The sequence below is a fragment of the Canis lupus genome, chromosome 35 (genome assembly GCF_048164855.1).
Source record: "Canis lupus baileyi chromosome 35, mCanLup2.hap1, whole genome shotgun sequence".
Classification (NCBI taxonomy): Eukaryota; Metazoa; Chordata; class Mammalia; order Carnivora; family Canidae; genus Canis; species Canis lupus.
In genome coordinates, this window is record NC_132872.1 from 18,261,091 (window position 1) to 18,737,956 (window position 476,866).

The window sequence follows — 476,866 nt, forward strand, 5'->3', positions numbered from 1 at the left end:
GTTTGCAGGAGGCTTAGTGAATATTTGCTGATGGGATGGGGCACCACATGCATGAGAGAGCAAAGGCCTGTCACCTCTCAAAATAGATTCATGCTTCTCAGACTTTCCCCCCTGGGCTCTAATAAATGTTGTATTACTTCCAAACCTGATATGAAATGGGTGTCACAATAGTGGCAAAGTTTGTGAGTCATTTCTCCAAATCTAAAGTATGAAAGTGGGTTAGTCACAGGCCAAGGTAACCGCCCTCCCCGGGAGAGGCGTCAGGACTTTCTGATGATTGTACTTGTAAACACCGCCTTTTATATCTGGGAACCAGGCTGGAGCACGGGGTAAAACGGGCTGGCTGTCCCCCCACAGAACTTGCTTTCTATTTTCATATAGATGCAGTATTTCCTAGGCTTTTTCTTTTCTTTCTTTTCTTTTCTTTTCTTTTCTTTTCTTTTCTTTTCTTTTCTTTTCTTTTCTTTTCTTTTTTCTTTTTTTTCTTTTCTTTCTTTTTTCTTTTCTTTTCTTTCTTTTCTTTTCTTTTCTTTATTTTTCTTTTCTTTTCTCTTCTCTTTTTTTCTTTTCTTTTTTTTTTCTTTTCTTTTTTTTTTTTTGCAGATGGGCCAGTTCAGGAAAAGTTGATAATTTATTTTTTCCATCCAAAATAGGGAGGAAGAAAACCCTCACTATATTGAGTCCCAAAGGAAGAAAACTGTAGGGAAAAAAAAAACCACTTCTCCCCCCACACAGTTTACCTACTTCATTAAACAGAAGAACGTCAATGAGAAAATTAATGCGGATTTTCAGCCACTAAACCGTTGCTCCTCTTTGGTGATATTTGTGCAGCAGACGCATGGAGGAGACTTTCTGATTTTCTGTTTAATTAATGGACTCTACTGTTTATACTGGTTTAAGCTTCATAGAGAGACCGAGCAGAAAGCACGGCGAATGCACCCAGCGCCACCCCTCACGCCCGGCCCTGCCCCGCAGCTCCCCGGGTCACTCGGCGGTGCAGGCGGCACCTGGCACAGCGGAGCCCTAGGACACACCGCTATTCTCTGACGTTCATCCTTTGCAGAACGGCTCCCTTTTGGTGGTTGGCATTAAACGCATGACGTCACGTATCACCCATTACAGCAGCCCCCAGAACGGCTTCGCCACCTGAGTGCCCCCTCTTTCATCTACTCAGCCCTCCCCCAACCACTCTTCTGTCACTGTCTCCATCGTTGTTGCCTTTTCCAGAATGTCACTGGTTGGAATCCCACAGTGTGGAGCCTTCTCCAATAGGCTTCTTTCCCTCAGCAACATGCATTTAAGGTTCCCCGTGTCTTTTTCAGGTTTGAGAATTCATTATGAAGTTATTTATTATTTTTTTTTAGCACTGACTATTCATTGTGTGGTTGACCTGCAGTTTGTTTATCCCTTGGCCTACCGAGGGGCATCTAGGTTGCTTCCAGTTGGGGGCATATTTATCTATTTGTATAAGCATTCACATGCAGCTCTTTGTATGGACATAAGTTTTCCCCTCAGAGGGGTCAATTCCTAGGGGGACAACTGTTGGATTTTATGGGAGGCCTACGTTGAGCTTCGGAAGAGACTGTCAAACTGTGCCAATGTGGTGGTGTCATTTTGCTTCCCACCAGCGAGGAGAGTTCCAGTTGTCCCACATCCTTGTCAGCATTGGGGCTTGTTGGTATTTTGGATCTGGGCCACTCTGGGTCGTGGTATCTTGTATTAATTTGCAAGTCCCTCATGACGTAGGACGTTAAGCATCTTTTCGGACGTTTATTTGCCACCTGTATTATCTTCTTTCCGGAGGTATCTATTCAGGTCTTTTACCTTCTTAATTGGGTCATTTTCTTCTTAAGTTTTAATAATTTTTTTTTTTGTATAGTTTGGATAACACATCCTTTATCACACATCCTTTATTTTCTCCCGGTCTATGGCTTGTCATTTATTCTCTTAAAGTATTCTAATTTTCTTACATTACATTTGTAATGTTACACATTACATTTGTAAAAGTTCACAAAATTTGCTCAAATGTAGTATCTTCTTGCTTCCACAAAATGCCCCCAGGGGAAGTAGGCGTTGTAATGCCCGCATGAGAGATCTGGAAACAAAGAGGGGAGGTGGTTTGATTCTGGTCCTACAGGGGCTCGGGGGTGGGGGGGGGACAGGTCGCCCCACCAGTGGGGACTTCGGCCGTCTGTTGTGTGCTGGCACCGTGCTAGCTGGGTGTTACAGAGCTCTGCAAAATAGCTCCCCCTCCTCCCAACTTGGCTCTGATCGGGTTGTGTTTTGTTTGTGTGGGCTGAAGATTTATATCGAAGAGGACCTGGGGTTGCCTGGGTGGCTCAGTGGTTGAGCATCTGCCTTTGGCTCAGGGTGTGATCCCGGGGTCCTGGATCGAGTCCCCCATCGGGCTCCCCGCAAGGAGCCTGCTTCTCCCTCTGCCTGTGTCTCTCCCTCTCTGTGTGTCTCATGAATACATAAAATCTTAAAAATAAATAAATAAAAAGAGGACCTGGTTTTCAGAGGCCCTGCATCTTGGCAGTCCTCACCCCACACTCCTCACGTCAGGGATCCCTCTCTACCAGTTCTCAGCCTTCATCTTGGGGTGTCTGTAGTCCAGGTCCCCTTGTCTCTACTTTGAGACAAGAGATTCCAACATGTTTTTTTTTTTTTTTTTTTCAGAGTTCAAGGTGATTGTCCTAGAAACTCCTTTTCCTTGTTTGGCAAACAAAGAGCAACAAGCAACAAACAATAGTAGGACAAGAAAGTGAAGCCCCCTCTGAACTGGTGGCCGCAGTCTGGCTTGGGGGGAAGGCAGCCCTATGTGGTAGGGCTGCTGGCCACCGGCTTCCTCTACATTCTCTGCCTCGGGGAGAACCACACGTCCAGACACAGGAGGGAGCTGCATCGCTGGTGTAGTAAAGGAATGTCCACATAGCTCTGCCTTGTGGATAATCCCAACGACATCATCCAAGTTCAGGGACCCCATGGAAACTTCTACCCACCAGGCTGTGCAGGTCCAGCCTCAGGTAGTGCTCAGGTCTCTGAGCGTCTCATCTTTCCTAAGCCTAGAGATTTAAAGTCCCCTTTTGTGATGTGATGCACGCACAGGGTCTTACACTACCTGTTGGCAAACTGAATCTAAATAAAAATAAATAGAAATAAAGCAATTATGCGTCAATTAAAAAAATGAAGTCCCCTTTCTTCTAGTTCTTGCTGAATCGGTTTAAATAAAGACGGCCTTAAGACTACAAAGAATTTAATGGAGTGGGTAATGGTGTGGGTGATGTCAACAGGAATTTGGCAGGATCTGTGAGGATAATCCGAGAGGAACAATCAGGAGTTGACAACCCTTCTTTCAGAAAGCAAAATTGCCTGGTTCTAGTTATACCAGTTGTTAGTGGCTTCCCTGCCTGTATGAAGAAAAAAGAAAAGAAAAAAAAAGAAAAAGAAGAAGAAAAAAAAGTCACAGTAATTTCAATGGAGTTGTTTACACAAGTGGAAAAATCGGGACTCCTTGATAACATGTTGCAGCTGTAAACCCCCTTAATGACACTCAAGGGCCTTCTAGTAAGAGAGAAATCTCCCCGAAACTAAGGAGAAGTTATCTGGAAACAGGTGCCCTTCCTCAGTAAGGTTATTTATGTTCATTGGGCTAATGGTTTTTGTCCAGTAATACATTTAAATTGCTTTTCATTTTACAGTCATGCTTCACTATCACATTTCAGAAAGTCACTTCCCTTCCTCTGTGCAGCCGGCAATTTCCTCAAGTATGCGATGACAGCACTGTCCTTTCGGAGTCATTTGAAATAGACCCGATCTCATCCATCTCAGGAGAACAGTCGCTGGCTGATAATCACAGCCCAGTGGAAAGTGCAAATGAACTCGGGCCGTCTGGTGGCTCTGTCGTCCCTCCGGTTCCCGGGAGGCCTGGTGGCAGGGCCGTGGGGCGCCTATTGATCTGGAAGGAGCCAGACATCCTGCCTCTGCCAGTGCCTGAGCAGTAGGTCCCCCACTCGGGTTTAAGAGGTGCGAGGAGGTGAGAGGAGACGATTTGTAAACTGATGACTTATGACCGAGCCACATCCCCGGTGCAGACGTCAAGGAAAAAATAGCCCCGTGGAAATGAGCATAATCCGGCTTCTACAGTGTCGTTGCAGGTCCCTCCGTGAAACCTGCCGCTCTCGGGCGACTGGGAAAACGTGTCCTCCTAAAACTGGAAAATGTGGATCAGGCCGTGTCACGAATTCGAAGCACGTGTGATTCTATGTAAACATGTTGGGTGTAAGGGCCACCCAAGTGCTGTGTGAGCTTTATGCTTAAAAACAGGTAAAGAGAGTAGAAGTGTCATTTGTCAGCTTTCATTTTGTGTCCTGGGGCCACAAGAAGGTCTTGCTTATGTGGGCTGGGTGGGGGGGGGGGGTGGGCAGGCCACCCCACGATGAGCCACTGTGGTGCGAAGGTGATTTTGAGTTCAAAAGCCATCAATGGGGCACCTGGGTGGCTCAGTCGGTTAGGCGTGGGAGTCTTTTTTAATTATTATTAAGAGTTTATTTATTTATTCATGAGAGACACAGAGAGAGAGAGGCAGAGAGAGAAGCTGGCTCCTTGCAGGGAGCCCGACGTGAGACTCGATCCCGGGACTCCAGGATCACGCCCTGGGCTGAAGGCAGGTGCTAAACCGCTGAGCCACCCGGGCTGCCCGGCGTGGGAGCCTTCCGTTCAGTTCTAGGTCGTGATCTCAGGGTCTGGAGACGGGCCCTGGGCTCAGCTCAGCGGGAGTCTGCTTAAGATCCTCTCTCCCTCTCCCCTCCTACCTCCGCCCGCCCCCCATGCTCTTGGGCAGGTGTGCGCACTCTTTCTAAAAATGCATAAATAAATCTATAAAAAAAAAGCAATCAAACCCTAGCCGATTTAGGACAAGCTCCTTACCTTCCCTCAAATGCCTCCAAGGAATTCAGATAGAGGACCTGCCCCAGGCAGGCAGGCACGTACGGACGGTACGACCCAGGGTGGCGGGCGGGCAGGGACCCGGCAAGGCCTAGTCCGCCCAGGCCTGGGGGCCCGCGGTTTCTGGGTGGCCCAGCAACCACGCGTTGGCCAACACTTACTCCTCACCTTCCCGTGAGCTGCTTCCTTTCCTCCGCAGGCCCAGGCGCCTCCCTGCTTCGCCTTAGCCCAGGACGCCGTGTCCACCTTCCCTTGCATCCCTGGGCTTTCCCTCGGTGGGGCCTCCCCACCTGTGCGCCCGTAGATCTGACTTCCTCGTGTCAACCTGGGTCAAGTGCACTGGCCTCCAGAAAGGGGACAGGACGTTCTTGCCCCCTCACCCCCCCCCCCCCGACACACAGTGCAGATCCCTTTCCTGCTGGATTCTCGAACTGACGGCTACGCCTGCCAACGGTGAAGTCTGGAAGGTCCATGACTGAGGCCAAGGTGAGGTGGACGTTCAAGGTCAAAAGTTTCGCCCTTAATATAAGAAGTAAAAGGGGCCCAGGGAGGGTGGCTCGGGGTGCTCGGGGTGCTGGGCTCTGAAACCTCGTCCCTGCATCAGGGCTGGGTTGGCCCGGCAGCCAGGGCCCCTCGGCAGGGACAGGAGGACCGTGGGGGGGGGGTGGCGGTTGTGCCACCTGCTCGGCTCCGTGGCCTTCCCGGGGAGCAGCGTCGGCCCGGCTGATCCCGGGCCCGCTGCCGCCGCCCGATCGCTGGGACAGTCTGTCCAAAATAGCTCCCTGGCCGAGGAGCAGGTGGCAGCGGCGGGCTAGAATGTCCCCCGAAGGCAAACTCGGGAGGGAAAAGTGCACACCCGGACCAGAAAACCATTTGTTTCTTAAAAGAAGGCATATGGAATATTGGATGTGTGGGCAGGAGTGACAGAGGAACCCAAAAAAAGGAATTCGCGCGGAGAAGTGCTCCTCTAGGCAAGCAGCAGAGATGTGGGGCGATTCCCGCCGGAACCGTGTCCTGGGGGCCGACCCCCGCGCCCCGTCCAATGCCGCCCGCGGGGTGGGCTTGAGCAGGTGGCTGTCGCCCTCCCCGCGCCTGCAGCCAGGGCCCGGGCACCACGCGGCCCTCGGCAGGTGTCGCTCCGTCCGGAACCCGCTCAGGGCAAGTCAGATCTGGGGGAAGCGGGGAGAGGAAGGCGGCGGAAGGCCTTTGGCGCCCCCCATCTCATTGACAGTCTTGGGGGGGCACAGGCAGATGTCTGATGAACTCCAAACTAAACTCTTCGAATTTCCGAGACTTTCCTGAATCCATGCATAAATTACAGCGCAGTCTGCAGACCTAAGAGAGATCATCTTGCTTTTTAAAGCAGATGCTTTCGCATTTAGAAGAATTCCTCTATCAATCCCTAAAAAGGGGTCGGGGGTTGATTTCGCCAAACTGAGATGAAGGTTTAGTTTAAAAAGTAGACACGGCCTTCAATACTCCCAAAGGGGAAGTAATCCTGCCTGCGGTCCTGGAGGAGAATAGGTGCTTCTTGTAGCCAAGGTCTTTTTATTTTATTTTTTTTTTAAGATTTGTTAATTAAGACTTAAATAATTTAAATAGTAAATTATTTAAATAAAATAAAATAAATTAAATAATAATTTAAATAAATTTAGATGATTTATTAATTATATGAGAGTGAGAGCGAGCAGGATGAGGGGGAGGCAGACTCCCCACTGAGCAGGGAGCCCAACGTGGGGCTCGATCCCGAGACCCTGAGGAGAAGGACCTGAGCCGAAGGCAGGTGCCTAACCTGCTTAACCGGCAGAGCCACCCCAGTGCCCCAGTAAAGTCCTTTTTAGTGACTGAAGCAAATAAAGTCTCACGTTCAGACCCACGTTGACGTAGTGGCAAAACGCCAGAAACTGGAATCTACCCCAACAGTTCCTTCCTGCTTCAGGAATCCTCTTGGGGCAAAGGAGTTCGGGCCCGTGGCCCAGGCACCAAGTCCAGCGGAGGGGAGGGACGGGCACCCGATGCCGCCGGGGTGCGCGCAGGTGCCAGAGCAGGGCCGCGCCAGCGCCGAAGAGCAACGCAACACAACAGGAAAAATACCGCTCAGCTCAGCGTGTGCAGGAGCGGGGCAGAGCTTGAGGAAAGAATAGAGGCAGAGGGGAAGGAGGAGGTCAGAGGGTCACTCTCGCCGCCCATCAGATCTACCTCTAGCTCAAGGCCAGACTCGGAAGCCGGGTTGCTTGACCTTACACTTCCCACGTTCCCGCTGCGCCCAGGCTCAGGTATCCACCTGCCCCGCAGCCCTGGGGTCAACCCAGCTGGGTGTCCCAGGTCTCAGGACACACCTCAAGGAAATACACTTCCTCGTGGATCTTCTCCAAAGACTTTTTTTTTTTAAGGTTTTATTTATTTATTCATGAGACACAGAGAGACAGAGAGACGCAGAGACCTAGGCAGAGGGAGAAGCAGGCTCCCTGCGGGGAGCCTGATGCAGGACTCGATCCCAGGACCCCGGGATCACGCCCTGAGCCAAAGGCAGACGCTCAACCACTGAGCCACCCAGGCGTCCCTTCCCCAAACACTGTTGGCTCATTTTTGTCATTCTCAGAGATCTGTGGCCTTGTCTTAGCAGTGATTTTTGTGCCAAGATCTCTTCTAGGAGAGAGGGCTTTGAAAAAAAAAATTTTTTTAAGTAAGACAGTAACACATTCCCATTTTTAAAGTCTTCGAAAAATGCAGATTATCAAGTCTCCCATGAATTTATATGTGGCTTCTTCCTGACAGCCCTTGATTTTCATGCCCAACCTCATCTGTAGTGCATTTCAAGTGAAGAACGATGCGTATCTGTAACGCCCACCAGGCTGCCGCCACCCCACTGGACTGGACTCTACACGGCGGCACACTGTCCTGTTGGTACCTAGCACGTCCCCAAGAGCAGCCGTCCGCCGCGGCTCCACTGAGTGATTAGATTGTTACAGGGGCAGGACATAATTTAATGAACAGGAGGTGTGGATAACAAAAAACTCTTCCGGAGCCCCAGCAAAAGAGGTGAAATAATTTTCATGGGCTTTGAACAGAGCACTGTTTTTAAGCAATTTTATTCTAACAATACACCTCTGATTTGGGTTGATATACGGTAACAGTTTTAATGCGTCAGTGTGTTAAATCCCTCATATTCCATTTATGAAAAGGGCTTAGATTTTCGAGGACTTGTGCAGAATATTGCTTTTATTTCTAAAACAGTTATGAACACCTAATCTGAGATACAATATGGGAGAAGAGAAGATTTAAAATTATAAAACGTCATCTGAATTTCTCCAGGATTTATTTCAAGGATTATATAGATCTTGGAGGGGAGGTTTTAAATTGTACCAATATTGCTTTGCTATTAAGTGTATTTCTAACATATGCTTCAAATTAGATGGCAAATTACCTTATTTTTTGCACCTACTGAGTACATTTCGACTGTTTATATATATATTTTTTCAATACTTCCATGCTTGTTTCTGGAAGCATGAATTATAGTATCTGTTCAATGTGCCTTTCCCAAGCACCACACACACGATGCCCAATAGTAGAAAAGACCAGGGAAACACAATCCTTCTACCGCAGCACGTTTCTTGGAGATCTTTTCATGCTGGCCTTAAAACCGTTTTGACTTTTAGACATGGAACTTGAAAGACCTATTTCCATGAACTTGCCCTCTTCCCCTTTCATCCTCCATCCTTCTCAAGAATCTTCCAATCCTCACGTTTTTCTTTTCTGACTCTGCAACACTCAACCTGGAGACAAAACGACCTTTTGTGAAATTCCCTAGGGCGAGGGACCTCCAAGTGGGGTGAGCCTTAAAGTAGGAATGATCATTTTCTCTCTTCCAGGAGGGATTTCATTTTATGCTTTAATTTCTGGCCTGTTGACCTAGGATTTCAGATCTGGCCACCTGCCTTCCAGAGCTCATCTAAAATTTGGCCTCTGCTGCTCCTCTACAACAAGGTATCCCTCCTGCGAGTCTGCGAGAGGAGGGCATACGTCACTGGAGGGAAGAGTGCAGAGGACGTACAAGTTCATGGAAGTTTTACATAAAACTATACAAGTTTTAGCCCTTGCACCTTTTTAGTCTAGAATTAAAGATTGTAGAGCGCAAGACCAAAAATAAAGACGTGCCAAGAAAAGAGTCTCTCTGATGATCTCTAGAAAACTGTGGATCGAGAAAGGTAAATAGAGCTACCCGACGTGGACAGCGTAACCCAACTGCAGATGATCTTCACTCCAGCACGACTCTTCCTGTGGCTCACGGACTCCTTTTGCTTCGGGCAGGAAACAAACGTATTTTTGGAATCGTGAAGAGGCGATACATTAAAAAAAGAAAATTGTGCATACCAAAATATTTGTTTTTAAAGGCTGTATCCGAAGTATTTATACACGAAGTCACACTTCTGGGATATGCAGAGCTAGGGCTGGGAGATGAGATGAAGGAAAATGGGCGAGATACAAATGAAACTGGAACTGAGAAAATGTTGCTATTTGTTGGAGCTGGGAGATGGGTCTGGGGGGGCCCAATACGCTGGCCTCTTACCTTTGCACATATTTGAGTTTCCATACTTCCAAAAGGTTGAAAGTTTTCTGAAAAATTACAATTAACAATGTTCTGTTCTTTCAGTATGGAATGGAGAGCGCTATTCGTTTTGGCTCACTTATTGATAACCACTTCATTTTGCCTTGCAAGAGACTTTCTGTTCTACCCCAAAGGACAGATGTAACTGTCGAATACACGGAGAGCCATAAAACCACACATCTGTATAATCTGTCATCTTTTGTTCCAGTAGAACTTAAATCCCTTGGTGTGGAGCTCCCGTCTCCACGTTTTATTCTCAGTAATTCAAAAAAGTGTGCTGGAGGGGCACCTGGGTGGCTCAGAGGTTGAGCATCTGCCTTCGGTCTGCCTTCGGCTCAGGGCGTGATCCCGGGGTCCTGGGATCGAGTCCTGTATCGGGTTCCCTGTGGGGAGCCTGCTTCTCCCTCTGCCTAGGTCTCTCATGAATAAATAAAATCTTAGAAAAAAAAAAAACTGTGCTGGAGTACTAGACCATGTAATTCATCAGGCAGGCTAATTTTATGGAAAAATCCTACAGCGCCACATAGGTAAGCATTGAGTTACCTGATGTGAATTTAACATATTCTGAATTTTCTACACCATCCTATCTCCTGATAGAGCTTACTCCTAATGCAACAGGCCCTTACGGGTTTATTCGAAAGAGGAACCTAGCCATACTTAGGGTCTCTGTGGACTATACCTAAACATATCAACCTTTGAGTTGGAATAAAAATGAGAAAACCAACAGTGCCTCACTTAATGAGCGTTTCCCAGACAGGCCCTATGCCAACATTTTCATATGCATTTCCTTTTCATCCTAGCAGAAGTGTGAGGAGGTATTATCACCACCATCATCTAGTAAGTGAAGCAGAGTTCAGGGAGGTTGAAAAACCCAATGATAAATGGGTGGAATCAGACTTCGAAGCCCAATCTGTCTGAATGGAAAGCCCGGGATATGACTACTCTATTTAGATGTGTGTGCGCTTTTCTGAAGGATTAAAAAAAAAAACATATCCAAGGTTCTAAGGTTCAGGACATTGTATTCAGCAACACTGAGGTCTGAGTTTATACTTTAGGTTATAGGCTTCAGTGATATCACCGCCACAGTTTGATTACAGTTCGGGGAAAGTCGGCACGTTCAGATCACACTTTTGCCAGGAGGTGACTGTCAGGCAAAGAGTTTAGGGGAGACCATCACTTGACATTCTGAAACAGCTGAAATACCTTTTTGTTCAAGTATCTTCCCTGCCGGTTTTTGTACATGGGGTCGACTGAAGGCACTTCCTGCATGGCCAGGAGTGTGAGCGAAAAGAAATATATTTGAATAATTTCTTTAAAATATTTCAAATTTTTATTAAATATTTTTATTCAGTTTTAAGATCACAGTTAAAGTACTTTAGCATGTTATACACATGAGTTACATGTGCAATTTTTAGAAATATCAAATTAAGTATAAGATTTTGAAGAAAGAAATTATATAAATGTGTATATTGACTTTTACTACACATACATCTAAGAAAGCAATAATTCTGTTGTACCATTAAGTGGAAATCATTTATTACATGGCATGTTTACACCAACTCTAAAGAGAACCAAGCCAATTTCTGAAAGCAAAAAAAATAAAAATAAAAATAAAAAATAAAAAATGAGCGATTCAGTCATGCTGAAACTGTCAACAGACTTAAGACCTGGCGGTCAAATGAAGCTATGGTTAATTTAGGACATGGAAGTAAGCAATTCAAACCTATGAGAAAAGTTCATAATCTGGTACATGGAATCTCAGGTGGTTTTTATTCTTTTTTGGACAAATTCCTGAGAGCAAGAGACTTGTTTAGTGCTAATGAAGTGAGAAGAACGCTGCTGAGCATGTGCTGAGCTCCAGGTCACACACCCGCCCCCCCTCCCCAACCCGGGTTCTGCTGCTCTTACGGCCAGGCACTAACGTGAGGTGTCAGGGGACACGGGCCAGCCCCGGGGGGCCGCAGAGGGGCAGCGGTGTTAGTTCGCGACACACACGTGCCTCTGTGATTCAGGTTAGAGCCTGTGAGGTATGATTGGCGGTGCGGGTGGGAGGGTTTGGAGGCGTTGAATTAGGTCCTTGTTACTCAGTAACCAGTTCTGGCCCAAGTTAGCGGGCGATCTTTGGAAGGAGTAGGAATTTTCACGATAACTAGTTCTGCGCACAGATCGATCTGAGGGCAGGATCGGTTTGGGCCACCGACGGCGACAAGCACACCGTGGCCAGGGAACGTAATACAAGGTTTCCTCTTCCAATTTATTAGCATAAATCCTACCGCCACAGAGAGAATTTGGCCAGCAGAGGAAACTACCTTTTTTTGTGTGCGAAGAAAAAAAGTAGACTTCTATTCTTTAAGGAGAGCCTAGCACAAACAGATGGAGGTGTATCAGGGGAGTCCGATCTATTTGTCTTGTTATTCACTATTTTGTCACTTCTTTCATCTGAAGTGTAAGGAAAAGAGTGTCCCCAGTGAAAAGGACAAGGTGATTTAATATGGACTATAATAAACTCAGCGATCACTTCCAAACTAAAGCAAAGCAGTCCATCAAACCCTGAATACTTCACCAGACGGAGCTGGTAAGATACACTGAACAACTGTTTCTTATATTATAAGTATGATGTTAGTCTAAATAAGATAACTTTTAAAAATCCCAAAACTCAAATAAAAACAAACTCCAGATCTAGTTCTTTGGGAATGCTCGTATAAATAAAAGCCACATCTAATTAACAATTAGTACACTCTTTATAAGGTGCAAAACGAGGTCCTATGTGGGGAGAGCTAAATTTTCATTCCCACCTAGCGGTCGCTCGGAATACTGGGGAGGCCGGACGCAGTAAGACATTTGCTTCTCCTGCCCATTCTCCGCAATACGTCGCTCTCTCTGGAGGAGGCGGTGTGTGAAGTCCGAACACTGCAGGGCGCGACAATGGCACTGAAGGCAGAGGCAGAACGGGCGAAGCTGGGCGACAGGACTTACTGACGTGGAACTTGGAAAGCCGAGGTAGCCCGTTACCATTGGCCTGATGTGAGGGGCTCTGGGGAGCAGCGCAATCACGGGGGAGGCTCCTCCAGAGCATCGCGGGGACACCCCGGCTCCCCGGTGACACAGGGTGGTTCTGGGCCCCGCAAGCTTCCTTCCGTCTCCCCGGCGAGGCCCGGCGAGGCGCTCCTCCTGTGCCGCGTGCACGCCGGCCTCCTGCCCCGGCTGCTGGTCTCCAGACGCGGGGGCTTCATACAGTAGTTCGGCAGGCAGCGTGGTCCCCACTGCTTCACATTAATGCCAGACGCCAAGCTGGGAACAGAGTTATCTGATACCCCCCCGCCCCTTCCCTCCCCCCAAACCGTATCCACCAAACAGGTCATTCCGTTTCCAGCTTACTCCTGGTTCTGTATCAATGTGTAATTTGCTTGAGATTTTACAGAGGTGCAAACTTTTCCGTACGATGAGCCAAAGACTGCAGAGTGCAAACAAAATTTTCTGGGACTTAGGCGGAGTAGCATCTGACTTGGTAAGAAAGTGACGGGGCATAAACAGGTCGGAATATAAATAACCAGACCAGTTCAGATGCTCCTTTTCTTTCGGAGTGTTCCACCACTTTTTTTTTTTTTTTTTCCTCCAGCAGTTTTAATGGCAGAAACTAGAATGAGTGATAATGTGGGAATGATTTCAGCATGGCTTCGAGATGGCATTGGTAGAAAGCTCATCTGATAGAATTAAATGAACGTAGTTCTGGTATTTGTGGGGGAAGAAGACTGTCAAGAGTTACAACAGTATGATTTATCTTCATAAAAGGGCTTTGATGCATTACACTTTTATCTAAAATCTGGGAACTAACCTAATCCGGGGATAAGAACCTGTGTCGTCAGTGTGGCTGTGGGACATTTTTCCTTTTCCTGATCTCATTACAGTTATCCAAACAAATAAAAACTTAAGAAGGATGTCTTACAGTATTTTTTTCTTTCACTCAGCTTTTTAGAGCTGCAGCTTCAGTTACTATAATATACTCTACACACTTCAAAATTACATAGGAAAATACCCAGAATAACTAAATAAATAAAAGGCTAAAGAAAACTGGAACAGTACTGCGTCTCCATCTGAGACTAAATCATCCACTTCGGCATCACAGAGAAGGGCTAGGACAATTTTTTTCAAAAGATTTATATACAGGTTTGAATCCAGAAATTAAGGTTAAAAGCATAAATATTGATAATTTCAACTAGTTTCAGAATGGTTTTTCAGAAAGATATGATACAACAATTTAGAATAAAACAAAGCAGAAGAGCATCATATTTTGGTTTGCTTGAGATATACATAAGGTGCAACAACTTTTTGAGGATGCTTGTGGGACAAATGTTAGTGTCGATGGTGTTTGCTGGCAGATTAAGGTACACACCATAGCAATACGATTTTCCAAAATAGAATGAGAGAAATGAAGTGAAAATGATAGATGGGAGGGGGGTACTACATGTTGGTCTGAAATATTTGTGCTAACAAACGTTGTTACCTGAAAATACCAACACCCTTCTCCAGCGGATTCAGGGCATGAGAAAAGCACTATTATTGAAATCAAGACTTCACTCAGAGAAACAACAAGGCGAGTGTCTAAAGGACTATAAAGCTTTGCAGGATTTCTGCTACTCTCAGTGCCTAACCGCTTAAAAATTAAGCATTTCTACAAAAAGGTTTTTTTTTTTTTTTTTTAAAGTATCTGAAAACAGTCATATCCAGTAGATTGCCCTCCCACCCCACCCCTGCCTAAGGGAAAAGCCACTGAGGTTTAGGAAAAGCAGATCAAGTAAGATATTAATCACATAGAAAAAAGTAATCTTTTGTTTTGCTTCTTTTTAAAAAAGGTCCCATGAATATACAGCAATCTCTTAAGGAAATCTAGTGAAATGTAATTGGAGGACTGAAGGAGGGTGCTCTGGCAAAAATAGATCTATTCTAACGTGTTCTATAGAATAACAAGTTAGTACCATTGTCAAGGTGCATGTTCTGCACCAAACAATTTTTGTTGTTGGTTTCTTTCTTTTTTTTTTTTTTTTTTTTTGGATTTTTAGCTAATTATAATTTTTAAATCACTGCTAGCAAGTGGTCCAAAAACTCCAACAGCCACCAACAATGGGACCCAGCAATTTTCAAACATTCACTTTGTGTTTTGAAATTTAGAAAATATTAATAAAACAGCATCATAGTAAAAATATTATGCTAAAATCTGGGGCTGCTCACCTGATTTATTTCTACGTGAATGGGGTTAAGCTCTAACCTGACTAACCTAGCTTACTAATTCCTTCTTCCTCCATGCTCACAATGATTATCCATTTTTGAGGACACCATTCCAATGCTCTGCTGCCCTCTTCACCTGCTTTGAAGGAAAAAAAAACCCAAACACAAACCAAACAAATCCCTATATTCTTTTTCAATTCTGTTAGTATGTTGTACATATTTTCCAGCACCGAAACTGAAGTAATATCTACAACTATGAAAAGCTAAACCTAGTCAGTACTAATAGAGTCATTTTCTGTATGGCTATTAGGTCAAATTACGATTAGAAAAAAAAAAATCATCATTACAATTGAGTCAAGTATAAATAAGAAAGCTAGATAAAACCTTGTAAACTGTCACCATTTAGAGATCTAATTCAAAAGCTTCAAACTCGAACTAATGCTATCAAAATTCCGCCAGTTTGAAAACCAATAAAAATTATTGCTGGAATCCAATAATTAAAATTTGGTAGTTTGTGCTGCGATGCAAGAGTGGGGATACACTTTGTGCTATGGAACAAATACCCTGTAAAATCGGTAGCCTCCGACTAATTTTGATTTATCACTTTGCATGTGTTGCTAGGAAACAAGACACTGTGAATGTCAGGTGGTTAAGTCAATATGTCGAATGTTCTAATAAGCCAGGTAATCCACTTGGCACTGGCATCCGTATGGTTGGTTTTATGTTCAAAAGCAACAAAACACAAAAAGGAAACAAACTTGCAGGTGGCTCTATGACTAAGACTCCCACCCTGGTCAAGCATACCTCCCTCAGCATTTATTCAATACCTCCTTAACAACACAAACTCAAAAATGGCTCTCAAAACCTGCAGTGCCAATCAGGCTGTGCATAGCAGTTGCTACCCGTCCAGTCTGTCCGGGAAGGATGGAAAAGGTCTGTAGCTCAAAGTCCACATGAAGTGAGTGTCTTCAATGTGTTCAGAATAGTGAAGTAATACTAAGGTCACTTCTGAATAATATTTTTCTTTTTTTTTTGTTTGTATGAACGATCCATTGGTCACTGAGACCCCTGTGTAAAAATAAAAGAATCCTCAAGGCATGAAAACATCAGTAATCTGTAATCTGCAGGACTCTTCCCCTGTCTGGGAAAATATTTGCCACAATTAGCCCCAAGCAAATTCTTGGGTCACTTGAGGCTAAGAAAAAAATTCAGCTTGTAAGAATACTAATTTTCTCTCTCTCTCTCTGTCTTTGCCAGCAAACTACCACTCTGGTGGCAAATATAAAAGTGCAGAATATATGGACCACGAGGCCGAGCATACACCGCTAACAATGGTACATCTGCCTGCCCGTGCTGCTTGGGAGTCTCTGGAACAGGCCTTTTAATATTATTCTACAATATAAATGTAGGTATAACCTATTATATAAACCATCTTAGAACTTAAATCTCCATGTACAAAAAAGACTAAGAATATCTAATAATAACTAGTGCAGTGCGTCAGTTTTTGTTTTTGTTTTTTTTTTGTTTTTGTTTTTGTTTTGAAAGAATAACTAGGTAATATACGAAACTAGTTTCACACTCTCTGGTTGGTAAAAGAGATGCTGGATGAGCTACAGTAAAGGCAGCCTTTTACCAAGTTACCACCTATTACCGTCAAAAGCCTTCAATAGAAAGCAAAGCTCCAGGTTCATTCTGTTTCTGCTCATTATCAGACAGATAACGTCACCCTCCAAGACTCTGGGTTCCAAAAGAACAAACTGGCCCAGGATGCTAACTTCTGCTTCAAGTGAATCTGGGCCGTGTAGGGCAACAAGCACTTGTTTGCAGTCTATATTTTCCACCATCTGGACTCACTAGCATCCCTCGGTAAAGACAAGGCTAGGGTAGTAGGTAAAGCACAATGTTTTACAATTAAAGGGCGCTTCACTGGTCAGCGCAGGATATAAGTACAGGAGCCTGTGGCATTTCTTTTGGCTGTCCGTCATGGGTGAGCGGAGTTGACCTCTGACCTCTGCAAAACAAGAAGGGAGGAAGAGAAGTCACCCACTTAGAGTATGTTACCAGAAATAGGAGAGGGCGATGAGCAACCAATAAAAGCTTTCCAGTATCATTAATCACTAATGCTGACTTGTTACTTAGGCTCTTTCACCGAAACCCTTTCTCTTCTTAGAGCTCCTTATTTTTGAACATTTCTTATCTCGGTTTCCCCTCACAAGACTCAAGGCATAGGACGCCCTAAAACAAGCACCTCCATTTTGCAGAGGTGAAACCTGAAACCACCAGATTTGGGGCGACTCCCTAAGAAGTGGGAAACTTTCAACTGGGGGCCATGATTCCAAGACAACAGTCTTCCTCTTGATCCACTGATATTTAAATATGACTCATTCCCTTCCCTGAGCTGCCCAAGAGGAAAACTCTCCTATACTCATTGGTGACCTCCAGGCTCATTTCCCAAGGTATATGATGATAAACTCAATTTAAAACTGAAGGCCAATTAAAGCAATGGCCCCTGAGACTAGAGTTTGTGTTTGTGACTCTAACACAAGTGAGGGAACAGACGACAGCAAAGTCCCATGGGCACACGGAGAGCAAGTGCACGGGGGGAAAAGGCAAGCAGGGACTTCAGGGTGTGAGAAAATCCGGTGACTTGGGCCAAATCAGCACACGTGGAGAGAGAACCCCAGACACGACTAGAAAATTCATAGAAATACCCATCATTTGGATTGGAACTACACCAAACTGATTTTAAATTAGGCTTTTGTTGAATGAGTAGGAACAAACTGACTTCACAGTTATGAGGAAACCCTTCAAATTCTTGGTAATTTCTATAGAGCTTCTCCTTCTAAAAAAGATAGGATGGGGCACTTTCTGGACTTTTCCCAACAGGCCCACCAAAGACCAGGCACCGTGCACTCGCTGCCCTGGCCTGCAATGGTCTGCACGGGACTGGCTGGAAATCTGGGATGCAGCAGCCAGGCTTCCGGGGGCTTAACCTTTTCAACACAGTATCTTTCTTCAGATTACGGAGAACAAAAGGAGCTATTTAAAAACTGAAATATCTTCTTCATAATTATACGCAAGAAAGATCTCTTGAGGCACACACACACAAGCAATGTAGATACATTACAACATTTGGGGATTTCAGAATCCAATAATCACTTAGCCTGAGATATTAGGATTTTAGAAAAACAAAACGTGTTATAATCAAACCTCTGGATTAATCTGTTCATTCATGTGGGGATGCTGTAAGCACCAACTGTTCAATATGTTCAACTCTTTGTTCAAGAAAGATGAAATTAAAATGTGATTTTCTTTTCTACCTTTAAGATCGAATATGTAACAATATTACAAAAGCTAAAAGAATTTTAATAAGTATTGAAAAAGGAAACATAAGAAGAAAAAAGAAAAGTGAAAGATGAAGACTACAGTATACATAAAAGAGCAACAGGGGCAGAGAGAAACTGGGGTGAAAGCCCAGCTGAGTCCAAGAAAAACAGCAAAGGAGGTGGGAGCCCGACGTGGCTACAGCTAACTGATGGCTACAGGTCCCGGTGGAAGCAGCGGCGAGATTCTTCATGACTTCCTAGGACGTGACAGATGCCTGCTTAAGCAGTGAGCTGGAGAAAAGGCAGACGCTGGAGTTCAAGGACCCTAGTTCAAATCTTAACTCGGTTTGCTGTGCATTCTTGGCAAATTAATCGTCTGCAACATCATTAAAAAGGGATCAAAAAGACCCACCTGGCAGGGCTGATTTTTAGGACTAAATTTAATGAGCTTTCCCTTTCTGAAATTTCTAGTAAATAGGCTCTCAATGAAGGTTTGTTCCAACTTCCTATTTCCTGCATTTTGCAAAATGGCCTTTCTACGTTGGATTTCTGAACCTAAGGTTAAGATTTCTCACGACAAGAATGCAGGTAATACATTTCTGCCCTCAGGGCAGCCCGGGTGGCTCCGCGGTTTGGAGCCGCCTTCAGCCCAGGGTGTGATCCTGGGGACCCGAGATGGCGTCCCGCCTCAGGCTCCCTGCATGGAGCCTGCTTCTCCCTCTGCCTGTGTCTCTGCCTCTCTCTCTCTCTCTCTCCCTCTCTGTGTCTCTCGTGAATAAATAAAATCTTAAAAAAAAAAAAACAAAACATTTCTGCCTCCAACTCTGCTGATCACCCTCTAGGTGATGCCTAAGCAGTAATGAATGGATGTGCAACCCAGCTAAAATTACATTAAGTCTGTAGGTAGATGGCGTCTGGTAGCTCTGCTTTAACAGGTAAGGACTAAAATTACAACTAAGATTCTTCAGAGGGGCATCTGTTTTTCTAGGTATTAAGAACACGGGCCATCTGTGTGATTGATAGATTCTAGTATGCAATACTGTTCTTTCTCATGGGCAGTTTCAAAGAAAAGAATCTTTCTTCACACGATTTTCTCTATGCCTGCTAGTGAACTTAGGTGGTCATACTTCGAGAATACTCATTGAATACTCATCTACTCATTCCTTTGTTTGCTCATCCACTGGTGTAACCGCAAGAGCTAAGGAAGCTGGGGACATGAGGATTAAAACCAGGGCTCTGCTTTCAAAATACACTGGAAAGAGACAGATATGTTGATGAATAATTACAACCCAGTGCGGCAGTTGGTCTTGGAGAGTACGCACAGACGGTGTGCAGGGACTTTAGGAGGAGGGCCGAGAGATGAAAGCAGGACTAGATATGGAAGGAGGGGCGGGGCAGCAGTTTGCCGGAGAGGGAGATGTACAAAGGCAAGAACCTGGCTCATCTAGGTGGCAGCAAGTGATTCCATGCAACTGCAGGGTGGTGAGGATGGGGTGGTGGAGGGGAGAGTAGAAAGATTTGCTCAGGCTTCCTGCTGTTGCAAGCCTGAAGTCACGGAGGGTTGCTTAACAGAGCCAGGGTGTGACCACAGGCGTATTTAGAGGGGAATGCTGGCCGCAGCAGGGGGGACTGTGTGACAGACCTTCCTGAGCCCTGAATTATGACCCCCTCTGACTTCTTACAGTGCCTCTTATTTCAAAAATTTATGGGGCACTTAGTAACACGCAGGCATATAGTTCATCTTCTTGCATGCATATGAGTCTGTCCTCTGTGCTCTGACCGTAAAACCCCATGAGTGGAGAACTGTGTGTTCTTTCCTTCGGAGACTTGAGCGGAGTTTAACAATGTCTGTCGGCATTCACTTGCTATTAGGCACCTGCAGTATACACATGAAAAGGAATCTGACTTCTTGGAACTATCTAGAGGCTATTTGTGAGGAAGTTCTAGAGCTGTAATGTGACAGGTAAAGAGCAAGAAGCAAACAAAGCTTACATCATCAGGGCCTCCTAAACATGGATGTGGAGGAGAGTGGAGCCCAAAGGGCAGGGGTATGGAAGTTGTGCTAGATCTAAAACTCTCGTACTGAAGACTGAAAGTCTGGGAAAGTAGCTCATCTGTGAGTAATCCACCTTGAATAAAAGTCTGAAATACGTGAATTTACAAATGGCTTTTCTGTCTTCCCAAAGGATCCATTAAATAGCGGAATACCCAATTATACACTTAGGACTTTAATATACTTTTTCTGAGGCTTTACTGAGTTCAAAAGGCTTTCAGACTTATGATCTCATGTGATCTTTCCAACTCTGTGATTCTTTGGGGATATCATTATGCTCACTGGGAGATGAGAAAACCTAGGCCGAGAGAAAGAAATGACTTTTTTTTTTTTAGCAAACAAACTAAGAAACATCCAGGCCTCCTGCCCTCCATAAGTCATATGACAAGATGCTCTTTCCTGACCACCGTTTTCTTCATAGCATCACCACTACCACCAAACGGCTTCCTCGAGGCGGGGTTTACCATGTGCCAACACTGGGACATTAGCTCATTCCACAGAACACCTCTATGAAGTGAGTGCCACTCACCCCCATTTTATAGAAGGAAAACTGGAGGGGAGACGGGTGGATGATCGATCTTGCTCAAGACCTTGCAGTTTGCAGATGATGGATGTAGGACTCAAACCCAGGTCTGAGGCCTGACCTCGAAGCTCACACTTAATGATTAGCTATTGCTTCTCTGCTCTCCCAGGCTTTTTATGGAAATGCAGTTTAGCCACAGAATAATAGATTCAAAATGCAACAGGTGGCTGACTAAATTTCCCTATACTTTCCCACACTGCTGATTAGGATGCACATTTTTATAACCTGTCATGTAACTTGCTCTTGAACCGAGTTTTGTAAACCGCAAGGCATTGTGAAAAATACCACAAATAATCACGTCAGAAAGTATGATTCAGCTTTCATGTTGCTCTCTCTATCCCTGTTGTGCACAAGGGGGTAAGGCTGAGTAGGCCCCGCAACATCGTGGTGGAGCACACCCCTAACCTGTGCACGTTTTCCATGGCGGCCACTTCGGCCAGCGCGGCGAGGCTGAAGAACGCAGACACGGCTGGCATCTCCGGAGTGCTGCTCCGAGTCTCTGCGGTCTCGGGGTTGTGTGAGCATTCGTCATTGCAGCCGGTCTCGCTCACTTTAGGGAGACTCCTCTGCAGTTGTTCCTTTGGTTTGTCGTCTGTAAAGAAAGGGGAAATTCATCACAACAGGATCACTGTGTTCTCGGCGGAGAAGGGACACAGAGAAAAAACTCTGTGCCAGACAATGTGAAATGAGCTAATATTCTTCGTTCACTTTTGTCATCTATCGAATACCAAGGCTTTTATGGATTCTCTTCTCCCATGGTAATAAAACTCTTTTATTAAGCTCAATTGCAACTATGGACAGTGTTATGCCCTGAAACTAAGTGGAAGAGAAGCTGTGTTTTATCCAAGGTCAAAGAATAGGTCAGTCTCAGAGTAAGAGGGGAAATGGGCCTTGACCAAAATAAAACTGATGGGATTTCTGCAAAGGGGCCTGTGGCTGCTGTAGAAGGCCCCTAAAAACCCAACTGAGGAAACATTTCTGATGAAGCTGTAGGATGCCCTGCTATGGCAACTTGGCCATTTGGTATGCTGTGACACCAGCGTTCAGGATGGCCTGCACCAATCCCACCAGTAAGATCAGTCAATCCCAGCGAGATCCCAAGTTGTTATTCTTGTTCTGAAGACCTACTGGAAGGAAGATGAAGATGAAGGGCCATCTGGTGTTTAGGAAGAGGTGCTAAAATGCTATGAAAATATACCTGTTGGAAATGAGTACACTTTCTTTATTACATAGCCATTATAAAGGAAGAGGAATCTTTATTATGATTTTTAAAACATTTTAAGTATAGAAAAGCAAGTGATAAAAGCTGTAAATGTCATATATTAGAATATGAGAGTGCTATGTGCTTTTCTAAATGAAGGTAATATTTCTAAGATCTTTCACTCCTTCTATGAGAAAATGAGGCTGTAACAATTTATAAAATCAAAATCACAGAACAGAACCCAGAGTGGGAAAGAAAGAGCAAGGGGCCTGCTGGATTAAATATCAAGAAAACTAAATTCTAGTCCTCATCCTACTTGTACCTGAAAGTTCAATGTATTCAAAAATGAAATCCTACCTCATTGAGTGTCATCTCTTATATAACAGGGTAAAATGGAGGTATTTAATATGCTTTATTGTTCTATCAATCTATACATGCTAAACACAAAATGTGCACAAAACTCAGTCACTGTCTTCCTATTCTATCTCAGCAATGAACGTTTTTATTTGCAATTAGATTAACCTAAATCAAGTATTTATAAATATTACTCAAAATATACTCATTTAATCATTGTTCTTAGTTTTACTGATTTATCATTTCATTATGCTAAGTATACTCTTTAATCCCCATCACATCACATTACCCATCCCCCTACCACCTCCCCTCTGGTAACCATCAGTTTGTTCTCTATAGTTAAGAGTCTGTTTCTTGGTTTGTCTTTCACTGTTTTTTTTTCTCCCTTCTGCTCTAAACACTTTTTCCAATTTATAGAACTCATTATGGACCTGTGACCTTTTTCTGGAAACTGGATTAGGGTAGAGGGAGGGGCACTTCAAAGCTGATGGAATGAGATGCCCGGGGTGCTGAAAGACCATTAATGCTTAGTTGGTGCAGCACCCTAAGATTTGAGGGAGCTACTCTGACCCCACTCCTTAACTTGGGCCCCTCAGGCAATTCTGCTGCCATAGAGACCACCAGGAACAGCAAATAGTTGATAGGCCATGCCTGAAAATAGAGAAATTCACTGTAAGTTAAGATTTGGTTAAAGATAAACCCAGAAAACTCAAAAAATCCAGAAGCGTTCTCAGGCTCCCTCCATGGTAAAAATTAGCTTTATGGAAAGTGCTGGATGCTTTCTAAGGTTCCTTAATCCATTGGTTTAAGTACTTGATAATATGGTTTGTAGTGAGTTGAACAGTGAACCGTGAAGAAACACTGATTCATCTAGTATTTTTAAAAGTCTAGGATCCTTGGGAATTCACTTAATGAAGACTGCTTTTGTGCATGCTGAGAAAAAGGAGAAACACACAGTCCTAAAAATTACCTTTCCTTTCTAAGAATACTCTTGGAAAAAGAGCTATGATTTTAAAACGTGTACATTTTGTACATTTGGGAGCCTGTGGAAAACTAGTTCTCCGGGAGATCCAGAGAAAGAAATCTTACCATGGCCAAACCAGCGGAACAGACCCATTTTTCAGTGAGGACCCACACTTGGCTTATAGTCATTTGCTGGCCAACGTGGCCATGACAGTCATCACCTGGCTCTGGTTCTCTCTCATCCAAAGCTCCTTCTCCTTACCCAAAGTACCTCCTGCTGGTGATACCCGGCCATCTGCTGTCCTGACAAGGTGGGTGATCTTGGTTTTCCTTGCTTTTCTCTTTTGGCTGCCCACCAAAGGTTCTTGCGTTGCTGTTGGCTCTGGAGTGTTGGGAATGGATAGGGCATTTTTAACCTTATGAGCAGGCTCTGTGGTGTTTTTGTCTTCTGAAAATATGGCTGAAATAGGACAGATCATATATAGTTACACACAAAAACATAAGACGTAGACATTGCTTTTACTCTTAGAAAGAAACATTTCTCACTGCTTGACCCATCTGACTGGTGAACAGAGATTTAGAGCTCTCAAAGTACTGATGGGGGAAAAAAAAAACACTGACCATAATTTTAAACCAATATATTTATATTTGCTTTGATAAATTAAGTACAGAGGATTCAGATGCCCCCCCCCCCCTTTTAACAGAGTACTGAACCAAGAGGCCATTGGAGTAACATTTTCTAAGTGTTTAGATATCTTATAGGTTGGTGGGGAAGACAGTGTATGCAAATCTGAGTGGATTGTGCCCCAACAGCCCATAATTTCTACATGTGGCCAGGGTCCCTGCCCAAGATCCTCCTGTCCACCTAGATGGTCTGGGGAAGATGATAAAAGGAGTTTCTCTTCTGAGGACACAGAGATTAAATATGTGCTTCTTAAATTTATTGTTACCATTGGGACACTTGCTTTCAATCACCAGGCTGGACTGATTAGAAAAGAAATTGTTTGTGAGGCTTGGCCTTCTTTTAGACATACTGACTGCTCAGGAAAGACCAGACCATTGGTCACAATGTGTGTTGCCCACACGTGTGATGCCCACGTGTGATGCCCACACGTAAGGAAACACTCTCCCATTCACTGATTCCTAGGACCAAGTGAATGTGCTTAGTGAGATAATGAAGTACCACAGGGCAGCAAGGCTCCAGGAAGGGTATTAGGTACCCTAATTCTAACTGTAATGCAATGAATCATTTAACAACATACACTTCTATCCGAGGAGTCACTGTGTCAAGAATAAGGAGCATACTTGCTCCTGGTTCAAACAGCTGATGCTTCTATCTTTTCTTATATACTCATCATTTCCTTGGGAGTTCATTCTCCCCACACTCAATTTAAAAGTAAGACCAGTATATGTGGATAGGAGTACACTAAGCATTTAAGAATATATACATGTCATCAAATTTAGTAATTGGAATTCTTTTTTTACTGTTTAAAAAAAATTCCCATGGCCTAAGGGGCATTCAGCAGGGAAAAGAGGCATCCTTCCATTTTTAAACCATCCAATCTCTTAACACAGGCGCAGAAATAGTTTCTGACGAAGAGGGGAGTGTGGCTGGAGAAATCAAGGTTGGCCAAGGCCCACTCCATGCACACTGGGTTCACGGGGATGACTGAAGGTGCTGATCGCAAGGCCGAGCTGAGGGGAGACGCTGGAAATACAATGCTATCGCGTAAGAGGAAGATAAAGCTAAAATAAGAGGGAGAGTACAGAGCGAGAATAACTCAGGGTGTGAAAAAATGCACATGCTGGTATAAACTCTTGCATGGGCTTCACTTAAAACATTTTAATCTAGGTTTTTAATGAGGTTAGGTGTATCCCTGAGAAAGGAGGGCTACGATTCGTAACATCTCTGCCCTCAAGAGACTGACTGCAGACTTCCCATTCCAAAACAAGCAAGAAATCATTTCAATTACATCAAGAGAAAGGATGTAAAGCAGGAATCATACCATGATTTGTGGCTTGGCCTTACCTCAAGATAGCATAATAGATGGCTTAGAGGGACAGGCCTAAGATAATAGTTATTTAAAAGAAACTACTTGGCAACATTTCCAAGTATCTTTTCAAACAAGTAATCAAAAATTAGGAAAAAGGCTCCTTTGAAATTGTAGATCTGTATCCAGGAAACAGTCTTGGTGTATTTATACTTTGATATTTAGCTTAACATAGCCAGGGCTGGTGTGTATTTTAAGATTTTTTTTTAGTTTAAACTTCAATAAAAGCTGCCAGTAAAATAAAAGATAATTTGGTTAAGAAACACTCCAAAGAAGTTTCATGACTCTGCATTAGCCCTGAAATTCAAAGCCTCCTATAGGTATAAAGAAGCCAGAATATGAGTTTACAATGAGCATAAATAGCCTCTATTAAATATTCATAAGCTTCAAAATTTCTAGTTTCTTATCCAGATCCATTAGTTGTCCCTTCTTATTATTTGGGGGGATCTTAATCACCTCTCCAGTATGATCACAACGTTACAGACGGCCCTTCTAGAAAAAGCACTAACCTATTCCCTCTTCTCCTTCCACTTCCTAGGAAAATCTAGAACTTGGGAAATAAGGGTATAGCAGGCTTCCAAAGATGAAGGGTGAATTACATCAGAAGAGCTGCTTACAGAAAGAACGAACCCAGGAGGTCAAAAAAAAAAGGCCAAGTGGGTTAGGAAAAGATGACCTGATTTCTACACAAAGACAACAGGGTAATGGAAATGACAGTCACAGAGAGACCTAGATTCTATTCCTGACTTTTTACCTTACTAACTGCAGGACCATGGGTCTCAGTTTCTTCATGTTAAGGTGGAGGCTGGACTAGATTGGCTCTAAAGGAGCCATCAGACCCCAAATTCTTCTCATTTGCCACACAGCCCAGAATTAGGGTCCCAGCCAGCCTCTAGCCAGTTCCAGAATCTCAAGGCAAGGGAATCCCTTGACAAGGACTGTTAGTTTTTGCTTTTGGTTAGCCTTCAAGTGGTCTCATTTCTTTTCAGTAGTTGCTCTGTTTCCTGTGCGTTCCAGATGAATTAGTTAAAACCCAATAAGAAGCCAAGGGGACGGCTGCAAAGAGACTGGAAAAAGGAGGTAGAGTTAAGGCCTAAGAAAAGACTGGGACTAGGGGAAACCCAGAAACCAGCAGACAAGGAAGAAGGGTGTAGAAGGCAGGCTGGCCAACAGACACCAGCAATCAAGTCCCAGAGCTGGTGTACTGGGAGAGAGAAAAGGAGCGAATCAGGTTGAAGACCAAGTAGAAGTGGCAAAATGTGGGAATACGCTGCAGATTCTCGAAAGTCACTGAAAAGGAGGCAGTGCCACCCCTCTAGATGTCTCCTCTAAAGTAACTGCCAGATCAGGAAGTAATCCTGGGGCCTGCAGATTGTCCACATCTGAAAGTGGGACATAATGAGACCTCGCCAGAATTTGGAAGGGGAGGTAAGAATGAGTCTGCCCCATGCTTTGATGCAGAACATGCTTTTATCCCCAGAACATCCTGTGCTGCCTGGAGGCCAAGACCAACGGCAGCCTTCAGGTCAGCACTCACACAGGACCCTATCCGAAGACAGAAGAATTGGGAGAGACAGGTAAGGCTAAGTTAAAGAAGTGGTTGTCTGGGACGCAATAGCAGATCTGAGTCCAGCAACGTTAGCAAAGCAAAGGAAGGCCTGGTGGTGAGAGAAAATGGAGAAAGCTCAGAGAGAAAAACAGTCTGAAGCTGAGCACCAAGACAGCAAGTCAGTTCCTTTTCCCCCCACTCCCTGCCGAACGAATGGAAATGTGAGAAAAGAAAGACTTTTGTCCTCTAAAAACAAATTAGTCATTTCTCCTTCGGCTTGTAATTGAACACACAAACCTACCCAAGCACTTCGAAACAAGTCCACAGGGCTAGTTTTTATACTCCACGATAATCATAACACACTTGGAGCGTATCATCTGAGAGAGATCATGTGAGCTCACTCCTGGAGCAACACTAGGAATGTGGCAATAAGAGATTGCCTTGTTTTCCAAACCCTGCTCCCAAAATGTGGGGTAAATTTTTTGAGATAGCAGCACTGTGGTTGTACTGAACCCCAGGAGGCCACTAGAGCGCTCCAGAGTCATGAATTCACGTTCCAACTAGGGGAATCAAACTTGCACGGAAATTATTATAGCCAAATCTGGAATCTCATTGCCTTTGGTTGGTCTCTCTTGAGCTGAAAATGCTGTCAAATGCTGAATGGGACACAGGAAAAAGAATCAAATGAATGAGCCTTATCTAAGACCCCAGGAGACCTTGCTGAACTTACATGGCAACTATTTTGAACTTGAGAAAAGAGATCAAGGTTAATCTGAGTGTTATGGATCGTGTTTGAAAATCTAACTATAAACCAGATTTTTTTCTCCTCTGTAATTAGGTTTATATACCGCAAAGGAACTAATCTTCTGAAGATTCTCAGTCTAAGGTTTTGGTTGTTTTGTTTTTTTTCCTTTAAGATATCATTTATAATTGCGACATCTGAGCCAAATAAGGGACTCAGATATGCCTGAAAAATTGAAACTGTAAGAAGCCAATGTGCTTTAGTGGAAAGAGTGCTCGTTTCTTTTCTTCCTGCTTATGTTGGTCAGGCTTCAATTCCTCGTCATGTATTTGGGGGCTAATAAGTCCTCCTGAATTCCCCGAGGCTCTTGCCAAGATTAGTTTCTCAAAAAATATTGTTAAAGCCCTCTAGAAACTATAAAGCAATATTAAGTATTAATTATCATCATCGTTATTATTACAATTAGAAACCACCAGCTTAAGCACGAGCATAGGACATCATAACCTGGTAGAAAAGATAAACACAGTTGCAGAAAATCATGTAGGTTTATCTGAAAATCTAACCTTTATTCTAGGCTGAGAGGCAATCTTTTTTTTGTGATCTGCAAGTTTCAAGAAATGGTTTAGCGATTTTGAATTGTAAAAGCATGGGGGAAAATGCTTAAAACAGATTATAAGCTTAGCATTTAAACTGCAGATGTGATTACTAAGCACCTAAATATTTCTGATATTTTGGGGAAAAAAATGAATTGCAAGCCAATTATACTCAGGATGGTGTACAGAAAGCATAGTGAACTTGAAGTTATCCCTTTAACGGAAGTCAGGAACAGGAAGCTGAGTGAAATGTCTCAGTGGGAACAACATTTCTAGTATAGACATCAGCTACAAATGATTTCTGTCTAACCTTTGCCCAGGACGGTTTGTACATTTTAACATTGCGATCATGGTTTCGTCCTCTCTCCTTATTTACATATGTTCTCCAAGGTAAAGCTTAAGCCATAGGGGAGAGAGGATGCAGTAAAGGGCCTAGCTAATTTACTAGGTCACCAAGTCACCACCCGAATAAGGAAATATAGGGGATGGTATGGAAATTAAGAGCAAAAAAGATCACTTTAAATCACTGGTAATTTCTGATGCACAAACTCATTCCTTTATTCCTGGCCACATGAAATGAATATGCACTCTACACCTAAAGACAAGCAGTTTTCAGCACATATTCTTCAAAGTTTGTAACATATGCATATACATTACTAATATATAATATAATTAACATCACCAGTAATAATAACTCTATTCCCACTAAACCCTTGGGATAGCCTAGAAGACTTGAAATTGATTTACTTTTCTGCCCCCTAAAGGGCAAAATTAGGGCTGCAGAATAAGGTTACTTCCAGCATCACCCCACCCACTCAACAAATCACGATACTAAGAGCAAGTGTGAGAGGGGAAATGACATTTGAGGCTGCTGTCTTACTACTCCCCACCATTCACCCCATCCCTCAACACACACATCACACGTTCACTTAGTACACGTGTGGAGAGTGAACCTGGTGAGGTTAAACACAATTTGTCCCACTGTAAACTGCTCACTGGTGGCAGATCTGAGACTGACACCCAGGTCTCCTGATTCCTTCTTTCTACCTCACTGCATATGCGATGATACCATGTTCTACATGAGACAGGGTTTCTGTTGTTTAAAAAACAAAACATTTAGAACAGTATCAATTCAGATAAAGAGTAAATATGGTCTTAAGTGCCTCTTTGATTCCTGATTGCTCATCAGTGCCTTACACTTAACAAGTCTGTGCAAAATATATCTTTAAAATACACAAGACCTAATATATATATATATATATATATATATATATATATATATATATATATATATATATATCACATTTTGGATGTTAGCATTTAATGCTGAGAACAGCACAACAATTCAGATTTGGCTTTGCCAGCTAACAGCAGAAACAGTCCTCTGGAGAGGTTCTGAATATGAAGTAACAGGCTAGAAAACAGATATACTGCTGGCATTTTTTGTAAAAGTGCAATGACATAAAAACAGACATCTGGCTCGTTGTGAGCAGTGCCTACCAAATAAAAACAATTTCATGTTTGCTATAAACTCAAGTTTGAGTATTTTTTGATGAATATCTAACTCATGAGTATTTCGGATAAATGACTTGGGCCAAATGTGCATTTTAAATTTTGTCTCCCTTTCAGGAAAAGAACAAAGGTGTATTTGGGAAGCAAGAGACATGGTCTTCTTCAATATGTTCCCCTTTTGGGTTGTAAGTAAATCAAAGGGATTGGACTCAATGACTTTTAAGACTGCTTCTAGTTTTCAAAGGAAGCAACTGCTAATTAAGGACTATAAAAACGTTCAGCTTAGGGTGCCTGGGTAGCTCAGTCAGTTAAGCATCCAACTCTTGGTTTTGGCTCAGGTCATGGTTTCCTGGTTGTGGGATCAAGCTCCACATGGGACTCCGAGCTTAGTGTGGAGTCTGTTTCAGATTCTCTCTCCTTCTCCCTCTACTCCTCCCACCTCATGTGCATAGACGTACTCTCTCTAAAATAAACAAATAAAATCCTCAAAAAACAAAACAAAACAGTTCAGCTCCTTAAAAATAGTTATGATGGAAAAAAAAAAAGAAATCAGTGGTAAGAGGACAACCCTTTAAATGTCACAGAAATAATGAGCACTCACTGGAGGGTTCAATATTTAACAGAAATTAGGTAGACATCACAAACAAATATGGCTGTAGGAAATTGTGAAGTAAAACCTGCACCTAGGACCCGTAACATTATGCTAGTCAATATGGAACTTCTTCCTGGTTATCCATAAGCCTCTGCAGCATTCCATCTGAACGTATTTAGAGGTACTGGGAGGTGTGCTGAGGGAAAGCTCATGAGAGGAACACTGCTGACATGCCCATGCCCAACCAACCAACCAACCAGGAGAGCTCCAGGCTGGCTCTCTTCTGCCTCCCATAAGCATCTGCCTGCAACACGAATGCAATATTTTTAGTTATAAGTTTGTCAAAGGTTATAAGTGCTCCTCTGACAAATTAAGCTCCATACGACACACTGCCTGACCCTTAGCAGGGTAAAAAAAATCTGTCAGTTTTGATTTGGAAATTAAAAACAACCAGGGACTCCTGGGTGGCTCGGCGGTTGGGCGTCTGCCTTTGGCTCAGGTCGTGATCCTGGGATCCGGGGTCGAGTCCCACGTTGGGCTCCCCGTGGGGAGTCTCATTCTCCCTCTGCCTATGTCTCTGCCTCTCTCTCTGAGTCTCTCATGAATAAATAAATAAATAAGTCTTTTGAAAAAAAAAATAATTAAAAACAACCAAATTATGAGCTCTCAGGTATAGTGCTATTGGGTGAACCTATATAAATTATGCCTTATTAAGCTTTTCCAACACAGACTACCTGAAATCATACAGAGAATACTGCTGCTTTTACCTTCTGTAGGGTGAATGGCATCCAAGAAGAGTTGCTTGTTTGACCATTTATCCCCACTTCCTAAAAGCAATGACAGAGAAAGAAAGTGAAACTCTATTTCTAGGACAGACACATAACACTAGAAAAAGAAAGCAATACACAAAACAGCTTATATATGAAACATTATCACACAAATGAAGCAGAGTTTTATTTTAACTATTTAATTCTCAAAATGGCATTTGCCAACTAAAATAATCAGGCTATATAGGATATGGATAAAAAGAAACAAATTTGCCTTATATGAAATACACTATTGGATAATTTCTATGACTTTAGTTAAGATAACTGAAGATCAGTTAAAAGGGAATGATAAAAGCTGACATTTTTACCTAAAGGGTGAGGTTTCTCTATTGGAAGGAGGGTAAAAATATTAACATACAAAACAAACCTAAGAGGCTGGAGTGGAGGTGAAAATAAAGCCCAAATTAAGTAAAAGGTTACATACAGGAACATATAGGCACATATATCTACACATGGAAGACAGGTGTATTTAAAGCCTCATTCCAGAAACACAAAAGGCTTCACATCTGGCCATGCAAGTAGGATGGGAATGGGCATCGGATGGATGAGTAGGCTCATAGTAGTCACGACATAACATGCAAGGCGATGCTAAAGAAAGCCCAACTTCCGGGACATGTGGCTGTACTAAATCAGATGGGGAGATTTATCTTTTATGTGAAAGAAGAATAGGAGTCCTGAACTATGAGAAGAAGGAAATCTTCAGATAAGCCCTGAAGAGGTTCAAGGGCCCATCAAAATCATAATAATAAGATAGATGCTCAGAGCGAAGAGTTGGCGGAGGGCAATGCATCTCTATTGCCCTCTGGAAATAAGTTATGTGGCTGAAGGGGGTGGGAAGAGTCTGGCAAATGAAGTAACACAGACTGGGAAAAAAGAGACAGGTTATGACTAAGGAGTGAATCCTCCTAGACAAGAATCCTCAAGGGTCAGAGAAAGTACAGAAATGGTAGCACTTTCATACAAACAGGAAAATCCTAAGGTTTCAGGAGGTAGGAAAACATGGTCCTGGTTTGAAGGCTGCCAGACATGAGGAAAAACGAGAATAGTCAAAGAAAATAAGTGTATAAGAGCTCAAGAAGACTAAGTTACACAATGCACCAAATATGGATGAAAACAAAGCAATTTTAGGATTCATACGGAACTCTGAAAATAGAGACATTACGGGATTTGAGTGGGAATCCAAGTGAAGGAGATCTCTTTGCAATTAGCTGCGGAGTCTGGAAATAATGAATATGCCTGCATTAGGAGCCGATGACACTGAAGCAAGCCAAGGGGAGGAAAAGGCAAAGGCGGTGCACAGAAGCGGTACTCAAAGATGAATTCACAATGGAGGTGGCCAAGAAACCTTGATGGAGGATGGAAGGCACCAATACCTTTTTCCGGAACATTAGGCTTCTCCTTTTTGTGCTTATATTTGCTGACAATTTTGTGGAATAAGTTCTTTTTCTGAGACTGGAAAGGACCTACAGACAATATTAATATAAATATATTTTAAATTTACAGTGTTTCATAAAACAATACTGTGTGTTCCTAAACAGTTACACCCTCCACCCACCTGCGGTACAAGCAAACTGAGTCACAAGATATGTCATCTTGCATAGCTTTACTCATCTAACTACTAGTGCTCAGCGCCCTTCTTTAGGCTTAAATTTAAAACCCAGTTTAATTTTCCTTAGAAAGTGTATTCGGCAGAAGCCCCCGTTAGAATCGGGACTCTCTAAGCAGAAACTGCAGATTGAGTGACCAGAGACAGACCACAACCCATTAACAGCAGGGTAGCTGCAGTCTTTAACAAAGAAGCAATTTTACTTTATTTAGATTCCTCAGTTTTCTTGAAGGAAAGGATGGCAGGAGCATTTCTTCTGAGAAATTTGGTTTTCATAACAAGAATAGCACTTTCAGGACAAAAATTGGCCTGATAGCATCAGAGAGCCTTCTAGCCTTTGCTGAGGTTATTCCAGGAAGAAAACATGCTTTAAAAAAAATAGAAAAATATTTGCCAAAAAAAAAAGGGGGGGGTGGGAAAGGAGAGAAGTCTCAGATTGTATCTTTGTTTTTCTCAGATAAAGAAAACAGAACTAAGATTTTTCAATCACCCAATCAGAAATGCCAACAGCAGCACTGACCTCCCCAAAGCAGGTTTCTTTCTATACTTAGCTGATATTTCTATGTGAAACTGACTCAAATCGTTTTATGTAACTTCTGTTTGCTCATCTGTAAATGCGGATAGTGATAGTGCCTAACTCCAAGAGTTGACATGAGGATTTAAAAAGAGACTCCATAAGCCACCTCTGCTCTAACTACCCTCCTGCCAGTATCTGCATCCACATGCATGCTCTCCTGACCAAGGCAAACTATTTATTTCCTGCCCAAAGTATGCAACTCGCTGGCTTTGATGTTCACATATGTCTGCAACTGTCACTAGCTTTAGAACACTTCCATCACCTCAAAAATAAACCCCATTTCCTTTAGCTATCACCCTTCCCTATTTCTGCATTCCCTCTGTCCCTAAGCAATCACGAATCTACTGTCTCTACCAAGATCTATTATGGAAATCTCATGTAAATGAATCATGGAATGATTTTGTATCTGGAGTCTTTCACTTGCTATTATGTTTGCAAGGCTCATCCATGTTGTAACATGTATTAGCATTTCACTCCTTTTTAAAGTATTTATGATACTTTAGTTCGTAAATATTTTCTCACATTCTGTGGACTGTCTTTTTTCTTTATTAATGTCCTATGAAGCACAATAGTTTTAAATTTTGAAAGGGTCAAATCTATTTACTTTGTATTTTGGTGTCATATTAAAGGATCCATGGCCAAATCTGAGGTCATTAAGATTGACCTCTATGGGGGCAGCCCCAGTGGCTCAGCAGTTTAGCGTTGCCTTCAGCCCAGGGGGTGATCCCGGAGACCAGGGATCAAGTCCCACGTCAGGCTCCCTGTATGGAGCCTGCTTCTCCCTCTGCCTGTGTCTGTGCCTCTCTCTCTCTCTCTCTGGGTCTCTCATGAATAAATCAATAAAATCTTTTTTTTTTTTTTTTTTTTAAAGATTGACCTCTATGTTTTCCTCATAAAGTTTTATAGCTTTAGCTTTTACAAAGAGGTCTTTGTTCCATTTCAAGTTAATTTTTGTATATTGTGTGAGGTAAGTTTACAGTCCAAATTCATTCTTTTGTATGTAGTTATTGAGTTGTCCCAGCATCATTTTGAAAATACTATTCTTTTTCCCATTGAGTACTACTGGTTTCCTCATTAAAAAATCGTTGGCCTAATAGGTCTATTTCTGGGTCCTCAATTCTATTCCACTACCTATGTAACTATGTCAGTACCACCCTCTCTTCTTGCCTACTGGTTTCTGTGGCTAGTTTTGAAATTGAAAAAATTATTTTGGCCATTCTGAATCTCTCTCAATTCCATATTAATTTTAGGATCTCTTAATATCTATAAAAGAAAATGTCATTCTAACAGGGATTGGGTTGAATCATAGATTAATTTGAAGGACTGTTTCCACCTTAACAATATTAAGTTTTCCAATCCATGAACATGGGATGTTTTTCCATTTCTTATTGATTGTCTTTCTTTCAAAAATACTTTGTAGTTTTCAATGTGCTGCACATCTTTATTCCTATGTACTTTACTCTTTTTGATGTTATTATAAATGAATTGTTTTCCTAGATTCACTTTTAGATTGTCATTGAAATTATATGGAGATACAACTGATTTTTCTAAATTTTTTAAAAGATCTTTATTTATTTATTTATTCATAGAGACGGGGGGGGGGTGGGGGGCAGAGACACAGGCAGAGGGAGAAGCAGGCATCAGGCAGAGAGCCTGACGTGGGACTCGATCCAGGGTCTCCAGGATCACGCTCTAGGCTGCAGGCAGTATTAAACCGCTGCGCCACTGGGGCTGCCCCTGATTTTTCTAATTTAAATTCTAGTTAGTTGACATACAGTTCAATATTGGTTTCAGGAGCAGAGTTCAGTAATTCATCATTTACATACAATACCCACTGCTCATCATAACAAGTGCCCTCCCTTAATACCATCATCAATCTATCCCTCCATCAACCCTCCATTTGTTCTCTATGGTTATGAATCTCTTAAGATGTTTCCATCTCTCTTTTTCTCCCATTCTGAATGTTCATCCATTTTGTTTCTTAAATTCCACAAAAGTGAAATCATATGGTATTTGTCTTTATTTGATTGACTTATTTCACTTGGCATAATGTGTATTATGCTAGCTTCACATCGTTGCAAATGGCAAAATTTTGTTCTTTTGGATGGCTGAGTGTGTATATATTGTACACGCACACACACACACACACATACACCACATCTTTAGCCATTCATCAGTCAGTGGGCATTTGGGCTCCTTCCATATTTTGGCTATTGTTGATAATGCTGCTATAAACACTGGGATGCATGTACTTCAATGAATATGTGTTTTTGTATCCTTTGGGTAAATACCTAGTAGTGCAATTGCTGGATCATAGCGTAGTTCTATTTTTAGCTTTTTGAGGAACCACCATACGGTTCTCCAGAGTGGCTACACCAAGTGGCATTTCCACCAACAGTGCAAGAGGGTTCCCCTTTCTCCACATTCCAACTTTTTTGTGTGTCCTACAACCCTGTTGAACTCATTCATTCATTAGTAGTTCTTCTGGGGACACCTTAGGTTCTCTATGTAAAACATCATGTCATCTGTGAATAGAAATAGTTCTACTTCTTCCTTTACTCAATATACATGTCTTTTGTTTCTTTTTCTTGCCTAATTGCCCTGGCTAGAACCTCAACTACAATGTTGAACAAAAGAGCTGGGAGGAGTAGACATCCTTATTTTGTTCCCTACCTTAGGAGCAAGTATTGTCTTTCACTATTAAATACGATGTTGTGGGATTTTTGTAGATGCCCTTTATCAGGTTGAGGAAGTTTCCTTCTACTCTGAGTTTGTTGAATATTCTCATGAAACATGTTCTGTATCTATTAAGAGGATTATGTGAATTTTCTGTTGTTGTTTTATTGATATAGTATATTACATTAATTGACTTTTTGGATGTTAAACTAACCTTGCGTTCTGGGAGTAAAATCTTGCTTGGTAATGGTATAATTCTTATTATACATTGCTGGATTTGGTTTGTAGTATTTTGTTAAGGATTTTTATGTCTGTATTTGGAAGAGCTATGACCTCCGGTTTTTCTTGTGATATTTTTGTCTAGTTTTGACATTAGGGTGATAATTGATTTCATGGAATTAATTAGAAAATATTCCCTCCTCTTCTAATTTTTGAATGAGCTTGTGAAAAATTGATATTAATCCTTCTTTAAATGTTTGATAGAATTTAGCAGTGAAGCCTGGGTCTGTGTCCCCCCACCCCCTTCGGTACTTCTGTGATTACTAAATTCAATTTCTGTAGTAGTTATTGTTCTATTCAAATTATTTCTTAAGTCAGTGTTGGTAGTTTGTGCTTTCTAGGAATTATCCATTTCACATAGGTTACCTAATTTATTGATATGTAACTCTGATTATTGATTTGAGATCTTTTTTCTTTCTTGATATATACATTTACAGCTATAAACTCTGGTCTAAGCACTGTCTTAGTTGTGTTCCATAAATTTTGGCATGTTGTATTTTCATATTTATTCATCTCAAAGTATTTTCTGGTTTCCTTATTAATTTCTTCTTGGCCTTATTGGTCATTGAGTATATGTACTGCCCAAGTGAGCACTAACTTATTGGCTATTTATTTATTTATTTATTTATTTTTAATTTTTATTTATTTATGATAGTTACAGAGAGAGAGAGAGAGGCAGAGACACAGGCAGAGGGAGAAGCAGGCTCCATGCACCGGGAGCCCGATGTGGGATTCGATCCCGGGTCTCCAGGATCGCGCCCTGGGCCAAAGGCAGGCGCCAAACCGCTGCGCCACCCAGGGATCCCACTTATTGGCTATTTAGAATGTATTCCTTAATCTCCATAATTTTCTGAGTTTCCCAAACATTTTCCTGCTGTTCATTTTTAATTTTATTCCACTACGATCAGAAAATATAATTTGAACTACTTCAATCCTTTTAAATGTTTTGGTTTATTTTATGGCCTAGTGTATAGTGAGTGCATTCTAGAGACTGTTCTAACGTGCACTTGAGAAGAATGTATATTCTACAATTGATGGGTGGAGTGTTTAATATAAAGGCAAAGCTTGGAAATATTGGTCTGCTTCCAGACAACTGCAATAAAGCAAACATTGTAATGAAGTGAAACAAATGAATGTTTTGGTTTTCCAGTGCATATAAAAGTTATGTTTACACTATACCATAGTCTATTAGGTGTCCAATAACATTAGGTAGGTCTACCAAAAAATGTACATACTCTAATGAAAAAATACTTTATTGCTAAAAAATGCTAACCATGGGACACTTGGGTGGTTCAGTTGGTTGAGCATCTGACTCTTGATTTCGGCTCAGGTAATGATCTCAGGATGGTGAGACTGAGCTCTGCATCGGGCTCCACACTCAGCTTATTATCTGCTTAAGAGTCTCTCTTTCCTTCTGCCCCTTCCTCCACTCTCCCTCTCTCTAAATAATAAAGATAGAATCTTTTAAAAAATGCTATTTTATCTGAGTTGTAATCACTGATCACAGATGACCAAAGTATGACACAGAGACACCAAGTGAGTAAATGTTGGAATGGTGATAGCCTTGCTTGACAGAGGATTGATATGGACCTTCAATTTGTAAACAACACTAAGTGCGATAAAATGAGGTACACACCTATGTCTGTCAGGTCTAGTGCTCAAGTTCAAGTCTTCTCTTTTCTTGTTGATCTTTTGCCTAGTTGTTTCATCAAACTTTTTTTTTTTCCATAGAACTTCTCATCTTCTAACGCATTATATATGCTTTGCTTAGTGTTTAGGCTTGTTTATAGTCTGGTACTCCTGTCATAATGTAACCACCATGGCAGCAGGGTTCTCTGTTTTCATTCACAAATATATTCTATATGCTAGAATGGTGTTTAGCAGAGGATTGGTTCTGAATAGTATTTGTTGCATGAACAAACAAAGCTCTTAAACCATTGGTTGGCACAAAGTAAGAGCTCAAGGAATGACAGCTGTCACTATTATTACTGATAACAGAAAGTTGTGCAAGTGTTTTTTGATGACTATATCAGGCCATCCTTTTAAATAATGAAAAATAAATACTTCTGGATTAGCTGGTGGTAGTTTGAAATAGAAATAGAAAATGTCTTGATTTTTTTTTTTTTCCAGAAAAAGAGCAACGAGGGAAAGAAAATAAATTTAACAAATACAAAAATATATATCATGTGTACATACTACATTAATGTTACAGGTATTCTTTATAATCTATTTGCAGTCACTGCCTCCTACGTGTTTTATATAACCTGGAAACTCAGGGCTGGTGCACCAGAATGACACACAGGCATTCACAGGAAACAAAAGTGGAAGAATGCAGAAAAACAATTCTGAGACCTCTTAGGGACCATAAGGATGGATGAAATAGGTTAGGAAAGAAGAAAAGGATACATATTTTCAGACCCAACCATACTCAGCGAAATCTGAAAAGTACAATTTAAGGACAAAGCTAAAGATAGAGGTTGTCAATTTTAACATGAGAAAAGAACATCCAGAGTGATTTAGTACACAGAGGAGCTTCTGTAAACTTTTATTTTTAAACTTCCTTGCTCCTAGCCATCCCCCAAACTATAGCTATAAAACAAAACTTCAGATAAAAAAGAAATTGACAAACTTGAAGGAGTAATAGATAAGATATAATTGCAGTCACTGAGAAGTGCAATTTCAGAGTCAAGAAATGAACAATCTGACTTCTGCTCACTATTATGGTACATACATGTGACATTTTGTCTACAGGAAATAGTAAAAAATTTGTAATAAATAGCAAATACAAGGACCTTTACTACCATTTTTTCCTTTAATTATATTAATGCAGAAACATACATGGAGGGAAAAAAGAAGGTAGGAAGAGAAAAGCGGGGAAGAGATTTAGAAGGAATTGTTCAGAAAGCCAAAAAAAAAAAAAAAAATTGCAAACAAGGGCACCTGGCTGGCTCACTTGGTAGAGCTTGCAACTTCTGATCTTGGGGTTTTGAGTTACAGCCCCACGTCAGGGATAGAGATTATCTTTAAAAAAATTCCAATAGTTGTTCACTAAACTTCTAATGTCATGTTCCAATTCCATCTCTTTCCTTCATCTCTCTACCAAATTTCTTGAAAGAGTTTTTCTACGTCCTTATTACAAAAATCACTTGCTGCTGGTAAGTAAACTAGCTTAGGACTGCCTCAACTTTAGGGCCTCTACTTTATGGGATGGCCTGTACTGTGATGATATATCCATCTCCTTTGCACCCAACTTCACAGCTGGGTAGAAAATATAAAACCCCATTTTGAGAGGATAAGAGGGGTGCCACAAAGACATGAACAGTAACCTTTCTAAAACATCAATGCTGTTTCTGGGTTGCTAAAGAATGGACATTTTGGGGGTACAGAGCTGTAGTGTGACCTAGGAGCCACATCAGTATTAGCCTGGTATGATATTTTTTTCAAGGTCAGCAGGTAAGGTGAATGAAGTCTGAGCCCTGTTCTTTGGAACTGTGGTAGGGAACAAATGTTACACATGACTCGAGTGGTGGTGGCTTATGCCCAGGTTCTAAGGTTTTCTGTTTCTAAGCTACAAAGAGAGCATAAGTTTTATTTTAAAACTAGGCTGTCATTTTTGTAATAGACACATAAATAATAAATAACCAAAGAAACAATAAATTCCCTCGTGATAATTTATAGCAAAGTGCTGCTGGGCATGTGGATCTGCTGACTTGAACAAGTCTCAGTAAACCAGCCCCAATCAAGTTTAGATTCACTTGAGGGGTAGGAACTACCTCATGGGGCTGGACATGAATGCCTTGTTAAGGAACTCAGGGTTACATTACACCACGTTCCTGAAAATATCTGGTGGCAATGAAGTTGCTCCAACAGTTAACAGGGCAAATACAGAGTTCTGCTTGAACTGGCAGCTATCACTTCCTGATACAAAGGGCTGGTCTGGCTGACATCAGCTCTTTGTTCTCTCCAACTAAGAGTATCCTCAGAGTGGCTCAGTCCCACACAGGGGGGATTCTGTTTCCCAAGCTTTAATTTTGTAAACCTGCTTCTCTTATTACCATTGTGATTTTTTACAATCCCAAATCCTTAAATCACTGGGAATTCCAATCTTAAAATATAAGCATGAATTGCAAGAAAAATGAGGAGCAACAGCATGTTTGATAATAGGCTAAGGAACAATGTGAGAAGTCTGAAGACCTACAGAAGGAGAAGTGAAGTCAAAGGTCAAGCGGGGACATAATTTAAACACTCCAAGTTGAACTCAATTAACTTTTTCTTCATGACCCTACTTTGTCTGAAAATTACTATTCTGTAGAGCACTCTGACTTCTGATACTTTTATACAAAGTGCCTCATACATTAACAATATACTTAAAGTAATGTGTCAAAACCTATCTCTTAAGTTACAATTAAATTTAGACTATTAATTTAAAGCCTTCATTTGAATATATACAAGTAACTATAAGAGATACGCCAGAAAACACTGCAGGCACAAGCTGTCTCAGCTGAGCTGCACCAGAAGTCAGATGGATTAAAATTTACTAGGTAATCTGTTGTTAGAAGCAGAAGGGAATTCTTTTCCTAAGTCATTGTACTCTACCTACTATAATGTAGCCTGAGCCCAGTCAGAGCAAGGTGGCATCTAGTTACTTTCATCCATTTTTGCTGTAGAACTTTTGACAAGACCCATCATATACATGAGGGACAGGGCAGAGAGAGTGGAGGGGACAGTGGACAAGAGGAAGAAACTCCTTGGAAATACAGATATAAATAAGGAGGCCACTGGGGAAGCAGAAGTGTAAACCCAAGGAGATACTATGTTGTTGAGATTACAGAATTCTAGATAGCATTTCAGAAAAATTCTATACATTTTATATAAGCTGGAGTAGCTAAAATAAGTATGTAGTATAAGGCAGGGGAAAAATATAATAACTGTTGAATGATAAACACAATCGAGAAAATATAGACAAAATAACAAATTGTTGGTGGAGAAATGAGGTTTCCTATGGACACATGCTCTTTGACTAATAAACTGATGATCTCATACAGAGTTTTTGCTTTGAACGATTCATTATGCAAAGGTGCAAAGAGTCTAGAGTCTAAGAAAACAATCTTCTCTATCCTCCAAAGATCAGGCAATTATAGCACAGCTGGTATGATAATTTCATTAATAACTTGTAGGATAGTACACTGGTGCTGCTAATGCCAAATTACAATTAGTTACAAATCCTATTTCTTTAGTTTGCTAAATAGAGAATATATTATTTAGTTTTGCTTTAACTGCCTTTTGCTCCATGAGTCAGAATGCAGAATAAAATCCAAAGTCTTGAAAGACTTCCTATCTACGTAATTACTGATATACTGTAAGGAACCAGTGACTTTGTGGCTTGAGAGGCATAACAGAAGAGTTAAGATCATACTGTATGAAGTATAATCCAAAGCTCCAAAAAGCTATTTCACATCAAAAGAAATACAGTTAATCTCAGATGGGAGAGGAAAAACATATAACAGATAACTAAGACCCAAGAGAAGGCCTCATGAAAATAGATCCTAACTCAGGGTTTTTATAGCTTTTTCAAAAATAAATCTATTGTTACATTCCCTGATAGATAATTTGGCCAACTTCAGGGCTTTAAAATGAATGTCTCAAACTACCAGGAGTAGAAGAAGAGAATACATCCTGTACATCAATCAATTAAGTTCCATTTTATTGGCTTGTCAGGTATTTATCAGCAACTTTAAATCCAAGAATTATGGGACCTCAAGATGCCTGGCATCTTTGGGCTCCCAGACTACTCTGCCTATTTCTAGATGTCTCTAGGGCACAAAGACTGTCATTTCATTTGGTAATCCATTACAGTGCTCAGCTACCTACCTGTCAACAAGGCTACTTTATTTCCTTCCTACTTATCTTGGAAGATCTCAATACAACCCTATTTTATTTTCCCAGATGAGCAAACTTGGTGATGCAACATTTCTTTTTTAGTTCTTTATTCACTAGACTTGTTTTTATTGACCACAGAGGCAAACCCAGCTAATTCTGAAATCACGTTTACATTCCTCTCTGCCTTTAATCACGAAGGGGGAATTTTCTTCAGCCATACAGATCTATCTTGAGATACAGACGTCAAGTGACTCACCTCAGTTCTGTCAACTGCAGTGTGTGCAAAGGCGGTTTTAGGTTTGAGGGAGAAAGGTTTAACTTTCTTCAAAGAAACCATTATTTTTCCTAGATCTTATATAGTCCTTAAATACATGAAATTGTATCTGCTCATTAATACTTATCTCTGATCATTAATCCATGAATGCCAGGATTTAGCAAGATTTATTTTTTTTTATTTTATTTTTTTAAATTTTTTATTTATTTATTTATGATAGTCACAGAGAGAGAGAGAGAGAGAGAGAGAGGCAGAGACACAGGCAGAGGGAGAAGCAGGCTCCATGCACCGGGAGCCCGATGTGGGATTCGATCCCAGGTCTCCAGGATCACGCCCTGGGCCAAAGGCAGGCGCCAAACCGCTGCGCCACCCAGGGATCCCAGCAAGATTTATGTAAGGAGACATATCATATTGTATCTCCACCCATCCATCTAAAATACACCAAAAAAGGGGAATTTATCGGATTTGGCATGAAACAGGCAACAGGCAGCCACTTCTGCAGGGTGATTAAAAAACTCTTCCATCAAATTTTACAAGCAACAAAAACTTGGCCACACCAGTTCCTCATCTCTCCATTTACTATCCTTATAGGAGACTAAGAGAATGAAGTCTTTCACTTCTGTATGGAAAACTAGAGGTACATTTCCTCACCAATCTTTAGATCTAAGCAAAATCAGAAGACAGGTTTCTCAACATGAGCAATGCCATCATTTTCGGCAAAACAGTCCTTTACTGTGCTTGAATGTCCTCTGAGCAGGCTACGATGCAGAACCCAAGTCCCCACCCCACGTGTAACGGGGGTCTCACACTCACTCTTTAAAACTCCTCCTTGAACTACAGTGTTGCTCTTGATGAATGCTGATACCCACCCAACTCATGCTGATAATGGTAAACGCCTCCCAGATATCCACAGGAAGACTCTCTGATATTCTTCAAAATGAATATGCTCAAATAGTATTTTGTTAAACTTAGCAAAACCAATTTCAGTGTACTGCTAGAGTAATATTTGCATTGGGCTTTATTTTCATTTGGTTCATACGGCTGGTAAGGAATAGAGTTTTCATCTTAGGCATATAGAACGATCTCAGGGTCTCCAGAGTCAGACCAGTCACAGATGTTGAACAGAAGGAATAGGCTCGGCCAGCAGTTTCTGCTCAAGAAAAGCTCCACATCTCCAAGTTAGGATTCTGGAGAGCGGAAAGTCCAAGACAATGTGTAACACTGTCAACACAGCCACATCTGTGAGGCCAAATGTGCACGCTGAGATGGCAGAGAGCAGAGGCTGAGGAGGATAAGGAGGGAAGAAGGAAGCGAGAAGTGAGGGAGGAAGCATAGTCATCCCGGGGAGCAAGCTAAAATTCCAACTGGCTACTGCCTCACTGCCTCCATCTAAATCCAGTTACGTATCTAAATGGAGTGGCAAAAGCGCAGAGCAGCACTGAGATGCCCGGCCTCACGGCAGGAGGCATAGCACACATCTAACCTTTGCTGGTTTTAGTCGGTTCGGAGGACATGTTTCCAGTCTTCTTCTTTTTCCTTGGGACAGTTACGCATTTCCGGTCAAATGTAACAGGACTATATTGAGGAAGGCTGTTGAATTTTTTTTCAAATTCTTCATCCAGCTTTGCTGAGCTAATAAGAGAAGGGTCATAGAATCGATCAGCACATGACATAAACATTTAAGCAGAAAATAATACAAGATAGATTTTAAGATATTCCATTTGAAAACAGGGTCCCCGAGAATTAGGGCACTATTGATAGATTCTGTGCAAGGACAAAAAACATCTGAGAAGATTTATCAGCACAGTTTTCGCAATCAATTCACATGGAAGCTTATCTTATTGCCCTTAGAAAAGCAAAAACATGATTTAAAATAAAAGAATATTTTTGAAGTTTTCTCCACTGGCATGGACATTTCTCATGAAGTTCAATACAAGGCATATTCCATCCAGACAAGTTTTCATTCTAAAGGTTCATATTTATGTATCTATATTGGCAAGCTTATTGGTAATACAGTATATACCAGTACTTTTATAAGATTTGTTTTTTAAAAACATATTTATTGACTAGTACTTGATTAGAACATACCCAACACACAAAGAAAGCACAAACAAAAATTCTGTGTATCAGAAAAATTCTGGAGAGTTGACCAGGATGATGATAAAGCACTCAACAGCAAGGAAAGCCAGTTTTCAATGAACACACTGGCAGAGAGGCAGCTACGCTTTAAGGCAAACCATGGATGAGTTCAGAAATGGCACCAGCAAAGTTGGGAAATCCTCAGGCTGCTTCTGACTGTCTCTAAGGCCTCCACCCAGCCATGGCAGCATGCCTCCTGGATCCTTTCACTTGCTCAGACTTATTAACTAAGATGAAACCCAAACAGATGGGAGAAACTACAGCAGAATGGCTGTGGATGCAAAATGGAAGGCATTCTGGGAAGAGAGCAGCTTTGAGTTAGCTTATAAGAAGCTAATAGCTAATGCGTCAGGCTGCTGCTTAGGGCATATACTTGAGGTCTGTCCACCTAAAACTATTAAGAGTTGGGCAGCAGAGACAAGACAGTCTGAGGACCATCAGAATGGTCAATGGAAAAAGGCCATGGCCATTACTACGTTCTATCAAAGCAGGGAGGGTGGTAGGTGGGGGTGATGCTCCATCATTAATAAAACCTTTTTTTTTTTTTTTTTTTTTTTTGCAGTTTGAAACATCTATACTAATGGAAAATCAGATAATAACCAGATACTATCAGAAAGGGATCTATAAATTTGTGACTTTTTCAGATACTCTGAAAAACCAAAAGAAAATTATGAAAATGTGAGATAGAACTCATAAGATCTCTTGGGACTTCTTTTTCTTTTCTTTTTTCACCTAGAATCATCATCTGTTTCTCTTGGGGGAGGTCTGGAAGATTAGAACTGCCAATACTCAGTGAATTTTTTGTGGCTACAAACAACACATTTTCTACGATAAAAGGGGTTAAAATGCTTATTTAGAAATCTCAGAGAACACTGATGAGAACTGGCATTTCTCACTGCTCATGCACTATGTTGGCGTGTTCTAAACAAAGCAGACCCAGAGAGTCTAATTCTGACAGGGCTATACAAAGGGGGGAAGGGCAGAAACACAGGACAGAGCAGAGGTTTACTGTTGCTTAAAGCCTACAGAAAAGCCACACTCCCAGTTTCATGCATGTGCCTTCCTTAGAAATTATTAAAACTAAAACAACCCCCACACCAATCTTTTTTCAGGGAGAGGTTTTCAAAGGACTGTTTCAACTTTTCTTGCTCCCAGAGAAGATTGGCGGAATCACCTCTCACAGCATCAGCCGTTTCTAATGGAAGCATCAGACACCTTTCTGCTGGAGAGTCTTAATGCCTGCTTTATGCTTAATGCCAGAGACTGCATACTGTCTGCAGTGAGGCCTGCTCCTCCCTGTGACTAGACCCACAGGGCAATAGTTGTTCCAGAAAATAGAGAGCATTAGTCCTCAACTCAGTGGCCACTTTTTAAGGAAATCTTGCATTTGAAAATACCATTTGACAATAATGAATATGAGAATTATGTCACTGTTTAGTGTAAGCAAGACTAATGTGAACTGTTTTGGACTTTTACAATATTCGAAAGGAAATACATTAAGAATTATAAAAATCTCATCTTAAAATAAATAATCTCGAGGTGGGACGCCTGTGTGACTCATGCTCAGGGCATGATCCCGGGGTTCTGGGATCGAGTCGAGTCCCACATGGGGCTCCCTGCATGGAGCCTGCTTCTCCCTCTGCCTCTCTGTGTCTCTTATGAATAAATAAAATCTTAAAAAAAAAAGTCTCAAGGAATTTAGCAACACGAGAAATAATTACCTCTCTCCTACTTTGTGATGACCTAGTGCCTCAGAATTAACCAGATTTTAAAGCACTGTAACTTCCAAGGGGAAAAAAAAATACATTATTCTACTAACAGAAATGCAAATATTTATGAATAAACCAAATACTCCCAACGCATGGAATTTGCAAACCTTTAAACATACTTGTGAAAAAAATATAAAAATGCACTTATTTCCATTCAATGTATTCTTTTCAAATTGGGTTAATAAGAAATCTCGAAGGATTTTTAAAATAGTACAACTGCATATGCAGATACTTTCCTCACCAATATAAAGTACTGAATCTCCCAACCAACAAAATGTTTTATATTAAGAGTCTTCGGAATAACATTAAAAATGAAGTAATTCTTATTGATTTTATCTTGATGTATGCTATTGCTTGATACTGCATTTCAACACATAATTAATTACTGAATATTCTCTGTAGCAGGGGAATAGTCAATCTAACATTTTTATCTTGCAGCAATAGAACATGGTTTAAACAAAAAAGGTTAGAGGCAGAAACATAACTGTATTTACCCTACATTTTTGAGCTGTCCTCTTATTTTATAAATATATATACATAACCTTTAGAAATATTAAATAAAATATGTACAGTAAGTCAAATGGGCAAAATGTAAACATGCTTATATAATATCCATTGTAAACCTGAGTTGGAAAAATGTGTCCTGGCAATATTAATGTCACACCACTAATACATGATGGGCCTCAATTCAAACTCAGACCTATGTCTAAAGTCTACATACACTGTACTGTAGCTAAAATATGAATGACAGTGTCACTCACACAACCACGGTAACGGCAGGAATCATGTGACACACTGGATTTCTATTCTCTTACTGTGCTCACTAAGACTGTAGTGAGCACTAGATGAATACTCGAGAATAAGCAGGCGGCGGTTTGTGTCGACCCCGGAAAACCTACCGCACTCGGGGTCTGTGCAGTGTGCTGACAGTGCTCACAGGTACTTACCCAAGGAGAGAATCTTCCTTTGGCTTTGTCTTCTTGAACTTCTTGCTCCCACTGGTCCCACTCTGGTTAAACGTCCAGCTTTCTTCATTCCAACACCCTTCATGGTCAGAGGAGTTTCCTTTTCCTGAGCTTCGTTTCCCTAAGGAAATTTAAGACAAAGAATGCAGTTGGTACACTGGGATGAGGCTGTTTTACAAATGATGTTGTTGACTCCTCAGGTATCATCTGCATGACGCTACTGGTAACTATTTCAACTTCAAAGTCCTTTAAGTGATTCATGATGAACCACCTTTAATAATACAACATGCAAAAAAGTGTCCAGCCTCTGAGGTCAGGTATCTTGTCATAACTCAAGGGGCAGAGTGTGCACTGTGTGACTCCAGACACAGACTAACTAGTACCAGCTTTTCCATTAGAGAATCAGACTAAGCTGTGGAAGCCCTTGGCTGGTGGGCACTATTAATTCTAATTCCCCCCAAGACTTTACTGGAATGATGTCCCTGGAGAACTATGTACTCCCAAGGATCTTCACTCAGGGCTTGTTAAGATCCAGTATTCACACATCTCTAAGTTGGAATTCAGCTTGGCAAGAGGTAGTTCCCTAGCCAGATGCTATATTTTAAAACAGATGAATTTATATAAAACACTCTATGAAATAAAGGTATACACATGAACTGGTTTAGTGTTTTAAAGAGCCCTTCACTTCAATTCTAGTTTTGAGTACCTAATGGAGAAGGCTAGATAAGTTATTTGCTTTTGGAGCCTATAGGTCAACATTCTGCGGAATATATTTGCATGATTCAGAAAATTCTTTCCATCAGTTTTAAAAACCAGACTAAGAGCTCCAAACATGCAATGCTGATCCTTCAAAACAAGAAGCCAGCCCATATCAAGGGAAAAGAAAAAAAAAAAAAAAAAGCTTGATTTATTTTGAACATATATCCTGAGAACTACCTACAAGAAGAATACAAAATCTCCTCAATGGTGCTAGAAAACATGTAGTTAAAATAACAAACCATAAAGAACTGTACAAATGTAAAATATTGTTTTGATACCATCTCGTTCTTTATGGTGGTTCTTCACAATGAGTCTAAAGGAAAAACCTGCTAGGTTTTCATATTCTTTTCATATTTGTAGAAGTTGCTTACCTCTGTCAACATTAGCTCGCAGAGAGGTGAGCATGCCTTCAGACACCAGGGTTTTATAAAGAGCACCTTTGCAAGACCTCTCAGATTTCCGGGAACCACAAGTCTCTATTTTTCTGTGACAGTCACTTTCCTCAGGCTTGGCCTGTCCTGATAGGCTGGGTGGTAATGCCTCCTCTGTGGGCGTCAATGGTTCTGCTTTTATACCCTCTGGCACCTCACCAGAAATGTTCTTGCTGGCAGAAATATTAATGAAATCTGGAGGTCTTGACTCTTTGGTGGTGTCTGAGGATTTCTCCTTGGACATTTTCTTCTCTCTTGATTTCACTTTTTTCTTTGGTGGCTTGGCATCCAAAATGCTTCCCTTGCCACTTGAGGATGTGCGGACCTTCTTGCGAGGGGTTTCTCCAAGTTTCTCAATGCCCCAGTCTCCCTTTGCAACGGCTTCAATGGTGTACATGACACTCTCAATGTCGGACTCTGAAGACTGCCTCTTTTTGCAAGTCTTCTTGGGTGTGGATTTATCATTTCCATGTCGATCCATTTTGCTTTTCTTCTTTTTCTTTTTTAGCTTCTCTGGTTTGTTTAATGCTGTGGGATCTTCAATGATCATAATTCCATGAGGATGGCACATGTGATCCTTCCTACTGGGAACATCACTTATTATGATCTTGCTACTGGCAGAATAGGAAAAATCAGGGAAGTGACTACATTTTTGATCTTCCTCTAGTTCTTCCTTCTTAATTTCTTTGGAATCTTCCATTTTTATATCCATTATATCATCCATTCGCAGCTCCTCAAAATTTCTTAGTTCCTTAGAATCTCTGACATTTTCCTTAGCTGGTCTTTCAAATTCTGCTGCCTTCTGTAACCTGGCTTCATCTGTTTTCTCCATTTTTATTTCTCTTTGTTCCTTTCCCTTCTCCAATTCTTTAATTCTTCCACCATCTGATTCTTTTGCCTTCATTAGCTTTGAGTCCTCCATTTTAACCCCCTCTGATGCCAGACACATCTAAACGGTTCAAACAAAAATGGGAGAATAACAAAAAGAGCCTTATTATTCTATACTTGAAATTAGCTTAAAGTTTTCATCAAGTCTATCCCTCTTGAAGTGCCTGGGTGGCTTAGTCGTTAGGTGTCTACCTTTGGCTCAAGTCATGATCTCGGAGTCCTAGGATGGAGCCCTGCATCAGGTTCTCCACTCAGTGAGGAGTCTGCTTCTCCCTTTGGCCCTCCCCGTCTCGTGTTCTCTCTCTCTCTGACAGTCTCTCTCAAATAAATAAAATCGCTTTAAAAAAATAAAGTCTATCCCTCTTAAAAAACAATCAAGACAAACTTTACAGTAATTGGTACACTTCTGCCAAACTAATTTAAATGACTCAAATTAATCAAAAGCTTGAGGCATTATGACATATTCATTAAACTTCAGACAAGCATATACCCGAATTCTCATTTTCCAGCTTCGTCAGAAGCTTTTTCTGTGAAAACACAAATTTTGTAGGAGGAAGATGGGCTCCGGAGCTGGAAGACCCAAGTTTGAGTCTTAGTTTTGCTACGTGCTTAACTTTGTGGCCTAGAATGAGAATGAGACATTTTACCCCTCACTCTTCTGTTTTCTTTGTGAAATAAAAAGGATGAAAATAAAAGTTGTCTTAGAGAATTCTGTGAGGTCTACAGGAGACAATGTACTGATGGCAATACTGACTAAATGAGGATCCCCAGACTGTTCACACGTTTGCCTTTTCTTTTTTCTTGGGGAAATGAGAAAAACAGCAACATTTTTTACCTATCCACTTGAAATTAGAAATGAGAACATGACTCATTAAATAACTACAGAAGCTTTTGGTTAATGAAAAAGACGTTACAGTCCTCAGATACTGACAGATAACCTGAGGATCACAAAAGTGCTTAACACTAAGCGGTGGTGTTTTTTTTTTTTCCAGACTCATTTGATGGCACACTTGATCTGATCTGAACTTACTCGCCTGCAAATTCTGACCAGAACTAATGTGAAATTGCTTAACATCTTAATTCATCATACATAATGGGACTATTCATATGCTTTTGCTATCAGAATCTTCATGCATTTGCATTATGCCCTGGGGGAATTAGCTGCATAGTGTAAGATGCATATACTATATCATTTTCCTAAAATCTGAAAAATTCTGAATACCAAAACACATCTGGCAGCAATTCGGCTATGTTTCTAAACTCCCCAAATTTCACGCATAGGACCTTAAAGGAAACTCTTGCCATCTTCCTGTCCAGTTCCTAGGCACCTCAAAACTCCTATCTAAAGCTGTTTTCTGAAAGGGGAAATTGCAGCTTACCGTAAAATTTATTTTCAGTACCTGGATTTTCATTCATAAACATTCCCTGCAAGGCTCTTAAGTGCTGGGCTCATGACCCTAAAGATAAAAAGACCACCAGACCACCATGTGGGCTTAGACTTAGTTTGTGGCAACATGGCTAAATGCACCCAGAAGGTTGGAATGATTGGTAAATATGGGACTCTTTATTGTTTCCTTCCTCAAAAAATGGTAAGGAAAACTGAAATAAGCCAGCAGGCTCAGTGCATTCGTTCTTTCTGTGGCAAGATCAAGGTGAAAAGATGAGAGGTGGAGATTGGCTCCTGCATGAACCTGGTAGCTGATATGCCTGGACCTACACCAGCCCTTCTGCCGCCACAGTAACATCTGCCATTACCAGTCTGAAGGGACTGAAAGTCCAGCAGCAGAAGCTCCACCACATGAAACACTGCTAGCCTATAATAAATGGGTTAATTTACATAACAACAGCAACAAAAATACAAAGATCAATAAGTTACCCTCAATGCCTTTGAGGATTCATCAAGAGGCTGACGACGATGATTATTAGGCCAAGGGCAGCACAGGAGTTCTTAGCCATTACTCATTTTACCTATTTTGTATTAGCAACTTAGATGAAAAAGCGTACTGGGCTTTCTGAGCACTGAAATCAAGCCCATGAGTAAGGAAATTGATACTTAAAAAAAAAAAAAAATCACCAGTTTATCAAACGTCAAATGATCAGCAATGTTAGCGTCTATAAAACTCGTTTTTTAAACAGATGAGACATTCAATTAAATATCAGATCCTCTTTTACCACATTTTTTCCCTTACTACTTTCAATACATCTCAAATCTTTCTGTGAGAATTATAATTGGTAACTCTGAGAAGAAAGTGGAGAACGGGGAGAGGAGGCAGATCGTGTAAGTTTTTTTTAAAAAAATGAATATGAAAAGAGCACTCAGCCCTTCAGATCATTCACGGGAAAGACTTGAAGTACTAGCGATTCATGATGGAGCTATCTTTTTTGGGAAATCCTGTAAGTTAACTTTTAGGCCTCAGCAAATAGCTATGAAGACGGAGAACTTCCCTTTAGTAAATCTTACTAGAGGTAAGATCCAAGCAAAATGTTCTTTTAATTCTAGAACACTGATATATTTAATCTTCCCTGCATGTTTTACTTTCACTGGATAACTCGCTGTTTTTGTGTCAATTTTGAAATAATTTTAATTTTCCTTTCTCGATTATCATAGCCCTTCGTGAAGAACCACCCCACCTGGGGACAGAGACTATGCTAGTTCTGGAAAGAAGACCTGAAAGGCATCCTCCTCAAAGTAAATTTTATGGTTTTGTCAGCCACTATCATATCACTCTGGTGACCTTTAATAAGTCATCCCAGGAACTGTGTCCCAGATGGGCGCTAGTTTTTATAGTGGTACGCCAACAGTTTGTATTTGCATAGGTTCATCTGAGCAAACCTAATAATACTTTGCAAACTCCATTCTCTGCTTCAATATATTTCAAAATGATCCTCCTCATCACCCCTGATAGAATTCTACAGCTAGGAATGAAATGGAACAAATGCAGACATTCACTCTGGGGACATATTCTAGGAAATAGCATAATATTTCTTGTGGAGGTAATTACACCAGGCACTAGTCATGCTTTACTTCCTTGTTTCAGGCTCTTAAAAGTTTTTTCCCCCCCACAAATAGAGTATGTTAATCCTAAATTATAAGAAAAACAATTATATTGCTGGAAGTAAAACTATAAAAATAAAACAAATAACTCTGAGTCAAAAAACTACAAATCATAAATCTCACCAACCAAAAGAGAAAATAAACACAAATCAGACTCTCATAGCTGGATGTCAGTCTAGGTTACCAAATTTAACATCCTTCCCTCATGCAGAAATTCATTTTACAACAATATCATCCAACTTTCTGCCCAAACACAGTGACCACAGTAGAGGGCAGTTTCCTCAGAAATCTTTAAAATTTTGAGGAAAATAGTACTCTGTCAGTATTAGTTGTTCCCTAAAGTCACATAAAGTAATCCACTCTTTCATGTGAAAGACTTCTAAATCCTGGAAGACAGATGTATGTTCCCCTAAGTCTCTTCTCCTGGCATAATATCCCAATTCCCTTAACTGCTCATCAGATGGAAAAGCTTCTCGTCCTTTCAAAACTTGGGACTCTCTTATCTATGTGTAGTACTGGTGTCCTGAAGCGAGAACTGGGCTTTATTGAAGTAAGCTGAGTTCAGGACCAAGTAACACAGTGCTTGCCTAAGGCCACACTTCGACTTGAATCCATATGGGGAAATAAAGGCTGAGAAATGGGGTAATACACGCTTCACTGGGTTGTCGTGACACAAAAGTGTAGACACTTTACATAAAAAGCTTCATGAGGGCCAGGGAATGTGAATTTACTAGTATCTTTCTTAGAGTAAGTTCCTAGCCTTCCGTACTACCCTAGATGAGAAGTGGGACTGCCAACTTGCCAGCTGAAAGGGACATAATTCATCTTCCAATGGGGCCCAAAGATGAAGAATTACTCCCCTCCCATTAAAAAAAAAAAAAAAAAAAAAAAGATCAGGGTTCCTGTGTGCTGGAGTCCCGTAAGTATTCAACTCTTGGTTTTGGCTCAGGTTGTGATTTCAGGGTCCACGCTCAAAAGATAGTTTGCTTTCTCTCCCTCTGCACACTAACCCCTGCATGCACATGCACGTGTGCTCTCTCTCACTAAAATGAATAAATAAATCATTAAAAAAGAAAAAAGAAAGGGTCAAACTTCTGGCTTGTACTGGGTTTGTGGTCAATAAAAATCCCGGATTTCTTTACACATATAATATGATAATATGCTGGGAAACTTAGTCTCTCCTATTCTGTATTTCTTGTACATAGATGTGAGATTTTCCATTTTTCCTTATAAAGTTTGTCCTTTCAACCTCTGAACTACATTACTTTCCATCTCTGTGTTATGGACACATTTTTATAAGGCTGCTTTTTGTGTTTCCATCCAAATCTTTGATAATGTTGAAAAGGACATGGGTAAGGACAGAGCCTTCTGGCAGATTTCTAGAGGCCTTTCATCAGGTTTATTTGAACATTAATGAGCTTCAGCAATCAAAGAATGTTTTATAATCCAGTCTAAATTCCCCCCATTTTCTTCACAAAACGTGTGTGTCAAAAGTCTTGCTGGAATCAATACAGTATGCCAACATCATTCTTAGCCTATTTTATAATGATACCAACTGGAAAATGAAAATGGCTTGTATATTAGTCAGGGTCTAACTAGGCAGACAGAAACAACTTAAAGTGGGGACGCTTGGGTGGCTCAGCAGCTCAGTGTCTGCCTTTGGCTCAGGTCTTGATCCCCACATCCAGGATCGAGTCCCACATTAGGCTCCCCGTGAGGAGCCTGCTTCTCCCTTTGTCTATGTCTCTGCCTCTCTCTCTGTCTCTCATGAATAAATAAAATCTTAAAAAAAAACCCAAAAAACAACTTAAAGCACATCTAGCAGAGGGAATTTAATGCAAGGCACAGTTTGGTTACATAGGACACGAAGAACTATGATGCCCAAACAGGAGGTTGGTGAGGCAATCTAGGGATTAGCAACAGCAGGAACAAAGGGGGGGAAGATCCCCAGAGGAAGAAGGAACCATGGTCGGTCTAAATGGAGAGAACCGAATACGTGGAAGAGATGTTACCTCTGTTTTACCCCCAGCCATCCCCATCCCTTCCCACATCCTGGCTCCTCTCTTCCCCTCATTCCATATTTTCCCACCAGAGTCTCCCACTGGCTGAACCCAGCTGGAAATCAAGGGGACACAGGCACCCAGCCACCAGAGATACGAACCATCAAAACAGACTCTGGAATAGCACATCTGAAAAAAGAAGACCTTTTTGGGGGAAACTTTAATTCCCAGTTTTTATAATCTCTTCTATGATTTCAAACATTTTATTATTAGAAATAATTTTCAAAAGTCTCCAGGAGTTAAGAGTCCATATTTCCACATAAAACAAACAACTTGGGAATAGCTATGGATTTGGTGACTCTTAGAAGATGCCATCACATCACTCTTAGATATGAGCAAATTCTATATTGAGAAGCTATTTCAAAAGGCAGGGATTCTGGAACCAGACTGTCTGGGACTGCAGGCTGGCTCTTCCTGTGATTATGCTCATTTTCTATAAAGCTTTCTGTGCCTTAGTTTCCCCATCTATAAAGCATGGATGTTAACAGTATTTCTCTTAGGAATACTAGGAGGTTCAATGAGCTGCACATGTATAGCACTTGAAATAGTGCTAGTAGAGAACAGGAATAAATGTATTCTGACAACCACCCCTCGGAGGCCTTGTGCCATACAAAATCAACATTAGCAAATAGCAGTAACAGTACTCGTCCTATGGATATCATTAGTAGCACGTCATGGCCCTGGTACGCTAAGTATTTTAATTTTTCCATTCTAGGGTTGAACGGTTCTGTAATTGGGAAAAAAACATATACAACAAAATTAGATGCAGGAGATCTTAAATCAGTTATCTTTCAAGAAGCTACTCTCATTAAACATATAGTTAAGCTCAGTTCTACTACTGGGTACAAACATCTACTTTCATCTACTTTTGAGAGAATCTATCAATTAACTTTCGTGAAACTTATTAAAGTGCATACAAGCTACATTCTGTTCACATGCATGGACATGCATACAGATTAGCACAGTGGACACAGAGAAACATAAATCAGAGTGAACTGAAGTGAATAAAACCACATTGTGGGAAGCACAGAATTAATGTCTGTTATTAATTAGTCAAGTTGCCCTTAATAGAGGGTTGGTTATTAATCAAGCCTCGAAACAAAATATGCCTTAGCAAATGACAATTTATTCTTCTATTGTTATTTTAAATTGAACAATAACCTTCTTTAAAAGTGAGGACATAATACGTCTGCAGGACACCTTCTGGATGGAATTCCCATGGCTGTATTCAAAGAAGTCAGAATGTTAATGTTTTAAATCAAAGGCCTGGCATAAATATTTGATATTTATTATCTATTCCCTCAGGCACTATATATATATTTTTATAACTATAACTCAGAGGGGCACAAAATTGATCCTGTTCACCTTTGTATTCTCCTCCAAGGATATCGTAGTACCTTTCAAAAAGAAAGCATTCCACACATAATTGTTTTGTATTGAACGGTTCATTAATTCTGAGGTAACTGAGGATTCTAAAATGCATTCTGATTCATATCAGAGTTATCTTACAAATCTATTAAAAAAACAAAAACAAAAACAAACAAACCCAGAATAATGCTAATTAGGACCAGCATTCACACTTCCTTACTTATGGTTCCCAAGATCAACAGTGAAAACTAATCACCGATAATTTAGCTTTACTTCTGATAACTGACACCTAACTGAAGTTCCTCACTGTTTTGTGTAGTCAGAATGGCCTGACAGTGACGTGTCGGAAGAAATGGTATGGTAACTCACCCCTAAAAGAAAAATGAAAACCAAGGACGCTGAAACTGAGGTTCTACAGGATGCACATATTGGACAGATGTATAAAAAATTATCCTCAAAAATGATTACAAAGAAAACTTTCAATAGGAACGTTGAAGGGGTGAGATGAAATGTGCAGTGGAGGGATTATTTCTTATGTTCCTGAGTTCAAGGAGACTACCATTTTCAGTTTAGGTAAGATCACAACATAGGCTCAGGGTTTGTTATTGGGGACTACAGAGACATAATAAATCTGTGCTAAGCAAGCTTTTATCTCTTTGAATCAAAGACATTTTAAAATGTATTTCTTTCTACAAATGTTAAGGTATCGATTCATTTCTTTAATGTGTTCTGCTATAAAAGACTTAGTGAAATGACCAGTGAAAAATAATTAATCATGTGTACTAGATAAGAATAATAGCACAGAAGTAGATGACCTTTAACTGGTACAAAGAAATGGATAAGTTGTTCCAAAATGTACCATATTATTTCACTCTTAATTATCTTTTGTCTTTCATTGTCTATTATAAAGGATCCAGCTAGATTAAAAACAAGGCAGTGCGAAAAAAGATCGACCGACACTAATCAAGAAGTTTCAATTTCAAAATCTCTGCCTTTTAGTACAAAATAAATGTTTTGCAGCCAAGGTACATTTATAGTCATTTTGTACTGGCTTATTATCTGCCAAAACAGTGTAGACATAACCCTAGGATGGCACTTAGCAGTGCTTTCCAAGATGTTTGCTTCTCCCATAATTAAATAAAACCAGAATGTTTTTGCCATAAACATACACTGGCTGATGGTTTCAGAGAATAAAGAATAGCAATGACGCTAGGAAAATTTAATTTTCTTTATTATAAAAGATAACTGGTCATAGAACAGTGAGTGGTCTAAGCATCTCTCAACATATTAAGCATATTAAGCAGTTTTTTATTTGGTTTACAGAAACATAGCCAGGTGAAAAGGTGGCTTAAGTGTGTCTCTTTACTATTTCTTCAGAAATTATACCATTTCTCAAGACTCCAGATGGGGTGGGGTGACCTTTGTTCCATAGGCCATTTACTAAAGTTTCCCCTAGAAGTGTTTAAGGAAGTCACTAGGAGAATTCCTGTATTTCAGTTCCTCCAAAAATAAGCTGAAGCGTTTGGGAATGAGATGGTAAGTTTTAGGACAGGAGTTTCATAAATATGACTCATATCTCTGCATAAAAAGTTACAGAAAGAAATACACCACTTTCAAAGAAAAGATCCCCTCGATTGTAAGTATTAGGATTCAGTTATAGGGAGTATAGGGAGGGGCCGGGGGAAGAGCTGTCCCCTGAGATTCTGGGCATCAGGGGGTTCCAACAGGATGGAGGGTACTACTGAGCATCAACACTATGTCAGGACAGAGAGAAGATGAAAAGAAGTCACTTCGATCAAACAACCACCTATAACTGGCAGTGGTGGGGAATGTTAATGTGCCTGGAGGGATGGCATTTCCTAATTTTTTCAATGTGGTATATAATGTCTATAATTTCTTTACAGATTTTATTTATTTATTCATGAGAGACACACAGAGAGAGGCAGAGACACAGACAGAGGAAGAAGCAGGCTCCCAGCAAGGAGCCCAATATGGGACTCAATCCCAGGACCCCAGGATCATATCCTGAGCCAAAGGCAGACGTTCAACCGCCGAGCCACCCAGGCATCCCTATAATCTCTGTAATTTTATTATAATTCAGCTTTTCTTAAAATGAGCCAACATTTTTCCTAAGACCTAATTTTTACAGACACTAGAAAATAAATTCACCTTTACCTATGTCTTTGGTTTTAATTAGAAGTGGTTTTTCCAAGTTTTAATGCAAGAAAAACCATGGAGTCAGGCCTCTGAAAATGTCAATATCCTCTTTTAATAAATAGGGTTCAAGACAACTTTACCAATTCCCTTGGAACCACCATATCTACAATCTTGACTTTTTTTTTTTTACACACGATGAGTAAGTATATCTGTAGAGACCAAGCACCTGTTCTTCAACCTGACCTTAATATATTACTAGTTTCATAAATTGAGATAAAGCAAAATAGAATACTGACCACAGACCAAATGCAGCAATCCTATGTGACTATTTTCTACCTTTCTTTCTTCTGTGCTCTGAGAACACGAGCCTCTGCTTTCCAAACTTGACGATTTACCTTGACAACTGCCCTTACTTACTGACTCTTTCAGTAGTGGATTTCTTGAGTTGTCCCTACCCTCAGCATCTTTCATGTCTTTTCTGCTAATAGGGCTCTTTGTTCACAAACATCCAGGCTTCCAGAAGCAGTGCTCTGGGCTGCCATTCTTCTTCCATCATTCAGGTTCAGAGCTGGGGTCATCTCCAGCTCCCCTTTCCCTTTGCCTCTCACATCGACCCAATCATGGATCCAACTACATACCCCACAACCTCCCTGGTGTCTGTCTTTACCTCCTGTTCCCACTGCCAGCCCACCCCTTCCCAATCCTGGCTCTTGTCTTCTTACACCTAGCTGTCCTCAGAAGTTCTCTACTCCATTCTATACACAGCTGCCAGGGAAGTCTGCCTTCTGCTTGCCTTTACCCCAAATCGTCACTATCTTCAAGCATAAGTTTTCTTGCTTCACACTGAACAGTCTCCCAATCTGACCATGGCCACACTCCACCTTCCATAAATCTCCTACACACACAGCCCCTACTCCTGCCTGTCTGATTTAGTTGGTGTCATCCACCCATCTTTATCCCTTTATCCCTCTGCTGTACCTCTCCCATCTCTCCATGTAATCATGCAGGTCACAATCTGCACTGTATACGGGAGCTTAGGTACAAAAGAGGTAGAGGCACAAAGTTAAGTGGATACTGGCAGTGACTGCTGGCCTCAGAAGGGAAAGGCTCTGACCAATTGTTCTCATGTAAGAAGGCTGGACCAATGTCTCCAGATTCTACAAATCTTCATGAGAAGTCAGACATACATATGTATTTGAAATCCCTCCTTTTAAAATATTAACCACTAAATTCAAATGCAAAATGCGATACAGGTCAACAAATTGTGGGCTGAAAAAAGCATCTCCACAAGTTAAATGTGGCCCCAAAGGCTGCTAGTTTCAACCCCTGGATTCTAATACTCCTTCCTCAAGAACCAACTTTGTGCTCTGTCTCTGGGCTCGGTTTCCACAACACTTTTGCTATTATTAATTCCTCTCTTTCTGGGCTTCACACATTCACTTTGTGTATCATTCATCACTCAAGTAGAGCTTTGTCATTTCACTGCACAGTTCCCCGTGAAACCATTTGCACATTTATTTCTCAACCCTTAAATTTTTATATCTTATCTCTCTGCAACTGGAGAATAAGTTCTTGGAGGACAGGAGTCGTACACCATAATTTCCTCACAATATCTTCCAAAGTATATTCACAAACAGGCACTTACTTATTTAAGGGTGTAAGATGTATCTTGGCAGTTTCAAAAGTACAGACACTTTTTAAAAAGGAAATATCAGCTCCATTTCTTTGACAGTAGTCTTGAAAAATCTGTCATCTTATTCAGCCATACACATATGTGTAGGAGTAAGCTGTCTTCCATAGAGCCTTCTATAATACGCAAAGTCCTATAACAAGCAACTTGCAGAGTCTTTCACATTCATCTAAATCAAGGTGACAGAGTAGCCCAGTGTGGACGAGTCCGGGCTGTGGAGACAGACTGCCCGGTTTCTATGGAGGCTCTAACTTCCTGTCCACTTGACCTTGGGCAAGTCACAAAACCTCTCTGCCCTTTGGTTTCCTAATGTGTCAGAGGAATGATGATGGTACCTATCTCGGAAGACAGGTGTGAATATTCAATGAGTACATATAAAGTACTAGGAAAAGTGCCTACCACATAGCAGGTAATAAAGTCGTTATCTTAGGTGAGATAATACAACTTACCATCTGCTATTAAAATTTAGAATCTATTTTAAAGAACACATAAAACTATTTCAGAAAAACAGAAGAAAACAAAGACTGCTATTTTGAGGCACACGTTCCGGTCTCTAGCGGTGCTCTAAAACACCAAAACTGCACCTGGAGGTGCACCTGATCTTAGAAGTTCACAGCTCATCGCATCACAATAAACATTATTTGTACATCCGTATGCAGGTTAACTTCAGCAGCTTCACTGTTACTGGCATGGAATAGGTCCTCAACAATTATTGTTGGGATAAATGAATCAACTGCGCATCTTATTATACATACTAAGCAATTTTGATACCAGGGATCTTCAAGTGTACAATTTTACTAAAACGCACAGGTAAGGATGTCTCTGTGTGTCCTCCAACTATATAGCAACTATAATATACAATGACCTCCAGGGGGATGGTTTGCTATTCTTTGTATGACCTGACCTAATTAATTTCAAAATGAAATGCATTATAGTACCTGCACAGATTAAGCAACTGATTAACTGAACACTACGAACCTCATGGAGGTCCAAACATTAAGGACTGTATTTTCTTCTCAATTCCCTGACCTAGCAGCACTATGCCAATTCCCTTCCTAACTGGAGTAGATTCCTAAAAAATACCTGGAACACATCCCAGAATTTTCAGGTCACTTTCAGCTATTAAAAATCCACCCAGTTTAAAATGCCAATCAAATGCCTGAAACAGGGCCTTCCCCGGGGCATCTCCTGGCTACAGGGTCTCAGGAAATAGAAGGGGTCCTTACAATGCCAAGACTGAGTGCAGGCCAATCCAAGTCTCTTTGTGTCTGCTGCCAACTTCCTCCAATTTTCTTTCTGCCTGCCCAAGTGGGTGTAGGGCACAACAGTAAGTGCAGGCCCAAAATGTTTCTTGCTTTTCACCAGCAAGACATTTCATGCAAGCAACAGCTCCTGTATCTTTGGGAGGTCTCCTTATTCAGCCCTCCTCCGGTGTCAGCCCCTGGAAGGGAGGTGGGGTAGGGCGAGGGGTTCGTTCCTGGGCTGGTTGCTGGCCCTTCCCTTCACAATGCCTGAAGTTTCTGCGGTAGAAGACAGCAGAAACATGGTGGAGGCAAAACCACCTGCCCATGGTTAGGTCTGTCTTTTTTTTTTTTTTTTTTTTTTCAATCTGTTCCTGCTAACTCTACGTAAGGCTGAACAGACCTTGTCAGGGGATGCCAAGGGCAGGGATGGTATACAAAATATTAAAGACGTAAGGGTGCCAACTGATCAGAAGGGATGCAGTCCAGGGGCTGGAACTGGGTCTTGCAGGCCCCTTGCTGTGTCCTCTAGTTGCTGAAAGGATCAGGAGAGCCCAGGGATGCCACAGCAAGGGGGTTTGGGTCACAGTTTTTATTACTAACAATGGTAGTATTTTAGTACTAGGACAGCTGTACTGGTGGAAACATCACTCTTACTCATGGGAGCTCATCAGTGTCCTGAGCAAAGCTGTCTCTGTTGCATACTTCCTGATGTCAGAGACTGTCCCAGGCCTGCTCTCTGCCAAGCCCTCCCCCCATGACTGTCTCATGGCTTCTTGCCCGATGATACTGAACTGCTTTTATTTGTCCACTTCACCTGTGAAAACTAATGCATCTTTACAATGCCAAACCAGAAAGTACAGCAGGCCATTCCAGACCTCTCCATGTAGCCAATGTCCTCCAGTTCTCTCCTTCCCTCGTCAGTCAGGTGAAGGGCACAGCAGTTAAGTCCATGTCTAAAACATTTCTTGTTTCACCAAAGAATGAGAAGATAGATACCTCTTGCAGATAGCCCTCCATCTTTAACAAAGGTTATCTTAGAGCTGCCTTCACTTTGCTTGACAGGGGGCAGGGATGAAGAGTGGAAAGCACTTCCTTCCTTTCCTCTTTGGGATAGGGAGAAAGGCCAAAATATTCCGGATGACTGGATAATCTTTGAGAGTCCCTATCCCACTGATGAATTGGGAGTTAGGATGGCAACAAAAGGAGAAACCCCGAAGTGGTATATGGGATAGTAGGTGGATTAGACCATCTCTTTATAAATCTCAAGAGAAGGATCTGGCCCAAACTGAAAGTGGCTTCCTGGTGGATTTCCCTTTGATGTTTGTGAATTTAAAGCTGTTCTTTCATATTTCAGACAATAGCACCAATTCCAAGCAACAGGAAAAATCCTCCTCCATATCCTGTTATACTTGTTTAAAGAGGCACCCGAAATAATTAAATATTATGTTCAGTTCAAGAAAAATGAATATCAAATACACATGGAATAAAAAAAAATTGAGGAAGCATATTTCTACTGGTGATTATTTGGAGATGCTGATTAATCCATTGTGCACATATTTATGTTTAATTAGAAACTGGGAAGGATTTAGAATGTTATTCTAAAACACAGTCTATTAGCATTATGGCATCATATTCATGTAGTGCAAATAATAATGTGAGATTTTCTTGGTAAATTATTTTTTAGCAACCCTGTTTTATCAAAAGCATATATTTTTACTCAGATGTTAAAAGAAACCAAGTCTGAGTATAAGCTGATTTGCTATAATTGGAATAGGCTTATTGCAGTCATTTTACCCCTTTAAAATTATGATACCAGCATTCAAACATCTGTTAAACCATAGCATCTGTTTCATATTTGGGATGCATCCCTACAAATTAGAAGAATGTTCTTTTTAATGAGCTCTGATTTAATAGGGAATCCTTTTTTTACATATATATAACTGTTATACCAAAGAAAGAAAATGAAAAAAAAAAAAAAATCCTCTCTCTAGCGCCCTCCACAGCAAAGTACCTCAAAGGTCCATACATTTCTAATATAAAACTGTTCGATAAAGATATATTAATATGAGTTAGCTTGTTTTACAATTTAGTGTTGTTATGAACATATATAAGCGTGCACATGTGTGTGCAGGTGTGCATGCATATATGCAGGTGTGTGCACACACACACAAACAGGGAAATGAAGAGAGCCATACGTTCGTGTTATTCAAGAAAAATAGTCACTTCTTTCAGATACATTGTCTTGACAATGTATGGGGTCTTAAAAATACTAAATTCATGACCTCATTATTTCTCTGTTTACTAAGATTTGTTTGCCCAAGGCACACTTGTTGACAGATCTTTACCATTTCAGTTCTATCTCAAGTAGTACTTTGCCACTGACTCATTCAGTTCTTTTTAAAATGATTCTCTTTTTAAAATGATGCTCTCTTTTTAAAATAACAGTTAAGGCCTATGTTGAGGCACATCGACTTTGGAAGTTTTCTAGTCATTTTTAGCCCTCTATCTGGGTCTGATTTTGTCTTATAAGAAGCATGTCAGCTTAATGTCAGACAACAAAGGGTTCATTTGTTCCACTGTTTATATATTTTACTATTTCAGGCCTGTGTATTTCTCTATTTCTAATGTGGATCTGGCTAGACTTAAAAAACTTAATTTAAACATATTTAAAACTCCTAGATTTATGATATTAAGCTACCATAAAATTTAGAAAATGATAGGTTGTCCCATTAAATTTAATAAACTACAAAAGGCTTTATAAAAAGAATCCTATCACTCACAAAAAATCTCAGAAGGAACTCATTGGAAGGAAGCCAGAAAAATGAGAGAAAAGAAAAAAATTCAATATAAGAGATATTGGTCACCCACTTTGTGCCTCCTAATTTGTCTCACCCAAAGAGAAAACTGCTATTATTGTGTCCTAGTGCTAAAGACATTTCTTTCACAGAAGAAAGGCAGAGCAGTCACAGGTAGGCAGAGAAAACCAAGGTCCCTGCCAACCCTAGCAACAACTGCTTCTGGCACCTTTCTCGCCAACCCACCCCCACCAAGCAAGGGCTCTCATATGAAAGTACATTTTCTACTTTGCCAAAGGAACAGCAGTATTTTATACCCATGTCATATCAAGTGCACAACTGATAGGTGTTACAAAACTAGATTTTAAGACATTTAGAGTTCTTCACACACACATACAAAAACCAAAACCAAAACAAAAAACCCAACAAGTTAAACCATCAACCACCTGGTTTAAAAGTAGTGTCTTCTAGGAATTTACAGATGCTATAAGAGAACCCGAGAAGAGAAAAATGACTCCGGGCGTTCTTCTAGGTTTAGGCTGGACTTAGCTTACCAATCTAAGACAAAAACTGACCTTATTTTACAATACTACCTGTGAAAAAAGATTTTGCCATTTCCCTGAGTGCCCTTTTCCAGGGCTTACTGACTTTTCGTAGCAAAACTCCTTTCTTCCTAAATTAAAGGCTAACCCTCTCATGGTTGAAAATTAGATACAACAACACACTTTCTGATCACGGGTGAGATGGCACAGTTTAACTGTTATGGTGAACTTTTTTGTGGTTTCCACCTCTTCAGATCTTATCTCTACATATTGTTAGAAACTTGCCTCTGCCAGTTGAAAGAGTGCAGACTTCCCACAGCGTTTCACAGGTTCAGCACCACCCAACTGCGAAGTGTTTGAAGAAATCTATATGGAAAACAATTCAGATAAAGAGTATTAATTATGTTAACAGAATCTTTGCTTCCTATTTATATGCACTCAGGAACTTTCTTTAATTTTGAGAACATCATTGCTCCTAAGTACTAAGTAACTTCAAATATGTCATATTTGGGATAATTTTTGGAACTGATTTTAGTAAACCACCTCAAATATTGTAACAAAAACCAGGTGTGGCTTGGATAGCGGTTTAATGACAAGAGTATTATCTTGTATACTCCAAGCTTTGAATTTAACTCCACAACCTTAACACAAGATATGCATTTCCAGTTATATATAAACACCAATTCATGGGCTGGCCAAACACAAGAGATTTAGAGTCCTTTTGTATGTACCAAAAGCAGCAAGTTGGGTTTTATTATTTTTTTTAAAGGAATATATTTGGGATCTCTAAAATATTTAGGGAACATAACACTGTCAGTCAACAAATACTTTTTTTGAGAATCCAATATAAATGTACTAGGGTAATATGGCAGGAGCTGGAGAAGCTAAGGGTTTTATAAAGAACACTGGCCCTGGCTTAGAGAGAATGCTCTAAAGCATACACAAAGATTGACAATCGAGACCACAAATCTAAAATAAGCCTTACAGTTAAGGCCTATGTTGAGGCACATCGGCATATACAGCATTACACTGACTGCACGCTCTTCTGCAAATGTGGTCAAACAGCAGCTGGGCCCTGATAGCAATGAACTCCATTGTCCTTTTTCATTTTTAGGTGAAAACTTCATTTTCAATTTCTAGCCTCACTCAGTAAAAAAAGCTGAGGACACACATTCTTAAGGATCTTTACAAAGTATTCTTTTCCTGGAGAAGGTCTGTCATCATTAGAGCAGCTAGCTATGGTGTAAGCTTTTCATTGTCTTCGCGATTCTGAATTCTTTCTCAATTTAAGACAGGTAGCTCTCAGTTTAGGAGGCAGCTCTGTCTGGCGACTGCATCCTTACAGGTGACCCCAACTCCCACAGGGAATTCTGAGATGCTGGCAGCGCCAGGAGAGACTGGGTGCTTGCTGCTAACAGGATTTTCCTTAGAATCCCTGCTGAATAAGAGGCCTTTGTAGAAGCAAATATTTAATAAGCTACCTGGGCCATTTAGAAGGGTGTAGCTTACAGAACTTTTAAGCACTTTTTCATCATAGGTGCCATCATTCTCAACAGTTCTTTGCTATTCATCCCAATCACTTCTCCTTTAGAAAATTAACTAAATGGGGCTCAATCTTCCTGAAGTCTGGAACATTTTCTTCTCGCTAAATTTTCTCTGATATGTTCCATATCTACTTTTTCTAGAAGTTGAATTTAATTACCTTATCATTAAACCAAGAGAAATGAACAATGACTTTAGGGAATGAAGTACTGAGCACAGATGTCTTTTTTCTTTTTTCTTTTTTTTTTTTAAGATTCTATTTATTTATTCAGGAGAGACAGAGAGAGGCAGACACGAAGGCAGAGGGAGAAGCAGGTTCCTTGTGGGGAGCCTGATGGCAGACTCAATCCCAGGACCTCGGGATCATGACCTGAGCCAAAGGTGGGATGCTCAACCACTAAGCCACCCAGGTGTCCCCAGATGTCAGTGTCTTAAACCAAGGTTGTATAAAAAGAACGAACATGACCTTTGTGTCAGACAGACATGCCTTCATTACTTTTTGCTGTGTTGACTTTAGGAAATAATCAAGATTTTGTGTCTCATTTAGCTCATCTTCAAAATAGAAACAGTAATACCTGCCTCATATTACTGCTGTGAAGATTAGATTTTATGTTAATGAAGAGTCTGGCACAGTGCTGAGCTCATATTAAGCTCTCAATAAATGGTGCAATTATTAACAAGACTTTATCATTAGTAACACAAACATAAACTCTTTTAGTAGAGTTCTAAAAATTACTTACATACTGAAATTGGAATGGAATTAAAAATTGCAATGTTGGAGGATAATTATGACATTCCATAATCTGTAGAATATTAAATCTTTCATATAATCACATGATACTCTCAAGAATCACTGGTAGCGCTGCTCTAAGCCACGATGGGGTGCATGGGGTGTGGATCTGGTTCTTCCACTGGTTCTCTCTGCTGTCGCTTTTGTTGCTGTAGGTTTACGCTCCTTGACAGTAGGTATGTTTGTTCATTACTACGCATCCTGTGCATGGCCAACTATGGGGCTCAGTGACGAATGTGGGACTGCACCATCTGACACCTGAATTCATGCATAGAGGTCTGAGTTGAGGCTTGAGCATGGTTCTTTACCTGCTCAAAAGGAACCACCACCTGTGTCTAGTAAGACTAGTTCCCTCATCACCCAGGGGAGGAGTTTTACCTATCTGTAGGTATAAGGAAGATTTCCAAAGGAGCTTGTGTGGGGTAGGGTCAATGTGTTTTAGTAGCCCAACATTTCCTGAATTGCCTTACCAATGCAATTTTCCTGGAAGGACTGTGGTGATTTCTTGGGAACATTCGATGTGGCTGACCATTTTTTTTGAGAAACTCTTCTATGGGCTTCCATGGCTAAAGGATCCTTGTTTTCCTCCGACCCACCGCACCCGCCACTCCTTGTTCTCTTTTCTCTGGTGTGCCCTTAAATGTTTCTCCTCAAGGTTTTGTCTTAGGACCTTCTCCTTTTTTATTTGTACATTCTCTCTGATAAATCTGATCACTCCTGATGGCTTCATTAGAGCTTGTACAATACCAATTTATTATATCACTGCTCGTTCCCATTTTTTTTTTTCCTATTTAAGAGACTTACACAGCCTTTCAAGTAAGAACAATACCGTTAGTGTGATATTCAATGTCTGGTCAGCTGGTGGAGGGATGTGTGCATTACGTTACACTTCCGGGTAGGGAACATTTGTGGCCCATACTGCATAGTACATTCTTGGCTTTGTTTTTTATTTTCCTCAAATTGGATGTCACTTGCCAATCTGTTAACTCTACCATAGTCTCTCCTTTGCCTTGTATGTACTGTTCGATAAACAGAGTGGGTGGAATAGGATGTGAAGTACAACAAAAATGCTAAGAAAAATGATCACCCTGGATGTTAAAGTGATAATTTTATAGCCGCCTGAGGTAGGGGAGCCACATCAAGGAAGGAGATAGTAAAGATCAAAAGCAAATTAGGTAATAGTGGAAGTCTTTTGTAATTATGAGGGGAATCATAAAACATGCAGCCTGGGAGGAAATGACTGATAATTACTGAACAAATAATAAAAATTAAAAAAAAAAAAGTGAACAGTATGGGATGATTGGTCTTTCTTACCTTAAAAGAAATATTAATGCGTCTAATAAAACACATAATACTTTCACACTGATTAGCTGCAGTGTGAGTATACAGCTTTTGTCGAGTGTAATATTCTGCAACATATTGAACAGTTCATCATGAAAATGAATGCTTTAAATTTGTACCTATTGCTTATATCCAATTGTGGCAATGCCTTAAATTTGGTGAGATTATAGCTGTATTTATATTGGCATAGTAAATACTTTCTAAGGGAAGTTTTAATGTCCAAATTTATTGTTCCAAATCATCCAGATTAGTTCTCTGTCTTGAACAAAAATATGTAATGTTTCAATGCAAAGATCTATTTTAGGTGTAAGAGTTAGCCGTGCCAACAGAAAGAGTATGTGAACCGGTCATGGATTTCAGACTTGTTAAATAATAGAAGACAATAGCTCCCTTCTGGCATTACATGTGGTCATTAGTCTTTAGTAAAGGAGATCTAAAATGTGATGGGTGTGTCACTCTACCTGTAAACAACAAAAGATGCAGAGAGGAAACTCATTCTGACCAATGTAATGGATCAGAGCCTGGAAACAGAGTGATGGCTCTTCAGATGGGCCAAGTTGCATTTAGATGAATTGTGATTATCAGTAAGGAGTGGAGACAGACAGAAATGGGAGGGACAAGGGCCTGGGACAGGCTATGCACTCTATATTGCTTCCTAGATCTTGCAAAGCAGATATATTTTTTCCCTTTAAACATAAACTTTCATGGGGAATCTACAAACAAAATGTTCTTTATTCACTTTTAATAGTTCCAAGTTGGTTAACTTCGAAACTCAGACTTGGTTAAGAAAAAGAAACATCTTTCTTAGCTTGCAAGGCAGGGCACCAGGGCTTGGTATGAAAGAAAAAACAACTTCGAGTTACAGAAATGCCCGGGGCTTATGATTTCTTAAAACAGGTATTTCTAGGATAGCTATTTTACACAATAAATGACTCATTGCCAGGAGAAAATCTAGCTAATCTCTTCCCTAGAGTTATGAATGTTTGTAAATCAAATTAGCAGGAATGGTCCCTAAGAATTTGCATGTCTGACCTTAAAATAATATTATAAAGCTAACCATTTTTAAATAGTAAATTGTCTCCTAAATCACAGAAACATTCACTTTTCTCTAAGCATACATTAATAGGACTGAAATCCTTCTGAAAAGAGAGGAGTAGAAGTTGGCTGAGACTAGTGTTCATCCTCCTTTTCACTTCATCCCTTCCCTATGAGGCCCCAGAGATACTAGGAAGTGCCTTAACAAAGACGAGTTAATGATTCACGGTAACAATTATAAACTACAGAAAAGTGGCCTCAAACTGTGATTTCCTAATAGGAAACTTTGTTAGAAATGCAAATACCCAGGCCCCGTGCCAGGCTCAGTAAATCAGAAACCCTGGGAGTGAGGTCCAGCAATCTGTGTTTGAACAAGCCTTTGAGGGGACTCCAGTGCATTTTAGAGTTTGAGAACCTCTGCTGTAGACTAATTAAAACAAGAATTTCAAGAGTCTTTGTGTTTTCTCAAAGGTGATGGGTGTTCTATGGAATAATGATAACAGCTTTAGGGATATGATTATAGTTAGTAATTACAGCCTATTCTATTTCTATTGCAATACATGTGCGCATAGCAGATTTCAGTATGTAATTTTATTAGTTCATCCAGTTAGCTCTTGTTTGCCTTTGAGTAAACCAGAGTCAAATGACAACACGGTCAGATCCTAAGATGGCAGAGATTGAAACTTAGGGTTCTCTCTTGGGCCAGCTGAGACAAGTGACTAGAGAAGTTATATATCCTTAGAGAATCGTGTACTTCTCTTATATAATCACATGTAACAGTTATAATTAATAACTGCAGAGGCCACTTTTAGGCAAACAGGCTTTAAGCGATGGACTGTAGAAAGGGCCCACAGCAACTACTTGGCTGAATATAGACTGGCCCTTGGGGGTACCCAACCTCAAGATATCCATAGGCCCTAACTGACCAATGAGCTACTTACATCTAGGCACAGTGTACCTGTAATCTCCTCAAATAGGGAGAATTCCGTATGTCCCCATACCTCCTCACCTTCCCTCTTTAAAAAAAAACAAAACAGACAATAGAATACTACTCAGCCATCAGAAAAAAAATGAAATCTTGCCATTTGCAATGATGTGGATGGAACTAGAGGGTACTATGCTAAGTGAAATAAGTTAAACAGAGAAAGATAATCATATGATCTCACTTGTATGTGGAATTTAAGAAACAAAACAGAAGATCATAGAGGAAGAGAGAAAAAATAAGGTGAAACCAGAGAGAGAGACAATCATATGAGACTCTTTTAACTACAGGAAACAAACTGAGGGTTGCTGGAAGGGAAGTGGGTGGGCAGATGGGGTAACTGGGTGATGGGCATTAAGGAGGGCATGTGATGTAACAAGTACTGGGTTAACACTGACCTCTACCTCTGAAACTAATATTATATGTTAATTAAGTGAATTTAAATTTTAAAATTTTATTTTTTTTTAATTTAAAAATAAAAATAAAAAAAGCCCAAACCAAAAAAACAGCCCCTGCCCCCTGCCTCTCTTGCCATCTATTTCTTAAACTTCTATCCCCTTTGTTCTGCCTCAGGTGAATTCTTGTCACCGCCCATGCCACCAGCTTTTACTAAATCATTGTCCCACATCTGGGGGCCCCTATCCGATGGGGAGAAACACCACAATAACCAAGTATGTAATTATTTGATTTGCTTAGGAATGAAAAGGGCTCATATTATCAATCTATGCAAAATATAACTAGGAGAAACCATATACTGAGTTGATAGTGGAAATTACATTTGATTCTAAGGCAAACACTCTATTTTGGTTTTTCCACCACACATGCCTTCCTCTGTTATGAGGTCTTGAAACAGCTCTAATAATTTTCAGATTATCAATTTTTTAAAGCTCTCTCAAATCCTATATATGTCTCATGATAAAACCCCAAAACCCTCAGAAGACCAGTGCTACCGAGCAGAGGAGTGAAATCTGCAAACATTACCCTGCACAAGTCTCAAGTGAGAAAAGGTTCTTTTCTTTCCTAGAAAAAAAACCTCTCATACTTTAAGGAGTGAGCATACTGAGCAGCAAGGAAGCATTAATCTGTTTAAGAGAGGCTCAGATCTCATTCTCTAGAATCACAGGACAGCCACTGTTACATCATCAAACTGGTCCCTCAGAGCTGCCCAGGCTTCAGGACCTCTTCATAAATATGGTAATAATATCATTTAAATAACAATCACGCTCTGAATGGAGATAACTATTGGAAACACCAGCTGTGATATCCCATACTGACATTTGAAATGAAGCTGGATACTCTTGGTAGTTAATATAGATCAGGTGTGTTAAAGATGAGCCACTACCTTTCTAATATTCCTGCTACAGAGTGGAGAATTTAATCAAACAGAATATACGGCAAATACATTGTTTTGAGGAAAATAAAGTATTTCTAAAAAGTTTCATGCAGCTGGCTCAGGTATCAAGATTAAAAACCAACTTAGTCAACATACCAAAATTCTTCTTTTACTCTTAAAAAAATTGCTAGTATCAAATAAATGAAAGTCACCAACTGGAAGAAAGCAAGGAAGTATTAAAACAATTCCCCAGACTGGAAAGAACAGTCTGCTTATCATAATGACAAATTATAATAAAATCTTAATTTATTCAGATTCATCAAGCAAATTGTTCTTCATAAATGGTGGTAGTTTTGTTACCAGTTTTATAGAATAGCCCTCAGCAACTAAAGCAAACCCTGTAGCAGAGAACCCTAAAAGATAAGCAGGGCGATTGGTGGTATAAAGTCACAGTGGTTGACACAAGTGTCCTGAGAAGCAGCAGTATTTCTTTTTTTAATGTAAAACCTGAAAGTAATTTTTCCTCATTTCCAAAGTAAGATGCTGGGTTTTCTCCTGCCAAAAGGATATCATTTTACATTTCATTTATGCAGCACTCTTTATTCAAATGAATCAAAATGATTCAATACATCAATATTAAACAGAATAGTCCTGCCTGTCATTTTCTCTCAACCCTTTAAAAAACTGCTTAGTTTATAATATGTATTTTTGGTTGGAATTACTGAAAAAGGAAGAAGGGGAAAGACTTAAAGCAGACACCAACTTTATATTCATGACCCGTATACATTTCATTATTTGTCATACAGTGCTCATTAGAAATGAGCAGCATATGGCTTAGGCCAGGGATTTTGTGGCAAAAATCAAGCATATCAAATGTGCTTCTTTGCACCAACTAAGTAAGCACTCTCTAGTGTGTGCTCTCTCTCTGGCTGACAAACCAAAGAAATCTGAGATCCTGCAAGAATTGACCTGATCTAAGCCTGGATTAAACACTAATAAAAATGCTGGCGAAAGCTACATCACATTGAAAGCTAAGTACTGATGATTTAACAGGTTGTATTCACTGCAGCCACTTTGAGTTATTCATAAATCACAGCATCTAATTTCACTATTGGAAACATTTAATAAATTGGAATCCTATGGCCTTCATGTGGACAGCAGTTTTTTCAAAGCTTCTAAAATAAATTAAAAACAAGGTAAAATGAAACAAATGAATTACTGGAAAGTGCCTATTCTAAATGAACTCCTTAATGAATGCTTATAAAATGAATACAAAATATGGGGCCGATCTGACTATGATTATAGCAAAGGCAGCAAAAAGCATTAACTATTCCCTTATGCGCATTATTTTCGTAATGGCAAGAGGCATGCCTAAAGTTCACTGTATGTTATTAAAACTCTATTCTGATATTTCCTGAGCTCAGTAAGTTTCTGAGCCCAATAATCATTAAAAAAAAAAAAAAGAATACCTCTGCAAACTGAAACAAGGCTGATGCTTGACACTGTTTTGAAGGAGTCTCAGGGTGGGATGTACTTGAAGATATCTGAAAGGAAACAAGTAATTTTTAATGCACAAGGACGTTTTCCCATATCAGACTAATAGATTCCGCCAAATATTTCCACTGTAGACAATGATAAAAATTACGACATGAATCATCACCCTTAATGCCTTTTAGAAGAACAGTGTAAATGATTAGGGAAGACAAAGGCCATTCTTCTAAAAACAGATGACTGGAAGAACAAAACACCAAGTTTGGCTCATTTGCCATGTCTCTTCTAGGGTATCAGGTATGCTGCAAACAGCCACTGAGGAGACTTGAGATGAACTGCTTTATTTCGATATATTTTTAAAAATATTATTAAAAGCTGGAAGCTGCAAGAAAAGTGAGCTACTCTCTCTTTCCTACACCACTCCCTACAAGCTGTTCTCTGCTTCCAGGCAGCTGGGAAACAGTGCTGGAGAAGCATATGGATATGGCTCAGGGTATCTGGGACTGAATCTTAGCTTACTACTCACTAGCTACCTGACCTTGGGCAGCTCAGCTAATCTTTCTGAGGCCTATTTTTCCCAACTATAAATTGATGATAATGATGAAGAGAATAATCTCCATTTTACAGGATTATGGTGAAAAGAAAAGCTACAGAATACACTGCCTGGCGTAGCACCAGAACTCAATAAATTATTCACTGCATAAAAATAGCATTTCTTTTGTAACACCATGCATGCATTCTCTCTCTCTTTCTCTCTCTCACTATCATTCTTCAGGCATCTGACAGTGGATAGAGGGTTCTCCACCATACCACAGTTGGTTCAACTAGGGCTTTCATTTCCCCTTGGCCATTATGGCAGCCTCATTAAAAGTTTGCTCTGATGGCCCCATGGAAGTACTTTTCAAAGATCTTTTGAGAACAAGGTCAGTTATTAATTTTGGTTCTGAAGCGAAAAAGACTTCTATCCAGCTACAAAATAGTGGAAAAGCGAGCCACAAGAGCAAAGCCTGGGCATTACGAATTCAGCCCATTCCAGTCCCATAAAAGTATTTTTCTTCAATTAACTATGCTCACCAACTCCATCAAAGGGTACTTACTAAGCAACAGATGCACCTTAATCATAACTCTTCAATCAGAGGAGTCATTTTTTTCACCTTAATTAAATTAAGCTGGTTAGAAAAACCATGGAGGCAGTCAGTGATACAGTATCAAAGTAATGTTTAGGGATGAGAAAGAATTAGTAAAGAGACTGATGGAATTATTGACTTTATTCACTGCTGAAACCATTAAGAAAACTTTAATGCCACTATAATTAGACATACAAGCATCTTTAGAATAAATATCAGTAAAAGGGAAAAAAAGATACAGATCCTATTTAACAAGCTAGATATAAACAGACCATTGTGAATGAATAAAATTTAACCATGTGTTTTAAAGACATTTGAAGGTAAAATTATATTCTTCTTGGTCAGACCATGAAACCTATTATTTCAAAGGAGCAGCATGTATAAGTGTGACATATTGCAAATATGAATCCACAAGAATTTTCCTGAGGAACGAGGTGGGTTTTACTTCAGATAGCATTTTTTATTCCTATGACTCCTCTCTAAAAGTTAAAGAAAATAACCAGTTTATGTAAGGGGAATTGCCGATCCTATATTTTCCTTTGAGGATTAAATAAGACAATGAATGAAGAGAACCACTGGCATCAACCATCTAGATTTTTTTTTTTTAAATTCACAAGTTTCTAAACAAAAAGATTTACTTATAAATTAATATTGGGTTAAACAGATACTCAGTTAATCACATGAATAGGGATCTCCTGATGAAATATCAGATTAGGGATGGGGATCATTTATATAAAAGCACAGTTAGGGGATATCTCTTTGGAATCTTAGGTGTGCTATAGAACCCACATAAATGTACATATGCCAATACACCCAAAATTTCACATGGAATTTTAGGGTTTTCATTAGATCTTTAGAGGTTCAAGGATCACTGGTTGAGCATATCTGCTTTCAAAGTTGGGACCAACATTATTTAATACCTCTGTATCTGTAACCACTGTTCAAAATTTGAGTGCAGAGTAAATCCTCTGTGACTTTAAATTCTTAAGGAAACAATATATAAAACAATTGTATTCACAAGCATATCTCACACAGGCAGAAAGTGATAAAGAATATGTGAGCAAATATGTATTATGACGTTCTCATGATATCAGCAAAGCATTTACACATTATAAACAATGTCTTAAAAGGAATGGCCTCTGCATTTGTGAAGAGTAGTTTTGCCAATGAACTGCTGAGACCAACAAGAAAGGCTACTAGAGAGGAAAAAAAAAATCTGAAAATAAAAATATGCTCTCTTTGTACAAAGCCTAACACAATGGCAAATTTAGGAAGGATGACAGTGCAAAAGAAGGACTAGTAAAAGAATTAAAATGATCAAGACATGACCGCCTGGGTTACGGTTTTAAAAAAAATTAATCAATGATGGCTCCATATTGAGTTCTAGGGTAAATGAAGATATTTTGAGAAGCAGTCTTAACCTTATGGACTTGATGTTAAGGATAACATGCTTTCCTACATCATCTCTGAAGCAATGTTAGAAACATATCGAGTCAAGCAGGTTTGACACAAAATATAAGACTTTGAAAAATGCCAAATGCACACTAATATTCAATTAAGAGCAAAGTGTATTAAAAAAAAAGGAATGCAATGTATAGCCAATACCCATGAGTTGATTCCATCTTCTGATTTAACGCCTGATAAATTAACAGCTAATAAATGACTAAGTTCTAACAGTAATTCAATTGTATTCCTAACTTTACTACCCGTGAACAAAAATTAGTGATGCAGTTTAAATGTAACAATATTTACTATGACTTAATAACAGGCTTCTATAAATATAGTTATTCTTTAATTAAGAGACTGTGGAGTTCCAAAATACCTTTTCCAAAATTTGATTCTATCTTCCCATTTATGGTTAAGTGAGCTAAGGAGAATTCTTCATTGCTTTAAGTTACTGCCATCAGCCTAAATTTAAACTCACATTACAATCTCATTAAATATAAATTGTAATATATTACCTCAGCAAACTGAAATAATGGGGACTTCTGACGTAATTCAGGAGATTCCGAAACATCCTGCCTACAAGTGCCAGAGGATATCTGAAATGAAGAAAGATGGTATGAGGCACACGGATAGTTTCTGGAAGACAAGAGATGACAAATGCCACCTCAAACATTCCTTTTTCTTTTTTCTTTTTTAAGTTTTATTTATTGATGAGAGACACAAGAAAAAGGCAGAGACATAGGCAAAGGGAGAAGCAGGCTCCCTGCAGGAAGCCTGATGCAGGACTTGATCCCAGGATTCTGGGATCACAACCTGGGCCAAAGGCAGATGCTCAACCACTGAGCTACCCAGGTGTCCCTCAAACATTCCTATCTGAGGAGAGAACAGTTTTCATTTCCTTACTTGAGGCAAACTATGACAAAAGAGTAGTTATAGTTCACAACGTTACACAAAGTGTCATCCAACAGTTAAATTATTGAATAAAAAGCAGGAGATGGACAAAACAATGCATTTTACAAAAGTTAAGATCAATTGAAGAGAAATTTCTACAATGATGGCCATCTGATCTTTTGGCTTTCTACCACTTGAAAAATTTAGCTACTTCTTTCATTTCTGTTTCCCCAGTATTTTATATTATCCAACTACATGAAAACACAAATGGGATCTGATAATATAAATCTTTGGGAAAACAAAACTAAATTCAAATTCTTGTTTTCTAGGTATTCATGTGTTTATACACAAATCCTAATCATAGAAAAGTTAGTATTTACCTAAGAATAATTTCTTTTATAACATGTTTTCTTTTGCACTAGTCACTATGTTGGTAAACATTTAGTGCTCTACAATCTTCCTTTGAGATCTTCATTATTAACAACAGTTATAGAAATACCACTGGATTAAAAGAAATTCTTGCTATTAATTAATCAAGTACTGTTGTCAGGACACACACTTCCTTTTCTTATCTCATTGCTAAAACTGACCTCTATCTGCATTTGGGTGACATAATCACTTAGGAAGCCAACTATAATTCAAAAGTTGTGAGAGTCACAGAATATTGAGAGGATATTGTTATTCCTCTGATCTGACCCTTCTACAGATGAAGGAACTTAAATGACACCTCCCCTCCCTAACTAACATCCAATAATCCCCTTATTCTTATTTATCACCACGAGACATAAACATTTGTTTCTTGTCTGTCTTCTTCCAGTAGCTCTGTTTAATAAAAAGGGCTCAACACTGCCTGCTCACAATGTCAACGAGCATTTTTTAAATAAACTAAAATAAAGTTGACATGTCTTCTAAATCCTCTCCCCCTTTTCTAAATGACAAGGTTAGAAAGTCTGAAGGAAAAAGTTATCTTTTACTATAGAGGAAAAACAAGTTAAAAATAGTTCTGCCTTTTTTTTTTTTTAAAGATTTTACTTATTTATTCATAAGAGACATAGAGAGAGAGAGAGGCATGGATACAGGCAGAGGGAGAAGCAGGCTCCCTGCAGAGGGAGCCTGATGCAGGACTCGATCCCAGGACCCCAGGGTCACGCCCTGGGTTGAAAGCAGACACTCAACCATTGAGCCACCCAGGTGTCTCTAAAAATAGTTTTATTTATTTATTTATTTTTTATTTATTTATGATAGTCACAGAGAGAGAGAGAGAGAGGCAGAGACACAGGCAGAGGGAGAAGCCGGCTCCATGCACCGGGAGCCCGACGTGGGATTCAATCCCGGATCTCCAGGATCGCGCCCTGGACCAAAGGCAGGCGCCAAACCACTGCGCCACCCAGGGATCCCTCTAAAAATAGTTTTAAATAACATGTTTCTGACAATAAAATAGTCCAAGTTCACTGTTGCAAATCTGGAAAAAATATAAAAACCAAAATACAGAAGAAAGTCATTTATGATGCTATCTGCAAGAGATAAGCACTGCTAATACATACATACATACATATATATATATATTCTCCCAGTTGTGTAAGATAATTTTTCATCAAAAATGAGACACTGCACCATAGTTAAAGAATGTTTTTTTAAAACAATACATGATTTTTCCTGTGTTATTAAAACTTTTCCAATGTAATTTTAATAGTTGCATATGATTATGTTAGGTGTTTGAAGCCTATGGAAACAGCTGACAGTCACCCAGATTTTGTTCCTAAAAACGGAGCTTCTCACTGAACCCCTTTGTTAGATAGTGAAGATGTGTTTCTCTAACACTGTCATGGGTCAATGGGCAGGAACCAGCATTTGAAATCTTAATTGTCACCTTTGTATTTGAAAGAGTAATGGCCACCTTCTTCCAGTGACAATCTGTCTGTCACCTGACTGTATGTCAAATGGACCAATGGTGTTTTTATTTGCTTCCCAAGAATTTGAAGCCAAGGAGACACAAAATGCACTAAAGAGAAGGCCAATGAATTCTGAAATTACTAGCCACAAAGAAGTCCTTCATTGAAGGAATACTTGAACAAAATATAGCTTTATTTAAGAATGATGAAGAAAAATCAATACTGTTCTTGGTTTACAAAGAAAATCTTTATGTTTAGCTCCTAGATATCTTGGTAAATAATCAAAATTTTATTCAAAATCAGGCCTAGGATTAAATTAATTTTTATAAAATGTCTTAAAATTCAGTAACACAGGTTATACATGTGACATAATCTATACAAGATAGCTGGAATCAAGTATATTTGGGGTAGCTATACTGCATGAAGTCTATATATTCTTCATGAATATGGTATTTCATGATAGGTATTTTATGATATATGAGAAAGTTACCATTTATAAGGCGATGAGTTATCCTAGGAGTTCATATGAATGGTAAGAAGTCAACTTTTCTTCAAGTGCTGTTTATAGATTATTTGGCCATCACTACACATCACAAAGTTTTAAAAGTTAAGTGAGACCCTCTGCAAATCATTATAATGGATGGTCATAAATACAACTTTCTTTTTGAATAGTGAATTGAAATATAAGTAATTATTCAAGGCAACTGTAATCCTCCACATGTTATGTTTTTTGGACTGTGAAATCAAAGAACTCCGTATATGCATGTTTGTGCTCACCACGCACCTAAAACATAGTAGATGTACAATGAGTATCTGTTGACGGACTTGATTCTGTGTATGTATGTATACAAAAACTCTCAATGAATTGACAAAGAATTACACAACAAAGACTAACCAATGTTAAAGTAGAAGTAACAGAATCAGGAAAGCTATGCATATTACTCTGTAAGATGTCTCTCAAAAATCGAATTACTCTTAACTTTAAAGTACTGTGGATTTAGCATATATTTTCAGTGGACTGTAAGGGAAACAGCACAAAATTAGGAGCCAGGAGAACTGGGTTCCTACTGAGCCATGTGGTTACCTGCATCTCTAGTCCATAGCAGAATTAGAAGCCACAAATCAGAAGGGGCCATGAATGAAGATATTAGGAAGAGGGTTGGAAAAGAAACAATACCAGCAGCAAAAGCAGGGAGAAGATAGAAAAACTGTTAAGAACGGAAGACACAAATGTCTTATAAACTACTGTAGTCCATCTAAAAGAAATTAGAGCAAAGAGTCTCAAAGTTTCTCCTGAAGGCTTCAGTTCACTGCAGTAATTAATATTTATAACTATGGTTCTAAGTTGTCAAGGTAAGGATAATTATAAAATATAGCCTTTATTAAAAGGCAGAAACGCCTGTGATACATGCTAGGCATATTTCCACCAAAATCTCAAGAGGTAAATATGGCACAATGACATGGAAAATGTATGTATACAGAATTCATTCTTGTGTGCTTGACAAATTAAGGCATCCAATGCAGAAATGTACATTTGTGCATATACTAATAAATATACACATTTGGTAAAAAAAAAAAAAAATCAGAGGGTATATCCACATAAAAGTTAAGAGTGTATTTTGTACAAAAGGCTCCTATTTAAGTACCAGTCAGAGGGTCCCAGATCTTATCACCTTGCTATTTGTATTTACAGTACTCCAAATTACTTATTAAATGGGGCATGCTTTCTATGGATAAATATCAATTCCTCAATCTCCATTCCTATGGCTGGCTTACTTTCTAAATACAGCAGAACACACAAGAGTCAAAGATATCTCTTCATTAATTAAGAAGAAAGAAAAGATACCAAATAAGCAGAGGTTAAATAAAGGGAGGGGAAAAAAAAAAAAACCCAAAAGTTGTTCCCAGAGTCTCTGAAATAATCCATAAAGCCACTAGGTGTAGCTATCTGCCCAAGAAACAAACAGCTAGAGGGATTTTTTTTTTTTTAAAGCAAAGTTTTGTTAACGTCTCTTAAATCTAATCTTCCCTTTGATTTAGCTATAATTCTCAGTAGCCAAGAATGAGGAATTATTAACATAATTAAGAATTACAACAAAGTAGTACCTTTTCCCACAAGCACACTTCACATTGTGCAAATGGAAGACACAGACATGTGATCCAGCCTCCCGATATAAAACAAAATCACACCAGTTCGACAGATGCACTAGAAGTGTTTTGGAAAGCTAGGTATTAGCAATAGCCTGTTCCTACCTCATAAGGTGCAGGGCTGCAGCCACACACAACTGGATTCTGATAAACATACAATCAACAAAAGGGGTAAAAGTGCATTGGTTCTATGTGAGCTATATATTTCAGCCCTTGCTATTTCAAACATATGTTGATACTCCTTCAACATAATATTCAATAAAAACCTACTATGTGCCAGCCATAAAGACTGCTCACAGTTCTAAGCAGCTTACATTCCACTTGCATACATTTTGTGCCAGGGAATAAAATGATAAGCTAAGGGAATGTGTCTGGCCCTTAAGTAGCTTGCAATCCAAAAAGAAAAAAAAAGTAGCTTGCAATCCAAAAAGAAAAAAAAAGTAGCTTGCAATCCAAGTGCAGGGGACAGCTACACACGTAAGATGTAAGCGCACAGGCAAGGCACAGTGGCCGTGCTAGGCCTGTGAGGCCAGAGCAGCAGCTTTCACTCCTTCTGGGTGGGACAGGCGGAAGTTATTAAGACAGTAATGTCTGAGCTACACCTAGGAGAAAAACACCACACATGAGCAAATGAATGACATGGCAACAGCAGGAGGAAAAATATGGAGACAGATGCCCTGTGTGTTTGAGAGATAAGGACTTTCTCAGTGTGGATGAAGAGAAGCCTGGGAGGGTAGTGGGAGATGAATGCAACAGAGAGAAATTTGAATTCTCGGTTATTGAAAATGAGGCTGAAGGCAATGGGGAGCCAGCCAAGGTTTTCACTCAGAGGAGCAGCGTGATGAGAGATAGGTAGTTAGATAATTCTGTCAGTGGAGTGAAGGATGACCTTGGCTGAGAATTGACTGGAGGCAGGCGACCAATTAGAAGGTTAAAAAAAAAAAAAACAACCGGCTGAGATGAGGGGCCCCAATTAAATCAGAGATGCTATTTGCCAGGTCCTAGTAATTGCCTGGAAGGATGTCAGGGCTGAAGAAAAGGGGCTGGACAAGGCCAGGGTTTCTAAGGTTGGTTAAAGCCTTTTACTACAAGAGGGAATTTGACTAAGGAAGGCTTGAGGGGAGGGGTTGTCTTCTACGGGAGGAGAGAGTTTGGGAGGAGAGGATTCCATTTCAGAGTTCAAGTGTAAAGATCCCTTGTGATGCCAAGGGCCAGTGAACTGATTCTCACTCTTGCTCAGCCTGACCCGGTCTTTCCTACAATTGGCAGTTTTGCCAAGTATCCTTCTATAACAGAGTACCTGAGTGATGATTTAATTTGCATTTAATATGAGATGTTAAATGAAGCTCTGAAATGGACTTGCACTTAAAACACAGGTGAATTAAATGTAAGCATATTATATCCACATTAGTCCTTCAAAATGTTTTTAAGGATTAAAATAAAGCCACCCTTAATTAAACCTAAATTAGGTTGAAGAGAATCTGAATAGTGAAGCACAGCACTTGGCCAGCTGACACCAGGACAAAAGCACAGCTGAGGATAGAGTACTGGGCTACTCTTGGAGCTTAACCAAGTGACATGGCATTGACTCGCACGCTCCCCAAAATGAGAGTACATGTCACCTGGCTGAAAGGAACAGTGAGTCTGTGGTTCTTCTATTCAGGGCACCAGGGCCGCCAGGGTACTCCTGCATCACAAGTGAAGTTCTCCTGTCATTATAAGCCATGTGGCAAGGCACTAGTGTGGACGTCCAGAATGGACTCCAGGTCACTTCTACACCTGCCACAGCAGCTGAGACAAACTCACAGCGCCCTTCTGCCTCTGGTTCCTCACATGACAACATAGGTTACAAGGCCACTCTGCCTTCTTCACTGGGCAATGTGGAGACAGAACACAATAGTGTATAAAAACACAATCTCAGCAACAGCACAGCAGCACCACCCCCCTTCTCGTTTACCCTGTTGTTCTCTACCCTCTTTCTATCCTAGCTCACTTGCAAGCCCACCTTCCCTGCCACCCCTTCCAAACCATCTCTGGGAGACTGGAGAGCCCATCACTATCTTGAGCAGTGTGGCCTGGGAACTCAGCAAGGAGAGATGCTTATGAGTCAAGCTGGGTAAAAGCAGTGGATTCTCTGGGCCTTGAGGCCCACACTGCTGACAAGTGGATGAGGCTGGGCTGGATAACAGCTCTCGCCAAAATGGGTAGTGAACAGTGACTTCACCTAGAAAGAAAGAAAGCTCAAAAATCCCATTTGCTATTTAATGTAAAATTTAAATATAATGTGTATCTCCTTATGAGGTATGTTTAGAAGTTATAAAACCGTGAGAAGGGAACAAAAGCTTTGATGGGATGGGGTAAGAGTTGGGCAGGAGTAGAATCCAATGGATATAAGCAGAGCGGAATAGACAAATTAGTAGCCTAAGAAAGGCACATATCAAACGAGCTCAAATGTACCAACAGGCAGGAAAATAATTTCCCCTAGTTCACTGATGTCAGAAATTATAATACGTACACGTGAAAACTTCCAATTTTACCAAAATCGGTATGTTTTAAAAACACTTAAAACTCAGTGCTTAGGGACACCTGGGTGGCTCAGTGGTTGAGCGTCTGCCTTTGGCTCAGGGCGTGATCCTGGGATCTGGGATCGAGTCCCATATCGGGCTCCTTGCAGGGAGCCTGCTTCTCCCTCTACCTGTGTCTCTGCCTCTCTGTGTCTCTCACGAATAAATAAATAAAATCTTTAAAACAACAACAACAACAAAAAACAAACAAAAAAACCCCTCAGTGTTTAAAATATGGATATAATCTTTCATTCATTTAACAAATATACTTGGTCCTTGAACAATACGAGGGTTGGGAGAGCCAACCTTAATAAAAAATCATCTGTAACTTTCGCCTCCACAAAACCTTAATTACTAATAGCCTACTGTTGCCCGAAGTCTTACTGATAATGTAAATCCTAACACTAGGACTTTCTCACTCTATGACCTTGGAGAGGCTATGTAACCTCTCTCCTCTAGAGAGGTTATCCTCCTTTATGAAATGGGGATAAAAATGATAAATAATCATAAACCAACCTCAAAGGGCATGATGGAGGATGAAATGAGATAATCTGTGTAAGTGCTTAGCACAGAAAGCCAAATTTGATTCCTCTTACTGTGTTCAGCGCCCAGAAAGACTCATGACATGCCCCAGTAAAGAACAGGCCGACACATGCCCCAGTAAAGAAGAGGCCCACACAGGAGAAGGGAGAAGTGGAGTTGAGGTCAGGTCGGTGGGGGCTGAACCACAAAGGCCCTTGGATACCGCATGGAGACTGAAGCTAGGCCTGGGTTCAAATCCCAGTTCTGCACTTGGAGCTACACAACTTTGAGCAGGTTATTTAGCCCTCCTCTGCTCCCACTTCCTCACTTAACGGTTTAACCTTTACTTATGAAGCAAGGAAGATTTAACTCATAATGTTGTTGTGAAGATCAAGAGTTACTCTTAGGTAATGCATTTAAGAACGGTACTGGGAATGAAATGTTTTCAAATTTCAGTCATATAGAAATATGAACCGTTTTACTTTTGAACAGGCAGATGGCGATCAACAAAATCAACGAAATCTCCTTTGAAGTCAGAAGTAAACTGTGAAGAATTTGCTCAGTACAAAACCCTGTACCTGGAATGCCTGAGTAGCTCAGTGGTTGAGCATCTTCCTTTGGCTCAGGGCATGATCCCAGGGTCCTGGGATCGAGTCCCACATTGGGCTCCCCACAAGGAGCCTGCTTCTCCCTCCGCCTCTCTCTCTCTCTCTCTCTGTATCTCATGAATAAATTAATAAAAATCTTAAAAATAAATAAATAAAAAAACCCTGTACCTTATTACATCATCAGCTCCACGAAGGCAGAGACTTGTGTCTGGGTTTGTTCCCTGACACAACAGGGAACATAGTAAGCACTGGCACATAGTAAGCATTAGAGAAATACTTGTCATATGATTGAATGTGTGAAAAGATGGCACACTTCCTATACTGTTCAATTCTTACATATGACCTGTATGGTTCCTTAATAAAGGAGGTGTGCCACCATTTGCTAGCATCTTCTCCATTAACTTTCATGCTAACTCAGCTCTTCTGGTGAAGCCACTTCCTACACAGTAATTTCTCCCAGGTTTTAAAAAGTTGTCTTCTTCTTGAGCACCTGGAGATAGAGAATAAATTACAACCGCAATTTCCTACAAGTTTTCAATGGACAAGGAGCTGTGTATGTGTATGTGCATGCGTCCACATCCATGTGCTGCCAAGAATGCACACAATGTCCTGTAGGACTGATGCCTGATAAAATTTAAGCTGTCAAGTTAGGTATGAAATGCCTAGAATAACCTAGGGTAATAATACCAGGTACCTGCAGGAATGCTCTTCAGGAGAGATGAAATTGCCTTACAGGTTTTAATTTCAATTATATTATATATATTATATATAATAAATATAATAAATTAATTTAATTTAATTACAGGTTTTTAAAATCTTCACAGATGTCTTGGGAGTTAAGAGGCAAGGGGTATTATTATTATTAGCTCCATTTTACAGAATGGAAGGCAAAGAAAAAAGTGGCTTGACTGTAACACTACTGTCTTATCTATTGATTCCAACAAAAGAACAAAGCATTCTAAAATCACAGACCTAATACCTAATACACTTCCCACACACTTGAAAGCGTACCTTCCATCACAACTAAATAGATATTGATGCCTTCAAACCTTTTCATCAGCTTTGATTACTCTTTTAAATTTTCTATTACTGCCCAAACCATCCCTCCTCCTGTTCCAGTAAGGACGACTTTCTGGTGCTGACTCAGTTCCCCTACTGAGTTTGGTCTTTTTCAATACTGATCCAAGCTGTTCTCTATATTATGTGTTTACTAACAGCCCCCTTCAGAAGCTTTTAATCTGGAATTTTATTACTTTAGATATTAGAAGATATTCAGATATATTTTATTTATTATTTACAGCAAATCTCTATGCCTTCTAGAGTTTTTCTTTTTAAAGATTTTTTATTTACTTATTCATGAGAGACACAGAGACATAGGCAGAAGGAGAAGAAGGCTCCCTGTGGGATACCAGGACCCTGGGATCATGACCTGAGCCAAAGGCAGACACTCAACCACTGAGCCACCCAAGTGCTCCTAGAATTCTTTTTTAAAAACTACCACCTACATTAAAATTTCTACATTTAAAAATATAGACTTTTGAGGATTTTTTTCTATGTAGTTAGGTTTCACATTAACGAATAAAGGAAAATCTCCTTCCTTTAAAAATAATATTTTAGAATAAGAATTCTATCATGGCATTTTAAAAAGCTGATATGATTAGACTTTCTCTGTGGCAGAATTTTTGTAAAATGTCACTTTATTTGACTGGTCCTACCTAACAGTTATAAACAGACATCACAGTAATTGTTCCAAATGTCAGCAGTATGAATTTCTGTAACTCTCTCTCCTTATCTTATTACCTGGATAATTTTCTTAGGAAAATTTAAGTATGTATTTACTACATTTGTCTTATGTTCATCATCTGCCTGTATATAGGCCCCTAAAGTTCTATGATCATGTTTACATATTTGGAATGAGACAAGACTTTACATAGAAAACAGGTGTTAGTGACGCCTGGGTGGCTGTGGTTGAGCATCTGCTTTTGGCTCAGGTCCTGATCCCAGGGTCCTGGGATCAAGTCCTGCATTGGGCTCCCCACAAGAAGCCTGCTTCTCCTTCTGCCTATATCTCTGCCTCTGTGTGTGTGTGTGTGTGTGTGTGTGTGTGTGTGTCTCATGAAGAAATAAAATATTTTTTAAAAAATTAAAGAAAATAGGTACTAAATGAAGTCTACTGATATGTATGGTATGAACTCTCAAAACAAACCATATTTAGACACAGTTTAATTTTGTATAATATTCTCTGCTTTATTATTTCAGTATCTCAAGATTAGTTTCAATAATGACCTAAATATACCTCTGAGATGAGAATGAGGAAGTAAGAAGAAAGAGCTATATTCTTAGAAATGGTTCTTAAAGACCTACATGCTGGCAACTTCTTCCCTAGCATAGATCCCTTCTCCTACGTGGTTCCCTTCCTTAAATAATTTACCCTTATAAACTTCTTTAGCTTGAGAATTCTCCAAACAATTCCCCTTCCTCAGAAATAAAAAGCTGACCATTGTTTAAATTACTTGTGTCAAAAATCTGTTGTTCTTAAAAGGGAGAACTTCTCACTGAAATAAGCCCAAGAGGCAAACTTTAAGCAAAAGGATGGGTGTGGGGGCAGCAGTCTTTTCTTTGACCAACATTTTTATCTCTAAGTTCTACAAATATTTATTTATTTACATGTGTTCCTGAAATTAAGGAGAAGGATAACAGGAGTTAGGGAGAAAACATCATTATAATACAATCTGTTGAAAAGATGATGCTGACTTTCACAATACAGTACATTCTTGGAAATCATGAGTCACACTGTGTTTAAAGGTCAAGTGTGCATTATTATTCCAACATTCACCTTTTGGAACATGCTTGCGATATTCTATACCTAAGTGAGAGTCGGTCTGACTGCTATTAGGCAGCCATGTGTCAGAGAGCAAAATGACTTCTGAGAATTCTATTGTGTTAGGAAGTAAAAACATGCTGAATAATAAGTACGCAAAGGTACAAAATGACATGTTTATTTTTCTCAGCCAAGGATTAGTACAATGTAAATAACTACCAGTACAACAGTTTACACAGTCTTTTGCTACACTGAACTGAATGGAATCAAAATAATTATGTTAAATTGGATATATGGTCAACTGCTATGGATCACATAAGTAAACTATATATCATAATAGCCTTTGTGATATAAATATCTTACGCGGTATCTTCTATAATCACTATTTGATAGGAATCAACGGTATCCTGTATGGCATAGTCATAATTTAAAAAAAAAAGTATAAGAAAAATATATGTATCTGCAACAGAATTGAGCTGCTATTTGGCTGTAAATAGTGACTCTGCTTGGGACTGAAAAGTCTCAATTTCACGTACCTGAGTGTGGTAAAATAACATGACCTGCAGGTTAATTTGTCTAGCGTCTGTTAAATGGGTCTGGAAAGGAGAGAAATTCCACAAATGCAAACTATGCATGGTCAACTGTTGCTACCTGCCCATCAAAACCATACCTCAAAGTGTTTTGTAAACACTGCCCAGTAACTGCAAGAAAAGGAGAGATCATAAAACCAAGGTCATGAGGGCCTGGGTCCTTTACATTTTCCATTTTAAAGAATAAAACCATTTTGGAATGCCATGTTTCAAAAACAGGAGTTTGGATTTCTCCAGGCAGCAGAGAGACTGACAGTAAAACTCTCATCTTTCCCTAGCATGCCTACATGAGAGCATCACAAAAGCAGGGTACGTTATGTGAATAGAGAAAATGAATCATAGGACCCATCCTACAGACCTATGACACAATCGTGGCAAATGCTAATCATCTGTACATTCCATTTCTTTTTCTTAGGTTCACAGAATCTCAAAAATCTGCACCCGCGACTTCTTCATTTGCATTCTCTTGGGTTTATTTATATCACTTCTATTATACTCAAGGCACAAAACAAAGCACATATAGATCTTTAACCAAAAAATAGATACAGTTTGCTCATGAGCTTACACAGGGAAACTACAGAACTAAGAGTGTGAACGGAATACTCATGTCTGTGTTTTCGAGCCCCGGCGTGAGCAGAGTGGGCAGGAATGAGGACTGGCTTACCTCTGGTGTTCCAAGAGCATGTTCTCCAGCTAGAAGCAGCATGCTCAGGCCTCCCATCTGTGTAGGATCTAAAAGAGTCGAAAACAAAGAAATTATCAATTTATAAGCATGAAGTTCATGTAAACCACGCAGAGTTGAAAAAGGATACTAACAAAGACTCAAACTCCAACAGGAGCATGTATAACTTTTTACAGGAAACTTTTAAAACTCTTCATATAGCAATAATCTGGCATATACGTGCTTAAGTACTTATACTTTTGTGAGCCTTTTAAATCTCCCTATTGTCCCACCATTCCAACACAACTCTTTCTTCAATACCACATCTACTTATAACAGGAATTATCTCCTCCTGTGATGATGCTTCTTCCCTTACTGAATACAGAGTTTCAGTGGATTTTTTAAAAAACATTTTAAATATAAAAGATAAAACTTTCAAAAGAGTGCTATGGGTCTGGATGGCTCAGTCAGTTAACCATTTGCCTTCGGATCGGATCCTGATCTCAGGTGTCCTGGAATTGAGCTCTGCTTCAGGCCACCTGCTCAGGTAGGGCAAGAAGCTCAGCTTCTCCCTCTGCCCCTTCACCCAGCTTGTGCTCGCTCTCAAATAAATAAATAAAAGTTTTAAAACAAAAGAGTTCTTATGCTTCATGTCTCAGAAGTTGGAGATTGTTATTCTCAAATTATTATTTCTACCATGTAAAATTAGGGCTGCTAAAAAGTATTGGGCTATATGAGAAACTGAGAGAACAGAGAGATATCTTATAAATGAGCCTTTCAAAATCCAGTGGGCTTTGTTCAAATAGTCTTTCTCTAAAACTTTCAAAAACAAATTTAAATTAGACAATGATGTGTTTTTGATATTTTAAATCTTAGGGTTGGAGTCAGGTGCTTCCTCAAAATACTATTCAGATTTGAAATGAATCCTTTTTATATTACTGAAGGCCTTTGTTTCCATTCCTTCAATAATCAACAAAAACGAAAAGACAAAATAAAAACAGCAAAGTGGTAGATCTATGACTCAGGGTTATGACTAAACAAGTATTAAAGAAAATAAGAAACCTATATCCTTTAAGGCTGTCTTAAAACAAATTAAATTGCAGATCTGCCTTGAAATAACATACGAGGCAGTGCCTAGCTCAATGCCTATCCTCATGCATGTGGGTCCTACATAAATGCATTTTTATTTTTAGGAATCTCTCTTCAATTAAAAGTGAGAATCAGGCATACTGTTGCCTGAAGACACTGAGGTGTTTTTCTTTTTGTTTAAAGATAGGACTTTAAGCGTATCTTTGTACACAATCTGTTTTAACTCATGAATCCACATTGACCACATCTTATAGTCAAGTTTTTTAATAAACTGAAAAAAGAATCTGAAGTTGTTACAAAGAGAGAAAGAAAAGGTTATTAGAGGGAAAAACAGGTTACCCAATGATCAAGTGGTCAAGAAATAGCTCAGTTTTGCAAAGCAGCCACATAGGAAGATGCCACATATGTAATACATGGGAACTCTGGCTGTTGTGATGAAGCAAGGCTATTTATTGTTGTTTTAAAAATTCCATCTTCAATTAAATGTTAAGTTTAAGAACTACTGTGTTTGTTAAAATAGACACTTAAATCTATTTAAAATTAAAATGAGGGGGAAATGAATTTAGCAGAAAGTAAATTTTAATTTGGTTCTTTGGGTAGCTAAATACTTTTGCAGCTGTCATTCTAAAGATCAGAAGGACTGGATGATAGCTTTCTATTAGAAATAAAAATGTTCAAATTTTAAAGTTCAAATTTTAAAGTAAAATAGGAACATGCTTACATGACAATTTATTTGTTATAGCAATGTGACTTTGCAAGTTTGCTCTGTAGATAGTAAAACATAGACCAAAAGGTTACCACCATCCTTTACATTAATTTATACTTACACAATGTTATCTAGAAACATCAAAAATATGCACATAGTATGCTTTGCTCTCTCTTTACCAAGAGGACCTGTACTAAATTAAATTCTACACAGCTTTCTCTTCTTGGAAATCATACAATTTTAGCTGCTTTGGGATTATTCAAAATAGCAAAATGTCATGTTACAAAGACTACTGGAAAAAACAAAGAGATTATTGAGGAAAAACCTACACTGTCCTCTAAAGGCCCTATAAGGATCGCCTAGATTCAAAGAGCTAAGCCCCTCATTTTAGTTAAAAGTAAATCCATTTGCTTTCATTGTGCTGCAAGAGATACAACTGGAAATTTCAGAACAATGTTATCCATTATACACTAGCTTAATAAAGACCTGACCATGGACTACTGACATCTGTCACAGAGCCTCACATAATGAGAGAAACTTAAAAGTGTTTTCCTTCTTTGACTTTAAAGAACACTGTTTTTGTAAAGTTGACCTGTAAGTATCTTGGATGATGTCTAGGTCTTAAACTTTCGATTTGTAGGTACAAAAGGTAGATTAATAAACTGTTCAAAATGATGCTAAAACCAGGTATCTTTCATAGCTTTCAAAGCTTTCATAGCTTTATCTACAAATATTATCGGTTTGTGAAGAGCTACTGTATGAAAAACAAACACCTACTGATATTGATTTAGAACTGGGAGAAAAAGGCATAGAAGACAAATGATAATCGAAGGAATTTGGTTGGTAGCCAATCATCCATATACTCTTTCAGGGTCCTGATGATAAAACATTTTATTATAAAACACTTCATCTGATATAATTTGGGAAGTCCAGAGAGCTCACCAAGACGGCTCACAAGCAAGGTGAAACTAAAATGGTACAATGACATCTAAACAAGGACAGAGCTCTGTGTTTTGATTCTTCTGGGATATGCAGGGCATCATTTCGGGGGCTTACCTAGAATTATCCTACAGACACCTACACAGCAATAATCGGAAGACTGTTTCCTCAGAATGCTGCATTAGGTTAGACTGCATTTCTTGGCATTTAATATGACAACACACTGAATTGCTGAGTTCTGTTTTGAACTTTTTGAGGATCCTCCATATTGTATTTCTTTAGTGGCTGACTAATTTACAATGAACAGTGCACAAGGGCTCCCTTTTCTCCACATCCTCACCAGCACTTGGTATTGCAGGTCTTTCTGATGATGTTCAATCTAATAGGTGTGGGATACTATCACATTGTGATTTTAATTTGCATTTCCCTAATGACTAGTAACGTTGAGCATCTTTTCCTGTACCTGGTTGGCATTTTGTACATCTTTGGAGATATGTCTATTCAGATCCTTTGCCCCCTTTTTACTTAAGTGTTTTCGTTTTTGTTCAACCACTGAGTTGTATGGGTTCCAGACAGATTTTGGATATGAACTTCTTCTCAGATATGCGGTAGAAAATATTTCTTCCATTTCTGTAGGGGGTCTTTTCACTCTGTTGATGCTTGCTTTTGCGGTACAGAAGCTCTGTAATGTAGTCCCACTTGCTCACTTGCTATTTTGTTGCTTATACATTAGGTGTCATATCCCAAACGGATCATTACCAAGACCTAGGTCAAGGAGTTTTATTCTGATGTTTTCTTCTAAGATTTTCATAGCCTCAGGTTTCACACTTAAGTCTTTAATCCACTTCAAGTTAACTTTTCATGGTTGAAGATAGGGTCCAGTGTCATTTCTTTACATGGGAGTATCCAATTACCCCAGTACCATTTATTGAAAAGATGATCTTTATTTCCATTTAGTATTCTTGGCTCCCTTGTCAAATACTGGTTGATTGTGTATGACTGGGATTATTTATGGGCTCTCGATTCTGTTCCACTGGTCTGTTTTTAGGCCAGTGCCATATTGTCTTAAGGACTATGGCATTATAGTATAGCTTGATATCAGAAAGTATGAGGTCACCTGCTTTCTTCTTCTTTCTCAGGATTTCTTTGGCTAGTCAGGGTCTTCTGTGTTTCCATATAAATTTTAGGAGTGTTTTTTCTACTTCTGTAAAAAAATGGCATTGGAATCTTCAAAGGGACTGCATCCAATCTACAGACAGCTTTTGGTAGTACTGTTTTAACAATATTAATTCCTCCGACCCATGTACAGAATACCTTTCAATTCATCTATGTTTTCTTTAATTACTTTCATCAGTGGCTTGTACTTTTCAAAGATCTTTTACCTCCTTAGTTAAATTTATTACTAAGTATCTTACTAGTTTTGATGCTATTGTAAATGAGATCGATTTCTTTCTAGTACAGAAAATCTGTTAGTGTATAGAAACGCTACTGTTTTTTTTATATTAATATTGTATCTTGTGACTTTACTGAATTCATTGATTAGATCCAATAGTTATTTGGTTAAGTCTGTAGAATTTTCCAAATATAGTCTTGTCATCTACAAACAATTTTACTTCTTCTTTTTCAGTTATTTCTTTTACTTTTTTCTTTTTCTTTTCTTTTTTTTTTTTTGCCTATTGCTCTAGCTAAGATTTATAGTATGATGCTGAATAAGAGTGGTGAGTGGAAAAGCTTTCCACCTTTCACAACTGGGTATGATGTTAGCTATAGGCTTATTATATATGGCTTTTTTTATTTGAGAGAGAGAGAGAGACAGAGAGAGAGAGAGAATGAGAAAAAGTGGGGGAGAGGGAGAGAGAGAGGGACCTCCCTACTGAGCAGGGAGCTAGACATGGGGCTCAACCCATGTCCTGAGCCAAAGTTAGAGGCTTAACCGACTGAGCCACCCAGGTACCCTGGCTTACACTTTTCTAGTAGTGTCTCTTTCTGGTTTTGATATCAGAATAATGCGGGGCTTATAAAATGAGTTTGGGGGTGTTTCCTCCTCTTTGGTATTTTTGGAAGAATTTGTAAAGGACTAGTGTTAATTCTTCTTTAAATGTTTGGTAAAATTCACCAGTTAAGCCATTTCGTCTTGTGCTTTTCTTCACTGCAAAAGTTTTGATTACTAATTCAATCTCCTTACCCATAATTGGTCTAGAAAGATTTTCTATTTCTTACTCATTTGGTGTTGGTACATTGCACGTTTCTAAGAATTTTTCCTTTTTTTCCTAGGTTGTCCAGTTTGTTGGTATATAGCCGTTCATAGAAGCCTCTTAGAATCCTTTGTATTTCTCTGGTATCAGTTGTAATGTCTCCTTTTTCATGTATATTTTGTTGATTTGGGTCCTTTATCTTTTTTCGGGCATTAGTCTAGCTAAAGGTCTGTAAATTTTGTTTATTATCTCTTCAAAGAACCAACTCTTAGTTTGGTTAGCCTTTTCTCTTGTTTTTCTGTTCTCTATTTCATTTATTTCTGATTGAATCTTTATTTCCCTTCTTCTGCTAACTGAACTCTGTTCTTTTCGAATTCCTTAAGGCATAGAGTTAGGGTGTGTCTGTGATCTTTCTTGCTTCTTAATATAGGCATTTGTTGCTATGAACTTCCCTCTTAGAACTGCTCTTGCTGCACCCACAAATTCTGGTATATCAGGTTTCCATTTTCTTGTCTCAAGAAACATTTTATTTCCGCTTTCTTTTTTGATCCATTGGTTGTTCTATGAGTGCTGTTTAATTTTTACGTGGTTTTGAATTTTTCAATTTTCCTCTTATTTTTGATTTCTAGTTTCATGCCATTGTGGTCAGAAGATAATTGGTAATTAATTTTAATCTTCTTGAATTTGCTGAGACTTGTTTTGTGGTCTAGACATACGGTCTGTCCTAGAAAATGTTCCATGTGTGAGTGGAAACAACCTGTGAACATTGATGGATGAATGGATAAAGAATATGTGATATTGTGTGTGTATGTGTGTGTGTGTGTGAGTGTGTGTGTAGTGACAGTGTATGTAGATACATATACACATACACAAAATGAGATGTTCTTCAACCATAAAAAATGAGGAAATCCTACCATTTGTGACAAAATGGATGTACCCTGAAGGCATTATGCTAAGTGAAATAAATCAGAGAAAGACAAATGCTATATGATCTTACTTATATGTGGAGTCTTAAAAAAAGAAAAAAAAAGGAAGAAAGAAATAACAGAAAAAGAAATCAGACTTGTAATTATCAGAGGCAGAGAGATAGGAGGAGGAAGAATTGGAGGAAAGCTGGTCACAAATTCCTACTACAGGATAAATAAATACTAGGGATGTAATGTACATCATGCCTATAGCTGACATAGCTGTATGACAAACAGGAAAGTTGTTAAGAGAGTTAATTCTAAGAATTCTCATCACAAGGAGAACATTTTTCCCTGTTTTTTCTTTTTATTGTATCTATATGAGGAGACAGATGTTAGCTCAATCTACTGTAATCATTTCACAATTTATGTAAATCAAACCATCAGTCTGTATGTCTTAAACTTATACAGCAATGTAGGTCAATTATTTCTCAATAAAACTGGATTAAAGAACAAAAGAAGTGTTATCACAATATTGCTTAACCTCTTTTCCCAGGGTCTTCATACTGCAAATGGTTCACTGCTCTCATTTTGAAGAAAATTTATTTATAATATATAATGAAACAGGAACCATTTAGCTCAATATCAACTTCATGGTTTCCATCCTGCTCAATTTCCCAGTTTCATCCTGAAAAATTTCTCTCTTGATTACTGCATTGCAATAGCCAGGACGACAGAGCTCTTTGCAGAATGAATATAAGTACTTTATTTCACGGTAATAAATGCTTTAGCATTCCTTACCACCCAAAGAGTATTAAAGGTCCCAAAACAAATGGGACCATCTGGAAGTTTTAATTTGCCTAGCTCATACAGCAATGGGGGTAGGGGGATAGGATGGGAATTCCTTCTAAGAAACAGCTGTCAGATCCATCTCATATGTGTGATGGAACTGTTCATATTCTTGTCCTAGATGTCTCAAATTCTCAGATGATCAATATAATTATAGCTTTTTAGTACCCACAATAACTAAGTTACTTACTGGGATAGCTTAATAGTATGTATGTGTAAACTACTTTGTTACATTATAAAATTCCCTGAGTTCTTAATTTCTACATTGCAGTCTGCCTTTCCATAATGTGTCAGAAATCCACATACATGTAATGACTCTACTACTTGGTCCACACTTCCTTTAAATATACAAACACATTCTTTTTTTTTTTTTTTAAGGGATAGAAGTTTATTTTTTATTTTATTTTTTAAAAAGATTTTATTTATTTATTTATTCATGAGAGAGACACAAAGAGAGGCAGACATACAGGCAGAAGTAGAAGGAGACGCAGGCTCCATCCATGCAGGAAGCCTGATGTGGAACTCGATCCCGGGTCTCCAGGATCACGCCCTGGGCTGAAGGCAGACGCCCAACTGCTGAGGCACCCAGGCGTCCCATACAAACACATTCTATGTATGTTGTATTTCAGAGCTTTCAGATATGCTGTATCTTTGCATTGCTTCACACTGGTTTAAATTTTTTTTTTTTTGTTTAAATTTTGTTTCTCACTCTCTGTGTATATATAATTTATTTTTTTAATTTATTAAAAATACTATCTAGATGTATTGCCCCTTGTCTTTAAAAAAGAATAGTTAGAAATAGTGTCTGAACTCACCAGCCATTCCAAAGTTTAGCTGAGGCATTTCTTCAGTCTTTGCTTTCTTGGGGCTTGGTAAATCTCTTGAAGAGTCAGATGGGAAAGCCCATAGTTTCTTTCGTGGATTGACAGTGGGTGTTGGGGATTTCACAGGCTTATTTGTGGTAGGACACCATTTGTAGCCAGGATTTGCTTTCATAAATGCATCTTTATACTGTAAATAAAGAATAGATAATAGATTTTAATATACAGACTGAATAAGTTCTAATAGCCTGCATATGTCACCTCCTCCATACCATTAAATAACGAATGAAACAATACATTCAGTAACTTCTGTGGCTTTCTTTATAAAAGAATGATAATCTCAGCCCAGGGCTTTAGCAATAGGACATGGATTTAACTAGAAAGTTCATTTGTGGAAGATGGATACAGATGCAATATATTTGTATCTTTCGACCCACACCATTTTTTAAGTATCCAAAAGATATCTTACTATGGTGGAGCCAGAGTTATTTGTAAGGGAAGGAGCAAGGCTTTGAAGGCAGAAACATCAGAGTTCAAACCCTATCACCTCCACTTACAGCTAGAGTAACCAAAGATGGAGAATGTAACCTCTCTGGGCTTAACCTTTAGCTTCCATAAACTAGGAAGAATAACACCAATACACAGGGTTATTGTAAATAAACCATGTGCATCGTTTGGCACCCAGTTCAAAGTGGGTATCAGGTACACATTACAAACTATGAGTCAATACCAGAGCCAGATTCTGTTCACTGTTTAATTTCCGAAGTATGCCAAAAATTAAATCCATGCTTTGATGTACTGGTAAGGGAAATACAGGCAAACTTAACAGAGCAAAGTAACCAGTTTTGGGATAAACAAGCTAAGATCAAGATTGGTGAGAAGGGGAATAAGGTAGGAAAAGCTGATGTTTAACTTTTCAGTTATCTGAGGATTTTTTGGTTTCCCAGTATATATAGATGTTATATTTTTATTACACTACTAGTCTATTAGTGGCAAAACAATGAAATATCTTAATTAAAAATTCTTTATTGCTAAAAATTGCTAAACATCATTTGAGCTTGCAGCAAGCTATAATCACTGACCACAGGTCACCATAACAAATATAATAATGAAAAAGCTATAAATATTGCAAGAATTACCAAAAGGTGACATAGAGACAGAAAGCAAACAGATGCTGTTGGGAAAAGGTGCCGATAGACTTGCTTGACATAGTGTTGCCACAAACCTTCTATTTGTAAAAAGCTAAGTATCTGTGAAGCACCAACATCCCAGGATTTTATAATAAGCACCTAGGACTTCAAATGTGAACATGCTGAAAGGTGTGATGTGTGATGTTGCAATTAACCCATCACAATCTTTATGTCTTTATACTTGGAGGTTTCAGCCTTCACTGACAATATCCTCCTTTTCCCTCTATTTCTTTGACTTCTAGAACTCTTTCTGCCATCTCTGTTGCTTCTTTCCCCTTTTGTGACAATAAAACTAAATGAAATAATATTTATTGCTATTCATTATACATTGCCAAAAGTTATATCATCTAATAAAAATGTTTTTCCCAACTGCTGGAAACTTTATTAATTCAATACAACTGTTTCAATCCCATAAGCTTGCCCTTTAAAATGGTCATTCCATGTGTAAAGTAAACTAATTTAGTATACACTCCAAGTAGCTTTTTATTTAATCCAACAGGAAAAAAAAAAAAAAAGACTCTTTTATCCTTGGTATAAGAAAGTGTATATAATCCAAATAAACGTTTCCATTTTTTTACTTTAAATCATGTAAATGAAAACTGTATTATAAATAAGTGTTAATAATCAATGTTTTAGAATTATCCCCAGATTACCTTAAGTTTTCAGAATCTTTTTTTTTTAAACCTAAAAGCTGTATATCTGTATGCTGATACATGGGTACACACAGAAGGAAGGTCAGCACAAAATAATGAAAAAATACTGTTCCACTTTTCTTACACAAATAATTAAAATAGGGATGCAAGGCCAGAGCCAAACTAGAATTCACCATCATATAGCAGAATAAATTTGGAGGTATCAGATGTGATACAAGAGACATCCCACTCCATTCCATTCACCTGCATGGGGGATTTACATATTAAGCTGACGCAGACAAATAGCCCTGCAACCTGTCTGAAGGTGGAAAGTGACAAATGGTAGGGTGAGGTGAAAATGGAAGTAACAGACACATGCATCATTATTGTGTCCCAGGTAAAGGCACATGGGCTGTTTTGTCAGATGAACAGTCATCTGGACAAAGGTCACCACTCTACATAAAATGACAAAAGACTTTCAAACAAATTAATTAACACATTTGTCATGAGAAATTAAAAAGAAAATTATGGTTTTTAAAGAAGCAAGTCCCCGTTATAAAAGATGCTGGACTAGATGACAGACACCGTCAAGAGCATGAATTAAAGTCTCTACCTTCAAACTGCTTATAATCCACAATTAGTCACACAAACACTTTGGTGTTTTGTTTTTAACGTGTGGTTCAGAAGCCTTTCCCTGGTTTCAGGCATGAAAAATGGTTTTGCAAAGGATCTGTAAAAGGGGAAGCTCCCTTTAGGTTGAAGAATAGAAGGCGAGAGAAAGTGCTAGAGGATGTGGGGTTTTTTTGGAAAGTGGTAACTGAGAATTCACTAGGAGGGACAATACTCTGTAACTGTAACACCATATTAATCTCGAAGATCCTTAAACTTGATGTAAATGAGCTAACATTCATTAGCTCAATCAGAAGTATATTGAGCAAGAGCATAAGAACGTGGGAGACAGAGCAAAGAACAACATGCAGTCCTTGTCCTTCAGGAATTTAAAGCTTACACGGAGATGTCATAAATTCATGTAAAGACACACTTGAACACCAAGTGAAGGCAGAGGCAGAAAAAGCCTCGGGGTATGAGGATGTCTCTCTGTCCTTGGAACTGGGCACCTCATCAATCACTTGCTCTGATTCAACTATAACAAACAACATAGAAGCTTCATCATTTGTCGTGATGAGGTTATTAGGAAAGGGATTACAGAGAAGGCTGAATAAGGAAGAAATGAAGGAAGACTATATATAGTATGAAGCAAAGAGCTGAGTGAAACTGTTAGCATTCTCGTCAACTATGTGGGCACAAATCCATCATTATAGGATTTAAAGGGCCAAAGAGATAGGCCCCATCCATCTGGATCTCCAGGGCAGGGCTCTTCATGCTAGGGGTGAGAGGGAAACCTGTTTCATCCGTAACGTCAATCATAGGCCTATTGGTCCGATTTTGTAGGTAACTGAACTCTTGCTAAAATACTGATTTTCAAAAATCTCCCATGAAAATTAAAGTTAACCTCATGGCTTCCATTTTTTTTTTTTCCTTCAAATTTCCAACTATCAGATAACTAAGTACATCTACTTTTCAGACAGTTTGTTATTTATACAAGGTGCTCAGTCATTGCTGGCTCCCTCCTCCCTGATCCCAACTGCCACCACATTTTATTAGCAGTAATAGTGAGTCACTGTTATTCAATAATGGTTTAAATGCACACCTCTGTCACAGTATTTTGCTTACTTCATATATGATAATGACATTATTATGTATCAAAAAACAATACTCTATTTGTATTAATCTTGGGTCTTAACATTAAATACCTTTCTGGATCATTTATAAGAATGGAAATTTGACCTTAAAAACCACCTTAATATTAATAAAAAAAAATACACTAACAGTTCTCCAATTACTTGTTTTTAACGAGGGGGTGCCATCTACAATTCAGTTGTATTTCTATCTATTACTAGTCTAGATTTTCTCAACACAGTGAAAAAGAAATTGGCAACCCTGGTGAGAGTAAGGTAGAATCCTGGAAATGTCTATACCAATAAAGATAGCTGATTCAGGTGCAAATATATGAAATATCACCATGATTTAAAAAACACAACCTGCCAGAACCATGGAGGAGAAATTATACAAAATTTTTATACAAAAAATTATCTGATTTAAAAAAAAATAGGTTTAACACATTTTTAATTTTGTAACTCTGGAGGGGTGTAAGTTACCCTTAGCATAATAAATTTTGAGACAGCTGTACCTCTTCACATCAGAAACAGAAATCACATTATTCAAGGGTGGAAAAGGAGAGGGGACACTTGAGAAGTGGCACTAATCTGTACTTTCTTAGTTCTAGGAGCTTTAACTCTAAAATTGTTCATTTAGATAATAAAACCTGATAGCTATCTGATAACCATCTGATTTGAATTATTTTTACTAGATATTTTTAATAAGAAAAAAATGAGACTGTATTATGTGACAGAACATGGAATTAAGTTTATGGTTTTGACAGACAAAAATATTTTAAGTTATATATTAACCTGCATGACTTTCATGATAAAGCCACTCCAATAAAAATTATATACTTCAAAAAGTGACTTGAATAAGTGACCAGGAAACTGGTTCTACTACAGAAAAGTTATGAAGGAAAAAACTGACTTGGCTATAGATAAGGTCACCTAAATTGGTTGGAAGGATTATCATGGCAACAGTAGTTCATTTTCATATATAATTTTTTTCATATGTAAATTTTTTAAAAGGATCATTTTACTCCCCAATTTAGGTAAATCAGAGAAAAAGTCAGCTTAATTAGCATTAAGGGAAAAAGAATCAAAATTTCAGAATTTCTTTTAAAATGTAATTTTGTTACTGTACACAGGGATCTGGGAAATAAAACATTATCTACATTTCACAGATTAATACATAAAAAGTATTAATAAATTCATATTAACTTGAATTATAAAATGTCACATTTTCTTTTAATAAAATGTGTTTGCTAAGGTTTATTTTTTATTTATTTATTTTTTAAATGTTTATTTATTTATGATAGTCACACAGAGAGAGAGAGGCAGAGACATAGGCAGAGGGAGAAGCAGGCTCCATGCACCGGGAGCCTGACGTAGGACTCGATCCCGGGTCTCCAGGATCGCGCCCTGGGCCAAAGGCCGGCGCCAAACCGCTGCACCACCCAGGGATTCCGTTTGCTAAGGTTTAGTACTTTTCTTAAACATTTCATACTTTCTCCTTACAAAATAATTTACAGTAGGAATTTGTAATTTTTCAAACAGTGTAAAAATTATTTATCTACATCCCTTGAATCATCACCAATTCCAAAGTAATCAAGGACATCTTACAGGATATTGGATATTAGGTCCCTCAGTCAACCTAAAAATTAGTATCTGAAACCAATACCAAAATGAATTTTAAGAGATTCAGCTTAAGTTCTCAATATAGTACTTGCTGTGGAATCTATTCTTCATCACTAGCAATGGCTTCCTTATAAAGTGCTTATAATTTTTTGATTTGAATATTTAAATGTTAGTGTTTACTAACTAAAAGAACTAGTATTTCTGAAATCAACTATTTAGCTCACTCAACTGAACATCTACCTCGTTAGAGGTTATCAATCACATTGGATGGATAGTACGTGCAAAGTAGGGCAAACGACACAACTAGTTTTGGTGGTTTTGTGTTGCAGTTCTGCATTTTAGTAGCACTTCATTGTGTTAACAGGTCCTCATAAATACAGTAAATAATCACTTGGTAGCAAAGTTATCAAATATATACTTAAGTTTGCTTATCAGGAAAGTGACAAAACTACCACTGGTAGAGTGTTTTAAGCTTTACAGAATGCTTGTACGTACACTGCTTATTTGCATTTTACTCAACCCTAGGGGAGGACAGGCATTTTACAGAGGTGAGAACCGAGAAAGGTCTGAGAGGGGAGAAAGTCAACTATGAGAACTCAAGCTCTACTACTACTAACTTGCTTCCCTGGGTAACTCACTTTACTGTTCTGGGTCTCAGTAAGCTCAGCTTTAAAAGCTTTTGGGGAAAAACAAAAATCTACCTCCTGTGATTATGATGAGGATTAAATGAGCTAAATACTTATAAAAGAACCCTGGGCAGAATAGAGCAATATTCAAAAATTATTATCATCTCAAAATAAACTGTTCACAAAAGTCTCACCGAATTACAAATTATAAAATAATATTGTTTGGAAATAATGGTTTGACATTTTCAAGAATATTCAGAAGGCATTCTGAATGCTTTAAGTATATAAACAAAAATTTTAAGTTTCCAAGATAAATATATAAAACTAAGTATTTGAGGGAACAGCAAAGTTTCATCTACCTGGAAATCACTTATGTGTAAAACCAGTTTCTCAAGGATGCTGGAAAAATGAGGTGTTCTCTTCTTTAGTAGAGTGCAAGGTGCCACAGCATGCTTGTGAGCACACAGACACTGGTGAGCACAGCAGGTTACACTCAACAAAAATTCTCTACAGTTACAATATGTGAGAAAATAACAGTCTGTCTTCTTCGGAGAAGAATCCATTTCTAATAATGCCAAAGCAAGGGGATAAATAGTTCAGTTTTACCTTCAAGAAATACAAAGGAAGAATGAATCACTAAAACTCCATGGAGTTTTGTGGTGATAAGAACCTTTCCTAGGGTCCGGATGGCAAGAGATACCAACATTTACAAAAGGTTATTATAGTCTACGTTCAGGTTGCATTTTATTGCATTTAATTCTGTAACTATTTTATTGACATACAACTGAACCTTCAAACTTGTCAGGCTGGTCTCATGATTTTTGTCTTTACATCAACATTGCCTGTTAGTACCCTACACATATCCTAGACTTTAGGTAAAACAGACTTTCTTATTCCCCAAATTGTTCTCACTATCCCACATTTGCTCTTACTCCTGCCTTTCTCTCTGAATTCTATACCAAACCCATGACAGATTCTATCAACTTCATAAAGCCTCTGCTGAAATATCCCCACTAACACCCACCCCAGCTCAAGCAGTCTTCTCACAGACTTGTGACATTTTACTGTTACCATTTTTACCATGATTACTCAAACTCCGTATCTGGCAGGCATCTAAGTGAGCAGCGCATAATAAATAGTAAGAGTGCTAGAATCAAACAGGCAACAATATCCCAGCTCCACAATGTGTGACTGGTCAAGATACTAACTCCAATGAGTGTTAGGGCCCTGCTCTGAAGAAGAGGAATAATCACAACGGACTTTACGCATTTGTGTTTATGCAAAACATCGAGCTTAGAATGAACCAACCAATCACTAAATGTATGAACCTGACAGATCAGACAAAAAAGGGAAGAGGTATTATAAACTCATTCAAAATTGTTTTTAACTTTCCAGATCCTCCTCTCTTCTTTGCACTTAGTCTGCTCTTCCTAAAGGTCTAGACCGGTGATCTTCTAAACTGATTGTAAATTAATTAATACGGTCAATAGTTTAAGGGACCAGCGGAAGGTTCTAGCAATAATCCTAATCAAAAATGCGGGCTTGTATTCCTGTATCTGTTAAGAGTATGGGCATACGATGTTAAAGGGAAAAGTAAGATCGCTTCTGCGTCTCCTAACCAGCAGTCACACAGTTCAAACCTGGGAACATCCACAACACTGCATCGTCCAGTACATTGCTGAATTTAAAAAATTACGCAGGCTATATCCTTAGATGGTATTTTTATAATTACTTATAACCAGTTATTGCTCTAATGAGATTAATCAGACAGTATGAAACCCTCATTCAACACCCCCCCCCCTTTTTTTTTCAACAATGCAAATTAGTACTGGGCAATAATTCAAGAAACTGAAAACAAATCCCAGAATGGCTGTTTCCTCTCACCAGATGCACTACAAGATAATCAGGAGCAAGAAAAGCATCAGAGAAAGTTTTAACAGGTGAAAAAAATAAACCCTCCCAAGTTGTAGGACTTATTACTCATTTCTGCTTTAAAAATCTTTTTAAGTATTTATAGTCATACAAAAACTACCCTGAAAGAGTATGTCTTGTTCCTATAGAGAATCCCATTAAAATCTGGTGTTTACATGAAAATATTACACATAGAAAAGTTTTAAAAATGACTGCCTGGGTGAAAGGACCTTGAGGAGCTGAGACCGAATTCATCACTAGCAATCACCACCGACTAGGTATACTGAAGGCCCTCCGAGTAAGTTTCTGTTGTGGAAACTGAGGTTGCAATGAAGTCTGCAGTATCAACACAAAGAACACCAGCACAATTGCCTGTACTTTAATGTAATTTCGAAACCAAGTAGTGAATACATTGAAACAAGTCAGGATCACTTATGACTAAAATCAATTATATAGGGACTGTGAAAGTAGCTGAACCTTACACACTTCACACTAGAACTGAGAGAGCATTTCCTAAGAGCCAACTGTAAACAAGGCAGGTTGCAAGGTTAAAGATCTGCCTTGGTGAGTAGCAGATTGCAGGAGGCCACCTTAACAGATTTCATGAGGCGCCACAATGGCAAATATTGTGAACGTAATTAAGTAATTAGTAAGAGATTTCCTGTATGAACATATTACTTCCTCCTCTTAAAAGTGGCCACCTATTGGGTTTGTAAATTAGCAGTATTTAAGAAAAGGCAAACAAAGTACTTGGGACAGGCTGCATGTTATAAAAAAACAGCAATCCAAAACCAAACTCAAGTGTTTAATTATAAGAAGCTAATGTTGTTCCGTATGAGGTTTCATATAATTGTTTATTTTGCCATATAAGTGCAGAACTATAAAAAAAAAAAATCTAAGGCTATTTAATGGGAAAATGCTGTTAATTACTGTTATGCTTGTAAAGTTTACTGAAACATTTAAAATCATGTAGGTTACTGGAACTGATTTTAAATTTTCCAGATGCGCTACATAGCCAAAATCATGTCTTTAACAATAGCCAACTCACAAAGTTTTACATGATCATTAATTATGTAACATTTATGCCAATCATATATTCTGGATTCAAATATCCTTTAAGATTGCATAAGAAATTTTTATGTTACATGTTAGCTTGTTAAACAACTCAGTAGAACCACAGCAATTCAAAGAATTAGTTTTCCACATACTGAGATGTCTAATAAAATGTGTCACTTGAAACTCTCTATTTTTGTCCCCTGCCGGTTCGTTCATCTTTTCATAGAACTTAACCAAATGTTTGGGTGGCAGGGGTTTTCATGAATTGAGATTGTTCACAAGTTAGGATGTTGAAGGAGTAATGTGAGAATTATTTAAGTTTAACCACAATGCTATATCTTTGCTTTTCCTTCACTTGCTAATAAATCCATTACACAATACATTTTAAAGGTTTGTTTATTTATTTACTTATTTATTCATGAGAGACAGAGAGAGGCAGAGACATAAGCAGAGGGAGAAGCAAGCTCCTGGTGAGGGAGCCCAATGTGGGACTGGATACCAGGACCCCAGGATCACGACCTGAGCTGAAGGCAGATGCTCAACCACTGAGCTGCCCAGGTGCTCCTAAACAATACATTTTAGAAGCATAATGAACTCACATTAATTTCAGAGTAATTTAAAAACGGACTGGTATATAGTTTTTGAAGGAATTCAGTCACTGGTATCAGAATAGATCCATGTCCCACCTTTCTGAATAGTCTTCCTGCATGGAAATACTTCTGCCTAAACTATTTATATGTATGCACTTAATCACAGTACATGTTTCGCGGCCATTCATTCCTTCACTAGTTTTAAATATTCAGGCTGTACCACCTATAGAATAAAAATAAATCAAAGCACATCTCTTAATAACTACTTATTACAAAATAAAAAAAAATGTTAGAACTGGAAGGGATAGAAGTTTTTGCCCAATTTCCTTATTCTAATAACAAAACAAAACAAAACAAAAAAAACAGACTGAAACCCAGAGACTGACTCAGATACTATCACAAGGTTATTTAGCGTTAGAACTAGATCAAGACTCTTTCCCATGCCACAACTAGAGTAACCTAAGATTGTTATCTTTACCATGGGCATTCTCTGACAGGCAAAGCTGGGTTCTTGGAAAAAAAATAAAAAAAAAAAAATTCATAATAAATAAATTACCATTCATAAAAATCAACCCCCGACGTCAATCTGTGGAGTATACACAATGAGAAAACTTGGCAATGGATTACTCTCAGCATCTCCACCAGCATTTGTAAGGTGGACTTGTTATTTAGGAATAGAAACAAAGCTCTTATGTTTACGCATAACACTTGATTCAGGATTCCGCTTTGTGCTGCTAGACCTTCAACAGGTACTCCATATATGAAGGCTGGGATATGGGATTGATTGCTCACAGCCACCATAAAACCTTGTCATCGTAACCTACCTCCTTGGCCATGTCTGTATATTTCTGCTTTTCCTTTGGATCTAGAACAGCCCACCAATCAGCCAGTATCTTGGTAGCACCTCGGTTATCAAGCCTGGGGTGTTCCTGACGTACAAGAGAGCGATGACGTTTGCAAAATAAGAGAAATGCATTCATTGGTCTCCGGGCTCGTTGCTCTGGTGATTCATCATCAGTCTCACCAACATCTTGCTCTAGGCCATCGGCCCCAAGAAGTTGAACCTATTACCAACCAAAACAAAAGCCAGATGTTTAACACATCCTGGTCAGTTTTGCTTTTAAGTTACTTTTGGTTCTCAAATTGTATTTTTTCTTAGCTTCATTTAAACAACTCACAAAGTAGAAAAAAAATTAATCATCAACCACTATTAGTGGTTGGTAACCAACTTGCTTAGTTGCTTATTCTGCTGAGTTTCTATAGCAACCTATGCATATCTCTAATACAGCATATATTATTATCGTGTTCTGATTGCTTACATTTTTCCCCTACTAAACAGTGAGCTCTTTGAGGACAAAAGCTCTTTTACTTTTACAACCACAGCATCTAGCTCAATGTCTGGTATATAACATCGGTACTTAACTAACTCCTCAGTAAATAAATAAATCTACTCAGTGACATATGGGTCTCCAGATTAACAACATTCACAAAAAAAATCCTTGAATATTAGTTGTTTCTCCTCTTTGGAAAGTCCTTTTCTACAGTTAATATGAAAATGTGTAACAAAATAATAGGTAATAAAAATTTAATATAGACTATTCAGTGTTTTATGCACAAGGGGAGCCTCCCACTGTAAAAATCAAAATAGACCCTTAGTAGTAATTTGAAGAAACTATATAATAAATTTTCAACTTCATAAATATCAACTTCTCTTATTTTATTATTTTTTAAAGATTTTATTTATTCATGAGAGACACACAGAGAAGCAGAGACACAGGCAGAGGGAGAAGCAGGCTCCCTCTGAGGAGCCTGATGCAGGACTGGTTCACAGGACTCCAGGGATCATGATCTGAGCCAAAGGTAGATGCTTAACCACTGAGCTATCCAGGTGCCCAACCTTTCTTGTTTAGTGAAATGCTATGATAATACGAATAAATTCAACTGGCTTAAACCTTCAAATTCAATTCCGAATCCTCCCTTTCCTAAGCATTTCATTCAATTAGACATCTTTGAGGACTTCTACAAAGCTCTGGTCCTGCCCATTCCATATGTGTAATTATTTCCAATGCTCTAGCCTAGTCTTTCTGCGTCTAATCTCTTACATTACTTCCTGCGCATGGCTGCTGATACTTCTTGATCACAGAATCTCAGAGTACATTCAAATTGTTAAATATGATCCTATGCTATTTCTTGGAAAAAGTGCAACCATGAAAAGAAGTCCAGAAGGCTGACTAAAACTATCTCTTTAATTTCTTGTTTCATAGCTAAAATCAAGAAGGACTGAGGTAGTTGTTAGTCTGCATCATATAATAGAGCATTAGTTCTTCAACTTGAGTGGGCAGTGGAATCCCTGGAGGTCTTGTTAAAACAGAGATTGTTAGGTCCCATTCCCAGAGTTTGCAATGCGGTATATCTGCTAGAGTGGGCCTTAAGAATTTCTATTTCTTTCTTTCTTTCTTTCTTTTTTTTTTTTTTGTCAGAGTCTTCCAGAGACTTTTTTTTTCTTTAAAGATTTTTATTTATTCATGAGAGACAGAGAGAGAAAGAGAGAGGCAGAGACACAGGCAGAGGTTGAGAAGCAGGGAGCCTGACGTGGGACTCGATCCTGGGTCTCCAGGATCATGCCCTGGGCTGAAAGCGGTGCTAAACTGCTGAGCCACCCAGGCTGCCCAGAATCTCTATTTCTAACAAGTTCCCAGGTGCTGCTCGTCTGAAGATCACATTCTGAGAACCACTACCGTAAGGCAACCATGTTCTTTTGTAACATGTTTATTGGGAAACTGCTACAGATACTCTAGGACAAATCACTAGCTTAATCCAATTTGTATTTTTAAAAAGCTGTTAAAAGTTTAAATTAAGTATTGCAGATGCATTTAGTTAACCATCAATTATCTTCAAACAACACAGTACAGTGGAACAATCTTAAAGTCATAGCTATATGATTTAGAAATACACTAGAGATTATTATTGGGAGTGAAGGCTACAGATTTAGTCTCCTCATTATGTATACAATCATTAACAATGATGTGCATTTTTAAGGAATATTTATTTAGCATTTTGAATGCTAAATAATAAAGAATATTTATTTAGCATTCCGAACCTAAGTAGCTATAGAAAAATCAAGGCATAAAAAGTATATTATGTAGGTTTAGGAAGTAATTATATTTTCCCTTCAGAGAAGAATAACTCTTGATTCAGTTACTAAATTATAAAACTCAAGCCAAGAGCTGGAAAAAAAGATAAATAAGACAAGATCCTGGACCAAGAAGCTTACTGTTTGGGGAGGGAAGAAAGACAAAAGTTAATGAATTAAAAAGCAGTATGCTCATATTAAAAGGAACCAGCGTGATAATGAAGCTCTAGCGGATGGATGGAAACACACTGAAGTATCCCTAGAAAATGTGTTGTCTGAGCTAAATTCTAAAAGATGACTCAGAATGTGTCAGGTAGTCAATGGGGAGACACAGAAAACTAAAAAGGATTGAAGCTCTATGACCACTGATTGATATATACTTCAAGAGCGCTGATATATACAAGTTTAGACCAGGGACCCAGGACATGAGGTTGTAGACATAGCTATGGACATACTTCATGAGGAATGTGCTGTGTCTTATTAAAAAAAACAGTCATTTAATCCTATGAGTAGTTTCAGATTGTATAAAAAACAAACAAACAAAAAACAAATCCTTGAGGGGACCAATATAGGTTATCATATTTTTACCCAAATTATTTATTTGCCAAATATGGGCATCAAAAAAATGTTTTCAACTACTACTTAATGTTACAATCATTTCATTAAATTAACCAAGTGAATAAACAAACGAGTAAATAAAATTATAAAGAAGTGAAAAACTCTATGAAGACTTCAATTTTTCTTTCACCAGGGGCCAAGTAATACCTTGTCACAAATCAACACTAGTACCAGACCAGGTTATAGAAACCACAGCTGGATGGTGAACCCATGGGTGGTTTTAAGCATAGGAAAGACATCACTAGACCTGTATTTTAAGATAACTCCTGTCATCAGTGTTGAGCATGAATTATAATAGCAAAACTATTAGCAACCCAAACTAGAGGAACCATTGAAGACTGTTCCAGGTGTCCAGGTAAGAAAGGAGAAGGCTGAACCAAGGCCATAATGAGGAGAAGGGAAAAGTTAGAAAAGAGACAATATTTATTTATGAGGGAGAACCAAGAGAGCTGCTATGCAATTGGATTTTATGGTTAAAAAAGGAAGAGTGTTGGGACACCTGGGTGGTGCAGTCAGTGGAGTTTGGCTGAGGTGGTGATCTCAGGATCGTGGGATAGAGCCCCATGGGGTCGGGCTCCGTACTCAGTGTAGAGTCTGATTAAGACTCTCTCTCCCTCTCCCTCTGCCCTACTCTCTCTAAAGTAAGTAAATAAATCTTTTTTTCTTTTTTTTTAAAGGAAGAGTGTTCCTAGCTTCAGCGGCAGGATTTCTTTGTATACAACAGAGAATGCTTTTTCTCAGATGAGAGAAATTAGACTGGGTGGGGAGCAGAAAGATCGGTATCAGGTAGGCTAAACTTGAGGTGGTTCTCAGCAGTGATGTCTTGGCTGTGATAATCATGAACGGAGGCATGAGTACAAAGGCGGCCAGGCTAAGAAAGTGGAGGAGATCACCAAGTGTGGACTGAAGAGAGGAGGGAGTTCCATCACTTCATTCTTTCACTCCAACAGCTGTGGACTGGGCAGCTGACAGGGACCAGGCAGTGCCCCGAGTGTGAATTCCCCACCCTCGTGAAGCAGAAGGGCGGCACAGCCTCTATACAAATAAATTTGAAAGGATGCCTCTGGCTGCTCTGTTGGGAACAGATTTTGGAAAGGCCAAGGGGAGAGATGGAACATGCTAGAATGTGCACTAGCAGGGGTGGAGGTGTGGGTCAGCTGAAGGCTGTGGGGACCTTGTGAGGGAGGAGTCAAGCTGAGAACACCTGGAGAAGGGGCAGCTGAGAATCTGCTGATGGATGGGTAGGAGACGCAAGCAAAAGAAAACAGACAAGGCCTCTGGTCTTATCCACCTGCGAGCTGGGGATTCCCCCCTACTGAGGAAGGGGGATGCCAGACAATGGGGTTCAAAGCTTCACTCAGAACACATTCAAACCGAGGTTCTGATTTGAGATCTAAGTAGGTATGTCCAGTAAATAGTCAAAATTGAGAGTGCAGAGTTTAGAGAAAGGTCCAGGACGGAGAGAGAAATTAAGAAGCCCAGGGAATACCAATACTTGAGGGCAGAATAGGGGAGCAGCAACTGAAAGAAGCTAGGAAGGTGCAGCTGGGAGAGAAACAAATCCTGGAACAGACACAGGGGAGTAGGAGACCACTTCAGGGACCACAGGACCGGCAGGTGCAAATGTACCAGGAAGATCAATTCAGGATAAACTTGGCAGATTCTTCAAACAGAATTAATAACAGTGGTTTCTCTGAAAAAGGAGAGGAGGAAGTAAAGATGGGGAAGGAGTGAAATAAGTGTACAGGTGAATAGAGGAGGCTGACGGGAGTCACTTCTGGTGGCCTCTGTTTTCTCTGTAAAAGAGGAGAAAAAGGTCAACAGTGAGAGAGACCGTAAAGGGTAAGACATCTGAGAAACAGGAAAAAGAGAAAAAATGGTTTCTTAGAGGCTGATCAAAGCCTCAAACAAAAGACGGAATGGATATCCGAGGTCTGAAGAACACTAAAAACATGTTTATAAAAGTTGTAGTGACACAGAGAATGTACTCATTGATTCTTCCAGTATCTATTCAATACTGGCTATATGCACCACTCCAGATTCCAAGGAACAAGAGGAAGACATGATGGGCAAGAGTTTGCTCTTACTGAGCTCATATCTAGTCTGACAAGACAGACATACACAAGTAGACAGCCAAACACAAGTTAAATGGTAAATGCCAGGAAAGAAATCCTTGGACATGGAACGTGTTGGCTGGGAGGGACACCTGCGACGATGAGATCCCACCTTTTGGGAAGGTAGCCTTTGTCCTGAGAGCTGAATGAGGAGGAGGAGGAGGAACCCGTTATGCCAAGACTCTGAGGAATGTGTGACTTTCTAAATAAGAGCTGGCTGCTCAAGCGTGACACAAGAGAAGGGGACATGGAGGACCGAAGGACCAAGGAGGCTTGCTGGGGGTGCCAACTGCCAGATGCCATGAAGGTGTCAGAGATGAGGCCCTGAGATGCTCTGAGGCTGCCTACAGAGGCAGAGCTAAGCTGAAGCTGGGGAGAGAAGCCCCAGGGGCAACAGAGTAGATGCCAGGTGAGCACAACAGATTTTATGAATCCCCCGCCATCTCCACTGCATTTGTGTATGAAACTACCTGAAAATCATCAGTTAATTGACAGAGACACTATCTAAGAAGGGTCTGTTTCTGTCTTAGCTATTAGGAAGTACAGAGACTTCAGGAGTCATCAATATCTGGAATAACAAGGTAAACTGAGCAGTTAAATAGGATGCAAGTTATGCCCAGTTGTAGAAATGCATCTTTCTCCTCATATGTGACGACTGTCCTTTCTCAAAACTCAGAACTTCTCTATTAAACAGAGGCGTTACCTTATCAATATCTTCCTCTTCGTCTTCCTCTTCCTCCTCTTCTGAAAAGTCCAGCAGTTTCTTTGCTAGCAGTGGGTGCCACTGAAGACACTTTCGTTTTGGTCGCTTTCCAGCCCTTTCTCCTTCTGTTGAATGATCTTTATTTCTATTACTGCCTTTCATTACTGTGACCTGTGGTAAAGGAAAAGGGGGAGAGAAACAGAAATCAAAGTACATTTGATTAAAATTTGTTTATTTAGCTTCCTTAGCCTTAATTGGATTATAGTTTTAATGACTAAAGTATCTACCAGCTCAGGCATTTACTGGATTCAGTACGCATTCTAAGTACATCATCAAACATTCAGTTTTACTTGGCTAAATGGAGCTAATAAAATTTGCCTTTTATGAAATCTACTTCCTTCCACTCCATAACTTCAGAATTCAAAACCCAAATAAAAGCAGCAGGATGATTACAAGTTACTGTCACCTGTTCACTTTTACTCATGGGTAGGGTTTCCCAGTAGTGCAGCAGAAGAATGGCTCCCAGGGGAGAAGAGGTGATCCCAGGGGCAGCCCTCCATATACTGTCCAATGGCTCCTCTTTTAGTACAAAAATTTTCATGAAATTTGCATTCTACACTATGATATATCCGAGCTTGGAGCATTATTAAGGAAAATGAATACTTTGTAAGAATCAAACGTCTTGGATTTTTGCTGTTGCTCTTTCCCTAATAGGTGGCTGGTTGAAATAGCTAAGCAGTAGCCAGCTTATGAATGTGATAAAGTCTTTCAGAAGCCCAAAATTCTAAGTTACTTTTCACTTAAAAACAAAAAAAAAGTTTCTTCCTCAATGATAAAAACAATATACATTCATATTATAAAGGTGAAAATAACAGAAAATGAGGTTTCTGTTCTCCATCACACCCAGCCCCACAGCCCAGAGGTAAATTATATATGTCAGTTTCTTTTTTTTTTTTTTAAAGATTTTATTTATTTATTCATGAGAGACAGAGAGAGAGAGAGAGAGAGGCAGGCAGAGACACAAACAGAGGGAGAAGCAGGCTCCATGCAGGGAACCTGACGTGGGACTCGATCCCGCGTCTCCAGGATCACACCCTGGGCTCAAGGCAGCGCTAAACCACTGAGTCACCTGGGCTGCCCAACATGTCAGTTTCTTACATGCATTCTCTCATTTTTTTCCCTAGTTTAACAGTTCTCATTCATTCAAGTAACAATATCCAAAGTATTGTTTATACATACTCAAGCAAATACTCAAATAATAAGACAACAAAGTGCTATCAATTAAATGGTTCACAGTGACAGTTACAAACATAAACACAGTTGCTAAAATCACATAACAGTAGCCTTTTGGGTCACTGTAAGTGTGCATTGTCCAAATGCTTGTAAAGTGATATCAATAAATTTTTTATGTCACATTGCTAAAACTGGGATTTCACAGTTTCTAGTTTCATCCAGTTCTGAAGCCTTTAAAACAATATGGCATAGGCAAATTTATCCTCTCTGTCCTTCATTGTTTACAGACTTTGGGTCATGCTTAGAGTCTTCCTCATTTCAAAACAAATCACTAACAACTCCTTCTAGAAACCGCATGACTTCATTATGAAAAAGAATTTTAATATTTGACCAATCTGTAATTGCTTCTGATAAAGGAGATCACGGTCTATCTTATTCTTTTCTTCCCAAATAACTAGCCAAGTAGTATTAAAAGCTATTTATCAAATAATACATCTTCCCCCACTCCTCTGAAATGCCACTTTTATCCTACACTAAATTACTATACGTGTATAAATCTATTTCTGAATTCTCTTCTGTTAATAATCATGCCCCTTTAACCTGTTTTGCCTATCCTTTGACCAATTTTTACATATCCTTAGGGACTATATCATTGTGTAACTTCAAAAATAAAAAAGAATTTATTTATTTATTCCTGAGAGACACAGAGAGAAAGAGAGACAGAGACACAGGCAGAGGGAGAAGCAGGCTCCATGCAGGGAGCATGACGTGGACTCGATCCTGGATCCTGGGATCACACCCTGAGCCAAAGGCAGGCACTCAACCACTGAGCCACACAGGCGTCCCGTTGTGTAACTTTTTTAATATACAAATATACTGGTAAACATAGCCATTTAGAAATTTTAATGTGCAAAGATCATGCTCATTTAAAGTTCATACACCTTGACGGTTTCCATTTTGTAATAACTATAGAATATTCCAAAATAAAATTGTATTGCAATTTACTCAAACATTCCATTATTGATAAACATTCAGATTACTCCTTGTGCTAAAGTAAAAATCTTCATTTTGATAAAAATCTTCATCAATTTATGAAAAGCTTTGTCTAGTCAAAGGAAGGAGGGAGACATACTGTCTTCTCAGCAAGAAACTTCTGCTGAATACCTGAAACAATTATATGATTTGTGTGGCTCCCTCAAGGATATAATAAGTTACTGAAAACTCTAAATGGAATTAGTTATTTGGTATATATTTTTTTTTAAGATTTTATTTATTTATTCATGAAAGAGAGAGACAGAGACACAGGCAGAAGGAGAAGCAGGCTCCATGCAGGGAGCCTAACATGGGACTCGATCCCAGGACTCCAGGATCACGCCCTGGGCCAAAGGCAGGCGCTAAACCGCTGAGCCACCCAGAGAATCCCTATTTGGTATACTCTTAATAAAGGAACAAAGATTTCTTGTGAATTGATAGACCATTTACAATTCTCATTCTATCTACAAATAAAACTTGGCACAGGCAATACAATTTCCAAAAATACCAATGCTATATAGAGAGAAGAGGAAATGGTTATTTTTGTGGTTTATTAATCACTTCAGTATGAGCTGCCTGAGTGGTATTTAAATGCATACGGGGGTCCCAGTATTTTATGAGATAAAACATTTATGGCTGTTTCCATTTCTCTTAAAAAAGTCCCTTTAACATTTCTTATTAAGGGTGATTTAGTGCTTATGCACTCCTTTAATTTTGGCTAAGAAACTTTATCTTTCCTTCAATTCTGAGTATTCTTGCCAGGTAGGTTATTCTTGGTTTTAGGTTTTTTCCTTTCAACCCTTTGAGAATATATCATGCTACTCCCTTCTGGCCTGCAAATTTTTCTGCTGAAAAATCACCTGATGGGTCTTATATGGGGTACCACCTTCCCTATGTAACTAGTTGCTTTTCTCTTGCTGCTTTTAAGATTCTCTTTAATTTTTGACATTTTAGTTATGATGTGCCTTGGTGTGGACTTCTTTGAGTGTGTCTGGTCTTGGGCTCTCTGTGATTCCTAGACCTAGGTATCTGTTTCCTTCTCCAGGTTAGTGAAGTTTTCAGCTATTATTTCTTCAAATAAGTTTTCTGCCTCTTTCTGTCTTCTTCTCTGGGATCCCTATAATGGGAATGTTAGTATGCCTGATATTATAACCAAAGCTCCTTAAACCATCCTTATTTTTTTTAATCCCTTTTTCTTTTCAGCTGGGGTGATTTCCACCACCATGCCTTTCAGATCACCCACTACTGTGTCTTTCAGAACACCAATCTGTTCTGCATCATCTAATCTGCTGTTGATTCCCTCCAGTGTATTTTTCAATCCAGTTATTGTATTCAACTCTGATTGGTTCTTTTTTTGCATTTTCTTTCTCTTTGTTGAAGTTCTCACTGGACTCACTCATTCGTCTCCCAAGTCTGGTGAAGATCTTTATGACCATTACTGTTCCAGGGGTATCCCCTGAGTGGGCTGTGTATACTCTCCTGTAGTGGCTAGGTTCTGACAGCTGCAGGTGTACTGGTATAAGAGGCTGGCCCCCAGCCCAGCTGGCTGCAATGCCCTGCCATGACTACTGTGGTAGCAGTAGTGGGCTATAGCCCTCCGCTCACCTGTTGTCAAGCCTTGCTGACTTTTAAGGCCAGACATTATGAGGGCTCATCCTCCTGGGGCAGGCTCCCAGGGTGGGTGGTTGCTCAACATAGAGCTGGACCTCCTTGCTTCTCAGGGAGAATTTCTGTGTTGGTGATAACTCTATTGTGTCCCTGCCCCACTTATACTTCCCGGTGTGGATTTTTCTATGTTTAGTTGTGGAAGAGTGTTCTGCTAGTCGTCAGGTAAAGTCTTCAGAGAGAGATGTTCCATACCCAGTGGTAGTTTGGATGTGTCCATGGGAGGAGGTCAGCTCAGAATCATCCTGCTCCATCATCATGATCCTATCTTTGTTTAAGTAACACATTTTTTAAATAGTATAAGAAATCAATGGGAAACTATAAATCAAGCAGATGTATCAACTGGAGAGGTCAAAGTGATTGCCAATGCCTAGAGAAAAATAGATCTTTTAGCCTCAAGGATTTTGATTATGTAATATAATTATATGTGAATTGTTTAAATATATGTGCTTTTGTGTGTGTATAAAATTTTAATATTCAAAGAGAAAACATAACATCAAGAATTAATGAATGGTATATGTGGCTCTGGGGTTCAGAATAATCCCATTCACATGTGATTTCTTTCCCATGTAGCTGACATGCCACTACAGAAACTGTATGTCTCTGCTAAAACCCCCAAATTAATCTCTCCTTCCCCAGAAATCCACTAGACTTTATATTGCTAATGACATGACATGTTCCCTTGAATTACAATTATTTGAGTATGTTCTATCTCCTTCACTATAGGCTTCTTTTTCTTCATAATCCAAGACTACTTAGTTTTATATACTCAGAAGCATCCTGGCCCACCAGAATATCGAGATTAGTTAGTTGTGAGGGTTGTTACAAGCAAGCAACCATATGAACCCCTGTGCTAAATAATGTTGATAATTCATTGTTTTTATACACTCAAATGGCTTCAAAATGAACCCCCATCTTGCTCATTCCCCTGAATTCAAATACTCTTCCCTGAACAAAGGGGGGCTGAAAAAACTATGTGTAACCATGCACATGGGTCAAGGTGGCATGAGGTAAGAACCATCAGCCCCCAGAGCCGTGGAAGAAACAAGACGGACACTGTCAACACTGTGCCTACAACAAAGTAAGAGTGAAAGAAGTATTTTTAGCATAAATGAAAGATGAAAAAGTGCACAAGCGAATTGGACATAATATACTTTTTAGACAAGAGTCAGGAAAAGTATAACTGATGTACTGACTACGAAATACCTCAACTGAATACTTTAATAATTTATAGTTGTCTAATTACTTTTTAATTCCTTACAGGTCAGTTTTCAAGCTGCTGAAAGAAAAGAGTCAGGGGAAATGATGCTCCTGGATTATCACTCAGAAGTAATGAGAAAACAAAAAAGAAGAATGAAAGAAACGATGAAGAAAAATTAGAAGAGACAATTAAGGCAGAATTTTGAGGCTCAAGTCCATCATTCATCTTATTTCAACAATAAGGAGGAGGGAAAATTGTTAATTTTTTTTATAGTAACAGAGGCCTAGACTTGTTATTATTTTTCCACTAAAAGCCCCACATTTTATAAAGTTTGGCTTCTTGTCCTTGACCAAGGACAAATTAAGCTAATAATCTACACACAATAAATGAAGCAACTGGCAGACTTTACTCAAAAGGGGTCATCCATTCTGCAACTGCAGAGTAACTAAAACAGGTTATTTACCTATCAGTGGACTCTACTGGAAAGACTCAATATCATCAAATTATGCTGCTGAAATTGTCAAATGACAGAAGCTGAAGGTCCTTATCCAAAATACTGAATATTTATTTATCTTGAAATAACAAACCAACCCATGTGTGCCCTTTCCTATGCCAAGATGAGTGACTCTAATTAGATAAATCATTGTTCTGAACTAAATACAAGTCAACATGGTGATAAATTAGAAAAAATTTCATGTAATGTACTCTTCAAAAGCAAGCCCATTCATGAAGACTTTACTAAGGTCAAACTTTGAGAGAAGTTTAAGGAAGAAATATCACAGAAGAAACAGTACAAACTAAACATCACACTTGACAAAAGAAAATTATGGCCATTGGAGGCTGTAAGGCCTCATTTAGAATCCTGTGTCTATCGTGAACTACTTCTTTATGAAGTTATTAATCTTGATGATCTCTCTTCATATGTTAAAACAGTAACAGCTCTGCCATGAGAACATGTTCTTTTTTTTTTTTTTTTTTTAAGATTTTCTATATTTATTTGATGGACAGACAGCTAGAGAGAGCACATGAAGGGGGAGCAGTAGAGGGACAGGGAGCCCCTTTGAGCAGGAAGCCGGATGCGGGGCTCGATCCCAGGACACTGGGATTATGACCTGAACGGATGGCAGATGCTTAATCGACTGAGCCCCCAGGCGCCCACATTTTATATTTAATACCGAGCACAAAATCTGGCGCCCAGAACATTCTCATTCTGTGTTGGTAAATCCTCCCTTTCCCCACAAGCTTTTGAGAGGGACTATAGGTTTTAACCGGCAGCATCTGCTGGCTTTGTCTCAGCCGAAGATGCTGTTCAGGGAACACATGTCTTCCATTTAAACAGGTCCATGTGCTTCCCAGATGACATAATCCCCAGACTCTGAAACTGAAAGAGAAAGATGGAAAGTTTCCTTTCCTTTGTCTGAGTGATACACAGTCAGAAACAGTTCCGTGGCACAGTCATAAATTTTGTGAGTTAGATCCTCTCAGTCTTTCCAGCATCTTGTCTTACAACATTGGCAATCAGTACACTTCAGTCTTTAAAACATGGCGTGAATTTAATGCTGCCACAGGGGTCTTCTAGAGTTTACATTGTTTCCTAAATGTCCAATAAAATCCCATCCAAATCATATTAATGGAAATGCAGACCCAGTGAGACAGAGGAAAGTAGGAGAGGCCCACAAAATCTTAGTGTTAGACACCACACATTCCAACCACAAGTAAGGCCTCTCCTGACTCCAATGGAGACTGCAAGACTTCACCATTTTCTCAAGTTGACAGAGAAGAGGAAAAACCCCAAAGAAACAATGACAAAGTGGTAGCTCTAGAGTTCCACACAAATTAGACTGACCTGCTTAAAATCTTCCTTCCAGGGAGTCATGCTGCTTTCAAGACATACTTTGCTTCTATCTTCCCACAGGGGTCTTGCCAACAGGGAAGCTGGCAAACACCCCAGCTTTGATCATGGCTCACCCTAACATTCTCTCATTTTCTGTTGAAGTCTTTCTCATCCTCCAAGGCCTAGGTCACATATTTCTTCCTTCAAAGCTTTCTATAAAAACCTTAAATAAAAACCCGTCACTCTTATGCTCTTTAATTGTACGTGATCTTATTAGGGCAGGCACTCTCCGTGTCTTAATGTCACTTTTATAGATGCCAACCCCCTCTCACCCTGGAGGAAAAAAAAAAACCCAGGGTGCAAACTTCTAGAGGGTAGATGCCATGGTTTCTTCCTTTTCTGTCCAGGGTGCAGCACTGAGCCTGGTAAATGGCAGGGCTTGTCACTTCCTCATCTAACACTTAACCACATAAACAACTTCCCAGAATGATGTGCTCCTATGGATAATTTTTAAAACAATATACATATGCAGCTAATATTTATTAATTAGTATTTGCTCTGTACATAATATCCATCGTCTCATTTGATCGTCACAAGAAACCTCTGAGGCAGGTACTACCATGAATCCCAGGTGAAGCAGCTGAGGGTTAAGTGCCTTGCCTAGGGTCACACGGTTGGCAGCGGAGAAGCTTGTACTAGAACCAGGAAGCCTCACTGAAGAGCCCAAACGCTTAGGGAGGAAAGGGGGATGTAAGGTAAAGCCTTCCATCTGTTGACTCTCTGGGCATTTGCCATAGAACAAAGAGCTAATGGGCCATGGAAACACCAAAAGGGAGCACTGAGAGGCTGAGAAGCGAACACTGTCTGAGTTCACAGCAGACAAGCCAGTGCACATCTCTGATGACTCCGGGTGACAAATTAGATTAACTCTAAAATTCTTGGAAGATAAAAGCCTTACATGTGCTAATCTTTATTATTTATTGTAATTCTAATGACAATTCTAAACTGCAGAGTAAATGAAAAATATCTCACTCAATAAAGTAATACTCTTCCTTTTAGAAGCAATTCAGTCACTATTCATGCAAAAAGAGTGTCTTTAAATGCACTCCTTATTGAAAAGCAGTAGCTCTTGAGGTTGAAACTTTAACTCTGTCAAGATGTTATCTATATGCTCTTCATGAATACTAATAGGGCACCCACTATTCAAAGAAGGGCTTAGCTGTACTGGTAGCTCTGGTCCCTGTGCCCTTACCTCATGACGGAATATGTATTTTAAGATCTCTAATACTTACACTCCCTGACATTTAGCTTTAGGAGAGCTTAATTTAACATGGTTCTCAAAATGCATGCTGCTCTAGGCTAGAGAAAGAGAGAATAGCTATCTTGAAAGAGATAAAGCACCAGAAAGGGTGGCTTAGGAAGAAAAAGCTATTTACATACAGAATTCAGTCACAGGCTAGGACATGTTCCCCGTCACATCCCTCAGAAAGCCCACTTCTCTGTTTTCCTATAATTTTATGTTGATGTTTATATTCTTAATCAGAAAGTCACCAAATGCCTATTTTTCAACAGGCCTACCATAACACATTTGCCTTCTTTTAGTTTCTAAATTAACAAAGTTTGGGGTAGGTTTTTATTTTCCCCTTAGATTTTATTGATTTATTTGAGAGAGAGAAAGAGAGAGAGAACACAAGCAGGGGGTGGGGAGAGGGAGGAGGAGACTCCCCACTTAGCAGGGAGCCTGATGTGGAACTTGATCCCAGGACCCAAGGACCATGATCTGAGCCGAAGGCAAATACTTAATCGACTGAGCCACCCAGGTGCTCCAACAAAGTTTTTTTAATATGTATTTATTAGATGTTAGGACGTAATGATCACATTGACAAAAACCTAAAGCACAAGAGGACAAGCTCATGGGAGTCTCTTCTTCATTTATTCTCAGTGTAGCTGAACACATATTTATTAATCGTTTGGTGAGCTGTGCATTATGGGAGTTTAAAGTGTTCAGTCTTACCTTCCATTCAACTTACGACCCATTGTGCTCTCTTGACAGGTAGGCACAGTCCTGTTCGCCACACTTACCCTGGGCTTCTGCTCTCCTCCCAGGCCTGCACACTGTACCCTACGCTCCCCACTCTCACTTCTCTATAAGCCTCTCTCTGAACTCCCATTTCTAAAAAGCTGTCTTTATTTGCTCCAGCTCGTATCTCTTTCCTTCCTACGCACCTTTCTGACCACCCACATTTAATGGCTGTGCCATAGTTTTTGACACTTGACTGTGTAATAATGATCATTTTTCTGTACCATATACACATTAATGATTTCATGTGAATTCGTCCCACAAAGACCCTTGAGGATAACGAACATATCAGATGCTTTTTTCTGGATCCATCAGAGCAAATGTCCCCATGCTAGACAGGGAATAGATGCTCAGAGAATACGCAAAGAAGCAAACACAGAAATGATACTTTCAGGCTTCCTAATTATGCTTGTCTTTATGTCGCTATGCTAAAAGTCAGAAGATATATAAGACTTAAAAAGAAAATAAGCAGAGAAGGAAAAATAAGAACCTAGGAAAAGTTGTTCAGAAAGGGAAAGAGAGAGAACAGGCAAATTGATGAGGAGATGCAATAAATATAATGAAATTGAAGTCACCACCAAACAGCCGTCCATACTGGTCTAACACATGTTCTAGTAGCTTTATTCCCAACCCTGGCTAGTTGTCAATGACTCTTAATACCCTCTCAAAACAGCAGGTCATAGGACCTTCAGCTCACCAGCTCTCTCTTCCTTTCATAATTCTTCTACTAATAAACCCAAACTCTGAACTGTCCAACCGTTTTTCTTCTCTAGTTCTGCCCCAGGGTGCTACATGCTCCCCTGGTCTGATACACCACATGGCTTCCAATCTTCAGGTTTGTTGGCAATCCTTTCTCACTTGTCTTATCCAGTCTTACCCAACCCACGGTTCCCATTACAAACTCTCAGGTTCTCCTCAACACCTACTGATGATGAGTGAAGAATAATAATGAGATATATACATATATATAAAATGCTTCCACAGACATAATGCTTCCGTATATATTACTTCCTATGGACCAGAAACTAAGAGCTTTATATTTATTGTCTTAACTCACAATGAGCCCAAGAGGTAGGTACTATTATTATCTCCTCTTCACAGGGGAGAAAGCTGAAGCACATATAACTAGTAGTTTGCCTCTTTTAGTTTACAAATTAACAAAGGATTGTTATTCTATGCATTTGTCACATGGGTAGGACACAGTTATCACACGGGCAAGAAGCTGAATAATAAGAGGACAAACTCACGGAATGGAGTCTCCTCATTTACTGACAATGCAGTTGAACACATATTTACTGGTCACCTAATGAGCTATGGATGATGTCTGCTAATGCATTAGACATTATAATGTCCAAGATCACACTGCTAGCACTCCTGGTAACAGGAGGTCCTGGCTTCAGAGTCCTGCTCTTGACCATTATATAGTATTGCCTTCTAACAACAAACTTTATTGAATGTTTGCTACATGCTTTATTGAATGCTTGCTACATACATGTTCAACACTTTTATAACAATTAACTTCTATAATCCTTGATACAACCCTTAGAGAAAGGTGCTATAATGATCACCTTTTATACGTTGAAGGAATTAAGAATGACAAAGCTTCAGCCACATGTTTGAGCCACTCTGTCAGCACACGGAGGAGAAGCCAGGATTTGAACCTGGGACGTCTGCCCCCAGAGTTTTCCATCATTTCTCCACATTGCCCTTCCCACCACAATTCTAGCTGTTAACAGGAGGGACTTTCCTAAAGCGTCACACTCTCACACTCTTCCAATTGCCTACCAATTCCAAGATTGTTTCTTTCTTCATCCATCTTCTCTCAAAGGCAGAGATTCAAGGTCAGCTCCTTCTTTCCCTCTCATGATGTGGTTTTTAATCTCCTATCCTGCTACCTTTGGCCATGAGTGTTTCAGTTTCTTTCTTTGATGAACTACTGATAACCTGCTCCTTTTGGTTAGTACCTCCTCCTCCAGTCCATACACACTCTCAAGGTTAAAGCCCTCTTTGAATCCCCCCTCCCTTTAGCTAGTCCTTTTTTTTTTCCCTGTACAAACTGACCTCCAGCTGCCAAGCCAGGAAGACTGCCTGACCCCCAGCCATGCAGCAAGCAGCCAAGAACTGGCTTGCCTGCACTAACACTGTCCGTGTGCTTTACCTTGCACGCTACTACTGACTGGATTCCTAATCTTGGTTCCAAACCCCAGGATTAATTTCCTAGAAAGCTCTCCAAACTCCCTTCAACTGTGTCACAGGCTCTGGTTCCTCTACCTCACTTTTATTCACACTCCCATCTTTGACTTTGAGCCTCTCAGAAAAAAATACCTTGTCTGGGCCAGACCTCTGCTGCTGCCGTGTATCTGGGAGGTAGGCCAGAGAACTGGACAGTCCTTCCCCTGCACACAAATTATCTAGAAAGTGTACACATATCTCTTTTTCTTCACCATAAATTCCAATCTTTGCAATGGCTTCTTGCCCAGATAGCTACCCTCTCATCATATCTGCCCCTTCCGGCTCATCTGTGTGGTCCACTCCTCTCTGTCCCCATCACACAGCTTCAACAGGTCTGGTCTTCCTGACTACAGCTATGCTGAATTCAATTCTCGACACCACAAATGTCTGCTCAGGCTCATTTCCTGCATGAATCTCTTTAAATAGTCCCTTAATGTCCTCAGGAAAAAGTCCAACCTTCTTCCTTCACTTAACACATAAGATTCGCCATGTCTTGGTCCCTGCTGGCACTTACGGCTTGGGTTTCCCTGCTCTGTTATCACTTCAAAAGCTCTGCCCACATGAAGCCACAGGCCGTCACCTGGAATCTGCCATGGAATCTCACCTCATAGCGTATGTTCTACTGTCTCCTCTCAGCTGGACTCAGTCCTGCTCCAGGGCTTAGCCTGGATCTATCTCATCTCAGGCCTCTGTCGGCCCTATCTAGTCTGAGAGAGGCGCTCCCTTGGTGTCCCTACCACACTCTATACTCGAGGAGCCACAACGAAGTGGCCTGGTGGCAACAGAACAAAGGTTGTATGATGTTCATCATGGGACCTCAGGACCTGACACAGAGCCTGGCACACTGTGAGCAAATACTTATCCAGTGAATGAGCTCCGGGTCTAGTCTCTGCCATCCATTCCTATCACGCTGTTCCCCTCCTTATTGCCACCGCTTCTCTTCTACTTCATCCTTACCATGCCCTGTTCTCTCTTCTCATTCTGTGACCTTCATCTCAAGAAACTTCTAGCAGCCACTCAACTAGCATACTCAAACTGCCAAATCAGACCACCTGGCAATTTTACTAGTTCAGAAATAATCAAATTGACTCAATGAATAATTTTGACCTCACAAGAGAAATAATTATCCATTCCTTATTCTCTTGTATCCATCACCTAACACTGAGAATTTAATCTTCTGCATATCCATTTACATACACCCCTTTAAATTTTAAAAATGATCATGTGTATTCTTATTTTTTTCATGATTACTTATTTGTTTGAGATAGAGCAAGAATGAGAGACATTACAGAGGCAGAGGAAGAGGAAGAAGCAGACTCCCCGCTGAGCAGGGAACCTGATGCAGGGCTCCATTCCCAGACCCTGAGATCATGACCTGAACTGAAATGACTGAGCCATCCAGGTGGCTCAAGAATTATCACATGTATTCTTAAAAAGTAAAAGTATTATAATTCATCAAAAATGATCAAAGTTTAAGAGACTAATTTTTTTGTTTATATGACTTAGTTTATTTTAAAATAATAAAAGGTCTGAATGTCTTCCATGATCCTGATCTCTAAATATATCTTTAAAAAAAAAGATAAAACCCAGAAACAGTAGTTCAGAAAAAAAAAAATCACCAATCTGAGATATCTCTACTTGAAATCTTTTTCCTAGGCTACTGTTCTTTACTTTTAAAAGATGGCAAATAATTTTAGTTAAAATTTTTTTACTTAATAAAACAAAACTTGTTTTAATGGTTATTAAAACAAAAATCTTAATTCTTCCTAAAGTAAAAAAAGAATTGACATCTTACTCTAGTAGTCATAGTTATTTATTGAAATAGCTTATCCTAGCTTCTCCAATGCCTACCTGCTTTACACTTTGACACACTAGAACTGAGTTAACTCATTATTTACTAGATTACACATTTTGCTAAGGAAATTAATCAGAATGCATAGGGAGCTTTGATACATTTATATATTCTGCTTAGAGTTAAGAAGAAAACTGTATGTTTACCACTTGATGAAATTTTCTTCTTAAATATATTCCATTTTTCTGACTTAATATATATGAAACAAAGTGTTTATTTGCTAATTCAGAGTCGTAACAGTACTCTGTTCAGAACATTTGCCATTTGCTTTATATTCCTTTCAGCTGGTATACTGCTTTAAAGTGTTTGGGCTGAATGAGCTCTAACCTCCGTGCCAAGTACTGAAAGTTTATTTTTATTTTAAAAATGTATGGCATTTGTTTTTAAAAGTTCTTCATATCAGAATTAACACACACAAAATAGTTCCTATTTATATATCATTTGCTTTTTTCTTTTTTCCCCTTTTTTAAAAACCACCGAAGGAAGAATAGCTAGAAATTTTAGTATCAATTTTAGTATGAGATGGTTTAGTATCCTCCTTCCTTCTGTTTTTCTCTCATTCATAGTGGGAGAATGGCCATTACCCACAAGATACACATTCACTGAGGAGGCATCCTGGAGTATCTTTCTCACAGCCTAATTTGCATAAATCTCCCTCTGCTGGCCAAATTTTTATCTTCTAGCATCCTATTTAAATAGAAAGGTAGTGGTATAAACAAAAGCTCCTCTAAAGAAGCATAAATTATATAAACCTGAAAAATGATATAAAAATCTCTTCTGTATCTTTAAAGCATGGTATTAGCTGATTTTAGAGAGAAGTAATCATCCAAGTATTGAGCTAAACCCAGGAATTTTCAAATTTAGTATCTTTTTCCCCCTAAGCAAGATTCTTAATTCTACTAAGACCATTTCTCATTAATTCAGTTCCTTTCTTTTTGTTTTATTTGCATTTTATTTTTTTAAGTACACTCTACCTCCAAGGTGGGGCTTGAGCTGACCATCCTGAGGCCCGTCACGTGCTCTACTGACCCAGACAGCCAGTGGTTATAGTGTTATCCATGTGCCCACATTGGTTTGTTTGTTTGTTTGTTTGTTTGTTTTAGAGATGGCAGTTATTGTGCTGACACATCTAAAAAATTCTTTTTTTATTTTTATAATAAAGCACTTCATAATATGAAATTTGAGTTCGTCTCATTAATAAGTTATAAACATTTTCCAGTAAGAAAAACTGGTAGTCATCAAAACCTCCTGGGCTACCTTCATTGCCATCTCCCATTATGTATCACTTTTAAACTCACACAGCCTTTACTGCATACATTAGTTTATTTAATATTATATAACTCTAAGACGTGAGTATAATTATAATTATGCCCATTTTACAGCTGAGTGAGAGAGGCCTCAGAGATATTTACCTAATCTTCCCAGTGCCATTAAGGGGTAGACCAAGGGTAAACCCAAAGGCTCTGACCTTTAATCCCAAAACACAGGAGTTTTTTTTGTTTTGTTTTGTTTTTTTTTGTGGTTTCTTTCTCCATCTGACTGTATCACTGATTTTAGTTTTTAAGCAATATACTTAGATGGAAGGAAAGGTAATTTCATTTACAAGCCTTCTTAGCATTCAATTAGCCTCTTAGTATTTACTTTAGCCAGAGAATCCCCAAATTTCCATTCGTATTTTAGAACAGTGCTTCATAGATTTAGCCATACTAAATACACTGCGGGAGGGGGAGAATCAGGGAAGGAGAAAGCATGTATATCTGTGACTCAGTGTACTTTCCTTCACTTTGCATTTTGTAAATATTGATGTTACGGCTCCTAAAGCACTCTCAGAAGTCGTTATGACTGACAGCCCTTGAGTGCTGCGTCTCTCAAAACAAATATGCTTTATTGATGGAGAGCACATGCATCTCCATCAAATTATTCTGAAAGACAGGGTGGAACAAACAACATGATTTCTCAACTAACTGCAGCATTCTGCACTGAACACAATGGGCAGGTTATAGTTTCATGGATGTTATGAAAGCTCATCATTTCCATAAGAAACACATGTAAGGAAGGGAAGGGCACGACAAATCTGCCATGTAATAATCCCAGAGAAGCACACAACTTCCCATGTTTGCTGTATAGATTTTTGAGCACAAGCAGTAATTCAGAACATATTTACAACAAAAAAGTCCTCTGGATTTTTTTTTTTAATATGTAATAATATTCCGTTTGAGAATAAAAGTTTGGGCAAGAATTTGAAAAAGAATCAACTGGAATAAATAACATATGCTTTATCACCCTGATTTAAGGAAATAAATACAATCTGTCATTGATGTGTATTAAAAATCACAATCGAAAAGCAAATGTCAGACACATTATTTATATTCCATTATAGCATCTCTCAAACTGGAAGGTAAGGTTCATTGAGGAGCAAAAAAAAAAAAAAAAAAAAAAAAAAATTCTGTTTGCTGAGCTATCCCGGCTGGCTGTCAGGATTTGATGACTACCAACCACATCAGTACTTGAGAAGTGGGCCAATTCCTCCTACAGCTCTTATGTAGCTGCTCTAGGGAGACCTCCCGATCCCAAGTCAACCTTTTAAGGACCTATTAATGGACTAGTATTAAGAGAGATGACACTGATTATGAAAGATGAGTTGGGCCAATAAAGGACTTGTTGGTGAGATGAGATCTATATAATAATGAAACAATTTGGGAACTAGACAGCATGTAATAGAGTGCAACAAATGTGGTCCAAACCATTAGGGAACAGATAGTCTATAATAGTATGACATTCTTAGCGCTTGGATATTCAGCAATTACAAAAGCCACTGGAGAATTCAGGCAATTCTCTTATTTCACTTTCATGACCCCAATTGTCCCACTGTTAACCTGAAACTAATGCCTAAACTTACCCATATCACCAAGGACACAGCCAGGGAGTGAACTCCAGGTTCTGGGAGCTTCCTGTCACTGTACATTTGGTCAACTCTGACCTGGCTTCTCTTATTCTGGCCATCAGCAAAAAATGGTCCTTTGAAAGCGCCTGAAAAGAACTAGTCAGATCCTTGCTATGCTGTTATTTAAAACTAGAATAGGGTCTCAACTGTCCATGGAATGAGACCGATGGAAGAAAGTCAGACCTCAGGCTTGACTTCATAAGAACTGGTGGGGCTCCCATGAGAAAGTGATGCTTAATGGAGAACGGAACTGGAATGGCCCCAGTATTTATAAAGAAAGTGATCAAGATGATGATCTGAGACAGGTGTGGTATAAAATTGTCAAGCTTCCCATATTGTTGTTTTTCCTGCTTCCAGAGTTTTTGCATGGAGAGAAGTAGACTAATAATAATAACAGATTGGGAGTTAGGATGCTCAGCCTCTCATCCTGGCTTTCACCTTGCAAAAAGAGAACCATCTCATGCCACACATGTTTAAGGATAAAATTAGCAGCTGATGAAGTAGAAAAACTGTGGAAGGTCTTCAAGCATCAGAAGGTTGGCCTAGATGACCTTAAAGGCACATTATGACACCTTCTGCTCTGATTTTGCTTGATTATCTCCAGCTGGGACCAGCCTGTAGTGCAGAGCTCTCCTCCCCACTCCTCCAGTACACAGGCCTCCATTCCCCCTTCTCACCTCTTACCAGGAAGATAAAGACACAAATGCATCAGCTTTCACAGCGCTCCCTCACAACTGCCTTTACCCGTGACCATTTTTTATCAATATGGTCGTCTTTAAAAACTTGCAACAGCAAGATGTTGCAACAGCTGTTGTATTTTTCCTACATTGTGTTCCTCACAGTTTATGCCAACCACCCTCCACCAATCATTAACACTGGATTCTATAAGAAATTGGATACAATTTGAATTTTGTATGTCTTCACTATGTTTTTAATGACTAATATTGTAAACACTTTCTATGCACTTTCTCAGAACTCTGTAGTTAAGAGAAAAAATATTAACTTTTCTAACATTTCAATTAGATTCTCCCAACATCATTTTAGAAATAGAAAAGTGGGGGCGCCTGCGTGGCTCAGCGGTTTAGCGCCTGCCTTTGGCCCAGTGCCTGATCCTGGAGTCCTAGAATCGAGTCCCATGTCAGGCTCCCTGCATGGAGCCTGCTTTTCCCTCTGCCTGCATCTCTGCCTCTCTCTCTCTCTCCCTGTCTCTCAAGAATAAATAAAAATCTTTAAAAAAAAAAAAAAAAAAAAAAGAATGAATGAAATAGAAAAGTGTATGGGAAAGCATTTTTTTCCCTTAAAAGAAAAAGTCAATTTCTAATAGCTTCAAATCAAGGCCACGAAGCCCTCTAGTAATTTCTCTACTTTATAAATAATTCAGTGTGTTTTTTATTCTGGAGTTGTTGAACTTCCAGAGAGTAGGAGATTCAGATCACTACACAGGTTGGTTAGAATCAAACCACCTTAGACCTGCTTTTGCATTTATTAGGAATCACACAAGCCACATCTGGAGAAAAACTCTGCCTGTGACACTGAAAAATCTGAACACTACAATATGCAGCTCAGACAGGTAATAAATGTGGCCAAATCTGGGCCTTTAAATCCTGGCCACTTTACATCAATCCAAACCATTCATGTGCCAAGAGGGGAACGACCTGGAACACTGAAAAGCTCCTTCGTGATGGAAAGATGAATGGGGAATTACAAGTGCCCCTTACCTGAACAGCAGACAAAGGGGTCTGTCCTTGACAAATGAAAGTGCTCAATTATTCACTGTGCCAAGTCCAGGCAACTACTGTCACTATTCTATCAACACCTCTCTTCTGGAACAGTTCAAAAAACTTTCTACCTAAAAATTACCACAGACTCACAGTATTAGAAACCATCATAATAATATGTTATACTTAATACTTAGGATTTACAAAGTCAGAACGACTGTTATTTAAAGAGACTATAAGAAACACTTCCTTTTCAGAAAATACAAATCAGTAAAATACATTTTTATTGTAAATAAGGGAAGACATATAGTTTAAAACTGAAAACAGAATTTCCACATACGACAAAGCACAGAGGAAAGTGAGGCCTTTTATGTTTTGTTTCTGGACCTAAGTTCCTCTTCTAACTACAATCATTAATTCATTTAATCCTCAAAATGACTCTGTGAAATAGGAGCCAGTATTACCATATTTTATTTATTTTTTATTTTTTAAGATTATTTTTTTTCATGAGAGACACGCAGAGAGAGACAGACAGACAGACAGACAGACAGAGGTAGAGATACAGGCAGAGGGAGAAGCAGGCTCCATGCAGGGAACCCGATGTGGGACTCGATCCCAGGTCTCCAGGATCACGCCATAGGCCGAAGGCAGTGTTAAACCATTGAGCCACCCGGGTTGCCCCATATTTTATAAGTAAGGCAGCTGAGGCTCACTGGAGAGCTTGCCTGAGTTAACACATGCAGGAAACTAGTACACTGGACACCAGGATTCAAACAAGTGCTGCAGCTGCCACACTATACTGCCGTTCAAGGGTTTTTATCTACATGTAGGTGGCTCTAGAAGCATTTTGGGAAAACAGTACACTCTGCCCAATTGCTGCAATGTTTTTCTAAAAAGTGATTAAAAAGGTTCCTGTTAAGTCCTTTCAAGACCAAGGGGCTCAGAGGTAAAATACATGATGATTACTTTTGTTGGCTTTTACCTATGATTTTTTTTTTTCAAGCATTGTGCCCCATGCATTGCTGAAGTGACTCAATAGGGTTTAATTTCATTTTAATTAGCATTATGAGCCTGAACTATAATTAAATCATTGTGCTGGTAGTTTATAAGGGTCATGATATTATATATTCTTGAGTTCACTTAGTGTCTTCTATGCAACAAGTAAATATTAACAAACAAAATCCAGATAAATATTTTGTTGGGTGATTTTTTTCCCCACTCTTTGGCTGATTTGTTAAGTATTTTGCAAGTACAATTTGCTTTATTTACTATTCCCCAAATAATATCCTGGAGTCCATGTTATTCCAACTTTCAAAAATTCTGAAATTCACTTAAGATGTATCACTGCTACCAAACAGGTCCATGGAACCCTAAATCCTAATTTCTCCTCTATTACTTTAAATCTTCTCTATGGGGTGGGATAAAGCAAAGTGTGTTGGGGCTGGGGAGGAATGTACAGCAGCTTTACCTATTTCCTTCATAAACATAACAGAATCTGTTATGCCACTATCGCTAGCTAGCTTCAGAATTCTGTAACTATATACCTATTTGGAATTCTGCAGTCAGAAATTACTGGCTTAGTACTAATCACCAAGAAGATGAAATTCTTCCAAATGCATTAAAAAAAGGGGTGAAGCACCTGGGTGGCTCAGTCGGTGAAGTGTCTGTCTGCATTTGGCTCAGGTCACGATCTCCGAGTCCTGAGATCGAGCCCCACATCAGGCTTCCTGCTCAGTGGGTAGCCTGCTTCTCCCTCTTCCTTTGCCTCTGCCTCACTTCCCCTGCTTGTGCTCTTTCTGTGTCAAATAAATAAGGAAAATCTTTAAAAGGGGAGAGGGGTAGCATGACCAGTTATTCTTATATTAAAATCAGACTCTATTACTCCTATAATAAAGCAAACCAGAAGGCTTCTCATGGTTATTTCTAGATACTGGATTCTATGACCTATAAATTTGAGTTCACTAATGAAACTGCACAATGTTACACTAGAAAGGGACCTTAGAAATCAGAGTCCAAACCCATCAATTTACAGATCTATAAAATTAAGTCCACAAGAGGTTAAGTTTAAAACTAAATGGGGACACCTTGATGGCTCAGTGGTTGAGTGTCTGCCTGCAGTTCAGGGCGTGATCCTGGAGACCCAGGATCGAGTCCCACGTCGGGCTCCCTGTGTGGAGCCTGCTTCTCCTTCTGCGTGTGTCTCTGCCTCTCTCTCTCTCTCTGTCTCTCATGAATAAATAAATAAAATCTTAAAAAAAAAAAACCTAAATGTTCTTACTTAGTTGGTATAAAGTTTGGCTCCCTATTGAGCAAGTAATTGTTGCTTTATTGGAATATTTTGGTAGTAAATTATAAACATGAGATTGCTTTGAAGTATTATTAGTAAGACAAATAGGTAAACTGCTGTTTTTAAAATTCAAAATTGCCGCGTTTATGTACAATAAGATAAGAGAATGAACTCTTGATTTCTTCTCCTCCACTTTCAGTTTCTGAAATGAACTGGATCAATATAGGAAATGCTTCTAAAGAGCGATTTTATTCTATTATCCTAATGAGAGAAATCACTCAAGAATGCAGAAGGCAAGAAATGATGCCCTATTTTGAGGGCAATTTACAATCCTCCAGGCTCCTTACTATTTTAAAGAATAAAATATCTCAAGGAAAAAAACTGCATACCAACAAGAAGCCTTGTGGCCGCAGAATATAGGAGAGCAAAATCCTGCACTGAGATTTTAACTGAAAATCAATAAAGATAAAAATCAGGAAAGTTGAATGAAGGATTCTGTGGTAATTGGAACTTTTGCCCAAACACACATTAAGTCAGAGTGCTCTGGGACACAGAGAATTTCTGTAAGGCATTACTTAGAGCAGATAGTAAGCAATCAGAAAAGTGGAAATCAGGGTCCATTACTCATGGCAGGATAACCTGCATTATCCTCTTCAGATGCAGCACCGGTGAGAGTTGATGAAGAAAAATGAAGGCTGGGGAAGAAAGGGAATGGTGTGTCTTTTACATGTAATATTCAGCAAACTCAGTAAGTTTCAACCCTGGATGAGTTTTTCACCATTTCCTTCCTTCCTTCAATTTCATTTAGAAAAATCTTGCTTAGCCTGTCCAAGTATGACTTCTGCAACAAGCCTAATGTTGCCACAAAGCGCCACCCTCAACATTCCTTATAGCAAGCACTGGATTAAATACCCTCTAGTTACGAGGATCAAGGTAGCTTTCTGCTGATTCCGAGAACAAGAACCTGTCAAGCTGACAAATCAGTGTCTTTCCTCTGTCAGATATTGTCTCCTGTGAGAAGGGTTTCCTATTTCTTAAAACTTGCTTCTCCGTGCTGGCAGCCTCCTTGTCAGTCTATAAAAGGTCCTGGCTCTGAAAGCTTATAAATTCTTATTTTCCATTCCCCAGTTTCTCTATAGATTATACCGCTGACCTCTTCTATTTATCTGGCAGTAAGTTATCTGAAAGCCATTTGTAGTGACCCCACCACAAAATTAGAACTGCATTTTTCACAAGAGCCAACTTCTAAAATAGCTAATTCAGTTGCCTGTGTTTTAAAACAACTCATAAAAAAAAAAAAAAAGGTTGTCATTACTAGAGAGCTACTTTTTTCCCTTTGTCCAGACACAGAAAAAAAGATGAAAGGCAGGAAGTGGCCTAACTATCAACAAGCAGTTCTCCTTTGAAGACAGATAACAAAATTCTGCAGTTAAAAGTATATTTGTAATTGCAAAGTTACTCTTCTTGAACAAATTCCAAATACAATATCTGTCTTTGATCTTAGAAAACCATTTTTCTCACTGTTCACAGCAGACATCAATAGTTCAGTTAGGCACCCCACTCCCAACTATGGGAAAAAAATGTTCCCTAAAATTTAATTGTGAATTAGTAGCCTAGAAAGTAGATGCCTATGCTCTGCCCTGCTGCTGCCTGGGCTATTTCTGCCTGCTGTGATGATATAGGAACTTCTCAGAGCAACAGCATCCACCTGACCACCTAGCAGAGCCTCTCAATTCAACCCGTGTGATGTCAGACAGTCCTGGAGAGTCATTCAGCATCTCCTGCAACAGGAACCATTCAATTATCTCAGTAAAAGTACACTACAACTGTAAGAAAAAATTTTTGAGGACCTTAAACGTAAACAAAGCTTAAGTTTCATATTTTTAAAATAGTAAATAGTTATCTATTCTTGGACTTTCGCATTTTCTATTCCAACAAAAATCTAACAAATACATGTAGCTTCAATAATGAAACAAGCCTATTTTAAAACCATAAAAATATCCCTAGTGTCTCTCCAAGCTCCATTTCAAACAATTAGGGAAGGTAAACATCACAGCATTATATCATTTATTGAAAATTATTTCTCTTAACTACAACAGCTATTGCTTGTGGGTCTTTCAATACAAAAACAAAACAAAAACCAAGAAACACTAACATGGTAAAATAATGGGGGAAGCTCTTGTCTTCAAGAACTGTCCTTAAAACTCAGGAAGGAAAGACAAACAGCAGTGTCTAATTGAATCCTAAGGAAGACTTGTGATCCAAGGTGAAAAGCCCCCTTTTACAACATTAGAATTTTCCTGAGTAATAAGGAAAGTTCCATGTATAAGAGCTATCTATGCTTTTAAACCTAACACCTGTATGTGTGTGCACACATATGCACATAAACAGTTCAGAGCTGACAAGTGTGGTAGGTATTAGAGAACTGGATCTGCACTTGGGCAGCAGAGTATTCTATGCTCTCATAAAATATGGTTTTGTCTGAACACATCCCCAAAAGCCAAATCTAACTTTTGAGACTCATTCATAAAGCCAACACTTAGTACATTCTTGAGTGATAGCCTGATAGCTTAGTTTCAAAAAGGAGCATTACCCCCTAAGCATGTGAACATGCAGGAAGCTCACAGCATCTGCAGTAAAGTCCTAGGAAACAGAATGGAAGAATGATAACCAAAACTGTCACTCTGTCAGCATCAGGCAAACACTGGCATAAATAAATCCTTATAAATGCTCTGAAGATTTTCCTCTCTAGCAAAATAGCTATTTTCTTTTCCCTGAAAAAGAAAACTTTGCCTCCCAACCTTATCAAATGGCAGTGATTTTACAGATATATAGGGAACACATAAAGAAGTATCCATTTGTAACATGTATAACTCCCTAAGATATCAATCCTCAAAGCTCACCATCTTTATGAAATACAAATAAAACACCAAAATGGGAGAGAAATTCTAACAAGAAAGGACGTAGGGAATTAGACACTAAAATCAGAGAGTGAAAAAAACATTTTCCTTAATGCATTTACAGTAACATTTATACTCCATAATTCTTATATAGAAGAAAACAAACTGTATCCATGTCTAGAAAAAATATTGGAAGAATAATCACTACAATGTTCATAATGGCAATGGAGCTGTATATGCACCGAGGGTGATTTCTATTTTTGCCTTCAAGCTTTTCAGTGTTTTTGACATGCATAATTTTATAAGCAAAAAAGAAAGCCAATAAGTTATTTTAAAATCAAATATGTTAAGTGTAATTTAATAGAGAACAAAGTGGCAGGCTTCTGAGATACCCAATCAATATGCTGCAGTGGAAAGTCATTTTCTCTTTCTCATCCTGTCTCTGACCATGTGACATCTTTTCACACTTGCTCAAAATTAACTGCTTCACTACATAATGACTGCAACTACAGCAAATGGGCCTTTTTTGTCTATAATTCAATTACTGTGGAAAGTTTTATAGATTTGAGTATTAAGAAGTGAAGCATACACTTGACTACATACATAGAAATAAAGCAGACTCTCAACATATCATATCCTAATTAAAAGTGATTTTACAAATTTAATTCTCGGTTTATAGTAGTTATTCTAGCTTATTAGCCAATGTTCTGGGTCTCGTGGGACAGTAGAAACTTTGTTCTGTCTCATTTCCAGGTAATTCAGGTAATTTATGTGATTTTCATATTGTGATCAAAGGCCAAAAGTTGATTTGCTGGACCGCATGCATTCCTTGGGCCCACAGTACTTTATTCATACAGCTACTATGACATTATCACCTTGGATTGAAATGTTTATGTTTGCAGGGTTGTCTTCCACACTTGAAATAAACTTACTACATAGAAAGCATTCAGTAAGTGATAAATGCATGAGTGACCTGCCCTAGAAATAAATAATTGAACTTGGAGACAAATGTTTGAGAAATCACAGTGAATCATCTGTAATCTCTCAATAATGCAAAAACAGTGAAGGAAAACCACTAAATGTTCCTTCCTTCAGAAAAGCTGCTAACACCTTAAGTCTTCTTTCCTTCTTTCAACCCCACTACGCCACCCCACCCCTGGTTCCTAACAACTTCATGAATGTATTCAACATCTGCCTTTAAGTTTTTTCTATAGTACATTTATAAAACCTGATTTTCCCTCCCTAACTACAAATTATCCTTTGGATTTCATTGCACTGCACTGTTATAAAGAATGTCAAATGCGTGTCATTGTATTTTGTTTTTGACTGCATTATCAGTAGCTGCTGAGAACACGTTTTAGGTGTATATACAGGTGTAGCCTCTTCTATGAGGCTTTTATAGCCAGCAGGCATTAGACTCTGGAAATTTATATCTATAGCCCCCCTGTTGCTAGTTTTACTCTGAGACTGGGAAATAAAATTTACCCTCAGTTAAGCAACTGAGTAAAACTATCCACAAGATGATTTGCCTTTTATAAAATAGTAAGTGTAGATGGCTCCAGAATTTCAACAGATTGCAATACCATCTACCTTATTCTTTATGTATGTAGCAGATGCATCCTCAGAGTCCAAAGAACAGAAACTTTTCCCGTTATTTATCTGGTTCTGTTTAACTTGCAGGAATATCCTATACTCTAAATCAGCATTTCTTACTCTTACTCAGCATTCATAGAGGAAGTTTTTGAGACTCTGGGTGGGTCAATTCTTTACTGGGCAAGGCTGTTTCACTTGCTGCTGAGTCAACAACATACATCTCAAGCTCCTACCACTTCCTGTCACCCTCACCCACAATCCCAGGAGGTAGCATCCTCTAAGCGGAGATAAATCATGTCTCACAAATGTCCATACACTCCCTGGGAGGTGGTATGACTCCCTAGTTGAGAATCAGTACTCTAAATAAACCTAATATATTAAAAAATCATACTTTAAAAATAATTTAAACTCCCTGAAAAACAAGCTTCATAGGACATTTTCCTCTATGACTACATTAATCAACACCACCATCACCCCACTCCACCCCTCCCATTCCGAGGAATATGGAAGGCTTGTCTACACTATATTCTTAAATTATCTTCAATCAACTTGAGTAGTTCTATGTGACCTCTGATAACGTATAGTCCTAATGTCATAAATCTTCTATGCCTATTAATATTTCTATGTCTATTTGTCTTGATTACCTATGAGCTATCTAAATTGGTTTACCTCGTGAAAAGAAGTTGCTAAAACATTATTTATTTGCAATACCATCATGCTTCCACTATTCAGTCACTTTAAAAATTATTACAGTAAGGGAGGACCACCACAGCAAAATGCACACATAAAGATGCAGACTCCAAAACAAAGTATGAAATGGTTTTGCAACTATTCAGCCAAGCAATGCAGAGAGCTGATGGGCATTTATAAAACATGAAGTGCAAATCTAAAACTTCCAGAAAAGCAACAAAGATCTAATTTGTTCAATTAATCAAAGATTATCTGGAATTATAAATCTGTACTTTTTAAATAATAGAACTAAATAATCACTTAGTGAGAAAGCTGAAATCTGAGTGTCCCTTATCTACATGTGCGGCAAGTTTTGCAGAACCCATCAACACCTGAAGGGGTCTTTAAAAACCTGGAATAGTAATTCAGTAGAATCACAAATGTCTCCTATAAATATTACATAAATCATGGGTGTAGTGGTTCCTTAATGAAAACGCAGCCTCCTTCTATCAGGTGCAACATGGCCTAAAGCTTTCATCATTTCGCTGTCACCAGAGTCAAGCCAATCAACATTCTCATTTTAACTGAAATCATTTCACCCTTGCTTTTTGCCTGTCTACTGCCACTTGTACTCCTTGTCCTCTTTTTAGAAAGCCTGGTTTTCTGAAAAATTTGCCTTGGGAAGAGATACTCCTTGAGATGGTAAATTAAGTCTGTTCAGAGGTAGATCTAGTTAAAACAGGAAAGCTGGATGTGTTTATTATGCCACTCTTCAACTCTGCTCTGTAAACAACTTTTCTAGACCTTCCTACAAACAGCCCCTGTGGCCAATGAGCAAAGTTTGGCTTCAGCCATCATCCCCAAATAAAACTTTCTTGTGCCTTCTGGCCATAGTAATACTTACGGGCTCAGCAGGAAGCATCTAAAATCCTGAATTATGTTATGGTACACACTTGCTCATTTTAACCTTCCTAGACCCAACCCCCCCCCCCCCCCCCCCCCCGGGATTCAGGCCTGACCTTTTTACTAGAGCTGTTCATTGCTACCAGACTTTCTCCTTTAAAATGCCAGTTCCAACTCCTCCCAGACAGTCATAGACTGGGCTATTCCCATGAGACAAGGGGATCAAGTATCAGAATAAATTTACACACTCATTTTTTAGAAAAATGGTTTTGGGAAAGTGATTTTTAACAGACAGCTCTTCTCTGAGGAATTTTAAGCCTATGATATCAAGATGGGAGAGAAGGGCTCTTACAGATTCCCCTCAGAACAAGTTCAGAGAACACAGAAAGCCTGGACTGTGTTAATATCTCTTTGGGTTTTTTTGTTCATTAATTTGATTTGTTTAGTTTTTCCATTTCATAAATACACAATCCAAAAGCTAGTAATCAAGCATTATCAGAGAAGTATGTTGCTTCTGGGATATTTTCAATGCTGCTGGCCACATATTAGGTGCTTCTTAAAGAGGCTACATTTTATTTATCTGTCTATGCCCAGTGCCATTATTGTGCCTGGCACATATTAGTACTTAATAAATGTTCATTAAATAAATGCATCTGCAGCTAAGGAGACATGTAGCTTTCATTTTCAGAGAAGCCTGTTAAGAATCAAATCCCAGAAAACTCCTTGAGCCCAAATTTCAAGTGATATTAATATTACCATGGTCTGTAAGTTCCATACAAATTAAAAAATATGTATCCCATGTCATCCTTACAAAGTAAGACATATGTTGTGTAGCAAGGCTGTGTTCTATATCATAAACTTTAGAACTTGCAGTAGTGCATGCAGTAAGAAATTCTAGTAACACTGATTTAAAAAAAAAAAAAAGTCCTCTTGCTTTTAACCTTAAAAAAATTCCAACTTTGAAAGAAATCCCAGACCATCCCGCTTAACTCTTTGTTTATATCTAGTGTTTCATGAGGTTTGGTATAAATGTTAACGGTGTGGGCTCTCTTGTTTTTCCCTGGATTCATAAACCTGAATCAACAGATTAACTGTGTGCCTGCCTTGGGGCAAGTAACCTAGCCTTTCTGTGCCTTGGCATCTTCATCTATTAAAAAGGGAATAATAAAAAAAATAAATAAATAAAATAAAAAATAAAAAGGGAATAATAACAGTATCTACCACCCTGTGAGGATTATATATATGTAAACTGCTTAGAGTACTGCCTTGCATACAGTAAGTGTATACGTATCCTGAGAGTTTGCTATTACCATCACAACAATTAATCACAGGATATAAACATTCAAATAAACTTGAAATATAAACTATAATATAATAACTATTAATCATTAACCTAATACAGCCAAAAAGTAACAAATCCATTCAATATTATTGAGAACTTAAACAATGCTTTGCTAGGTTGATCTATGCCACTTTAACCAGTGCTCTCGTTAGTAAATATTACAAGTAAAGGAATATCTCTGCATTTCAAAATTCTATGGGTAGAGAAAATAGGGAAAAGCCTAAATATAAACAGTAGGAGAATGGTTTAAAAAAGACACAGTTCTGAGTGACTAAGAATCCTGTGTAAATACTTTTATCCACATTAACAGATGTTTGAGATAAAAAAGTGAAAATAAAGGACATGTTACATGGGACATAAAAAGATTATAAAAAAGATTATAATTTCTTTTTTATAATACGTTATAAATGTGTGCTAATATACATATAGCCATAACAAAGAACTTGGAAGAATGAATGCTAAATTATTCACAACATTAATTCTATATGGCAAGATTACGGGTTTTTCTTCTTTTTGGTAACTTCATATTATAACTTTAAAGTATAAATCATTCAAAAACCAAAAAATAAGAAAACATTGGGATATACTGAGGCATCTGTGAACAATCAGCTTTTTCTTTTTTAAAAGATTTTATTTATTTATGAGAGACACACAGAGAGGGGCAGAGACACAGGCAGAGGGAGAAGCAGGCTCCACGCGAGGAGCCCAATGTGGGACTTGATCCTGGGACGATCACACCCTGGGCCGAAGGCAGATGCTTAACCGCTGAGCCCTCCAGGCATCCCTAGAATCTTAAACTTTAAAGGAACTTTGGGACTACACCAAATAAGTAATCTATATCTATATCAATGTCCTATACACCCAGCAGAAAACATATATTATTTTCTAATTGATGGCTACAGAGGACCAATTTTTTATTTGCCATATTAATTTTAAAATGATGAGGAAAGCCAGCTTCCCAGTGTTACTGATACAGGTTCCCAAGGTTATGTTGGGACATGTCAGGGATGTTGCAGAAATATTCTTTACAGTAAGTGAGAGATGGACAAAATGACTGATTAAAAACTTTTCACTTGACTTTTTCGCTTGACGTTTTTAAAGTTTATATGAGTCCAGATAGTCACCAACAACCAAACTTCAGAGAAACATGCACTGTTTCAATTAAACTCTCTAGTCAAGAATGCCATAGAGCTGATTCTAAATATAATTTAAAAGTGCCATCTAGTGGATGTTTTTATAATGTTTCTCTGCTTACACTTCAATGTTACATAGTTGCTAGAAAAGCTCCTCTAGGTGGATAAAAGGCACAAATTTCCAGTTATAAAATAAGTCCTGGAATTTGATGTACAGCATCGTGGCTATACTTAATACTAATGTACTGTATATTTGTAAATCACTAAGAGAGCTTTCATCTCACACACAAATTTCTAATTGTGGTGATGGATGTTAACTACATTAAGTATATGGACCATTTCCCAATATTTACAAATATCCAATACTGAAACTAATGTCATTAGTCCATTATATATCAATAAAATTAGATAAACGGATAGTTATAGTTCCTGTGTAAGGAAATAACTATCCTTTGAAGCTTTTCTTTACCAATTTCTGATCTGAACCGGTGGGCATCAGATCATTTTTAAAAGATCACACCTGTTTGGTGTTGGGAAAACTAGACAGCTACATGCAAAAGAATGAAACTAGGTCACTTTTTTATACATAAAAATACACTCAAAATGGATTAAAGACCTAAACTTAAGACCCAAAACCACAAAACTCTGGAAAGAAAATATAGGCAGTAAACTCTTGGACACCAGTCTTAGCAATATTTGGCTATCCCTACAGGAAGGAAACCAGAAGAAATGTAAAGAATTGGGACTACATCAAACTAAGAAATATCTGCAAATAATGTATCTGATAAGTGGTTAATAGCCAAAATATATAACAAACTCAATGCAACTGAACATGGAGGGGAAAAAAATCAATCCATTTTAAAAATGGGCAGAGGGGTCCCTGGGTGGCTCAGCGGTTCAGCACTGCCTTCAGCCCGGGGCGTGATCCTGGACACCCGGGATCGAATCCCACATCGGGCTCCTTGCATGGAGCCTGCGTCTCTGCCTCTCTCTCTCTCTCTCATGAATAAATAAATAAAATCTTAAATAAATAAATAAATAAATAAATAAATAAATAAATAAATAAGACATACAGATGGCCAATAGACAAATGAAGAGATGCTTGATGTCACTAATGATCAGGGAAATGCATATCAAAACCACAATGAGGTATTACCTCATACCAGTCAGAATGGCTAGTATCAAAGAGACAAGAAATAACAAACAAGTGCCAGTGAGGATGTGGAGAAAAGGGAACCCTCACTCAATGTAAATTGGTGCAGCCACTGTGGCAAACACTATGGAGGTTCCTCAAAAAATTAAAAATAGAAATACCATACAATCCAGTAATTCCACTTCTGGATATTTGCTTAAAGAAGACAAAAACACTAATTTGTCTAGATTTAAAAAAAAAAAAAAAAGGAAATCAACCATTTATGACAATTTGGATGAACCTACAAAGTTTTATGCTAAATAAGTCAGAGAAAGACAAATACTATAGGACTTAACCTATATGTGGAATCTAAAAAAAAAAAAAAAAAAAAAACAAACCAAACAGAAACAGACTCATAAATATAAAGAACAAACTGATGGCTGTCAGAGGGGAGGTGAGCAAAATAGGTGAAGGGGATTATGAGGTACAAACTTCCAGTTATAAAATAAGTTAGTTTATGGGGGTAAAAAAGTACATAGGGAATACAGTCAATAATATTATAATAATTTTGGGTGTTTTAAGATTTTATTTATTTATTCATGAGAGACACAGAGAGAGACAAAGGCAGAGACATACATAGGCAGAGGGAGAAGCAGGCTCCTCGCAGTGAGCCTGATGTGGGACTCGATCCTGGGACTCCAGGACCACACCCTGAGCTGAAGGCAGATGCTCCACTGCTGAGCCACCCAGGTATCCCATATTATAATAACTTTGTATAGTGACAGATGGTAAATATAGTGAGCATTTCATACTGTATATAAAATGCTGAATTGCTTGGTTATACAACTAATATCTTCTGCCAACTAAACTTTGCTTAAAATTCTTTTTACAATTTTTAAAATACTTTTAAAGATTTTATTTATTTCTTTATTTGAGAGAGAGAGGGGAAGAGTATGAGCAGGGAGGAGGAGAAGGAGAGGGAAAAAGACAAGCAGACTCCCCACTCAGTGGAGAGCCAGACGTGGGGCTCAATCTAGGACCTTGAGATCATGAACTGAGCTGAAGCTGGATGCTTACCTGACTGAGCCACCCAGGTGTCCCCATTTGAAATTTTCAAAAAAAAAAAAAAAAAATACACCTCTGACTGATAACACTGATTTTAAATCTCAAATTGTACCTCTGCCAATACCACAGAGAATAAAGAAGAGTCCAATTACCTCATAAGCGCCCGAGGATCTACAAGGACAGTCTACGCAAGTTAGAAAGAAAATCCAATTTAACAAATGTGCTTTTATCAGCCACTTCATTTGATAATGAAAGGTAAGCATCATTATATTAGGACAGTAATTACTACTACCACTGCTCTATGCTATATGAAAACAAATTTACTGGCCTAAATAAGCTACATCTGATATTTGGAAATCAGTAGGTTTCCAGTAAAACCTTTAAAGTAGTACCATGTCCCTGCATGTACAAGCTGCAAAGGGCCCTCTTTTACCATTAGCGGTGGCAGTAACACAAGTTAGGACCAATTAAAATTAAATTAATGAGAAGAATTAATGTGGAATAAATACATAATCAAAGCAAAGTAAAAGGCTGTGTTATCCAATCTTTCAGTCTGTGATAATTCAGATAAAAGTGTAAGTCTAGACTTACTCAGATGAAATCTACATCAACCTAAATTCTCCTGGATATAGACTCAGTACTTAGCCTTCAGAAGCAGGGTCTATTAAGAACTTTTAAAAGCTTCTAATTATATAGATTTTTCAGATTCCCACATGGTAAAAAGAAATAATTTATTTCTAGAGCATGCTACCCACTGATGAAAAGTTTTGACTTTGAAAGGAGTTGTCTGCAACCTGTTATAACTGACTTTCTTAGGAAACTATGCATGTTTTACTGCTGTTCCTGGGTGTCATATTTAATTTATAGGATAGTATCTGTTCAAGGAGCTCCTCTCCTAAAATGAAATGCTTCATTTTGCAGAATTGATAGGGCCTGGAAATCAGACTTTGTAAGGTCGCTGCATCCTCCAATTTATAGGTGATGAAGACAAGACCCATAAGGATCAAAGGTTAACTCAAGTTCACCAAATGAATTAGTGACAGAGTTTCCTGACCACAAAATCAGAACCCTTTCCACTATGCTACATTGCTTTTTTTTTTTCTTCTCTAAGCAGAAATGGAACATTTCCATTAAATTCTTCTCAGATACTACAGTTGTATTTTCAATTTAAAAGGCCTATGTGAAAAAAAAAAAAAAAAAAAAAAAAAAAAAAATAAAAGGCCTATGTGGGGATTTGCTGCCCATATACACATGAAAGACAAATAAAGGTGTTAAAATTTTGAGTTTTTTAAGATCAAAGAAAATCTGGTGGCATGGGGGCAAACAGCTTCTCCGGAGGAATTTGTATTAGTGATTTTGATAAGGGGACCAAGAGAACAGGAACAGACCCAGCAGTTACTAAAGTGAAAAAGGTTATTGTTTATGGAGAGAACAGAAGTCGTCATTTCTGCTTCCCAGCTATATTGTCCTTGAGCTTGCATTAGCTGCAGAGACACCATTTCCTTAACAGGTGTTCAAAAAGTGGCAACCAATAAGCATTAAGTCCACAGGTCAAACTTCAGTATCTGAGAAGAAAAGCTCTGATTTCCCTCAAAACTGCCATCTTTAACCTCTCATCATCTCATGGAATAAGTACATACACACCACACATTCAGCTCTGAATCAGTCCCAATTTCTAGGGTCTGAAAGTTTTATCTGCATCTTCCTGTCAGATTTGGGGCAACGACACTTCTACTTGATTTTTATGCTAAGGCTAAAAATGTCCTTTTTGTTATTGTTTTGCTATTTATTCCTTTCTACTCATAGGAACATATTTCTGATATGGTAAAAACACTCATAAGAGAAAGAGAAACTTGGATTCAAATACTGATTCTAAGCAAGAGCATGCCTTGGCTAAATCACCTAACCTCTGAATCTCTGGTTCCCTCCATCTGGCCCTGGAAAGGCCCTTCCAGCTCTAAATTATTCTAAAGCTATATTTCTTGAAACACTCTACAAGAGATTTCAACACAGCAAAACTTATCAGGCCTGTTCCTAACACTACTTCTCCAGCAAAGGCTTTAATAGAAGTCTGTGGGGCGTAGTGATAGGGCCAAATCTAAAAGGAGTTCTTTGTAGGTTATGAGTGAATTGCTTTTGAGAAAGTCTCTGTAGACATCTTACTTTGGCTCCTCCTCTATACAAACTGCTGTGGGAGCCTAAGAAAAGCAGCTTTCAAACATGCAAGTGTACAGATTTGGGATTGCTGCCGCCAGGCTGCAACTACTGCCAGCGGACGAGAGTGAGTCAAAGCAATTCTACGCATTGCACGCCTCAATGTCTTCCCTTTACTTGGCAGCTATACACTGGGATCAGTCATCCAGCTAAATGTCAAGAGTCCCAAAGTCATTACTTAGTGCAAAGGTTTCTAGTCTGAAACTTCCAAAATAATTTAACTTTAAAATTGTTACAAAGGAGATCTTTTTGTCTTATTATCATAAGCTTAGAATAATTTGTAAAAAATTAAAAAGGGTAGTGAATTTCTAGTCTGAAACTTCCAAAATAATTTAACTTTAAAATTGTTACAAAGGAGATCTTTTTGTCTTATTATCATAAGCTTAGAATAATTTGTAAAAAATTAAAAAGGGTAGTGAAATAATGACTTAGGAATTACACAATATAGGTGTTTGAAAGAACACTCAGATACACCTTCTGGGATCAAAGGCATTACTGGTAATTATTAAAAGAATCAAGTAGAATCAACAGGCACAGTTTTTAATATTACTTACACAGTCTGAGAATTTTCAAAGGTATTTACATAAGAATGCCTTATTTTCAGGTTCCTCTAATACTCATTTCCAATTTTTAAGGCATTATAAGTGATTTACTTACAGGCTCTTTTTCCCTGAAAAATGTATCATGACAAGTATTATTAGTGATTTTAGTCAAATTATATCATATGTAAGTTTGAATGCATTTTTTTTCCAAAAGAAAGAATGACTAACTTGTTATACATTTTGTGGCCATACCACTCTATAAAAAGCAGTTCATTTCTGTCCTCCAACATAAATGAATACTTGAGGACTTATTGAAGACAACTACACTTTTACACAAATGTTCTGAGTCTTTCAGATGAGAAAAACTACCAATAAGGAAAAGGTACATGTTTAGAGGATATGTATCTAACAAATAGGTTCCTTGATTTTTAAATAGCTCTACTTGTAATATGTTATGCTAATTTCTCAAAGTTAATAGTAGACAAGTAGACAAACATCACCCTGAATGAGAGATATTTCTAAGAAAAACAAATGGGTTTTACTAATAATCTATTCTTCTTATCAAGAGCAATCTGTAAAAAGGAAAATATAAAGCAGACACATTTTGACCTTTTGTTATTTTCATTCTCCAAAAGCCTGATAAATTTTTCACTTTTGGCTATACTTTGAATTTTGTGAGGAAACTAAACAACTCAGTTAAAGAGGAAATGAATAATATGATTCCTGTGGTTTGGAGAGGCAGGAGGTTGAAGGATATAGGTAGGTATGGAAGCAAAAATGTGGGTTTTTAAAACTTTATATAGAATAAAACTTTATTAAAAATAGATTTTAGGGGTGCTTGAGTGGCTCAGTTGGTCAAATGTCTGACTTCAGCTCAGTTGTGATCTCGGGGCCCTGGGATTGAGCCCTGTGCCAGGCTTCCCACTCAGGCGGCAGGAGTAGGCTTGTCCCCTTGCTTGTGCTCTTTCTCAAATGAATAAAATCTTTAAAAAATAAATAAATAAAAATAAAAAAATAAAAAATACCCCAAAACCCCAGATTTCAAATGGCCATTTTATCAGAAATTGAGCTCTTACAGAACATGAAAACTGTCTTACCCTAAAAAAATTCTTTGCTCTAATGAAACAAATCTCATTGTCACAACATCCCACACAAGGTTTTGCTACTCTGCAACTCTCTGCACCATTTCTACAATAAGGAATGTTTTCTCTATCTTTTCTTCCTAATCAAAATTCTGCTAAAAATTTAATGAATGTGTCTCCTTCTCTTATTAAACTCATCTAACTTGATTTAGGAATACTCATACTTATTTTGAACTGCTACTTTGTTGTTCACTCAAAATCAAAGATTTATAGCGTTAGAACAAACTTTAAAGATTATCCAATTTAACTCACTGAAAGAGGAGGAAATTGAAGTCCAAATTAGGAAATCTGCTTAAGGTCGCAGAACTTGTTCAAGATAAAAGAGCTGAAACCAGTACAAAGTTATCCCTATGTTAATTTTTCATTTTCATTCATCACTGAGAAAGTCTAAAAGGTAACATTTCTAAAGGCAACTGAAGTTTATTCATTTAACATTTTTAAGACACAAAGCAAATCATTGACACTCTTCACAAAATACAAAAATTTCATTTAATTAAAATTCATGTCATTAAATTCATTTCATTAAAATGACCAACAGTCATTCAACATTCACAATAAATATACTGAGCACGCACTGCCTTGACAATAGCCTTGAAAGAAAAGAGTAAACAATATATAAGAACTAAGGAGGAATCCAGACATATGAGAGAATTTTTCACAAGACTGTAATATTCTCCTGGAAAGGTTTAATTTACTTGCCACACCATATTCCAACACACTATAGCACTTTTCAATAGCAAAAAGAATACACCATAGTCTGTATTCCTCCTCTGTTCCAGATGCCCTTTCATACCATCCCAACTTCAACCTCCAAAATACTTTACACCTTATTCTTAGGGGACACCAGCTTGAGAAATGGGTAGTAGGAGAGCATAACAGATTCAAAATCACTGCAAACTGTCCATGAAGTTTAAGTTTCTACACCTAGACTACAAAACATTTTCAACCTAGGTTCTTTCAATAAAATGCCACCTTCAACTATGCTTGAAAACTGCAGCCATATTATCTTAGATCCCCTTTAACTCAAAACACCACTTTTTATCCTATGTCTATAAAGTAGCTAGGACCTTTCTACCACTAGGTCAAATTCTCCTCATACTTACTTTTCAAATTGTGACTTAAGAGGACAATCTTTCTCAAGTAACCCATCGTAAGAGTTACAGAAGAGTACAGAACAAAATTAATATACTTATTTTATACTTGGGGAGCTAAGCTGAAGAGATCCTTAAGGTCTCACAAAAGTGACTCCAAGACATTTGGTCTCATTCGCAATTCAACATTCCAGACAAGAGACATTTCATCTGAACATCATCAAACAGGAAGTAGCATTTCCAACTTTCTAAGTTTTAATACGGAGTTTTATCAATGGTCATAATTTGGTGTTCAGGACTTTCCCCAACCATATTAATCTTTTGTACCTATCAAGGATAAATAGTCACAAGCAGAAACTTTGAAGATACATGATTTTCAAGAAAAGGATCTCAGAAAACAGAATCATAAAGTTAACCTGGATTTGTAAGTGCAACAGAATTTATTCTTTAATACATTCTTCCGTTATGGATATTTAGTTAATGCCAGAGACTTATCAACACCCTTTTTCTCCCTAAATATTTACAGCAACAGTATCTTAACGAAACAGTTTGCTGTCCTATATGGTTCTAATAAAAATGTGTGAATAGTTTTACACCACTGCATTCAATTTTACAGTTCCTAAAAGTCTTTTGGGGCATCATTCTCAATATGCTTCTGGTTTTGTCCAATTCATTCTCTGGATTGATTTTCTTTGAGGAACTAAAAGCATGCATTGCTTTTTGCCAAATACCACACACATAAAATTACAATTTTTTTCATCTTGTGAACAATATTGAGATGTATCTCTTGTCAGGTCAATCTTGAGATGAAGATTCAACGTTTTCCTCTGAGGATCAAAGAAATAAATTAAAAGAAATAGGAGGCATATTATCATTTAAGCTCTCTTATTAGCAGTCTCAGTAGTGTTTAGACTCAAATCTCTCCAAGTTTCAACATAAGATTACACTACTTGTAGATTTCAAAACTTCCAAGTTACAAACAGAAGTTCTTACTACAGCAGCCAAAATTGAATCTGAATGCTTATTTTTATTTCTTTACACTACCCAAATCAAATAACTTTTGTTGGGCAACTGCAGACACTCAGCTGAGTCAATGAACATATTTCAGACAGCTGCTTCTTATTTGTGAACTTAAAACTATTTTGGCTTTAAGAAATGCAGGTTATACAAAGAGAAATAAAAATGAGAATCAAAAAGAAAAAGGTCCCACAAGACAGGTCCTCACATTAGCACAGTGTGAGGATGAAACAGCAATCTGAAATATATATGGAAATCTCATTTAACCAGAACACAACTAACCACATTTTTTGAGAAACTGTTTCTAGGATAAAGTGACAAATTATAAAAACAAGCTAACATCAATTTAAAACAAAAACACATCTCTCAGGAGTCTTAGGCAGGAGGTAAAGAGGATGTTAGTGTTGATAGTGAGCAATTCAGTAGATGTTAGTACCTACGCTTCTTCAGATCTCCAACCCTTCCACATGGTGTGTGTGTAAAACTATATATATAGTTTACAGTTATATATATATATATAAAACTGTAAAATAGTTATTAATCATTAGACTGATGACACCAAGATCATCCTCTCATTAAGAAATAAAGTTGACCATACTATTAATAAGAAATTCAGTGTACTAACATTTCTGCAATGATCTACAAATATTAAACGTCTTCTAGCTAACTTTCAATAAACAAATTGACCAAAATTCTTCTTTTCTAAATATTCCAGTTTATCCTATTATTTTTATTCTAGGACACTGATTTCACTTCTTGTATACTAAAATTACTATTTGGTAGGAAACATAAAATATAATCTCATCCTATTTGTTCTTCATTGATATAAAATATATTAATGACCCAAATTTTGTCAACTGACAGCTTTCTCTAAATTATCAGAAAATAGTATTTTCTTTTATGCTGTGATGGAGACATAGTTGTCTAATCTACAATAACATCTGTATCAAACTCAAACTCAGGTGTACTGACAGACATAACAATTATGTATATAAGAATATGCATGAACAGAGTCCCAATTTGGATCCATTTAATAATTCCAAATAAAGGATAAAAATCAAATAAGGGATAAAATGTTCATCTGTTCTCCATTTCCATGCTTCATGAGTCAGAGCAAGCAGCATAGAGACTTGGACCTAGCAGTGATAGGCTTGGCAATGGATTTTCACCACCACTAGCTATTTAATTCAAGGGCCTCTGCTCATTCATCTAGAAAAGTAGGCTTGTATCTACTTCATAGGATGGTAAGAATAGACATAGATAATATGGGAAACCCCTTGATTGCCTCACATATCCTATGAATATTTAGTACGTTATTTTACACATACTTAGTAAATATTTTTTTTAAACCATAAATGTATTTTTATCCTTCTTCAAGCCCTTTGGTACCTCCCTCACCCCAAGAGATGATTACAGTAGCTTCTAAGTGATAATCTCTCCACTAATCTCTATCAGTAGACTTATCCAGAAGCATGTTTTGAGCCTTTCATTCCCTGAATCTGAACTCTTCAAGGACACTTCACAGTTTACTCTCAGAACATAATTCTTCAGGTTGGCATTAACATCTTTTTTGTGTCTTCCCTGCCTCTCCTTACCCTCTCTCTCCCCAACACAGACAGATACACACACACACACACACACACACACACACACACACACACACACACACAATGTAGCTCCAAACTTCTTTGCCTTTCTCTGTATCCTAGAAGATGCATTCAAGGCCTAGCTCCCAGCACTTGGGTACTTCCTTGCCTCTCACTGCTTGCCCAGAGATCCCTTATTTAAAATGCTCCTCCTGTCTTCTTCTCCATGTAGGTCAAATATGATCATGGGCAGAATAACATCTCTTCTCCAAATTTCTTAATTTCCTACAGCATGAACCACAAACTTCCTTGTGACCCTCTTCTATTAGTGTCTCAAATGATTATATTAAATCCGTGACTCTTGGCCTCTTATTGTTTTAACCTCCACTCCAGACACTTCCACATCATCATCAATCATTACTGGCCTGTTAATTATAGACAGTAAGTCTTCAATATAAAATATCCTACTGAAAATCACAGATTCAAATCCTGTAACTTGTCCACGGTTCATCCCCACTGTAGCTGTAAAGTCTAACTGGAAACAAGGGGGTGAAGAAGGGTGGGTATCCCTATTGGTCTTTAAAGTGTCCGGCAGCCCGGATGGCTCGGTGGTTTAGCGCCGCCTTCAGTCCAGGGCGTGATCTTGGAGACCTGGGATCGAGTCCCAGGTCAGGCTCCCTGCAGGGAGCCTGCTTCTCCCTCTGCCTGTGTCTCTGCCTCTCTGTGTCTCTATGAATAAATAAAATCTTTTAAAAAATTAAAAAGTGTCTAGAAAAATGTAGAGGAATAAGTAGAACACAATCCTATCACAACTTCACCATCCTTAATAAGTACAAAGAGTAAAAGAGCCAGAACCTTTCAATGAAAACAGTCTTTGAGACCATTTAAATGCAAATAATTTCCAATAGATCAACAAAAATCTCTGAAATGCTTTTAGAAGTTTGAAGCAAAAAGAAACGTACTCAAAAACGTACTCAATGGGCAGCCCCGGTGGCGCAGCGGTTTGGCGCCGCCTGGAGCCTGGGGTGTGATCCTGGAGACCCGGGATCGAGTCCCACATCGGGCTCCCTGCATGAAGCCTGCTCCTCCCTCTGCCTGTGTCTCTGCCTCTCTCTCTCTCTGTGTCTATGAATAAATGAATAAAACCTTTAAAAAAAAAAAAAGGTACTCAAATCGATCCCTGAGTAAGCTCCAGTAAGAGCAGAAGAATGGCTGTCTTGATGAGCTTTAATCCCGAGAGCATAGCTAACTGGATGACTCCATTCAGAGAAAATCAGACCCACTTCTCCTACCTGGCCTTGAGATCTAGCTCTCTGACTACTCAAGAGCTCCAGAGCGCCACCTTCCCTAGGTCCAGAGTGGCTCTTAGCAAATGCAGGTTATTAATTGATGAAACACACAATACAGAGCAGCTGTTTACAGGGCAGCTTGAGACTCGCAGAAGTTAGACTGCCATCTAACCAGTGTAATGGTTAAGCAACAGCAAATAACTTTAAATGGATGAAAACAGCGGCCAACATTTTTCTAAGCTCAAAACAAACCTTAACCTAAGGGCAATGATGCCATGATTCAAATGAAACATGGGGCTTGGCTATCACGGGAAAAGGGAGTAAAGTGTTCACTGGCTAAGCAAAACAGAAACATACAGATTCTAAGTAAGATTCGGTGGGAGAAATATAGAGGAAAACCATATTTGTTACCTTTAACAACACTATGATGTCAGGTGAGCTTCCTTGAGGAGTCCTGATTTCTCGAGGCAAGAAGAAACAAAAAAAGTGCAGATCCTCTACTTTCTGCTCCACAGTTTTTATAAAAAAGACTCAGTGATTTATTTTTCAGATTCAATAAAACCTAGTTAGCCCTCCAGAAATATGGATTTTGCAGCTAAGATAATGCATGGTAATATATTGGGAAATTAACTTCACGAAAACAAAAAATCACTTCTTCTTCCTCAAAATGAGACTCATCTGAACATGTCACTGTTCTTGTGAACCAGATATGAACTACCAGACAAAATGAATATTCTTATTCCAGCAACACCTACATTCGAATGAAGTTATTCAGAACTATTTTAAGAAGACACTTTTCAGTAATATAGATAAATCTATATTTTGTATAATTACATAATTACACAAAGCCCAACTTTGAATTTACTTTTATGTGTATTACTAACTTTGCTGTATAACAGATGTAACACAACATTAAAAATTAAACATTAGTTCAAAGTTTATTCTCACTTTAGCATTTAAAAATGCCTCTTACAAATAGAGAAAGGGATTATAAGGGAAAGGAGGGAAAATGAGTGAGAAAAATTAGAGAGGGTGACAAAACATGAGAGGTTCCTACTCTGGGAAACGAATAAAGAGTAGTGGAAGGTGAGGTGGGTGGGGGAATGGGATGACTGGGTGATGGGCACTGAGGGGGACACTGGTCAGGATGAGTACTGGGTGTTATACTATATGTTGGCAAATTGAATTCCAATAAAATTTTTTTTTAAATGCCTCTTACAAGTTAAGCCCATTCAATGCAGAATCAGTAATAATTGTATTTGCATTTCCTAGCTTCTGAAGGAAAATTCTGTATCAAATGTTTATATATTTATAAATTTTCTACTATATTTAAGGATAATCCAACTTGTGTATTTTTAACATCTGTTATAATTTAATCATTAGAGAATATACAGTTTTCTTTAAAAAACCATTAAACTAAAACAAGAATACTAAATGAGTACTGTAGGTTTTCTGAGGCACTTTCAAGCCTGTCTAAATTAATAAAATACTAAGTGAATTAGTACTACAAAAGAGACTTTTATAACTACTAATTTAAAATATTAATGTGAATACTTTACAGGTCAAACCTCTTACATTAATCAAAGACACAATTTAAGACTGGTTCGAGTAAGTATTCTCCTGTCAGTAAAGTTCTCATGTCAGGTAATTTCTCCCATTTTCCCCTTATAAGCATAAAAGATGTTTCCTTGCATTCCCGAGGAACAAAACATAATCTGTTCCTCTAGAGATAGGATGGTATTAACTGTTTCTTTTGAGAATAAAACATCTGGCATAATGTGTTTTTGTAGAGTTTTGCCAAGTAAGCAGTTAGGAGGGGTGAATTATCACAGATAGTCTGGCTTCTTGTTCTTCGTGGCAGGACAGCCCAGTAAATCCTGAGTCTTTTATGTGTATGGAGGCTGTAGGTAGGTGGTTAACTGGGCTTTCAGCAATAAGTAAGTTAACATTAAAAAAAAAAAAAAAAAAAACCTACAAAGATTTTTTAATTCCAAATCTGATTTAGAATTAAGTTAATGTTACTAAAAATAAATCCTTCATTAAAGAAGTTTTCCTCCTTCTACTCTTTTTTTCGGTTACAAAATTCTTCTCTTGCCTTATTCTCTTAACCTAAAATTTGCCAGACTTATGCAGGATTTTTCACAGAACAGATTTGTAACATTGAGATAAGATTACATTGTTTTGCATTCCTGAAATAAAAGCCACAAAGAGCCTACTTGATCTTGGTTCATGGTCAAATACACAGGTCTATGGCCAGGACCCTCAGGAGTGACACAGTGTTTACAATTTATAGAAAGCTAAGACAGAGCTTGTGTCCCTTGTTCCATGTAGTCTGCTCTCTGGTGCCTTTTGCCTTTGATCCACAGAGTTCAGAGGCAGTCTCAAAATGAAGTCTGGACCCGTAACATAGAATCCACGCAATAGCTATGGGAAGACTGAGTGAAAGTAGGAAGGGAATGAGTTCAGGCCCTCAACCTGCCATCTACCTGGAGCTCAGAAGTCCCTACCAGAGAAACCACAGGAGAAAGGAATGGACACCTTGCTGCTTCTAGCACTAGATAAACACAGACCCACTGAAGCACGGAAAGGCCAACAGTAAAAATCAACACTGATGCAAAGATGGTAACTGGACTATGAGAAAAGACATGGGATTATATTATATAGCAAATAACAAAGGGTAAGACAAACTGCCCTGGACAGTTGTGGGGCTGGAGGAAGAGGAGGAGGTGAAGGAGGAGGAGGAGGAGGAGCAATGAGGCAGAACTCAAGGTTTTCTACTAAACAATGCCTAGGCAGCTGGGGGAATGAAATTGGGAAGCCAAAGGTTTTCAATACACTTTTACAGAGAACAAGAAATGTATTGTTTCTCTAGTACAAACCAACCCTAAATAACAAAGAGAGGAAGGGAAAGTTCAATGTATGCCCCACCTGCTGTGGTTATGGGAGACAGTGAGTGACAGGTTACTGTGACACAGTCATGGGCCTCAAGCCCGGTGAGGTAGATGCATTCAGGCCTGTAATGGTGCCTAGACATCCAGAGAGAAACTAATTTTCATTTCAACTGAAGACAGAATGCAAAATGCTAGAGTCAAAAGGAATCTTACAGATCCCTGGTCTACTACTCTCATTTTTCAAAAAATCAGAGTGAAGCTCAAGAAGAAATAACTAGTTATGGTTTAAAAAGCTACCCATGGGCAGAACTATGTGACCCCGGCCCGCTGCATTTGGGGAAATTAGTATTTCTAAGCAACAAAAAGGCATTTCAGTGCTTTTAGACATTTACATCATTCCTTTCTTCATTCAATAAACATCTAATAAAAACTAAGTACCAGACACACTTGGCTAGATCTTGGTACACTCCTGGAAAACCTCAGAAAATTAATGTGATGGAGCACGGCAACAAGTCTGATGATAGGCACGATATTGAGATCAAGCAACTAAGACTATGGACCACCAAGTACAGAGTCTGAGGTTGGAAGAATATGATATGGAAACTGGAATGGAGCAGAGCAGTACAATCAGATACAAAAGAATCATTGGCTGAGAAAAACAGAAGTGGGCGAAGGTCAGAAAAGGGGAGAGAGTGGCAAATACAAGCAGAGTCATTTACCCAGGCTTTGGGGAGGTTAGCAATGCAGAACAAAACACAGGTTAAGCCACTGCAGCTTGCAAACAGTCCTCTGTGGGTCACTCTTTTTCTGTCTCAACTCGAATTAAGGAAAAAAGAAATCAGTAAAAGATGTGTACATTTCTCTGCCCAAACTGTCTTTAGAAGTCAGGAACAGCTAACAATTTTCATTTAACATAAGAGAACATCACATTATTATGATGTGGTTTTCTTGGGAGAAAAAACTTAGCTAGCAAACACACTCAGCTATTTCAGGATGTCTGACTTCAGTGGGTTTGAGAAAAGGTACAAGTGACAATTGGAAAACTGTGACAAAGAAAAGCAGCTGCTGCAAAGGATAAAACTAATTTTAAAAAACAGCTCATCAGGGTTTATTGTTAAGATGGTGTTATTTGGCAACTTAACAAAATTCTTTCAACAAAAATCTAGGCATTTTAAAGAACTATTAGAACACTTAACATCCAGCTAGAGGGAGTATAAAACGTAACAAGTTCTATGGAAATTCATTTGCCATTTTCTTGTAGTAGAGTTCTGAGGTTGGGCATACCCTGTGACCCAGCAGCTATACTCCTGAACATACATACTAGAGAAATAATATGTACATCAAGGGGCATGAACAAAATTCCCAAGAATTTTACCTCACAGCTTTATCTCTAATAATATAAAATCTGGAAACAATCTAAAATGGCCACAAAAGAAAGTGGATAAATAAACTGCAGTATTTTTAGACAGTGAACTACAACTGTGACCATAAATGAAATAAGTATAAGCAAGGATGAGTCTCAAACATGATGCTGAGCAACAATAACAGATATTGCATAACAGAGCATTGTATTTTTATATAATATTCAAAAACACACACAAAAAAAACAATGTAAGGAAACATATATATGGGGAAAACTATAAAGAAAAACAAAGAAGTATTAAGCTCCACATTTAGCAATGGGCAGGAGGTGGGGCACGGCGGGGCGGAGGATGTTGAAGAAAGGTAAGGGAATGGGGGGCTAGGGACAGAGAGCTCTGACTCCCAAGTCAGTAGCAGGTACTGAGTTATTCACATTGTTATTCTTTGATCTCATCCCCTTATTATAAATATTCCTTGTATATCTAGCATTTTCTAAATACTAGGGGTTGCTTCTATTTTTAAAAAGCTCTCAGAAAATTAGACTTTTACAAACTGTTTTTTAAAAATATTTTATTTATTTATTAGAGAGAGAGAGAGAGAGCACGCAAGCAGAAGGAAGGGCAGAGGGAGAGGGACAAGCAGACTCTGTCCTGAGCATGGAGCCCGTGCGCGACTTGATCTCCTGACCCTGAGATCCTGACCTGAGCTGAAATCAAGAGTCAGTGCTTAAATGACTGAGCCACCCAGGCACTTCTACGAACTATTTTAAAGATGCTTTAAAAAAAAAAAAAAAAAAAAAAAGATGCTTTTTAAGTGTCTGTGAGCAACCAGCAGTACCTATCATGCACTCAAGAATTTTAAAAGATATTTAATTCATGTTAACAATTCTGAGGTATTTTCATTATTAGCTTACATATGAAGAAACTGAGATTCAGTGTTCCGTAGACTGCCTAACGTTACACAGCAGGGGTTTCCAATGCTGAAAACCATAGTATGTCCATAGGTAGGACTATCTAAAATAGGCAAAAATAAATCTCTATCACAAAAACAATGAACTTGTTATACTGGTTTACTATTTTAATTCATTTTCATCTTTAAAAGGCATCCCTAGATCATATTCTAATGGCACATACTAATTTTATGGCATAGGTACCTCTTTATTACTTCACAGTCACAATTCACCCTTAAACTATAAATTCTGAAACTGGCAACAGATACCACTTATGTTTATGGAAAGTCTCAACTTGGCTGTACTTCTTTTCATAACTTGAATTTCTCTAAGACTGGAAGCTGAAGGAAAGTTAGCTGTTGGTAGGCTGAAACTTCACACTCTTATTTCACTACCCTCCCATCAGCGGTTCACTCACAGGCAAGCCAACAGACTGGCCAAGCCCCACAGAAATTACTCATTTCTACCCTCTATTTCCTCATCTTTCTTCCAACCATACTTCAAAACGTAATTTTAAACTCTTGCAGGAAACCTGATTAATACCACCTGGTTTCCTCTACTCCCTTAACTCTGGGCCTCTGCAGCACACAAACAACACGACTCATCCACATAATTATTTGTCAGCTTTTTCTTTTGTTGTTTTTGTTTGCTAGTGTGTCTAACCTACAAGAACCCACTGAGAAGAGATTACAAATTTATTTCTTCTGAGCTATGCCCTAACTCATTCTTCTTTGCCCAAAGCATCACCAACTGTGCTCTGTTTAACAGTAGTCACTTAGTAAATGCTGATGGACTTACTACAGTAGAACAATGCGTCTCTGGTATTTCTCAATATCCCAGGGAATCCTCCACATCTATAAACATGTTGGAGATGATACCAGGTACCGCTAGAGGCTTGGGGTCTTCCTGAGGGTGCCTGGGACAAGAAAAACACAGAGAGAGACCAAAGACAGTCAGGAGAAACACAGAGAGAGGAAACATGGAAATAAACAGAGAGTAAAGTATAAGAAGAGCGAAAGAGTCAGGAGTTACAGAGAGATTAAGCAGCCAGAGACACTCAAGAGACAGGGAAGGAGTTGGCAATCTCACTTTGGATTGGAAACTACATTTTTGATACTATTTACTGTGTAATAGGTGCCCTCATATTACTAAACTTATGAGATATTCATTTCAAAGTTATTTCTAAGGTTTTTCTGAGCTTCTATCATCCATTAAAATTCATCTTTACAGTCTCATCTTTGCAGATACACATGCACAAACACAATCCTCAAAACAACCCAGTTGTAAATTAAAAGAAGAAAAAAAGCCTTTTCTCAATTCTCCAATTTATAAAATGGTTACTTCAGAGGGGCATTATGACTTGCTTAATTAAGGTCATCAAACAAGAACATGATAACTGAGGCCCTGAATATTCTGATTCCAACATCCAGTGCTTTTTTTCTGATATCCCATGTTCTTCTCTATTAGAAATGAATCCTATATAAATCATATAAATCCAAACTACATATTCAAAGTAAAATTTTCTACCTTTTTAGACACTGAACTACTCTACTCAGGTTACTAAGACCTTACCCCAGTGCTTCATTTGTTTTAAAAATCTACCAGAAAAAATAAATCAGTATGAAAATATGCAATGATAGAAAATTTCAAACAGAAATGAAATTAAGTGAATGTGATTTGACAGAATTTTAACGTTTAAAAAAGGAACGAGAGTTAGTTTACTGCTTTTACAATCTGGTAATTCCGAAGTCTTAATGATTCAATACATTTTAGCTCAAAGATTTAAAAATGCTCCACATTTCAATGAATTCTTAAGATTTAAATATTAGTAAGCTTGTCTCAAACTTACTCTGTCATAATGTCTCACCTAAAGTATATCCCTGCATGCAATCTTTGATTTCAGGGTACTCCAGTAGAAATGAACTAATGCATTACTCTAAGCTTAAGTATTTTCTCTTGAGGGATACTTATACTCTTCTAAATAATCATGCCCTTTTGAAAGCAATGTAATTGCCAGAAAATCTCCTTTGATACAAGGGTAAGCATGTTATTGGATTTCACAGCAAGACAAGATAATAAGAATGCAAAGAAATTTCCATTTAATTGTACATTGCTATATTTTCCTATGTTCAGCAATTTTTAAACTAGAAATTTTCAAATAAAACCTAAAGTATAGTACTGCTCTGCCCTCTAGTGACTGGCTAGGTTTTGCTAACTACACGCTTTTATTTAAATTGCTTTTTGAGCAATATTTAGAAACTTTTGTACTACATATAACAGCTGCTTTTTCATCATTTGGATAGTGAACAAAGAATACTAGTCAACTTTCCAGATACAGCTTGTGATGTCAACACAATGCGGAAAGAGACAGGATTTATTTTCATAGGGATAGTAGGTACATCTAAGTATTGAAAAAAAAAAAAAGTAATAGTAATATAATCTATTCGTCTTTATTCAAATTTTTATGCAATTTATTTGGAAAGGTCATATAATTCCATCCATGTTAAAAACTTTACAATTTTGATAACTAGAAATCCTAAATTGGTTTATTTCATTATTTTGGGGACTGAGATATCAAGGTGAGTAGTACTATATATACCAAACATCAATGTACAATTTTCTACTAATAGAGCAAAAATATGCATAATACAAACTATACTGAACATCATTTACACTTAATTATTCAAGTGGCACTTACGGATTTTCCTGAACCTCAGCGTTGTCATTAGGAAATTAACTGTGACTTTATATATGGAAAAATTAATCAAGGATCCAGGTAAGACAAGAGTTATTATACAGAGATTCACCCTAGTATTTCAATGAAGGTAGTAGTGTCTTTCCCTCCTAAACTCCCATAAACTTCTTGCAAAAAGAACAGCATTTCTACTAATCCCAAACATACTACTTCTGTGTCTACATACCTCTGTTAAAACGTTAAGTATTACATCTGTATACATGAAATGCAAAAGGATATCTGAATATGTGAGGATAATCCATGGACAGTACAGTGGTGTGGTTAGCACAAACCCTGCAGCCAGACTGCAGGAGTTTGAATTCTGGTTCTGCAACTTATTGGCAGTGTGACCTTAGGCAGGTCATTAACCTCTCTGTGCTTCAGTTTCCTCACCTACAAAATGTGAAAAAAAGACACACCTACCAATAGTAATGTCTTATATCTTGATAGGTATTTGGGTTACACAGGTGTATGCATTTATCAAAGCTCAGAGAATGTACACTTAAAATTTGTGCATTTCACTGAATGTAAATTTCAGATTTAAAATGTTGTACACACTGAACTACAGTCAATTCTAGGCATTCTCAAGTATTTATGGGAGGTGTAGCAATGTCTTTAATTTACTTGCGAACGAGTCAAAAATGAATTGATGATTGCTAAGTTACAGAAACGTAATAAAATAATGTAAATGTTAATGGTCAAATATAGGTAGTGAGTATATCCGTGTACAACGATGTTCGAAAGGTTCACAACAAAATGTTGATGGGAAATACATCTCCCTCCTCACAGAGCTGATGTGAAGATTAACTATGTATGTAACAGTATGAAATACACAGAAAAGTACCTGACAACCAACAATGGCAAATTGCAATGTTTTTTTTTTTAATCTTTATTTATTTATGATAGTCACACAGAGAGAGAGAGAGAGATAGAGAGAGAGAGAGAGAGAGAAAGGCAGAGACATAGGCAGAGGGAGAAGCAGGCTCCATGCACCGGGAGCCTGACGTGGGATTCGATCCCGGGTCTCCAGGATCGCGCCCTGGGCCAAAGGCAGGAGCCAAACCGCTGCGCCACCCAGGGATCCCAAATTGCAATATGTTTAAGCAAATGAAAGTGATCTCTTCTTCCCCAGTTGAAGGAAAAAAGTAAGAAAATGATGAGGCGTCAAGCTCTTAAACCACAGTGAGTAGTTGCCATCAAGAGTGTTAAAGTTCAACTTTCAAATAATTCATAAAACTGCATGGGCCATGGAAAGAACACAGTCTTAAAAGTAGAAAAAGCTGATTAGAATCCTGGCTGTTTTTAATTAGCCAGAAAGCTCAGACAATATATTAAATATCTGAGCCTCAGTTCCTTCACATATAAAATGGGAATAATGATACTTAAGAGTCTAAGAGTCACTGTGACGATTAGAAAACACACGTTCCCTCTCTCTTACACACACAACAGAGAGAAAAATGCAAATGATGACAATTGCAGTTTTCATCATTATAATCATTATTACTACTTATGGTGAGTCTTATATCCTCCTAAAATTATTTTCTGCAAATGGAAACAAAAGTGGCAATGTATCCGGTTCTACTCTAGAAATTTCATATGCAGGTGGCCTACTATGCCCAAGAAGCTTCGACAGGATCTTTATTAAACCAGCGGGCGTTATATAAAACATCACTGTACTTAGTGTAAAAGAAGAGCTGGCAATGACAGGGAATTCATTATTCATCCTTCTGTAATGTCAATTATAATATAAGTCCTACGGGAGAGGCATTTACAAAGCAGTTTGCTGATGATATTTTAAAGCAAGTCATTTCACTGCATTTGAGAAAATGATATTAGCACCTGGATAAGTTTTGATTTGAAACACTCGGAGATAACATATTTAAAGAAAAGAATATTAAAACTACATTTATAGAAGATGAATTCTATGCTCCCAGGGAGTGGATTTGTAAGTCATTATAGATTATTCCCTGAAAACAGTGGCTTAACATACAGTTTTAGCTTTAAAAAAAAAAAAAAAATCAAGAATGTGGCAATAAAACAGGTAATATTGCAACCACTGTATGAAGTGGCTTCTGCCTTGATCACTCTACAAAAGCTGCTTTCTGCAAAGGACTCCCAAATCACCTAACCCAAACACTGTTTGGGGGTATTTCGGGGTCACTGTATTTTTCAACATTTTTGTTGAAAACTCTTCCTCAGCTTCTTTGGTACTGTACTCTACTGCTTTCCCCACCACAGGTCTAATTGTTTTTCTTTCCTTTAGACTTCTCTTAACAAAGAATAAGGTAGATATTTTCCAAAGTTCTGTCTTAGCCATATTTTCTACTTTCACCAATATTCAAAGTTTCAGCTGTCTCGCTCTCTCTCCTAAGCTATATTTATCTTTAGGCTGAATCTCTCCCAAACTCTTATCAATCTGTAACTACATCCTATACATAATCACATGGATATCCTCTCTGCATTTCAAATCCAATCTATCCTAAACTTTATTCCCCCTCCCAAAAATCAGTTTCTGCTACTCTCTTTCTATTCCTGGTAGCAGTCCTATCTGTACTCCCATGCTTAAATTAAAAACCTACCTTTGACTTCCTTTTCAACACCCCCACTTCTTCCTTCCCTCTTATGATCCCTCTACAGTCCAAGAACAAGGTCAGTATGTTGCCAAATCCTACAGATTAGTAATTTGGTTCAAGTGACAGGACAGGATATGTATTCTCTGAGAAACTAAATTTGTAATCACTAAATACATGCAGACACACAAACACAGCTGAAGGGCAGTGGCTATCAAGTGTATCTTAAACTATATCCAGTCAGGGTATAACCTTCATCATGTCTGTCATGGTGGTACCATTTACATCACGTCTCTCACGGTGGTCTCATGGTGGTCCCATCCAGAACAACTTACTCTTATTTGCTAAAGTCCCTTAAACCAATCTTTCCCATACCTACCTCCTCTTTTCCCCTTTTATATCACCTGTTCAAAATTTTCCAGTGGCCCATTTGCCTTTAACAAGGAGGAAATAAGTCAATTCACCCAGACATTCAAGGCTCTTACATTTGGCTTTTCTAGGTTTCCCATTTTACCTTTATGTACATGCCATCCAACTGGCAAAAAGGGATCTATTCACTTTCTCGACGTTTGTTTTTTTCCCCCTCTGTGTAGACTTCCTTGATATTCCTACCTGGGATTTAAAACTTCCCTCACTTCTTAATGAAGTTTGTCCCTCTTTCCTGCTTGGAGTTTTCATTCTATTATCATATTGCGACTCTGACACTGTCTAACTTGTTGACTTGCACACTGTAGTTCTAGTATTTATCAAAAAAATAAAGGAACAGGAAATATATTACTTTATCTTTAAACAGAATATTTTTCCAGTAAAATTACTGGTTCTAAAAAGAAAGGAAATAGAGCTGAAGAAAGAGTACAAACACTCTCATAGGTGGGCCAGGAAGGTTTAGAATATCAATATACACGAATTTTAAAAGTACTTAAGTCTATGAAGCTCATGGTTGTTAAGGTTAGAATGTATACATATTCAACTAGAAACAAAATTACTATAAAAAGATCACAAATACCTAACATATACATGCTAACTGACCAAGCAGCTTTTAGAAGGAACCAGGGTATTTTCACAGATGATTATCCACATTTAGATGTATTAACTACAGAGATATTCAGAATAAATATGTATGTTAATTATAGATATATTTGAAATCAATATGCCTATGGGTATCAGATAAAAGACCAAGTTTTATTTGTTCATGCTCATGTGCATGAAAATTATTAGAAAGTAGGTACTTTCGTTGAGTTGGCATTTTCTGCAGAAGTAGAAAAATATTTTCTTCTCTTATATCAATTAATTATGAAATGCTAAGCCAGGGACCTAAAAATGAAGGGAAATTTTGCTTTTCTAATTTATGAATAAACTAGGAGAATCAGCTCATGACTGAATTAACTAAAATTTTTAAAAATTTTATAGCAATCAGGTTAAGATAATCAATTTATGAAAATGGATGACATACTTTAAAAGTCATTAAGGATTCATAATACATTTCCTTGTTTTGTTATGATAATTATAGTCTTGGAAGAAAATTATGTATATTATAAAAATTTATTGTTATACTTACATAATTTATTTAAGGTAAAAATTTTGTTAATACCAAGAGTATAAAGTAATAATAGTCCTAAAATAACTATAATCCACTGAATGATCGATGACTTATCTCTTAATATTTTTATAACCTGGAGCTTTGATTGGGCTTTAATAAAATTGCAAAATTAATTGGGGGAAGTATAAAAATCAAACTTCTATCACATATGATCATGTAGAAAATATTTTAAAGTATCTAACAATATAAAGAACAAACATTATTCTCACCTAATGATTTAAACCAAGTCCACCCTGTATTCAAAAAAGACTTCCAAAATGTAAAAAGGTGTGCATGTGGAAGCTAGACATTTTCCTTGTTGTGAATGGGGACCAAAAAAATGCTTGAAATTCAATTACAAGGAACAGTTAAGAAGCAAAAAAAGTCAAACTACACTTCTGATTTACTGTCTTTTGAGAACGAGCATATTTTCTTCACAGTACCTGCCAAGTGCTGGACTGACACTGCATCCTCCAGCACTTTTAACTCTCACTACAGCCTTCAATCATCAGTACTCACCCCATTTCACAGACCAATCTAGATAACTTTCCAACACCGCAATCACAGTGAAAGCCAAGTCGGGTGTAGTCTTGAGCCATCTGACTCCGCAGCCCATGTTTCTAAGACATAAAGCTACAGCTCAAACAAACCAAAGTGACACATTTAAATCCGTCTTCCATAGGAAAACCTTTAAGTTTTTGCCTATCCGTACTAATCTCCAGGAAGCACCTGAGTAGTTATGTAGTTAACAATCTAGAGGCAGGGATAAGAATGTTTGTAAGCATTATGAAGTAAAACTTCTGGAATACTTTTTCCCAGGCATGTTATAAACTCTAGTGTGTGAAGAATCTTATTACAATAGAAATAATCCATAAAAAATCCTATGACTGTGGTGATTAAAACTTATAAAGAGAGGCAAAACTGGAACACTTTTACCATCCACAAGATATATTAAAATAGAGATTTATCTTATGTTCTCTAAAAAGTGAGACTTCTCAGTGAACAATAAAGAATGGGAAAACCCAACACTTTAATAGAAACAACAAAACTTTCAAACCTGAATACGATCATTCCTTCAAGTGTTCACATTACCAAATGAATTGAAAGGTGGGCCATCTGCTTCATCAAATAGCAGGACAAAACCACTGCTATAGCAAGAGAGAGCTTTGGTATTTCACAAGAGATTGTCCACAGCTACTAATTTCAAACTTCACTGTCATCTTTTATATTATAATGTACTTAACAGGAAGACCTGGTAACTCTAACAATGTTGAAAACACAGTAGGTGTTCAAAATGATAGTAAGGACACGGTGGTTCAGAGTTTCGTGTATGTGTCCATGCAGGTGGCGCCTGCATGGATAGAGGGGCATACACTGCTTTGCACATGGACACACCTCACATTCTGTAGGTCTTGATGTCTCTCTAATCTGGCAATTCTTCATTGGAATTAGTGTGGCAAAACGGAGAATGTTTAGGACAATGTCCATCAGATAAATCGTAGCTTTCGATTATTTAAGTCTTGTTCAGAAGCCAGTTTCCTCCCCATCTGGCTGGCTCTCTCAAGAAACTTGGGTACTGTAAGTGACTAATGGTAATGTTAGTGCCTTAAAACATTACCTGAAGTGGAACACTTCTGCCATGAAGAGACACTTGGCAATAAATGGTCTTACAGTAAATGTGAAGGAACACTGAAACAGTTATATAATCCAACTGCTTTTTAAGAAAAGTAATATAACCAAGGCAGAGGCAGAACAATTGCAAGCTAAACTAAGCAAGTTGTAAAAAGTTTGAATAAAACTAAAATACAATATTCTTATTCATCATCTTCACAGATTAATTCAAATACAGAAATGCCCTAAAAATACCACCACCACCCTGCCCTGCAAGAATAAAACACCTCAACATGGACTTTAGCCTACCCTTTTGGTACGTATTAATGGAATCCAGGTACCATACAACATCTCCTTAAGCCCAGCTGGACCAATCTGCCTACCTTAAATCTCAGGACATGCACATGAACTCCACTCAGAAAGCCACTGACGGTTAGAGAAGTACTGGCAAAGATCTTAATAAACCCTTGCTGACTCAATGCATACTATAAATGAGTCAGTAGGCACCCAGAAATTTTTGACTGCTCATTTTAAGTTCTTCAGCCCTTTAACACTTATTGATTATAGGACTAACTACCAACTTAAAGGCACAGAGAGACTTTTATGTTTGAAGAACAGCTGCTTTCCTTCATTCAGACTGGGAAAAATAATTATTTGCAGGTAGGCCAGGGCATGCTTATTAACACCAAGTTCAATGGCATACAGGATCAATGAAACATGAACTCTAGTAATATTAATTTACCAAATGTTTACTAAGCAACCTCCACATGCCAGATACTGTTTTCAGGTTTTGGGGATGCAGCCATAAACGAAACAGACTCTCTAGGGTAAAATTAAGTCCTTTAGCATATTGAGGAAGATTATATGAAGAAACTATATGCATATATTCATACATACTTACTACTTATATTTATATGTCTTTGCTCCGATATCCAGTAAATGCAGTACATATTTTATACTAAATGCACAGAAATACTGAGAGCTATCTTATGTGAAATTTGACACCATTAGATCCATTTATTTTCCTGGGGAAATGCACTTTTGTATAACAGAAATCAAAGGGGATACCAATGTCAGTATAAAAATACTTAATTTATCCCCCTTTCAAGGAAATATTAATGCATGGAGTAAAGTCATGCCAGAATTTACTTACACTGCCCTTAACTAGTAAACATCATAACCAGTAGATGTTACTGTTCAGATGAAATACAATGCTAAAATTTATTATAAACAAAGCTTTTTAGTTTGAGTCATTCCTGTAAATAGTTTTATACTGAAACTGAAATCAAAAGTAGCTAAAAGTTACAATACCCTTTAACCAATTAAACTAACATCCACAAAATTAGATCACTGCTCAAAAGCGCATCCTTTAGTCTGTAAACACATAAGGTCAGGTAATAAATTTTACAAGTCAATTTAAAATTATTTTTACACAAAGGCATTTGTTTAAAGTCTCCCAAGTTTGTTTCCTTTTGATTACATTTTGTTTTAGACAGGCATCAAATCATCAGAAACTGAAATTATTCAACTGACATATAGGTACACTTACACAAAATTCAAAGATAAAACTAAGAAAATTAGGTTGAGCCTACATCAGTATTCAACAAGTAAATGCACGATTTACCTGTCACTTATCCCAAACATCCACCAACTGACTTTACCTACTAGAAAAGTTTACCACTCTAAAGTAGAAAGAAAAAAAGAAAATAAAGAAAATTAAAAAAAAAAATAAAGTAGAAAGAAGTACTACACAGATGGTCAGTGAATTGTATTTAGACTATTACTTGAGAAATGCTAGCAACCGTTACCTGACTTACAAGCTGTTATCAGAGGAATGCAGGAAAAGGAGGAGGGAGGAAAAAAAGGATAAAGAAGGGAGTGAGGGAAGCAGGAAAATAAACAGGTAGATGTAACAGATTTGGGAGTCCTTGACCTCTACTGGCATTATTTCTAATACATAATCTTTTCTTTCAGTTTATCAAAATCTCAGGTACAGTTGACCCTTAAATAATATGGGTTTGAATTGCACACAGATTTTTGAGGGGATAAATACAGTAGAGCACTGTATATGTATTTTCTCTTCCTAATGATTTTCTTAATAACATTTTCCTTTCCCCAGCTTACTTCATTATGCAAATATAGTATAGAATACATATAACATAAAATATGTTATAGGTAAAGCTTAGTAGTCTATTAGCAACCAAATTTTTGTGGAGTCAAAGGGTTCCACACAAAAGGGTTGCTCCTAACGCCAACATTGTTCAGGGGATAACTCTCTATGCCATTTCCCTGTTTGAATTCAAAACTGATTCATAAAGTAAAAGAAAACTGCCTTAAAAAATATGAATTGGCTTGATTATAGTAAACAGAAACAGATATAACCCAAAAGAGTAATTGAGTTATTTTTCAACCTAATTTTCAAATACATTCTATTCCTAGAACCAATGAGTACACATAGAAATCAATTTTTCAATGATGTAATTCCTCCATTATACAAATCACTCTGATTTTCAGTTCTTAGACTTGATTCTTTCACTTCAAAGAAACTCATTTCCATGCAGTACTTCAAAGTGTAAGAAATATGAATTCAGTAATTTCAAATGCCTCCCACCCCAATGATCCAAAGTTTTTAGAATTTTAGACTGTAATAAATGAGGTTTTCTTGTTTACAAATTCACCAAAAGTATTTTTTAACTTTCACTTTACTCTTGGGTACAAAAATAAATAAATAAAACCCAACTATGTCTGTTAAGAACTGCATTAGTAGCCCACCAATTCATAAGCTGAAGCCCTACAGGCCAGGCCGAAGTGTCTGTACTTGGGAGACAGGCCCTAAAAGTAGGTAAAGGTTAAGTAAGGTCATAGGGTGGGACTGTTATCCAATAAAACTGGTATCCTTTAAAGAAGGGGAAGTGACACTGGAGCTCACTCTTTCCACATACAGATAAAAAGCCCTGTGACTACACAGAAAGAAGGTGGCCATCTACAAGCCAAGAAAGGGAGACCTCCCCAGAAACAGAATTTGCCTGCACCCTGATCATGGACTTTAGACCCCAGAATTGTGAGAAAATAAATACCTATTGTTTGAGCCACCCAGTCTGTGGCATTTTGTTATGGCCGGCCAAGCAGACTATGTAGTCTCTAAAACTGAAGAGCTTACATTTTTTAGGTAGTTTTACTCTACTGATAATCCAGCTGAATGAGTAACTGACAGCTACAAAGATGGCCCGTTTATTTAATTTTTTTTAATTTATTCATGAGAGACACAAAGAGAGCCAGAGGCAGAGACACAGGCAGAGGGAGAAGCAGGCTCCATGCAGGGAGCCCCATGCGGGGCTCGATCCCGGGACTCCAGGGTCATGCCCTAGGCCAAAGGCAGACGCCAAACTGCTGAGCCACCCAGGGATCCCCTGGCCCGTTTATAAGGAGAAGAATTTGAAACAATTTCAAGAATAATTTACTCCCCCAAATTATTTTACTTACATGTTTTTTGAAATTAAACAAATGAAACAGTCATTTAAGAAATAGCACACAGCGTTGACTCTTAAGAGAGATGGACTATGTTGTGCCTGATTCTGAGAACATGAGGGGAAAATGTCAACAGAGAAGGGTTTTGAAGCAGTCTAAATAATTTAACCCTCATTGGAAAACAGTACCATAAAAATCTTGAGATAGAAATGCTGTTTCTTTTTAAACCAAATAGCATTTGCTCTACATGGTGAGGAAAATTTCAGGGGCGCCAGAGTGGTTCAGTTGGTTAAGCGTCTGCCTTTGACTCAGGTCATGATCCCAGGGTCCTGGGATGAAGACTCACATTGGGCTTCCTGCTAGGCAGGGAGTCTGCTTCTCCCTTTGCCTCTCCCCCTGCCTGTGTGCACACACTTTCTCGCTCTCTTAAATAAATAAAATCTTTTACCAAAGAGAGGAAAAGAAAATTTCAGTGGTACTATCCCCACATCTTGTACCTCACTTTATCAAATTTGATTTGATACTGATCTCATTAATATTCAGAGTGAAGAACATATGTCTACATTTGGCAGTTATACTGTCCTTAAAACTCCTATATTTTCAGTGGCAAGAAGTGAATTATTAGATCATAGAGTGGCTAATATATCTGTAGGATTCACCCTTTCTTTCTGTGTTAAGAATGAAGTCACTCTGTATTTTCAGTAGAACTGTAGAAGAATACATTAGATTCTTAAGCATTCAGGCAATATATTAATACCTTTGGAGGTGTGTGTCTGGGTTTATATATAAATACACAAACATATTTCACACATACATACACCGTCACATGTCTATAAAAGGTATTTTATAGTGCGTTCAAGATTCCTGACCTCTGACCAGTTTTCTTTTTTTAGTACCATTTCTTGAGTGCTTCCTATGTGCCAGGTGCTACGTCGGGCACTTGACATATTTCATTTAATTCTCACAGTCCCACGAGGTAGAGATCATTATCCCATATTAAGATGAGAAAACAAAGTTTCAGAGAGGTTAAATAACTGCCTAAATTCTTTCAATTAAAAAGCACCAGAACTAGGATTTATGCTAAAGTTTTTCTGAATCCACAGATTCAGTCCCCCCCCCCATCTTAAGGAACTATAAACTATCAAACAAAGCATCGTTTGCATACTCCTACATTTTTAAATCATCTTAATCCACATAGGTCTGGTAGTAATATCTTATAATACCTGTGGGATTACTCAAACCAATATTGGCTAAGGAGTTCGGTGTGCCTACTCATTTTCTAGATGATTATGGAAACAATAATGCATAGCTCCTGTATAATGATTATGATCTCAGTTGGAGGACCTTAGAAAACTCCTGGAATACAACTGTTAACCTTTCTACAGAGTCTGCATTCTTTCTAGGATGGTTCTTAAAACTGATCTTAAGTAAAAGCATTTGACTACTACTGCCTGGTAAAATTATTGTATTACCCCTGGATTAAGCAACTGACTCTTGCTTGGGTTCGGGTCATGATCTCAGGGGTCATGAGATCAAGCCCCCCATCACACTGGGCACGGGAACCTGCTTAAGATTCTCCCTCTCTCTCTCTGCCCCTGCTCAAAAAAACAATAAACAAAAACAAAAATTATCTACATCACAATAATGTAAGTCTACTATATACACTAGAACCCTTTATACTCCATGATGGGAAGAGTTCTAACATTTGAAATATGAAGAAACTCTTGAACTGTGCAAATTCCTCAGTCCTTAAAACTTGTCACAGATAGGGCATCATAGCTCAATGAGTTCTATATAACAAAAATGAAAAGTTTCGTGGTCAAATAATTTTACACGTTAAAGAGATTCACTGGAAATTATGGACTTCTTGGAAGCTTAATATACGACATGCACTCTTGTCTCTCTAGAAGAGCCATAGGTGGGATGCAGATATTATAGTTAAAATATGAACTGTGCCTCCTGATCAGACTTTCCCTACCCCATCCCCTTAAAAGGCCACTCCTATCCTGTGACATAGCAGTTGACCATGCGACATGCTTTGGCTAGTAAAATGAGAGGTAATGACATGTGCTACTTCTGACCAACAATTTTAAGAGTCACATTTCTACCACATTCCTTTTTTCCTTCCACCTTGAAAGGGTTATGCATCCCAGAGAGGTTGCTCCTTTAGCTTTGGTCCAGGAACGAAGACAACATTGAGCACAGCAGCAGTAGATTCATCAAGATGAACAAGAGTGAGAAATAAAGTTTTACTGTTATAAACCACTAAGATTTGGGGACTCTGGATAATGAAACATAACTTTGCCTAAGCTGAATGATATAATCATGTTTCCTAGATTTACTGGACCCTGGAATCCTTTGGCCATGTAACATCTTCCAGGATTTGCTTCCTAAATTACTCCTGGTTTCATATGACATCTTTTCTATTCTATTTCTTAATACTGTATGTAAGATGATCATAAATGTAAGCTAGAAATATACAGTGTCATCTTAAGCTTCTTAAATTTTATCAGCAATTTGAATTTGTATCAATTTTTACAGTCAATAAAAAATATTTTATTGAAATAATCTGACATTCAGAAATCATTGATCACATGGCCACTTAGGTAAAGACTGCCATACTAATGCTGATTAACAATTCGGTTTTCTGAACAGATCAGATAAAGTGTCCAGTTTTACTTTCTATAGATGTATTCATATTCAGCAAACTTAGAATACTGCTACAAATCTAATTTTCTTTCAACCTCACTACATTCAACTCCCTTTTGGATTAACAATTAACATATTTAAAATTCCAGTATCAATATTCAACTATTCTGTAGTCTATTCTGCTGACCCAATAAAACCAAAATCAACTGGATGATAACTGGCACTCAATCCAGAATTTGTATTTGAAACTTAATTGTGCCTTAAAGGATAGCACAGAAAGGAGGATAAATGATTAACTAAATCTCAGTCTTCTCACTGGTATTAAAATTTTGTTGGTGTTTAAATATCCTAGGAAATACACATTCAAGCTAAATTGTACATATTTTACTATGTATTTAATCTTAGATAATGACATTCAGAAGAATGACTCAGAGGCCTTTTATTTATACTCATATGATAAAAGCAGTATTCATATATATATTTACTAAAACACGAAGGTAGCCATAGATATTTTAGACAGATTTGAAAAGCTAACAAATCAAAATACTTAAAGACAGGAAAGATTTAAGATAAACTTTCAATTACTCAAAAAATTAAAGAATAAGTTCATGTTCTGAAAACTGCAACTAAACAATATTTATTATCTTTGTTCATTTTAATTTACTTCAAATTCCTGTCTTTAAATCACCAGTTCACCATCAAGTGTTCAGACATCAATAAAGCAATCATACATTTTATTACCAGATTGAGATAACTCAGCATTTAAGTAATCATTATTAAAATTAATCTTAAAATACTATTGCCATATCTTAAAACCATTAAAAACTTTTCTCCCAGAAACAGCTTTGAAAATAACTTATGTACAAGGGGACAGAATTATAGTAATCTGAGTTTCAGAGTCTGATATAATTTGTCACATAGATATTTTACAACCTCAACTTTTTCTTCACTGGGTGGTTCATATTCAAAACAGTTTCATAACACTGCTATACCTTCCTCTATTATTTTTAACAGATTAAAACAAACACCTCATAATGCTTTGATACTGGCTCACTTTTCAATCAAAGCCAAAGGCAGTACAAACAAAAATAGCTTATGAGGAAGAGATCGATTTAATATTTATTTAGGCATGTAACCTCTACGTATTCAAGACTTGAATAAATTGACTTCTCACCAACAGCAGCAGATTACTGTGGAGAAACAAATCAGATTTTGAAATAGGTAATTTTTAAAAATTCATGATTTTAACGGAAAATTTTACTTACTTGATGATGGAGATTAAAACATCACTTTAAAAAATAGTAAAAAATTCACAAACAAAACAAAACAAAACACCACACAAAATTATCACACTTCCCTGATCAATATGGAAAGTGAATGCATCAGATGGGAAAGAGTTGAAACCAACTCTGACAGCACATAGTTCTTGACTGCTTCACTGCTTCTAGGTAAGTAAGATACACCTGCAGTACTGCTCTTACCGGTCAAGTCAAGACTTTCCATTGTGATTTTAATGGAACATCAGAATTTCCAGCTTCTGTGATGCAGCAGGATTCTGTGAAAGACCCAGAGCAAAGTGGTTAAATAGTGAGCCAAGAAGGGCTTTCAAACAAGGCTGACACTGTCCTTTGGCAAAATTATACGCCCCCCGAATGAATAATAGCCAAATAATCAAAACTAGGCAAATTATTAAAAATTTCTATGCTAACACTATTTAGAGAAAGTGGCCCGAAGTGTTTATTGTCAACTTTAATTAACAAAAAGACAGTCATTAACATCATTCAATGGGAATTCTGAATTTAGAGTTACAAAGATTTACAGGCAATCATTTCTCAGGTTTTTAGCTAAAATTACAGGCAAATTCTCTGAAAAAACAGGATGTTAAACTGACATCCTAACTAGATTCAAGTCATTTTAAATGACTGGCCCAACCCAACCAGATAATTGTGCTTCATATATTAATATCATGTAATTTATCTTTTAAGTGTTTTAAGGATCATGAGTGAATAATACTTTTTTTTTTTTTAAGGTGAGTAGGGGGAGACATCCACAGAAAAAAAATGTTACCAAAAAAATTACTTTCTAGCTGAAAGTGATGAAGTAACTATAGGAAAGAGGATCAAAATCAGCAAAAGGCTGTCCGCAAAAATTAAATGGAACATTTTAATTATACTGCAAATATGGACATATGCCTGAACTGTATCACTTTTAAGAATAAGTTATTTCAGTTTCTATGTGAGATACATTTGTTTATAGTTTCTCGAATGCTTCAATGATCATACTAAATTCACACTCAACCAAGAGAGACAATTTCCTACCCCACTTCAGATTATGATATTTCTTTACAATTAGCAGGCTCTAACACACCCTACTGGATGTGAAACCGGATATCACCTACTGGCTTACAGCTCTACTGAAGTTTTTTTCCCTAATCAGCCACCACGACACGGAAGAACTTACATTAAATATAAAAAATGAGTAATGATTCATCTGAGAAATCCTTTCTAGACTTAGATGATTCAGTTGTCACCCAGTGCTACTGCAGATAACAATAGCTAGAAGCAATGAATAAAATATTAAATGGTCTCATGTGGTTTCATACAAGATACTACTCATTCATCCCTATTTTTTAAAACGAGTATGGATGAAAAAATAAATCCAGATCTTTGAAGCAAACTACAAAGGACACATGTGAATACCTTCTAATTAAATGACTATGTGTTTACTAAGGAAACGTACAATTCCAAAATTCAAGGAGTGGTGTAGAAGTCTATTCTTAATGATCATAAAACAGGCAACTAACATTATTAAAAATACGGTTTTAAAAAATAGACTCTCATATATCTAATTACATAATTTTCTTCATTTAATCCATAAAAGCCAGTACAGAAAAGAACCATTAAGGGATCCCTGGGTGGCGCAGCGGTTTGGCGCCTGCCTTTGGCCCAGGGCACGATCCTGGAGACCCGGGATCGAATCCCATGTCGGGCTCCCGGTGCATGGAGCCTGCTTCTCCCTCTGCCTGTGTCTCTGCCTCTCTCTCTCTCTGTGTGACTATCATAAATAAATAAAAAAATTTAAAAAAAAAAAAAAAGAAGAAAAGAACTGTTAAAATAAACAGTGTAAAAAAAAAAAAGAGAGAGAGAGAGAGAAAGAAAAACTGTAAAATAAATGACTAAATCATGAATAACTATAAAAAACTGTCAGATAAACAAATTGGCATAAATGAAAAGAAAACTTTATACTGCCAAAACTGGGGAAGGAGGGCCCATCCTTACTTGATGGTGTGCATTTAATTCTTACTCTGGTTTGAAGACTTGTTTACTTTTTGTTTTTAGTTTAAGAAGTGAGCACATGGGATCCCTGGGTGGCTCAGCGGTTTAGCGCCGCCTTCAGCCCAGGGCATGATCCTAGAGTCCCAGGATCGAATCCCATATCGGACTCCTTGCATGGAGCCTGCTTCTCCCTCTTCCTGTGTCTCTGCTTCTCTCTCTCTCTCTCTCATGAATAAATAAATTTTAAAAATCTTTAAAAAAAAAAAAGTGAGCATATGCTATCTGAGAAATAAAATATGCTAACATTTCCTGTATACAGAACTTCTTTTAGGAGCTCAGAAATAAATTCTCAACTAATCTATCTATATAAACCATAACTATACCTTATTTTGACTACCATTCTGTAATTTATCAACTGTGATACAACCATCTCTGGATAAGTCAGGACGAAGAGGTAAGGAGGCTGACAATGCTGGTATGCTGTGACCAAGAGGGGTTTTAAAATTCAGGGTAACAAAGAAATCTTGTTGAACTTAACGGACTAGCAGAAGCCAGGGAATCAGCCATGGAGTAGAGGTCAATTTCAAGGCTGAAGATCCTGCCTGAGACAGACTCCCTTTGAGTTCTCTGATAGCCAACCTCAGAGACTCCAGATTTTATCTGGCTCTTACAAATACCCACGAGTAGTTTCAGAAAAGCAGTTTCAGCATAAGCTGCTCTGCATTTAAGTTACAAATCCTTTACAAGGTTCTGATTCGATGGAAAGGGGTGGCTGTGTGATGGGTCTGGACCGGGGGTGGGGGGACCTGGGGGAGATGCCTAGGCATGAAGACAGCCCTGCAGAATGGAGAGTTGAGCGTGCACTTCCACCAGAGCCAGGACAGACCTTCGCCTCAGGTCATGGTCAGGAGGCCCGTGTTCTCTGAGTCCCACCTTGGCTTCCTCTCAACCCTCACTCTCATCCTTAGTTTACACTGCCTCATTAAGACTCTGTGCCCTTCCCCTTTTCAAGGCCTGTTTCCCACCCGTGACCCTGCCATCCCCAGAGGATGCATACCTCGCCGGACTGTTCAGCCACAGATTAGGATTCCCTCTGCGAAACTGTATGGCAGGTGGGAGAACGATCTATTAATATCTATTATTTACCTCTTAACCACAAATTGGACATCTGACTTGGCATGTGAAAAACCTATCTTAAAGATCGGGCCTCAGCAACCACTAAACGATCCCAAAGCAACTGGCTTTCTGGCACAGCTTACACATTGCCCCTTGGGGTGCTACGTTTTGAAAGGCTTATTATACTAAAAAAAAGGTGAGGTGCCACTTCTTAGAATGAGACAGACTCCCAATTAGTGTTAATGTACAGTATAACATTCAAAGGCACATCACGGTAAAACCCCTTCTATGCCAACACTGTGTGTTTTGCACCCTAGTGTCATTACTACCCCGTCGGTGCAGAAGGGACTCCAAGGCAACCATGTTGCCCACTTATATGGAAGAATATTTTATCCCCATGAATGACTGCTTTTCTGATGTTTTCATCAATTCTCTGGGTAATAGATTAAGCTTTAACTAACTCATTTTCATACATAACCTTAATTCAATCAAGCTCAATAAAAGTCATTCTGGACTGCAATTATTTGCTAAGGAACAATTACATTCAAATGGAAAAAAAATTTTGTTAGGCATGATACAATGCCATGGTACAGATGCCTCTCCATTTATGGCACCAGAAACAACAACAAAAATAGCCAAACTGCTAGAAAAGGAAATAGATTTTTTCCTCATCCTCCTGAACCTAGGATACTCCTGGTTTTACACCTGAAGAAAACAAAAAACAAAAGGGAGAAGCCAAGAAAGCACATTTGAAAATTATTATTTTCAATGCTTGCGCTTTTGAAAGAGACTGTGTTTCTACTCTAAGAGTGAGTCTGACCTCTGAGAGCCAAAACAAGTCCAGGTCACAAATAACAGTCTTTATACCTACACTGTCACTAAATCTTTCCCTAGTTTCCTCCATTTGCCCTGGAACATGTATTCCAATCCCCATACTTTACAATGCAGGGTTTTCTTAAAAGAATTTTACTGTCTTAGAACTATTTTTTTTACCTGAGTACAATTTTTAGATTTTTCCCATCTCACTCTTTTATATACTATATGCTTACAAATAAAACTTAAGGGCAGCCCTGGTAGCGCAGCGGTTTAGCGCCGCCTGCAGCCAAGGGTGAGATCCTGGAGACTCTGGATCGAGTCCCACGTCAGGCTCTCTGCGTGGAGCCTGCTTCTCCCTCTGCCTGTGTTTCTGCCCCTCTCGCTCTCTCTGCATCTCTATAAATAAATAAAATATTAAAAAAAAAAACTTAAATACAAATGCCAAGCTCTCCCTTCTGTAGAATACAACATAGTCCAGGGATGTAATGAAAGCCTTCCCTGTCCTCTGTGTGCCTAAGGCCTCCCACCCACCCCACTCTATTGCATACCCCTTTAATCTCCCCAACAGTGGCATCAGTAGCACAGTCCTGAAAAGGCATACCAACTGTTTTGCAATTTTGGCCAGTGAATTGCACATCTCAGGTCACTGTGGTGCACCAAAGGCCAAGGGATGCTTTTTTTTCCCTAGAAATAAGCTGATAGTCTGACTTCCAGTTAAGTCACTTCCTGAAATAAAATATCTTCATATGAACAAAGATAAATGCAGAGAGAGATATATATATACTTATACCCACATACATACACATACACATATACACATACATATATATGCTTTTTAACAAGTGCTGTCTTTATTCATACATTATATTGCCAACACTTTTGTTAAAATCTTCATACTTGAAACCTAAATCACAGCTATTTCACAGGCATTTTGGCCAGGTACCAATCTTTAACAGATATTACAAGTGTCAGCTATACTGAAAATGGAAATCTCTTAAAAGAAATTGCAAATCTGAAGTACCTCTTTGTCACCTTCCCACCCCTACCCTTGCATTTCCTCATGACCCAGGGCCTTTTGGCTGAGAAATCTTAAACACAGTAATAAAAGCAAAGCAAGAGTTCTCTAGATATCTGACAGTAAACCAAAGTAACTACTAAGTCATCACAGATTTGTCCATCTGTTTGGACTTCCCAGTAAGCTGTTAGAAAACACTACCAGGCAGAGACCAAAAATTCTAGCAATCACTATTTGACATGAACCTCTTAAAATAGCAAGATGAAAGATTCGGAAATCCTCTCCCTCTCAGCTCTCAATACTGACCCATTATAAAATTATGCTTTAAAAACTACCTGCCACTTAGCTGTATGCCAACAGCACAGAGATGCAAATGATCTAACCTTCTACAGCTTGAGAAATTATTAATGACCACCATGTATTAACACTGCAAAAGGTAGTATAGGAGGTGCTGTTTTTTAGAAGCTCATGATCTAGTTGGGTGATCACACTCACCCTCTGTCTCACATACACACCTAGACACAGTTAAGTAATAACAGCAATGTATGTCGAAATGGTAAGCCAAGAATTCAAAAGTTAGGATGCACAAGGGAATCTTTATGCAGAAGATGAATAAAGCTGGAACATGAAGCACTAGTGCAATTTAGGATACGGGAGAAAGGAGTGTTCCAGGGAAGAAGCATGCTGGAAGGGAGAGGAAACCGACCAGGCTAAGATGCAGGGTTCACATCAGAAAGTGGACCATGAAACATGGGTAGATGAGAAAGTAATGCAATTTGCTATTTTTTTTCCTCTCCATAGTCTCAGAGAACGGAGTATAGTTGGCATTGTAGTGTTCTGCAAAGCACACTGACCTCAAGGACCAAACCCTGCACCCACTATTGGCTACCCTGCAACCATGGGCCAATTCCTGGGACTCTGCATCTCCATCCCTCACCTGCAAAATGGAGATAACATTCCCTCCATCTCTAAAGGTTGCCTTAAGTTATTATAAGATATAAATACTAAGGGCTTGGCATAACAGTACATGCTCAATAAATGTTAATAATCTCAGTAGAGTTAAAACTAAATGATAGAAAAGCATTTAACAGAGTTGTGTTGTGAATGCACTGAAATTGGCCTTAAATATTCTCAGCACTTGGATGCTAAGTGAGTTGCTAGTTTTTCCAGTGGGGTTTTGCTGTAGATTTTGTTTTAATTTAGGTGGTTTTAACATATGTTTAACTCTGACAATCTGAACAGCCACTTTTTACTCCTAACAATTTCGAGGTACATTAGCTGATTTGATAATATGGATATTTTATTATAACGCTCATTTGCCATTAGATTGTTGTTTCAGGGACCATGGTAGAACCATGAATTTCTGCAGTTTCCAGAAGTAGAGGTGGAAAATGAATAGGCATTAGTCCCGTCAGCTGGCTTGGCAGGGAAGCACTGAATGCCTCTTTTATACTCTTGTGAACTATATAAATGTGCCTTTGACCTTCTCAGGCAGGGGAAATTGCACATTTAAGGCAGAAGGAGTTTCACTTCCAGGAAGAGTATAAAAACATGCTTGCCAGCAGCTACATCAGGAGTACCAACAGGGAACCCCCAGGTACTTTGGGAAGATTCATTAGCTCTATCAAGCCACTGAGCACTGAGCTGGAAAATAAAACGTTAGGATAATCTCGGCCCTGTGGGATAACGTGCCTATGCATTACGTGGGTTAAACCAAATAAACCCTGGCCTACACACTTTAGAAACTAGCCTGAACCTTCAGGGAGGCATTCTGTGAATAAAAGTCAGTGGAGAAACCGGAGGACCACCTTGTCCCTTGAAGAAAGGGTTCCTTTAACCTGCTTCCACCTCGACAGTAATTCACAATATATAGAAAATCACATTTACTTAAAAAACTTAGTACAAAGTCATTCAGTTAAAAAATGGAAGTTAGTCCTTTGTAATTTACATTAACTTTAAATCTGAGAGGTAAACGTCACTAGCATTTCCGTTTTTTTCTTGAATCAAATTGCACAATTTAAAGAAATATAAAAATATAACCAAATTGTGTGATATTATTAAAAAGCATACTTCGATTGAACTTTATATTGTGTGTGTGTGTATCTTTTTTAACCTGTACTATTCAAGAAAGACTCCTCGTCCCTTTCAAGTGCCTTAGTGTATATTTGGTAAATAGCTTAGCTTCAGAAAGACTCTGGTCCAGATATGTTAATTACAAGAATATTCCTGATATGAAAACACAAAGAATCTGTTCAAAGGTGACCCACAGAAAGTGTCAATACACTCTATTTGAAGTTATTTATTCACAAAGCAGTTGTTCCTGGGATCAATAATACTATGCAATGCTTACTTTAAATCAGAAAGATCTAAGAAACTTTCCCTAGAGGGAAACAGGGAAGTCCAATTACAATAAGACAAACCCAAAAAGGTTAAATGACTGGACAAAAGGTATTCACCTGGTTTGTGACCAATAAATACCCCAGGTCTCCATAGTGGTTTTCCTCCACACTACTAATCCTTCAGGATGTGACATCATTTCCCACTAGAGATTCCAGTAAGTCATGGAATTATAGATGCTGGAGGCATATGACAGCTGGAGTCCACTCCATTCAACCCCTTGCACCACAGCAATGTAGAGTCAGAGCTAGGCCAGAACCCAGGGCTCCAGTTTGCCACCAATAGAACAGCAGGATGCTCCAGACCAGGTTACATCAGATCCTTATTCTCCCTGTGGTCTTCAGAGCAATAATGTTCAGCTGGAAAAGGATCATAAAATAGGGCCTAACTTTCTACTCTCCAGGTTTGAAGGCTAGGGAATGCTTCTTGGCTTCTTTCCCCTTCCTACTCTATAAGGAGAGAATGATATTTTTTAGTTGTAGAAATGAGAATGCAAAATATCTCTGTGTTTCTAAATATTCCTATAAATACCTTGGAGTAAAAATGTTAAAGTTGATTTACGTGTGTGGAGGAAGGGAGTCTATGGGAACTCTGTACTTTCCACTTTTGTGGTAAACCTAAAAGTGTCCTAAAAATATAGAGTTTATTAAACTTCAAAAAATGTGAATGACAATGTACTTCATTCTAACAATATTAAAACTAAATACTGACTATGGGATACCTGGGGGACTCCGTTTTAAGCATCCAATTCTTGATTTTGGCTCAGGTCATGATCTCAGGGTCCAATTCTTGATTTTGGCTCAGGTCATGATCTCAGGGTGCTGAAATAGAGTCCTGCCTCAGGCTCTGCAATCAGCGGGAGTCTGCTTCTCTCCTTCTCCCTCTGCCCTTCTATCTCCCTCTCTCTCGTTAAAATAAATAATTACAGTTTTTTTAAATTAAATACTGACTAAAAATGACAAGATGGACTGCTGAATCGCTCAGTCAGTTAGGCATCTGCCTTTGGCTCAGGTCATGATCCTGGGTCCTGGAATGGAGCCTTGTATTTTGCTCCCAGCTCAATGAGGAGCCTGCTTCCTCCTCTCCCTCTGCCACTCCCCATGCCTTGTGCTCTCCCTCTCACATACGCATCTTCTCTCTCTCTCTCTCAAATAAATAAATAATAAAATAAAAATGACAGGACAATGACAGTTGAGAATGTATAAACAGTTAACTCTCCTTTAAGTATGCTGACTCCCACCAGAAACACCTAGTACCGATTTAAATTACATCATCCATTAAAACTAAGCACATGCCCTACAACAACAACCTCTGTATAGTACAAATGCTCCACTAAGCCTCAATAAATGCCTCTGCATTAGCTGTTACTCCTCCTATGACAGTCAATATTTAAAGCAATATAAAATATTTGGTTCAAATTATACCAAATCAAAAAAAAAATCAAAGAAAATATTCTTAAAGTATTCCCACTGGTAAACACAAAGGAATCCTTTGTCACTGATTCCAGTACAGCAACCCTTTAGAGCTCACTGTTCTACAGCCCCAGGGGCCACTGATTACACGGAATACAAGGTGAATAGTTAAAGACGTATCCTGAAGCAGACCTAGAGACATCCGTAATAGCCATGGTTCACAAAACTGCTGGTAAATATTTTTAAATTTTAATTTTATAATTAACAAAATCAGATTTCCAAGTTAAAAAGGAAACTTATTGTAAAAGCCTTTTTTAAATGGGAAAGTAATCAGCCACAAAAGTGCATTTTTCTATACTGGCTTTTCTTAAGTAGATTATGAGACATAAATGTATTTGCCCACCCAGTGTACATGTATCTCCCACTTTCTGGTAAAAGCACTCTGATTTTTGGGAAAATTTTCCTCTTTGCTCACAGACCATGTACATTGGGTGGGACTAATCTAATTATACCCAAGTCTCAGGAATAGAAAGAGCACACAGGCTTGCCAATCAGCTTATTCCATCTACTCAGATACTGTGGCTGGGAGAGAAATGGGTATGAAACCTGAATCGGGGCACAATACAGAAAACAACAGATGTGTTACTCTCTACTATTACTAGCACTTAAAGCAAAAGGAGAAAAGAAAGTAGCACTTAAAGCAAAAAGGAGAAAAGAAAGTAGAATGATTACATTTTTGTTGCAAAAAGAGAAAAAGAATGTAAAAGTACAGGACCCCATACATACCTCCTGAAAAGAAATGAAAGGGAGCACTGACTTAATTTTACTTTATTTCAAATCCTAATTTCAACAAATTAATTCCAATTTTTGGGCACATTATGACAATCAGAGATGTTTAAATGTTCAACCTGTACTCCTGCAACTACTAATTTCTCTTTTAATTTATATTTCCTATAAAGAAAAGACTCAGGTTTCAGCAAAAAGACTGAAAGACTGGCTAATGTTAATCTGACATCTAAAACCAATTCTACGGGCATTTCCCATGTCTTGAAATTTGTTATGTGTGCTTTATGCTTATGTACATAGATAGTGGCACACAATTCATTTTTCCATGCTTGAAATTATATATTTTCTTAGGTTAAGGAAGAGGAGGAAAACATAACATGGGATAGTTGGGAATACAACGTTTTGATTTGTGATAGTTACCGTGCAGATTTCTAGGAGGAGGGGAATAAAAATAACAACCAATTTCTGAAGAATTAAAATATGATACCAAAACTATTCTATAAACAATTTTTTAAAGGGAATCTACTTTGTAATTTGACTTACTTTTATAGTCATACTCAATAAAGAACCAAAGAGTTGGGTATCATATAATGTACTGGAAATTATTTTCTTTACAATTATCTCTCATATCAGCTTATTTGACCCAGGCCTTTTTCATAAAAGTTGAACATAAATATGTGATGTGTTTACCTATGAACATACACATAAAACCAAAAATCTCAACTTCTAAATACTGAATTCTATGGTTACTCAGATTTCCAGAGAGTTTGCTATAATTTAAAAGCAACAACACAAGTACTTGTTCCCTACTTTGAAGGTAAGATCAGGAAGATAAGGAAGTATCATTTAAATGTAAATTCAGACCTAGGATATACTTCTAAACATTAGCTGTATCAACAATGCTTTTATATTTTTCAGAGGTGCCAAAAACCTGATCCAACAACACCGTTAAAACTCAACTTCAATTTGAGTTGAAAAACTCTACTTTAGGGGTGAACAGATACAGGAAGAATAGGAATAAATTGTGGATTCTGATTCTGGCGTGTAATTCATAGTCTTCCATGAATCTAGTCGGCATCAAGAGTTTTATATAAAGAAGCTTGGGGAAGCTTCAAGATACAGTCTACAATACAGACTTGATTAGATTTGAAATTTTATAGTTTATATAGTAAAACCTGCAACAAAGTTCATTATTTTTGCTAGCAAGATAATTTTAATTAACTAATTAGTTTCCTTTTATCCCATACTTCACTCTCATTCTGCTTCCTCCCTCCAAAGCAACCATTTTAATGTGTGTATGGAGTGTTTTTAAAGTGTGCTATTTTTACACAGAACTGAAAATGGCACATCAGATAAACAGAGGTAGAGGAGAGGACAGACACTATTAAAGGAACTCACTTTTGTAGTTTCAATATGAGAAATCAAATAACACTTCTACTTATTTGCTGAGCTATTCTTTCTTTCTCAGAACAAAATGGAGTTGAAAATTCAATTCTCTGCCCATCCCACCTTCACCACCACTCTGAACTGGGTAACCCAACTCTTGGTAAAAAGGATGATAGGAATTAGGGCAGGAAAAGAGATGGCAATGATAAGGCTAATGTGAACCTGATAATACCAATATATCACATGATACATATTTCAGGAATACTACAAAGCAGCTGTAACCAGAACGTTACATTTCATTGGAAGGTTCTAAGAAACATCATAGTTTCTGCCCCATGAACATTCAACTGCTCAACAAAGAGTCTCAACAAACACAGAAGTGTTTGGTTCATGTGTGACATGAATATTTAAAATTAGAAGAAGAAAAGTACTATAGAACTGATCCTAAGCAAAATTAAAGCTGAGGTTTGGTATCTTCAAACTTTCTTCACAAATCTTCTCCTCTCCCCCCAAAGATTCTTCACCCTACCACAAGTACTAGCAAGTTTCACTCCACCATCCTCCACATCAAAACCTGCTTTTACATGAATGACTGAGAACATTTACAATATTGAGGAGTAAAATTTGCATGCTAACAGGCACTATTAAATTTAAGTTAAAAAATCTCTAAATGCAGAGTAATAAAAGTAGGTAAGTAACATGAAAGCACATCCACAGATTGATATGTAAGCACTGAATTCTTTGTTTATACCACTGAAAAATAACAGGTAAACTTAGTAGCATCAATTGTAACAAATAAAAATCAGAAAGCAGAGAACAGGGGATGCCTACCTTAACTGAAAAGCATGTAAAAAGACATATTGCAATAGAAGTTAGCAGTGTAAAGTACTCAAAAAGAAACTAGAATTAGAAGAACTACATCGTTCAGCAAGGAAGGGCGAGAGCCCACTCTACCCAGGGTTGTCTGTATCAGGTGAGGACGGAGAACTCAGAGTGCCTCTGGACCAGATCAGGGGCTGAGCAACCCTATTGGGGGCAGAATGGCTGAAGGAAAAAAAAATGTTACACTGGAAAAGAAGAAATGCTGTTACATACCCTTTTGGAGTCTCATGAGGAAGAGGTATCAGTTATAATTTTATAAGGTGGTGTCAGACTTTAAAGCTGTAATCAATTAACAGATGTTTCTAGGAGGCAGTCTGGGGTGTTCAGCCGGAGGAAACACTTTCTAACTGTTAGATCTGTCCAAAAATGAAGTGAGTTTCTCTTGGATATTTTTCCATCCATGGAGATATTCAAGCAGAAACTTTAGTAGGAGTTATTACATGGGGATTCACATAGGGCACTGATGACTGAGCTCTATGCCTTAGTCTAAGACCCAAGCATTCCAAGATTCTCTAGTTTTCTAAAATCAAAGCAAGTGAGAGCTAGAAGCCATGAGGCTTGAAATCCATTTATGCCCAGAAGTCATGGTGCCCAGCAACCAGAGCTCTATGTCTTTGTTCCAAGTGCCCAATGTGCTAGTGCAATAATACAGAACAAAGGAAAGTTTAGTTATTTGTACTTTAAATTACAATGAAGCCAGTAGTAGTCAAATTGTTTAGACAACTAAAAAAAACTGTCATATGCTAGGTTCTAATTAAAACACAATACAGATCTTTTCATATAACCAAAGATTTAATATTAATACAATTCAATTATAACCTAAGTTATGCTCATATTGTTTCAAAGAATTGAAACTGATTAATATAAGAAATTCAAACCAAACAGTATTCTTATCTATATTCAAGAACTGTTCTTTGGAATCCAAAACACTTTACAGACATTCAAATCTATAAAAATTATTATAGTAATTGATAATAACAAGTCTTTATTCCCATTTTAATATATTTAGAAGACAGATGCACCAATAGCTATAGTTATACTCATCAACTTCACAAATAAGAAAAAAAATATTTCCAAGAAAATATTATCGGTGGGTAAATCAAACACAAAGCTTTTCTAAGTGTCTTTTATTAATCATTATTTTATTAACATCCCAAAAGATTAGGCTACTAGTTTAAGAGAGCAAAGAATTTGTCAGATATTCGCATTTGACTAGGGATCTTATTTTCTAATTTGTATCTTACAGATTTAGGTCCACATTTTTATTTCATTACCTTAGGAAATTTGCTTTTCAGCATATTTTTAGCTGAACTTGCAGGGTGGAAAAGGCACTCTGGGATTGAAGATCATGAGGTTAATATTTTGGTGGGATTAACAAACCTCATAATTGACTTCCTGAGGGAGTTTGCCATTGTTCCCTGCCAGAGGACATTCCCTTTCAGTTAAAATTCCACCGTACAGATAACTACTTTGGTACCTGCCTGGTGAATTCTTTTTGTAACTGAACATTTTTATTCTGTGAACCCTTCTCTAAAGGCTATCCCAAACACCTAACATAAGAGCAAAACACAAACTCTCACAACCCTACCTAACTTTTCAAATTTTATTTCCTCAGTAGAAATGAACTTTAAATAAATTATATGTAGATATACCTAGATACTTCCAAAAAGTGAAAAGGACTAATAAACAAGTAAAAATAAGCATTTCTAAGACTCCATGAAAGGTTCCTGCTAGGATCTGTAATAGAGACAGGTTAGCATGCCCTTGACTATCAGTGCTAAAGTAAGGCAATTAGATTAAGTAAGTATTCTAAAAACCATTTTCAATTTGGTTTGGAGCTGAGCAAAGGATCTCTTCCCATAAATGAATTTTTCTTAAAATGATAGGTTATATGCAAACATAACTTAAAAAGTTTTTAAATACATACAATTTTAAGTAACTATTATTGATATTTATTATGGTTAAAAGTAAATTTTATAATTTATGGGTATAGGTCAGATAGGTAGCAACTGGAGAGGAGAGAAAAGGCCTTTGGTAGCTAGGAAAAATGATCTGGGATTGAAATGTCACTAGGGTACTATGGATAATGCAAAAAATAAATGCATATGCACTGGTAACATTTCTATGCAAGACACCCCTACTTAAAAAAAAAAAAAAAAAAAAAGACAATGTATTTTGTCTTTGTCAAAACAGAAGCCCCAAACTTGCTTTAAGTTAGCTTTTCCTTTTTAGTTGTTTTTAAGCTGATTCTAAGCAAGGAGAATGGTTTTAGCTCAAAATGGGAGAATAAAATTTATACTATGTATCAACCACAATCTTGCATAAAATCTAGATATCCTAAGCCAGAAGACTTATTTGAAACTGTAGTTCCCCACCCCCACCCCCCAACACTTAACTTTCTCCCACTGCACAGAAATTCTCTGGTTGACTATCTCATGCTTTCTTTTCATCTAAATATCTTCACTATTTTCATCCAAGTGGCTTACCATCAGCACGCCTGCCTGGGGCATTTTGTGAGGTAGATGTGATAAGGCCAACAACAGTCAGATGCACTGAGTGAAATGGGGGATGAACCCAAAAATGAGCCCAAGGGCTCATTGACAAAATGGGAATACCCTACTATCATGGAAAAGCTGAATGTCCAGGTGGTTACAAATGAGGAGGTAGCTAACACTATGTTCTAGTTGGCAGAGATCAGTTTATACTCCTTTCTTTTACATGGAATGTTCCATCGAATAAACCAGAAAACAGTTGAGCAGAGAGCAGGATTTGTGAATGATTCAAATACACATGGGTTAAACCTATAGTCTAGATGAGAGAGGTCATCTGAAGTGTCAGGGAACCCTCACAGCCTGATCTCTCAACAGTTCCCTGAGCTCAGCACTAAGGGAAGAGTAAGGAAAGTAGCCTGAGATTATTTTCAGGGGTCCATGGTGACCTGTTGTCAGGACATGCTAATCCTCAAGTTCCAAACTCCCTATGGAGCATGCTACAGCCTGCCAGGTGCCTACACCATTCTATGACTTTTCCTTACATTTACAATCCCTCGTATTTCAAAAGATCTCTACATACTGAAGCATATTTCACTCATTGAATTGTTTCCTTGGCCAGATCACATCCTTTTCTTTTTTTAAATGATCTGTACCCATAATGTGGGGGTCAAACTCACAACCCAGAGATCAAGAATTGCTCTACCTACTGATCCAGGCAGGCGCCGCTATCCTATTATTATTATTATTATTATTATTATTATTATTATTATTATTATTAAAGATTTTATTTTTAAGTAATCTCTACATCCAACATGGGACTTGAACTCACAACCCCGAGACCAAGAGTTGTATGCTCTACAGACTGAACCAGTCAGGCATCCCTATTCAATGGGAGCTTTATTTGAAGATTTTTATTATTATTATTCATGAGAGACACAGAAAGAGAGAGGCAGAGACCTAGGCAGAAGGAGAAGCAGCTCCCATGTGGGACTTCATCCCAGGACTTGAGGATCACGCCCTGAGCCTCAACAGCTGAGCCACCCAGGCAGGCTTCCCACTAGAACTGGTTTAAAAGTGAAAGGTACACTGACTACTTTGGTAGGTGACAGAAACAACAAATTCATCAGGACAGGGCCAACCCTATCTAAAAATCCAACATCACTTTCCTGCCTCCCTACCCCAGAAATATTAAGTGGTTCAGTTCAAAACATGTCAGTAGCCAAAATAATACCAGGTTTGCTTTTGTCTTCAGGGTTGGAGTGGTGAGAAGAGAGTACATTCAAATGCAAAGTGGTTGTGCTTACTCTGAGACATTTGTTTAATCATAACTTGTAGGGGCCTCAAAGTTTCCACAATGCAGCTTCCTTTTGAATCAACCACTTTCAACCAAGACAACAAACACAAGTAACAACTTTTGAAAATGCAGACTGAACAGCCACTTCCTACCCTAAACACTTAAGTGAGAATAATGTGTAGTGTTGACATCAGGCATCTATAAACCTAAATGCTTCCCAGGGGATTCCAAGGTGCAGCCAGGTATGAGAACAACTATGGGGGGAGATATATCACTCAGTGTGTGTGTGTGTGTGTGTGTGTGTGTGTGTGTGTGTATATATATATATATATATATATATTTTTTTTAACCCACAACCTGAGATCAAGAGTCACACGCTCTACTGACTAAGCCGGCCACAGGCACTCCTTTTTTAAAAATTTTTTAATTTTTTTTTAAGGACTGAGTGATCTAAATTAAGCATTAAAAACTGATAGCCCTTGTGAGTTCAAGTGGTTAAAGCACCAGGCTAAAATGGTCACAGGGAATAATGAATCCAATTGCTCACACTTACTCTCTTTTATTCCAAGACTGCACCTTTACCCTGACAGGCATTTCATCAGTTTATTCCAAATATATGAATAGATCTGTGTGAAAAGGGCATTGGAAGAAAGTTTCTTGACACAAGCAATGAGAGCTGTTTTCAAACTCATGAAGCAGCATTGAGGAGATACTGTGGGTGTTAGTCATGCTCTAGTCGATGTCCCCTCCCGTAACTTTGAAGTGAAAATATGTTTTGCAACATAGCAAATATTAAGGATGCATTCTGTGGCTACAACAGTAGAAGGGCAGAATGTGTCTGCATGGCCAGTAGGCTACAATCAGATATATGCTATGATTACTATTTAAGTAGATAAAATACATTAGGCACTAAGTAGTTTGTTCTGTAGAAAAAAAAAAATGCAGCTCACAAGACCCCAAAGTTAATAACACTGGTTATTGTCTTTAACATTCTAATGAGCAGTGGAGCAGTGTGAATGGGTGGTGGGCAGGATAAGTGAAGGTAGTGGGAGAGGGGTATTACCTTCTGTGAAACTGCCTAATTTGACAGTTTGAAATTTGTCACTTGGCAATTAATTAATTTTATTTTTTTAAAATCATTCCATAATGATGCTCAGTGTCATCATTAGTACTATATGCTGAGGACAACTACCCTTCACGATTTTTTTGGAACTTTGTCTCTATTATTAACAGCTGGCCCTTATATGTAGATATCAGTAGGGATTTATATATTCATAGATTCTGGACAGTTTTCAAATGAACAGGTATTAAAGTTGTTTGTTTTTGTTTCGTTTCGGTTTTGGTTTGTTTCCTCCTCATTAGCAATTAATTTGCAGTACAGCTTCCTTTGTGAAGAGGAGGTGCTAAGGGACTAGGCTACTGGCTGGGGAATTTAACTAACTCAGATCATCCAAAACACACAGCCTCAGCTCTGCAAGCTCAGTACAAAGAGACATACATCTTATCAGGGGAAAAAAAATGCTGAACTATTCTAGAAATTGCAGGCTTCCCTGAGCTCAGATCAAACATTAAAAAAGTAAACACTTCACAATTATAAAGAAATCAAAACACTTCTTTCAAGTGGGAAAGATCAAGGAAGTAAAATTGCTGTTTTTGAGGAACACAGTGGTTTCCTATCTAGAATTTTTCTATAGAAAAAGATAACTTCTCTCAGGTACCAATACCTGTTATAAGTGTTTCTAATTTCTCAATTTCTTAAGTTTCCATTTTACTTTTAATACTGGAAAAGAGTATTTGTGCTCAGATTTCAGGACAAAACAATGTAAACTACACATCTGGACTAAAGAAATGCTAATATTGAGTATTAAAAAATCAGTGACTGCCAACTATTTTAGGCCACATCTACTTTTGTTTTTGGCTCAATTTCAAAATGACTCCTAATGTTCTGTGAATTTTATTAATTACATCATAGCGTTCACTGAGATAGCTGTAGAGTTTGTTTAACTGAATGGAAATAAACCTCAATGAATTCTAAAACAGGAAGTTTCCTCATTTAAAATAGTACATATAGGAGAGAGATTAGAAAAGAAGTACTTAATCTGTCTCAACCTCTTTGTTTACCGAGGGGCTTTAAAATGACTAGTTTTGTATTGTGACATCAGAGTTGTGATATTTTATTTATGAAAACATTATGTAATATATTTTATTTTCATTCCAATGTAAGGAAAAGGAAGCATATATCAACACTCCATATGTACATGCACACAATTATTCATATTCAACAACAATCTGATTTAATCTTTGCTGAAAAATATCGAGCCCTTTCTATCTTTCTGTACTGATTAAAATGGTTACAGTGAGCATCTACATCTTCAATATAATCTTTTAAAATATGGAGCCCTCCAGTGGCCAAATATTTATATATTACCATTTAAAAGAAAAACATTATAGAGTTCTCTTCATGCTTTCTTTTGCACAACATTCTTGTTACATTTCTAAATAATTTAGTAAGTGTCCTCTTCAAAACAAGCCACAGAGATCATTATCAACAGTAAGATGCAGTCGACTTAGAAAAGAAAAAATATTTTGAACTTGCTTAACCTTGCAGAAAGTAGAAGTTAAATGATAATCACACACACAAAAGTGCATATATCAGACTTGAAATACAATATTTTTCCTCAATGATCATGTACTAGGTGGTAATTAAATGAGTTTTCTGTGGGTCAAAATTGTTGCCTATGGCATTTATCAATATCTGGGCCTCAAACTCTAATTGCTACTAACACTTGATACTTAAGTGAAAACCAACACAGCTTGTAAATGAACAATTACAAGAACAACCAAGACTTTCCTTATCGGTGGGCAGCTCTTTTCCACAGAGACATGTATACTTTCCTTGGTAGCAGGGAAAAAACTAGAAACTGATTTCCACAGACCAGCCAACAGTGAAAATCACAGTAATCATAAACAGCTACTGCACAGAGCACCTACCGGCTTCCCAAAGCTTATCCAAGGATAATCTCATTTAAATGTTAAAGTAATCTCAAAAGACAAGGAGGTTGCCAGTATCCAGGATGGCCACATCCTAGCAGCCCCTTTCCCATACTGAATAGGGATGACCTGTGTGACCATCAGGCTATTGCAAAAATGAAAGAAAATTCTGAGGCTAGGTCATAAAAGACACTGTGGATACTGCCTTGATCTGCCTTCAGCTGCTTGCTCTGAAGGGATGCCAGCTGCATGATCATGAGGACCTCCAGGAGTCATATGCAATGGTCTATGTGGCTAGCAAGTCCATGAAACACACGCTCTCCAGGCATGTGAGAGAACTACCTTGCAGTGGTACTCCACCCCTGGTCAAGGGTCCACATGGATGCAGCCGAAGCTGACATCCTGACTGCAGCCAGAGTCACAAAGCAAAGCCACTCACTCCCCAATTCCTGATCCATGGAAACTGGGAGATAATAAATGCTTATTGTTTTAAATTTCATGTCATTTCAATAAGATAACTAATACAGACTAACACTACTGTCTTCATTTTACAGAAGAGCCTGGGAATGTGTAACAGTTCATCTGTAGGAAAAGGTATATTTTTCTTTTTGTTGAACTATTCTACCTCTACGTGTTATTATCTGGCCATTTCCCCAAGATATTTAACTTATAATGGTCCAGATTTTCCAATCACCCATATAGAACATTTCTTCTGGCTTTGCTTGTTAAATAGATTTAACATTCCTAGACTTAAAAAAAATTATTACTTCTTGACAAAAAGTAAGAGTATTATCAATTATATAATATGTAACCTACTTCTCAGCTTGTATTCCAGACACCTAATACAACTTATATGTAAGTGAAAAAAAAATCCCCTTAGCTTGTAACCTGTCTTTGTAGCTCAAAAAGGCTGCTAACATAGCAAATAAAACCTGATTTATCTGAATGCGCAGTTGTACATAGTGGATAAAAAAGCAGTTACTGTATGCCAGAAGCTATTCTAATTGCTTTATGTTAACTATTTAATACTCACAGCAACCTTATGAAGTTCTATTATCCCCATTTTAGAGTCATATAGAAGAAGGTTAAGGAAAGGTTAAGGAACTTGGCTGAGGTCACGCATAATCAATGATAGGACCAAAGCTGAACCCCAGCATCTGGCTTCTGAGCTTATGCTCTTAACCAAGAGCCTATATAGTTCTCCTAATCTCTCTTTATTTCATAAAGTTCTATGGGCAGGAAAAACACCATATGCTTTGGAATTAGAATATCAGAGTTATAAAGCCCCTTATATCTGCATGATTTAACTTTTTAAATCTGTTTTTCTTAACTGTAAGATTGGGATTAAAAAGACTGTATTTTTATTTTTATGAATATTGAGAAAAAAGATGAATAAAAAACACCCTGCACAATGCCCGACCTATAATCAATATCCAACTATGTTTTATCTTTCCCCATAGTCAGGTTTTTATTAAAGCCAGTGAGCTTAAGCTTTAGGGTCCTTTCCTTTCACAGCCCTATCCCAAAACTCTGTGCCTAATTTTATAATCCTAACTTGTATTCCTTTCCTTAAAGAGGCCTTCCAAATTGTATGACCTTCAGACTCCATGAAACCTAGACCTACCTCTTTTCTTCCCTTTAATCCTTTCAGCCTAATAGATAAGCAAGCCTAATGGATTCCAGTCTGGATAAGAGGGAGTATATATACTCTACCGTGGAGGTCTCAATAAATGTCACTATAAAACTTGGACAGGATGTATGTTGCAGCTACTTAAGCAACAGGGAAATAGGAAAAACAGTAAATTACCATTTTCTCCATTCTGTCATGTGCTGGGCCCCAAGCATTTCTGCGGTAGAAGTGGGAGGGAGCAAACACAGAAGCTCATAGGAACAAAAACTCTGAGCAAGGGGGACCTTCATTTCTGATTGGAAGATCACAGGTCCCAAGAATGGGACCTGTGGCTTTTATCCTCACTATATCCTCCCACCACTTATCCCCTGACGCGTGGGCACAATCATGGGAACTGCACCATAGAACACAGTCACTAAAGCCCCAACTTCCCAGCCAGAGAGCCAAAACAAGAGTGGGAGATAGCAGAGAAGAGTTTTTTTAAGACAACTCATGGCCTCCCCCCCAAGTTATACATGCATGGATCTGCCCTTAAACAGCATACATGGACATTTAGAATTGAACTACCAGATAGAGCACTGCTCATTTCCCAGATTAGCCACTGGGTGGCAAATAAATAGGACAAATCCAAAGAACACTGAAAAGGCTTTGAAAACTGAACTGACTTAGGAACCACTTCTCACAGAGGGCTAGCTGGAATTTTACTCCTGAACTTATTAACTGAATCCATTGCCTATTAAAATCAAAATATCAATATTTTCTATAGAATTTTTAAAAGACCCAATGTCTCATAATAATCAAAATGTTCAGGACAAAATCCAAAGTTAGCCAGCATATGAAAAAACAGGGAAAATCTCAGCTGGCATAGAAAAAGGCGATAGACAACAACTCTGAAGTGATGCAGATGTTAGAATTACCTGACAAAACTTTTCAAGAAACTTTATAAAAATGCTCCAACAAGTAAAGGCAAACACACTTGAAAAGGATGGAAAGATAGGACTTGGAGGTGGGATATAAAATGGTACTGCTGCTCTAGAAAACAGTTTGGACATTTCTTTTTTTTTTTTTTTTTTTTTTTTTTAATTTTTTTATTTATTTATGATAGTCACACAGAGAGAGAGAGAGAGAGAGAGGCAGAGACACAGGCAGAGGGAGAAGCAGGCTCCATGCACCGGGAGCCTGACGTGGGATTCGATCCTGGGTCTCCAGGATCGCGCCCTGGGCCAAAGGCAGGCGCCAAACCGCTGCGCCACCCAGGGATCCCTGGACATTTCTTATATAAACATGCACTTATAATATAACCATGCAATCCCACTCCCATTAAAACTTATACTCATGCAAAGGTCTGTATACTAATGTTTACAGTGGCTTTATTTGTAAGTGCTATAATTTGGAAACAACCCAACGGGCAAACAAATAAACTGTAATTACATACATATATCTCATGGGATACCGCTCAGCAAAAAAATAAAAAAAGAAAAGAAAAGAAAGGAAGAGAAGAGAAGAGAAGAGAAGAGAAGAGAAGAGAAGAGAAGAGAAGAGAAAAGAAAAGAAAGAAAAGAAAAAAGAAAAGAAAGAAAAGAAAAGAAAAGAAAAGAAAGAAAAGAAAAGAAAAGAAAAGAAAAGAAAAGAAAAGAAAAGAAAAGAAAAGAAAAGAAAAGAAAAAGAAGGAGGAGGAGGAGAATGGGCTACTGCTATGGTTTATATGAATTACAGGCAGTGAGAAAAGCCAGTCTCAAAAGGTTACACACTATATGATTCCATTTATACTAAATGCACCTCATGACAAAACTACAGTAATGAATAAAAGAATAGTGGTTGCCAGGGTTGAGGGTTGGGAGGAGGATATGACACCAAATAAACATCATACAGGAATTATCTGAGGTGTTGAAGCTTTCTAAATTTTAACACTGAACTGTATACAACATCTATTCATGTTTTTAAATTCATGGGACTGTGCAAAAAGCCAATTATACTGCCAGTGAATCTAAAAAGTAAAAAAGGTTTAAGGCGCCAAGTTTAAAAAAAGAGAAAAATAAATTGCTGGAGTATTTATGATTAAAAGCATTTTTATAAGAGGTAAGTTTTATCCATTTACTGATTTGAAAGGGCATCTGGCCCATCCCACTAAAGGCCAGTGGAATCACCTAAACCACAGCAGAACTGAAAATGACTTACAAAGGTGTAATCCTACCCAATATGCTTCCTGCTCTACTGCATATACAAAACCAAGACTAAAATAGCACATGGAAAGAAAATCAAAGAACACTGTGTCACTGTCAGTCACCAGGCAGCAACTCGGGTCTTCAAGCTGAATGATATCTCAATTGCCTGAGATAAGAATCTCTCTATCTTTGGAAGACCCAATCCAATGTTAATAATTCTCCCTGAAACTCTAGGGTATGTTCTCCATAACATCATCTGTAATACCATCTACGTACGAGGTGTTTTTATTTTTTGCCACAATGAAAAGCAGGTGAAGGAGTTCTACTCCCAGATGGTACACACGTACTTGTCCCTACTGCTCTTACTAAGTCCAACTAGAAGCCACAGGACATTATATATAAAACAATCATAAACCTCTGAAAACAGAAAAAAGGCAAACTAGGTAGGGACTTACAACCCAAGGAACAACGCTGTGGTGAACTCCCTGTATTTTCTTTTTGCCCCACATATTCTAGACTTAGAACTAAAGAAGCCAGCAACCCAGAAACGCCAACAGGACACAGTCAAAGAAGCCCCAATAAAAGTCAACGGTCTCTAACCAAAGCATCAGGAAAAGGGCAGCCTAGCAGACAGAAAACTTTTAGACAACAACTGCCCTCCACCTGCCAAAAATGACAGAAAAAAACTCACCAATGCCAGCTATGGTTGACTGAAAAATCTACACTTCCTCCTCACCAGGCTGTAAAGGATGAGCCACAACCCTGGGGCACAATAAAGTGGGATCAAAAGAAGACAAGTAGGTAAAGTGCAGCCACAGAACTTCAGTGCTCCATCTAGCAGTTTCCCTTCCTCTCCCCACACGGCTGGTATCAGAGGAGGTCTAGTGGAGTATCAGGACTTGACCACTGTAACGAGACTACTCCACCACTCCAACCCTTGCTATCAGTGGAGGCCATGTGTAAAAGCACTAATGAGACACTCCTATCCCTTCAAGCTAAGGTAGTACTGGCACAGACCTATGGTGGGGGAGAGACATAACCACAACTCCCACCTTTGCCCGAAATACCAAGGATCTTCTTACTCCCTTGGGTGTCAGTGGAGGCCAAGTGGGGAATAACCTAGACTTTTGTTCCCATTTGCCAGCAATAAAATGGTCCCATCACTTCCCCTGCTACAGCACTGTCAGAGGGAAGTCCGCTAAAACAGGTTAATAAGATCCACAGTTTAACAACATACTGCCAAAAATATCCAGGTTTCAATCGAAAGTCACTTCTCATATCAGAACCAGGAATATCTCAACTTGAATGAAAAAAGACAATCAATAGATGGTAAATAAAAGATGAGAGAGGGGTTAGAATTATCTGACGAAGATTTTAAAACACTCTTATAAAAACACTTCAATGAATGCCTGCAAATATGCCTGAAACAAATGAAAACAAAATGTCTCAGCAAAGCAAGAAGATATAAAAGAGAACCAAATGGAAATTCTGGAGATGTAAAACATAATAACCAAAATAAGAAATGTAATAAATGAGTTCAACAGCAGAACTGAGGGAGAAAGAAGGAATAAATGAACTAGAGGAGAAAACTGAACAGAAATCATCCAAACTGAACAAAAGAAAAAAAAATTTCTGAAAAAAATTAAACAGAGCTTGGGTATCTATGGAATAATAACTAAAGATCTAAATATGTCATTGCAATCCAATGAAAAAGGGTAGGGCTAAAAAAAAGAGCTCAAATAATGGTTAAAAACTTTCCAAATTTGGCAAGAGATATATACCAAGCAAGACACATCATAGTCAGACTTCTGAAAAGCAATTATCTCCCCGTCACCTCCATCCCAAATCCTGAACACAGCAAGAGAAAAAAGAGACTTTACCTACATGAGGAAAAGCAATTCAAATCGCAGCAGATTTCTCATCATAAACCATGAGAGCAGAAGACAGTGGCACATTTCCCAAGTGCTGAAAGAAAAGAACTGTCAACCTAGGATCATATACCCAGTGAAAATCTTTCAGGAATCACATGAAGAAAAACTCAAATTTTCAACAGTAGAACTAAACAAAATTAGTAGCTAAGGAAGTTCAATAAATAAAAAGGAAAAAAGGGGGGCCTTGGAATATCAGAAAGAAAAAACATAATAAAGATATAGTAAATATGGGACGCCTGGGCGGCTCAGCAGTTGAGCATCTGTCTTTGGCTCAGGGCATGGTCGTGGAGTTCTGGGATCTTAAGTCTCACATCAGCCTCCCTGCATGGAGCCTGCTTCTCCCTCTGCCTGTGTCTCTGCCTCTCTCTCTGTGTGTGTCTCTCATGATAAATAAAATCTTAAAAAAAAAAAAAAAAAGATAAGGTAAATACAATAGGCTTCCCTTCATCTCAAGTTTTCTAAATTATATTTGATGGCTGAAACAAATATAAGTGTCTGATGTGTTTTTAAATGTATATAAAGGGGGGATCCCTGGGTGGCGCAGTGGTTTGGCGCCTGCCTTTGGCCCAGGGCGCGATCCTGGATACCTGGGATCGAGTCCAAAGTCAGTCCAAAGTCAGGCTCCCGGTGCATGGAGCCTGCTTCTCCCTCTGCCTTTGTCTTTGCCTCTGTGTGTGTGTGTGTGTGTGTGTGTGTGTGTGTGAGTGACTATCATAAATTAAAAAAAAAATTTTAATGTATGTAAAGTATTTTAGACAACTTAAGTATAGATGGAGGAAGTAAAGGAACATAAAAGGGAAGCAAATGCACTAATTAAAAGGACAAATTAACACTGGATTGAAAAACATGATCTAACTATATGCTGTCTATAAGAAACCCACTGCAAAAACACAGAAGGCAGAAAGAAGAAAGAAAGAAAGAAAGAAAGAAAGAAAGAAAGAAAGAAAGAAAGAAAGAAAGAAAGAAAGAAAGAAAGAAAGAAAGAAAGAAAGAAAGAAAGAAAGAAAGAAAGAAAGAAAGAAAGAAAGAAAGAAAGAAAGAAAGAAAGAGGGGGGGAGAGGGAGGGAAGGAGGGAAGGAGGGAGGGAGGGAGGGAGGGGATAAAAAGAAAATGGGGGTGTCTGGATGGCTTGGTGGGTTAACTGTCAGACTTTTTTTTTTTAAGATTTTATTTATTTATTCATGAGACACACAGAGAGAGGCAGAGACACAAGGAGAGGGAGAAGCAGGCTCTATGCAGGGAGCCCTATGTGGGACTCTATCCCTGGACTCCAGGATCATGCCCTGGGCTGAAGGGAGGCACTCGACTGAGCCACCCAGGCTTCCCCAAGCGTCAGACTCTTTTAATTTCAGCTCAGGTCATGATCTCAGGGTCCTGAGACTGAGCCCCACCTTGGGCTCTGCACTGGGCATGGAAGCCTGCTTAATATTCTTTCTCTCCCTCTCTCTCTGTTCCTCCCCATGCAAAAGAATAAAGTATCACTTTCTTCTTCTTCTCTTTTTTTTTAGAATATCACTTTCAATATTTCTTAAAACAGTTAATTTGTAAAAGTAGTAAAACATGTTGAACACATGTGTGCTGACCAAATATTGATGAAAACATTCAAAGAAGATGTAAATAAATGAGGAAACTTACTGTGTTCATAAATAAATGAGGAAACTTACTGTGTTCAAGAACTGGAAAGTAAACATAATAAAAATGTCAATTCTCCTCAAATCATTGTACAGTTTTAACATAATTCCTAAAATTTCCCAGCAAAATTTTTGTAGGTATAGTAGACATAAACAAGTTTATTCTAGATTTTACATAAAAAGACAAAGGACTAGAATAGCTAAAATGATTTTGAAAATGAATGAAATATGAGCAATCAATGTACCTGATTTCAAGATTTAATACAGCTACAGCAGTTAATCAAGAATGTAGAATACTGGTGGAGTAGCAGACACATAGATCAATGAAAGAGAAAGTAAACCCAAAAATAAACCTGTATATACATGTTATCTTATTTTTGACTGAGGCACAAAAGCAACTCATTGAGGGCTGGACAAAGAAAAAGGACTTCAACATCAGACACATCTTACACAAAAATTAATTCCTAACGAGTGACAGACTTAAATGTAAAACAGAAACTATAAAACTTTTAGGAAAAAAAAAACAAAACAAAACGAGAAAATCTTTAGAATCCAGGGCTAGAAAAGAGTTTATGGCTTGGGCTTGGGCTTGGGCACCAAAAGCACAATCCATATAATGAAAAATTTATAAAATGAATTCTACCCAAATTCAAAACTTTGCTCTCCGCCAAAAATCCTATGAAGATGAAAAAATAAGTTACAGACTGAGAGAAAATAGATGTCAACCATATAACTGTCAAAGAACTAGTATCTAGAATATAAAAAGAACTCTCAAAACACAACTATTAAAAAAATCAGAAAATGGGAAAAATACATGAATAGACATTTTACCAAAGAATGAAAAAAAATATATATATATATATATAAATGGCAAGTAAACTCAGGAAAGGATATTCAATATTATTAGTCATCAAAGAAATGCAAATTCAAATCACATGAGATTATCACTATATGTTGAAACATTAAAAAACAGTGACAATACTAAATGATGGTGAAGATTCAAAGAAACTAGATCATTCAGATGCTGCTGATAGGAATGAAAATAATGACACTCTGGGAAAACATTTGGCTGTTTCTTTTAAAAACTAAACACACAACTATCATACAGCTTGGCAATTGCATTCCTGGGCATTTATCCAGGAGAAACAAAAACTTATTCATACAAAAACATGTACATGAATGTTCACAGTATCTTTATTCATAATAGCTCCAAACTGGAAACAACCCAGATGTCTTTCATCAGGTGAGTGGTTAAATAAACTCTAGTACCTCCACACCATAGAATATTATTTAGCAATAAAAAAAGAACTAATGATACAACTTGCATGAATCTCTGGAGAATTTTGCTGAGTGTAAAGAAGCCAATCTCAAAAGACTGTACGATATGACTATTTTTTTCACATTCTTAAAATGACAAAATTATAGAAATGGAAAACAGAGTTGTGATTGCAAAGAGTTATAAAGGGGGCAGGACTATAAAAACAGCAACATGAGGGGCATCTAGGTGGCTCAGTTGGTTAAGCACCTGCCTTTGGCTCAGGTCATGATCTCAAGGTCCTGGGACTTAGCTCCACATCAGGCTCCCTGCTCCATGGGAAGCCTGCTTCTTCCTCTACCTCTGCCTCTCTCCCTTGTCTCTCTCATGAATAAATTTTTTTTAAAATCCTTAAAAACAAAACAAAAACAGCAACACGCGAGATACTTGACATGAAATGTTCTACATATGACGGCATACATGTCAATACTCTGTGATATTTTACCACAGTTTTCAAGATCACTAGGGGAACACGGAGAAAGGGTCTGTATTATTTTTGATAGCTGCATATAAATTCAGTTATCTCAAAATAAAACATTTAGCTAACAAATTAAGCAATACTGATAAAACCACCACCACCAAAACGCAGGTGAGAAATGTGTGCTTCGCCCTCATGTTCTCACTCCTTGGGTGGATTGTCTCCTCTGCAGAGCCTTGGGTTAGGGTTACCAAGTCAGGTTATATTCTCACCCCTCCTTAGCTGACCTCATTCATTCTGGAGGCTTCAATTACCATATGGCAATGATTGCCAAATTTGTATTTCAGACCGATTCCTCCCTTCTGAAGTCCAGACATAGTTTACTGATAAATGAGTATCTCAATTTAGGTATTTTACAGGCACTTCAATCTCAACATGTGTACATTTTATCTTTTCCCTCCAGCCCCTAAATCTGCTTCTCTCAGGGCTTTCTCTGCTTCAGCAGTTGTCACTGTATTGTCCAAGGAACCCAGATGCTAACACTGAGCAGTTTCCTCTGTCTCGTGTACACAACCAATCATAAATCACCATTAATTCAGGTTCCTAAATACATGGTCAACCAGTCCAGTTCTTCCCATCCCACTGCCAGCACCTGACTTAAGTTACTGCTATAGTAATCTCTTGAATGATTTCTGCATCCCCGTTTGTGCCTTCCTTAAAAGTATCCCTCTTGAGGCAACCAGACTCATCTTTACTAAGTGCAAATCCAAACACCTTACTCCCTAGCTGATAATTTTCCAACGGTACCCACTATCCTTGCCATAATTTCATCAAAGTACATATCCTGATTTCCACCTGGATAATACCCATTCAGCTCTTTACTAAGCTCTAGCCATATTAGATTCTTATAATTTCTCCTATGCATTCTGCTCTTCCTCATCGCAGAGCCTCTACATTTCCTACCACTCCCGGCCCAATCTACCTTATATCTACTCTTATATCACTTTCTCCACGATGAGTTTTGTTGAGCTCTCAGATGAAGAATAATCCTTGTTAAATAATGAAAGAGACACCTATACAACTTCAAATAAATCTAATTAAAATATTTAATAAAATTAGTCAAATAATCCTAAGATTCATATGAAGATGATATCTGTAAATATCAATCAATATATTTTAATACAGAAGTCAGACATATTTGGTTTGATGATTTATGTTAATTTGGGTCTACTCAATAAGACACTCCACATCCATTTTCTTTGGAACATTTTTTTTCCTTTCCAGCTTTCTAAATATGAAGTACAATAATAGAAATTCTCCTAGTGGGATCCCTGGGTGGCGCAGCGGTTTGGCGCCTGCCTTTGGCCCAGGGCGCGATCCTGGAGACCCGGGATCAAATCCCACGTCAGGCTCCCGGTGCATGGGGCCTGCTTTTCCCTCTGCCTGTGTCTCTGCCTCTCTCTCTCTCTCTCTCTCTGTGACTATCAAAAATAAATAAAAATTAAAAAAAAAAAAAAAAGAAATTCTCCTAGTAAGAAGCTTTGTCATTCATAAACTATGACTGTAACCTTGAACTTGCAGCCTCCGTTACTGTGAAAATTGAAAGTTTGTTATTTATAAGCTATCCGGTCTGTTATTTTTGTCATACCAACCTTACCTAAGACAGAAAACCAGTATCCAAAGTGTGGGGCTGCCACCACAAATACCTTTCAACTGTGAAGTAGCTTTGAAAATGGGTAATGGGCAGAGGCTGAAAGAGTTTGGAAGCGCATGCTGGAGAAAGCCTACCTTACTGTGTACAGAGCATTAAAAGCAGCTTTGGTGAGGGCTCCAAAGGAAAGAAGAGACAGCAAGTCTCAGACTTCCTAGACAACACTTAAGTGGTCTTGAACAGAATGTTTGTGGAAATCAGGACAGTCAAGGCCATTCTGATGAGGTCTTAGATGGAAATCAGGAAATGTTATTGGAAAATGGAAGAAAGGCTTTCTTTGCCTTAGTAAAGGATGCAGCTGAATTATGCTCTTGTCCCAGTATTTTATGGAAGATAGAACTTGTAAGCAACAAAATTTGGCTGAACTTTTTCTAAGCAAAGTGTTGAAGGTACAGCTTGGATTCTCTTGAATGCTTATAGTAAAATGCAAGTAGAAAGAAACAACTTGATGGAATTTGTAAATCAAAAGGAAGCCTAAGTTTAAAATTTGGAAAGGCCTTGGTTTACCCTTATTACAAAAAATGAGCAAGCATATTTGGAAGAGACCATGAAAACTGTGGCCAAGAGAGCTCCTGATAAGGAGATTAGGATGGGTGTGAACCAGGGATTTTATCAGTCATCTTGAAAGGGAAAATAACAATTTGAACTAAAGGAGAAGACAGGAATGAATGAAGGTTGGTTGTCAGAATTAATAGGAGGGGACCACAGAGCTAGACTGCTTCAACTGTGCAACATTTTTGAAGACAAGGAAAGAACTCCAAAGGTAATTCAGAGATTACCAGGGCTCCTTCCTTGGTTTCAAAAGGGGGAGTATATCACCTGGGTTTCAACAAGTCAGAAGACCCCCCACCTGTCTGTCTCAGGAGAATCACTGCTCCGATCTCACCCGTATCTGACATAGATAATATTTAGATGAGACTTTGGGAGTTGATGCAAGAACTAGCTAAGACTTTGGAGGCTATTGGAATGGTATGAGTACATTCTGCATCTGAGGATGTGAATTTTAAGGGGGCCAGGATCAGAATGCTTGTGTCCCCTCAAAATTCATGTTGAAATCCTAATGCCCCCACCCCCCCCCCCCCCCCCCGCCATGAAATCCTAATGTCCATGTGATGGTATTAGAAGGTGGGACCTTTGAGGGATTGCTTACGTCACGAGGGTGGAGCCCTCATGATTGTGATCAGTGTTCTTTAAAAGAGAATTCCCAGAGCTGCTTCTCCCTCTCCCTCTGCTCCTACTTGTGCTCTCTCTGAGATAAATAAATAAAATCTAAATAAATAAATAAATAAATAAGAGCTCCCCTAGCCCTGGTCATGTGAAGATACAAGAAGTCTGCAATTCAGCAGAGGACCCTCCCGTGGGCATGCTGGCACCCTGATCTCACACTTCAGGCTCCAGAGCTAAGAGAAATAAATTGTTACTTATAATCAAAATCTGATAAGTGCTACCCAGCCTTAGTAGTTATAAAAATAATACAGAAAAAAACACTAAAGAAAATGACTGTTGGGATACGCTACACCAAAAGTAATTTGTTAGAGGGGCACCTGGGTGGCTTAGTCAGCTGAGCATCCAACTCTTGGAATGGGCTCAGGTGATGAGATCAGGCTCTCTGCTCAGTGCAGTCTGTTTGAGATTCTCTGTCTCCTTCTCCCTCTGCCCCCCTCTGTACTCTCTAAAATACGTAAATAAATAAAATCTTAAATAAAAAAAAAAAAGTACTTTGTTTTGAGGCAGGGGCCCCTGGCTGGCTCAGTCTGTAAAGCATGCAATTCTTGACCCTGGGGTCGAAGAGTTCAAGCCCCACGTTGGGTGGAAAGATTACTTAAAATAAAAAAATTTAATTTGTATGAAACTTTGGAAGACATGTCTACGCATTCTGTAATTAGTAATTTAGAGGTTAGGGTTTTACATCTCTACCTTTTAAAATTCTACAATAAAAATTAACTATAGGGGTACTTGGGTATCTCAGTAGGTTAAGCATCTGATTTCAGCTCAGGATCTCAAGAGTCCTGGGACTGAGCTATGTGTGGGGTTCCCTGCTCAGCAGGGAGCCTCCTTGTCCTCTGCTCCTCCCCACCCCTACTCATGCTCTCTCTCAAATAAATAAATCATTAAAAAGAAGTAATTGTAATCAATCTGTATTTCTCAATCTCATTTTTTGCTGATATCCCATCTTTGATTTCAAATTAAATACAGATACTTTGTACTGAGTACAGAGCTCAAGAATTAACTGTTTCCACTAGTAATCATACCTTCATCTATTTGTCATATTAGTTTTCAGCTGTATGCTTCTGTATGGCCCATATGTACATGGTTCATGTTTCTGTGTACATTTAATCTTCATTTCCTGTTAAAACCATCTGGTTAAAAGCATCATTATAAAGCATAGAAATATTGAAGGATCTCAAAGAATGGATTGCAGGATATGAGATAAGAAGAACAGCCAAGCAAAATACAACCACTATTAACTGAAGTAATGTAAAATACGCTTGCAAAACAGAAAACAGACACTGGGGACTACTGTGAAAAAGCAGCAAGGATGCTCTAAAAGTGCAGCTTCACAGAGTATTACTGCTCATATTTTGCTGGCCTCAAGTTATTAATAAAACCAGGTGTTTCCAAACTGTGAAGGAGGACATACAATCAAACCTATATTAACCAAAAGGCTGAAGGAGTAGCCTAGTATATACCTTTATAGGTATATTTACCTATAAATAGGTAAATATTTACCTATTATCTTTTTGTTTCAACTACTGCCACTGAGATCCTTTCTAAAATGTACTAAAGTATATTTTCTTGCTTTAGTAAGTACAGTATAGTGAACTAATTAAATCACTGGTGATTGCAGGTCTTACCATATACTAGGGTCAGTCTTGTTGTGAGCATTAGTTTTCACTGGACCCTAATGACGATGTGGACATTCTGGCTAGATGTATACAGATTAGCCCTAGGCTATTAATTCTTTGGAAATTCTTGTTTATTTTTTTAAACTAAATTGTTTAGAATCAATTTTTTAAAGGGGAGGAAAGGAGCTTATTTTCCTAGAAGTCAAAAGCAGGAAAAATAAACCTGGTTATCTGAGCTTTTACTATTTCTAAAGTAATAGATATTCTTGAAAAATCTGTTCCATTTCGACAGTTTTAAGGAAATGAGTGCCTATGGGCAAAGCTAGGGAAAAAGAAAGGTAAAATCCAATTCCTATGTGGAAAAGAAAAAATACTGAAAAAAGCTGTGTAGTACCAAGAATTTACTAAGTGTGTCTTATGTACTAGGTATGCTTGTATATTATATACACTCCTAAGCACAGAAGTCTTTTTTGCCTGTGCCTCAGTTTCCTGATCTGCAAGTTTCAAAGACCAGCCATATATACCACTCCATTAGTATACAAAAACTTCCCATGCTTGATTCATCATGAGCAGAGGGATACTAGTCTAGCATCAATTGTGTGGTGTGTATGGTGTGTGTGTGTGTGTCTGTGTGTGTTGGGGGGGGAGAGGTTGGGAGGAAGAACTTCCCAAGGGGAGGTGGAATGCACAAATCCCTAAGAATACTCTTCTCTGTAGTTAATTTAGGAATGCCAGCTAGTCATTTTATTCTTTTTTATTGCTTTGGGCAGAGCACTAAATGAATAACAAATCAGGAGTTGATTGAGTTATATGTTAAGGGATTAAATATTAAATACCCAAAAGAGCAGTGAAGCACCCAGAGAGGCTTGAATTCCTTTTGGTTTCCTTTGAAATCCTACCCTAAATGACAAATGACTCAGTATTTGTGGTCTCATCCACAGAACACTGAAGTAGGCACCAGCAGAGTTGGATTTGAGTTCTAGTCTTGACATCAGCAAATTGTATGATCTTAGACAAGTCACCTGCTCAACTGCAAAATATTTTCTTCTATTTCTATCATTAAATAAGCATGCTATGACAGATTCAACACATTTCCTTTGAAGATAAAGACATTACACAGATAGTTCAGAAGAGTGCCATGCATATAATATATTTTGATTTTGGAAAGGCAGTTGACCAAGTATTGAATGCAAACATTAAAACAGGCTGCATATTCAAACGGGTTCTAAACTTTGAACAGCAAGCACTGAGTAATCAATCAGAAGGAATGCTAGAAAGATGGACTGAATTAACAAGATTAAATTTAACTGTGGATCCAAATGAATGGTCTAGATCACTGCTAGATGCACATAATAAACTTCTGGCATTCGGTTTGAATACATCACTCTCCCTGTGTGGAACAGCTGATGCAGTGGGGTTTCCTCTTACTTTTCACAAGTATATATGTAAATTCTGGCAATATAGTGGGGGAAAAAAAAAACCCACCCTGCAAGCGTAGAGTAGGAGAAGCCTGACTTAAGTACAGTTCATGTGAAAAGAGCTTGAGCTGACTTCGAGCTCAACATGAGTCAACAGTGTGACACGACTGCCAAAAAAACTAACGTAATCTTCACCACTGATAATAGGAGTGCAGTGTCCAGAACAAGGGAGTTACAGCTTAGCTTCCCTGTGTTCTCTGCATCCTGTGCTGGGCACCACACACCCAGAGTGATAGGCTCAGGGCCCATGGCACCCTATTTAAGGGTGATGCTGATAAATGAGAGTAATTCCATGACAGAAAGTGACCAGAAAGGGAAAGGTTGTGGAAAACAAGTCCTGGAGGCTGGAGGAACAAGGACTAGATAGTCTGGAAAAGAAAAGTCTTGGGGGAGAGATGACAGTATCTGATGAGCTGCTGGTGACAAAGTTCAGACCTAAGAGGACACATACCAAAGGAGATCCGGGGTTGAGACCAATGGAAGCCAAACAGAACAGGCTGCTTCAGCATTGCGGATGTTCAGGGAGTGCAACTGTTATCACCTCTGGCTACACCTTAGAAACACCTGGGAATGGTTTTAAATCTAGCAAAGCCCAGGCCCCACCCCTAACCAATTAAATTAGAATCTCTGGGGGAGGACCTGGGCACCAGTAGGCATTAAAAGCTCTCCGGGGGGTTTCTAATGTGCAGCTACACTTGACAATGACCAAGGTAAATACAATCAGGGTGGCCACCTCTGGGGGGGGAGGGGCCGCACAGAGAGGATTCCTTCTCAGAAGCCTTTTATTTCCCAGATCTTTCCTGTTCTAGAACCTTTTATACTTTTAACTTGTTAACAATATCCCCTATGATCATGAAGATTAGCGCTCTTTGCAAACTTCTGAGAAGAAATGAATTTAAATGGCACAGTCTCTCTAAAAGGGAAGAATTCAGGTTAGGCTATAATAGCTAGCCTCTTCTATGCGTGAATAAGAGCTTTCAACAATTTAAGCACACTACATGATCTTTGTGGAAAAGGACAACAGTACTAGCACCTTTATAAGCTGATAAACTCCAAAGTTTTGTAAAATAAATTTAAAGCGTGCTAACATTCAAGACTTCTCAAGTTTTTAATTCCTAAAAATCAAGCAGAAACTCTCTTCTGTAGTTTCAATGGTCTCGGCCACCGGTAGCTTAGCCAATGTATATGATACAATGTCTTATTTTCCTACTTTAAATGTTTTCTAAAATGTTTTATAACACAATAGCCTGGATTTTTCATAACAAATATATAGGTTCTCCACATTTCCTTCAGCGTTGGTTCTATTCTTAACCCAGTTCTTCTGACCCCCGAACAGAAGTGCTCCTATAGGTTCTCTAATCTCTGAAAGGACACATCCACAGGTGTTCCAAAACCTTCTGGCCTCAGTGAGGGTCAGCCATTCACTGCTGCAAGTGGGGTTATGCTTCTAAATTTTAGACCCCTCATCTCCACATTTCTCAACTTAAATGTAACACATCTTCTAAAACTTTAAAACTTTCACTTTAGGTTACGGTGAATCATCAACCATTTCCTTTTACTTTTGTTATCTGCCAATGCAAACAGCTCCTAATGAATCTGAAGCTGCTGGGGGCTACTGGAAGTCTCTCTCAATCTTAGTCATGTGGTTCATAAATAATGAGGGGGGTATTAAAGATCATCTTGTTTACAGACAGCGGCCACCGAAAGAGCCCGGGAGAAGGCTGCAGATGTGACCGGATGCCTGCAGCCTGAGCGAGCACGCGGGGGACCTGGTGTGGGGACCAAGTGTGGGGACCAGGCGCATATTTACATTTTAGCACAAGCTGCGCCCCCTCTGTGTGGCCACCCCAGCAGGTAAGTACCTTCCACACATCTGGGCAGCTGCTGGGGGGGGGGGGGGGGCAACAGTCACCTTCCCGGGTTTCCAAGCACATCCCTGTCACAGAGATGCCCTACAGAGCTGGTCATGCCACCAGCACGAGGGGACAACAAAATTCATGATGATTTTGCCTTTTTGCCTTTTCAGTCTGCCCCTTTCTTTCTTTATTTTTCTTTCTTTTTTAATATTCTTGCCTCCCTCTCTGTCCCCCAAAGAGAACCAAACCAACAATGCTTCCACAAAGCCTGACTCGGACTTGTGGGTGCAGCGCCTTCAGGGGAAGCGGCCCGCTTGGAGGAGGGCAGCGTTCAGGGGGCAGGAAGCGGCTGGGCGGGCGGAGCAGAAAGGAGCCGAAAGGAGCCGAAAGGAGCCCGGCCGAGGGCGAGGGCGAAGCGCCCTGCAGCCACTTACTGACACTTCCCTCGGAGAGCACAGATTTAGGAAGGGGGCGCGCATCCGCCCCGCCCTACCTTCTCTTTCTTTTAGGAATCTCTGTCAATCTGGCCAACTAGCACACAGGGGAAAGTGAGGCCTCACAGCCCCGCCAGAGCCCAGTTGCAGGGAAATGATGTAAGCTTCCCACCTCCCCCCGCCCCCGCTCTGCCCATCCACCTCCACCCTGACCTGCTAACATCCCCTCCCTCCCCCGGTGCCACTGCCAGGGGGCGCAGGGCCCCAAGCCCGCCGGGCCTGTCCTCCTGTGCCCCTCCGGTGCGGCAGAAAGTATTTGCCGCAGGGTAAGGAGTATTTTTGTTTTCAGAAAAGTCTTCCAGGAAAAAGCAAATGCCTCTCTGGTTTAAAAAATAATGCTGAGTCGACAAAAAGCTGGGCGGTCCCCAGGAGAAATAATATTAAACAGGACCGAGGTGAGAAATGCAATTTAGCAAAAGGCACAGAAGGTGTGACGTAGCGAAGGGTGTAATAATGGGAGTTAGGAGACAGGTTTTGCTATTCTAATACCACCTCTGTGACCTTGGACAATCGGCTTCATCCCTCTGGTTTCATTTTCTGTAAAAGGAAAGAGTTAATAGAAATTATATCTGAGGTCTCTTGTACTGTTGTAATTTTATGAACTGATACCCGAAAGGAAAAAGCCAGGAGCAAAAAAGCAATCTAATGTGGCCAACTCTTTGTTGTTTACTCAGAATTGCAAGTAATTCCCTCTTTGGAGCTATTTAAGATATGCTTTGCCAAAGGGACTAGTAAATGTGAATAGGACCAGAAAAAGATTTATAGGGAAAAAAGTTACAGGCACTTCAAACGTTAATCCCAATGGAGAGAATTTATAGAGAATTAGGATTGTGTAGATTCATGCTCAAGATAGGATGATTTATAAACCCATGCATGAAAGCAATTCATACCTATGACAAGACCCTAAACAACATAAACTATTTATCTTGGTCAGCGGTGTTCTAAATTTAAAGGACACATATGTGGGCACCTATGCACATGCACATAGGGAAATTTTTTTTTTTTTTTTTCAAATTATGAACCAACAATATACTGGTTACTAGCACAACAGTCTTCAAATTCGGGTGGGCAAACTCCCGGAAGTACATGAAAGTTGGCAAAGGGTATGAAGAGTACACAGGCACAAAGATAGTAAATCAATTTCCAGATCAATGTTTCTAAGCACACTTTCCTAGAACTGATGTGCTGAGAATGCCCTAGAGAGTAGGTTCCCCTTTCTCACCTTCCCTTTCCCCATCCCCCTACTCCCACTGTAGGGAACCAAGGCACATAGCCCAGCCATCACCAACCTCATGCTGGGGTAGAAAAAAATCTCTGGGCATGACACAAGGGGGCAATGAAAAATACTGGTGGTGAAAAAGTATATGGCCCTAAATACTGTCCTTTGAACGGCTCAGGTGGCTTGGCCAATTCTTTGCTTGGAATAAACTTGGAGCAGGATCTAATTTGGTTGTCAGCTGAGAAATCATTAAACATAATTTTAAATGACAGGTCTCTGAGATTTTGAATAAGAACTCGTAAGTTCAAAGAATTAAGTGACACTGCTACATTAACACTCTCATCTTCAACTTATTTATGTCAACAAAATTTTACAGCATATACATTAAAAAAGAATGAAAAACATAGTAAACTCTTTCTGCAATGAATAGTCTCACCCACTGATATAAGAATACAAAGTAAAGCACCAATAACACATTTAGAGATAATAGAAGAATACAATTTTATTGGAAATTTATTATTTATCTTAATTTGTAATTCACACATGTTATTTTCATCAACTGTGTTCTAGAAAGCACTGTAATGATAACTTTTAAAAAATCACTTACAGGCTTATGGTAACAGTAAGTTAAATTTTGTTACAAGGAATATAAGGTCATCCAAAAAATAGATTTTTAAGCATAATAATACATAAGGATAAAAATTTGGTGAGAAAGGTGTAATAAAGACCTCAAGAAGAAAAACTAACGCTCTAAAACTTCAGACTGTTGAAGAGTAGTTATTAAATGGATAGTGCTAGTTTTATATAGCTACAGTCTGATTCAAATAAACATGTTTAAGGAGCATAGAACAATTTTACTGTGAAATTTCAATATTGGGATGCCTGGGTGGCACAGGGTGGGTTAAGGGTCCAGCTCTCAGTTTCAGCTCAGGTCATGATCTCAGGGTCATAAGATACGCCCTGCAGAAAGCTCCTGCTCAGTGGGAAGTCTACATAAGACAGGCTCTCTCCTTTTTCCTCTGCCACTCCCCACATCCTCCCACACTCTCACTCTCTCTCAAATTAATAAATCTTAAAAAAAAAGAAAAAAGAAATCTCAATACTTATAATCAACAACAATTTTACCATTAGCAAATGAGTTAAACTTATGACAAAAAATTTAAACATCAATGAGAGAATCCACAGTCTTCAAAATTCTTACTGGAGCAAAAATGTTTAAAGACCATTACACTGGTCACCCTGCATTCCAAAGCACCTCTGAAGGGTCACTACACAGTTAAAAAAAGAAGAGGAGGAGGATAAGGAGAGATCTAGAACCTCAGGAAATGAGCCACTTTGAGCAACTAGGCTTCCCAGTTACCCATGGTTCTTCTTTTAGTACCACAAGTTTTGTCTCCTAATTTTAAGTCACTATAAATGAAAATCTTCTCAAAATGAGGAACTCATTCTCGTCTTAGACCACACCAAAATGATTTAACCTTTTATGAGTGTTTCTCACGCAATTTTCACTAACCGTAATTCTGCTGGGTGTTCATATAATGCCCCAAGACCTCTGATGCTCCTCCTGCCTGGCTCTCTGGATTCCTGCCAGCAAAGTGGCAGATATGGGTTCAATTCTGGGCCCACTGATCACAGATTGCCAGCCTGTGAGCTGAGGTACTGAAACTCCCTGAGCTCCAACCTTCTTCCCTATAAAAAGAGGTTAATCTTACCTTCCTAAACTACCTTACAAAACTGAGAAGAGTTCAGAAGTAAACGAGCTTCATTTAGAGAAAAGGGATGTTTTCCCCTTTTGGTCAGGTTCCTCCTATCACTTCTCCCCAGTGAGTGTCTTATGTGAAGCTCCCCTTTTCCATTCTAATTGCTATGAGGTATGGAAATCAGCAAAAAGCCAACTAGATCTGTTTAATTCTGATAAAAATTGTTTAAGCCAAGAATGTATGTCTTTTATGAAATACATCAAGTTTGTGACTTATTCTGAGAGATCATTTAGGTTCTGGATCATAAACATGGCTGGATGGCTGAATAATGTACACGGAGATATCACTCTGTATTCACTCCAAAACCTCAGTCTGCGCTGGCATCACACAGTTTCACTGAAGGGTGAGGCCTAACATTCTTAGCTATGACCCCCTCCCCATTCATTTTGGTATCAAACCCATCCCATTCCCAATCACCAACACACAGGTGCATGTTACTTTTACTAATTCTCTACTCACTAAATGTTTTTGCTTATTTGGTAGTCCAAAGCTTTGGTCTCCAGGCTACTACTCCATCTAGTGCCCTAGAACCTGAGGTTCACTTCCAGAAGCACATAATAAACCTCTCACTTTCAAAAGTAGCAAACACAATTCAAATAACATCAAAGGAAAATAAGGTTTTAAAAAGCTAATTGATAGTACTTGTTCTATTTAAAATGTTCATATGGTCAACTAGGCACCTTATCCCATGAATTATTATGAGGCTACTATAATTGTAGTCTCACTTGATCCTGAACCTGAGCCTCAAAAATATTTAAGGGACTTGCTCAAAATCAAGAAAGCCAGAACTTGAACTCAATCCTGCAAATGGATGGTCCGGAAAAGTTCCCTGGGAAATGTACGAACCACACTGAAACTGCTGATATAATCAACAAAAAGTATAGAGAAAAGCTGTGGCAGGACCCCCAACCAATCCTGTGATTCCCACAGACCATCAGGGTTTTGTCTACACAGGGGGCTTTCTGGAATTATGCAGATCTGAGTCTGAATCTAGACCATGTGACCTTGAAAAAGTTATTTAACTTTTCTAAGGCTCAATTTCCTCATCTGTAAAAGACAGTAACAGCTTTCTATAAGGTTATTGTTGGGATTAAAAGAGATAGTGTCCTGGGGCATCTGGACAGACTTGATTTGGGCTCAGGCCATTATCTCAGGGTCCTAGGATCAAGCCCTGTGTTGGGCTCCCAGCTTAATGGAGAACCTGCTTCAGGATTCTGGCTCTCCCTCTGCCCACCCACCCCCACCCCGCCCTTGCAATAAACAAATAAATCTTTAAAATAAATAAACAAGAATAGTGTCCTTAGCACTGCCCCAGTTATAATCTTGCATTTACTAAATAATAACTAACATTTGTGAGCTCTTACGGTGGAACATGTCTTAATTCATCTAATTCTCCCTATAACCCTCTGGCATGATAGATACTACATTTTTTCAATGAGGAAAGACTGTCCAAGAAAGCCTAGGGTTCCAGAGCAATGAAATGAAAGATCTGGCACTGAGGCTAAGCAGCCTGACTCCAGAGCTCATACTCTGAACTATATGAACTACTGTGCACTGCCTCTCTTAGAATGATTATAATGAGGGCACCACACTTTTATTCTCACCATTACTCAACCTTTTCTGTAGTTAGCCTGGAGGGCCACCCTGACTGACAAGGAGACAATGAGCTGGGAATCTAAGTGAGATGACAGGAATGAGGGCTGCAGGGAAGAAGCTAGAAAGGAAGACAGTCCTTGGAAGAGAATAATGTGCAGAATGGAGAAACTACATGGATGCCTGAAATTGGGAACACGAAAAACTATCAGCTACTACATTGGGGGGACGGGACGGGCACTTAGCCTAATAAAAACAAACTTACATTTATAAAATCTTAATCATTTATAAACTTTATTAGGCACTTAGTCTAATAAAAACAAACTTATAAAAATTTTTATCCAGTAAAGGAATACTAAGAAGGAAAATGGCAAAAACCTGGCCTATGATACAATTTGGGGTCTACTCCTTGTCTATTTAATAACTGTTATCTGCCCCTGGGGGGGAATGTGATGATTTTAATCAACTCTCATTGGTGACCTGATATAGGCACAACGAAAAGCATTGACCTCTGAAAGTATCAGAGCCCAGCAAAATGTCTCTCTCAACTACTAAATTGCAACTCTATTCCTTCAGCAAATCTTAAATCCTATGCTCCTGCAAGGTTACTTCTGAGTTCCTTTACATAACATGTTCTGGTTTTTGAATCCACATTATTCTCCTGTATGGCTGCTGTCTAAATCCAAAGGCTGGGTTTCTTTTTGTTTGTTTGTTTGCTTTGTTTTGGTTTTCTTTCACTTAAAAGGACTGGGGGAAAAAATCAGTTTATTTCCTTCATGCAGAGTTAGACTGCATCCTCTGTGTCCCCAAAAGCTCTGCATGTGATGCTGGTAAAGTCCTGATGGCTCTCATTGTTTCCTCACTACCCTGTAACATCTCATAGAAGAGAATCCCCATTTTTGTTCATCTTTACATCCCCAGTATCTAGTACATTATGTTGCATCCATAAACGTTAAAGAGATAGATGAAAATTCTCAAGCCTGTTTTCCAACTCCTAAGGTTTCTTTTGCCCCTGAGCTTACTCCAGAACCCATCTTTTTAGATAGTGACCATCTTAGATCACCAAAATGGATTAGGATTTTGTGGATTTGTGAGGACTTATCTGGCAATTGGTTGGGGAAATAGGAAGGGAACACCCTTGAGTTGATGTTTCAGTATCCATTTTGCTCAAACTATGCCCAGCATTCAGTCTTCAGACAAAAGACAGGCCTCAAGGTTGTAATCACTTAAAATGTACTGACCAGCTCAAGGGGCTTTGTTAATCCCATAATATCTGGCACAAGGTCAGTGTCAGATAAACACTTTTATATTGGTTGATTAATTGCTGCTATCAGAACTACCACAGGCCAAATGCAGACTATCCTTGAAGTACCACTGACCAACAAACATGTTAAAAAATTTAACAAAACACCAGTTAGTCTTTAAGAATTAGCTGTATAGAAATAAAATTAGAATTCAATATAGTCAGACAATTTTTTAAAAAACCCTAATATCATACTTCTACTTTTTTCATATAAAGAAGGTCTTTGAAAAATGTAAGGTTGAGGCACCAGGGTGGCTCAACCATTGAGCATCTGCCTTTGGCTCAGGGCATAATCCTGGAGTCCTGGGATCCAGTCCCACATCAGGCTCCCAGCATGGAGACTGCTTCTCCCTCTGCCTGTGTCTCTGCCTCTCTCTCTCTCTCTCTCTCTCTCTCTCTCTGTCTCTCATGAATAAATAAAATCTTAAAAAAAAAAAAAAAAGAAAAAAGAAAAATGTAAGGTTACTTTAACCTAAAAAACAAAACAAAACAAAAAAAAAAACATTCTCCCATTAACTAAATGGTACAATCTAATAGAAATTGTTGGCCCTTGGGATCCCTGGGTGGCGCAGTGGTTTGGCGCCTGCCTTTGGCCCAGGGCGCGATCCTGGAGACCCGGGATCGAATCCCACGTCGGGCTCCCGGTGCATGGAGCCTGCTTCTCCCTCTGCCTGTGTCTCTGCCTCTCTCTCTCTCTCTCTCTCTCTCTCTCTCTCTGTGACTATCATAAATAAATTTAAAAAAAAATTAAAAAATAAAAAAGAAATTGTTGGCCCTTAAAAGTGTGTGTGGGGAGCAGGGGTGGGGGTGGGGGGGCCAATATTCAGGATCAATGATCATCCAGTTTTCCTGAAATGTGCCACATCTGATTGCTATTTTGATCAATCTAAACATACCTATTTGAAGAAGTTACCTGAAGGCTCCCCAAAACTGCACATGCCCCTTATGTTAAGAAAACCTGGGGTCACATGCACTGGTAAACACAACCAAATAATAAACACATAAAACTTTAAAATTTCATGTTGTTGCACAGATCTGTTTTTGAATCTTTCAAATTTCCCTATGATTTCCTAGCACGATTAGACTCCAAGAGACATTAATGTTGAGCATTCTGTTCGATGCTAACGCTATTATACTAAAAATCACTTTAAGAGGTTTTTAAAAATCAGCATCTTATAAAGAACACCTAGTTATCTTAATATTATTTTAACACAAAACATCTTAAGAAAATTAACTTATTAATTTCTTGATGGGGTTAATCTCTTCCATACAAAGCCTTAGTCATAGCTACCTACAAAGCCAAGTCATAGTTAGCTACAAGTTATAGCTATAACAAGTTATACATATAATGCAAAAAAAATTGAAGTATGACAATTATAAAGGTTAAAATGGCATAAATTAACTAGCAAGTTACAATTTCTCCTCACCACATACATTCAAATATTTTCTTTATACTTTCGTGAAAAATATTTCAAGTATCTAGAGTCAAGTACTCTGTCTCAAGGAAATATTTCTATTTGTATTAAAACCTTTTAAAATAAATAGAATATTATCAAGTATAAAATTTCAGTACTCCTTCTAACTGTGTACCATTACACTAAGAGTTGTAACATTTGTTGATTTTTATAGTTCCTTCCAAACAAATTAATCGTATTTGGTAGAATTATATTCTTTCAAATCAGATTACATATCACTTACCCGTGTGTTCTTTTTAATCCAACAACTTTCCCCCCCAAAAAAGGTTTACTTCTCCTCTACTCTAACATCTTTCTGGCTCTGAGAGGTTTCCTATGTGAAAGTCCTCATTTGTCAATGCCTCAGCCGGCCCCTTTTAAGGGGCACAGACATCTTGAGATGGGTCTACAATACACTAACACTCTACAAGATGAAAATTTAGCAAACATATTTTACAACACAGTTTCACTTCAGAGAAAACTACTGAAATAAGTATTATGTCCAAATTTCATAAAGAAAGACCCTGAGATCAAGAAAGGGCAAGCATCTCACCTACTTAATGAGCTGAAAAGTCAAGCCTTGACTAGGTTTTCTTATTTGAAATAGGTGCTTTTAGCATACACTGGAAAGTTTAGAGATATTCGTTCATCAGTACAGTATAAAATTTATGGGAGGGGGCGCCTGGGTGGCTCAGTCAGTTAAGCATCTGCCTTCAGCTCAGTTCATGATCCCAGGGTCCTGAGATTGAGCCCCATTTGGGAGGCTTGCTCAACAGGGAGTCTGCTTCTCCCTCCCTCCCCTCACACTCTAATAAATAAATAAAATCTTTTAAAAGAAATTATTTTTAAATTTAAAAATAATGGAGAGGAAGAATTATACATGCTTCTAAAATGCCTCCTTCCCCTCCTACCCACTTTGAGCACCTGATTGTTTCTGCATCTTAAACCAAATCTTTTTAAGACTTTTATTGGACTTGCAGAGCTCCCTGAATTCTCCTACCATTGTTCTGATCCCTTTTACTCTTTCATCATTTTTGTGACTTTCTTCACTGTCCTATGAAAAATGAAGAACATTAAAAGCCTCATGGAAAATTATCTAAATTCGTTTTCTTTAGATGTGTTATAGTATTAAAAAAAAAAAGGCTTCTTTTAGAATCTACAAGCACCACAGAAGAAGGAATATATACCTTGAAAGCTAATGATATGATTCTATCCTTAATCTATAATTCTATCCTTAAGACTATGGAGGGAAAAAATCTCTCCAGAAGGGAATTAACCTTTAGGAAATTGGCCAATTCCCAAGAGTGGATAATGCCTGGAAGCAGGAGGCATTAAGGGTTGTGTTAAGGAGGCAAGGTCATGAAAGGTCAGTAACAAAGTTTCCGGTAATCCTGGGACAGGCAAAGCGGTGACTTCTGTTGGGACCACACACAAACTGTGCTGTAACTGAGGAGTGGAACCCCTGACCTCATATTATCTTCCAAACCCAAGTGCTGGTCACAGGCTCAATGGTGTAGCTTTTGATGATGGAGTAAATAATAATAAGCTCTCAGAAGTGAGAGGGAGAAACAAGTACCCCTACATGAAAGACAAGGGAGTCACCTGTGTAGGCAGGAGGTGCTCTGGATGGAGTTTAAATTTTAAAGTCACTTAAAAGGAATAGGAGAAAAATTGGTAACATAAGAGGGGTGAACATTTAGAAATCTGACGTAAAACAGATGCATATATATATAAACATTGTAAAAATAATTTTCTGCTTAACCATATTATAAAGCATATAACTGATTATTTGATTTATAAAATCTTCATGCTTAAAAAGCTGGTACAACATACTGGTCCCAAAGAATGTTACTTATAAAAATATTTTCAAAAGTGCTTACAAAGGTCCACTTTAAGGAAATACTTCATATTTGAAACTGTAAAATTCTAGATTGTACTCTATATATTGTATCTATAAACTATATTATACATGAATATATACAGTCCTAGGGGAAAAAAAATGATGGAAAGCACTAAAACAAAGGCATGAAAGAACTAATCAAAATTCATGGAGTGTGATGCATAATCTCTAGCCAAACTGTGGAAATTACCCTTTTAAAACAAATTTTGTTTTGCCAGATCTTGCCCTTTCTCTAAATACATCTGTGTGCCTTTTCTGTGATAATGAAGGCCAAGACTCTCGAATCAGGCATGGAGAAATACTAAAATATTTCCGTACGTGAGCAATAGTCAAGATTTGACTGCCTTCTTAGATATCTTCCCAGAGAAAATGAAGAGCACAATTCCACTTCTGAAACTCTGAAAAAGAACTGCTATGTGGCACTGCTCAAAAACCAACTCAACACTTGGGCTTTCCTACTTCCTCTGGTGGATCTTCTTGAAACATGCCAAGGGGATCCCTGGGTGGCGCAGCGGTTTGGTGCCTGCCTTTGGCCCAGGGCGCGATCCTGGAGACCCGGGATTGAGTTCCATGTCAGGCTCCCGGTGCATGGAGCCTGCTTCTCCCTCTGCCTATGTCTCTGCCTCTCTCTCTCTCTCTCTGTATGACTATCATAAAAAAAAAAAAAAAAAGAAAAGAAAGAAAGAAAGAAACATGCCAAGAATCATTTGATCACTTAAACCAGTGCTGATGAGTTGGAAGCAGCTGGAGTACATGAATCAGTGGTCATTTCTCTGTTGTATTTTTGTTTTCAGATAATTATCTGGAGACCCAAGAAACCTGATAAAAAAGGCTCCCTGAAGCAAGGGAAAGAACACTGGGGTTAGGAGGTGGAAAACCTGAAGAACAGTTCTGAATTAGGATTAAAAAGCTTTGACTTCAAATGTTCTCTAAGTATTTTCTTCAGTCTAATAGCTTTGCTTTATCACTCCTTTTTATAAGCTTTTGGAGGGTAAGAAACCAAATGCCTTTCTTTATCTTCTGAGAGCACAAGATAATTTCTCAAATAGTAGATGTTCAAAGATACTTACTCATCAAGTGTAATTAATAAGCTCAAATAATAAAATGTTTTTCTTCGTGTTTTCCCCACTAGATTTTAAAAATAGAAGAAAGAGGATAAAAATGAGGCCTAAAGGCTCAAGTGGATATGTCAAAAAGGCCAAATGAAGTTTCATAGGGCATGGTAAATGGGTGTAATACATTATCACTAATTCAGACAACAGAGATGTTCTTTGTAAACATCATTTATTTCTTACCTAATACAGAAGTTTTAACTTCTCACATTCATGAATGCTCACGAGTAGCTTATATATATGATTTTTAAATTAAGTATCACCTCTAATCACGCTACTATTGACATGTTTGACGCCCAGTATTTTTTCCTGTAACCCCCAAAGCGTGTCACATAAATAGGTACTCTGCCTTTAGATCATGCTGTATTCCTACCCCATTCTTTTTTACTCATATCCGTTAGTTCTAGGAAAAATAACCTAAGCATTTCCTCATGTTCTTAAAAATATTGATGAACAGGGACGCTGAGAGGCTCAGCAGTTGAGCATCAGTCTCAGTCTCTGGCCCTGAGCCTCAGGGCATGATCTCCAGCCAGGCAGGGATTGAGTCCCGAGTCCAGCATCAGGTTCCCTGCAACGAGCCTGTTACTCCCTCTGCCTATGTCTCTGCCTTCCTCTCTGTGTCTCTCATAAATAAATAGGTAAGATCTTAAAAATATATATGTATATTAATGAACAACAACAAAAATATTCATGAACATACTCTAAATGGCTGAATTTTTTTACTGGAATGTGGAAACCCAGATACAGAGAAATTAAGCATCTTGAACAATGTCACCCAGTTTACAGGCAGCAAACTAGGATTTTGAACCTGAAATGTGTGATTCCATGCTAGTAACCAAACTGCTTCTTGAGCGCACAGCACACTCTTTCCACCTACATCTCATTCAACCACATTAGCTCCTGGCTTCTCTCCAACGTGAAATGGCTGCTCAATCCAGGCTGCCTTCCTTACTAATCCTACTCTCTACCCTTCTATCCCCTCCTCCCCCCTCCTGGCTCCAAGCTGCTCTTACATTGTGACCACATTGTTCATACAGCTCCCTTTGTCTATGGGTCACTTGCTCCACCTATTCAAAATCTGACCATCATTTAGGATCTGGCTCATGTCCCCTCCCCTCCATATAAGGTCCTGCGAAACAGCCAAAACATACATTCATTCATTCATTCATTCATTCAACTCATTCAACAGTTACTTAATACCTACTGGATACCAGGCATTGCTTTGAGCACTGGGATAAAAAGAGCAAAACAGGGCAGCCTGGGTGGCTCAGCGGTTGGGCACCTGCCTTTGGCTCAGGTCAGGATCCCAGGATCCAGGATCAAGTCCCACATCATGCTTCTCCCTCTGCCAATGTCTCTGCCTCCCATTCTCTCTCTCTCTCTCTCTCTCTCTCTCTCTCTCTGTGTCTCTCATGAATAAATAAATAAAATCTTAAAGAAAAAAAAAAGAGCAGAATAGATAAGGCTTCTACTCGCCTAGGAAGAAGACAAGATAAGCAAAAATAATAATAATAATTTGGCAGTCATAAATATTATTAAAACAAGGTGATTTCTGTACTATTTCTGGATGGCTTTCTGCCAATTTGCTGTAAAACTCTGAATTACTGAAGGCAAGGATTCTGTTTTGTGTTTCAAGCCAGGCATATAATAGGTACTACAAGGATCGGTAAATTAATACATGTATAAATGAAGAGGATGAAAGACTGGGTGAAATGATAAATGGACAAAAGAATAAATAAATGAAATAAACAACTTCCTCAAATTGTGACATTTTCTCTCTTTAAGTTTTACTTCCCCCAAGTAGGTTGTTCCCCCAGCTAGTTTGAGGATCAACAGCCTACAACCGCAGATCTGTGTTGGTCTGGCCTTCCCAGCAAAGATGAAAATAAATGAGTGATTTTTGAGCAGGCCTTCCAGTTAAAGCGTGATTCCCACCATCTCCTATCTACTTACCCAATGCCCAGTTCCCACAGTCATGCTCTCTGCTTTGCTTCTGCCAGCATCTGCCTCCGTACATGTTCTCCTTATGACAAGGTCCCAACAACTTAATAACAATAGGCAGAAACTTGAAAAACTTTGTAACATAATCTTTACAAATCTTTAGGAATTCTAAAAATAACAATTTCTACTCCAGATTATCTAAAATTACAATAAGATCCAAATCACTCCAATTAATGCGACTAAATTCTCCAAAGTTTACCAAAACTAATTTCATTTATCTGTAAAAAATGTTAAAATTTTCAAAACATTCTAAAAAAGTGGTGGGATATATTTTTAAATAAAGCATAATAAAATGGCAAAGCGCTCAACAGTGTGAAATCACCTACTTATATTGCAGGACACAATAATCACAGGTCATAATCAAGGACACTGTTTCTTAAACTTACTTAATTAACCTTGACAACAAAAATAAATCCACAGACAACATTGTGGACCACAGTCTAAGGAATACCATCTTAATAGCTAAGAAATTCACTTTAGATGCACATTTGTTAATAGTATCATAAACGTAAACGCAAACTTTGTGACAAAAATCCAATAGTAATTTCAGTTATAAGTTTACTAATCAGACCACCCAGAAAATACATTATTTGTTTATATTTATCATCTAAATAAAACATAAAAATTTTTTTAAAATTCTCATTAGGAACTAGATGACACCTGAGGATGGGTCTATTACTTGACTCAAGTTTAAGAAACCAGATCTAAAAAATCACAATGAATAGCTATCTCTCAAGAAATGAATTCATGTATATTTGTGGGCAGATATATATATGTACAACAGACTGAATATTTTAATCAAAGTTCATTTCTGATTAGTATTCAAATGCTAGTGATTCTTAAAAATTTTACATTTTTCTGATTATTAGCTAGCATGGTCTGACGGACAGTTAATATATAAATGAGCTCTTTAAAATAGATTACTGATACTTAAGAGAATCGTGTGGCTGAATTATCTGGGCCAAATAACTACCCTCTATTTATTTATTATTAACACTTCTAATTCTACATTGGGTTTTCTTAAAATGAGAACATTTATTTAACATTAAAGGTATAAGAAAGAGCATTGGAAAATATATCTGAAACTTGATCTTTTATTGTTCTTTCATAAAAATGTCCAAAAATTATAAATAAAGTGTGGACCCAACCAATAAGAGTAATTACAGATTGAAATCTGAAGATTCTGGAACTTCTTAGTTTAGGGGTTACTGACCTCTGCAATAAATATACTATAACCAAATATCTTGCTTTCTTGCATCTTCCTACTGTGTTTTAATAACAATTAAAATAAAGTCACTTTTTAGTTTCCCAGAACGTTTTATTTATACACACACACACACACACACTTATATATATTAATGGTAAGTTAATACCATTAAATCAGTATTAATTTACTGATCCCTGTAGTACCTATTATATGCCTAGCTTGAAACACAAAACAGAATCCTTGCCTTCAGTAATTCAGTTTTACAGCAAATTGGCAGAAAGCCATCCAAAAATAGTACAGAAATCACCTTGTTTTAATAATGTTTATGACTGCCAAATTATTATTTTTTGCTTATCTTCTCTTATATATAAGATATATACATGTTTATATTTATATAAATATACATATAAAATTATATATAAAAATATAAATACATATTTATATGTAACTATATACATACAGGTTTCCTATTGTGGAAATACTCCCCTTACTATCTCAAGTGGCTCACACCAATTAATCATCACTAAAAATTATAAATTTTGGGAAAACATTTTCCAATGAAAACAAAGAACCACAGAAAAAGAAACAGAATCATATTTTCTGCAGTACTGAGTAAACTAAAAGCATCATAATTGGAAAGTTTTCTTATAAATATCAGAATTACCAAAAATATAATACTTTAAAGACTTTTTCATTGTATTTGCTGTCACATATGCAGTATAGGCCTTTTGAGAAGCTATTTTTTTTCCCCACTTTGAAATACAGATATTTCCTTTTTATCTTAGCATAAATAATCAGCTCCCAATTCCAGGTACATACTCTCTCTCTTCCTCTTTTCCAAGTGAAATTTTTGGAATGATTTGTCAACAGCAATGATCAGCTATTTTTCCCTTATTTGCCTTTAATCCACTGCTATATGGCCACTCTTATTTTATCCCCCTCCATTTTTAAAAAATTACTCTCTATAAGACCCCCAATGGCCTATGGATTGCTAAATGCAGTGGTGGGTTCACATCCATACCTTACTGTTCCCTCCACTTGGGTTACCGACTTGTCATTCTCTTAGAGGTTTCCCTCCTGGCTCTGTGCCAGTCCTCATTCAGCTCCTGTACTAGTTCAAGCCACTCCATCTGGCTCTCCAAGGCCTTGTTCCTATACTCCCCCCTGCAATGCTGTCACCCAAAAGCCTACTAATTAAGATTTCGATTGAAATATCACTTCCTCAAAGAAACCTGCCCTGCTCCTAAAGATTTGGTCAGCTCCTCATTTACAATAATTCTTTTACAACCTACCCCATTCTTCTGCATTTAAGCATTTATGAAAATCTGAATTTACAAAATGCATGAGTAATTATTTGACATCAACGGTCTTCACTTTTAAGGGGGTCAGGTTAAGGAGCTATGCTCTCTGGTGTCCAACACATAATATTCTATACATGAACATGTGAAGGAAGAAATGGAGGAGAGAAAGGAAGGTAGGGAGGAAAGGAAAACTGTGTTTTGATAATTGACTGACAAATTGATAATTACGAACTTTGATTTTAAAAGGTATGTAAAACTAAAGAAAAAAACAGCATCACTTTAATAACTGGAATCAGATATTAAAAACAAACCAGCTGCAAAATTAGCTGAAGTTCAGAATATTTGAGATACTATATGTAAGTTAAAAGCACAGTTTATCCCTAAGATTGAAATGACTAGCATGATTGTAAAAATCAAGACAGCCTTAGAAAACAATAGTTCCAGAAATCAAAACTACTCAGGCTCAGCAGAAATCAGGTTATAATGAAGAAAAACATAAACATATTAGAATTAATATTTTTTAAACATGAATTAACATTTTAAAACTATTCTGTGACTCAGTTTGCTCTTAAAATGATAAATAAAGCATTAATTATTCTAAAAATCTAGTATCCTGTACTGTTGGTGCCAATCATTCATTCAGGCTATTTCCTTATTCATAAAATAAGCAGCTGAGTTGCTATTAGCTATCTGTGAATTTCATTCCTAAGAGTTGTATCAAGAAGCCTAACACAGTAACATCCAAGTTCAAAGATCAAACATCAATCAAAGACTCTGCTTCTGAGATTAACTATTTAAAATACAAAAGATTATAGGCCTAAAAAGGCTGAGAAAGTCCTCCGAATAACCAAGATTTGTTTTATTAATACCCAACTAGTTTCATATGTAAAGGCATATTTAAAGGCAGGCCTTTAAAACTTCACCACATGTTGACTTTTATTTTGATCACTGTTGCGATATGGTTCATTATCTTAGTAGCAAATCATATAACTGGACTGCTGCCTTGAGAATAGTCAAAAAAGGAACAGGATAGTAAAAAAAAAAAAAAAAAAAAAAGTTAATAAAGATAAAAGCACAGATCATTCTCTAAAGAACAGCCACAGAGGGCAGCGCTGGTAGCTCAGCGGGCGGGTTTAGCGCCGCCTTCAGTCCAGGGCGTGATCCCGGAGACCAGGGATCCCGGAGACCAGGGATCGAGTCCCACAACAGGCTCCCTGCATGGAGCCTGCTTCTCCCTCTGCCTGTGTCTCTGCATCTCTCTCTCTCTCTGTGTGTCTCTATGAATAAATAAAACGTTAAAAAAAAAAAAAAAGAACAGCCACAGAGAGCATTTATAGTGTGGCAAAGTGCACAACATATCTCCCTAACACATACCTCTACCATTCCATTCATCCTAACAGCAGTAACAGTGATTTTAAAATATCAAAGAAAGTAAAATTTTGTTTATATAATTCTATTTAGCAAGAGAGTGAAATATATCCTTGAAAGTTTAACATTTAAGCTTAAGCTTTCAAAGAGTTAAAAACTATTAAAAACAAAAGATTCTAGCACTTAAACTTGCAATCATACTTTAACCGGCACATTAGCACAGGAAGTACTATCTTATTTATATGCCAATGGCTTTAAAATAGGAAAACACTAGTAAGACAGTAATATTTATACTAAGAATACTAGTAACATGGGATCCCTGGGTGGCGCAGCAGTTTGGCGCCTGCCTTTGGCCCAGGGCGCGATCCTGGAGACCCAGGATCGAATCCCACGTCAGGCTCCCAGTGCATGGAGCCTGCTTCTCCCTCTGCCTGTGTCTCTGCCTCTCTCTCTCTCTCTGTGTGTGACTACCATAAATAAATAAAAATTTAAAAAATTTTTTTTTGAAAAAAAAAAAAAAGAATACTAGTAACACATTAGTGAAAAAAGAACCATTCACTCAGGATTAAAAACAAAAAGACAGAAAGTCCTCTCCTTTGTTGAAATTCATGGCTGGAAGCTGTCCTGTAGTTAGTATTAATTGTTGGGCATTTGGGTGGCTGTGGGTTTTTAAAGATGGCTACTTATCTGACAGACTAAAACAACTTTTCAATCACAAAGACATAACTTCAATACTTTTGTTTAAAAAAAAATCTATATTTTTAAAAACCCCAAAAATCTTAGTTTTATAAACATTGTCTGGACACCTGGATAAAACTAAATACAATGTGACTTAGAAACAGAAGAGCTGGGCAAAGGTGGTCCAAAGATACAAACTTCCCAGGGGACAGAAAAATGTTGTGTAAAAAAGTTTCTATATATGCCATATGTATACCGAAAATTCTTTAGGTAAAAACTGCACGAATTTTTGCCAAACATTTCCAAAAGCATATAACAATTTTGCAAAAACACTTACTACCTATATCGAAAGTACTTTAAAAATACTTCTACCAGGTTACTGTGAATATTTTAATAAAGAAAAAGTTGGCCAAAATATCTGGTGTCCTATCAAGCTAAGATGAGATGACTGCTTCTGCCTAAACCTTTGAAATAAAGATGTTTTTAACTTTGAGATTCTCTTTATATATATAGATACAGATAAAATTGATAAAAAATTTTGAGATTCTCTCTCTATATATATATATAGTACCGAAATAAACATGTGCCGCTGTAGATGGAGTAATACTGCATACAAATTGATAGCCCCTAAAATCTATGTTAAGACATGTAACAGTAATAATGATATAGCCAAATTCTTTTTAAAAAAAAACACTCTTAAAGAACACAAGAATGATTAAGCATTAGATTTAATAAACTCTACAAATTCTGCCCTGCTGCTGATAAACTGCATTCTTTACATATAATTCAAATAAGTTTTATTACCTTAAATTTCTATTTGCAAACAGCCAACTCAGGATATTAAGTACCGAGGACGTATATAACATATAAACTGAGTAACGTCATCTCATGCCCATAGCAGAGGGCAAATTATAGTATAATTAGCAAACTACTAATTATAATTTGGCATATAATTCCATTCTTCGAACTACTTTTTAAAAATCTCTGCTTAATTCTACAATTATTATCAGTCTAATATGTACAAAGCACCGTTAGGCCCTGCAAGACCAAAGAATGAAGAAAATAAAGCCCCTTCACCTCTTATTTGGTAGGAGCAAGGCATTCATGAATAAAGGATCACAGAAGGGAAATCCCCAATTTTGGACTCCTGAAGGAGACTGGCCCGCATAACCAAAAAAGATTCAGCAGAAATGGAGAAAAGGCTATTCCTTCCCTACGATGCAGGGGAAGTGTCTTAGATTTCTCTCTTATCCATCCCACACTTCAGAACTTAAGTGTGATCACTCTATAAAAGTTCGGTAACTTAAAGTATGATTAAAGATATTTTAAGACAAAACTAGCAGCTTCCATGAAAAAGTAGAAGCTTGGTTTAAATTTGCTCCTAGTTAAATATAGATAATTCTTTAAGCAAAATTCATTCAGGAATTCACTTATGAATAACAATTAAAAAGGTCAGCCTCAGATCAGATATCAGGTAGACTTTAGGTCTCCCGTTATTTTAAATATTTGCATAATTACAAAAGACTAAATCATGAAATTTAGCATCTCTTATTAAAAATATTGACCATTTAATAATTTAAAACCATAGGATATTTTTTTCCTGATAGCATACCTGTATTACTCATATTTTTGGTAAATACTAAACTATTAAGAATTCAACTAAAGTTTAGTGTAACTGACATCAAAAGACAATGTTCCTTTACTAAAATGAATCCCCTGAGGAACTCTTAGTTTTGAGGCTTCAGTAAAATAAAACAAATAGTTAATATGTATTAATTACATGAATGTGCTAGTATAAGATAACAATCTTGAACATTCAAAGAAATAGCAAGGATGACAATATTGAAGAAGAATAGTGAGAATAATAAGAAGGGAAAAAATGAACAAAAAACCTTTAGCTGTGAGACATCTGCCAAAATACTAGCACAACAGAAGCAATGTCTTTGAAAATCAGATAAAAAGGTAATATAAACTCCTGGTAAACAAAAATTCTTTATTTTTTCATTTCTGAAAAAGAATGATGCATCAGTAGTGTATTTTGATTATGTCAAACTTTCATCATTTCCTATATCTGAACTTCAACTCTATCAACGGTGTCAAGCAGTTAAAATGAACTAGACCCACTTAACTGCCTATATAATGTCATAAACAACTCAAATTTTACCTAAAAAATGACTGGCTTTTAAAAATCTGCTGCATGATTGAAAATGACCTTCTCAAATACAATGAGAAGTTACTTGGGGATAGAGGGGGGGATCGACTGCCATAAATATGTATTATATAAGTAACAAAAATACCCTAGAACTTGCCAACTCATGTTCTTAAAACTAGATTTAAAAATTAATTCTAGGGCAGCCCGGGTGGCTCAGCAGTTTAGCGCCGCCTTCAGCCCAGGGCCGGATCCTGGAGACCTGGGATCGAGTCCCACGTCGGACTCGTTGCATGGAGTCTGCTTTTCCCTCTGCCTGTGTCTCTGCCCCCCCACCCCCTCTCTCTGTCTCCCATGAATAAATAAATAAATCTTAAAAAATTAATTCTAAAGAAAATGATAGTAAAACTTAGAAGATATTCAATCCACCATAGGTACTTCTTAAGGTCCCTACAGGATACTGAGAACACAAGTACAGAATGAAGACAGAGTTAGAAAGAGGGACCCAGCTCAATATCAACATAAAAGCTGGCTGCAAAACTGGGGAAGGACAAACTATACACACCATGGGGATTAAACTCCTTTAACTTCTTCTCTCTGGTCATAAAAGAGGCACCCTCAACATAGGTTAAGTGTCTATGTAGAAAGAAGCATAAAGAAGTCTGTTGAGATGGGAGGGACTGCAGCATATCCATCAACATTTGTTTGAAAAGACCTGCCAGGCTTTCAGGAGTTACACTTAAATAATGTGACCCTTCCAGACAGGACAATAAGGAGACAGATTAGACCCTTCAAGGGATGATTCATCTTCCGACACATGGCGAGAGGGGGATCCAATATAAAGCTTGGATTCTGCATGTTTGCTTAAGCGTCTGGGCTGCTCCCGGTGTGGCCCTTTAACTAACCAGGGAATGGAAGGCATCTACAGTCTCAGGAGAAGGCCCCAGAGTGCGCCGCAAGACCAACAACTCTCCCAGGCCAACCTTCATATAAGAGCACCTGCTGTTCGCCTCTTGTCTGAGCAGAGGATGATTCCCAGCGCCAAGATCTGCCGGGGTGCTTGCTCACTCCTTTACAAGACCTGTCATTGGACTCAGACTTTGAAGACAACTCTTCAACATGAGCAGTATAAGGAGACAGTGAAAAGCAAAGTATCTCAGCTCTAGGGGGAACACAAAGACAAAGGGAGAAGAGGGATCTCATGTGCTCTACACAGGTAACTCTTCCCAGCCTGGTCCTTCCCCGGTTTCTCACTGCTCCACAAACTTGAGGACTACCCCATGTACTGGAGGGCTGGAATATAAAATGGCAAGGTTCAAGGCCACAGAGTTACTCTACCAGTTACAAAATATTTGAGGGACCAATATTTAAACAATTGCCTTTCCTATTACCTCAAAAGCCTCCGGATTAACCCATCCCTATCAGGTAGCTACCTCCTGCAAACGTCCTCCTTTCCGAGTCCACCAGGCTCCTGCATTTCAAAGGACAGGGAAAATGTGACCGGCAGGTGACCAGCCCACACTCTCCGTGGCCCGGGGAGCAGGAGGGATTCTTCTCCCATCTGCTCACCGTGAACTGTGGGGCTGTGGCCTCACCGGAGGAGGAAGCGCCTCCCAGTGAGCTGAGTGTGCTGTGCTTCTCCCTCCTTCCTGCAGATGGAGGCAGCCAGGGAAAGAGCCTGCTCTAAGGCCAAGAGCCCCTCTGCTCTCTGAGCAGACAGACGGGAAAACCAGGACACAGAGAGCCCCATGCCTCTGCGAAAGGAGAAAGGAGTTAAACGCGCAGGTGCTACTGTTTTCAAAATATTGTAAAAATTCTAATCTGGCCACTAGTACCTGACATTTTTTGTACATACCAACCCTGATGAGAAATAGGTTTCCAATAACTTTACCCATTGGCAAATGAAGTTTAAACTCCACCCCATCTTCCAGAAACAAGTCTGTGTCCCCTCCGGCTGGAAGGCAGTGTGGTAAAATGTCCTCTCCTGAATGAATTTATATTCAAGTTGCTTTCTCTCTGGAGCTCCTCGCTGTTGCCTGGAAACAGGAAACCCTTCCCACCTACATGCTTCCTGACTACCCCCCACTCCACGGTCTCCCTCTTACAGTGCGATGAATGTACCTGGCCACACTTCTACATACTATTTGTCTTAAAGAAGAGCCGATTCTTTTAAACAGAAATTTTACCATGTGACTGCTTAGGGAGAACATTAACTAGGCAAACAAATTAGTTCCAAAAACTTGAATTTCTTAGGCAACAGAACACCACCCCTCTTTTCTCCCATCCCTGCAAAATGCACATTAATCTAAAGCATTTTAAAATGGTGTATGTTAAAACAAATTTACTAAAACAAACGTGTCAAATAAAAACAAAAGTTATACTGAGTTTTTTTATGCTACTGCTTTGCCTCATTGATCTTTCTCTGAAAACCTTTCTTGGGGTAAGAGAGAACAACATGTCTTTAATAGCACCCATACTTGAGCCACCAGTCACCTTAGTACCCCCTTACTTCAACACCCACATCACCAACTGCTAAGCTCTCATGGAGTTCTCGTTATTTACCCTTCACTCACTCGACCTTTCCTGTCCACTCCTTTTGCCACCATTGAACTTTAGGTACCAATTAATTTTCATTTAAGATCCCTGCAGCAATAAGAGCTACTGCTGTTATTATCAATCACTTAGAGAATACCATGTGCCAAGAGGCAGAGAAGCCATTTATATATTTCAATGCACTATTCCTTCCAATAGTCAATGGGACAGGTACTTAAGTTATTATCCTGCTTTAAAGATGAGGAAATGGAGACTTGGAGTTTAAGTAACTTGCACAGTCATACACTAAAAGTGAGGCTCAAATTCCTCTCCCAGCAAGACAGAAGCAGAATATCTTTATCTTCCAATCCCTCCTTCTATTCCTACTGACTTTTCTCTTTGGAAATGTTGTTTTGATAAATTTAAAACCACAAATGTGCATTTACTTCTTTGCTAGGTGAATCACATTCTGCTTCACACTCTCCAACAGTACCCCACAGTGGTCCACCCCCTCCCTTTAGAGAGGAACAGGTGTTTTAGGGATCCTTTTTAGTATTTTAATTAATAGGATGTATGGTAACAAATTTTATATATGCCTTTTAGAGGTGCAGTAAAAAAATAAATTTCTTCTTGTGATTTAATGTTTATAAAGAGCTTTGGGAAAAAAAAAAGTTCTAAGAAAAGTTTTGGTCAGTCCCTTATAGCCAAAGACACAAGACCCTCACATTAAAACAAGATTCACAAGGTAAAAACTAACCAGAGAGATCAATCCCTGGAATGCTGACTTGACTTATACCTAAAGAGTATTGAATGTCAGAAAGTAAACCTGAATCACAAATTTATTGAGCTTATAATTTTGTCCTGTTATATCCTATAGAACTATGAACAAATGTTTGTTCATAGTCCTATAAATCTTCTTAAATTTTGGCCTCCATATGTACGAAATATACAAATGAGGTTAAGTATACCCTAGATCAAACAAAAAAAGCCCTCTATGGCAAAACTGAAAACTAGAAAACTGACAAAGTTAGTGAGTTGGTGAGGTCACTAAGTTGAAGTTATACCTTGTTAATGAGAATTTCCAGATAACATATTCTCTGGAAAAAATATAGGTAGGGTTTTGATTCTTAAACATACTGAAAAAAAAAAAATCACTTACGTTTGTGCCAACAAAATCATAAAATAGCCATTCAATTCCATCCAGGTGTAGTGCTGTGATCTACTAGCCACCTCAGTGTCAGCATGTCCCTCATATTGTTTCCCCCCATCTGCAAACACAACGACAGCAACCCTGACCCTACCAACAGGTTGTTCTGAAAATCAAATGAGAACATGGCTAGGATATAAAAATACAAAGGTCGTTCTTCCTAACGGTATCTTCCTTGGCTCTTACCACATTTTAAAGAGTCAAACATACAAAAAAAAGACTTGAAGTCAGCACTCCTATAACTTCTGGCATACATACTTCATTTACCTAGATTTGGAAACTTCTGTTTTCATTTTTATTAGAACTTTGGAGACATTATGTTACTCAAGGACTACGTGCCTATTAAAATTATTTAAACTAAACGTAATTACCCACAGAAATCAGGCCAGTGACCAGTACTGTATTGGCAATTATCAAAAATAAGATTTTTACTTAGGAAATTTTCAGTGCTGGAAATTAGATTTATCTTAAGCTAAAACCAAAACTGTAGAAGAAATGGATGGATGATGTGGTACATAATAAAACATAAAAAATATAATCCTGTACATTATTTCTTTAGAGCACAGATATCCATTCCCATCAGATGGCCAGTGTGAGCAACACTGGTGGCAATTTTGCCAGAACTAAAATATTTGTGAGCTAATAAGTTTTTGTGTTTGTTTTTTCCCCTCAGTGAAAAAAGCCATGCCATTCACTGTGAAATATAAGATGTCCAAAAACAACTTATTCGCCAGAAAAGTGATATAATCACACAAATCCTAGATAATCAAACTATCTATGAACGCTGACAACACAATGAACAAATATTAAATAAACCTGAAGTGACATTATTAAATATTTTCTAAATTTATTATGACTGATAATGTAGTACACAACCAAATAGTCTATGCCTTCATGAAGTGGTAAAGAAAGAGGGGGGAAAGGGAAAGACATGAGGGTTTTACTATTTTTAATTAAAATTATGTGATTAGACAATTAAAGAAGGGAGAAAATTCTTTACAAAAAACTTTATCATGCGACAAAATGTTTTTAGGCCTAGATTATCCAGGTAATGGTATTGGTTTTGCCACTAGACTATAAGAGTAGAACCAGTGTGTGTTTAATTGCCAGCTTCATCTGTGGGTTTATGTAACTCTTTGGTTCTATTACACCTTTCCATTTGTCCTTCTCTGTTTTTAAATCTGAGAACAGGGATCCCTGGGTGGCACAGCGGTTTGGCGCCTGCCTTTGGCCCAGGGCGCGATCCTGGAGACCCGGGATCGAATCCCACGTCGAGCTCCCGGTGCATGGAGCCTGCTTCTCCCTCTGCCTATGTTTCTGCCTCTCTCTCTCTCTGTGTGTGACTATCATACATAAATAAAAATTTTAAAAAAAATTAAAAAATAAATAAATAAATCTGAGAACAATTCTAACAGTCAGTGGTCAGCTACTTGGGGTGTTAAAACCTAACTGGACATTTGAATAATAGCAACTATGATAGCACCTCACTGGCCCAGAAAGTCCTCTTGAGTTGGCTTACACTGCCCTCTACAGCCTTGAGTCATCTCTCTGAAAAATAAATCTGTATTTTTATTATGTGGAAGGACAACACCAAAGGGTCAAGAGATCTTCTTCGGCATTTGGCTTCGTCTCTAAATTAAAATTAAATTAATAATGGTGATTTGAGGGCTGAATTTTTAAATAGTTACATACCTTTTTATCCACTTTCATTCATTAAACTCCTACCTGATGAGGAACTTCCTTTATTTCATTTCAAAAAATAATTATTGAGTACTTATTATCATATGACAGTGTGCTAGATGTTAAGAATACTGAAATATATACGACATGATCCTTTATCTTTCATAATTCCCAAACAGCCTAAACTATAATAGATAATAATAAAAACTATGTACTTGAAATTCATTTCTTGAAAGATCAATCTAAAGCTGCTATACTATACTCAAAGAAGAGTGAAATAACCTGTACCCATATATATTTTAACACGATGTTATATTGAAGTAAGAGAATGCTGGGTTTGAATCTGGAGTTCTCTATTAGTTGTGTGATCATGGAGAAGTTACTTAGCCTTTCTGGATCTCAATTTTCTCATTTATAAAATGGAGATGTTTATATAATTCTTACCACTAGATTTGGGGAAGAGTAACCTTGAAGCCATATTGCCTTATCATAGTGAGTATTCAATAAAAGATAGTTATGAAATTATTTTTATTGCCCATGTACACATTCCAAACCAAATATGGCAGACACATGGTATGAAAAAATGTTAGTGTATTTATGAAGACAAAAAGAGATTTTTTAAGTAAGAACTGTCCTGAAAATCCAAAACTGTATATTTCCTCTAAAATCTATTGAAGGGATGTCTGGGTGGTTCACCAAGTTGAGCATCTGCCTTTATTTAGCTCAAGGTACGATCCCGGGTCCAGGGATGGGGTCCCAAATCGGGCTGGCTCCCTTGCGAGGAGCCTTCTTCTCCCTCTATGTCTCTGCCTCTCTCTCTGTGTCTCTCATAAATAAATATGAAATTCTTTTCAAATAAAAAAACAAAATAAAAATAAATAAAATCTATTGAAAATTAAAAACCAAGCTACAACTATGTCTCATCCATAGTTTCATTTTTAAAGCCTACATATTTTCAAACATTTTAGTATTTGTACCTCAAGAAATGTAGAGTTTAGACAAATATACCAGATGATTTTACCAAATCTTCAAGAGTATTTTTAATCTCCATTAAATATAACTTAATTTTTTTGTGGTGTTGCTCAGATTTAATCTATGTATACATTAAAGGATCATAATCGTAAAACACTGAAAAAGTTTCACCAGTGTAGGCTAATTATTATGAATATGACTTTATTCCAATAATAAGGATACAAGATTGAATATAATCTTTTCATTGTTTTCAGTTGGTTAATCTGTTTATTACTAAATTGGGATAGCATTAAAAATAAATATGAGTTACAAATTTACTTAAAAATTTTAAATAAGCCAGAAAACACATGTATTGGTATACTAGTGGTAAATTAAATGGACTGACTTTTTTTGAAAACAAAATTAACAAACAGGATGGCTCACAACATCATTTAATGGAATTTTGTTGTTCTATACTCTTTAAAATGGACCTCTTATAACAAAGGTAAATCATTTAATTCCAGAAAAAGATTAGCTCTCTTAAGTTATACTTCAATAGGTAACAATCGTTTATTTAAATGATAATCTAAATGCTACTTTTTAAAATCACCCTGTTCCACATTTGCATAATAAATAACCAAAATGACTATACTATATAGATGGCAATTTCAACTTTTAAAAAAGAATTTGTAAACAAACTAATAATCAGAAGGTTATGAAGACAGGAGTTTACCTGTAATTATAAAGTATTTAGATACGAGGACAAACTAACATGCAACTACTTTCAATCTCCAATCCATTTCAGGCATTTTTGGCTTCTCTGAAAAGCAACAATCCTGATAAAATAGCCCCCTGATAGGCACCAACGGTCTCAAGAGAATGTACCGAATTTTAATTTTTTGCTCTTATTTCAAAAAAACAAATGACTGTTTACAAATCCTTTCACTAATAATTTTTAAGAAGAAAAAATATCATCTGAACATCTGAATACTGCATTTCCATAAAGTTTAGGAGACACAGAATTTCAGATCTGGTCACCAGAACAGAGTAAAATTCTGTCAGGAATAACTGTACCATCCCCAAGTAAGTACCTTTAAAAATACGGTAGTATTTCCAGTCTCTTAGTCTATCATAATGATAATCTCCCATAACCTTTATTTACTCTTTCATATCAAGTTGCTAAGTGATTTCTTCACAAAATAAGTACATTATCCTTTGAAAAAGAGTAAATGCCCTACACAGTCAACGGCAAGAAGGAGAGAACACACACCAATGGTATCTAGCTCAACTAATGAATCCCAACAAGTAGATTAAATGATGCGCACATGCCTATGTTCACACACAAGGACCAAACAGTGAGCAGAAAAACAGGGATAAAAAATAAATTACTCTAGATTAGAAACATTGTTGAGGGTAGGCCAAACACACCTCTCTTGAAAATAACTATTTAACACAGGAAGTTTAAGAAGCCAATAGGAGAACCAATGGTGAAAAAAGTTTGCTTCTGCAGAGAATTTCAACAACCACAACAACATGATCAGTCACTTTTCAAGGGAATAAGATTTCAGGAAATTATCATGGATATATTCTTAGGGTTACTGTAAAAGAATTGCTGAATTCAATGAGGTAAAAGTAAAATATCCTAGTACAGTTCCTGGTCTACAGTGAATAATAATTTAGCTAGTATTACAGTTATGGAATATCATGCCTACAACCATACAGAAGAGTGGCATTTCTAATCACAATTTTGCTATAAAGCTGAAGCTTAAACAAAGGCATCAAGTAACCAGTCATAACACAGTTAAGTGGTAGTGAGATAAGATCTGAACCAGGGCTGTGTGATTATTGGAATCTATATGCTTGTAGCAGAGATATATTTTACATATACTTCAAAATCTTCTGGAGGTATTAAAAAGAATCTTGCAACCTAGACACACAATTATGGAAAACTTAGAAATATTTATTGAACTAAAAGACTGAATAGTAAGTAGTACATCACTAAAAGAATGTCACTGAAGAATGAGTTATTGAGCTTGAACCTGAGTCAAAGGCTTTCCAGAATACAGAAAGTGAAAGAGAAATAAAAAATAAAGATGAGATACAAAACAAAACACATCTATTTTCTGTCTATCTATTAGCAATTTTAAGAGGTGAGAACAGAAAGTAGAGGAGAGAAGACATCTGAAAATAGTGTATTTAAGAATCTGACATGAATGAAGAACATGATTCCCAAGGTATAAAGCCTCACACTGAAAGGAGCTTGAATGCCAATAGGGATAAATTAAAAACAAAACACTTAAGACATATCAAAGATAAATTTTGAATGAGAATAAACCAAAAATCTTCAAAACTATCAGAAAAAAGAAAAAGGATAATCCACAAAAGAGATACCAAACTTCCACTTTTAACAATAACCCAAGGGGAAATTTCTGTCTTTATCAACCTAAGAGGCTTAAGAGACAGAATGAAAGAAAATAAGAGCATGTTTGAGTTCCCTTGTTTAGAGAGAAGCTACAAATGTTAGAAAAACATGTTTAAATATATATGTTAAAAATGCACTGGTGGGGGAGAAAATCAAATGATGGCAGTCAAAAGGCACACCAAACTTGGCGCACTTAGGGGCTCAGTTAGTTAGGTGTCCAATTCTTGGTTTCAGCTCAGGATAGGAAACCAGTGAGAAATCAATGGTAAAATGAACCACCCCCCCGCCCCCCGCAAAAAAAAAAAAAAAAATTTTTACTGGAAATTTTAAACCATACTTCTAAGTGATATAATGATGAGAATAAATCACAGTGCAATTTAAGTATTTCAAACTGACAATGACAATGCTATATACAAAAACCTGTGAGATATCACCAAAATGGGACTCATAGGTAACAGTGCAACAAATGGCCTGCTAGAGAATAAGTTTGAAAACTGATGAATTATTCCAAAAGCACTAGAAAAAAGAAGAAAAAAAAAGGGGAAAAAAAGACAATTAGGATGAAAAATTAATAAATACATGAGAAAAACTAGAGCCAGAGAAAAGATTAAAGCTTTAGACCACTAAGAACAAGCTTATACCATAAACTTAAATAGCTTCGTAACTTAATATAAATGGTCAAAACTTACCAAAGAACAAGCAGAAAACCAACAATGCAATAACCAAAGGAAAAAAAATTAAAGGAGTTTCCAAAGATCTACATCCTCAAAAAAGGAACCGCCTGAGACAGTTTTATAGGAGTTCTAATAAACATTCAGAATAAATAATTTTCACCTGAAGCAAACTGTTTCCTAGCATAGAAAAGTATAAGAAACTATGTAAGCTAAGGCTCTAAGTGAGCCTTAGGCTAGAACCACGTAAAAACAGCAAACAAAAGAAAAATTGTCTAATCACACTGCAACATGGATGCAGAATTATGCAAAATTTAAAAATATATTAGAACAAAGTATAAAAAGAGTGACATCAAGTAGAATTTATTTCAGAAATACAAGGATGATCACCATTAGAAAATTTATCAATGCAAAAAAAAATAAATAAATAAAAAAAAAAGAAAAAAAAAAAAAAGAAAATTTATCAATGCAATTCACTACAGTAATAGTAAAATAAGAAAATGACATCTAGGAGAAGCACGTGGAAAGCATGGCTCATAGTAACGAAATACATATTGGATGCATTAAAATATGTAAAAAATATACACAAGAAAGGATGTATGCTATCACTAGGAGTAATTAACATTTTACCAGAGATACCAGCCGATGTGTTAACCAAAAGTGAAAACAGAAAAAGTAAAACAGGTGAAGCAGTTGACAAACTATCAGTAACATCGGATTTGATTTTCTGTACGAAAATACACATGATTTGATTTTCTATAAGAGCATCAAATGACAAACTAGTGAAACTAGTAAAAGGGATATTATAAAGCTTTACAAGTCAATCTACTATTTCCACAGAAATAGAAAATACATCAACAGAACACAATATGTAAGTTCAAAAATCAGCCCCCAAACATTGGCACATCATAAAAGCATTTCAAATTAGTTAGAGAAAGCACACGCTACAGTCAAGACTAGAACATCTGGCTTCCCTTTTGTGTAGAGGGTGAGGGATGGGAGGAATATAAAGATTCACCTCCATCTTACAACATTAACAGTAAATTGTAAAAAGATTTTCTTAAAGGTTTAAACAGGAGAATCAAAGAGATACATGTGTAAGAGAATATCCAAGGGAGTATGTATATCAATGATACTGGAGGTAGGAGAGGCCTTCTTGAACAAAGTACAGAAGGAAAAGATTGATAAAGTTAAGTTGACCATGTAAAAAAAATGTCAACATTCCCCTGAGAAATGACACTATAAACAAAGTCAAAAGAAAAAATAAACCATGAGAAATATTTGCCATATATATTAATATATTTAGGCAAATAGATATAGTAATGTATAGGCTACATATGTAAAGTTCATTCAAAAACAAATGATATATAAGCAGGTAACTTCAGGGAAAGAATAAAATGACAATAAATAGATGAAAGTATGCTCAATTTCATGGAAAATTCAAAGTAAAACACGGTAACATTTTTACGTGTCAGACCTGAAAAATGTTTAACAACACCAGGTTTTGCAAAGGTATAGGAAAACAGTGACTATATTCTGCTTTCTTCTATGAAAATAAACATGTAAGTGAATGCACCAAAGCCTTCTAAAGGATGCACACCTAACTGATCAAATAGCTAGCTTGCGGGGGTTGGTGGACTGAGTAGCAAACATTAACACTGGGGGAAAAAGCCAATAGGAAGTTTCTATCTGTTCTTCAGCATTCATTCACAAACATTTATTGAGTGTCTGATATGTGCCAGACCCTATAGTAAGCACTGAATATACATAGCAAACAAAAAGAAATGGTCAAAGGCCCTGTTTTCAGGAAGCTTCCTTTCTACAGGAAAAGGGAAAACAGACTCTAAACATGTAAGCCAGCAGATAATTAAAATATTTTTATATTAAAATCATTTTAGAAATGAGTAAATTCTAGGCAAAATAAAACACTATGTATTCTGGAATGTATTGGCCTTTGACCAAAAAAGAATGTATTTGTGAGTGACCTGGGAAATAGAAACATTAATTTTTGAAACTTTGTAAGACTTTTATTTTCTGTATAATAGTCTACTTTCAGGGAATTTATGCACATAACAATATTTACCTGAAATGCCTGAATAAAAGTTCCTAAAAGGCCAAATCCAGCAATGACTGACCAGAAAACAGGAATTTAATAAAAGAAATGCAGACTTTGTGGCAAGGTATTTGCACACCTATTCTAGCAGCAAGTAAAAGGTTGTGGCCTGTATCTGCTCCAGAAAGAGTGAAAAGCTACACTGAGCTTCACAGAGGTGGTGAGCAAGCTACAGGAGTCTTGAGAAAAAGGCAGGGAAGGGCCCTGATGCCACACTCAGGCCCTAACTGGGCAAAGGAGACTGAAGATGTCCCACAACCTGCCACTCCTACTCTCCCATTCACCCCCCAAACTACCCCCCTACCCTTCTCCTGAGCTCCTTCCATCCAACAGGTACAGCCCGAGGCTATGGGGTTGACAAGATTTCTAAACTTTACATTGACAGTAAAGTAAATTTCAAGATTTCAGGTTAAAAACAGATGTCAGTGAGGCACCTGGTGGCTCAGTCAGTTAAGCGTCCAATGTTGTTGGCTCAGGTCATGATCTCAGGGTTGTGAGATCGAACCCCACATGGGCTCTGTGCTGGGCGTGGAGTCTGGTTAAGGTTCTCCCTCTCCCTCTCTCCCCCCACTCTCTCTCTCAAACACACACACACACACACACAACAGATGCTGGTTTGTCTACTTCCTAAATATTTGCACAATACCACATAAAAATTTCCCCCTTATTCTGGAAGGGGAAAAAAAAGTCCTCTGACTGCTATAGTCTTGTGGTTCATTTGGTAAAAAAAAAAAAAAAAAAAAAAGATAACCTCATAATTACTGGTACTTTTTACATTGTATTCTGTTTGATTAAAATATTTTGTAGAAGGCTAAACCATGCTAACTCATTTCTTTTCAGGTCACCTATAGTCATAAAGCATACATAGAAATGTGAATGCTACTCTTCCTGGTTTGGAACTTTTCTCTATTTTTCATTTTACAATCTGAAATATAAAAACACAGGTTTACAAGTTTGGTTAAACAAGTAGCCGTTTCCAAAATTTAATAAGCTCCTTTCCTTTTTAATTTATTATTAATACGTCTTAAAAACACACTCATCAATATATTTTATGTTATTTAATTTGTTAAAAGTTCTATTCCATTCAGTTAACCTGTCAAGAATAAATGAATTATATACACTGTGATATTCAAAGACTATTTTTATTTAATTACTTATATAGGACAACAACCTTTAAAAAAAAACAGAAACAAAACACCAGCCCATTAAATAAACCCTGATTTGTTTAAAGCAATGACAGATTCTGAGGAACTATTATTCTTTTAAGACACTCATTGTCTACATCTGCCTACTATAAAACACATGTTTAAGGCATGAACATTTGAGTAAAGCGAAACTTCCCTTAAAACAAGTGTGTTTATTTGAACACACAATTTCAGAACCAAATCAACAAGTGTTTTACGGGTTCACGCTCATAAGGGATCACATGTGTGTTTATTTGAATGTAATCTCACTGAAATAAACACAGCTGCGTTCATTTCAACGTGTGAGAATCCAGATCTACACGTGTTTGTGCAAGAATGAATCATGAAACCATGACTTAGTGCGTGGAAATGTGATGAGGAAACAGCACACAGCACAATCACTTTCTTCAAACACATTACTGAAAATTAAATCTATAGCTAAAAGATATTTCAGAACAAGGAACAGTTTAATATATCCCACCATGCGATAGAGAGTATCAACTTACACCATCAAGTACTAAAGTGTTTCCTTTGTATTTCATTTGAAAAAAATCTTAAAAATGCAAAGAATGATAAACAACAAATCTATATGAACATATCACCAAAATTTAACATTCTGTAGTATATACTTGACCTTTATGTTAAAAAAAATAAATAAAACAATGTAAATAAAATTGACATCCTCCACTTTTCTCTCCCTAGTCCCGTATCTTCATCCCTTCCTCTCAGAAATGGACAGTGTCATGAATTTGAGCTCAACGATTTACAGCATGGAAGACACAAAGAAAAATTATTCTGTAATTTGCTCTTTTGTCTGTCAACACTGTTTTTGAGATTGAGTCATACAAATTCACTTCATTCAATTTTACTAGTTCACAGTTACCCCATCACGTGATTACACTATAACGTGTATGTTCCAATGATGCCGTTTCCAGTTTTCCATATTACAAAACCATTCTGCCATGAATGTCCTTGAACATGTACCCTTGGGCAGGTGTTTGAGTTTCTCTAAGGTTTAAGTAGATGTAAAACTGTTCTATTTCTCAACTTTTCCTAGATATTGACAGACCGCTCCTTTAGGTAGTTTTATCAAACTGCACTTTGATTTGGAATGGGTTCTACAGAACCAGACAACGTGTCCCAAGCATAGTGTTCACGGAATCAGTTTCTAAAATGGCAAGACTTCATTTATTTTACACCTTGCAACAGTTAAGATACAGACTACATAGTCTTTTGCTCCCTTGGAGACATTTTGACTGTCATGACTAGGGGAATGGTACTGGCATCTAGTGGCTGGAGACCAGCAATGTCTCATTTTCTCCAGTATTCCCTTTTGAAGAAGAAAATGTCCACCTAGTCTGTTCTGGCAAAAATTTGCTTTCATTCCTTGGCCATGTAAATTCCAGAAACTTCTGGCCTATGAAATCATTCTCTAGATAATAATAAGCAGTGACCCCAAGTGGAAGTGTTTTCTGATACCACACAGTTAGTTGGGACTCAGAATAAGGAGAATGAGCTACTGCACAAAATGCCATTCCAAGCCCCATTAATCCGAGTACTTACAACATCTCTTTCTGAAGTAAATGACTATACATATCTAAAGTGAAACAACTGGAAATACAACTAAATCGGAGTCTCGTGGCTTATCAGAAAGAAATCTACTCTCACTTCCTAGTTGACTTAGTATCTTGGCTAACTTTTTTTTTTTTTTTTTTTTTTACAAATTTAAGCCCATAGCAAGAGCAAGCAAGCAAGCAAGCATTTTCAAAGCTAAACTATGTGTGTCTTTAGAAAACAAAAACAAAAACAAAAACAAAAACAGATGCGATAAAGGGTCAAGATACTCCCTAGCAGGACCTGAAAAGACATGCTCGCTTTCACCAGGGAAGCCTTTTCTCCCCCGTTTTTCCCATCATAGTCCCTACCCTGAGTTAGAAAGCAATAGGGGTTTGACTTTCTCTCGATTTAATATGCAAAATGTTAACTTCATTATTCATTTGGAGGCCTTGTGAGTCAATGGATGAAAAAACTGAAGTTCAGAGACCAAGAATTGTAATCCTAAATGACACTGACCTTCTCTTATCATTGCCATCCTTGGCAATTTTACTATCAGACCTCGTGGCTTTCAATAATTGCCATGACAATTAAGTCTTCTCAATCTGTAGATCCACCCCTGAGCAGTCCAGCTACTTGCTTGACATCTCCACACCGGCTGCCCCCTACCAAATTCACACTCCTCAACCTATGCTCCCGAACCTGAACTGTACTTTCTCGTACTTTCTTGGCACAGCTCTCCAACCCTCCACTGCAGAAGCTCCATCCCTGTGTGAAAGGCCTGGCATTCTCTCAGGCAGGGAGCTTCTTCATCAGCTTGCTCTGCTTTCTTCCTTCAACTGCCATTCTGCTTCTTCTGTAGTCTCCTCTCTATCCGTTTCTCTTCCGGTTTAATTGCCACAGCCAAGAGCAGGTCCTAGTTTATCATGTACACTGATTGCTTCCAGACTTGTCTCCCTTCCGCTTATCCCGTTTCTCCTGCTAAAATTCATCCTACACATCTGTTGTCATATTAATCTTCCTAAAGGACAATGTTCTGACTACACTGCTTCCCAGATTAAAAATCTTCACTTGCCTGGCATCTAAGGATATCCGCAACCTGGCCTCAAACCAAGGTTGAACGCCTTTTCTCTCCCAGAGCCCTTTAGCAAGCCAAACTGCAGCTTTCTGTAACAAACCCACCCTTGCAGGCTACTGTGCCTTTTCTCAGGCTATTCCTTCCACCTACGAAGCCTCTCAGATTTTCACATGTCCAGATCTTACCCTACACTTCAAGGGAAAATCAAATGACCCCTCTTTCATGAGGACTTTTGTTTTTCCCAATCAGAAGCAACTTTCCCCCAAAAATTGTCTCTTGAGCGTTTATGCTCGTGTTGTTATTGGTGGTACTGTTCCAACCACAGGGAACAGCATAGCTAATGGTTAACAAGACAGACTCTGGAGCCAGACTGCCTGAGTTCAAATCGCAGTACTGGCTGTGGGACTCTGAGCCAGGGTGTGCCTCAGTAGTGGACACTGGAACGCCCCTCCCAGATTCGTTTTAAGCTGGCATATCCAGCTGCTGGGGATGTTGGACGCTGATGACTCACAACTACAAAGGGCTCCCTTTTCCAAAGACTCTGGGAAATTATACCTCTCCCTCACTATCTGTTCCCCAGAGTAGTCCCTCACAATGTCTGACTGAGCAAAGTACCAAAGTGACTCTCTTCTCAATGGCAACTCTAAATGCCATTGATGTTCCAAAACTCCTCAGAGGATCCTACTGAGGCTACATTTTCAGCAAAACATAAATCTTCACCTGGCTGCTTCTTCTACTCGAGTGGTTCTCAAATTTTAGAATCAATCAGAATCACCTAGAAGACCAGTTAAACCACAGGTTGCTGCCCAACTCCCCTGAGTTTCTGACCTAGGGTTCTTGAGACAGATCTGAGAATATGTATTTCTAACAGGTTTGCTGAGACTGCTAGTACAGGGAACACTGCCCTCCACACACCCTGCTTCCCCCCTCTCCACCCCCCCTTCCCGCCCGGGTTCCTCCTGAGTCCTCCCCCTCAGTAAATCACTTGCATCAGAATCTGCCTCTCAGGCTCTGCTTCTAGGACACACACTTTCTTAATGTATAAAATGGGTATATTATTAATAATCAAATGATTGTGGAGGTATCAGATAACACCTGCAACAGGCTTAGAATAGTACCTAGCCCATAAAAAGCTCTCAACAAATAGTAGTTACCATCACCAGCTCTCCTAGTATTACTAGACATTCCTTGTGCATTGGGTTTAATCCCTAGGTTCCTCCTATATTACCTAATAACAATACCTACAATTGAAATCAATCTGGTGAGCTTGATGTATTTTGCATTGCACTAGATACACAACTAAAATTTGGTCCCTAATGAAAGGGAGTTTTAACATCTCCTCTCTGAAAGACTCTGAATGAAAACAGAAGTACAAGCACTCAGTTATAGTTGCAGGCAATGCTCAAGAAAGAATTCAAAAAACAGGAATAAAACAGGGATCAAACAGGTCATCAGTCGGATTCCCAGAGGGTGACTACCGCAAAGGAAGTGTCAGCTGTTATCCTAAAAGGATGTTAAAGGAACTAAATGAGAGATCACATAATGTGAATAAGCCTTACTATAAAATAGAGTACTAGTACAACAATGCATGTGAAGGAATCTTTAATTTCCTGACCATAGACCTATTGCTTGACTTGATGAACTGTTTGCAATTAGAGAAGTAAGAATTTTTTGGTGTTTAGGTGAACAACAGGCATTAATCAACTTCTCTAGCTAATGGTAGACTTTAAAGAAAGTCCACTAAGATGTACAGCTGTCTTCATGAAGCCCACACTTCTTAAAATGAAATAACCATGCCATGTCCACTGCCACCATTCGGGGGGGACTACAGATAGTGGCGTAACAAGTAGAAGCCACAAAATAAAAAGATAAATATTCTTACGGCATCAATTTTCTTGATGGAAACTAATTTCGAACAGTACTTCTATGTTGTAACATGTGGGTATATTCTTAATACGTATGTGGATTATACCAGTCAATGCTCTTTGTCAATATTTACCGAACTCTATACTTAAGACCTGTGCATTTTACCACGTCAATTTTTCCTCACAAAGTTTTTTTTAAAAGTGTATAGAGGTGCCTGAGTGGTTCAGCAAGTTAAGCATCTGCCTTCGGCTCAGGTCATGATCCTGGGGGTTCTGGGATGGAGCCCCATGTTGGGCTCCCTGCTCTGTGGGGAGCCTGCTTCTCCCTCTCCCTCTGCCCCTCACCCCCACGTTCTCTCTCACAAGCTCTGCTCTCTAATAAATAATTTTTTTTCAGATTTTACTTATTTATTCATGAGAGATGCAGAGAGAGAGAGGGAGAGAGACAGAGAGAGAGAGAGAGAGACAGAGACATAGGCAGAGGGAGAAGCAGGCCCCGTGCAGGAAGCCCGATGTGGGACTTGATCCCAGGACCCCAGGTTCACGACCTGAGCTGAAGGCAGATGCTCAACCACTGAGCCACCCAGGCATGAAATCAATAATAAATCTTAAAAAAAAAAAAAAAGAGGTACATATTTTAGAATACAACATAATATTTTCAATGACTTTTTAAGATAAAGCATTCTGGAAACTTTAAATGAGCTTCTGACAGCACAATGTGGCTTATTACCCCTGACTTCATAGAGATGAGTTTGCTTCTTCTGACATTTAGGTACATTAGTAGAAAAAAATTGAGAAACAGAATACTAAGAAAACCAAAGATCCTTCTAATTCTGGCTTCTAGATTTATTTAACAGAGAGCTCCAGAATCTAGCCAAAGATGCTTGGTTTCTTAAAGTTTTCCAAGATCTTCACTTGTTGCTTTACACAAATTGAGCCTTTTCTGGAAATTCAAATGAGTGACATAGTAGGATTACCATATAAGACCTGACTATGCCTTAAAACATGTTTCCTAAAGCAATCTCTTCAAAAGAAATAGCAGAAAACCACCACAGTCACAGTAGTTCCAGTGGGACAGCCCCACTAGTTCTGTTAATTAAAGTTATAACTGCAGAAAGTTACCAGATACCTGTAAAGCTGTTTAACACCCAGCATTTACATGTAATACTTCCCCACAGACAGAAGGGCTCTTAAAGTTTGCTCAGCAAAATGGTCTGGCCCAAAGCCCAAATCTAAAACAACATCTACTCCGAAAAAGCAAAATATTATATACACATACCTCAAAACTTTCAATGCAATAGAAGCCATTTTATATATAATAAGCATATAAACTGTTCAATATAATAAGCATATAAACTGTTCAATAAACATCTATTGAATCAAAGTTTAATTGGCAGTCGGTTCTATTACCAATAATTTTTTAAACTGCAAAGCAAAATCCCAGTATCTTAAAGGAACTTGGCAAGATAGCAATCAAGAGTGATATAACATCAGGGGGCACCTGGGTGGCTCCATCAGTTAAGCATCTGCCTTCAGCTCAGGTCATGATCTCAGGGTCCTGGGATCGAGTACTACATCAGGCTTCTGGTGTGGCAGGGAGTCTGCTTCTCCCTCTGTTCCTTTCCTCCCTCAACTCCCCACTTGTGCTCTCTGCTCTCTCAAATAAATAAATAAGATCTTTTAAAAAAATTTTTAAAAGAGTGATATAACATCAGAGCTTGTGAATGACAGAGCCAACCAGGCCCTGAGCCACCCAGGCCAGTATTCGATCAGAGGGTAGAGACCAGGGCTTGTTGTGGCAGGACATGGCTTTCTCCCCTGACATCAACCCCACAAAATTATGGATGAACTCCAAAACCTCCTACTCGCTATAATGCCCCATTATTTTTCTATCATAAATTTAGTTAAATTCTATTTTATATTTTCTATTTTTATCTTCTCTGGGACAACAGTTTTGTAACATTTCTGTGCTAATGTTTATGACAGTCATGCATGTGTGTGTAGTAGGGGGTATTTGTTCAGAAATTTTTATGGACTATAGGAAATTATAACTCATTCAAATTCACGAGAATTTGGGAGAATAATTCTTTGCTGGCTTTATCCATGATTTCACAGGCTTAAACTAGAGATGCTTTCAGCATTTGAAAAGAGTGCCTCCTTCAACAATAGCTCTCTATCCCAGCAGTGTCTCAGATGTCCTTCCTTGGGGCTTCTTCAACTCACATTTTTCTAACCTAGAGATGCATATTATATTTCCAGAAGATGAGGATCGTGTTCTTTCTTAAATGTGAGCAGGACCATATTTTTGGTTCAGTTTCTACTTTTTGAGGAATATTTTTGTTGTTGAACTTTTATGATCATAGCAGTGGTGTGATCATAGCAATCAAAGTCTTCTTGAAAAAGTTAAGCATTCTCCAAGCCTTTTCCAGGGTCTGTGTCAATTATTTTGAACCTTGTACGTAGTCTTTCCTTTGCTAAAGTGCCCTTGGCAATCTACAAATTCCTTTGTGATATTCCAACTGTACTATACTGCTAGGCCAAATCACCCTGTTTTTTTACTCCTCCTACTCAAAACTTAGTCTACATGCAAATAGAGAGAGTAGGACAGGGGATGGGAAATTGAGAAACCAAACCTCAAACAGCTTCTGTCTAGCATAAATAAATATTCTGAAAACTTAAGTAGAAACAAAGGTATTTTTTAAAAAGAATGGGTTTTCATGTTAAGATAAAGCCATTCTCGGTCTTTGTATAGATTTATTTCTTGCTAAAATGTAGTAGAGAGCCTTACACAATATGCATAGGCAAAAAAATGATATTATAGTCATTGCTGATGATAAAAAGCCCTCAATATAGCCCCAACAGCATACTCAATATTACTTCTGGATTTCCTTCCCATAGATTCACTTCCATATTATCTTTTTTTATTACTCAAGATTTTAGAGAGAAAAAAATTACTGTTACCAAGTTTAAGGTATTTACAAACTATAAGATATAACCACACATCTACAGTCCCTCAGAGAAACTGCCTGTCTGGAGCCCTGGGGGGGGAAAAAAAATTCCCAAACAAACCTAAAATACTACTATCTTCTTTTTTTTTTTTTAAGATTTAAATTATTTATTCATGAGAATACACAGAGAGGGGAGAGAGAAGCAGAGACACAGGCAGAGGGAGAAGCAGGCTCCATGTAGGGAACCTGATGTGGGACTCAATCCCAGGGCTCCAGGATCACGCCCTGGGCTACAGGCAGCACTAAACCGCTGGGCCACCAGGGCTGCCCACTATCTTCTTGATGAAATAACACAGTCTGCCGTTGTTAGAAATCTAGAAAATAAGTGTTCCAGAAATAAAGATATAATGAAAATAGAATAATCAGGAAAATTAATAATAAAATACATGTATGTTGAGTAAGTAACCATGTCTTTTACTTAAAATTAATATTGTGCCAAAAAAGGAAAATACTGTCAGTCTATTTGCAACAGAATCTCTTTGGATACCAGGTCATTTAAGCTAGACCCACTTTAAATACAGAAAATGTGAGAGAAAAAGATAAATTTATTTTCCACTAATAACAGCCACATAAGGTTTAAAAGTTAAGAATGAATAATACTTTAAATGTGTCATCAGTAGTCCCTCACCACTATTTTGTTCCTTGATCTTCAGCTTCTGTTCTTCAGCAAAGGAGCCCTGTGCATAGCCAGCACTCCTGCATCTAGACCCCAGAGCCCCCACATTTCATGCACTTTACTCCCGCATGTGTCTCTTTGGTACACCACTAGCATCTGCCCAGATCAGAGTCATCTGCAGGATAATGTAAATTCTTAGATCCTACTCCAAAGACTGACTATTCAGAAGTAGACCAGGGAGGCATTAGCTGGGGCAGGAACTAAGCTACTCGGAAGCCCCTCATTTATTTCCCTTTTTGCCTACCCTTTCACTTAGGTATATGAGTATCTTTCAGTGGCTCTCTTAGGTTCTCCTGCTGGAGACTGTTTCCTGATCTCCATTTCAGCCTATAAAATGCACCTCTTTCTGCTGAAGCCCCCAAGTCTCTCCTTCACGCTGCCCTCACAGGCAAAAAACTTATCCCCCTATCTTTCCTTTAGCACATGCATTTAAAAAGCAAGGCCTAGGGGCGCCTGAGAGGCTCAGTGGGTTGGGCACTGACTCTTGGTCTCTTGATTTCAGCTGGGGTCATGATCTCAGGATCTTGGGACTGAGTGCCCCCACCCAGGGAGCTGCCCTCCCCTCCTGTCTGGCTCCACACTCAGCAGGGAATATGATGGAGACCCTTTCTTCCTCTGCACCCCCAGCCCTGCTCCCCCCACAACGTGCGCGCAAATTTTCTGTTTCTCAAGTAAACAAAATCTGAAAGAAAGAAAGAAAGAAAGAAAGAAAGAAAAGAAAAAAGAAAAGAAATGAAAAGAAAGAAAAGAAAAAAGAAAAGAAAAGAAAAAAGAAAAGAAAAGAAAAGAAAAGAAAAGAAAAGAAAAGAAAAGAAAAGAAAAGAAAAGAAAAGAAAAGAAAAGAAAAGAAAGAAAAAAGGCACAGGCCCTAGACATTAGCTGTAAATACTTGGGGCAGATTGGACTTAGACTCTAGAGTCTAAATGATCAGAATTCACATCCTAAAGCACAGAAACAACTGAGTGGATAAGATATTTAACTACCTGGAATCTTAGGTTCTTCACAGGTAAAATAGGGAAATAATAACATCTATCTTCTAGTGCTCATATCAAGATTAAATAAAATGATTTAAAATATCTGTCACATTGTCCAGTATATAATACTCAATAACAGTAGCAATTATTACAAATACAGAAGTATTACAAACACAGAAGAATTAATACCGATGGTAGTTAATCCACTGGTATAATATAGTGAGAAGTTTCATCTTTCATTTTAATGGGATGTCTAAATACCAATTAAGTCAAACTTTTCACTATTGACCAGTCCTTTCAAACTCAGCAAATTTAGCAGATCCTTACCAACCTGAGGTTACTCTGTCACTCCCAAATAAAATTTTTAAAATATAGTTTTTTCCTTAGGAAGTCCAAATACAGGGAACTAAAAGGGTGAGTAAAATGAAGTCTTTGCCACCTCAGCAAAAATGCCTAAAAATGGCTTTGATCTGTAAATCCCTAAATAATTGGACCTGCAATGTCCTTAGAGATTGCACATCTCCCTGCCTCTCGTCATGGTTGCTCAGACTAGCTGAAATGTTCCTGTTCCTCAGACCTGAACAGGAGAAACATGAAGAAACTCAAGTAAGAATTCATCATTTTACTTCAAGATAAAGTAAGGGGGAGGGGAAGTTGGAGACAGTCCTATCATCTTTTCATTTTTTCAACTGCTTTTACTGATTTGACTTTTTTTTTAAGATTTTTATTTTTATTTATTCATGAGAGACAGAGAGAGGCAGAGACACAGGCAGAGGGAGAAGCAGGCTCCATGCAGGGAGCCCTACGTGGGATTTGATCCCTGGTCTCCAGGATCATGCCCTGGGCTGAAGGCAGGCACTAAACCGCTGAGCCGCCAAACCGCTGAGCCACCGGGGCTGCCCCTGATTTGACATTTTTTTAAAAATACAATCTTTGGGATCCCTGGGTGGCGCAGTGGTTTAGTGCCTGCCTTTGGCCCAGGGCGCAATCCTGGAGACCCGGGATCGAATCCCACATCGGGCTCCCGGTGCATGGAGCCTGCTTCTCCCACTGCCTGTCTCTCTGCCTCTCTCTCTCTCTCTCTCTCTCTCTGTATGACTATCATAAATAAATAAAAATTTTTAAAAAAATAAAATAAAATAAAAAAATAAAAACACAATCTTAGTTTTAACAATGATTAGAGGAGAGTCCCTCAGTTTCATACTTTTCCATCTTTAATACTGGAGGTATCACCTATTTGTACTAAGTCCTTCCTGCCTATTTTCTCTATCACTATGGAAGCTGGCCTAGCAGGTACCTGTTTTTGTTGATTTTATATTCCTGGAGCTAAATACCTCGCCAGCCAGGCAAAAGGCAGGACCCCAATCAATGTTCGTTGAATGAATGGAGAGGTTTCTGTGGTTATCCACTTAAGAGTTTACCTCTGAATATAGCACAAGTTGTTTCAACTGCTTCTCTAACATTAGCAGAGGATCAGACCAAGTCCAAGAGTATTCCCTTAACACACTAATATCTCTCACAACTGAGAGAGACACAGCAATTATTTATTGGGGGCATCTTCGCACACCTTGCACTCTACCCAGAAAAGGGCAACATTCTTCAACAAGGGTAACTGTGGGCCTTTCAGCCTTCTACGTGAAAAAAGATAGAGGTCAGGAAAACTTACGAAGAATACTAAATAATTTGAATTACAATCTGTCAATGTTTGTGGGAGATTCTTCCCCTGTGGCTCTATAGGTCAGAGTCACAAGCAGTTACCCTGGGAAGGACCTTCCTAATCATTCTGGGCCAGTCCCTATTTCACAGATGAGAAAACTGAGGCCTGTTGAAATAAAAATGTCTGGCACAGGTTATACATCTCAGCTGTGCAAAAGCCAGGGCTAGAATCTGGGCTTATCAATTTTCAGGACTTACACCCTAACACACAAGTATATTAATGAAGTCTGTGATGCTGGAAGGAAAAAAGTCATACATATTGCATTTTCATATCATCCCTTCTCATAGTCTTCTACATTTGTGCTAGATGGGAAGGCAAAAGCTGATATGATTTTCCTGAAGAATGCTTTCCTAACAAAAATGTATTGTACTAAATAAAACTTAAAACACCATTATTATTCTAAATGTTTCTTTAAATGAAAAAAAAAAAAGAAAAAGAAAAAAGAAATCTCCCCAAATTGCTTTCTTAGGAACTACTTTATAAAACTGATGATCATAAAGAATTTTCCCATAAAAATCAACAGTGTTATCACTGGGCTACATTACTGATTCAAGATGCATCACCAAATAAGTAACTAATATGTGGTTATTTCTGTATTTCCTCTCTCCTTTCCTGATGTGTGTGTGTGTGTGTGTGTGTATTTATAACACAGAATATACAAAGGGCCCCAAAGAACTATAAAAATATATTTACAGTATATAAAAATTGAACTCTGCCGTAAATTACCTAAACGTTGACATAATAGTAACTTAACATTTTTTTGCTTTCACCATGTTTAGAAAGGGCTCTTGCAAGCATGACTTAGATAGTGCTAAACTCTTAGAAAAGTTGTTCCAGTTAATCTGATTTGATGCTTTCATTTTCTCAAAAGGAGTTCCTATAGCAAAAGGAGGCATTCACAATCATTCTACTGAACTACAGTTGAAATACTTTAGTGTGCTGTCAATTCAGCCTGTAAAATCTCACTTGGTTCATTTGTGCCTCTTCAATCCCTGTGGCCACTCTAGAAAGAGTTCCTAATTACTTCCAGCCTCTGTTGCTATAGGAATCTCCTCACCTCCGCTCCTATCCCCCCATCCAAAGCGTGCTCCATTGTTACCTATGCAAGCCAAGTAGCCTGCTTCCATGATCCTGCACTACCTGGACTGGCATTTATGAGTCCATAGGATCTGATTCGTTTTACTTTTTTTTTTCTTTTAAGTAGACTCCACGCCCAGCATGGAGCCCAACACAGAGCTTCAACTCAGGACCCTGAGATCAAGACCTGAGCTGAGATCAAGAGTCAGACACTTAAAACTGATTGAGCCACCTAGGTGCCCCTGACTCATACTTTGAAGCATTATTTCCCTTGCAGTCAACCTTTCCGAAAGGCCTCTGGGCTTCCCAATTGCTGGCATACCCTTGTTCTTGGTATTCCTTTCACCAGGATTGTCCTTTCCCCTTATTAAGTCATCCAACAAATATCTGACAACCTATTCTGTATAACCTGTTATAAATACAAACACAAATAAGGTCATCGCCCCATGTTCAGGGAGCATGCACATATCTCATGCAATTTTCAAAGCCCATTTCAAGTTTCCATGAAGACTTCCCTAATAATGGAGTCAGATGTTACCACTCCCTCATTTGACCTCCTTTTAGCATACTGTTTTTATCTCTCCGGAGTAACTGATCACTTTATCCCAGAGTCAACCCCCTGGTGTTGAGCATCCGCTATATCCAGGCATGTGCTAGCTTCTTTCCCTTGTGTTATCTCATTAATTAATGTCAATAAGGAGGTTATTTCTCTACCTCTCCCTTCTAATCATATATACTTGTCAGTAGGGATATCAACTTATCCATCCTCTTGGTAACATTCATAGTATCTAGAACATAGGAGATGCTCAATAAATATATGTTGAGGGCAGCCCCGGTGGTTCAGCGGTTTAGCGCCGCCTTCAGCCCAGGGCCTGATCCCGGAGACCCAGATCGAGTCCCACGTCAGGCTCACTGCATGGAGCCTGCTTCTCCCTCTGCCTGTGTCTCTGCCTCTCTCTCTGTGTCTCTCATGAATGAATAAATAAATAAAAATCTTTTTAAAAAATTAAAAATAAAAAATAAATAAATATATGTTGAAAGAATAGATCTATAAAAGAATGTGGGGTGAGGGAGAGGAGTATATTTATTCTCACAGGAGTTCTGAAACCAAAATATCAACTCAACACTACTCCTCCATGTCTTGCCTCTCCCTCGGTTATTTTAAAATTTAAATGTATCCCTCCATTAAGTTTTAAATATATATATATATATTTTTTTTTTTTTAATAAGGCAATTAAGGGTGGCACACTTGCTTAAGACACTCTTTTCAGTCCGAAAGTCTGTATCAGGGAATTTCAAAGAAAAATCTTTTTAAAGTAGGAGTATTTTAGTTTTAAGGAGTGCACACGGTTTGCCCCTAATTCTGCCAACTACAGAGAAAGCCATCCAGAGTACCAAGCATCCTCTTCCAAGCATAACAGTAGATTCCCCAAAAGCCTGCCACCAGGTACAAACCTCTGTACCACCTTTCACGCTGAAAAGGAAATGTCTCCAAGAGTGCCAGAGGCACTCTTAAAAACGGTGCAGAAGACTACATTCAGGTGTTGGAGAACAGGGCATTCCTCAGGTCAGCACACATCCTCCATCGCTATAGGAGCCCGTCCTATACTTGTACAATTTCTTTTTTTTTTTTTTTCTTTTTTTACTTGTACAATTTCTGACAGAACATGACCCCTCCCTCATCACAAATCACCCTGTTTAAAATTACAACATCCACTCTGTCTCTCCTTCCTCTGCTTTTTTAATCTTTCCTGCTACATGTTGCCATCGAACATACAGTTTACTTACTTTACTGTCTCCCCCCACACACACACACACGCTAGAATGTACCCTCCCATCCAGGCAGTATTTTTTTTTTAAGATTTTATTTATTTATTCATGAGAGAAAGAGAGAGAGAGAGGGGGGGGGGGGGGAAGAGAGAGAGAGGCAGAGACGCAGGCAGAAGGAGAAGCAGGCTCCATGCAGGGAGCCCGACGTGGGACTCGATCCCGGGTCTCCAGGATCAGGCCCTAGGCTGAAGGCGGCGCTAAACCGCTGAGCCACCCGGGCTGCCCAAGAAATCTTTCTTAAATAAATGCTGCAATTCTTCTATTATCTTTAAATGTATACTGCTGCCTATTATCAGGATTTCCCCCAATCCCTGAGAAAACCACTTGTTTTCTCAACCCGTTTTTTTCATATATAAATAAGCATAAATATAACATTATAGATTAGGCTTACAAGCAGACAAATGAACACAAACATAAAACACAGTACACTGAATACATCTAACAGAGGCGGGAATGTCTTTTTTACAAAAGAGTATAAATTTACAGCTGCTAAGTCTATGTTCAAAGCACCTGATTGCTTAACATAGGTTATATCTTTTTATGTTCAAAAGGACTTTAAAAAGTAACTATTATTTTTCTTGTTTATAGACGAGGAAACAGGAATTCCAAGAGGTTAACAGCCAGGCCCAGGGACGCCTGCGTGGCTCAGTGGTGGAGCGTCTGCCTTTGGCTCAGGGTGATCTGCCTTTGACTCAGGATGTAATCCCAGAGTCCCAGGATCGAGTCCGCATCAGGCTTTCTGCAAGGAGCCTGCTTCTCCTCCCTCTTCCTATGCCTCTGCCTCTGTGTGTCTCTTATGAATAAATAAATAAAATCTTTAAAAAAAAAAAGAAAAGAAACAGCCAGGCCCAAAGTCACACAGCCAAGAGCTGGCACAGATGACATTCAAATGGGGCTTGTCTGACACACGGTAATACTTTTACACCAGGCTGCCTCTCAGGTAGATATTAAAAGACTAACTTAATTAGGTTTCTAAGAGTGTGGCTAGGCCCAGAACTCAGCTTTAAATCATGAAAAAGAGAGCCCAGCAAATGGGGGAAAAAAAAAAACCTGTTTCAGGAATCAGAAATTAAGAGTCCAGGCAGAAGATTCACTGGATCAGTGAGGACATTAAAAAGGAAACTGTCTTGGGATTTAGACGCTTTGTGTATGTTCCTTAGCTAAGTTCCTCACCCTCTTAGAGCCTCAGTTCCAAAATCTGTGAGAGAGAAGAAAAGGAAAGGAAAAAAAAGAAGTGGGGGAGGTTGGAGGAGTTATATCTACCTATAAGATTTGTTGTCATCTTTTCTTTAATATTTTATTTATTTATTCATGAGACACACAGAGAGAGGCAGAGATATAGGCAGAAGGAGAAGCAGGCTCCCTGCAGGGAGCCCGATATGGGACTCGATCCTGGGACTCTAGGATCAACACTGCTCAACCACTGAGCCACCCAGGTGTCCCAGATTTGTCGTCATCTTTAACTAAAGTGAGATATTTGAATGTGCACAAAAAAGCACCTGACATACAACAGGTAGCAAATACATGTTATATTTAATGTCATATTTTACTCTTTTCTTGAAGGGTAGAACAAATATAAAATAAAAAGAAAACGAACCAGGACAGGTTTCATGAGAATCTGGGAAAGATCTAATGAGATCTTAAAATTCTGTGTCAGAAGAGCCTGCAAAACATTAAATTCTGTCTTACATTTCATTCATCTATTAAGTAGCTCCCTAATGCCTTGTTACTTGATTGGTATTGAAGCAGGTACTGTCAAGGCATGTAAGGCACAATCAGAACCCTACGAATTTAAGACAATGTCCAATCATTTCACTCACTGAACAAGTATTTAGTGAATAATCCCCAATACCATTAATTTACTAAAGGTGTTTTAAAACCACTGGTAAAGTCTTTCAAACTTTCCTTCAAGTTCTGCAGGATAACTATAATTTATATCATCATCCTAACTATAGCCAAGATTTAAAGGTATAAATCCTAACAAAAAATTTGAGAGAATGTTTGAGTTTTACTTCATGCTGTCAGAACAAATACTTTTCAGGTACTATCTCATTATAAGATAAAATGGTTTGTTTAGATAACTGTTACTTAAATAGCATTTATACATTTTTAAAGCAAGGAAATAAGTATTGACTGATCTTTCAAACCATCTTGAACATTATGAAGTTTACCTAAAATACTCATTACCCAAAAGTCAGAATAAATGAACCAGCAGAGCAGTTATGTTAACAGACCATCATAGGAATTGGTTGGGTAAAAAGTTTCTCAGTGAATCAATATAATTACTTTTCCTTCTGAAAATATAGCAGGAGTTTGGGGGGATATAAAGGAACTATACCTTACTTTCAGTTTCAATAACTATCACATTGGTAGTGAAATATAGTTCTGAGGGTATGCTGAATTAAAGGCCTGGCAGGACAACCAGTTTGCAAATATCATGATCAAATCTATCAGTTTTATAAGTTTTAAATTAATAAGACATATTTAACAACGACAAAAAATTTCCTTGCAATACTATGCATTTTTGAGAAGGTAAATTTTTTTTTGTTCCTTAATTCCAAAAGTTCCAATCTTTCCATAACCTAAAAAGGTTAAAAAAAAAATCTGAGAGGATATGAGTTTCTTGCAAAAATTATCAGTTTCATGTGAGATAAGATGATTTTGTCACAGTTCCTAAAATGACTAAAGCTACTCAGTAATGCTGTATTTAATGTGGCCTAGTGTATCATGAAATCTAAGAAATCTGGGTTTTATTTAGTCAACTAAGTAAGCAAATAACCAGTGTTCTGACAAAGAGCTTTAAAAGCTGTTCAGTTATTCACACTAACATTTCCTAAATTATGACAATAGTAAAATTAAAATTTAAAAACTGGTCATTTATGGTCAGGAATGACTATAGGACAAGTGTCATCTCAGCAAAGTCGAAAGCACTGAAGAATCAAAAGATGGTCAGTGGCTCCCAGGTCTTAAATAGAACCAATTTCCAAAGGGCACAGAAAAAAGGTGCTGATTCAAACAAATATATTATTGATTCAATCTGCCATGAGCCAGGAATCCAGCAGGAAAGCTCCGGACAGGTGAGGTCCTACTGTGTAGGAAAGCTGGTCACTGCCCAGTACGACCCAAATAAAAGTAAAAGGTTAAGGATTACCTTGAGGTTTCAAATGAAATATTCCTACTAGAAATAATTAACACCTTTAAGCTACTGTAAATAAGTACTCTCCTTCTTACAAACCAGTGACACTTTACTGCCCTTTCTCCCAAACTGTGAGGAGTGGTAAGAAAGCACCATTTCAAAATCGCTGTTTGGCCTCTGATATTTTAGGGTCCTGTCCCTGAGCTGAATAAAAGGCCCAGCACAACCATGGTTTTCACTACTTAATGCACCATCAGTACCTACTGACTCAGCCTCAACCAGGGAAGCACCTGACTACAAGTAAGGTAATGGATTTCCTGCTGAACACCTCACCAACTGCCACTCCTTAAATAAGAATGAGAAAGGTAATTATTGGTCTTGTTAAGACAATAATTCCATGCACTAGCACAAAGATAGTGACTGCATTATTATCTTTCCAAATGTTTAAGAGACTAAACCTCCACCATTCCTGGTCACCCAAACCACCGTGCTTCAGTCAGACAAGCTGCATTCTGAAACCTTCTTCCAACTAAACATAAGGTACTGATCTGCTATCACCATTCTCCAAAAAAAATTAAAAGCTTTCATTTCTATTTAGCTGCCACTTAAGATTTATAAAAGGTTCGTCTTCCCTCTCGTTCTCAACTCAAGTCCTCAACAGAGCATACTTGCTTCATCACAGGTTGCCAATTTTTGGTACGTTAAAAATCCCATCAAGTTGCACTTACATGATGTGACAATTAACTTTTAATGACGGATAAAAGAGGTAGATGCATAAAGTCATTCTGCATTCAATTACTGCACCTATCTAATAAAGGGAAGCTCCTCTATAAAGGTCAGAAAATTTTCTTCTTTAATCAGAACTCTAAAAGACGAACCTTGAAAATATGTTAAATTGGATGGGCCAAGGAATGTGTAACATAGAACCTTCTGTCAGTGCCCTGCACAAGTAAAGAAATGTCTCCATTATCTCATCTTTTGGTTTCATTTCTATTATGTTTATGATTTTTAAAATAATGATTTCATAAATAATTAGCACTTTATACTCAAGAACTGTATTTACAGATTTCTAAATTGGATGTGATGTCATAATATCTGATGTCTAAAGACATGATCTCCTCGGATATAACTGCCTGGAGGCAGCCATGCACAACCCTAGGGGGCGCCACTTACATCAGAGAGCACAGATCTATGTACTTACTAGGACAATTTCCTGCCAGAAGGCAGTAATACAGTGTCTTGTTCTAAGAAAATCAATACACTGTGACAATTTCCCAACATTTGGAACTAGAGTATCCCAGGAAAAGGGTGCCTTTTTTCTAACTTTCTAACACAAAGAAGCAAAAGAGCTAGCAGCTTCTGGGACTACCTGGAAGGTCAGGGTGAGAGGATAGCCACTCCCCAAGGTGAACTCCAGGGAGCAGAGCTCTGATAAGGCATCACCAAGCTTCCTCCCTGAACTGCAGCGAGGTTAGAAACTCCCAAATGAAGCGTAAAAATACCAACCTTGAAAATGTCATCTAGGGTCCTGGCTCAGTAATGTTTAAGTCCACACACATTTGCGTGGACTCAGTCAGTTATAAGGTATGTGCACTATATTTCACTATAGCAGTTTCTTAACAAGGCCACCATGAGGCGTCCCAGTACACAAATCAGCTCAATCACTCACATCTAAATCTGTTAACGGTTTTACAAACTTTCTTTCTCCTAATCAACAGCTATGAGTAGTTTATACTTTCATGGATAGAAGAAAATCTAACAGCCCTAGAATAACTTTAAAGGTCCTTTTGCTTAAGATTAGGATGAGCTGCTATTAAGGCTGGGATGGTTTTCCCAAGACCACACTGTAATAAACTTATGGCATTTGATAAACTGGCATGCCATTTAACAATGTGTTATTGTTTTGCAAATTCTTCCTCTGTTTTCAGGACACAGGGAGCTACCCCACAGCCATGTTGCAGTTTACTATCCGTTAGCTAACAAAATTATGGTATACTACTAAATAAATTAGAAGTCAACTAGCAAGATAATAAAAGTATTTCAAAGTCAGTATGTCCAATACATTGCATATAGCTTTATGCTAACCACAAATAACATTTTAGTTCTTTAATCTTTTTTACCAGTATAAACAACCCACAAAGAAAAGTCACATATCCCTGCTGTGAAAGTGGCTCCATCGATGGAGTAAAAATATTTTCTACATCATTTTGGTGCTAAACAGATTTCTAAGTAGCAAAACACCAAAGCAAAAGTCTTACATTTAGGTTCCAGCTCTGCCACTCACATGGCCTGGGTCCTAGTCTTTTATCTGCACCTTGCTTCCATCAAATTTCAAAATGATGGATTAGACTAGTCCAAGATCATTTACAATATTCCTTTTGGAACTAAAAATTCTATTATTCCCTCTGGATAGAAGTTATCTGAATTTTATAACTATTTCCTATGTGGTGCCACAGTGTTTACTTAAAAAAAAACAAAAGCTACTACAGGTAGTTCATCTTTTAGAATACTATTTAATAATACTAACTTTTTAAACTGGAGGCGTTTACCACATGGTTAGAATGACTCAAGAAATAGTTTTTTTAGGACAGCCCGGTGGCTCAGCGGTTTAGCATCTGCCTTCGGTCCAGGGAGTGATCCTGGAGACCTGGGATCGAGTCCCAGGTCGGGCTCCCTGCAGGGAGCCTGCTTCTTCCTCTGACTACGTCTCTGCCCCTCTGTGTGTATGTGTCTCTCATGAATAAATAAATAAAATCTTAAAAAAAAAAAAAAAAAAAAGAAATAGTTTTTTAACAAGCAACTCTCTTTATGGGCAATCTGTGTGACAACGTAGGGACACAAATAGGGAAAAAGTACTTTTATCCTGAGCCAGAACCTCAGCGTTACAATTCAATAAGAGTCGAGACAGGTACACAGAACTGTAGAGTGGTACAAATGTCATGCAGGGAGCACAAGAGGCAGTGTGGCAGTCAGTGTAAGGGAATGAGTAGGAGCGTGGCCTCCTTAGACAGAATGAGCTGGAATGGAATGCCAGCTCCACCGCTTGCTTACCGGAAGAATGACCTTGGGCAAGCTGCCTAGCCTCTGAGACTCAATTCCCCCATCTAAAACGGAGATGATAATTCTTTCCTCACAGGCTGTTCCCAGGCAGAGAAGGACCAGTGCATTAAACCGCTGAAAAACTGAGAGTGGGGAGGAATTCCACCTCATTATCCTCTTGACTTTTATTTTCATACTCCACTTTAAATGAAAAGCCAAACTGAAGAAAAGAAAAGTTCACAGTTTCTAACCCCTTCCTCTCTTCATATGCCTTCAATAATAAACACACGCTCTGGCTTCTCTTCAAAATACAATTCTTCAAACCTCTTCTTTAGCCATTAATACTACAACACCATGTGCCAACGTTAGAAGTATTCAAATACAAATTATAAAAATTAAACGGAAGTAAAATGGACCTATAGAAATAAGTATTCTAAATAAACTGTTTTGGGGTCAGACCTTAATCTTTTCAGTAAAAATGTTCTGGAACTCCAATGCAATCATCTTTTATCGTCCTCCCATAGTAAAATAATTAGTAGGCTTCTTTACTCTTGGGGAACTTTGAGATAAGGCCTAACAAAAAAAACTTTCCTACGATGTAAAATATTAACTGAATAATTGATTGTGTAGTAATTTTTGAATAGAAAGATCTTCTCTTTTATATAGTTGGCAGCAGTGCTATATTGAATTCTGTAACTGGCCTGTGAAACATCCTTTTCTAGAGTGCCAAATTTAAATGCCTTTTAAAGTGAAAAAGAAAAAACCCTCAGCGCTTACCTTCATTTTTGAAAACACCAGTTGATATCAAATTATGATATGAATGTGTTCCAGAAAGGGGTGTAGCTCAGATATCTAGATACCAATTCATATTTTCCAACTAATTTTCATTATGATTTCAGAAATCCGTCTTGCAGGGCAAAAAAAAAAAAAAAAAAAAGGCCCCGATACATAATCCAAATCTCACTTAAGAATCCTACTATACACTTCAAAGCACATTCTTTGTCAGTGTGTGGTCCCTATGCATTTAATTTTCCATCATAAGCTGTAAAAAAGTTATGTCAAATGGACAGCCATTGCACATGAACGGAGAACACTTATTTAAATACACAAATTTAAGTACACCAGAAATTTAAGGCCCATTTCACTAATTAAGCAACAATATTGTCTGTGCCACGGCTGTTCCATTTATTTACAGTAACTTATCAGGTTGAAAATATGTAAAAGGATAAAAAAACAAAACTTAGTTCAAAGAAAATAATTCTGCTCTGCACACTGGGCAGGTCTCTGGAGAATACTGGGTTCTGTTCTCAGGGGAGCCACTGCAAACGGAGTGTCCGGGTCAAGCCACTTGACCCCTTGGCTGTTTCTTCATCTGCAAAATGGGGATAAGAATACCCTACTCTCCACCTCACAGCACAGTCCTGAAGAGAAATAAGATGTCATTGAAACCACAGTGTAAACTCTAGACTGCAGTAACAAGTGCAAGACATATTTTACAGTTACTGTGCCTTTAAGGGGAACAGCCTTGCAATACAGAAAGATCTGATGACTTAATGAGGAAAAGGATGAGAGCAAAAAATTTTTAACTGTTGAAGCCTTTATTTGGAGCCCATGCTTCAAATGCAGGAGGGCCCTCTGAAGAAATTTTTACTCCGCACTAGGAAGCTGGAGAGACTGAACTGTTTTTGTAAGGGCAAAGGGGAACTTCCTATGTTTACTTGCAAGACATCAGAAATGGAAATTAGAGCACAGTAATTTATTAATTGTGCAGATATAAAACTGCTTTAAATAAACATGTCCCAAATGAGATGAAGCGCTAAAAGGACCAGGGGGTATCTGCCTTGACTGGTGTTGGCTGAGCCACAGAAGGATGCCTTCACCTGGCCAGCTTCTAAAGGAAAGAGTTAATGCCGCAGCTTCTTCTTAAGGAGGAAATGTTTGCTCTCCCCACTCAGACAATGCTAAATAAAATGCATGACAGGTTTGTTTTATGACCACAAAACTGGAATTTCTTTTTTTAAAAGAGTAAGTCTAAATCAGAAAATTCTAGAAAGAAGAGAGAAAAGCAAACGGCCTTGCTTTATTTATTTGTAAATGAATTCAGTACTAATTAGAATAGTATACATTAGGGTGATCCGTGACACATCCCAGCTTCAGTGATGAGGGAAGAAGGAATACGACGAGAGCATCTAAAAAATAATTCTATCATAAACTCCGTTTTCTTCATTGATAATACGTCAGTAACATGTTAACAATGACCTTTAAATAAACAACTAGATGTGATTTGGTAGTAGTGGACACTAGAGCACACCCCTGTGCAGGCAACACTGCCAAGGCTTAAAAAAACGTTATCTGTGTGTGAGGTATTCCCAGCATTGCTGGCTTTACTTCAATCAGGACAGGATTCCCTTTACAGGCCTCTGATCTTGATGCTAACCCATTCCTGTGGCCTCAGAGACTTCCATACCCAGCACATAGATAGTATAAAACAGAGCAATTCAATAAAAATTCATCACTTACCATGTTGTGGCCTAGGTGCCATGGGTACAAAGAGAAGAAAAATCCAGATTTTAATGCTTAGGAAGGTCACAGTTTTTGTTTTAAGATCAGAGGTCACCCAAGCCATTCCTCAAGAGTTTTTCTTACTAACACAGTGACCCCCTTCACGGGCTCTATCTTTCTGCCTATCTATAGCTTAGTCTGTCTCCATACTCTGTCCTGCTTTAAGGGGCACCTCCTGGAACTTAACCTTTTCATGCCAAGGAATCTAGAGCCTCTGCCATGCTGAGCCACACCCTGTCCAAACCTATACTTGGGCAACTAATATGTATTTAGTCCCTACTATGTGGTAAGCACTTTTACAGACACAGAAGATAGAGCACTGAACAGAAACTGTCTCTATTTTCACCAGATCCCTCATGCTGAACTAGACTGTCCTCATCCCTACCAACTAGCCTAACTGGCTGCCTATTCGTTCAAGAGTCTCAGACGAGCTCTACAAGGTTCAAGGCACTGGGATACAGAAATGAACAAAATCAAGAAGACCCTGATCTTACAGAACTTAACCTAAATGTGGGGTGATATTGCCCAATTTATTCAACAGTCTCCAAAGTAGGGTTCCTGAACTCCAAAAGATGAGCAAAAGATGATCCACTGGAGTAGGTCAGAAAATATCAGAATTTTCCTTCATGTTCTATTTGTCTGGTCTTTTTTATCTCTAAGCTATTTATATTTTTAAAATACATAATATATGAATAGCCCAGTAGATACATAATTTATAAATAAATGTACGCATATCAAGAATACATGCTCAAATTCTTTTACTGAGGGGAATAACATTTTAAGAGTCCACAGGCCACTGGCTTGCCTGACGACACGTTTGGAGTGAACTGTCTGGCCCAAGTGGGATGAGCCTGGGCTGTCCACTAGATTCATTTTTCTCTCTGATAGATTCAAATAAGCATTTTGCAAGGATGTCTAAACATTCAGCTGCACAACCAAAGTTCAGGTCCATCCAGATTTCCTTTCCCTGAATTGCTCTATACTCTGCCATCCCCGTGTGTCATGCATATAACACCCTGCCTTGCCGTTCCATATCTGGAATACATATGCTTACTATACTAGAACCAACCTGAGGCCAGAGCCATTACCTTTTTATTCTGCAAACCTCAGAATGCCTACATATTATGGGTTCAATACGTGTCGCATAAAGTAATAACAATTCAATATATGGAGCCCATAATTACCAAGCAGGTAAAGAACGATTATTTGCTTTATCAAAAAGTGCTTTTCTTCACAAAATGATCTGTACTATACTCCATGCTTACTTCATAGATCACTGATTACTTAACATAGGGACTTGGGAACAGTAAAATTTGTTCAATCTGTAAGATCAGTAGCCACTGCTAATTGAAGATCAATTAGAAATACACACGAAGGGATCCCTGGGTGGCGCAGCGGTTTGGCGCCTGCCTTTGGCCCAGGGCGCGATCCTGGAGACCCGGGATCGAATCCCATATCAGGCTCCCAGTGCATGGAGCCTGCTTCTCCCTCTGCCTGTGTCTCTGCCTCTCTCTCTCTCTCTGTGTGACTATCATAAGTAAATAAATAAAAATTAAAAAAAAAAATTAAAAAAAAAGAAATACACACGAAGCATTCTGAGATGACAATTTATCAACTGAAATACACAGTTTTGAAAATCTGATGAAGTCAAAACTTTTCAAGGGAAACCTCTTTAATGAAGTTCCAATTATCCAAATTCTTAAGACCTATATTAGACTTTAAAACCATCTGGCTATATTTGAAATATATGTCAGGAATGACATTTACAGTCACATTAAAAAAATTTAAAGAAAAGGAAACTCACTTCCTAACAACTGATTCACGATCACAATTTCTTATGCAGTAAACTCATCACTGTATGTGAGATCAGATTCATGATCACAATTTCTTATGCAGTAAACTCATCACTGTATATGAGATCAGGTCCTCACACATACAACTCTGTCCCCACCTGTGATCCCATTCCTCAAAGACATTTCAAGCTATAAGAAACTTCTACATGGATTTGCATTATTCATATGCAGAAATTATATGTGAAAAACTATCAAAACAAAACAAAATCCTTGGCTGGCATCAAATCTGAACATGTTCTCTGGGACTACAGCTGACCCTTGAATACAGGTTTGAATTGCACAGGTCCACTTACATACGGATTTTTTTTTATAGTACAGTAAATGTATTTTCTCAGCCTTAGGATTTTCTTAACATTTTCTTTTCTCTAGTTTACTTTATTATATGAATACGGTAATACATACACAAAATGTACTAATCGTTAAAGTTATCAGTAAGGCTTCTGATCAACAGCGAGCTATCAGTAGTTTAAGTTTTGGAGTCAATAGTTTTACTTGGAATCTGGTCTGCACAGGCATTAGTGCCATTAACCCTCTTGTTCAAGGGTCAACTATACTAAAACATGGCACCAAACGAGATGAGAACTCATATCCCTATAAAAAACTTACAAAGAAGTTCATTATTACCAAGAGGCCTGGTAAATAGTGAGATCCAAATAGTTGTAATTCTGTGATGCCAAACAGCCCAAAGATAGAAAACAGAAAAAAGACTCACAAGTTACTATTCTGTGAGTCTCTGTTCCCCTTTGCTGCTTTAATGTAAACATTAAGGTCATTATCAATGTTGTGAGCCTATGAAGAAATATTTTCCCAGATCAGCCTCTCCTTTATGATGTGGCTTATTAAGTGCATTTTGTTTGTTATTAAAGCAGCCAGGGTTGGCATCTGGAACACTGTGCAGAATATTTCAGAAACAAAGTTTTCATCTAAACTGGACTGATACCCTGAAATGATCAGTTAAAAGAGAGCCACAAATAAAAATGGGTGAAAAATGCATACAATTCTGAGGTGTAATAAACACAGAAGTCATGATTAAGAAGTGATACTGAAGGTTTGATCCAGTCAGAGAGGATTCCAAAGATCAGACCCAGATCACGAAGCATAAAAGGGGATCCAAAAAAGCCAAATTCTCAGGTACCCTCCGGGCCATGGTTTACTAAACCAAGACAGAAACTGCAGTTGTTAACACAGGTTGAAAACACACTGGCGGATCTGAAAACTGCTCGATGGGAAAACGAGGCATCATTTTTAATCTGTAATCTCGCATGGATAGAAAAGCACACTTTTATCTCTTTAGAGTCTCATTTTGTTTGCAGAGCTTAATACTCAGGCTACAGATCTTATTAATATACTCCTGACTAGTAAAGTAAGTCTTAGCTACAGGAGTTTGTAGTACTTTTATTGGCATATGTTTGGACTCCTAGTGCGGATGCCTAGTTCAAACTTAGTCCATTTTAGGTGTCTTTAACATGATATGGTACATGTGGAATCCTCACCCATTTCCTTTCACTTCAAAAGTGTTGTCATCACAGACTGTGACATTAATAGCAATAAACAAACAAAAAAAAAAAACGAAAAATAAATTAAAAGGAATTCCAAAACACTCGACTGGCACTTAACTTTCTAATATAAATTGAAAGCTGTAACAGCTACAAGAAAAAGTCTGGGACCTTGAAAAACAGATCAAAAGACAAAATGATGCACTAATATTTGAGTAAAAGCCAAACGAAGCCTAGAAGCCTGATTTTTAAAATCCACTCTAGTGCTTGGACCAAATTAGTTTCACAAGCTCCATGACAATTAGGACAAACACTGTAACAGTAAGAAGCTCCCCCCATATTTCAGTGTCCAGCTCCTATGCTGGAATCCGCCAGCTTTCAGGGTATTTGACTCTAGGACTGCTGTATGCTGCATCTGTTAGAACGATTAGCACAGAATAACTTATATGATAGATATTTACGTCTATTGGGCTTTTTCCAGCCAGTAGACCGCATGTGCTTTAAGCTCAAAGGCTATTCCACATTCATCTCTATCTCCTCAAAGTACAGGTCAGCATCGACACACCATGGGCACCTGATCCATGAACAGTGAAGTCAGCTGGTATTCAATCTGGCTAACTGAATCTCACCAACACTTGACCAAATTATTTAATATGCAAAATGTTCTCTGAACATGACCTAAGAAAGGAAGTAGAAAGAAAGGTGTCAAATGTCATAAAACCAACCTATTTGAATGAAAACAGTATAGAAGTATTTGATGGGAGGAGGGGGATGAAAAACTAAAAATGGAAGCCCAACACTTTGATAAAGTATCATTCCCCTAAAACAATGTAAGAGCACAGTCTTAGTAAGATTATCATCCACAAAAATAACCTTGACAAAATAGATATGTTCTTTACATGTTTCGTGGACCAGGGGAAAAGAAAAGCCATTAAAAAACAAAGAATGACAAACTTTTTGTCTTTTATATGGGAATGAGGCTCTGATTTTGCTCAATTTGCAAAGATAAAAGAATTTAATTTCAGATGAATAGGGCTCTTAGTACTTTGTATTTCCTAAATGATTTGCTACTTGTATACAAATGTGTAATTTATAAAATCTCTTCTTAATCACCGCAGAAATAAGTTTCTTGGGTAAAAATAAAAGTACCCATAAGCCATTTCACGAAATGGTAACTTTTGACTAATTCTGTATCTAATTCATGTTTGATCATCAGATACTCTGAAATGAAGTCCATGAATCTGCTTAATTTTTCTACTCATATTGAACTTATTTTCAAAGCAAATATCAGAAAACTATTTTTTAACACTATCCCCATATTATATTGGTGAATTCCTTTAGTAAAATACATTCACCAAGTAAATATTAAAAAGTACTGGAGTCTCACATCAGAGTCAGGATGGCTATTATCAAAAAGACATGAAATAACAAGTGTTGGTGAGGATGTGGAGAAAAAAGAACCCTCCCTGCACACTGCTAGTGGGAGCATAAACTGGTGCAGCCACTGTGGAAAACAGTATGGAGGATCCTCAAAAAAATTAAAAATAGAAATACCATATTATCCAGTAATTCTACTACTGGGTATTTACCTAAAGAAAATGAAAACACTAATTCAAGAAGATATATGCACCCCTAAGTTTACTGTATTATTTACATTAGCCAAGTTATAGAAGCAGCCCAAGTGTCCACCGTGAGGAAGGTGGGAAAGAAGATGTCACACGCACCACTACCACCACCAAATACTGACCATGAAAAAGAATGAGATCTTGCCACTTGCAACAATATAGGTGGACCTAAAAGGCATTATGCTAAGTGAAGTAAGTCAGATAGAGAAAGAGAAATACCATGATTTTACTTATATACGGAATTTTAAAAAAAGAAAAAAAAAAAAAAAACCAAAACACTAATGAACAAACGAAAAACCAGACTTAAATACAGAGAATAACCTGGTGGTTGCCAGATGGGAGCAGAATGGGAAAATGGGCTAAAAAGGTAATTGAGATTAATAGGTAAAAACTTCCAGTAATAAAATAAGGAAGTCACCAAGATGAAAAGTACAACACAGGAAATAGAGTCAATAATACTGTAATAATCTTATACAGTGACATACGATGACTACACTTATTGTGGTAAGCACTGAGTAATGTACAGAATTGTCAAATCACTCTGTTGTACATCTGAAACTAATACAACATCGTATGTCAACTATACTTCAATAACAAAAAAAGTATGTAAGGTATCTAATATAGATATATATTATCTATAAATTTACTAAAATAAAAATACTAAAGTAAAAATGTCATAGCATATTCAGCTTGAAAAACTGAACTCCTCATAAAAGAACAAATGATTTCTACGGGTATACCAGCAGAATTAATAATAGTAAAAATAATAACTGTTATTATTAGACATTTATATAGTAGATACACCAACTAAAAAGAAAGTTCACTAAATGTCAATTTATAAACTAAATGTGGAGCTGGCTTAGTCCTTGTGACCTCGCAGATGAGAACTGACAGCAGGCCCCAGTTTAGAGACTTTCTTACCTACCTATCTCCCTGAAGAACGATGGAGAACAGTGTTCCAACCCTATCACTTCAAAATGAAGATTTCTCTTTTGGGAGAAAGAAAAATTGGGAGGAATCCCTGGCTGAAAGCTGTCCCACACATTTCAGCTCTGACCTCTTAGAATGTGGTCCTAAAGGCAGGGACATACAGAAGCAGCCCAGGAGACCGTGGCATAGTCTCTGGCTACCTGGGTGACCTCAGACAAGTTACTTAACCTGATATTTGGTTTCTTCGTCACTAAAATAGGGTTACCTCTGATCAGAAAGTTATTGTGAAAAACAAAGTAGTAAAAATCAAACTTGGGCATCCTAAGAAGGCCCTCAGTCCAAATGATCTTAGCCCCTTCCTCCCAAAGTACAACAGTATTTGGGAAACTCTTCTAAAATCTGCTTTCGGGATCCCTGGGTGGCGCAGCGGTTTGGCGCCTGCCTTTGGCCCAGGGCGCGATCCTGGAGACCCGGGATCGAGTCCCACGTCGGGCTCCCGGTGCATGGAGCCTGCTTCTTCCTCTGCCTGTGTCTCTGCCTCTCTCTCTCTCTCTCTGTGACTATCATAAATAAATAAAAATTAAAAAAAAATAAAAAAATAAAATAAAATAAAATAAAATAAAATCTGCTTTCAACTTTCCCTTAAATATAAATGAACCCATGTAGTCACCCTATCACCCTAAAACACAAAAATGACTGGATAAGGAGTTTACTTCAATTTATCTCATAATAATAACAAGTGATTTGTCTTACATAGTCTTGTGAAAGGCTCCTCATAATCCCTTCCTGATACTAGGGAACTCTGTAAGTCTCAAATTTGTACATTAACAACTTTATTACCTGGCTAGTGCTAATTACTAAAATAACTCAAAACTGTAAAGAAACATTTAAAATCAAATGATGGTAAAAGAAAATTCAATTCCATACTCATTCTCAAATATCTGTAGGCAGTATCACAGATCGCAAATGAGCGAATACACTAAAAGGCTGAGAGAAAAAAAGAGACAAATAGAAATCAGGGAGGACAGATAAAAGGAGAGGAGAGCCCACTGCCGTCTATCTCGAAAGCTAAGCAGGGTTGGGCCTGGTTAGTACTCGGATGGAAGAAGAGAAGAGAGGGAAGAAAAGACAGGGTAGGAAAGAGAAGGGAGAGGACCAGAAAGAAAAAAAGTGTGTAACTTCTGTAACTCCTAAGATAATCAGAATTTGACAGCTGGGTATAGAGAATTAATTTCTCATTTTGTTCCATGCTCTCCCACATTCCCTTTGCAGTCAATGAGAACTCTACACTTGGGTGAGCTTTGAGAGGTGCACCAAAAGCTGAAAAACAACTCTGCATTTTTTCAGATTAAAAGAATCAGCATTGTTAATAAGACTCTCTGAATTACTCAATCTGTGGCTTTCCCACACCAAAGGATATAGTTGTATCAATAAATGATTCCGGAAGAAAAACTTTCTTTAGCCATTAACCATTTCAGTCTATACTAAGTGAAGACTGATTTAAGTCTTAACCATAACAATAGATCAAGTATAGCTATTAAGTTAATTCCTGGTCTGTCATACATTCTCTTCCTCACATCACACTTTGTTTTTCTGTAATGACTTTATAAGAAAATAAAAGTACTAGGAGCACCTGGGTGGCTCAGTGGTTGACTATCTTGCCTTTGGCTCAGGTCATGATCCTCCTGGGTCCTGGGATTGAGTCCTGTAACAGGCACCCCATAGGGGGCTTGCATCTCCCTCTGCCTAGGTCTCTGCCTCTCTCTGTGTCTCTCTCATAAATAAATAAATTCCTTAAAAAAAAAAAAAAAAGTAGGGTGCCCAGCTGGCTCATTGGGTATAGCACATGACTCTTGATTTGGGGTTGTGAGTTCAAGCCCCATGCTGGGCATAAAGATTACTTAAAAAAAAAAAAAAATAGGAAGGAAGGAAAGATCTTAACTTAGCATTTCTTAATCATTGAAAATAAAGGTATCTACAATCTCTATGAAACAATACAACCCAAAAACATTCTCACTTGACAGTAGATTAAATATGCAGAAACCATTTTCTATTTTTACTTTTCTGATAGAATGAAAAATATGCAAGTGGCAATATCATAAAGAAAATGTAACCCCTTCAAGAAACTCTAATAGTAAACTTTGTTCACCATTATATGAGAAACGGAGTTTCAAGTACGGATTTCAACGTGTCTATTTGTTTAATAAACCAACTACAGGGGTGCCTGGGTGGCTCAGTCAGCTAAGCAACTACCTTTGGCTCAGGTACTGATGTCAGGGTCCTGGGAGGGCTTTCTGCTCAGTGGGGGGAGTCTGCTTCTCCCTCTCCCTCTGCCCCTGCCCCTGCTTGCGCATGCTCTCTGTTAATATAAATAAAATCTTCAAAAAATAATTTTAAAAACTAACAACTATAACAAAAACAAACAAACAAAAAGGAATAATAATGTCAAAATGATATAGGAGGTTCAACTAACAGAGGTAGGGTGGGATGGGGCGGGGGAGGGGATTAATCTTTCCTTACGTAGGAGGAGCCTTTCACTGCTCATCTTAGGAGGTACAAATGCTAACCACCATTTTGCTTACCTGACTTTATACCTCTGATGCCTTCCACCCTCATAACTGAAGCCTGGGAGTTTCAACAGACAGTGTGACTGAGTTAATATATAATGGTAAGGTATCTTGTGAGGGTATCTTACATGATTCACCAGCTTGCAATGAACTCAACATGTTCAGATGATCGGTGATCAAAATCAGCAAAAGGATACTCGCTGAGTTAAATGGGTAGGAATACCAGACAATTTCACTCCGTGGACTAAGAAAGTTAATACGACAGGATCACAGTCCCTTATCTGAAAGCTCTAGGTCCAGGTATGCTTCAGATTTTTTCGAACCTTAAAGGTCAGATGGAGCATACAGCATATATTACGTAACATTCCTAGCTAGATCTAGGATAGCACCTCATAGCCAAATATACCAAATGTATTACTATTTCTACAGCAAAATATGTGAATAATCTTTCTAAGTGAGCTTTGACACTACTTTAAACAAGCCCATGACAGTTTGGGTCTGCCACCAAAAGAGCTTTGATTCCAAACTTCTGGAGGGAAAAGAAACTTCGTTTTTCAGACATTTTTTAGATAAAGGGATGTGAATGTACATCCAATATCACAACACATCAAGTATAAAGACATTTTCAAAATATATAGAGCTTCTTAACTTATTGGAGATGAAAAATTAAGATAAATTAGAATTTAGCAAAAAAGATGCTCCCAGCAAATACAATCTTAAAACTAAGAAACACAAGTTACTTAATTTTAGTTTATTCAAATAAATTAAATGAATGTTGAGACTACTTAAAAAATAAATGTCTATCTCAGAGGCAATGAGTATTCGAGTTAAGACAGGAATGTCTGAGAACCCTCATACTTAACAATCTTCCGTACTTCCTTTGCATTTGACCACATGTTGCATTTTCCCCAGCTTTTGGTTTTCACATTGTTTGAGATTTCAGGGATTTGGTGTATTTCCCATTCATCTTCTCCTTAGCTTGTCCCTCTTTTTTATTTAAGTGCCTATTCTGTGCAATGTAATTTGTTACGCACTCCGGATGTAACGCTTCTCAATCTTCACGCCTTGACACAAGGCTAAGTTTTAATTGGTTGTGAGGAATGCCCACGTAATTAGTTACACACAAAGTACCACAGTTTATAAAGAATTTTACATATTTGTTTATGGGTATATCCAAAGTTTTCATTACAATAGCATCAGTCTCACTTATATTCTGATATATTTTCTTGATAGGGAAAGAAGTGGCTTTATCACACTGTGAACTACCTATAAACCCACCAGATAATTAATTGATCTATGTCCGTAACTGGGGAATTATAATACCCTCTGTGTAAACAACAGTTACATGTGTCTTAGCAGAAGAAAGTTTGAGAACTCATGCTCTAAGACATTCCGCGATGGACCAAAGTCACCGGAAAGAATGCTCTGTGCCAACAACTAACCACTTTGCAATATGAAAAGAGCTACTCTCCTCTTCTGTGTTGTCTTTTTAAAGAGATCAGGAAATCATTCCCCAAATCTGAAGGGGCACCATACTTAACTATGACACGCCTTGTTATTCATTTTTATCCTTTTATCCTGGTTATTATTATTTCCTTCTTCAATAATAAATGCTTACCTAACACCTCACATCCAGTTAAAAATGCACCAGTGTTTGATACCAGGGTTGAGAATTATAGTTGGCCCCTGAACAACATGGAACTGTGCAAGTCCTCTTATACAAGGATAATTTACAGTACAATAGTAAAATGTATTTTCTCTTCCTTATGATTTTCCTAATAACATTTTCTTTTCTCTAGCTTCCTTCATTGTAATATAGTTTATAATACATATAACATACAAAATATGTGACTTTATGTTATCAGTAAGGCTTCTAGCCAACAGTAAGTTATTAGTAGTTAAGTTCTTGGGGAGTTAGAAGTTCTATGCAGATTTTTGACTGCACAGTAGGGAGGGGGGCTGTTGGCACCCCAATCCCTGTGTTGTTCAAGGGCCAACTGTACCTTAGAGGAAACAAAAATTAAAAGGCACAGGCTGATAGAGCATGCAACTCTTGATCTTGGGGTCATCAGTTCAAGTCCCACGATGGGTACAGAGTTTACTTTAAAAAAAAAAAGAGGGGGGACACCTGGGTGGCTCAGCTATTGAGCGGCTGCCTTTGGCTTGGGGCGTGATCCTGGGGTCCTCAGATCGAGTCCCACCTCTGGCTCCCCACAGGGATCCTGCTTCTCCCTCTGCCTATGTCTCTGCCTCTCGCTCTGTGTCTCTCATGAATAAATAAAATCTTAAAAAATAAAAATAAATACAATATTTTAAAAGATGTTTAAAAAATTAAAAGGCACAGCTCTGAGAAACTTCAAATTTAGTAGGACTTGTGATGAGGGGAGACAGAACTATTAGAACATATATATGGAGCGCTGACTGTGGATAAGGATCATTACGCACATCACAGTCTTGTGTGATTCTCATTCTGCTACATTGTAAATATTTTTGCACATAATGATGGAAGTTTATTTTGTAGTGACATGCTTAAAGTCCCTTGGTCAGTAAGCAAGAAGGGCAACAGTGGTGGAATCCAGGAATCTTTGGCTTCCAAGTCTCTGTTCCTTCTACTACACCTGCTACTCTCAGGGTAGAGGGTGACAAGGGCTCTTGTCACACTGAGGTACTGCCAACACGCTGATTGAAACACAGCCACAGATTGTTGAAGCTGGAAGAGACCTCGTCAAAGAACCTGAACCCCACATTCAGTGCATGACTCCTACTCACTCTTTAGCCATCTGTCCCCTACACCAGAGTTTCTTAAAGTATGTCAGAGTCACTTCAGAAACACTAAAGCCCTAGCTAAAACACAGATTCCTGGGCCCCACTTCAGTCTCACTAAATCAGCTTATCTGGATTTGGGACCTGAGGACCTCCATTTTTTTTTTTTTAAGATTTTATTTTTCAGTAATCGCTACACCCAACATGGACCTCAAATCTACAACCCTGAGATCAAGAGTAGCATGCTGCACTGACTGAGCCACCTAGGGATCCCTCGGGGGGAGGGAGGGGGCATTTTTAACAAGTCCTCCAGGTTGGTGTTTTTTCAAACTCTAAATCATAAGATCAATTTAGAGAATAATACTGTGTTTTTTTAATAAAAGTTTGGAACACATTAGATTTATAAAGATCAGACAAGAACAGAAAATACCAGAGGGCACTACTCTAGTACTATTTCAGCAAAACTTGTTTCAGTTTTTATATATGAATTGGGATAGAAAATGTATTTCTTACCATACATCTCAGCCAAAAACATTTAATATGGCTCCCTCACACAATTTTTATCCTCATTTGTATTTCTCCTTTGGAATAAGTTATCGATGTTTTATGTAATTACTCCCTTTACAAAAAAAAAAACCAACATTCAACGTCCATTTTAGGATCCTAGTTATTCCGTTCTAGGAACTTCCGTTTTATCCCCTGATCTCTTCACCTGAGGGCCATGTTTAACAGTTAGTTTAATTACTCAATCAATATTTTACAGTATTTATTTTTCTAAGACTTCAAAAAATTCAACTCATTCTCATTTTTACTTTGTACTTTATACAACCTCCTCACGAGCTGTAGTTATTTCACTATCCAGATCATTGAACTGACTCACATATCTTAACTTATTAAAAGTTTATATTTTGGTAGATGTGCCAATGCTTCATGGTCTATATTCATCCCTTTAAGACTTTCATTCCCTTCATCTTTCATCTTCTCTGTATTCATATATACTTTTAGATAGAATTCGTTATTGGCTTGCCTGCTTTTGCATTTCCATTGTGTAACCTGTCCTTAACTCCAGTTTTCATCTCATCTTTTCCTTTGAAAGAAAAAAAAAAAATGAAAACAATCCCTATTAATACACGGGGATTTTCTGCATGTATCTTTACAGTTTTAAAATGATGTCGGCATTTCAAGAAACTGTAATTGCCTGCTAAGGGATAATATGAACATATATGAATGTTGAGAGCAGCTGTACTCAAAAAGTGCTTTCCTCAGGTATAACTTAATATATAGAAATCTCTACAATTCGACACAGTATGTGATGACTGCCCTTGAGGTAGTACAAACCCACTGATTGAATTACAGTCACAGAATCTTCTAGCTAGAAGACCCTCATTCAATCTTTAGCCTTAGTCCTTACTACTTTCAGAGTAGTGTTTCTCAAAGTATAACCTGAGGACCACCTGTATCCAATTTACCTGGGGCATGCGATAAAAACCAAACAGTAAAATTACAATGTTTTTATGATTTGGGTTTGTTTTCATTTCATAGTGAGAGGAAGGAAGTTGACTAAAAATATAAAAAAGATATCACTCAGACCTATTTTAAAAGGTGCCCTCAGTAGTGAAATGTTAAAAAACCAGATGGACTTCAAACTGCAAGTTCAAGAAAAGTGCCTCTTTCTTAAGTTAAGCACTGCCTAAGATTAACTCTTAAAAATACAGGTGTACCACACTGGTGATGCAATATGCCATAATTAATTACCTAAATTTAGTAACTTAGAACATTTAAATATCACAATTTTAAACACTTCTGCACTTTTTTATGACACTAATAATTTCAAGGATTTTCTTTGAAACAGCCATGTCTATCATGAGGCTATTTTCAAAAGGTTTTTTTAGCAGGGTTGAACTGTGAAGTCTTTTTACTTCTATTAAAGATTTCTAATAAAAAAGTAGTTGATACTCGTGCTAAGATACAGTTAAAAATATGGCCCTTGCTTTACCTGTGCTATGTGAAACGTAGGAAAATGTGAACTTTTAATATTTTGGCTTATGATTATTAATTGGAAATTATGTCTGTCATTTTACTGAAAAATACTTTATACTTTAGCTGCAGAGGAAGATTTTCGTGAATTGTGCCGCATTATTTTGAGGCTGCTCCTTCTTTATCTACATTCAAAAAGCCTTATCAATTACATAGCTACTTACAACATAAGCAAACCATAATTACGTGTTCATCCTAGCTTTCCCTCAAAGCTGTGTTAATTCAATGTCTAAACAAATCTCCTCTGTTTCAATGGATTAAGTATAAAGATCAGATCTATAAGGTCAAAGGTGGCATATACGTTCCAAGTTGTAGAGCAGAGCTATCTCACCAACTCCTAAACCCCGAACGTTTTTTAATTTAGATATGAAGATCAAGAGGAATTAAAAAAAAAAAAGGTGTCAAAATTGCAAATTTTGTTAATATCTAAGTCTCCAGCAGAAGACTCTTTCTAAACCTGCTACGGTACCTCCAAAAGATGTAGCACTAAGAAACAACATATATGAACCTCCTCTTTTTAACAACTAGCATCAATGTGAAATGCAAATTAGGACTTCAGTTTCAGAACTTAATAGAGATATGCAGAATAATAAAATGGGAAGTTTGGAAACTCTTGGCAATATAGAAGCAAAACCTCTAAATTCTTATTTTGATAATTAAGCTTCAAATCAAATAAATATATTTTAGATGCAAATAACTGGTAATTCATTGTCAGGGTGACTTCTCTTAGATCACTACTACAAGTTTTACACTACAAAAACTACTCTCACTTCAAAGACCGAGACTGTTCTTGAAAATATTGTTTTAATGAAGCAGTTGTTTGATACCTCAAAGAAATGCAAGAGCTCATCAGATCGCTTTTATTCTGGAAATTACTGATTCCCATTTTAAATTCTGAATTGGTCAAATATACTTCCACGGGGAAAGAAGTAACATTAAAAGTTTGCTCTAGTGAACAAAATAATGCGCCTCACATGTATAAATGTGGTGTTCTTTAGTAAATCAGGAATGCATTTTGAATACTCTTGCCATATGTTCAAAAATGAAAAACTTCTCTTGCAAACAAGCTTTAAAAATTTTTTTTTTAATTTTTTCAAAGACACTGAAATCCACATACTTTGGTGTGCACTAAATCCATCTTACAGAACCATCTCATTCTGACCATTCCAATCGGACTGTTAGGTATGTGACGTATTAAGAGGTTCTCTTAACTATCTGAAATAATGTGATATTTACATTCCATGAAAGATGTTGGACACGGAACTTATAATCATCTAAGGTTCTCTGCAACATCAGAGTATGTTCTTCTACTATATGGAAACTACCAGAAAGGCCTAGTCCTCAATTTCTCTCATTTTTAAGACAAACTTTTAGTAACATGTATAATATCTTATTAGCAAGTCAGGCAACAAAACAGATCTCTTTACTTTTTTTTTTTTTTTTAATTGAAAACTGAGTTCAAGTCTATTTCCATTCACAAAATACAAACTCCATCTTCACTAAGGTAGTATTATCGAGTACCACAACCGATACACACATTTAACTTATCAGCAACCTGGAGTATCTGAGGTGTTCCTTACAATGGAGGGGCATGTTGTAAGCTAGTTTTCTGCAATTTGGGCTCAGCTTGCTGCTTTCAAAAGTTCTATAAACTCTCGCCCTAAACCGTTACTTCTCAAAAACTAACTTTACAGGCACTTGTAGTCCCACATGTTATTTCACCAATTTTTCCATTTGGGGGGCCTGCATGTGAAAACAGGCACTTAAGTGATTTCAGAGCTGCTGTTTATTGCATATACATGCTGTTAGAATACATCCAAGTTCTCTAAATGTGTACATTTTGAAGGAAATTATGATTAATTTGGAAACAGTGATTTGCCTTTGATATCAGGCTGGTACACTAAATACTAGATTTACCATACTGTCCAGTCCACCCTTCCCCACCGCAAAAATAACTGTCACAAACAGCACAAGTTACCCAAGACAGAGCACCTAGGAAAGAATAGGCAAATGTCAGTCACTATAATTAGAGAGGCATTCTACACAATGCTTCCTTGGGTTTTTAATAATTCTCTCCACTCAGGCTACAATCTTTCTACAATATTATCTAGTATTAAATTTCCTAGGCCTTGGAACTCCCTAAAATTTCATTACCAATTAAAATGACTATTTGAAAGTTTAAGTTTTCAAATGATACTTGCAGATAAATGCGAAGTAAACATCTAGACTACCTTAAAATAATAAATAACAGCAACTGAATTCTACATACGAAGCCTCATAAATTGACTTCTACTGTGGGAAGGAAACTCAGTAAGATAAGATTTCTGGGGTGCTGTAACCCCAGTAAGCCATCTTCTTGTGTGAACAGTAAGGACCCTTCGGCCACTGCTAATAGCCATCCGGCTTCCCTGTAGGAAGAGTTTGCATACTTACCCAGGAAGGCAAATGGAAAGTACACAGGGAGGAAGATGAACTGCGGCAAAGCCTTTGTCATATGATAGTGACCTATAAAGTATCAAATAAGGTACATCATCAGTATGGTAGAGCTTTACAATATAGAGTCCCAACTCCTGCAACACCTAAGAAGGAAGGTCCCCACAAGCCAGGAGTCCAGCACCCCAGCAACCCTTCCCCTCTCTCTGCCTCCCACCCCCACGCGCAAACTGTGCAAAGAAGCCGCCTGCATTCAGGGAGCAGAGAGAGGCTGAGGGTAGCCCAGCTGGCATTCCAGGGTGCCTCCTGCACCCTCGTTCCCTACTCCCCGTCTGTACAAAGCTGAAAGTTGATCCTTTTCTGCAAAACCCAAACCCCACACCGCGATCATTCATCAACTTGCACAAGTGATCGCCGCCCCCAGGACAAACAGACCAGTAACCAAATCATAGCAATCGACAGGCAGCCCAGGCAGCCGGAGCCTCCCCTCCCCTGCCCTGCCCTGCCCTCCCCTCCCCGGTGCACGGTGCACGGTGCACGGCGGCGGCGGCAGCAGCGGGTGCAGGTAGCGCAGCCCTCAGCCCTGCAGACCTGGGGCGGCCACAGCCGTCGCCCGAACGCCCGGCCCCAGTCACAATCCCGCGATTGGAGCTCGGAACCGAGCCGGGAAACACAGTCGCCGGAGCCGGGGGAGCCGGGGGAGCCCGGGGAGCCCGGGGCGGCAAGTGCAGGGCCACCGGGTCCCCGAGGTCGGGGTGGGGGGCGCTAGGAAGCCGAGGGGGAGGAGGCGAGCGAGGGCTCCCACCCCGCCTTTGTTGCTGGTCACCATCAAGTTTGCATCTTAGTACAAAATGTCGATCTTAGAGGCTGACAAGACAGAGGCAGAGGCACAGGGAGAAAGAGAAAGGGAATAGAGTCCATCTTGCTTTGGGGAAGGGGGGGGGAGGAAAATGAAGTACAAATCCCACACTCCCGGCGTAAAAGTCTGCGAAACACCTTTCCATAACGGAGGAGCAACGAGTGGGGTGTCCCCGAGCCCGTGCCCGCTCGCACCCGCGGCGGTCTGGGCAGAAAACGCCTCCCTCTCCTCCTCTTCCTCCTCCTTCCTCCTCCTCCTCCTCCCCCCCCCTCCTCCTCCTCCTCCTCCTCCCTCTCCTCCTCCTCCTCCTCCTCCCGCGGGCCCCGGCGAAGATCCCGCCGCCGCCACCGCCGCTGCCGCTGCCTCCGCTGCCCCCCGGGGAGGCGCCGCCACTCCGAGCCCGGACCGCGCGTGGGGCCGGCGCGGGGCGGGGGGCGCCGCCTGCAAAAGTCGCGCGAGCGGCGGCGGCGGCGCGCGGGAGAGGGGGCGCGCGTGGGGGCCCCACGCCGCGAGTGGGCAGCCCCGGGGACGGCGAGGGGAGCCCCTCCCCGCGTGGGCAAAGTACCCCCGGCGCCGGCAGCCCGGCGTCGGCGGCCTGGAGACCAGCACTGGACGTGTCATTAGCAGGACGGGCAATGGTTTCAAAGCCCCAGGCCAATGACCATTAGCAGCGGCGGAGCTCGCTCCGTCCCCATCCCCCACCACCTCCACCCACCTTCCCCTCCGAGCCGCCCCCACCTCCACCCCACCTCGCGAAAACTTTTCAACAAGATCCACCTGGGCTAATTTGTCCTCACACTGTTAAAATATCGCCCAGACCCTACACCCCGGGAGGGAAGGGGAATGCACGCTTTATTTTCCTTTCTACAGAAAGGAAAAGCAAAAAATAGCTTCTCTCTCCGTCTCTCCCTCTCTTCCCCCCCCCCCCCCCCGTGTCGTACATGTTGTGTCTTAGCTTTTTTGCATCGTTTCGTTTTACCTTCCTCATTTAGCCGAAACGATCGCGGCTATTTCACACAAGAAACGTGTTCCAGATTCTTGGGATTTAGGGTCCTTGTACATTACAGGGCTCGGGGTGGGTCTCGGTTACCGTGTAAGTTTCCTACGCTACCGAGACATTTAAAAAAAAAGAAAAGAAAAGAAAAGAAAGAAAAAGAAAATTAGAAAAGAAAGAAAGGAAGGAAGGAGAAAAAAATGATAATAAATTTCTGAGGGTGAGCGAGCGAGACGAGGTGGAGGAGGGAAAAAAGAAACCTCGAGTCTGATTTCTGTAATTTACTAGCGACCCGGATCGCAGCAAATAACAGTGTAACACGAGTGTGGCTCGGGAGGGCTGGGGAGCTCTTTCTAGAGGCATCGACCCCATCCCCGGATAAAGGATCTGCAAGTTTTCTGTCATCGCGACCATGCAATGCCGTAACTTACCTTCGGAAAGCTGACTTTAAGCAGCCAAGGCCTTCCTCCTCCCCTCCACCGCCACCCCCAGCCTCGCTCTCTCCACCTTAAACTTATTGACACAACATAATCCCACATTCAAGCAAAATCCTGACACAGCCTCCCTCCTCCTCTTCCCCCTCCTCTCTCTCTCCCTCTCTCTCTCTCTCTGCCCCCCCCCCCCCCCCGCCTTGCCTTTCCCTCCCTCTTCTCTCTCTCCCCGTCTCCCTCGCCCTCTTCCCCCCTCTCCCCCTATTCTTCCTCCCGGCTCCTCGGGCACTAAAACAGCACTTTCTCCACTCGCCGCGCATTCGGTTAGGGGTGGCGGCGGCGGGGGCGGCGGCGGGGGCGGGGGCGGGGGGGGCGCCGGGAGGGCACCGATCCGCGGGGCCGGAACCCCGAATCCCAACTCTCCAGATGCACGAGCCCCCGGGGCCGCTGTGCCCGGTCCGCGACGCACACGGAACGTTGCACGAATCCACCGAGGGCTGCGGCTCCCCGTACCTTCCTCCCCTGCCCCGGCGCCCCAGGCCCCACCTCCCCCGGCAGCCGAGCCCAGGCGGGGATCCACGTACTTTCGCCGCGATGAAGTTTGGGGCTCCCCGGGCGGCCGCGAGCCTCCCGCCGGCGCGGGGGCCGGCTCTGTTGTTGTTTTCCTCGGGCTGCCCTGCCCGCGCCCCGGCCCCGGCCCCGGCCCCGGCCCCGGCCCCGGCCCCGTGCCCCGCTCGGGCGGCGCTGCCCGTGCGCCGAGAGGTGCTGGCTGCAAACGCAGCCTGGCACCGGCTGGCCTACTGCTCCCCGGCCCGGCCCCCAGCCTCCCGCCGCGGGGCACTGCCTCCGCGCCCCCCGCCGCCGCCGCCGCCGCCGCCCCCCCGCCGGCCGCCGCGACCCTCGCCCGCGACCTCTCCCGACCCAAAGTTTTGGCGGAGGGGCAGAGTGCCCGGCGGGGCGCGGCGGCGGCGGCGGCGGCGGGCGCGCGGGGCTCCCTCCGGCTTCCTCAAGTCCACCCTCCCGGCCGCCGCCGCCGCCGCCGCCGCCGCTCCTGCCGCGGAGTCCTCGGGGCTGCAGCCGGCGGCTCGCAAGTGAGTCGGGAAAACAGAAAGTGCGGGGGGACGGCCGGGGCGGGCCGGGGGCGCGGGCGCCTACCTCGCGGGCTCGCCGGGCGCGAGGGCGTGTGCGTGGCTCGCCCTGGGCGGCCGGTCGGGGCTCGGCTGTGGGAAAGTGCAGGGGAGCCCGCGGAGCCGCGCTGCCTCCGCTCCACCGGAGCTGCTCCACATACAGTCCATGAGCCCGGGAGCCCGGCGCCGCTCAGCCTATATAAGGCGGCCTGCCATTGGTCCGCGGCCTGACGGACGGCCCGCGCGGCCAAACACAGCGCCCGTTACACCCAAACACACGCACACATACACACATTTCACAGAGACACACAAAGATCATCACATTTTCTATTTTCTAATGTTCGGGACCTGTAGGCAGTAGGAGAGGACAGGTAGAGAGGCCCAGCAGAGTGGGGCGACGGGGGCACACGCTGTCGGCACCGAGTTGCCAGGCTCGGGACTGCTGTCCTTCTGACTCGGGAGGGTTATAGTAATAAACTACAACTCCACTGGATGTGGAAGTGAGGGGCTTTTTTTTTTTTTTTTTTCTGTTTTTTCTTTTTTTTTTTTAAATCGCTGCCGTGTGGTGCCCCACGGAAGGAGGCGTGCGTTGTGTTACGATTTTATACAGCCCGACCCGGCTGACAAGTGACCAAGAAGGGCTCTCGGCTGCTGGGATCTCTTTTGTCAATGGGTCAGCAGTCACATAGGCCAGGATAGTGCAGGGCAAGTGGACGGGGGCTGGAAGGCGTTCAGGTTGTTCGCGCCTCGTTCGTAGGCAAATGCAGGAAAATCGCTACCAACGGGCACAGACGCGAAGCTAAACGTTCTTGCTGGGATGACCTGTCCGCTCTCAGCTGCTCAGGGGACAGCAGATCACCTGCGTGGGCTTACAGAGGGTGCGGGGAGGTACAGCAGGTCAGGGAAGGTGGGCTCTTGACACTTTCCCTTAAAGCTAGCCCTGGCGAGTCAATAGGAGTAAGATTTGTAGTCTGCATATTCTGTATGATATTTACTTTACATATTTCACGACATATGTGAACATCACATGTTGGGTGACTTTGGAGATGGTGAACGCAAAGGCTCTTCTTTCTGATTTGTTTTGTTTTGTTTTCTAAGATGCATCTTTGGCAGATTATGTTTGGCAGTCCTATATAAACAAGTCAACAGGCTGCCGTGGGGTAGAAAACCAAAGCTAGAAATTAAGAGGAATAAATTCCAGACCCCATGCTTAAGCTAGCTGAACACTCTTGAGCCACTAACTTATCCTCTTTAATGCTCACAGTTGCTTTGGGGTTAATTTTTTTTTTTTCTCTTAAGATTAAAATAAGAAACTTTCCCCCCACCCCCAGCCCCCAGTTTTCCTTCATTAAGTGTTTATTCAGCATCTACTATGGGCCGGACATGATCGTAGACCCTAGATGTTTTCTTAAGTTTCCTTCTAATTTAAGAGCCTGAATTATTCTTAAACACAAACATTTTGAAGATTATTCAATAAACACTATGATTTTATGGCCTTGATGCATAGCTGTAACACTTAAAGGAAAACAGAGAATTTATTTCAAATCCCTTTTATTTCCTTGATGCCATCTTAAGGCATCCAGTGAGTGTTATGCCATCTTAAAGTTATCCGGTGAGTGTGTGTATATGCACGTGTGTAAGAATGGCAAAGAGAAGGAGATACAGCAGCCTGGGTGGCTCAGAGGTTTAGCGCGGCCTTCAGCCCAGGACGTGTGATCCTGGAGACCTGGGATCCAGTCCCATGTCAGGCTTCCTGTGTGGAGCCTGCTTCTGTCTCTGCCTCTCTCTCTCTCTCTCTGTGTCTCATGAATAAATAAAATCTTAAAAAAAAAAGAGAGAGAGAGAGAAAGAAGTAGATACAGAGAAAACCTAAGCTCTTGAAAGTTAGAAAACAAATAGTGGTATTTAGAAATACGATGTTTCATTTATTTTTTAAAGAAAAAAAAACTTTTAAAAAAGAAAAAGTATATAAAATCACAGCATTTTAAACTGATAATATTAAAAGTTCTATTAATGACACTTTGCATGCATTTGAAAGATGGAACAAAGTGTTCTTTATCCATACTACACTGCAATGAGGTAGGTACTAAGGTACCTCTTTTTTTCCCATTAGAGAAATGAGACAGGGACAAAGTATATAACCTCCTCGATATTATACAGAAGAGCTGTGAAGAAGGAACTTAAACCTAGGACTCTTAAACACCCAACATGAGTTTTGAGTAACTTGACAGTCCTTCCTTCCAAAGGACAAACTTCAGGGATTAGAGGCAAATGGAGGAAAAAATCGGAAAAATTTTCTCAGGATTTCACTGTGCTCTTTTCTTAAGAGGAAAAAAGAAAAGAAAAGAATCAACATGAATTTCTATACTTATTTGCTGATTTAAGTGTTATAATTATTTGCTAGTATATTTATGTTATGAAAAATGTAAAAGACCAGCCTACCCCTAACCTCCAACCCTAACCATAGGAAAATATCCTTAATTTCTTTATGGTTGCAAAGATTTTTTTTTTTAATTATGCTTAGCTTAGCAGAATTAGAGATACAGTTTTCAAATGTTTAAATCACACGTTGTTCTCTTTCAAGTAGGTAAATGTAAAATGTTCGAGCAGGTATATACATATGTATATTTATGTCTGTGGGGTTTTAAAAACTATTTATTTGACAGAGAGTGCAGGCCATGGTGTGGGGGATGGCAGAGGGAGAGGGAGAAGGAATCAAGTAGACTCTGTACTGAGCTCAACGTCAGGCTGAATCCCAGGACCCTGAGATCATGACCTGAGTCAAAACCAAGAGCTGTAGGCTTAACCGATTATACCACCCAGATACCCTTATGTATGTGTTTTTAAAGTGCAGCATTACATGGACATAATATTTATTTTTACAAAGCATATATGCACAAAAACAAAACAAAAAAGCATGAAGTAAAAAATCAAATTCAGAGTTTAAATATTTTCTTCCCACACTACTGTGATAAAGTCTTATTAGCACATGCCCCAAGGTTTTGCATTGAAGGTTGGTGACCTCTGATAGGGCAGGGCGCTGACCAGGATTGATATAAGAGAGCATAGAGAAGTACACAGAAGTGTCTCACTGCAACACATTACTGATACTGGAAAACTGGTGTGTCCACAGAACCTTTATATTGGGAGAATGACACATTTTTTACATGCATATATATATTGGTGGTGTATTAGGCATCATGTGGTAGTATAAGCCATCATTCGATAGTCTTCCGCAGATCCTTTATTGAAAGGGATCTATGTGCTAGACCCCTGTGCATGCCAGATTCTGGAAAAGGAAAATTGCCTGCTCCTAGGAGAAGTGATAGAATGGAATGCCAGTCTCCTGTATGATAGATAAGGCCTCACCACTAAGGAAAAGACTCTTAGAACTAAACAAAATGTAGTGTTTTACCATATAGGAAATACTTTTTAGATTTTTATCATCTCATTTAAGAATAAATATCAAGACATTTTAAATGGCAATGATGCTCAAAAATTAAAAATATGATCAAGAAAAATCATAGCTTTCATAGAGTTTATTTAACTTTCATAATGTAGGGTTATGAAAATAAAAACAACTCTGTTGTCTGGGTAAAATGGCATTTAAAAGGGTCTAGGAAAAAAAAATTTAAAAATAAAGGGTCTACATTTTTCCTGTTTTTACATTTGATGATCAAACAAAGTTCATAAGGTTAGCACATTCCTCCTTCTCCTGGCCTTGATTTGTCCATTTTCTTAATTTTATTTTTTTTTTAATTTTTTTTTTAATTTTTATTTATTTATGATAGTCACAGAGAGAGAGAGAGAGAGAGGCAGAGACACAGGCAGAGGGAGAAGCAGGCTCCATGCACCGGGAGCCCGATGTGGGATTCGATCCCGGGTCTCCAGGATCGCGCCCTGGGCCAAAGGCAGGCGCTAAACGGCTGCGCCACCCAGGGATCCCTTAATTTTATTTTATATGAGTCATTTATTACAAAATAATTTTTGGAGAGTAAATTTAAATAACGTGTGTAAACATACACGTATAAGTTTATATTTATTTAAATGTCTATAAATAACATTTACATTCTCATCTATGTACTACTTCTTTATACAATCCTAACTCAAATCCTGATTTCATCACTCCCTAACTGCGTAACCTTGGAAACATGTCTTAATCACTCTAAGACTCAGTTTTCTTTTTTGTAAAATAGGGATAATACAACTAACAGTAAATGAAATAATCCATATAGAATAATGAAGCCTGGAACCTACTGAATATTCAGTAAATATTGATTTTACTTATCGTTCACACATATAGGCCAGTGACAGCTGCTTTACAGAAAGTTTTCTAAGACATAACCAGCATATCAAATGGAGTTCATGGACTTGTTGCAACTCACTCAGCCAGTGTTTATGATTTCCCTTTAGCCGACACTCTACCAACTCCAGCATCTCTGCATGTAAAAGGGATGTCAGACAGATCCCAGGTTAAAGCAAACATCCCATTGAGTAGCTATTATTAAGCACCTAAAAAGGCAAACTTGTAATAAATCCTTCTTTGAAACAAGCCTTGTTTTGCCCATGGAAACTCTATAGATAGTTACAGTGATGAGGGCCCTGCCCTACATAACAATTTTTGCCTTGTACTTCGCCTAGCGAGCCTTGCTTTTTTCCCTCTATAAGAAAATAATAATAATAATAATAATAATAATAATAATAATAAAGCAAATCACCTCGCTCCTCAAGGCCAAATCCAAGGAACTAAAAATTGGAACTTGGACAATCAAACCACTTTTTAGCACCAATGCAAGCATTCATAATTCCAAAGAGAACCTGCTTTTACTCCATCCCAACAGAGTTGGAAATAAGCAAGAAAGATTAAGGTACCTGGGTGGCTCAGTCAGTTGGGCCTCCGACTCTTGGTTTCGGCCCAGGTCGTGATCTCTGGCATCCGTCCTGGGATCAAACACTGTGTTGAGCTCCAAGCACCACCTGGAATCTTTGAGATTCTTTCCCCCTCCTTTTCCTTCCCACTTTGCCCCTCCCTGTTCTACCCCACCCCGGTCCTCTGTTCTCTCTCTCTCTCTCTCTCTAATAAATTAAATAAAGTCTTTAAAAAAAAAAAAGAAAGAAAGATTATCTAGCTTTCCTAGAGTGAATTCCCTACTCTTATGATCTTCTACAATATTTTCTCTATATTACTCTTAAGGTATTCAAATCCCTTGCTTTGTATTACATTAGTTGTGCGTAGAGAAAAGAAACACCTAAAGAAATGATATCTCCTTGGTTCTATTTTCAGGATAGTGGCTACCATAAGAACTTGTACATTGCCTAACGTGTAACAGTAACTCAACGAAGATTTACAGATTTGCAAAACGAAGGAACAAAAGAAGGAAGAACAAACAAAAAGTCTATGAATTCTAGGAAGGATGGGAGAGAATATAGAGATGAGAGCGGTGCCAGGAAATGCGGGGTATCTGAGGTATATGGTGACCAGAACTTACATTGTAATCTTCACAGGTTATACTTGCATATTACTTTAATTTTCTAAAGCACATCCCAGTGCATACTCACTAATGCCCACATGAGCTGGGTGAAACAAAGAAAGGGACTTTCTTTTTAAAATTGAAAAAAAATTGAAGCAGGGAAAGGCTAAATGATTTCCTCAATGTTACACAACTAGTAGCAGAGCAGGACTTAGCTGTACTAAGGTCCTAGACAGCTAGTCCTGCAAGCTTTCTGCCTTGGAAGAGAGAAGGAGGGGGAGTCACCAAGGAGTCATTTAAGGATCATACCATAAAACGAGGTCTCTGAGTGGACGATGATTTTGCACTAATGGATTTGATAATAAAACCAGTAAGCACTAGTGTTAACATTAGACAGTCTTTCTAGCTACGGTCTCATTAGAAGCTTCAATAACATCCCAACAAGGACTGTCTACTATGATACATCCAGCTCCTGGGAACTCCCTTCTTCTCAAGACAATCTGTCTCATCTTCTAACAGTTTTGACCACCACAGAGTTCTTCCTGATATTTAACATAATTTCTCTCCTCTCAAGTATTATCCATTGTTCCTTATCCTCTTCCCTTGTTACCACACAGAACAATCTAATCCCTCTTCCATGGAGCACTTGAAATATGTGAAGGCAGCTGTCATGATGGCCTCCTGCCTCGAGTTGTGCCTTTTTCAGATGAACAGTCTTAGTTCCTTAAAACATTTTTCCTAGGTCACCATTTTCAACTCTTGGTCTCCTCTCAAACCCTGCCTATTGTTTTTGTGGTGTGTTCCTTCAAGTGGGATATCTAGAGGGGGCGGGGGCTGAGGCAGTGTACAGTACAGCATGACCATGGCTCCCTTATCCTTGATACAAAATTTCTATTACTGCAGCCTAAGATGGAAGGCTTTTTGCTTTTTTGGCAGTCACATCACCCTGCTGAGTGATATTGTGCTTATTCGCCAAAAAACGTTTTGAAATGTAGGCTGTTAAGCCAGTCTCCTCCTTTCTGTATGATATAATGTATTTTGGGGAAACTGAGGCATAAGCCTTTATAACCCTGGAATTATATAGTGGTTAAGAGCTGAGGCTCTGGAGTTATAACAACATGGGTTAATAGCTTGGCTCTAACACTTACTAACTTTGTGAATTTGAACAAGTTGCATAACCTCTTTTTGCTATGGCTCCTCATGTACTAAGGGATGGTACTATGTACCTCATAAAGTTACTGTAGGGGCAGCCCTGGTGGTCCAGCGGTTTAGCGCCGCCTTCAGCCCAGGGCCTGATCCTGGAGACCTGGGATCGAGTCCCACGTCGGGTTCCCTGCATGGAGCCTGCTTCTCCCCCTCTGTGTCTCTAATGAATAAATAAATTAAAAATCTTGAAAAAAATAAAGTTACTATAGGGATTGAATAAAACAATATATATATAAAATACTTAAAACAGCACTGGTCGTATGATAAGCATTCAGTAGATGGTAAAATAATTTTTCTTTAGCTGATGAGATTCATCCCTGAATTCCTTTTGCTAACTTCTTATTCTTGTATGCTGATTATTTCATTCAACCTGTTTGCTATTGATCTCACCATCTTTGGTTCATTCACAGATGTGAATGCCTTCCTTACATTTTTCCAAGTCATTTTTAAAAGCATCATCGAAGGCAGAACCCAGGGCACATACCTCCAGATAGGTTAACATACATAGTTTACTGGCACTCCCGTGGTCACAGTTGCTGAACCCGTGATAGACCCACCTAATTTCACCTAAATTTAAAAAATTTTAACCTAAGGAGATAATAAAGCATAATATGGTAATCATGTAGACACTTCATTACTGAACATATTATTAACTGCCTCAAATTTATTTATAGGAAGTAAAAATTTTATATACAATCGAAGCCCCTTTCCCTGGTCCAATTCCTTTCCAGTTCTCCCCAGAGGTGACCGCTATTTTGTTATTTTACTCTCATCCTACCCATATGTTTTGCAGCCCACTCAGGAAAATACCCGATATGACTTTATCAAAGAAAAGATTTTATGAAATTTTCATTCACTAAGCTATTAGAGAAGAATCCTTTGGTGAGCAGTGTATACTAACTGGTTAATTACAATGAAAACAGAATGGCTCTTAGAAATTTTTAAAAAGCTAGGGAACTAGATCTCAGAAAGCCCAGGACACTCCCAACTCCACTGAGTTCAGTTTCAGGTGAGAATATAGTTGTTCTCATTATGATGAACTTGCTCAATCCCTCTTTTATCTTTTTTTTAAAGATTTTATTTATTTTACTTATGAGAGACACAGAGAGAGAGGCAGAGACACAGGCAGAGGGAGAAGCAGGCTCCAAGCGGGGAGCCCGATGTGGGACTCGATCCCTGGACTCCAGGATCATACCCTGAGCCAAAGGCAGATGCTCAACCACTGAGCCACCCACTCTTTTTATCCTTTATGCCACTGAAAAGAATAGAATGGAAGAGTCCAATCGCCTTTACCCAAGTTTCAGGTTTACCCTTTGGCCAGTTAGAAGAGAACACTTTGCTTGACCCTCCCAACAAGACTGCATGTTTACTTGGGGTGTGGAGGACAGGCCAGTGGTGGAGGCTTCAGGGAGGTGAGTTAGGACAGAAATATTTAGGTAGATGCAATGTATGGGTAACATTGGTGCCTGTTAAATTCATAGGTGTTGGTTTTATAACTTACCTAGATGTTATATTATTCTTTTGCATGTGGCAAATATATTTTGAAAAAGAAGTAAATTTTAAGAAAACAGAAAAGGTTGCATACAAAGATGTGGTTTTATAACTTACTTGGATGTTACATTATTCTTTCACATGTAGCAAATATATTTTGAAAATCACAATAAACTAAGAAAACAGTAGGAAAAAAAAAAGGTTGCATACAAAGAAGGCTTTTAGTTTCCCAAAGTAAAATTGTGGTTCTGCTAAGAGAAGGCAAATAGATACTGGGCTGATGAAAACAGATCTGTAACATTTCCAACAGCCACAGTGCAACTGAACTAGCTATCAGTTTATTAACCCTGTTACAAAAGAAAAATAGGTTTAGGCTAGTCTCAGTGACCCTATGCTGGCTGTCCTTTTTCTAAGTATGCACAGATTTTTCCTTCACTTTGCCTATCTCAGTCAGATTTCATTTCATTTCAAGGATCATAAAGCCACTCAGATAAGCTTAAGGATAAAGGGAAGTTAACTGTGCAAATATTGGGGTCTCTCACAGAACTCGAGGACAGTAAGAATAACCAGGCACAAAAAGGAAAGCACGCTGCCTCCATTCCTGTCACTGTTACCAAGTGAGGGGCAGCGATTCACCTGTTTCGGAGGGCTGCTCTTGTGGTGTTTGTAGACAGAAAAAGTTTTCTAAAGTAAACATCATAATTGGAGGACAGAAGGAGTAGTCTCCTCCATAGTACTTTCTAGAATCTTATGTAGACTTGGTGTCTCATTTATCACCTATAATTTGCAGAGCCCACCTTTTCCCTCCCAATCCTAAGAAATTTAACTGCAATTATTCAGAATGTTTATGGCCTGGTTTTTATACCCACATATGTTCAGAAGTAAATTATTTCTTAATATAGTTATTTGTTATGTTCCTTGATTCATTCCAGAATTCATTCCTTGATTTCAGTTGGTCTACAACGGTTCAAACTTAACGGCACGTTTTCTGAGGTATTATTCAATAGCCCTTCAATATCTCAACTCATTTAGAGTGCCTAGGTGGTCTCTTAAAAATTTTTAACTTATTTTTTACTTTCTATTACATTCTATAGCAATCTACTCAAACTAGCTAAAGAAAAGGAGGATTTATTAGAATCGCTCCACAGGTAAGGTTACAGTGAGGAACCACAAACAGAAAGCTGTCATTTAAATCCCAAATGAGGCACCTGGGTGGCTCAGTCGGTTAAGCATTGGCCTTTGGCTCAAGTCATGATCCCAGGGTCTTGGGATAGAGCCCCACATCAGGCTCCCAGCTTCCCCCTCTCCTTCTGCCTCCTGCTCCTCCTGCTTGTGTGCTTGCTCTCTCTCTCTGTCAAATAAATAAATGAAATCTTAAAAAAAAAAAAAAAAATGAAGTGGAGTTATCTGAGCTTAGAGGTAGGCGTTAGGCCAGGGACATTGTCTGAAGGTACAGTTGCAATGCAGGAAGCATACAGCTGGCAGAAAAGTTGCTTTTTCCTGAAATGGAATGGGACAGACAGGAGAGGCCTACAATTGAGAAGTTAACCAAAACAATGATGTTTTGTAGTAAAGGAGATAAAACTAGGAGAAGGGGGAGGGTTGTGTCAAATGATGGTTTTTGTATGAATTCACCTCTCTGCTCACCTTCACCATCTGTGAGTTGCTGAAAACAAGTATATTAAGGTTGGCCTACCAGAAGGGACAGCTTTAAAACAAACAATGTGATAGTAGTGCTCGAAAAGGAGGCATTAAATACATTGCCTGAAGTTAGGTTGAAGTCTCTTGACCATGGAAGAATTGAGTCCTGGTCTTAGGAGTACTTAGCTCTTTGGAAAGGGATGGTTTCTTTTTCTGTCATTCAACACTTTTTCTTACAGTGCCATCTTCTTCCTTGTTTAAAAACAAACCTAATCCGTTGAATTGCTGGAGTTCTCTTTCCAAATTTCAGACGGACTGTTACACATTTGTTAGAGTACTGGCCTTTGGCCAGCGACATTCGAGAGAAGAAAAACTGAAATGACTAACTTTGCTTGTCACCATAAAGAAGGAGGGAGGGAAGAAAGGAAAGAAGGAAAGAAATGGGAAGGGAAGAGTTCAGAAGCTGCCAACCCTTGGCTCTGACTTTGCATTCAGATGTGACCTGAGTAGGAGTTGAAAAAGGGGAGGAAATAAATACCAAGAAAACCTTTCCCTAAGTAGATAATGGATTAGAGGAAGAAAGCCTCTTTAGCAACACCTGGGTCCCTAGCATCAGACAGAGGGGTAAGGGTCTCTGAGCAGACATCAGCTGCTGTGGACATCACTAAGGCCATGGCTGCAGCAAGAACAAGGCCTCCTTTTGTCACCCTGACTTAGACAGGTATGGCCTTCCTATCAAACCTTAATTGCTGAGCAGAGTCCCAGAGTTCCTTCTCTCCAGGCACTCTTGTTCTGTTCAGAGAAGAAAAGCAGGCAGCAGAAAGTCCTCACTTTTTCAAGCCCCCCCACCCACCCACTCCATCAAGGCTTCCCTTCCTAATGTGGGGACCTGTACCCGTTCTCCCACCCTTTACAGACTGGAATGGTCTCTAACACTCCAAAAGGAAAACAGCTACCATTTGGGAAGTTATCTTAAAGTGATGACTGGAGAAGAATTGGTCCAAGGTCTTGGTGGTCCTCTGAGAAATCATGGTTTTTCAATCTTGAGAGAAGTAAAGAAAAAAGAGGCATTTAGTCAAGCTCGACTATTATCCTGGTGAGATTTGGAAAAAAGAACGAAGCTGTAAAAGCCACTGGTTTCATGGAGCCAATCATTCATTAATTCATTCAACAGCATTTATGAAGTGCCTTCTCTGTGCCAGGTATTGCGGTTATTGCAAGGGACACCAAGCAGATGTGGTACCCGTGGTAAGGGAGCTTGTGGCCTAGCAGTGGAGACAGATGTGATATACAGCATAATACAAAATGTTCCTCGGATTCAGGAATACAGGCAGAACAAGCTGGCTTGCAATGCTAGAAGAATCTAAAACTGAAGGAAAAATTGCAGGACCTGAGGCTGCCCACGGTTTAGCTGTTTTTTAAAGAGTAAAGAGGTTTTGTTTAGTCAGGTAAGGAAAAAGACTGGCTTATGAGATCTTTAGATTTGTAAATTGGTTTTGTATTCTAGGTAAAATGCCACTTTGGGACACATCGTTTTTATGGTTTTTGTGGTCAGTATTATTCTTTTTAAACTCTAGGGTCTGTGTGTAGTAGTGAGTGCTTGGGAGAGATTATTGTGTCTGCTTCAGAAATTTCGGTAAAAGACTAAAGGTATTAGGAATACTCAGGAAAGGAAGTTTACTACTAGTAATTATAAGAAGACATGTCAGGAAATACACACAGAAGATTTCGGGTGGCAGCTACGCTGAACAAAAAGAAAGTTTATGTGCTGGCAACGAGAATGACTATTTCCGTAGTGAAAGCGTGTTCAGTAAGAATGACAAACACTGGATATTGATGTAGATTTTCGTTTTTATTTATATTTTAGAGAGGCATAATTACATTTTGATTTTATGTCACTTCTTATGGAATAGACCTGTTACTCTACCGAGATTGTGTATCCTCAGTAAGCTTTGCAATTTGTATTGATATTTGCTTTATCCGTGCATGTTCATAGGGTGTGTGTGAACTAAAGCTCCCAGTGGAGGCAGAATTGTTCAGAGCTTAAGAGCTGGTGTTTCTGGAGTCAGAAAGATCTGAATTCAAACACTAGTTTATGTACCAGTTGTATGACCTTGGACAAACTCCTTAAAGCTGCCAAGTCGGAAGCCTCAGTTTCCAAAACTGTAAGATGGGGAGGAAGCAGGGTTCCTACCTCTAAGGCCTGTTGTGGGAATTAAACAAGATGCTGCATGTAAAAACCATCCCTGACACTCAATAAATCATAGCTCTTATTTTAAATAAGCCCTGTTAGATAGAGTAATGTTTTGTGTCCAGTGCCATGGAGCCCTGGAAGATAAATAGAAATTTTATATTCCAGGGGTGATCATTGAAATCCTTGAGAAATTTGGGTGGGCTTGTCTTTGAAGATTGCTAAAATTTAATATGGTGGCACAGTAATTGCAATGGATGGAAGAAACTAAATATTTCCCTCTTTTTTTTTTTTTTTTAACAAAAGATAGTGGTATCCAAAATTTTCTAGGTAACTGAAATTTACCCTGGAGAATTTCAGAGTATTTATGCACTCCTGACTTGACTTGTTTAGGTTTCTTAATATGTGTCAGTAGTAGAACAAGAGCTCATTTTTAGCTCTAAGTCACCACTGCACCCTTAGCACTCGGCAGTCTTATGATAGCAGTTTTCAAACTGTGATTCATCAGAATTGCCCAAGTGACTTGTTTAAAATCCAGATTCCTGGCCCTGACCTGTGAAGAAGTGTCTGAATTTCAAATAAATATACCAACCCAGCTGATTTGTATCAACACTAAGGGTAAGAATGATTAGACCACACATATATGAGCTATACCCTGGATGCCCCTCCTGTCAGGTTGTGCTATTATTTAAATGGTAACTCATGTGAGACATTTATGGGCACACTCTAACATCCTCACAGGACATAAAACTTTTTGTTTTCTATGCCTTAACGACCACTGCAAATCACTTGATTAATAATGATTTACTTTCTCTTGTTGTCTGCAGAAACAACTGTCTTTCCTTGCTTGCAATGGTAACAGCTAAGTGTTACTTTATCCTTATTATTATGGGAGGGCCAGGGTTGGGGCAAATGTGAACAGAGGTATGGTTGGGGTCCACAGAGAACCCCTCATTTACCCAAACTTCTCCATGGATGAACTTGCTAAATCTGGCCTTTCTTTCCCCAGTCCTTAAAGTCTCATATATTCCTGGTATATATTCTCATGATATTATCCCCAACCTACCTATCTCTGAGAATTCTGGCCTGATCCCTACTCCAGATCCACTTTGATTACATCAGGCCAGATATCTGTGATTGCTATCTCATTGCCTCTAGAAGACATTTCTTAGCTGTGAAGATGGTAAAAATTATATTTTCATGTTCCAGTTTGTAAATAGAAAAAGAAATACTGTGTACATGTAAAAGTGTCAAAGCAAGTTACAGGGTAGGGAGAAGAAGGAAAAGATACCTATGCAACTAGGGAAGAAATCTCTACCTCTGGTTGCCTGACCTACATGGTCACAGGCAAAGACGCATGAGCCATGCAGGCAGCTGCGATGCCTGCTGCCCCCAACATGTTGAATCTGGGAGTACTGAGGTTGCTAAGCCATTTTCTCCTGCCCAGATAACATGACAAATTCTAATATTTGAAGTTCTGGGGTTTCAGTGATTGATTAGTGGGAAGTTTACTTTTGGTTGGATATATTTTTAGGTGGTCCTTCTAGCTTTATTGGAAATGGACAGTCTTTTTTTTTTTCTTAAGATTTTATTTTTATTTTTATTTTTTTAAGATTTTATTTTTAAGTCATGTCTACACTCAGCATGGGGATTGAACTTACAACCCTGAGATCAAGATTCACATACTCTACCAAATGAGCCAGTATGGCACCCCTGAAATAGACAGTCTTTATGTGGTACATTTGGAGATTGCAACTCAGAAAAGCAAAATCTCTTCAACATGTATCAACTGGTGTCTCACAAAAGAAACCTGTCCATTTAGCCAGTTTAATAAAATCAGGCCCATGTGCTGAGATGGTCACACTCATGCTCCAGTTCACGTTAAGGGAATTACTCTTCTTATAATTCTATGGTCCCCCATCTTTGCTCTGCATCTTGTCCAAGCCTTTTCACACGTAACCATGTGATATGTCAAGATGTGCCTACCTCCTTATTCTTCACTTTCTCAGTTTTATTATTCAACAACTATTTCCTGAGTGCATGCTACTTTCAAGCTATTATGCTAGGTACTATTTAAGTAAGAACAAAATAGACCCAAATCCTTGCCATCGTGAAGCTTATATTCTAATTGAGGGGAGCAATATAATAGACCATAAACAGAGTAAGTAAGCCAATGGGATAAGTGTTATGGAAAAAGAGAGAACAAGAGAATGGAGACTGCGTGTGGGGGTAGAGGTGTTCCCATTTTAAATGAGATGATCAGGACAGGACTCACTCTTTGTTTAAACAGAAGGAGAGTGGGGAATGCCTTTCTCACTATCCTTAGGTAACTCTAGGCAAAAGTGAGAGGCTGGAATTTCTAAAGGAAGTGGAACCTCATTTTTTAATTTTTCAAATGCAGCAGAAAAACACCAGAAGGAACTTACTGATGCTTGCGCATTAGGTGGCAAGAACTGTTTTTGTATGTTTTCTCTTTGACCTGACTCACCTCTTGTATCTAAGGTCATAGAATCTCCCTCGTTCTCTTTGGTTTCATGTCTCAGGACTTTGAGGATGGAAAATATTATCAATAAAAGATGAGAAATTAGGGTTTCTTATGCTAGATTTCATATTTTATATAACAGAAATCCTTTGCAACTCAGGGAAACATGTGATTTAATTATAAATCCATGATTGGATTTAACCATTTCTATTAAAACCAAGTAGCGTAATTTTTTCTGAAGCCTGATAAAGGAGGCGAGCCCTGCAGTGGGATTTAAAGTCTGGGGCCTGCCCAGCCCTGCCACTAGCCATCATTCCACAGTTCTATGTCTAAGACTTTCTTACCTGTGAATTGCTGGTAGGAGGAGTTATCCCTTCTACCTCTCTAATTCTGTGAGTCTTTGAAAAGCTCCAAGAAAATTTCTCTCCTAGAGACTAAAGCAGGTATAATGTGTGGGCCTCTAATCTCTTGACATCTGCTTTATTGAAAACTGCAATTAAGGTGATTTGTCCATTTTTGGATGGGAACAAAAACGGAGTGGTAATCTTCCTCATATTATTTGTACCTCTTTACTTCTCATGGTATAAATGAAGGGGAGAATGCTCTCTTACTACATACTGCTCATCAGCACTTTTTTAAAAAGATTCTACATTTATTTGATTTTTTAAAGTAACCTCTACCCCCAATGTGGGTCATATACCCATGAAACCAAGACCAAGAGTTGCATGCTCTACCAACTGAGCCAGCCAGGCACCCTTGCTCATCAACATTTTTGCCATGTATATAGAATTTCAAGGCCTTACCATCAGATGTTATCTCTCAAAACACTTAAGATATTTCAGTATTTATAAACCTAAAAAGACCTACAAGTGACAAAAGCCTGTCCTTAAGGTCTCAAAGCCTTTATTTTTACCATTATTGTTTTCACATCAGAGTTAATTATATTAGTAATATATTATAACATAAGTAATATATTATAATCTCCATTTTACATGGAAAGAAGTTGAAATGCACACAAAAGTCTACTAAAAATAATCAAAGTCACTCCACTGTGTAAACCCAGACCTTTCCTTAATCTTCTAAACTAGGGATTGGCAAACTACTGCCTGCAGGCCAAATCTGCTTTCCCTTCCTCTCCTTCCCCCACAACCTGTTTTTATATGTTTTTTACATTTTTTAATGGTTAAAAAAACCCAAAAGACTAATATTTTGTGACATATGAAAATTATATGAAATTCCCAGTTCAATGTTCATAGATAAAGGTTTAGTGGAACACAGCCACTCCCATTATTTATATATTATCTGCTTATATATATGGCCACTTTCTCTCAAAAATAGCCGAGTTGAGTAGTTGTGACAGAAATCATATGGCCCATAAAGCCTAAAATATTTACTGTCTGTCCCTTTATGAAGAAAGTTGCCAATCCCTGGTCCAGACCATATGGGAGTCTTTGTTAGGGGTCTAAGGAAAACATATGTAGACTCATGGCATTTCAGCTCTGCCTTATTTTACATATACTTGCACATGGTACCGAGAAAACTACACATGTCTTTTCCCATCAGGCTGCCTTTCCTCCTTTATGGATTGGTTACTCGTTGTCATTTGTTATTCATGGAAATCTCTATTTGTTCATTCATCCACTCCACAAATCCTTACCATACAGCTGCCTGGGAACAAGTGACTAACAAAAAGTAGCTTGATTAATTAACTTTTAGAGACAAGTAATAGGTAGATGTAAACCATTATTATATAATAGTGAGAGGGGCCACCTAAAAGTTATGACTGGGGAAAAAGGAAAGGCTTTTGATTCAACTGAAGGTGTCGATGAAGGCTTTCTAGGAAGACATTTGAACTGAGGACAAGAGGAGGACAAGGTCTGGGGAGGGGACAGACATTTCATATTAGACAGAGCAATACAATTGTCCCTCCTTATCTGCAGCTTTTCTTTCTGTGTTTTCAGTTACCCTTGGCCAATCCAGACGGATCATCATAAAGGTCGATAGTAGCCTAACGCCACATCACAATGCCTGTGTCAGTTCACCTCACTTTATCTCATCACGTAGGAATTTCATCATCATTACACATCATCCAAAGAAAAAGAGTGAGTATAATATAATAAGATATTTTGAGAGGAACCTGGGTGGCTCAGTGGTTGAGTGTCTACTTTTGGCTCAGGTCATGATCCCAGGGTCCTGGGATCAAGTCCCACATCAGGCTCCCCACAGGGACCCTGCTTCTCCCTCTGCCTATGTCTCTGCCTTTCTCTCTGTGTCTCTCATGAATAAATAAATAAAATCTTAAAAAAAAAAGATATTTTGAGAGAAAAAGACCACATTCATATAACTTTTATTACAGTATATTGTTACGATTGTTCTATTTTACTATTGTTGATCTCTTACTATGCCTAATTTACACATTAAACTCTATCATTGCTTGTAGGAATTAGATAGTTTGGTACTACCCACTAGGGTTTGGAACATATCACCCGTGGGTAAGGGAGGTACTCCTGTATTTTCTAAAACCTGTATTACTCAGGGTTCAGTGTAGGAAAGAGAAACCAAGATTGTCATTTTAATCACAAAAGGGCCAGAAAAATGGGCTGTAGGCTAGCCCACCAGGAATGATTCCCGAAAGACTATAGTCCCGCTGAGGCCATGACTGGAATTAGTACAAGACCTGATGAGGAATCAGGAAGGCACTCATGATGCTGTTGCCACTGGAACTCTGCTCAAGAAAAGAATCTCGGGATCCCTGGGTGGCGCAGCGGTTTGGCGCCTGCCTTTGGCCCAGGGCGCGATCCTGGAGACCGGGGATCGAATCCCACATCAGGCTCCCGGTGCATGGAGCCTGCTTCTCCCTCTGCCTGTGTCTCTGCCTCTCTCTCTCTCTGTGACTATCATAAATAAATTAAAAAAAAAAAAAAAAAAAATTTAAAAAAAAAAAAAAAAAAAAAAGAAAAGAATCTCTACAAAATTGCTAACCAGTAGTAGAACAGTCAGGAGAGCAGGAACATGACCTCAGCCCTGTTTTAAATCTCTAAATCTCAACAGGAGTACGTCAGTTTTATGCATTTAGAACTCTTGCTGCAGGGGCACCTGGATGGCTCAGTGGGTTAAGCAGCCGACCTCTTAATTTCGGCTCAGGTTATGATCTCAGAGTCCTGAGATCAAGCCCCCATCAAGCTCTGTGCTGAGTGTGGAGCCTGCTTAAGACTCTCTCTCTCTCTCTCTCTCCCTTTTGCCCCTTCCCCTGCTCATTATCTCTCTCTCTCAATGAATGAATGAATGAATGAATAAAATAATACATAAATTTTTTTTTAAAAAAGAACTCTTTCTGCAAACAAAGTCAAGGGGCACTTGGCTGGCTCAGTCGGTAGAACATATGACTCTGGTTTTTGGAATTATGAGTTTGAGCCCCATGCTGGATGTAGAAATGACTTAAAAATAAATAAATAAAAATACTTTTAAAAAAGGAAGCTGAGAAAGTAGCATCAGCTTTCTAGGCTCTGCAGCACAAGAAGTCACCCTAAAAAGTAAGGTGGAATAGGGGTTAAGCAACCCAAGCCACAGAATCCACCACATTTATAGAATCAACGTCACTGTCCATTCAAGGAATTTCCAACAGCTTGGAATGGCTAGAGTAGTAGTTCTCAAATAATCAAGTGTGGCTCCCTATTTAACTTCAAAATATTGAGCCCTTGATGCACAAGAGAGTTGCTATATTTTAACATCCTGTGATTGAGAAATATATTACAGTTACATTTAAATAATTTCTTATCTTATTAATCACAATAGCAAATTCATACACTTGGAAGATGATGGTGATAACAATAACTGACCTGTATTATGTGTATTGTGTATATTGGCTCATTTCATTGTAATGCATACCTGTTCAAGCTATATAATTTGTTCAGTCAACAAATAATGGTCTGGACCACTTGTGTGTTCCAGAACTCTTCCACAATGTCTGGGAACCTAGTTATTTTAGATCCAAACTTGGGAACCACTGAGCCATAATATTTAGGGAGGGAGAAGCAAGCAAAAAGGCTCTAAAAGAAGGCTCATTTATTTAGATATTAATCAAGAGGTGATGGGGACTTACTGAATTTTTAGCAAAGAAATGACAATCATATTTTCATGTCAGATCACTCTGGCTGAAGAAGACAGACCAGTTTGTTCTTCTGATAGAACACAAAATTGAAGGAATGGAAGACTGGTAGCAAGCAGAAAACATAGGGGGCTATTTTAGTGACCCAAGTGGGAAAATCAGGAATCTGATAAACAAGGCATAGTTAGTGGGAAGAAAGAGAAATGGATATTTAGGAGAAAAATTGATTGCTTATTGATAGATTTGATGTGATATGGGCTATTAGGAGGACTGAAGAAAAAGGCCAGGCTTAAGTAACCATGTAAATATGCAATATAAGACAAAAATGAACCATCCCAAGTTCTCAAGTTGTACATATACTTAAAATAAAATCAGTAGAGTGATATGAATACAGTTCTAAATTACTCAGGACAGATGAACTATCATGAAAAATAACCCCCAAATCTCAGTGACTTAATAGTGTAAAAATATATTTCTCATTCACATTACAATCCAACAGGGGTAGATAGATGTGCATGTGATGGTGAAGAAATAGGAAGTCTCTCCTTCATGTGATTTTTCTGCAACCCACGCCTTTGCATTTCATTTTGCTTCACCGTCTTCAAGGACCACAGAATTCTCTACATTCATTTGGACAAAGGAAGATAGAGAGCTGAATTATGAAAAGGAACCTGGAGGAACCAGGCTTAGAAGAAATGTAGATCACTTGTGGTTAGAACTCAGTAATGTAGCCACGCCTAACTGAGTTGTTCAGGAGAAATGTAATCTAGCTGTGTGCCAGAACAAAGAAAACGTGAGTTTCAGGAGCCTTTAGCCAGTCTGTATCACAAGCATATGTTAGGTTATAAGGCAGAACTTGCAGAATTTGGAAATATGATTGCAGTGAATGACAAAGTGATTTGAGTTTAATTAGACAATGTCTAAAATGTGATTGATGTAACAGAGAAATCTGTGAATCACTTAATTATATTACTGAAGAAATTCTGTGTTCATATAACAGAAGAAATTCTGTGTCCATTGGAGAGAAATGGAAGTGAGCAGTACCTCTATTGAGCTCAGAAATAGGTGACCAAAGATAAAGATAAAGCAACCGTCTCTATCTCTTGCACTGTTGGGGTGGGGGTACTCTACCTATTTACTCATTAACCATTTATTAACTGCCATTTGCCAAGCATTGCGCTAGGCGGTGGAATCGAAACAACCTGTCTGCCAGATGGGTGAATGCCGACAGTAGAGATGAATCTCCCAGATCCTCATGGCTTAAAGATTCAAGCTTTTGTAGTATTCCATTTAATTCACTTGGCTTTAAACAAGTACCCTCTAATTCTCTTTTGACTGTCTTTAAACTCAAGAAGAGGGATCCCTGGGTGGCGCAGCGGTTTCACGCCTGCCTTTGGCCCAGGGCGCGATCCTGGAGACCCGGGATCGAATCCCACGTCAGGCTCCCGGTGCATGGAGCCTGCTTCTCCCTCTGCCTGTGTCTCTGCCTCTCTCTCTCTCTGTGTGTGTGACTAGCATAAATAAATAAAAATTTTAAAAAAAATTTAAAAAAAAATAAATAAACTCAAGAAGAAAGTATGGAAGTGTGCTGACCAGCCAACAGAGTCTAATAATCCCTGTGATTCCTGCAGCCTCCTGCACCACCTTTCCCCTCCTCTTCTACTATGTTCTCCTCCTCCATCTCTTCAAATTACCATCATTACCATCGTCATGATCAGCATAACAGCTACCATGCACTCGGTTCTGGGCATTGTGCTAAATACTTGATGTATTTCTTTTCATCCTCATGTTGTTGCATTTTACAGATGCAAATACTGGAGTCTCAGAGAAACTCAGTAACTTGCTCTCACGCTTATTAGTGAGCCTAGATCAGAACCCAATTCTGTTGACCTCATAGCACAAGTTCTTCCTATCATTATAAACAAGTGAATCTGGGTTTACAGATCAGTTTTATTTTTATTATTTTTTTGCATTTCTTAAATATGAATTAACTTACTTGAATTGATCAAATCTGAGTATGTTGACAAAACCAAGTTTTTGGTCTCAGAGTACTCAGGACTCACTACTGATCTTGGGAAACTTCTCAAAATTGACCCTATAAATTCTTGCCAGAGCTGTCAGGCTGCTCACTTGACATCCCTGTTTCTGAATTTGAACTTCAGCATTGGTGACTTGGTAATATGACAAAATAATCTGTTTACCAGAAACAAATGTTGACATATTTATATAACGAGAAAAATCACTCTCAGAAATAAAGCCCAAACCATAGGTACAAAATTAGTTAGGTTACCTGATAAAAATGATCTGTTGATTCCTTCAACAAAACCATACTGTGTAGTTGGAATTATTGAACAAAGATGGAATCAGAAAAAAATATTTTTGAATTAAAATGTATCGATGAGAATAAATCAAAGTAAATGTGTTTTCTTCTAATGGCAGTTTTATTTTCTCAGAGTGGGAATTTAAAATTGCTTGAATTGCTTCTAAGTTACTGAGTAGGAAAAGTGCTTAAATGGTGATAAAATGTGTAACAAATGTTTAACCAGCGTGCAAAGGATGACAATGAAGAGAAGAACCGTTCTGCATGTGTCACAATAAACTGTGCACACGCATGCCACTCCGCACTGATATTTCTAGCTTGTGTGCAACAAAAGAAACCGTCTACTTTATTTTACTCTTTCATGTTGTTTGCACATCTTTGGGTAAAACTAAACCTTGCTTAATGTGCCATTTCTTTTGCTTCACAATATTTCTGACCTTTTACGTCTGATGCTGTCATTCCTGCTGGTTCTTTACTTCTGAATTACTTCATTGCCATGTTACAGAAGTAATAAAAATGTAGGCCAAAGTGTGTCTTTCAGGAATCACTGTAGGATCCCTAAAAGAGACAAATGCAGAGATAATGCACTTTTTTAATACAATATACAATAATGATGAAGTTGCTTGCCGCTGTTGCTGGGAGAAGGGCCATCGCGAATGTGTGACTTAGGTGGCAGTGGTGTTCTTCTGGTTAACAATACAGACTTGAAAGCTCACCATTCTCAAGTGAGTTGCACAAAAGCCAATCTTTGTAAGTAAATGTATGATGATTATCCAACTCAACATCTCTATCCATAGAGTAAATAATTCCAAGGCTGACAGACAGGACTTGATAACTCATCAATCTACTAGTGCCGTGCTGTGGAGACTGCGAGTCTCATTCCGAGAAAGTAGAGAATTTGTGCCCAGGAGTGAGGATACTTGTTCTAGCTCAGGTCCATTTGATGCTGTAATTCTGGGGGATCTAACCTGCAGGTTCAAGTTTTTAATCTGTGAAATGACAGGGATGGGTTAGATCTATGAGATTCCTTTCAGGTTTAAAATAGAGCAATGCTACTCCATTGTGGGAGGAAAAAAAAAAAAAGCCTTCTTTTAAAAAACTGATCAGTAACATCATACAGGAAGTGAAATTTACAAAATAATATCAGTCTGTACAATTGTAGCCCTGGTATAATGATTATGAATGTTCTTGGTAAAAAATGACTGTATTTCTTTTTATCCCATAAATCAGTTTAAGCCTGATCCTTCATCATTGACCTCCAGGCTGGTGAAAGATTCAGTCTGTGATTGGGGGGACTCCCTATCCCTGAAACATTTCATGCAAAATTGCCAGATTCTCTTGAATTTTGTCACAAAGCTTCTGGGAAACAGTTCTGATTACCCACAGTCAACCCTAGTTTCCACTGGAACCTGTGCCAATACATGAGGACCTTTTACCTCAGGAATCCTGATGTTTTGCTGACACTGCCAGGGCATGGCAAGTTCTGGTAAGGCTGGTTATGTTGGTGCCTGGGACCTAGCCCTGTCAGGTATCCCAGTCCAGGGCCACCTACCCCAGAATTCTGTTCCCTATCTGATCTTGACTTGTCCAAGAGTAGAGAACAGCCCTCCTTTTCCCCTCTTGCCACTTTCAAATGATCTTCCCTTTCTCCCTTCCTTCTCTTAGAAACCTTGCAGAAACTCTTAAGCAAATTCGGATTTTTATTCAAGTTGAAAAGAGAAGAAAGGACATGCAAAATCCTAGGCTAACATCTGGGATTGAGGGCAGAGAAAATGCACAGGCCAAAACACAAATTAATACTTCAGTAAATCAGGACTCCTGGATGGCTCAGCGGTTGAGTGCCTGCCTTCCGCTCAGGGCATGATCCCGGGGATGGAGTCCCACATGGGCCCCCTGCGAGGAGCCTGCTTCTCCCTCTGCCTGTGTCTCTACCTCTCTCCCTGTATCTCTCATGAATAGATACATAAAATCTTTTTAAAAAAATTTAGTAAATCATCCTGCAACACTATCGAGTGATTGAAAATGTAATCACATATGGGGAGAAATGGATTTGTATTTATTTTTTATCGTAATGTTTTTGAAATAATAGTTTTATTGAGATATAATTTATATACTATACAATTAACCTATTTAATGTGCATGTATTTATTTTTAATAGTGAGTTTGAGTAAAGGCAAATTTAATTAGAGGGGATAGCTGGAAAAATTTATGGATGTTTTAAAGGGAACTACTGTATACCTTCAAAGGTTTAAGAGGTTAATGGTGCTGGCATTTTTGTGTGTAAAATTTCAATAAAATATTTCATTTTATAGATGTTATGAGATATATAATAACAGTAAAAGTTTTTCTATATAATGTTAATGGATGAGGTCAGGCTCCAAAATTGTAAATATAATATGACCACACCTGAAAATAGGCAGAGACAGAAAGGAAGGAAAAATGGCTAATTTGGGATGGTCAGACTTAGGGTACATACTTATTTTCCATTTTTATAGAATATTACATTCCTCAATTAGTCTGTGTCCTTTTGGAATGAGAAGCAAATAGGGGGTTTGGTGTATGGAGTTCTTATACATATTTCTATGCCTTTCTATACTATTATCAGCTTAGATCAGATTAGCAGTTTTCTGTGGAGAGTGTTCACAGGAGGAGAAAGACTAGTAACTAAATGTGAGAAAGAGAGGAAAGCAGACAACAAATTGTCCTTATGCTAGGACCATTTGTAAATCAGCCACTTATAAGTCTGAAAACACTCGGCTTTGAAATAATTGAGGAATATGCAAGACAGGTTGAGGCAAAATCTATACTATACAATTTTTTTTTTATTAAAGATTTCATTTATTTATTTGAGAGAGCAAAAGAGAAGGGGGGGGAGGAGCAGAGGGACAAGCAGACACCCCACTGAGCAGGGAGCCTGAATGTGGGGCTCCTTCTCAGGATTCCAAGATCATGGCCTGAGCCAAAGTCAGATGCCTTGGGGATCCCTGGGTGGCACAGCGGTTTAGTGCCTGCCTTTGGCCCAGGGCGTGATCCTGGAGACCCGGGATCAAATCCCACATCGGGCTCCCGGTGCATGGAGCCTGCTTCTGTCTCTGCCTGTGTCTCTGCCTCTCTCTCTCTCTCTCTCTCTCTCTCTCTGTGACTATCATAAATTAATTAATTAATTAATTAATTAAAAAAAAAAAGTCAGATGCCTAACCAACTGAGCAACCCAGCCGCCCCTATACCATATATATTGTAAGAGAAATGAAGTTTTATGTCTTCCAATATAAGGACTAGATCATAGTGACAGCAATAAATAAGATGAGGTGTGAAAAAAATTTAACTCTTGATAGGCCCATATTTTATATTTAGATTATAAATGCTTTTTAATAGGGCAGCCCCAGTAGCCTAGTGGTTTAGTGCCACCTTCGGCCCAGGGCTGATCCTGGGGTCCCAGGATTGAGTCCTGTGTCGGGCTCCCTGCATGGAGCCTTCGTCTCCCTCTGCCTGTGTCTCTGCCTCTCTCTCTCTCTCTCTGTGTCTCTCATGAATGAATGAATGAATAAATAAATGCTTTTTTTTAATGCTTTTTAATATATATATTTTGATATAATTGTTGGCTCCTAAATATAACAAAAATTTCTTTATTTCTATTTTTTATTGTGCAGCTCCCTTATAAGCAATGTTACAGAAACTCAAAGGGAAAAAATATGTTACCTATTTTACCCAGTAGTAATAGCTTATTTTATCAGAACCATCACGAAGTTAAATTATCATAGCCTGTATTTTCTGTGCATAAAAACTCTTAAAATAACCCCTATTAACTTTATCAGAATTTCTAGTACTGTAAAATTACTTGAAATGGAGGGAATCTGTTTTGGTGTCAAAGCCTGGACAAGCATTTGAAAGATGCCTAAATGCTATAACCTCAGTGTAATGTTATTGCAAATTCTGTATTGCAAATAGAATATAGACAGAATCACAGAAGCGCCGTGCACTGAAATATATAACTGCTGCTTTCAGCAAAGCCAGACTTTGGAAAACTCCAGAACCTGATGTGCTGAAAAATTTCGGGCATGAGTAATTCTGTCAATTCTTTCTAGGCACAGTTGGAGTCCAGCCTCCCTCAGGAAGCCTCCCCTAACGCTGCAGCCTGTAGTGACCTTGCACTCATTTGAATGCATCACCCCCATTAAGTGTTCCTGTAGGTTGACAGTTGTAACAGTCATCCCTGGGACCCTTATCACATCCCTTTGGCCCACCTCTGATCGCAGCTGCAGCTCTCATGGCAAGGCCTGTGTATGCTCGGTCTCACCTCACTCAGTGGGCATCTCACCTCATATACCTCAGGCACTTGCTCACAGGGACTTTCTCCAGCATGAGGGACCTGGTGCTGTGGACAAGCCCAGTCCGGAAGTGTGGGGGAGTTATTGTTCCTGGGGAAAACCCTCCATCCGTGAGGTGTGGGAACCAGCACATAAATACTTACACCTGCTGTTTTTAGGTGGCCATTTCTATTCTATATGTTTCTTAAAGATCCCAGCAGAACTGAGCCTCCATTGTCTACAACAATGACCTTTCAATGGCACTACTATATTGGCTTTTCCTCTTTTTCTCACGCACTTTCCATACTCCCTGACTCCTGTTTCCTGGGACCAAGTCCAAAATAGACTCCCTGGGGATCCCTGGGTGGCGCAGTGGTTTAGCGCCTGCCTTTGGCCCAGGGCGCGATCCTGGAGATCCGGGATCGAATCCCACGTCGGGCTCCCAGTGCATGGAGCCTGCTTCTCCCTCTGCCTGTGTCTCTGCCTCTCTCTCTCTCTCTCTCTCTCTCTCTGTGACTATCATAAATAAATAAAAATTAAAAAAAAAAACACAAAAAACAAACAAACAAAAAAAACAAAATAGACTCCCTGACCCAAGTTCTTGCCTCTGGTTCCGCTTTGAGAGAAGCCCAAACTAAGGCAACGGTTATGCACTACTTTAAATTGGTCTTGTTTTAATTAAATGAACTTTTAAAAATCTTATTGATATAAGTTCTGCTTCCATAGCTAAATTATAGTCTTCTGAGGATAGCAAGAATTTTTTATATATTATATCATGTCTTGGGCATATGGTAGATTTCTATTAGTAAATATTTGTTAAATAACAAGGTCAAGATGGTATAAGGAGATGCTATCAATCGCTTTGAGAACTTCTAGTCACTCAGTGTCCAGATTTTTCTGGGTATTCGTCTGGGAAATGGATGCTTGACATTCCTGATATCTACCTGGCATCTGAATCCCTTTCTCATAAAATGGGCAGCCCTGGGATCCCTGGGTGGCACAGCGGTTTGGCGCCTGCCTTTGGCCCAGGGCGCGATCCTGGAGACCCGGGATCGAATCCCACATCGGGCTCCCGGTGCATGGAGCCTGCTTCTCCCTCTGCCTGTGTCTCTGCCTCTCTCTCTCTCTGTAACTATCATAAATTAAAAAAAAAAAATTAAAAAAAAAAATGGGCAGCCCTCGTGTTAGGCACTGAAAATACCAGCAACGTACTTTTCAAGCCTCCCTTGCAGCTATGTCATTAAGTCTGCTGATCAGATTCACCCTCACTGGTCTCTGAGTCAAAGAAAGGACATGAAGAAGCAGGAACTATTCAGAATCCATGCTGGCGGTGGGTAGTGGCAGTGGCAGTGGTAGTGGCAGTCATATTGGGATGCTGGCTCTACAGCATTTTGTGGGGCACTTTGCCTGGCAGGATAGCCTCTACTCCTGGTTCAACAGGGATTTTAAGTTAAGGTCTTTTTTTCTGAATAAATTAGCCAGAATGGCAGTTTGTTGTTTGTAGTAAGACTTTTGATTGATCCATTCAGTATTTCCAAGGAGACTTGAGGAAAATATTTTCAGTTGCTGATGGAAAATGTATAGCAAATTCAATGGTTGCGTGGGGGGCCCAAAATCTCCTGGGGAATTCCAAAACAGTCCAGGAAACTATGTGTCATACCTAAGTATAACACCCTAGAAACTTCCTTTGCCCTCACACACCTAACCTGAGGACTTTGGATGTCTGAGATGCTGGTTGAGAGGAAAAAAATGTAAAAGGGTCATCAGTTGTGGCAAGCAAGCAAAGTAGAATGTATTGGAAGACAGAAGAATGGTGTAGGGAGAAGCACTTTGTGAAGCTATCATTTATTTCCTACAGCTCTGATGGAATTGCTGTCAGATATTTCACAAACATAAGATGTGTATGTGTGTGTGCGCACATTTGTGTGCACACATACACTTCTTCAGTAAAGACGGTATTTCAAATTCTCAGGACAATTGACTAGTAACATGCCTACCATCTATAAGCTAGGAAAATTCACTTTAGCAAACAGGATTCACTCACATATTGGGAAGAATGATCTCTTTAATGAAAATCATAAATAATAAAAGACCTGTAAAGGCTAGGCCATTATGGACACTATATACTTTATTAGACAGTCATAAAACAAATAAAGCAAAACCATACTTATCACTGTATTAGATTTTTTTAAGCACATTGCTTAGTTCTCCCAAATCCCAGCCCCTGAAAAATACCTGGAATTGTCTATAGATTTTGCAAATATATTAAGGTCAGCTTTCTGATTATTAAATAATAAGTATATTATTATCTTTTTAGGAAAAAAAGTCATGTTCTGCTTCATGTGATACACTAAAACTGAAATAATAAAAGCTAGGACTGGATAGAAAAGGGTAGGATAGAGCTGACACTTTCATATCAGGATGGGGAAGGATCCTCCTAATGTAAAATCAATTCAAGAAACACTAGGAGAAGGATTGATTATATATTGAATACATAATCAAGATGGACTATAAAAATTAAAATTTCACAAACCTATCATAACTAAAATGAAAAGAAATAAACACTTTCAAATTATATGAAAAATTTACTAATAGCTATAAAGAACTTTTAAAAATGAAAATAAATTAAATAAATAAATAAATAAATAAATAGCTTTTAAAAATAAAAACATGCTGACCTCACTTAAAAAAAAAAAAAAAAAAAAAAAAAAAACAACCCAAGGTGCAGAGCACCTGGCTGGCTCAGTCAGTGGAGCATGTGACTCTTGAAGTCAGGGTCTTGGGTTTAAGCCCCACATTGAGCATAGAGCTTACTTAAACAAACAAACTGAGTTGTATAGAAATAGATAGCTAAAATCAAAAGGAATGAATATGAAAACACATACAACCATACTAAAAATAAAAGAAATACAAATATAAGTAAATAGTATTTTCAACAACTGAATTGGCATTTTTTTCAGACCATTTTGTTGCTGAGTATGATTGAAATGCTATTTTTATGTTGGAGTGCAAATTAGTATGTGGTTTTTGAAAGGAAATTTGGCGATAGTTTCAAAAAATCATGGAAATATTTGTATGGTTTGATCCAGTATATCCTCCCACTAGTTGATTTTAAGGAAACAATGAGAGATGTGCATAAACATTTGTATACTTAATTCAAATTTAGTATTATTTTAATTTCAAAGTATTAAAACATAGTAAATGCCCAAATAACTTGATAAATTATTGATGGTTATTCATATAATACTCAGCCAATAAATACATGTGTTTAAAAGATTAATGACCTAGGAGAATATTACAATGTTACATTGAATGGAAAAAACAATTTAAAAAGCTACACATGTATATTTTCAATTTTAGTTTTTAAAATGTTCATAGAAAAAGTACTAGAAATAACTGTGAAAATATTAGTTTTGTATCTGATTAGTAGGACTTAGAATAACTTAGTAATTCCTCAATTATTTTTGAACATAAAAACATAAAACATAACAGTTAATAGCATGATCTGCCTTCAATTATACTAAGGAGGTAGGAACAAATATTCATTTAGTTCATTTTAAGAACTTTTAAAAAAAATATTTTATTTATTTATTTGACAGAGAGAGAGAGCAAGCAGGGGGACCAGCAGAGGGACAGGAAGAAACAGGCTCCCCATGGAGGAGGGAGCCTGAAGTGGGACTTGATACCAGGACCTTGGGATCATGACCTGAGCCGAAGGCAGATGGTTAACCCACTGAGCCACCAGGTGCCCCCATTTTGAGAACTTTTGAATTTAATACAGCAAGTGTTAATGATTCTAGTTAGAAGAGGAAGAAATTGAAGATTAGAGAGAATAAATGATTTGCCAGTATTCAATTAGTTCAGCAAACTGTTTTTTTAAAGCATATAAGTAATTACTGTGAGTTGGATTAAGCATTTAGGCATTAAGAATAAAAGACTAAAAACTATTCCCAAGAGTATGTATTCTTATAGTAGGTGATATTACATTAAAAAGTTGGTATTTTCAATTAATAGGTTAAGTGCCGGCAGAGATATGCAGTGGGAACTACAGAGAAAATATTAGTTTGAATCACATGGAATGGCCAATACTATTTTTGACCCACAAAAATGGCATTTTCATATGATTCATTCTAATACAACTGAACCAGAATGGTGATGGTAGGTGAGCTGACATGAATCTCGGTGAGGAGGGAAATTACACACACACACACACACACACACCAATAAAGATGGGTTTATCAGTTAGGGTGGAATCGGGAGACCAAAACCATGTGGTGAACTGAACGAGGAAAATTTAATATAAGGAAACTGGGTATCTGCTTAAGAAGGAACTGACTATTAAAGAAGTAAAGAGAACTCCAAAGAATATAGATAGAAATAGCAAATGTAATGTGGTGCCTGGGTGGCTCAGTTGGTTAAACTTCTGCCTTTGGCTCAGGTCGTGATCCCATGGTTATGGGACTGAGCCCCACATTGGGCTCTGCACTCTGCTTGTCCCTGTGCCTCTGCTCTCTCTCTCTCTCTCAAAAAAAAAAAAAAAAAAAAAAAAAAGTCTGAGAAAGAAAGAAAGAGAAAGAAAAGAAAGCGAGCAAATGTAAGGATCAACCACTACTCACCCATGGCAGAGACGGAATACCCAAGGAAGAACTCCTTCCCTTCCACCCCAGGTCTGAGATCCAGGGAAGGTTACCCCCATGACTTGCTGAATGGCAGAGAAGTTGCTGTGGTGGAAGTCCCACCTTGGGATGCAGGGGGAAAGCTGGTCACAATGAGGTATCTCACTGGAGGCACTCTGCTAGGAAGTCGCCCAAGGGGGTGCAGAGGAAAGTCACTGGCTGCTTCCTGCTGCCGACTGCCCTGCACTGGAGAAGCTGCCTGAGCTTCCCAAGCTTGCCGTTGGCAGAGCTGCACGCACTGTGGGAAGCCATGTGCACCACAGGAACCAGGCCCTGGGGAAGTGAGTGCTACAGGAGCCAGGTGCTGGAGAAGGCTTTTGAAGAAACATACCAGCAACAGGAAGAAAATCCCTTTATTCTGCAATGTCTCTCCACCTCCATCTATTGATGAAGTTTAGCATTATGTCAGCTGGCAAATATAAACTATTTGAAAGGCCAACCTGCATTTTTTTTTTAGATTTATTTATTTAGTTTAGAGGGGAAAAGGCAGAGGAGGGGCAGAGAGGGAGAGAGAGAGAGAATCCTCAAGCAGACTCCCCCCTGAGCACAGAGCCTGACATAGGCCTCAGTCTCACCACCCTAAAGTCATGACCTGAGCTGAAAGCAAGAGTCAGACACTTAACCGACTGAGCCACCCAGGCACCTCAAGGCCCACCTGCATTTTTGCACATCAGGCAATGAAGAATGAATTTGGAACTGAGATGATAAATTGCCAACTGGCACAGTGTAGAAAGAAAGTTCTTTACCTAACAGAACAGCGCGAAAGAAGACACGTAAAGAGGACTTACATATCAAGCTATGATGTCCTTCAACAGATGAATGGCTAAAGAAAATGTGGTGTTTATACACAATGGAATATTACTCCATCATCAGAAGAGACAAATATCCACCATTTGCTTTGACGTGGATGGAACTGGAGGGTATTTTTTTTTTAATTTTTATTTATTTATGATAGTCACAGAGAGAGAGAGAGAGAGAGAGAGAGGCAGAGACATAGGCAGAGGGAGAAGCAGGCTCCATGCACCGGGAGCCCGACGTGGGATTCGATCCCAGGTCTCCAGGATCGCGCCCTGGGCCAAAGGCAGGCGCCAAACCGCTGTGCCACCCAGGGATCCCAGAACTGGAGGGTATTATTCTGAGTGAAATAAGTCAAACGGAGAAGGACAATCATCATATGGTTTCAGTCATAAGTGGAATATAAGAAATAGTGAAAGGGACTATAAGGGAAAGAAGGGGAACTGAGTGGGAAAAATTAGAGAAGAAGACAAACCATGAAAGACTCCTAACTCTGGGAAACAAACAAAGGGTTGTGGAAGGGGAGATGGGTGTGGATGGGGTAACTGGGTGACAGGCACTGAGGAGGGCACTTGATGGGATAAGCACTGAGTGTTATACTATATGTTGGCAAATTGAATTTAAATTTTTAAAAATGTAAAAAAAAAGGACTTACATATCTTGCAGCATAATGAACTGGATACACAGACTGACACTCCTACTTATAAAACCAACAAAGGAAAACCCATAAATATGCTGGATTTAAAAATAAGAAACTTGTGTTTAAACACCTCCGTGAGTAATGGAAGTAATGGAATATGTAGATGCCAAAACCAAGGGAAAAGATGAACACTGAAATTGTCTTTCACTTTGGTGGCAATTGCCAAATCTTTTGAACTTGAACTTCACTTTTTGGGTGTTGAACACAAGAGACAAAAGACTAAAAGTCCTCTCAAAATGGGGAAACTAATTTTGAGATTTACATTTCACTAAGATGAATAATACACAGTGTAAAAATAAACTAGACACCTGTGGTAAATCTGTGCCCTTATTCAGTGTGACAATGAAATAAACCCATCCTATTCCCCATTTCCTAAGGGGACTGCAAGGAAAATTGCAGTGTTCAAATTTTGGCACAGGTTTAAGGATGAAAATTGTCTCCTCAGAATTCATAACCACAGCCCAACCCTTAGGGATTACAGTGTGAATTCATACCACCCACATGGTTTGAAAAAAATCAGGGTGAATATTAAGTTTAAAGTGATGCCCAGTTAGTGTTAGTAGTGTTCCTCTAGAATTTGAAAAAAAAATGACACAAATACTCATAGAAGGAAAGTAGTTTCAATACAGGCATCAAAAACCTCCTACAGATAAATCTCAAGAAATACTAAGTCACCATCAAAAATCATAAAATATACCAGGAAACATGGCCACCATAAGCAAGAACCAGCAGAATCAACAAATCCACAAAAGCTTTTACTATTTGAATTAGCAACACAATTGATATATTTAATATGTTTAAAGATATAACAGACTAAAGGATAACCAACATAACCTGAAAATAAGCTACTTAAAACTCTAGAAATGAAAAGTGTAATACTTGAATAAAAAAATGTAATAGGTTGTTTTAAAAGCAGATTAGACACTGCTGAAGTCAGAATTAGGGAACTGGAAAATAGGACTGAAAACTATGCAGTACAGAGATCTAAAGAGGCAGAAAATATGAAAAGACACGGAGACATAAATGAGAGTGTCAGGATTTCACATACAACAAATTGGAATTCCAGAAAGAGATGAGAGGTAGAATGGGGCAAGGACAATATTAGAAGAGGTCATAGTAGAGGACTTTCCAAAACTAATAGAAAATATGTATTCAAATATTAAAAATGTACATCAATTCCCAAATAGGAAAGCTTTTAAAACAACAGCAACAGAACACCCAGCCACCTTGTAGATGAATGTAGAACACCCATGGCAAGGAAGCTCTTAAAAGAAAAAAAAATAGATTACCAGGAGAAAATCATCAAACTGAAAACAACCATGGAAGGCAAAAGAAATAATAATTTTAATGTGATGAAAGAAAATAATTCTCACCTTAGAATTGCATGCCTGTCAAAAATATATCTCAGGGGCTCCTTGCTGGCTCAGTTGGTAGCATATGCGACTCTTGACCTCAGGGTTATAAGTTTGAGTCCTGCTTTGAATATAGAGATTACTTAAAAATAACATCTTAAAAATAAAAATAAATAAGTAAATAAATAAATGTTTTAAAAAAATATTTCTAAATAAGGGCAAAATGAAGAGATTTCAGACAAAGAAAAAAAAAACCACCAAAAAACAGAAAACCCTGTGTTTGCAATCACCAATCCCTAACCTAAGGAAAGTCTAAAATATGGGCTTTAGGACAGAAGAAAGTGATTCTGAATTGGTGGTCTGAGAGTCAAAAGATGATAAAACAAAATGTAAAAATATGGGTAAATCTAAGCAAACAGCATCAAAAAATAATTTTGAGGGGCTAGAAAAAGACATGCCTAAAATACACAGCTATACATAGTAAGGGATTGTCAGAGTTACAGTGTTCTAGAGACCTTATATTGTTCAGGAGGATGATACAAATTCAGCTTAAGTTTAGATTTTTGCATTAAATATTATGGTCAGATTTCTATGGTAAATGCAAAAGTAGTGGACACAGGGTAGGCTAATCTGTATTTTCAGATTTTCTTCTATGGTTATTTATTACTTTAATTAATAAAAAATAATCCAACCAACTATGATTGGGATTAATTGAGTGAGTTCAGATGTATAAAAAGCTTTGTAAATGATTTGATCTGGGCATCATCCCTATATTATCTGTTTATGATTTTCTCACTGACCTTCTTCATATGTCAGCTTCACTCTTAGGACAAAATGGCTGCAGCAATTCTAGAAATAACAGAGATATGACTCAGGTTCCAGAAGAGAAGGCTTCTCTTTGCTCAGCTAACACGCAGAAGTCTTAGACTTCACTCTGGTTGGACCCACATATAAACCAATCATGTGGCCAGGGAAACGTCATTCAGAGACTCTTAGGCCTGGGTTGCACGGCCCCCTCTGTACATCCAACTGGATCTGAGTCCATTAAGCTAAAAGAAAATAAGACCTCAGCTTTAAGATTAATTTCCCTTAACCAATCATTTACCCTATGTGTGCTTATTGAAGCTTTATGTTAGTTCTAAATCTCAGCTTTTAAACTTTTAAAATAATTAGAATACTAAACCAAGTTCACTTTTCTGGGATAAACCACCTTTGCAATGATATAATATTGTGTTCATGGGTGCATTCAACTTCCTATTTTTTTAAAAGATTTATTTATTTATTTTAGAGAACACGGGCAGAGGAGGACAGAGGGAGAGAGAGAATATTAAGCATATTCCCAGCTGAGTATGGAGCCCAACATGGAGCTCGACTCAGGACCCTGAGATCATGATCTGAGCTGAAATCAAGAGTTAGATGCTCAACCGACTGTGCCAACCACTTGGCCCCTACAGGGCTTTTTGTACCATGGTCCCATCTTATTTATCCAGCCTTATTTATTTCCTCCTTCCCCAATATAATGCAGACATCCTAGACACAATCCTTTTACTAATTTTACCTTACCACACCATACTTTCTGAATTTTCCTTTTTTCCTTTAAGGCCAAACTCAAAGTTCATGTCACATCAATTTTTTCCTTGTCTCACTTCCAGATTAACAGAGTCTTTTTCTTTTCTCTCGAGGTATTTATTCCTATTCCTACTCTATTATAACATGTGCTACGGTTAATCAGGCTTAGATGATTCAGTGACTGCTCTCTAACAAATGGAAGCTCTTTGAAGGCAGTGACTTGTTCTTTTTTGTAGCTCAGACTTCCAACATAAACAATACTTTGAATATTATAGACACCGAGTAAATGTGATGTGATTCAAAGACACATGATAATTCATAGTCCAAAATCACAGTTTCACTCATGAAATAAAGTAGAATTTTATAGAGGAAGACACTGTAATTTGGTTTGTGGAAACACCACCAATCTGGATCAACTAATTTACAAATGGGAATCTTTTGTTTCACAAGGGGGAACAATCCCAAGTGTAAATTCAGCTGGGAATGGATTATCATTTTCATGAACAAAAGAAACTATACTCATCAAAACAATTACAAAATAATTGGAGGTTATACTTAGCTGTTGGATGAACACTAGTATACTGTTAATTTTGTAGGTCAACTTTATGACCTCAGTTCAGAATTTGCAAATGGATTAATACTGCATTATAAATGTAACCTTAGGGGATCCCTGGGTGGCTCGGTGCTTTAGCGCCTGCTTTAGGCCCAGGGCATAATCCTGGAGTCCTGGAATCAAGTCCCGCATCTGGCTCCCTGCAATGGAGTCAGCTTCTCCCTCTGCCTGTGTCTCTGCCCTCCCCCCGTGTGTCTCTCATGAATAAATAAATAAAATCATTTAAAAAATGTAATCTTAAGAATGAGTTGGAAAATTGCTACAAGGTATACTGAAACAGAGACATGGTAATTTCATTGAAGTCTGCCAATAGACTAGACATTCTGCTGTTTGATAGTCCTATAAAATTGTGGTACTTATTGGCATTCCTATTTTTTAAGTATAAATATTACAAGAAATACAAGGAAGGTAAGCAAATATGTAGGTCAGATTAAGAAGCAAAAAAAGTGACATTTATAAGCATATCAAAGTAATGCAAATCATCATCTCAATGACTTCATTTAATTATATAATTTGTTTAAGAATATATACCAAGTTAAATATTTTAAGGAACAACATTTATCATCTGTTTCCATTAGTTCTAAATATAATATTTTGGAAAATAACAAAGCCTTTTCTTTTTAACATAGTACATTTTTTTTTAAGATTTATTTATTTATTTGAGAGACGGAGTGTGTGAGCACACATGTGCATGCAGGGTGACGTGGGAGTGAGTGGGTGGCAAAAGGAGAGGAAGAGAGAGAATAGGAAGCAGGCTTCCTACTGAGCACAGAAGCCCAGTGCAGGGCTCAATCTCACCACCCTGAGACATATCTTGAGCCAAAATCAAGAGTGGGATGCTTAACCGACTGAGCCACCCAGGGCCCCTCTTTAAATCACATGAGAGCACTATTTTCCACCTTTTATCCAGATAAGCAAAACTATAGTAGCTGATAGACTCCTATGAGTAATAGTGGTTCATTACAGTGTCACAGTGCAATCTGAAGGACAGCCATATACCCCTATCACATTTTGAATCATTTAATAGGGCATGGTAGTGATGACAATCATTTATTCGCCTCCATACAGTTTTTCTTTTTTTGAGAATTTGACCCTTTATAACATGGGAAGAGACAGATCTTCATATCACATATTCCCCCAGCAATAGTGCATTAGATGCTTAAACAAGGAATATGACACAGAGACTGTGTTAATGGCCACAAAAACTAAATGTATAAGGTCATATAGCATCTAAGGCCACCACTTAGGGGCACTCATTGTGGGCCATGTGTGTTCGATAAGCAGACAAGGAGCATTGAGATCATGTGGTTTTCGAAAGAGGGAGAGTTGGAGAAGTAAGTGACCATGGGCCCTGATTGGGTTCTAGTTCTTGGTGCATTCCTGCTGTGAGATGTGGCGACCCTTCCCATCCTTGGATTCTGCAATTTCCTTGGATTCAGACTTCACTTAAGCTTTCTCCAATATGCTGCTGTTTCTTATAATTAAATGATCCTTGAACCTCAGGACAGAAAGTTAAAAAATAAATTAGTAAATGTCCATATGTTTTAATGTTTTAAGATCTGATTATGGTTAATCTGACAAATATAAACACAGTTTATCTATTAAAATACTGTCAACAAGATTGCCAAATATTTTCAGCATGTATATTATTTTTTGATATATAGGAAATAAGAAGTTGGGAGTTTATAGTATTCCTTATTTCAGATTACCTTGTGGAAATGAGTGAGTTATGGTCCTTTTTTTTTTAAAGATTTTTTTAAAAATTTTATTCATTCATGAAAGACAGTAAGAGAGAGAGAGAGAGAGAGAGAGAGAGAGAGAGAGGCAGAGGGAAAAGCAGGCTCCATGCAGGGAGCCCGACGTGGGACTCCATCCCAGGTCTCCAGGATCACGCCCTGGGCCAAAGGCAAGCACCAAACCTCTGAGCCACCCCAGGATCCCGAGTGAGCTATGTTCCAATAAAACAGGCAGTGGGCCTGATTTGGCCTTTGGTCATAATTTGCTGACCTCTGGACTAAACAATTATAAAACCCTGGACCCAACCACCTTCTAATACCCACCTTGGGATATTAGTTTTAACAGTGATTCCCTGAAATCTTAGAAATTCATTCAGTGTTTTTCAGACTCATGTTTTTGAGTTTATAAAATGAGGTTGTGATAATAATTCTAATTGGCCTCATAGAATTTAATGAAGACTACTTAATTAATCAGATTAAATGAGATTAACTATAGTAAAGTAGTAAATACAGTGCCTGGCTCAATTTATTCAACAAATATTGTCTGTGTCAGACTGTGTTATAAGCATTGGAGAGATACCAAGGGGAAAAAAAACACAGAAGTAGTAATAAGTGCTATTGTTATTTATAGGAGGTGAATGGAACACTGGAGAGAAGTCCATAAACTCTATATACATTTCACTAACCAATCTTTCTATTTAGTAGGAAGTTTTTAAAAATTTAAAACACTGATAAATTAACTGCCAGAAGCCATAAATAGCCCTATAACAAGAGGGGGAGAATAAATCACGCTGTAATTGCTAAATGTAATTTAGCATCATGTTATATTTAAAAGATGTGTTCAATATGTTAGGAAAATATGCTATTTTGCTTCTTTATTAACAACAAAAAAAACCCCTACCATTCCAACCTGTCAGTTTGGGTTCATTCATTCCTAGATGAAGACTCTTACCACCTGTTTGCTAGAAAGAGTCTAGATGGCTTTAGTTAAGTTTCTAATAGTCTTGGCTGGTGAGACTAAAGATTTAAAAGAATCGGGAAACCACAGGACTCTCTCCTGTGTTTCTTCCAGAAAAAGATCAAAGGTCGGATGACAGAAAGAGGATTATATCATTGTTCTCTTAACCCAATCTGAAGCTGTCTTCCAGATTGCAGAGAAAATTATTGCAGATAAGATAAAGCCTTTATCCCATATTCTGTAGAACAGCAAGCCCCATGAGCCCAAGAAATCCTTACCCCATGTGCTCCAGAGTTAATGGCGTTCTTGAAACATCAATGTGTTTCTTTGGCACTTTTGTTAAGAGATCAAGCCTCTCTGAATCGTGGTGTTCCTTTAGTCTTTGCAGCATCTGGGAGGAGAAAACAGGAGGTGAGAAAGAAAGAGAGGATGAATATTTCTGTTTCTCAAAAGAGGAAAATTTAGTCACACAATGTTCTTTCTGAAGGAAACCATAAACCACTCAGTCCTGGTGGTGAATCTTTAGTTAGGCTGCCGGCTGCCCTAAACCAACCACCTGAGCCGCTGGCCTGGCAGCTGTTGGGAAATGCTCTGAAAGGCTTCGCTGCTTGCTTCTTTCTCTTCTATTTGGAAACAAATTGCTCTCACAAGAGGTGTCTGGTAGGCTAGACTCTGGGCTAATACACCTAATCAGCAGCTTAATCACCTGGCAGGATCATTTAAAATGCAGATTCCTAGGCCTCCCAAAACCCACTGAATTAGAAGTTCTGAGAGGTGGGGAATGTGAGGAACTGGGGGGAGGGTCTGGAAAGAGGAATGTGGGAGTGGTCAAGAATCTGTATTTTTTTTCCAGATCCCTTAGTTGATAGTTAAGCAAAGATACAGTCTGCTTTCCAGAAACATGTTTCTAACTAATCCTTCCCCACAACCGTCCTCAATTGTTGTCATTGTATGGGTCACTGTGTCCAAAGCCGCTGCTGTGTCCTGAACTTCTGGAGAAACTTTCATGGCCAAAAGCTTTTGACAGTGATGGATCTGGTCAATGGTGTTTCCTTAAATTAAGATAGGCCAAGTTGGACAGGATTAAGCAGATAACAGGATTTTAAACATGGGATCCACAGGTTCTCCCCACCAAGGTGTCCATGGATACGAAAACATTTACATATTTATTTTCACTGAAAATTAGTATGTCTTTCTTCTATGAATTCAGCAACAAACTGCATTAGAGTTAGTAGTACCAGTGACTCTTTGTCACCAATAAAAATGAGCTAGTCTTGTATCACATTTTAGTTGTTATGGATATCTAGAAATATTATTTATACTCATCACAACGTCAAATCACAGTTTTTAGACTTGTCACTAGATCTTTTTTTTTTTTTTTTAAGATTTTATTTATTTATTTGAGAGGAGAGAGAGCATGAGTTGTAGGGAGCGACAGAGGGAAAGGGAGAAGAAGACTCCCCACTGAGCATGGAGCCTGATGCCAGGCTTGATCCCAGGACCCTGAGATCCTGATCTGAGCCAAAGGCAGATGCTTAACAGACTGAGCCTCCCAGGTGGCCCTCTATATCTTTTTTTTTTTTTTTAATATTTTATTTATTTACTCATGAGAGACACAGAGAAAATGAGAGAAAGAGAGAGACTGCACTAAACTGCTGAGCCACCCGGGTTGCCCTGTATCTTCTTCTTTTTTTTAAGATTTTATTTATTTATTCATGATAGAGAGAGAGAGAGGCAGAGACACAGCAAGAGGAAGAAGCAGGCTCCATGCCAGGAGCCTGACGCGGGACTCTATCCCGGGACCCCAGGATCACCCCCTGGGCCAAAGGCAGGCGCCAAACCACTGAGTGACCCAGGGATCCCCTATATCTTCTTTTTTTTTTTTTAATGTAAATAAGGAAACATAGATATTACCCTATCACATTTAAAAAAATAATTTAATAAATGTAGTTAAATATAGTTGGCTGCCTTTGTAATCTCATAACTTTAGACATTAAAAATGGTATTCTGAGAAGTGATCTATATGCCTTTCTCAGAATAATTTTCTAAATATATGTTATGTAATTTCAAATGTGATTGCCAAAGGAATCCATGAAACTTACAGAAAGTTAAGAAACCTTGATCTAAAGGAATCTCAACCCATCAAGAGGCTTTGAAACAATGAGCAACATTCTGAGATTTGTGTTGGTTTAATTCTGCTTTAATCATCATAATATACTGGAGATTTCCTAAGTCCTACTTTAATGTCTCAGACTAAGGACAAAGCCTTCCTCATCCTTTGCTATGTAACCAGCATCACAGTAACTAACCCAGTCAGCCAATGGAATCTAATCCCTTGTGGTCCTGACTGATGCTCTTGATGTAGGTGCCATGTAGCCCAGCTATTGTCTGGTTGGCAGTTCTTTGGTTCTTTTTTGTGTCATGGTCATTAACTTCCCTTTGGGGAAGGAAATAGAGCTATAAGGTATGTTTCCTACTCTAGCACAGTGATTCTCAAACTCTAGTATCTGAGGCCGTATGTTTAGGAGTTAAATACATGAGCATGAATGCCTGGGTTCAGATCTTTTCTCTGTCACTTACTAGCGGAGTGACCTTTGATAGATTGCTCTCGGTGCCTCTTGTCTTCATCTGTAAAGTGAGATGATGCATGGGTGCACTCAGGAAAGAACTTGGTATATGGTAAGTACATAATGAATATTGCTTGTTATTCAATATATAGAATTCTGGGCCATAGCCCAACCCCGGAATCAGAATCTCTGGGGGCTTGACCACATGCAGTTTTCAAGGTCCACAGGTGATTTTAATATACTTTAGAGAAATGTTTCCCAGTAGTTTTCATTATTGCCCCTCTAAGAAGCCACTTTTCTCTAATTATCCTCTCCTTATGGAATTTTAGTACCATAGGTATATATGCTATATATCTGTTTATATACTTTGCCCCTTTGAAGGATGACACATCATTGTAAGACCTAAGATTTTGGAACCCACACCCCACAAACCAATTTTAGCCCTTCCTGTTGAGAGTACATGCTTTAAAACAGCAGGTTCTCAGTCTTGGCTCAACAGAATGAAATAAGGAAGTTTAAAAAAAAAGAAAATACCCATGCCAGGGGCACACCCTCAGTTAAATTGGAACCTCTGGGAGTGGGACACAAATAAGATTATCTTTTTAAAGATCCCCAGATGATTCCAATATGCAGTCAAAGCTGAGACCCACTGCTTTAAACTTTGAGATCCTCTTACAGGAGATTAAAATCTTGTTGGCAAACAGGACCTACAAGCATGAACATAAACAATGTAGAAATAAAAGGAACAGTGAGTGCTGCAGAAGTTCAGAAAAAGGGGAAACCAATCAGATGTTCTGATTAGGAGAAGCTTTGTGAACTAGACTGATTCTGAGCAGGATCTGGAATACAGAAAGAAGAGAAATTTCAAATGTGGAAATGACATGTCCAAAGGTATAAAAAGGGCATAGTATGCAGTAGATTGAATGGTGGTACCCCAAACTATATGTTTACCCAGAACCTGTGAATGTGACCTTATTTGAATGAAGGGTCTTTGCAGATATAATTGAGTTAAGGGTCTCCAGATGAGATCATCCTGGGTTAGGGTGGTCCTAATGACAAGTGGCCTTAGAAGGAAAGAGAACAAGAGAAACACGGAGAAGTCCATGTAAAGGCAGAGGCAGAGATTGGACTGATGTATATACAATCCAGGGAACATCAAGGATTGCCAGCAATACCAGAAGCTGAAAGAAGCAATGAAGGATTCTCTGTTGGACTCTTAGGGAGGGAACATGGCCCTGCTGATAATTTAATTTCAGACTTCTGGACTCTGGAACTATAGAACACATTTCTGTTATTGTAAACCACCTAGTTTGTAGCAATTTGTAATGGCAGCCCTAGGAAACTAATGCAGAGAACAATGAAAGCAATCTGATAGAGTAAAGGAATTGTAGTAAGAGTAAAAAATAAAATTGGAAATATAGGGTGGGTCGAAACAGGAAAGCCATTGTTTGCACAGTGTAATGCCTGCAATGAAAACAATTAGAGGTCTGGGGATTGAAAGTGCAACCTGATAAAACCAATGTTACTGGAGAGTTAATCTAGCAATTAATGGTGTTTAACCTACAGGGAGTAAATAGAGAAACCACCTACAATTATAACAAAATTAAGTTAGAGAGTACGGGAAAGCTGAATGAGTAGGATAGCTTCAGAAGGAAAAATAAGGGACGTCTGGGTGGCTCAGTTGATTGAGCATCTGACTCTTGATTCCAGCTCAGGTCATGGTCTTCCGATCAAGGGATGGAGCCTTGAGTTGGGATTCGTGCTAAGTGGGAAGTCTGCTTAAGGATTCTCTCCCTCTGCCCCACCCCTACTCATTCTCTCTCTCTCTCTCTCTCTCTGAAATAAAGAAATAAATCTTTTTAAAAAAAGCCTTGACACTTGACCTTTATGACCTTGAAAAAGAAGAATGTTTCCATAATGACTTTAAGATTTGAGCTTAAATCAATTTGTATTCCACCTAGAATCAAATGATACATTGGCTTTAACTAATTTATTTTTAAATTCAGGCTTTTTTTTTTTTAACTACTTCTTTGAGGTATATTTTTCATAGAAAATTAACCAACTTAAAATATACAGTTCAGGGATTTTTAGTAACTATGAAGTGGTACAACCATCAACATGAATCAGTTTTAGAACATTTGCATCCCCCTAATAAAATCCCTCATGCTCATTTACAGTTACTCCCAGCTCAGACCCCCCCAGCTTCAGGCAACCACTGTTCTAGTTTCTTTCTCTATAAATTTGCCCTTTTTTGGAAATGTTATATAGATGGAATCACACAATATGTGGTCTCTTGTATCTGGCTTATTTGTCTTCACATGTTTTTGGAGTTCATCCATTACATAGTTCCTTTGTATTGAATAGTATTTCGTTGTATAGTTAGACCACATTTTATGTATCCATTCACCAGTTGATGAATGTTGGGGTTGTTTCCAGTATTTCTTGGTATGAATATTCTAGTTCAAGTCTTTCTGTAGACAGGTTTTCATTTCTTTTGAGTAGAAGTAGATACCTAGGAGTAGAATTGTTGGGTTGTTATGGGAATTTTATGTTCAACACTAAGAAGCTCCAAACTGTTTTCCAAAGGGGCTGTACCAATGCTTGCTTCAGCCCCACATACACAAAGGAGCTTTACCATCTATATTCTTACTAGCAATGGATGAGGGTTCTCATTTCTCCATATCCTTGCCAACATTCGTTATTATGTCTTCTGGCCATTCTAGTTGTGTAAAATGGTATCTCACTGTGGTTTTAATTTGCATTTTAATTTGCATTTTCCTAATGAATAGTGTTGTTAAGCATCTTTTCATATGGCCATTATCCACTCATCTGTCTTCTTTGATGAACTCTTCCTGTTTATGCCTTTGCCTGTTTTTTGATTGAGTTGTCTTATTATGGAGTTCTAAGAATTCTTTACATATCTTGAATATAAGTCCTTAATTTTTTTTAAAGATTTTATTTATTTATTCATGAGAGACAGAGAGAGAGGGGCAGAGACACAGGCAGAGGGAGAAGCAGGCTCCATGCAAGGAGCCCGACGCGGGACTTGATCCCAGGTCTCCAGGATCACGCCCTGGACTGAAGGTGGTGCTAAACCGCTGGGCCACCAGGGCTGCCCTAGAAGTCCTTAATTTGACATGAGTTTTGCAAATATTTCTTCCCAGTCTGTTGCTTGTCTTTTCATTTTCTTAATGATGCAGTTTGAAGTTCAAAAGTTTTGAATTTTGATGAAGTCCAGTTTATATGTATTTTTTCTAGTATGTGCTTTGGGTGTCATGTCTAAGAAATCTTTACCTAACCCAAGATCTCAAACATTTTCTCCTGTATTTTCTTTTCTTTTTTTTTTAATTTTCTTTTAAAAGTTTTATTATTTTAGCTCTTACATTGAAATCTATGATCCACTTTGACTTAGTTTCTGTGTATAGTGTGAGGTGAAGATCTAAGTTAATTTTTTGCAGGTGGATATTCAGTTGTCCCAGCACCCTTTGTTGAACAGAATCCTTTCCTCATTAAATTGCCTTGGTACCTTTGTCAAAACGCAATTGACTATATTGTAAGAATTTGTTTGTGGACTCTCAGTTCTGATCCATTGATCTTTATATCACTACTATACTGTCTTGATAACTGTAGCTTTATGCTATGTTTTTCAATTGGGAAGTGAAAGTCCTGCAATTTGTTCTGTTTTGTTTTCAAAACTGTTTTGGCGATTCTAGATGTTTTGTATTTCCATATAAATTTCTGGATCTGCTTATCAATTTCTGCAAAAAAGCCTGCTGGAACTCTGATAAGAATTGCATTGAATTTATAGACCAATGTGAGAATTTGTCATTCTGGCAATATTGAGTTTTTCCCTGAACATGGAATATCTTTTCATTTATTTAGATCTTCTGTAGCAAAGTTTTAAATTTTTCAGTGCACAAGTAAGTATTATTCCTTGTGATGCTATTTTGGTTAGAATTATATTCTCAATACATTCTCATTACTGAATTGTTACTTTCCTGTATATACTAAATTATTATTGCACTTGTTGATTAATACCTTTTAAATTAGTTAATTGACATGTGAATGAGAAGAAGAAAATTTTTAGACAAAGGAGAGAGAAGGAGGTACACTTAAAGATAGATTTATACAGGGGTGCCTAGGTGGCACAGTTCATTGGGTGTCAGGCTCTTGGTTCCAGCTCAGGTACTGATCTCAGGGTTGTGAAATTGAGTCCTGCACCAGGCCCCATGCTCAGTGCAGAGTCTGCTTAGGATTCTCTCTCCCTCTCCCTCTGCCCCTCCCCACCATGTTCTCCCGCTAAAAAAAATAAATAAATTTTCTAAAAATGAAGATAGATTTAGGGGCACCTGGGTGACTCAGTCAGCTAAGCATCTACCTTCAGCTCAGATCATGATCTCAAGGTCTGGAGATTGAACCCCACATTGGGTTCCCTGCTCAGGGTAGAGTCTGCTTCTCCTTCTCACCCTCTCCTCCCATTCATGCACACAATCCCTCCCTCTTCTTAAATAAATAAATAAAATATTTAAAAAAATTTTTTAAAGATAGATTTATACAGTGTAAGCTTGGTATTTTAATTTAAATTTGTGAAGGTCCATGGCATGTAGTTTGATAGAGTTTACAAGGGCTACCTCATGGAGTGTTTATAAGATTGAAACAGATAGCATATGTAAAGTACCTGGCACAAATATCAACTTCAAATGCTCTAGCGCTGGTATTCAGAAGGGAAACATTTGCTCAGGAGTAAAGTTGGCTTAGTGCTTACTGTTTTCTTGTCAATTTTGGGAATCATGAGGTTGTCAGGACTGTCCTTTGTACACATCGAGGCTCTCCTGACTATTTTCTCTTAGTTGGATCTTTCTCTTGCTGTTTCTTTACTCTGTTTTCTTTTCCATTTTCTCCACTTAAGTCAATGTGAATGATGATTATTAATATTTGAGCTCTGAAATTAATATTTCAGACAAAAACTTTTAGAAAGCAAACTGATGCATTTATCTATTGAGTTTTTTATTGCCTGTGGAACAGCATTGGTATTTTTCATCTTCTACTACATTTTTTTTTAATTAATTAATTATTTATTTATTCTTGAGAGAGAGAGGCAGACAGAGACAGGCAGAAGGAGAAGCAGGCTCCATACAGGGAGCCCTACGTGGGTCTCAATCCCGGGTCTCCAAGATCATACCCCGGGCTGAAGGCAGGCGCTAAACCGCTGAGCCACCCGGGCTGCCCCCTTATACTCCATTTGAAGGAGAAGGAAACTTTATTCATTCACATGTTCATTCAGTCATTCATTCATTCATTCATTCATCATTTCCCATTTATTGAGTGGCTACTACCTGCAAGGCTCTGTGCTAGTTGGAAGGTGATTCCACAGAAACAAATAGACAGAATAAGTCTTTTGCCATTTTCTAGGTAGAAAAGACTGTCTTAAGAAGGAACACAACTAGTGGTCTCAGAAAATATTGCTTGGATCAGGATAAATAAGGGTCATGTGAACATCTACTGCTTCATTAAATTTCCTTTCTGGGTTAGAGATTCTTTGAAAAAGCTATCGCCATCTGGCTCATGTTTCTACTCAAAGGTACCTTTGAGTGGTATCCAAAGTTATGGAATCAAGTAACATTGTATTTTTCCAGCTCTGTTCTTTAAACTTAAGGGATACTAGCTAAGATCTCCTCCTAATTAACTGTGTGACCTTGGGCAAGTCACTTCATCTCCCTGCACTGACACATCATGTAAAGTGATTTTGGAGGACTTTTCTAACTCTAGATTCTATTTTCCAACTCTTCCTGAGTTTTGGGACTATGATTCTCTGGGTGGTAGAGAAAGGAGGGATGTGACAAAGAAGAGAGGAATCTCTTTCAGATGGCTTCATGTTTTCTTTTTTTTTTTTTTTTAAAGATTTTATTTATTTATTCATCATAGTCACAGAGAGAGAGAGAGAGGCAGAGACACAGGCAGAGGGAGAAGCAGGCTCCATGCACCAGGAGCCCGATGTGAGATTCGATCCCGGGTCTCCAGGATCGCGCCCTGGGCCAAAGGCAGGCGCCAAACCACTGCGCCACCCAGGGATCCCATGCTTCATGTTTTCAAGATATGGGATGTCCAAGTATATAAGTGACTGAAAATAAATGACTGTAACTTGTTGAATATGGGACAAAGAACAGGGCATGCATGGTTCTCTACCCATTTCATTCTCTTTTACTTTTGAGAATAAATTGCTGGGATCATAATTCTGGTCAGTTTTTCCATGCCTGAAGTTTGTTTTACAAGGTAGGTTCCCAGCTGGAGAGGCCTTTGGTTGTCCACTTTTGCGTATAACTTGTTGGATAAACCTGTCTAATTCAGGAGTTCAGCCTTAAGATGCCCGTTGTTGTTCTTCATCTAAGCTACATCCTCTAACTTGACCTTTATGAATGATGATGATTATGTTGGTGGTGGTGATGATGATGATGATGATGATGATGATTAGGATAATAATAAAGGTGGTAAGGCAGCCCGGATGGCTCAGCGGTTTAGCGCTGCCTTCAGCCCAGGGTGTGATCCTGGAGACCCAGGATCGAGTCCCACATCAGGTGCCCTGCATGGAGCCTGCTTCTCCCTCTGCCTGTGTCTCTGCTTCTGTCTCTCTCTGTGTGTCTTTCATGAATAAATAAATAAAATCTTTAAAAAAGATAATAAAGGTGATAGGTTCTCCATTGGCCCGGTATCTTTTGATTCAGAACTCAAGTGGAGAAGAGAGTAGTGTTATTTATTGGATCTCCACAAACTTTAACACCTGTCTTCATCACTAATTGCCACTAGGCTTTAGTAAGGAAAACATCAGAAAGATGGCCCAAAGATGCTCAAGAAATATTCTGCAGAGCCTTTGGAGGTACAGATCACCAGTTATACAGCCTTTAGAAAAAGAAGTCAGGTGGCCAATTTAGAATATTCGAAGAGGTTGACAAATATGAATTGGGTGACTGCTTTATTCTTTGCTTTAAAATTAGTAGTCCTCTCCCGGAACACAATTAGAGTATTTCTAGAATCAGTCAGTCACTGCTGTCAGGATGTAGTGGTTCAGGTACTTTCAGCCATTACCCAAAGATCTGAACAATGCACTTACAGTTTTCCTCAATTTATACTTGTAAATTCTATATTCTGATTCATAGAAAAAAAAAAGCCAGATCTGGTAAAAAAAGGAAACTCTTATATTTTATGGCTTCATGCTTTTTACTTTCATATTTAAAACAAAAATTGGAAAGAGGAATTCTGTATCCTAATTAGTGAATATCCTGAAACAATTGTTCCAGGTAATCTTTACATGGCATCATTAATTCTGAGTATGTGGGAGTTGTCAACTTGGAGTTGTCTTACTTTATCCTCTTGTTTGGTAAGTCTTTTTGGATGAAACCAAAATATCTATCTGTGTTTCCAGCTCTTTCTTGAGGCTCTGGATATATCTTTCTAACTGTCTGCTGGACCTCTTCAGATTAACAGCCTACCGTGAATTCCACAGATCCAAATTCTAACCACAAGACTTCCTCTTCCTGCTATAATGTATTACCTCGCTTAAAGGCATCAATCCCATGAGTCACCAGCTTCATGTGTGAGATGCTGCTCTGCTCCTCTGGCTTCCTCTCTAGGACCCAGCCCCTTCTCTCTGAGTGCCTTCTGCATATTCCCCATGTCTGTTCTTACTGCTAGTCTTGTACTATCGCTGATTGTGTCTAACCCTGGCTATCACAGTAGCCTTCTGTCCGCCTCCTCCACACCATTCTGAACAATATGACAAAGTTTCTGGAGCAATCTTGCTAAAATAAGAATTTAATCATGTCACTCCCATAATCAAACATACAGTCTCCTTGAGACCTGCAGGAGAGTTGAAACTTGCTAGACAAGACATTTAAAGAGGCCTTCTTGTTCTGATTATTGTTTGTCTTTTTAAGCCACATTTCCCTTTATCTCTCCTTCCTTGTGAACCCTAAACTCAGTTTACCCAGGGCTGTTTATGTTTAGTGGCTATTACACGCCCCTCTCCATCTCTGTACCTTTAGACTGTTAGTTTTGCCTTTCCTCCATTATCACCCTCCTGTTGTGTGGCCTTACTAAAATACCCCTTCTCTCATAATCATATCCAGAGTCATATTTTCCCCTTGTAGAGCAGCTACTGTTAGCACCCTGGCCATTAACCCTGGGAACATCATTTCCATACATACCAAGCAAATGGGCTTCCAGCTGTGAGCAGCTGCCTGAGGACCTCCCTCTTGTTCCTGGAACCAGGGCAGGCCATGAGCTCTGGAATTTTTTATTCCCTAAGAATAGCTCTCAACCAATGAATGAAGCAAGCTAGAGGATGAAAACCCAGGTGTCCTTGCCCCTCTGGATAACTGAGGCATCTTCTGTACTGTCTCTCTAGAATTCCCCAGCAGGACTGAACCCAGTTGCTCACAGCAGGAATCTGCTGAGTAATCACCTTTTATTATTGCTACCTTGCTTCCTTGCCCAACTTCCCTGCTCCCCTGCTGGTGCTTTCTCTCACCCCCCAGATAGACCATTTGCACACACAGTCTTGTCTCAGGGTCAGCTTTGGGTAGGACCCAACAGTAACACACTGTGTGCATGCTCTCATGGAAGGCTTCTTGGGCTATTTGCTTTGGGAAATATTCATTTGGGACTCCTCAAAATTAGGAACGGCATCTTCCTTGTGTATTCCTTTCAACATCTAGCATCACCTCTTACTTGAAGTAGGTGCTTAATGACTAAAGATTGAGTGGAAGTATTTAATAGGGAGGGAAATCTGCATTAGAAAGCCAACACTGAAATTTTTAAGTGCATAAGAGTAACTTCCATAACAGTGATGACCACAGGTGCCTTTGGAGCTTTGCTCTAACAGGCAAACAAATTATTTGTCACCTTTATTCCATACTTTTCAAGTAACCTGGCATTGAGAATCACATTTCCTTATACCTGTCCTGTTTCACCCCTTCACCTCTAAGCTCACTGAAGACTGGCCTTTGATTTATGCTTCTTTAGAGTATTGGCCCACCTAGCCTGATGTCTTACACATCATGTGTACTCAACTCCAAAAACATTTTTTTTACACTTTATGATTATTTTTTTTTAGTAATCTCTACACCCAGTGTGGTGCTCCACCTTAGAACCCCAAAGATCAAGAGCCACATACTCTTCTTGACTGAACTAGCCAGATGCCCCCTCCTTTATATGTGTCATAAAGCACCCAAGAGTGTTTCAAAATGGTTTATCTTTTAATCTAGTTTATTTTTCAATAATCATCTTTATACTAGTCATTTTTCTGCCCACTATAGAAAAGTCAACCAGCAGAGTTCTATCTGATACAAATGTTTAAGTCAAAATCCTCCAAATTAATGGGGTTTTACTTTACTTATGAATTCCATGAACAATTATTGAAATGAGAGTCTTCTAGAAAGAGTGTGTGATACAAATGAACGGTCTCTGAAGATCCTAATTTTGTCGGCTTCATCCTTCAGCTTCTTTTTTTGCTGTCACCTCTAATGCAGCATTTGTTCACATTTAGCTCTCTCGCTGCTCCAAAGAGGCAGTCTACAGATCTTGTAACTTTTCCTGCAGCCAGAAAATCTAATTCACCATAACAGACACAGCTGTGTGTGTTCCCTAGGCTGCTGTAGACATAACCCTTTAAAAGTTAGCTTAGTTAAAAGAAATAAAAGAACACAACAATGGGGGGCGGAGGGGGAGTGTGGAATCAGTTGTTGTATGGCCTGGACCCAGTCATATCTTTCTTATAAAGCGGCTCTTTCTGTGTTTGATACATCAGCTTTCTCTCATCATAGGCAAGTCCTGAGAGATCATAGTTTCACTTAGGCCTCATCCCTTAGAAAAGAGTTTTAGAGGTTCCTCTGCCAATGGCATTTGCAGCCAAGAAGGGACAGATTAGGGGTGTCAGTACTCACTTCACGTCTCTGGATGGTCCACAAATCTGCATGATTTAACATAAAGGGATAAAAGTCAGACACTTTTGAATATACTGTGCGTGTAAATATGGGCAGAAGGTTTGTGGATGTAGTGGTAGTTCAGAAGCAGTTCGTTTATGAGAAGGAATGCAGGTACGATGTAGATGTGTCTAAAGAAAAAACATTCTGCATGAAACTATACTCACAGGATTACCCTTCTGACATTCTTTTTTTTTTAATGTAAAATAAACTTTGGATGAAATGAATCTGAACTCCGAAAGATTTACCAATGATTGTTAAAGAACAATGGAACACATAGTTGGCCAGGGAGTAGCAGTTGCTCTGGATGACCGTCTCTTCTGGATGGGCAGAGAGATTTGCCAACAGGAAGGGATCTGCGGTCCAGGTATTACATTGTTACGCTTCGGACGGGCTGCATAATGTGATGCCTCATGCAAAATGGAAATGCAGAGCTTTTTGTTCAAAACTTATTAAGAATTTCAAGACGGTGGCAGCGGATCTTTAAGCCACATTGCAGGAGAAGAGCCTGTGTGACTGCACAGGTCCCACACCTGTGAGGCTGGTCCTGGTTACTCTCCATTGATTGAGATCCTTCTCCACAGCCCTTTATTCACAGTGGTTCTTGGCCAAATAAAGTGCTCTTGGACACACATTTGAAATCGGAAGTGCACCTGAGCCAAGACAAGGGCTGTGTAAGCATGATTCTGTAATTTCTGCCTCTCCACACCATAGTCTAAACCATCAGAGATTTGTTAGGAAGGGCTGGTTCTTAATAGAACCTCAATAATTCATCCTAGAAGGTACTCTCTCTTTCCTTACCCCTTGGCTGTCACCTGTCAAAAGCCAAGGCCCCAGTCTTGGTATCTCAAGGTTTTAGGCCGTCATCTGCTCCCACAGTGCTAGGGAATAAGGGGTAAAGGGCAAATGCACCCATGTTGTTAGTTCACTATGGTCTTTTCCACAAATCCCTCCCTGGTCTCCTTTGCTGCAACTGAATCCTTGCACCAATTTTTTTTTTTTTTTTTTTTTTTTAAGAGCCACCCACCAGGCAGGTCTGAGAAGTCTCTTTTAGGCCTTCCCTTCCTCCCTACCTCACTCCCTGGAGTGGGAGAGAGGAAAGAGAATAGCTTCATGAGTTAGAGAACTTGGTCTTCTTTCTCCTCCTGCCCCAAACTCCACCCCTCTCCTTATCTTGGAGGCCCAGTTGTATCCTTGAATTTATCCTTGACTTGTATTACTTTACTCTCCCTGGGAATAGAATGCGGGAATTGAACAATTTATGTTTTCTCTGGAAATTAGAAGGAAGATGTAGTGGGTACGTGATCTACCTCTGCTGTACATTCAGTTTTATGTTCCTGAGCCAAATGGGTTTCATGTATCTACTAAGCCACAGATAATTTGAGAACAGCCTGTATTAGTAATCCTGAAAAATTCCAAGAATAGTTCTATAGGAGTGCCTCCAAATTTGATTAGAAATCTTTGCTCACTGTCATCATATTTCTTCCAAGCCTTAAAAACACATGTGTTGTGTGAATTAATTTTATTGTAATTTCCTAATTAATGTCTTTAAAAAGCATGGGCTGTAATGGTTATTGGTGAGCATTGGTGTCCTGACAAACCAGGACATTCGAGTGGATTTTAAACGAAGTTATGATACTGAGCAAAGTAAACTTCCAAACACATTGTGATTCTTGTTATCAAAAGTGGCTAATAGGGGTGCCTGGCTGGCTCATTTGGCAGAGCATGCAACTCTTGACCTCAGGGTCATGCAGGGACTTTGAGCCCCACGTTGGTCAGAGAGATGACCATAAAAAAATTTAAAAATAAAATAATTTCTCAAAAAGTAGTTATGAACAAAGTTATGGAAAGGCATTTTGGGGCAACTTAAATCCTAACATCTATTAAATGGGAATAATCCTATCTATCCTTTTATTTATTTCAGATGGAAAATGCCAATGTTTTTTTAAAATGGGAAATTTAATAAGAAGGCATTACTTCTACTAATGTAATTATATTTAAGTATTATTTTAGTTTTTAGAATCTATGACTTCTTAAGGCCCAACTGTTTTTTAATGAACTAGAATTTAGTAATAGATTTCTCCATTGAGTTAGATTTTTGTAGAACCTAAATTATTGTTTAATTGATACTTCCACTTAGATATTGGTAAGACATATTGAGTATACATTAGAGATGCTAAAAGGATCAGTTTATCCATATCCAAATTACCTGTGTCATAGGTATGAATTTATACTAAACACAATTTTCCATCAGTTATTGGGAAGAATAATACTGGTCTGTTTCCAAATCCAAATGCTGGATTTGTGGATTTTACTTAATGCATTTTTAAAAAGATTTTATTTATTTATTTGAGAGAGAGAGAAAGAGAGAGAGTGAGAGTGCACACAATAGGGGGGAGGAGCAAAGAAAGAGGAAGAAACAGGCACCCCTCCCCCCCTCCAGTTGAGCAGGGAGCCAGACGGATGTGGGGCTGGATCTCTTCAGGACATGAATTTCAGACACTGACCGACTGAGCCACCCAGTTGTCCCTACTTAATATATTTCAACATGAATGTTTTTTATAGCGTTATTGCAGTATAATCAACACATAAGAAACTATGCATATTTAAAGTGTACAGTTTGGGGGATCCCTGGGTGGCTCAGTGGTTTAGTGCCTGCCTTTGGCCCAGGGCATGGTCCTGGAGTCGAGGGACTGAGTCCCACATCAGGCTCCTTGCATGGAACCTGCTTCTCCCTCTGCCTGTGTCTCTGCCTCTCTCTCTCTGTGTGTCTCTCATGAATAAATAAATAAAATCTTTAAAAAAATAAAATGTACAGTTTGATAAATTTTAACATAGACAACCTTGAAAAGCATCACCACTATTAAGATAGTGAACATACCACCTCCAGAAGTTTCCTTGTGCCCATTTGTGATCCTTCTTTCTCACATCTTCTCAAGGTCCCCTCCCAGCCATCTCTAGGCAACCATTTTTTTTTTTTTTTAGTTTTTATTTATTTATGATAGTCACAGAGAGAGAGAGAGGCGCAGAGACACAGGCAGAGGGAGAAGCAGGCTCCATGCACCGGGAGCCCGACGTGGGATTCGATCCCGGGTCTCCAGGATCGCGCCCTGGGCCAAAGGCAGGCGCCAAACCACTGCGCTACCCAGGGATCCCTCTAGGCAACCATTGATGTGCTTTCTGTCATTATAGATTATTCAGCATTTTCTGATTTTTGGGGGGAGTGGTGGGGATCAGGTTTCTTCAACTCACCATAATTAACTTGAGATTCATTCATGCTGCATGCTGTTTTCAATAGTTCATTTTTTAAAATCACTGAATAGTATTCTATTGTACAGATACACCATATCCTATTCATTCATTCCCCATCAAGTTTTTTTTTCTCTTATTCTTCTCTTCTTTAGGCTAATGCCAGTCTTTCTTCAATCACACCTCCAGGGAGGCCGCATAGTATCACAGGAGTTTTATTGTCAACATCTCTAGATCCAAATCTCAGGCATGTTTCTTGTGTGGACTATTTCCTCATATGAAAATTGAGTCTAGTAGTACATACACCAATAGGACCGTTGTAAGGGTTACATATATAAAACACACAGAACAGAACGACACATAGTAAGGGCTATTTGTGTATTGGTTATGAGAACGATTCCTATGGCTATTATTACTATTATTAATTCTATCTGGCATGTTTTGTAGAACTTCCAGTCTACAGTAAACCCTCAATAGGTTTATTTTTACCTATTACTGTTGATTTTACTAATATGACTATAGCACCTAACAACTGTTTGTTCCCTTTTTCTTGCCCCTTTTACCGTTTTCAGTTTTGTCACCATTCTTGTTTCTAGCACTCCCAGGACTACTTAAGCAGGCAGTTGTTCTTCAGGGTGACAGAGGGACCTGCAGCAGCAACAGTAATCCCAGCACTGGTCAGACATGAAGCTTCTCCAGCCTCACCCTAAACCAACTGAATCGGAGACTCTGGGGGATGGGGCCACAGTCTGTGTTTTCGGAGCCTTCCCCGTGATGGTGCTGAAGCTAAGAACTAGAGCACTGGGGTAATCACCAGGCTTGGGCAGGAGTTAATGCAAGCTCAGTTCACATCAACGTCCCTGTTAGCGAAAGCACACTGTTGACTAATTGAGCTTAATATCAACTAAAACCCCTAAGTCTTTTTCACACATGTTGCTACTAATCCCCATATTCCCTATCTAGTACTTGTACAGGATTCTTTTTGGACTGAAGTATAAATCTTTACATTTATCCCTATTAAACTTAATCTTGTTAGATTCGGCCCGTCGCTCCAGTCATGTTTGGGGAAATCTTAGTTCAGCTGGAATGAGCCATGACAAAAAAGCAGGGCCGGGAGACGGAGGAGGGATGCTGAAAGGACAGCGTCCTTTTATAGGAGGGCCTGGTCGCGATGATGGGATTCGGTCTAAGGCTGGCTTCTAATTACACACTTGAGACCCTGGGGTGGGGGGTGTGTGTGGGTGGGGTGGGGCAGGGGGGGTAGTGGAGGCTGGTAGTTTGATTTTAGTTCAATTCAACTAACATTTATGGGGCATCCACCAAGTTCCTGGCTGGGAACAAGTAGAGGGGAGGTACTAAGTAGCCCTTTCTTTAGTGGCAGATGTAAGTGGAGACAAGAGGTTTTTGTTTCTGTTTTTCGGTTTTTTTTGTTTTTTTGGTTTTAGACACGGGAAGCCAGGTATACCAACACTTGCAAGTCTCTCAAGAGAAATATTTTTCAAGTGCCAGATCCTTTGCTTTATTGTTTATTTACACTTTCATGTTTAATTTTCAAACCAATTCAATGATAAAGGAATGATTACCCCATTTACAGTTGAGGAAACTGAGAATCAGAGGTTAATGCATTTCCTCAAGGTCACACAGGTAGTTGGTTAGCAGGAGAACTAGAGGAAATTCTAGATCTGATTTGCTTTAAAGAATGTGCCACATACAGGCCTTCTCCCTGAGATCGAGGATATTAAGCTTTTTAAATATCATAACTCCTAGAGGCTCAACCATAAACTATTGATAGCTTGGGCGAATTTATGCGTGAGTTTGCACTCCAAAAAACATTCAAATACCAATAGATGTCCCAATCCTATGTACACAAAGAAGTGCATCAAACTGTGCTCACAGGTCTAAGTTTAAAAATAATCTTTCCTGGGGATCCCTGGGTGGCTCAGCGGTTTAGCGCCTGCCTTTGGCCCAGGGCGTGATCCTGGAGACCCGGGATCGAATCCCACATCGGGCTCCCGGTGCATGGAGCCTGCTTCTCCCTCTGCCTATGTCTCTGCCTCTGTCTCTCTCTCTGTGTGACTATCATAAATAAATAAAAAATTTAAAAAAAAATAATCTTTCCTTTAGGGGGCCCCTGGCTGGCTTACACAGTTGGGCATGCAACTCTTGATCTTGGGGTCATGAGTTCAAGTCCCACACTGGGTGGGGAGCTTACTTAATAGAATAAGTAAATAAAAATAAAAACAATCTTCCATTTAGGGTTATTTTTATTTGCCTCTTTTAAATTATTAGCCACATATTTTAATCAGTATCCATCACAATATTAATATTGTAAGTGCAAATTATTACCTCCAGCAACCAAATCTTTGGAAAGGATAGAATTACCTCCTCTAGAGGGTGAAACTAGCCAATTCTACTCCATTTAGCAGGTTAGATCTACTATATTTAATTATGATATAAAATGTTCATTTCAGGGTGCCTCGGTGGCTCAGTCAGTTAAGTGACTCTTGATTTCGTTCGGCTCAGGTCATGATCTCAGTGTTATGAGAGCCAGCCCTGTGTGCGGCTCTGCCCTGGGTTTGGAGCCTGTTTAAGATTTTCTCTCCCCTTCCCTCTGCCTCCCTGCCCCGCTCCAAAAAATAAAATAAAATAAAATAAAATAAAATAAAATAAAATAAAATGTTCATTTTACTAAAGTAGATTGTAGTGTAATGGACAGTATACCAGACTTGGAGTCCTAAGATTAAAATTTGGTTCCATTTGCTGGTTACATCACCCTGGGCAAACAGTTTAACTTAGATAAAACTCAGTTTTGAGATCTCTAAAATGGCAGTGATAAAGTTGATGAAGTTGTGAGAATCACCTGAGACAATATCTGTGAAGGAAGGTCCTCTCTGGTTTGGTACATGTTTTATAAATATAAGATGTTATTAGTATTGGTTTTGATTGCTAGTTTACAAGTCAAGGAGAGAACATGTGAACTATTTTTGCCATCTACACATTTAGCTATATTGATAGATCATAGTTTTTGAGTTTCTCTGAAAATTCTTTCATTCTTAGATAGTTTCTTAACAGTTGAGCTTCCAGTAGAATTTTATAACAACGGTGTAGTAGAACTGATAATAAAATACCAGATTTGGTTTGTTAACTTGCATTTCAAAGACAAATTCTCTTTAACCAGCCGAGAGCATTGTCAGTACTCCTGGCGTCATCATTGTCATCATTATAAAAGGACACTCACTAGGTGCCTGTCTGCCTGAAGGCAGGAGCTGTGGTTATACAAAATGAGTTAAGCTGATAACAATTCTGGTTCTTTAGGGCTTTATAATGTAATACGGATAGATTTTGTATGAATAGGGGAAAATAAAGATATGCACTCAAATGACTACATTTGAATCCCTCTTCTCTCCCTTAGAGTTGAGTGACTCTAAGGCAGTCTCTTAAGCTTCAATTTCCTCAACTTTAAAATAGTGATAAAAATTTACCTACCTAGGGCAGCCCTGGTGGCTCAGCGGTTTAGCGCCGCCTGCAGCCCAGGGTGTGATCCTGGAGACTCTGGATCGAGTCCCACATGAGGCTCCCTGCATGAAGCCTGCTTCTCCCTCTGCCTGTGTCTCTGCCTCTCTCTCTCTCCTCTCTGTGCATTCTCATGAATAAATAAATAAAATCTTAAAAGAAAAATGTTTAAAAAAAAAATTTACCTACCTGATAGAGATTTGGGAATGAAATGCTACGTTATGTGTGAAGTCCTGAATACGGTATCAGTACTTTATACACAGCCTGCATTAGCTATATTAAGATAAACTGAGGCATATTTTAAGCTTATTTGAGCAAAAATCGATTGAAATCTGGCCAAGGCAAACCAGAAGTGGTTAGGAGCGCTCCATGGACTGATACTCAGGGAGAGACTTTCGTAGAGAAAAGATGGAAGCAAAGTAAGGAAATTCTTGATTGGCTATAGTTTAAAGGCTACTTGGCTATAATTGGTTGGCCTTAGGGTTCAATTGTGTAACCTTGAGGCATTTCCAGGGCTAGATTTTGTTTTTTTCATGTAGGTTCCTCGGCATTAGAGGCAATTAGTCTGATGTCTCACTTTGCTTAGTTAATTTAACAGGTATTTTTCCAGTTAAGTACTCTAAACTCCAATATCAAACTCCATGACCTAATGCCTCTCCCTTTTGGTCTCCCAATCCTGCAAATCCTGAGCTTTCTCTGGTGATAGTGAATAATATGTGTAGCCTGGAAATCATTGTCAGTCACCCACATGGCTTCATTAACTCAATGGAATCACAGCCTGACAGTAGGAACCCCAGACTCTGAAAGTCATTTAAACCAGTGACCTTATTTTGCAGATGAGGGAACAGAAGCCCAAAAAGGTTAAGTGTCCTACACAAACTAAAAGGCCAGTCAGTGATAAAGATGAAGTAAAATCTGGAGTATGTCACTCTCCCTCCTTCACAGTTTCTCCAGACTCCCTGGTTGACTTCAAGCCCTCTTACACTTGCCCTGCCATATAGGACCATTTTGAGCTGGCCTGCCACCAATTTAGGCCTCTCCAGCCTTAGCTAAGTCTTCATGGCTAATCTTGTTATTCATTTCCTCCTTCTCTCTTAGTTAGCATGTAAATTTCTCAATTTATTCACTAGGGAAAAAGGAAAAAAAAATTCTGTCTGTATGTATTTTTCCACATAGAGCCTTTCTTGTGCCAATGAATGAGACCAATGAAAGCTTCCTGGTTGAAGTAGGGATAGGATTGTGAGTCTGCAGGCCTATAGCCTCCATTCCGACCCTTCCCTCCCATCCCTTCTAAAGTGGCTCCTGAGGGAGTTCCACTTAAACTCTTAGGGCATCTCTTAGCAACACGATTTAAAAGTGACTACCTAGCACATACACTTAACACTGGTTATTCCTGAGGACTCTCAAATGTCAGGAGACACTTAACAGGCCCCTTCTATATTAAAAAAAAGCAAAAACAAAAACAAAAACACAGCAGTGCCAAATAGGGTTGTGCAAATTATGTTGTATTTTAGAGGTTTATACTTAACAGTTTAACACTTTAAACTCGGATATAGAATTGATGATGGCCTGTGTGACCTCATTTTGACATAACATCAAGTTTAACTATGAGGCACTTTGCTCCCACCCCAAATTTCTATTGCTCCTGACTTTTTTTGTCAAGTAATCTCCATGCCCAACATGGGGCTCAAACTCATGACCCTAGAATTAGTAATTGCCTGGCTCTATCGAAGGAGCCTACCAGACACTCTGTCCCCTGAGTTTTCTTAACCTGGTTTGGTCCTCAGTCCCCCATTTCCACCTCTATTCTCCCATTCAACCATCATTTAGTGAATGCCCACTAGGTGTTAAATTCCATGCTAGGTACTGAGGCCACAAAGATGAAAAAGACTTAATCTCTGCCCTTCAGGCAAATGGCAGACTAAAAAGGGAAATAGCCCCAAAGGTTGCTCCCAAGGAAGTGTGCCTTCTGGCAATCACACCTGTGAGTAGCCCTTTGGCTTGTTTTAATAGCAGTAGAGGTGATGAGTTCAGGACAGATAGGGCTAGGCAGGGAAAGATAAGGGAAAGGCTTAGAGTCAGGCTCCCACAAATCTCTGGGCTCCCATAAGTCCCAAGGACACCAAGACACCCCAAGGTCAGGCTCTCATAAACCCCAAGGACACTGAGATGCAACAGAGACAGAGATAAGGTGACAAAAATGGAGATAAGGAAATAAATCTGGCCCCTGGCTCCAAAATGTTAGGCAGTATCTTCCTCTGACGGCTATCCAGTAATCACCCAGACTCAAAACAGTCCAATGTCATTCACTCCAGATGACACCAGAAACCTCAAGGCCATCAACTCACTAGTCAGGTTTTCTATAAAAGGCCAGCCAAAAAAACCTTCAGTGGCAACCCGGTCCGGACCCCTCTTACTCCTGAGAGCTTTCTCTGCATCCTTGGGTAATAAACTTCTATCGCTTTACACGCACTCCTTTGTCCGTGAGATTCATTCTTTGACTCCATGAGACAAGAACCTACCTCTCCCGCTTCGGTGACACAGTGTGACATTAGCATCGAAGAGGACCTGTAGCTCTCGATTCCTTCTGTTGGAATGCTCTTCTTTGGGAGTCAGGAACTGGTGTGTAAGAAGTTGGGTTGCCTTGGTGAAGAGACCATGTGGAAAGACCTCACAGAAGCCAAGAAGCCCAGTTTTCTCAGCTGTGTCAGCCGGTGCACATGGGTGAACAGTCTTGGAACTTCAGCTTAGTTGAGTTGACATCAGGTGGAACAGAAGAACTGTGCAGCTGATCCTCGCCAACCCACAGAGTTTATAGAGATAACAAGTTAGCTATTGTTTAAACTATTATTTCTGAGAGTGGGTGTTGCATACCAATAGAAAGGTGAAACAGATATGTAAAAAAAATCTGATGCATGTGGTTAAGTACTATCAATGATCTATATACAAACTGAGTGGTAGCATTGAGGAAGCACTGACTGACTCTACAATATTGGCCTACAAACTAGGGGTGGGCAAGGATTCACAGAGAAAATGGCATTATGAGCTGGATCTTGAGGAATGAGTAGAGTCTTGTCAAGGAAAGTAGCTTGTATAAACATTAAGAAGCCTAAAAGCATATTTCATGGAGAATAGTATATAATTAAGTGTAGATTGAGAGTTGAGGCACCACAAAGGTATATTAGAGCCAACGTATAAAGGCCTTTTCTTGTCAGGCTGATATTATTGTGTAGGTGATGGAGAGCCAATAATGGCTCTTAGGCACTGCAATGAAATGAGCAGTTATCATATTTGTTATCTCAGGCCTTGCTCTCCTTGGCCCTTTAACACCACCGACCACTTCCTTCCCCTTTTCTCTTTCTCTTGTGTGGCCCTTTCCAGGTTCTCCTCCTGTGTCTCTAATAGACAGCTTCTTTTTGGCTTCATTATCTCCACAATAGTATTTCCCAATTTTCTGTCCTTGGTTCTCATCTTATCTTTCCCAATATTCTCTTTTGGCTGCAACTGAGATTTCTTGGCAGAAGATTTCAAATCTCTGTCTCTAGACTGGCCTTTCTTTCTAAATGTCACAGTATCTCAGATGAGTCTAAGAACCCAATTCAATCTTCTTCCCTACTCCACTTTCTCCTCAAGAAAATGCAGTGCCTTCTCTTCATTTCCTCACTTCTGTAATTTCTGTCTGTTACCCAGGCTCACAACCTCAATTTTCAGCTTTCTCACATACTTAATCTATCAGTCAAGTTCAAATTTTACACTGTCTTTCATATTTTTCTGTCCCATTGTTCTCTTCTTTATAATTTCCTTGAAACCCGGTGTTGATCTTGTTAATCTCCTGTTGAATTATTTTTTTCAAGACCATTGGCTTTGTAACTGAAAGACTAGTCCCACCATTGTCTGGTCCATATCTATCTTATTTGTCTTTTTATTTTTTCTTTCTTTCTTTTTTTTAAGTAAGCTCTCCACCCAACATGGGGCTCAAAATCACGACCCCGAGATCAAGAGTCACATGAACCACTGAGCCAGCCAGGTGCTCCTATCTTATTTTTCAATACTCTATCTTCTAAACTCATTGCTTCATAATATAGCTATTAAACAATCTTGATGTCAAGTTGAATGTGCAACCCATCCTTATGTTGTATGTTCTATATTTAAGAGCCCTTTTTAATCTCCCAAAATGGGAAGTAAGCTTCACAAATGAGATTATTGGTAGGAAAGAGAAGAGGGGGAAAAAGGTGACATATTTGTTTTCCTTAGAATTAGAGGAAGCTAACTAAGGAACAGAAGATAGATGTTTCAATGATGAGAATCAAATGTTTCCCATAGGTTGGCTAGAAGTAATCACTTGGAAAGCCCACTAAAAGCACAAATACCTGGGTTCTAATGCCTATGGCGTGAGTCTCCAACTTGGCTGCACACTGGAATCACCTGGGAGCTTAAGAAACATACTAATGCCTGTCTTCTACCACCAGTGTCTGACTTGATTGGTCTTCACTATAGCCCAGGCATCAGAATTTTCTCAAAGCTCTCCAGGGGATTATATTATGAAGCCAAGGTTGAGGCCTCTGTCCTAAGGGTTCTCTTTTACTATATCTATGATGGGGACACTGAATAAAGCCCCCACCATATGATGCTGGGAGCTACTATCATAGATGGAAACATCTATTTCTCTGAATATTTCTGGAAAAGGATTCGATACATGCATAAGGCAGCCACAGGATGGAACATTAGGTTACCAGCAGGCTGTTCTTTTACGTAGAGTAGTAGACTGACTTCTGAATTGAGGCTAGTGGATATGCCCAGCTCATCCTCACACCCTCCTCTCACCAGGAGATTATCCCTCACTCTTTGTCAGTTCTCTCTTCCCAAAAAACCAAACTTGTTTTCTTATCTCTTCTTCCCTAAGCCAAACTGGTCTGTTTGGTGTTCTCTATGATTTTCACTTTTGTACCCTTTTCCTTATCCTGTTCCTTAGCTACTACATCAAAACCTTATCTAATCTTAATACTCAGCATAAATCACATCACTTTAGTGAAAACTTCTCTTATATCTCATCTAGAATTAATCTGAAAATCTGAATGCCCATGCAGTATATAACATTATCATTGTATGTGTCACTTTAACTTGCATGTGCTGATTTGATTTATGCATTGATTATGAGTGCCTAATGAGTAATGCCTTTGCTCCAATATAATGGACATAGCCTGTGATGAACATGTATAGTCTTCTTTTTTAATTGAGGGCAACAGTACTTCAATATCCAAATAGTACAGTAAAAGACAGTTATGTTATAACCTGTACAAGCAACTAAGTTTTAGCTATTGTATTAGTTTGCTGGGGCCATAACAAAATACTACTGGCTGGTGGTGAAAAAACAGGAATTTATTTTTTCACAGTTCTAGAGGCTAGAAGTCTGGGATGAGAGTGTCTACAGGGTTGCTTTCTTTTGAGTCCTCTTTTCTTGGCTTGGACATGGCTGCCTTCTCCCTCTGTCTTTACAGGGTCTTCCCACTGTGTGTCAGTCTCCAAATTTCCTCTTGTAAGGACACCAGTCAGATTGGATTAGGACTACCTAATGATGACCTCATGTTAACTTAATTACCTCTTTAAAGACCTCGTCTCCAAATACCTTTTGAGGTACTTGGGGGTTAGGACTTCAAAATATGAATTTGGAGGTGATAGAATTCACTCAAGAACTATCTTGCTACATTATTAACATGCCTTATAAGTCAGGACTGTATGTAAATTTTAGTACACTGAAAATGAGTAAGAACAGAGATACCTAATTAGGGCTACACATGTGTTTTATGGTCACACTAATAATTTTGCTTTGAAGGATAATTCTATGAATAGAGCTGTAGGTAAGAGAGGATAAGCAATTATGAACTAATTTTAATTAATTTTATTGGTATTACTTCTAAAGTTTTTGACTTATAATTGCCCACATCAGAGTTTACTTTTCAAGCAGTAGAAATACCTGAAGTTAAAAATGACAGAGCATAAAAGGCTTTAGGATATAGTTGAAAGGGGCTAGGATTTGGAGGATGACTTTAGGTAAATCACTACTTTTCAGAGCCTTTGTCTCATCATCTATGAAAAGGGATGTCAGCTGCTTCATCACTGAAGGTGGGACGAGAAAATGAATGTTAAAATCCTTTGCAAATTATAAAGCACCATTCAAATATTATTCATTTTTATTGTGACAAGCCAGGGAGAAATTTAGAGAGAAACCTCTAGAACTGTATCATTCCCCCCCAAATAAGCAGTTAACAGAGGTTCAGAGAAACCAAGAGCAAAATGCTCCAGATACAGTCTAGCTGTCTTCTGTTACTTTACTAAAATCTTCCCATCACATGTGTATATGTTTGTTCTGAATAAATTACATAGCAGAATTTTATCATTAACAATTCCTGCGATGACTAGGAATTAATTCAGTGTTGAGGGAGTGCTTCGTGCCTATGCTTACAAGATGCGTAGCATTTAGGGGCCGTCTACAAAGCATTCAAGGTAAAAAAGTCAGAATCTACCTTCTGTGTGTGACAACATGGATGAACCTAGACATTGTGCTGAGTGAAATAAGCCAGTCCCAGGTCAAATACTTTGTGATTCCACTTATAGGAGGTATCTCACATAGTCAAACTCCTAGAAAGAGAGTAGAATGGTGGGTTGCCAGCCACTGGGGGAGGGGAAATGCGGAGTTGCTGGTCAGTGAGTATAAAGTTTCAGTCACACAAGATGAATAAATTCTAGAGATTTACTATACAACATTGTAATAAGTCAACAATACTTTACGGTACACTTAAAATTTTGTTAAGGGAGTAGATCTCATGTAGATCTGCTTTTAGGGGATGCCTGGGTGGCTCAGCAGTTGAGCATCTGCCTTTGGCTCAGGGCGTGATCCTGGAATCCCACATCAGGCTCCCTGCATGGAGCCTGCTTCTCCCTCTGCCAGTGTCTGTGCCTCTCTCTCTGTGTGTCTATCATGAATAAATAAATAAAAATCTAAAAAAAAAAAAAAATCTGCTTTTAGGACACACACACACACACACACACACACACACATTTCAAACCCAAAGCCAAAGTGGGATAACCAGAGGTTTCTCCAAGGCACTGATATTAAAAGAGTCCCTCTTGATTTAAATAATACTTTTAAAAGATATGCAAAATTTTAAGCCACTCTTACCTGGCCTCTCCTGAATCTCTAGTCAAGGTAGCAAATTAGTCTTGGGCCCTAGGCCAGCACCCCTGGCAGCAAACTGACTTGATGAAGCAGGAGACCAAAGATCAAGATTGCGAATCCTTTTTAGTGCCTTTAAGATGCCTCCCCCTACCCATTTCTCTTTTCTTCCCCACACTATTGAATTGAGGATACTGTTGTACTCCTTGTACTTGGATCAAATTTGCTACTTAGGGCTGTGAAAGGCATATAAAAGTGTCAATAGCTATGAAATCATTGGCTTCCTGATTATGACTCCTCAGTTGTCCAGTGTGTATCCAAATTACTGTTAAAGGCAATCAATGTAGTAAGAATTTTTAATACTCAGTGGGTCTATAACATAGTAAATAAACACCTTGTATATTTTCAATCCTTTCTTCTGGTCTTATTTTCCAGTCACCAACAACTCACTATCTTTTTCACCTTTGTCTCTTGTTTATATCTGTATATTGGGTACTGACCATAACACCTGCTACTTAGTAATGATCTCAATGGAAAGGATAATAAGTCAGGTTGGTAAGATCCATATGGCTCAAATAAATTGTGTTAAAACAAAGCAAGACCCACTGGAAATTATCTCTAAGTTTGCTGCTCCACTTCTTACTGTCACCAAACTTATGAATGGTCCCAGAGCCATAGAGAATGGATGAAGTATCTAAGCAGCACCTGAAAGGTGGGAAAGTAATGTTGTATATACAGCCTGTTTGGGCATTGCATACTTCATTCCTTCTTTTTTAAAAAAGATTTTATTTATTTATTCATGAGAGACAGAGAGAGGCAAAGACATAGACAGAGAGAGAAACAGGCTCCTCACAGGATGCTGGATGTGGGACTTGATCCTGGAACTGGGATCATGCCCTGAGCCAAAGGCAGACACTCAACTGCTGAGCCACCCAGGCATCCCTCATTCCTTCTTTTTAAGGGTTGAAAGGCAAATGTAAAGAGCCAGAAATTCAACGCAGGAAACTAGGCCAGACGGCAGCTCCTCCATGTCCCCAGCTAGCTAGCTGAGAGGTGAGGCAAAATGACACAGAGTTTGAGAAAGTGACTTCTTTAACTATTGTCAAGGCTCAGTAAGTTTCAACTAGCTTTGAAAATAGCTGTGGTCTTCTTTAGGATTGAGGACCACGGTTGTTGCCTTGCTTTTCCAAGAGAATATGGAAATGAAGAGCCCTTCTGACAGAGATGAGTTTGTCGCAGTGGTGATGGCAGCCAGAGAAACAATCCTCATGACCTCTGTTGAGCAGAGAAAACAGCTGGACAGCTGATATTTTCATCAGCTATGTCTTTGCCCAGCTGCACAGATGGGCACTTAAATTATATAATAAATCACCAGCATTCCAATGTACCCATCAAACCCATCAGTTATAGGGCTTAAAATGTTTAAAATTACAAGATCCTTGAGTATTTTAGTCACAATTGGGCCACTTTGTTTTTAAACACAATATTTTGCCTATTGTAAAGGAAAGGAATCTATTGGACAAGGAGCCACTTTGTTTTTAAATGCAATATTTTACCTATTATAAAGGAAAGGAATATATTGGACATTAAACTCTACGTGATATACTGATTCTTTCTCTTTGCTGAAGATCTTGCTTGGCTTCTTAGGGAACAGGCTTGCTCATCAATGAATGAGATTTGTTGCTATCTAGCCCCAGTGTCTTATCTAGGATAAAACTGAAACTGAGCTTTGTGAAATAAAGTAGTAGTATTTTTATTTCTTACAGATTATTAAGAGTTTAACTTCATCAGTATTCAAGTGGTCTTATATCATTCATGATGACTCAATAGCAACGTGTCTACAAATTAGTCAAGCCCTTCCCGTGACTCATGCCATGTATTATGGCAAAGTAAAATTTTCCCTCTCTCCTGAAAAAAGGCCTATTTTTCTTATGAAAAAGGTTAGACATTTGGAAACTTTAAATAAAAAGATCTTGCTAATAATATAAATGGTTGTTAACATTTTTAAAGTGAATTAAAAGCTTGTCACTAAGATACAACTAAGATGCTAGAAACCAAAGGCCTCTTGTTGGTGGAACATGAGCACCCATATTATAAGGATTTTATGATGACTCTTCCAGAAATATCAGGTGCATGTATGTACACAGGTGAAGATAGGCTGGTGTATGGTCTGTGCAGACTTAGAACCAGTTTGACATGAATGTATCTAGAAAGCTTATTATCATTGAAAACGAATCTAGCCCTTTTGAAGCATTCTCCACCCACCCCTCCCCTTTCCCTTCTTCTGGCCAATTTCCCAAGAATATCAGGGACAAACTTACTCAGTCCAGAGGATGGGTTGATTCTTGCTCCTAGTGCTAGTAAAAAGAGATCTGGAATGACTGATTAGCTCAGGATTGCCACTACCTCTGACTAATGTCTAGCATCATTGTAAAGACTGTGCCTAAAATCTAACAGTTGCCTGTCTACTCTGTGTGATGTCCTTGCTGGTCTGGATGCCCGTCAGCCTCACAATGGGGCTCTGAACTTTGGGCTTTTGGCTCTTGAAGTTTGCACTTAGGTATGCTGCCATTGTTCATCACAACAAAACGTTCTATGTGTCACTATGTCATTATGGGTAGCCTCATACACTGTGGAGCACTCCACAAGTCTAGCCTGGGATACCACCCTTGACTTGCTGCTTCCTCAAGATTAGTTCGTGGGCCTCCTTGACAGTTTCAGCTCCTGGGCCTTGAGTAGGACCACCTACCCTGTCCACCCTTCCAAGTCTACTTTGCTTTGAATCTCAAGGAGCAGAGTTCAGAAGTTTGGTCCAGGAGGTCTGGTTTCCTTTTGCAAAACAACCCATCAGCTTCCAAGGGCAAGTTCTCCTTCTGAAGTAATGAGGCAGGTGTTATTAAAACTTTTTTTTTGAAAGTTATTCTTATGCCCCCCTCTTATTACAGTAGCTACTTGTTATTTACATAACTAAGAATTTCCTTTCAAATAAATCTTCCCTGAACTAGAAGATTTTTGCAGGTAATTTGTAGTCTACACATGTAGACATAAGAGTGAGTGATATAATTCTGAAGTATTTCTTCATTCCCACCAAAGTTACCTCATTTATGTTCAGTCAATCATAATAGATATCTTAAATACATGCATATCATCCCAGTAAATGGCACAAACTTCACCACATTGCATTAGGTGTAGACACTTGATTTTCTTACTTTAATATCCAATTACAAGTCCTATTGGCCAAATAGGGTATACCAGCAAAATATATCTATATATAGCATAAAATATCTCAATATAAAAATGTACCACCAAAGGACACCTGGATGGCTCAGTTGGTTGAGTGGCTGACTCTTAATTTCCGGTCAAGTGATGATATCAGGGTCCTGGTATCAGGCCTGCATTGGGCTCCATACTCAGTGGGAGCATCTGCTTCAGGATTCTCTCTCCCTGTGCCCCTCTCCCCACTTGCTCTCTCTCTCTCTCAAATAAATAAGTAAACAAATCTTTAAAAATATATACATACCACCAAAACAGTAGCCACTCCCCAGTGCAAACTATATCATCTCTCACTTGGACATTACGAATGGCTTCCTTATTGCCCAGATGCTGCCATTCTGACCATGCTCCACTGGATTTCCTCACCACAGCAAGAGAGAAAGACATAAATCCATTCATGTGATTCCCCAAATTAAAATCCAACAAAGGTTCCTCCTAGTTTTTATTTCTCAAAAACAAAAGCTGTTTCCCAACCCTGGGCCTTTGCTCTTCTTCCCAGTGCTGGTATGCTTTTCTTCAGTTCTTCACACAGAGGACTGCCCATTCTCATCCTTTTGACCACAGATCTCATCTTGCTGTCCTTAAGAGGTCTTCCTAGACCTCCTGGCTTACGTTGTGACCTGCAGTTACTTTCTGATCATCCTCATTATGTCCTTTTTAGTGTGGTTTTAAGAAGGAATAAAGGTAAGTGTTGCTCAGCCTGCAATATTTACCTGGCTATGATGGTCAGACATTTTTTTGGAACAAAAGTTATCACTGTGTTCTGTGTAGTTTCAAAACTTTATAGTATTAAATCATAAGCATTTCTTAGATTATTAAATATTCATGTAGAATATGATTTTTAATACTCCATCATATTGTTACCAACATTTGGGTAACTAGACTCTATTATTAGAAATTTAGGTTGTTCCTAGTCCTTTACATAAGAGTTGGAGAAGATCAAGGTGATTATTAAAGCTTTAAAAAAAAAAGGGAGATGGGCTTTTTGGAAATTGAGATTCGAGTATGAAAGGAGAAGTGACGGCTCCATTAAAGGGTAAACAAAGACGTATTCACAAAATCAGAGAGAACTAGAATTTGGGTTACCCTCAAAGCTCAGAAGAACTAAATTTAGGACAAATAAAGGAAATACAATGCTAAGCAGTATGGAGCTCATTACACTGAGAGATTTCTCACTTAAGCAACATGGTGGATAGTAACAGAAGAGTAGATTTGGTGCTGAAAGCAATTGTTTGGGTTTTGGAGATGTTTAATTCGAGGTATTTGTGGAATATCCAAAGGGAGCTATCTAGTAGGCAGTTGGATTTAATGGGGTGTAGCTTAGGAAGAGGTTCTGGTTTAGAGTTAAAGATTGGGGAGACATAAGCATATAATGCATGGTAATTGAGACCAGTGGAACCGGATGCAAAAATCCAGGGAGAGCATGTCAAATCCTGGGGGAAGACAAAGAGGGCCCAGGACAAAATGGTAAAGAACATCAACATTTGCAGAATGGATAGAGGAAGATGGGCCTTTAAAGAAGGTGACAAACCAAGAGTCCAGACAGCTAGGAGCAAAGCCAGGAGAGAACGGGTTGTGAGATTCTCCAGCGTTGATTACCCTAACCGTGCTTGACTGGTTATATGACTAGTGGCTTTTCCTCTTCTTCATTCTGTTTATACCTCCCCAAACTGCGCTCACACAGAAGGCAACTTTGATAGAAGGTAGAGCATGTTCTTCTTCAATAGGAGATATGCATGTTGTATTCCCCAGACAGAATATGCAGTAAGTTCTTCGAGCTCACTGAATGTGTAGGTGGCTATCTCTAGGGTGTGATTAGAAGCATTCAAGGCAAGCTGTTGGTGTATCCTAAAACAGTTCTCTGGCTGACCTGTCACCACGCCTGACATAGTGTGCACTCAGTAAACCCTTGTGAGTAAATGGATCCATGAATATTGAATGACTGAGTATCCTATTAAAATGCAAATACTCTGAGAGGGATGACAAATAAATTGTCAACCCCTATTTACCAAGTTGGTAGGCTGGGGATTTATTATCAAAACTCCTTCCATTGTGGTCAGTCTCTGTGCAGTTACTCACAGGGCCAGTTACTGTGGTAGGTTTACAGGCCTGGAGTGGAGGCTTACCTGGGAAGGGTGTATCTGAGCGCATGAGTTCTGCTTTACAACTGTACAAACCAGCTGTCTTCATTTCCTAGGCCGCTGTAAGAAATTACCACAAACCAGGTGGCTTAGAATGACAGAAATTTATTGTTTCACAGTTCTGGAAGCTAGATACCCGAAGTCAAGGTGTCAGTAGTACCGTGCCCTCACTTAAAGCTCTAGGGGAGAATCTTTCCTTGCCTCTTCCTAGCTTCTGGTTCCTTGCCTCTTCCTAGCTTCTGGTGGTTGCCTAGAACCCTCAGTGTTCTGTGTCTTGTTGATGTAGCACTCCAATCTCTACCCTCACCTCCACGTCACATTCTTTCCTCTGTGTCTGTGTCTCTGTGGGCCTCTCTCTTCTCTTTTTATCAGGAAACCAGTCATTGGATTAGGGCACACCCTAATCCAGTATGACCTCATTTAAACTTAACTAATTATATCTGCAAATACCCTATTTTCAAATAGGGTTGCTTTCTGAGGTCCAGGTGGACATGAATTTCTGGAGAACACTATTCAACCAGCACACTCTCTAATAAGATTAGACACTCAGCTAACCTCTAGAGAAAATCTGGTTGTGGAGACAGCTAATCATTATATGACAGGGGACACTGACACTGGTGTGTGTGTGGAAGGCAGGGGTGGGGGTGTTTCCACTGGGTAGCATAAAGGCAATTGGTGCCTATTGAGTATGAGAAGTAACCCAGGATTACCATGCAGTAAAAAAGAATGACAAGGACATTACTTTAAAAAATCCTGTGAGTACGTATTATGGGCCAGCCTTTGGGTGGGGCACTGGAAGGAGAGGGGTAAGTGGAAGAGGCATTATTCATGTCCTTAGAGAACATACGGTCTAGTAGGACAAGATGAGCAATGAAGACATATAGAATAGATACGTCTGAAATTTAAAAACAGAAAGTGTCATGAGATTTATATAGTGCTTTGTGATAGAAACTGAGAAGGATCTTTTCAGATAGGATGGTCAGGAAGAAACACTTATGCTGTAACTGGAAGGTTTAGGAGGATTCAGTAATGGAAAGAAAGGAGAACAGATGTTTCACTTTCCTCACTGGTTTTTCATGGCTGCCTCTGAGCAGAGACCCCAAAACTTAGCAATCCAGATGAGGGCCTTCATATCCTCTGCCCTATCTTAATGCTGAATTGTTCCTCCAGATACAGGCCTTGATATTTTCTCCTCACATTTGCCCTATATCCCTCCTCATGCTTCTTCTACACATGCGCACAAATACACACCCACTTTTGTCTGAATCATTTGAGAGTTATAGATATTTTGACACTCTAGCCCAAAACATTTTAGCATGTATCATCTAAGAAAAATGAGATCTCCCTACATATGATCATAGAATAATTCTTATAATTGGTTAAGTTCGCATTAATATAATACTATTATCTAATACATGGTCCATAACTGAAATTCCTCAAATTGTCTTAATAATGTTCTTAATAGATGTTTCCTTTTTTTTTATGATCCAAAATCCGATGAGGAATCATGGGTCACATTTAACCGACATGTCTTTTTAGTCTTCTTTACATCTACAACGGTTCCTTAAACTTTTTTGTCTTTCAGGACACTGACATTTTTTTAAGAAGCCAAGCCATTGCTTTGTAAAATATCCACGAGAGGCCCAAACATATACTAGACTTGTAGCATAGTTTTTGGTATTTAGTCTAAGTGCTCACTTAGAAATTTACAACTAACTAAAATGGCTGTTACAGCTCATAGTATTCCAAACCAGTTCTGTGGGTATGAAAGATATCTTGTTAAAGGGAATTTGGAATTATAAAAAAAATAAAAATAGGGGGATCCCTGGGTGGCGCAGCGGTTTAGCGCCGGCCTTTGGCTCAGGGCGTGATCCTGGAGACCCAGGATCGAATCCCACGTCGGGCTCCCGGTGCATGGAGCCTGCTTCTCCCTCTGCCTGTGTCTCTGCCTCTCTCTCTCTCTCTGTGTGTGACTATAGTAAATAAATAAATAAATAAATAAATAAATAAATAAATAAATAAATAAAATAAATAAAAATAAAAATAGGTTTCTTTGCTGCAGGACTTTTCAAGAACCTTTATATACTAACAGACATTATGAATCTTTAAGAGGTTTTTGAGGGTTTAGGTGATCCTAGAAGACTTTGTTAGAGGTCTGTATTAGTTATTATTGCTGAATAACAAATTACTCAAAACATGGACTTGAAGCTACAAGAATTTATTATCCTATACAGTTTCTGGGAGTCAGGAATCAGGAAGTAGCTTAGCCATGTGGTTCCAGGTCAGTCTCTCCTCAGGTTGTAGCAAAGATGTTGGCTGGGGCTATAGTCATATGAAGGCCTGAGCAGGCCTGGAAGATCTGCTTTCTCGATGGCTTACTCACATGGTTGGTAGGAAGCCAGAGTTCTCTCCCCCATCCACTCCCGGACCTTAGTTCTTAATACCGTGGACCTCTCCATAGACAGCTTGAATACCCTCAAGACATGGCAGCTGGCTGTCTCCGGAGTCAATGATCTATGAGTGGACAAAGGTATAATGTCTTTTATGACCTTGTCTCAGAAATCACACACCATCACACCTACCAATGAATTACCAAATTCACCCCACACTTAAGAGTTAGATGGATTAGGTTCCACTTTTTTTAGGGTCCATTTTTTTTTAAAGATTTATTTACTTATTTATTCATTTATTTGAGAGAGAGAGACAGTATGAGTAGGGGTGGGGCAACGGTAGAGGGAGAAGGAGAAGCAGACTCTCTACTGAGCAGGGAGCATTACATGGGGCTCCATCCCAGGACTCTGAGATCATGACCTGAGATTAAGGCAGACACTTAACTGACTGAGCCACCCAGGGACCCCTAAGGATCCCATTTTTGAAGACAGCAATGTCAAAGAATTTATGGGCATATTTTCAAATCACTTACAAGGGCCATATCAGCAGTCTAGAATTCTTCATAACACACTTTAGACACCAGTAATTATAAGGTTGAAAGAATTCAGAGTGAGAAGTTTCAAGGAGTGGTCTCAGGTCCACCTCATTTATTGATTGTGCCAACTCGGGCTTATCTTTTAACTTTTTTGAGCTTAAGTTTTACCATAAGTAAAATGCAAATGATAATACTGTCTATTTTCGCAATATCTTAGGGTTGTTGTGAAGATAAAATGAAGCAATGTACATAAAAATGCTTGAATAATTATAATGTAATACTACTCAGATGTTCGCTGTTACTAAAATCATTGGCCAGCATATGATCTGTCAAATCACTGAACGCTAGCACCCTGACTTTTCATATTCAAAAACCTCCTCTTCCTATCTTCCAGGAGAATGTCACATGCATGGATGTGCTTAAAAATGCTTTTGATGAGCCTTATAACAACTGCTGGGGAATTTTAACCTGACATTCGTCTTCTTATGCAATTGCTTCTTTGCTAGACATACACAACTTTGTCTATATGTGGGCTATTGAGTTACCCGCTTCATGAATTGTTGTTGTTTTTAAAGACCTTCCTGTATTTTTCCACGATTGCCCTAAACCATGAGGAGGCTGTTTTTCTCTTATGTGTTATAAGCTGACTCCAAAGTGGTTCGTAAAGAGCAGTTCAGAAAATGTTTTAGGCAATGTCAGCCTCATCAAAATAAGTAGTCTCCCATAGTGACCACATGACAGGACAAAGCAGGTCTGGATGCATGAGTCTTGATGGGATATACTTGTCCTTACTTTAAAGTCATATCTCATTACCAAACCAACCAGACTAGACATAAAGAAAATGTTGCTGCCAGCCAACTGCACTTTTTAAATCCAAAGAGCTTAGAATACTTATAGGCATGATCTTGTTAATCTTCATAATACTGTGAGGTGAGTCAAAGTATCATCACTTTTAGAGGAGAGGGTGGCCAAGCTCGGGTTTATTTTGAGTCTCTGTATTTTTCTAACACCTTGTTCTGTGTAATTATTATTTGAAAATTGAATATAGTTTAGTCCTAGTGCATTGAAAAAAAAAGGAAAGAAGGAAAAGAACATAGATATTATGACTGAATTAGGACCAGAGTTCTTAAGAGCTGTGGGTCAATACATTAATTAAGGCATCAAGTTTACACCCCATTGTCAAGTGTAATTGTTTATTGCCTAACTTAATCCTTCTTAATTTATTATAGTCATTAGTGTCTGCTAGCTAGCAAGGGAGAATGTGCCTGAAGTTTATAAGGGTTTGTGGCCGACAGTTTTCTGTCTCTGAGCAGGGACCTGGCTCCTTGATCTTAGTACCTCTCACTTCACCCAGGGCCAGGCCTTACGTAAGAAATGGTTCGCCTTCACTATAGAATTCCAAACAGTCAGAGGCCTTCTCTTCTGTACCTTGGCTCTCAAAGCTGTAAAATGAGAGGACAGGATTAGATGATCTCAAAATGATGTTGTATATCAAAATTCTCAATTAATGATTATCTGTTTTGATACAGAGGTAAAGGTGACAATGACAGAAATAAATACCCCAGATTACAGCATTCAAGACAACCAGGGTTATTTGCATATTTTCATAATTTCTTAAAATTGGTTTGAGGGTCAATAATTTGATTCAGGGAAGTGAGAGCCTTCTGGTCACCTCAGGATTGGCTTTCAGAGAGGGGGAGGGGAAGGGAGGTGGGAGGGAGAGAACTTTTGCTCTGTCATTCAGCAACACATGTTTGGGGCAGCAGGAAGTAGCCAGGAATCTAGAAGGAAATAGGCTGTTCTAGGAGAACAGCTAACCCCGTAGGGGCAGAGTCAGTCTCATAGGGCCTGAAGCTTATGCAATGGGAGAGGTGCTCTTGAGAAGAATTCAGAACTAGTTATGAAAATGCAGATTTATTCAGATGTGAGTTCATTTGGAAGTGAATATTTATTTTAATGTTCATAGTCTCTCCAACATCATCCAAAACAGGGAAAGTGCCATGGTGGAAATCTGGACAGAGACTGTGATCTTAAGGAATCCCATTTACAAATTTTACACAAACCTATGGCCCCATGAACATGTTGCTAACCCCTGGCCACGGTCTTGGAAAGAGTCTGTGAAAATGAACCCAGAAGCCTGAGCCTCATTAGTTTCACATTCCATCAACCACTCCACACATGAAACAGATCTAGAATGTTCCATTAAAAAAGAAAAAAAAAAAAAACCGAAGCCATTAAAAAATGAGATAGATCTATGTAAACAATTATGAAAATTCGAGAATATATTGTTAAGTGAAAAAATAAGGAATGGGATAATATAGCATGATCCATTTATGTAAAAAACAACAACAACAACAACAACAAATAGGGGCGCCTGGCTGGCTCTGTTGGTAGAGCATGCGACTCTTGACTTTTGGGTTGTGAGTCTGAGCCCCATGTTGGTGTAGAGATTACTTAAAGATAAAATCTTTAAAAAGCAACAACAAATAAAACAACATGGAAGCAATATGTATGTTCTATGTATATATGTAAATATCTTATACGTTTGATACATACCAAATTGCTAACGGTGGTGACATGTGGAGAAAGGACCAGATATTCATGCGTTACATACAGTCCTCCTCAGTAATAATAACTGCACATCCCTTCATAATCTCCATTTTAGGCATCCTTCTCGCACCATCATGGGCCACCTTCCCAATTCACTTCCTCTGGAGCTTAACTCTATTTTTGATCCACCAAGAGCTACAGGTCAAGCGTCTGATCATTCAATATCCTCAGCCCCTTCCCATCCCCACTTACCTTACCCAGCTCAAATTCCATGGTGCATTATTATCATCACTCTTTCGCATACACCATGTAACAGCCCTGCTGCCCCTCACTCGTCATACTTGGTAAACTCCATCCCTGCTTGACTCCAACTTTCCTCCCACTCCACCCCTGCACTTGGAAGCCGAATGTGGCTGGAGGGAAACCACAGGGACTCAGGCTGCCTGTCTCATTGCCAGTTCCTCACCTAACCCCGGGGGGTGGGGGTTTGGGGGTGGCCTCTTAGCCCTGTCCTGGAACACTCCTTGGTGGCTCTTTGATTCTTTTCCCTCTCTCTTCCAACCTCCAGGCCTCCTCCACCATCCTCACTCATAGCTTATGATTATGCTTACTACTTCACTGAGAAAAGGAAACAATGCAGGAGGAAAGAACACAAAAATCAAAATACCCACCTTGCACCAAGTCCCAGCACTGTCTCTACATACTCCCTGCACCGCTGGTCTCTGCCTCCCCTCCCAGGCCAGCAACGCTACTGTGCACTAACCCTGGGCCCTTCTTACCTGCTTAGTTTAGCAGCCAGGCCCATGGATCCGCAGGCACATTGGACACAGTGCTGAGTACCCTCTTTACTTTTAGGGGCCCATGAAAAAAAAAGTTTAAGATTTTATTTATTTATTCATGAGAGACACACAGAGAGAGAGGCAGAGACACAGGCAGAGGGAGAAGCAGGTTCCCTGGGGGGAGCCCAAGGTGGTACTCGAGCCCCGAACTCTGGAATCATGCCCTGAGTTGAAGGCAGAGGCTCAACCACTGAGCCACCCAGGTGCCCTGCCCATGAAACTGTTTAATTCCCTTTAAAGGCAGAAAACAAGTAGGAACTTTTTAGGTGAAAGAAATGGTTTTATTTATTTTTAAGAAATGGTTTTAATACAGAATGTTAATATAAGCATTCTTATACAGTGTGGCTCTTGCTCTCAGGGGTCTTTCCTGAGGACACGAATCCCATCACCAGAGTTTTACTCTTAGGACTGACTCACCTCTCAGAGGCCCCAGCTCCTGATACCATCATCTTGGGGGATTAGGCTCTAACATTTGAATTTGGGGAGACACAAACATTCAATCCATAGCATTACCTAGACCCTGTCTTGACTCATCTTCCCTTCTAACCTCCCATTCCCCTTCAATTTTCTGCTTCCCTTTTTTTTTTTTTTTAACAGCAAAACTCTTTAGGAGATTTCTATTTACTGTCTTCAGTGGCTCTCCTTCCACTCTCCTTTGCTGTGTGGTCTTCACACTTGCTGCTCCACTGGAACTGCTTTCCTGTCCAAGTCCCCAGGGCCTCCATGAGCCTACATGCCACAGCCAGTTGTCTGCCCCCTGATGTCACTTGGAGGCATCTTCGATAGTTGACCATTTCTTCCACTTAAACTGCTTCTTTGTAGGGAGACCACATAATTTTTTTCCAGAATAAAGACATTTTTGAGAGTGAATGATGGGCACTGGTAATTATACCAACACAGATACCAACGTGGGCCATCTCAGGCCAACTGGACCAGGTAGTGACTGTGCTTCTTGGACACCACACCTTCCTGGACACCCTCTGCCTCACTGGTCCTTCTTCCTCAGGCCCTTTGCTGACCTCTTCTCCTCGACCTCTCAATATTGGACTGCCCAGGGCATCCTTGGACTGCTTCATGTTCTCGTTCTTCTTCTTTCTTCTTTCTTTTCTTTCTCCTTTCTCCTTTCTTCTTCTTTCTTCTTCTCCTCCTCTATGTTCCTTCAGGACTACTTTCTGCCTTCCACTCACCAGTATGCTATATGGCTTGATGCAGTGTTGGAATATTTACACTCAAGTCAGTAAAGAGCTGCTCTCTGGCTCTCTGATCCATCCCCCTGCCACCCTGTCACTCTGGGACCCTCACCCCTAACCGTGATCTAGTTTCTAAAATGTTACCACCTGAGCTTTGAGAACTCCAGCACCCTCTGATTGGTTAGCACCAGCACCATACCTCTTGCTACATATTTTGAGCATCATCCTTGCACTCATTTACAGGGCTTTACATGAACTCTTCAATTTATTTCTCCAGCTCGACCAAAAAACTTCCCCTGAGCCCCAAAACTTGTATGTCCCATTGCCTATCCAGTATCTCTACTTGAATACATAGGGGGTATTTTGAACTTAAAATATCTCAGTTTTCCCTTACAAACCTGCCCCCCATACAGGCTTCCTCAATTCAGGTAATGGCAAATCCATCCTTTCAGTTGCTCTGCCTCAAGTCCTAGGGTATTTCTTCTTTTCTTTTTCTTATTCTTTTTTAAACTCTTCTTGTTCACACCCCACATCCAAGCTATCAGCAAATATTGTTAACTCTACCTTCAAAGTACATATGCCACTTTTCACTCCTTCCACTTTTGCCACTTTCCACCTTCAGCTCTCACCTTGACTGCTGTGGTGGCTCCCATCTCCCTGCTTCCACCTTCGCCTTCTCTAGTTATTTTCAACTCAGCAGACAGAGTGCTCCTCATAAAACACAAGACAACTCATGTCATGTCTACAACCAGAACCCTCCTAGGGCATTCCGAATAAAGCCAAGCGCTGACAATGAATGGCCTCAAGGTCTTATATGTTTGGTCCATGCCGCCTACTCATTACACTTGACCCCATCTCCTCCTTCCCTTCATGTCCTCCATCCACTCCAGCCACACTCACCCCTGCTCTCCCCTACCAGGCACACCCTTCTTCAGAGTCTGGCCACTTGCTATCTTTCTCCCCCGTCTGACCTGCATTTTCCCCATGCAGCACACAGCTGGCTTTTTACCTCTTTCAAGGTCATTAATTAAAGGTCACACTCGCAGTGAAGTCTTCTTTAACAAATGATAACTCCTGCCTCATTGCCTTTCCTTGCTTTACTTTTGTTCACAGCACTTATAACCAACGACATTATGGCTTTTACTTCTATGTTATTTGTCAGTTTTGTTCCTGACTGTTGTAAAATCTGCTCAGGCTGCCACAACAAAATACTGCAGGCTAGCTGGTTTAAACAACGTAAATTTATTTCTCATAGTTCTGGAGGCTGGAAGTCTGAGATCAGGTGCTGACAAGTTTCATCCTGATGCCTCTTCTGTTGGCTTATCGATGGCTGCCATCTTGTTGTGTGCTCATATGACTTGTTTGGGCAGGTGCCCATTGTGAGGAGAGAGGGAAAGAGAGCAAGCTGTCTGGTGTCTCTTCTTTTAAAGACACTAAACCCATCATAAAGATCCCCCCTCATGACCTTATCTATCCCTAATTACTTTCCAAAGGTCCCATCTCCAAATACCATCACATGGGGGTTAAGGCTTCTACATAGGAATTTGGCCGGGGGTGGTGGTGGTGGTGGTGGGCACAGTTCTATCTTTAATACTTTCTGTAACCTTAGGGCCTGGAATAGTATCTGTTGCATAGTGGGTACTCAGGAACGAATTGTTAGAGAAATTCATAATTCAAAAAAAAAATGTCAAATACTATTTACTAATTTTTAAATTTCTCAGAAGTTTTACCACCATTAAATTTTCCTCACTATTAATTAATACACCGTAGGGAAAGCCTCTAAAAACAAGAGCAGCTGGTGTTTCACAGCACTGTTTCAGAACTTTTATGAAGAGTTAGTAAAATATACATTTGGCACATTCTTTGGAAGTTTGTACACTAAGTGATACATTGTACAGGCTTACACACCTAGAGTCAGAGAGAAGTGCAAAGCACTGAGGCCAGGGACACTGTTCCCAGCCAGTCACATAGCCAGCCTCTGGCCCCACTGCTGAATTCAATTTAACACGGTGCCCAGAGAGCTCTTGCTGACAAACCCATCTCTCTCAAATAACATTGAAAGCTAAACTAAGGAGATGTAAGAAATCAGGCCCTCTGTTCTCCAAGGAAGATTGGACTAGAAGAAAGTTAAAAATGAACTGGAGCCCTGGAGATGTTGTGAGGGTTTTCCTGTTTTTTCCTTCCTCTTCTTGGACACTTAGACTAATTCTCTCCATGAAGTGTGCTCATTGGCACAGGGGATCATGAAACCGCTTCTTTTGTCTCAAAACACTCTTGTGTTAACATGGACCCTACCTTTTATTCTGCATACTTAAGAACAGCTTAATTTACCATCTTAATCAGGAAAATACAATCACGAGACTGACGAGGCAGTAATAATTCTAGGGGGTATTTTCTAGTGGTTTTGAACACTGGCCTCTTGAGGAGTCTCCTCACCATGCCTGCACATACAGATATTCATGTTATAAACCCCTGGACACCTCTGCAGCCCTGGATCTGATCATTACCCGCTTCTCCACCTTTCTAGGGAACCCTCCAGAGAACATCCCTTCTTATTTGCAAAGAGATGGGAGTTGCCAGTCACTGCCTTTCCCACTGCACAGATATCCAGAGTCATGTCAAACCTGGTTTCTTTACCTGTTAGAAAGGAGCCCAATTCAGGAAGTCATTACTTTAAATCAGGAAGACTTAAAGTAAGATTAAGGAACCTAATAAAACATATAATTCTTATGTAATTTATTTAAAACAGCGATGCTCAAATTTTCCCTTTCCTTACCCAAGATGAACAACAACAACAAACATGTTTTAGGTTAAGTTTTCTTAGTATTTTTATTCTGCAATGATTCTTCCTCCATTTCTTCCCCAGGAGGTAGGATGAAGGGGGGAGGCAATTATTATGAAAAGAATATATATTTTAATCATTAATCACCAAACTTATGGGGGAAGACAGAGGCGAAAAATGAAGCATACATGTCTGATTTAAGAAATTTTTTTTTTTTTATAAATTTTTATTTATTATGATAGTCTCACAGAGAGAGAGAGAGAGAGAGAGAGAGGCAGAGACACAGGCAGAGGGAGAAGCAGGCTCCATGCACCGGGAGCCCGACGTGGGATTGGATCCCGGGTCTCCAGGATCGCGCCCTGGGCCAAAGGCAGGCGCCAAACCACTGCGCCACCCAGGGATCCCTGATTTAAGAAAATTTAACTGAAAGAAATGAGTATTAAGTTATGATGCCCCTCGTTGCTTAATTCTTATACAGCTATTTGGATTAAAGCATTTTCCTCTCACTTCCAGTTTGACAGCACTAAGTTAGAATTTATGAATTTGTAGCCTTATTTACTTATTCTTTGCTTACAAAAAAATAGTCTCATAATCAAATGTGAAGATCTGTAATAGAACTTTTTTTGTCCTATAGTTTTCCCTCTGTCTTGCCTGTAAACCTCTTTGAATAAATAGTTACAGATTTATAAATGTTTTGTTCAAGGCCATCAACATAAATGCTAATAATGAATAAATCCAGTGAACTCATAGTAGCTTGAATTCTATAAAATGACAAGTCAGTGATACTTTTTGTCAGTGCCTTGATGCTTCATTGATTTAGGAGTGAGTAGAAATTGTTGGTAACTACAGTAGTATCAGAACTCATTTGCCGATCAAATGCAAAATGAAACAAAATGGACAAATATTTGAGAAAGTGGTTTCTTGGTGTTTAATTAAGAGAATCCTATTCTGGAATAGGATTCCAAGAGTGATTCCAAGAATCAATTCGGATATTTTTAAATTCTTTTCAAGGAATAGTTCCCTTAATCGAAAAGTGTATGACCTACGTCAGAAACATATATTTGAACTCCTCTGCCCTTCAGAGTGAAGCTTTCTTATCTGGTACTTTACTTGGTTCTCAGGATACCTCCCTAATGGTAGGCAGGGCACTTGAGATACACTGTTTCACAAAGGAGTTAACCAAAAGAGGAAGGCAGCAAAAAGCAAGGCCAAGGTCACAGAGCTGATAAATGGGATAATCAGGATTTGAATCCAAATCATTTGGCTCTAGATATTTCTAATACATTGTGTTGCCTTTCCTACTTGAAACTAAAATGATTGTAATGGTGATCACCACTGAGATAATCCAAATAAAGATAGTTTATCTGGGCCCTAAATAATGCAGATAGCAGATTGGAGTTTTTTTGGTTGCTTTGTAAATTGAGACATGACCTGAGCGTCACTGAGGAAAAGAAAGCAATGAAAACTATGCTTTTAAAAATGCCTCTCAATCGGGGTGACTACCTTTGCCCCTTATTTCTCAAATCTGTAACCTAAGAAATGTTTTTTGAGCCAAGAGTTCCCCAAATGTTCTTTGTTAAGAAATATAATCATTCCTCAGAAATAGAGACTTCATGAATTCTTCATATCTTGTTATATTTCATATTATTTTGAGCAAGACTAAAGAATCTAAAGTCCTTGATTCTTCTCCCTAGTGATGTATTAGGTGTATTTTAATGATATTAAAAGTATATTCAACTGTACCTACTGTATCATAGGCTTTCTTTCTCCTTAGTTATCTGAGGTGAGATTGTAAACATTCCTAATATACCTAAATACACAAACATATACGATAAGCATGATATTATTAGTTTTTTAAAAAGATTTATTTATTTTGGAGGGGGGTTAAGGGGCAGATGAAGAGGGAGAGAGAGACAAGCAGACTCCATGCTGAGCGCAGAGCCTAACATAGGGCTTGATCTCAGGACCCTGAGATCACGACCTGAGCCAAAAACAAGAATTGAGTGCTCAACTGATAGAGCCACCTCAGTGCCCCATTATTATTAAATTTAAGTGAAACTTTTAGAGGGGTAGATTTCTTACCATATGAGATCAGTTTGTTTATGTGTGACCACTTTTCAGGGAGGTGATCTGTGGGTGTATGTATATTTGTGCTCCAGACGTGCTATTAAATATCTATCAATTATTTCTTGAATTTAGCATGAATATGCCCAAAGTGTTTTACTCATTAAAGAGTTAACCTGATGTAGAAAATGTATCCATGCAAAAGCCTCTCCTTTAAGTGGCTGGTTCTGGCATGCCCTTGTGGTCTCAGAAGGTAGAGAAAGTTCTTGTCTACTTGTTAGTTCCTGGCAATAGGAAATTCTGCACAAATATAAGTGGAGATGGCAAATCGAACACAACTCTTCTACAGGTTTGAGGGGCCACTGCCTGGCCAGAGGCTGACATATAGAGGGTTCTGGACAAGAAAAATGTTGAATAAATGAATGAATGACCTACTAGCTGATCTGGAGGCCTCACCGCACCATTGCTTTATTAATGGTCTCTATCCCTCAATAACTTGTACTGTCATCAGTGGGGACAAGTTTGGGGACTTCCTTCCCTAATATATGTCAAAAGCATGTAAGTAATTATAATTTGGGCAAACACATTAATTCAAACTGAAAAAGAGAGCAAATAGAGGAGTGAGATTGCCCAAGAGCCTTAAGCTGATTGGAGCTCACCCGAAGGACAGATAGAGGCTAGCACCGGAAGTCCCTGGACCAGTGGATATTCCGGATGAGTGGTTGCTCTGTTCAGTTTAGGACAATTCAACAGATACTCATTATGTGTGAGGCACCAGACATAGTATTAGGTCCTGGGACAACAAGGGGTCTGGAATTGAGGAAATAGGATATACTTACATTTAAACAGAATTTAGTCACGTTTTAAATATTATGCTCAATATGCAATTCTTCAACTTCCTGAAAACTTTTTAGTTTAAGTACCTCTATATTTAAAGTAATAGGGTAAAAAAAAAAAAAAAAAAAAAAAGTAATAGGGTAATCTGAAGAAAAAAAAAGTATAATAAATACAAATGTTTTCCTCTCCAGATTTTTTGGACATTCTGTACTATGTAACAAATGGGCCTACTGCTTTAAACATACTGAGCAGACTGGTTCAAAATGTAAATAATATTCTACTTAAAAATATGTTAATCCTGTGACACCCAACTTTTCTAATAATACTAAACAAAATTTACATAGATTCCCGAGGACCTCCAATTTAACAGAAAAGAAGGACATAGAAAAAAGTGATTACACAGACTATGTGCCATAATAGAGGAAACAGAAGAACAGAAGTGGCCTCCTGTAAGAGCAAGAGATTGTTGCTTTGGGGGGGGCGGGATGTTAACCTAGGATTAGGAAATAATTCATAGGTGTGTGCTATCTGAACAGGGTTTGGAGCAATAAACAGGCATTTACTAAGGGAACAAGAGGGAAAAGAATTCCACGGAAAGGATGAGCATAATGCAAGAACACAAAGGCAGGAGACGGAGTTGTGGATAGGGTAGCAGACTGACTTCTGCGTTGAGGCTAGTGGATATGCCCAGCTCATCCTCACATCCTCCTCCTCCCCACACCAGGAGATTACCCCTCATTTTTTTTTTTTTCAGTTCTTTCTTCCCAGAAACCAAATTGACTTAGTTTCCTCCCTTCTTCTGTCCCAGCCCAACCAGTCAGAGAAAATCATGTAATATTATGTTTGCCTTGTTAAGGAGTCAAATTGTATTGCATAGGGTTGATGGGGAATCAGCAAGTGGTTTTTAAATAAGGAAATAATTTGGTCACAGTTAAGAAAAAGCAGCAGTCCCCATGGTACTTGCACAGCCTCTCAACATCCCTATGATTCAAGAGATTACAAAGGAAACTATTTTTTAAGAGGTCTTATTTAGTTATTTGAGACAGAGAGAAAGAGAGAGCATAAGCAGGCGTGGGGCGGGGGGAGACAGGGGTAAAGAATCTCAAGCAGACTCTACGGGGCTAGCTCTCAAGACCCTGGGATCATGATCTGAGCCGAAATCAAGAGTCAGACCCTTAACTGACTGAGCCACCCAGGCACCCCAACGATTTTTTAAAAAAGAAGTACAAGTTGGGTTGTTCTAAGCAAGCCCAAATCTATTTGTTTAATGACAGTGTAGGACTGTCCCTGCTCAGTGCTTGAGGCTGAGGATGGGAGGAATAGCAGGCAGCCCAGATATTTCTTCTTAGCCCTAGAACCCTTCTACTCTCCAAAACAAAGAAATCGCTCTAGACTAATTCATCATACTTTCTTCATTTACTTCCTTCTCCTTTTTTCTACTTCTCAAATGTCAACAATGGGCTAGATATGGCTGTGCAGGACAAGTAGAGGGATGGCAGCATTAAGATGGGGGGGCATGCATTTGCTGCTTCTCCTCTTTAGGCCTCATGACAGCAGTGGGAGTTATTGGTAGTATGGAAAACAAAAACCCGGGGATCATCTGCAGGTCTTATTTTAGGAACTTGTTTTAGCCTTTTCTGTCACCAAACCTCTGTAGGTCCCCCCCCTTTTATTTTTAATATTAGAGTTGTCTTACCAGACATGTCTTAACATAAGCAGAAATGAAATAATTGAGTTTCACCTGGTTTCTCTCTCCCTCTGGGAGAGGAACTACAGCAGTCAAATTTCCAGAAGGCAGGCAATTAGAAGAGGAAGCTAAGGATAATCAAGATTTTACTGTACATTCATTGTAACTGTTAAATTATTTACATTCCTTGACTCCTCCTGGACTGAGCCTGTGTGGTTTGGGTGGTAGAAAGGACTTAGGGCAAGGAACCAGGAGGTGGCTCTCTGGATCTCATTCTGCAATTAATTAATCCTGTGTCTTCAGACAAATCATTTCTTTGAATCTGTTTTCCGATCAGGAAAATGAGGGAGTGTGATTATATCAGTGCTTCTCAAGTTCTACTTTGCATCAGATTCACTCGAGGTGGTTCAAAAATATGCCGATTCCCAGATGCGACTGGAGAATGGAGTGTCATTGGTTGGGCCTGTGGACTTGGCATCAGAGTGGCTGGATTTAACCTCTGCCACTTACTTACCCCGGGTAACCCTGAGAAAGTTACTTCCGTTCTGCAATATCTCCTTTTTCTCATTTTCAAGGCAGGGCTAACAATAACAGTACCTACGTTCTATTGTCCCTGGCAGGTTAAAATTATATGATGCTTTTCCTTATTTATTTTTTGATATAATGCTTTTAAAACAACAAGTATAGATTACCTGTATCAAACTAAGCATTCAACAGATGTCATAGATTATCACTTGTATAGCCCAGGGTACGTCTGTATGGTGTGTGTTTGCAGTGGCGGTGGGGAGTTGGTGTTGGGGTAGGTGCTCAGGAGTATCTGCGGAGTAAATAACGGAAGTAGAACTTAAATTTTTTTTTTTTAAAGCAACTTTTTCCTGTAGCCTGAAATCTGAAATTGTTCGTTAGCCCAGGAATTACTTTCCCAAGAAGGATAAAGAGAGTTGGAGGGCACTGTTAAGTGTTCTGCTCGATCTTCGCCCTATGCTTACTGCGAGCCTCACGATAATTAAGAAAATAATTAAATGATGAAAGTCCCACTAGAGGGGGTGCGCTGCGAGAGGCGGGGAGCAGTCTCCAGGCCGCCGCGCTCCAGCCGGCCGCTCGCCGCGCGGTCCGAGGACTGTGCCCGGGCGTGCATCTGTGCGCACCGCATCTCGCCGCCGCCCCGAGGCTCAGTCACTGCCGTTAGGACGGACGGTTTCCTTCATCCCCGCTTCGTGTGTGGACCGGGCGCAAGACAGGACGCGGCAACTTTCGGAGCGCCCGAGGAGCAGGGCCCTGGCAGGCAGGCGCGGCGCCAACTTCCAGCCCCGCGCCCCCGGCTCGCGGCCGCTCCCGCTCGTGGGCCGCGCCTCGGCGTTGGGCGCGCAGCCTGCGGCTCCCCGGGCTGCTGGGCGGGGGGTCGCCTCGGGATCCGCGGGGTGGCCTCCCAGAAAGATCGCCGCGAGGGGAGGAGCCCCGATTGTCCGAGAAGAAAAGCATGGCCCCATCCGGGAAGCCGAGGCTTGCCGGGAGGCCGGGGCGGCGCAGGCGGCGGGGCCCGGGCGTGCAAGTGCGAGTGCGAGTGCGAGTGCAAGTGCAAGGCGCCCCGACGGAGGCGCGCGCGTGGCTGCGACCCCTGCCCAGCACGCGGGGCTCCCGAGCCGAGCCCGCCCCGGGGCCGCCCGGGATCCGCCGCAGCAGCGCCCTGGGCCTCGCCGGGCGCCGCAGCCCCTCCCCTCCCGAGCCCGCGCTTCCGCCCGAGCCCGGCGGCCGCCGCGACCGTGGCCGAGCCCCGCCGCCTCCCGCCCCGCTGCGCGCCGCGCCCACAGGCCGGGGGGGGGGGGGGGCAGGGCCTCGGAGCCCCGGGCGGCGGGGGGGGAGGGGCGGGGGGAGGGGAGGGGGCTCCCGCGCGGGGGGGCCCGCGGCACCTGCGGCCGCTCGGCCACGCGGGCTCCGGCGTCCGCAGCGCGGGGAGCGGCCCGGGCCCCTCCCCTCCCCTCCCCTCCCGCCGCCGGGGCGTGGGGGCGCCCGGAGCTGCGGCTGGCCCTGCCCCGCGGCCGCCCGGAAGACCCCCCGCCGAGGGGCCTCCCGCTGGCCCCGAGTCTCCCTGGAAGGCGGCCCCCGTCCTCCCTTCCCCCACGCACTTGCGTCCATCTGGGTCTTGCCGCCTTCCCGAAGGGGCCGCCGCAGGCGTGCACGCGAGGGAGCAAGTCCAGACAGTGCGTGTGAGTGTGTGAGTGTGTGCGCGCGCGTCGCGGAGTGGTAGCAGGCTGGGAGAAAATAATAAATAAAAAAAAAATGAAATCAGTCTGAGTCTGTGACAATGAGGCCCACGCGTCCCCAGGCCGCTGGCGGTGCGGGCGGCGTCCGAGGGGGCTCGAGCGCGGCACCGACGGGCTGGGAGGCGAGCGCGGCCGCAGGCCGGCGTCAGGGCCCGGAGGGCGCTCGGGGCTTCCCGGGGCCCCTTCTCGGGGTCCGTCGTACTTTTCTGGAGCCCGCTCGGGCGCTCCTCACCGGGGCTGCAGTCGCCCCGCGCGTCGGGAGGCCCCTCCTGGGCACAGCAGAGGTGGCCTTTGTCACTTCTGCGTGTGTCGCCGGTGCTACGGGGGGGGGGGGGGCGGGGGGCAGGTGCTTCGGGGGCCTGGGAGCCCGCGACGCCGAGCTCGGTGAACAGGCTCCCCCGCTGAGGACCTGGGCTCCCCCGGAGGATGACGTGTTGCCGAAGGGGCGGATGGAAGCCCACGCGCCGTCTCGCACCCGCACCCGCACCCCGCCCGGCCCCGCGCCGCGTCGGGTCCCCTCGCGGGGCCACAGGCTGCCCCCGGGGCGAACCCCGCGCTGAGACGCGGCGGGCGGAGCGGAGCGCGGAGAGCGGGCTGGGCGGGCGTCGCTTCGCCGCTGCGTAGTCCTGGAATATTCTCTGCCGCGGGAGGCCTCTTCCCGGGGACTCTAACCGGGCCGCGGGCTGCGGTTCTCCCGACCGCCGACGGGGGGCAGCAGACGCCCTGCCAAGCCCCGGCGACGGTTCGGAGGCGCGTCCCCCGGGCCCCGGGAGCCGGCGTCACGGAGCGAGCGGGGCCGAGGCGCGACCTCCGCGCCCCCCTGGACTCCGCTGCGGGGACCCCGGGGCTCCCCGGCGCGAGGAGCGAGCGAGGCTCTCCGCGGCGGGCAGCGCCTCGCGAACCGAGCGTGCGGCGTAGACGAGCGGATCCTGGGTGTGCAAGTGTCGCGAGCATGAGGCGCGCAGGTGTTTGGAGGTGCCACGGGCTCTCCTGAAGCTCCGGGCCGGTTTTTGAAGTTTTCCCAGCCAGCGGAGCATCTAAAATTACGGCCACCCTAATCTTTTTGGGGGCGGTGATAGCTGTCAAACCGGTCTGACTTTTTCTGCAAAGCCTGTCGTCGGCAGGTGGGAACTGCTGCGGCCCCCCGGGTCGCCTCCTCGCTGCGGGGAGGACCCCGCGACCCCGGGGCGGGCCCCCGGGTGGCCCCGCCCCGCCCCGCGCCCTGGGGCCCCGCCGCGCGCTCCACGCCAGCCGAGTGTTCAGAGTCGCCAGAGACGCTATAGATCTTCTCCGAGGACATGTGGTTTCAGAAATGAACTTTTCTTTTCTTCTTCTTTCTCCTTCTTCTTTCTTCTCCTTTCTTCTTCTTCTTTCTTCTTCTAATTTCTTTCTTTCTCCTTTCTTCTCCTTCCTCTCCTTCTTCCTCTTTGTCCTTCTCCTTCTTCCTCTCCTTGTCCTTGTCCTTCTCCCCCTTCTTCTCCCTCTCCTCCCTCTCCTTCTCCTTCTTCCTCTCCTTCTTCTTCCTCTCCTTGTCCTTGTCCTTCTTCCTCTCCTTGTCCTTCTCCCTCTCCTTCTCCCCCTTCTTCTCCCTCTCCTCCCTCTCCTTCTCCTTCTCCTTCTTTGTCTCCTTCTTCCTCTCCTTGTCCTTCTCCTCCTCCTCCTCCTTCTCCCTCTCCTCCTCCTTCTTCCTCTCCTTCTCCTTCTTCGTCTCCTTCTTCTCCTTCTCCTCCCTCTCCTTCTCCTTCTTCCTCTCCTTGTCCTTGTCCTTCTTCCTCTCCTTCTCCTTTTTTTTTTTACTAAATTAAAAATACGTTTGTAGAGCATTGGTTTTTTTTTTAAGAAAAAGAAAATAAAGTGTAAAAATGTAACAGCTGACTATGACAGTTATCTCTAAATATTTTATATTTTTTAGATTTGTGATTCATTAATTTATTTCTTCAAGATTTTATTTATTCATTCATGAGAGACAGAAAGAGAGAGGCAGAGGGAGAAGCAGGCTCCCTGTGGGGAGCCCCACGCAGCATTCGCAGCATTCGATCCCAGGGTCCTGGAATCCTGCCCTGAGCCAAAGGCAGATGCTCAGCCTCTGAACCACCCAGGTGCCCTCTAAATATGTTTTTATTTTATTTTATTTTAAATTTTTTTTGAATTATGATAGTCACAGAGAGAGAGAGAGAGAGGCAGAGACACAGGCAGAGGGAGAAGCAGGCTCCATGCACCGGGAGCCCGACGTGGGATTCAATCCCGGGTCTCCAGGATCGCGCCCTGGGCCAAAGGCAGGCGCTAAACCGCTGCGCCACCCAGGGATCCCCTAAATATGTTTTTAAACGCAGGAGCAAATATGAAAATTCAGTTATCTGAATGAGAAAACACATACAACTTACGCACAATTGAAAAACCCTAATTAATCCCTGAACTACCTTTGTGAAGTAGGGACAAGTTAGTTTTTAATTATAGAATTTATCATAACACAACACTAAGATGTTTTCATTTTATTACTGTTATGAACAAAAGCTATTGTTAACTACTTTTAATGTATTTTTCCAATATTGTAACACTTTCTACAAATGCGGCCATAATTACTAAAGAAAGGAAGAATTTGAATAGCGACTGTCAGAAATTTCATTAACATGGGAAGTCCGTATCATGATGTTAGTCTATAGAATCTCCCCCAAATAATGATGAATACTAATTAATTAGAATAAAATTGATAGGAAAATACTAATCTTGTAAATTAAAGCGGCTGTGGAAGACTCAGAAGTGGAGAAAGAAAGGATTGATTTGGTTCAGGTCGGGGAAAGAAAGTGGTTAAATCCAGGTCTATTTCCAAACTGGGTTCAAAATCCTAAGAGAAACCAGAGACCCAGCTGCTGCCTTGGATAGTCCAGCTGTCTAACCAGAGGACCGGCCCACCATGGGATCTGGAACACAGATAGTTCTTTGTGCCCGAAGATGAACTTGAACAATTTTAAATTTGCCTAAGACCAATACTGTTCGCCTTTAAATGTGTGTATTAAGCAGTTGCACATTGCGTATAGAAAACAAGTTTTATTCCATGTTTGGAAGGTGGCAAAAATTGTACCAAGCCACAAAAAGTTTCTTTTTTAAAAAAAACGTTTGCCACGAATTGGCAATAATATGAAATATCGATAATCTCAACTTTTGAAGCAGTATATTGATGTGTAACACAACTTGGCTTATTTGCGTAATGCTGATTGGCTGTCACTTTGTGTGCCATGCAACAGCTCTATAAGGCAGATGTCATTAGCTCCATTTCACATGTAAGAAAACTGAGGTTCAAAGAGCTTAAGCTACTTGCCCCAGTTTACACGGTTATTAACTGGAAAGCAACTTTCTGATTCTAGAGCCCAAAAGTTTTACAGGCTCTTGCCACGATCCCTGAATCCTTGACAGTGTATCCCTGTAGGGGACACATCTGGACTCCCCTGAACAAAAGCAGGTAAACTCATTTCTATCACAGTTTGAGTGACCAAAACCTAAATTAAAAAAAAAAAAAAAAAAAAAAAAAAAAGCCCTGCATACCACAGAGAATCTCAGTCTAGCGCTTCTCTATCACACAAGATTTATGGAGGTAGTTAACGGGATATTTTAAACCTATTTTAAAATTTAAAAAAATCTAAACAAATTACATGACTACTGCAGATAGATGGACTAAAATTCTGCTGGTTTTGCTATGCCTGGTATTACATGAATACAGAGCTGCATGGACAACGTAAAACAGGAAAATGAATTAACTGTTACTTAATAAATGTAGTTTATTGGCTAGACAATATCTTTACACTAGGTCCATGGAGGCTTGTAAAAATGTTAGCAATAAATATTAAAAAGGAGACTTTGAACATGAAAAGGAACCACTGATACATGGTAAAATATAATACAGTTAGTTACTCTATGTCTTAGTTGGTTATTAGCACTGCTACTTAATAGTAGGTCTCTGATAATAAAGGACTTCTGCTACCTTGGGAAATTTAGCAGCATTTCTGCAAGTACAATACGTTGTTACGAGAAGAACACTAACATAAATTGGTCATATTTAAATAATCAACACCATTTATTTAGGGCCTCAAAGGATCGTGGGGAAGGAGTATGTTTGTAGGTAACAGGTAGCTGGTCTCAGAGCATGGGTTCCCGAGACCCTCCTGATAGCTGCCTTTCCTGTAGTCCAGCAATTCTCAAATATTTTGGCTTCAGGACTCCCAAAAGCTTTGGTTTATGTGGACTCCATTTATCCGTACTCATTGTATTAGGAATTAAAATTGTGGAAATGTTTAAACTTTTTGTTACCAAGTTATAAAAATGATCAGCCTATTACATATTAACACATTTGACATATTTTAATGAGAAATAATAATATTTCCCAAAACGGAAAAATTGAGAAAAATGTCTCCCATTTAGTAAATGTCCCTAAAAATCTAGCTGGACTTAATATCTAGCTGGCTCTAAGCACCTAGATTTTCATATTTGCTTTCACATTCCATCTCTTGTGATTTGGTGTGTAGTTAGAAGTGCATGAAAGAAATCTGGCCTCAAAGAAATATGTAGTAAGAAAAGGGAGGAATAGTTTAGGAACTTTTTCAGATTATTGTGGATGTTCTTTGATATTACTCCCAAATTCTTCATGTGGTAATTTTTAAAAAGTTAGTGGCAGGGGCACCTGGGTGGTTCAGTCAGTTGGGCGTCTGCCTTCTGCTCTGGTCATGGTCCCAGAGTGCTGGGATCAAGCTTGCGGGAGCTCTCTGCTCAGCAGGGAGCCTGCTTCTTCCACTGCTTGCTGCTCTGCATGCTTGTTCTCTCTCTGTCAAATAAATAATAAAATTAAAAAAAAATAGTTGCAATGTGGAGTTTAAATCCATATCAATATACTTTTCATATTCTGGTATCTTAAAACCCATTGGCCTAGGGCATGCCTTTCACCCAGGCATGATTTGTAACATCATGCACTGGTCCACTGAATTACGCAGATCTTTCAAATGTGGACTGATTTTTATCCTACAATATCAAAAACTGTCCTATTCATTACTTTCATCACTGATTTTATCAGGAAAGATTTTTACATACAAGTTCTCTAAAATTCCAATTTTTGCTCGAAACTTCAAACTTTATCATTGGCAAGAAATAACTGATAGCTGTTTCCCTTGAAGTGACAGGCTTGCTTTCTTTATTTCTGAGAAAATATTTGCCAAATACTCAAGTCTGAATACCCATAGTCCGTCAGTTGTTCTTTCTTTCTTTCTTTCTTTCTTTCTTTCTTTCTTTCTTTCTTTCTTTCTTTCTTTCTTTCCTTTCTTTCTTTCTTTCTTCTTTCTTTCTTCTCTTTCTTTCTTTCTTTCTTTTTTTTTAAAGATTTTATTTATTTATTTGACAGAGAGAAAGAGAGAGAGAGCTTAAGCAGAGGGAGTGGCAGAGGGAAAAGGAGAAGCAGGCTCCCCTCTGACCAGGACCCCAGGATCATGACCTGAGCAGGAGGCAGACGCCTAACCAGCTGAGCCACCCAGGCGCCCCATGTCAGTTGTTCTTTCAAAACAAAGGCTACTTTATGAAAAAAAAGTGACTAGTTCAACTTGAAACTCAATTATACCACAGCTTTTCCTCAAGACCACCATTGTACTTCTGTGTGCAGCGGAAACACTTTATGGATCCCTCCCATTTAGTCTCAGAGAATATTACGAAGTCATGGCCTAAAGGGTCAACATTGAATACAATTAATAATTTTCACTGCTTTATCAAAGGCATTCTTCAGTGGAAATGACTCTTTTTCTTGGCCTCCCCTCACCTCCCCCTCCCCCTCTCCTCCTTCCTTCCCGTTCGGGTCCCTGTCCTTAACCTCTCTTTCCTCCCTCTTTGCTGCAGGTGTGTGGTGGTGAAGAATACAGAGACTCCTTTGATGCTACTGCCTTGCTTTGTACTGAGGCTCCCACAGTTTTCCCCACCACTAGTGGTAACATCAACACAGTGAAAAAGGCAAATGATATCTTAACATCATCAAGAAAATAGGTTTATCTTTATGGAACGCCTGAAATGACCACAGGGCCCCCCAGGGATCTGCAGACCCTACTTTGAGAACCACTGCTCTAGAGCAGTTGGTTTTTGAATCCCTCACTTTTGACTTAATCCTGTGCTGCCTTGTGTTGTTAGTTGTCTTCTGTCTACAAAACTAATCTCCTGATTAGGACCTCTCTCATTGATGTAGCTGTATCCTGACCGCTGTCGAAATGCCTGGCACTCAGTACAATGAAAGTTTATTGATGTTTGATTGACACACTGGCAATAGTGGTTCATGCACGCACTTGTGTTATCGCAGACCACATCCTAGTTGGTTTTGATTTTTACTTATGATACGAAGTGAGGATGATGATTTTGAAGGGGATACACTTATTCAGAGGAAGGGAAGGAACATTTGTCAGGATATGTTATAGTTTTTTCACAGAAAATTTCACTGGCAGCCACGTTCATGTGCTCGCCTGTGTTAGCAAGTACTGCCAGTACTCAGGGCATGACTTCACATAACCAGTGGGTGAGAATTCAAGTCCAGTCTGTGATGCATTTAAAATATTGCAATCCCTAGCACCACCAGAGGAATGGCTTCTAACAGTAAAGGGCTTGTCCAATTTGTTGGACAAGCTGAAAAGCACAGCTGAGCTTTGGACAGTTCATTAGTTCCACTCCTTTGGGTCATGCTAGACTTTTTAAATATGTGAGGAAGTTCTGTTGCCTGGGCGGTCACAAATCCATCTCCTATAAATAGCACAATGCCTGTATTTTGCACTCTTCACACCCTTACTCTTTACTGTTAGAAATCGTATGGGGCGGAATCACCCCTAAAGCCAGCAAGGGGAAGTGAAATTGTGCAGACAATTTATTGCTGGGAGCAATACCTCATTTTTCAGTCTGGGATACTACTTCTTTTTTCGTAGATGTACTTGCTGAAAATAACTTACCACCCGTGTGATTCAGTGGTAATAAAGACAGGCCCAGAAAGTAGGTAAGGATCCACAATATACATTCTTTCAGCAGGATTAAGATTTAGATTTGAGGGGCACCTGGGTAGCTCAATGGCTAAGCATCTGCCTTTGGCTCAGGTCGTGACCCTGGGGTCCTGGGATCGAGTCCCACATCAGGCTTTTTTCAGGGAGTCTGCTTCTCCCTTTACCTGTTTCTCTGCTTCTCTCTCTGTCTCTCATGAATAAGTAAATAAAATCTCAAGAAAAAAAAAAAAGACTTAGATTTGAACCTGCTGAGTAGTAGGTGTGTTCACTGCTGTTCCCCATAAGGTAGCCCATCCAATGTTAATATTTCACTAGTAATCCTTTTTGGGAGGGGAGGGGTCTGTTAAAGAGCCCCTGCCACACATAAAATGTGGCTAGTGTAACCGAGGAACTTGATTTTTCATCTTATTTAATTATAATTTACTTACATTTAAATTTGAAAACAAATTCTCAATTCAGTTATAGGAAGATTTAATTATGTTTGGAAAAACCTGGGTATGTTGACCTACTTTTTCAATGGCAAATTTTATGAAATCTAAATGCCAATTGAGTATTTCCAATGAAAATTTAATGACTAAATTGGGATGTATTGCAAATGTAAAATCCATATCAGATTTCAGTGACTGCATGTGAAAAAAAGGTAAAATATTTCAATGAATTTTTATACTAATTACATGTTGAAATGATAACTTTTTACTATCTTGGGTTAAATATATTATTAAAATTTATTTTGACCATTTCCTTTATTTATTTATTCATTCACTTATTCATTTATTTATATTAAGAAATCCATATGCCCAAGTGGATCTTGAACTCATGATCCCAAGATCAAGTCCTATGCTCCACTGACTAAGCTAGTTAGTTAGGCGCCCCTATTTTAGACATTTCCTTTTACTATTTTTGTTGCAGCTGGCAGATAATTTAAACTTATATATGTGCCTCTTATATTTCTATTGGACAGCACTCTCCCGGGTCACTTTTTTTCGACTTATGTAAATAACAAGGCAAATGCAAAATTATTGTGTCTTAATTTCATCGTCATTGTGTGAGATATAGATTTGCTCAAAAAAATTGATATCCAAAAATTTATTTTGCGCTTGATCAGAATACTTCTTTAAAAGTTTCTACTAAGTATTGTTTAAAATTCTGTATTATTCAATGCCAGATCTACTTTGCGTCCAATTTACATTTTGGGAATCTTTTTTTTTTTTTAACTTTATTTTTTAGAGCAATTTTCACAATCAAATTGAACAGAGAGTTCTCATATACTTCTTGTCCCACGCATGCATAGCCTTTCCCACTGTTTGCACCAAAGTGGCACATTTATTATAATCATTGAACCTACTTTGACACATCTTATTACCCAAAGTCCACAGTTTGCCATAGGGTTCATTGTTTGGTGTGATATATTCTATAAGAGTATACAAGGAATCATTTTTAAAAATATATGTTACATATGATACTTATATATGGTACATATATGTTACATACTGCTTTTCCATTATTATATTTCATTTAAAAATGGAATTGAAATAAGGGTTTTTAGTAGTTTAAAAACAACTCTTTTCCTGATTAAAACATCATATTATTGAAGGAAATTTAAAAATATAAAAAAGTATTTTAAAGAATATTTAAAAACAATACTTTTTCAAAAAAATTTTTTTTAAAGATTACGTTTATTTATTCATGAGAGACACACACACACACAGAGGCAGAGACACAGGCAGAGGGAGAAGCAGGTTTCATGCAGGAAGCCCAATGTGGGACTCAATCCCAGGACTCCAGGATCATGCCCTGAGCCGAAGGCAGACGCTCAACCGCTGAGCCACTCAGGTGTCCCAATACTTTTCAAATTTAAAAAAAAATGGAAAATATAAAAAGTATTGTATGGTTAGCAGCGGTTTAGTGCCGCCTTCAGCCCAGGGTGTGGTCCTGGAGACCTGGGATCAAGTCCCATGTCTGGCTCCTCTGCCTGTGTCTCTGCCTCTCTCTCTCTCTCTCTGTCTCTCATGAATAAATAAATAAAACTTTAAAAAATATTTTAAAAAAATTATTGTTTAAAAAAGTATTATTTTATATTTTTAAAAATAAAAAAAATAATTTAAAAAATAAGAAAAGAAGGGATACCTGGGTGGCTCAGTCGGTTAAGCATCTGCCTTTAGCTCTTGATCCCAGGGTTCTGGGTGGGTTGAGCCTCCTGGGCACCCTGATCAGCAAGGAGTCTGCTTATCCATCTCCCCTCCCCCACTTGTGCTTTATCTCTCTCTCTCTCTCAAATTAAAAAAAAAAATCTTAAAAAAATAAATAAAAAAAGAAAATAAATTAATCATGGTTTTCAAACTCAGAAAAAAATCACTTCACAATTTGTTGTCAGTTTCTTCTCTTTGCACGTATAAGTATACATTTTAATTATTTTGTAACATAGTTTAATAACTCTCTTTAATCACTTTATAAATATTTGAGCATTTTCTAATATATTTTTGAAACTAAAATAATTGAATATTATCTCATTAAGTATGTGCCATTATTTATCAATCCACACTGTGATTATTCTTACATGTAAATTTCTTTTTTAAATTTTTTTTATTTTTAATTTTTTAATTTTTTAAAAGATTTATTTATTTATTTATTCATGAGAGACACACAGAGAGAGGCAGAAGGAGAAGCAGGCTCCATGCAGGGAGCCTGTTGCAGGACTCGATCCCGGGTCTCCAGGATCACACCCTGGGCTGAATGCAGCACTAAACTGCTGAGCCACCCAGGCTGCCCATCGTTTTTTTTTTTTTTTTTTTAAGATTTTATTTATTTATTCAGAGAGGCAGAGACATAGGCAGAGGGAGAAGCAGAGAGCCAGGACCTCAGGATCAGGCCCTGAGCTACCCAGGCATCCCACATGTAATTTTCTTTTACATCTTTTTTTATTTGCCTTGGATATATAAGACTGTGTCCTAAGTAAGGAATTGCTGGGTGAAACGTTAAAATCATTAAAACTTTGCATATACATTGTCAAATTATCATCCAAAAAGGTCATGTACGAGAGGGCCATTTTTTGCAACATCCTTTCCAAAACTATTATAATTTAAAAAATACTCATCAATTTGAGAGACAAAGATTTGCTGTTTTATTACTTTTTTATAATTTATTTATTTATTTTTTAAAGAATGTAAGTTCAGTGCCTAACATGGGGCTTGAACTCATGACCCAGAGATCAGGAGTTACATGCATGCTCTACTGAAGGAGCCAGCCAGATACTCCCAAAACTTGCTATTTTAATTTGCATTTTTGAATACTGATAATATTGAACATTAAAAAATATATATCAAACAAAAATGTTTCTTTGGGGGGGAACTGCTGGCTGCGTCAGTGAAGTATGCAACTCTTGATCTACAGATTGTGAGTTTGAGCCCTACATTGGGTATCAAGATTACTTTAAAAAAAATTTAAAATTAAAATTATGAAAAAAAGGAATTTTTTTTTGAATGGTCTATTCATGACTTCTGCTTGTTTTCTTTGCTGTGGAGGTATTGAACTTTTTTTTATTACTTGTCTTTATGTTCTTATGATCAAATACAAGGATATTAAACCATTACCTGCCATTAATGCTAAAAATTGTTTTTCTATGTTTACCATTTGATGTTTAATTATATTTATAGTAGATGTGCTTTTTTCTTTTTTTTTTTAAATTTATTTTTTATTGGTGTGATGTGCTTTTTTTCTTTGTTGTTTCTTCCTTTTCTACATTATAATCTGATAAATATTTGCTTGTATTTTTAAATAGATCTTTATTTAAAGAATAGTTCATTCTGTTTTATTTGGGATTTATTTTGGTGTACAGTAGAAGTTCTATTTTTTTTTCAAATAGTTAACCAATTATTCTACCATCATTTATTAAATAAACAATCTTCCCTAGTTTTTAAAAACGATAGCTTTCACACATGCTAAATTCTTATCTGTATTATACTATGGTTGTTTCTCTCCCATTCATCTGTTCTTTTTTTCACATCAAGATCTTTTTTCTTTTTTTCCACATCAAGATCTTAATGTAAACAATTTGTAAATTAGTCTGGGGAACTGACATCTCTGTAATTCTCAAATTAGAGGCTAAAAATAAGAGAAGGTTTAATGTTTGTATCCTTTCTTTTTTTTTTTTTAAGATTTTATTTATTTATTCATGTGAGACAGAGAGAGAGAGAGAGAGGCAGAGACACAGGCAGAGGGAGAAGCAGGCCCCACGCAGGGAGCCAATGTGGGACTTGATCCTGGGACTCAATCCTGGGACTCCAGGATCATGCCCTGAGCCCAGGGTGGACACTCAACCACTGAACCACCCAGGGATCCCCACATGTGTTCTTTCCAATTGTACTGTGTAATTAGTGTTTTGTAGAATCCTTGTGATATTTCACAGTAATTGCACTTTAAAAAAAACCCAATAGGTATGTTTTTGAGAAGTACCTGTTATTGTCTAATATTAGGGAATGGATTTTGAATAAAGAGAAAGAGAGAGAGCACTCTATACATTCCTTATAGGATATAAAGGAAATTGACAACTTGCAATGGATATTCTGAATAAAGAAAAACTAATGAAAGAGGGAAGATGAGAAAAAAACAAGGGAAAGAATAAGTAAAAGGAAAAGAAAAAAGGAATAAGAGCAGATTATGAAAAAGAAAGCTGAATTTGTAAAAGGAAAAAAGCAGAGGGAGAGAGTAAATGTTTGCTGTAGGCTGAAATTATTTATTTATTTTAAGTAGGTCCAATGTGGGACTTGAACTCATGACCCTGAGATCAAGACCTGAGCTAAGATCAAGAGTCAAATGCTTAACTGACTGAGCCACACAGGCCCTCCTAAACCAAAATAATTTAAACCCAGAAAGCTGGCACAGAGTGACTTTTAATTTTTATGTTAATCCTAAAGTGAAAAAGGAACTAAAATATAAAGAGAGTGGGCAGCCCTGGTGTCTCAGTGGTTTAGCACTGCCTCCAGCCCAGGCCCTGATCCTGGAGCTCCAGAATCAAGTCCCACGTCCGGCTCCCTTCATGGACCTGCTTCTCTCTCTCTCATGAATAAATAAATAAACAAACAAACAAACAAATAAATAAATAAAATCTTTTTAAAAGATAAAATAAAATATACAAGGGAAAAAGACTTCTGTTTTAGAAGTTCCAATTTAATACATTTAAAGAAATAGTTTTTTTTGTAAAATGTATAAATTGTTTTTGGAATTATTTTTAAAACTGTGTACCTGGATTTATGTATGTCTTTCATTATTTGAGCACAGAAAACATTCTGGAGCTTGTTCATCATGCTTTATAATTTAATACCTGAAAATCCCTGGTCTTACTGAAGTAGTTTTTATTTGATAAGAGTGAATTATATTCATTTTTCTGGGCAGCTTTTCATTGTAAGATCTAGTTGTTTGCAGTAAAACCTAATAGGGTAAAAAATATTATACATAAAGAAATTACTAATATTTTAGATATGTAGAAAAAATAATAGGATACTTCAAGGCTGTATTTAAAGAAAGGTCAGTGCAGAGCCTGTTTTTAGGTGTCCCCACTGAGAATGCGATGGCAGATTCCCACATTTCTTCCTGAAGGTGGCAGTATTTCAGTGACTAAAACAGTGACAACAAGCCCTCTCAGAGATCATTGAAGGTGTCATTTTGTGACAGGAAAGTCCCTCCAGCAAGACTTTTTTGTTTCTTAGTTTGATTCATTTGCCTGTAAGGACACATGCTGCCTGTCGGCTGACCAATCTCCCTAGGACGAGGACTCTGGAGGAGTAAGATAGCATTTAAGTTGCTCACATGTTGGAGAAAACAAATGTTGTTGGCATTGGAGAGAGAAAAAAATATGTTATTAAATTTAGAATATAGTGCAAAGTAGAAAATGTAAAGAGACAAGAAGCAGAATGATGTGTTCTGTGATTGTCGGGTACCATCTTTACTGCATAAGTGGTTGTTTAATCCATCTTGTTATTTTTCTTAAGAGACAAGCAAAATTTTCCAAGTGTTTGGTAGATACAGTGACTATATAAACACAACTTTATTTTTGTCAGTAATTAACACATTGCCAAAAAAAGTAAGAACGTTAACAAGTTTTAGAACAAATATATTAACAATCAAAAGAAAATTAATTTTATGGACAACAGACACATGAAAAGATGCTCAACATCCCTAATCATCAGGGAAATGCAAATCAAAACCACAAGGAGATAACACCTCACACCAGTCAGAATGGCTAATACCAAAAGACAAGAGATTGCAAGTGCTGGAGAGGATGTGGAGTAAAGAGAACCCTCTGGCATTGTTCGTGGGAATGTAAATTGGTGCAACCACTGTGGAAAACAGTATGAAGGTACCTCAAAAAATTTAAAAAAAAATTAAAAATAGAAATACCATATGATTCCATTCCATTGTTAGCTATTTACCACCCCCCAAAAATAACCTTCACTAATTTGAAAGGATATGTGCACCCCTCTTGATGGGATGAGCACTGGGTGATACGCCGAATGTTGGCAAATTGAATTCCAATAAAAAAATAAAAAAAAGATATGTGCACCCCTATGTTTATTGCAACATCATTTACAATAGCCAAGATATGGAAGAGACCTTTGATAGATGAATGGATAGAGAGGTGGTATATGTATGCAATGGAATATTACTCAGCCATAAAAACGAATGGAATCTTGCCATTTGTCACAACATGGATAGACCTAGAGGGTATTATGCTAAGTGAAATCCAGAGTATCTGGATTATAGTTCTTACAAAGGAAATCTAAACTGTAAAGCCACAGGGGATGCTCGGAATTGTAGTTTTCTAAAAAATTGTATCAAGAATGGCAAATGGAAACTGATTCTTGTAGTTGTAGCAGCATATTTTATTGAATTTACCTATCTAAAAATTCTCTTGAAAATAAGGAATTTCTCTTTTAGACTCTTCATCAATTCAGTGTCAAACTATACCTCAGTACAATTTTAAGTGCTTTTATGTTTAATTAAGCCAGTTTTAACTTTCCTCCCCTTTCTGCCTCCCTATAGAAATTGGGGCAATTTATGTCAGACATTCCATTTATGATTATAGTTTAACAATGTTTTTGCTATTTTTTCAAGATCTCAATCTCTGCATTTACAGACATCTTAGGCATATTTTCTCATACATGCCAATCTCTGGTGGGTTAATACTCTTTTCTTGAATCATAGATATTTACTAAATGCTACCTTTTCTATTCTATATAATCAATATCTACTAGATTGATGCACACTTTTTTCAGCAGAAATTACCTTATTTAATTATTCACCTTTTTTAAACAGCAGCTTTAAGTTCACAGCAAAATTAAGCAGAAAGTACAGAGTTTCCATATTAACCCCACCTTTGCTCATGCCCAGCCTCTGCCACTATCCACATTATGCATCAGGGGGGCACATTTGTTGCAATCGATAAAACTATATTAATACACCATTATCACCCGCAGCCTATTGTTTACGTTAGGATTCACTCTTGGTACTGAACATTTTATGGGTTTCGACAAATGTATGATCCTCCTGCCTGTTCCTTGTGTCATTGCCGCCATTCATTTCACTTATACATAAGCGTATATATGTCTATACATAAAGACACACAAATAAGTAGGCAGAATCAAATACATTGTGGCTATTATTATTTTGAACCAATTGTTATTGGTTAGATCAACTTAGGATAAGGGAAATAAAATTTTTCATGTTACCTTCACTTATTCATTCTCTGATGTTCTTCCTTTCTATATGTAGATCCATGTTTCTGACCTATATCATTTTCCTTCTTTCAGAAAAACTTCCTTTAAGGTTTCTTGCAAGGCAGGTCTACTGGCAACAAATCCCCTTAATTTTTGTTTGTCTGAGAAAGTCTGTTTTTCTCTTTTGCTATTGAAGGATAATTTTACAGGGTAGAAAGGTCTACATTGGTGATTTTTTTTCCTCTCAACACTTGAAATATTTCACTCTACTCTTCTCATCTGCCTGGTTTCTGAGGCCAGTAGGGTATAATTTTTATCTTTGCTCCTCTATAAGTAAGGTATCTTTTTACCCCTCTGGTTTCTTCCAAGATTTTATTTTGGATTTCCTGTAGTTTGGAAATGATATACCTAGGTATGGTTTTTGGTATTTATCATGTTTGATGTTCTCTAAGATCCCTGGATTTTTTTTTTCTTTTTTGTATTTCATTTTATATTTTACTATATGTGTATTACACATTATATATGTACAAAACTGTTATATTGTCTATTTGTATTCTGTAATACATACATATATTTCCCACAATAAATCTCAGAATATTAATCAATGCATTTTCAGAAGTACCTTACAATTATAAATTGATAGAACACTCATAACTACCCACCATTAGATACTATTATATCCATTCTACAGACAATTGTAGTCTGATCTCAGCATTGGTTTGGGGGAAATTCTCAGTCATTGGTGTTTCACTTTCTTTTCTTCATCTGGTATTTCTATTTACATGTATGTTACAACTTTTGTAGTCATCCCACAGTTCTTGGGTGTTCTGTTCTATTTTTTTTCTGTCTTTTTCTCTGCTTCTCCTTCTATTGTCATCTCCTCAGGCTTAGGGGTTCTTTTCTTAACCATGTCCAATTTCTTATGAGCCCATCAAAGACCTTTTTCATTTCTGTTATCCTGTTTTTGAACTCTAGCATTTTTTATTCTTTCTTAAAATTTCTACCTCTCTGCTTACATTATCCATCTGTCCTTGCATGTCATCTACTTTTTCCATTACAGCCATAGCATATTAGTCATTGTTGTTTGAAATTTCTAGCCTGATAATTCCAACATATCTGCCATATCTGACTTTGGTTCTGATCCTTGCTCAGTCTCCTGAAACCCTATTGTTTGCCTTTTAGTATGCCTTGTAGTAGTTTTTTGTTGAAATCCAGACATGGTGTACTGAGTAAAAGGAAGACAGGAAATAGGACTTTAGTGGTATGGTGGCAAGGTGTGGAGAGAGGGAGGGTGATCCTTTTGTAGTCCTATAATTAGATCTGAGTCTTCTGATGAGCCTGTGCCCCTGGATTGTGACCCTCATCAGTGCTTCTCAATTTTTTCCGTTCTTAGCTGGGACAGTATAGCTAGAAGGAGTGGAATTCTGTATTTCCCTTTCCTCCTGTGGAACACTAGATTGGAACTGGAATTCAGTATTTCCCTTCCCCAGTTAGGTTTGGCGTTGATAAACCCCAGCAGGTTAGACTCTGGTAATATGGTTTCCCCTGAAAGCAGGCTTTGTTAAGAAAAACAGAAATGTCTTGGTCTAGTTATTATTTATTTATTTATTTATTTATTTATTTATTTATTTATTTATTTTTCTTGGTCTAGTTTTAAATGACTATTTTCCCTTCCCCCAGCCAGGAGCATGAGGGGATTTTTCTCTGATATTTACTGTGAGGATCTAGTAGATCTCCTGGAGGCAAAACTCATAAAAGTTTGTCACCTACTCCCCACCAAGATTGGATCCCTCTGGGGTGTTCAACTCTCAGGTGTATTCACCCTAAGCCTCCAGCAGTTCATCAATTATAGTTCAGGCTTCCCTACTTTGGCACTGGTTCCCATGAAGGTTTCTGCTCTGGGATTTCTGTTCCTGTAAGTTGTGATTCTCTTTATTGCCTATCTCTCCAATTTAGGGACAATATTTTGCTCTGTGACCTCATTTCTCTTCCAGATCTAAGAGGAGTCGTTGATTTTTTAGCTTTTTCAGCTTTTTACTCTTTGTCAGGATGGAGTGATTGCTTCTAAAGTCCTTTCCTGATGGGCCGGGAATCTCCAGTTCTTTATTTTTTTAGTCACAAGTATGAGTCTACTATGCGGGGAAACTGAAACACTATCAATATATTCACTTAGTTTTTATAGCTAATGTTTTGGAAAACTTCTGGAGAAAAACGTTTAATGTAGTATAATCTTTACATTCTCCTGCAATGTAGGGGAATAAGAGGAAAAGAAGCAGAGAGTAATTCTATATTTATGTCAATAGGTAAAACCTGAGGTTTGCAGTATTCCAATTTTTTTAATCATTCACCATTTAGGTATGGTTTTGAAGGCATTATGATATCTGAATGTAGATACCACCTCAAGCACAAACAAAATGCACCCTTGTCCCATCTGTGTCCTGAGTCCTTTCTAGCACCTTCACTATTAGCAGCATGGAACCTAGCTCGGTGGTAGAAGCGACGTGATAAGCATATGTTGCCTATGTTTCTTTTTTATGTTCCTGCTTTGCAATGTCAAAAAGAATTTTTTTAAAAAAGATTTTACTTATTTATTCATGAGAGACACACACAGAGAGAGGCAGAGACATAGGCAGAGGGAAGCAGGCTCCCTGTGGGGAGCCCAATGGGGGACTCGATCCCAGGACCCCAGGATCATGACCTGAGCCAAAGACAGACTCTCAACCACTGAGCCACCCAGGTGCCCCCAAAATAATTTTAAAAGTTCTTATAACACAAAATGCTCCTAATCACAGTGAAGGTAAACACTTTCAGGACAGCAGTATGTAACAGCAGCCTTAAACCTCTTCATGCCACTTTGTCTAGTTATTCCAATTATGATGAAGTTATTCATCATAACATCATTTATGGCAGCAAGATAACTAACATTAGGGGAATAGGAAACCCCCAATTTTTTATTTCTTTTGTTGGGAAGCCAAGTAGCCATTGGAATAACCTTGAAAATGTTTGTCTTCCATGCCATTAGTTTTGTTACCTCTTCTTTGATCCCTTAACCAAGGGTTGTTTCACCCACCTGTGAACTTTTACATCATTTTTGAACATTACATTCATCATATTATAGAAAGTGTATCTAATATTAATAGATAATATTATCTTATTAGTGTCCATTAAATTATGAACTTGTTGAATTGAGGACCTTTGCCTTTCTCATCTCTGTTTTTCTTGAACGTGGTAGGTAGTACTAGGTTCTTCAAGAAAAAAACAGGTTAAAAAATAAACAAGCAAACAAAATCAAAATCCCTTGAAGGAATATCAGTTACCATAATGTGGTTGAATAACACCAGTCATCCCAAAGCATGATTCAAAATTCATTCAATACGATTTGTTAATAGTGACTAATTACATAAGTAAAACTGTGCTCCTCGCTCTTTATCTGTATATCACTTCCTAAATAGGAGAAGCACATCTTCATCAATGACCAGTCACATCACTGCTTTCAAAGACTTTTGGTGACTGGTCACTGGGTATCTATTATTCAGTTTATGCATGGACAGCAAAGCATGTAGTTGTGTTGCCTCCTTGTCTTCCAGTGATAAATCCACATGACATTTTTTACGAAATGAGAGAATTAGCCAATAAAAATGAACATGCAGTGAAATGAACTTTGAATTAACTCTAGATAGAGGTATGGAAGAAAGAACTGTCCATGGAGTGTCGCTACTTCTGCTGTTCAAGAGAGTCTAGATATGCAGCCAGAGGAAAATAATGATAGTGAACTTGAAGATGCATGTGAGACTCTTGTTTGTGATGACAAAAATGGAGATGCCAAAGAAGTGAGGCTGGCAAAAAGCTTCACTAAAGGAACTTTTGGAAATACTCATGACATTAAAAGTGCAAAGGAGTGACGCCTGGGTGGCTCAGTGGTTGAGCATCTGCCTTCAGCTCAGGGCGTGATCCTGGGGTCCAGGAATCAAGTGCTACAACCAGCTCCCCAGAGGGAGCCTGCTTCTCCCTCTGCCTATGTCTCCGCCTCTCTCTGTGTCCCTCAGAATAAACAAAGTCTTAAAGAAAAGAAAATAAATTAAAAGGACAAGGGATAAAACGTTGGAAGCTGATTCAGATTTATAAAGGAGCATCAGGTTCACCAAAGTGTAGCAACAGTGTTTGCTTCATACTGTAAGTCAATGTGATGAGAAGGCAAGCAGCTCTCAAGTTAATCTTGATAAACTTTTTTAAACAAAGAAATAGAACAATTTATTTTTTCAGTGTTTCAAATCATAATGTATTAAGTATTAGTTTTACTATTTTTTCAATTTTTCTATATGTTCATAAGTGATAGAGTTTTTAATGTTTTGACAAAAACAGGAAACTTTCTCACTAGGCTTTTAACTTTTAACAGTGTTCATGCTAATTTTGATTCTGTCACCAAAATTAAGTGGCTTGCGTTATTCTGCAAATAATGTTGAATATAGAACAGAATTTATAATAGCATGCTCATTAAGATCACACTGAATTTGGGGCACCTGGGTGGCTCAGTGGCCTTTGCCTCAGGTCAGGATCCTGGGGTCCTGGGATTGAGTCTCACATCAGGCTCCCCAGAGGGAGTCTGCTTCTCCCTCTGCCTATGTCTCTGCCTCTCTCTGTGTGTCTTTCATGAATAAATAAATAAAATCTTAAAAAAAGATTACACTGAATTTAAAAACATCACCAACATAAGCATGCTAGTATTCCCAAAATAATTATTTAAAAAATCACCCATCTCTTTGGTTATGAAACTACAATACTTTTATTAGTTACAAAATAAATGGATAAAATAGAAAAGACAAGAAGCTAAGATGGAAAAAATTCAGAGTGAAAATTATTGCTGCACTTTGGGAAACAGAAGACTGTAATTGTGTGCACAACATTTGGTTTTGTAGTTAGATGAGAAATCCCCAGCGTTGGTTCTTCTTCCTACTTGAATCTGCTCTCTTTGTGATCAGTGCTTCTCATTCTCAAACTTCTCAGCCTCTTTCCATCTCTTAGGACTAAACAGAAATTCGAATTCTACTGTGTGGCCCACTCTCTGTTGCTCCTTGCTTTCCTACCCAGTGTATCCCCTGTTGAAATAGGTCCTCTGCCTACCTTTGACTATCACAGGAAGGTTTCTAATCCTGATACTGGTTTCTCTTCCACCAGTATCAGGATTAGACAATATCATAACGTTGCTGTATCTGGTCGTGTTCATACTTTCTTTTTAAGGCAGCAGGTGTGTTTTTCAAAAAGTTCTCAAATGGAAGAATGTAAGAGTCAGATGGAGAACGAAGTGGAGGAGACTGGATACCCATCTGATTTGGTTTCAAGAGGAACCCCTGGGGCTCCTCTGCCTGCAAACCCCAGTGCTTACAGCATAGTTGCAATATCCCTGATTCAACTCACAGATTTTTCCTTGCCTACATGTGCAAGTTTTCCTACCATTTAAGATCCCTTTTAAAGGCCCATGTCTTTCCTCCTTAGAACCTTAGTAAAGCACATTCAAAGTGATTTTTAAGCAAAGAGTTTTAGCACACGGAGGCAGAAAGTGTAGTGTCTCTAATTTCCATTTGCAAGATCTGGCCAATAAGTAGACAAGACATATTTAGTTTGGGTCTCCCCAAGATCAGTATTGAGCTATAAGTAATGCCTTTGTAGTATAAGGCTAATAGGAAACTTGTGTTTCAAACTAGTTGCATGAATGAAATTTAGGCAATGTACTCGGGGATGCAACAGAGATGTGTGTTTTATATGGCCTTGTCTGGTTTTACAGGTGTCACAAGACTTTCAAATATGCACCAACCATAGTTACTTTCCTTTGAGATGCACTTTAGATAGGTTGAGTTTTCTTTAATAAGCTGCTATTCTGTTTTGTTCTGTTTTCTCAGATTTTTCTATCCATAGCAAAGTCATCTAATAGAAGAATTCATAATAAAAACCCACTTATATTACAAAGTGACAGAAGTGTCTCTTTTATAACTTTATCTTTGAGAAAATATATAATACAAGGACAAAGAGGACAATTCAGTAATAGTTTGCACCTAGAGTCTACAGGGAGGAGCAGTTTTGGAACTCCAGGAATAGGAAGGATATTTTTAAAATTTTTACCTACAATTAAAATAACAAAGCACACATCAAAAGTTATTGATTACATTGAATTTTCTCTTAGACTTTTAAATATGAAATGTTTTGCTGTTGTCTTTGTTCTTGTTGTTTTTATCTTACTAGCAATGCTATTTTAGATCAGTTGGCTCTATTGGTATTCCACTCAGATTTTTCTAAAGCACCCACTTTGAATTTTATTATATAACAAAATACATAATAATCCCCTTCTCCCATTTCTAACACACTTAGAGCCTGAAGCAATATAAATAATATTTCACCACATTTTCTGGGAATAAATAGCTAATGTTATGAAGTATTAAAATGATTTGGCAATACTAAACTTTTGGGGAGAAGGAAGTATAGTGCAGTGCTGTGTTCTCTAATCTTTTTTTTTGACCATATGCTCCCCAATACCAATGTTTTTTTTAAATTTTTATTTTATTTTTATTTTTATTAAAGATTTTATTTATTTATTCATGACAGACACACACAGAGGGAGAGGCAGAGACACAGGCAGAGGGAGAAGCAGGCTCCACGCAGGGAGCCCGACATGGGACTCGATCCCGGGACTCCAGGATCACGCCCTGGGCCAAAGGCAGCGCTAAACCGCTGGGCCACTGGGGTTGCTAATATCAATGTTTTTGAGTGCAACTGTAGTATATGTTTATTTATATATTTATTAATTACATAAATAAATTAGTATATTATGTATTATAAGGAACACTCAAAAACAAATTTAGGAAACACATTAAATAATATTTAAGTGTAATTTGGCTTTATTTTATTTTACTTTTGATGGCATATCAATATGTTAATTAGAGCACTATTATTCAATATACTCTGTTTTGAAAAAAATTAAGCACATTCTTAAATAGCAATTCAAAATTCTGGTTCTATATCTAGTTTTAATCCTATCTTCCTGGGGAAAACAAATCTCACAAGATATGTAGATTAAAATGAAAGAAATGTATCATTGCCTAAAAAAATCAGTTGTGACAATTTTTCAGTCCTAAGTAGCTATGTCGTTATGCAACGTTTTAATTGAAATTTATGTAGTAAATTACCATTTTCCTCCATGACAACCAATTTTTCTTACAAATTAATATGAAGGTTTTTATATTTTTAACATTGGGCCCAAAATTCACCCAAACTCTTTCCAAATAGGATAGAAAAACTTTGTTTTCAAGTTTTTTATTGCATAGCTATGATGGCAGCACTTTTTTTCAGCAACGAAAGGATGGAAAATCTCCAAACACACGTTTTCAAATTTCTTTTGAAAAGCAGTGATTATTTTACCTGTTCCCCAAAACGTTACTTTTTCCTCAAAAGGAAGTAAAGTTCATGCATTTTCAAAAATTCTGCTATGTACAATACTATTTATAGCAATTTTTCATTATAGAAGAGGTCAATAAATCAGGAACACCTGTCACTTGTAAAAGAACAATGTGTAACATGTCCTTAAGTTTGAAAACTCTTAAGTGCTTTGTCAAGGTAACTTTATCTCTGGCGAACCCCTATTTTTGACAGCTATCAACTATTGGCTATGTATTAGAATTATTTGGAGCATTAAAAAGACAAAGAAAAACCCAAACAAACAGGAACTAGAAACACTGTTCCTAGGCTCTACACCTGGAGATGAGGATTTAATTGACATGGGATGGGACTCAGATGCTGTTGGTTTTCAAGAATATCCCAGGTCATTCTCACTTGCTTTCAGGATAGAGAACCACTGTTATGTGTAGAAGATTTTCTTGGATACTTTCTATATCATTGCAAAGTATGATATATATTCTGTTTAAGCTAATACAATCCATAATTCACTTAAATGGGCACAGGTCAACAGCAGTATGTCCCAGTATTTGGGAGGAGAACCACTTTTGTTGCCATGGCAAATCACCTGTCTGGTAAAATCCTCACTCTTCCCTCTATTTAAAAAAAAATTAATTTAATTTAAAATCGAATTGCTTAAGTACAAAATTTTATTAATTAATTAATTAATTAATTAATTATTATTTTTTTTTTAAGTACAAAATTTTAAACTTAAAACGTTTTTAGTTAAAAAACTTTTGATAGAGGCATCTGAGTGCCTCAGTCGGTTAAGTGTCTGCCTTTGGCTCAGGTCATGATCCCAGGGTCCTGGATGGAGCTCTGTCACCACGTCGGGCTCCCTGCTCAGGTGGGAGTCTGCTTATCCCTCTTGCTCTGCTCCTTCCCTCTGCTCATGCTCTCTCTCTCAAATAAAATCTTAAAAACAAACATTTGAGAAATTTAGAAGCATGAAACATGAAATTTACTCTCAGTAATTTTTAAATGTACAGTTCAGTGGTGTTGACTATATTTACGTTGTTGTATAACAGATCTCTAGAACTTTTTCATCTTGTAAAACTGAAACTCTATATCCATGAAACAACAACTCTCCACTTCCCCTTTCTCTCAGGTCCCGGCAACCACCATTCTACTTTATATATCCATGATTTCGACTACTCTGGATGGCTCATGTAAGAGGAATCATGCAGTATTTGTCCTTTTGTGTCCTTCTCATAACCTTATTGTTACCCTCTCATGACCCGACTTGTCATGTGGCCATCTGACGGATGGAGTACAGAAGAAGAAAGTCGTGTTTATATACTGAACATAAATATTGGCTAGCATTAATTTTTTAATTCTTTTGAATACAAATTTATAAGGTTAAAGTTCTAACATTTTCTGGCTCCAGCCCCATGAATGGTCTTGTACGACCCACTGTCAATGTGCTCCACCAGAGACCACTGGGAACATACTTGTGGTTGAACAAGTCAAGTTTATTACTCATTGCAGGAAGGGAGACACATACCTTAGGAACAGTGGTGCATTTCAGTAAGAAGAAGTTAAGAAAGACTTATTATATAGGATTTGGGTGATTTTGAAGAGGGCCTAAGGAAGCGGGGAATCCCTCTGGAGGGTTGCTGTCAGGAAGTGAGGGCATTTCTGTGATTGGGGATAGCAATAAATCTCATCTATACAGAAGGCAGGGTAAAGCTGTAATTGTTAAAAAAAAAAAAAAAAGCAGACATCATATCAGCCAGAAGAGGGGTGAGTTTGGCATTTTGTGAATTTTTCACGGTTACCATTTGCTTAGACAAAATTACTAAATGGCCTTGTTTCTTTCACCTTACTGTGGGGTCAGAGTGGCCTTGTCTGATGTGATGCTCTGGGAGATTGTTTATGTGCTGCAGGAGGAAGCTGTGGTCCAGCTGGTGAGCTCAGTCTAGTTTGTGGTAACTCTATGAGAGTCACACCAGTTCCTGGACCTCAGGGGTCACAGTTTTCTTCCTCGCCACTTTTGGAGAGAGGTACGTGTGGAATCAGGAAACCCATGACTGAGCCTCAGTTTCATCACTCTCTGGCAGTGTGGCCTGGGGCATGACTTATTCTCGGTCATTTCAGTTTCCTGCCTGGTACCTACCTCAAAGCAACATGGTGAGCATTAAATGAGATAAAGCATCCAGAATGCTGAGCAGATTCATTCTTACAGAGTGGGAACTCATGTTAGCAGCAAGAGCTTTTTTTAGCTTTCTCTCATGGGAAATTCTTTTATTCATCTAAAAAACACTTATTGGGTGACTGCCACGTGTCAGTCATGGTGTTAGGTGAACGACACACGTGAAGCCTCTGCCCTCACAGAACCAGTAGTCTAGCATGGCTGGCAGACAATTAATTAAATTGGCAATTTGATAGAGGGTGAAAGGTTCTCTGTGGGGGTTGAGGGGTGCTGCAGGAGTCCCTAAAATAGCCTAGGAGGGCTGGGGAACTGTCTATGGGAGAAAATGGTGTTTGAGCTGATATCTAACAGATGGACAAGAGTTATCTGGGGAAGAATGCTACCAGCAGAAGGAGCAGCAAACTAAAACAGAGTCGTGAGAGAAAACATGGCACAACCTTTTAGTGGAAAACAAACTGAAAAACAGCAAGAACAGAAAGAAAAAAACCCTCTTGTTTTTTAAGCGCACACCATATAAAACAATTTCTTTTCAATCTTGCATACACTTTTATGTGCCACTGCCATAGTTATTATCACTCATTAATTAATTAATGATGATAGAATGCTTTGAAAATACAAGTGCAGCACATTTGCTAACAAATTGATGATTAGCATGATTACTGCTTCAGTATATAGCCTGTTTACTCTCTGCACTTGGACTTCCAACTGTCTGCTTGCCTTCACGTACCAAAGACAGCTGCTTCACAATAGGCTTGGTTTAATGGCTATTTTTGGCCCATCTTTCCCTGGGTTGTGAATGAACCTAGGGATGACTAATAATGGACAGGAAAAAAGTGGTCTGAATGACTTCCAAAGTACTTTCCTAATAAATCATTCTGCTATGTTTATTAGTCTCCGAGTTTCCGACTCACTAAAATCTGGCTAAAAGTCTGGGGAGGCTGCGCTGGGGGGGCACTTAGTGAAGCAAATGTACCAAAAGCTATTTTCGGTTATTTCAACATATAAATTTCCTTGTTTGGGGTCCACTACATCAACATCACTTCTTGTGGATTCCACATGTTACCTCTACTATTTCACATAGTTTTCGGAGAAATAATGACTAAGTGGAATTCTAGCACCTTGTATCCTTTCTCCTAATAAAAAAAGACTTTATTTGATTTCAGTATTTTGTAACATCATCTCTACCCCCAACGTGGGACTTGAATTCACGACCCCAAGATCAAGCGTCGAACGTTTCCCCAACTGCAGCGGCTAGGTGCCCCATCAAAAGAGATTTTAATGGGATCGTTGTTTGCCATCAACACAAAACAGAACACCAGAAACCAGTTCTAATGATTTTTGATTGTTGGTGAATATCTGGAAGTCTTTAGTTCGTAATTAAACATTCTCAAAGTGGGGTTTTTGTTTGTCTCTACAATAAATAACCAGGATGGGCAGGCATGGGCGGTAGCATCCTATTGATGAAAGTCACATTGACCAGTAGACATAGTTCCAACAAAATGTTGGCTTTAAGCCAGTCTGAAGGAAGTTTCTGGTGAAATGTTCTTCTTCCTAGTGTCTAGAAAGCACACCTTGGTTGTCTGGCATGTCAGGTACACTTGGTTGGTTGCCTGGATAGGATAGGGTGATGGAAATTAGACTTAGGGAGGCTGCACAAATAGACCTTGATATAGAAATAGCTAAGGACGTGCATCTCTTCCATGTGTTGAATGCATGTGGTTATATTTTGGCCTAAAATATGATCCTTCCCATCAAGAGCTTACTTCTGGTGGGGAGAAAAGACACAGTCACAAATATATTTATATTAAATTAGGTAGACGTGGCAAGTGCAGTAGGAAATGACATAAATCCATACTGAAAAGGGAGCAGAGAAGGGAGAGATTACTCTAAGCTGGTAGTTTTCATGGTGGAGATGGCTTTTGAAACAAGCCTTGAACAACAGGAATTATTTCAAGCAGCAGAGATGGGACGGTGGATGGGAAAAGAGACAGCATACCAGCACCTGGCAGTGGCAATCTCAAGAACACAGTGGGAAGATGACAATAGATATTCAGTCCTGTGTTTTCTGTCTCAGACCTCTCATTGGGAAGGGTGACCTGATGTCCCAGTTTTGTTAGAATAGTCCCAATTTATACCTTCTGACCTCCGGTAACAATGGTAGACTTAATAATGTCCCCCAAAGATGTTTTACCCCAGCCCCATGAATTTCTTAGTGTGAAAGCTAAAGTGAAACAGAGTCACTTATGTCAAGGATTTTTAAAATGGAGCTGGGTGGGGGAGCCACTAAAGAAATGGGCCTTAGGCATGTCCTCACTGGATAAAACTATGAACTTTGAACTGGGCCAGACTGGAAATATTCCAAGGACTCTTCTTGAACACTTGCAACTCGCTCCAGTAAGAGACATTGCTTAGTGATAGTCATAGCAACCAATTATATCCAGCTAAGATTAGTTTGCTGCTGCTAACACCAATCAAAATTCTTTGTAAACAGTGCATACAAGTGTTTTCTTTTGTCTTTTAAAACCCTTGACCTTCATTCCTAGGGGGACACAATTTGGGTTGCTGCCCAAACCTGTGCTCCCCAAGTTGCCGTTCTGAGATCCCAAATAAATGGTTTCAATTTATTTCGGTTTTGCCTCTTTTCTTGGTGAACATGATCTTACATGAGAAAAGAGACTTTACAGATGTGAATACTTTAAGGATCTTGAGATGAGGAGATTATCTTGGATTATCTGGATGAGCCCAATGTAACAAGAGTGCTTTTGGAAGGAAAGCAGGAGAACCAGAGTTAGTGGCAGATGTGATGATGAAGCAAGAAGTTGGAGTGATGTGAGAAGGGGCCATGAGCCAAGGGATGGGTAGCTTCTGGAATCTGAAAAGAGGGAACAGATTCTGCCCTCAGAGCATCTACATAGAGCCAGCCTTGCCAATGCCTTGAATTTAGTCCAGTGAGACTGATTTTGGACTTTTTTTGGCCTCTGGAACTGTAAGATAAACATTTTTTGTTTGTTTTAAGTCACTAAGTTTGAAACAATTTACTATAGCAGCAATAGGTAAATATACTGAGCTCCTTTACTCCCTCCCACATAACCTCATTTGGTGATAAATTATATAGAATATATGTTTATATTTATTCTCTGCATAGGAGACAGCCACTTACAAAACCGTGGGCCTGTCAAAAGTGACTAGCAAGTAAAATTTAGGTCCATCTACTCTGATTATCAGAGATTAGACCTTGGAAGTCTGCAAGAGGACCATTGCCTGGAGGGTGAGTGGTGGGGTATAAAACCTGTATACATACACAGGGTGGATTACCAGCTAACCAGATTAAATAGGGTGAGGACACAGAGGATGCAAATGGGGAGATGGTGTGGTACACTGAATCCTTTACTTTGACAACCTTGCATGTTCAGATTTCTCTGGGATCTTAATCAAAGACTTACTTTGGCTTCAGTCATGTCATTTTCTTTTGCTGGACTCTGACCTAGACAAGAAATAGAAATTATGGTGAGGGGACACTTGGGTGGCTCAGCAGTTGAGCAGATATCTGCCTTTGGCTCAGGGCCTGATCCCAGGGTCCTGGGATAAAGTCCCACATTGGCTCCTTATGTGAAGCTTGCTTCTCCCTCTGCCTGTGTCTCTGCCTCTCTGTCTCTGTGTCTCTCATGAATAAATAAATAAAATCTTAAAAAGAATAAAGAAATTAGGGTGAAAATGTTTTCAGAACCATATTTCCAGGAGAGTTGGGAGTACTTATTTGCCTTTTAGATTTATGTAAACTCTTAAGAAGTTCATTTGCCCAGTAGAGTCTCCATTCATTTTCCAGAAATATATGGGGAGGATATTTTCTTCTAAATAAGTACCTCTGTTATACCTATAATCTATTTTAAAATAAATACTGTAACTTCTAATACCATGATTTCTTCAATCAAAACGTCTCTTGAAATATTTCAGTCAGAAAAAACCTCCTGCAACCAATTTCTGTAACTTGTATCTTGCTTGAGGGATTAAATCTCTAGTCAATTGTTTTTTATTTATAAAATGTTTGATTCTTCAAGGATTTCCACAAATTTCTGAGGCGTTCTTTGTAGGAGAATTAATTTAAGATGGCAACTCATTCATATATGTACCGTAATGGTGTCTTGGCCCAGTTTATGATATAATAGAGAAATTCATTTCAGCAGTAAAATAATTCTATCTTTGTGACACTATAAAAGCCATCTATTTCTGTCTCAGTATTTCTTGGGAAATAGATTTGTTCAAATGCCTATATAAATGAATGATTAAATTATATACTAATTTTAGTCTTCAGAAAGATATTAAAAGATTTATTTTTACATTTCAACCCCTTATAACATAAGTCCTAGGAAAATTATCATTTGGACTTATAAACTGACTATTTTAACCTTCGTGTTGACAGAATATTACTTTATACTATAATTATTCTACTAAAGAAAGCTATATGGTTATTTAACTTTCCATAGTAGAGTATAGGGGGTTCTGATCTTGCTTCATAATAGTTTTATTATGTTCTAAATTTTAAAATTTGTTTATTAATTAAAGTAACTATAGGAAAAGGTCGATAAAAGAAACAAAGACAGCCATATAGAAGCAAAATAAAAATTAGATTATGCAACAACAATTAACACAAATTAAAGTAGAATGATAGTAATTCATAAGAAAGCTCTTAGATAAAGTAAATAATTTAAAATTTATAACTTGGGCAGCCTGGGTGGCTCAGCGGTTTAGTGCCTGCCTTTGGCCCAGGGTGTGATCCTGGAGTCCCCGGGTCGAGTCTCATGTCGGGCTCCCTGCATGCAGCCTGCTTCTCCCTCTGCCTGTGTCTCTGCCCCTCTCTCTCTGTGTGCCTCTCATGAATAAATTAATAAAGTTTTTTTTTTAATAAAGTTTTTTTAGAAAATTATAACTTAAAGAAAAATATCAAACAGATTAGTGTACTGTTTTTATTAAGAAGCTTTCCTTATAAATATACAAACCTTCAGAAATAAAATTATTAGATCTAAAAATCTGTCAAATAACAAGGTAAAATAATGCTAGGTGATAGCTGGAATACAGCAAGACAAATGAAGGAAAAAGTTGACTATCAGAAAGAAATGTATGGAGGTGCCTGGCTGGTTCAGTTGGTGAAGCATCTGACTATTGATCTTGGGGTTCTAAGTTCTAGCCCCACATTTGGTGTAGAGATTACTTAAAAATAAAAATCTTAAACAGAACAAAAACACACAAATGTATGTACATCAACACTACTAAAGCATATGAAAATACAATGACATATAAAATTCAATTTGAGTAGTACAGCTTCACATACCTAGCAATTAGTAGACTGACTGTCAATCCTACTTCCTGGGTAAACAGGAACTCAGTTCCACATACAATTAAGACCATCCCCTTACTTTCAACTGTATTAAGTGATTTGTTAAGATGAACAGATTTTCATCCAAAGAAACAAAGAGCAACAATTAAACTGAAAGCAACCTAGTGTGTCCTAATCTATGTTTTCAGCAATATTCTGAGATCTCTTCCAATGCTAAGGTTTCACAATTGCCAAAGAGGATATAGTCTATCACCCAAGAAGAGATCTAGTCAAATGCTTCCCAGTGGACACCTGCTTCTTGATGAAGACAAATGGTCTAGTCTGTATATAGAGCTGAATTACTTTAGAATTTTAAATACTTTACATAACTGAGGTCAATTATTAGTCTCCATTTATAGATTTGATAAAACATCAAGCTGGATCTTTTGGGTAGTAGGCATATTTCTAAAGTTTGTGGGCTGTATTTATAACATACCAGAGAAAAGAATTTAGGACAGTCAGAGCCACTCAATAGCGTAGACAAAGAAAGAAGTGGGGATGACTCAAAGGTCACATATGTATTGCACAAAAAGCTCTATGGGCATATGCAAAAGAAAGCTGTAATCTGTAAAGTCACGTGGACCAAGAGTTTTATATTTCAAATATAAAAATATATTCAAATATATTTATATTTTAAATATAAAAATTTCACATATATATGTGAAATTGGAATTATGAAGAATAATTACATTTATGACACAACTGGACTTATGAATGCAAATCTAGATATAATTTAATAAGTTTTCTTAAACTCTGTTTCATGGTTTATATCAGTATTAGTGAGCGAAAGATTATTAATAGAGTCATGTAAGTTAAACTTCAATTGACTAGTGCTGGAAAACTATCAGTTAAGTAAGTACTCCCCTAAAATATACATGAGAAGATTCAAGGGAAGGAAAAAATCCCTATGAATATTAAAAATATAGGCAAGTTTTGAACCATCAAATATCCTTTAATGAACATCATTTGCAACCCTTTGGCTGTAATCAATATGGAAAATCTTTTGTGGGAACACAGATAGACACACACACACTCCTCTCTAGAGGCTACCAGATGGTGAAGGCTGGTGCATCATTTACCGGAGAAGAAACCCGTCAGGTTTTCTACCTGAAAGGAATCTTTAAAAGATATTTATTCCAAACTCTTTATCATACAATTGGAACCTGGGCCCTCAAAGTAACTTGACATGCTTGGGTCTAGAAAACTACTAGATGGCAGAAAATGTCATGTCACAGGTGTCACAGGTAAACAATGCTAATCCCAGAATGTTCCTTTAATTAACATTTATTGAGTGTGTAGAGGGTACATATTTCTGTCCTGGCTCTGATACCTCCTGTCAAGATGTCTCTTATAATATTACTTACAGCTTCAATTTTCACATCTGTAAAATAAATGACACCAGTACAAGATTGCGATAATGTATGATAAAGTTTTATCAAGTATGAAATACATGTGAGATCCCTTCATTATTTTCTGAATTAATCACTTTGGCCGAATTTAGACCACTGTTGATTAGGTTCAAGAGAATTTTGGATTTTATCAGAACTATGGGAATAGGGGAAATTAATGAGCTCATTTCTCCTTAGGCTGGAGAATAAATGAGAAAATAGGCTCTAAACCTTTAAGGAAAGCCTTCATAGACTCCCATGTGAGAAAAGATATGCCTACTCGTATGTTGGTGGCCAGGTTTTCACAAGCAATAAGTGGAATAGGCATGCTCTCATTTTTTCTTGTACCTAAAGTAACTTTCTTTCCAGAAGGTTCTCCAGAGTTCTTCTGCACTAGTGATTTTCTCTCTCCTCTCCAAATAGCCGCTTGCCCCTTACTACTTGACAGTTGCTTGACTCTTCCAGGTCTTGTCCTTGTTCTATTGCAATAATTTTCCTGCCTTGTTCTCTTCACGCTTGTTCCCTCAGTAGCTGGGATTCTCTGATTCCTGCCTGTAGGTTCAGCCCCATACAGGGCTCTGAGGTCAACAAATCCTGTTTTTAGGCAAAAGAACTTGACCAAGGATCTATTCAATCTTGCTATTTGTATTTGTGCCTGAGTTTTGGAAGCCAGGGTTCTTCCTTGTTGGAGTCCAAGCTGCCAGCCTATGCTCAGGTTCTATCTAGCCTCTGAGAAGCTGGATTTGCATCAATGGAAGCAGGTTTCTTTCCAAAAGAATATTCTCTAAAAATTATAAAGTGTCAATATATTTTTTAAAGACTTTTTTTTTTTTTAGAAAGAGAGAGAGAGTGCAAATTGGGGGTGAGACAAAGGGAGAGAATTTTCAAGCAGACTCCCCACTGAGCATGGAGCCCACCACAGGGTAGGATCCCACCATCCCTCAGATCATGACCTGAGCTGAAATCAAGAGTCGGATGCTTAACCAATTGAGTCACCCTGGCTCCTCAAAATTGTCAATATTTTTTTAAAGGTGATTATTACTAAGATCACAATATGTCAAGGGAGTGGTGGAAAACCAAAATATTAGGAATATTGGAGAAAATAAAACGGCAGCTCCTTTTTAAGCACTTATTCTTCCACCAATCATGAGCCCGGGCATTTCCCATGTACCATTTTGGAACCTTAGTTCTGAACCTCAGTTCCATGACTGTGTTGCTTCTAGATCTCTTTGATGTGAACTGCCTTCCTACTTTGATCTCAATGGGTGACATGTCCTGATTACATTCTGCTGGATTTCTCTGTCACCCATGGCTTATTTGAAGTACCACATAACTGTCCATCACTGTGTTGGGAAGATACACTGTTTTGTCACCCTCCCTGTCCTTACTTACAATGTTATATGCCTGGGCTTGATTTAAGTCCTTCTAATCTCAAAAGGATTACTCAGCACCAACACTGCTGTCTTTGAAAGGCAATAGTGGTAATAAAGAGGTGGTTGGAAGAGTGTTGAACACAACTGGACTAGAAGTCTTTTTTCTTATGATTTAGACAATTGTCTGGAAATCTGCACTGAAATAAAACATGTAAGGTATCAGGCTAGCAAAATAACAAACCACAATCTTAATTCTTTGCTACTTCTATATCAACAGTCGGGCTAAATTCAGGAATCCATCCCCTCTTCATCTCCCTTCAACATTTATATATTCGTAAACTCAACCTTTGCTAAAATAGATATTAATAATAAATGCTTGATGTCTTAGTTTGGGTTCCCTGGGAAACAGACACTGATTTGGAGATTTGTATTCAGGGAGTTTATTCAGGCATGCTTTCCAGAAGAACTCCGTGAAGAAGACAGGGAAGCAGTGTAGGTACAACAAAGGTTTCAGCTAATATCACAGGAAGCTCGGAGCTGGGGTAGTCCTTTAGAGTTGTTTGGAGCAGAGAGGCAAAGCCCTGTACACCCTCACTGATTAGTCACTGATGTAAACTGGCCCTGGGGGTTTGGGGGGTGGGTATAAACTCCACTGAGTGGGTATAAACTCCACGTCTCCCTTTCCCTGAGGGCAATTGCCAGAGAGACCCAAACTGTGAGCAGTCTGCAACCAGTCCCCCTCACAGCTAACAAAATGTGTGCCTGAGTCATGAAGGCTGGATCTGGAGGGTTCCCCACAATGTGTATACACACACATTTACACACACACATACATATTTACACATACACACACGTGCACACACACACATGTACTTATACACATGCAGCTATCATAGTACCTTGACCTCACCCAACAATTACCTTAATCTTTTTATTTAAATACAGAATTCCTCAGGAGAGGAGTTAGTTCCATTTCAAAAAGAAGTCCTGGAAATCCCAAGTTCAAATAGGGTTATTTTATACTCAGTATCAAAAAGTCATTTTAGAGTCTTTAAAAATAGCATCCTTCCTACCTCCACATTCTCCCCACTAACCCTACAGCCTCCCCAGAAAGCTTTTATAATAAATTATTTGAAATGTTTCTAAAGGCATTTCTTTCACACAGAGAACAATACCCTCATGTATAAAAATCTATATCTCAGCTAATGGCTAAGGATTATACTGACTAAGGCATAATGAGGTCACTGTGTTAGGTTAATATTAAGGATATTTCTCTTTAGCCTTTTGGGCCTAAGTGTCAGAGTGGTTATTTCTCTGTGTTAAAAATCCTATATTCTTTTTCATTTATAATAAAAAATTCCATTAAAGTAGTATCCTGACCATAATCTCTAGCCTTGGATTCAATTGTTAAATCCATTTTTACTCCTAGTGGACACTGTCAAAAAACTTAAAAAAGAGAAAAACAAAAACAAGGATTATTAATGATATCAGACTAATATTAATGCCTTTTTGGTTATTGTAATAAATTTTGTTGCTGAATTACTTGGATTAATTGGTTAAATTTCATATCTTTGTATGAAAATACATTAACATGGTATGTCTTCCATTATGACAAGTTATCTTGCTGCCGTCACTATAGAATGAATGTTTTGGGGGCAAACTATGAAGTATAATAATGTGTGAACTGATTACATTGTGAATCAAATTGATTATTGATGGCTAGTGTTTTTCTTTTTTTTTTTTTTTAAGATTTATTTACTTGAAAGTGGGGGAGGGGCACTGGGAGAGGGGTAGAGAATCCCAAGCAGACTCTGCACTGAGTGCAGAGCCAGATCTGGGGTTTGATCTTACAACCCTGAGATCATGATCTGAGCAGAAACCAAGAGTTGGTTGCTTAACTGAGCCACCTGGGCACCCAAAGGGCTGGTGTTTTTCTTCAAAAATGTTTGTTTCTGAGGTCAGGGTGAGGATCAGATTCTTCAAAATTTTTTCAGAATGTCCAAGCCACTCTGGACCAAAAACCTGAGTTCTCCTTTTGACCTCTTGTGACTTCATTCTTAACATTTGCATTATCATCATTATCAATGACTGATTTTTATCTTTGGCATAGTGCTGGGCACTAAAGAAAATGATAAGATAAAACGTTAGAAAGCTGAAAATGGGTTTGTAATTGAAGAAGGTCAACTGACTATAGGTAGATAACAGTTATTGAGTGCTTAATATGTGGCATGCAGTGTCCTAAGAGTTTTCGTATTTTCATAATAGTAGGAGGCAGGGATTTTTCTGAATTTTTCAGATGAGGAAATCAAAGGCCAGAGAAGATATGCCCAAAGTCACATAGCTAGTGACCTGGTGATTTTAGCCCAGGCAATCTGGCCCTAGAGGTATAAACTACAATTGCTTCTAATTAAGAGAATTATGTTAGGAAGATTATATCCCCCTTCCATTTCTGTTCTTTTGAATATTTTCACTTTGATATAAATTATTATTTCTGACTTTTTTTCTTGAAATAGGAAGGAGTGCTATGGAAAAAGGAATACTGGCCAAATATCTCTGATTAAAATAGGAAGGCAAGATTTTATTTTATTTTTAAAGATTTTATTTGTTTATTCATGAGACATACACACACACAGAGAGAGAGAGAGAGAGAGAGAGAGAGGTAGAGACACAAGCAGAGGGAGAAGCAGGCTCCATGCCAGGAGCCTGATGTGGGACTCGATCCTGGGACTCTAGGATCACACCCTGGGCTGAAGGCAGGCACTAACTGCTGAGCCACCCAGGGATCCCCAGAAGGCAAGATTTTAAAGGTATGTATATAGTGATATAGAAGGAACTGGATCACTCTCCAGTTTCTCATAGGAAAAAGTCTAGCACTTTGGGGCATGGCAAAGAAGTCTTGCACTTTGGGGCATGAAGTCAGAGCTAGAGATGTTGCTGTTATATGCCACTTGCATTTTTTAAAATCATGGGCCTGTGGCCAGGCTGATGGTTGGGAACCATCAGTTTCCCAACGTCACCTGAACCTGAGGTTGGAAAAAATGTACAGTGGACCAACCAACAGCCCCATTTGTTGGAACTAATGATATAAACTAGTCAATACTGACTGATAAAAAAAAAATACTGACTGATAAAACATTTACATCTATAACCAGACTCTTGACTATCTTACAAATCTCCTGCATTCTAAATGGTATCTTGAAGCTCAGAAAGAGCCAATGTCCAATCCATGGTAACATATTTGTTTTGGGGGTAGAAGGATTTAGGCCCTGAAAAAGTTGACTTCTGTAATATAATACTTACCTTCCATGTCTATTTCTCTTGACTACTTCAGAAGGAAGAGAAAGTCCTGTTTTATACCTCTATTGGCCATTGATGCTTTACTTTTTTAGACAACAGTATTCTAAGTACACTATGTCGAAAAGTCATCTTTTTAACACCATCCAGTTTTCTTGGTCTGTTTGGGCCACTATAACAAAAAGCACAGACGGTGTGGCTTATAAATAGCAGAAATGTACTGCTCGCAGTTCTAGAGGCTAGCAGTCCAAGATTATGATGCCATCATGGTTGAGTGAGGGCTCTCTTCCCTGTCACAGACTTCTTGTTCTATCTTCACATGGTGAGAGGGCTAGGGAGTTCTGTGTGATTCATGAGCATTCCATCTGCATGACCTAAGCACCTTTCAAAGGTCTCACCTTCCTCCAGCATGTGAATTTGAGGGGGTGCAAATATTTGACTCTAGCACCAGGGTTTTTCCCCTTGGTATCAGCTAAGTATTTTACATAGTAAATTATGTTTTTTTCACTGATAAAATATTTCCTTCCCTTCCTTCTTCTTTGACACCCCTCCCACCCTCGATTGAAGCAGCTTGTCTCTTTGGGCTCATTGCTCCATTGGAAGAATGTGACAAAGTTGGACAGATAACCTCAAAGTGTCGCCCTGATATGGGTCTAAAAACCCCACGAAACCCTGGGGAGACCTCACAAGTGGAAGCAAGCCTTCCTTCCTCTGACTCTCCAAAGGAGAGCTATTCCCCAAACCTCTACTGAAGATGGAGAGATACTGAGGAAATTAGCAGAGAGGTTATGAGGATGAGAAGAATGTGGCTGGTCCTGAAGGGACTCATCCAACTGGGAATGGGGGCTCTTTCAGAGTGAGACAATGTAAGAGGTATTGTCCAAGGGTTCATGAGAGTGCACTCTGTGTCTTCGTCATCCAGAGACTCTGCTAGTTGCCTTCCTTTTTGGATCCTAATGAGAATTTTCCTTGGTACAGGCCAGGATATTGCCTGGTGACTGTCCTTGTCAAGCCTTTGTTCAAAGCCAATCTCTGTTGAACTACACAGTATAAATAAATCCCTTGTTCCCTGAGTTCTCAGCATCCATAGAAGAAAAGTGGGTCCTTGAAGACTTAGACCAGGTTAGGGGAATAGGAAGCCAGAATGGAACTAGCTCAAAGCCCCCAGCATCCCATAAGTGGGAACAATATAAAGCTTATACTCCTATTTGCTTTTTTTTTTTTTTTTTTGCTTTTTTTTAAATCAAAGTAGATATCTTCTTTGTTGATTCAATTTTCTTCCCTTTTTCCCCTCTATCCCCTTATTTCTCTGGATGTTTCTTCTCAGTCTTTATTTGCTCTTTTTTCGCTGCACATTGTTTAGATGTTGATGCTCCTTAGATCTCCTTTCATCCCTCTTTTCTTTTCCTTTAACACGATTTTTGGCATTAGATACCTTTTTTAATCACAAAGATTCTCAGATCTGTTCCATTAACTTAGACTTCTTTCTAAGCTCCAGATCCACATCCACAAGGTATTCATGGTAAAAATCTCTTTGAGGTACCACAGATACCTCAAACTCAGCTTACCTATGACTGAGCTCATTGTATTTCCCCACCTCTAACTTTCTCCTCCTGTGTCTCAAAGAAGGTCACCACTGTTCTCCTAGTTTTTTAACATTAGAAATTGGGCAGTCATCCTTGTGGTCTTCTCCCTCATCCTCAACATCCAACTGACCTTCTAATTCAGCTCCTTCTGCATTTAGAGAATTCTGATCCTCATATTTTCTTGTATGCATCACTGCCATTTCTGCCTCTATTCTCCAAAATTCTCAAAAATGCAAATGTGTTTATTCTCCACATAGCCTTTGGGATAAAATCTGAAATCTCAACAAGTCCCACAAGGACCACTCTGAAGTCAGAGGTTAGGGTGGTCTTGCTGAGGTTGATAGACAAGGAGAATAGATTTGATTAGCACTGTCCTAGCTGAGGAGCTAAGGATGTTGACTCTGTTTGGGCCTCAATTTATTGTGTGGTGTATGAGAGCAGGTTGCTGAACTCCTTCAAGGAAAACTTTGTTTCTGCAGCTTCCTTGGCCACCTTTGTAATCTCAGAAACAGCATTCAGGGCTAAAATAATTTTATGTAAAAGGGACTATTTTAAAAGTATTAATATGCTTTAATCTTTTGTAATTCAGTGTACTTGGAAATATCCCTTTGCTTCAAGGGATGCTTATTGTGTGGATTACATGTATTATATCAGAAGTGCAAAGAAAAAGGGTTACTTTCAGCTTCTAAAATTCAAAATAAGACTTTAAGCAAGACAATATACAGAAGATCAGGCTTTGTAGAAAAGGATTATAAAAATTCCTTCAGTATATAAAGAAACTGGAGCACCTGGGTGGCTCAGTTGGTTAAGCACCTGCCTTTGGCTCAGGTCAGGATCCCAGTACCCTGGGATTGAGTCCCTGTGGTGACAGGCTCCCTGCTCAGCCGGGAAATCTGCTTCCTCATCTCCATTTGCCCGTCTCCCCTCCCCCAGCAACTCGTGCTCACATTCACACTCTCTCAAATAAGTAATAAAAATATTTTTTAAAAAGAATATAAAAAACTGAGCCTAGAGAACTCAGAATTTAGTATTTTTTCCATATGGTAAAAAAGATTTCCCTTTCCTATGACCTATACCATAAAGATTGCTCCCCCAGAGATTTTTTTCCCCTCATAGACACATCTCTAGATTACAGTTCATAGATTCCCTGGGATTTGGGGATAACTATGCTACTGACTTCTGACCAATAGAATGCAAGTGGAAGTGATTTGGGTCATTGCCACCCCTTATATATAGGGTCTTTTCAGGGCCAAAAGAAGATCAGAACTATGTGATGCCAGAAGCTTTGCCTCTGTATGACCACAAAGAAAGGCATCTGACCAGGAACACATGCAATGAACTGTGAGAATATGGGTGAAATACAAACCTTTGTTGTATTAAGCCATAATATTACAAGGTATATATTTTTTACAACAGCTAGTGTTCTCCTAACTACTATGAAGATATTACATAAGCCACGTAAGTCCTCATTCTGTATTCTAGATATCACTTTAGAGGACCTGAAAAGCTCTTACCAGGTCCAAGAGATTGTGAAAAGGATAAAGTGAGGGAGGGTGAAGAAGCAGAGTGAGACTGGCAGGCTTGAGTTCCCATCGTCCCTCTCCAAGCCTTGGCTTGGACAATAGAGGTGTGGTGTGTTAGAGAAATCCAAGAAACATCAACTCCCTAGGGGCTTTTACTTTTTCTCACATGTGGAACATGTGGAAGGAGATGCTTCACAGACTGTCTGGATTGACGACATGAAAATACACTCAAAAGTTCAGCAAAGTTGGGGGGTGTTGAAGTCACCAACCTTTAACTCACCAAGTCACTCTCAGTTCCCCAGTTGTGGCTGAGATCTAGATATTTTCTCATCCCCTTGAAGGGAAACCCCAAATTCCCTGAGAGACTGGCTGGAGAGCTTGCCAGTGTGTAGGAGGATTGTCGTTATGAGGGAGGGGGTGACGTGGGTTGAGACAAGTGCCGCAGAGGGTGCAGAGCCAGACCTGCTTGTATGTGTGTGAGTGGTCTGTAACACTAGAGCGGGCAGTGCTGCAACTGAGTCAACCGGGGACCCTTCCCACCATACAGATTAGCCCATGAGCTACATCAGTGTCCCACCATCAGCTTCAAGTGTTAGGAGGGCATGTGCTCAAGTGGTGGATGAAGGATCTTGCTGTGGAGATAGAGACAGAGAACAGAGCAAGGGTAGGACCTTTCTGCTCCTGCTGTCTGGAGATTACACAAGTCACATACCTTCCCATATTCTGCATTCTAGATGTCGCTTTAGGGATGAGAAGGGGGAAGGCAGAAATCTTCAAGACATAAAACTAAGTTTTCTAAAGGAGATGTTTTTAAGCCAGTTGGAGAGGGAAATGAAAGCCTGGTAGATTGGACACTTAAGGTTAATGGGGACGGTGTAAACCAGAAAAATCCAAATATGATAAATGGACAATTTAAAAATGCTGCCACTATTAAGCAAGATGGCAATTCAAAAAGGAGATTAAGTACATTTTAGAGATTAAAGGAACCATGTATTATTTGCATATCTGAGTGTTCCTCAGGTATAATGGTGAGTCATCTGCCTTCTGGTTTTTGTTTTATGCTTTTTTTTTTAATAAAATCATCTCTTCTAGCAAAGCAAAGACTTCTTTCTATTTTCTTTTCCTCTTTTTCCACTCTCACTTCTCACCTCAAATCATCTTTGCTCAGCCTTACCCATACCCCATATCTCCTGATGTGAAGGAAAAGATTTTCTGTGGTATGCAGGGGGCCCACACTGGGCTTTGTTCCAGGCCCCAGTTTGCCATATATATATATATATTTTTTTTTTTTCTTTCTTTCTTTTTACATTTTCTGAAGACAAGAAAACTCTTACTGTCAAAATGTCTTACAAGTTTCTGGGTAGAGGAGAGAGTTGTAGAATTGTGACAGTTGTCATTTCTTGAGCTCGTGTGAACAAAGCCATGCATGATGGTATCTCTTCATTCTATTGTTCTTCCAGTTCGGCTTTTTTTTTTTTTTTATTGATAACAAGTGGTTGAATTTAAACTTAAATTTGGATCCCTAATTCTTTGCTTAGGATGTTTGCAAAAAATATCTTTATGATGCATCACTGAAATGAAAATAAATTCTGCATATAAAAGATAGGCTATCATCCACTAAGTGATAGAATCAGAGTGCCTACCTTGCCAAATCTCTTGCAACAGATCACAGGCTTTGCAAAGCAGGAAGAAGTTAGTGTGGTTAATTTGTTTTCACATAGGACCTTTATTTGGTTATGAAATATTGACCTGTTAAGGTTTCTGACTAACTTCTAAGAGAAGTTATTTGACTTATAATACTATATAATTTAATAATGGAAAAAAAACCAAAATTCTGAGTCTAACCAAATAGGAAATGCAGAGGAGGAAATCTTAATATAATTTGATATGGCTTGAAATTTACTGTCAATCTCAAAAAAAGTCAAGACCACAGGCACCGGTGAAAGGCTAAATATAACCAACCACCAAATGACAGAAAGTGATTTAGAAGGATAACTAGGCCCTCTAGACTTTTATAGGGAAATATTGTCAAGAAGATTTAGATGAACGTTCTGACTTAGGTATTGAAAAGAGGGAGTTTAGATTGATAAATGACTGATATTTTTAGTTGGTTTTAAAAGAAATGAACACATTTAGTGTAGGATTTCTATTTTTCCCTTCAAAGCTTTTATAAAGTAGATGGTATGTCTTAGAATCAGTGGCTTCTTGGGCTCAAAAAAAATGTGGATAATATTGTTTCCCCTACTTCACGAACTTGCCTCTGCATTCCAGTGGCTATCTCATCACTCCCTACCTGTCACTGTACATTCCAGCTACGGTGAACAGTTTCCAGGCTTACAAATATACTGTGCTTTCTCAATTGTTCATACCTATTGTGCATTCTCTGCTTGGCTTGCTTGGTCCTTTGCCCTGCCCTCAACTGCAATTTCCCTCCCTCACTCTTGCTTCTACTTTAAGACTCAGTTCAGATGTCACTGCTCTAGAAAATCTTCCTGACTACGTACCATTTCCATACTGCATCCTGTGCTTATCGTTGGCACTGCATCTTTAGTGCAATCTTATATTTTTACTTGTATCAATTCAACAACATACAAACAAAAGCAAACATATTTTTCATGCAGCATGGCCCCTAAATGGAAGCCAAATTCTTCATCTGGTGCTTAACTGAAGAATCTATGATCTGTTTCCATACTGGGTGTGTGTGATCACACTGTGTGTGATAGATTCACTGAGCTATTACAGCTTGTTGTATAGAGTTGCAGGGCTCAGTTTTCAAAAAAACCAGAATTCATTCTAGATATTTTAAGCAGGATGAACTATAATTCAAGGAATCAGGCCCATACATATTCATTTGAGTGCTAGAGACTTATGGCTGAATCTTTCAGAAAAAGTTCCAGAATAGTACTGCTACCTGGCCTGCCAGGAATGCTGTTTCTTCTCTCAGAGCAGGAAAGCAGAATTAGGGGTCCACTACCAACCTTTTGAATTCAAGAATGGAGTGTCATAGCTGTCACTGGGGGCCCAGGAGGCACACTGTCCCCCCTGCACTCACCTCTGGACCCCTTCTGAGCTTGAGATAGACAGTGGAACGCTGCTGGGGGAAACCCGGTTTCCAGCACTGTGCCTCTGAGCAGTAAGCAGCAGGAAGATGGGCTCTTGTGGATTCAGTGTCATGTAAAGGACTAGAGAGCCACTCTGCAGTTAGAAACCTGACAGCAAGGGATTCTGGGCTCTACAACTGGCGGAGGTCAGGAGGGCACTCTGCGAAGCTGAATTGGATGCTAATTTCCTGTATTCACCATAATTATGTGTCTTATGCATTTCAAGCAAGGTTGGGGCCTTTCATGGGTAATTTTGTTCATGCATTAAAACCTTCATCTCACAGAACTGCAAATATATGCTATATTCTAAACAATGGCCTCTTTGTCTTTTAATAGAATTTCAGCTCTTAACAGAAACTGTGCTCTACTTATTTTTGGAATGCGGTATCTAGTACTGTGTCTTGTCCAATGAATGAATGAATGAATGTATGAATGAATAAGCTGGTGAATAACAGAAAACACGTCCTTTTCATGAATTGACAAACCCCTTTGATTTAATCTGATTTAGTGGTTCTCAATCAGGGGCAATCTTGCCTCTCCTGGGGACATTTGTCAATGTCTAGGGAGATTTTCACGTGTAACTGTTGGGGGTGGGGAGTACTATTGGCATCCATTGAGTAGATACCAGGGATGCTGCTAAATATCCTACAATGCCCAGGACAGCCCTCTGCAACAAAGAATTACCCAGTGCAAAATGTTAGTAATGCCCAAGTTGAGAAATCTGCCTCAATTACTTCTTTCTTTCCCTTCTGTCTGCCACAATATTCTTATGTCAACAGATCAGAACCCTTGAGGATTTGGACTTCCTCAGAATTTAAATCTTCGACAGTCTCTTTCCTCTTTGGCAGGAGTTTCCTCCTGTAGTTCTCATTCCCTGTTAATTATTCTATTCCTATACATATTAATCAATGAACCTCCGGGACACAGACTGACCGTCAAGTCCTTAATATTAGCATGTTGCTAGAGGAAATTTTTGGAGTGTCACTCTTCAGTTTCTTTTCTTACTTAATCTCACAGCTCTAGGTTTGGAATTAAAATTTCATTCCATTTAGAAAATGTCTCAAGAAATTGAGATGGCATGCTAATATATTTTGAAACTTGATGGGGAATACAACAATTTTACTGAAATAGTTGATTTTTTGCTTTTTTAAGACTCTTTTTTTTAAATTTAAGTTCAATTTACCAACATATAGTATAACACTCAGTGCTCATCCCATCAAGTGCCCTCCTCAGTGCCCATCACCCAGCTACTCCATCCCCCCACCCACCTCCCCTTCTGCAACCCTTTGTTTGTTTCCAGAGTTAGAAGTCTCTCATGGTTTTTCACCCTCTCTAATTTTTCCCACTTAGTTCCCCTCCTTTCCCTTTTTGTCCCTTTCACTATTTCTTATATTCCACGTATGAGTGAAACCATAGGATGATTGTCCTTCTCCAATTGACTTATTTCACTTATTTCATAATACCCTCTGGTTTCATCCACATCAAAGCAAATGGTGGGTATTCATTTAAGACTCTTTTTAAAAATACATGACAATTGTCTGGCTGGCAGTCTTCATGAACAATAAATTCCTGTCCTTAAAATAAGTTTCCTAGAAAACTCCAGAATTTTAGTTTGCAGAAATATATCCCTTTTCATAATTACACACTTCTGAGTGTGTAAATATGTCACAATTAAATACTTATCTTCATTAAATACTTGTCATAATTAAAACATAAGTATTTAGTCATAATTAAAATCATTTATTTCTGTGAATAGAATAAGAAGTCAATATAGATCTTACAGCCAGAACTATATGATGCATCCAACAAATCTTATTGAGCACCCACTATTCCTCCCTGCTTGACATTGAGAAAACATTTGTGAAAAAATTATACCCATCTCTACCTTCATGGGGCTTACCTTGTTTAGTTAGTATCTCCTTGCTAGCTAATCACACAAGTAGGATTTATTTATTTCAAATATTTTATTTATTTATTCATGAGAGACTGAGAGAGAGAGAGAGGCAGAGACATAGGCAGAGGGAGAAACAGCCTCCTTGCAGGGAGCCCTACCTGGGACTTCATCCCCAGACCAAGGATCACACTCTGAGCCCAAAGATCACGCCCTCAGCCGAAGGCAGATGCTCAACCACTGAGCTCACTACCCAGGAGTCCCACATGTGTAGGATTTAATTACAAGTCCTGTTTTTGTTTTTGTGTTTTTCTTTCCTCTGGTAGCTTCCTCCATATCTCTAAAAATGTATGTTACTGATGTTTTTGCTTCCCCAAGTTTGATTTGTTAAGATAGAGGAACTCTTGCTTTTTTGAAAATTAAGTTTTTAATTTTAATTTCAGTAGAGTTACCATACAGTGTTATACTAATTTCAGGTGTACAAGATAGTGATTCAATAATTCTGTACATTGCTCAGTGCTTACTGTGATAAGTGTAGTCTTTATACAAGTCCTACTTTTGAAAATCACAAGATGGTATGAAGGTAAATAGAGAATCTGACATTATTTCTCACTTAATCAGGAGAGAGTTCCTTTAAAAAGTAGTAATTAAGCTCATACCTGAAAGAGTAATAGCTAGCTGTGCATAGTCTGGAGGAAACATTTCTGGCAGAGGCATATATAATGTCTTGAGGAAAAAGAAAAAGAGCTTGTTTGTTCAGGAAATACATGAAGGATTTTGGATTTGATCATACTGAGATGCTGTGAAATGATTTTAGTAGAGAAATGACTTTATCAGAATTACATTTTAAATGACTACTGTCATTGCCATATGACAACTAGAATTGGGGCAAAGAAAAATGGGCCAGAAGAAAGAAACTAGTTAGAGGTTAATTTGAATAGCCCAGGTGAGAAAGGATGGGACTTAGTTGGAAAGCAGATGGATTATGAGGCAGAGTCAACCGGATTTGTGACTGATTTTTGGGGGGTAGTGGTGGCAGAGAATCATTGAAGGAGAAGTTAAGGATGGCTCATAGGCTCTGGCTGGAGCATCCGGGAGGATGTTGATACCATTCTCCAAGACAGGGAGCACTAGAGGAGAAACGTTGTTTTGGGCAAGGTAGTTCAAAATCATGTTTATTTTGGGACATGTCGTATTTGAGATCCTTATATTCAAATGTCCTTCGTGGAGTTATGCTAAATATTTGGAGGTATGAATCTGTAACTCAGAAGAGCAGTCTGGATTAGAGACAAGATTTTGAAACCACTGCTTATAGATGATGCTTGAAGATACAGGAGTAGATGAGATCACTTTGGCAGAGAATTGAAGAGGGCCCAAGGCTGAGACCTGAGGAAAGTCTACACAGCAAGGTTGGGTAGAGAAGGAAAAGTCAGCACAGCAGTCCTACAATAGTCAGAAGAGAAAGGAGTCAAGTGTAGGGATGTTGAAGGATGGAAAGTAAGAAAAGAGACAGTTGCTCGAGGGATCAGTAGAAACCTGCGCACAAAGGAAGCTGGGGCTTCAAATAGGGTAGATATGAACATTTTCATGAACTTGGCACCATGCAAGTCAGTGGTGATTTAATGGTAGAATTTACCTGATAACAACAGAAGCAGATTGAGAAGCCAATAGCAGAAGGAAGTAGAAATTGCAGCTATAGCTATATATTTTGTAACTGGGAGAATAGATAAGATTTTAGTTGGAGATTTTGAGGCCTCGTAAATTTAGTTTTTGTTTTCTAAGACAAGAGGGACAATGGGAGGTTTAAAGGATTATGGAAGAGGTCCGGTAAAGAAGGCAAGTTTGGAGTTACGTAAAAAGCAATGGATACAACCCAGAGAGGGAAGTTCCTGGGAAAGTGGGAGGACATGGAATTCACAGAGCAGATCAAGAGATTTTCTGTGATAGAAAATGCTTTCTATTTAATCACAAGATGGGAGAAAGAGATAATGAGTGTGAAGTTTAGAATATTTGAATATGACTCCCTTCTAGAATGAAATATGTTTTAAATCCTCTAGAATGGCCAATCTTAGTGTTCTGAGGCATATATACTTCCAGAGCTTGAAATTAGTATCCATGTTACTGGGAAGTTAAGATGTAGGAAGGCATAAACAAATGCCCTCCTACTAGGGGAGTGTTTAAGACATAAAGTGCCAAAATCTTGTCTGAAGTGAGCCGACATTGAAGTCATTCCACTGGCATGGAGATTTGAGTACATACACCTACTGCAGGTTGTGCTTGTCACACCCAGTCCCACAACCTCAGACAAACAACCAAAATGAAAGTTGACGGGCACCAAACAGTCATGAGAGTCCTAACGTGCTGATCGACTTCATCAGGGTGGGGAACACTTGGGGGTTAGATTTTCACTCTTGTTCTGGACAGCACAGGACAAGAAAAAGATTCACTAAGCCCCAGAGATACTGAGGCGCTTTTGGCTACAATCATGGCAATGGCAATACGTCAGTAAGAATGGCAGCAGCAAGAAACAAAAAAATTCAATTACAGTAGCTTCAACAACAGGGATTTATTTCTCATATAATGAAAAGTCGAGAGGTACAGGTTGCTGATGGTTCATCAGTGGCTCACCAATGCCAAGGCCGGCATCCTTCTGATTCTCTCCATCCTTCCTCCTGTTTGTGTAAGAGCTGGGGTTCTAGTTATTATTTTTGCTTTCAAAGCAGGAAGAAGGAGAAACCTGGGAGTGCTTACCAGCTGCATGTGTCTCTTTTTATCAAGGAAGAAAGCTTCCTCAGAATCCCCTCCAGCAGATCTCTGCTTCACTTGGGGTCAGGGGATAAAAAGAAGCTGAGAAAGTACATATTTGTATATACAAATACAGAAATGTAGTTGGAGGCGTCATGGTAGAAGAAAGTAGGACGTGGCTTTTGGGTGTCTTGATCAACAGGACCTGTCACTTAACAATGGGCAGCCAAGAAGGAGATAGTAATTCTCAAGAAGAAGTGGAGGCCCTAAAGCCTGTGATGGTAACAGTGACCCGCCATGAACAGGGCCAAAGTAGGAGGCAAGAGTCATCACATAGCAATGGCTCCAAAGAGATTGAAAGCAGGTTGATATCTGCGAAAGTGAGAAGAATCATGTGAATATAAAAGCTCTGTGGGCTTCTAAACCGTTCCCTGGAAGCCTCAGGATAATATCCTATCTGTTTACCCACCAACGTATTACCAAGTGCTTAGCATGGTACCTGGTATATAGCAGGCTGTCAATGATTGTTAAATTAATTTATAAATAAACAAATCATTTATAACCATAATGAGATAAACTCAAGATGATAGTAGGAATCTGGTGCTGCCTTGCTCGATTTGGGAGTTATTTGAATTGAGCTGGGGCTGATCTGACAGTTAAAAATGGTGAATCTTCACAGACTAGGAGGAGGACATATCTTCTTAATTTCTTTTTCCATGTATGTCCTGGAAAGGAGCCTATTTAAAGTAACACACAGAACTGAGGAGTTTGGGATAGAGAATTGTTTCAGGGCTTTGCTAACCTGGGATTTTTTTTTTTTTAAGATTTTGTTTATTTATTCATGAGAGACACAGAGACAGGAGCAGAGACATAGAGAGAGAAGCAGGCTCCCTGTGGGGAGCCCAAAGTGGGACTTGATCTCACACCCCGGGATCACACCCTGAGCCAAAGGTGGATGCTCAACTGCTGAGCCACCCAGGCATCTCCCTAACCTGGGATTCTTACCTGCTGTAGAAACTGCAGAAAAACACACTGAGCAGAGGGATCTGGGGTAGCCCAGCCCTATCATGTCCATAAATATCTTTCTTGTCCTTAATGGATATACTGCACATTCTGTTAACAAGAGACTAGAAGAGTTGGCTGGGGAAATTTCACTTGTGATTAAAAATGTCATTTATCTTTGAGCTGAGCTTGTTTCAATAAAGTGAAAGGGAAAAGAATCTGAGAATGCCTAGCTTTTTGGTCCATTTAGAGGGGTCATAGTGAATTGAATCTTTCCATTTTTTTCAGCCATTCAGTTATATAGTATTCCCAAAGTTATAAATATATTGGAATATATTTCACAATTATGAAAGTTCAAAATGTATGAATTTTTTTAAAAGATAAAAGGGGAAGCTATGTAAGCTATTTTGTCTTGGATTCAGTAATTTTTATTTTTATTTATCTATTTCTAAGGATTTATTCATTGGACAGAGAGAGAGAGAGAAAGAACGAGAAAGCACAAGCAGGGGGAGGGGCAGAGGGAAAACTTGCTGAGCAGGGAGTCGGATGTGGGGATCCATCCCAGGACCCCAGGGTTGTGACCTGAGCCAAAGGCAGGCGCCTAATAGGCTGAACCTCCCAGGTGCCTTAGATTCTAAGTTTTTAAAATTTAGAGATTTTCGTAGAATTATTTTGTCCATGTCATTCTTGACTTTATTTTTCATTGTTGCAGATGACAGAATTATGATCAAGGTTTCTGCAAAACATGCTTATTCTAAAAATCATTTTCAGTGAACTGGACAAAAAAAAAGCAACCAAAATACCTCCTAGCTCTCCTTCGAAATTAAAAAATAAGATTAATTTGTTGGAAGGCATAAAGCAGCCAGACTATTAGAGCAAATAAAGAGAAGAGAATTAGATTAAGACCCTTTTTCATATATTTTCTCAGGGTGGAGAGTCCTTTTCTCAATTGAGAGAATATAGGAGAATAATAAGTAAAAACCACTACAGTTAATATTATTTTCCTAGCTAAATTATAACTTATTCCACTCACCTGTGTTTGAAATTCAGACTCAGGAACATCCAATTGTCTTCATTATATGAAATAAATTCTATAATAAAATTTTATTCTATATTATGGTTAGTTCTGTGGGGGAAAACAAAATAAGCTTGGAATAAAAAAAAGAAAGATATGTGAGGAGAGTAACATAGGAAGATTGACCAAAAATGGAGGAAGTAGTGAGTATCTGGGAAAGTGTTAGGGACCTACCTTAAAAAGTTAATCAGAGTGGAGGTACAGTCCAGGATCAAATATGTACATTTAAGTAGGTATACAAAGGGGACAGTTAGAAGGTGAAGTAAAGTTGCTGGCATGAGTTCGATACAGAAATTGGGACCTAGGGAGGGAAGTTTGGGGAACAGATGCCATAGCAGACAACTGGGAGGGGAAGTTGGAGCAGGAAACCGGGTGTGGTCATTAATTTATTGTCAGCTTGACTGGGCCACAAGAAGCCCAGATGGTTAGATTGTTTCTGGGTGTGTCTGTGAGGGTATTTTTGGAAGAGATAAACATTTGAATTAAATGAAGTAAAGCAGATGGCCTTCTCCATGTGGGTGAGCATCGTCTAATCTGGTGAGGGCCCAAACTGAACAAAAGGGTGGAGGAAGCTTGAATCTACTTTGTCCCTGACTAAGTGAACTGGGATAGCAATCTTCTGCCCTTGCTGCTCCTGGTTCTCAGCCTTCAGACTGGTGCCGGCGTCTATTCCACTGGCTCTCTGGCTCTCAAACTTTCAAAGTATGCCACTGGCTTCCTTGGGCCTCTAGTGTACAGACAGCAGATTTGAGATTTCTCAGCTTCTGTTATCATGAGCCAATGGCTTATAAAACAAAATCTCTTTATATATATTTCTATATTTTATTTTATTTTATTATTTTATTATTTTGTTTTTTTATTTCTATATTTTAAATATTTTATTATGTAACATATATATGTATAATTATAGATTTATACATAATATGTAGTTTATATGTAACGTATTTATGCACTTATGATATATGTAATATATTATGCATGTAATGCACACAAAATATACGATATATGTGATATATTTCTATATAATCCATGTATTTATATAATATAAATATATAAGTGTAATTAATTGTACATATAATTTACATTGTATATGATATATTTATATTATATGAATACTAAATATTAAAATAAAGACATAAATTTAACTGGCTCTGAAGAACCCTGACTAGTATGCCAAGGATACCTAGACGTGGAATCAGAGAGAAGAGGGCAAGGTCACCAGTAAGGTGCATTGGCTGAAGCCAAGTAGGAGAAAAGAGAAAAGACAAGGAAGTCCACATGACCTTGGTTGGCAAGGGAATTTATGTGACCACAGGAACTGCCATATCATCCTGAGAAAAAATGAGATCAAGGGAAGAAAGACGGAGAGACAGAGAGACAGATGGAGGAAGATAGAGACCAAAAGAGGGAGAAACCCATGAGTGGAAAAACTAACACTGTATCAAAAATACAGAAAGGGAGATAAGGAAAGAGTAACATTCCTATGTTCTAAAAGAGATGGTGAAAAAATAAAAATAAAAAAATAAAAGAGATGGTAAGCAAGAAGACCAGCTAAGACTGGGTCACCTGGTTTTATGCTAATGTATTAATACATGTTTCCTGTCAAAGTCTAATATATGACAAACTAACATATAAGCTACTTAAACATTGTTCACAGCTCTTCGACTTTTTAAAATACTTTAACATTTAGAGGTACCATCTGTGGCTTCTCTTGGAAGTGTTTGTGTGCACGTGAGAATGTGTGCCTGCACACACTGGCTTAGTACTGTTACAACTTCTTTAGCTCTAACTATAGTAACCAGAACAATATCACTGACAGTAGGCAAGGAAATTAATCCAAAGGTTTATATATACATATAAAATGGGTGTAGATATATTGAGACTATGTATACCCACACACAAGTATGTATACATATATATACACATATGGCAGATATTGCCATATAATATTTGCACCTGATCCCTGATGAAATGTTCAGATAATAGAAGACCAACATGGCAAATTCTGGTATGAGAAAGGTCAAAGTTTCAAAGATAATGGAACATGGACCATATGATCTCGGAAGGAGACTTTGCTTGGGTAGTGATGGCAGATTTCTTATCTTTGATCAATGCATTGCCCTCCTTTCAGGAACATTACAGATCCCACACAGGTGGTGAGAGGCATGGTTAAATGTGTCTTTGACCACTAGACCAGTGCATTTATGCTGTATCTTGTTATCCCTTTAGCTATCAGAATGCAATAATTCAGTTGGTCTAATGATTACCAGGTCCAACATTTGTAACCTTGGGATCTGGCCCAGACTGGGTATAAGCTGGGGAACTTTGGACAAGTCACTTCCACCTCTAGATCTCTGGTTCCTCCTCAATGAGTTGAACTAACTTTGTGTCCTCAGTTTTTTTCTTCGTCAACTACTGGCTAGCAGCTTCCCAGCCCATTCAGTTGTAATAATGATAGAGTTATATATTAGACAGTGTTCTGCAGAGAGATAGAACCAACAGGGTAGATATACATAGAAAGAGAGTTATTATGAGGAATTGGCTCATGCAGTTATGGATGCTGAGAAGTCCCATGATCTTCCATCTTCAAGGTGGAGGTCCAGGAAAGCTGGACTCATAGTTCTGGTCCAAACCTAAAGCTCTGAGAACCAAGGGAGCCAATGGTGTAAGACCTGGTCTGAGTCTGAAGGCCCGAGAACAGGGAGGCTGATGGTGTAAGTCCCGGTCCAAGTCCAAAGGCCCTAAAACTAGGAGTGCTAATGTCTGAAGGTGAGATGAGAATGGATGTCCTAGCTCAAGCAAAGAGTAAATTCACTCTTTCTCCACTTTTTTGTTCTATTCAGGCCCCAACAGATTGGATGATGCCCACAATTCGGGATGGTGAGCTTCTTTACTCAGTCTACTGATTCAAATGCTAATGTATTTTGGAAACATTATCACAGACACACCCAGCAATAATGTTTTACCAGCTATCTGGTCATCCCTTAGCCCGATTACATTGACATAAAATTAGCCATCGCAAGTTATATGGAACATTTATTGAGTACTTACTATTTGTCAGATGCTGAGCTAAGTGTTTTTCCTCATTTCATCCTCAGCACACAATTTTGCATTATATTTTATTATTATCCCTAATTTAAAGAAAAGGAATTTGGCTCACAGAATTTAAGAAACTCAGCGAGGTCACACACCTAATAAGTGACATAGCCCTCGTTGCTTCAAGCCTGTCTATTATTTAGGTGTTTGTTCTTGGTTTTGACATTATGCTGCTCCTTATAGTTATGATTCTCAAACGGGGTAGGGACAAGATTACGTCCCCCAACCCATGGAAATATGATATTGAGGAAGGACTAATTTGCAAAAATATACCAGGAGATTTTAAAAGGTCCCTTGGTGGGTACCCCTTCCTGAATATCACAGAATTAGGAAATCTTTTTTTTTTTTTTTTTTAGAATTAGGAAATCTTTAGGCTTCTTTTCATAGCTAACCTTTTTTTTTTTAATTCAAGTATACTTAACATACCATGTTGTATTAGTTTCAATTGTACAATATGATTCAACAATTCTATACATTACTCAGTGCTTCATAGCTAACCTTTTATGACTTTAGTATCCTACTGCTGAGAAGGAAGGAAACTTTTATTGTTATTGGCTGTCAACAGACTGAATATAGTAAATTCTAGTGCTCTTTGTTGTCCTTTAATGGCCTGCTGGAATCTACCAGTCACCAGGTCCTCTTTGTCTCCTTCAATAACTCACTATCTTTAGACCAGCCTCTGATCAGAAACTTCATTAAGTCAGCGCTGATTTGTCTTCTGATCATATCTCTTAGATAACATATTGAAAATGCCATCTGGGTCACCTATGGTGTTCCTCTAATTAGGCTGCCGTAGGCATGATTTTGTTAATATTGCTATAACAACAAATAACCATGTCACTGATGGCTGTGATCCAATTACAAACTGTACATCAAGCAATTATTATCTTTATAGGTGGCAAATATAAGTTGACTGAGGTCATTATCAGTGAGAGTGACATTCACGTTTAGGTTTTCTGATATCTGAAAGGTGTGTGACGCCTTCCACCAGGACATTGTCTCATGAGAACACCCCTTCTGAAGAGACTGGTGGAAAGTATATTCTGATATATTTCATCAGAATCAGGCTACCGCCTGGGTGCATTTTCATGCATTTCTCTTCCTATCCTCAGTGAGAGCTGGGGAGAGGTGGAGTATCTAAACATAGGCAGGACCCTTGACTAAAGAAAAAATTGGAAAAGTCCTGTTCTTGGAAGCTCGCGCAGGTTCCTTTGAACTAAAATGTAACTGAGAGTAGAAAAATGATGACTGACCCATTTGATGAACCTGCCCATGGGGGCACTGCCTTTCTTAGCATTTTCAGAGTACGTGTCCTGGTGCCTTATCTCTGCCTGATAGGGATTTCCTTACTGTAGGAAGAGCTCCAGCAGAAGCTCAGCTGTTTCTCACTTCTTTTTTTCTCTAAGATTTTATTTATTTGAGAGAGAGAGAGAGAGAGCACAAGCAAGCAGGGGAAGGACAGATGGAGAGCGGCTCTCTAGCAGACCCTGTGCTTCATGTGGAGCCCGCCACGGCCTTGATCTCACAACCCTGAGATCACGACTTGAGCTGAAATCATGAATCTGTTGCTTAACCGACCGAGCCACCCAGGTGCCTGTTTGTCACTTCTGGGAGTTTTCATTCTTTCCTCTTCATCCTTCCCCCTCTCCTTAACTCTGTCTCTGGTTTACATGCACCTTCCCACAGCCTACACCCTTGCACTTCAAGCATTAGGTGAGAAGATGGGGTGGGAAAGGGGAAAGATGAGGGGATATGCAAACCTACCCTCTCTTAGTCACGGAGCAGTGCTTCTACCTGCAGGCTCCACCATCCGTTCAACTATTGCCCTGCTCTGCTAACTGCATCTGCCACTAACCTTCCATAGCTCACAAAAGCTTCAGGTTTCATGATCCTTGCAAATGGTTATTTTCTAAAGAGATTATATTCCAAAAGACAAATGAGAGAGCAAAGCCTACAATTTTTGCCTCTAGCTCAGCGTCCCAGCATCTCCATCATCATTTATTGCACACTGCTATGTGCTGGGAATTATGCTAGGTCCTTTGCACATATAAATTGTCTCCCTTCTAGCTCAGCTTTCAATCCTTCATCACTGTGAAAGATGACCCTGGTCCCACTTTGTCTCTTTTTCTGTGGACTAGATTTTGAGGCACCACATGGAACCACTGCCTCCTTCCTCAGCCAAGAACACCCCATCCCAGCTTCTCATCCCTAGCATTCCTGCCTTGGCTCCCTTAAGAGCCTGTTCTTCTTTTCTCTGTGCCCCAAGGTGTCCTCCTAGTATCATCAATCTGTGACATTTTCTCTGCTATCAGACAGAAGAGAGAGCAAGGACAGTTGAGGCCTCATGCTGCTTTTGTAGTTATGTTCTTGAATACACTTTATGTGGCAAAGGCTTGGCTTTATGGTACCAATGCCGCAGGTAGATCCTAGTTCAAACGGCTTTCACAGGTTAGCCAAAACAAAAACAGAAACAAAACAAAAAACAACCCAACTCTAATACTGTTTCTTTGTAATATTCATTCTGAGTTGCAAACAGTGGATTTGCAAATGCAGTTTGGGAGCATAATCTGTTGATATATTAGAGACTGACTACATTTTGGGAGAGTATAAAACAATACAGAGAAACTTGCATTTTGTGGCTTGAAACATTACTTTTAGGAATAGTAAAGTCTTTCTCTACATGAGATTTGAGTTGCATCCCATGAAAAAACTAAATTAAGTTTTAAATGAAGCGTATGGTTTTCTACTCCAAATCTAAGCAACAGGCCAAAATAATCGGCAGCTGGAGAAAACACCATCGGAAAGTACGTACCTCAGGATAGTACTGGTGCCCCTTGCATCTCTGTTTCTTTACGTCAAACTCAGCTAGTTCCTGGCATTGAGTCAATAAATTTTGGTGAATGTTGTCTTTGAATGAACAGAGTACTTTTAGTGTCTATGCAAACAAGTATTCCAAACTAAACTAAATTATTTATCTTAAACCGAGTCTCTTCCTTTCCCCTCAAATACTTTTCTCTGATGCTTATTTTTATAGCGTGCAATTAAAGGTTGGCGAGCGGCTGTTACAGATGATGGAATATTGGTTGAATGCCCAGACAGGAGGAGAGCTTCACACCCTGTCTTATTCTTATCACACTATCTTTGGATAAGGGAGTCAAGAGTTGGTTTGGAGCTTTTGTATTTAGCTCGTCACTTAGTTCATTATTTGTCTGAAGTCTTTTATGACTAATAAAAGTTTTGAATATAAGCTCCTTGAGGCAGGGTCTATGGCCCCTTTTTAACATCTAGCCTAGAGAAGGAAGGAAATGACTCCCATTTGTTAAGTATCCACTGAGTCAAGCACTGTCCTAGGCAGGTTATACGCATGCTCTCATCGAATCAACACAATAGTCTTAAGATATAAATTGTTCTCAGTTTACAGTTGAGAACATTGAAGAACACATCTTTTTTTTTTTTTTTTTTTTGGTAAAGATTTTATTTATTTGAGAGAGAGAGACAGAGATAGTGAGACAGAGAGAGCATGAGCAGGGGGAGGGCGGAGGGAGAAGCAGACTCCACGCCAAGCAGGGAGCCAGATGTAGGACTTGATCCCAGGACTCCGGGATCATGACCCAAGAGGAAGGCAAGGACTTCCCTTTGAATAACACAAGTCTTAATGGAATTAACAGAAATCAGTTAATGAATTTCACCATGAATTACACCTGCTCCTAGCACGTGCCTGATTCATAATAAATGTTTACTAAACAGCTGTTCTAAGATCTGTTCTACTTTGAATGTCCTGGCTGCTTTCACTGTGAAGTGCTATCTTCCCATTAAATGTGTTTAATGATAACAATAGTTTGAAACATTCTGGTGAATGCATAATGGTTTCATGCTTTATGTACATCATCAAAACTCATTTAGTTATATTTATACCCACTTTTTTGGTAGAGCAGAATGGTGCTTTCTTCTCTGTTGTCATCATCTTCTTTTCATTCAAAAACATTTACTGAGAACTTACCAGTAAAACTGATTTTAATATTCAAGATAAACAGGTAAGTTTCTTTTCTCCTTCTCCTTCTTCTTCATAAACATGTGAGTTTCTATCTCTGTCATAAACAACTCAAAGTTTTATGATATAAATGTATGAAATCAGTGGCAACACTGGTGGGGTTGTTGAGGGAGTCTCCGAATCTGCCTCAAGAGACTGAGGTACAGGATAAAGATCAGGGAAGTCATCTTAGAGAAAAAAATATTTGAGTTGAGACTCAAGTGACACATTCTTTTTTAAAAGGATTTATTTATTTATTTATTTATTTATTTATTTACTTATTTATTTAGAAGAGGGAGTGTATGAACTGGAGGGAAAGAGAGAGGAGGGAGAATGTGAAACAGGCTCTGCGCTAAGTGCAGAGCCTGACGGGGGCCTGATCCTACCACCACAAGATCATGTCTCAATGGGAAACCAGGAGTCAGGTGCCCAACTGACTGAGCCACCCAAGTGTCCCCCAAATTATTTGTTATTGGCCAGATAAAAGAAGAGAATCCAAGGCAGTAGGAGGAGCAAGTACAAAGATATATGATTTGAAAAAGTCTGCAAGACATTTAGTGTGGCTGCATGGTGGTTTGCATGTGAAGTTATCATGGAAAGATGGGGATGAAGAAGTAATATTAATAAATACCATTAATTTCACACTTACTCTATATGAGTTAGATTGCTAAAAGCTTCACATTATTCCTGGCAACAACCCATGACTGTTATTCTTATTTTAGGAATAGGGACACTAGGGCTTTGGGAATATAAACTTTAGCTTAATTCCAAAGTCATACACCTAGTAAGTGACAGAGCCAGCCTTTTAATCAGGTCAGTCGGACACTAAAGCAATTCCATCATTGAACAGTACTTTTCAAAGTTAAAAATGCAGGATGGAAAGGATGATGTAGACTCTGCTAAAGAATTTGGATTTTATTCTTCCTTATATGAAGAACAATGAAAAAGTTCTAGAACTGTTGAAAACAATAACCCTTTTAAAATTGGATTATGGACATTCTGGAGGCTAGAATACCAAGCAGGAACACTTCATTTATAAAGGGATAATATTAAAGCTTGAACCAGAACAGTAGAACTGGGGACAGAAATAGAGAATGGATTCCATGAATAGTTGGGAGATAACAGGAAAAATATTTAACGATTAAGACATCAAATGAGGGAGCAAAAGATGAGAGTAATTCCCAGTTGGGGATACGGATAACGTGTGCTGTGATGCCATTAACAAAAGGGATACTGGCAGAGACACGAGTTTGAATTAGAAGAAGGTTTATTAAGGCAAATTTTAAGAGGAAGGAGTTTGTGGAGTGTCTGAGTGGCACAGCTGGTTAAGTTTCAGACTCTTGGTTTCGGCTTAGGTTGTGATCTCAGGGTCATTAGATGTCTTTCCTTCTCCCTCTGTCCACCCCCATCCCTTCCCCACCCCGGTAGTAGGAACTGTCCCTCTCTCTCCTCCCTCTCTCTCTCTCTCTCACATAAATAAATAAATCTTTAAAAATAAAAAAAAAGAGTAAGGAGCTTGTGACTGCTGTAGACATCCAAGTGGAGAAGATTAGTCACTTGAAATGAAAGCTCAGGAAGTCCCAGGAGAGACTGGATTAGGAATCCTTTGATTGAGCACCATTAAAGAGAATCATTAGAATTTTAAGTGAATGATTAGTGGCAGAAGGATCTTCCAGAGCGAGGGGGTTGGGGAGGACCGGAAGAGAGCATGTTGTGGAAGACTTGATCATGAGTCTTGGGGAGAATGGGAGAAGAGTAGGCAGGGACAGGGAGGGTGGGCCTTTCCTTCAAAGAGGATCTTGAGATCAGCAAGACAGGAGGGGAACACAGGACAAGGCAAACACATATTTTTGTAAGTTGAGTACAAAGAACTGACAGGTGGTGATTAAGATGGAGGAAAGAAGAGGGCTAATGATGGGAGAGCCTGCAAACCACCGGAAGGGGGATGTAGACAAGAGAGACGTCACTTCCTCTGAGTCAAGTAAAATAGAAGTAAGTTGGCTGAGAGGCAGGTTAATTTGAAAGCAAGGACTGGGGAAAAGTTATTTGCTCACGTGTCGTTGCAAGTTGAGTTATAATTTTAATGAGTCACGTGAGATCTCGTGTAGGTGATGGTAATAACTGACTCACAAGCAGAATTGTCCCTTTCCTTACTGGGAAGTTATGTGAATGAACAGGTTAAATAGTCATCTTCAGGGAAAGCCTGAGACCCTGAAAAAATTGTGTAGTGTCCCTCTCACTTTCTCCTTCTCTAACAGTCTTCTGTAGGTAAAAAAACAGGTTAAAATGAATATGGTACAGAATCCCTGAAGAGAAAAATGAGATCCATAAAAGAGTTGAAATAGGCCGTCAGTGCTTTACATTTATAAAATGCTTGGTGGCGTTTATTACCCATGTTCCCTACTGGCTCCACTCCTGTACTCTTCCTGGTACACTGCCCTCACCACCTCCTCCTCACTACGCTCCTTACTGCAAGGCTCGTCAACCTTTTTTCCACTCTGCTCCCAGGAGCACTTTGGCTTTTTTCCATTCCCATCTCTTGTGCATTAGTTGTGCATGTACCCATTTTATTTGTCCTATTTGATGTTATATATCTATAGTATAGGGAATGTCTTCTACTTTTCCTTTATCCCCCGTGATCCCTTGCCATTAGCAAACACTGAAGAAATATTTACTAAATTAACATAATGATTTCCTTCTAACACATGACAAAACGAAGCTAGCGGAGATGAAATAACAGGTTGTAAGTGTAGAATTTGACTGTTCAGAACTAAGGTCTTCCAGTTCCCTCAGCTGTTTCCCTATTCTTTACCTCTCTAGAGCCGCTAGGCAAGTGCTAGGGGGCATGTAAGGGGAGAAAGAGTGAAAGGATGCATTAATACAGAAGCCTGGAGTACCTGGGTGACTCAGTCAGTTGGGTGTCTGCCTTCGGCTCGGGTCATGATCCTGAGGTCCTGGGATCAAGCCCCACATTGGGCTCCCTGCTCAGTGGGGGGCTTGGTTCTCCCTCTTTCTCTGCCCCCCTGGCTCCCACTCTCTCTCTCTCTCACTCTCTATCTTAAATAAATAAATAAAATCTTTTTTTTAAATAAATAAAATCTTAAAAAAAAAACAAAAATCCAGATGACCTAAGCAAATACCAACTGAATCACTTTTTACTCTCCCAGAATCCAGTTGTTATGTCATTTATCTGTGTCACCACTGATGTGAGTCCTTTGTTACTCTCTGATGTAGGGTCATACCCAAGATGCTGAACTAGAGCTCTGGTTGTTCTTAGGATATCTCTGATGGCAAAGAAATACATAGAGATCGTTAGTGCCCTTTCCAGAATCATATATTACATTATTAGCACAGATATCCCATTTAAAACAAATCCTCTTCATATACAGCCTTGCTTGTAGGACTTCTAGGACTACCATCCATGTAGCACCTGTCACACATGGATGTATTTTAAAAGTTATTTTGTGTACAAATATTATCTGTAAATTAGTAAAGAAAGATCAAATAAAATGTATTTGTAAGTGAGAAAAGTCATAACATATAATTATGATCAGGCTGGTGCCAAATAGTCCTGTGTCTTCTTGTCATCCTTCTCCCTTAGTTTCCTCTATACCCACCTTAGCTCCTTTCTTCCTCATTTGAAATTGGGCTTTTCTTAGCTACCTGCCAAAACCCTCCTTTTGAGTTATTAACTGAGAATAATTTAAAGTGGTACATTTAACCACAAATATTTGTAACAGCACAGAATTCTCCATTGGTAGATTTTATTTGCTGAGTTAAGTGGTGAGGGAAACATGTTTTTGCAGCTACTCTGCATGGTATTTAGCAAAATTACATCATGATGGCAATGACCTATTATATCTAAAAATGAAGTGCACTCTGGATATGTAGTATGGGGCCCATACCAAAAAAAGACCTTGTCATACAAGAATTTTTGGTAGCACAGTCTTGAGATCTAACTTGGTTCACACATGCCTTTTTAGATTTTCTTCTTTCCTCTGTATCAAACCTACATGACATGGGATTTATACCATTTCATGAAAATGTAAAAAATATCCAATAACATCCCCCTTTGTTTGATGGAGATGAAGCTGAAGTTGAAACCAAAAAAAAAAAAATCCCATTTTTGCAAAGAATATTTTTCTGGCAGTAACTTGTCTTTTCACTGCCCTTTATTTTTATAACTCTAACTTTGGTAGCTCTGATAGTGCCTTTTTCATTGTATACTGTTTAAAATTTTGTTAGTGGAGTCTGTCTCTGGTAACACAGATCTTATCTACAAAGGCCACTAAGACAAGAAACTTATGTGGAACCAGATGTGTTCTCCATTCCCTTGGCCCCTTTATTCTTTCCTTCCAATTATCTATGACATGGGCACTGGGTGATTCCTTTAAGAAAACAAGAACAATGATAGAAAATGCATCATGATTATCCAATGGGATGGTCCATCTTAGCTTACCTGAGACATACAGAAACTTCACAGACAGTGAGCCCACAGTGAACAAACTACCAAGGACATCTCAAACACCACAAAGATGTGTCAATGCTTGGAACAACCAGTTTACATTTATTTTGTACCAAACAAAGCAGAAAATAACTCTATAGTCGAGTTATTTCTTCTTTTGAGGAACCAAAAAAACAGTAAATATAGTTTAAAACAGAGAGACAGAATGTAGTTAAACTTGAAATAAGCCCAGTGAATGGACAATATCTCTGGGTTACAAGTTGTGGTTCCTCAGGAGAGATGGCTGGCCTAGAAAGAAGCCATTGGATGAATTCTTCTAACTCTGTAGCACTGAGGAAAAATCTCCACTTTCCTCCATGGACAAAAGTTAGCTTGATCCATGTACTAAAGTCTGGGTAAATATAAATATTTGACTTTGCTTTCTTAAAGCTTCTTAATGCATTTTGATGGTTATTTTTTCCCAGAGTTTTAACTTTGGGGGAAATTGTTTTCTCCTCAAGATGATCAGTGAGCTCAGGATAACTGGGCACGTTTTCTGGTTCTGCTGAAGAGATTCCATAGTCTGTAGAAGCCAAGGTGTTCTTCAGAGTTTCTGGTTGTATCAGTTTGTGAAGTTGTTCTATGATCTCTTTACCCCTCTCTCCTTCTGGAACTTCTAAACAATGTATGGTGGAGCAAGAATTCTGGTTTTCTAGTTCTGTCACCTTCTTCTTTAAAGCATTGATGTCCTTTTTCATTGAGAAGATATCTTTAGTTATTGTGCCTTGTTTGTCTTCATTAATATTCATTCTGGTTTCCAGGATATCTATCTGCTTCTGATAAAAGTCAATCTTTTCCTGGATTTTGGATACTACACTGACAATGTCAGTCAGTTGGCTGACGAGTTCAATTTGGGCAGTTTTAATATCTTGGAGCATTGCTCTAAGACTCATTTCTTCATCAGTAGTGATGTCATCTTTATCACAATCATAGGAAGTCGAGGTTGGATCTCTAGTTGAATCTGGGTGCTGGTTCTTATATTTATGGTAAACATTTTTAAGAGATCGTCTGATCTTGGAGAGATTTGAAGTCCACATCTGCCCAGCAGCAGCTTTTGCCCTTTTGGTTTGAAGTCTGTACATCTTTCATAATAAAACAAGAGATAGGGTGTTGGGAAACCTGACCAAAACCAAAGGAAGAAGCAGTATCAGAATGAAAGATCTTTTTCTTACTATTTGCTGGATGTCTTTCCTGATAACATCATAGAATGCCCTATGGAGAACATTGAGGGCAAGAGTAGGCACTCTTAGGTGGTTAGCTCCTTATGGGGCGGTCCAACTGGAGAGCTCTGTGACATAATGGTCAACTGCGTGGAATCCTTTAAATGGTAATCATTGACCTGGTGCTGATGTCACAATAGCACCTGGCTTGAAATATATTTAACCAGGGTGGCTCAGTTGGTAAAGTGTCTGACTCTTGATCAGCTCAGATCTTGATCTCAGAGTCATGATTCAAGCCCCACATTGGGCTCCACACTGGGCATAGAGCCTACTTAAAAAGAGGGCAATCATTCTCAAAAATTTGTCTCACAGGACACTTTTTACTCATAAAAATTGAGGAACACATCTTTTTTTATGCAGGTTATATTAATATTCCATATTAGAAATTAAAGCTAAGAAAGTCTTAAGATCAATTTATTAAAATAAAAAATTAAACTCATTACATCTTAAAATAAATGACACCGTTTTATGAAAAATAATTATATTTTCCAAAAGAAAATAAGTGATTACATATTTGCAAATGTTTTAAATACCTGGATTAATAGAAAACAGATTGATTCTAATATCTGCTTCTGCATTATTTCTGTTGTGATATCTTGTTTTGGTTGATGGATATGAAGAAAATATGGCCTCATAGAGATATGTAAGTGGAAAGGAGAGAGTATTTTAACAGACTTTTCTAATAATTGAAGAGTTTATTCTTTGCTACTCTGCCAAAATTTGACAAATGATAATTGTTTAAAAATTAGTTGTCATGTGTTACCTTAGACCAGGTCAGTACTGTTACATTAAAATTCATTGGTCTATCTTCCATTTTAAATATACGTGTAATACTATACATTGGTCATTCAGAAAATAATGATTCACTGAATCATGAAGATCTTTCAAATGATAACTAATTTTATTATATAATATCAAAATATCATATTTATTAATACTGCCACCAACCTCACCAAAAAAATCTTTGAATATTGGGAAGAGGCCAAGCTCATAGTGGCAGATAAAACTTTCCAAAATTCTAATACTAGCTTGAAAAGCTTGAAATTTATTAAGCTTGTTGATGGTTTTTCATGAAGTCACAAGCTCCCTACATTTCCCTTTTGTTTTTGCCAAAATGCCAAATACCCAAATATGAATGTTATAGTTTGCTGTCAGTTTCTCTTTCAAGTAAAAATGAAGTTCCATGAAAAAAAGCAGTTAGTTCAGTTTGTAATTCAAATAGTTACCTTTCTTGGCTACAACTATTATACTTTGGTACACAGCAGAAGTGCTTTAGGTGTACTTCCCATCACCTCACACAAAATATTTAAAACATTTACTGAAAGATTGAGATTTAATAAAATTAAAATTTTTACTGTTTCATCAAGACATTCTGGAGTTAAGCTGGCTATTTCTTATATTCTTTTCTTTGAATGAGTGGAAGTGAAAAATAAAGTCACTATTGACACAGTCTAGTACCTCTGCTTTGGTTTGTGTTAAGGCACTGACAGTTTTATACACCATTGCTTTTGCAATGCAATTTGCAAAATGCAAACGTCAACACAATGAGAAAGGCAAATAGTGGCTTAATATTATTTTTGAAATATTTTTGCTCTCATGATCCATTGTATGTCATACTTTGAGAACCACTGTCTTAGAATTTTAAAATAATATATTTCTTATGTTTTTCTTTGTAGATTTTTCTAAATAACAGTACTTGAAATCCAAACCCTTTGGAATAGTAAATACTTTGTCTACTTTATGTATTGAGGTAAAAACTTCATTTCATTCTCTGGTCACATAGGAATAAACATTTTGAATTAAAATGACATGATAACCATTTCTCTTACAGTGCAGCCCCACTCTACTAAAGAGGATAGTCCTTCTTGGATCAGTGTCAGTTCTAAACCCCTACTAAATAACTCTTTCTCCTATTTATGCCTAATTGCAAAACCAACTTTGACCTAGATTTTGGTATAAACTCTGAATTTAGGAAAAAGTAACAAGAATTTTTGCTAATCAGTGATAATCTGGGATTTGCTTTACTGTCTTATCTTTGAATCCCTATTTAGTAACCTCACCAAAACTTCTAGAAACCTTTCCAAACTCTTACTGAGGAAAAATGTGCTCCTGGAAACAGACTATCACAGAAATGGTATTTGGAGTCAGAAAAGGTAGCATTCAAAGCTGTCCTATTTACCTTGGCCAAGGCCATTCTATCCATCAAGCACTACAGACACAGTGCTTATTGCCTATGAAGTTTTCAAAGGCCAATGAAAATATTTGAGACTGGAAAGAAAAAAAAATTGTCTCAGAACACTAAAAGAAAGCTGCAAGATTGAAACGAAGAATGTCTAATTAAACATCTCCAGAGTGTACTATTATATCACCTACATTGTTAAATTTAGTATTAAAATTTCATTACAGTTGGAAGAAATTTGTAGATTAGATATTTTTACTTTATAAGAATTCCCAATTAAATTTAGAAAGATTACTTGTAGCAAATACTCCCTTTGAGTTAATAACAGCTAAGTCTTATTGGGTGCATACCAGACACTGTATTAAATATTAGTTTATTTGACTAAAGTTCAGAGAAATCAAGTAATTTCCTTTTCTGCTAAAAAAATGGGCAGAGTCAAAATTTAAATCCTTACATTCTGGTTCTAGAGTCCAGTACCTCTACTGCCACATAATCATGATAAAAACATGTATTTGCCAACTCAGAAAGAGATGGAAATTTCCTTTTTGTTTGTTTTGGGGGAGGGAGAGAGGGGGAGGAGGGGCAAAGGGGAAGGGAGAGAGAATCTCAAGTGACCTCCATGCCCAGCACAAAGCCCAATGCAAGGCTCAGTCTCACAACCCTAAAAGATCATGACCTGAGCCAAAATCAAGAGTTGGACAGTTAACTGACTGAGCCACTCATGACCTGAGCCAAAATTCTAAATAATTTTTAGAAAAATTACATTATACAGTTAATAGAAGACATTTTGATTAAGTTTTTATTTGTTTAGCAGTATGAAAACACTAGAGATTTAGTTGGTTATCCCATTTATCAAAGCTACTTGAAAAAATTTGTAAAGACTTTAGAAATTGAGCTATCTCTAATTCAAGTAAGTAAAAATGAACATTTACAGGTTTTTCTTGACTTATTACAGTAACAGTATAATAACTATAATAAAGAACAATAGAATAAAATTTTTAACTAAAAATATTCATGTGTACTGATTATTTTTATAAAACAAATTAGTAGGGATGCCTGGGTGGCTCAGCAGTAGAGCATCTGCCTTTGGTCCAGGGCGTGATCCTGGAGTCTCGGGATTGAGTCACACATCGGGCTCCCTGCACAAAGCCTACTTCTCTCTCTGCCTGTGTATCTGCCTCTTTCTCTGTGTGTCTCTCATAGAATAATAAATAAAATCTTTAAAAAAAATTAAAACAAATTAGTTTGTTTCAGAACTCTGCACTGAGTGTGGAGCGTTATGTTGGGTCCAATCCCATGATCCTGAGATCATGACCTGAGCTGAAATGAAGAGTTGGCTGCTTGACCAACTGAGCCACCAAGGCATCCCTTTACTAATTAATGTTAATGAAAGAAGCCTCAGCTGACTGGAGCTTGTTAAATAGTGGAAGGCTGTAGTGGGCAAGATATAAGCCTATCAATTTGGGTGAAGTTGTGAGAGTAGTCAAGAAGTGAATGAGGAGTGCCTGGGTGGGTTGGTTGAGCATCTGACTCTTGGTTTTGACTTAAGTCATGATCTCATGGGTTGTGGGATGGAGCCCTGCGTGGGGCTCTGCACTCAGCAGGAAGTCTGGTTGAGAATTATCTCCCTCTGCATGCCCTATCCCCCACTCATGCATGCATGTGCAAGCTTTTTCTCTCTCTGGAATAAAAAATATATCTTTTAAAAAAAAGTGAATGAAAGTGGGAGTTGAGCTGACTCCCTCTCTTAGGGTTCCTGTCAGATACATGAAAACATTTAGGAAGAAAATAACTTGACGGACTGGAACTTAATGGTAGGCTCCTACAGAGATAAAAACAATGTCTTTCAGGGGACAGGCTTTTACAGGAATAGTATTTGGGGCCAGAAAGGCTAGACATCAAGGCTGTTGTATTTACTAGCTCTGTACTCTTAGTCAAGTAACTAACGTTTCACAAGCATGCACCTATTTCATAAAGTGATTTGAGAATTAAAGTGCTCAGTATTTTAAACCCTTTTCCTCCTCTTAGACCACCTCTTTCTCACTCTTCTTTCAAAAGACAGCAAGAAATGGTTAAGAGTTTTAAGCTTTAGCTCTGTACTCTCTCTCAATCTCTTAATCTACCTTTTCTTTACTCATTCAACCAAGAGGTCACTCCACCATGTGTATGACCAAAGCATAAAGCATGTGCTGTCCACCATTCAGTTTATCATGCCGATAAAGCATTTGGGTTAGAAGGAACAACCAGCTATGGTATCAGGGAGACTGGCATTGAATAACCACTAGAGAGATGACTCTGATAATATATATGATTATTAATATTTAAAATGCTGGTGTTTTTAAATAATCCAGTTAAGAAATGGGCAGAAGACATGAATAGAAATTTTTCCAAAGGAGGTATACAGGTGGTTTATAGGCACATGAAAAGATGCTCAACATCTCTGATCATCAGGGAAGTATGAATCAAAACCACGATGAGATCCACCTCACACCTGTCAGAATGGATACAATTAACAACAAAGGAAACAACAGATGTTGATGAGGATGTGGAGAAAGGGGAACCCTCTTACACTGTTGATGGGAATGCAAACTGGTGCAGCCACTCTGGAAAATGGTGTGGAGATTCCTCAAAATGTTAAAATAGAACTACCCTATGATCCAGCAATTACACTACTAGGTATTTACCCAAAGGATACAAAAATACAGATTCGAAGGGGTGCGCATGCATGTACCCCAATGTTTATAGCAGCATTATCAACAATGGCCAAACTATGGAAAGAGGCCAATGTCTATCAACCGATGAATGGATAAAGAAGATGTGGTATATATACAATGGAATATTACTCAGCCATCAAAAAGAACAAAATCTTGCCATTTACAATGACATAGATAGAGCCAGAGTGTATTATGCTAAGCAAAATAAGTCAGTCAGAGAAAGACATACCATATGATCTCACTCATATGCCAAATTTAAGAAACAAGACAGATGAACACATGGAAAGGAAAAAGAGGTAGACAGAAAAGGAAGCAACCACGAAAGACTCTTTAAAAAAAAAGATTTTATTTATTTATTCATGAGACACAGGCACATGAAGAAGCAGACTTCCCACAGGGAGCCTGATGTGGGACTTGATCCCAGGACCCCAGGATCACGACCAGAGCCAAAGGCAGACGCTCAACCACTGAGCCACTGAGGCACCCACCATAAGTGACTCTTGATGATAGTGAACAACTGAGGGTCAATGGAGAGAGGTGGGTGGGGGATGGGCTGAATAGGTGATGGGTGTTAAGGAGGGCACTTGTGATATCAGCGATGAATCACTAAATAAAAATAAAATAAAATAAAATAAAATAAAATAAAATAAAATAAAATGCTAGTGTTTTTGAATAAGCAAACTATAAACTAATTATGGTACAGTCAAGATTACATAAAATTACTTTAATTGACATCCTTTTTAATATGCTTTCTTGAGAAGGAGAAAATGGAGTAGAATTCTAGCTACCTTGCTAGCAACTGGACATGTTCTGTAACCTTTATGTAACACCCGTAGTCATGTGCTATTGCCATGCATCCGTAGGGATTGTGGTCATAAAAAATTATTGAAGGTCTGTTACTTCCCCCACACAATGTGAGGACCAGGCTTACAAGAATCTGAGCTCTCCCACCTGCATAGATCTGTCATGGGCAGAGTGAGATGACAGAGGGAGGCAACAGGAGCCAAGAAGGTCTTTCTAATTTGCTCGGGATGGCTGACCCAAGGGGGTAGGAGTGTGTTCATTGTATCTGGTGTTGCACAAGTGGTTACGAAGGACCCAAAAGTGAAGCCATTCTTGTTCTACTTTTCTTTCTTTTCTGGCCACGATGAACAGAAGGGAAAGAAGTTGATGTCAGAGCTGTTGCACTGAAGCAAGGCAGAGAGGGGGAGGAAAGCAAAGGCATCGTGTTTGTAAGGCAGCGGAGTCTTGAGGCAGTGAGGCCACACTGTCAGCTGGAGGAGGTAACAAAGCCCAGTAGCACTGATACGGCAGTGAGAGAACCACTTCCACTCTGTGCTGTCGGGAAATGTTCATGATGATACTTTAAATGTAGGACAGTAGAAGCCAAAAGGATCAGATGAATACTTCTGAAGAAATGATGGGATGATAATTGTCTTTTACGTGTACTTTTTCAGTACTGCTGAAACTGTGTGGTTTCTTTCTAGAATGCCCTCCATCTATTTATCACCCAGTCAAACGTCTCATCCATTTGGGGCCATCCAGGTAATACTTTCCTTGTCCTACCTGCTCTGATTCTCTCTGACCAGTGCCCTCTGTCCTCCTCCCACCCACCCCCAACGTGTTCTGGGCCTCCACCTAGCATATTGTACTGTTACTGGTGGTGTGTCTCTCTCTCTCTCTCCTCTAGACTATAAGCTCCTTGAGAAGAGAGACTTGTTTTTCAACTCTGTATCCCCAGTGTCATGACGCCCAACATATGGTTGGTGCCCACTAGATCTTTATTCAGTGAATGAATGAAGGTGCCTGTGGATGATTGCTGGAGCACGTTGGAGCTCTCCCGAGCCTATTTCTATCAGGGGCTGCAGAACACATTGCTTGTCTCATAGAGAAGAATCTATGATAACTTTTCTCAGTTCCTGAGGGATCATTTAAGCAATTTTGGGATAGGAATTTAATAATTGCATCCCCAAAGACCTGAGGCAGTTAAATGGCAGGAGAGGTAAATTGAAATCAGGTCAATGGGGATAATTATGAACCTGGAAACAGCCAAGGCATGGGTAAGAGAGCCCGTAATGATGGTAACAGGACAGGTGTTAATGGCCCTGACACTGCAGGGGACTAAGGTACCCGGCATACGTCCCCCAGTACTCCCTGTTATTTCTTTCAGGCCTCTGGGGAGCCACAGGTACTCGGGCTTTTCTCTCAGCCCCTGCAGGAATGCCCACAAATGCATTTGTCATCGACCTGGGTCCTCAGGCACTTATTTCTATACTCGTGTCATCTTATACTCTGAACTTCAATTTACAATGAACTCTCTCTTGCTTATCTAGACATACCCTTCACCATTTAGTTCCAGAACCCTGGGGGCACATTAGTGTTTTCTGTAATCTCTCCTCCCTGTCATCTTCCTCCAGTCCCTTCTGTCACGCGTGGCTCTCCCTGAGAATATATTATATAAGGTTGCTGGGTTTCTGTGATTCTCAACTTCACCTCTTGGTTTCGCTTCTCAGATATTACTTTTAAGCCTCTGCTCCCTTTAGCTTATGACAGACACTCTTTTTATAGGTCTTTGTAAATCCTGATGTGCACACCTGATGGAGCCATAAAAATAAATGGCCGGAAAAAGGAAGAGAAAGGCAAAGAGGTGATTTTGCGTAACCATTCATCTCCTTTCTTTAATGGAACTGCTGCATAAATTCAGTGGGTTAGTCTAGGTAAACACCTCTGTTTCATCGGACTTATATCATTTAGCAGATTTTTTTTGGGGGGGGGCCCTGAAGTGGTGGAGCAGCTCAGGATTAACCCACCGTCTTGCTCCTGAATTGCACTGTACTTCACTTAGGGAACGCTGCAAATGAAAAGATACGGTGATCACACAGGAAGTGAGGATTTAAGATGTCAACAAATCCAGAAATCATAAAGTGCAACAATTGAAGAACATTGGTTTTCCCATTTCTAACTGAGCGCTGGGTGGCTGGCTGCATTGTCACATCGGGGTGTGTTAATATGTTAGGGTAGCCTTAATCTGAAGAAAAAACTGGTTTAGTGCTTGGGTTTCCAATTGTAATGATGTTTTATAGGACTTCCCACTACAAAATCCAAGGAGCTCTCTTTTTCTCAGTTTGTGAGATGTGAAAAATTGCAACCGGCTTCCCATTAGTAGTTCTCACCTTGCAAGACATCTGTTATTATGACATTTTATGTTTCTGAGGGAATTTGCACCAATATCTGTGCAAAGTAAATGTGTGTTTATCCCTTGGCTCTGTTTCTCCTTCTGTTATTAGTTTGCTTTCTGGTCCTCGGGCCATATGCCCTCCCATCCGATTTCTTCTACCAGGAGAAACAGTCATGGTTGTGTCCTGATCCTGGAAGAGTGCCGTAAGGGTTAACACAGAAATGTTTGTTACATCTGAGTTCCTAATTTATGTAGCACCTCTTAAGAACTATAAACTATTATCATTATTATGCCCTGTTTCTGAAGTGTTTCTTTCCTTCAGAAGTTTGATTTTAGAATTATTTCCTCTCTTTCTTTAAAGCTGTATGTATCCTTTCACCTGGGTTTGGAGTACAAAGATCTTATTTAACCTTCCAAATATATTATTTCTCCCTACACATTCTGATTACATGCAAAATAGAAAATGCCCAAAAGGCAATCATAAAACTGAAGGTTTTTTTTTTTTTCTTCACTTCCTTCTCTACCTAGTTTTTACAGCTGCAATCAGAGGACAGGTATTCATTCATTGTTTTAAATATTTATTGAAGCCCCCCCCCCCCCATGTGTATAGCTGCTGTAGCTGTTCTGTTACACCGAAGCCAACTAGAGTAGCAAAGATATTTAGGAATGTGTAGTAAGATTGAGAGTGTGACTTTTTTTTTTTTTTTTGGTCTTTTTTCTGGAAATTTGAAGTCTTTTCCTGGTGGTCTTCATATAGGGTTAAGGATCAAGTGACAGAAATGGAGAGTGACAAGGCAGTTCTATTAGACACATATTTCAATAAATTTAAGCTTCATTTTTAAGGCTAATGGTTATGACTCTCATTGTAACCTGTGAGACTTAATTAGCACTCATCCTATGTAGATGCCCAAGTTTTCTCCTTTATCATAGTGTAAGATGATAGCAAGCTGGCTTAAGCCCTTGGGCAATTTACATATTAAAATAGGTGAAAATCTTTATCATAACCTCCATAGAACTTTACATTTAAGTTTTTAAATAGCATTTAAAAAGAAAAAGAAAGCCATATTTCTGGAAATTACTTTTTTTTTTTTGGTTATTAGAAATGAGAGCCGAAGTAAAATGAATGCCCAGGCTCATTGCAATGTTCGAAAAAGTGACATAATTACTTAAAACTTAGCAAAACAGAGGGGCTTAACTTTTTTGGCTTCAGTATCCCTTTGAGAATTCTATGAAAGCTTTGCACGCTTCTTCCAGAAACAGCACACACATACAATTTTGCATATAATTTTAGGCAATTCTTAGATCTCTCTCCTCTCACCTGCCCCCAAAGGCACTTATGGACACTATAAATTATCTGTTAATTATACCAGGTTAGAATTCCTGACAGTATGAGAAGAAGGGTCACTCAGCCTCCAGTATGTGTTTATGGATGTTCTGCTTCTATGGGGCGTGGAGCCTTTAGGTGGTTTGGTTCAAGAACTTGGAATATGTGGAATGCAGAGAGTAAAGGCAGTTGATTATCTGGGAATCAAAGGAGGGAGAGGCCTGTGGAATGTAGTGGCTTGGGGATGGGTCCAGTGAGGACCTTTAAGAATGAGTGAGGTCTAGGACTCTGGGTGGCTCAGTTGGTAAAGGGCCTGACTCTTGATTTTGGCTCAGTCATGATTTCAGGGTCGTGATATTGAGCCCTGTGCTCTGCACTCAGCATGGCATCTGCTTAAGACTCCCTCCCTCTGCCTCTCCCCCCATCCCCAGTCACACACATGCTCGCTCTCTCTCTCTCAAAAAAAAGAATGAGTGAGATCTGGATAGATGAGTGTAAGAAGGGTCCTGTAGGCTCTGCGCACCATGACATCAGGGGCTCTATGCGCTTTTTCTTCACGTGCAATATGTATATGCATACAGTGTATGTGTAGTCTAGATAGTATGTATCTGTATATAGACTATTTATAAATATATCCATAAACATACAGATAATAGTGTCTTATGTCTCATTTCAAGTGAGGAGCTTGAGCCAAGAGCAATGGCATCAACCCGGGGCCGGAGTTCCACCTGCACCTTTGACGCAAAGTGACGGAGGGGAATGTGGGCTGCTGGTCCAGGCATCTCTAGTGATCAGTGAGGAGCATGGCAAGTGTTTTATGAGTTATTGGAAGGCCAAAGCTGCAAAATTAAATATTTAACTTGATCATTCAGGAACTAAGAAACAACAGAAGTGATCTATCCAGTGTATTATTATGAAATTCTCCTAGGCCTTTCGACTGGACCTTGGGAGTGGTGATCCCAAACAGGAGGATTGGACTCCTCCTCCCACATCCCCCACAGCAGAGGAGAAGCTGTCTCCTCTGGTTTGCAGTTTTCCCACGAGCACAGCACCTAACTTCCCACAGTGGGAGGAGAGAAGGAAAGCCTTTGTGGGACAACCACGTCGTTTTCAACTTTGACTTCCCCCCCCTCCTCTTTCAGTACCAATTTTAAAGGAACCGCTATTGTCAAACATGGAAGCTGCTTCATCTCCACCCCCACCTCTTTTCTGGCCTCCTCCTTCGTCTTCCTACCTGAGCGTGTGGGCTCCCTACCTGCAGAGTCATTGCTGCAGTGCAGTGAGTCAGCTGTGGCTTTCCTTTGTTTGAGGATGTAATTTAACCATTAGCTATTATTTAATTAAATCCTGAGTTACTGGTGAGCATTTTCTTCTTTCTGTCTATGTCATTTCCATGGCTATACATATATTTGTCTTTCTTATACATCTAATGCAAGTGACAAGTGTTCTCCTCTGAAAACGTCGACTTTACCCACAGCAGGGGTAAATGTCACTTGGCATTCCCTACTGATTGTTATGCATAAAATGATCATATGGTGAAGTGCCTGAAGCCCAACATGTTCAAAATGAAGAGAATGGACCATATCGCCGTCCAGTCACAGAGCATGTATCTGTGTGTGTGTGTGTGTGTGTGTGTGTGTGTGTGGTGTGTTCTCAGGTGTCATGGTTCCACCAGGAGGGGCAATAATCACATAATCAGCATGTTGTTCCTGTCCTCTCTCCATTCCTCCAGAGGAGCCTTTACTTACCTCTTTCCTCTTTTCCTGGTCTTTGCGGTGTGCCTGCTTGCCGAGAGCTCTTCATTCTGTCCTCTGTGCCACTAGCCCCACAAGGGCAGATTCTGCTCCCCTTGTCCCCTCCCCTACCATATCAGGGTGTGGGGGTGGGACTAAAGTAGGGAGAATCAATCTAATTCCAATACTGGGTATTGGTAGACTGTGGTCACCATATATTCATGCCACATGCGTCATAAGGGTAATATTTCTATCTTTGCTTTGCTCTACTCCTCTGCTTCTTTCAATTGTGGAAATTGGGAGAGGAAAAACAGCATAATTTATTCACCTTCTCATACACCCAACAAAATAGGCTCATCTTTAGTCATTACAGACTTGGGTGGCATTACTGAGCTTACTGCTTTGGAGAAGCCCGGGGTAAAGCCTATTTAGAGTGGACTGCATTTGATGAGAAGACTATGAATTTGAAATTTTGATTTTAGGTGCAGGGTTTGTGATTTAAATATGATTGGGCATCTTTTTTTTTTTTGCTTTTTCCTTTTCATTGTAAACATGAGAAAAACCATGCTGACCTCATTTTTTTTTTAAAGATTTATTTATTTATTTGAGAAAGAGAGAGAGTGAGCAAGCACACGAGTCAGGGAGGGGCAGAGGGAGAGAATAGAATCTTGAAGCAGACCCCCGATGAACCGGGAGCCCAATGCAGCGCTCAGTCCCACAACTCATGAGATCATGACTTGAGCTGAAACCAAGAGTCTGACCTTCAATCGACTGAACCACCCAGGTGTTCCCCTCACCTGATTTTTAAATAGAGCATTGTGAAAAGTAATCTGAAATTGCCATGTGTAAGTGTTGCAAACAGTTTCTTAAAATTTTCTTTGCCTCTGTTTCCTTATCTATGATATAGGAATGGTATACCTCACAGAGTTGTTGAGGGGATTAAATTAAATGAGAAAATGTATATGAGAAACAGTTGAGTACCTGGCCCATCATAAGCATTCAATTAATGTTTAATAATCACCTGTGGTGTGCTAGGTGCTGTGTCATAAAAAGGGCATTCTTTATGAATCCGTAAATTTGGTAACCCAGCATTTTGCTGTTCAAGATAGAGTAATTTAAATTTTAGTGTATGTGCTGCCAAAGCGAGAGCAAGATAGAGTAATTTTAAAAGATGGGGAAAAAATCAATCTATTACTGGTAACTCATCTTTTCTATCTATTCTCTAAATTTCTCTTTTCATTTTTAATTCAAGCTATGCCATTTTGATCCTGTAAGATCTAGTTCTTAATGTTCCTTTGCAATGAAATTTCTTTTTAAAATTGCTGATATTGGGGCTCCTGAGTGGCTCAGTCAGTTAAGCATCTGACTCTTGATCTTAGCTCAGGTCTTGATCTCAGGGTGGTGAGTTCAAATGCTGCATTGAGCTCCATGCTGGGTGTGGAACCTGCTTAAAATTTATTTTATTTTATTTTATTTTTTTAAATAAATTTATTTTTTATTGGTGTTCAATTTGCCAACATATAAAATAACACCCAGTGCTCATCCCATCAAGTGCCCCCCTCAGTGCCCATCACCCAGTCACCCCCACCCCCTGCCCACCTCCCTTTCTACCACCCCTAGTTCATTTCCCAGAGTTCTGTCTCCTTTTCTGATATTTCTCACTCATTTTTTCTCCTTTCCCCTTTATTCCCTGTCACTATTTTTTATATTCCCCAAATGAATGAGACCATATAATGTTTGTCCTTCTCCGATTGACTTATTCCACTCAGCATAATACCCTCCAGGTCCATCCACGTCGAAGCAAATGGTGGGTATTTGTCATTTCTAAAATTTTTTTAAAATAAAATAAACAAATAAAATTGTCGATGTTGCTTTAAGCAAGAGGGAAAGCCAGAAGTCTGCTGCTAGCTTCTTCTCTTGGTGGCATCTCTTCCTTTTGCAAAATCAACTGACCCAGGACAGAAGGGAGAGGGTGTGAAGGCTGGAAGGTGGCTCATGCTGCCAGACTAGTCTAAACTGAGTTTGAGGAACAAAAGGAGAGAGGTAGAAATGTGTCAAGATAATCTCAAAATTTTCTTTCCTATCTGTCCAGAAGGTGCAACAAACTTCACCAAACTTCTTTTAGTGTCTTTGCTGTTCCTGTGGAATGGCCAAGTTTCCTTTCTGTAAGTGCTAAGGAACTGTAGGCTTTGGGAGTAGAGGGTAGAAGCTGAAGTTCCTACCCTGACTCCTGTTATGTTCCTGCTTTACAATGACTCCGTCAGAGTTGATTCTTCCTGGGGATGTACTGTGGGAGACGGAAGGCTGCTGCATGGTAAATCCACAGATTCACCATCTCCAGCAGTCATGCCTCATGCTCACCTGCCTCAACTGGTAGATCACCGTGATCTCCTAGTAGAGTCATAATTAAAAAAAAAAAAATAGGAGGAAGGAATTTTTTCTCATGTTTTAAGATCTGGGCCTATTGGATTTGTTTGCTTCTACATTATTTATGGCAATAAAGAGACAACTTTGTCTTTGTGCTGAAGGAGGGAGATCCTTTCTCCTAGAGTGGCCTTAGGAGGGCTTGTCCAATGCAAGGCTGACTGCCTGGAGCCTGCCATGGGAAGGTGATGGGAGCTCATCAGAAGAAGGTTCTACTTCTGTGCCATCATTAACCATTAAACTTATTTCTATAAGGAAACACACCTCACTTCTTGGGCTTCATGATGATCTTCAGAACAAAGAAGGGACGAGACTCACTGATATCATGATTCCACTCCAATCTCAATATTAGAAAAAGTATACCTTAGGAGTCAGAAGGAGGCTTTAATTAATTTAGATTTCTGAATTTAAAAAAATGCCCCCTCTTGTCTTAAATGTTCATATTCTATTATATTATATACCATATTCATAATGTAAATCCACTTTTATATGCTTAGTAAACTTGAAGCCTTTAAAGAAATCACTTGATTGTTATCCACTATTTGCTTATTAACCATTTAAATATTTACCTATTTAATTTGAGAATGAGCATACGTCACATAAAATATTTCAGGAGTTGAATACTCTTCCTTCAGGTATTAGAAACATACAAATAATCCGAGACTAGGAATTCCAAGGTCACTGCATTTGATTGGGTGAAAGATGCACATTTTTTTCACATTTTAATATTATCGAAATTGGGATTTGCCTTACATGTATTGTAATGCTAAGATGCATTGCGTTAGAGATCCATTGGTGATGCTTTTCTTTTTTTTTTTTTAATGCTACTTAAAATAATAACATGCTTACAATTACTGGCATCTTAGGTTTATTGAAATACAGCAAATACTAATTCACTATAAATACCTAAATTTAAGACTAGTTTTCTAGTCTTACATAAATGTACCTATCATACATGTTAATCCTTAAATGAGCACTTCATGAACCTAATGTATCCTAACATAACCATTTTAGGAACACAAGGTTGTATTGCACTTTTTTTATCCAGTGGAAGTTCCAACTTGAACCTAAGCTGGGACTTAACATGTCCGGGCATATTTTGTGAACTTGGGCATACATGTTAACATATGTGAGCTGATTCATATGGGGTAGTCTCTGTTGTGTATTGGTTTGGTATGATTTCAAATCCACTTGTCCATGACGTAAGTGAAGTTCATTTTAATTTACTTGTTTATGACAAAGACAAAAGGGATAAAAAGTCCTTGTGATTAAAAGAATGAAGTGTATTGTGTGAGGATGTCATCATCACGCCTGTTCTCAGAAGTCAGTAGCTCAGCTGCCGAGGGGCCCCACGGGGGGCTGATGGATAAAAAAACATATGAAGAAATACCTATGGCAAAGGGACATTTTGACTATGATACTGAGACGTCATGAGGGCTGTCGGAGAGTGTTCTGTTGGGGCAAGGCAACATTTTGCTGATCTAAATAGTTCTTCAAGGACCTTGGGCAATTCGGTCCTGCCATGGTAAAGGCAACTCTTTTACCAGCAGTGGTGAAAGGCATGCAGTGACCCCATGGGAAGAAAAAAAAAAATCTGCCAGCCTGTCAACACCAGTGCATGCGTTCCCTAGCAACGAGCTCTAGCGACAAGGGACTTTTACTTTTGCACTGGCAGCTGGACATCAGCTCTCAGTTGGCTAAACACACTCCCCCCTTCTCTCTCACCACCTTGTATAAAGGTGCATCTCAGCTAAATTTGGACTTTTTCCCTTTCATCTTCTCTTTCCTGGAGCAATGGAGGGATTGATCTATCATTGATGTGCAGCATATTATTTCTGTATGATTTTCCTAAGAGGCATTATCCTATATGCTATTGGCTTGAGAAAATCCTGCAGCAAACCTGTGCTAAATAAATTGTTGGCAAAGACAGCCTCAGTCTCAGAGCGTAGTTTGACTCCCCAAACAAAACACACTTGAGGAAGAAGAATGTACCTTTTCAGTGACTGCGACTGGACACAGGCCTATCAGTCGGGTTTTGCTGGGAAGCAAACTGAGATGGGAGTTGGGAGTACAGTTTCTGGGGGAAACATCTGTGAAAGATCAAAGCAAGAGGCATGGCACTGCGCATGGAAAGCTTACTGATCTGACAAAGACTTGGCCAGCAAACGGGGAGCCCGGGAGCAAAGATTGTTCTGAGACTGAGTCCCCTACTGAGCAGAAATGTCCTGGTCCTGCTGGTCCCCGCCACCCCACCCCCCAAACTCTGTTCTGACTTTTGCCCAGGAAGAGAATGAGATGAAATCTTGAAAGATGAGGTCCTCTTGAGCAAGTTACGACCAGTGAATGTCAACCAACTCCACTCCTTGCAGGTGAAATATGGGTCCTTTCTTGATGGGAGATCTGGGAATGCCCTGGACAGCACACTGCCTGTCTTAGATAGCAGGTCTTACCCAAGGACTTACGTCTGAATCCTGGAGTGAGAGCTATGACAGTAGCTGTGTAGGGTCTAAGATTTTACTCTGCTCACCAGCTGACAAGTTAGCCTGGCACTGTGTTGTGGATGCTGACAGAAGACATGAGGCTCCCACGTCAGAGACAAAGGACTCAGGACATCAGCTCATGACATAGTAGCTAGCATGTTTGCTTGTTCCCACAGGGTGATGTAAATAGGGCTAGTCGACGTCTGCACACCCGGTGGGGTATGTTAGGGGGAAGAGTCAAGCATGGGGGATCTAAATCTTTCACAAAAGAGTATAATAGGCATGCCCTTCACTCCAGAGGACAGTGAGCAAATCTGCCCCTTGCTCAAGGGGCAGACACCCCATCTTCCAAGGCTTTTGACTTTGCCAATATCCTTAAAAACATAATACAGAACAAAGGCAGCCAGTGTATGTGCTCACAAGATGTGCAGCAATGTTAGAGACCCAGAGAGAATTGCTTCCCAACAAAGTGCCCCAAAAAAGCCGCTGCAGGGAATATTTTCAAAAGTGACTCAGGATAACATGGGCACAAAGCAGAGAGACAACTCTGCCTTGGTTCTAAGGTGACAACTGTTGACAGGGAGTAGGGAGGAGGATATTTTTCCTACTTCTTGCAGCACAGAGGGCCTTGGGCTCAGGAAGAGTTATGGGGAGGCCATGCCATGTAGGCAGCTCGAGTGTTTGCAGTTTGAGGAGCATCGGGAAGCAGCATTATTGACATGAGCCTCAGGATCTCATTGACTCCTCTGGTCGTCGGTGTGTGGCTAACAAAGTAGGCCGCGGCCCGAAACCACAAGAAGATTGTGAGACCCTTGGAGACATTCCTCCAGGACCTCTAGAGATGGTTGGGCAGGGATGAAGGGGCTGACTTGTCATGGGACCGATTTTTGTCTCCTATGCAGGTGAGAATAAGAGGTGGAGAAATCTGAGATGTAACCATTACTATCATCCTACTAGTACCCAAATGCTGGGAGTCGGGTCAAACCAGTGCTGCTTACTCGGTAGTGCTCACGAGTTGTTCGATGTATGAATGGCTATATTTAGTCACTCTTTTCAGTCTAATTATAGTTGGCAGTGTGTCTATTTCTATTTTTGTTCCATAACCTTCCTTTCTCCAGAATGCTAAAGGAAACACTGAGTAAGCAAATAAGTTCATCTAATTAAAAGAAAAAGAAAAAGAAAAACAGTTTCAGAATTCATGAAGAAAAGTCTTGGGCATGTTGGAAAGCTCAGTTCGATATTTATCTCCTCCTAGAAGCTGGTTTATCCCAGGCTGTAGTGATTTCTTCTTCCTTCAACTGCTATGACTAAACCTAGGGATGGCAAAAAATGTTTCACCACATGTACTTCATCATTCAGGAGTGACTAGCTGGAGTACTTTGTTGAGAATTTGTGAAACCACGTCCCAGCTCTTGGGAAACGCAGCAATGAGCAATGTGGCCCAGGAGGTTGGCATATCCGTAGAAGTTGCAGCATACATGGTACATATTTAATAACACCCCACTAGTTCTTTAAAAGCTTTTCCATAGAAGACTGCTTTTTTTGTTGTTATTGTTTTTTTGCACAAAAGCAATGAAATCTCATGAAACGAGTGTTCCTTTTCCAAACAAGTTGGGAAAATATTGCAAATTATGAAACTCATGGGAATTCACAATGAACATTACCATAACAAAGGCTACGAGAAATCGTGCATTACAGAAGCCTGCTCGAATATATCTAATCTAGAATCTTCGAATTCTTTTTTTTTTTTTTTACTACAGAAACTATTTTCTCCATAATATCCTAACAAAGTCATCATCACATAATACCCTGTGGTAAGCTTTGCTTTATTCTTTTGTGTATAACTCTTAAATTATTTATCTTTTCATGCTTTTGTTTCTCTTTCTCTCCAGCTGTACTATAAAGTTGTTGAGAACAGGATCTGTGCCCTAAACTTCTTGTATGTGTTACAGAATCTAAATCAATGCCATGTACATAGTTGGAGTTCAATATTTGTTTTTTAGATATCTTAAACTAAGTTTACAGTAGTTTCCCCTTCTCTGTGCTGTTGCTGTCTGCAATTTCAGTTACCCTTGGCCAACCATGGTCCAGTAGCAAATCATTCTCCTTTTGACATATGGTCAGAAGGTCAATAGTAGCTTTGTCACCGTGTCACAGTACCTGCGTCATTCACCTCACTTTATCTCATCACGTAGCCATTTTATCACCTGACCTCATCACAAAAAGAAGAGTGAGTACAGAATAATAAGATATTTTGAGAGAGAGACCACATTCATGTAACTTGTATTACAGTATATTATCATAGTTGTTCTATTTTATTATTATTGTTGTTAATCTCTTATCATGCCTAATTTATAAATTAAACTTTATCATAGGTATGTGTCTATAGGAAAAAAACATAGTGGGCAGAGGGTTCGTTGTTATTTGCAGTTTCAGACATCCATGGGGGGTCTTGAAACATACCTCTATGGATAAGAGGTGCTGCTGTACAATAGTAATGATGATGACTATAGATACTTCAAGCTTCACTAGTGTATTACCAGTGCTGAGCATGTTGTTAGAGTTGAATTAAAATTTGCTGCATGTTAGAATTATGTGTCAAGACAGAAGAGCATACTAAGAGAACAGTTCTTGAACTAAAGGAGCCTGGAGGTTGTTGGAGGCACTTGAAAATTTTAATTTATTTTGTTTTCACTTTTTTCCCCAGCTTTATTGAACTTTGATTGACATAGAGCACCAATTGAGTTTAAGGTATACGATATAATGATTCGATGAACCTATATATTGTGAAATGTTTACCACAACAAGGTTAGTTAAAATATCCTTCGCCTCACATAATTACTCTTTTGTTGTTGTGGTGGTGAGAACATTAAGTTCTATCCTAATAGCAACTTTCAAATATACGATAGGGTAGTGTTAACTAGAGTCACCATCTGGTACCTTGGATTCCTGAAACCTATTCATCTTGTAATTGAAAGATTGTACCCTTTGTCCAACATCTTCCCTGAGGGCCTCCATCCCTCTGCCCATGGCAGTTACAATTGTACTCTCTGGTTCTGTGAGGTTGGTGTTTTTTTAGATTCCACATGTGAGTGAGATCATACAATATTTGTCCTTCCATGTCTGACTTATTTCACTTAGCATAATGTTGAGACAACAGCTAAATAAAGACAATGGGCTCATGTTGCAGCAGCAGAGAATGAAGTAAGAATACAGAGAAGAACCCCCCAGACAGTGCTGGCTTCCCTGGAATGGGTTATTGGAGATGGAGTCCCTTCTGGACTGAATGTGCTGTTTGCTTGGATGCTTAAGAAGCAGTATTTGCAAGTGGTGAAGTGCTTTTTCCTGGCTAGACTGCCTACTTGCAAGACTTCGCTCTGCCCCTTGCTATCTGGATGACTCAAGTCAATCTCAACTGCTTATCTAGACATGGAATAAAAAGAGTGCCTAGCTTGTAGGACTATTATGGGCATTCAGTAAGATATCTAGAGTTTGACACAATACATTTTCCTTGTAGTAGGCAGAAATCAATACATGTAATCTATTATTTTTGCAGAATAGGTTAGAAAGAATATAGAACAGTCCTTCCTCTAAACTTTTGAATAACAATGTGGCATATATAGGTCCTTTCCTTTGATGTTTTCAGATGTCTCTTCTTTCTCTGTATGATCAGTCAGATGTGTACAATCAATTAAAATCATATTGTAATATATGGCCTTACTTGAGGGCAAAAAACCACATCCTACTCTTTTGTGTTTCCCTTCCCAAGCCAGTACAGTACTTTCTGGTAGTTCAATGCTCAGTAAACATTACTTTAGAAAGTTTTAAAAGCATACTAAACATTAAAAACAAACTAATAATTTCCAAATGTGATCATGAATTAAGAGGTAACTGGTTCTTTTAAGTACAGTGGGATATGTTAGCTGGCTAGATATCTGAATTACTGCTTTGTATATTTTCTTATAATATATGCATTCTTAAAGCTTCTGTTATTTTGGATATTAACTATTTTAGTATAAATTTCTTGGAGCGTACTTTTAGAGTTGCCTCTGTTTTCCAACTCCCAGGCATTTAATTGCTTTTTAAAATAGCCATTTTTCTCTTTTTAAAATTCATTATTTATTTCCCCCAACAGTACCAGTAATTCTTTCAAGTTTAACACTGTCAGGTTTAGAATTCTGCATTTTAATTAAAACAATTCCTCCATTATATTACTAAAAATATCATAGATGACTGTACCAAAAATTCTTAAACATCCCATTTGCTTCTCATTATTTGTGTTGGCTATTTAGGATTTACTCAGTTTGGACAAAGCATGGATTGAACACCAGCTTATGTTTTTTTCATCCTCCCTCGTAAGCCATGAGATCTGTTTTGGAGCTTGGCTGGAGGACTGGCCCTCAGAACACTATTATTCTTCCTGGACAAGAAGAACATAGTGAGCAAGAAATAACTTAATAAACCTCCTGAATCTCTGCTAGCGGTCTTATGACGCAAGTGCTAACATTATTTTACCAAGGTACTAGAAGCCCAGGGAAGTTGAGAAACTCACCCAAAGTGAAATTGTGAGTAACTGAACTGGGGTTTAAGCCTACAGGTCAGTCTGAACTGAGTCTATAGTTTTACCACTTCCCAGTGCCACCTTTTACCCATAACTTTTGACGTAGTCGTACTATTTTTATTGTTAAAATGAATAGCTAGGCAGAAACAGACCATTTTGCACTGCTCATGCTGCCAGAACATTGGAATACATTTCACTCTTCCTTGTGCATGCTCCAAGTCTCTAGATATATTTTTTTTGCAAAAGAAACAAAAATTATCCACCATAACTTTATTTATTATTTATTTAAATTTTAGTGAACATACCCTGCAATATTGGCTTCTAAGTAGAATTCAGTGATTCATCCCTTACAACACCCAGTGCTCATCACAAAGTGCCCTCTTTAATTTTTTTTAAACAACATAAATTTAATATCTCATGGTTCAGGAAGTCAGAAATCTGAAATGAGTCTCACTGGGCTGACATTAAAGTATCCACAGGGCTGCATTCCTTCTGCAGGCTCTAGAGAAGAACTGATTTCCTTGTCTTCTCCAGCTTCTAGAGGCTGCATTCCTTGGCTTGTGGCCATCTTCAAAGCCAATAACATTAGGCAGCATTCTTCTCATGCTGCCCTCTCTCTGGTTCTCTTTTTTCTGCTTCCCAATTCCACTAATGACCCTTGTGGTTACATTGGGCCCATTGGATGATCCAAGATCATCTCCCATCTCAGGGTCAACTGATTGGCAACCTCAATTCCACCTGCAACTTTAGTTGATCTTTGTCACAAAATCTAACATATTCTCAGGTCTGACAAGCAGGTATGTTGACATCTTGTGGGGCAGGGTTGTACTATTCTGACTACCACAGATACCATTTTTACTTCTTAGATAAGTGCCCTCTTTAATAATAATAAGTGCCATCACCCATCTAACCCATCCCCCACCCACCTCCCTCACTGTAACTTTAAAAAACTGTAATTTGTTCTATAGACTTGAGTCCAGTTCTCCTGCTTTCACATTCACTCAAAACCTACTGAAAACTCCCATTCATGTTGAGTCAGCTAGTAAGGTGTATAGACAGTTACAACTCTTATAAATAAGAGAATTGGAATGACTGCCATTGTGTGAATCCTTCTTTTAAAGTCAGATTTTGAGGTTTAAATAAATGACTGTCTTGATTACCTACTGATCCCCCGTAAGACTAATTTTTTATATAATTGACTCATCTGAGATTTATTAGTCATCAATAAAGCAACAAGAATATAATGAAGAGGAAGACTTAATTATTTTATTTATGTTATAATTTTGAAAACATGTATTTGTCATTAACATAAGCGTGTGTTTTTGTTCACTATTAGTTTTTTCCTTAAGAGGTCTAAGCCTAAACTTGGCTTCTATCTGGTAAGTATTCTGAGAATACTTCTCTAAAAAAGCCCACCAACTCATAACTTGGAAAAAAAGAAGGCAGAAATTTTTCTTCTGAGCCTTCCATCATAAGATAAGAGGATTCTGCATAAATCTTGTGTCAAGAAGTTTTCCTTACGTCACTGAGCTTGTAAGGAGAAAGGCAAATCTCAAAGAGTCACACACAGACAAACACATGAGGAAGAAAACACAAAAAATTAAGATATAAAACCGGAGCAATGGATAAGCATTTGTGAAAGAGCTGGGTTTCCCTGGCTGTAATGTCAATGCTAAAACAAGGAGCTAAAACAAGGAGACTGAGCCCTATGTATGCAGTAAGGATGATTTGCTGGTAAAAAGACTCCCAGATTAAGCTGAGGATCTTTGAATGGACTAGAATGTTTTCAAGTCAGGAGTACCAGCTGAGTCTCAGAAGAAACAAATTTAACTCTTTTCTGGATGATAGTATATTTCAGCCTCTGTATCTCCCCAAAACATTAGAGAACAGTGCCTATTAAGAAGGGTGAGAAGTCATAGTAGAATCCTCATGCTCTGAGTTGGGACCCTGTACATTGGGTTACTTTTTCTTTCTTACCTTCTTTTCTTCTTTCTGACAGTAAAACAGCTACACTTTAGGAGTAGTACTGAACCCAGAACAAAGCAAACTCTTGCAGGGACTGAAACCTAGCTTGACATAATCTCAATTTCTAGAATTGTATTAAGATGACCCCAGATTGTTAGGGACCTTCACCACTTGCCAAAGGCAATTTTATACCTCTCCCTGGGAGGATAATATAGGCCTAAATTTAATTCTAAAAATTTTAATATACAATTACAGGCACTCAAGTAAATGACTGATAAAAAGAATTCATAAGCATGTAAAATAATATCATCAAAATTTAAGAGAAACAGTAGATAAAAGAGTGGCCCATGGGGGATCCAGAAAATGGAGGCACCAGACACAGATTTTGAAGTAACTATGCTGACTGTGTACAGGATAATTTTAACAGAGAAGTAAATGGAAACTCTAGAACTAAAAAACAAACAAAAACAAAACTGTGAAATAGGAAATGCAATAGTATGACTAATTAAATCTAGAAGAAGAAAGGATTAACGAATTAGAATAGTTTAAAGAAGATACTTTTTCAAAGATAGAAAATAGATGAAATGGCATTAGAAACTTAGGGGATAATCTGATAAATGCCTAACTCATGTCTAATTCTAATTAGAATTCCTGGAGGAGAGGAGGAAGAAAGCAGAAGTGTATTTGAAGTGATGATGGACTTACAATTTTCCAGAATGATTAAAGACTTCAAGCCATAGAATCCAGGTGCTTTATGAAACCCAAACAGGGTAAATAAAAGCAAAATCACCCATAGGAACATCATAGGAAACCTGCTGAAGTACAAAGTAGAAATACTTAATAGCCGCAGAGGAGTGTCTGGCTGGCTCAGTAGGTAGACCATGCAACTCTTGATTTCAGAGTTGTGAGTTCAAGCACCACCTTGGATATAGGGATTACTTAAAAATAAAATCTTAAAAAAAAGGCCAGAAAAAAAATTAACTCCAAAAGTACCAAACTAGGATTAAGCATCTAAACTCATGATATATAGCGAAAGCCATGTTGGGAGAAAGTTTTAGTTTTAGATACATAGATAGAAAAGGAGAAAGACTAAAGTTAATGAGCTAGAAACAAGTGAAGCTAAAGGGCAATGAATTAAGTGCTGAAAGAAAATTAACTGTTAATCTAGGATTCTATTTCCAATGAAAATATTCTTAATGCATGAAAATGAAATGTAAGCATTTCTCATACAACAAAAAAACTGAAGGAATTCATCATTAGCAGATTTACACTAAAAAAACCCTGAAGTATGTCCTTCAGTAAGAAAGGGGAAATGAGTGCATCCTGGGTGGTTCAGCAGTTTAGCACCGCCTTCAGCCCAGGGTGTGATCTTGGAGACCCGGGATCAAGTCCCAAGTCGGGCTCCCTGCATGGAGCCTGCTTCTCCCTCTGCTTGTGTCTCTGCCTCTCTGCATCTCTCTGTGTCTCTCATGGATAAATAAATCTTAAAAAAAATTAAAAAAAAAAAGGGGAAATGATTCCAGACAGAAGATTGGAAATGCCAAAAAGAGCACCCAAAAAGGTAAATATGTGGGTAAACCTTAAGAAATATTTAGAAATATTAATAACATTTATATATAATATATAATTATATATCATAGCTATTATAATAGATATTATTATATTAATACTATATTAATGTATTATATAATATATAATAAATAAGTGTGTAAACCTATAGAAATACTTAGAAATATTAATAATAACATTATTCTAATTATATATAATTATATAATATATCTATTATATATGCTATTATATAGCATATATAATTATATAGCATACTTATTATAATATCTATTATATTAATATTATATATTAATGTATATGATAATATATATTAATGTATTATATATGATAATAATATTATACAATATATTACATATTATACAATAGTATTATAATAATGTAATTTACTATTATATTATTATACATTATAATAATTATATTATTTTTTTATTATTTGGAATTTAAAATGTATAGAGTTAAAACACATGAAAGAAGAGTCATATAAATCTGAAGAGTGGTAGACTGAGGTCATGTGTTCTAAGGTTCCTAACTAAATTAAGAATCTATGTTTTATTTATTTCTATATTTAACTAAATTAAGAATCTATATTTTAATCTCTCAGGGTAACCCCACATCCCCCCAGCAAAAACATAATCCTAAAGAGTGCATTAAATAGTCAATTATTCAAAAAGGTAAGAAAGAGCGGCACCTGGGTAGCTCAGTCCATTGAGCATCTGACTCTTGATTCGTCTTAGGTTATGATCTCAGGGTCATGATACTAAGCCCTGTGTTAGACACCAAACTCAGCGTGGAGTTCTCTTGATTTGGTCTCCCTCTGTGCTCCTCTTGCTCTCTCTCTCTCTCTCTCTCTCTCCCATTCTGTCTTTCAAATAAATAAATAAAAATTTTTAAAAAGGTAATAAGAAAGAGACAAAGTAACACCAAATGATGAGATTTTTAGTTTGATTTTCTGTGATCAGAGAAAATTTACTAAAATTCAATATGTGTTAGGCCAGAAAACATTAACACATTTAAAGAGATTGGGATCCCTGGGTGGCGCAGCGGTTTGGCGCCTGCCTTTGGCCCAGGGCGCGATCCTGGAGACCCGGGATCGAATCCCACGTCGGGCTCCCTGCATGGAGCCTGCTTCTCCCTCTGCCTATGTCTCTGCCTCTCTCTCTCTCTGTGTGACTGTCATGAATAAATAAATAAAATCTTTAAAAAAAAAAACACATTTAAAGAGATTAAAATAAAGTAAATTCATTGACCATAGTGAAATCAAGTTAAAAGTCAGTAACAATAAGTAAAAATGTCCCAGATGGAAAGAAAATGTCTCAGATGTTTGGAAAAAAGAAGAAAGAAAGAAAGAAAGAAAGAAAGAAAGAAAGAAAGAAAGAAAGAAAGAAAGAAAGAAAAAAGAAAAAAGTCAAAGAAGAAATTACACTGGAAATTAGAAGACATTCTTTTAAAAATTGGTTGATTGATTTAAGTAATCTCTACACCAAACTCATGACTCCAAGATCAAGAGTCAGATGCTCTTCCAGCTAAGCCAGTCAGGCATCCAGAAATTACAAAACATTTAAAAACATTAGTAAATGGTGTGCCTGGGTGACTCAGTGGGCTAAGCATCTGCCTTTGGTTCAAGTCATGATCCCAGGGTCTAGGGATCAAGTCCAGAGTCTGGCTCCCTGCTTAGTGGGTAGTCTGCTTCTCCCTCTCCCTCTGCCTCTCCACCCTGCTTGTGGGTGCTTACTCTCACTCTATCCAAGAGAGACTCTTGGTCTCTCTAAAATAGATAAAATCTTTAAAAAGTGGTAATAAATGCACTACATGTCAAGCTCATGGTACGTACCCAAAGCTACGCTGGTAATTTTTAGTTGTAAATACATATATTAGAAGAGAAGAAAGATTAAAGTCAGAGAAGAAAAATTAAAGTTAGGGAACTAAAGCAACTGTCTAGGAATTTAGAAAAGAACAGCAAATGAATCCTGAAGAGAGTAGAAGGATAGAAGTCACAAAGAGAAGAAAAGAAATCAATGGTAGAATTTTAAAAAATGATATAGAACAACAAAACCAAAGAGTGATACTTTGGAAAGAATAATAAATTGAAAAACTTCTTGTGAGACTAATCAAGAAAAAAAAAAAAAGAGGGAGAGTGCAGAAATACTAACACTGGGAATGAAAGATGACATTTCTATGAATCCTCATGTATACAACCTCATACCAAATAAATTTGAAATTTTAGATGAAATTAACAAAGTCCTAGAAAAATAGATGGTTAAAACTTATGCAAGAATAAATAAAAATTTGAATATTCCTGAGTAAAGATATTTACCATTGACTCTTATAAAATATTTTAAGAACAAATGCAAATTTTATCAACTTTTCTGGAAAATAAATAAAGTAGGAAGAAACACTCCTCAGCTCCCTTAATGAGGCTAGTATAATTTTCATAATACAAACATTTTTTTAAAAAAGATTTTATTTTTAAGTAGTCTCTGTATCCAATGTGGGGTTTGAACTCACAACCCCAAGATCAAGATGCTTGATCTGGATGCTCCACCTACTGACTCTGCCAGGTGCCCCACATAATAAAACTTTTAAAAGGATATTTAAAAAATGGAAACTATAGGCTAAACTGACTCATAGTAGTGAGTCCTAAAAGTTTACTTAAAATTGAATTAAGCAAAAAAAAAATTGAATTAAGCAATATGTTAAAAGTATAAAATATTGACCTCATTTAATTTACTCCACAAGTGCAAAGTCACTTTTTTTTTTTAAAGATTTTATTTATTTGACAGAGAGAGAAAGAAAGAGGGAGCACAAGCAGGGGGAGCTATGGAGGGAGACGGAGAAGAAAAAGCCTGATGCAGGGTTCCATCCCAGGATCTCGGGGTCATGACCTGAGCTGAAGGCAGATGCTCAACCAACTGAGCCACCCAGGTGCTCCTCAAGGTAGTTTTAATATTAGAAAATAAATCAGTGTAGGGGTGCCTGGGTGGCTTAGTTGGTTAAGCATCCAACTCTTGATTTCAGCTCAGGTCATGATCTTAGAGTTGTGAGATTGAGCCCCATGTCAGGCTCTGCACTGAATGTGGAGCCTGCTTAAAATTCTCTCTCTCCTCCCTCTGTCCCTCCCCTTCTTTCTCTCTCTCTACCTCCCTCTCTAAAAATCAATCAATAATCAATCAGTGCAGTCCACATTAATACTATAAATGAGAAAATGTTGTGATCATCTCAAAAGATTCAGAAAAATTATTTGACGAAACAATGTCATTTGTGATAAAAAAAAACCTCGAAGAATAGAATGAAACTTCCTTTTTTTGATATACGGTATTCTAAAATAAACAGAGCCAACAAAACAAACTGTAGCAAACATCATATTCGATGCTAAAATGTTAAAAGCTTTTTCTCTGAGGTAGGAACAATATAAGGGTATTATCATCTCCTTCAGTCAATATTTTACTAAAGGTCTTACTCAGTGCAATTAAAAGAAACAAAACCATTATAATTGGAAAAGGAAGAAAACTTGTCACTATTCCTGCACAATATAATTTTGTGCATTTTGTGCTTAGAAAATCTGAAAGAATCACTAATAAATTACTAGAATTAATAAATGATTTTAGCAAGTTTTTTGCACACAAGGCTGGTATGAAAATATCACTTGTATATTTACACATCAGCATTGAGTTAGAATATTAAGAAAAATAAAATAACAATTATAGTATCATTAAACATACACACCAAATTCCTAGAAATAAATATGATGAAAGTTGTGCAAGATCACTGTTCAAAAAACGAACGCAAAAAAGTAGAGAGAAATTTTTAAAAGGCATAGAGCAATCTACCATATTCATAGGTTGAATCAATATTTCAAGGATTGTTGTCAATTGTTTTCAATATAAGCCACTAGATTTGGTGAAATCCCAATAAAAATCCTAACTTTTTTTTTGTAGAAATCAACAAGTTGATTCTAAAACTTGTATAGTAATACAAAGAGCTAAGAGCCAAGAATAATCAACTATCTTAATGATATGAGAGAATTTTGTGTATGTGATATTGCTTATCTTTAAATTACAGCATTATTGAGAAAGACAATTATCATATGGTTTCACTTATATGTAGAACATAAGAAACAGTCAAAAGGACTCTAAGGGAAAGGAGAGAAACTCAGTGGGAAAAATTAGAGAGGAAGACAAACCACGAGAGACTCCTAACTCTGGGAAACAAACAAAGAGTTACAGAAGGGGAGAAGAATGAGGGATGGGGTAATTGGGTGATGGGCACTAAGGAGGGCACTTGATGGGATGAGCACCGGGTGTTATACTATATGTTGGCAAATTGAATTTAAATAAAAAAAATTAAAAATAAATACATAAATAAATACATATTACAGCATTATTATACTGTGATACTGGCACAAAGATGTATCAGTAGGGCAACATAACAGAATAGTGCCTAGAAACAAACCCACACATGTATGTTTACTTGACTTATGATAAAGAAGGAGCTACAGAGCAGTAGAAAAAGGAAGATCTTTTCAATAAACAGTTCTGGGTCAAGTAGATACCCATATAAAAAAAAGTGATACTTTACCCTATTTGATACCACATGCAAATATCAATTGCAGATGATTATTAGATCTCTTTGAAACGAATATTGAATATCTTCATGACTTTGAGAATAGTGACAAATTTCTTAAGTAGCACTTACAAAATATTAATCATAAAACAAAAGACTGATAGAGTACCTTAAAGTTAAGAACTTTCATTCATTAAATGAGTGAGAAGGCAGGTGACAGACTAGGAAAACATATTCATCACACTTATAATCAACAGAAAGTTTGAATTCAGAAAATATAATGAATTCTTAGAAATGACTAAGACTTGGTTAAGAATGAGAGAAGTTAAAAAACAGAATTAATCTAGAGAGAAAAGGTAATAAAATTAAAACACAAAATAAGGAGGAAGGATCAAACATGCAATAGAAATGGTCAACCATGTTAGTTTCTGAACTATTAATTAATTTAGCAAATTTTGACTAGATTGACAACACATAAATGATATTAATAAAATTTAATATAACTATGAATTCTGTAAGGATAAAAAAACAATGAACAATTTTTTTTTCATTATATGAAAGTTTGGACGAAATGAATAGTTTATTAGAAAAATGACTTACCAAAACTGATTCAAGAAGAAATAGAAATCCTGACTAGTCTTAGGATTGTTATCTTCACAAAAAATAAAACAACAGGGATAAATGGTTTTAGAGGAGACCTGAACCAAGTATTTAAGGAACAGATGGTTACAATCTTATTAATTTTTTTTTTCTGGAGAATAGAAAAAGAGGAAATATTCCAAACTCATTTTATTAGACTAGTTTGACTTTGATAACAAAATCACAAATAAGTTTTATGATAAACATGTATACAAATTATTTGACACTCCTTTCATATAGAGGTGATATTTGTATCTCCTCCTCTATGATTTTAATGCTTGTGACTGTTTTTACCAGTAAAGAATGGAAGCAATGATGCTATGCCAGTTCCTGAGCTAACTTTTAAGGGGACTGGCAGGTATTACCTTGGTCTCTTGGAGCCTTGAGCCACTATGTATGAAGTGTGACTACCCTGTCACATAGATCATGTAGAGAGGCACTTGACACTGTCTGGGGTAGTCTCACTGAGTCTAACATTCCAGCTTTCCCTGCTAAGGCACCACACATTTAATGGGATTTGTCTTGAGCTTTAGTTCAGCTCAGTAACTAGCTAAATACCACTGAGTGATCTCAGTCAATGCCAGTGAAATTGAAAACTTTGCCAGGGAAGCCCTGTCCAGATTTACAACTCACAAAATCAGGAGATATATTAAAAGTATTGTCATTGTCATTTCAAGCTTCTGTGTTTAGGAAAACTTTGTCTTGCGGCAATAAATAGCTGGAAAAGATTGTATGAGGGAAATAGATTTGCAGTCCCATAACAGGGATGAACATAGATACAAAAATCCTAAGTAAATTATTTGCAAATGAAATCCAATGAAGTGTAAAAAAAGAACACATCACGACCAAATTTGGTTTATTCCAATATATGAGAAAGTTTTATATTAGAAACTTCATTAATGTAATTTCCTGTATTAATAGATTAAAGAGGAAAAACACAATTTTATTTCAATAAAAGCAAATAAAGAATTGACATTAAGTCAATCCACATATTCACTATAAAAATTCAGAAAAATAGGAGTACAAAGGTACATTTTAATTTTGATAAATAGCCTCTACCAAAAATGAGCAGCAAACATTCTTAGTGGTAAAATATATTAGCATTTCTTTTAAAATCAGGAGGTTATCTATCACCAACATAACCATTTAGCTTTGTACTGGAGGTTCCTAGCTAACATGGTAATATGTGAAGAAGACATGAAAAGCATTAAAAGTACCACTTATAACAGCAACAAAGATAGGTACAGGGTAACAAATCTAACAAAAGATAGGCAAACCTGTATGGAAATAATTTTAAACTTTATTAAAAGATACTTAAAAATACCTATATACACAAAAACACATAGTATTTCATGGATAAAAGTCTCAATATCATAAAGATCTATGTTCCTCAGATTAATTCTCAGAATCAGTGACATTCCAATAAAATTCTAATAGTTCTTTTTTAATTGAAACTTGGCAAACTGATTCCAAAATTTGATATGAAAGAGAAATCTAAGGATAGATGAGGCAGTCTTGAAGAAAAAAAGAAAATTGAAGTGGGAGGACTTGGGATATAAGACATCATGATATGTTATAAAGCCATGATAGTCAATGTATGTAATATTTGTAAAAGGATAAGCAAACTGATCAATGGAACTGAATAGCAAGCCCCTAAGCAATATAAAAACATTATTCTTTAATATTATATGTATATTTGTAATAATTAAGGAATACTAAGTTTTATAGAGACCTTTCAGTTGCAGTTCCAAACTAATTAAGCCATTTATCAGTTTAAGAAAATCAGAAGGAGTAGTCGCAGGAAATCTAATTTTCAAGGTCAGAGAATTCATGGCTATTAGAATTGTTGTGTCTGCACCTGAGCCGAACACACTACAGTGTCATGGCTCCAATGAATGTTCTGTTTCGTCTATTGCCTGACCTGACTAGTTCCTAATCATTTACAAAAATCTGTTTTGGATATTGAGATGTTCCCGGCTTAATTAAGTTTCTCAGTGCTAGCTTAAAGAACAGTTCATCAGTCCCTTTGCTGTACTTTCTTTGTGATGGAACAGAAATTACTGATGTATTTGGGGACTTGAATCACAGTAATGCAATTTGTTTATATGTTTGTCCTGTTAGAATGAGTTTCTTGAAGATAGACAGCCCTTTTTATAGATAGCAATTTTGCCAGTCTCTGCACTAGGAATTGAAGATACAGAAATAAATACATATTGAGAACATGGCTGGGTTCATGAGAAGGATTGAGAGAAAAAAAAGAAAAAAGAAAAAAAAAAGGAATGGAGAAGTAGTAACATCTTTTGAATTCTCTACTGTGCTCCAAGCACCCGTGCTAACTGCATTTCCCAGTGTGGAGTCACAGAATTAAAGAGGTGGAATGGACTTTTTAAAAAAATATTTTGCTTATTTATTCATGAGAGGCACACAGAGAGAGAGAGAGAGGCAGAGACACAGGCAGAGGGAGAAGCAGGCTCTATGCAGGGAGCCTGAAGCGGGACTTGATTCCAGGACTCTGAGATCACTCCCTGAGCCAAAGGCTGATGCTCAACTGCTGAGCCACCCAGGCGTCCCTGAGGCCATCTATCAGATCTTCTTATTTTATAGAAATAACTAAGCCCCAAGGAGGTTTTGCACTCATCCAAAGTCACTTAGTTCTTTGGTTGTAGAAAGCACTAAATTCCAGATGCCCCGGCTCCCAGGCTGGTGTCATTTCCCCTATATCATATTGCTTCTTGTTGTGGTCTTTCTAAAACAAAAGGACAGAATTTAGTATCACAAACTCATGCTTAGTATCTGACCATGGCAGGCCACCAGGATATTCTAAGGTTTCCAAAATAACAATTTTAAGTTTGCTTGATAGGTTGTTTTGTATCATCACCTTCCTTTGAGAAATCAGGTATACATTCCTATGGGTTCTATGATTTAATTACTTAATTGATCGAGTCTCTATATTACCTGTAAAACCCCCAAATCATAAAATTATAATCTATGTTAGAGAGAAAAATTTCTACATGAACCCTGGGCCAGAAAAGTCGTGTTATTTTTTTAAGATTTTATTTATTTATTTTTATTTTAGAGAGAGAGCACTAGTGGAGGAGGAGAGCAGGGAGGTAGAGGCAGGAGGGAAAAAATTCTCAAGCCAACTCCCCGCTGAACGAGGAGCCCAACATAGAGGCTCAGATCTGGCAACCCTGAAATCATGATCTGAGCCAAAACCAAGAGTTGGATGCTTAACCGACTGAGCCACCCAGGCACCCCTGTAGCGTTATCTTGAAAAAAAAAAAAAAGCCACCCAAGAAACCCCCACCCCTATCCCTCAAGTGAATGTAAATTGACAAAATTAAGCATTTTTAAAAGTGATTTCTGTAGTTACATCAGGTCAAAACCTCCCCCTAAAATTTGGTTTCACCTTGGGTTATATCCAGCCAATCAAGACACTTTCATTTAATGTTTACTGCTACAGTTTTATATAAAGTTTGACAATCCAGTTAATTTGATTTAATTTTCTAAAGCCTAAAGTGTTTTTGAATAAGCCTGACCTTTGGTTCTTACTAGGATCCTTGCCCTCTCATAAATATGTTAGTCTCATTTAGATTGCAAGAACTACACAGAAATGAAATATTTTCCTGGTTTATAATGATGGTTCAGTATGAATCTATACCATTAAGCCACCCAGTCAACTAAAAAAAAATTTGACTATTAGAATTGTCTAATTTGACTATTAGAATTTGACTATAGAATTACATATAATTCTAAAGTTTTAGGTGTTAGACCATTAGATACTTCCAATAACCACTGATCATTTATCAGAGACCTGAACTCCCCAGAATTGGCCCCGTTCTCTGGTGTAGAAGATGAAAGAAGGAGCACTGTTGTGAATAGAAACAAAAGATCCTGCAAATACCATATAACTTCTGTTTTCTGGTCACCAGAGAAATTCTAACTAACATGTCCCCAGACCGTTAGAGAATATATTGGAAGTTTTCTCCTGTCTTCCCTGACCTCTCAAAAACAGGTATTTGATTAATCAATTTAAAAGTCTGAAATTCAAAAAAAAATAAAATAAATAAAATAAAAAAAAATAAAAGTCTGAAATTCTCAGCACCCAATCCTTTGAACGAGTGCTCCTGCAATTTTGCTGGGGGTGGGGTGGGGGGGCAACCACACAATCACACACCCAGTGCCCTGGTCACTGACTGGGCCACTGACTGTGGTTGTAGTGAACTGGCCAGGGGGCAGTAAGTGGTCTAGACCAAGTTAGCCAGTATCCTTTTCTGGAAAATTCTTTTTTTAAATTTTAAATATTTTATTTACTTATTTGAGAGAGAGAGGCCACAAGTGGGGGAGGGGCAGAGGGAGAGGGAGAAGCAGGCTCCCCACTTCCCTCAGGCAGGGAAGCCTGATGTGAGGCTGCATCCCAGAACCCGGGGATCATAACCTGAGCCGAAGGCAGATGCTCAACCTACTGAGCCACCCAGGCATCCCTGGAAAGTTCTAAACAGAAGTTGGGAGACAAAAGGTATCTTTCTCCTATGTTCAGGAGCCGTGAAAATGTGGCCACGTCCCCTGCCACCTGAAAACACGGAGAGGGCAGTGCCATCATGCAGTGGTGAGTATAATAAGGTGAACAGAGGGAACAAGCAGGGCTGACACCCTGACACCATTTGAGTCTCTAACTACCCTGTTCCCAGGGGATCCCTCATTCCTGTTGTTCTTTCTTTGATTCTGGGGCATAATCCAGGATCTTCGGGAAATACTCTTCACATGAAAAGATTCGAGTTGTGTTTTTCTAATACAATTAGCTATGCCTTTTTTTTTTTAATGACAAATTTTTTAATGACAAATTTTTTAATGACAAAGTAGGCACTCTTTAGAGATAAGTGGCATGTTTCTACCTTACATGGGCTGTGGGTGAACAGCAACATGCTAGGGAGTTTCATCCCTGCTAGGTTAATTTCTGGAGGTGTCGGCAGACTTTCAAATCAGAGGAAATATCTGTATATGGCTCTCCCTAGGGGCCTTCACTTCTTACGAGATGCTCTTGGAAGTCAGCAAGGTCCTAAGGGTCTGGGGAGAGTCTGGATGAGTTGGCTACTCTAAGGCAGCAGGACTGCTGGTCTAGACCAGTATCCTGAGGCCACCAAGAAGTGCACTGAAGGGGAGTGACTCCCTTACCCCCTTGGCCAAATTAGGATTGTACCAAAATGTGCTTTCACAGAAATTTGCAGCATTGATGTTTTTTTCCAGAGCCTCTATTCTTGCTAGCACATTTATAAACGAAGTTTTAATTGGAAAATTTGGCAAGGCTTCTGAACAGAATTTTATAGCAATTTCACAACCCTCTTAACACCTGGAACCCCACAGTATTTCAGTGAGGAGGCAGGTAATCTCCTGACTACTAGGGAGAGGGATAAAGAAGGGTGAAGGAATAGATTCTTGTCCCTGGTCATCTGAGTGGTGTCGGTGTAAGAGCAAGAAGAGTATGTTGAGAAATTGGATGCCATCGGGACGCATAGCTTTGTCTTGAATTCACGTGCAAGCTCTCAAGTTTTTCCTGTGAGAAAAGTGAAATGCTTTAAGAAATTCTTTTGAAAGCTGTTACACCTCTGAAATGTGCTGTAATAATATCAGCTTCTGGCATTGGAGCTGACATATTTCAGCTCAAAGTACACATACACACAGATGTTATTTTAAAAGCAACAATCCAGCAATTACCCATGATATGATCCAACTTCATGCATCACATTCCTGACTACTGAGTACCAACACTTGGGAGCAAATGTTGCATTTTAAACGATGATATCAATATGGAGTTTCTTTATACAATAAAAAGGAAAGCAAGGAATAAAGGTAGCGCATCGTTGATAACATTTAAAGCAACGTCTAGATGTGGAGGTAGTTTCCTGCACATTTTAGGTGAAGCTTGGTTGTGTGCTATTTGTTTAGATTAAAGAGTTCGAGCATTTGAAGGACATTGCCTGAGTATTTTTGTTCTTAATCATCATTGGAATAGACCAGTGATGAATCAACTTTACACATAGTAGCATATTTTCTTTTGGGGGCCTCAGATTCTTTTTTTTTTAAACTGTCTTCCATGTAACATATGCTTCTGCTAATGAATCATAATATATTAACAAAGTATTATTTTATTGCATTTATTCATGTATTTCATTGGAAACAACGGATAGCCTTTCTTAACTATAAGACAAAATGAGTTCCAATTATTAAACTAAAAGATTGAGACGAATTTAAGGAGTGCAACATAATTATTTCTGACAGAGTGCAGATAGTGATGTAATTTCCATGCACATTGATATAAAATGTCATACCGAGTTATATTTTCATGTCTATGTAATTTTATGATTCATGTGTGTGCCCTGGAGGCAACTTCCCTAAGAGAGTGGTTGTCTCAGACCATGAATGGCTTGTATGTAAGTTTTCTATTATGATACGTAAACAAATGCTATCCAAAGTGTGGTCTGTGGACTTGTGTCCTCTTCATCACTTGGGAGCTTCTTAGGAAATCAGAATCTCATTGAACCAGAATCTCTCTTTTGGCAAGGAGCTCGGGTGTCTATATTTTAACAAGCTCTCTTGGTGATTCAATGTATGCTAAAGCTAGAAGACCACCGATGTAGACATTATAGCATTTCAGTTCCTCAGGTATCAGTGTTGATTCAAACTTTTTATTCAAAAACCACCACAGAATCTGGACTTCCCCCTTTTCCACCCTGGACATTTACACAATTAAATAATCAAATTCCTTTAAGGAACAGTGTATTCAAAGTATTTCCTTATGGGGACCGAGTCATTCCTTCAGTTGATGGGCTCTAAGTCTAAGAACTTGCTGAATTCTGGCGAGGATTTGTGACACTCCAATGGCGAAACTGACTTCAGCCTTATCCTCATTGCTGTTGGTTTTTTTTTTTTTTTTTTTAGTAAATTTATGGAGTTGTTTAACCATGACTATAATCATTTTAGAACATTTGTATCATCCCTTCTCCAATACTTTTAAGTCTATTTAAAGTCAATTATTTGAGTCAATCCTTACTCCCATCTCTAGTCCCCAAAACCTCTGCTCTGCCTTCTGTCTCTATTCATTTGTCTTTTTTGGGGGACATTTTATATAAACGAAATCATATAGTACTCTTTTGCTCCTGGATTTCAATTTACATCATGTTTTTGAGGTTCATCCATTTTGTAGAACATATAAATATTTTGTTCCTTTTGATTGCTGAACAGTATTCCATTGTATGGATACCACATTTTGTTTATCCATTCACCAGTTGATGGATATTATGAATAACAGTCCTAGGAATGTTCATATATAAGCCTTTGTGTGGACGTGTTTTTATTTCTTGTGGTAACTACCTAGGACTGGAATTGGTGGGTCATATGATAAGCTTATATTTGAACTTTTAAAGAAATTATCCAGCTTATTTCCAAAGAGGTTGCACCATTTTATATTTCCATTAGCAGTGTATGAGGGTTTGGATATCTCCATTCTTGCCTACACTTGGTATAGTCTGTATTTTTGATTGTTGTTATTCTAGGGTTTGCATTTCACTAATAACTAATGATCTTGAGCACTTTTTAATGTGGTTATAGCTCTGTATTTTTTGTGTGTGTGTGTGTGTGTAAAATGTCTATTTAAGCTTGTTTTTTTGTTTGGTTGTGTATCATCTTATTGAATTGTAAGTGTTCTTTATATACTTTTAGTACAATCAATCCTTTATCAGATATATTATTTGTGAATATTTTCTTTTGGTCTATAGATCGTCTCTTCATTTCCTTAGTGGTGTATTTGGGCACAAAAGTTTTTGAATTTTAATGAATTCCGATTCATCAGGATGGGGGGTTGATTGTTGTTGTAACTTGTGATTGTTGTGCCATATCTAAGAAGTTTTTGCCTATAATGTTACAGAAATTTTTCTCCTATTATCTTCTAGAAAATTTATAGCTTTAGCCCTTTATGTCTGTGATCCATTTTTGAGTTATTTATGTGTGACCTAGCTAATTGACTTAATTAACAGTGTTAGTAAAGGGTTCGTATTTGTGTTTAAAGACATTAAGTCAGAGTGCCTGGGTGGCTCAGCCAGTTAAGAATCTGTTTTCAGGTCAGGTCATGATCTCAGGGCCCTGGGATCAAGCCCCACATCATTAGGCTTCCTGCTCAGCAGGGAGTGTGTTTCTCCCTGTCCCTCTGCCCCTCTCTACAGCTCATGCTCTCTCTCTCTCTCTCTCTCTCTCTCATTCTTTCTCTCTCTCTCTAGCTCTGTCTTAAATAAATAAATAAAATATTAAAAAAAGATAATGAATTGTCTCAGTACCATTTTTTTTTTTTTAGAAGAATATGTTTTCCCCATTGAATTGTCTTGGCACTTTTGTCAAACAACTATTAAATATAAAGCTAAGGATTCTTTCTGGATTCTCAATCCATTTCATTGATCCGTACACCTCTATTTATGCCGATACTACATTGTCCCGATTATTGTAACTTTATAGTTAAGTTTTGAAATCAGGTAGTGTAAAACTTCCAAGATTGTTCCTCTTTTTCAAAGTTGTTTTTTGGCTATTCATATATGCAATTCGAATCGTATTAGAAGGAATGTTAAATCTGGACTATAGCCATATTAGGACTGGATATGAAATATTTTGTAGATTTACTAACTTGAATGGACACATAAGGTCTCCTGTTGGCAGCAGGTAAACAAATGACATAGAACAGCAATTTCTGATTTTTAACTTATGTTAATTTTTTTCACAAAGCCTGGGAAAATATTGAGAATTCAAAGGCTTGCATATGATTAATAGCTTGAATAAATACATTTCTTAAATGTTTATGTGTATCTATACCGAACACGATTTCTCTGGACACAACTGCAAATATATTGCAGTCGCATAATGGTATTAATCAAGTCTTCTTTCTTTTTTAAAGATTTTATTTATTTACTCATGAGAGACACAGAGAGAGAGAGGCAGAGACATAAGCAGAGGAAGAAGCAGGCTCCCTCCAGGGAGCCCAATGTGGGACTGGATCCTGGGACCCTGGGATCATGACCTGAGCCAAAAGCAGATGCTCAACCACTGAACCACCCAGGTGCCCCAATGAAGTCTTCTTGTTGAACTAATTGCCTTTGACACCTTTCTTGTTTAGCCCGATATCACTTTTTGTCATTGTTTTTGCTTATTTGGTTTCACCAATAAATTCTTAAAAAAAAAAAAACCCTACTTCTTCAGTTGTATAATTAGACTGTGGAAAAGTTTTTATAGACTACTTTTATTCAAGTTATGTCAGACAAATAGCAAAGATTTTCTGACTATAGAAAGTTAGCAGATCCATCAGTCTGCAGAGAATTGTATTGACTTTGTCATTCTCTGAATAATAATTACTGCTTTACTTTCTGTTCATATCTATAGCTCTAAAATGAACTCCTTTATTTATCATCTTATCAATCATTTCACTTACTTTGTCCCCAATCATTGCTTTTACTTTTTTTATTTTTTTGCCAATAGGATTCCTCATATTTCACCAGTTATTTCAAAACACCACAAAGCTTTTGTATTCTTATCCTTATTACACAGCATGTTAGTTTTTGGATGCTTGAATGTCCTATTTTGCTTCAGAAATTTTGACAAGTTTCTCATAGTGTTCTTTGTATGTGTCAAAATGATACCAGTGTTTCTAAATGCAACACATAATGAAATAGAGTCAATTCCAGTTGGCAGTTAAATTCCAACTTTCAAACAGTTTTGATGATATTTGTGTAATATTTTGTGGGTTTTTTGTTGATGCTGATATTTCTATAACATTAATGGGTGATTCAGTTGTTAACATGGTTTTATTACTATTAACACCAGTGCTCATATTTGTTACAATATCTTCTCCTATTATGCCTAAAAATCTTTTAAAACTTCTTACCCATGATAGTTTCAATTAAAAAAATAACTCAATCCAGATTATAATTCACAATAATATATACTCATATAGTAAGCTATGGTTGATTTTCAGAAATGATGAATTAATACACTTTTAAGAAATACATGATGATGAACATGGAGATTTTTTTTTTTGAACATGGAGATTTGATATATGAGAAGCTATACTAAACATCGGTGCATTCATACCATTCTTACATCCAAAGAAAAAATTTTGATTATTGAAGGTTTGGCCCATTCATAAATCTGCCGGCATAACCAGACTCAGTCTATGCAAAGTGGATTACTATACCACTACCGTTTTTGGCCTTATTGCCAGTAGTAATATTTATAAAATAAGAGTTTGTTCTGCTAGTTAATTTCTTTCCTGATGGAGGTTAAAAATATATAACTATGAAAAATTTAGAAGTATATAACTGGTAAAATGTTCAAATGTTAACAAAATCATCTTGTGGACCAGTGGTGATATATGTGGCATGCTTTGGGAAACATTGGCTTATCCTTGAGCCAGGGCCTGAGTCATCTAAACAAACCCACTATCTCTAAATCATCTGACCATCCACACTATACCATTCGAAGATAGATATAAACTGTTATGAAGAATATCTGTCATTATTCTTGATTCCTACTTCTGAATCTAACTTTTTAATGAACAGTTGGGATTATTAATAGATGAAAGAGGCAAAGAAAAATTTGGATAATAGAAACCTCCTCCACTCCTTCTAAAAGCAACTAGGGTGTTAAAACAAAATAAAAAAAAATGTAGCTGGTTACATCTGGGTTCCAGTCCAGATTTTTTTAGCTGAAAACTCTTAGGTAGAATAAACCATTATGCATATGGTATCTTTCTATGTACATTAAAAATAATTATTCCTCCCTGGTAGGATTCTTGTGAGGTTTTAATGAGATACCAAATGTAGCATGCCTGGCACAGGGCTCAGTGCATAGATGTTCAAAATATTTAAAATACATTATTTTTTCTCTCAGTCTGAGCTAAGAATAATCTTCATACACTTTTTTTTCTTCATACACTTTTTGTGCTACTGTACATTGTAAACATCCACTAAGCTGGCTCTCTATCAAGAGTAAACAAGACTTTCTTTGAAAATTACAAAGGCATCAACAAATCTAAAATGACAAATAATGGAAAAATTTAAACATTTCTAAAATATAGTACTTTTGTCACAGAGTCAGCATGGCCTAATAATGTGCTGTAAATGTTGGAAGATTTGAGATCTTCAGATGAAAGACTCTGTTGAAATAAGGTATCATTACCATTAATTTTACTATGCCTAGCCAAATAGATTTTTTTAAATTACAGAATTGAGACACATATCTCAGCCTTCCTATTGCATTATCTTTTAGAATATGCACAAAATCTCTAAATGGATCAGTAAACCTGAATCACAATATACAAAATTACGATCTCAATTATGAAAATACAGTATTGTATTCCCTAACCGGTGAACCTAGAATTAAATAATACTTTGCAGAAAAAGGAAGATGAAATTTGCTTAGACAAATTAATATTAATATTAATATTAATATTAATATTAATATTAATATTAATATTAATATTAACAAAAGACATCACTGCTGAATACATAAAGCTAAAATGATATCTCATTTTTTATATTGTTGGTATTCTTATCACTTTTCTGTCCAAGAAAAATGAGTCAAAGTTTATTTGCATTAAGAATTCAGGAAAAATTTTCTATAACATGTGATTTAGTTTGGTGTTTTTTTTTTTTTTCCTGAGAGAAAGGCTACCTGGAACAATGGGTGATTTTTCTAAATCTATGCCTTTCCTTACCTGGTTTATGTGTTTTTTTCACACAGATATTATAGGACAAGCCCAGAGCAAAGGACCATGACTTTAAAATTTTAGGAATATAAGAAATCAGTGAAAAAATCTTAATGCCATCCAAGACCATTGTTTTCAGTAGGCATTGATGATGTGTAGCAACACAAAAGCATGCCTTCTATGTGTTTTTGTGAAATAGTGATTCAGATGAGATTGTGTTTGATTCAGACCATCAATCTTTTGACTGAGCTATTCAAAGTTACTGTAAAAACTGAAATTGATTTGGCAGACACGTTTATTTTCTTTTTAGATTAAGAAATCTTTCTAAATTATTTTGAAATTAAAAATTCATATTTCTTAATACAAAAGCAACATGATTTCATTGTATAAAAACTAGATAAGAGAAAAATATATTTTGTATTCTATATTGAACATTATTTTTGAATAAATTTTATTTTAATTCATCTTAAGAAGTCTCATCTTTTCCTCTCTGTAAACCTCAATTAATTCTTATGAAAAATTAGTTTTATTTTTTTATTGGGATCATCATTTTGCATTATATTTAAGATCTGCTGACACAAGAAACAAGAAAAAAGATGAAAAATATACAAATAAACGAAACCCCACTAATAACCTTGCCATCTAGGTATAATCACTATTAACGTGTTAGATATATATTCTTCTAGAGTTTTCTCAGGTTTTGTTTTTCTTTAAAATTTTTTTTAATTTTAATTTCTTTTTATTAGAGAGAGAGAGAAAGTTTGAGCAGGGAGAGGAGCAAAGGGAGAGAGAGAGAATCTTAAGCAAGTTCCATGCTGAGTACAGAGTCCAGTGTGGGGCTTGATCTCACAACCCCAAGATTATGACCTGAGCTAGACTAACTCCACAGGATTCTTGCTGAATGCAGGCTGGAATGATACAATATTGGGAGTGGGAGATTTTTGGTGGACTGATCTAGCAAGAACAATTTGTTCAAGTTGTATTATGACAAACAGGGACATAGAGGGAAGTCCAAAGTTGGGCCTAGTCGAGCAGACAGTCCTTTAATTAACTCAGTGGAGCCTGATTAAAGTTAGGTCAAGCAGAGGGTCCTTATTAAGGGGAGGTAGATGAACTATCTATAGTAATTAAGTAAACATGGATGTCAGTTTATGACAAGTTCTAAGGTAAAAAGTAAACCAGGATAATGGAGACAGAGAATGCCAGTGAGTAGAGGAGTGGATGTGCATTTCTATTTTATTTAGAGTCATTAGAGGTCTCACCTAAAATGTAACTTGAAGAGCACAAAAGAATAAACTATGCACTGCTCAAGTAAGAGTGTAGCATTCGGAAGGAACAGCTGTGCAAGGGCCTTGAGGTTGTGCTCTGGGCACTCTGAGGAGTAGATGTATAAAGGAGAAGGATAAACATTGAGATTGAGGACACTCTACTGTTTAGAGCTCAGGGATATAAGGAGGAAAAAACAAAGAAGAACTAGATCAGTGACTAAAGAGAGTGATGATCCAGAGGCCAAGTGAAGAAAAGGTATCCAGAAGAAAGTGTTAATAGTGTCAAATGACCCAAATAAATTGAAGACTGAGGATTAACCATTGAATGTAGCTATATGGGGGTTATTGGTGTTCTTGGTGGGAGCTGTTTTATTTCAGTGGTGGAGATGAAAACTTCTCTAGGGTAGAAACAATTTAGAAAGAAGGGGGAGGAATTAAAGGATAGTAAACACAATTCTTTCGATGAGTATTGAAAAAAGGAAAATTTAGGAATGAAGTGAATGGTGACTGGAGGTCAGTTGGTTTTTTTTTTTTTTTTTTAGCAATAAAAGTATGTTTTATGTGGAGGGGATTATCCCCTAGAAGAAAATTTTGATGATGGAAGAGCAAGAGGGAGGAGCAGTTGCTAGAGTTGCTCCGAGTACATGAGAAGTAGCTGTTCCTGAGTAGATGAGGGCTACAGCACAAGGATGAGAGACTGGTTTTGGTTAGAGGCACCCACAGTTCATTAATATTAATGAGAGAAAGAACAGACATATGAGTCTGGATTCAAAGCTATAAAAAGTCTATTCTATTTTTTTTTTTTTTTGCAACATAAGAAGTCAATTCCTCAACAGATATTGAGGTTAAAGGACATGGTGTTGCAGTTCAATCTACTTCCGATGGACTGGTTGGACCCTCATCACACACACACACACAAAGCAGCCATACCAGTCCAAACTGGCTAAATCAGAAATTTCAAGAGAAGCTGCTATGGAAACTGCTATGGTCTCATCTCTCACCTCATTCCTCCCTCAATTCATATGTTGAAGTTCTAACACCAAACGGGATGTATTTAGAGAGAGGGTCTTGGGGAGATAATTAGGTTTAAATGAGGAAATGAGACTGGAGCCTTCGTGATGGTATTAGCATCCTTATAGGAAGAGACATCAGAGAGTTGGCTTTCTGTCTCTTTCCACCAAGTGAGGACAGGCCAAAGGTAGCCATTTGCAAGCCAGGAAGACAGCTCTCACCAAAACCCAACCATGCTGCACCCCTGATCTTGGATTTCCTGGCCTCAAGAACTGTGAGAAATAAGTTTCTGTTGTTTAAGTCACCCAGTCACCCAGAGGAGCTGAGATGGAGATAAAGATATGGAATGGTTGTCTGGGGGAAAGCAACAGGAATAGGTTAGAGAGATTGGAATTGCTAGTTGGCACTAAGGTCTCACCAGAGATTAGAACTGATACACTTAGAGTGAGACCTGTCATCCAGAGCGTTTTTCACCAGTTAATTTTCTTTGTGCAGGTGCAGAGTCACAGGTAATTATTTTACTACTCATGTACTAAGAGTTGGTGAAAGCAGGATAGCTAAGCATTTGGTACATGTCCAGCCGCAGTGGAGAAATCCTAAGTAGGTGGGATAAACGAAGAAGCAATGGACCACAGTCTCAAACTCAATAGCAAAGTAGAGTATGTGGTTAAATGAAAACCACAAATAGACTAAATCAGCCAATTTATTTTTTTTTTTTTTTTTTTTTTTTTTTTTTCTTTTTTTTTTTTTTTTTTTAATTTTTTTTTTTTAATTGGTGTTCAATTTACTAACATACAGAATAACACCCAGTGCCCGTCACCCATTCACTCCCACCCCCCGCCCTCCTCCCCTTCCACCACCCCTAGTTCGTTTCCCAGAGTTAGCAGTCTTTACGTTCTGTCTCCCTTTCTGATATTTCCCACACATTTCTTCCCCCTTCCCTTATATTCCCTTTCACTATTATTTATATTCCCCAAATGAATGAGAACATATAATGTTTGTCCTTCTCCGACTGACTTACTTCACTCAGCATAATACCCTCCAGTTCCATCCACGTTGAAGCAAATGGTGGGTATTTGTCATTTCTAATAGCTGAGTAATATTCCATTGTATACATAAACCACATCTTCTTTATCCATTCATCTTTCGTTGGACACCGAGGCTCCTTCCACAATTTGGCTATCGTGGCCATTGCTGCTATAAACATCGGGGTGCAGGTGTCCCGGCGTTTCATTGCATCTGTATCTTTGGGGTAAATCCCCAGCAGTGCAATTGCTGGGTCGTAGGGCAGGTCTATTTTTAACTGTTTGAGGAACCTCCACACAGTTTTCCAGAGTGGCTGCACCAGTTCACATTCCCACCAACAGTGTATGAGGGTTCCCTTTTCTCCACATCCTCTCCAACATTTGTTGTTTCCTGCCTTGTTAATTTTCCCCATTCTCACTGGTGTGAGGTGGTATCTCATCGTGGTTTTGATTTGTATTTCCCTGATGGCCAGTGATGCAGAGCATTTTCTCATGTGCATGTTGGCCATGTCTATGTCTTCCTCTGTGAGATTTCTGTTCATGTCTTTTGCCCATTTCATGATTGGATTGTTTGTTTCTTTGGTGTTGAGTTTAAGAAGTTCTTTATAGATCTTGGAAACTAGCCCTTTATCTGATATGTCATTTGCAAATATCTTCTCCCATTCTGTAGGTTGTCTTTGAGTTTTGTTGACTGTATCCTTTGCTGTGCAAAAGCTTCTTATCTTGATGAAGTCCCAATAGTTCATTTTTGCTTTTGTTTCTTTTGCCTTCGTGGATGTATCTTGCAAGAAGTTACTATGGCCGAGTTCAAAAAGGGTGTTGCCTGTGTTCTTCTCTAGGATTTTGATGGAATCTTGTCTCACATTTAGATCTTTCATCCATTTTGAGTTTATCTTTGTGTATGGTGCAAGAGAGTGGTCTAGTTTCATTCTTCTGCATGTGGATGTCCAATTTTCCCAGCACCATTTATTGAAGAGACTGTCTTTCTTCCAATGGATAGTCTTTCCTCCTTTATCGAATATTAGTTGCCCATAAAGTTCAGGGTCCACTTCTGGATTCTCTATTCTGTTCCACTGATCTATGTGTCTGTTTTTGTGCCAGTACCACACTGTCTTGATGACCACAGCTTTGTAGTACAACCTGAAATCTGGCATTGTGATGCCCCCAGATATGGTTTTCTTTTTTAAAATTCCCCTGGCTATTCGGGGTCTTTTCTGATTCCACACAAATCTTAAAATAATTTGTTCTAACTCTCTGAAGAAAGTCCATGGTATTTTGATAGGGATTGCATTAAACGTGTATATTGCCCTGGGTAACATTGACATTTTCACAATATTAATTCTGCCAATCCATGAGCATGGAATATTTTTCCATCTCTTTGTGTCTTCCTCAATTTCTTTCAGAAGTGTTCTATAGTTTTGAGGGTATAGATCCTTTACATCTTTGGTGAGGTTTATTCCTAGGTATCTTATGCTTTTGGGTGCAATTGTAAATGGGATTGACTCCTTAATTTCTCTTTCTTCAGTCTCATTGTTAGTGTATAGAAATGCCACTGACTTCTGGGCATTGATTTTGTATCCTGCCACGCTACCGAATTGCTGTATGAGTTCTAGCAATCTTGGGGTGGAAACTTTTGGGTTTTCTATGTAGAGTATCATGTCATCGGCGAAGAGGGAGAGTTTGACTTCTTCTTTGCCAATTTGGATGCCTTTAATGTCTTTTTGTTGTCTGATTGCTGAGGCTAGGACTTCCAGTACTATGTTGAATAGCAGTGGTGAGAGTGGACATCCCTGTCTTGTTCCTGATCTTAGGGGAAAGGCTCCCAGTGCTTCCCCATTGAGAATGATATTTGCTGTGGGCTTTTCATAGATGGCTTTTAAGATGTCGAGGAATGTTCCCTCTATCCCTACACTCTGAAGAGTTTTGATCAGGAATGGATGCTGTATTTTGTCAAATGCTTTCTCTGCATCCAATGAGAGGATCATATGGTTCTTGGTTTTTCTCTTGCTGATATGATGAATCACATTGATTGTTTTACGGGTGTTGAACCAGCCTTGTGTCCCAGGGATAAATCCTACTTGGTCATGGTGAATAATTTTCTTAATGTACTGTTGGATCCTATTGGCCAGTATCTTGTTGAGAATTTTTGCATCCATGTTCATCAGGGATATTGGTCTGTAATTCTCCTTTTTGGCGGGGTCTTTGTCTGGCTTTGGAATTAAGGTGATGCTGGCTTCATAGAACGAATTTGGAAGTACTCCATCTCTTTCTATCTTTCCAAACAGCTTTAGGAGAATAGGTATGATTTCTTCTTTAAACGTTTGATAAAATTCTCCTGGGAAGCCATCTGGCCCTGGACTCTTGTGTCTTGGGAGGTTTTTGATGACTGCTTCAATTTCTTCCCTGGTTATTGGCCTGTTCAGGTTTTCTATTTCTTCCTGTTCCAGTTTTGGTAGTTTGTGGCTTTCCAGGAATGCGTCCATTTCTTCTAGATTGCCTAATTTATTGGCGTATAGCTGTTCATAATATGTTTTTAAAATCGTT

The 476,866-nt window shown here is 38.7% G+C and overlaps 2 protein-coding genes and 2 long non-coding RNA genes across 17 annotated transcripts; 2 read left to right on the top strand and 2 right to left on the bottom strand.

The window, feature by feature from the left end:
• Nucleotides 1-10,863: 10,863 nt before the first annotated feature.
• BBX (BBX high mobility group box domain containing) lies at nt 10,864-281,979 on the bottom strand. 14 transcript variants are annotated; one of them, XM_072811922.1, is made up of 19 exons: nt 281,813-281,968; nt 278,374-278,445; nt 172,493-172,566; nt 157,199-157,316; nt 111,503-111,673; nt 105,759-105,998; nt 95,565-95,760; nt 88,070-88,137; nt 75,885-75,965; nt 72,775-72,849; nt 64,568-64,648; nt 48,424-49,432; nt 47,276-47,414; nt 43,904-44,052; nt 32,502-32,591; nt 31,069-31,128; nt 23,525-23,722; nt 21,150-21,336; nt 10,864-16,793 (listed from the first exon to the last, which is right to left on the bottom strand). In XM_072811922.1, exons 5-19 carry the CDS (start codon nt 111,662-111,664, stop codon nt 16,706-16,708), a joined length of 2,823 nt encoding a protein of 940 aa, XP_072668023.1. In that variant the 5' UTR covers nt 111,665-111,673; nt 157,199-157,316; nt 172,493-172,566; nt 278,374-278,445; nt 281,813-281,968; the 3' UTR covers nt 10,864-16,705. The 14 variants fall into 14 exon arrangements, with proteins under 14 accessions (XP_072668023.1, XP_072668021.1, XP_072668028.1 ...); XM_072811920.1 differs by lacking the exon at nt 157,199-157,316 and adding an exon at nt 198,235-198,275; XM_072811927.1 differs by lacking the exon at nt 75,885-75,965 and adding an exon at nt 198,235-198,275.
• On the top strand, nt 60,372-84,171 carry LOC140624933 (uncharacterized). The gene is made up of 3 exons (XR_012024358.1): nt 60,372-60,511; nt 70,546-70,643; nt 83,879-84,171. It is a non-coding gene; the product is annotated as an uncharacterized lncRNA (long non-coding RNA).
• Nucleotides 281,663-336,228, top strand: LOC140624934 (uncharacterized). The gene is made up of 3 exons (XR_012024359.1): nt 281,663-281,748; nt 298,228-298,368; nt 335,766-336,228. It is a non-coding gene; the product is annotated as an uncharacterized lncRNA (long non-coding RNA).
• A 92,544-nt stretch (nt 336,229-428,772) lies between these two features.
• Nucleotides 428,773-430,029, bottom strand: CCDC54 (coiled-coil domain containing 54). The gene has a single exon (XM_072811688.1). The coding sequence runs from the start codon at nt 429,809-429,811 to the stop codon at nt 428,825-428,827; it is 987 nt and encodes a 328-aa protein (XP_072667789.1). The 5' UTR covers nt 429,812-430,029; the 3' UTR covers nt 428,773-428,824.
• Nucleotides 430,030-476,866: the final 46,837 nt, after the last annotated feature.

Excerpts from the sequence above, each read along its gene's own strand:
- CCDC54 (XM_072811688.1), bottom strand. The coding sequence starts at position 429,811 with ATGTACAGACTTCAAACCAAAAGGGCAAAAGCTGCTGCTGGGCAGATG.
- BBX (XM_072811917.1), bottom strand. The coding sequence starts at position 111,664 with ATGAAAGGCAGTAATAGAAATAAAGATCATTCAACAGAAGGAGAAAGG. Across the intron at positions 72,850-75,884 it reads CATTATTTCAGTTTGCTGAG|ATATCTTCAAGTACATCCCA; the intron begins GTAATATATTAC and ends GTTTCCTTTCAG. Across the intron at positions 64,649-72,774 it reads CCTTGTTTCAGTTTGCAGAG|ATTTCTTCAAACACTTCGCA; the intron begins GTATTCTTTTTT and ends TTTTCCATATAG.